The 576,716-nt window shown below is 40.6% G+C and overlaps 3 protein-coding genes and 1 long non-coding RNA gene across 7 annotated transcripts; all 4 read right to left on the reverse strand.

Moving 5' to 3' along the window:
- Positions 1–16,010: 16,010 nt before the first annotated feature.
- fam222b.S (family with sequence similarity 222 member B S homeolog) lies at positions 16,011–50,873 on the reverse strand. 3 transcript variants are annotated; one of them, XM_018248358.2, is made up of 3 exons: positions 50,725–50,873; positions 22,854–22,981; positions 16,011–19,893 (listed from the first exon to the last, which is right to left on the reverse strand). In XM_018248358.2, exons 2-3 carry the CDS (start codon positions 22,933–22,935, stop codon positions 18,035–18,037), a joined length of 1,941 nt encoding a protein of 646 aa, XP_018103847.1. In that variant the 5' UTR covers positions 22,936–22,981; positions 50,725–50,873; the 3' UTR covers positions 16,011–18,034. The 3 variants fall into 3 exon arrangements, with proteins under 3 accessions (XP_018103847.1, XP_018103848.1, XP_041439253.1); XM_018248359.2 differs by having other exon boundaries at positions 50,721–50,856; XM_041583319.1 differs by lacking the exon at positions 50,725–50,873 and having other exon boundaries at positions 16,011–19,897.
- An 11,614-nt stretch (positions 50,874–62,487) lies between these two features.
- On the reverse strand, positions 62,488–65,376 carry LOC121400387. The gene is made up of 2 exons (XR_005965706.1): positions 64,759–65,376; positions 62,488–63,336 (listed from the first exon to the last, which is right to left on the reverse strand). It is a non-coding gene; the product is annotated as an uncharacterized LOC121400387 (long non-coding RNA).
- Positions 65,377–84,135: 18,759 nt separating this feature from the next.
- phf12.S (PHD finger protein 12 S homeolog) lies at positions 84,136–124,475 on the reverse strand. Of its 2 annotated transcripts, NM_001086741.1 has the most exon segments (15): positions 84,138–85,065; positions 88,014–88,152; positions 89,496–89,578; positions 90,166–90,267; positions 91,441–91,581; positions 93,249–93,377; positions 97,417–98,143; positions 101,097–101,255; positions 102,366–102,530; positions 103,915–104,047; positions 104,263–104,383; positions 106,197–106,584; positions 108,541–108,613; positions 119,618–119,799; positions 123,922–124,475. In NM_001086741.1, coding segments are annotated over 15 exon segments (2,937 nt in total). In that variant the 5' UTR covers positions 123,976–124,475; the 3' UTR covers positions 84,138–84,724.
- Positions 124,476–135,294: 10,819 nt separating this feature from the next.
- On the reverse strand, positions 135,295–475,490 carry LOC108709170 (seizure protein 6). Its single transcript, XM_018248783.2, has 17 exons — positions 475,113–475,490; positions 289,253–290,023; positions 287,441–287,574; positions 225,107–225,299; positions 187,201–187,386; positions 178,330–178,498; positions 177,355–177,521; positions 176,777–176,971; positions 175,394–175,532; positions 168,501–168,697; positions 166,873–167,067; positions 151,401–151,592; positions 147,866–148,060; positions 145,972–146,010; positions 144,916–145,036; positions 136,773–136,875; positions 135,295–135,391 (listed from the first exon to the last, which is right to left on the reverse strand). The coding sequence occupies exons 1-17, from the start codon at positions 475,162–475,164 to the stop codon at positions 135,362–135,364; spliced, it is 3,078 nt and encodes a 1,025-aa protein (XP_018104272.2). The 5' UTR covers positions 475,165–475,490; the 3' UTR covers positions 135,295–135,361.
- Positions 475,491–576,716: the final 101,226 nt, after the last annotated feature.

Below are 576,716 nucleotides of genomic sequence, written 5' to 3' on the forward strand. Positions count from 1 at the left end.
TGCAAGGCTGACCTGCTACATTGTTTGCACAGACAGAACCTGCAGTGCAGAGAGGGACAGAAAGATTCTGATTTCAATCACAATTACAGGAATGTCATCTTTTACCCTGAAATCTCCAAATTAAGGGAAGGTCATCGGCCATAGACTTCATATTAAGCAAATAATTTACATTTTATAAAAATGATTTAACTGTAAATTGTACAAGTATAGGATCCGTTATCTGGAAACCCACTATCCAGAAATCTCAGAATTAACGAAAGGTCCATCTTCCATAGATTCCATTTTATCAAAATAATTAAAATTTTTAAAAATATTTTTTCTTTGTGTAATAATAAAACAGTATCTTGTACTTGATCCCAACTAAGATATAATTAATCCTTATTGGAAGCAAAACCAGCCTATTGGGTTTATTTCATGTATATTTTGTATATTTTAATTTCTAGTAGACTTAAGGCATGAAGATCCAAATTATGGAAAGATCCGTTATCCAGAAAACCTCAGGTTAACAGATCCCATGCTTGTACTCGATCCCTGCTAATATATAATTAATTCTTATTGGAAGCAAAACCAGCCTAATGGGTTTAATTAATGTCTATTTTAATTTCTAGTAGACTTAAGGCATGAAGCTCCAAATTACGGAAAGATCCGTTATCCGGAAATCTCTGAACTAACAAAATGTCGTCTTCCATAGACTCCATTTTATCCAAATAATCAAAAATGTAAAAAATTATTTCCTTTTCTCTGTAATAAGGAAACAAAATTGGGGTTATTTAATGTCTATTTTTAATTTCTAATAGACTTAAGGCATAAAGGTCCAAAATACAGAAAGATCCATTATCCGGAAAACCCCAGGTCCCGAGAATTCTAGATAGCAGATCCCATACTTGTACTTGATCCGAACGAAGATATAATTAATCCTAATTGAAGGCAAAACCATCTTATTTTGTTTAATTCACATTTTAATGATTTTTTAGTCAATTTAAGGTATTGAGATCCAAATTACGGAAACTCCCTTATCTGGAAAACCCCAGGCATCCTGGATAACAGGTCCCATACTTGTACTTGATCCCATGAAAATATAATTAATCCTTTATTGAAGGCAAACCCAGCTTATTTTGTTTAATTCATATTTCAATGATTTTTTTTAAGTCAATTTAAGGTATTGAGATCCAAACTATGGAAACCCCTTATCTGGAATACTCCAAGTCCCAGGCATTCTGGATAACAGGTCCCAAACCTGTACAATATACAGTAATGTTAAACCCACTGGACAATCATAATGAATATTTTATAGGAAATATTCTGAGAAGATTTTCTATACTTTTAAAAAAAGTTATCCTTGGGTTAGAATCTTAATTAATAATAATAATAATAATAGCTTAGTTTTATTAAGCAGGATTTCCTTGTTTTTGCAAAAAGAATTCCGGGCGAATTAGAGGGCGAGTAATTAAGGGAGCTGTGGGAATGTCATGTGACTGCGTTTTGTTCCAATTGGTCACTTACTAATGTGAGGAAGAACCAGTTAAAGAAAGAAATCGAGCGAAGCAGAAACGATGAAAAAGAAGAGAGAGAACGGCAGTGGGTTGTTGCCAATTAGAATTCGGATGCCGGTCCTGATGGGAGACGCTGTGTAAATGTCAAGCAAGTCTTTGAGCACCTCTTGAACTTTCCATAAGCTAATGAGTTCATTAAAAGCTAATGCAACCCCATAAAGGCAGCCAATAAAAGAATCAATGAAATAATCTCTCTTGCCTGTAGTTATAGCACCGAAGGGAAGCCGCAGTTTCCATAGAACAAGTTAGTTGGTTAAGAGGATATTCCAGGAACTGCGCTAGACACTTCCATTCTAAACTGCCTACATATTAACTGTTGTTGCCATTCACTGCATGTTTCCACCACCTAATTAGTCTCCTATATTGGGAATTGTGTGTTGCACTGAGATATCCTAGTTCAAGCTTTAGCAAATAGTAGAATTTTTGTGTTAAAGGACATTTAAACCCCCCACGCTAAAATGTAATCAGTGAAAAACCTCTTTGAAATCTTTAGATAACTGCCACTCTGGTTGTTAAAAGGTTAACAGAAAGGCTGCAGCATCCCCTTAATCACTTAGAATTCCTTCTCCTCCTCTAACCCACTCTGCCCCCCCCCCTTCAGGAATTTGCTTTGGCTGTTGACTTATGAGCATGCTCAGTTCTTCTCAGCCCAGATAATTCAAACACCCTCCAGCCAATGAAAAGATATCATTGCATATCAGAACATTTTTTAATAAAGTATGATGTGCCTGTGTAACCCTGTATTCGGCATGGCATGAACTTTACAGAATACGTCTCAATGTTACTGTTGTCTCAGAGGGAAAACGGCCACCGGGTGAAAGCTGCTATTTGTTTTAAGAAATGGCACTGGTAAATGGAGGGGGCCTATGCAGTACAAATTATGTGGCTTGGGCAGGGAAGATTCGCCCCAACTTTCTCAGAGATTAAATAGATTTATTTTATATTCAATTTTGAAATCTGACATGGGGCTAGACATATTGTCAGTTTCCCAGCTGCCCACAGTCATGTGACTTGTGCAAGCACTTTAGGATGGAACTGCTTTCTGGCAGGCTGTTGTTTCTCCTACTCAATGTAACTGAATGTGTCTCAGTAGGACCTGGATTTTACTATTGAGTGCTGTTCTTCTACCAGGCAGCTGTTATCTTGTGTTAGGGAGCTGCTATCTGGTTACCTTCCCATTGTTCTTTTGTTAGGCTGCTGGGGGGAAAGGGAGGGAGTGATATCACTGCAACTTGCAGTACAGCAGTAAAGGGTGACTGAAGTTTATCACAGCACAAGTCACATGACTGGATGCAGCTGGGAAACTAACAATATGTCTAGCCCCAAGTCAAATTTGATTGAAAGCAGGTGCTTAATATGGAATTCCAGGTTTGGAGGCAAGTTTTGGTTGTATAAAAACCAGGTGTACTGCCAAAGTGTCCTTTAGGCTTCCAGTCAACATAGGGGCTATCAAATAGCCAATCACAGCCCTTATTTGGCATTCACCGAGTCTTTTTTCATGCTTATGTTGCTCCACAACTGTTTTTGCAATTGAATGTGGCTCACAGGTAAAAAAAAGGTTGGAGACCCCTGCCCTAAAGGATAATGTCACTGTGAGTTTGAGCCTCTGCTATCTCAAAATAAATAATGATTAAAGGGATCCTGTCATCGGAAAACATGTTTTTTTCAAGACGCATCAGTTAATAGTGCTACTCCAGCAGAATTCTGCACTGAAATCCATTTCTCAAAAGAGCAAACAGATTTTTTTTATATTAAATTTTGAAATCTGACATGGGGCTAGACATTTTGTCAATTTCCCAGCTGCCCCAGGTCATGTGACAGCTGCTGTTTTTCCTTCTCAATGTAACTGAATGTGTCTCAGTGGGACATGGGTTTTTACTATTGAGTGCTGTTCTTAGATCTACCAGGCAGCTGTTATCTTGTGTTAGGGAGCTGCTATCTGGTTACCTTCCCATTGTTCTGTTGTTTGGCTGCTGGGGGGGAAAAGGGAGGGGGTGATATCAGTCCAACTTGCAGTACAGCAGTAAAGAGTGATTGAAGTTTATCAGAGCACAAGTCACATGACTTGGGGCAGCTGGGAAATTGACAATATGTCTAGCCCCATGTCAGATTTCAAAATTGAATATAAAAAAATCAGTTTGCTCTTTTGAGAAATGGATTTCAGTGCAGAATTCTGCTGGAGCAGCACTATTAACGGATGTGTTTTGAAAAAAAACATGTTTTCCGATGACAATATCCCTATAAAGGGAACCAAACACCTTAGAGACAAAGGGCCACCTCCCTGCAGAGTAAATGACATGAAAGTGACCCTAGCCGTAAAGCTATTAATGCAGATTGGCGCAGTGGAGTTCACAGGTGCCATTTTACGTATCTTCAGATATTTTTATATAAGAGATCACAGACACGGACCTTGTTGGCACATGTGCAGTGGGATCCAGTCTGGTAATAGTGACAACTGTGCATGTCCCAGAAAGCTCTTCAAATCAGGAGGTTTCTCCAGTTTATTCCAGAGAGGAGAGTTTTGCCGGCGGCTGGTTCTCCCCTGCAGCTCACTGCGAAGTCCCCTCCGTCTGATGCGTTTCTCTGAGCCAATCAGCTTCTCTGGACTTAACTGGGGAAACCTGCAAAAAGCTTGTATACGAGTTACTATCCTTATGGAAACTAAATGTGAGTGTAATCCTTTAACACACATTTTTAATCTTACTAATAAAACACTATTATGCCATGGAATCTTTGTACCCTTATGTTGGAGCTTAACAGAGCTGGTGAGAACATTGGTTATTACATGCTACAACTGTCTTGTAAGTAGGCACTTTGGCCAAATCTGGTGAAAGCACTCTGGAATAAGTCTATACGCACGTTTGGAGGAATAATTGGTCCTTTAAAGGGGAAATTATACCAACATTTTTAGATACTGGAGGGGAACCTGCACAATACCTATTTTTCCCTTTTCCAACACATGGTGTGAATTAAGAAATCTGAACATACTACACCATATTCTTGTTTTGAGGTTTGATTTTCTCAGATTCGCTTTCATCTGGTATGGTGCCTATGGATTGGAGAAAAGTTGATGTCATTCCAACATTTAAAAAGGGATTACGATCTCAGCCTGGCAATTATAGGCCAGCAAGTTTGACATCTGTGGTGGGCAAATTATTTGAAGGCTTAAGGTATCAAATTCAAAATGTTGTCCTAATGAATGGCATTATGAGCAGCAATAAGCATGGCTTTATGAAGGATAGGTCATGTCAGACTAATTTGATATGGTTTGATACCATGCCCCACGAACGACTGCTTTCTAAGGTCTGTTGGGCTTAATGAAGTCGTTTGCACATGGATAGGAAACTGGCTACAGGATCGGGTACAGAGGGTGGTTGTTAATGGGACATTCTCTACTTGGAGTAAGGTTCTTAGTGGGGTCCCTCAGGGCTCAGAATTGGGTCCACTTTTAACTTGTTCATTAATTACTTAGGGGAGGGTATTGTAAGTAATGTATCAGTGTTTGCAGATGACACAAAACTATCAGCCCATTTAATTCCATCCAGGATGTGGCACTTGCAACAGGATCTTGACTAACTGGCAATCTGGGCAGCTAAGTGGCAAATGAGATTCAATGTTGATAAATGTAAAGTCCTGCACCTGGGATGTAACAATATCCACTTATACCCTTAATGGGACTGCACTAGGCAAATCCATAATGGAGACGGAGCTTGGAGTCCTTGTAGATAATAAACTTGTCTGTAGCAAGCAATGCCAGTCAGCAGCATCAAGGGCAAATAAGGTCTTGAGCTGTATTAAATATGGATGAACTGAATCCGCTATTTTGGATTCGGCCGAATACTGAACCGAATCATAATTTGCATATGTAAATTACGGGTGGGAAAGGAAAAAGTGGAGAAAAATTGGTGTACTTCCTTGTTTTGTAACAAAAAGTCATGTGAAATCCCGCCCTCCCCACAATTTACATATGAAAATTAGAATTTGGTTTGGCCAGGCACAAAGATTCGGCCGAATCCGAACCCTGCTTAAAAAGGCAGAATCTTGGCCGAATCCCGAACCGATTCGGTGCATCCTTAGTATTAAATGGGGCAGAGATTCATGGGAGGAGGGGGGGAGTCATTCTTCCAATTTCTAGAGCACTGGTAAGGCCCCATCTAGAATATGCCGTACAGTTTTGGTCTCCATCACTCAAACAGGACATTATTGTATTAGAGAGGGTACAGAGAAGGGCAACTAAGCTGGTAAAGGGAAAATCTTAGCTATGAGGAAAGACTGGCCAAATTGGGGATGTTCACTCTGGAGAAGAGGCGCTTAAAGGGATCCTGTCATCGGAAAAAACGTTTTTTTCAAAACGCATCAGTTAATAGTGCTACTCCAGCAGAATTCTGCACTGAAATTCATTTCTCCAAAGAGCAAACAGATTTTTTTTATATTCAATTTTAAAATCTGACACGGGCATTTTGTCAATTTCCCAGCTGCCCCTGGTCATGTGATTTGTGCCTGCACTTTAGGACAGAAATGCTTTCTGGCAGGCTGCTGTTTTTCCTTCTCAATGTAACTGAATGTGTCTCAGTGGGACATGGGTTTTTACTATTGAGTGTTGTTCTTAGATCTACCAGGTAGCTGTTATCTTGTGTTAGGGAGCTGCTATCTGGTTACATTCCCATTGTTCTTTTGTTTGGCTGCTGGAGGGGGTGATATCACTCCAACTTGCAGTACAGCAGTAAAGAGTGATTGAAGTTTATCAGAGCACAAGTCACATGACTGGAGGCAGCTGGGAAATTGACAATATGTCTAGCCCCATGTCAGATTTCAAAACTGAATATAAAAAAATCTGTTTGCTCTTTTGAGAAATGGATTTCAGTGCAGAATTCTGCTGGAGCAGCACTATTAACTGATTCATTTTGAATTTTTTTCCCCCCATGACAGTACCCCTTTAAGGGGTGATATAATAACTATGTATAAATATATAAGGGGATCATATAATAATCTCTCTAATGGTTTATTTACCAGTAGGTCTTCCCAGCTGACATGAGGTCACCCATTTCGATTAGAAGAAAATCGGTCCCAGCTAAATATTTGGAAGGGGTTTGTTACAGTGAGAGCTGTGAAGATGTGGAATGGTCTCCCTGAATCAGTGGTACAGGCTGATACATTAGATAGGTACAAGGAAGGGTCGGATGCTTTATTCACCAGTAGCTCCTCCCAGCAGACAGGAGGGAGCCAATGAGATTAGAGGAGGGAAAGGGGTGTTACAGGGAGAGCTGGGAAGTGAATCAGGGGTACAGGTTGATACATTAGATAGGTATAAGAAGGGGTTGGATGGTGTTTAGCAAGTGAGGGAATGCAGGGATATGGGAGATAGCTCATAGTACAAGTTCATCATCCAGGGACTGGTCCCATTGCCATTTTGGAGTCAGGAAGGAATTTTTCCCCCTCTGAGGCAAATTGGAGAGGCTTCAGATGGGGTTTTTGCCTTCCTCTGGATCAACTGACAGGCAGGTAAAAAAAAAAAAAAAAAGTTAAAAGGTTGAACTTGATGGATGTGTGCTTTTTTTCAACCTAACTTACTATGTTTTCTCTGTTGCCATAGGCACTGATTCACTATCATGTCTATCAGTGCAGTGATAATAAATAGATGGGAGAGGATAAATCACCAGCCTAAGGCAGTGAGTAGCTTATAGAACCAGGAAACTGATTATAACCAGTGTCTGTTGCCAGAGGAACGCATACACTATAAAAAAAAAAAAAACCTTAAAAAAAAAAAAAACCTTAAAAAAAAAAAATACTGTTGAGGATTTTAAATGAAAACAACCGGACACCAAATAGTAGGTTCACCCCCAGCATCAGGTCATGAAGACAGGTGATGAGGATCCCAAGGTTTTATTAGAAGGTGGATCATATTTGGATGGTAAATTACAGCTTACAGGATCCAACTGAGCAGGATTATCACTTTAGAAGTCAGGGTCCAGGCAAGGGATGGAATGGAGGAGGGAAGAAACCTTGGCTTCAAGGAGGTAACATGTTCAGGAAATATTGCGTGACATGAAAAGCCTCAGTTTCACTTCTATTTTCCAGCTCTGGAAACAGTGACTAGTTATGACAAGAGTTAGAAATAATAAATTAGAACTTCATTTTGCTGTTATTTGGCAGAACATAGGTATGTGTACATTTGTTTTCTTTTTAAATATAAGGCAACAGCAGCCAGCACAAGTTTAGCTCAACATATCCTACTGAGCGATTATAGATGTTCTACCATTAAACACGACCATGGAGGAAGCAGCAACGGCAGCCTTCGCTCGCACGAGAGGCCTCAGAACATCTTCCCATAGGCTAAACATATCAAATAAGCCCATATTGCTTTCTGCAATACTGGAATCTGAAATCAAATTAAAAATCTTCAACAAAAAACAAAATAAAATTTCATCTTCCAGATCTAAATACCTGAAAAGCACACTCCCCCAAAATGGAAAATACTCTAAGTTCCCCACCTATTTTTTTTTCCTTTTTAGTTTTTAACCACCTGAACCTCCACTCAAAACTTAAACAAAAAAAAAAACAACCCCCCCCCAGTTTTCTAAATGTTGCTTTATCATTATTTTGAGCCATCAACACATGCTTATTTTATTTTAAAAAAAAATGTTTTGTGGACCGCCCTTTTTTCAGTTTAAAATTACAGTCCTCCCCACAAATTGTGCAAAAACTTTGGAATTATAAAGACGGAGGTGGGAATAAAAACCAAATATAACTTTTTCGAGGTTAAACATAAATAAATTTTCACATTGATGGTAGAGATCGAACGTATTGGACTTGTGCATAAGGAGCTATAAATTCTAGCCCAAGTTACCTAAAGAACAAAAACAAAGGAGCGGAATGGAGTAAAGCAACAGTAGATATTTTCTCCATCGAATTAGACTTTTTTTTGGTCCTGATAAGTAGGGGTGCACTGAAAGGATTTTTTTTTTTGATTCAGCCAAATCCTCCAAAATAAATTTGACAGAAAAATATGAATATCCATATGTGTTGTTGAGAGAATAGTCCATTGATTTCATGGGTTTAGCCAAATTGGCGCTTCTCTACGGATAAGTCAGTCTTGAAGTGTAAAACAGTTGGTGCATGAATGAAGAGCCTTTAAGCAGCAGTTTAGCTCCAGTGAAATGTATGTTAAATATGGGTAAGACTGGAGCACAACACCCTGATTTTTATTTATGGAATGGATTAAGAAGCAGAGAACCTCTAGTGAAGACCAAGCAATGTTCTCCCTGCTCAAGGTAATGCGATTTAGGCACAAATAGATCATATCCAGTAGTGTTGCTTTATTCCACAACCTAAAAGGCAACCTCGATATTCATCTAGATCAGTGATCCCCAACCAGTGGATTGCGCGTAACATTTACTCTCCAACTCCTTGGATGTTGCTCCCCGTGGCCTCAAAGCTGGAGCTTATTTTTGAATTACTGGCTTGTAGGCTTGTATAAAAACCAGGCATACTACCAAAATGAGCCTCCTGAAGGATGACAGTCCACATAGGAGCTACCAAATGGCCTTATTTTGCACGCCCAGGAATATTTTTCATGCTTGCGTTGCTCCCCAACTCCTTTTACATCTAAATGTTGCTCACGGGCAAAAAAGGTTGGGGACCCCTGATCTAGATCACGTGTGTAGCTTCTTGGCCTGGGGGGGGGCAGATTAAACTGAAAACAGCAGGTCGGCAAAACAATAACATTAAAAAGAGGCAAATACTTAAGGCTTCATTTGTCTTTTTCAGGTGGTTAGTAAAGGACGTTCTGGCAGTGGGTCCATTCAGATACATCTTCTCCAGCCCACGCTAACAAGCAACATTCATACAGAAAATATTACACTTAGTTACAGTAGTATAGCATTCACTTTTAGCCAGTGTACATAGAAAGTATTACATTTTTCCTTTAACATTCAATCTCAAACATTGTTGTGATCATTATAGTCGTTTCTCTTCAAACGGGTAAGACGCACATAGCAAATCAATCAATGCAAAATTCATAGGGACCAAGTGTTCTTTTAGGGCCTACCAGCAAATTGGGGGGGTAAAAAAAAACGGTCAGCATGATGAGAAAGCCCTAGCACCAGTTTGATGCCTTCAGTTTGAAGAGGCATAAAAGCCCCATCCATGTAATGTAAGGGTATAATGTTGGTTTTAGAACAACAAGACCTCTGAATTAAGTCCAATGTTTTGGTCAACTTGTTTAATCCAGGCTCTTCATAAAAATATGGTGAACCTCAACAGAGGAGCAGAGGATGAATAGGAAATAACTCATGATTACTGTTTCTTTTTTATAAACAAAAACACAACTTCTACAGTTGATCTATAAATATATACAAGCGTCTTTTCACAGTAGAAAAAAAGTCTAGCAGCTTTCTAAACCCCAGTGGTACGAAGTGAAACCCTTTGGTTGCCGTGGGGTAGAAGCTAGAATTCAGCACTTCACAGTGTATCTTACAAGGTCGTTCAGCTTTACTCGAGCACAAGATTTGTGTGACCGTTAGTAAAGTAGATCACAAAAGGACTTCAGTGTAAACAACAAGTAGTGTTTGGAATCTGCTTGTGAGTAAGGGCCATGGTACACTAGATGCAGATACCTGGCATCTCCATAGAGAGAGATCAAGAAGCCTAAGGGCAGAGACACACGTGGAGATTCGGGGAGATTTAGTCGACCGGAGACAAATTGCCTCTTCTTCGGGCGACTTCGGAAAACGAAATGCTCCGTGTACAATCCTGCCGGCGCATTAGATTGTAGCTGGCAGGAAGGCATTGCGGGGAGATTAGTCACCCGAAGAAGAGGTGATTTGTCGATGACTAATCTCCACGTGTGTCTCTGCCCTTAAACTGCAACTAGTCACCTCCTATTATAGTGAAGGTAATAGGCTGAAACTTAGCCCCCATACCAGGTGAATTACTCATTATACCTGTATTTATACAATCATACCGTTGGGAAGGCTGGGGTTACAATTCCTGTGACCCAGAAGAGGCAACGCTCACCTATGGGAACCATACCTCGCACCAGAGACAGTGGGCTCATTCCACTGGGCAAAACGAAACTTGAGTAGGGCAACCAATCAGCGATTACCTTTGTAAACCAGTGAAAGCAAATATCTGATTGGCTGCTATGGGCTACCACCCAGGGTTATTAATGGACCTCTCACTACACTCAAATGTGCCTAAGTATCATAGTGTGACATTTTAGGGGAACATTTCTATAAATATGTAAATGTTTTATTAGCAAAAGCTGGTGCATAATAAAGGGTATATTTATACAGCTGCTTCATACGAATCAATGGCATGCATCAAATACAATCGGCATATTTATAAAAGATGCTTTTTACATGCCAGTCTAAGGGGCTGATTTATCAAAGGTTGAATTTTTTTTTTACCTCAAAATTCGAATAGTATCTTATTTAAGAAAAAACTCGAACGTCTAAAACTCGAACGAATATTCCCAACCCGAAAACTCAGACTAAACTTGAATATAGTTTTTTCACCGAATGTGAGGAAGTTAATTAACATCTTCAAATAGACCTCTGCCTTTGACTTCTACATGAACGCGGCAGGTTTTAGGTGGCCAATAGTCTAATTCGAATTGTTCCCAGGCATGATAAATCTTGAATTTGAGTTTGGATTATTTCCAAAAACGAGCAATGACCAAAAATCCAACTGAAATTTGAATTTACAATTCGAACCTTAATAAATCTGCCCATAAATTGAGGCCATTATTTTACAACACAAAATCTGGTGTAGCCCATTGATGTCAAAGCAGCATATGGTGAAAAGTAACCACTTTAACTCAGTATTACACAGCTTTATAAATAAAAATATTGTTAAAATGAGTAGCAGGACATTACAAATGGCGGCCCAAAGTGTGCCAATGCCATAACGAGGGCAATTCTAGCCATAAAGTAAAACAATCCCAGGAGACAAGGCTTCAGGAACAGGCTGAAACATAATGTATATAGAATGTAATGAAGAATTTCCCTACAGAAAAGGATTTTTATATCCTAGATAAGAGACAGCCAGCAAACAAATGGCGCCAGGTATTTAAAACACTGCAGTCTAAAAAGAGACCTGGCAGCTTCCCATTACAATGTTGCCTTGCAAGGGCATGGGGCAAGCAGGTAGCAATTAAAGACTCTCTGGTGGGCCAATGGTAGCCCTTGTCTAACCTTATTATTGTCTTTACATCTGCATATTCAGTGCAGCAACTAAAAGTTCTAGGTGTTTTGATGACAAGAGTTTCGTCTGGAGTCTAAACACCAAAGGGGTTATTTACTAAACTCTGTATGCCAAAAACCTGAAAAACGCTTGTTTTTTTTGTATAGAATCCAAATTTGTAGTGGGGAAAAAAAACAAAAAAACATGATTTTTTTTGGGATTTATTATACCCAGAGGATGGAAAGTCAGAATCAGAAAATCCAGCATCTCAGACCTGCCGAGGTTGCATATAAGTCAATGGGAGAAGTACCAAAGATTTTTTGATCTGCACTGGGTAAAGAATCAGTAAGAAAAATAAATAAATAAAAACAGCGTTTAAGAGGAAAATCCAAAAAAATTGGTACGATTCCTATTTTTCATAATTTTTTCCCGCAAACAACATTTTCGGGAGAGTGTATTAATAAAGTTGTTTTCAGAAAATATTGAGATAAATTCGGACTTTGATAACCTCCCAAATGTGTCATGGCCCCAAAGAGTTGTAACTAATGCACATACATTGAATGTCACAGAATTTACTTTAAGGGCAGAGACGCACGCGCACATTTGGGGAGATTAGTCGTCCAGCGAGAAATCTCCTCTTCTTCGGGGCGACTAATCTCCCTGAACGGTCTCCCGCCAGCTAGAATGTAAATCACTGGCAGTTTAGGGAGATTAGTCGCCCCAAAGAAGAGGCGATTAGTTGATGGGCGACTAAATATACCTGAATCCAAGCGTGTGTCTCTGCCCTAAAACAGATCTGCCACCTTTTAAAAAGACGGATACGCCTAAATGTTATAGAAGCCATTACGCAGACTAAGAGATGCAGCTGTCTGGCAGAGCCTCAGCACTGAAGTAGTCAAAGGTTTGGTTTAACAAATAACTGCTTCCCACATATTCCTGGTTAACTCTTACAGGAGATTGTAGGATAAAGCAATTGGGGTATCTAGAGGAGTTCAGCATCCACAGGACATGGGAAAAGGAATTCTGAGAGAGGCTCCATATGGCCTTTAAATCAATCTGAAGCCGAAGTTGGTTGTAAATCAAACTCCCTGTGAATCCGAATAACTACATTGTATGTTACCATTGTATGTTCTGATGGATGAGGTTAAGCGTCTTTTCTAATGGTCGAGGTTGGGCGTGTGTTACGGTCGAGGTTGGGCGTGTGTTACGGTCGAGGTTGGGCGTGTGTTACGGTCGAGGTTGGGCGTGTGTTACGGTCGAGGTTGGGCGTGTGTTACGGTCGAGGTTGGGCATTAGTGTAAAGATTGGGCATGTATTGTGGGAAATCACTAAGCAGTGGTACCCAACACTGTCCTCAGGACTAAAAACCTGCAGTAAGACCAGTATGAAATATATTGCTGAAAAGGAGAATCAACAGAGGAGCTAGCAAGCAATTTATAGCAGGGAAAGAGAACCTTTGGCATACTTAATGCTGCAGAACTACAACTCTCAAATATCAAGGGAGACTGGCTGCAGTGCTAAAAGACATCTTAAAGGCTTTTTTTTTTTTTTTTGAGGGGGGTAACATATCAACTGCAACAATTACAGAAGAAATGCTAAGAGCTTCTCAGTAGATGCAACACCCAGCTAGAGATTACCCTTTGGGACGACTAGAGGTTAAGGCACAGTGTCATGGACATGTCGGGTAAAGCTGGTATAGTACAGGTATGGGATCTGTTATCCAGAATGCTTGGGACCTGGGGTTTTTCGGTTAACTGATCTTTCCACAGTTTGGATCTTCATACCTTAAATCTACTAGAAAATCATATAAACATTAAATAAACCCAATAGGCTGGTTTTGCTTCCAATAAGGATTAATTATATCTTAGTTGGGATCAAGTACAAGCGACTGTTTTATTATTACACAGAAAAAGGAAATCATTTTTTTTTTTTTTAAAAATTGCATTATTTGTATTAAATGGAGTCTATGGGAGACAGCCTTTCTATAATTCTGAGCTTTCTGGATAACTGGTTTCCAGATAACGGATCCCATACCTGTACCAGAACCAATTTCAGACGGCTCAGCTTCACTGTAACAGGAGGCTATAAACTGTAACCAGGATTTAGAGAGGGTGGAAAATATGACCCACTCTGGTTATAGAGAATGAGTGGAAGGAGTAGCTTCACAGCATAAAATAAAATCTGCTATGCCTACTGCAGTTTCATTTAACTACAAAAAGTCCTTATTGAGTTATTGGCCAATTGTTAGTGGGAAGCCGATTAGGTGATTTGGCTACTAAGCCTTTGAACGGATCATGTCCCGAAATGCGTAAGGCTATGTAAGACCCCTCACCATTGGCAATAAAGAAGCTCTTATTTTACCTGGAATGCCACCCGATTCTTGAATGGAGTAGATTGGGCTACTAACCCCAAATCATCCCATATGTGTATGTGAACAGTAGGTTTATATAAAAATACTGTTACAGAAGCTATAAGATTCAGTTCCATCCTTTCTGGACTTCTAGGTAGGAGTCCAAGGGGCAGATTTATCAAGGGTCGAATTTAAAATGCGAATTTGTGTTTTTTTTAATGATCAAAACTCAAATTTGACTAGGGAGTTATTCAAATTCGATTAGAGTTTTTCAAAAAATTCAAATACGATTTTTGAGATTTATCATACACTGGCCTGACTATTCGCCACCTAAAACCTGCCGAATTTTCTGTTTAAGTCAATGGAAGAGGCACAGGGATCAATTTGGAACCTTCCTGACAATCAAGTTTTTTTTTGGAGTTCATTCGAGTTTTTAAAATTCGATTCGAGTTTTCTGGTCGATCCTATTCACCAGAGTTTACAAAATTCGATTTGTATAATAAATTTCACGTTTATGGGAGTTTTAAAAAAACTCACATGAATTCAAAATTCGACCCTTGATAAATGTGACGCCAAAAGTACACAGCAGTACTCTAGTACCAAGCACACAAGCCATGACGACACTCGATTACAAGTATCCCAAGAAAGCATAATGGTGCCAAATATAACTGCCCTGCATAAACATGGAATTAGGGATGCACCGAATCCAGGATTCGGTTCGGGATTTGGCCGAATCAAACCCTAATTTGCATATGCAAATTAGGGGTGGGGAGGGAAATCGCGTGACTTTTAATCCCAAAACAAGGAAGTAAAACATTTTTCCCCTTCCCACCCCTAATCTGCATATGCAAATTAGGGTTCGGATTTGGTTTGGTATTCTGCCGAATCTTTCACAAAGGATTCGGCCGAATCCAAAATAGTGGATTCAGTGCATCCCTACATGGAATGGATGATACTGGTTCTACAGGTGAAACAAATGCTTGTGTGAAATAACTCATAGGATATAGTAATGACATTGTTGAATGAACCAGTACAGCTCAATGACTTTTTGGCCAGGGTATATCATGCTGAACAATAAACATTTAGATGGAATGCATACACTCTGTAAATCTGCTCCATAAATGGCTTGGTCTGATTTGAAATTTTGCATATTCAAATTTTAGTGCAAGTTTTCTTCAGGACAACACAATCTTTCCAAGAAAAGTTCCAGGACTAAACCAATGCAGAATCTCATTCTTAAAGGAGAAGGAAAGGCTAAAAGTAAGTAAGCTTTATCAGAACGGTCTATATAAATACACCAGTAAACCCTCAAAGTAATGCTGCTCTGAGTCCTCTGTCAAAAGAAACAGCACATTTCTTTCCTTCTATTGTGTACTCATGGGCTTCTGTATCAGACTTCCTGTTTTCAGCTTAAACCTCCAGGGCTAGGGCTTGAGCATGCTCAGTTTGTTCCTCTCTCCCTCCCTCCTCCCCTCCCTGCTGTAATCTGAGCCCAGAGCTATGAGTGAGCAGGGAGAGATTCAGGCAGGAAGTGATGTCACACCAAGCCAATGTGGCAGCTGCTATCCTAAACAAACAGATTTCTAGAGCGGTTTACTCAGATATGGTAAAGCATTCTAAAGAATAAATATAGTCTTATAGCTTGCACCATTGTGGCTAATCTATTGGCAATAAACTGCTTCGGTAGCTTTCCTTCTCCTTTAAATGGGTTGTTCACCTTTGAGTTAACCTTTAGCATGATGTAGACGATATTTTGAGACAAGTTGCTTTTCATTTTTTTGTTATTTAGCTATTCATTCAGCAGCTCTCCAGTTTGCAACTTCAGCAATCTGGTTGCTGGGGTTCAAATTACCCTAGCAACCATGCACTGGAATAGGAGAGGCCTTAAAAATGAATAATAAAAAGTGGCAATAACAATAAAGCTGTAAACTTAAGAGCATTTCTTTTGCAGATGGGGGTCAGTGACCCACATTTCTAAGCTAGAAAGAGTCAGAAGAAGGCAGCTAATAATTAAACTATATATAATAATGAAGACCAATAAAAGAGTTTCTTAGAATTTAAAAAATACTAAAAGTTAATTTTAAGTTTACCCATCCCTTTAGGGCAAAGACATGTGAAAATTCGACACTGCCACTTTTCTTTTTTTTTTAACTGACCCTGGACATATAGGAAAAAAGCTTCAATTTTCACTTTTCATTTCACATAATCCTTGTGGGCACTTGGGGTTTCTTTTTGAAGCAATTGGGCTGTCAAAAGATTTATTTCTTATGGAACATTTGTTGGGTAACTGTTGGGAAGGGGTCTGGAGAAAAACTGGCATTTCCAAGGACATCTACATTGAAAGATCTTTGGAAAATGAAAACAAATGTTAAAAAATGCTGTGACGCTTCCTATGGGTTGTCACTCACAAGGTATTTTAATAGGGATGCACCGAATCCACTTTTTTGGATTCGGCCGAACCCCCGAATCCTTTGTGAAAGATTCGGCCGAATACCGAACCCAAACCCTAATTTGCATATGCAAATTAGGGGTGGGAAGGAAAAACATTTTTTACTTCCTTGTTTTCTGACAAAAAGTCACGTGATTTCCCTCCCCGTCCCTAATTTGCATATGCAAATTAGGATTCGGTTCGGCAGAAGGATTCGGCCGAATCCGAATCCTGCTGAAAAAGGCCGAATCCTGGATTCGGTGCATTCCTATATTTTAATTGTGTGAACGAATAAGCAGCGGTTTCATAATCACATGAATGGAAAGACAGGTCTCCAAGCGCTTGCAGGTAGTAGTAAAAAATTACACAAGAGATCCTGGCTAGTTGCCCTTACCTCAAGCTCATAAAAGAAGCTTTTTTTTTTTTATAAAGAGAGAATCTTTTTATAAAGAGAAAATAAACTCAGGGGATAAGTAACTACATATTAAATTTGTTCACAAAGAAAAATTACTATTGCTTAAAAAGAGGGCTGAGCTGCATAAGTTATTGGACTCTGGAATAGAATCCTGCAGCGGGTCAGTTACCCGCAAAAAAGAGGGCACCCTGCGAAACGAGGGGATGATTTTCAGGTGTGGGTATAACCGAGGGTCTGTGAGTTGCGGGTCTCATCTAAACTTCTTATCTTATGTAATATAGTCTATATTTTACTCCTTTTAAAGTTTTACAAAACTGGCCCGCCCATTTTTGATGACATCACTTCCAGTTTGCAGCACCATCACTTCCTGTTTGATGGTGGTCAGCGGGTTGTGCATAAGGCAGTTGTGGGTCCGGGACGCGGGTTTGAGTCTTAGAAATTGGTTCCGTGCAGAACTCTACTCTGGAACTTAATATACAGACTTATTCATATTTCTTGCCTCAGTTTGTGTGGATCCAGTAATGTTTCTGAATGCATTTAGAGTACAACGGGGTAAGTTACAATAAAACTGGTTAAATACAGTGTCTATTCTTAAAAGCCACACACTCACCATAAAAGAAGCTCTAATAGGCACAGATGCTCCCTGGCATAAGACCTTTTGAGGCCTTTAAGTATCAGAATTCCCTGACAAGGCTGACCTCTTACAACTTCTAAAGGATATCCAGAGCAAAAAGAAATAAAATAAAAAATATATATAGATATAACACTTTGGGGGGCTTAGTGTTCCCACATTAAAACAAAGCAGCATGTTAAAGCCCTTCAGTGCTTTGAGCCAGTAAAGAATTGCAAGTCAATACAATACTGTTCAGCTACTGAGAAGGTTTGGGAAAAAAAAAACCAAGTTAAATTAAAAACACACAACCCTTATTAAACTAAATAAAAAAAACCTCATATGAATGGAGCACGTTATAATAGAAACGAGAGCATCTTATAGCCAAGTTAGCATATAATGATCACAACAATTTTGCCAATTGAAAAGGATAAAAGAGCCTTACTAATCATTCAAATGAAGACTAAACCCTCTTAGTTGCAAAAGTGACAGTAGCCTATCTATAGCCTGGATGCTGAACATGAATGTTTCGGCTATCCGCTGGTTCTGGGGCTCGGCTCATTGGGGGTCTCTGAACCTTTCCAATAGAGGCCATACTCTCATCTCGGAAGCAGGACTGCTGGAAGTCCCCTCCGCTCAGGTAATCCATGGTCTGCATCATGTTGTTCTGGCTGGAAGAGCCGCTCCCAATAGCTCTATAGTGAGTCCCCCCAGCACAATCTAAGGATCCACCAGCTGCCTGTCCCCCGTGAAAAGGCATGGCAAGATCTTGTGATCCCATACTGTCACTGTTTGGGGTCGGCAAAATGTTATTCCATAGCGGCTGGAAATAGTGTCCATTTGTGTATGGCAAAGGGCCTGGCAATCCATTCACAGGAGGAGATGGGGTGGGTTTCTCAATAGGGGGTTTCAGAGCAAAAGACTGGTTCATGCACAGTTCTTGAGGGTAAGATGAAGCCTTGCCAGGAAACAGCTGGGCATTCATTTCTCTCTGGGGTGGTTTTCCAGGTTGTACACCAGTTTCCCCACACATCTGTTGTAATTGGGCCAGCTGGTGCTGGTTCCAGCCCATGGGTTTTAGATCAGCAGGGTATGAAGTGGGCACTCTGCTCATGTTCACCATAGGGATATTCCCAGAGGCTGCGGAGGAAATAGCAGCAGCAGCAGAATGGTCTACAGAAGTTGCGACACAAGAAGGCATGGGAATGCTATGAGTGGAGACCCTAGTGCTTGCATTGATAAGCAGGTTACGACTGATAGGACTGGGGTTGGCAATCTGTCCCTCGCAGACAGAAGTTGTGCCAATGCCAGCCCTAGCCTGACAGAACTGGTTTATCTGGTGCACAATGCTACCTAGGTCAGGCGCTCTGTTCTGCTGTAAAGTGGCGGCCATAGAAAGGGGGATGGTTGAGGTAGACACGGTCACATTCGGAGGTGCATCTGCATCTGGCATTTTTCTGGCTCCATGTAAACCTGGCTGCAGTAGGTTGTTGGCAGGGTGGGGGAGAGCCTGATGGGAAATTCCAGTGGCATGCTGTAGGGGCGTCTGTTGGGGCATACTCTGGGAATGTTGTGACCCGATATTTTGAGAGCGCTGCAACCCTTGTGTATGCTGCATCGCTTGAGACATATTCTGAGAGTGTTGCAAGGTCTGGTTTATAGTCTGTTGATGCTGCAGATTCTGTGGAATATTCTGCGGACGTTGCGTTGGTGGTAGACCCTGTGCATGGTGCAGCGTCTGTGGTATGCTTTGCGGGTGCTGCACATTTTGCGTGTGCTGCAAGGTCTGTGGTTGAGGGATGCTCTGCGTATTTTGCAGACCCTGAGAATGCTGCAGCCCCTGCGGTAGACCCTGAGGGTGCTGCAAAGTCGAAGGGTGCTGCAGACCTGGTGGCATGCTCTGAGAGTGCGTCAATGTCTGTTGTTGCTGCTGTTGCATGCTCTGTACATGATGGAGGGCCTGAGCATGCTGCAGGGCTTGCTGGGGGCGCGCAAGACCTTGAGGGTGGTTTAAAGTGCTAGGTGCAACGTATGGAGCGGAGGGAGGATTCATCATAGACTCTGGCAAGAGGCGGGCTCGGGGGCTGTCAAAGTCCTTTAAAAGACCTTTAGCTGGGGACTTAACAATAGCCAGCAGTCCCGCCTTTGTGCTGACCTGCAACGGATACGGACTGTACCGCTGGCCCGACGTGTCTAGTCCGTTCACAGTCCGACGGATGTGTTTCCGCTGGGGAACTTTAACGCTGTTTGGAAAAATTTTTATGGTCAAGGGATTGTTGGCAACCTTCTTAGCATAAGCATCCAATTCTGCTGGAGTAGGATGCTGAGCAGATCTCATCTTCTGTGTAGTATCCCCTGCCAACGAGAAACCAGAGACATTTTTATTCAATATGGAGATTTAAGAGGAAAGTATATCTGTAAAGAAAAAAAAATGCCATTAAATGTATTAAACAGGGTTGTGGAGTCGGTACATAAATCCTTCAACTCCCACTGACTCCTCATTTTGTGGACGACTGAAAGTGTCTCAAAGTGATTAAAATATAATGGACTGTTGCTCTGCACTGGTAAAAATAGCATGTTTTGCTTCAGAAACACTACTATAGTTTATATAAACAAGCTGATGTGTAGCCATGGGGGCAGCCATTCAAGCACAGGATACACAGTAGATAACAGATAAGTACTACTATAGTTTATATAAACAAGCTGCTGTGTAGCCATGGGGGCAGCCATTCAAGCACAGGATACACAGTAGATAACAGATAAGTACTACTATAGTTTATATAAACAAGCTGCTGTGTAGCCATGGGGACAGCCATTCAAGCACAGGATACACAGTGGATAACAGATAAGTACTACTATAGTTTATATAAACAAGCTGCTGTGTAGCCATGGGGGCAGCCATTCAAGCACAGGATACACAGTGGATAACAGATAAGTACTACTATAGTTTATATAAACAAGCTGCTGTGTAGCCATGGGGGCAGCCATTCAAGCACAGGATACACAGTAGATAACAGATAAGTACTACTATAGTTTATATAAACAAGCTGCTGTGTAGCCATGGGGGCAGCCATTCAAGCACAGGATACACAGTAGATAACAGATAAGTACTACTATAGTTTATATAAACAAGCTGCTGTGTAGCCATTTGAAATTCGACCCTTGATAAATATGCCCCTTAGAACATCGGATTTGTAAGAGGTGTATATCTTCCATACACAACTTGCATATGTCAAAATATTTTTTTCAAGGGTAAAATGATTCTGGCAGCCATAAATCAACATCAGTGTGATACTTAAAGTAACATGATAGACTGAGAACTGACCAAGATGACTAAGAAAGGGCTGGCAAGCAGATTTCTCTCAAAGGAGAACATTCTTGTTTGGACCTCTTTACTTTAGAGGGTAAAATGTGTGTTTTTTTGGGAGGATTCATATTCTCTTTAAGCAGCCTTAAAGGGAAACTGTCATGGGGAATTTTTTTTAGTTCAAAACGCATCAGTTAATAGTGCTGCTCCAGCAGAATGTTGCACTGAAATCCATTTCTCAAAAGAGCAAACAGATTTTTTATATTTAATTTTAAAATCGGACGTGGGGCTAGACAGTCAGTTTCCCAGCTGCCCCCAGTCATGTGACTTGTGCTCTGATAAACTTCAGTCACGCTTTACTGCAAGTTGGAGTGATATCACCCCCTCCCTTTCTCACCCAGCAGCCAAACAACAGAACAATGTTAGGGAACTGCTATCTGGTTACCTTCCCACAGGATAACAGCTGCTTGGTAGATCTAAGAACAACACTCGATCTGTTCAATACTGTTCATCTCCCCCCCTCTCCGCTGTAATCTGAGCCCAGAGCAATGAGTGAGCAGGGAGAGACTCAGCCAGGAAGTGATGTCACACAATATGGCAGCTGCTATCCTAAACAAACAGAGCTTCTAGAGTGGTTTACTCAGGTATGGGAAAGTATTCTGCACAATGAATATAGTCTTATAGCTTGCACTATTGTGTCTAATTTATTGGCAATAAAATGCTTTGGTAGCTTTTCTTTTCCTTTAACGCTCCACACTCTTGTGAATTAAGATGCATTCTGAATTTACGCTAAAATCATTTAATTTCTTAGAATTTGATACACAGTTCTCCTGCAAGCAGCTTCTCAGAAGAGTTTTCAGAATTCATTGATTTTCTAATTAGTATATTAGAATATGCTACACAGCTGACAGTAATTACATTGATTATTCACAGATAGAATATTGGGATTTTTAAGCGCTCTTATCCCAACTGACTTGGCTCTTTCCCCACTGCTGGTGATAAGGATTGTGTGTTTGTGCTTTAATAATAATGTTCCAGCAAAATTCTCCCCTCTTTTCATGACAAAATCATACAAGGTAGTTTTGCAGTTGTAGGAGCCAAAGGGGTTGTTCACCTTTGAGATAACGGTTAGTATGATGTAGAGAGGGATATTCTGAGACAATTTGCAATTGGTTTTCATTTTTTATTATTTATGGTTTTTGACTTATTTCAATCTGGTAACTAGAGTCCAAATGACCCTAGCAACCATACATTGATTCGAATAAGAGACTGGAATATGAATAGGAGAGGCCTGAATAGAAGGCTGCAAAGAGTCAGAAGGAAAAGGCAAATAGCTATAGAACTATGAAAAAAAAAAAATAAAAAAAAAATAATGAAAACCAATTGAAAAGTTGCTTAAAATTTGTCGTTCTATAACATAATAAAAGTTACCTTAAAGGTGAATAACCCCTTTAAGCCACAGGTTAATGGAGTATTCAATTCATAATGTGTTCCAACACGGGGAGGCGTAAAACTCCCATGAACTTGAAATTTGACAGAAATTTATTGATAAAATCAAATTTTTAAAAGTCGAATGAATAGAATCGCCCGAAACCTTGAATCGAATTTTAAAAAAACTCGATTTGAGTTTTTTCGCCGGAAAAAACCTGAAAGTCAGGAAGGCTGCAAACAACTCCAAATTGATCCCTGGACTTCTCCCATTGACTTAAACAGCAATTTGGTGGTGAAGTCGAATTAGAGTACAATGAATCTCGAAAATCATCAAATAAAATAAATAAAAAAATAAATAAAAACGCAAATGTAGTTTGAATAACTCCCTAGTTAAATTTGGCAATTTTGACCATATTGAGGGTCAATTCGACCCTAATAAATCTGCCCCTGAAAGTAAACTCGTCCTGCAGTCACATCTCCAGCAGTTGAGCTGGAAACCTGCTGCCTATGACAGTCATGAACAGTATGTACCGTAGGCAGCTAAATTGAGATTATAATGAGATTTGGTTGTACTTACATTTCTGAAGTCCAGTGTTCATCTGCGGGTGAGAAAGAAGCTGAAGAGAGAGGTCACCTGGTCCTGGCAGACAGGCCAGCATGGCAGACTGGCACTAACACCACATGGGGATCCCACTCCTTCTTGCACTGCACAACAACAACAAGTAGGTAACATTATATGAAGCTACTGTGTATTGGCTGATAACACAAATATTTCACAATAAAAATGTCTAAGGGTCAGGGCACACGGTCAGATTCTGAGAGATTACTCGCCCGGCAACAAATCTTCTTCGGGTGACTAATCTCCCTGAACTGCTCCCGCCAGCTACAATGTAAATCGTTGGCAGGGTGGCACTCAGAGCGCTTCAGTTTCTGAAGTTGCCTCGTGAGGAAACTTCAGGCCGACTTCAGAAAACGAAGCGATCCAAGGGCGATCCTGCCGGCGATTTACATTCTATCCGGCGGGAGGCAGTTCAGGGAGATAGTCGCCCCCCAAAGAAGAGGAGATTTGTCGACGGGCGACTAATCTCCCTGAATCTGAGTTTGTGCCGACCCTAAAACCTGCCATTGCTTAAAAAATATTATGTAAGATCACAGTGTCGGACTGAGGTATTTTGGCCCCAATGGGAACCCTACCTCTACACTGCAGACCCCCCACACGAAAACTGCACCAGACCACCTCCCAATGCAAAACTACCATCTGCCCCAATCACTTCAGCCAAGGACCCCCTTCTAGTGGGGCAGCAGGCAAGGAGCGGACTGGAGGAGCAGCATCAAGGGCAAATAAGATTCACAGGAGGAGGGGGTCCCACTGTATAGAGCACTTGTAAGGCCCCATCTAGAATATGCCGTACAGTTTTGGTCTCCATCACTCAAACAGGACATTATTGTATTAGAGAGGGGACAGAGAAGGGCAACTAAGCTGGTAAAGGGTAAGATTTCTTTTCACCTCTGAGTCAAATTGGAGAGGCTTCAGATGGGGTTTTTTGAACGTGGTGGACTTGTGACTTTTTTTTAACCTAACTTACCATGTTACTGGAGGGCAGTTGGACTAGTGAGGTGGGCCTGGAAGTTGATTTTTCCTTACAACCTGGTGGGCCCGTCCTAACCAGAAAACGATGAGGGTTAAATTCTAAACTTTTGTCCAGAAACACTTCAGAGCACTTTCATTAGTAAAATATCAGTACCCATGTAAAAGGTGCATAAACCAAAATAAGATTTTGCATAATGAATTCAAAAGTGTAATTCTAATCAACTTTCCTACTGCTTCCACTATCTTTTTTTAATCGGATTTTAAAGGAGAAGGAAAGCTACCGAAGCAGTTTATTTGCAATACATTAGCCACAATAGTGCAAGGTAGAAGACTACTTAAGTATGGTAAAATATTAAGCAGTATAAATAAACAGCTCTAGAAACTCTCTCTGATTGTTTAGCTTGGTGTGACATCACTTCCTGCCTGAGTCTCTCCCTGCTCACTCATAGCTCTGGGCTCAGATTACAGGAGGGAGGGGAGAGAGGAGCAAACTGAGCATGCTCAAGCCATAGCCCTGGAGGTTTAAGCTGAAAACAGGAAGTCTGATACAGAAGCCCATGAGTACACAATAGAAGGAAAGAAATGTGCTGTTTCTTTTGACAGAGGACTCAGAGCAGCATTACTTTGAGGGGTTACTGGTGTATTTATATAGACCTTTCTGATAAAGCTTACTTACTTTTAGCTTTTCCTTCTCCTTTAATGTATCTATTGAAAGGTGACCTCCACTTACATTGATGCTTCTGAACTAAAATATGCATATGAACTTCTCTCTATGAACCAGTGCTACAGCCAAAAGGATTATCAGTTTTTATTAAAAAAAAACAAAAAAAAACAAAACAGACTTTTTGTGCACTTAAAGGAGAATTTATACCTAAAGTTCAAATTTCGCTACCCCCCCTACCATACATAGACCCAGCCCAAGTGTTACCCCGGGCAAATGCTCGGTGCAGATTCAGGCATCGGAGTTCACGGGCGCCATTTCTTCTCTTCGGGAATCTTCGGAATGAGACCGGCATGTCGGCAATTTTCGTGAGCTTCGATGCATGCGCAGTTGATGCAACACAGAAAATTGCTCCAACTGCGCATGGCCCGCCACTGTGGTCTTCAAAGAGGAGAAGATGGTGCCGATGCCTGAATCTGCACCGAGGGGTAAGTAAAACGTTAGGGGCATTTGCCGGAGGTGACAGGCAGGAGGGTCTATGTAGGGTAGAGGTTTTATTAAATTTAGGGTTGAATTCTCCTTTAAACACTCATCGATTGTGTGTGTGATGAATTGTTCCAGGAATGTTTCTGAGAGTAAAATCTATGACCAGATGACTCACAGGCTGATTGTTTTTAGAATTTTTTTTAAGGTGTAATTAATTAAAACATAGAAAACCCAGCTTTTTTTTGTTTTAATCATACATGAAAGGTATTTCAGTATTTTTATACAGAAGTAGAAAACAAAAAAACCCTGCAATGGTAACCACAAAATTGTAATCATAATATTTTACATTACTTTAACATTTTTGCAGCTCAACAGCTCGTGTGACATGATTGCAAACGAGACAGTCAAGTGGTGATTTGAAAACACTTCCTCCTACATTAAACCCCCAGAATTCATTTTCTCAGAAGTGAAAAAAAAACCCCCCTTAGCATATGGCGTGTTCTCAATAGAGCGCTGGGTGACCTATATTGGATATCTGTGGATTGTACATTGCTTTAAAACAGATTCAGAATGTTGCCATTGTGTTCACTTGGGTGATGAAGAATAGCACAGCTGGAAAGGAGATGTATATTTGAGATTTGGAGAGCAAAAAATTACTACCCGTCATCACAGACAACAATGTTCTCTGAGTTGTGGGAATAGGATGATCGCTGCACAACCCAAATACCAGTTAGAGAGTTTTTGTGCATTTCCAGTGAGAGGAATGCAGGTACAGTTATGGGACCTGGTATCCAGAATACTCAGGACATGGGGTTTTCTGGATAATGCATCTTTCCGTAATTCGGATCTTCATACCCTAAATCTATGAGAAAATCATGTAAACATTAAAGGGATACTGTCATGGGAAAAAAAAATTTTTTCAAAATGAATAAGTTAATAGTGCTGCTCCAGCAGAATTCTGCACTGAAATCCATTTCTCAAAAGAGCAAACAGATTTTTTTTTTTTTAATATTCAATATTGAAATCTGACATGGGACTAGACATATTGTCAATTTCCCAGCTGCCCCAAGTCATGTGACTTGTGCTCTGATAAACTTCAATCACTTTACTTTACTGCAAGTTGGAGTGATATCACCCCCTCAGCAGCCAAACAAAAGAACAATGGGAAGGTAACCAGATAGCAGCTCCCTAACACAAGATAACAGCTGCCTGGTAGATCTAAGAACACCACTCAATAGTAAAAACCCATGTCCCACTGAGACACATTGTTACATTGAGAAGTGCAGGCACAAGTCACATGACCAGGGGCAGCTGGGAAATTGACAATATGTCTTAGCCCCATGTCAGATTTCAAAATTGAATATAAAAAAATCTGTTTGCTCTTTTGAGAAATTGATTTCAGTGCAGAATTCTGCTGGAGTAGCACTATTAACTGATGCGTTTTGAAAAAAACATGTTTTCCAATGACAGGATCCCTTTAAATAAATAAAATAGGCTGGTTTTGCTTCCAATAAGGATTAATTATCTCTTAGCTGGAATCAAGTTCAAGCTACAGTTTTATTTATTACAGAGATAAAGGAAATCCTTTTTAAAAATCTCTATTATTTGGATAAAATATGGGAGACGGCCTTTCAGTCATTCTGAACTTTCTGGATAACGGGTTTCAGGATCCCATACCTGTACCAAAGGAATAAAGGGGATTTTTCAGAGTTGTGTGTTCGGAAAGAAACAAGTTAGCTGAGGAAGCTTCCAAAAATAACATCTCCCTGATATAGAGGATTTTGCCTAAATGCAGAGACCCAAATTCATTCATGAATGAAGCCTTTAAAACACGCAGAAGCAAATAAACCACTGCACATTATAGTGTATCTACTCATTACAGAGCAATTAAAAAGCCCTGTAAAAGCAGATAGTGTCACATTTGTAACTACTGGCTAAAGGTTAGACATCTTACTAGCCTTCTATCTCGTTCTTAATAAAACCATAAAATCTTAGCATAGCCCCCTTTTGAAAGTGTTTTAAGACACATGAACTAGTCCCCTATGGTCCCAACCAGAAGCAACAAGGCTGTCGTGTTTTTCATTGCACTTTAGAGGCTAGAATATACAGACAATGCTGGTGTTCATTGCAAGTCAGCCCTGAAGAGATGCATAACTACAAGATCAAATAATTGCCTGATCTCACACTGCTGACTTGAGAATTGGATTCAGGGCTGAATACGGGGCCTTAAAAGAGAAAAAACCCTTATTAAAAACCCTACCCCCCTACCCCACATAGACAACCTCCTTCCTCCCCCAAGCCTGGCTGCTACACGGGCAAATGCCCCTAACTTACTGTATATACTCTAGTATAAGCAGAGTTTTTCAGCCCCCAAAACATGCTGAAAAACTCTACCTCGGCTTATACTCGGGTCAAGCGCAAAAACGGTCGCCAACGTCCAAGAATAGTTGCCGGCACCTCCAATGGGAGCAGAAATCCTAAATTTTTTGATTGAAACTTACCAGAAGCTGCTGCATTTCTCACCCTAGGCTTCTACTCGAGTCAATAAGCTTTCCCAGTTTTTGGAGGTAAAATTAGGTACGAGTATATACGGTACCCCTCAGATTCAGGGATCGGAGTTCACCGCAACCATCTTCTGGGTCTTCGGTAATCTGACAATGAGACCGGTGCGGCGGCGCATGCACAGTTGGAGCAATTTCCCAGTCCGCGACAACTGCGCATGTGCCAAAATTGATGGAAATTGCCGAATCGCCAGAAGGACACAGAGACCCGGAAGATGGCTGCCGTGAACTCTAGGGATGCACCAAATCCACTATTTGGGATTCGGCCGAATCCCAGAATCTTTGGTGAAAGATTCAGCCAAATACTGAACTGAATCCTAATTTGCATACATATACACAAACACATATATATACTGTATTGGCAACTATTGTATCAATTCTAGCAGCTGCCTTTAATAAAACCCAGGGAATCTGGTCAGCAGGGACAAAGATAAGAAATGGATCAACTTAGAACAGTTTACAGGGTCGGCGACCCCCCCTACAAAGCTGCGTTAGAAAGGTGAAAAATGTAAAGTTACACTTCAAATATTAGAAAAGACAGTCACACATAAAAATAGAAAGTAATTGGAGAAAGTCTTGCTGGTGAACTATCTGAAACCAACTGAACTGAAAAAAGTGTTGGAAGATGAACAAGCCCTTTAAGGTGGCCATGAACGTTACAATTATAATCTTTCCTGGAAAAGATATTTCCAGGAAAGATTGTTTCAATACACACAAGCTGATTCAGCACTAACAATGGCTGATGTTTAGGTGTCTTCAAAGGTGCACGATCAAAATTTTCTGGCCAGTCCGATGGACAAGCCAACCGATATCCAAGTCCTCTGCAGATATGGGTCGGCTCGTCTACCACCATACACACACATACGGAGTACAGTACGAAAATTTGTTTCATACGATATTATTGGTGTGTCTGTCCATATAGACCCACATTAATTGAAAGCTGTACTAATGTCATCAGGCGTTCCTGTTTATTCGTACTTAATGATCTGCAAGTAACAACAAATCCGCCTCACAAATAAACAGACCTTGACATAACCAGCCACATACCTGGTGAGTAAGGAAAATGCTTCGCAACCAACAGCCTTGACACTGTACATCTGGAATTAAATGTTAATCAGCAATACATTATTGGGTCAGAAGTCTTTCTTTAGAGTTTCTCCCCCTATAAAGCATTTTCTCACAGCCTCATACATGTAATGTTTTCAAAGGCTTTCAGGAAGAAATAAAGTCACAATACTGCCTTTCAACCTTCAAAGCTTATCTAGAATACATTAGGAAAGAAGTCCTGTGACCTCATAATTTACAATTCAAACGGGCCTTTCAAGACACCATGAATACCAATGAAGGGAAAGAATTCCACGTGCGAACTTTCCCAGCATCCGCCTATTGGAAATCGCAACGGACAACACAATTCAAGTCTTCTTCTACCTTTTCTCTGCCACAGAAATGAACACTGTGCCGCTGGGAATGAAGGGCTTGTATAGAAAGGGCTCCATTCATTTGTAACGGCTGTGATTCTTAGTCAGGCCTTTTAGAAGTGTTCTTTAATCCATTTGAATGGTTCCGCTCTCTAAGGTCCATTACAGACCAAGAGATGGTTCCTCAAACACAGCCTTTACAATCATTAGGTTTTTACCATTCCCAAACCTATAAAAATGGTAATTCCAGATGTATTTGTGCAATACGGATGCCTCTAAAAGGATTACTGCAATGGCAGTATAATAAAAGGTAGTAATATTAGGTGAACAGATGCTTTGTTCAGAGGTCGCTGCATTACTTAGATTTACATTGTATTGTTTCATGTTCTAGTGTTTAGTTTTAATGCTGTGCAGTGCGTATACATGTAGGGAAATATACTGACATACATCTCCTGCTATCAGCAGTCAGAGATACAATAGCCAGTTTTGAAATGAAGAGTAAAGTTGGCCAAACACAAGGTTGCACAATGGAGAAGATCATTGTCAAATTTGGGCACAGTGTGCTGATCTGAAGATTTGGCCAATGGACAAATCATAACAAGGGCTGTGCAGGACCAGATTTGAAACCTGTCCGATAGATATTTGGGTGATTTTCACCCGGTTGGGGAGGCAGTGGGGCATGTCTCTAGCTTTAGGGCTGTTAGAGAAATGAGTAAAAAGCCTGGCTCAGCTGCATCCTCTAGTTGGAGTTATTTATCTTGTTTTCACCTGTGTTTTTCAGAACATGTTCCGGTAAAACAAAATATCCATCTGGAAGACCTTGGGTGGGAAGCAGTTCTCGGCGTGCGCACATACACCATCATTCGATTAAAGACATACAGTATAATTAAGTGGGCAACTGAAAGAAATGGGAAAAAAAAAGAAACTACTGCACTACAAGATGCCCTTTGATCTAACCAATTTAATGCAAAAATACTGTTTTTCAATCTGTTGGGAAATTATGTTGGTCTCTCTCTGGTTGAGTAATGTTTCAAAGCAGGACAATCTACAGCAAGCAAGAACTGAATTCTATGAAAAAGTTTGTGGGTGTCTAGTTTTTACTCACACTGCAGGTTTCGTAATTGCATGTCTCCACTGGTTAAGCCTTTATGGCCATTTTTCAGGCTACCCAACCGTTGTCTGGTCAATAATTTGTCAGATGTCGCTTGAGCAGGTTTGATATTCACTGGCTCGTTGAGTTGGTCCACACCCCTGACCACCCCTAAACTAATCACTTAGGCCAAACAATCTGATTAGCCCAATATTGGCCCACCTAGGGAGGGTATATCATGGGAACGATCTCCTTGTTTGGCAACCTTGCCAAACAAATGTCTCTCGTAATATTTGGCTACCTTTAGGGTCTTCTTCACAGCGACTAATCTCCCCGATATGCCTTCCGCCGGCTAAAATGAAAATCGCCTGAGGGCAAGTTCACAGAGTGCATCGTTTTCCAAAGTCGTAAGTAAATGCCTCACTAGAAACTTCTGGCGACTTCGGAAAACGAGGCGCTCCTTGTGCCTGCCCCCAGGCAATTTTCATTTTAGCCCGCCGGAAGGCAGATCAGAGATTAGTCGCTGTGAAGAAGAGGAGATTTGTCGCCTGGCGACTAATCTCCCCGAATCTGTCCGTGTGAACAGAGCCTTAGGGAACGGGGAGATTTAGTTGCCCGCCTCTTCTTCAGGTGACAAATCTCCCCGAAAAGCCTTCCCGCCGGCTAGAATCTAAATTGCAGATGGGATGGCACTCGGAGTGCTTGTTTTCCGAAGTCGCCCAAAGTTGCCTCACAAGGAAACTTTGGGAGACTTCGGAAAATGGAAACTGTGGGCGACTTCGGAATACAAAGTGCTCAGAGTGCCAACCCACTGGCGATTTAGATTCCAGCCGGCGGGAAGGCTTTTTGTCGAGATTAGTTGCCTGAAGAGGCGATTCGTCGACGAGTGACTAAATCTCCCAGAATCTTCACGGGCATCTCTGCCTTTAGCATTCAGGAGCCCACATTATTTTAAAGGACAATTTCAAGTAAAAAATATATTGGACCCTTGAAGCTAAAACGCTATACCTTGAAAGACCAAATAATCATCGTCATACAATACTATTAACCATTTAACAAAGCTAGTAACCCTGTTACAGCTGCAGACAACAAAGAAAAAGCAGCCCGATTAATAGCTCTGTTCAGAGTGAGGTTGAACCCGAAACCTTACAATCGGAGCCCAAAAATAGCAAGGAAATCAAATCCCATGGTCAGCCCTAAAGCCAAATGCAGCACAGGACTAAGCTAATGGGACCTAAAAAGGCAAAATATTGTCACATTGAACAGGAGGCAAATAATAGAAGACAAATCTAAACCCACAGCAGTATTATAGTCAGTAGGGTTGCACAGCACCTACACTCTGTACAGTGAAAATTCATTGCTGAATTAGCCTGTGATTGATCCAACTAAACTGGCCTGAAAAGCCAATACGGCCTCGTTGGCTGCTAGTGACAAATCTGTCTATAAGCAACTGCAAGAGGAATAGATGAGACAGCTATAGTTATAGCTATAGTGTGTGTGTGTGTGTGTGTGTGTGTGTGTGTGTGTGTGTGTGTGTGTGTGTGTGTGTGTGTGTGTATATTTGTCCCCATACATTAAATGTCGTATGCAGCACTATGTAACAACAAGAAGGACAACAGGTAACCAGATAGCAGCTCCCTAACACAAGATAACAGCTGCCTGGTAGATCTAAGAACAACACTCAATAGTAAAATCCAGGTCCCACTGAGACACATTCAGTTACATTGAGTAGGAGAAACAACAGCCTGCCAGAAAGCAGTTCCACCCTAAAGTGCTGGCTCTTTCTGAAATCACATGACCAGGCAAAATGAGCTGAGATGCACCTACACACCAATATTACAACTAAATACACTTGCTGCTTCAGGAATGACATTTTATATTGTACAGTGAATTATTTGCAGTGTAAACAGTGTCATTTAGAAATAGAAAATACATGATAAAAATCATGACAGAATCCCTTTAAATAACCATGTTAAAGAGGGTAGTAACAATTAAAGGGAAGGAAACACACAAGGAGGAAAATGAAATATGAAGGAGTGGTTAAATATTTAGGTGGTGTTGCTGGACTACTGCACATGTTTAAACAAAATGATGATCATTTATAGAAATGTTGCAAGGCTAAACCGTATAGGCAAAAAAATAAAGGCTACCATATGTTTTTGCAAACACGCTGCATTACAAGCATTTGTTAGAGACTGTGCAAGCATGGTGAACTTCTCACGTTTCATTCTGTGACTTACTGCTCTGTACCCTGTATCATGCCAGTCTATAAAGTTGTTAATATTAAAGATTTAATCAAGAAATAAAGGCATCTGACGTTATTCTGAACAGACCTGTCAGTCGGTGACTGGTGCTCCAGTTCCCAGAAGAGACCTGCTCGTGACAAGTGAAGGATTAAACGGATTGAGATGCAATTTGCTTAGCAACCATTCATTAGGCAAGTTCAGAAACAGGCCAGCAATCCAATCCAGCTCTTAGCAGCTCCCTGAGAAGATAACACTGCATAACAGGTCTTCTATCATCCTTTTTTTGAGTCACACAGTAAAGTGCTTGCTCATTGCTTCCCTGCAGGCACATCCACATAATTACCGTGCACACTTTGTAAGGGCAGAGACACACGGCAAGATTCGGGGAGATTTAGTCGCCTGGAGACTAATCGACTGTTCTTCGGGCAACTAATCTCCCTGAAAAGCCTTCCCGCCAGCTAGAATCTAAATCACACGTGGGATGGCACTCAGAGGGCTTCATTTTCCAAAGTTGCCGCACAAGGAAACTTAGGCCAACTTCAGAAAATGAAGCGCTCTGAGTGCCATCCCACGTGTGATTTAGATTCTAGCCGGCGGGAAGGCTTTTCAGGAGATAAGTCGGCCGAAGAATAGGCCATTAGTCGCCGGGCGACTAAATCTCCCCGAATCTTCCAGTGCAGTGTCTCTCTGGCCTTAAAGGGACAAGTTTAAGGATTCTATATGTGCCTTAAGGTGGCCATAAATGTATAGATCCGCTTGTTTGGCAATTTCGCCAAACAAGCAAATGTCTCCCGATATGCCCACCTTGAGGTGATATGGGGACTGACCCAATCATAGTGCAGATCATAATACAGGCAATACAGGCGGTCGGATCGCATCAACAAACAGATGTGCTCCGCAATCTGACGGGATTTTTTAGCCTTGCCCAATCGACATCTGGCCAACTTTCAGACCCCACAAACGGGCCAATAAGCTGCCGACTAGGTCTGTAGTCAGCTTTTATCGGCCCGTGTATGGCCACCTTAAGGGTGGTGGCACACGTGGATATTAGTCGCCAAGAAACAAATCTCCCCAAATGCCTTCCCACCGGCAAGAATACGATCCTCGCAAGGCAACTTTGGAAATCTGAAGCAATTTGTATGCTCCTGCCAGTGATGCGTATTGATGCCTGCAGGAAGGCATTTGGGGAGATTAGTCGCCCAAAGTAGAGAATATTTGTCCCCGGATGACTAATCTCCCCAAATGCCACCACCCTAACATTAGGGTTCAGATATTGTATCCCAACAGACCCAGATACTAGGGTTACCACCCAACGCTAGTGCCACAATGGTGCTGAAATCAGCCCCTATGTGGGCCTAAAGGAGGCCATAGATGCACCGCTAGTATCCTACAAAACAAATTATCGGTGTGTGTATGGGGCGAAATGATGAGACAGATATCAGCAAAAGACTTGAATATCGGTCGGCTCGATGATCGGGCCGGGTGGAAAATTTTGATTGGGCGCCTTTGAAGGGACCTGAACATCCGCCGTTGTTAGTGCTGAATCATCAGATACAGGTAGAATTCTATTGTTTCTATATGTATATCTGAGAATTCAGCTCTACACGTGTATTGAAACGAACGATCTTTCTTGGAAATATATTTTTCCAAGATCATAATTGTTTCGTCTATGGCCACCTTTAGCCTCATCTCCTGCCTGCACCCAAAACCAGTGTGTTGGCAATATGAATTTTCATTCATCCAGGTCATGGTATATCTAGTATAGGTCAATCTAAAAACTGGACTTGCCGAGTAATCAATGAAGACGTTTCACTACTCATCCGTGCAGCTTCTTCAGTTGAATTGATTACTCAGCAAGTCCAGTTTTTTTTAGATTGACCTATACTAGATACATTGTGTTGGCAGATTTTGGTGCAAGAAAAGTATTTCTTCCCTGTAATCAGCGGTGTGTGCCTGCACTTGAGCCAACACAATGGTTTTGGGTGCAGGCAGGAGGAGAGGCTAAGGCCCGCATAGGGGCAGATTTTCTTCCAGTTTATTTCAGCTCCTGTGTGGCACTAGCAAGTATTAATATAATACTAAACAGACTGAACAGATTTAAGTGCAGCCATTCAATAAGTGGCTGGTATTTGAGGAATACCTACTAGGCACTGAAATCTCTTTTCCAACTTCTGCAAGAATTCTGTAACCCAATCATAATCCCAGTAAATGATGTTCCTTTAATCAGCAGTCACTACGACATCTAGGGATGCACCGAATACACTATTTTGGATTTGGCCGAACCCCGGAATCCTTCGTGAAAGATTCGGCCAAATACCGAACCCTAATTTGCATATGCACATTAGGGGTGGGAAGGGGAAAAATGTTTTACTTCCTTGTTTTCTGACAAAAAGTCATGTGATTTCCCTCCCAGCCACTAATTTGCATATGCAAATTAGGGTTCGGATTAGGTTCGGCCTGGCAGAAGGATTCGGCCTATACATCATGTTCATATGCAACAAGATGTGCAAGCTGGTTATCCTGGTGTGTGGCCAGATTAAATGACAGCCAACCAGGGGTTCAGATATCAAGAAAACAGACTCATTTTAGCCACCTTAAAGGGGCTGTTCATCTTTAAATAACTTTTGGTATAATATAGAGAATGATATTCTGAGACCATCTGCAATTCATTTTAATTTTTTTATTATGTGATTTTTGAGTTTATTTTTAAGGGCTCTTACAGATGATCGTTTTTAGCTGCGCTCCCCTGCGTTCCGGTTTCATGCGTTCAGCCGCAGGGAAGCGCAGGAATAGATCCACTGAATTCCGTTCAATGGGGCTGTACTCACACAGACGCATGTAAGCGCCAAACGCAGGTTGGGACGCAGCATGTTTGCATTTTACCTGCGTTCAGCTCTTACATGCGTCTGTGTGAATACAGCCCCATTGAACAGAATTAAGTGCATCTATTCCTGCGCTTCCCCGCGGCTGAACGCATGAAACCGGAACGCAGGGGAACCCGGCTAAAAACTCTCGTCTGTAAGAGCCCTTATTCAGCAGCTCTCTAGTTTCCAATTTCAGCAATCTGGTTGCTATGGTGCAAATAAGCCTAGCAACTATGCATTTATTTGAACAAGAATCATATATGAATAGGTGAAAGCCTGAATAGAAAGGTGAGCATAAAAAAATAGCAATAACAATACATTTGTAGCATTACAAAGCATTCGTTTTTAGATGGGGTCAGTGACCCCTATTTGAAAGCTGAAAAGATTTAGAAGAATGTGGCAAATAATTCAAAAACTATAAAGAAAATAAATAAAAAATGAAGGCCAATTGAAAAGTTGCTTAGAATTCGCCATTCAATAACATACTAAAAGTTAAATTAAAGGGGTTGTTCACATTCAAACACTTTATTCAGATTTTCAGATCGCTAGAAATAAAGACTTCTCCAATTACTTTCTATTTGTAACCGTTTTTCTGATATTAAAGAGTAAAGTTTGATTTTTCACCTTCTAAGGGTCAGGGCACACAGGCAGATTCGGGGAGGTTAGTCGCCCGGCAACAAATCTCCTCTTCTTCGGGGTGACTAGTCACCCCGAACTGCCTCCCCCTCCGGGTTGGCACTCAGAACTATTCGTTTTCCGAAGTCGTCCGAAGCTTCCTTGTGAGGCAACTTTGGACGACTTCGGAAAAACGACTTGCTCTGAGTGCCATCCCGCCGACGATTTACACTTTAGCCGACGGGAAGGCAAGGGTGGCAGTTCGGGGAGATTAGTCGCCCGAAGAAGAGGAGGAGCGCTTAAATCTCCCCGAATCTGCCTGTGTGCCCTGACCCTAAAGCAGCTCTGGGAGGGATGGGTCGCCGACTCTTAACTGTTCTAAATTGATACATTTTTTATTTTTGTCCCTCCTGTGAAGAATCCCTGAGTTTAATTAAAGGCAGCAACAATAGTTGCTAATATTCCACAGATACTACTGAGAAATGTATCAACTAATTGTATTAACTAATTGTAGCAAATTGTTCAGATGCTCCTGGATCACTGAGCTGCCAGACTGAAACCCCAGAGACACAATTTTGAGGAAACGGTAAAACATAAAAGATGGAAAGCAATTGAAAAAAATCTTTAAAGGGATAGTGTTATGGGAAAAAAAAATTTTTTTCAAAATGTATCTGTTAATAGTGCTGCTCCAGCAGAATTCTGCACTTAAATCCATTTCTCAAAAGAGCAAACAGATTTTTTTAAATTCAATTTTGAAATCTGAAATGGGGCTAGACATATTGTTAATTTCCCAGCTGCCCCAAGTCATGTGACTTGTGCTCTGATAAACTTCAATCACTCTTTACTGCAAGTTGGAGTGTTATCACCCCCCTCCCTTTTCCCCCCCAGCAGCCAAACAACAGAACAATGGGAAGGTAATCAGATAACAGCTCCCTAAAGCTGGCCATAGATGCAAAGAATCATCGTACGATCGGACTTTCCCATCTCCTGACCCGCCACTAACCATTCAGATCAAAGTCTTACCAGTCAGATTAGTTAAAGAACAGATCAGCAATGTTCTGCCCCTGACAGCAATCGTACGATATCTATGTCCAACCAAAGCTAGTGACAGTCTCCCACTGAAAATCTTACGATCGGCAATACACGCAGAGATATTATCGGCAGCTGACAGAAATTTTCTAACCTGTCCGATCGACCAAACGACCGATCTCCGCCGGATGAATAATGTCGGGACTCTCCACACACGGTTCGAAAATCGTACAAATCCTCGATTCGTACGATCAGATCTTTGCGTCTATGGCCAGCTTAACACAAGATAACTGCTGCCTAGTAGATCTAAGAACAACACTCAATAGTAAAATCCAGGTCCCACATGCTGGAAGTGCCCCACTGTCAATTACACTATGTTTAAAAATAAGGTCGATTGGATATATGTGAATGAAAGGCTCTCGGGGTTGGCTACGGACAGGTTACAGACGATTAACAAAATTTGGCAACCCTGGATTAGGTATAGGTTTAATGGTACAGTTTCGGGCGCCATTTGATAGGTTGCGATAGCGGGGCAGTCAGGCACTCTATATGTACTTGATTTCCATTCTCACTCCATGGTATCTGGGTCTCCACCAGTTAGTTTATGATGACCGTTTTTTTTTTGTTTTTTTTTCTGTTTGTTTTGTATTTCGATTTGTGGTAAGATGTTAAATTGTTGACACTGTTGTTGAAACGAAAACGGTGTTTCGCATTTATACATAAAATGTAGTTCTGTATCATGGCCGGGATATACCGTTTTGTGAATGTATCGGGAGTATGCATTTTGATATTAACAGAATGTAATGTGATGGTATATTTCTGCAAAGAACTACACAAATAAAAATATTTTAAAAAAAAAATCCAGGTCCCACTGAGACACATTCAGTTACATTGAGAAGGAAAAACAGAAAGCATTTCTCTCCTAAAGTGCAGGCACAAGTCACATGACCAGGGGCAGCTGGGAAATTGACAATATGTCTACCCCCATGTCAGATTTCAAAATTGAATATAAAAAAAAATCTGTTTGCTCTTTTCAGAAATGGATTTCAATGCAGAATTCTGCTGGAGCAGCACTATTAACTGATTCATTTGGAAAAAAATTTTTTTTCCCATGACAGTATCCCTTTAATTGTGATGATCAATCTGAAAAAAGTGTGAACAACCCCTTTAACCTTGAGGGGTCTGACACTGGGGGGGGCAGCTAGAACTGGTTACAGCAAAAAGAAACTCCCCAAAGATTGCTCATCTGTACAGAGAGAATACTCTATGTTGCATTTAAATGTACTGCAGTAGGCACAACAATGAGAACTTCAGTTTAGACACAATACAGTGTAAATACTCTCAGCACAGCAGAGTCCAAAGAAATCACACAGTAGTCAGGGAATCGCTTCCCCCAAGCTTGTCACAACTTCATTCTTCTCTTAACCGGCATGGTGTGAAAATGACTATATAAAATGTAACCTACCACTGGCACTTAATTGTAAATAGGATCAATTAAAAGAAAAACAATTCTAATCTTCCGGAAAATATATATATAATTTTTGAAGTAATGCCATTCAGTGTGACAGCAATAATGGTTCATTAGGAAATGAGTGGCTGAATCTTTGTATCCGCGCTGAATCCAATCCGGCACACACTGCTGTGATAATCAGCCGCACAACAATCGGCACAGCTGGAAAGTACAGTAGCCTTTTCACATCTCAAATCAGTGCGACATTCAGAGCAACAGTGAACAGCTGGGGAAAAATACATCCGTTTCAGCTAAAGAAATCAGATTGTGTATATGAATGAAATTTCTGCAGCAAAGCTTATCCTGGCTTTTGGTTTGCTTGGATATACAGCCAAGCCTGGAAAAGCAATTTCCACTCTACCCCTTTTCTCGTGCTAAGGGTCAGGGCACACGCTCAGATTCGGGGAGATAAGTCGCACGGCGACAAATCTCTTCTTCGGGGCGACTGATCTCTGCCTCACGAGGAAACTTCGGGGCGGCTTCGGAAACCGAAGGGCTCGGAGTGCCATGCTGCTGCAGATTTACATTCTAGCCAGCGGAAAGCAGTTCGGGGAGATTAGTCGCCCCAAAGAGGAGGAGATTTGTCGCCAGGCGACTAATCTCCCCGAATCTGAGCTTGTGTCATGACCCTAAAGCTTCCCAGTACGCTCAAGTCATGTGTGAAAAGCCTCTCAATAGGAAAGACTGGGATATACAAAAGCAATGGAGTCTGCTCTCCTTGGGACATTCCCAGCATAAGTGGCACCAATAAAGCTAAAAGAACTAAAACCAGAGAAGGAGAAAAGCAATTCCCAACATATCTCATAGCGTACACAAAGAGAATGCTGGTTCATACTGGTATAGGATCTGTTATCCGTGAACACATTATCCAGAAAGCTCAATTACAGAAAAGCCCTCTCCCATAGACTCCATTATAATCAAAAAATCCAAATGGTTACCTTATTCTCTGTTATAATAAAACAGTAGCTTGTACTTGATCCCAACTAAGATATAATTAATCCTTATTGGAGGCAAAACCAGCCTATTGGCTTTATTTCATGTTGACATGACTTTCTAGTAAACTTGAAGGAACAGTAACATCAAAAAATGAAAATGTTTTAAAGTAATGAAAATATAATGCAGTGTTGCACTGGTAAAACTGGTGTGTTTGCTTCAGAAACACTACTATAGTTTATATAAACAAGCTGCTGTGTAGCCATGGGGGCAGCCATTCAAGCACAGGATACACAGTAGATAACAGATAAGTACTACTATAGTTTATATAAACAAGCTGCTGTGTAGCCACGGGGGCAGCCATTCAAGCACAGGATACACAGTAGATAACAGATAAGTACTACTATAGTTTATATAAACAAGCTGCTGTGTAGCCATGGGGGCAGCCATTCAAGCACAGGATACACAGTAGATAACAGATAAGTACTACTATAGTTTATATAAACAAGCTGCTGTGTAGCCATGGGGGCAGCCATTCAAGCACAGGATACACAGTAGATAACAGATAAGTACTACTATAGTTTATATAAACAAGCTGCTGTGTAGCCACGGGGGCAGCCATTCAAGCACAGGATACACAGTAGATAACAGATAAGTACTACTATAGTTTATATAAACAAGCTGCTGTGTAGCCATGGGGGCAGCCATTCAAGCACAGGATACACAGTAGATAACAGATAAGTACTACTATAGTTTATATAAACAAGCTGCTGTGTAGCCATGGGGGCAGCCATTCAAGCACAGGATACACAGTAGATAACAGATAAGTACTACTATAGTTTATATAAACAAGCTGCTGTGTAGCCACGGGGGCAGCCATTCAAGCACAGGATACACAGTAGATAACAGATAAGTACTACTATAGTTTATATAAACAAGCTGCTGTGTAGCCATGGGGGCAGCCATTCAAGCACAGGATACACAGTAGATAGATAAGTACTACTATAGTTTATATAAACAAGCTGCTGTGTAGCCACGGGGGCAGCCATTCAAGCACAGGATACACAGTAGATAACAGATAAGTACTACTATAGTTTATATAAACAAGCTGCTGTGTAGCCATGGGGGCAGCCATTCAAGCACAGGATACACAGTAGATAGATAAGTACTACTATAGTTTATATAAACAAGCTGCTGTGTAGCCACGGGGGCAGCCATTCAAGCACAGGATACACAGTAGATAACAGATAAGTACTACTATAGTTTATATAAACAAGCTGCTGTGTAGCCACGGGGGCAGCCATTCAAGCACAGGATACACAGTAGATAACAGATAAGTACTACTATAGTTTATATAAACAAGCTGCTGTGTAGCCATGGGGGCAGCCATTCAAGCACAGGATACACAGTAGATAACAGATAAGTACTACTATAGTTTATATAAACAAGCTGCTGTGTAGCCACGGGGGCAGCCATTCAAGCACAGGATACACAGTAGATAACAGATAAGTACTACTATAGTTTATATAAACAAGCTGCTGTGTAGCCACGGGGGCAGCCATTCAAGCACAGGATACACAGTAGATAACAGATAAGTACTACTATAGTTTATATAAACAAGCTGCTGTGTAGCCATGGGGACAGCCATTCAAGCACAGGATACACAGTAGATAACAGATAAGTTCTACTATAGTTTATATAAACAAGCTGCTGTGTAGCCATGGGGACAGCCATTCAAGCACAGGATACACAGTAGATAACAGATAAGTTCTGAAGAATCCCATTCTATGCTACAGAGCTTATTTGTTATCCGTTGTGTATCCGGTGCCTTTTCTCGTTCAGCTTTTAATGGCTGCCCCCATGGCTACACAGCAGCTTGTTTATATAAATTATTGTAGAGTTTCTGAAGCAAATAAACCAGTTTTACCAGTACAGGACAACACCACATTATTTTGTCCTTCTTTTAAAACACTTAAATTTGTTGGTGTTACGGTTCCTTTAATGTACTCTAGACCAAACCTTCACTAGTGAACAGACTGCATCCTTTTGAACACAACTCTACTCAAAAATGAAGCAGACGAAATAGGCAAGCTGACACTGTAGTCTGTAACGCTATGGTTTTCTTTTTAATGAGGATGCAGCATCCAGTGAGGAAATTTCCATAAAAAACCACTATGCTTAAAGGGATACAGTCATGGGAAAACTTGTTTTTTTCCAAAACACATCAGTTAATAGTGCTGCTCCAGCAGAATTCTGCACTGAAATCCATTTCTCAAAAGAGCAAACAGATTTCTTTATATTTAATTTTGAAATATGACATGGGGCTAGACATATTGTCAGTTTCCCAGCTGCCCCAGTCATGTGACTTGTGCTCTGATAAACTTCAGTCACTCTTTACTGCAAGTTGGAGTGATATCACCCCTCCCTTACCCCCCCCAGCAGCCAAACAACAGAACAATGGGAAGGTAACCAGATAGCAGCTCTAACACAAGATAACAGCTGCCTGGTAGATCTAAAAACAAGACTCAATAGTAAAATCCAGGTCCCACTGAGACACATTCAGTTACATTAAGTAGGAGAAATAACAGCCTGACAGAAAGCAGTTCCATCCTTAAGTGCAGGCACAAGTCACATGAGTGGGGCAGCTGGGAAACTGATATGTCTAGCCCCATGTCAGATTTCAAAATTGAATATAAAGAAATCTGTTTGCTCTTTTGAGAAATGGATTTCAGTGCAGAATTCTGCTGGAGTAGCACTATTAACTGATGTGTTTTGAAAAAAAAAAAAAACAAGTTTTCCCATGATAGTATTCCTTTAACGTATGTGCATCTTTTCCCAACATGACAGAACCCATTTAATCAATAAGCTATCTATGATGTTCAGAACAGCATGGCCTCTGATTACAGCGATTGGGATATTGATAATCGATGCAGCAGTCAGCCATAGCTCTGGCAATAGACAGCATGCAGAGAGACATACGGGAGACTAAACTAGAGAAGAGAGCATATTTATAATGGCAGAAATAATGACAGAAATCAAAGCGACAGACTTATTCCAGTCACATACATAAAGTTCTTATAACTCGGCTTTACAGACAGACTGTGGAAAAGACCCAGTGAATGTGGAAAGCTGCTCGCAGGCAGGGAATATATATATATATATATATATATATTTGCACTCCCCAGATGGCTTAGTTCAGCCTCACGCCTCAGTTCAAGTGGACTAGAAAGCCAAATGCTGATGCAGTGAAGGCAAATGATTATTCCCATGTCAGCGTCTCGTGACCTTGCACTAGGCACCAGCTCCCTGTATATACAGCAGAAAACATAATGATTGCAATTCTGAGTCTGAGAGCCCGGGACAATATTTGTACAGTGCCTTGTACAACCAGTATCTGTGGATAAAAAGAAAAGGCTTTATAATGATTTGAAGATCTGCACTTTTTAGCCCTCACATTGCCCAGGCTTCATCAAGTGGCAGAAGTATAAATCAAATATAGGCCTATAGTTGTGATTTAACTACAGCTCCCATCATCCCCCCAGCAGCTTGTCAGAAGGAATTCATTTCTCAAAAAGTTCTTTCCTTCTCCGAATAGCTTTAAAAGGGTACACAGAAAACCCTCTTACCCTCAACTTCAGCTCAGCATAAACCTAATTTAAGGCAACTGTTAAAGCGCCAGTAAAAGCCTGTTGGGTTTGGGTCATACACAGACCAGTTCACTAGACAGTACCATCACCTCAGCGCTGCAGCTAGTAACCCTGTCCCTATCTACCAATCAGAAGGTTGAATAGTGTTCTGCAGAGCTGCTGTTAAAGAAACAAAAATTAAAGGGTTTTAAAAGAATGACAATATACTGAACTGGTAAAACGGGTGTTTGCGCTTCAGAAAATCTACTATCGTTTATATATAAACAAGCTGCTGTGCAGCCATGGGGGCAGCCATTCAAGCACAGGATACACAGTAGATAACAGATAAGTACTACTATAGTTTGTATAAACAAGGTGCTGTGTAGCCATGGGGGCAGCCATTCAAGCACAGGATACACAGTAGATAACAGATAAGTACTGCTATAGTTTATATAAACAAGGTGCTGTGTAGCCATGTGGGCAGCCATTCAAGCACAGGATACACAGTAGATAACAGATAAGTACTGCTATAGTTTATATAAACAAGCTGCTGTGTAGCCATGGGGGCAGCCATTCAAGCACAGGATACACAGTAGATAACAGATAAGTACTACTATAGTTTATATAAACAAGCTGCTGTGTAGCCATGGGGGCAGCCATTCAAGCACAGGATACACAGTAGATAACAGATAAGTACTACTATAGTTTATATAAACAAGCTGCTGTGTAGCCATGGGGGCAGCCATTCAAGCACAGGATACACAGTAGATAACAGATAAGTACTACTATAGTTTGTATAAACAAGGTGCTGTGTAGCCATGGGGGCAGCCATTCAAGCACAGGATACACAGTAGATAACAGATAAGTACTGCTATAGTTTATATAAACAAGGTGCTGTGTAGCCATGTGGGCAGCCATTCAAGCACAGGATACACAGTAGATAACAGATAAGTACTGCTATAGTTTATATAAACAAGCTGCTGTGTAGCCATGGGGGCAGCCATTCAAGCACAGGATACACAGTAGATAACAGATAAGTACTACTATAGTTTATATAAACAAGCTGCTGTGTAGCCATGGGGGCAGCCATTCAAGCACAGGATACACAGTAGATAACAGATAAGTACTACTATCGTTTATATAAAACAGGCTGCTGAGTAGCCATGGGGGGCAGCCATTGAAATCTGAAGAAGCACCGGATAGAGAGCTGATAATAGATAAGATCTGCAGAATACAATGGGATTCTTCAAAACGTATCTGTTATCTACTGTGTGTCCTGTGCTTGAATGGCTGCCCCCATGGCTACACAGCAGCTTGTTTATATAAACTATAGTAGTACTTATCTGTTATCTACTGTGTATCCTGTGTTTGAATGGCTGCCCCATGGCTACATAGCAGCTTGTTTATATAAACTATAGTAGTACTTATCTGTTATCTACTGTGTGTCCTGTGCTTGAATGGCTGCCCCCATGGCTACACAGCAGCTTGTTTATATAAACTATAGTAGTACTTATCTAGAGGGTGAGGTTGAGGAATTTATGACCCCCGTTACCCTGCACTAGTAAAAATCTGTCTTTTACATCAGAAGCTTTAATATAGTTTATAAAAATAAATGACCTTGTTACTATGGGGCTGCCATGTGAGTCCCAGTAGGGCTGTTTGCATAGCAATAACATATATGCTGTTTAGAATACAATGGTTCTTACTGCTTAAGTGGAGATAACCCGGTCAAATGGGATTTATAGCTTTCTCTCCATACTTCTAGGATAAATACTGCACACATAAAACAAGACTGCTGCTGCCAATACACGTTTAATATGAGCATGTTGGACAACGGGATAAAAACCTTTAAAGGGGACCGGTCACCCCATGAAAAAGTTGCAAATCCTTTTCTATTATGTTAGTTGAACAATATAAACTTTATTTAAACTATACATATTTAGGGATGCACCAAATCCACTATTTTGGATTGAGCCGAACCCCCCGAATTAGAGAACGATTTGGCCGAATACCAAATCCAATCCAAATCCTAATTTGCATAGGCTAATTAGGGGTGGGAAGGGGGAAACATTTACTTTCTTGTTTTGTGACAAAAAGGTGCGCGATTTCTCTCCCCGCCCTTAATTTGCATATACAAATAAGGATTCCGATTTGTTTCGGCCGGCAAGAAGATTCGGCCGATTTCAAATCCGAATCCTACTGAAAAAGGCCGAATTCTGCCCGAATTTCAATCTTAATTGCATCCCTAATATTATTTAAGTTGTTTCCCCTTTGGTCTTGGAATTCCCAATCACAGCAAACAGACAAGTGCGTTTTGTGGACACTTACGGCAAATTGCGTATTACCCAAAAATCTTGTGTATGCACCAGAATGGAGGGACTAACCCCATATACAGTGACCTACACAATTAAGTTTAGGGAGTGCAGTGATTTCTAGGAAGTGATGAATGGAAGGTTAAAGTAATTGACTGCCCCACCTCTATGTCTCAGGCATAAAGGCAGGACAGGCAATATATGATTGACAGCTCAGATATTTAAACACCTTTATAAGAGCTATGAATGTTTTAATAAAAAAACAAGAACTTGGGTTTCATGTTTAATTTGCAAAATACTTTCATTATACAGCTTTTTGTATGTGGGTGACAGGTCCACTTTAAATGTTTCTGGCCCTTTAAAGTGCACAATGTTTTTCCTGAGACTGCATGTGACTTCTTGTACCATGATATGCTCTAATGCAGCCAAAACTTGCAGGACCAGCAACAGGAAACCTCTTGTACTAAAGATAATATGGCCTACATAAAAATAAACTCTACTGCCTATATTATAGCCTACAGCTGCGCTGTCCACATTTTTCCATGCAATGGGCAGATTATTTAACATTGAGATTATATGGGATCCATGTGATCCAGTCACCGACTGGATCACAATGAATCTCTGTAAGATTCTGCAATAATGAATGAAATAAGGAGGCACCTTGCTTTCATCTGTATTAAAGGAGAACTAAAGAAGTAGTTAGAAATAATTTACATGAGGTTTTGTGCTTCTGTACCAGCCCAAGGCAACCACAGCCCTTTAGCAGTAAAGATCTGTGTCTCCAAAGATGCCCCAGTAGCTCCCCATCTTCTTTTCTGCTGATTCACTGATTCACATGCTCTGTGCTGCCGTCACTTACTGAGCTTAGGGAGCCACTCACAATATACAGTAAACATAGAATAGAAATGTCAAAATATAAGGCTGATTAGTAATTAATACACATAATTACTACATGGCAGCACAGAAACCAGTGCAATTAGCATCAGAATTGAATAATCAGCAAACCTGTAGCATCAGCTTATATTACAGCCAGGGAAGCTCATTTTCTGCTGGATAATTAGTGACGAGCCCTAAGCTTAGCTTCTCAACAGCCAATCAGAGCCCACTGAGCATGTGAGTGTCACAGACACTTTCCAAGATGGTGACCCCCTGTGACAAGTTTGAAGTCCTGGATCATTGCTGCTATTGACAAGCTCAAACTTTAGCCTCATGAAAGAAGTTCACTATATAAAATAGGACATTTTTAGCCACATTCATTTTTAGGGTTTAGTTCTCCTTTAGGGCTATTCCACACGGGGAGATAGCCTTGCGTTTGCGGTCGCGGCGACAAAGCGCCGCGCCAGTCGCCGCGACCGGCGCAGGCGACAGTTTTGTATGGGCGCCTATGTAAAAACGCCTGTGCTAACCACACGAGGCGATGCGCTTTTCAACAGTCGCCTGAAAATGCCTCGCCAGGCTTTTTCAGGCGACTGTTGAAAAGCGCATCGCCTCGTGTGGTTAGCACAGGCGTTTTTACATAGGCGCCCATACAAAACTGTCGCCTGCGCCGGTCGCGGCGACTGGCGCGGCGCTTTGTCGCCGCGACCGCAAACGCAGGGCTATCTCCCCGTGTGGACTAGCCCTTAAGCAACTCCCAGCATGCTGTTGTGTGAAGCCATCCTCCCTGCTGCTCCAGCACAAAAGTCCATCACTGCCTGCCGAGAGAAGGATAGAGACTGCTTTCCAGACACAAGGACACCCCAAAAAATAGTTTCTAAACTTCTAAGTAAGCTGGTAAAAATGTTCACTGGTGCAAAATACTATAAAGGTGCAGCACAATGGATGTGGCTGAACTACAACTTCACCATTATAACTTCAATGGATGTACTCATGTATTACTATTCCTCACTCTGAATGTCCACCCAAAACTATTGCATAAACAGAGAAATTATCACTAAGCAACTTTCTAATATACATTGTTTGAAAATATTTGTAAATGTAAATATGCTATTGAAAGCATTACTGGGTCTCTGTTGTGGTTTATATTCTCTACACGCCTCATATAGATTGTCACTTTCCCAACAAGGAATATCACCAAAAAACATGATCTATCACCCAAAATTCTGATTCACACTTCTCATCATATCAAATGTTGACTTCTATAACTCTGTATTAAATGTCCCTCGTCTCCAAACAGTGTCACCTCTCCAGTCCATAATATATCCTGCCACAAGACTCATACACCTCAGCAACTGCTCCTCCTCTACCATCCTGACAGTCTCTAAACTGGCTTCCTCTACCCTTCACAAGAAAGTTGAAACGGTTGACCCCAACATTTAAAGGGTACCTGTCAGCCAAAAAAAAAATATTCCAAATCCTATTTTATCACATTAGTCAAGTAAAATTAACTTTAATTACACTGTATAAATTATTCGAATTTTGTTTCCTTCAGTCTGGGAATTCATAATTATAACAATCAGGCAGGAGCCATTTTGTGGACACTGTTATTAAGGCAAGTCTTGTATCATCTCAGAATCTTGTTTGTGCACCAGAACTGGGGACCTGATGTCCATCCCCATGTCCTGGTTACACAATTAAATGGTGAAAAGAATGGGAGGAATGTGGGGAGAGCAGTGACATGTAGGAAGTGCTGAATGGAAAGTGAAAGTAATAGTCTGTCCCGCCTCTGTGCCTAAGGCATAGAGGAGGGGCAGGCAATATTGATTGACAGTAGAGATTTTTAAACGTGCTTACAACAGCTATGAATGCTTTAATAAAAAATAGAATTTGGATTTCATGTTTAAATTTGAAAAGGACTTTTATTATACAGTTTGTTATGTCTGGGTGACAGGTCCCCTTTAAAGAAGTTTATGATTCAGCCCCACCCTACATCTCTCAACTAATCTCCAAATACTCACCAAACCACCTGTTAAGGTCGCCATAGATGCAAAGATCCGCTCGTTTGGCGATGTTGCCAAACGAGCGGATCTTTCCCCGATATGCCATTAACAGGCATGGCTATATCGGGGGTAATCGGATTGTTCGGCCATATGGCCGAACGATACGATTACGATGTGCCATGGGCTCCGGCGGGATCGGTCGGGTCAAAATCAAACCTGCCTGATCGACCAAACGACCGATCTCCGCCGGACAAAAGATGTCGGCACACGCCACACACGATCCGAAAATCGTACGAATCCTCGATTCGTACAATCAGATCTGTGTGTCTATGGCCACCTCTACTCTCCCCTACTAACCTACTCTCCTCACACTCGCATTCAAGACTTGAACCCCTTTTCTAAAATGATATCCCACATTCTATCCAGTTTTCAAAAGATCTCTCTTTAGAGAATACACATTCATCTATGTTAGTATAGCTTCAGTGTGCACTATTTCCTGCTAAATGCAATGTTAATTCCACATTTCTCACCTTGCTGACTCCCAATCATGCCTACACTTTGTGTCTCAACCCCTTCTCCTTCTAGACCAGGGACTTGCAACCTTTTTTTACCTGTGAGCCACATTCAAATGTAAAGAGTTTAGGACAACACAAGCATGAGAAAAATCCTTGGGGTGCCAAAAAAGGGATTTGATTGGCTATTTGGTAGAACCTATGTGGACTGGCAGCCTACAGGAGACTGTTTGGCAGTGCACCTGGTTTTTATACAACCAAAACTTGCCTCCAATCCAGGAATTGAAAAATAAGCTCCTGCTTTGAGGCCACTGGGAGCAACATCCAAGCGGTAGGTGAGGAACATGTTACTCATGGGTCACTGGTTGGAGACTGTAAGCTATTTTAAGTATGGCCCGCTCTACCTCTTGTATTGGCAATTGGCTGTTTGTATATATAGTATGTATGCTCCGTGTATCAATGCAATTATTGTACAACACTGGAGCAGGGCCGGAACTAGGTGTGGGCAGAGTAGGCATCTGCCTAAGGCACAAAGCTGGGGGGGCACCAGGAATGTACCTTCTGTCGTCTACCCCATGTCCAGTCCCCTCTCTCCCCAACTGTCTGATATTTCTCCATCTATTTGAGCATCCGTGCGCCCAGCCAGCACAATGACCGGCCAGTTGCCTGGGGCGCCCGGCTCTGCACTGGAGAATATGTGTCATAAGTGTGATAATAAAATGATTACGGTTACATAGTTTCAAGAGTCAGAACCAGAGAATAGAGCAGATACTGCTATTAACTGCAATATTATTAGCAAATTACTTTAATCCCATTTACATTTTTAATGAATGCATATTGGAGAGTTGCTAAGCATTACATATTCTCTTACAATAAACAGTCTTTGGTTGGAGGATCCCTGTCTCTGGCCTCTTAAGGTGGTCCGAGATCCGCTCGTTTGGCCTTGAGGTGGGCTGATACGTTCGTGGGCCCTAGGGCCCAACGATCGGATCCTAACGAATGGGAACGGGTGGTCGGATCGCGGGACCGCATCAGCGAACAGATGCGGCAGTAATCAGACGGGATTTTTAGTCCCATTCGATCGAGATCTGGCTAACTTTCGGCTAGATCTCGACCGGGGAAGCCCGTTAGGGGCCACCATACATGGGCCAATAAGACTCGTGTTTGTCTGCAGCTTTTATCGGCCCGTGTATGGCCACCTTTAGGGCAGAGACAGACGAGAAGGGAGATTTAGTCACCTGGCGATAAAACATCCTTTCTTCAGGCGACTAATCGTCTAGAATGTAAATCGCCAGTGGGGTGGCACTTGGGGAGCTTCGTTTTCTGAAGTCGCCTCACGAGTAAACCAGGTGACTACGGAAAATAAAGCGTTGCGAGTGTCATCCCGCCAGTGATTTACGTTCTAGCCGGCTGGGAGGCGGTTTCGTGGAGATTAGTCGCCCGAAGAAGAGGCGTTTTATCGCCAGGCAATGAAATCTCCCCAAATCTGAAAACGAAGCGCCCCCAAGTGCCACCCCGCTGGCGATTTACATTCTAGACGCCGTCTCTGCCCTTATGCTTTGAAATAAAAGGATAAAGGGCAAAGCTCACAGAAGTAAAAGCTGACTTGATACATTGTATAGATTTGAAGAAGGGCTCCCAGGTGTGACAGTGAGTAGAGAAGAGTGAGAGCTTCCATTCCTCATGGGAGTAACAATAGAGAAGAGACCAGGGAGGTACAGGAAGGCCTAGCAGGAGGCTGACACACATACAACAGGCCGCAGCCTCACAGCAGAATAAAAACACAGCTCGGTGCACGAGGGCGCGCGCACACACGGTTCGCACTCCATAAATATTGAGCCCACCAACATCCCGTAGAGCTGCCGGCTGAAGAAAGGATGAGAATAGCGACATAGGAATCGAGAAACCGGACAAAGGCCGACTCGGTATTAGCGTCGGGGGTTTATTGAGCAGAAATAACGCAAAGTGATGTTATTGTTACCGGACTCTTCTCCTCACACCGCAGTGTTATATCTCTATTCCTGAACATAAAGGCGGCCATGCTGGGCCTGTAATAACTGTACGTGCCGGTCAGACGCACAAACCCCGGCGCTCTAGTCTCTAACACATACTCACTGTCGCTGGTAGAAAACCATCGCTCCCGGACACCGGCTCACTCTCCTCTCCCTCTCGTCGGCTAAAGGTTTCATGGAAAGGGCGGAGCTCTTACCTCCCACATCCGGGAACTGCCCGACAGCAGGGTCCTCAAAGTCAGTCTGAGGCTGCCTAGTGCAATGCCTGTTTAAATCGCATGCGCGTGTGTGACTTGCTCAATGTAAAAGGGCTAATGCGCATTTGTATGAAGCCTTCTGTATATATGAGAGAGAAAGAGACCTTCTGTATATATGAGATAGAGAGGCATTCTGTATATATGAGAGAGAAAGAAACCTGTATGAGAGAGACCTTCTGTATGAGAGAGAGAGACATTCTGTATGAGAGAGACATTCTGTATGAGACAGAGACATTCTGTATGAGACAGAGAGACATTCTGAATGAGAGAGACCTGTATGAGAGAGACCTTCTGTATGAGAGAGACATTCTGTATGAGAGAGACCTTCTGTATGAGAGAGACATTCTGTATGAGACAGAGACATTCTGTATGAGACAGAGAGACATTCTGAATGAGAGAGACCTGTATGAGAGAGACCTTCTGTATGAGAGAGACATTCTGTATGAGAGAGACATTCTGTATGAGACAGAGAGACATTCTGAATGAGACAGAGACCGTCTGTATGAGAGAGACATTCTGTATGAGAGAGACATTCTGTATGAGACAGAGAGACATTCTGAATGAGACAGAGACCTTCTGTATGAGAGAGAGAGACATTCTGTATGAGAGAGAGACATTCTGTATGAGACAGAGAGACCTTCTGTATGAGAGAGTGAGAGACCTTCTGTATGAGAGAGAGAGACCTGTATGAGACAGAGAGACCTTCTGTATGAGAGAGACCTTCTGTATGAGAGAGAGAGAGACTTTCTGTATGAGAGAGTGAGAGACCTTCTGTATGAGAGAGACCTTCTGTATGAGAGAGAGAGACCTGTATGAGACAGAGAGACCTTCTGTATGAGAGAGACCTTCTGTATGAGAGAGAGAGAGACTTTCTGTATGAGAGTGACCTGTATGAGAGAGAGACATTCTGTATGAGAGAGAGACTTTCTGTATGAGAGAGAGACCTTCTGTATGAGAGAGAGACTTTCTGTATGAGTGAGAGAGACCTTCTTTGTGAGAGAGAGAGACTTCCAATAGCAATTATATATACAAGTCTTTTTGAAAACATGGAAAATGTGAAGTTAAAGGGGTGATTCACCTTAACTTTAATATCCTATAGATTGGCTGATTATCAGCACCTTTTCATTTGGACTTGATTTTTTTTTACAGCTTTTGAATTATTTGCCTTTTTCATTTGACTCTTTCCAGCTTTCACATCCATCTAAAAACAAATGCTCTGTAAAGCTACAAATTTATTGTTATTATTACTTTTTTTTACCCATCTTTCTATTCAGGCCTCTCCTATTCACTGTCAGACTGGGATGCCAGGGACCCACCAGAAAACATTAGGCTGAGGGCCCACATTCCAAACTATTATTCCTCCTCTCCTCACTCAACCTCTTTATTCTCTTAGTCTCATTTCTCTACATAATATTCTCTATTCTTCCTTTATTAAGCCTCTTTGTTCCCATAAAGAAATAGGGAATGACCAATAGGCCACATGTTTAACATCATAAGGGTCACTGACACCTGGGCCCACCGGGAGTTTTCCTGATATCCCTGTGGGCCAGTCCGAAACTGCTCCTATTCATATTCCTGCCTTTTATTCAAATCTGTGTATGGTTGCTAGGGTAATTGGAACCCTAACAACCAGGTTTTTAAAAATTGAAACTGGAGAGCTGCTGAATAAAAAGCTTAATAACTCAAAAACCACAAATAATAAAAAATGAAAACCAATTGCAAATTGTCTCAGAATATCCCTCTTTACATCATACTAACTATTAACTGGAAGGTGAACAAACCCTTTGAAGGAAACCTTAGGCAAAGTCCCACAGGGCAATTCTGGCATTTTGTCTGCTGTGATTGGGGCTCAGACACACAGGCCATAGTAGCGCCTGGAAATCGCTCAAGTGTGTGTCAGGCAAATCTGTCTGTATAGGTGAGAATTGGCTGTAACTGTTAAACAATCAATGCATTTTTTAGGCTGAACTAAATTACTTTAAATGGTCATATTGTGTCAGTTCTTAAGTAATTATTCTTTATATAATGGAAAATATTGTGTTGCACTTTACAGTGATTTTGTTCCCTGCTAGGGTTACCTGTCCGGTTTTTGGAAGGGCTGTTCAATAGTGATTTGAGGGTTGGGATTTTCCCAACCTGGACCCGACCATAACCCGCCCTCCCTTGGCCTGTGCCCGCCCACATCCAACTTCTGCTTTGCTTTTATAGGCCCACGATGACCTGCCGCACCCCACAGGTGACGTCACAAAAGAGGAGGGGCAAGCAGGCGCTACATCTATAAAACACGAACCCGGAAGTCGGAAGCCGGCATTTGACGATGGCGGGCGGGGAGAGCAGAAGAAGAGCTCAATTCGCACCCGCGAGGAAGAGAGCGATTTCGGCTCAACCATCACTACTGTTAAGGTGAAAAATGAGAAAATCATACTTACCAAGATTTTTATTTGCTGGACTGCAGCATGGCAGTGGGCACCAGTGGGTTAACCCCCCCCCCCCCCATGTAAAGGAACAGGAAACTGTCTGTCCGGATATTCAAATTGAGAAATTCGGACAGGTCATTAAAGTAAATGGCATGACAATCAGCCAATCACTGATCACCCCTGACATCATCAGCCCTGCCCCTACGGCACCAATCCCACCTCCTACGTCACCCGCCCCTCTAAGTCACCTGCCCTGCCCAGAGTTGGGCAAACAAGGGTGGCAACCCTATTCCCTGCGTGAGTGGAGCTTACAATCTAAGGTCCCTATCACAATCAGGCACACTAGGGTCAATTTGATCCATAAAAGGATTATATGTTTTTGGAGAGCGGAATTAACCCCACGCAGGCACAGGAAAACATACAGACTCCTTGCAGATACTTCCCTTGCTGGAAACAATATAAGTTACATTATATTTAATCATGTGCAACTGCACCCAGATGTAGTAGAACGCTATCTACTGATGCAAGGACATGCCACAAAAACTCTAGTGTAGTTCAGCCTGTAGTTAATGCATATTTATTCCCTGTCTACAAAAAACCCTATGTAAAGAAGTTTAAGGGGCAGATTTACTAAGCTCGAATGAAGGATTCGAATGTAAAAAACTTCGAATTTCGAAGTGTTTTTTGGGCTACTTCGACCATCGAATGGGCTACTTCGACCTTCGACTATGACTATCGAATTAAAAATCTAAATCTAATCTAAAAATCTAAAAATCGTTCGACCGTTCGATAGTCGAAGTACTGTCTCTTTAAAAAAAAATTCGACCCCCTACTTCGGCAGCTAAAAGCTACCGAAGTCAATGTTAGCCTATGGGGAAGGTCCCCATAGGCTTTCCTAAGTTTTTTTGATCGAAGGATATTCCTTCGATCGTTGGATTAAAATCCTTCGAATCGTTCGATTCGAAGAAGGATTTAATCGTTCGATCGAAGGAATAATCCTTCGATCGTACGAGCGCAGAATTTGCGCTAAATCCTTCGACTTCGATATTCGAAGTCGAAGGATTTTAATTCCCAGTCGAATATCGAGGGTTAATTAACCCTCGATATTCGACCCATAGTAAATCTGCCCCTCAGAGTCATGCTTTTTTAAAAGCATAGTTTTTACAAATGCAAAAGCATTTATAGCATTTCAGTTACTGAGTGATACTGGCCCTTTAAACTTCTTGTCAACCAATATGTATCATGCGTTGCCAGAGCTTGAACACAGGAGAAAGAAATACAAATAATTGTAGGCTCCAAAGGGACCTGCTATTTAGCTTTTTATTCAGCAGCTCTCCAGTTTGCAATTTCAGCCATCTGATTGCTAGGGTCCACATTCCCCTAGCAACCATGCACTGATTTAAATAAGAGACTGGAATATAAATAGGAGAGGCCTGAATAAAAAGATAAGGAGTAAAAAGTAGCAATAACAATACATTTGTAGCCTTACAAAGCATTTGTTTTTTAGATGGGGTCAGTGACCTCTGGTTGAAAGCTAAAAAAAGAGTCAGAAGAAGAAGGCAAATAATTCAAACACTATAAAAAATAAATAATGAAGACCAATTGAAATGTTGCTTCGAATTGGCCATTCTATAACATACTAAAAGTTATCTTAAAGGTGAACCACCAGTTTAAAGGAAACTAAAGCTCAATAAAGAATCAGTGTAGACATAATAGACCATATGTTTGGGGCTTTTGTGCCTCCCAGTAACATCCCAGTCTCCCAGTGACCTCCCTTCCTCTTCCCTACAAGTCGCTGGTAGATTTACCAGTAATAATTCTTGATGCCAATATCAGGTGGCAACTCTAATCATTGTTCTCCCAATAGTAACGTCTCCAAAATGCTTACACTGCCTAAGTAACGCTAGTGAAAATTCGCCAGCATTCGATGCCCGGGACGAAACTTCGCATATTAGTGAGTTAACGTATTTGTAGCGTGTTTGCGCCTGGCGAAGTGGGGCGAGGGGTGTGAAGCTGACGCTGGCGAAAATTCGCCCATTAGTGAATCTGCCCATTTTTATATATAAAAAATATTGATCTTGTTAAAGGCTTTAAATATTATATGAAAATGTATTGAATACATAATATTCCTGCCAGTGGCATAACTAGATGTTACTGGGCGCCACAGCTAATTCAATTTAGGGTCCCAAAACATTGGTAAGTTGACCTATTCAACCAATATTGAAATTGATGATACAGGCATGGTATCCGTTATCCAGAAACCCGTTATCCAGAAAGTTCCAAATTATGGAAAGGCCATCTCCCATAGACTCCATTATAGGCAAATAATCCAAATTTTTAAAAATGATTTCCCTTTTCTGTGTAATAATAAAACAGTAGCCTGTACATGATCCCAACTAAGATATAATTAATCCTTATTGGAAGCAAACCCAGCTTATTGGGTATATTTACATGATTTTCTAGTAGACTTAAGATCCAAATTACGGAAAGATCCGTTATCCACAAAGCCCCAGGTCCCGAGCATTTTAGATAATAGGTTTCCATACCTGTATTGGAATTTGCTTATTAATTAGAGATTTACTGGGCCCCTACAGTCCTGGCCCCTGGCTCCTGCTTCCCCTGTAGTAACGCCCCTTATTTCTGCATCCAAGGCCATATTATTAGTGATGGGCGAATAAATTCGCCTGGCACGAATTTGCGACGAATTCCTGCATTTCGCCGCAGGCGAATAAATTCGTGAATCTCCCGCAAAAACTCACCAGTGAAAATTCACCAGCGTCAATTTCCGTTTTTTTGTGAAAACATTCGAATTGCTCTATTTTTCAGTGAAAACAAATTTTTCGGGGAAGCGAAACGGGAGAGATTCGCCCATCACTACATATTATCTGTATAATAATGACATTACTCTGAGATAATAACTTTACATTTATTCAATCAGCGTCATTAAAGGAAATATCCATCCCAAAACTGTAATAATGAAAGAAAATCTAATTCTAAGCAATTTTCCGTTATATAGTAATTGTCGTTTTTAAAGGATACCTATCACCCAAATTTTTTTTTGCCCATAGGAGGTTTTTACCCCACAAATAGTGCTGCCGCAATATTTAACCATACTGCAATATTTTTTTGGGGTTTTTTTTCCATCTGTTGCCATAGGCGCTGATCTATATATAATGTTTGGAGATTTTCTGACTGCAGCTGAGAGACTGTGTGAGGATCGACAAGGGGAAGTTCATGTCAAAAAGTTTTGTATTTTTTAGCCCTTAAAGTGAGCTGCCCCATTTTAATTACATACAGTGGTAGCAGATCAGCATAACACAATATGCAAATGGCTTCTCCAAAATGAATATACATATCAGGGATGTTTAAAAAAAAACAAAAAACCCTATACCCTTGTGAACTACAACCCAACATCCCTTGAATCATATTCACTATATCCCTACATTAGAGGAATTGCTCTACAGGAGACTCAATTGACACAATTAGTTTGTATAGTGATGGAGAATACTGCCACCTGTTGTCGTCCTTCAGCAATGCACTTAGTGTTAGAAACGGATACAGATATTGCAGAGATTCAGCAGGTCATACAAATGTCTCTTTTATAACATGATTACAAACCCAAGAAAAGGCACCAATTATCAATGTACAGGATACTGTGCCAAATTCACCACACTGGTTTGTGTTTAAAATTGTCATAATCAGATGCAGTGACCCTTCCTTTTTAAAATACTTTGACCTCGTATTGTGATCACACAAGCACAGGACACATCAGTTAATAGAGCTGCTCCAGCAGAATTCTGCACTGAAATCCGTTTCTCAAAAGAGCAAACAGATTTTTTTATATTTAATTTTGAAATCTGACATGGGGCTAGACATATTGTCAATTTCCCAGCTGCCCCTGGTCATGTGATTTGTGCTCTGATAAACTTCAGTCTCTCTTTACTGCAAGTTGGAGTGATATCACCCCCCTCCCTTTCCCCCCAGCAGCCAAACAACAGAACAATGGGAAGGTAACCAGATAGCAGCTCCCTAACACAAGATAACAGCTGCCTGGTAGATTTAAGAACAACACTCAATAGTAAAATCCAATACTATTAACCATTTAACAAAGCTAGTAATCCTGTTACAGCTGCAGACAACAAAGAAAAAGCAACTCTGTTCAGAGTGAGGTTGAACCCGAAACCTTACAATCGGAGCCCAAAAATAACAAGGAAATCAAATCCCATGGTCAGCCCTAAAGCCAAATGCAGCACAGGACTAAGCTAATGGGACCTAAAAAGGCACATTGAACTTATAGGGGAACAGGAGGCAAATAATAGAAGACAAATCTAAACCCACAGCAGTATTATAGTCAGTAGGGTTGCACAGCACCTACACTCTGTACAGTGAAAATTCATTGCTGAATTAGCCTGTGATTGATCCAACTAAACTGGCCTGAAAAGCCAATACGGCCTCGTTGGCTGCTAGTGACAAATCTGTCTATAAGCAACTGCAAGAGGAATAGATGAGACAGCTATAGTTGTGCGCGTGTGTATATAAATTATATATATTTGTCCCCATACATTAAGGGGCCGATTCACTAAGCTCGAATGAAGGATTCGAAAGAAAAAAATTCGAATTTCGAAGTATTTTTTTGGTACTTCGACCATCGAATTGGTTAAATTCGTTCGAATACGAACAAAATCGAACGAAAAATCGTTCGACTATTCGACCATTCGATAGTCGAAGTACTTTCCCTTTAAAAAAAACTTCGACCCCCTACTTCGGCAGATAAAACCTACCGAAGTCAATGTTAGCCTATGGGGAAGGTCCCCATAGGTTTGCTAACCTTTTTTTGATTGAAGGATTTTCCTTTGATCGTTGGATTAAAATCCTTCGAATCGTTCGATTCGAAGGATTTAATCGTTCGATCGAACGAAAAATCCTTCGATCGATCGAACGAACGTTTAGCGCTAAATCATTCGACTTCGATATTCGAAGTCGAAGGATTTCAATTCGAGGGTCGAATTTCGAAGTATTTTTTACTTCGAAATTCGACCCTTAGTGAATCTGCCCCTAAATGTCGTATGCAGCACTATGTAACAAGAAGGACAACTGCAGATACAAAGAGGGTTTAAATCAAAACTTAAAGCAACTCATTAAGGTTTTCGAAATAAACAGAGCAATGTGTGTTTTTGATACATACAAGCTGGTGGTTACACTTTGGGTAGTTTTCTTAGAGACCACGGCAGAGCAGTTTTGCAGAAATGTTTCACCGCTTCTCGGATTCTGGGTATGTTCAAGTCCACATCTTTCAAGTGTTCATCTCAAACTCACCAGCAGGGTGCAAGAAAATCTTTTTAAAGGGATACTGTCATGGAACCACTTTATTTTGTCATATGCATCAGTTAATAGTGCTGCTCCAGCAGTGGTCACCTATTGATGGGCCCCATTTGAAATCAGTGGGAAAAAAGCTTTCACATATACAGAGATGTATCTCCAGTAATCTGCAGCCTCAGCCAGTCAGGACTATTTCAAGGGTAAATAAACATTGCTTACAAATGGGGTCTTTTCTCCCCTGTAGTTCTAGTTTTTGTGTTTATTTTTCTTATATTACTGTGACAATTAGTACTCGCCCCATCATGTGTTAAATACAGGTTCCCATTCTGCCGAAGTCCATTTAATTCATACAGACATACAGTAAGTCCCCATTTATTATACATCTGCCTCTGCTCATTCTCCTTTGCTTTTTTGCTTTGCTCAAAATGATTTGGCATCAACACTATTCGGATGCCTATTGACTTTAAAGCCGGCATCAAAATTGACGCGGGCATCAAATTTCAAGTTTCGCTAATATTTCGCCTTTCACGAATTTCGCCCATCAATATTTTTTAAGCTTTCATTTTGTCATATGGTGGATAGAGGGTGAAATTGCTGCTTGTCTCCTGGCCATTTTGTGCGCTGGGGCCAAATAACAAGATTTTACTTTTTCATGTTAGTGGCTTCATCAAAACTGTGATTGGCTATTTGGTAGCCCATTTGTGGATTAGCAGCCCACAGGAGGCTCTAGTTGACAGTACACCTTTTAAATTGCCTCCAAACCTGGAATTCAAAAATAAGCTCCTGCTTTGAGGCCACTGGGAGTAAAATACAAGGGGTTGGAGAGCAACATATTACTGGTTGCCTTGTTTAAATAAACACCTTTATTATTTTTTCATCTAAGTCCTGTGCGTGCACAACTTTTTTTCCTGTTATATATATATATATATATATATATACTATAATCCCTAATATGTATATTGTATTCTATGCCATAGATTATGAATTTTTAGGACCACTGGTGTCCATGCGTTCAGTTCTAAGTAGTATTTTGCCTACATAGGCCAGTGAGGTACATTTTTAATTTAAGGGAGAACTAAACCCTTAAAAATGAATGTGGCTAAAAATGTCCTATTTTATATAGTGAACTTATTGCACGAGGCTAAAGTTTGAGCTTGTCAATAGCAGCAATGATCCAGGACTTCAAACTTGTCACAGGGGGTCACCATCTTGGAAAGTGTCTGTGACACTCACATGCTCAGTGGGCTCTGATTGGCTGTTGAGAAGCTAAGCTTAGGGCTCGTCACTAATTATCCAGCAGAAAATGAGCTTCCCTGGCTGTAATATAAGCTGATGCTACAGGTTTGCTGATTATTCAATTCTGATGCTAATTGCACTGGTTTCTGTGCTGCCATGTAGTAATTATGTGTATTAATTACTAATCAGCCTTATATTGTGACATTTCTATTCTATGTGTACTGTATATTGTGAGTGGCTCCCTAAGCTCAGTAAGTGACAGCAGCACAGAGCATGTGAATCAGTGAATCAGCAGAAAAGAAGATGGGGAGCTACTGGGGCATCTTTGGAGACACAGATCTTTACTGCTAAAGGGCTGTGGTTGCCTTGGGCTGGTACAGAAGCACAAAACATCATGTACAACATTTCTACCTACTTCTTTAGTTAATCTTTAGTTCTCCTTTAAAATGTATTTTCAGTAACCATAGATACATTTGAAAAGCCTTTAAGCATTACAAGTCATTAGCATTGCCAAGGTTATCCATAAAGCTGTTAGCAGAAGATCTGTAGCTATATTTGGAACAAGTAAAAATGGCAATCATTTTACAGGTATGAGATTCGTTATATAGAAAGCTCCGAATTATGGACTCCATGATAATGAAATAATCCAAAATTTTTAAAATGATTTTCTTTTTCTGTGTAATAATGAAACAATCACTTGTACTTGATCCCAACTAAGATATAATTAATCCTTATTAGAAGAAAAATCAGCCTATTGGGTTTATTTCATGTTCACATGATATTCTAGTAGATTTAAAGGGGTTGTTCACCTTTACGTTAAGGGGCAAATTCATCAAGGGTCGAATATCGAGGGTTAATTAACCCTCGAAATTCGACTGGGAATGAAAATCCTACGACTTCGAATATTGAAGTCGAAGGATTTTGCGCAAATACTTAGATCGGACGATCGAAGGAATAATCGTTCAATCGAATGATTAAATCCTTTGAATCGAAGGATTTAAATCCAACGATCGAAGGATTATCCTTCGACCAAAAAAATTTAGCCAAGCCTATGGGGACCTTCCCCATAGGCTAACATTGGGTTCGGTAGCTTTTAGGTGGCGAACTAGGGGGTCAAAGTTTTTTCTTAAAGAGACAGTACTTCGACTATCGAATGGTCGAATAGTCAAACGATTTTTAGTTCGAATCCTTCGATTCAAAGTCGTAGTCGAAGTAGCCCATTCGATGGTCGAAGTAGCCAAAAAAATACTTTGAAATTCAAAGTATTTTTTCTTCTATTCCTTCACTTGAAGTTAATGAATTGGCCCCTAACTGTTAGTAGGATGTAGAGAGGAATATTCTGAGACAATTTGCAATTGGTTTTAATTTTTTAATATTTGTGTTTTTCGACTTATGTAGCTTTTTATTCAGCAGCTTGCCATTTTGCAATTTCAGCAATCTAGTTGCTAGGGTCCCAATTCCCCTAGCAACTATGCATTGATTTGAATAAGAGACTGGGGTGTGTATAGGAAAGGGCATTATTAGAAAGATGAGTAATAAAAAGTAGCAATAAAGCCTTACAGAGCCTTTATGTTTAGATGGGGTCAGTGACCCGCATTTGTAAGCTGGAAAGAGTCAGGAGAAGAAGACAAATAATTTCAATATTATTAAAAATAAATAATGAAGACCAATTGAAAATTTGTTCAGAATTTGCCATTCTATAACATACTAAAAGTTAATATAAAGGTGAACCAACACTTTAAGGTATGAAGATCCAAATTACAGAAAGATCTGTTATCCAGATAACCCCATGTCCCGAGCATTCTGGATAACAGGTCCCATATCTGTAATAGATCAACTCATTGGCAGGGATTTAGGGCTGGGGCACACGGGCAGATTCGGGAAGATTTAGTCGCCTGGCGACTAAGCGCCTCTTCTGCGGGGCGACAATCTCCCCGAAATGCCTTCCGCCTGCTAAAATGAAAAATCGCCTGCGCCAATGCACTCGCGACCCTTCGATTTCCAAAGTCGGCCGAAGTTTCCTCGTGAGGCAACTTCGGAAATTAAAGCGCCGCTAGTGCTATTGCGCTGGCGTTTTCTCACTATAGCAGGCGGAAGGCAGTTAGGGGAGATTGACGCCCCGCAGAAGAGGCGCTTAGTCGCCAGGCGACTAAATCTCCCCGAATCTGCCCGTGTGCCCCAACCCTTAGACTTAAATTCTTCCCCCCTCCCTTCAAGGACGATGACAAAACAAGTTTGAAGTTTTGGGAACTGTTTACAGATACAAGAGTGAGGCACACGCCCTACCCAACCCCACCTTGTGTCTGGGAAGAGCTGATAATAATAACACTGCAAGGAACTTATGAAATATATGAATATTTACCCTGATATTTTGTGTTGTGTGTGTTGCTGAGCCCCCACAATTGTTCCACTTCCAACTAAAGGACACGTGTCCTAATGAAAATGGAAATATTTATTATAAAATAAGGATGTTGCGCCCCTAAAACTCTTGGAGCTTCGGAAAATACTATAAATACTATTATTATAATAAGTGTACAGTCTTCCTTTATGGGCGGAATAAAGAGCATTGTAGTTTGGCAACATTTGGGGGACCTCCAGTTGGCCATGACTATGTGAATAAAAATGATGAACCCAATGTGTAATTATAACATTTTATTTGAAATACAATTCAGGGAATGACAAGGTGCATTGAGTCGTTCGTTGAGTTTCTTTCCTCTGGAATCTCAAAAGCGAATGGAAGAGCAGCAACAGAACCCTTACCATTACTAAACTCAGTAATGGTAACGGTTTCATTGACACCCTACAGGTCTCCACCCAACACAATGGGTCGGCCATTTTCTGCTTCACTCTGGAGCTGGAACAGTGGACATTGCACTTACTACCTCTTGTATTATTATTTACTCCTTGCTCAAAACTTCCCTTCCATGAATATTCGCATGTAGACATGAATCAGAGCTGCCATGCTGCTTGCCTTAGTAAAGACATTCTCCGTAGACAATGTATTAATAGAGGTTCTGCTTCATTAGGTTTATGGAGAATGCCTGTGCCGAGACAAGTAATAATTCAGATCCCTCATATACTGTATAAATAAGGCTGAGGGACTGGTCTGAGCCTGGAGTTTTCTATTTACAGTAAAGGACATGGAAGAGAATACTCTTATTATAAATAGAACATTTTCTTATTCGCTAAAATCTCTTTTAATCACATCTAATATAAATGCATTTGGCCGGCCTGTGTGACGGACGATTAGTTAATTATGCTTTGGCAGGTGGCGTTGTATTAATTTGGGAGAAATGAAAGTCATGAAACATAATCGTCAGTGTCTTTTGGGTCGGTGGGTGCTGGTGAGACTTGGTGTAGTACATCATCTATACTGTAGTGTCTTAAAACAAACTTACAGTATATGATGATATCCCAAACTCAGTCCCAAAGGCCTCGGCTACCGGGTGTGAGGATACAGCTCCGACATCACTTCCTACAGGGAACCTGTAAATACAATGGGAAATTGTAATAGAAATATAATAGTAATAGAAATATAATAGTAATTCAAATATAATAGTAATAGAAATATAATAGTAATTCAAATATAATAGTAATAGAAATATAATAGAAATAAAATAGTAATAGAAATATAATAGTAATTCAAATATAATAGTAATAGAAATATAATAGAAATAAAATAGTAATAGAAATATAATAGTAATTCAAATATAATAGTAATAGAAATATAATAGTAATATAAATATAATAGTAATTCAAATATAATAGTAATAGAAATATAATAGTAATATAAATAAAATAGTAATAGAAATATAATAGTAATAGAAATATAATAGTAATTCAAATATAATAGTAATAGAAATATAATATTAATTCAAATATAATAGTAATAGAAATATAATAGTAATAGAAATATAATAGTAATTCAAATATAATAGTAATAGAAATATAATATTAATTCAAATATAATAGTAATAGAAATATAATAGTAATAGAAATATAATAGTAATTCAAATATAATAGTAATAGAAATATAATATTAATTCAAATATAATAGTAATAGAAATATAATAGTAATAGAAATATAATATTAATTCAAATATAATAGTAATAGAAATATAATAGTAATAGAAATAAAATAGAAATATAATAGTAATAGAAATAGAATATTAATAAAATATAATAGTAATAGAAATAGAATATTAATAAAAATATAATAGTAATAGAAATAGAATACACATAATCACACACTTATCTCCCATATAACTCAAATCCCTGGCAGTGAAATAAAACAAAGTATTATGCTAAGGAACTCTATGAGCCATAGGATGGAATTCTAGAGGCCACGTTGCCTCCCAATTAAAGCCACAAATAGAGGATTTTTTTTAACTGCTTCTCTGGCTCTGTTTACTATATATATTGTGTAACATCCTTTCCATCAAGAATGTCATTTCCTTTCATTTTTAAATAACCAAATGTACAAGAAAAATAAATCTATTATGGACGTGTGTTCTAGTGACTGTGCCGAGATGTGCACTATTTGCTTTAATATTGGGTTGGGTTGCCCCACTCTACAATATATCATATTTAATCAACAAAAGCAAGTGTACATATATGTTACAAGGCCGCTTTATAAAGTAAGATAACCTTCAGCACAAGGCTACTGCACAACTAGAACTTCCAGCATCCCTCTTCTCCCCACCAGGGTCTGTTTAGGTGCCTGCAACATTTGCCTTTCACTATATAATACATATCCAATATCAGTAATTAAATTTAAAAAAAAAGGCCCAATGCCATAATACATATAGAACTCACAACGGCAGTGCAGTTGGTCCCTATTTGATTAACCTGATTGGGAGCAATGCAAGATTAGAGTACTTTCCCAGCATTCCCATGGACTGTACTTACCATTCAGAGGCTACAGGACAATGGCATAATTAGGCTGACTCATTATCTTCATTATCATCCAACAGCAGCCTGGGAGGGGGACATGACGACTGTACACCCTGTTCCCTGCTCTACTTATTTATAATGATCTGAGCTCATTTACATACTAAGCAGCTGCCCGCCCTTTAGCTAGCCAAATACACAGACTGATTTCTCATTGGCCAAGAAAAGTGCTGGCGAAGCACATGATGTTGTTTTTGAAGGAAGACGTAGAATGTTCTATATACAAATTCTTGGTAAAAAAAAAAAAAAAAAGTTTCACAAACAGCAAATGGAAATCCTCTGTGGATCAAATAAAATTGTAGTTTAATCCGATGACTCCATATTTCATGGTCTTAAGCCTCATCTGACTGTGAGACCCTATATTTAATTCCACAGCCAAAAAAACATATGATGCTGAATTCATCTCTGAAACACATTGACCAGATTGTCCCCATTTTGGGCAATAGAAGTGATGGTAAAACAACAGCATGGGCATTCTCCTTCAGTTTTGTCAAATCTTAAAACATGTTGGCAAAATTCCGAGTTGAACCCTTAGGCCAGTGATCCCCAACCAGTAGCTCGTGAGTAACATGTTGCTCTCCAACCCCTTGGATGTTGCTCCCAGTGGCCTCAAAGCAGGTGATTATTTTTGAATTCCAGGCTTGGAGGCAAGTTTTGGTTGTATAAAAACCAGGTGTACTGCCAAACAGAGCCTCAATGTAGATTGACAGTCCACATAAGGCCTACTAAATGGCCAATCACAGCACTTATTTCTCACCCCAAGAACAATTTTCATGTTGCTCCCCAACCCGTTTTTCTTCTGAATGTTGCTCATGGGTTCTAAAGGTTGGGGATCCCTGCCTTAGGCCATAGGAATATATGCCAGGCAATAAGCTGCTCAAACGACCTCTAGCCAATTCTTAAAATATGGCTACTTAACACTGTCACATAATTAGATTCTGAAGTGATCTGTACTACCCCTCTTCATTCTGTGACTAGACCTTTCCACAAGCACCATAGCTCCTTATATTGGTCATACCCAGGAAGACAGTGGGGCAGATTTACTCAAGAGCAAAGTGGCTAATGCTAGAGACTTTTCAGCAGCGTTGCCATCCGCAGGGACATTGCTAATTTACTAACAGGCTCAGGCACGAATTTGCTAGCGAATAGGTCATTCATAGGCACAAATGAACGCTAGCGTATCTTCGCTAAGAAATGCGCGCACTGCTGAAGTAACACTAGCGAAAAGTCACCAGCGTTCGACGCCCAGGACGATACTTGGTGCGGAAGTGGTGCGATGTGTGCGAAGCGGATGCTGTCGATAATTCGCCCGTTAGTGAATCTGCCTCAATGGCTGCAAAGTCAGCCATTTATAACCAAGTAGCCATTTCACTGACCTATTTTTGAATCCATAATAATGCCCTTCCTTATCACTATATGATTCAGATATTGAACAGGCCTGTTGGCTGGGACCTCATAAGGCTGGGGATAAAGACCTTGGCTGATCTACACAAGCTCCACCATATGATCCAATTATTGACCTAACAGCTTGAATGATGGCTCAACCTTATTTTGCCCACTAGTAAGTCAGCCATTTGGCATAAAGATCTGCTTGATTGGCAATGTGGCTAAATTAGAAGATACTATAGGGATGCACCAAATCCATTATTTTGGATTCGGCCGAACCCCCGAATCCTTCGTGAAAGATTTGGCTGAATACCGAACTGAAGGTGAAAAATGTTTTACTTCCTTGTTTTCTGACAAAAAGTCACTTGATTTCCCTCCCCGCCCCTAATTTGTATATGCAAATTATGGTTCAGATTCAGTTCGGCCTGGCAGAAGGATTCGGCCGAATCCCGAACCGAATCCTGGATTCGGTGCATCCCTAGATATTGCTTTGCATTGCCATCTTTTTTCAGGGTGGAGTGGGTCAAAAAGTAATCCTTGCTGTTATCCATTATAGCTAAAGTTGTCAAACGACAGACTTGCATTTCATGGAAACGAGAGGAATAAAGCATAAAGTTGGCTTTTTATCTTCTCCAGTACAATATTTGGAATCCCATACTGCCCCACACTAGTCGTACAAAGTTCTGAACCTGTATAATAAACTAGTCACAACCCAGAGGGGTTATTCCTTTACCCGCACCCCAAACATGCCTGGCCGGGGTCTTCATGAGATTTCTAACCCAACATTCACATCCAGGAGCAACTCTATAAAAGAACCAATGCCCCCAATCTACAAATACACCCCCTTAACTTGTGCTCAGCTCTGGCAAATGACCAAAGGCTCACACTCTACTTCTATAGCAGATGCCAAAAGAATAAAACATTTCTAAGACCTGAGGAATATTTTTGTTCAGAACAGGAGTAAGTTGAAGAGAAAAAAAGAAAGACAAATAATACTGAGAGCTTCCTTTTCTGCTGATTAAAATATGGGGCCTGTAACTGTAACCTGGGCCTGGGAGTTGCTCTGTTTAACAGTTATTCCAAATAAATTGCTAAATGTCTATTTATTATAATGGTACAATCATAATAGCCCAGGTGCTACAGGAAAATGATCATAGATAACCAAAAATAAAAGGAGGACTCCTGAAACTAAAATTGGTCAGAAAAAAAGCTTTATTCATTAATGGATTGCTCTCCAAAAGGGAAACAGAATTTAATTTTTTTTATTATTTTTATTTTTATTGGTTTTTAAGTTACAAAAGGTTCAAAAGGAAATAAAAGGCAGAAGAAACTGAGAAACGATAATGGTAAAAACTCTAAGAGAACCATCTGAAGAGAACAGAGCACGCTTTGCTTCCTATGATCCTTCATAATCGTGTTCATTCTATTCTGTTCATACAAGACTCTCCTGCCAAATAGAAATATCATTGATTTGCCCAAATTGTTCTGAAGTCGTGTACCTTTCACCCTAAGGTGGCCATAGACGCACAGATAACATCGTACAAAACTCATTTTTGTAGGATATATGGTGAGTGTATGGTGGGAAAAGAGACAGCTGATATCGGCAGAAGACTTGGTCGGCTCGTCGATCGGGCTGGACGGAAAATTTTGATCTGGCGCCTTTGGAGAGACCCAAACATGGGCCATTGTTAGAGCTGAATGTTCAGATACAGGTAGAATTCTATTGTTTCTATATGTATATCTGACCATTCAGCTCTACGCGTGTGTATTGAAACGAATGATCTTTCTTGGAAAGCTGTTTTCCAAGATTGTAATTGTTACGTCTATGGCCACCTTTAGGGTCAGGGCATACGCTCAGATTTGGGGAGATTAGTCGCCCGGCGACAAATATCCTTTTCTTTGGGGGCGACTAGACTCCCTAAACTGCCTCCCACCGGTTAGAATGTATATCGCCGGCGGGATAGCACTTTGTTTTCTGAAGTGGCCCGAAGTTGCTTCACGAGGCAGTTCGGGAGATTAGTCGCCCCAAAAAAGAGGTAATTTGTCGCCTGGCTACTAATCTCCCTGAATCTTCACGTGTGCCCTGACCCTTAGCCTGGGACGACACAGGGCCGAGTCTTTCAGCCCCTCACCGTGAGTGGTATCCTTTTCTTCTTTAGCATCTGGAACCCTTGTGTCAGCTCTGGAACAAATACACTCTGAGGATTTTGCATTTCACAACAAAATCTGCCGAGTGTGTATGTGCCAGAGCCAACACAAGGGTTCCAGATGCAAACAAAGATGGAGGATACTGCTCATGGTGAGGGGCAGGCTGATTTCAGTCCCATGTGGCCCTGACCTTAGGCCATGCTGTCCTGTATTCTTTGCTTCTAATCTCTTCTGTCTGGTTGGTTTGAGCATCTTACCAGTGGGCAGATATAGAAAGACAAAGAGCAATCCTGATAGCATTTAAAAGATCTTATTTGTTTTGAGTTCATCTTCTTTTGGCACAAAAAGACCCCGTGTGCACAGGTTTATTCCCACGATATCTACCAGGTTCTTTAATTCAATCCAAATCCAGAATTAATTCCAAAGCTTCCATTGTATTGTTATTCCTATTTTTCACATCTTATATTTCTTTTCAGCCCCTCTACTGTTTATCCTCAATTCTGACTTCCTAACTGTTTTCTGGTTGCTAGGGTAGTTGGTCCATAGCAGCACATCAAAAACATTTGAATGAAATTAAAGATAAAGCAAGAGCATAATAACATGACGGACAGAGGTATTCTGGGATTTGTAGTTCAACCAGCAAGGCACAAAGTGGGGTTTAATCTTCTTGTATCTAAACACAATACAACAGGCCCCTTGTACAGTAGGTTGTGCCACTCAGGATGAATTGTTACTTGATCATGTTCTCTGGGTGGATCAAGCCCCCGAGATAGAGAAAGTGGCTAATCCTTCCCCGGCTTATCATTCACTAGCAGAGAAATGTTCCATTGAACATGAGGCTTCTCTGATAACAGTGAGTAGTGGGTCCCTGCCGGGCAGAAGCCTCAGAGCAGTGTCCAATGTGGGGTACAGAGAATTTCCCCCCAATAACTGGAACTGAGAAATGTATTTCAAATGGGTTCCATGGGTAGCGATGGGCGAATAAATTCACCAGGTGCAAATTAGCGTAGAATTCCCACGTTTCTGGGCAAGTGAATAAATTTAAGAAAGTACAAGAATTCACACACGAAAAATCCACCGCATCGGAAAATTTGGGCGTGAGTCGGGACACTCATAAACATTGTCGCGCATCAAAATTATTTGGATGCTGATTGGGGCAAATTCACTAACCTCCGAAAATTTGCCATCAACGGCTTTGCTCACAGCGCCAGGCGTAGATTCGCCAGGACAATGGTAATTCAGAAAAATTCAAAGTTGTGTCCAGGGCGCCGAACGCTGGCAAAGTTTCGCTAGCGTTACTGCGCCAAGCGAAGCGAAGTTGCGCCAGCGTTGGCTAATTTGCATACGACGGGAAGTTAAAGTTGAATGGACGTATATGTTGCAGCAAATACATTACATTACACAAGTCCAGGGAACCTTAATAAAGACAATAGAGTTGTTATATTGCCCTACACATGAGCCCACTGTATAGTTTATGTTCCATATGTTAGAAAATGTAGGGGGGAAGCAGGTTACCCCCAAAAAAATTACGATCTTTTGCAGCCTAGCGTTTTTTCAACTATTTTTGGAGGAAGTCCTATCTACTCTATTGCACTTCGCCTGGTCTGAGCTGATGAAGGCAAGTCTGGCGCAAGAGGTAACGTTCAGTCAAATCCGCATCTTAGTGAATTTGCGTAGTTACGTCCATTCGCCAGAGCACAAAATCGCCAGGCGTTAGGGAGCGAAGTAGCGCTAGAGTCTATCTCCTTCACTAGCAAAGTTACGCCGGCGACCGTTAGTAAATCAGCGAAGTACCAAAATGACGTCACGCTGGGGAATTCACTAGTCACTTCGCCCTTTAGTAAATTTGCCCCATTGACTTTAATGCATTTGGCCAAAATAGGCGCGCAAATAACAATTGTCTCGTGTGTTGAAATTGACATTCGTCAAAATAATTTTGACCCCCAGTTGACTTCAATGCGTTTTGCAAATCTTTCGCCGTTGGAAATTCCTGACATTTTTTGGCGAAGGGAAAAGGGACAAATTCGCCCAACACTATCAATGGATCCTTCTGTGCAGCAGAGTTGTTGCCCCACTGCAATGAAACTGCTGGTAAAAATGATGGTTGATCCCAATGTTATAAATAGGGAAAGAAGATAAATCTATAATACGGCCGGTATTTTTTTCCAAAAAAGGTGGCAACCTTATTTGCAGCCCACAAACGGCATTTTTTCAATCTTGGAGGCCACTCCTGAGCAGTAACAACTGAATCCCCCTAATGGCAATCCTATCTGTGCTTTTTGCAAACCTATTTTTTAAATCGTTTCTATTCAAATGTGAGCATTTTGGATTATTATTTGTTCATGTAACAAATAATCCCCCTTAGAGTACTGTCCTCCGTATCCTTCTACTGTAATGTAGGGTAAAAAGAGGAAACCGTTGTGGGGAAAGAACTCCCACTAAAAATATCATGAGCTTCTGGGGCTGACGAGTTATACTGGCTGAGGGGCAGCTTTGAAAAGCAAAATGTCAGCTACTGCACTTTACCCCAGGGTGGGTTTTAAGATGGGTTCTGAGGGACCTGTTTGTGGAGGAAAATAGATATTATTATTAGTATTATTATATTATCATATCAATCAATATTATCATTAATACAATGAGTGTGTTGCAGCATGGTTTTATAAGTAATAGATCTTGCCAGACTAACTTAATTTCTTTGTATGAGAAGGTGAGCAGGGACCTTGATTCAGGGATGGCAGTGGATGTGATTTACTTTGCTAAAGCATTTGATACAGTGCCACACAGAAAGTTACTGGTTAAATGAAGGAATGTTGGCCTGGAACATAGTATTTGTACCTGGATAGAGAACTGGCTAAAAGATAGACTACAAAGAGTGGTGGTAAATGGAACGTTTTCTAATTGGACCAGTGTTGTTAGTGGAGTACCGCAGGGCTCTGTACTAGGTCCCTTGCTTTTCAACTTGTTTATTAATGACCTGGAGGTGGCCATTGAAAGTACTGTTTCTATTTGTGCAGATGAGACTAAATTGTGCAGAACATAATATCAAAAGCTATTGTGATACTAAACTCTATAGTTAGTATAGATATGGGTATATAGAATTTATGTGACAGTAGGGAGGGGTGTGTGTATGGGGCTGGGTTTTCATTTAAATGGGGTTGAACTTGATGGACTTTGTCTTTTTTCAACCCAATTTAACTATGTAACTATGTAACTAACTACTATAATTATGTGTATAAGATGTACATAAGGGAAGCATGTGGCACAGCATTAGTGAAATGAAACATGCCACGTGGATCACACCTTCCAATAATGATTGGTATTATTATAATTATTATAATGATTGGCTGCAAGATTAATGATAATGTGCTGTGAGCATAGTTGGGTAATGTCACTGCTTCCATATAATAAGCATTACAATTGGAGCCCTCATCCCAGTAATACACTCATATACATAAAGGCTATTGTTAGGCCTGCACAATATTCTATTGCCTACAAGTTAGGATGAACTAGTAATCTCACACCTCAGCCAGCTACTGGTTATCAATAATTTGTATTTGAGTAAGGTCTGGCCGGGTTGGGTGTGGGCAGGGTGCTAAGGAGCAGATAAGGGAGGATGAGCTTTTATATAACACTGATATTGACTTGGAACAGACTCTTATCAGTCAACAGAAGGACACGGAGCTGCACATCAGCAGAAGGAAATATTAGAGTGGGAGAGGGGTAGCGCTCCTCTATTATATTTGTTTAGCCCTTATGTGTTCAGCACTTTACACTTTTTTATTCCTGCACAAATGTAGCCAGGGGCATATAGGGAACCCACCCTAATAGTTAGGGGCACAGAGGTCCTGTAAGGTTCAGAATGTTGGGCATGTTTAATATATTATGTGACATAATCTTCCCTAAAGGAAAAGGCAAAGCAGAACATCAGCAGCAATGAGAAAAGAGCGGAGGGAAGGGAAACAGAGAACAGAGGTCTGAATGGCACCCCTGAAGTGGATAATAAATAATACAAATAAATAATATAATAAAATTAGGAAGTGAAAGCAAAGACCTGACTGGTTGCCATATAGTGCCTATAATAGTATAGATATGCGTGTAATTGCGTTATTCTGATTTTGAGTAATAAATTATGGATCATTGATTAGTGGCCCAGACTCAAAGGTTCTAAGTATAACTGGATTTTAAGTTCTCTGTAATAGGATTTGGGCAGTGCCGTATACTGTATATTTGCTAAATGTGTCGTTTTTTCAATTTCTTGCAACTCATGGGGACATTGTGCTGAGCAGTTACATATTTAGAAAACAATATTGGACAGATGGACCTTTTTGAAAGTCAAAGGTAATGATCACTCCAGACCCCCCTGGGCAATGTACTCGTCCATTAGGCCCCGATTGCTTCCGGGTGCTCCAAGAATGCTCAGGCGGCAATCCGGATAAAATGAAATTCTTAATTGCAACAGGTGAGGATCTAACATAGCCTGACGCGTTTCAGGAAAGGAGTTTAAAGGGCATTTAAAAGAAAAAAAAAATAAAATCCCATTTTTACTTTCTTTAATGAAAAAGAAACCTATCTCCAATATACTTTAATTAAAAAATGTGTACCGTTTTTATAAGAAACCTGACTGTATGCAGTGAAATTTTCCCTTCATTTACTGCTGTGGATAGGAATTGTCAGACGGTCCCTAACTGCTCTGCAGGGAAACAATCCTACTTATGAACAGCAGGGGGAGCCCCCGCCTTACTTCCCAGTCATGCAGAACTCAAGCAGCTTTGTTTATGACGATCTCTAAACAGCCCAGACCACACTGAGCATGTGCACAGTCTTGGTCTTGCAAAGATGTATAACAAAGTTACAAGATGGTGACCCCCTGTAGCCAACTTTGAAAGCATAAATCATTTGTTTGATTAGGCTTGTGGAGCAGTAAGTTCATGTTTATGTTTAGTATACAAAATACAGCATTTCTAGACTTATTCTATTTTTCACTTTACTTCCCATTTAAACAAAAACGACATTACCCAACATGCATTGGGAGACACAGGCTCGGCACATTAGGGCAAGCAAAAACTTTGGCTGGTTTCCAAAGTATAAATCAGCCAAAGGCATAACATGTAGTCCACGTCTGTAACTTGGCTAATTGTACTTTCAAAACCCGCCTGGGCTTTAAATTAGTAGCCCAATTTGGCTGGAAACCCGCCAGCCTGGCAACTCTGCATATGAGTCACATTTGGTTAAACGGAGCTATAACAATATACATGTCTACAATCAAACATGAAAGAAAAAATAAACATCCCGAACCCTAAATCTGTCCCTATCGCTTCCTCATGGGCCTTATTCCTAGGGATGTAATCTATCATTTCTTATGATCAGTGAAACTTCAATTTTAAGTTCTCCTACATTTTACAATGTGGTTTTGGTGGCCCCACCAATTTATATTCTATAATTCAAGCTTTTCCTGTAGTCTACACCAAAATTTTGTCTGGCTCTGAATGGTTTTAAGTAAAATTAAGAGGTTTACGGGAGAATGTAATAAAAGTCGCAAAGACTTATCAAGGGTCGGAGTGAATTCGAGGGAATTTTCGAAGTAAAAAAATTTGAAATTCAAAGTAATTTTTTGGATACTTAGACCATTGAATGGGATACTACGACTTCAAATTCGATTCGAAGTAAAATCGTTCGAATATTCGACCATTCGATAATCGAAGTACTGTCTCTTTAAAAAAAACTTTGACTTCAATACGTCGCCAAATTAAACCTGCCGAAGTGCTATGTTAGCCTATGGGGACCTTCTAGAGCATTTTTCTAAGTCTTTACACATCGAAGTAAAATTGTTCGATCGTACTCTAAAATAGTTCGATTTTACTTTGATCGTTCGATGGCCAAATTCGGTGAAAAATACTTCGATATTCGCAGTATTTCAATTCGAGGGTTGCATTTCGAAGTATTTATCACTTCGAAATTTGACCCTTGATAAATCTGCCCCTAAGTATCTCAAACTGACTCCTGTGCTTAAATCCTTTTATTGCTTGAAGAAAAAGTTACTTTAACACATTTCCCTTATTTTACATCATTTTTTCTTGGTCCTCTGAAAAACATAAGATGGGGGTTCTACTGTAGGTTCTAAAGGGGGTGGTTCACGTTTAACATTTTTAGGGGCCCATTTACTTAGTTCGAGTGAAGGAATAGAGGAAAAATATTTCGAATGGTCGAATATGGCTGCTTCGACCATCGAATGGGCTACTTCGACTACCACCTTCGAACGATTCAAACTAAAAATCGTTCGACTCTTCGACCATTCGATAGTGGAAGTACTGTCTCTTTATAAAATTCTTCGACCCCCTAGTTTGCCACCTAAAACCCACCGAGGCCAATGTTAGCCTATGGGGAAGGTCCCCATAGGCTTCCTAACAATTTTCTGATCGAAGGATAATCCTTCGATCGATGGATTAAAATCCTTCGAATTGTTCGATTATTCCTTCGATCGTAGGAATAGCGGTAAATCCTTCGACTTCGATATTCGAAGTCGAAGGATTTTACTTCGACGGTCGAATATTGAGGGTTAATTAACCCTCGATATTCGACCCTAGGTAAATGTGCCCCTTAGTATGATTTAGAATGGCCAATTCTAAGCAACTTTTCAATTGCTCTTCATTATTTATTTTTGTATAGTTTTTTTAATTATTTGTGTTCTTCTAACTAACCTTCAAATGGGGGTCAACGAACCCATCTAAAGAACAAATGTACTTTTATTGTTGTGTTGCCTGGGGATGTAAAAAATGTCCACGGTGCATAACAAATCCAAACTAGGGCTGCCACACCTTCATCTTCCAACCGCCTGAAAGTTGCAGTTGCAGAATAGCTGGAGAGCTGTAGGTTGAATCGTAGACAATGACTCTCCACCCAACTGAACATCTGTGGGATGAAATGGACCATTGACTGTAAGCAAATCCCACCAACAATGTCCCAAGAAGAGTAGAAGCAGTTTAAGATCAAAGAGAAGATCAACTTCACATGAATACACTTGATTTTGGAATGACATGTTTATCCACATACTTTTGGCCATATATTGTTTATTGCCTTGGATCCCGCCACTGCCTTTCCATTATGTGATTGGCCAAAGCTTTGTCAGAAACAAGCTCGGTTAAAGAGGATTTAAAGTAAAGATTGGCTACTGAGAAGTTCTGACTGATACTGGCAGACATTAAAGGGATACTGTCATGGGAATTTTTTTTTTCAAAATGAATCAGTTAATAGTGCTGCTCCAGCAGAATTCTGCACTGAAATCCATTTCTCAAAAGAACAAACAGATTTTTTTATATTCAATTTTGAAATCTGACATGGGGCTAGACATATTGTCAATTTCTCAGCTGCCCCAAGTCATGTGACTTGTGCTCTGATAAACTTCAATCACTCTTTACTGCTGTACTGCAAGTTGGAGTGATATCACCCCCTCCCTTTTCCCCCCAGCAGCCAAACAACAGAACAATGGGAAGGTAACCAGATAGCAGCTCCCTAACACAAGATAACAGCTGTCTGGTAGATCTAAGAACCAGGATGGGCGAATTTGACCCGTTTCGCTTCGCCAAAAATTCGCCGCCGGCGAAATGTCGCAGACGCCCATTAAAGTCTATGGGCTTCAAAAAATTTTGTCGCGCGGCGAAACTGTTTTGACGCACGTCTTTTTTTTTACGCACGCTGCCATACGAGTCTATGGGCGTCATTTTTTCGGCGAAAAAATTCGTCCCATCCCTACTAAGAACAACACTCAATAGTAAAATCCAGGTCCCACTGAGATACATTCAGTTACATTGAGAAGGAAAAACAGCAGCCTGCCAGAAAGCATTTCTCTCCTAAAGTGCAGGCACAAGTCACATGACCAGGGGCAGCTGGGAAATTGACAAAATGTCTAGCCCTATGTCAGATTTCAAAATTGAATATAAAAATATAATCTGTTTGCTCTTTTGAGAAATGGATTTCAGTGCAGAATTCTGCTGGAGTAGCACTATTAACTGATGCGTTTTGGAAAAAAACATGTTTTCTAATGACAGAATCCCTTTAAACATAAATGATTTGGGGTGTAATGCCCAGTCTAATTGAGAGGTCACATTGTTGACACATGCGTGTATAATTTTTGAAGGCTCTGCCTGGTTGGTTGTATTTTAGTACAGGTATGGGATCCATTATACAGAAACACATTATCCAGAAAGCTCAGAATTACTGAATGTCTGTCTCCCATAGACTCCATTTTATCCAAATAATCCAATTTTTAAAACTGATTTCCTTTTTCTGTGTAATAATAAAACAGTAGCTTGTACTTGATCCCAACTAAGATATGATTAATCCTCATTGAAGGCAGAACCAGCCTATTGGGTTTATCGAGCGGTAGATTTACTATGGTTCGAATGGTAAATTTGAATTCAAATTTAAAAGCACCAACTAGAATTTAAATTCGAATGTGAGATTTATCACACCTCCAGTGGAAACAGTTGTAATCTAAATATTCGCCACCTAAAACCTGCCGCGTTTCTGTAGAAGTCAAGGGCAGAAGTCCCTTGAAGATGTTAATAGTAGTGATGAGTCAAATTATTGCCAAGTTTTGCTGCAACAATGACGCCTCATAGACTCCAATGGGAGAAAAAAAATGTCACTTCAAAAAAAATTGTTGCATGTCAAATAAAATTTGCCGCACAAAAGTCTTTTTTTGGAGGAAAACTCGGGTTGAATTAGATTCGAGTTTTCGGGAAGGGACTATTTGATTAAATTTTAGAAGTTTGAATTTTTTCATAAATAACATACCGAATTCGAATTCGAATTGTGGATAAAATTGAATTCATATGATTTTCTTAGTAGACTTAAGGTATGAAGATCTAAATTACAGAAAGATCCATTATCCAGAAATAAAGACTGCCCAATAAGCCTGGCAGGAAATCACAAAAGAGGATTGCACACTCAAACGAAGAAAAAATGTATGTAAGGAACATAGTACAAAAAAGTCCCTTTGTGTTTCGGCCACTAGGTGGTCTTCATCAGGGGTAAAAAAACAATAACAATCAAAAAAAAGGCATAAAGATTGTCACATTAGTGCGTGTTTATATAACTACATTACAAGGGTCACATATGCGGGTCCTCAGTAAATGGTGGCGTGTGACGTCCTATTCGCTTCCCGTTTTACACTTGAGTGGAAGTAACAAGAGAGATAATGTCTGGAACGCAAGTGCGTCTCATTGGAACAATGTGCATCAAATAGGGTGCCAGTGGAACCACCTATTTGACGCACTTTCGTTCCAATGAGACGCACTTTTGTCCCAATGAGACGCACTTTTGTCCCAATGAGATGAACTTTCGTTCCAATGAGACACTTTTGTTCCAATAAGAGGCACTTTCGTTCAAATGAGACGCACTTTCGTCCCAATGAGACGCACTTTCGTTCCAATGAGACGCACTTTCGTTCCAAAGAAACGCACTTTCGTTCCAATGAGACGCACTTTCGTTCCAATGAGACGCACTTTCGTTCCAATGAGACAGTTTTGTTCCAATGAGACGCACTTTCCTTCCAATGAGACGCACTTTCGTTCCAATGAGACAGTTTTGTTCCAATGAGACGCACTTTTGTTCCAATGAGATGCACTTTCATGAGACACACTTGCGTTCCAGACGTTATACTGTAGCTGATACTTCCGTGTGACATCTATTTCTTCTTTGATACATAATTATAAGAGGTTTGTCTCTGTCCAATTAATTATGTTCTCTCAATCTATAGAATTACTCACTTATGATGCGAATTGTAAGGCAACGGCGTCCTAATTGACGCATACGTGACTCTTGTAATATAGTTATATAAACGCACTAATGTGACCAACTTTCTGCCTATTTTTTTTTTGTTGCTATTGTTTTTTTCCCGATGAAGACCACCTAGTGGTTGAAACACATAGGGGCTTTTTTGTACTATGTTCCTTTTTGTATACATTTACATTTTTTCTTCCTTTGAGTGTGCAATCCTCTTTTGTGATTATTTTCCATACCAATAAACAACTGAATCATCCTGTGCTTATTAATATCCCCTACACAAATGGGGTTACTTCTTGTAGGTACCAAACTGTTGGAGGAAACATCGAATGAAACTAGAACAGCCAGGAAAGACATAGATTGTCAGCTTATTTGATTAGTACCAGCCATATATCAAGTCACATGATCCACTCTAGACATCTGTCCAGAACAGAATAATAATAATAATAAGCCGGGAAGTAGTAAAATGCAGCCCGTGTAAATATGATGAGGGAGTATGAAAGTTCCAGGCAAACTGCACTTACTTTGTAGTTTTACTCTTCCAGGGTATGGGTGCACATCAAATAACCTGTTCACCAAGGTTATAGCTTAAGCACATTTCTCTCTAGACAGCACTCCAAGTTCTTGATTAAAATTCGCCTTTATTCCATCTTAGGGCAGCATAGGTATGCAACGTTTCGAGTGGCACTCCACTCTTTATCAGGCATGATGAGGGAGTAAACATTGTCGGAGGCATGGGAGTTATACAGTCTGTCTACATTGCTTCCCAAACTGTGAGGCCGGCTCCCTTAGGGTAGAAAACTGTGCGTCTCGAGCCGACGCATCTCGATGCAACGAAACGCATGCGCCATGTTGGATGTTCTGTAGATACAGGCAGGGAAGGAGAAATCACAAGTAAAAACTAAATTTATCTGACTTGGTTCTTACCTGCGATTTCTCCTTCACTTCCTGTATCTACAGAACATCCAACTTCATTTCATCGCATGGCGACGTGTCGGCTCGAGCAGCTCCATGGAGTTCTACCCTTAGGGTGCTCATAGCTTTTGTAGGGAGAGGAGACAGCTTGAAGGCCAATTACTAACAGATTTGTGAGAATGGAAATTTGTTCTATGAGCCCATCTTGGAGGTCAATTAAAGCAAGATCTAGGGTGAACACTTCTTTGATGTCTTGGAACCATGACTAATACATAATAATGTTTGCAATCTGGTAAACGCTCAAAGGTGGGCTGCCTGTCCTATGCTCCCTGTATGTGCCATACTCTGCCTGCCCTATGCTCCCTGTGTGTGCCATACTGTCTGTCCTATGCTCCCTGTATGTGTCATACTCTGGCTGTCCTATTCTCCGTGTGTGTCATACTCTGCCTGCCCTATGCTCCCTGTGTGTGTCATACTCTGCCTGCCCTATGTTTCCCTGTGTGTGTCATACTCTGCCTGCCCTATGTTTCCCTGTGTGTGTCATACTCTGCCTGCCCTATGTTTCCCTGTGTGTGTCATACTCTGCCTGCCCTATGCTCCCTGTGTGTGTCATACTCTGCCTGCCCTATGCTCCGTGTGTGTGTCATACTCTGTCTGTCCTATGCTCCCTGTGTGTGTCATACTCTGCCTGTCCTATGTTCCCTGTGTGTGTCATACTCTGCCTGCCCTATGTTTCCCTGTGTGTGTCATACTCTGCCTGCCCTATGCTCCCTGTGTGTGTCATACTCTGCCTCCCCTATGCTCCGTGTGTGTGTCATACTCTGCCTGCCCTATGCTCCCTGTGTGTGTCATACTCTGCCTGCCCTATGCTCCCTGTGTGTGTCATACTCTGCCTGCCCTATGTTTCCCTGTGTGTGTCATACTCTGCCTGCCCTATGTTTCCCTGTGTGTGTCATACTCTGTCTGCCCTATGCTCCGTGTGTGTCATACTCTGTCTGTCCTATGCTCCCTGTGTGTGTCATACTCTGCCTGCCCTATGCTCCGTGTGTGTGTCATACTCTGTCTGTCCTATGCTCCCTGTGTGTGTCATACTCTGCCTGCCCTATGTTTCCCTGTGTGTGTCATACTCTGCCTGCCCTATGCTCCCTGTGTGTCATACTCTGCCTCCCCTATGCTCCGTGTGTGTGTGTGTCATACTCTGCCTGCCCTATATTCCCTGTGTGTGTCATACTCTGTCTGTCCTATTCTCCCTGTGTGTGTAATACTCTACCTGCCCTATACTCCCTGTGTGTGCCATACTCTGCCTGTCCTATGGTCAGCACAAATATGCAAAAGGTGGCATCCCCAGCCTAAGATCAGCTTCAGCTGTGCTGTATGTGACTGCACACAGACTAACTGGATTCAAATCAATGGAGCAGGCACCCTGAGCAGATCTGCTTCTCAATATCTGCAGCTGTCTCATGAAATACAGGTGAAGTTTCAGTGACACCTGCTGGGCACTTTTATTATTGCACCCAAAGCACTTCTTTACAGACTCCTGCGCTTATATCCTTTGAGTACTTGAAAAATAAGCTGCTGTAACATTTCCCTAGTCCTTTGAAAAACTTTAAATGGTGGTGGGGGGCAGTGCCACTGACACTTTAAAGGCCTGGGTCGTTCCTGTTACAGGGCTGCTGCACCTTTGGTCTGGTACATTAAGTTTAAACCAGGTATGGGACCAGTTATCCAGAATGGCCGGGACCTGGGGTTCTCCAGATAACTAATCTTTCCATAATGTGGTTTTTCAAACATTAAGGGCAGAGACAGACGAGAGGATTCGGGGAGATTTAGTCGCCAGACAACACATTGACTCTTCTTCGCGTGACTAATCTCCCCGAACTGCATCCCCGCCAGCTAGAATGTAAATCGCCAGCGGGGTGGCACTCGGAGCGGTTCGTTTTCCGAAGTCGTCCAAAGTTGCCTCACAAAGAAACTTCAGGCGACTTTGGAAAACGAAGCGCTCAGCGTCCCATCCCTCCAGGGATTTACATTCTATCTGATGGGGAGTTAGTTCAGGGAGATTAGTCACCTGAAGAAGAGGCCATTTGTCATCTGGCGAATAAATCTCCCTAAATATTCTCATCTGTCTCTGCCCTAAAGGGGAACCATGAAAATGTAATATAAGCTTCATCTCACTAAAATAAGACACTAAACACAACCAATTAAAAATTCTGTCTATGAAATAATCCAATTGCTCTTCAGAATCTCACTCTCAGCAACCTGTGTCTCTCAATACAGTCTCTGCGCTGAGGTCTGGTTCCTGGTTTTGATTGACAGGTACGTCCAATACATCTTTTGGGGGGGGGCTCCCTTTCCTAGTAGATGTTTAGAGCTAACAAACTCCACTACAAACAGAAGCCAACAGAAGAACTGACTCTGGCACACACCCTGCCTGCAGCAAAACAGCATTTTCATCAGAGACTGTTTTTTTTTTTTTAAAAGAGTGAACGCTAAAACATTTTCTAGCAATGTATTAGACTGAACGGATTCCCCCTTCCACTGCAGGGAGAGAGAGGGAGAGAGAATAATAGAGAGAAAGACAGAATGAGAGAGGGACAGAATGACAGAGACAGAATGATAGAGAGAGAATGAGAATTATAGAGAAAGAGAGAGTGATAGAGACAGATTGCCAAGTATGGGATAGTAAAGCATTACTTGGTTATTTCAGCAATAGAGAGAGATATAATGATAGAGACAGAATGATAGAGAAAGAGACAGAATGATAGAGAGAGGGACAGAATGATAGACAGAATGAGAATTATAGAGAAAGAGAGAATGATAGAGAGAGACACAGACTGCCAAGTATGGGACAGTAAAGCGTTACTTGGTTATTTCAGCAATAGAGAGAGAGAGAGATATAATGATAGAGACAGAATAATAGAGAAAGAGACAGAATGATAGAGAGAGGGACAGAATGATAGACAGAATGAGAATTATAGAGAAAGAGAGAATGATAGAGAGAGACACAGACTGCCAAGTATGGGACAGTAAAGCGTTACTTGGTTATTTCAGCAATGGAGAGAGATATAGAATGATAGAGACAGAATGATAGAGAGAGACAGAATGACAGAGAGAGACAGAATGACAGAGGGACAGAATGATAGAGAGAAAAACAGAATGAGAGAGAGAGTGAGAGACAGGTTGCCAAGTATGGGATAGTAAAGCGTTACTTGGTTATTTCAACAGCGGTACAGAATATTGAATTGATTATATTTAGAAAGTTTCTTATTTCGGTGAGATGAAGCTTAAATTATTTCCGCGATAGATCCCCATGGAGTCTACTAGAAAATCAAGTAAACATTAAATAAACCAAAGATATTAATTATATTTTTGTTGGGATCAAGTACAAGGTACTGTTTTATTATTCAGCAAAAAAGGAAATCATTTTTTAAAATTTGGATTATTTGGATAAAATGGAGTCTATGGGAGACGGCCTTTCTGTAATTCGGAGATTTCTGGATAACGGGTTTCTAGATAACAGATCCCATAGCTGTATATAAAATGCAGTTTTTCGAACCACATTCGTATTAAAGGGGTTGTTCACCTTCCAATTCAGTTGTTTTCAGATTGTTCCCTAGAAATAGACTTTTTTCAATTACTTTCCATTTTTTATCTTTTACCGTATCCCCAAAATTAAAGTTGAATGTCCCTGTCTCTGGTGTTTGAGTCTGGCAGCTCAGTAATTCAGGTGCTGACTCCGTGCTGAACCGTTACAATTTGATACAATTAGTTGATCCATTTCTCAACAGTATCTGTGGAATATTAGCAACTATTGTATCAATTCTAACAGCTGCCTGTAATGAAACTCAGGGATTCTGCTCAGCAGGGACAAAGATAAGAAATGGATCAACTAATGTATCAATTAAGAACAATTTAAAGGGTCGGCGACCCCCTCCCAGAGCTGCTTTAGAAGGTGAAAAATGACACTTTACACTTCAATATTAGAAAAACAGTGACACATAGAAAATAGAAAGTAATTGGAAAAAGTTGTTATTTCTGGCGATCTATCGGAAAACAACTAGTTGTTTGAAGGTGAACCACCCCTTTAAAGAGATACTGTCATGGAAAACATGTTTTTTTTCCAAAATGAATCAGTTAATAGTGTTACTCCAGCAGAATTCTGCACTGAAATCAGACTGAAACAGATTTTTTTATATTCAATTTTGAAATCTGACATGAGGCTAGACATTTTGTCAGTTTCCCAGCTGCCCCCAGTCATGTGACTTGTGCCTGCACTTTAGGATGTAATTACTTTCTGGCAGGCTGTTATTTCTCCTACTCAATGTAACTGAATGTGTCTCAGTGGGACCTGGATTTTACTATTGAGTGCTGTTCTTAGATCTTCCAGGCAGCTGTTATCTTGTGTTAGGGAGCTGCTATCTGGTTACCTTCCCATTGTTCTGTTAGGCTGCTGGGAGGGAAGGGAGGGGGTGATATGACTCCAACGTGCAGTACAGCAGTAAAGATAGATTGAAGTTTATCAGAGCACATGACTGGGGGCAGCTGGGAAACTGACAATATGTCTAGCCCCATGTCAGATTTCGAAATTGAATATAAAAAAAATCTGTTTGCTCTTTTGAGAAATGGATTTCAGTGCAGAATTCTGCTGGAGCAGCACTATTAACTGATGTGTTTTGAAAAAAAAAAAACATGTTTTCCCATGACAGTATCCCTTTAAGTTCTCCTGTAAAAAGTGTACTTCCCCCCTCTTTATTTCCAGAATAAAATTTTGTAAACAAGATTTTACCGAGTAAAAGGGACCCTTAATTCTGCGGTCAGCAGAAACGCCACAGTATTTTACTCACAGACTCATAAAGAATCAACTTTTTATATATATATATATATATATATATGTATATATATGTACAGAATACAGGAAAAAAAGGTTTGTAAAATCTAAAACAAGACAGTTAATATTTACAGTGGATCTAGCTTGACCGACCTCCACAAAGGAGAAGTGGCAGTATTACAATAATTAAAAAAAGGGGAGAGGAAAACAAAAAAGTGAACAACAAAATATTTTGTTACAGACAGGAGCCAGAAGGTGGATCACACACAGCACGGTACACATTTAAAATTTATTTAAAAAAAAAGTTTAAGTAGAAGGAGGGTGTGTCTGGAGTTAAAGTATTTTAGTCTCTTGAAATTGTACAAAAATCTCCACCCTGTCCTTGTTGTTTCTATGAAGCTCCTTTTATTGCAACTTTAGGCAGATCTGCGAGACTTGCACCGAATAACTGAACAACTGAAACGTACTGAAGGGGATTGTTGTTCTTCTTCTTTAAGAAAAAGAAAAAATATGCACCAAAAAGAATGGACGTGGATTCATTTACAATTGCACGAAAGAAAAAGAACGTTTTTTTGGATTTCAGAAAGTATTCAAAATGTTTTGATCACGTTTTAGCAAATTCATTCTGGGCGGGGAAAGGAGGAGGATTATTTTTTTATCTTTTAATAAAAAAAATATATATTTATATATATTTATATTATATGAAATGTATGATAGAAACATGTGCAAATGCCCCTAAAATCTGAGCAAAAGGGGAAGGGAAGAAAAAAAATAAAAAAGGTGAACTTTTCTTCATGTCATGCAAATGTGCAAACTCTTCCCGCTGAACTCGTTTGTGTCTGGTCGAGTTCTAGTCGTTGGTTGCTAAGGAACAGAACTGGAGCGTAGGACCGACACCTGGTGAGGGGGTTTGAGAGACAATTTGTTGTCCAAGTCCAGCTCTTGTGCTAAGGCATCGCTTTCACCTTTGGGCTGCCTGCTTGCAAACTCTGTGATTGAGAAGAGAAACTGGATACAACCCAACTTAATATAACTTCCATGGTGCAAAAGGGCGGTGCCTTCCCAGCCGGCTCCACTTCCTCCAATGAGACTGGAGCTGCTGGCTTTGCAGTTACACGACTGCTGACCAGGGCCTTGGGCCTGACAGTTCATAACGGCTTCTTCTTTCACTGCCTCTTCCTCAGGATTTTGGCTTTTGTGGCGTTCTAGGATAAAAAAAACACAAACTCTGCAGATTAGACACGCCCGGCAGAAATGAAGACTCAACATAAAGGGGCAGATTTATTAAAGGACAGTTCAGTGTAAAAATAAAAACTGGGTAAATAAATAGGATGTGCAAAATAAAAAATGTATCTAATATAGTTAGTTGGGCAAAAATGTAATGTATAAAGGCTGGAGAGACTGGATGTGTAACATAATAGCCAGAACACTACTTCCTGCTTTTCAGCTCTCTAACTCTGAGTTAGTCAGCGACTATAAGGGAGGCCACATGGGACATAATTGTTCAGTGAGTTTGTAATTGATCCGTAGCAAACAGTTTAGCTTTAAAAGCAATAGTTATAACACATGTGGCCCACCTCAAGTCACTGATTGGTTACTGCCTGGTAACCAATCAGTGAAAAGCAAGAGAGCTGAAAAGCAGGAAGTAGTGTTCTGGCTATTATGTTACACATCCACTCACTCCAGCCTTTATACATTACATTTTTGTCTAACTAACTATATTAGATATTTTTTTTTATTTTGCACAGTCTGTCTATTCATCCAGTTTTTATTTTTACTGAGCTGTTCCTTTAAACTAAGCCAGTTTTTTTTCACTCAATTGTGCAGCTGTTTTTTTTTTACCCTGAACAATTGCTTTAAAGGAGAAGGAAAGCTGTGAAAACATTTTATTGCCAATAGATTAGCCACAATAGTGCAAGCTATAAGACTTTATTTATTCTGTAAAATGCTTTATCATACATGAGTAAAAAGCTCTAGAAACTATCCGTTTGTTTAGGATAGCAGCTGCCATATTAGCTTAGTGTGACATCACTTCCTGCCTGAGTCTCTCCCTGCTCACTCATAGCTCTGGGCTCAGATTACAGCAGAGAAGGGGGGGGGGGGGGAAGAGTAGCAAACTGAGCATGCTCAAGCCCTAGCCCTGGAGGTTTAAGCTGAAAACAGGAAGTCTGATACAGAAGCCCATGAGTACACAATAGAAGGAAAGAAATGTGATGTTTCTTTTGACAGAATACTCAGAGCAGCATTACTTTGAGGGGTTACTGGTGAATTTATATAGACCTTTCTGATAAAGTTTACTTAGTTTTAGCCTTTCCTTCTCCTTTAAGGGTCGAATTGAAAATTCTAATTCAAATTTTTTTTATGGTCAAAACCGTCAAATTTCACTAGGGATTTATTCAAATTTGATTCAAGTTTTAAAAAAAGATTGAATTCAACATTTGGACAACATACAAAAAATCTCTTCCACAGCAAATCAGACACCTCACGGTTTATACATTTAGATGCACAACATGGTACGACACGGAAACTTTAAAAGACCACCCATTGGTCATTAAGTCGCCCCAATAGCTCAGAACCTTAACAGGAATGAAAACAACTAAACTAGGCACCAAATTAAAAAATGATTGGCCTCTTAACATAATTCCTCATAAGAATCTCAAAAGAGCTGAGACATTTTATTCATTGTTACAGATTGTTAATGTAACAACAGTAGAACCCCCATTTTACATTTTTCAGGGGACCAGAAAAAACATGGTGTAAAATCCAGGAAAATGTAAAATCAGGGAAATGTATTATGCCTAATATATAGATGGGACCACAAAACAGCAATGTAAAATGAGGGAAAACTTAAAATCAGGGGGATGTAAAAAGGGGGTCTACTGCATGTGAATCTTCATATTTTGAAAAGAATTATACATTTGAAACGTACTGTATTATACTCGAGTATAAGCCGAGTTTTTCAGCCCCCAAAATATGCTGAAAAACTCTACCTCGGCTTATATTCAGGTCAAACGCAAAAACGGTCGCCGGCGCCTAAGAATAGTCGCCAGCGCTTATGAATAGTCGCCGGCACCTAAGAATAGTCGCCGGCACCTAAGAATAGTCGCCAGTGTCTAAGAATAGTCTCCAAGAATATTCGCCGGCGTCCAAGAATGGTCGCCGGCATCTCCAATGGGAGAAGAAACCCTCAATTTTTTGATTGAAACTGACCAGAAGCTGCTGCATTTCTCACCCTAGGCTTTTAGTCGAGTCAACAAGCTTTCCCAGCTTTTGGAGGTAAAATTAGGTACCTCGGCTTATACTCGGGACGGCTTATACTCGAGTATATACGGTAACGATTTTTCTGTTCCAAACAAGAAATAAAAAAAAGTTTGAAAAAAAAAAAAAATATTTGAATTCGATTTTCGAGATTCATCATGCCTTTAATAATTCGAATTGAACTATTCGTCACCTAAAACCTGCTGAATTGCTGTTTAAGGGTAGGACTACACGGACGTTTTCAGCGCGATCCGACGCACTGCGACAAAACGTATGCTACAGAAATAAGGTAAGTGATAGAAATGTCGGATGAAGTCGCAGCGTTGATCCGACGTGACACGACTGTCAGATGCTGCACGCTGCGTCTGCATCTGACAGTCGTGTTGGATCAATGATGCGACTTCATCCGTCATTTTTATCTCTTACCTTATTTCCATTGCATGTGATTTGATCACTCCGAAAAAGTCTGTTTCGTCCTACTCTAAGTCAATGGGAGAGGTCCTGGGATTCATTTGGAGCTGTTTGCAGCCTTCATGAAAATCAAGTTTCTTTGAAGAAAAAAAACTTGAATCGAGTTTGATCAAATTCGATTCAAATTTCGGGTTGTTTCAAGTCATCCAAGTTTTTAGAAATTTGATTTTAATAATACATTTCGATTGGTCAAATTTTGAATTCATGATAGTTTAAAAAAAAAAAAAAAAAAACTTGCATGAATTAGAAATTTGACCTTTGGAAATTTATTGTTAAAATCAAATTTTTAAAACTCCTAAATGTGCCTCTAGGACTGTTCAATATTGACCTATAATCATCTGGTACATCACTATTATCCTTCCAAACACTTGCCTGATGTATCAGAGTGACTGAAGCAAAGAGTGAAATTCGCAGCAAGACTTACTTGAAACACTTTGCACTTTGGCAACAATACTGCTTGGTGGGGTCGGGATGATTTTCTCCGAGAAATCACAGGAATAGAGCACGTTGTCCACAGTCGTTCCATGTTCACTGTAATTTAACAGCTCATAATGCTTTGTGTTCTAAAAGGTAAGTGAGAATTCATTAACCCAGGGTCCTTGTGGATATATTGCATTCATTTAAAGGGCAAGTCAGCCCCAAAATAAAAATGTGACTAAAAAAAATATATATATTATTCTAAGCAACTTTGCAATACACATGTTCTATGGGTTTTAATTTATTTGTACCGGTATATGTATTGCTCTAGAAAGCAGTGCCTGGCCCTTTCTATTCTCTGCACGAGTGATCTGCAGGCCTGTCTTTGCTGGGAACCAAGACTTTTGCAACATTGTTTAAAAAGTAACAATCAGGAGTTAATCAAATGCTGATTTCAATAGCGATTTTTACAAATAACTTTAAAAGCACTTGTGATGGGATGTAGACCGCAATACTGAGACTTTACAAATGGTCTTCCATTTTTATTATATAAGCGGTTATGTTCAGCAGTGCTCCAGTTTGGAATTTCAGAAGCTACCTGGTTGCTAGGGTCCAATGTAACTTAGTACCCAGGCAGTAGTTTGAATGAGGCTGAACTAAAAGACAGTTAGGAAAGAAATTCACAGGGAAATCGGTGGGGCACACCTCTTCGTTTGTAAAATCACTAAGATCGGGTCTTTCTAGAGCATACTAAAAGTTTATTTATTTTTAGTTAGTTTTTATTTCTAAATGACACTGTTTACACTTCAAATAATTCACTGTACAATATAAAATGTCATTCCTGAAGCAGCAAGTGTATTTAGTTGTAATATTGGTGTGTAGGTGCATCTCAGCTCATTTTGCCTGGTCATGTGATTTCAGAAAGAGCCAGCACTTTAGGATGGAACTGCTTTCTGGCAGGCTGTTGTTTCTCCTACTCAATGTAACTGAATGTGTCTCAGTGGGACATGGATTTTACTATTGAGTGCTGTTCTTAGATCTACCAGGCAGCTGTTATCTTGTGTTAGGGAGCTGCTATCTGGTTACCTTCCCATTGTTCTGTTGTTAGGCTGCGGGGGGGGGGGGGTGATATCACTCCAACTTGCAGTACAGCAGTAAAGAGTGACTGAAGTTTGTCAGAACACAAGTCACATGACTGGGGGCAGCTGGGAAACGGACAATATGTCTAGCCCCATGTCAGATTTCAAAATAAAATATAAAAAAATCTGTTTGCTCTTTTGAGAAATGGATTTCAGTGCAGAATTCTGCTGAAGCAGCACTATTAACTGATGTGTTTTGAAAAAAACATTTTTTCCCATGACTGTATCCCTTTAAGGGTAACTACGCCTTTAAAGCACATTGTTCAAATGTGTCCATGCTAATCAGTAATAAAGCACTACAGAGTATTTCACGACAGTCTCAAAAACAACACAAGATAGAAGCAACTCACTTCATCGTAAAATATACAGGCGTGTTTGCCGGACACATAGTTGCAGTGGCCATAATTTGTAAGGCACACGTCCATGTCTGCTCCTGCGATGAGAGAATGATCAATTACTAATGCATTTATACGCTACACATCAACAAGGCAAAAGGAATTGCATGTGCATTACACACGTGCAGACAGAAATGCATGTGAATAAAGAAACATCTTGAGAGTGAAAAAAGTTCATCTTACACATACAGGAGAGGTAAGAACAAAAGATGAATAGAGAGAGAAAGAAGGATACAGATAAAGGCATGGATGTACAGAAAGGCACAGGTGTACTTTTACTTTTTAGTAGTTTAGAAATGTTGTACCCGTTATCCAAAAAGCTCCTAATTACGGAAAGGCCATCTCCCACAGACTCCATAATAATCAATTAATTCACATTTTTAAAAATGATTATTATAGAGAAAAAGGAAAACAGTCGCTTGTACTTGATCCCAACTAAGTTATAATTAATCCTTATTGGAAGCAAGACCAGCTTATTGGGTTTATTTAATGTTTATATGATTTTCTAGTAGACTTAAGGTATGAAGATCCAAATTAGGGAAACATCCGTTATCTGGAAAACCCCAGGTCCTGAGCATTCTGGATAACAGGTCCCATACCTGTACTGTACGATGTCCCCACTAACCTGTGCCAATATAGAGAGTCCGGTAGCACATATTCACAGGAGCTCCAACACCCATCATTAGAGGATAGAATACAGCCCTGGCTTGTACATCTTTTTTCTGGGCTGAAAAAAAAACCCACCAATAGACAAGTGAGCAAACTCCAACTAAGGGCACAACATCAGCTGAAATGTTTACATTCATGTGTTCTTTATACTGAAAGACATTACAGTAGAACCCCCATTTTAAGGGGATCAGGAAAAAATTATGCAAAATCTGAGAAATGTGTTAAAATAACTTTTTCATCAAGTACTGAAAGGTTTTCACTTCCAGTTAATTTGAATTTGTTACAACAGCGCCACCTGCTGGTCAGTTTCCCACCAGTCTGACCAGCAAGTAGTCAAGGAAGTTGTCAGGAGAAAGAAAGAGGCTGATGTTCTTCTGCTTAGGAATAAAATTAAAAACCTTTCTCACATCTTTCCTAAGCAGAAGAACATCAGTCTCTTTCTTTCTCCTGACAACTTCCTTGACTACTTGCTGGTCAGACTGGTGGGAAACTGACCAGCAGGTGGCGCTGTTGTAACACAATTCATTTATGTTAACAGTACATGTATCCCTTAATATCTTGGAAGAGAAAACAAATAATGAATGAATGTACATTGCAAAAGTGCCTACAATAGCACCCACCATCCATTTTACATTAATTTATTTTAAAGCGTAACTTATCCTTTAATTATCTTCTTTTTAAAAGGTTTGTGATTTGCGGTTGGTCTCTGCCCAGGTTTGCTTTCAAAGTAACATGGGATCGTGGGATTGGTCTGCCTTCCAGAAAAAGGCCACCAAATGATCAGATGTGTGGAGAATTTACCGTATATACTCGAGTATAAGCCGTCCCGAGTATAAGCCGAGGTACCTAATTTTACCTCCAAAAACTGGGAAAGCTTATTGACTCGAGTATAAGCCGAGGGTGAGAAATGTAGCAGCTTCTGGTAAGTTTCAATCAAAAAATTGAGGGTTTCTGCTCCCATTGGAGGTGCCGGCGTCTCGTTTTTAGATGCTCGTGACCATTCTTGGACGCCGGCGAATATTCTTGGAGACTATTCTTGGATGCCGGCGACTATTCTTAGACCCCGGCGACTATTCTTAGACCGTTTTTGCGCTTGACCCGAGTGTAAACCGAGGTAGAGTTTTTCAGCATATTTTGGGGGCTGAAAAACTCGGCTTATACTTGAGTATATACGGTACACTGTGCACTGAACTGTAACATTGCTACAATATTTGCCATATCTCAAACTTACCTTCTAAGTGGTTTGTGAGTGAAGGTGCTACAGGACGGGTGACACTTGCTACAGGACGCTCTTTGGACGAGAATATCTCCTGGATTCTCTGCATGGCCAAGAACTTCACCAATTTATCATCCAACAGATTAATCTGGATTTCTGCAATAGGGAGAACAGTTTAACATTATTTCTGCTGATGCAGCGGTGATTGTTTTAACTTGTAAATACACATCTGTGTTGCCAACGAGTCCTTATGGATATTCGAGTTTTCAAGTGAAAGGCTGCAGAACTGCTATTAATAGGCAGCAAACAATATGAATGCGCGTGTATTTTCTACCAGTTTGGGAAACGGTTCTACAAGACAGCGGCACACATTGATGGATTCATTTCTGAGGAATCATGCATGTTAGTATTAAAAATATGAATACATTTTTGGGAATTTTTCTTAAAGGAGAATTAAAGTCTTAAAAATTAATATGGCCAAAAATGCCATTTTTTATGTACTGAACTAATTGCACGAGGCTTGTCAATAGCAGCAATGATCCAGGACTTCAAACTTGTCACAGGGGGTCACCATCTTGGAAAGTGTCTGACACTCACATGCTCAGTGGGCTCTGATTGGCTGTTGAGAAGCTAAGCTTAGGGCTCGTCACTAATTATCCAGCAGAAAATGAGCTTCCCTGGCTGTAATATAAGCTGATGCTACAGGTTTGCGGATTATTCAATTCTGATGCTAATTGCACTGGTTTCTGTGCTGCCATGTAGTAATTATGTGTATTAATTACTAATCAGCCTTATATTGTGACATTTCTATTCTATGTGTACTGTATATTGTGAGTGGCTCCCTAAGCTCAGTAAGTGACAGCAGCACAGAGCATGTGAATCAGCAGAGAAGAAGATGGGGAGCTACTGGGGCATCTTTGGAGACACAGATCTTTACTGCTAAAGGGCTGTGGTTGCCTTGGGCTGGTACAGAAGCACAAAACATCATGTACAACATTTCTAGCTACTTCTTTAGTTAATCTTTAGTTCTCCTTTAAAATGTATTTTCAGTAACCATAGATACATTTGAAAAGCCTTTAAGCATTACAAGTCATTAGCATTGCCAAGGTTATCCATAAAGCTGTTAGCAGAAGATCTGTAGCTATATTTGGAACAAGTAAAAATGGCAATCATTTTACAGGTATGAGATTCGTTATCTAGAAAGCTCCGAATTATGGACTCCATGATAATGAAATAATCCAAAATCTATATAATTAATCCTTATTGGAAGAAAAATCAGCCTATTGGGTTTATTTCATGTTCGCATGATATTCTAGTAGATTTAAAGGGGTTGTTCACCTTTACGTTAAGGGGCAAATTCACCAAGGGTCGAATATCGAGGGTTAACCCTCGATATTCGACTGGGAATTAAAATCCTTCAACTTCGAAGTCGAAGGATTTTAGAGCAAATAGTTCGATCGAAGGAATAATCCTTCGATCGAGCGATTAAATCCTTTGAATCGAACGATTCGAAGGATTTTAATCCAACGATCAAAGGATTATCGTTCGACCAAAAAAAGTTAGGCAAGCCTATGGGGACTGGTACAGAAGCACAAAACAATGTACAACATTATGTTCTCCTTTAATTGAGTTCTGATGGTTAATATGACTTTCTTTTTTATTTTTTTTTTTTTTACAAAAGTCCAACTGAATGAGCTCGTCAAAAAAACAGGCATTTTTTCTTCTTCAGTAGCAATCTATAATGAGACATAAGTGACAACTAAATGCAAAATTTTGGGTACAACCATTATGTGGAATAAAATATTTTATAAGAAAGGACGCACCCCCATTGCCATCCATTAATGTTCGGAGGGAATTCGTTAGCTCCATCATAGCAGAAGAGTTTATGGTTAATGTGGAAGGAGCACTTGAAGCCGTATCCAGAAGCAATGCACTAGGTCTGACTTTGCCATCTACGGAGAAAAAAGGAAAGGCAAGAGGGGATAAAAAAAAGTTATTTTCATGTAAAAATAGTTATGTTTCATATAATTTCCTGACAAATGGTAGTCAGTGTTAGCATTAATATTCATGTGTGGGGAAGATACCTAAAAATTTGCCACCCTTCAGTCAACACTTTTGCTTTAGGGTAGAACTACATGGGCAATTTAGGTCCGATCCAAAGCCATGCGACGAATCGTTGGCGTCAAGTCGGTTGCGCCAGAAATAAGGTAAGCAATTTAAATTTAGGATGAAGTCGCAGCGTGCATCCGACATTTGCATCTGACAGTTGTGTCGTATGCACGCTGCGACTATATCCGACATTCCTAAATCTAACCTTATCTTCATCGCATCCGACATGACGCCAGCGTTTCGGCATGTGGCATCGGACCTAAATCGCCCATGTAGTTCTACCCTTAAAGGGATTGTTTGTCCTTGAATTAACTATTAGTATGATGTAGAGAGTGATATTCTGAGACAATTTGCAATTGGTTTTCATTTTTTATTATTTGTGGTTTTTGACTTATTTAGCTTTTTATTCAGCCGCTGTCCAGTTTGTAATTTCAGCCATCTGGTTGCTAAGATCCAAATTCCCCTAGCAACCATGCATTAATTTAAAAAAAAGAGACTGGAATATGAATAGGAGAGGGTCTGAATAGTAAAAGGTGTAATAAACATTTTTTTCTAGATGGGGTCAGTGACCCCATTTGAAAGCTGGAAAGGGTCAGAAGAAAAAGGCAAATAATTAATAAAAAAACTATATATAAAAAAGAAAAGAAAAAAAAAGACCAGTTTATAAGTTGATTAGAATTGGCCTTTCTATAACATACCAAAAGTTAACTGAAAGGTGAACTACCCCTTTAAGATAAAAACATCAGAAAAACACGGTGTCATCAGCTCAAAGGAGGTGGCAATGTTTCATATAGCTTGACCAGGTTTCAAATAAAATGTTTGATCTGTGTGTTAGTGAGGTGAGGGTTTGGATTTTCCCGACTCGCACGACTTTCGGGTTCTTTTCATAGACCCGCACCAACCCCCGATGACATCAAAAAAGGGGCGGTGTGTGCAGGTCTATAAAAGTTCAACCTGGAAGTCAGAAGCTATATAAACTATAAATGTGCAAGTTAGCCAATCAAATGAATCACACAAGCTCTAGTATAAAACTATTTATATAAAACCAATATACACTAACCAGTTCTATTATTTCTTGCTCTTCAAAAATAGGGAATAAATTAAAGAGCATGTAAAGGAAAAAAAAATAAAATCCCATTTTTACTTTCTTTAATGAAAAAGAAGCCTATCTCCAATATACTTTAATTTAAAAATGTGTATTGTTTTTATAAGAAACCTGACTGTATGCAGTGAAATTCTCCCTTCATTTACTGCTGTGGATAGGAATTGTCAGACGGTCCCTAACTGCTCTGCAGGGAAACAATCATACTTATGAACAGCAGGGGGAGCCCCCGCCTTACTTCCCAGCCATGCAGAACTCAAGCAGCTTTGTTTGTTTCCCTGTAGAGCAGTCGGCGACTGTGTAGAGATTTGTATTGGATTTTATTTGTCTTTACATCCCCTTTACTGTTTCAACTCCAGCTGCAGGGACAAAGATCATGGAGCCAGATTTAAACAGATAAACTGGGATTATATTTGCAGAACCAGTGGCTGCAGCAAAATAATCCTCCAGAGTTGGAGAAAGTTTGTATTAAACAATACAAAAACTATAAAATCCACATTAGATTACATGACAACACAGGAGCCAGTGCAGTCTGTATATTCTGATTATTAATCAGTCTTGTGTATCGGCTTCTGGCAGATATTATTTGACTTGTGTTGTTTTGATCATTTGTGACGATCCCTAAGCAGCCCAGACCACACTGAGCATGTGCACAGTCTTGGTCTTGCAAAGATGTATAACAAAGTTACAAGATGGTGACCCCCTGTGGCCAACTTTGAAAGCATAAATCATTTGTTTGATTAGGTTTGTGGTGCAGTAAGTTCATGTTTATGTTTAGTATACAAAATACAGCATTTCTAGCTGTACTTTATTTTACACTTTACTTTGTTTGGCTAGTTATTTACTATTCAGTAGGGCTTTGCAGAAATGCCACTATACTTTGTTACATAACAGTAGAAACAATGTAATAGCAGAAGACTACCCTATCAGGCCAAGCTAAAGCTCATCTCAATTAAACTCCTCTGAGCAAGGCAGGGGAATTATCTCATACAATACATACATCTTCACAAAGAAAAACAGAGCAGGGCAGTCCAAGTCCAAGGGTTTTTGATTTTTTTTTTTTAATTTGATCTCTTAACAGATAGGGGGTAATACAAAGTATATTATATTATATAATAAAAAGTGGAGAGAGCCCATTTTGAGAGTAAAAGTGATGGTAAAGTGGAGTTAAATACTTTCTCCATATTCACAAACAGAAATCTGACTAAATTCCAACTGAACCGCCACTTTTCACATTTTAGTAAAAGAAAGACAGTTTACAGACACTTAAGAATTTTTCTTTCAAACTACAAAAATACTACATTTTAAACATTTTCTCACAACATTTTAAAACTCTTCCCCATATGTCAGAAGAACTGTAAGATAAATTGCTCTGTTTTGGTTAGGGATGCCCCGAATCCAGGATTCGGCCTTTTTGAGCAGGATTCGGATTTGATCGAATCCTCCTGCCAGGCACAAACCGAGTCCTAATTTGCAAATTAGGGGCAGGGAGGGAAATCGTTTGACCTTTTGTCACAAAACAAGGAAGTAAAAAATGTTTTCCCCTTCCCAACACTAATTTGCATTTGCACACCGGTTCGGTATTCGGCCAAATCTTTCGCGAAAGATTCAAGGGGTCCGGCTGAATCCAAAATAGTGGATTTTGTGCATTCCTAGTTTTGGTTCAGCCAATCTTTATTTCACACCTCTTGTAGGTGCCCCATTGGGGAATTATCATATTAATAGGGATCAGCTTTTTATAGTCAGGGCACAAGTTTGTATCTAACCCTATAGGTGTAAAAGCCTCATTAATGAAACAAGTAAAACACTAATTAAACCAAAAGTGTATTTTAATTTATCTCACACTTGCGTTATTTTACTATTTTTTTCTTAATGAATGAGGCAATATTAGCGTTTGAGTGAATGTATTATGTAAAGGAAAAGTAAAGCCTCCCAGCCATTTTTTTTTAGTTTTAGCAGCAATTACGACACTTGACCTAAGAGAATAAAACATATTTCTGATTTTATATTATGCAAAATAGAATTTCTTGTATTTAGACCCTTTAATGAAGCCTTCTCATATGCAGCATTGAAAGACTTTTTGTGGCAGTAATAAGACTTGCATGGCTGGTCCCCATAGAATAACACTTTATGCTCAAAAAAGTGTCAGTAATATGCTTATCCAACCTAACTTTTTTATTTTCACTTCACAAGTCATAGCTCAAAGCTATTAGGGTGCATGTCTAGATCACGGACACCTATTTACACATTTTTCTAGCAACAAATAAAAAAAAACTTATGCTGAACATATAATCTGACTATTCTTTTATTTCATTAAAAAAAGATTAAAAAAAAAAAATGATTAAAATAGGCAGAAGCCCTGTTCATTGAAACCATGTTGAATGTCAATTACACACTCAATGCTCACTCATAGCTCTGGGCTCAGATTACAGCAGAGAAGGGAGGGGGGAGAGGAACAAACTGAGCATGCTCAAGCCCTAGCCCTGGAGGTTTAAGCTGAAAACAGGAAGTCTGATACAGAAGCCCATGAGTACACAATAGAAGGGAAGAAATATGGTGTTTCTTTTGACAGAGCACTTTGAGGGTTTACTGGTATATTTAGGTGGACCTTTCTGATAAAGCTTACTTAATTGTAGCCTTTCCTTTTCCTTTAAGGTATGAAGATCCAAATTACAAAAAGATCGATTATCTGGAAAACACCAGGTCATGAGCATTCTGGATAACAGGTTCCATTCCTGTACTAATAAAAAAAAAAAAAACCCCCACAACCCATCTCTTACCTGTAGGTGGTGCTGCTGCACAAAGCCTTGAGGCACCAGGAGCTGCACAGGTTAGTATGTCACAAACAGCTTGTGGAGGAGTAAGTGCCCTGGTACCAGATAAAGGGGAACTCACAGGCCTTGAATCATGTTGCTTCACAGAAGTCCCTAGCGGAGTCTGAGCATTTTTCCTTGACAAAGTGCTAGAGGGTTCAGGACTAGTACAGGAGCTTGGAGGGGTTATGGCTGGTATGGGCAGCCTCTGAGTGCACATCGATGACCCTGTTGAAGTTTCCGATTTCACAATGTGGTTTGGGAGAGGCACGGCCGCTGTTGGGGTGCCTGGCCGAGGCCAGTGTGATAACACCGCAGTCTGTCCAGTCAGCCTTTGGGGATCCGTTAGCTCTGGGCTAACACTGTTAACATGAGGCCCATTTGATTTGGACTCTGATGCAGCCGGTCCATTTGTGGTGCCACAAGCAGCAGTGAGACATGGTTTTGTCATTACGTGAGCAGTATCCTCCTGTAAAGATGACGTGTGACCAGCACAATGCAATCCTACACGTGTGGGGAACTGGGGCTTGCCCTCGGGGTGCAACTGACAGTTGGAAACAGAGCCGTCAGCTGTAATCACTGGCTTGATGTCCAATGAGTCGGTCTCATCAGAGGTCCAGGATGGAGGAGGCATATGCTTAGCAGATAAATACTTCAGTATACTGCACTGCAGGGCAACCACACTACGGAGCCACTAAAAGGACAAAACAATTTCGGTCATTTAAATCAAGCAATTGTGCGACGTCTGAAGTAGTACATGGGCACGTCATTAAAGGGGAACTGATGCGAAAATTACAATTTAATATAAGCTTACTCATTCTGAAATAAAAAAACTTTCTAAATACAATCAATTAAAATTCTGTACTGTTTCTGAAATGATCAATTTAATCTTCACTATTCCTCTCTCAGCATCTGTTTTCATGCAGCAGTTGGGTGTCAGATGAATAATCCAATATATTTTATAGGGGGGCTCCTTTCCTAGCAGATGTATTAGATCTCACTCAAATAACTGATTCCAGTACAAACAAAATCTAACAAAATAACTGCCTTTTGCACAAATTCTGCATGTAGAGAGACATGATGTCTGGTGAGTTTAATAGAGTGACCTCGAATACATCTTCTAGGCAAAAGGAGCCCCCCTATAAGATATATTGGATCTAACTGTCAATGAATATCTGACACCCAACTGCTGCATGAAGACAGAATGAAGAGAAACAGATGCTGAGAGAGGGATAGTGAACATAAACTTGATTATTTCAGAAACAGTACAGAATATTTAATTGATTATATTTAGAAAGTTTTTTATTTCAGTATGAGGAAGCTTATATTAAAGTTTCCTTTCTTTTAAAACAAAAACAACCTCAATAAAACTGTGTGTCTTTTATAAATTGCTGCAAGTTAGTCTATAGCCTGAACATTTCCAGCTGAACTGCACTAAACACACAGAATGATCTATGCTGGCAAAGATTTATAGCGTCTCTAATTACTGGTCTCTAATTACTGTTCAAGTAACCTTGCCCCACTTACATAAAGTCGCAGTGCTAGGCCGAGTCCTCCTTCTGCCCTCTAGTAATGGCATTATACTGGGCTAAAATTGCAAACTGAGTCAATAAGGCTTTCACGAAAGCAATTGGAAAATATACAGTCAGCTCTTAATATTTCCATTAGGCAGCATTAAAAAATAAGAACGATTATGATTTAACTGATGTCTAAACAACAACAACAACAACAACTAAATAAAATATATATTGCCTGTACTGGGGGTAAAAATGCTGTAGAATTGTCTTACTGATACATGCCAACACTCTACCTCCAAACATTTGGAGTTCACCAGGAAGTAATGATTATACAGGTATGGGTTCCCTTATCCAGAGATCTCTGAATTATGGGAAGGCCAAAATCCATAGACTCCATTTAAACAAATAACTCAGATTATTATCCTGGTGAAACATTACCCTGTATTTGATCCTAACTATGCTGGATAAAGCCACATCAAGGGCAAAAAAATCTTAATCAGGTTTTATTTAATGTTTAAATTACTTTTAGCAGACAAGGTACGGAGATCCAAATTATGGACAGTTCCCTTATCCGTAAAATCCCATGTCCCAAGCATATAAACAAGCTCCTGTGTAGTCATGGGGGCAGTCATTCAAAGCTGAAAAAAGGCACAGGATACACAGCAGGTAACAGATAAGCTCTGTAATATAAAATGGTATTCTTCAGAACTTGTCTGTTATCTACTGTGTATCCTGTGCTTGAATGGCTGCCCCCATGGCTACACAGCAGCTTGTTTATATAAACTATAGTAGTACTTATCTGTTATCTACTGTGTATCCTGTGCTTGAATGGCTGCCCCCATGGCTACACAGCAGCTTGTTTATATAAACTATAGTAGTACTTATCTGTTATCTACTGTGTATCCTGTGCTTGAATGGCTGCCCCCATGGCTACACAGCAGCTTGTTTATATAAACTATAGTAGTACTTATCTGTTATCTATGGTGTATCCTGTGCTTGAAGGGCTGCCCCCATGGCTACACAGCAGCTTGTTTATATAAACTATAGTAGTACTTATCTGTTATCTACTGTGTATCCTGTACTTGAATGGCTGCCCCCATGGCTACACAGCAGCTTGTTTATATAAACGATAGTAGTACTTATCTGTTATCTACTGTGTATCCTGTGCTTGAATGGCTGCCCCCATGGCTACACAGCAGCTTGTTTATATAAACTATAGTAGTACTTATCTGTTATCTACTGTGTATCCTGTGCTTGAATGGCTGCCCCCATGGCTACACAGCAGCTTGTTTATATAAACTATAGTAGTACTTATCTGTTATCTACTGTGTATCCTGTGCCTGAATGGCTGCCCCCATGGCTACACAGCAGTTTGTTTATATAGTTGTTTTTCTGAAGTAAAGCACAACAGTACATTTTTTTGGTGTTACTGTTCCTTTAAATCTGCCCATATATAGCCAACCTTAGGCTCAGAGAAACCAACTTCACTATGCAAGTGCTTACTGCTTAGTCTAGGCAATCTACATGACATCACTGACACTTCTCAAACTTTCCAGAATTTTATTGGCCTCTGTGCATTTAAATGCAGCAAGAAAACCTCCAAATGAGCCAAAGCCTTTAGAATGAATACACCCAGGGTGATATGCATTTAGACACTGCGTGCTTGCAGAAAGAACAAACTGCTCTAAGGCCCAAATTACAAACTAGTGAACATGTGCCACTGCTCTTTGCCACTGCAACGGCTACCCTGCTCTGGGGGATTAAAAGTGCATACCCAAAAGTAAGTCAAATACGCCACTCTACGATCCTAAACAGGGACTGACAACACATCGGACACATATAAAGAGGATTAAAAGCTACAGGGAGATCAGAACATTTAATGGGTAGTTAGGTATTACAGAACAGAACTCCCAACATCTTGCGTAAGCCCATATGGCACAAGCCAGAAAAAAAAATTAAGCTTCAACACTTATTAGGGAAAAGGAGTATGCAGTGACTACAATAGACCAACCAGATTGTCCACTAACAAACTGCACATGATCCAGTAATAGTAATGACCTTTGTCAGCTAGGTAAACGATGAAGCGGCACTATCTTGCTTTACTGTAGCGATGTAAAAAGTGGCACTTACCTCTTGCTGCTCGCTTTGGTTAGCTAAGTGCTCAGAGTGCAATAGGTGCTTTTGTGATTCTCCAGGGTCACCGCTGCAGATCAATTCTCCATCTCGTATTCCGGCTGGAGGAATTAGCTGAGGAGGGGCTTGATACTGTGCTTTGATGGCCTCTGGAACCTAGGACCAAGCCAGGCAATTTATTACAGGACTGATTTTACATCCCAAATCGGAGCCAAAACACTAAGGTCTTTTTTAACAGGTATATGTCACCTTGTGGCCAGACAGCGCACAACACGACAACTTCAAGAGGTACAGTCTTTATTATTTTAACTTTAGTTTAGTCTTTGGTTTGTAAATACACAAGTGAAATTGCTTATCGACATATGATCCCTAGCAATTTTCTCTCCAGCTTTATTACTTGCATTATTTATAAACAACAAATTGAAGCGATACTGACAAAAGGGGAGCTATTGCAAAAATTAAAATTTAAAATTAGCTTCATCATAATGGAATAAGAAACTTTCTAAGTAGACAATTAAAAATTATGTTGTGTTTCTGAAATAATCAAGTTTATATTCACTATTCCTCTCTCAGCATCTGTTTCTCTTCATTCTGTCTTCATGCAGCAGTTGGGTGTCAGATATTCACTGACAGTTACATCCAATATATCTTATAGGGGGGCTCCTTTTGCCTAGAAGATGTATTAGAGCTCACTCTATTAAATCACCAGACATCATGTCTCTCTACATGCAGGATTTGTGCAAAAGGCAGTTATTTTTGTTTGTACTGGAATCAGTTATTTGAGGGAGCTTTAATTCATCTGCTAGGAAAGGAGCCCCCCTATAAGATATATTGGATCTAACTGTCAATGATTATCTGACACCCAACTGCTGCATGAAGAGAAACAGATGCTGAGAAAGGGATATTTAAGATAAACTTGATTACTTCAGAAACAATGCAGAATCTTTAACCGATTGTATGTAGAAAGTTTCTTATTTCAGTATGATGAAGCTTATATTACATTTTTCGTTTTCGCGATAGTTCCCCTTTCAGTTTTAACTTTTATCAGCCTGCCCTGAATCCACCTCCAGCCCAGCAATATTGACCTATCTAGACACTATGAACAGGCTCAAGTTGCATGAGCTGGAAAGTGGTTACTCAAACTTGCTGGTGGCAGCATGATCTTTAAACAAACTGGAGCATGGTTAACATTTGTTATGCAGTCTATGGAAGAATCAGACTTCTCTCAGTGCAGCGATACAGTACCACTCAAACATGGCTACTTACCTTAACAGTGGGGTTTTTGACGGACGGCAGCAATCTGCGGTTAGGGGGATTGAGCTTGTGAATACGGCTCAGGAAGTTTAGCTTTACAGCATGCTGAGAAATGCTGTCCTGGAAGCAGTCAAACACCTGGCATCGATTACTCAGGGTCATACTCTTCTGGTTAAGCTAAAGGAAACGCAAATTATTAAATCTTTCTGAATATAAAAGAAATGAAACTTTGAAAACAAATCTATAGACTACTAACTCTCAAACACATAGTGCTTCATTTTTTTTGTGAAGAGGCAGTGCATAAGAGGTGGTGGTTTTTTTTTTCTGCTACACCTCTATATTGGTACTGAATCTCTATGGATAGAATTCATCTGGTAATATCACTGAGCAGTGAAAGAATGCGGATCAAGCAGCCCAAATCCAACTGATCAAGTGCAGAGCTACCAAAAGTGTAAATAACCAATTTGAAGTAGACAATAAGGATCGTAAATGAATTCAGGACAACCTGGGAGGCGTATTTAATCAGAGGAATGATAAAAAGTAGAAATTAAAAAAAAAAAAATTGTAGCCTTACAGAGCATTGTTTTTTTTACATGGGGTTAGTGACCCCGTATTGAAAAGCTGGAAAGTCAGAAGACAACAAATCATTCAAAACCTATAAAAAAAGACAGAATGAAGGCCAATTGAAAAGTTGCTTAGAATTATCCATTCCATAAAACACAAAAGTTAACTTAAAGGACTGATTTGTGTGTTTTTAGACAATAAAAGACGTCATAGATATGGCGAATTTCTGACTGTTAAAAGAAATAATAGGGTTGGGACTGGGGAGATGCTGGGGGATTGCCTTAGCGTTAACCTGCCTCTGGTAGCAAATATTCTATTATAATCACTGCATCGATATTCAAAGGATTTTACTTTGACGGTCAAATATCGAGGGTTAATTAACCCTCGATATTCGACCCTTAGTTGTTCTCTCTGCTTCAAGGAAAAATTAAATAAGGTTTAAAAAAAAAAAAAAATGCAAACATACAAATTATTCTATAAATAATATTTGCAACACCATATTCTTTCTTTAAAGGAGAAGGAAAGCTACGGAGGCATTTTATTGGCAATAGAGTAGCTGCAATAGTGCAAGCTAGAATGCTATATTTATTCTGTCGAATGTTTTACCATACCTGAGTAAAAAGCTCTAGAAACTCTCTGTTTGTTTAGAATAGGAGCTGCAGTATTAACATGGTGTGACATCACTTCCTGCCTGAGTCTCTCCCTGCTCTGGGCTCAGATTACAGCAGAGAAGGGAGGGGTGGGGGAGAGGAGCAAACTGAGCATGCTCTTGCCCAGGGCAATGAGGTTTAAGCTGAAGGCAGGAAGTCTGATTCAGAAGCCCATGAGTACACAATAGAAGGAAAGAAATGCATTTTGTTTTGACAGAGGACTCAGAGCAACATTACTTTGGGGGTTTACAGGTATATTTAGATGGACCTTTCTGATAAGGCTTACTTAGTTTTAACCTTTCCTTCTCCTTTAAATAAACGAATTTAAAAATGAACTACATCCTTACCACAATGTGCTCAATATGGTTGGGGCACATCCATCGGCCAGTTGGCATGGCAGTGAGCGGTGGGTCCAAACAGTCCATGTGAAAGAGAAGTGGGCAGTAATCGCACTGAATGAGAGGTGCAACTCGACAGCTCCTAAAAGGAGATGAAAACATTTTAATCAAAATTCAAATGAAAGAATACATTTGTTAACAGTATGCTAGGATACCCAATACCTAGCAACAAGTACATAATACACAATTTAATTACTCTCTAAGGTTAGGTATAAAAATGGATGAAGTTAAAGTTGTGTTATTGTACATGTCCAAGTTGGTTAAAGGATATTAGGTAGATACAAATGATGTTCTCACCTGCTACAAGTGAAGCAAACTTTAACAGGCAAAGGAACCAGGCCATTGTGATCCAATTCGTGCTGTGCTTTCTTGACATTCTTTCCCGACATTTCCTCTTTCCTACGCCGCTTGCTGGTGCCTGTGATGAATAAATATCAGTTAGGTCTTTGTGAAGAACAAGAACAATTAAGCAGCGATATTGGTTCAAAAGGGTCACAACTCAGTACAATGTTCAGTTATATTACACTTTTTTTTTTAAAGTTTCCTAGACACATACTAATCCGGTCATTTAAATTGTACAACCATCAGTTTGTGTGCAAGGCCCAAGAGTATCTTGCAAATGTATTTAGTCTTTTGGCATGGTTACAAAAAAATAAAGAGCATGGACATCCAACTTACAATGGTGGAACTGACCTTCCCTAGATATATTATCCTCTTAAAAGTAAAAAACAAACACACAAACAAATAAAAAACAAAAACTTACATATATGGTATTTATACAACATTCATTAAACATAAAAGGGTGGTGGAAGCCATTCATATCTAACAACTGCCATAAGTCAAGCCGTACAAAATCATAAAATGGCAACTATCTGAAAATGAAAATGTAATAAGCTTCAGCATACGGAAATAAGAAACTTTCTAAACACAATCAATTAAATATTCTGCATTGTTTCTGAAATAATCAAGTTTATCTTCACTATTCCTCTCTCAGCATCTGTTTCTCTTCATTCTCTCTTCATGCAGAAGTTGGGTGTCAGATATTCATTGACAGTTAGATCCAATGCGCCGAACGCTAGCGTTACTTCGCTAGCGTTTTTCGTTACTGCGCAAATTCACTAAACGAACGCTGGCGTAGTTTCGCTAGTGTTACTTCGCACCCTTACGCCTGGCGACGTAACTACGCAAATTCACTAACGCGCGCAGTGTACTGAACGCTACCTTTTACGCTAGACTTCCTTCGCCACCTCAGACCAGGCGAAGCGCAATAGAGTAGATAGGGATTGCTTCAAAAAAAGTCAAAATTTTTTCTAAGTCCCAAAAAACGCTGGCGTGTTTTCTACATTAGGGGTGATAGGCTGAAAAAGATCGAAAATTTTTTTGGGGCTCCCCTCCTTCCCCCCTACATTTCCTGACTCATGGCAACTTACCTAGACAGTGGGCACATGTGTAGGGCAAAATAAACATTTTTGTTTGATGTTTTGAAAGTTTTCTAGCCATTTGTAGTGCTGATACGTATTCCTCCATTGAAATTTGAATTTGGCGCCGTATGCAAATTAGCCTTCGCTAGCGTAACTCCGATTTACTTAGCGAAGCAACGCTAGCGCAACTTCGCAACCTTATGCTACCCCTGAGCGCAACTTCGGATTTTAGTGAATTTGCGAAGCGCTGGCGAAACTACGCCTGGCGAAGTGCGGCGAAGTTACGCCTGGCGCAACTACGAATCTTAGTGAATTTGCCCCTATATATCTTATAGGGGAGCTCCTTTTGCCTAGATGATTTATTAGAGCGCACTCTATTAAAATCACCAGAAATCCTGTCTCTCTACATGCAGAATTTGTGCAAAAGGCAGTCATTGTTAGATTTGGAATCAGTTATTTGAATGAGCTCCAATACATACAGTAGGCTAGAAAAAGGGCACCGCTATAAGATATATTGGATCTAACTGTCAATGAATATCTGACACCCAACTGCTGCATGAAGACAGAATGAAGAGAAACCGATGCTGAGAGAGAGGTTATAATGAAGATAAACGATTTCAGAAACAGTACAGAATATTTAATTGATTGTGTGTAGAAAATTTCTTATTTCCGTATGCCGAAGCCTATATTACATTTTCATTTTGCAAGAGTTCCCTTTTAATTAAAAGATATAAAAATGATCCTGTAACTCAGTGGGCCTCAGTCTGACACTGGCCTATGTAGGACTGTTAGGTTGATATTGTCCATTACCTGGAAGTGCAGTGGTGCATGTAAGTTCATTGGGCAGCTGGAACTGGGTAGGGTTCCTCTCCATAGCTGCAGCAATGAGCAGCTGGAAAGGTCTCTTGAGCTGAGAATGGCTGCACTCAGAGTCCAAAGCAGTTGGTTCATCGTCCATATCAATCATGTCCTCATCCACATCATTCTGCTCAGAAGTTGGAGTATCAGTGCTGGCGCTGGATGTTGGGGTTCCGGGGCGACTGACTCTCCTTTCCAGCATTCTGGCTTGTGCAAGGGCTCGGAAAGTGCCAGGAGCTTTCTCCGAGAAATCCAGATCACTGGTTGGGGAAGCAGTCCTCCTTCCATATCTGTCAAACAGACCATTTACCTGCCCCAACTCCTTCTTACGTTCACGTTTCTGTAGGGAAAATTAGGTTTCCTTTAAAGGCCCAACAAACTTGTATGTTTCACATTTTCTCTTTACATTTAATAATGCAATTCTAAAGAGGGCTATAGCAATTGTTTACTGGGAGGTTATTTCAGCTAAAGGATAAATTGCCCATGTTGTATCCTATTAAAAGAAACCACTCCTCTATAAAAGGGGATATAAAGGCAAAAAAATAAAATCCAATTTTTATTTTCTTTAATGAAAAAGAAATCTATGTCCAATATACTTTAATTAATGTGTACCGTTTTTATAAGAAACCTAACTGTATGCAGTGAAAACCCCCCTTCATTTTACTTGCTCTGACTGTGGAGGATAGGAAACTCAGACAGTCCCTAACTGCTCTGCAAGGAAACTGCTCATACTCTCAAACAGCAGGAGGAACCCCTCCCCCATCACTTTTTTTCTCAGAACTCGAGAAGCTTTGTTTGCTTCCCTGTAGAGCAGCTGGTGACTGTGTAGAGATTTGTACCTGCAGATCTAGTGCAGTCTGTATATTCTGATTATTAATCAGTCTTGCTGTATCGGCTTCTGGCAGATATTATTTGACTTGTGCTGTTTTGATCATTTATGACGATCCCTAAGCAGCCCAGATCACACTGAGCATGTGCACCGTCTTGGTCTTGCAAAGATGTATAACAAAGTTACAAGATGGTGACCCCCTGTGGCCAACTTTGAAAGCATAAATCACTTGTTTGATTAGGCTTGTGGTGCAGTAAGTTCATGTTTATATTTAGTATACAAAATACAGCATTTCTAGCCTTATTCTATTTTACACTTTAGTTCTTCTTTAACTGTCCTTAAAGGGATTCTGTCATGATTTTTATGGTGTCATTTTTATTTCTAAATTACAGTTTACTCTGCAAATAATTCACTGTACAATATAAAATGTCATTCCTGAAGCCGCAAGTGTATTTAGTTGTAATATTGGTGTGTAGGTGCATCTCAGCTCATTTTGCCTGGTCATGTGATTTCAGAAAGAGCCAGCACTTTAGGATGGAACTGCTTTCTGGCAGGCTGTTGTTTCTCCTACTCAATGTAACTGAATGTGTCTCAGTGGGACCTGGATTTTACTATTGAGTGCTGTTCTTAGATCTACCAGGCAGCTGTTATCTTGTGTTAGGGAGCTGCTATCTGGTTACCTTCCCATTGTTCTGTTGTTAGGCTGTGGGGGGGGGGATATCACTCCAACTTGCAGTACAGCAGTAAAGAGTGATTGAAGTTTATCAGAGCACAAGTCACATGACTGGGGGCAGCTGGGAAACGGACAATATGTCTAGCCCCATGTCAGATTTCAAAATCTAAAAAAACAACAACTGTTCTTTTGAGAAATGGATTTTAGTGCAGAATTCTGCTGGAGCAGCACTACTGACTGATGTGTTTTGAAAAAAAAAACATGTTTTCCCATGACAGTATCCCTTTATAATAACCCGTGCATTGTGACAGGATAAACCTCTAAAAGTATAAAATGTGTCAGAAAGCATTTGCTCTAGTTAGTTGAAACCAGAACACACAGCACACACTTTCAGTTGGCAGTAGTACAGGTTTGGGATCCATTATGCAATAACCAGTAAGCTCTGAATTATGGTAAGGCCGTCTGTCATAGACTCCATTTTATCTAAATCAATTTTTTTTTTAAAATTATTCTCTTTTTTATCTGAACCGGTAATTATTAAATAGTACTTTGTACTTGATCCAAACCGAAATATAATTAACCCTTATTGGAAGCAAACCAGCTTATTGGGTTTATTTAATGTTTACATGATTTTCTAGTAGATTTAAGGTATGAAATTAGGGAAAGATCCATTATCCAGACGACCCCAGGTCCAGAGCATTCAGGATAACAGGTCCCATATATGTAGTGTGTTAAAAATGAAAAAAAAAAAAAGTTACTTTGCTAATGGACAAATAAAAAGAAGACAGCCCTACCTTCCTGCGTATAGAGCAGCGATGACACATCCACTCTCCTGGAGGCAACATCTCTTCACTCAGTGGAGGGTTGCTACAAAAAGAAGCACAAGATTAGCCAAAAATGCTTGATACAAAATCCATATAATCTCTGTGTGAGACCCAAGGACCAGTTTTACAACTTTGAAATAATTTGGTGTTGTCTTGAGTTTATTCTTGTGTGGCTTTTCATATTCTGCATCATGTCGGTTTCCCAGCTGCCCCCAGTCATGTGCTCTGATAAACTTCAATCACTCTTTACTGCTGTACTGCAATTTGGAGTGATATCACCCCCTCCCTCCCACCCAGCAGCCTATCAAGAGAACAATGGGCAGGTAACCAGATAGCAGCTCCATAACACAAGATAACAGCTGCCTGGTAGATCTAAGAACAGCACTCAATAGTAAAATCCAGGTCCCACTGAGACACATTCAGTTACATTGAGTAGGAGAAACAACAGCCTGCCAGAAAGCAGTTCCATCCTAAAGTGCTGGCTCTTTCTGAAAGCAGATGACCAGGCAAAATGACCTGAGATGCACCTACACACCAATATTACAACTAAAAAAAAAAATACACTTGCTGGGTCAGGAATACAATTTTATATTTAGAGTGAATTATTTGCTTTTAGTGTGATTTAGAAATAAAAACAACATCATAAAAAGCATGACCAAATCCCTTTAAACACCTAAACAAAAAAAAACAATGAATGTGTTCAATGTTTCATTTGCAAAGGACTTTCATTATACAGCTTTTTATGTGTAGGTAACAGGTCAGCATTAAATATTTCAAAACATTTATAGAAAAGTTAATATAAAGGTCTTGAACAGGATATAGGCCAGGCAGAAACCCTAGAATTAATTCCCCACAACACTATACTCAGCTGAAGCAATTACAAGAAAAATTTCCACTTGACGGGTGCTTGGTCAATTATACTTATATAACTGTTGAAGAGGGACCAGTACACAGTTTTCTTAAGTCACCAACGGGGGAATGTAATAAAAATCGCTAACGGAAAAACTATTCGCAATGCGAAAAGTTATGCCTTTGTGCGAACAAATTTTGCTTTGTGCGAATTTAATATGGCTTTTGCGAGCCCGGAAACGGTTTAGCGACCACTTCCGACAGTGAAAGACCATTTGCGAATTTTATAGTTTGCGCCAATGCGCAGTCAATGTAATAAAACTTCTTACTGAAAAAGTCGTTATGTTTGCTCCAAAAGATTACGACACCTTCAAGCACTTCTTATGAGTGCGCAATTAAAATTCGCAATGCGCAATTAAAATTCGCAATGCGCAATTAAAATTCGCAATGCGCAATTAAAATTCGCAATGCGCAATTAAAATTCGCAATGCGCAATTAAAATTCGCAATGCGCAATTAAAATTCGCAATGCGCAATTAAAATTCGCAATGCAATAACAGTTTAAGGAACAATATTACATTGCGAGATGTGGATTTTTAGTCTTATTGGTGCGAATTGTTTTGCTCTTTGCGACTTTTATTACATTCCCCTGAAAATGTTTATTGTAACATCACTGTGCATCCAAAGTTTCGGCCCTCATCGAGGCCTTTATCGGGAATTATTCTGATTATAATTGTAATCAGAAAACCAGGCACAATAGTCAGATAATCCCAAGCAACAGGTCTCCAACTGCATCACCTCCTAACATTATAAGTGAATACAGTGGTTTGTAAAAAAGTAGAAACAGAAGGCTTCTATTATAATTCAAATGAAAAAAAGATTGCTGTGTGACGTGTAAAGAATGGGTTTGTTGGTTAAACATAGACTAGTACTGTATAAAAGTCTCACTAGAGTAAACTAGTCACTGCTTCCTGTTCTGCGGAACAAGAAAATAGAACACTTGCGTGTCCTTCATATTCTTAAGAAACATAAATAAACTAAATATAGATATTGCTAAGGCTATAAAGGTATTTCACCTTTAAATTCATTTTTAATATGATCGACCTTGGTATGAGAAGTCAATTTTAAAAACAGTAAAGACAGATTGCAGTGATTTATCTCTCCAGTCTGGCTGCTACAATCTTATTACCCTAGCAACTAGGCAGTGGCTTGAATAAAACCAGTCATTTGAATAGGAGAGGGCCTGCATGGTAGTAATAAAAGTAAGAATAACAAAATAAGTGTAGTCTCACAGAGCAATAGAATTCAGCTGACGGGGTCAGAGACCTGCACTTGAAAGCAGGAACAAGGCAGTAGACGAAGGCAAATTATTTAAAAAAATAAAACTATATTAAAAAAAAAAAAAAAAAGACAAAACAAATGACAAAGTTGCTGGGAAAAATGCATTCTTGAACATATTAAGTGTTAATCTAAAGGTAAACCACCTCTTTAAGGAAGGCGTTTCTCTGTAAACCTATTCCTGTCCATACACACAGCAGCTGTCAATCAAGCACGACAAAACATATTTATAGATTTCAGAGAACCCGAGCAACACTTACATCTAGAGTGGAAGAAACAACAGAAACCTAAATGATAAGGGGCAGGCTATAGTTCAAAAACAAATTCCAGTATGCAGGTGATCCATTTGTAAATGTCAGAAACATGACTATTATTTAGACATACACAAATATATACACACAAATTACTATATTAATACACTATACAGGTATAGGAACTGTTAACTGGAAACCCTTTATCCACAAAGCTACCAATTACGGAAAGGCTGGACACCATTTTATTCAAATAATCCAAATACTTAAGTGATTACCCGTTTCAGTAAAAAAAAAAAAAAAATCAGTAGCTTGTACTTAACCTAAATAAAGATATAATTAATCCTTATTGGAAACAAAATTAGCCTATTGGGTTTATTTAATTTTTTACACAATTTCCTAGCAGACTTAAAGGAGAATGAAAGCTTACCGAACATTCTTTGCTGTAATAATGGTCCCCCATACAGTGAAGTGAATCGCTAACTTAGTTTAAGTTTAGACGCCGATTTATTGACGCATGCCTGTAAATTCAAGCCAATAAGGAACGGAGCACCTCCATGACGCATTGTTTTTCTAGTGGACAGATCGGCTCAGCGAGGAGGAAACGAAAGATTTATGAACAACATGCGTTCACAGACGACATCTTCTTCCACGCGATCTTCTTCCTGCTTTGAACGGCGCATGCGCAGTAGGATCATTTCGCCGGTACGGATCTACTGCGCATGCGCCAAAAGTCACGCGCATGCACAGTAGACCGTACCAGCAAAATGATCCTACTGCGCATGCGCCGTTCAAAGCAGGAAGAAGATGTCGTCTGTGAACTCCCTGGACTGGACCTGCGCAGAAGGGTAAGTAACAAGTTAGGGGCAATTGTCCAGCGGGACGGGTAGGCCAGGGGGGAGGAGGGAGGGTGGGAAACAAACGGGAGGGGGGTGGGGGGTTTGCGCCGACTGGGTTTCCTTCCCCTTTAAGCTTAAAGAATCATGGCACTTATACGTAATAAAGCGAGCAGAGAAATTCAGCAATACTGCACCCAAACAAATCAGAAGTAATAAATGGCATAATTAGCTACTTTGTTCTAATCACGTTTATCTTCACTATTCCTCTCTCAGCACCTTTTTCTCCTCATTCTGTCTTCATGCAGCATTTGGGTGTCCAATATATCTAAAAGGGGGGCTCATTTTGCCTAGAAGATGTATTAGAGCTCACAATTAAAATCACCAGACATCATGTCTCTCTACATGCAGGATTTGTGCAAAAGGCAGTTATTTTGTTGGATTTTGTTTGTCCTGGAATCAGTTATTTGAGGGAGCTTTAATTCATCTGCTAGGAAAGGAAGCCCCCTATAAGATATATTGGATGTAACTGTCAGTGAATATCTGACACCCAACTGCTACATGAAGACAGAATGAAGAGAAACAGATGCTGAGAGAGGAATAGTGAAGATAAACTTGATTATTTCAGAAACAGTACAGAATATTTAATTGATTGTATTTAGAAAGTTTCTTATTTCAGTATGAGGAAGCTTATATTACATTTTCAATTTCACGATAGTTCCTCTTTAACGTGAGTGTCTTTAGTTCTGTAAAGCAGAGTACCAAAATATTTCTGTTGAAAGGGAAAACTGCAACAGTGGCAAACAAAAGCAGAGGGCAAAAATAGGAAAAATATCTATATACAAGTGAAAATCCTTCAGCAGTGGAAATTAGTTCAAGCAGTTTTCAGTCTTTGTCACAAGCTTTGGGCTGCATATCATAGGGGCTCTATGATAATGATACCTGCCAAAGCACATTCCTCATACCTCAAACACTAACAAAACTGCCCATTGTTTGACTTGATCCATTCATTTGTGTTTCATGAGCGGCTTGCACTTAAGTGTCTCCATAGCTCTCTTTAAATATCACTGTATTTGTATTACCAAAACACTTTCAGGTGCTGTCAAGCCTAGGAATAGTAATAAAGTCTATAATAAAGGGCCCTCTAATAAAAATGAGGAGCACTAATCCATGCAACAATAAAACCTGTTGCAATATCTAAGCATACTAGGTCATTTGTGTAAACTGCCACTTGGGAAATCCTATTTGTAGCAAACAGGATCCAAACTGACAGTTTGCCCCATCAGCAGACTAGTCTCTGAATCAGATCACTGTCTCTCCGTGGAATATAGCAGCTGTATACTATGTATGCATAAGCCATCAGTCAACCTCAAACAAATGTATGGCACATCGCACGGGTAAAACTGCCTGCAGTATACCATAATGCTAGATGTTTGTCTATATGGAACCACTGCTCAAAGTGCTTTCTAATTGAGAATTTCTGAAACCTGTACGTTAAATTGCGGTGAAACGTGTGAGCACAACAATATGCATTAAGAAAACTTGCTGCCAATTATAAACTGTAGAACTAATCTAAAATTTAAAGTTATGTTTAAAAAATTATATTATTAGTTCTACTATATGATCCTCATTACTTGAACCACTATTAACTGGATAAAGAACACAACCTTCTATTCAATCATGGTTTGTTCCCCAACCACTGGCCCATGGGCAACATGTTCCTCACCTACATCTTGGATGTTGCTCCCAGTGGCCTCAAAGCAGGTGATTATTTTTGAATTCCAGACTTGGAGACAAGTTTTGGTTGTATAAAAAACAGGTGCACTGCCAAACAGAACCTCCTATAGGCTGCCAGTCCAGGGCTACAATTAGAGCCCATATATGGCTTTCCGAGGGGTACACCAATTGGGAGGAAACCATGATAGTTGGTTTCTGGCTCATATGCAGGGTTTCTTCGGCACACTTAAGGGCACATTTACTATTGGTCAAATGTCGAGGGTTAATGAACCCTCAATATTCGACCATCGAAGTAAAATCCTTCGAATTCGAATATCGAAGTTGAAGGATTTACCGCATTTAGTTCGATCGAACGATCGAAGGAAAAACCCGTTGAATCAAATGATTCGAAGGATTTTAATCCATCGATCGAACGATTTTCCTTCGATCAGAAATAGGTTAGAAAGCTTATGGGGAAGGTACCCATAGGCTAACATTGATGCTCGGTAGATTTTAGTTGGCGAAGTCGGTAGTCAAAGTTGTTTTTTTTTTTAAAGAGACAGTACTTCGACTGTTCGATTTGAAAGTCGAAGTAGCCAATTCGATGGTCAAAGTAGCCAGAAAAAAACTTTGAAATTCAAAGTTTTTTTCATTCAAATCCTTTACTCGAGCTTAGTAAATGTGCCCCTTAAAGTACAGTTCAGTGTTAGAATAAAAACTGGATGAATAGTGCAAAATAAAAAATGTTTCCAATGTAGTCAGTTAGCCAAAAATGCAATGCATAAAGGCTGGAGTGAGTGGATGTCTGACATAACAAAACAAAACACTACTTCCTGCTTTTCAGCCGTCTAAAATTAAATAAAAATATAAAAAAAATGAAATACAAATAAATTAAACTTATTTTAGTTAAATAACTAAAATTTATTTTAATTTTACAAGCCCAACTGAATGAGCTCATATCACAGAATGGTTAGAAAATATGGATAAATGGACATATTCAAACCAACATACACTGAAAATTAAAGCAAAAACGAGAATCAATTTAAAGTAACTACTTTCCCTTTTAAATGGCTTAGAACAGGGGTTCCCAAAAGGTAGATCGGGATGTACCAGTAGACCTATAGCTGGTGATTAGTAGATCTCAAGACACTGCCATGGAACGGCTTGTCTAAATCACCCTCCTGTTTTCATGCCTTTTATTATGTTAAGGTGACATAAGAAATAGTTGTTTGTTAAATATAACAATATACATTTTCTCATAAATTAATATTTAAGCAATATTTTCCATGGAACAGAATAATATTTTATGGATGTAGATCATAATGGGACACCGACACTAAAAGTAGACCCCACATTAGTAAAGCATGGGAACTCCTGGTTTCGATAAAAAAGCTGTCTGACTGAAGAATTGCTTAGCAAACGCACAAGGGCAGGTAGTACCAAGGGCTATAACTCTTCTAACTCCACACTCCTCTTATCCTGGTCATTAGAGATGTGCCGGCTGGCCAGTAACCTGTGAGTGAAATCTAGCCGACCAATTGCCTAGAATTAAAAAATCACCAATTGCTTTGAGGCCACTGAGGTCATTCATTCTGTGAAAAAACAAGTGTCAATTGCAGCTCATTCCAGACATTATTCGGAAATACTTTGATTAAAAAGTTGATTGGAGAGCATATAAAGAAGTGCAGAAAATTAAAGGCTGCTTAGCTAAAATGATCTCAAATGCTTTAAAATGGCAACCAAAACCTGAAAGATGTGAAAGAAAACAGAAAACTGCCATTGGAATGGATAGAAGACAAAATGTCAAAGACTCAGTCAATGATCAGCTCCAGGAAGATGAAAAGTTACCTGTGATACTGTTACAATTAGAAGCCGCCTATGTGAAGACTGATTATCAGCAAGAAGCCCATCGTTAAATCCCCTTGTTGAAAAAAGATGTGCTGAAGAGCTTACAATTTGCCAAAGAACATATTGACTGACCTAAAGAGAAATGGCACAACATGATTTTCATAATATGGTGTTGGGCCTATTTATCTCATACCAGGGATCATGGATCAGTTTCACTACATCAAATACTTGAAGCGCTCATGTTGCCTTATGCCAAAGAGAAAGTTCCCATGAAATGAGAGTTTGAACAAGACAACGACCCCAAACTCACCAGTAAATGAGCAACATCTTGGTTCCACACCAACAAGATTGATATTATGGAGTGACCAGCCACATCCCTGGACCTTAATCCAATAGAAAACTTGTGGGCAAAACGAAGAAATACAGAAGAATTGTGGAATGTAACAGGTGCCAGAAGTTGGTGCAACACAGATGTGCAGCAGTTCTCAGAAAAACTCCTTATACAACTAAATATATCAGTGATTTAAAGGAAAGCAAAATCATTTTTCAGTTTATACAGTGAATCTGAGTTTGTAAAGAAGAATGCAGACACTTATTTTTTGGAACAGCCGAATATTCCCTTTCCTTCACTTTCTGTAAAAGGAATAAAAAATTGTATACATTTTTTCATGTTTTGATTTGGAATAGAAAGTGCAATGTTCCCAATGCATCTGTGCATATGGAAATTAAATGGCAAAATCCTTATAATAGCTTTTTCCACACTGTTATTATTCTGAACACAACTGTACGTTTGTCCGCAGCCCCTGAATGCTGCTTCCGGCAGCCTTAAAAAACAAACAAAAAAAAAACAGTGCCAATTTTTGTGTCTTGGAGGTACAAAGTCAAACTACCGTAGGCTGGTAAATTATATGGGGCGAAGAAACAACCAATTACAGTTCTAGGAACATTATTCATACATGTGTGTCCTCCTTTCTATATCTGAAAGTGGGTTACAAAAAAATAAAAGCTGGGGCCCTATATCAACCTACACTTCTGCTTGTTCTTAAGTTTGTTGATAATTATGAATTCAGTATAGACACAGTTTATCCATGAAAAGTTAATCTGATTAAGCACCTTTTCCCACAAACTGCAAAACAGTGGGATTAAGTATAAATATTGTTTCCTGCAGTGTTTAGTACAACACATAAAAATTGCTGAAACGGGCAAAAAGCATTTACATTACTTTGCCTTATTTTAGGGACTTATATGTTGTATAGGAATGTGGAACACCACTTTAAACGGGGACAGCAGCTGATACAATCATTGATTACTAATTCTTCAGCTGCATACATGGCTGAATGTAGAGTATCATTTATTTACGGGGAAGCTTCTCTGTTATTCCATTGTAAGATAACAATTATTTGCCTGTGCCACTGAAGCGATTATGAACTAGAGTTTAGAACAAGAAATCAGTATTTCAACAGGAAAAAAAAAACAAAAAAACACTGTCACGGCATTGGTGATTGCAATACTTGGATACTTGCAAACACAGTCAGTAACTTACAAATTATATTCAAAGTATGGGTAACAAATGCTTCAATTACAGTATTCTGCAATACTGGCAGACCTTTTGAGGCCTGTAACGAGATGCCATCTCTGAAGAGCACACATTGCGGCATTCTAATTTCATTACAAGGTGGTATGAAAAAAGTTGTAATAGAAATAAATATCATAAGCAACAAACGACAAACTAAATGATAAACTCAATCCATGCAAAACGATAGAATTACTAAAATGTGCTGAATCGGTTTCTTAGTTTCCTTTATTAGAATGAACAACCAAAATTTTTGAATAGAAACATTCTGTCGCTCTGATGTTTGTACAAACAACACATGCCCCCTATTGGCCGATTGCTGGACTCCCAAGAACAGCTGTAGGCTAATTAGTAAGACTGACATTTTTTAGTTGATCCTAAACTCAACTTTTGTTCTTTTAGAACAGTGGTTACCTTAAGTATATAAGGGACAATAAATAAGTCTACACTACTAGACATGAAACATATTGCAACAATAAATAGAAATCAATCAAAATGGGCCAGGACTATGACTCCACATAAAAAAAAGAAATGAGAAAGAAGCCGTTGAAGAATTTCCCTGCAAATCCAATAAGCCAGAGAAAGCAATCTCGCAGCACACTAGCCGAAACCCTTCCGTTGCCATGGGATGTTGGGAGCTGCAGATAACAGCGGTGAGGGATCTTGGCTCTACAGCTGCTGAATGATCAATCCCAGGATCCCTGGACACCCTTCAGTAGTGGGAGTTAAAGCCTAACAAAAGGAGACTGTTCATTCTACTTAAAGGGATACGGTCATGGAAAAAAAAGATATTAAACGCATCAGTTCATAGTGCTACTCCAGCAGAATTCTGCACTGAAATACATTTCTCAAAAGAGCAAACATAGTTTTTTATATTTCATTTTGAAATCTGACATGGGCTAGACATATTGTCAGTTTCCCCCAGTCATGTGGCTTGTGCTCTGATAAACTTCAGTCACTCTTTAGGGTCAGGGCACACAGGCAGATTCGGGGAGATTAGTCGCCCGGCGACAAATCTCCTCTTCTTTTTGGCGACTTATCTCCCTGAACTCTTCTTTGGGTCGACTAATCTTCCCGCTGGGTAAAATGTAAATCGTTTCCTGGTGAGGCAACTTCGGAAAACGAATTGCTCCGAGTGCCATTCCACCAGCACTTTACATTTTAGCCAGCGGGAAGATTAGTCGCCCCAAAGAAGAGTTTTGTTGCTAGGCAACTAATCTCTCCGAATTTGCCTGTGTGCCCTGACCCTTAATGCTGACTGCAAGTTGGAATGATATCACTCTCTCCGTTTCCCCCCAGCAGCCTAACAACAGAACAATGGGAAGGTAACCAGATAACAGCTCCCTAACACAAGATAACAGCTGTCTGGTAGATCTAAGAACAGCACTCAATAGTAAAATCCAGGTCCCACTGAGACACATTCAGTTACATTGAGTAGGAGAAACAACAACCTGCCAGAAAGCAGTTCCATCCTAAAGTGCTGGCTCTTTCTGAAATCACATGACCAGGCAAAATGAGCTGAGATGCACCTACACACCAATATTACAACTAAATACACTTGCTGCTTCAGGAATGACATTTTATATTGCAGAGTGAATTATTTGTAGTGTAAAATAAACTGTCATTTAGAAATAAAAACTACACCATAAAATTTGTGAATGAGGTAAGTTGAGCTAAAACTAGAATTATATCTGTGCTTATAGACACCAAACAAACCACTCGAGTGGTGCAAATAAATCATGCACTTGTCATTAGAAACCGAGTAGATACAAATAGCGGAGCACCAAGGAAGCCGGTTTAAAATAGTAAAAAGTGAAAATTTATTTAGAGCACATTAAAATATCCAAAATTACAGATCATACCAAAAAACGTAGCTGCCCGCTTGACATTTCGTGGCACCCAGCCACTTCATCAGAAGCTGTTGGCAGCATAACTCCAACTCCCTTAAATGTGCAAAACCCCCGTCCACCATTAAAACAATAAGGTAAGAACCATATTGGACTGAACACAAACCATAGTACCCACCAGATATATATGTAAAATATTCACTCATTTTATATCACATTATCCCATCCCTCAAATAGTGTGACCAATACCCACATATTTCAGCTACTCAATTAATTTATCATCTAGCTATATTGTTCCCATATCTCTAGTGTACTTTAAACTAGCAACACTCTCTGTATCTCAAGTGAAGTTAAAGCTCGCAACATTGTCCCCATTTCACATCCCACCACTACTAAATTGTAACATTGATGCCTATAAAGCATGGTAATGGTATAAATAATACTATAGGGAAAAAAGGAAGGGGAATACAATCACCCCCAACAGAACCACAACAATACAAAAAGCCCTTTCAGTAAAAACATGATATCTCCATTCTGGATTCATACCCCCATGTACTGATGAATCCAATACACTTCTCTCAGCATTAGAAACTGATTATGTTTAAATCAGCAAGCAATACAGAAGGGTCTACTATACATATATCTAGCACATTAGAACACACAACAGTCAAAAGGTAGCATTTGAAAAGTAAATTCGTATAAGAAAAATCATTCTGCCAATTAAAGCGCACACACACACACACACACACACACAATAAAGAGTTATAAATGAATCTGCCGCAATTCTTACCAACACTGGAGGTGGAATGCAGCCGGACAGTGGTCACAGCACAGGAGATCACCACCCTCCTTACAGCTATCACAGCTATCATGGTTGGTGGCCCTTCCACTTCTCCTGGGTTCCTTTTCTAGCCTCTTACTTTTCTTCTCCCCTTCTTCACTCTTTGGTGGAGCCAGCAGTGCTTGAATTTGCTAGTTAAAGGAAGGAAGCATTCATTTGAAGATGATTCAAAATAAAACGCGTCCAACAACATTTATACTTTAGAGCAATAAAGCAGAATACATTAGGTCAGCGAACTAAATGGCTGCAGTTAACTATATAGCATGCAAGAAATCAGGAATCCCTAAAAAGGACTATGGAGAGCAGATTAAGGGGGTTGTACAGGTTCAAAACCCTTTTTTCAGTTCAATGGTTTTCAGATTGTTCCACAGAAATAAAGACTTTTTTCAATTACTTTCCATTTTTTATCGTTTTTCCAAAATCTAAGTTCAAAGTTTAATGTCCCTGTCTCTGGTGTTTGAGTCTAAAGGTGGCCATAGACGCAAAGATCCACTAGTTTGGCGACCACCAAACGAGCGTATCTTTCCCCAATATGCCATTAACGAGCATGGCTATATCGGGGGTAATCTGACATCCGATTACGATGTGCCATGGGCTCCTGCGGGATCGGTTGGGTCAAAATCAAACCTGACCGATCGACCAAACCTGACCGATCTCCGCCGGACGAAAGATGTCGGCACTCCCCACACACGATCCGAAAATCGTACGAATCCTCGATTCGTACGATAGGATCTGTGTGTCTATGGTCACCTTAACAGCTCAGTTATTCAGGTGCAGACTCTAAACTGCTACAATTTTGCAACATTTAGTTGATACAATTAGTGGATACATTTCTCAGCAGTATCTGTGGAATATTAGCAACTATTGTATCAATTCGAACAACTGTCTAATGAAATTTAGGGATTTCTGCTCAGCAGGGACAAAGATAAGAAATGTATCAATTTAGAACAGTTTACAGGGTCGGCGACCCCCCTCCAGAGTGGCTTTAGAAAGGTGAAGTTACACTTCAATAATTCAAACACAAGTCACAGATAAAAATATTAAGTAATTGGAAAAAGTCTTTATTTCTGGTGATCTATCTGAAAGCAACTGAACTGAAAAAAGTGACTATAAACCCCTTTAAACTGCCTATTCGAGTCCTTTAGACTGAGTCAGCAGCTTATCTGCCCATGTATGGGGGCCCTTTGATGGGGCTACGTGACAGATATCTGATTAAAAATCGTCCAGATGTCGATTGGGTAGTTTCAAAATGGCAGGATTACATTAATATTACCCACCATTGGCGTGCAACCTAAACACTATCTTTCTCTTTTAATCTTCAAGCTATAATTGTATGATCTTTGGACTAAAGTACAATACTAATGGCAGTGGCTTTCTGACTTTGGCCCACTTTGAGGTCAGACATTACATCCGGCCCCCCTTAGGGTAAGGGCACAGCTGGCGATTCAGGGAGATTTAGTCGCCTGGCGACTAATCGCCTCTTCTTTGGGGCAACTAATCTCCCCGAACTGCTTCCCACTGTCTTCCGCCAGCTATAATGAAAAATCGCCTGCGGCATGGCACGTGCGGCACTTCATATTCCGAAGTTGCCTTTACGAGAAAACTTTGGGCGACTTTGGAATATGAAGCCCCGGGGAGACTAGTCGCCAGGCAACTAAATCCCCCAGAATCGCCAGGTGTGTCCTTAGGCTAAGGTCACACTAAGCGTTTCGGGGAGATTTAGTCGCCTGGCGACTAATCTCATCTTTGCGGCGACAAATCTCCCCGAACGCATTCCCACACTCTTGCGCTGGCTAGAATGAAAAATCGCCAGCGCTAAGCACACGTGGCGATTTGTTTTCCGAAGTCGCCCGAAATTTCCTCGTTCGGGGAGATGGGTTGCCGCAAAGACAAGGCGATTAGTCGTCAGGCGACTAAATCTCCCAGAAACGATTAGTGTGACCTTACCCTTAGCAAAGTTCCTATATTTATCCAAAGATATATATATATATATATGCACACACACACACCTATTTTCTAATCAGAGCCTTGCCCTAAAAAAGGCAACAAATTCATGCACACCAGACAATTTGATTATGTGTCTAGGAAAGAGTCGCACAAAGTAAAACTTTGGGCCGACTGAGACAGCGGACACATCAAAATAAAACCACGTATATCTCCAAGGAGACATAAATAAAGCAATTAACTCGACACTGATGATCTCAATCTGAATGGAATTAGTGACAAAAGAAAAGTTGCTACTGAGAGGCAGTAACAGTTATAGTAACACCAAAAAAATAATTTTTTTTTAAAGGAGTGGGTTTGCTTTAGAAAGACTGCAAAAGTTTATATAAACAAGTCTCTGTGTAGACCTGGAGGCAGCCATTCAAGCTGGAAAAAAGGCACAGGATACACAGCAGATAACAAATAAGCTCTGTAGTATACAATGGGATTCTTCAGAACGTATCTTGTCTACTGTGTATCCTGTGCTTGAATGGCTGCCCCCATGGCTACACAGCAGCTTGTTTATATAAACCAGGGATCCTCAACCTCTTGAACCCGTGAGCAACATTCAGAAGTAAAAGGAGTTGGGGAGCAACACTAGCATGAAAAATGTTCTTGGGGTGCCAAATAAGTGCGGTGATTGGCTATTAATTAGCCCCTATGTGGATTTTCAGCCTACACTGAGATTCTGTTTGGCAGTACAACTGGTTTTTATACAACCAAAACTTGCCTCCAAGCCTGGAATTCAAAAATAAACTCCTGCTTTGAGGCCACTGGGAGCAACATGTTACTCACGAGCCACTGGTTGGGGATCACTGATATTAACTATAATAGAGTTTCTGAAGCAAACATAGCAGTTTTACCAGAGCAGGACAAAACTACCTTATTTTGCCAATTCTAAATAAAAACATTTTCATATTTTGGTGTTACTTTTCCTTCAATGTAGATGGGAAAGTTGCTGTTTAATTACAGGTGTCTCCTTTATACAATTTGGGTGGAGAACCCAAGGAAGGGGGCCTAGAAATGCTGCTGACAGACCTTGTTGGCATCTTATTGGCCCGTGTGTGGAGCCATCCGACGGGTTTCCCCGATAGATATCTTGCCAGATCTCCATCGAGCAGGTTAAAAAACCCAGTCGGATCGTCGGCGCATCTGTGCGTTTATGCGGTCCCACGATCCGACCACCCATATCTGATGCATTATGATCCAATCGTTGGGCCCTTAGTATGTTATAGGTTTATTCTAAGCAACTTTTCAATTGGTCTTCATTTATATTGTATAGTTTTTTATTATTTGGTTTCTTCTTCTGACCCTTTCCAGCTTTCAAATGGGGGGGGGGGGTCACTGACCCCATCTAAAAACAAATTCTCTGTAAGGCTACAAAGGTATTGTTATGGTTACTTTTTATTCCTAATTTTTGACTCCTCATCTATTGCAGTCTCTCATTCAAATCAACGCATGGTTGCTAAGGTCATTTGGAACCTAGCAACCAGATGCTGAATAAAAAGCTAAATAAGTCAAAAACCACAAATAATAAAAAATGAAAACCAATTGAAAATTGTCTCCGAATATCCTTCTCTACAACATACTAACAGTTATCTCAAAGGTGAGCAACTCCTTTAAAGGAGAAGGAAACCCAGTGGGCGCAAAAACCCTCCCCTGTGTTGCTTCCCCTCCCTCCTCCCCCCCTGGCCTACCTGTCCCGATGGGCAAATGCCCCTAACTTGTTACTTACCCCTCTGCGCAGGTCCAGTCCAGGGAGTTCACCAACGCCATCTACTTCCACGCGATCATCTTCCTGCTTTGACCGGCGTTTTGGCGCATGCGCAGTAGGAGCATTTTGCCGGTACGGATCTACTGCGCATGCGCCAAAAGTCAAAGTTTTCCAATTTCATTTGTGACTTTTGGCGCATGCGCAGCATATCCCTACCGGCGAAATGCTCCTACTGTGCATGCGCCGGTCAAAGCAGGAAGAAGATGTCATCTGAGAACTCCGTAGACTGGACCTGCGCTGAAGGGTAAGTAACAAGTATGGGGCATTTGCCCAGCGGGACGGGTAGGCCAGGGGGGAGGAGGGAGGGGAAGCAAGACAGGGGAGGGGTTTTGCACCCACTGGGTTTCCTTCCCCTTTAAGTGAGGGTTGTGGGAGTCAAAGGTGCGAGTAGAATTACCCAGCATGCATTGAGACAAGGCTGGTGGTAGAACAGCAGCTGGAGTTGCTTATGAAACTGTCAGTGAAGAAATGATGAGCCAATGAAAGACCCCCTTACCTCCATTAGACCCCCAGAGGTGTCCAGATCGTACACGATGGTTTTGGTCTCCATGATTGAGTGCGACTGGCGGGAGGCCCCAGTGCTTAGGGATCAGACAGAAGTGTAGGCAGGAGGGCCGCTGAGGAGAAGGCCAAAGCGGGAGTGAGACGAGGCCTGTCCTGGCGGCAGGGCCCAGAGAGAAGCCGTGGAGCCCAGAGCAGAGGTGAGAGAGGCCGAGTAACGGTGCAATGAATCCAGGGGGACAGACAGGAAATTGCTGCTGCTCCTGCGCCTCACGGTCTCTTTGTTGGAAGCGAAAGGCGAGGAAGGAACAGAAGCGGCCAGTCCCTGCTCCCGGGGATGTGACGAGGCCTATGAAAGGCCTAGCCGACCTGCCGCCGGTCCCTCATCCTCAGGCTGCAGTGGCTAAAGGGAAGCGACAAGGCTCCGGCCATGGCGGCCCAGTTCCTAATGGTAAAAAAGCGGTCCCAGGCCGGCTGTGAGGGAAGAGGCGGGACGTCGGTTCGCCGCTCTAGAGGCAGGGCTCCCTTCCGTGGCTGCTTACGTGCGTCTTCCCCCTCCCCCAGCGGCGGCCGCGCACTTGGCGCAAAGTGACTGCGCGGGAGACAGCCGTTTACGCATGCGCAAATCGGCAAGAGGCGGGCCAGCCAGACGCTAGACAGCGAGAGAGGGGAGGGATCGATGGCGTCACAATGTATGCGCAGCGCGTCTTCGTCTCACGGAGGAACACAATGGGCTGTTTTGGTTCCTATCTGAGCGTGATCCGAGCTGCGCAACTCCGTGCCCAAAGCAACATGGCGTACGCGAGAACACGGGCGCCATGTTGCAGGTGGCAGCGAAGGATTTTTGCAAAATAACAGTAAAACGTTCATTTGTTTCTCACATTTTTTAACATATACGGTTTAGAGCGTATTCTCTGTGTTTAGTTCGTGTACCAATACTTTATTTTGTAGGTCGTCATAACACGGACACCCGGCGCCTCCGTTCTCTTTGTTATCTGCGCGCCCAAAATTCTCTTCACTAAAACCGTCAGCATTCCTTCCGCCACAGCGTATTAAACAGGTGACAATCGTTCCTTCCCCAGTTCTTTTATGCACAGAGCAGCCGCTATTTTATGGCCGTGTTTTGGTTATGAGTTAAAGAAAAAAAAAAAAACCGCTCGCGCTTGTGACGTGTTTGTGTTCTGACCAATAAAGTTGGTTGAAAAGAAAGACATTGTTCGAACAATTTCTTGGAGTTTCCTCTCCGGAAATAAGCGGCAACACTTCCGGCTGAGACGTCGTGTGGGGAGGAAGAGAGTTTGTGTCACTGTATAGAGCGGACCTTGCACAGAGTTGCCTGGTTGGCGGTTTTACAGCCAAATTGGGCTACTTATTTAAAGCCCAGGCGGGTTTAGAAAGTAGGTGCATATTTGGACTACATCTTGGGTCTTTGGCTGTTTTATTCTGTGGAAGCCAGCCAAAGTTTTTTTTTTTTTCCTTTCCCGAATGTGCCAAGCCTGTGTCTCCCAATGCATGTTGGGTAATGTGGTTTTTGTGTAACATGTTGAATGTGAGACTACAATACCCAGCATGCAATGGGACTGACTTGTGTGGAAGTCGGGAGTCAGCAGATTTTGGGCTCAGTCTCCTAGAGGCAGATTCACTAAAGATCAAAGTGGCTGACGCTAGTGACTTTCCACCAGTGTTGCCACCTGCAGGGACCTCGCCAATTCACTAACAGGTGCAGTCGCCAATTTGCTTGCGGTGATTCCCACTCTATCGCCAGGCGACTTTTTGCTCTGGCAATAGGGTTGCCACCCTGCCGGTATTTTACCGGCCTAGCCAGTAAAATACCTGCCGGGGCCGGTATTACAAATGCACATTGTAATACAATGTAGCTGCCGGTAAATTTGTAATACGATTAAAAGGAGCCATCGGCCTGCCCCCAATCACCTGGAACTTACCTTTTCTTTTGCCTTTTCTAGCGTCTGTTGTGCGGCCCTGTCCCCGCCCTTTTGACATCACAGCCCGCCCCTTTGTGTCCCCGCTCCCCACCAGCCGGTAAAGCAGTTTAAAAAAGGTGGCAACCCTATCTGGCAAACAGACGTTACTCCGCAAATTCACTTAAATCCCTTCACCTCCTCAGACCAGGTGAAATGCTATAAAGCGGCTAGATCTTCATCAATCTGTCCTATTCTTCCTGTGTGTGCCATACTCTGCCTGTCCTATGCTCCCTGTGTGTGCCATACTCTGCCTGTCCTATTCTCCCTGTGTGTGTCATACTCTGTCTGCCCTATTCTCCCTGTGTGTGCCATACTCTGCCTGTCCTATGCTCCCTGTGTGTGTCATACTCTGCCTGTCCTATGCTCCCTGTGTTTTTTACTCTGCCTGTCCTATTCTCTATGTGTGTGCCATACTCTGCCTGTCCTATTCTCCCTGTGTGTGTCATACTCTGCCTGTCCTATGCTCCCTGTGTGTGCCATACTCTGCCTGTCCTATGCTCCCTGTGTGTGTCATACTCTGCCTGTCCTATGCTCCCTGTGTTTTTTACTCTGCCTGTCCTATTCTCCCTGTGTGTGTCATACTCTGTCTGTCCTATGCTCCCTGTGTGTGCCATACTCTGCCTGCCCTATTCTTCCTGTGTGTGCCATACTCTGCCTGTCCTATGCTCCCTGTGTGTGCCATACTCTGCCTGTCCTATTCTCCCTGTGTGTGTCATACTCTGTCTGCCCTATTCTCCCTGTGTGTGCCATACTCTGCCTGTCCTATGCTCCCTGTGTGTGCCATACTCTGCCTGTCCTATGCTCCCTGTGTTTTTTACTCTGCCTGTCCTATTCTCCCTGTGTGTGTCATACTCTGCCTGTCCTATGCTCCCTGTGTGTGCCATACTCTGCCTGTCCTATGCTCCCTGTGTGTGTCATACTCTGCCTGTCCTATGCTCCCTGTGTTTTTTACTCTGCCTGTCCTATTCTCCCTGTGTGTGTCATACTCTGCCTGTCCTATGCTCCCTGTGTGTGCCATACTCTGCCTGTCCTATGCTCCCTGTGTGTGTCATACTCTGCCTGTCCTATGCTCCCTGTGTTTTTTACTCTGCCTGTCCTATTCTCCCTGTGTGTGTCATACCCTGTCTGCCCTATTCTCCCTGTGTGTGTTTCATACTCTGCCTGTCCTATGCTCCCTGTATGTGTCATACTCTGCCTGCCCTACTCTGTACCCTGTGGGACGTGAGCCTGGTAGGGTTTGTTCTGAAAGGTTTGTTAACATTTTGTTAGTAATGTTTTTAGGGGCCCCCAAGTGTTTAATCATGTTCTGGAGGGGGGGGGGGGTGCTATGTTATCCACAGGAGAGGTGGTGGCATATTGATTTAAGTGTATTTTTATGGTATAATAATGTGGACACGGTCTTAAAAGTTCTTGAGATAACATGGGTGTGGTTTAAAAAGGGGGCGTGGTCAAACTGGCTTCCATTATCGGCCCTCCACCACATAGGATAGAAAAAATCCGTCCCTCGGTACCACAGAAGTTGGACAACACTGATGTCAAGGAAAACAAAGAGGGAACATAAGAAAAGCAACTTACAGGCAGACAATGCATCATCGGTACTTTTCTCAGATGAAAAATTGTGTAATGAAATATGTCTGTAAATTAAAGTCCAATGTGGAGAGTTCAACAAATATGTAGTATTTATAATTCTTTATACAGTATAGTGCAGGCATGGTACTTAGTGCTGCAGTCCCTGCCTCTTGCTGAGGGAACTATGAATTTCAGTAGGATTCTGTTAACCTCCCTGTGTTTTTGGAGTTTAAGAGAAAACCTAAAAAGACACAAAGACAGCAAACACATACACACTCTGAGCATATAATGCCCTAGTTAGAACGAAGCCTGGATGTGTGGGCCGGCCCGAAGCTTCATGAGCCACAGGTCCGGCAGGTTTGGGCTGATTTCTGCACAATATTTGCTGTATACGGCCTTACAGTGCCCACTCCTGTGTCCAGTTGTGGCTTTTTATACACTTGCTCCTGCGTGCCCTGTCCCTTTTGTGACGTCATGGAGTCCACGAGAGACAGCCTTTCCATAATTTGGAGCTTTCTGGATAACAGACCCCATACCTGTAGTAGTTTCAGAGCAAGGGAAAGTAATCAATGAAAAGATCCCCATGTCATTTGTATGCAAAGCAGGGGGAATCCTTTGAAAGAAATTAAAATTTTCCAAAATGAATGACCTATACCTTACCAAAACCTTTGTCCTTATCTAAAGGTAACCTCATATCTTCCTTAGACTCAGTAGTTAACCCAGAGGTGCCTAAATAAGGGAGCCCTGACTGTGGGGTCTGCTTCCTCTATAGGAGGATGGGGATAGGAATGCCCCGGGCCCTTCTGAAGATTGTTTTGCAGGGGCCCCGGCGCAATCTAGTTATGCCTCTGGATGTAAAAAATGAAGTCCATGTTCTATTGCATTGTCCTTGCATCTCTTCTTTGGCATCTAGAAACCTCTGTAATTAGAGTAAAATTATGGAGAGACACCGTCTACTTTCTATATCATGTATTATGTTCTCTCTGGAGCTTTAGACTTTGTGTGCTTCCCTCCCATGTACACTTTAGTCTTTAATATTTGAATTTTTATAATGCATACAGAACAGGACACCAAAATAATCAACAAAAATAATTTATTCAATGGCCAAACATGACAAAATGTATTTATACCATAAGATTTGTTCGAAATACCATCAGCTCCTCTCTGTGTACAATGCTTATTGTCTGCAAAGAAACATGCCCAGTCTCCATTCTGCTTCTATTGCATTGCATTATCATTTGCACTGGGGTGGGTGGACTTCAGTCTTGGCTTTTTGAGTGAGTCCGTGATTGGCTCAAACGAGCAACTCCATTGTTATCTGCTTCCTCTGTCGCGGTCTAAGGGCTCTTACACATGAGCGTTTTTACCTGCGCTCCCCTGCGTTCCGTTTTTCGGCGTTCAGCCGCAGGGGAGCGCAGGAATAGACGCATTTAATTATTTCAAATGGGGCTGTACTCACACAGGCGCATGTAGGCGCCAAACGCAGGAAAAATGCAGCATGTTGCCTCTCAACCTGCGTTCGGCGCCTACATGCGCCTGTGTGAGTACAGCCCCATTTGAAATAATTAAATGCGTCTATTCCTGCGCTCCCCTGCGGCTGAACGCCGAAAAACGGAACGCAGGGGAGCGCAGGTAAAAACGCTCATGTGTAAGAGCCTTTACTCAGAACTTTAATCCCATAATTCATTTCTTTTTGAAATGGAAACAAGGAAAGTCTTTAGATTTGCAGATGTTATTTAACTGCTTCCAGCATACATTATATATCTGGAGGGCCACTTGCTTACTTTTATTAATTAAAGGAACAGCAACACCAAAAAATTAAAGTGTTTTAAAGAAAAGACAATTTAATGTACTGATGCTCTGCACTGGCAAAACCAGTGTGTTTACTTCAGAAACACTACTATAGTTTATATAAACAAGCTGCTGTGTAGCCATAGGGCAGCCATTCAAGCACAGGATACACAGTAGATAACAGATAATTACTACTATAGTTTATATATACAAGCTGCTGTGTAGCCATGGGGGCAGCCATTCAAGCACAGGATACACAGTAGATAACAGATAAGTACTACTATAGTTTATATAAACAAGCTGCTGTGCAGCCATGGGGGCAGCCATTCAAGCACAGGATACACAGTAGATAACAGATAAGTACTACTATAGTTTATATAAACAAGCTGCTGTGTAGCCATGGGAGCAGCCATTCAAGCACAGGATACATAGTAGATAACAGATAAGTACTACTATAGTTTATATAAACAAGCTGCTGTGTAGCCATGGGGGCAGCCATTCAAGCACAGGATACACAGTAGATAACAGATACGTTCTGAAGAATCCCATTGTATACTACAGAGTGTAACTGTTATCTGCTGTGAAACCTGTGCCTTTTCTCCCTTTTCAGTTTTGAATGGCTGTCCCCATGGCTACACAGCAGCTTATTTATATAAACTATTGTAGTACTCATCTGTTATCTACTGTGTATCCTGTGCTTGAATGGCTGCCCCCATGGCTACACAGCAGCTTATTTATATAAACTATAGTAGTACTCATCTGTTATCTACTGTGTATCCTGTGCTTGAATGGCTGCCCCCATGGCTACACAGCAGCTTGTTTATATAAACTATAGTAGCACTTATCTGTTATCTACTGTGTATCCTGTGCTTGAATGGCTGCCCCCATGGCTACACAGCAGCTTGTTTCTATAAACTATAGTAGTACTTATCTGTTATCTACTGTGTATCCTGTGCTTGAATGGCTGCCCCCATGGCTACACAGCCGCTTGTTATATAAACTATAGTAGTACTTATCTGTTATCTACTGTGTATCCTGTGCTTGAATGGCTGCCCCCATGGCTACACAGCAGCTTGTTTATATTAAACTATAGTAGTACTTATCTGTTATCTACTGTGTATCCTGTGCTTGAATGGCTGCCCCCATGGCTACACAGCAGCTTGTTTATATTAAACTATAGTAGTGTTTCTGAAGCAAACACACCAGTTTTACCAGTGCAGGACAACAGTACATTATATTTTCATTACTTTAGGACATTTTCATTTTTTGGTGTTCCTTTAAAGGACATGTAAACCCCCTCCACAAAAATGTAATCAGTGAACAATCTCTTTGAACTCTTTAGATAGCTGCCACTCTGTTTGTTAAAAGGTTAACAGTAAGGCTGAAGCATCTCCTTAATCCTTACATGTCCTTAAATATTTTAGGAGGTGCTTGAGGGAGAGAGGGGCTGGGACCTATGTCAGATTTAGCAGGTAGTATGGTCTGAAAGACGGCTCAGCTTCCTGATTTTGGTTGATCTAAGAATATCCTTTGGATAGAGATTAGCAACTGTGGAGCAAAGCACATACTTCTCGTCTGTGATATCTGATGTTCATTGGTTCTTTATAGTGTTGACACCTTCTCTGGAAAATGCAGGCCTTTCCATATTTTTATATTTCTAGATATATTTACAGTGGTGTGAAAAACTATTTGCCCCCTTCCTGATTTCTTATTCTTTTGCATGTTTGTCACACAAAATGTTTCTGATCATCAAACACATTTAACTATTAGTCAAAGATAACACAAGTAAACACAAAATGCAGTTTTTAAATGAGGGTTTTTATTATTTAGGGAGAAAAGAAATCCAAACCTGTGTGAAAAAGTAATTGCCCTAATAACTGGTTGGGCCACCCTTAGCAGCAATAACTGCAATCAAGCGTTTGCGATAACTTGCAACGAGTCTTTTACAGCGCTCTGGAGGAATTTGGGCCCACTCATCTTTGCAGAATTGTTGTAATTCAGCTTTATTTGAGGGTTTTCTAGCATGAACCGCCTTTTTAAGGTCATGCCACAACATCTCAATAGGATTCAGGTCAGGACTTTGACTAGGCCACTCCAAAGTCTTCATTTTGTTTTTCTTCAGCCATTCAGAGGTGGATTTGCTGGTGTGTTTTGGCTCATTGTCCTGCTGCAGCACCAAGATCGCTTCAGCTTGAGTTGACGAACAGATGGCCGGACATTCTCCTTCAGGATTTTTTGGTAGACAGTAGAATTCATGGTTCCATCTATCACAGCAAGTCTTCCAGGTCCTGAAGCAGCAAAACAACCCCAGACCATCACACTATCACCACCATATTTTACTGTTGGTATGATGTTCTTTTTCTGAAATGCTGTGTTACTTTTACGCCAGATGTAACGGGACGCGCACCTTCCAAAAAGTTCAACTTTTGTCTCGTCGGTCCACAAGGTATTTTCCCAAAAGTCTTGGCAATCATTGAGATGTTTTTTAGCAAAATTGAGACGAGCCTTAATGTTCCTTTTGCTTAAAAGTGGTTTGCGCTTGGAAATGTGCCATGTAGGCCGTTTTTGCCCAGTCTCTTTCTTATGGTGGAGTCGTGAACACTGACCTTAATTGAGGCAAGTGAGGCTGCAGTTCTTTAGATGTTGTCCTGGGGTCTTTTGTGGCCTCTCGGATGAGTTGTCTCTGCGCTCTTGGGGTAATTTTGGTCGGCCGGCCACTCCTGGGAAGGTTCACCACTGTTCCATGTTTTTGCCATTTGTGGATAATGGCTCTCACTGTGGTTCGCTGGAGTCCCAAAGCTTTAGAAATGGCTTTATAACCTTTGAAATTGAACTCAGGTGTGATAAACCACAGTTATTTTTTAACAAGGGGGGCAATCACTTTTTCACACAGGCCCATGTAGATTTGGAGTTTTTTTTCTCCCTTAATAACGTAAACCTTCATTTAAAAACTGCATTTTGTGTTCAATTATGTTATCTTTGACTAATAGTTAACGGTTTTTGATGAGCAGAAACATTTAAGTGTGACAAACATGCAAAAGAATAAGAAATCAGGAAGGGGGCAAATAGTTTTTCACACCACTGTATATCTTTATATTCCTAGTACATGCTCTGCTGTCAGTTACCTGAGCTTAGGGACCCAATCACAATATACAATATATTTACACTATGTAAAATTCTTATTAGAAGACTACTTAGATTCACATGACATGGAAACAGGTGCATCTTACACTTTAATAGATGAATAATACGCTTCTAAGACAGATGTAATGTCTCTTTCTGCTCATGTATTCCTGATTGATGAACATCCATTAAATCAATGTGTCAACAGCAGCCCAGGTCACACTGAGCATGTGCAGGGCCACCGACACTCAAATATGGCTTAAGAGGATCAAATAATAATGAGCAGCTCCAGACAAATTCAAAGGCCTGGATCATTACTGTTCCAGGGCTGCTGATCCACAAGGCTTGTACTGTAAGTTCAATATATACATTCTTTATTTAGGCTTTAGTTCTGATTTAATGACTAACAAGGTTATACTTTATATTTCTGAAAACATGGTCATTCCTCTACAGATCCAGAGATGAATTAAATGATGAATAAACCTGAAATAATCATTCACTCCCAAACTTCACCCTAACTGTCCTTCAGCTCCACAGTGTGGGAATCACTTGTTCAAGAGTGTGATCAGGCAGTGTCAGGTCTGGACTGGGAGTCAAAATAGGCCCTGGCATTTCAAGTTCTAATAGGCCCAAACAGCCCCTGACCAGCCCACTACATAATGACTTTCTATGGCAATTTACAGCAGCCGCTCTGGCATTTGCCAGAACCCACAGATTGCCAGTCCGGGCCTGGGCAGTGTCATAAGGTCTTGGTTGCTGTTCATTAAGATAATATGTGTGTAAGCATTTCCATTATTTTGGTGCTTTATATATAACGTAAATTGATCTATACGGCAGCAAAACACTTTAGTGCTGGGGAGAGAGCAGGCTTCCAGGGAATGCAGTTCAATGCATTTTGGGTTGATGACAAGTCCTCATGAATGTACCCTTAGATTTATATGGCAGTAGCAGATATTACCCCCCACTGATTTGTTAAAAAGAATGTGTGTAGAACAGTGATCCCCAACCAGTAGCTCGTGAGTAACATGTTGCTCCCCAACCCCTTGGATGTTGCTCCCAGTTGCCTCAAAGCAGGAGCTTATTTTTGAATTCCAGGCTTGGAGACAAGTTTTGGTTGTATAAAAACCAGGTGTACTGCCAAACAGAGTCTCAATGTAGGTTGACAATCCACATAGGGGCTACTAAATGGCCAATCACAGCCCTTATTTGTCACCCCAAGAATATTTTTCATGCTTGTGTTGCTCCCCAACTCCTTTTTCTTGTGAATGTTGCTCATGGGTTCAAAAGGTTGGGGATCCCTGGTGTAGAATGTCATTGCAAGTGCTTGGATCATAGAATGCTGGTGAAATGTCAGTAAGAACATGTTATCTGTCAACAGCATTATAAACTTGTATAAAAGGGGTATATAAGTTTTTTTCAGATATCTATGTTGGTACTAAGACTGTCCTCTGTCTGTCACAGGCACTGAATCTCTATATACTTTATACTGTATATACATGGCTACATTTACCCAAGGGAAATGCATGTGTTACTGCATTCTGTCCGTAAGTCTATACAAAGTATGCACTATTGAACGGTACAATGCATTTGCTCTAATGTAATTATATTAGGGAGCATTTCTCAAGTGTCATATGTAAGATAGCGATAACATCTTGTAGTATTGGTTTGGCACATATACATGGATTCCATAGATTATTAGATGGTGATATAATGGCCCTTGGAATATGTACAATAACAGTATATTTAGCATTTTCTCTCTCAGCAGATGTTGTGTCTTATTATACAGCCGGTATGTACAGTACATTTCAATGGGATATATATTTTTTTCATGGCAGTTGGGCTGAAAATAATAACCGTCCAGTTGTTTTCACCATATCACCATATCTCTGTAAAGGGGAGAATTGGGTTTGTAGGGATGCACCGAATCCACTATTTTGGCAAAAGATTCGGCCGATTCCTTTGCAAAAGATTCGGCCGAATACACAACCAAATCTGTATCCTAATTTGCATATGCAAATTAGGGTGGGAAGGGGGAAACCTTTTTTACTTCCTTGTTTTGTAACATAGCATATGCAAATTAGGATTCGGTTCAGCTGGGGAGAAAGATTGAGCCAAATCCAAATCCTGCTGAAAAAGGCCAAATCCTGGCCGAATCCCGAAACGAATCCTTGATTCAGTGCATCCCTAGTTTGTATGCTCTAAATCAAATGATTAAAAAACTACTGTACAAGAGTTGGTACATGGCCTGTCCCTCAACAAAACTAGAACTGCAAACAAAAATGTCCAAACAATAGCAACAGCGCTTAAATCAGATTTCGGACATATACAGTTGATCCGATGCTAAAAGTACAGAAACCAAATGTGAGGGCAATAATTAGAAGTGGATGTTTCATATGAAAGCCTTCACTGCACCTTCAGTAAACAAATATATATATATTTATAATCAAATATACACAAATATACTACAAGTTATTAGGGTGATACATAACAGTGCGAACCCCAGTGCTGTACTAATAGAGGAGGAATCCCCCTAATACCCAATGGAAGCACACTTTCATGTATTACCCTCTTGGGCATCATTGCCTTTGCTTTATCAGTCGTTGTTCTTCTGTGGATTCTTCTCTACACTCCACTTCAACTTTCTATACATTCCAATGCTTGGTCTATATTTTTACAGCAGAAGATAACATATCGGTATCCGGATTTTGAAACTAGTAGATGGGCAATTCAAGAAAGAGCAGGAGCAAACGGGCAGCTGGGAATGTCAAATCAACTTTTTAGTGTGTTCGAGTGCAGGCCAGCGGTGCGCCAGCGCTGAAAGTGTTTGTGCCCTTTCTTGGGGTAAGATGTTTCCAGTCAGCGATTGCAGTCACAGGGTAGAAGTCTTCTTTGTCGCAAGGGAAAAAAAAGAGGCTTATCACTACCAGATCTCTGCCAGCATCTCAGAATTTAGTCCATTAAAGAATTCATCTATATAGACACTTCGTATTCCCGTGTGTCCTACAAGGAACAGAATATTGGTGTCATTTAAATTAAGATTTTAAATCTAATATGCTTTGTACACATACAAGATACATGTACTCCGTTGCTTTTTAAACCATTATTTATAAATATACAAGAGGATAGAAAGGCGGCACTCGGGTTAAAAAGAAAGTGGTTTATTGCAACAGGTCACAAACCATGTTTCGGGAGCAACTCCCTTAATCATAAGCCTATTATTAAGGGAGTTGCTCCCAAAATGCGTCCGGTGATATTGGTTTGTGACCTGTTGCAATAAACCACCTTCTTTTTAACCGGAGTGCCGCCTTTCTATCCTCTTGCATATTTGATCACAGTGGGAACGCTGGTGGCTGAGCACTCGGTACATCAAAATGGAGCTGCACTAATTTAAACACACAGGAGGTAAGTCTGCAGTGGCCAAACCTTTTTTTATTAATTATAAATAGTTGATTCAGTGTCGTACTGGAGCCCACTGGGACTGCTGCTTTAAGGTGGCCATACACGGGCCGATAAAAGCTGCCGACAGACCAAGTCGGCAGCTTATTGGCCCGTGTATGGGGGCCCCCGACGGGCTTCCCCGATCGAGATCTGGCCGAAAGTCGGCCAGATCTCGATCGGATGGGGTTAAAAATCCCGTCGGATCGCGGCCGCATCTGTTCGTTGATGCGGTCCCGCGATCCGACCGCCCGTTTGGCGAACGCTAGGATCCGATCGTTGGGCCCTAGGGCCCACGATCGGATCAGCCCGATATTGCCCACCTCAAGGTGGGCATATCGGAGGGAGATCCGCTCGTTTGGCGACATCGCCAAACGAGCGGATCTATCCGTGTATGGCCACCTTTAGGGACCCCTGCTGAAAAGCCCCCTTCCGTCCCCCTGCCCCAGTCGCAACCCCCGCATACCTTTTTTCTTGCTTAGAACTGCGACTGGGGTCGGGGAGGGAGGTCAACGGCAGAGGAATTGGTTTGAGGCAGGGAGTGAAGCTGGGCCGGTGGGGCCCATTGGGTTCTTTCCTTGTGTCCCACCAACCCAGTCCACCCCGGAGTTGGAAAACTTTTTGTAATGAAAGTTTAGAGCTAGTATTTAGTTTTTAATAATCAAGGAGCAATGAAGTTTTCATTTCAACGTTCACTTTTATAACCTTTACTAGAAACCAACTTGTTCATTGGCTGTTCTATAGATATGTCTCAACTGCAACATCTTCAACTGTCTCAAAATATCACTGTCTATATAATAATAATAATACTAATTTAAATGGGTTGTTCCAAACACTTTTTTCAGTTCAGTTATTTTCAGATTGTTCTCCAGAAATAAAGCCTTTTTTTTTCAGAGATCCTAAGTTTAGTTGGGCACCAAAGGCTTTTATATATCATATTACTCACCCCTGTCTCAAATGTTGGATTGTCAAATTCAGATTCAACAGTGACTTGATCATAGGGAGGAGATGAAGACAAGGGCAATTGAAAGGGAGTTTTACTTTGCAGCCTATGTAAGAAAAGAGTGAGAAAATGGTTATTGTACAATAGTCCCCTGAACACTACCAGGCTCTTCTACAGATCTTTGGTTAAAATAACCTTTTCTTGGCTTTTGTTTGACCCTACGTGGAAGTGATTTGTAGGCCGACCCCGGATCTGGGGGTTTACCCGCGAGTCGGGCAGTTTGGGTTGACTGCTGCACAAAGTTTGTGGGCAGCGGGCAGGTGCGACCTCCTAATGCCCCTCTTCCGACTTGGGGGTTGGGTAAGGAGCGGGTACGTGTCGAGTTTTTCCTTGACCTGCACATCACTACTACATGGGCTTTTAAGGATTTTATGATAATATGGACACAGTAAAACCCCAATTTTAAATTTTTCAGGGGACCAGAACAAATGGTGTAAAATCAGGGAAATTAATTATGGGTTATATATTGGTTGGACCACAAAAAATGGTATAAAATATGGAAGAACTTAAAATGAGGGTTTATAGAATGGAGGCATGACTGTATGTATCCATCTGTAACTAGATCTCTAGAGGGAATAACAATGGGCAAACCACTGGCTAATGATTGTACTAAGAAATACAAAAACCCAAGTGCTGTCCTGGCAAACAAGGAGTTTGTGTCACTAATAGAATGGAATAGAATGTGGAACACTGACTACTTTATACAGTATATATCTATAGGAAAGGTTTGTGTGGAAACCAAACGTACAAGTAATTTGTGTAATATGTTTTCCTCCTTGCCCCACCCTGGACAGTTTTCTGTGGACGACCATAATTGTGCTTCTTCTATTCTCTTATTTGCTGAATGATTCTTACTGGGAGGAGTTTTTTTCTATTAGCTACAGAGGAAACAGACCCCATAGTCCGGGCCCCCCTGCACCTACAGGGTCTGCCTCCTCTATAATTACACCACTGTTATGAGCTATTACAGAACATCTATCCAAAGTCATTGTTCTTTTCTTGGCCAACACTAGTAATGGGCGAATTTGTCCCGTTTCGCCGAAAAATTCGCGAATTTCCTAGGAAATTCCAGAAACTGCAAAAAAAATTCACAAAATGCGAATTTTGACACCCGCATCAATTCTGACACTGGCGTCAATTTTGATGCTGGTGTTAAAGTCAATGGGCGCCAGAATAATGTTGACACACAAGGGTTTTGATGATGCGCGTCCAAAATGTTTTGAATTTGCCAGTGAATTTTCCCGCCAGTTCCCCATGTTAAAGCCAGTGTGTCACCTTTAACTTTTCATCCCTCTTCCTTCTGAACTAAGGTTACATAATCATGTGACAAAAAATGGGGACACCTCAAGTATATCCATCCAGAAGGGTTGTGTTTATTGCAAACTAGTTACATTTAAACTGAATGCACTCACAGCCCTTCTAGTTAGAAACTGTAAAGGAGTCCCCAATTTTTCACATGATCTACTTACCGTCCTTCTCTAACTTTTATGGACTTAATTTTACTTAATATGTACAGTGTTCTAGCCCAAGGTATAGAGTGCTTGACTAAGTCATTTATAGTACAGGTATGGGACCTGTTATCCAGAATGCTCAGGTCCTGGGGTTTCTAGATAACAGATCTTTCTTCATACCTTAAGTCTACTATAAAATCATAAAAACATTAAATAAAGCCAATAGGCTGGTTTTGCCTCCAATAAGGATTAATTATATCTTAGTTGGGATCAAGTACAAGCTACTGTTTTATTATTACACAGAAAAAGGAAATCACTTTTAAAAACTTTGATTATGTGGATAAAATGCAGTCTATGGAGACTAGGGGTGCACTGAATCCAGGACGGATTCGGGCGGGATTCAGACTTTTTTAGCAGGATTCAGAATCGGCCTAATCCTTCTGCCCGGCCGAACCAAATCCAAATCCTAATTTGCATATGCAAATTAGGGGCATGGAGACTATTTGCGTGACTTTTTGTAAAAGTAAAAATGTTTGCCCTTTTACCCTTTCAGAATCGGCCTAATCCTTCTGCCCGGCCGAACCGAATCCAGTAAAAGTAAAAATGTTTTCCCCTTCCCACCCCTAATTTGCATATGCAAATTAGGATTTGGTTCGGTATTGGGCCGAATCTCACGAAGGATTCGGGGGTTTGGCCCAATCCAAAATAGTAGATTCGGTGCATCCCTATTGAAGACCATCTTTGCCTAATTTGATGCTTTCTGGATAAAGGGTTTCCTGAATAACGGATCTCAAAATAAAATACATGAACTAGAATGTCACACGGGGATCAGGAATGGAATAAAGTAGCACTTAGAGGTAATGCATTAATGCTTCCGCCAGGACAATATAGCTGGCAATGCTACTACATTTAGTTCATCCTGTATTTTTCTTTTCTGAATCCCTAGTTAAAAGTGGAAATAAAAGTCTGCACACGGCAGATAGAATATTATAACCGTAACTAAAGGCAATTAAAAAGGAATAACTATTTGTTATGAATACTATAATCACCATGGAATTCTACCCATATAGTTTTATTGGCTTTTAATTAACAAACCTCAGAAAGTATAAATATCACCCTGGGGAACAGTAACTTTAAGATGCATATTAAATCACAGTGCTTCATTGTTTCATAGGGTGTTGCACAAAGTCATTTATAAACTAAGGTACAGAAGGTAGGGAACAGCATTTTCAATGTGTCTCTAGGGCATTTTTTAACTATATGCATGTGTATGACATATATATATATTTATATATATATATATATATATATATATATATATATATATATATATATATACACAGATGTAGATACATAGTAGATTTAGAAAAGGAAAGGTATAGATTTCTATACACTATGTAAATTGAAAGACCATGCTCCATTTCTCACCAGGGGGCAAATTTATCAAAGATCGAGGTGAATTTTCGAATTGAAAAAATTTGAATTTCAGGCTGTTTTTGTGTACTCCGAAAAATCGAATATCGAAATTTATCATATCTCTTTAAGAATGCGACTTTGACCATTCACCATCTAAAACCTGCCAAATTGCTGTTTTAGCCTATGGGGGGCCTCCTAGAACCTATCTGGAGTCAATTGGTGAACTTTGAAAACCTTTGATTCAAATTCGATTGAATGCGCTATTACTTCGATTTGTACGATTCGGATTCGCCCGAATACGGACCTATTCGATCGAAAACTGACCTATTCGGCCAAAAAAACTTTGACTTAATTTCGGTTGGTCTTTTTGTATTCAATTTGAAGCTTTTCTAATTTGAAATTCAACCCTTGATAGATATGCCCCCAAGTGTTATGCAAATAAATAGTTCCTCAATACTTTTCAGCAATACAGAATAGTCTCCGTTGTGGCAACTACACTTTTCTACCCCATGCAACATAGAACAGTGATCTCCAAATTATGGAGCTGATACCAACGGGGAGATCAAACCAGTTTGTCGGTGGGAGGGGGGGGTGTTAGCCTGAAGGCCAGTTGAGGTGAATGCTTATTTACAGTCCTATATACTACTTAAATCTACTTAAAGGGGTTCTTCACCTCCAGAAATAATGACTTTTTCCAATGACTTTCTGTTTGTGATTGTTTTTCTATTATTGAAGTGTAAAGTTTCATTTTTCACCTTCTAAAGCAGCTCTGGGGAGGGAGGTCGCCGACCCTGTAAACTGATCTAAATTGATACATTACAGGGCAAATTTACTTAAAGTGGACCTGTCACCCAGACACAAAAATCTGTATAATAAAAGTCCTTTTCAAATTAAACATGAAATCCAATTTCTAGTTTTTTATTAAAGCATTCATAGCTGTTGTAAGCTCATTTACAAATCTCAGCTGTCAATCAAATATTGTCTGCCCCTCCTCTATGCCAGTGGCATAGAGGCGGGGCAGACAATTACTTTCACTTTCCATTCAGCACTTCCTACATGTCACTGCTCTCTCCACATTCCCCCATTCTCTTTACCATTTAATTGTGTAGCCAGGACATGGGGATGGACATCAGGTCCCCCATTCTCTTCACCATTTAATTGTGTAACCAGGACATGGGGATGGACATCAGGTCCCCCATTCTCTTTACCATTTCATTGTGTAACCAGGACATGGGGATGGACATCAGGTCCCCCATTCTCTTCACCATTTAATTGTGTAACCAGGACATGGGGATGGACATCAGGTCCCCCATTCTGGTGCACAAACAAGATTCTGAGATGATACAAGACTTGTCTTAATAACAGTGTCCACAAAATGGCTCCTGCCTGCTTGTTATAATTTTGAAATCCCAGACTGAAGGAAACAAGATTCAAATAATTTATATATTTTTTTTTGGGTGACGGGTCCCCTTTAAGGTTTAATATCGAGGGTTAATTAACCCTCGATATTCGACTGTCGAAGTTAAATCCTTCGATTTCGAATATCGAAGTCGAAGGATTTAGTTCTATTCGTTCGATCGGTGAAGAGAAGAGCTCACATGGAGGAGTAGTGGAAGCCCAAGGAGCGAGGACTGCAGGAGGGCAGGAACACAACCGTAACCTGATTACATAACAGTCAGTGACTCTTGAAAGCACCCAGTTTGTTAGTGCTTGATTTTAGCGATTTCTATTTTAAAACTTGAAGATTTTACAAGTCTGTGTATTTGTCCTGCAGCTGACTCTAAAGGGCAGATTTATTAAGGGTCAAATTGAAAATGCGAATTTTAGAATTTTTTTTTATTTTTTTTATGGTCAAAACTCGAATTGTGAATTATCCAAAATCGATTAGAGTTTAAATTCGAATTCAAGTTTCTAGATTTATCACACTCTGGCCCTTTAAAAACTTAAATTCGAATATTCGCCACCTAAAACCTGCCAAGCTCATGTAAAAGTCAATGGGAGAGGTCAATGGGACCAATTTGGACATGTTAGTAGCCTTCTTGACATTCAATTTTTTTATGGAGAAAAAACTCGAATCAAGTTCAAGTCGGTAAAATTTGTGCGAGTTTAAGGTATTCTACTTTTTTTTATTAAATAACCCCCCAATTGAATTTAGTAGAGTTAATAAAAACTCACAAGAATTCGAAATTCGACCTTTAACAAGTGTGCCTCTTATTGTTGAATAAACAAGAGAAACGAAATGGAGAGTTACAGTTCTACCCAAAGTGGATTGATGGGTGTTTTATGATCAGAATTGGTCTGTAAGTAGTTGCAGAGTTGGAGAAGGATATATTTGTTAACTTGAAAAGTGGCCCCTGAGAAATCTGGATTAATAAAGAGACTGTTAGGTAAATGTCTTACGGGAATATGGTGGTCACTAAATGAGATAATTGAGAGCTCACTATCCTGGGTGAATATATATATATATATATATATATATATATATATACCCCATGAGACCTGTAACAGAAGAGGGCTCTCCAGAGTAAAGTAGCTATTCGATTGTCTGGTTGTAAGTCAACTTTGGCCTGATCCTGATTGTAGTAATGGGCGAATTTCTCCTGTTTTGCTTCGCTAAAAATTCACGAATTTAGAAAAATCGTGAAATCAGAATGAAAAAATAGTGCAATTCGAATGTTTTCACTAAAAAAATCGAGCAATTTGAAAGTTCTCACAAAAAATTCGAGCAATTCAAACCTTTTCAAGATAAAATAGAGCAATTTGATCGTTTTCACTAAAATAGAACGATTAGAACGTTCTCACCAAAAAATCTAGCAATTCAAACGTTTTCTCAAAAAAATCGAGCAATTTGAACCTTTTCACAAAAAAAAAAAAAAATCGAGCAATTAAAACATTTTCACCATTGGTGAAAAAAATGGTGAAAATCGTAAATTGACACTGGCGAATTTTCACGGGAGATTCGCAAATTTATTTGATGGCGGCAAAACGTGGGAATTCGCCGCAAATTCATGCCAGGCGAATTTATTGACTATCAATTTGTAGTCACTGATTTTCTGCTACTTAAGGCTAACCAGTTTATTGACTATTTTAAACTCTGCCCTGATGTGCATCTGACGTGGTTTTGTCCATTACTACAGTAAAAATACTGATGTCATTTTCTTTAAGTTTCCCCCAAGTCACACAATGCACATTAGTAGCTTTGTAATTTCACAAACGTTACACATTTCCCATGAAACTATTTACGGGAACAGTTTGGAATAATTTAATTTGAAAACATTATAGCTGGACTATGGAGAACAAGGCAGGCACTAACAGAACCCACACCAGGCATCAGTATATACAGGGCCGATCCTGCGCATTTCGCCGCCTGAGGCGGGCTTCGTTTTGCCGCCCCCCCCTTCCCCATGGTACTCACTTTTCCTGACATGGACTGGGTAGGGGAGGGTCCACGTCGCTAATGCAGAGCGCGCAATTGCGCGCTCTGCACTAGAAGAGCCGAATTTCCGTGTTGAAAACCGGAAATTCGGCTCTTAGTTACCAGGAGCGGCATTTTTGCCGCCCTTGGTAACCAGGGGGGCGCTGCCGCCTGAGGCGAGTGCCTCAACTCGCCTCATTGGCGGAGCGCCCCTGAGTATATAAGAAACATATAAACTTTATTCTAAGAACAAACTGTAGCTCAAGTAGCCTTATGCGTTTTGTGCCACAAGGCACTTAATCATAGTTTCCCAAACCTTCTAAGAAGAGATATTTAGTCTGTGAAGTTCAAAATCTTTTGAAGGACTTAGGGATGAGCACCCGGACCTCATGTTATCATTACATTGAACTAGGGATGCACCAAATCCAGGATTCGGTTCGGGATTTGGCCAGGATTCAGCCTTTTTCAGCAGGATTCGGCCGAATCCTTCTACCCAGCGGAACCTAATCCTAATTTGCATATGCAAATTAGGGGCGGTGAGGGAAATTGTGTGACTTTTTGTCAGAAAACAAGGAAGTAAAAAATGTTTACCCCTTCCTGCCCCTAATTTGCATATGCAAATTAGGGTTTGGTTCGGTATTCGGCCGAATTTTTCACGAAGGATTCGCGGGTTCGGCCGAATCCAAAAAAGTGGATTTGGTGCATCCCTACATTGAACTATTGGTACAGTGCTGTTTCTTTTGTAAAAACGGAACAACATAATCTGAAGAAATAACTAAAGACAACTGAAATGGAGCAGCTGGATTATCCAATAAGATCATTTTCATTGGTTCTATATTAATGGCTGACATTCTTCTTTAGAATGATTCATTGGAACAGCCTTACGTAGAGTGGTGGCGCTTAGCAAATGAGTTCACAGCAATCTAGTTGTCTGTGTGATTTAGGGATGCACCGAATCCACTATTTTGGATTCGGCCGAACCTCCGAATCCTTCGTGAAAGATTCGGCCGAATACCGAACCAAATTCTAATTTGCATATGCAAATTAGGGTTGAGAAGGGGGGAAATATTTTTTACTTTTTTCACTTGTTTTGTGATAAAAATTCACGCAATATTCCTCCCCGCCCTTAATATGCCAATTAGGATTCGGTCCGGCCGGGCAGAAGGATTCGGTGGAATCGAAATCCTGCTGAAAAGGCTGAATCCCTCGGTGCTTTACGATACCAGCTTTACTGATAAAATGCAAATTTTTGATACATAAGGTAGAATCCTGCGCGGGTCCATTTTTTGGAACCCGTACCCGACCCATGCCCGCAACCTGCAATCCGCAAGCCAGACCCACAACCCACATTTGTACCTGATTGGACCCGCTACCTGTCCCGACCAGCAAGTACCTTATCCGCAACCCGGACCTGCGACCCACTGACCATCAAGAATCAGGAAGTGCTGTCATTGTAAACAGGAATTGACATTGTCGGAATTAGGCATGATCAGAAAAAAAGGAGTAAAACAGGAAGTGCTGTCGTAAACCGGAAGTGACATCATCGGAATTAGGCGTGATCAGAAAAAAGGAGTAAAAACATTGAGAAGACCCTCAGCCTGATCCGCAAACCCGCAGAACTGCCGACCCGCGTCTATACCCGCACCTGGAACTTCTACACGCAACCCGCAGGGTACCGCATGTTTTTGCGGGTAACCTGCGGGTACCCGACCCACTGCAGCACTCTAACATTAGGAGGATAGGTACAGTAATTACAAGTGTCACTATCTTGAAGCCACAAAGTTCTTGGCAACACAAACCTTACCTTGAGAAATACAAGTAAATGGAGGCAATCAACAGAGCCACCATAATAATGGGTACAAAAATGGCCAACAAGATGTGGGTGCCTTCCAATGGACTGTCTTCAGTCGCAGCCTTTGCCACAGCTAAATAAAAAAAAAATGGATTCAGATAACATAACACAGTATAAAACGGAACAAAATGAGCTTTTCCATGGGATTCAGATGGGAAGCAATTGCAGTAATCCTGAGGTTATATTTTTAGCCAGGTAATGACAAGTGGGCAAAGCACCCCAAACAACTATATTTTCCATTAACCTCTAACCACACTCTGTCTTCATGAATAAAAGTATCATGGGATGGATTCCTTATGGGTTATAGATTTCTTCAGCAGGAGACACTTCCTCATTTAAAGATTTTGAGACACAATTAGGCAGGTACCTGGTGTCAAAACAGCTGCTAATATAGAGATAAAGCCATTTAGCAGCAGAGCAAACTAGAATATTCAACACTCTTTAGATTAGGGATGCACCAAATCCACTATTTTGGATTCGGCCGAATCCTTCGCGAAAGATTCGGCTGAATAACGAACAGAATCCAAATCCTAATTTGAATATGTAAATTAGGGGTGGGAAGGGGAAAACATTTGCATATGCAAATTAGGATTCAGATTCAGTTAGACTGGGCGGAAGGATTCAGCCGAATCCAAATCCTGCTGAAAAAGGCCGAATCCCAAACTGAATCCAGTATTCGGTGCATCCCTGATTTAGATCTGTGTAATAAATCTAATGACATTGTTATTACAAGAGTTAATGAAGCAATCGTAGACTATTTCGTAAAATCACTAATTCATATGTAAGTATCATTTTTGTTTTAAAATCAGTTTATATGAACACTCTTTGAATCCTACTTCTATCCTGGCCAGTCTTTTAATGCACCGGAGTAAATGGGCCACAGTGTATATGGAACAGAGGCAGGTTTGTAGAATATCGCTAAATATGCAATATCTACATATGTCATTTTAGTAAAACTTAGGAAGCTCAATGGTATTGGTTAGGGAAAAATGATATTTTTGGACTCACCTTCTACACTTTGGTCGCTATAAAATTCTTTATATGAAGCTGGAAAAAAAAGAGCAGATGCTGAAAGGCTGAAAGTTGCATTAGCAATGAATGAGAGTAATACTAGATTTAAACTGGAACACCATTATTCCTTACATAATGAAGTCTAGCAGGTCCCATTAGATCAAACACTGTAGCCTCTCTTATTTCTGAGATTTGCCCATAGACACAACTCTTAAAGGAGAACTAAAGCCTAACTAAAGAAGTAGCTAGAAATGTTGTACATCATGTTTTGTGCTTCTGTACCAGCCCAAGGCAACCACAGCCCTTTAGCAGTAAAGATCTGTGTCTCCAAAGATGCCCCAGTAGCTCCCCATCTTCTTTTCTGCTGATTCACTGATTCACATGCTCTGTGCTGCTGTCACTTACTGAGCTTAGGGAGCCACTCACAATATACAGTACACATAGAATAGAAATGTCACAATATAAGGCTGATTAGTAATTAATACACATAATTACTACATGGCAGCACAGAAACCAGTGCAATTAGCATCAGAATTGAATAATCAGCAAACCTGTAGCATCAGCTTATATTACAGCCAGGGAAGCTCATTTTCTGCTGGATAATTAGTGACGAGCCCTAAGCTTAGCTTCTCAACAGCCAATCAGAGCCCACTGAGCATGTGAGTGTCACAGACACTTTCCAAGATGGTGACCCCCTGTGACAAGTTTGAAGTCCTGGATCATTGCTGCTATTGACAAGCTCAAACTTTAGCCTCGTGCAATAAGTTCACTATATAAAACATGCCATTTTTAGCCACATTCATTTTTAGGGGTTTAGTTCTCCTTTAAAGACCAGAGGCAGCTGGATTCATATTCATATCAATCTCACCCACAGGTGTTGGTCATGTGATAAACCCATTGAAACCTTGAAAAACACAGAAAAGTCAGACTGCAGGCCAAAAGTGTTGAATCTAGGAGAAGCTAAACAAATTTTCCGAATGCAGAACCAAGAGGGAAATACAGATAAGTAAACTATTAGACACTATTGATTCAAACATCCTCATTAAACAGTTGAAGTCAAATTTAAAACGTTTGTTCACCTTTAAATTATTGAAATTTAGTATGATGTAGCAAGTCATATTCTGAGACAATTTGCAATTGATTTTCATTAGTGTTTTTTGAGTTATGCAGCTTTATATTGAGTAATCTGGTTGCTAAGGTTCAAATTCCCCCAGCAACCATGCATTCATTTGAATAATAGACTGGAATATGAATAGGAGAGGCCTGAACAGAAAGATGAGTAATATAAATATCTATGGCAATGCATGTGTAGCCTTACAGAGCATTTGTTTTTTAGATGGGGTCAGTGACCCCCATTTGAAAGCTGAAAAGAATCAGAACAAAAAGGCAAATAATTAAAAAAACTATAATAACATATAAAATGAAGACAAATAGGCTTAGAACTGGCCATTCTATAACATACTAAAAGTTAACTGAAATGTGACCTACCCCTTTACTGAAATAATAAGCTGTAGATCTATCTGACTTATCATCATTAGAGATGGGCGAATTTATTCGTCAGGCGCGAATTTGCAGCAAATTTCCGCGTTTCGCCGTCGGAGAATAAATTAGTGAAATTGCAGTGAAAAATCCAATTTTAAAATTTGAATTCAGACGCCGCCATCAATTTCATGGCCAGTGACAATGTACCGCACGCCCATTGACTTTAATGTAATTGGATAAAATAGGCGTACGTCAAATTGTCGCCTGTGTAGGAATTGACGATGGCGTTGATTTTAATGCCGTGAATTGAGGCCAGCAAATTTTTCAGTGAAACGGGACAAATTCGCCCATCACTAATCATCATTATTATTCATTTCCCTTTTTATTCCCTCTATCTTTATGCTGTTACCTTTACAGATGGGTGTTGGACTGCTCCAGACTGAGGGATGCCCAGGCACACACTTTATGCTTTGTTCTCCCATCAACATGGACCCAGTTCTGCAAGTGAACCTGATGGCCTCCCCTGGTTGGTACATTCTCTTCTCAGGCTCTTGATGACCATTTCGTAATACTCCTGGGTTAACACATGGTTCATATTTCTCTGCTAAACAAACAAATAAACAACCAAAGTCATAGATGATATAATATTACATATAGATGCTTCTCTTCTCTGTAACATTAGAAGTCCATGAGGAAGTGAACTGGATCATACACAAGACTCCCTAGGCTCCTGCGTAGGAAACTCATAATGGAGCTGTCAACTCCCAGACTTGGCTTGAAGGGGTTTGTGTGGTTGGGGCATAAAGGAATGTGATCCAGACCAGAAATCTCCCAGAAATTTCCCCCTAGAAGTTGACATTTCTGATGTACATTCTGGAGACCCTTCAGGGCTACGAGACCCAGTCACAACTGCTTGTGTGACTAGTTCCTTTTAGGGATGCACCGGATACACTATTTTGGATTCAGCCGAACCCCCGAATACCGAACCGAATCCCAATCCTAATTTGCATATGCAAATTAGGGGTGGGAAGGGAAAAAAAATGTCCTTCCTTGTTTTGTGACAAAGTCACAAGATTTCCCTCTCCGCCCCTAATTTGCATATGCAAATTAAGATTTGGATTTGGTTCAGCCGGACAGAAGGATTCGGCCGAATCCGAATCCTGCTGAAAAAGAAAGAATCCTGGATTCGGTGCATCCCTAGTTCCTTTAGTGGTGGTTGGGTCTAAAGCAAAAAATATTCCATATCTTATTGGATACTGATACCCAACACTTTGGCTATGCGTTGAATGCTGGGAGATGCCTGTCAATAGCTGGGGGTTGTATATTGGGATGTTAACACTGAAATTATGCAACAACTATTTCTCAATATAGTACAGGTATAGGATCTGTTATCCCGAAACCCATTATCCAGAGCTCCAAATTACGGGACGGTCATCTCTCTCAAATTAGGGATACACCGAATCCAGTATTCGGTTTGGGATTCGGCCAGGCTTCAGTCTTTTTCAGCAGGATTAGGGATTAGATGTAAATTAGGGGCAGGGAGGGAAATCGCGTGACTTTTTTCACAAAACAAGGAAGTAGAAAATGTTTTCCCCTTCCCACCCCTAATTTGCATATGCTAATTAGGGTTCGGATTCTGTTTGGTAATCGAATCTTTTGCAAAGGATTCGGGGGTTCGGCCGAATCCAAAATAGTGGATCCGGTGCATCCGTATCTCAAATAATTAAAAATTATTTGAACATATTCCCCTTTTCTCCAACCACCTGATACCAACTAGGATATTATTAATCATTATTCATTAATTATATATATTAATGATTGGATTTAAGTAATGTTTAATTGGATTTGTAGTAGACATAGTATGGAGATCCAGATTACAGAAAGATTCCTTATCTGGAAAACCCCAGATCCCGAGCATTCTGGATTACAGATCCTATTCATGTAGACCTTTCATCAGGGTCTCTTGTGATTCTGAGGGCCCTTTTAACCTGATCCTATAGGCAGATAAGCATAAGTGTCTGGTGCCGGTTACCTTGTAGAAGATAATGGGAATTCTCAACACAACCCATGTGCTGCCCATGAGTTATATATATATATATATATATATATGAATCTCCATGTAACTGATGTGCTGCACTTGGGTTCAATCTGGCATTTCACAGCTCACAAGACATATGCAGGCAGGGCCGCCATCAGAAATCTTGGGGCCCAGTACAAATTTTTTTAGGTCCCCTGGGCCCCACCCAACACCACCGGCCCTGCCCCAAACTTCACACCCCCCCAAACCACAGTAAATCATGTAAACTAAAGTAAAAGTAAAACCAAACTAAAACCCATTGGAGGCCAAGGTTTTACTTGGGGAAGTTTTGCCTTAGAGATTTTAGTGGTTTTTACACGTAATAAATCTCACATTTTTAGAGCTTTTTAAAAATATAGGAAAACCACAAAGATTTATGGAGAAAAATAAAATTTGATTGTTATTAAGTGGGTCCCGTAGTGTTCTCCAAACAGAAAAAATATCCAAACGAGTGGTGGAGGAAGCTTCCCAAAGCAATTTTTACAAGTTAAAAAAAAACATAGGTGGTCAGAGGCCCCATAGAAAATTATAAAAACATATTGGTGGCCAGGGGTTTAATTAAAAAAAAAAATTGGTGTTCAGTGGAACTTACCTTAGGTTCTTCTTCCTTGTCCTTGGCCACGGCAGATTCTTTGTATTTCTTCTACAGCATTCGACTTCTTTCGGGCTTCGGGTCTTTCTAGTGCTTACTTTTCTGCTTCGGTTCTTCTCATGCTCTTAAGGGGGCCTAGCTTTTTCAGAGAGTGCAGCACAGCCAGGCCTCCCTTTCACCTTAAAATTTGCTGGGCCCGGGACAACTGTCCCTGCTGTGCCCCCCTGATGATGGCCCTGTATGCAGGCACAATCTTGTCACAAGATAAGACAAGACATATGCAGGCACAATGCACTACTGGACTATGTTGCACAGGTTTTACCCCACATACTCCCTGTAACGATAGGTTACCCCGGTGGTCTAGTGGTCAGTAGGATGCCCGCCGTGTGCGTCTTTCTCCTTCAAACGCCGGCTCTCCTATGGCGCGTGTGGCACGCACTTCCTGGTTGTACGCGCCGGAGTGCTGACGTCATCGCGCAGAAATTCAAAGTTATTTAAAGGGGCTTATGAATGTAACTTATGGCCCGTTGTTAGGTTCTATTTGCTAGTTTCCTGGGTGCTTATTCTTAGTGAATCCTGATTGATCTTACTGTTATTGACCCTTGCCTGCCTGCTGACTATTCTATGTGTTCCAATCCTGATCTTAGCCTGTCTGGCCATTCCTTGAACTGTAACTGCATCGACCTGGCCTGTCTGACTATTCTCCATCACTGCTTGCGCTGGCCCGGCCTGCCTGATTACGCTCGTCTGTTTGGCCTGTCTTCCATCCAGCATCCTTGGTAAAACAATCGTGTCCCTTTGCTCGTCCAGAACCTTTAGCTTGGCTCCTCTCTTATTAAGACCTGGCGGAGGGCTCCTCCCGAAGTGAAAGGCGGCTGTTTTAGGAAGAAGCAATAGCCGAGACTAGGGAGCCTAGCACTGGTTCTGGATTTAGGGTGCCGAACGTGACACTCCCTACATATGTCTTCCCTTCCTACAGATTCACAAAACCAGTGACGTAACTTGTGGCTCATGAATCTGATTCAGAATTTAACTTAGATCCCCTTACTAGTCACACCAAACTCCCTAACTCTAAATCACTACCACTTTCCTAATGTTTTACGCTCTAGCCACCCATATAGGGACCCATCAGAATTCTTCCCGGTACCCTGCCAGTCCAACCCTGCATTTGTTAAAATGATCCCCAAGGTGTATATCCCCAGTTTGATTGAATATGATGTATGTGAAGCAGAAAAAAATGCAAGGAGTGCTTTTTATTGAATAATTCTCACTTACGGACACACTTTGGGGAGCGGTCACTCCATTTGGGCACACCAGCCTGGCGGTTGTAGCAGGTGATGGTGCTGCTCCCGGTTAGGACGTAGCCTTTGTCACAGACATAGCGCACAGTGCTCCCTACTGGGAATTTGGAGACGGAGAGGATCCTGCGACTATGTACGACATCCCCGGGGTCCGTGCAGGTGGTCACTGGGTATAAGACATAAACAAGCATTGAAATGTTATGCAAAGTGAAATATATGTCATATAGTGTCAAGGTTTGACATCATAATAAAAACATTACATCAAAATACTTGTCTAAATATTACAATACAGTCTTTTCACCTGGGGCATTGTGATGGCTAGATATTAGAAAGATTTAATTAAAAGTATCTTTTAAACAGATACCAGTAGAGGGAGCTGTGATCACATAAAAGATATTGCTATAGTGCAACAATGGAATTTTCAGATGAGCTACAGTTAAGGCCTCGTGAAATACAGAAGAATGAAAGCCCATAAATGCCAGATTGCTTGTGTACTACTAAAAGGCATGTTTATTTTGAACAAAGTTATAACCTCTAGTGCCATGTTCTCTTCTACTGTCTCACATGATTTAGAACATTAGCTGTTATTAAGCTGTTGTTTCTCAAAAGCGACCACTTGCTAGCGTTACTTTATTTTAAATGAATATATATTTTAAGGCTTATGGCAAATTATTTATTAAAGGTTGGATTTTAGTGGTTTTAGAGGTTTGTAGCTCACAAATTCTAAAACCACATTAAAAAAAATACTGAAAGATGTTCTAAAAACACAATTACTTTGAAAAACTTCAAAAATGTGACTTTTTCAGACAATTTCTTGCAAAGAAAAAAAATCTGAAAACCTCTGAATTTATTTAAAGAGGTCCAATAGGATGAGCGCAGCTCCCGTTGACTTCTATAGCCCCTTGACAACGTTTACTTGGCAAAGTTATGCCTTCAAGATTTTAGTGGTTTTTACACTTGATAAATCTTGAATTTTTAGTGCTTTTTAGAAATATAGGAAAATCGAGAAAAAACGAAATTCGATTGTTAGTAAGTGGGCCCCATAGTGTCCTCCCAACAGAAAAAAGTACATGATTTAGCTCCCCCCAGCCTAGGTGTAGACTCCAGTAACGAACCCCAACTCTTTACTTACCCCTCGGTGCAGATTCTGTCCAGTGCAGTTCACGGGCGCCATCTACTTTTGTTCCGTATCGGTGCATGCGCAGTTGGAGCAATTTTCTGTCTCGTGACAACTGCGCATGCTCCGAAAAATCACGAAAATTGAAGCAGCACCAGAAGAAGACCCAAAGTGTACCGAAGCGGCTGAAGATGGAGCCCGTGAACTCTGCTGGACAGAATCTGCACCAGGGGTAAATAAAGAGTTAGGGTTAATTACCGGAGTGTACACCTAGGCTGAGGGATGGGGGTAGCAGGGTCTACATAGGGTAGGGAGGTAGGGTTTTTTTTAATTAAGGGTTTGTTTCTTCTTTAAGAGTGGCTTGGATAATTTCTTAGACAAGCATAATGTCCAAGGCTATTGTGATCTTAAAGGGATACTGTCATGGAAAAACATGTTTTTTTCAAAACGAATCAGTTAATAGTGCTACTCCTGCAGAATTCTGCACTGAAATCCATTTCTCAAAAGAGCAAACAGATTTTTTTATATTCAATTTCGAAATCTGACATGAGGCTAGACATTTTGTCAATTTCCCAGCTGCCCCTGGTCATGTGACTTGTGCCTGCACTTTAGGAGAGAAATGCTTTCTGGCAGGCTGCTGTTTTTTCAATGTAACTGAATGTGTCTCAGTGGGACCTGGATTTTTACTATTGAGTGATGTTCTTAGATCTACCAGGCAGCTGTTATCTTGTGTTAGGGAGCTGCTATCTGGTTACCTTCCCATTGTTCTTTTGTTTGGCTGCTGGGGGGGGAGGGGGGAAGGGGGTAATATCACTCCAACTTGCAGTACAGCAGTAAAGAGTGATTAAAGTTTATTAGAGCACAAGTCACATGACTTGGGGCAGCTGGGAAATTGACAAAATGTCTAGCCCCATGTCAGATTTCAAAATTGAATATAAAAAAATCTGTTTGCTCTTTTGATAAATGGATTTCAGTGTAGAATTCTGCTGGAGCAGCACTATTAACTGATTCATTTTGAAAAAAATGTTTTTTCCCATGACAGTATCCCTTTAAGATCTACTGTTAGTTTAGTATAGTTATTGGTTTAATTAATTGAATTATTTAGGTTATATATAATTTGGGTTAAAAAAAATACTAAAGTCCATCTAGTTCAACCCATCCACATTTTAAACTATATATATATATATGAACAGTAGAGAGAGGCCACATGAGATAGGATAGGAGAACATTCAGAGAGAACAATCATAACTTTGTATACAAACTGGGCCTGTTGAATCCATAAGATTGATACATCCAAGCTGTGGGGTCGATAATATTTTACTGTATGTGTCTCCAGTGAGCACTGAACTCTGTTATTGCAAAAGGCTCAAAATTAGGTTTTATTTGCCATGCTGTCTACAGAAATGAAGAGTGCTTAGCCTTAAATCATGGTGTTTTAGCCGATCTTCTCTTGGCCTTCATTTCCAGATTGTTATTTAAAAGTAGGGGAAAAAGACTGCTTAAAACAATACCATTTCTTAAATGTATTTATTCCAGCTGGCACAATGTTAAAATGTTAAATGTGTTTTTTAGGTCATGTTTCTTGGGATTGCACAGGAGGGAAGTTTTGACTATTTTGATCAATGCTGCTCTCAACCATTTTTCAAGTGATCACTGAAATGGAGTTCTTATTAGGTAGAACACATTGTACTACAGAATACCCTGACGCCATGAAAGCAATTATTACAGAAAAAGCATGTGCTTTAAACACCACCCAGCAGCCAGAGCAATGATCTGTTATGTTCCTCTACAATTCCTTCATGGCCAACTGAACACTCCTAGCGTTACCCACAACTGCTCAGCACTTAATTGGAGTGTTGCGAGGCTACGGGAGGAGAGCTTTGTATAGACAGTTCAGCAGGAATTGTAATGCCAATATACATTATATCTAGGGATGCAACGAATCCAGGATTAGGTTCTGGATTCGGCCAGGATTCAGCCAAATCCTTCTGCCTGACTGAACAAAATCTGAATTTGCATATGCAAATAAGGGGTGGGGAGGGAAATCACATGACTTTGTGTCACACAACAAGGAAGTAATAAATGTTTTCCACTTCCCACCCCTAATTTGCATATGCAAATTAGGATTCGGTTCAGCCTAATCTTTCGCAAAGGATTCGGGGATTTGGTCAAATCCAAAATAGTGGATTCGGTGTATCCCTAATTATATCGAATCATTGCTCTCATCATAAACGTTTACGTTTCCCAGAACCTCTTTGATAATGCCATAATGAAATATTTCTAATTGGCAGAGAGTGTTTAACAACCAGTCTTGTGCGCTATTTCACTTCAGGGGAGGCATCTGGACTTCAGTGAGTGCTGTTAAAAATTTTATTTTTTGCTCTACGCTAATGAATATTGTAGTCTTGGTAAAAAGTGGATTGAAGGTTTTCTTTCTGTGTGCGTCATTCATTTTATACGTCATAATATAGTAATGTTTTTAAACTGTTTTATTGTTCTACATAGTCAATGTCGGACTGGCCCACTGGGATACCAGGAAAACTGCCGGAGGGCCTTTGTGCTGCTAAACATTTGGCTTATTTCATGGTCATTCCCTATTTCTTTGAGAACAAAGAGGCTAAATAGATGGAATAATAGATTATAGTATTATAGTATGTAAAGAATAGAGACTAGGAGAATAGAGGTTGAGTGAGGAGAAGAAGAAAAATAGCACTGAAAATGGGCCCTTGGTCTATGGTTCTTTGGTGGGCCCCTGGTCTAAGGTTTTTGGGTGGGCCCCTGGTGTCCCAGTCTGACACTGTACATAGTATTGTTAATGGACAACAGATAACTGCCCAAAAGAGGTTACAATCTGTTACAATGTTGTTTCTAACTTTCCTCCTATAGGTAGTGTGGGGTCAGAACAGCAAGAATGGGCAGCGTACGCCCCATCTAAAGGGGTGACCTCTGGTGTGTTAATCTTTTAACATTGTACCAGCTGGAATCAATACATTTAAGGAATAGAATTGTTTTTATTAGTGAGAAGGTATAGGGAGCCGGCAGGTAACCCATCAGTCAGGGTTGGAGCGAATAGTTAGGACATAGGCCCTCTAGTAGGGTCTGACCGGGATGTCCAGACCCCATCAGGGCTGACTTCAAGGTGTAAGATGCGCCAGGAGATTACCTCCCGATACATATCTCCACATCTGTTGGTGCGCAGGTGCAAACATCCACATTTGTCATGCGCTCCGGCTAGGTGCAAATGACAATAGCTTCATTTCGCCAGCATTTGACGCTGAGCATTGTGGCGCTCGCATTTCTGATGGCGAGTATCATAATGTCCTTTTGAATTTTTGGCGCAAATTCCGCCTTAATAGGCCCTGTCTTCATTGTAACAGTGCCCACCCTGGCTTCTGTTTACAGATCCTGCCAAAGTGTTTATACTGTTTTGAGTTCCTGTTTTTTTGACTCCTGCCTGTTTTTTGACTTTGATTTTTGCCGTCTGCCTTGATCCTTTAGCCTGTTCTTCAACTACCTTTTGCCTAATCCTTGGCGGTACCTCATTTTTGGACTTGTCACTATTTAAGCATTACTCCTTGTTGGTTCCGCAGCAGAAAATCCGGGGCCCCAAAAGGGCGTCGGTGAACACCGGAATCCACAGGGGTGCCCTTTGCATCTGAGTGTACCCACTACTTGTAAAGTTTCCTAATGGATGAGAATGTTACACAAGGGCCCTTTGTCCAATGTAAGCCCTTCTCTCCCCAGATCCCTGTACCTTTTACCTCCCTCTTCTTGAACTTTCCTCTTGTGATCGGGGAGCCGGCTGGGTCGGGGGCTCATGAAGGCCGAGTCTTACCGGATTTTTTCCCAGTGTCCCGCTAGCCCAGTCTGACACTGTCCTCTGGGAATATTTGCAAGAGACTAGTCAAGGGTATTCAGACCCACTGCAAAACTTGTAAAGTCTAGAGAATTGGACTAAGCCCTACAGAGGCCACAATGTGTAAATATACGTGTGTAGTTATAAGTTGTCTAAAAATGTGTAAATTGATGTTGAATGGAAAGTGTAACTTAGTTTGAAGTACTATTACTGGTATATGAATCAATCAACAGTGTTTGGATTTTACAACTCCCAGCACCCTCATGTTTTCTAGTGGGGGAACTGGGTATTGCTGCCTACACAAGGAGCACCACCAATCCCATGGTGGTTGTAGCTTCAGGGTTCACCAGTTTCAACCATTCATCACGCAACATGTAAATGATCCTCTAGTCTAACCCAAACTTTTATTTTGCATCCAGTCATTGTTTCAGCTGTCTAACAAATATGTGGCATATCAGATAATTATTTATTACTTGCAAAACTTTGGACAGTATTGCTAAAGACCCAATTCTGTCAACAGTGAAGCTTGAGCAAAAGGAAGAAAATATATATGTAGGGTAAAGTTAACTTAGCTCTCCTTTACATATATTTTGACCTAGCCATTTGGATCATTCAATATCCTTGGTTTCCATGATTAAGCCTGAATAATATGCCATTCACTCCTCTGCTGACACTCGAGCCCGTACACAATGTGTGGCTGATTTCAATGCATCATAATGAGAAGGTGACAATTATGAGGGAACTCTTAAAGGCAAAGAAAACTGTAATAAAGCAGTCTTTGGGAGAGGAGGGGAGTGTGCATTCACGGTAAGCAAAACCAACAAAAAATACTTGCTACTTATAGTCCGGTGTTGGTTCATCAAGGAGACTAAAACCTGCTTTAAATGCATATTAAGAAATGCCAAAAAACAGGTAGACTGCATGCTATAGGCTCTACTATATGAGTGGCTGTATTTTGTACCCGATGGCACCCAGCAGCTTAGTAGGCGACACACTACCTGTGCCAAGTACCAGAATTTAGTAACTTGTTAGAGGGCTCATTAGTTGTCCTGGCTTTGGCTATGGCCAGATCCTTACGTTAGCTCTTCTGCCAAGGGATCAGATTGATAGCAAGTATTTAGGAGTGCTCTACCCTCTTATATTCACCTGTGTAGGTCCAGGTGCTAGACCGGAAGACCTTTGCCTGCAAGCTGGGTCAACTTTTACATCCTGCTACTGGATTTTTTCCAAGGGATCAGATTGATGGCATATGTCCTGCACAGGTTCTGGTAGGTCTGAGCATTTAAGCATCTGCTTGTGTCTGTAACGTCTACCCATATACATGAAAGTATCTATTCAAATTAAAGTTGTCTCGTGGCTATTGTGACACCATCTTGATGTGATGCAGTTAAACTGGCAGGCGCTGTTTGTGTTCATTTCAGTATCCCAATGTCATTACATGCTCCTCAGGAGTGGAAACAAATCTATGAGATTTTTATCAGCAGGACGTTAATAGAGTCTACCACATCGCTAGACACCAATAAAGAGAGGTGTGCAGCTGCTATAGCCAAGGCATTTTCTGGTCACTCGGTCTTGGGGATTTTTGATAATCTCAACAGAACCAGATATTGAGGAGGAAATGTCATGAAAACACTGTTATCAAGAATAAAACGGGCCATGCTGAACAACCTCGCAACTTTCATATGGACAAGAAATAGGCACAGTAAAAGTAAAAAAATTCACTCCATTTTTGTTTGCTTTGACTCATCTTCCACTGTATTTTCTTTATTTTTCATTTCAACCTTTAAATCCAGCTTAAAGTAAACCGAGGAAGCCTGGGCCACCTTAAAGGGGAACTATCGTAAATTAAAATTTAATATAAGTTTCATCATACTGAAATAAGAAACGTTCTAAATACAATCAATTAAAAATTCTGTACTGTTTTGGAAATAATCAAGTTTATGTTCACTATTCCTCTCTCAGCATCTGTTTCTCTTCATTCTGTCTTCATGCAGCAGTTGGGTGTCAGATATTCATTGACAGTTACATCCAATATATCTTATAGGGGGGCTCCTTTCCTAGAAGATGTATTAGAGCTCACTCTAAAAAATCATCATATATCATGGGGCAAATTCACTAACCTCCCAGCGACGGCTTCGCTCACAGCGCAACTAGATTCGCCAGGACAATGCTAATTCACTAAAATCCAAAGTTGCGTCCAGGGTGCCGAACGCTGGCGAAGTTGTGCTATCGTTGGCTAATTTGCATACGGCGGAAAGTTAAAGTTGAATGGACGTATATATTGCAGCATATACATTACATTACACAAGCCCAGGGATAATAAAATAAAATAGAGTTGTTATATTGCTCTACACATGAGCCCAGTGTATAGTTTATGTGCCATATGTTAGGAAATGTATTTTTCAACCTATCACCCTGAAAAAGGAAAAGCCGCTAGCGTTTTTTGGGAAATTTTTTTTACTATTTTTTGAGGAAGTCCTATCTAATCTATTGCACTTCCCTGGTCTGAGGTGGCAAAGGCAAGTCTGGTGCAAGAGGTAACGTTCAGTAAAATCTAGGGATGCACCGAATCCACTTTTTTGGATTCGGCCGACCCCCTGAATCCTTTGTGAAAGATTTGGCCAAATAACGAACCGAATCCGAATCCTACTTTGCATATGCAAATTAGGGGTGGGAAGGGGAAAACATTTCTTACTTCCTTGTTTTGTGACAAAAAGTCACGAGATTTCCCTCCCACCCCTAATTTGCATATGCAAATTAGGATTCAGATTCGGTTCGGCCAGGCAGAAGGATTCGGCCGAATCCGAAACCCTGCTGAAAAAGGCCGAATCCTGGCTGAATCCCGAACCGAATCCTGGATTTGGTGCATCCCTAGTAAAATCCGCATCTTAGTGAATTTGCATAGTTATGTCCATTCATCAGAGTGCAAATTCGCCAGGTGTTAGAGTGCACAGTACTGCTAGAGTCTATCTCCTTCGCTAGCGAAGTTATGCTGGCGACAGTTATTAAATCAGCGAAGTACCGAAATGACGTCACACTGGCGAATTTTCACCCGCGTTAGTCACTTCGCCCTTTAGTAAATTTGCCCACCATGTCTCTCTACATGCAGAATTTGTGCAAAAGGCAGTTATTTTGTTAGATTTTGTTTGTACTGGAATCAGTTATTTGAGTGAGCTCTAATTCATCTGCTGGGAAAGGAGCCCCCCTATAAGATATATTGGGTCTGTCAATGAATATCTGACACCCAACTGCTGCATGAAGAGAGAATGAAGAGAAACAGATGCTGAGAGAGGGATAGTGAACATAAACTTGATTTCAAAAACAGCATAGATTTTAATTGATTGTATTTAAAATGTTTTTGTACTAGAAAATCATATAAACATTAAATAAAGCCAATAGGCTTGTTTTGCCTCCAATAAGAATTAATTATATCTTAGTTGGGATCATGTTCAATCTACTGCTTTATTGTTACAGAGAAAAATTTGGATTATTTGGATTAAATTGGGACGTAATTTGAAGCTTTCCGGATAACGGATCCCATGCCTGTATTATGATTAAAATATACTTTGTAATAAAATCTTAATTCATTTATAGCAATCTACAGCAACACAGAAATGTCCAGACCGTACAAAAAAAAAAAAAGTGCATCAAAACTTGTATTAAGCAAAGAATTTACACCATCCCTACTAATTCTGTCACTATGGCAACCAAATGCGTTCAAATATTTTTCTTATCTGATTTCTATGTAGGCTGTAATTATCATTCATCTCTGTCTCCCCAAGTTCACTCCTTTGTTCTCTCTACAGAGTAATTATAATGTTGTCATTAGCCAAAGAGCTGCAACTGACAATTACTGTCTAATAAGATAATGGATTTCTGAAAGTCCATGGGAAAGGAAAAAAAAGTCTGCATATTGTTATATGATAGAAGCTGTAACTCACAAACAGGTGAGAATTTGTTTGTTAAAGGGGAAGTTCAACCAACTATTGCATGTTATAGAATACCCTACTCTTAGAAACCTTTCAGTTGGTATTTATTTTTTATAGATCATAAGGATATCTGCCATTTTCAGACGTATTTTCTATCCTGTAGAAAATCATAATGTAGCCTGGACTGGGGGTCCAGTGCCCGCCCGGGGCTGTCACCTCAGGAGCTCCCCCTTCCCCAGCCGTAATCCCCCTTTGCCCTCTGTGTACATTATGTTTTTTGTAGCCACAATCCGGCTATGTAGGGAGTTCATTGGTTTCCAGCAACGGAGAGGGTCTGGAGGCCCAACAAGTGTCCCGGAGTCTCGCTGCCCTAGTCTGACCCTGAATGTGGCTATAAGAGAAGTTATATGGACTGTGAACATATACCACTCTTTATGGAATGGGCCATCAGCTTATGAATTGTCTGTCCTGTCCTAAAAGTGTCCCTGACTGGGTGTTACAGTCTCACTACCTCTTTTTCAGGAACTTCAGAACAGCAAGGGACAGATTTGGAAAGTGTAAAATAGAATGTGGCTAGAAATGCTGTATTTTGTACTAAATATAAACATGAACTTACTGCACCACAAGCCTAATCAAACAAATGATTTATGCTTTCAAAGTTGGCCACAGGGGGTCACCATCTTGTAACTTTGTTATACATCTTTGCAAGACCAAGACTGTGCACATGCTCAGTGTGGTCTGGGCTGCTTAGGGATCGTCATAAACAAAGCTGCTTGAGTTCTGCATGGCTGGGAAGTAAGGCGGGGGCTCCCCCTGCTGTTCATAAGTATGATTGTTTCCCTGCAGAGCAGTTAGGGACCGTCTGACAATTCCTATCCACAGCAGTAAATGAAGGGAGAATTTCACTGCATACAGTCAGGTTTCTTATAAAAACGGTACACATTTTTTAATTAAAGTATATTGGAGATAGGTTTCTTTTTCATTTAAGAAAGTAAAAATGGGATTTTATTGTTTTGCCTTTCCTTGTCCTTTAAGAGTCGAATTGAAAAGTTGAATTCAAACTCAAATTTAATTATTATTTTTTTTTTTATGGTCAAAACTGTCAAATTCAGCTAGGCAGTTATCCAAACTTGATTTGAGTTTTTTTTATAAATTCAAGTTAGATTTTCATGATTTTTCATACTCTGAATTCGAATTCGACTATTCGCCACCTAAAACCTGCCAAATTGCTGTTTGAGTTATTGGGACAGGTCCAGGGATCAATTTGAAGATGTTTGCAGCCTTCCTGACATTCACGTTTTTTTCGGAGAAAAAAAATCAAATCGAGTTTGATCGAATTTGATTCGAATTCGAATCGAGTTTTTGGGTTGTTAAAATTCATTGGATTTTAATAATAAATTCTAGTACAAATTTGAATTTATGGGAGTTTAAAAAAAAAACTCACATGAATTCGAAATTCTACCCTTGATAAATGTGCCTCTATATGTAAGAATCACAGTTATTGTATAAGGAATTCTGTTAAATAAATTCAGATCAGATTCGGGGAGATTAGTCGCCCGGCAACAAATCTCCTCTTCTTTGGGGCGACTAATCTCCCCAAACTGCCTTCCCGATGGCTAGAATGAAAATCCACGGCGGGATGGCAATCGGAGAGATTCATTTTCGGAAGTCGTCCGAAGTTTCCTTGTGAGGCAACTTCAGGCTGCTCTGGAAAATGAAGCACCCCGAGTTTCATTCCCGCCGGCAATTTTCATTACAGCCAGGGGAAGGAGCAGGTGAACCAGGAACGTAAATACTTCATACAGCATTTTCATTTGACTTTCTTGCTTAATCCAGTTCTTGTTTATTAACATAAAATCATGTTTGTAGAGTTTTCCAGCCAGTTCCTGGCTAAGTGGAAGGCTTATGGATCACAGGACATTGTGTAATCTTCTCAGTGTTTTTATGTATAAACATTTTCTGGCTAGTCCTTAGACCAATGATTCTGAACCAGTGGCTCGTGAGCAATATGTTGCTCTCCAACCTCTTGGCTATTGCTCTCAGTGGCCTCAAAGCAGATGTTTCTCTTGGAATTCCAGGCTTAAAGGCAAACTTTAGTTGCATAAAAAACATGTCTACTGCCAAACAGAATCTCCTGTAGGCTGCAAGTCCAAGGGGCTACCAATTGGTCAATCACATGCCAAATTTGGTCCCCCTGTGCTTATGTTGCTCCCCAACTTTTTACATTTGAATGTGGCTCACAGGTCAACAAAAAGTTTGGAGACCCCTGCCTTAGACCAACCCTTGCTGCCCCTTATATTGTTATTTCTGTTCTTCTGCTGTTTGGACCACATTCCTCCTGCTTTGTTAGCTCTTGATGTTTTTAAATTAGATTTTTACTTCTGTCTTCTAGCCGGCTCTTTTTTTTGCCCGTTTTACAACTCATCACCATTGTTTTGGCAGCACACCTTAATCACTATATTATTGTGTTTTAGAAGGAACTGGACTTGTCATATGTTAGAAAAGTAATATATCACCAGGGCCGGAACTAGGGGTAGGCAGAAGAGGCACGTGCCTACGGTGCAAAGATGGAGGGGCGTCAGGCACGTACCTCTTCCGACGCCTACCCCTAGTTGCAGAAGCTGTGGCAGAAGTTTTTCTCCGCTTGCGAGTGTGCGCGTCCTCTGCGCATGCGCACGTCCTCTGGGCACGTTCGTGTGTCATCGGCGCAGTAGCGTCATTGGCGAATGCACATTCGCGCACCATCGGCGCAATCGCGCATCATCGACGCATGCGCTCTTCAATACAGCAGGGGGGCGACATAGTTGGCCAGGTTGCCTGGGGCGCCTGCCCGACTTGGCCCGGCACTGTATATCCCTTTCATTACAAACAGGGATAATCCCCCCTTTACTCATCTTCTCCATCTTCTTCTACTGAATAGAAGTAACTAGACATTTTGGTTGCAGTTTGAAACCAGCAAAAACTTGAGAGAACTTAACAGAATAAAAAAAAGTAGAAACACCCAACCTTTTTTGTTTTTAAATAATTGCAGCTACAGGAAAATGCCATGTTTAATTTATCTACTGAGATTTAATTAGTGGCAAAATAACTACCCTCTATAGAATTTTTAGTTTAGTGTCTTACTCTTGTTTTTAAAAACTGACAGGCCTCGTTATGATGCAGTGTTCATGGTACAACGCAAATACAGAGGCTGAGCATGTACGGCAAACTCCAATCATTAGAATGGGTAGGAGTGAATAAGGAGTGTAGGAGAGGGTTAGGTGGGTGGAAAGCACATTTCCAGTTAGATGAGACCAATTATAACACTCAGGCAGCCTAATTAGCTGGTAGATTTCTCTTTCATCCTTGCTTCATTCAGGTCTTATTTTATCCACAGATGTGTTCATTAAACATTCTGTTAACTCATACATATCCCAAGTGACTGCCGCACATTGTCTCTGTCTAGCAGGAGGCAGGGATCTAAAATAGAACGTTCCTTGGAACATCATGGAACTTAAATGCAGAACTGATTTGATGTATAGTCGTGTATATTTTAATTACGCGTAAAACCGATGTTTATAAAGGAAAACTGAAATTATCTGAAAAACAAATTAAGTCACCTGCATTCTGCTGAAGTATCCATGGGACTTTGTCTTAAAGAGCTGGTTCTCTTTTAGGTTAACTTTTAGTCTGTTATAGAATTGCATATTCTTAGCAACTTTTCAATTGGTCTTCATTGAACCAACATGTAGCAATGTGTTTACAGCAGCTTTAAAAAGTCCCCTTTGTTCTTTGAGTGCACCAGGGCCACCAAGAGAAATCCAGTTCTGAAACCAGATCTATATTCATTCACTCAACATGCCATAGCCAATAATAATTGCCTCACCAAAGCTGTGTAATCATGATGGCTGCCCTTGTTGGGTGCTCTGGGGCAGCAGTTTCTAAAGACCATTTTTTGGATTCCATCAAATCACAGCTGGTCAGCATGTTTCAGGTCATGCTTTGTCGGCCAATAAGTGTAATTTTTTTCTTACATTTTTATGAGTTCACGTTGTCACATAGAGTGAAGTCCAAGCCCAGTTTCCTTGTCCTCAGGTAGGAGGTGATGCCCTGATTACTGAGTTACAAAGTCACTAATACTGTTGAGAACCTGGAATTCCAGGGCAAGACTAGTATTTACACCTGGGTAACATGATTTAATACTGTATTTTTGGACACTTTGCTTCATTAACTTCATTCAGGGCCAGAACTAAGGGCAGACAGAAGAGACATGTGCCTAGGGTAGACCGTTGTGGAAGGGATAAGACCCTCTTCTCTTACCTCTTCTGAAGTCATGGCCTATTTCTGACCCTGGGAAGTGAATAATTGAAGAACCTTTTCCTAGAACCAGTGCACATGGTGAAAAGAGTAGATCCAAAATCTGGACTGTGTAAGTGGTGTTGCACATGATGGGGGGGGGGGTAGCCAGAAAAACAGTGAACAGCTCAGAATAGTGTGGGGCATTGGTGGCCCACTAGGGCCCTCCTCACAGCCACCAGGGCCCTCTTGCCCCTTACCCACGATTGGAGGAGTGGGTCTAGGCTGGTGGAGCTTATCGTGCTGAGGAACCACTGGTCCAGTCCAACATAACGGTGCTCAAATATATATCTGTTCCGTACGCTACATCCATCATCTTTTACCACTATACAGCTTAGTTAGTTCTAGTCCTGCCCATATTAAAGTTGGTCACATAAACAAACAATTGCTTAAGCCCAAGTGAAATAATCCACACTCTGCTTATGATATGGCTAAATACAGATATATATATATATATATATATATATATATATATATATATATATATATATATATATAGCGCACAAAAGAACCGCACACACAGGACTTTATAATGAAAAACAAAAATTGTTGGCTTTATTACGACGTTTCGGCTCCTAAACTCGAGCCGTCATCATGACGGCTCGAGTTTAGGAGCCGAAACGTCATAATAAAGCCAACAACTTTTATTTTTCAATATAAAGTCCTGTGTGTGCGGTTCTTTTGTGCGCTACAGATTACTGCTTATAACCAGCACCCAGGCATTACCATAGAGTGCACCAGCTTCGAACGATATATATATATATATATATATATATATATATATATGTATATATATATATAAGCAGCACAGAGTACTAACTTAAAAAGGCAAAGTTTTAATTCAGTATAAGAACCTGCTGTGAATAATACAATCTCTGAACCTCAAAGCTCTTTATCCAGCCATGGCAGCACACAATTCACTACCGAAAGAACAGAAACTTGATCCTTTTGATGAGTCGGGTTGAAAAAGGCATAAGTAGTATTGCCATGGAAACACAAAAGGCTAAATTTTGCAAAGCTCCATAAACATAGAAACTAAGACTACAGGGAAACACTCAGGAGCAGAGGAATAAATAAATATTATAATCCCTTTATTGAATAACTTCTCAATGAGGTTATCTGGAAAAATTTACACAACTTAATTAAAATTACTCAGCTGCAACCTTTCCTCACGGGATAATGGATTCCATCCCCATCCCCAACTGACCTGGCAAAATGCCCAGCTAAACTGCCCAATTATACCTGCCTGTATATTGTCAGCATATGAGGTCAAATTTAATGCTTCAGAATTGGTGGTTAAGGCCTCATCGGGGTTGTTTCATTAGTGGTTGTTTCATACTGAAATTAAGGAGAACTAAACCATAAAAATTAATGTCACTGAACTTACTGTTGCAGCAGAGAGGTTGAACAGCCCTAGAGCAGTAATAAATCAGGAATTGAAAGTTGTCCACAGTAGTTGACCATCTTGGACCTCATTTGCTCCACTGTGGGGAGGAGGTGGAACTTGGAGGAGGCCAGTAAAATAGCAAGGGGGATGTGATTGAACAATTAGAGGTGGAAAAGGGAGCTACTGGGGGCATCATCTTTAGATCTTTAGGGAGTGCGTCTACTTCCTTCCATGCTTATAAAGGCAGAAAAGCAGTTGGGCACAGCTTGAAGGTGCAATTTAATGCAGTGATATTGAATACAAGCTAAAAGGGCTAAAAGGTAGAAGTAGAAGTTGAAGGCAAAAGGTAGAAGTTGTAGGTAGAAGGTAGAAGTAGAAGTTGGAAGTAGAAGGTAGAAGTTGAACGGCAGAAGGTAAAAGTAGAATTTGTAGGTAGAAGGTAGAAGTAGAAGCTGAAGGTAGAAGTAGAAGTAAAAGTTGAACGCAGAAGGTAGAAGTAGAAGTTGTAGGTAGAAGGTAAAAGGTAGGAGGGCTAAAAAATGTATAATAAGGGAAAATATTTTATTTCTTAAATGACTGGCTTGGTTCAGACTCACTGGGAAGATGGTTGGATGGCTGCTTCACCTACACAATTTTTACCAATGGTTGATTTAAATAGGGTCAATTTACTAATCTATACATATCCTTACTAATGAATCCAGAATTAACAATATGCTGAATACTATGCAGTAATGGAGTATTCCACTGACTATTCAATATATGTTAATAGAAATACTGATCCTTGGCAGGACTTGACATAGTATCACAGGCATCAGCTCTTACCCCTTTCACATGTAGGCAAATCTCCACTCCACGTAAGATCCCACTGACACATAAGAAGCTCAGCTCCCACCACCTCAAAGCCAGGATAACACTGATAGGTCACGACTGTTCCATGCACCAATTCTGTCTGGGAGGTGGTTTTCCACCCATTCGGGATCTCTGGTAACTCAGGACAAGTGTCATTTCTTGGCACCTCTGCAAGGTAAATCAATATATTAAAGTGAATGTTAACTGTCAACTCTTTACTTTTTCAATAACTGTTGAACAAATCCCAGTGTCCACAGTCTGGAAAGAAATCACATCAGAGACCCCTGACTAATTGCTTCTTCCACTGTAAAAAGTCGCTCTTTCTGCTCTTGCATGCTCACTGAGCCGCTAGACTGTTGAATGTCCCTTCACACATCCTTGACTTAAAAGCACCGAAGTTTCTAAAGAGTTTAGATGACAGTTTGAGATTTGGAGGATGGAAATATCTTTTGGGGTGGAGTATTCAACACTGTATAGCTGCAGACTCCAGGAAAATATTGAAGTCTTCATTGCCTACAAAGGGTTGCGATAACATGATACTTCCCTGCACAAAATGAATGCACAATGATGGGACACATTTGCATTTTCTTGTTTGACAGACATACCTTATTCCATGTATAAATTTAAAGGAAACCCTGCTACATATACAAACCACTTCCCAATAAAGTGATGGATTCTTGGACTTGAAGTTTTCTGCATTCCATCATGGGTGGTGCACAGATTCTCTAGAAATAATCCACTTAATAATGGAAGAGAATAAGGTAGGGGTTGCATTACACTCTGAGCCTAAGGAGGGCTGGGCAATGGTTCATATGACTTTCATAGTTTCCTTAATCTGTAGAATCAGGTATGTCTGTTAAAAATATATTTATTGTTATAAGTTCAGATAGTGTTTATGCACTACTTTGTACATATGCCAACTGAATGTAAGCAAATTACCCTACATAGCAAATGCAAAAAAGATTACCTTCCCCTTCAGGACCCTAAAATAATTTTGCTACCAGACTTAATAACACCAACTCAACAGAGTCAATAAATTAGTTTCTCCTCTACCATATGTGTAAATTATGGCTGCTTAATTCTATTCAAAGCAGCCAATCAGAAATTTGCCCTTATTTTCTAACTTGCAGTTTATTGATGACAGCAAAATGCTGATTGGTTCCTATGAATAACTGTACTGGCTCATTGACAGCAATGCATTTAGCAAAATGTTTTCCATTGAAGCAAAGCAGGGAAGTTTCACTACTATTCGATCACTACTGATCAAACCTTGCCTACTTCTAGTTGCTAGAGATGGGTGAATTTGCGGCAAATTTCCACGCTTTTGCTGAAACTGCTGCAAAAATTAGCTGCGGAAAAATTTCTGTGACAAAAATAGTTGTGAATTTTCATGGATTTTTCACCAAGAAAAAACGGGACAAATTCGCTCATCGCTACTAGTTGCCACATGTTCTTTTCAAAGCAGCCAATCAGAAATTTGTCTTTATTTTCTAACTTGCAGTTTATTGATGACAGCAAAACGCTGATTGGTTCCTATGAATAACTCTACTGGTGCAATTTAGAAGCGGAGCAACTAAGACTTTTTACTAGAACTGACGTACCAAAAAAATGGACGATGAAGCCCTGTTGGTACCCAAAGACACTGCTTCCAGGGTCTGTCTGGAACTGGATGATGACATCTGCCATCGACGTGTAGAGTTTAAAGTGACTGTGTGTCCCTGTGTACCGACCAAGGACATGGGCCGTCAAATCATCACCATCGTAGAACGTGAGAATATCATTGTGGCCAATCCTCAGGCTGCAATAAAACAATAATCAACAATCTGGCCAAGAAAGATAAGACCAATATGAAAATTCATCAAAAGGAGAAGAAGAAAGACAATGAGAACAATGTCATTGGGCTGATAAAACCTAGTTAATTACCAGCTAAACACTTAATAGACCAAACAGAAGATTTATCATAAAGCTGCCATTTAATGGATGAAAGGAAAACTAGATGTAAAGAAGATAGAAGCCATATCCAGAGGGGCTATGGATTAAAATTTGAGAAAGGGAGAAAATGAATGTCAAATATCTGTTTGTGCCATATATATCACACACAGTGCTTCAGAACATGGGCCAATTTGCATTTTAATTTTTAAGAATTTTCATTTACAAAAGTGACTGTTTGGCTGAAAATTTACTAGACTGGAAAATCTGCAATTACCCTTCATTTTTTCTGAACGGACCATTTGTGTAATGCTCCACATTGGAATTTTAACCTTTTTGGTCCTAAACTATGAATCATGGTTGTTTTATTTTGGGGATCAGGCAGGTTTGAGAATTTCAACTGCAGATGGACCATGTTGGGTAGTGCATGGCACCTTAGATTGAGGAGCCGGTGGCTTGCTGGGTGGAAAAGGGTAGGAGACTGGACTGCATATGGTGGCCTTAAGAACAGCTGAAGGTATACACATTGAATAAAAACAGGTGGTAGGTAGGAAGCTGTAGCAACAAGGCTATTTGGAACATTCCACATATTTGCATGCTTACATTGTAATGGAAACAGTATTATTTGAATCACACCTATACTGTATTTATAAAGTTATGGAAAGTCCCCATCAAGGATTTTCCTTATAAGCACTAATGAGTGACTGTGCAACCAATTTTTGATGATGATATAAGTCTTTTTGAAGGCTCACGTGGAAGCAGGGGGCTCAGTGGTGAATTCTAGACGCACCTCAATACTCTTCTGCCATAAAGAACTTGCATCAACCTTCAGCTGCCTTCAGTGACATGGCCTCCAAAACTAGATTCCTCACAAAGTGGTTGGTTTGCTGAGATTTCTTCACAATACCTAGGCTAAATAATAATCCAATTGGAAGGGCAGATCTCTATAATGGATTGTATAGCCTGTGTAGCTGCCCAAACAGCTGCCAGTTTGTGTTTTAGCAAATGGCAAACATTTTCTCAATCTGTCTTGAGAAAATCAATCCATTGACTCCACTGCATTTTACTTGGGAAAACAGACTCCAACATATTTGGTGCAAGAAAAAACCTGAGGAAAAAAGGTCCATTAATTCCCATGCATCTGATGCAAGAAAAAAGCATGAGAAAAAACGCCCACTGATTGCAATGCATTTGGCAAAACCCCCAAAAAATGCCCACTGAAAACACAGTGAAAAATATGCTCATTGACAGCAATGCATTTAGCAAAATGTTTTCCATTGAAGCAAAACTACGGATCAAATCTTGCTTACTTCTAGTTGCTAGTGATGGGTGAATTTATCTGGCAGGCATGGATTTGCAGCAAATTTCCGCACTTTCTCCGAAACTGCTACAAAAATGATTGACTTTAATGTATTTGGACAAAAAGTCACAAATGTAAAAATTGTCTAGCATAATAATTGTCTTGCATCAACATTATTTTGACACCCACTGACTTCAATGTGTTTCGCAATTTTTCGATATTTCACAGAGTTTTGTGAATTTTTCCCAAAGCGAAACAGGGCAGATTCTCACATCTCTACTAGTTGCCACATGTTGACCATGACCAATGTCAGACAGGCAGGCCCGGGAGAAAACCTGTTTTACCCCGGCCCTCGTGGGCCCCTCTACCCCAGACCTGCTGCTTGCTCTGGGATGAATTTAATTGCATGGCTCCAAGGTATGCATTGGAAAGCAGGGATTCGTGTTGGTGTGAGGTCCTATGTGGCTGAGAAGGCCTGGACATTCCAGTCCGACACCGACCATCTGCCCAGCATTTCCTCCTGTCTTTGTGTTTGGTACTCACTGGCCAACACAACGATTTCACACAAAGTGAATCCAGTTCTCGCTCATCACTGAAGGAAAGATTCAAAATAGTCCCTGTCATTTGAAGTATCTGTGTACAATATTCTATCTCGTTGAGACGTAATAAAGGTAGCCATTCAAATTTAATTTGGCTTTGCAGTCCAGTCTTGAATGCTGTATCATTATCAGACTATTGAGGCACTGTGGTACCTTTACTTAAATCTCCAAATAGGAAAATTCTTAGCAGGGAAGCCTTTCAGTAGCCACTCAACAACTCATTCATATTCCTTTCTTCTTCAAACTGTAGAGCACAACCTATTTTCTGTAGGGAAAAAATACCCACGCAGCCATGCTTTGCACTCACTCACATGAACAAGCAACATATGCTTATAAATCAGAGGAGGGCAAATCTATTATCACCTCTTGAGGTTTTGGCTTTTCTTCAAAGGGTGATTCGATTTTGAAAGGAACACAGAAGCTCTCATAAGAAAAACTACACTATACAAACCAGCATTTACAGAAAAAGAAATGGACAAATATATATAGCTATAGTTAAATTGTGTGTTATTTATTTGCTCTGTCTAATTTGTGTCTCTGGGGTTCTGTAGAATCCATCTGTACCACAGTAATACATACATATAAACTGAATATAATGCTTATAATTAAAAGAGAACTAAACCCTAAAAATGAATATGGTTAAAAATGTCCTATTTTCTATAGTGAACTTATTGCACGAGGCTAAAGTTTGAGCTTGTCAATAGCAGCAATGATCCAGGACTTCAAACTTGTCACAGGGGGTCACCATCTTGGAAAGTGTCTGTGACACTCACATGCTCAGTGGGCTCTGATTGGCTGTTGAGAAGCTAAGCTTAGGGCTCGTCACTAATTATCCAGCAGAAAATGAGCTTCCCTGGCTGTAATATAAGCTGATGCTACAGGTTTGCTGATTATTCAATTCTGATGCTAATTGCACTGGTTTCTGTGCTGCCATGTAGTAATTATGTGTATTAATTACTAATCAGCCTTATATTGTGACATTTCTATTCTTTGTGTACTGTATATTGTGAGTGGCTCCCTAAGCTCAGTAAGTGACAACAGCACAGAGCATGTGAATCAGTGAATCAGCAGAAAAGAAGATGGGGAGCTACTGGGGCATCTTTGGAGACACAGATCTTTACTGCTAAAGGGCTGTGGTTGCCTTGGGCTGGTACAGAAGCACAAAACATCATCTACAACATTTCTACCTACTTCATTATTTAGACTTTACTAGTATGAGCAGAAGAGCTATGAAAGGCTAAAAGAGGAAGGAATTAGCATTATAAGACCATTTTTACCTTGGCTCCATTTTGTCCTCCATAAGAAGGGGGGGGGGAGGACCAGGATCACCTGAGGCTAATATTGGTATTGTAGGGGACTCTTTAGGGGTAGTAGACAGTGATAGGAGAACAAAGGTTTGGGGTGTGGCAGGGGTCAGGCCTTGCACCAAAGTGATCGAAGGGGCCCAGTAGGAGGAATACGAACAGGACTGTATTTACCATGTAGGCACTCTCCCAACCTCCCCCACTGCTGCTGGATATTTGCAACTAAATCCAGCAGCGAAGCTGATGGGTGGGGGCAGCAGTATTCCAGGGGTCCTTGCTGCCCTGAGACTGCCTTTCTGGTGCCCCCCACTATCGCACCAAACTCTTGCTGTTCCACACGCTGGAGCGAACCACGGGAAGGGCCTCATCTCGTGTGTGAATGCATTAGCAGAGATTCAATTTTTGATTTAAAAACAGAATTTTAGCTCTTAAAGTTAACAGGAGTGTTTTTTTGCCACCCCTGGTAACTTGCAGGCTGCTGCCCTGGGTGCCCTTAAGGGTCCCCCCTGTCTTCTCCCTTTTATTTGAGCAAATTTTCATTGTCTGGACTTGAGCAATGGGGATTGGCGCATGCGAAATTTAAAAATCTATTTTATCTCCTGCTCATCCACAGTGTTTCTGAAACAATGTGGTTGTGGTTGGGCAACATGCCGCCCTCTAAAATCCTGCCGCCTTAGGCCCGGCTTTGGTGGCCCTTCCACAAATCTGCTGCTTGAGATACGTTAAGAAAATGGGCATGTGCAGTACAGCAAGTTCAAGGGCTGAGAGAGTGGGTTGAGGTGCAGTGCCTGGGCAACACTGGACCTAAATACAACCCTCGATGTATGTGAAGAGTGAGAATTGGACCTAGACATGACACCAGGTTGGCAACTTACTATTTGCACCCTTGAGAAGCTACAGGAGTTAACAAGGAAGTTATTGGTTTAAAGCCTTGATTTATGATTTCCATTGGGCTTACTCTTTTCTGGTGTTCAGATATTTACTGTTGATGCATGTGATTATGGTAAGATGCCATCTTTTCCACCTGACAGAATTTAAGCGGTTGAGCATATTATTAATAAAGGGGTGAGTGAGTTGATGGAACGTTATCATGTAGAATGCTACTGCTCCGTACATTTCCTCCCTGAGCCCCTTTCATTCTGTACATTTTCTCTTCTTCAACGCTTCTTGTATTCATTTGCATATTGTTTAATTAATTAATAAGAGTGGGCCTGCCATACTCTTTAATACATGCAAGTAAAACACATATAACCCATAGTTACCAATGAAACAGTGCCCAGTGGTCAAATTATAATTGTAGATGGCAGAATCTTGTTGGCGTTCAGTTCATTTTCATTGAAGCCATTGGCATACCATTGTTTCACTCAGCATGAAGAGCTATTCAGTGGTTTCAAATTCGGCAATGGTTCAGTACAATATCTCTGTAAATGGATATTGTGACTGAGCTGCTGCTTTAACAGCGTATCATTGGCAGGAACATCCAATAAACGACACATTCCACCCAGTGGCAGTGAAAGAGTCCTGGAGATGCCGAGTCAGTATAAAGGATATGTAATGTGCTGTAATATTTGTTATAGAGCTGTGATAACGTTCTGTGTAATGTATTCAATAGATTTCTCCTGCCATGCGATAATCACTTACTAATAACACAATTAGCTGCTTTATTGCATTTTTTTCAATTCAAAAAAGAGCAAATTTAATAGGACTTGTGTATCATAACTTCTTTACCATGAAACGAAGAGAGAACTATAATGAAAACCCTTTTGCTGTAACCTTGTAGTGTTTAACCTTAGCTCAGCCTTCAAACCAAAATCTGGAGCCTGTCACAAGTGTTCCCTGCACCTCTCTACATTTCTTTTTGGGGATAGAGCAAGAATTGAATTCTGCTGCCACTGGTGGAGAAACAGAGAGGGATCATTTATTCCCATCCTATGTTTAGAAATGACAACTCCAGGCAAGAGATGAGGACGGGTGAGATGAAGAAATATTAATTAATGGAAGAAGCAAAGATGTAAATGAATAATAATCACATGTTCTGTCTGATCTAAACTAAACAGATCCGGACAAGCCCATGGACAGAGAATATATCATAAAATATCAGGCTGGCACATCAGTATTAATATTAAATTCCTCTATCTCTATCTGGCTTCTTTTATAATGTATTATATTTTTATATTCATTTCCCCTAGATTTTGACAGTTACTCTGTACTGATTGTGCTTTTGTCAGCATGTTGGGTCAGTGATGTTTAACAACCTGACAGGCGCCTGCCGCTATAATGGAGGTGAAAAGAGAAGGCGCCTTTTGTGGTTCTAAACTATTTCTCTTTGTTGACATCTCAAACCACCTGTACGTAGCTAATTCCATACCACTTGATGTGAAGGACTTGGAAACTTGAAAGAATACTGGTTCTACTCTTGGTTGAGGATTCTAAGAAGTATAATGAGATTTACAGATATAATAAAAATAAAGAAAATAAAGATTATTAAAATAAGATGAATAGCTAAACAAGAGATTTTGTTATGATTTCTATGGTGAAGATTTAATTTCTAAATCACACTATTTACATCACAAATAATTCACTGTACCACATAAAATTTTATCGCTGAACCAACAAGTGTATTTTGATGTGTAGGCAGCAATCTAAGGTCATTGTGCCTGATTCCATGCTTTCAGAAAGAGCCAGCACTTCACAATAGAACTACTTTCAGATAAGCTATAGTTTTTTTCTAATCAATGTAACTGGAAGAGTCACAGTGGGACGTGGAATTTTACTACTGAGTGCTATTCTCAGGGAGCTGTTACATTGTGTCAAGAGACTGTTTATTGGTTAACTTCTCATTGTTCCGTTGATAGGGGGGAGGGGCTGATATTACTCCAACTTGCAGTATAGCAGTAAAGAGTGACTGAAGTTTATTAGAGCACAAGTCACATGACTGAGAGCACCTGGGAAACTAACAACATGTCTAGCCCCATGTCATTTCAGAATTACATATAACAAAATCTGTTTGCTTTTTTAAAATGGATTTCCGTGCAAAATTCTGCTGGAGAAGTGCTATTAACTGACGTGTTTTGAAAAAATAAAAACATGTTTTCCCATGACAGAATCCTTTTAAGTTGAAACGAACTAAACTGTTAAAGTGATTTTATGGATAAATATATCTGTACTATTCCACAAGTCTAGCAAATGCCCCTTGAAATGTTGACTTCTAGATGCAGTTTGTAGAATTTTGCAGCTTTCTATACTTTGAGTATCTCTGTATCCAGGCAATGAAAGGATGTTTGAAGAAAAATATATATAATTATTTTTTATATAAAGCACAAGGAACATTTCAGTATGGCAAGTCACAAAGCAGGACTTACATTTGTATGTCCAGAAGAATCCGCTTCTCTTCTTCCACATGTATACCCCAAATGCAGTCCTGACCCTTCCCATAAGCTTCTGGCCAGTTTGGGGACAGCACAACCCCAGCTGAGTCGGTGATCTCTCCACTGCAAACAGCTGGGTATAAGACAAGGGAGGAGAGGTCAAGACTCTTTGGCTTATTCATTAAATCAAACTCATTCAACACATCAAATGAATGAACACATTCTATCAATCAAATCACTAAGAAAAGTTGAAACTAGTGGTCTCTAATTCGTCCAGAATCCTCCATTTGTGGTCTACAATTTTCCCAGGATCCATCATCAAGGCTGAAGAAGCAACGGGAGATATATGGGCTGCAGCTCACTAATCTAGATGACTATGAAGATTTTCATTCATGGTATATCTAGTATAGGCCAATCTAAAAACAACTGGACTTGCTGAGTAATCAATGAAGACGGTGATTCATGTCAAGGTGGAGAAACCATCCCTGAACAGAGGTGGGGGCCTTCGACACCACCTGTCTGCTACATATCTAACATCGGTACCCTGGCGGTTTCAGAACACTTCACACATCCATTCATGCAACTCTCACAAGTAACACCTGTGTCTAGGAGTTGTATGACACATTGGATAATCCTATCACAGTAACTACACAGAATCTCTCTGAAGAGTTACAATGTGCCATTGTGATTGGATTAGTGGAAGAGTTTATATGCCGAGAATTTCCCACACCAGTCAGTTGTACTGAAGAAGCTGCTTGGATGAGTAGTGAAACGTCTTCATTGATTACTCAACAAGTTGTTTTTAGATTGACCTATACTAGATATGAGTCACTAATCTAGTTTAAACATTTGTTTAGTTGCATAAATATGTTTGACTAACGTTAAGACTAGAGGAAAAGAAGTTTCATTTAACAGAGTAGGGGGTTCATCACAGTGAGGACAGTGAGGTTGGGGAATGCACTGCCGGGTGATGATTCAGTTAATGACTATAAGAGGGACTTGGATGATTTCTTGGACAGACATAATACAAAGGCTATTGTGATACTAAACTCTATAGTTAGTATAGATATGGGTATATATCATGTATGTGACAGTAGGGAGGGGTGTGTGTATGGGGCTGGGTTTTCATTTAAATGGGGTTGAACTTGATGGACTTTGGTCATTTTTCAACCCAACTTAACTGTGTAATTTAAAAAATGTTACAGCAGCTACTTTACTTTTCTACTATAAATGTAACATATGTGTTTTGTGTAAATGATCTTCCTCCAACTATGTGTTTGGTTTTCATGCTGAATATAAAAACAATCCTAAATCTAGGCCACTATAGAGTAAATCCAGCATGAATTCCTCTCCCCATGATTATAACCTTATTCTCACCCCTGCAGGCTGGTTCTGTCTCATTCCATTGTGGGTCTCCGGGGTCTTGACATTCGATGAGGGTGGATCCTTGTTCCAGTGTGTATCCAGCGTCACATGTAAACTCCACCACAGTTCCCAAAGCAAAGGAAGGGTCACTGCTAGTGAAGTTCCCATATTTCATAAATGGTTCATAACAATGTCCTTGTTCGTAAGCTGCAAAGAGACACAAACATTTTATTGGAGCACGATTTAGTGGCCTTTGAAAGAACAAATTGTTTCTTATCAAATATCAAACATTTTTTCATAGGACAAGTCAAGGGCAAATGCAAGAATAGACCACATAAAGACAAGATAGGTTGTGAGTGGCTTATAGTATATTAAACTGCAACATTGAGCTATTACTATTGTCTAAAATGTCATTTCTTTTCCTATGATCCCTGTGACTACAGGCTGAACAGCAATCAAGGCAGATGCCAGAGGAACATTACTATTGTGGTGGAAGCAGATATATGAACACCCACAAGAAATAAGATAAATAATTGAAAGAGAAGAGAATCAGACAGATAACTGGAAAGGAACTGGAGGAACAACATTACCCTGGTAACGGAGGGCCATGCCCGTTGAGCTGCCGCTGTTGTCAGTTGTGAATTCTATAAAGAGGTGCCGAGTGCTGCTGAGTAGACCTTCAATGGGGAGATACTCTACTTCATACGAGTCATAAATAGGAGGAGAGTCAATGGTGATCCCATCCCGAATGATGAGCCTGAAAAAGCCCAGCCCATATAATATCATCCATTCTTAATAATCGAACCTTAGCAAACTAGAAATGTGTAGATTGTTAGACCTCTGGTTGAATTTTAATTTCCTTTAAATACATGTTGGGTGCATGAATTTTGATTCATATATCAATGCATTTTGCATAAACTATGCTGCTGTTTTTATTAAAATTGATAGAGTCCTTTAAATGTAGCATGTATTTTATACTCTGGTTGGCTATGGGTTGGCCTTCCCTTTTGAATATACTCACGGGTTTGCTGTATCTTTTTCCATAGGGAACCACGTTGTCTACAAGTTCAAAGTTGCCCATTCATTTATATAAACAAGCCCCTGTGTAGCCATGGGGGCAGCCATTCAAGCACAGGATACACAGTAGATAACAGATAAGTACTACTATAGTTTATATAAACAAGCTGCTGTGTAGCCATGGGGGCAGCCATTCAAGCACAGGATACACAGTAGATAACAGATAAGTACTACTATAGTTTATATAAACAAGCTGCTGTGTAGCCATGGGGGCAGCCATTCAAGCACAGGATACACAGTAGATAACAGATAAGTACTACTATAGTTTATATAAACAAGCTGCTGTGTAGCCATGGGGGCAGCCGTTCAAGCACAGGATACACAGTAGATAACAGATAAGTACTACTATAGTTTATATAAATTAGCATTGAGTAACATTGCAGGAAAATGAAATAATAATAATGAGCACCCATCTGCTATGATCTTGTAATGGCATTATGTCTAAATATGCAGGAACATTACATTTCTTTGCAAATTGCCAGATTTACCTGTCATCGTCTTCCGCCAGAGAAAGTTTCTCAAAGTGCAGGTGGAGCCGTTGTGCAGTCGGAGCCTCTAGCACCCAATGGCAAGTCAAGTTATTGCTGTAGTTTCCTGGGAAGTTTGGGGAGACTATTCGTCCGGTGGTAATGTTCCTTATCAGCCCCCCACAGGCAGCTGAGTGATACAAAGAATAATAATGACACTTGCACTGAAGTCCCATTTACTAAATCAATTGATTTTAATATGTCCCTGCCAGCAACAGCCTGCAGAGTATTTTTTTTACAACAGTAAATTATATTATCATTTCTTAAAAACACAATTTTTTGGTGTTACTGTTCCTATGTCCAAGAAGCCCCTACAGGCCCAATAAATAAATAAAAGTGAGTGTCTAAGGCATTTTACAGCAGCCCGTCTGGCACTTGGCAGAATCCATAGATTGTCAGTCCAGGCCCTGGTGCCATTTAATATTTTGATTGTTACTCCTTTTATTCATCCCCCAACTATTTATAACAGTTAAATTCTCACTATAGGAAGTGCAGTGGTTCCACCTGACTGATTAACTCAACCTATTTTCAGGTAATAATATCAATGGGACACAACAGGCTGTGACAGTACTTGTCCTTGTGGGACATAATCTTTATACGTTCCATGTAAACGATTAAATCCTGCTAATTGCTGACACACTAGGGCAGTGTCGGACTGGCCCGGCGGGAAACCAGGAAAAAACCCGGTGGGCCCCGACCCTCGTGGGCCCCCGCCGGGCCAGAACCCTTCTGTAGATATTTCCAATCGGAAAAAAAAAACTTTTTTTTCTCGCGATGCGCAGCGTCGCCTGCGCATGCCCGCCAACCGGCGCTGTTGCGCATGCGTGCCGAGCGGTGTCGATGTTGCGCATGCGCGCCGAACGCCACTGTTGCTGGGCCGACGCGTTTTAGTAGGCCGGCGGGGGTCCGCAGGGGGCCCCTGGACAGCAGTCCCGGTGGGCCCCGGGCCCCCCAGTCCGACCCTGCACTAGGGCCCATTCAATAAGTTCGAGTGAAGGATAAGAAGAAAAAATGCTTCGAATTTTGAAGTGTTTTTTTGGCTACTTCGACCATCGAATGGGCTACTTCGACCTTCGACTTCGAATCGAACAATTCAAACTAAAAATCGTTCGACTATTCGACCATTCGATAGTCGAAGTACTGTCTCTTTAAGAAAAAACTTCGACCCCCTAGTTCGCCACCTAAAAGCTACCGAACTCAATGTTAGCCTATGGGGAAGGGCCCCATAGGCTTGGCTAAATTTTTTTGGTCGAAGGATAATCCTTTGGTCGTTGGATTAAAATGCTTTGAATCGTTCGATTCGAAGGATTTAATAGAGCGATTATTCCTTCGATCGTTCGATTGAAGTATTTGCGCAAAATCCTTCGACTTCGATATTCGAAGTCGAATGATTTTCATTCCCCAATCGAATATCAAGGGTTAATTAACCCTCGATATTCGACCCTTGATGAATTTGCCCCACTGTGTTGTAAAATATACATAATCTGCAATTACACTGCGCATTATTAAATTCATTCGGAGTGTCCAGCAAAATAGATATTTTTGGCACAGATTTCTCACTGATTTAAGGTGGCCATACACGGGCCGATAAAAGTTGTCGACAGACCAAGTCGGCAGCTTATTGGCCTGTGTTTGGGGGCCCCCCGATGGGCTTCCCCGATCAAGATCTGGCCAAAAATCAGCCAGATCTCGTTCGGATGGGACTAGAAATCCCGTTTGATCTGTTCGTTGATGCGGCCCCGCGATCCGACCGCCCGTAAAGCACCATCAGGATCCGATATTGCCCACCTCAAGGCCAAACGAGCGGATCTCTCCATGGATGGCCACCTTAAGCGGTGATTACGTCAGAACACCAGCCCAGCTATTAATGTAAGAATGCAGAATTAACCCCAATCCAGAAAGCAATTTTTCTGTACTGGTTTCTGTGCTGAGACCATTATGTATCGCCCGCAGTAACTTTGTACCGGTAATAATTTCAACACAAGGACATCAGCAATCATAGCATTAGAAGGTCATAACACAGGTAAAAATGTCTGGTTGTAAAACTGGCTACAGCTGCCCATTAATGATAAGTTATTAGCAGTAGCCCCCGCTGCTCTGGAGACCTGAACCCATTTATCTGACAACTATAAATAATCTAAACATGTTCTCGTCTAATAATTGCCTCTAGGAGAATCCTCATGTCCCAGTTATGTTGCCTGCACTGCTGCTTCTCCTTTCTCTTTCTCTCCGCTCATAGGTGTGTGTGTGTGTGTTTGATGCCTCAAATATTACTATTGGACATCTGCAGTTTGGAAATTCTTATTCTTATTAAAGAATTATTGTTAGTCAGCAGCAAGTAGATATATTCCTGTTACTGATTAATCATAAGCAGTGGCAGTGATGGAGGTGGTAGTGATATGTGGGTTGACTTGAATCCCAGGGCAGACCCATGAGTTGACCAGTTGGGGGGGTTCGGTTGAAACTTGACCAACCATTGTATGTTAGGGTTGAGTGCGAGTCAGACTGGAGTAGTGCAGTCCTCCACTGCTCCCCGGGATTCCCTAGTTTTGGAACAAGAGGCATGCACAGAAGTAGTGTACAGAGCAAGATGACGCGGGTATGAGTTCGGTGCAGGTCCCACAATTGCAACATTTTATGTGGGTCTTGTGGGTAAGGGTTGGGTATGGGATGAGTATTTCTGAAGCGGCACATCATTAGTGGGTAGGCCAAGGAGTGCCCCACCATTTATCGAGCAAGACAAGAAACTAAAGCTATATGTTATTGAACCAAAACTTCAAAGGGGGCCAGACTATGAATTGCTCTGCACCAAATTTCATTAAAGGAGAACCAAATCCTTAATTATAAAAACCTCTACCCCCCTACCCTACATAGACCACCCTCCCTGCTCCCCCCCCAGCCTAGGTGTTACCCGCGGTAAATGCCCCTACCTCTTTTCTTACCCCTCTGTGCAGATTCTGTGCAGCGGAGTTCACAGGCGCCATTTTTTTGGGTAATCTTCTGGTTTTCTTCTGGCGCTTCAGCAATTTCCGTTATTTTCGGAGCATGGGCAGTTGTCACAAACAGGAAGATTGCACCAACTTTGCACGAGCTGATGCGGCGCTCTCTTCCCAAAGATTACCGAAGAGAAGAAGATGGCGTCCGTGAACTCTTCTGCACAGAATCTGCACCTGCTGGGGGGGGGCTGGGAGGGGGGTCTATGTAGGGTAGGGGTTTTTATAATTAAGGGTTTGGTTCTCTTCTCAGGGGTTGTCAAAAAAGGATCCCGTTCTCAGCCTCAAAAATGTTAGTCTGACGTCAGTGGTAGGAAAGCTTTTTGAAGGGTTAATAAAGGATAAGATACTGGACTTCATAGAAAATCATAATACTGTGAGTTTGTGCCAGCATGGTTTTATGCGTCATAGATCTTGCCAGACTAACTTAATTTCTTTTTATGAGAAGGTGAGCAGGGACCTCAATTCTGGGATGGCAGTGGATGTGATTTACTTAGACTTTGCTAAATCATTTGATTCAGTGCCACACAGAAGGTTACTGGTTAAATGAAGGAATGTTGGCCTGGAACATAGTATTTGTACCTGGATAGAGAACTGGCTAAAAGATAGACTACAAAGAGTGGTGGTAAATGGAACGTTTTCTAATTGGACCAGTGTTGTTAGTGGAGTACCGCAGGGCTCTGTACTAGGTCCCTTGCTTTTCAACTTGTTTATTAATGACCTGGAGGTGGCCATTGAAAGTACTGTTTCTATTTTTGCAGATGAGACTAAATTGTGCAGAACTATAGGTTCCATGCAGGATGCTGCCACTTTGCACAGTGATTTGTCTAAACTGGAAAACTGGGCAGCAAACTGGAAAATGAGGTTCAATGTTGATAAATGCAGGTTATGCACTTTGGCAAAAATAATATAAATGCAAGTTATACACTAAATGGCAATGTGTTGGGAGTTTCCTTAAATGAGAAGGATCTTGGGGTCTTTGTAGATAACAAGTTGTCTAATTCTGGGCAGTGTCATTCTGTGGCTACTAAAGCAAATAAAGTTCTTGTATAAAAAAGGGCATTAACTCAAGGGATGAAACATAATTGTGTCTCTTTATAGGTCCCTGGTGAGGCCTCATCTGGAGTATGGGGGCAGTTTTGGACTCCAGTCCTTAAGAGGGATATAAATGAGCTGGAGAGAGTGCAGAGACTAAGTGCAACTAAACTGGTTAGAGGGAGGGAAGAGTTAAATTATGAGGGGAGACTGACAAGGTTGGGGTTGTTTTCTCTGGGGGAAAAAAGGCGCTTGTGAGGGGACATGATTAGACTTTACAAGTACATTAGAGGACATTATAGACAAATAGCAGGGGACCTTTTTACCCATAAAGAGAATCACGTACCAGAGGCCTCCCCTTCAGACTAGAGGAAAAGAAGTTTCATTTAAAGGAACAGAGTAGGGGGTTCATCACAGTGAGGACAGTGAGGTTGGGGAATGCACTGCCGGGTGATGATTCAGTTAATGACTATAAGAGGGACTTGGATGATTTCTTGGACAGACATAATACAAAGGCTATTGTGATACTAAACTCTATAGTAAGTATAGATATGGGTATATATCATTTATGTGACAGTAGGGAGGGGTGTGTGTATGGGGCTGGGTTTTCATTTGGAGGGGTTGGACTTGACGGACTTTGTCTTTTTTCAACCCAATTTAACTATGTAACTATGTAACTATGAATGTCACAGTTTTGGCCATAAAAAAAACTTGAAAACTCGAATTCGAAATTTGATTTTGAAAATTTTAATTTACACTTTGACCCTTAATATACATGCCCCTAAAAGTTAACTTAAAGATGCACCACCCCACGTGTTTTTTGTAGCCTTGATGAATGATATTTCAAAACAACCCCTTAACTGGACCATTCCAGGTGCAACATTCTAGATCCCATATTTGTATCATACATATCTAGGCTATAGCTCCTCTTCCTTCTTTAGTATAAATTCATAAAATGAGATTATTTATTATAGACCGATTTTTCTGGTCGGGCTTTTAAAGGGGAAAATACCATTTTTTCTGAGGGAAAAAAACTTGATTTTTTTGGGGATTTATTAAAGTCTGATGGTGTTAAAAGTCAGATGAAAAAAGTACTCAAATCCAGACCTGCTGAGAACATGTAAAAGTCAATAGCAGATGTCTCGTTAACAACTGGAATGTTTTCTGGGTTGCACTGGGTTTCCAAAATTGTAGCTTTCAGGCGGTTTTACAAAAAAAATGTAGCATGCGGGTGAAAAATCCAAAAATATCATACGATTCTGATTTTTTATGATTTTCTTGTGACTTTTTCCGCGCAAGAAAAAACTGTGAAAATTATTGATAAATAGGGAAGGGTCTATGCAGATTTGGTCGGAGTAATTTTCTGAAAATAAAGAACATTGTGGATTTTGATAAATAACCACTTAAGTAAGATCTGACATTCCATGGCCATGTTTTGAGCTGTGCCATGTAAGCCTCAACATCCCTATCCCGTAATACCATAGGGAGAGTACAACCAACCAAGTCTTCTTCATTTCCATATCAGTCAAAATTGACCAATCACAAGAGGACTTTCCAATCCATGTCAAAAACTGCCTGTCAACAACATAGCCCTTTGCCTATTATAGATTACCCCCTTCCATATAAAACAATAGAAAGACCCACATCCATCTATCACAAGAGCTGTCAGTCACATAGCCCTTTGCCTAGACTCTATGACATAACCCAATCCCTTCCATGATAAAATCTGACAATCCAACACATAGCCATGTGTTGAGCTGTGCCAAGTAAGCCTCAACATCCCTATCCCCTAATACCATAGGGAGAGAACAACCCACCAAGTTTTCTTCATTTCCATATCCATCAAAATTGACCAATCGCAAGAGGACTTTCCAATCCTTGTCAAAGACTGCCTGTCAAGAACATAGCCCTTTGCCTATTATAGATTACACCCTTCCATACAAAACAATAGGAAGACCCACATCCATCTATCCCAAGAGCTGTCAGTCACATAGCCCTTTCCCTAGACTCTATGGCAACTAGCTATTGCCCAAGCACTCCAATGATGAAATCTGACATTCCAAAACATAGCCCTTTGCCTAAACTCTATGACAATTTGACATCACCCAATCCCTTCCATGATAAGATCTGACATCCCAACACATGGCCATGTGTTGAGCTGCGCCAAGTAAGCCTCAACATCCTTATCCCGTAATACCATAGGGAGAGAACAACCCACCAAGTATTCTTTTTTTCCATATCAGTAAAAGTTGACCAATCACAAGAGGACTTTCCAATCTATGTCAAAGACTGCCGGTCAACAACATAGCCCTTTGCCTATTATAGATTACACCCTTCCATACAAAACAATAGGAAGACCCACATCCAACTATCACAAGAGCTGTCAGTCACATAGCCCTTTGCCTAGACTCTATGACAACTAGCCATTGCCCAAGCACTCCAATGATAAAATCTGACATTCCAACACATGACCATTGTCGAGCTGTGCCAAATAAGCCTCAACATCCCTATCCCATAGGAGAGAACAATCCACCAAGTCTTCTTCATTTCCATATCAGTAAAAGTTGACCAATCATATGAGGACTTTCCAATCCATGTCAAAGACTGCCTGTCAACAACATAGCCCTTTGCCCATTATAGATTCTACCCCTTCCATACAAAACAATAGGAAGACCCACATCCATCTATCACAAGAGCTGTCAGTCACATAGCCCTTTGCCTAGACTCTATGACAATTTAACATTGCCCAACTCCTTCCATCATGTGATCTGACATTCCAACAGATGGCATTGTCGAGCTGTGCCAAGTAAGTCTCAACATCCCTATCCCATAGTACCATAGTGAGAGAACAAGCCACCAAGCCTTCTTCATTTCCATATCAGTCAAAGTTGACCAATCACAGGAGGACTTTCCAATCCATGTCAAAGACTGCCTGTCAACACCATAGCCCTTTGCCTATTATAGATTACCCCCTTCCATACAACACAATAAGAAGACCCACATCCATCAATCACAACAGCTGGCAGTCACATAGCCCTTTGCTTAGACTCTATGACAATTTGACATCACCCAATCCCTTCCATGATAAAATCTGACATTCCAACACATGGTTATGTGTTGAACTGTGCCAAGTAAGCCTCAACATCCCTATCCCGTAATACCATAGGGAGAGAACAACCCACCAAGTATTCTTTTTTTCCATATCAGTAAAAGTTGATCAATCACAAGAGGACTTTCCAATCTATGTCAAAGACTGCCTGTCAACAACATAGCCCTTTGCCTATTATAGATTACACCCTTCCATACAAAACAATAGGAAGACCCACATCCATCTATCACAAGAGCTGTCAGTCACATAGCCCTTTGCCTAGACTCTATGACAACTAGCCATTGCCCAAGCACTCCAATGATAAAATCTGACATTCCAACACATGACCATTGTCGAGCTGTGCCAAGTAAGCCTCAACATCCCTATCCCATAGGAGAGAACAACCCACCAAGTATTCTTTTTTTCCATATCAGTAAAAGTTGACCGATCACAAGAGGACTTTCCAATCTATGTCAAAGACTGCCTGTCAACAACATAGCCCTTTGCCCATTATAGATTCTACCCCTTCCATACAAAACAATAGGAAGACCCACATCCATCTATCACAAGAGCTGTCAGTCACATAGCCCTTTGCCTAGACTCTATGACAATTTAACATTGCCCAACTCCTTCCATCATGTGATCTGACATTCCAACAGATGGCATTGTCGAGCTGTGCCAAGTAAGCCTCAAAATCCCTATCCCGTAGTACCATAGTGAGAGAACAAGCCACCAAGCCTTCTTCATTTCCATATCAGTCAAAGTTGACCAATCACAGGAGGACTTTCCAATCCATGTCAAAGACTGCCTGTCAACAACATAGCCCTTTGCCTATTATAGATTACCCCCTTCCATACAAAACAATAAGAAGACCCACATCCATCAATCACAAGAGCTGGCAGTCACATAGCCCTTTGCTTAGACTCTATGACAATTTGACATCACCCAATCCCTTCCATGATAAAATCTGACATTCCAACACATAGCCATGTGTTGAGCTGTGCCAAGAAAGCCTCAACATCCCTATCCCCTTTGCCTATTATATATTACCTCCTTCCATACAAAACAATAAGAAGACCCACATCCATCTATCACAAGAACTGTCAGACACATAGCTAGACTCTATGACAATTTGACATCGCCCAATTCCTTCCATGATAAAATCTGACATTCCAACACATGGCCATGTGTTGAGCTGTGTCAAGAAAGCCTCAACATCCCTATCCCGTAATACCATAGGGAGAGAACAACCCACCAAGTCTTCTTCATTTCCATATCAGTCAAAGTTGACCAATCACAAGAGGACTTTCCAATCTATGTAAAGACTGCCTGTCAACAACATAGCCCCTTCCATACAAAAGAATAGGAAGACCCACACCCATCTATCACAAGAGCTGTCAGTCACATAGCTCTTTGCCTGGACTCTATGACAACTTGATATCGCCCAATCCCTTCCATGATAAAAATCTGACATTCCAACACATGGCCATGTGTTGAGCTGTGCCAAGAAAGCATCAACATCCCTATCCCGTAATACCATAGGGAGAGAACAACCCACCAAGTCTTCTTCATTTCCATATCAGTCAAAGTTGACCAATCACAAGAGGACTTTCCAATCTATGGCAAAGACTGCCTGTCAACAACATAGCCCTTTGCCTATTATAGATTACTCCCTTCCATACAAAACATGTATAAGGTTATAAGGCGATTTCTCACCTATACACTGTGGTGGGCGGTTGCTCCAGAAGGGCCGTGTTGCATTCAGACACTTGAGCACCCGAGGGCCAAGCAGTTTGTAGCCGGTGTTGCAGTAGAAGAAGGTTTCACCTCCTGGGTGCAGGCTTGTTACAGACACGTCACCATAAGCAGGTGGGCGTGGGAATCCGCAGTTTAGTGTGTATGCTGCAAGGAAAGAAACAGAGGCAGTTATACATAGGGCTGTAACAAAACCATGTTATATGTACACGCCTTTATATGCCCCCTACTAGCACTAGGACACAAAGCAAGAAGAAGTTCCCATGCAAGCGGCTATTTCAATCAGAGCGCATTCACATAATGAGATTCTGAGTAGTGAGGGATGAATAAAGCCGCCTGGCATGAATTCGCGGTATATTTCCGAGTTTTGTAAAAATTCTGGACGCGTGTCTGAAAAGTTGCTTGAGTCAAAATCGCCGCGCATCAACGCTATTCGGACGCCCATTGACTTTGTCAGTGTCAGAATTTACGTGATCAACTTTTTTCCTGATTTTTTCATGAGACTTTACAATTTTCACGAATTTTCGTAAACTTTCAGATTTTCACATTTTTTTAGTGAATTTTCCGCCATTTCGCAAAATTTGCGGGAATTTTGCAAATTTTTCAGTGAAGCAATTCTGACATCACACGCATGCACATAATGAGCAAGTTGCAGCATTCACTCATTATGCCCATATGTGTGCCCCAACATGGCCGCTTGAACCAGGAGCTCCTTCCCAGTACAGGTGGCCTAGCACTGGCGGGGGCAATTTAAAAAACAAAAAATTATTGTTACCCCCACCCGGAGTGTGAGCTCTGTTAGTCTGCACCTTTGGTTAGGGATAATACTTTTTAGCAACAGGTCCCCTTTAAAAGGATTTTTCACCTTCCAACACTTTGTTCTGTTCAGTTGGTTTCAGACAGTTAACCAGAAATAAAGACTTTTTCAAATTACTTATTATTTTCTATTTGTGGCCATTTTTCTAATATTGAAGTTTAAAGTAAACACAGCTCTTGGAGGGGGGTTGCCGATACTGTCATATTAAAATTTTTCAAAACACATCAGTTAATAGGGCTGCGCCAGCAGAATTCTGCACTGAAATTCTCAAAAGAGCAAAAAGATCTTTTTATATTTAATTTTGAAATCTGTCATATTGTTAGTTTCCCAGCTGCCCCCAGTCATGTGACTTGTGCTCTGATAAACTTCAGTCACTCTTTACTGCTGTACTGCAAGTTGGAGTGATATCAGCAGCCTAACAACAGAACAATGGGAAGGTAACCAGATAGCAGCTCCCTAACACAAGATAACAGCTGCCTGGTAGATCTAAGAACAACACTCAATAGTAAAATCCAGGTCCCACTGAGACACATTCAGTTACATTGAGTAGGAGAAACAACAGCCTGCCAGAAAGCAGTTCCATCCTAAAGTGCTGGCTCTTTCTGAAATCACATGACCAGGCAAAATGACCTGAGATGCACCTACACACCAATATTACAACTAAATACACTTGCTGCTTCAGGAATGACATTTTATATTGTACAGTGAATTATTTGCAGTGTAAACAGTGTCATTTAGAGCAGGGGTCCCCAATCTTTTTTGGCCCAGGGACCAAAGAAGAGCCAAATTTTTTTTGCAGGGTCAGGAGGGTTCAGGGAGGGGGTCGGCGTCCAATTTGGGCTCCGCGTTAATTGTTCGGCGGCCCAGTTCAGGACTGTCCGCGGCCCAGCGGTCAGGGACCCCTGATTTAGAGTTTCATTACAGGCAGCTGTTAGAATTGATACAATAGTTGCTAATACTCCACAGATACTGCTGAGAAATGGATCAACTAATTGTATCAACTAAATGTAGCAAATTGTAACAGTTCAGATGCTCCTGGATCACTGAACTGCCAGACTGAAACACCAGAGACACCAACATTAAACTTTAAACTTACATTTTGGGAAAACTATAAAAAAATAAAAGATGGAAAGCAATTGAAAAAAAGTCTTTGTTTATGGAGAACAATCTGAAAACAACTGAACTGGGAAAAAGTGTTTGGAAGGTGAACAACCCCTTTAATAGAACTAAGGCTAAATGGCTGATACATTTTCAAATGTTTGTAATTTTGTGATGGGGCCCTGGTCACATGTTTTTAAAGGGGCCATTCAAATTAATACATGCGTCCAGATTGATAGCCAATAGATTAGCCACAATAGTGCGGCTATAAAATTATATTTATTCTGTAGAATTCTTTACCATACCTGAGTAAACAGCTCTAGAAACTCTCTCAGTTTGTTTAGGACAGCAGCTGCCATATTAGCTTGGTGTGACATCACTTCCTGCCTCTCCCTGCTCACTCATAGCTCTGGGCTCAGATTACAGCAGGAAGGGGAGGGAGAGAGAAGCAAACTGAGCATGCTCAAGCCCAAGCCCTGGAGGTTTAAGATGAAAACAGTTAGTCTGATACAGAAGACCATGAGTACACAATAGAAGGAAAGAAATGTGCTGTTTCTTTTGACAGAGGACTCAGAGCAGCATTACTTTGAGGCTTTACTGGTGTATTTATATAGACGTTTCTGATAAAGTTTACTTAGTTTTAAAAGTAGAAAGGTATTTGAAGCTACAAACCGTTTCTGGAGACATAAGCTGCTCAATCCAACAGTGATCTGGTTTTGCCAATTTCAGAACGTATATATCATGTAGAAAATGAAGGTTCACTGGAGAGCAATATTGTTCAAATTCTTAAAGCAGTTTTATTCAAGGTGCATAGCACAACATGTTTCGGACCTCTTAGGTCCTTCCTCTGGCGCAATTACTTAGGGGCTGATTCACTATGGGTCGAATATCGAGGGTTAATTAACCCTCGATATTCGACTAGGAATTGAAATCCTTCGACTTCGAATATCGAAGTCGAAGGATTTAGCGCAAATTCTGCGATCGTACGATCGAAGGATTATTCCTTCGATCGAACGATAAAATCCTTCAAATCGAACGATTCGAAGGATTTTAATCCAACGATCGAAGGAATATCCTTCAATCAAAAAAAGTTAGGCAAGCCTATGGGGACCTTCCCCATAGGCTAACATTGACTTCGGTAGCTTTTATCTGCCGAACTAGGGGGTCAAAGTTTTTTTTAAAGAGACAGTACTTCGACTATCGAATGGTCGAATAGTCGAACGATTTTTACTTCGAATCCTTCGATTCGAAGTCGTAGTCGTAGTCGAAGGTCGAAGTAGCCCATTCGATGGTCGAAGTAGCCCAAAAACCTTCGAAATTCGAAGTTTTTTTACTTCGAATCCTTCACTCGAATTTAGTGAATCGGCCCCTTAGTTTTAGCCTTTCCTTCTCCTTTAATACTTTCAGTGACTCAGGCATATAATTCAGCAGTGGACTGGGGCACAGCAGGGAATATAAGAAGGTTTGCAGGGCCCGGCTCGGAGTTCATCTGCAGAAAGTGATAAATTAGCTGAAATAAAGTTATAATGCCCCATTTCCATCTTGCGCTGGATTTCCCGGGCTGGGTGTTTGGCACTACTCATTAACTCGCAGCTTGATAAATGAGCCGCGCTGCTTTCCTAATGGCACCCATCAAATATTTCCTCCTGCGTCGGTGCCACTTGTCTCCCAATTGGAAGCAGAGGAAGAAGGGAGAGAGCTCCTGGGAGACCAGGGGAGAAAACGAAGAGGTGAGAAGTAATTGTGGAGCCTTATTCACAGAACCCAAAGTCGCTCAGTTTGTAGGTGACATCTCTCATTAGTCTCTGCAGAGAAGCAGAGCTGGAATATAAATGTACCAGCACAAATGTATGTTCAGCCAAAGGAAGCTGCTTCTTTTTCAAACACATTTATAGAATAACTCAGTGTAATTATAGGCAGAATTAAGCAGCCGGTAACTGTGGAACTGGGGCGGAAAGATATACTGTAATTGATACAATCCAGTGTTCAGTTTTTATTCACAAATGTTCCTCTTATAACAATGGGGCCGTAACAAGAAGACAATCTTATATTTCAGACCTCATTCACATCAAGCTGATATGTCAGTTTAACATCTGCTTGAACTACTTCAAACCAAAACGGCAACCCCTAAAGATCGCACGAAATCTACAACTGTTCTGCTATACCATACAGTGCCGTACAGTTTAACAGCAGTGGGGCTAACTGAGTCCCTTGTGTGAACAGTGCCATAGCCTCCAGTGTGTTTCAAATGTGTCCGACTAGTCAGACACATTTTTGTGCCAGTAATGGCACAAAAGCCATGGCGTGCCAGTTTCTGCATTGAAATAGTTATATTACTTTCATATGTCTCTTCACTAATATTAAATCACATTTGAAAAAGGGCAAATTTACAGTTGCTAAGTAATAGGGATGCACCGAACCCACTATTTTGGATTCGGCCGAACCCCCGAATCCTTTGCAAAAGATTTGGCCGAATACCGAACCGAATCCGAATCCTAATTTGCATATGCAAATAAAGGGTGGGAAGGGGGAAATATTTTTTTGTGAACAAAAGTCACATGATTTCCCTCCCCACCCCTAATTTGCATATGCAAATTAGAATTCGGTTCGGCCAGGCAGAAGGATTCGGCCGAATCCTGCTGAAAAAGGCCGAATCCTGGCCGAATCCCGAACCGAATCCTGGATTCGGTGCATCCCTAATAAGTAATGATGAGTAGTGATGGACAAATTTGTCCTGTTTCTCCTCGAATTTTGGGAATTTCCTGGGAAATTTGCAAAACTGGCGAAAAAATTTGTGAAGCGGCGAGTTTGACGCCGGCAACAATTTGCGTCCATTAATGTCAATGGTCATCCATTTATTGTCGCCGGCGTCTAAATGGGCGCTGGCGTCGGAACCGTTGCTGGCCTCGAAAAAACTTTGATGCCGGCTGCATCGCCAGAGAATTTTCGCTGCGAATTTCTTCACCCATGGCAAAACGGGCAAATTTACGCCTGCTGAATAAATTCACCCATCACTAACGACGAGTGAATTTTTGTATCCGCAAATTCTTTCACAAGGCCATGGCAAAATCTTACTACAAAAGAAAACCATAGAAAACGCCCATGTACTTCAAAGTATTTTGTGCACGAAAAACAGCCCATGGACTTCAATGCAGTTTGCAATTTTTTCCATGGTTTTGTACAATTTTAAGCGAAGCAGGACCAGTATTAGCCTACTAGTCACCTGGGCCTTTGATGGTGCCAATTAATATGGAGCACCAATGAAAAAACCCATCCCTGGCCACAACCTGATCCACCCAACCATGGCCACTTATGATAAAACTCTGCTCAAATGACTCCCAATCCTTTCCCATCACTTTACAATTCACAACCTGCACCTTTCAATCTCACGGCCTTCTTCTAGTAAGTCATTTAGTAAGTCATTTAGTAAGTCATTTAGTAAGTCATTTAGTAAGTCATTTGATATTAAAGGCCCCAGGAGGAGAAACAATTGATTTGTACCAGAGAGAAGAGTTAATAATGCCGCACAGTCTCTATTATAATAAGTGTGAAATTGATCGTATATGTGGGTGGAACACGGTGAAAAAAAGAAAATTCATGACTTGAAAAGTGTAATTAATTCACAATCACTTCAATCCATAAATAAATTCATTATGCGGTTAACCAAAATCAAGTGTCGTTATTGTGTCTTATAAAAGTCAATAAATAAATATAAATTAGTAAAGTGCAATGTTGCATAAAGTGCCAATTATCCAATAAGCAGTTACACCTTCCACTGATATATTGAAACAAATTACCCAATTAAAACATAACATTTAATCATGGCGCCCACATCTCGTGATATTTACATCATGGCGGTTGTGCCCATTGGTTGTGGGTAGTCACATGGTCAGTAAGCCAAATAGCTGCGATTATACAGCATATCTATTGAATCAAGGCACCGTTGATAAAGAAAACATTTTTTTATTGCGCAATAATCACGGAGAAAATTGTTTTTATTATTAAAGTTTAGACACGTTAGTTGAGATGATTATTGTATTCAGGGGAATATATGTAAATTTTTATTTAAAATTATACACATTATAAAAGCCAAACTATGGTGTGTCCAATTGAATAAGAGAAATGCATATGGACTGATGTGTGGCATGATAAAGGAAAAGCAATAGGAATAGGAATATATATATATATGAATAGAGGTGTTAGTGGCCTATATACGTGTGTAATGATAAACTCTCATTTAGTCCACACGGAGTCAGGGTATTAAGTTCATAAATCCATCTACATTCAGTAGATAAAAGTCTCAGATCTAGATCGACCTTTCTAATTCCCTAATCTCCCCGGGAGGAGAAGTAGATAAAAGTACAAAATAAATTTTATATTTAGAACTGGTAATTTCATATACTTTGGGCATGTCCAGTAGTGATGTGCGGACCAACCAGATACCAGCGTGTCCGGGTCGACCTTGCGCCACCTTCAAATGCCGACTTCCGGCTTTATAGTCTTGCGTCTGCTCGCCCCACCCCTTTTGTGACGTCATCAGTGGGGCGGCACGGGTCTATAAAAGGACCCCTGAAGCGCGGGTTAGGGTCGGGTGCGGGTCAGGAAAACCCTGACATCTCTAGTGTCCAGCCTGCAACAGTGCAAGTTCAATAACAGCCACAGGTTGGACATCCTTCATTTAAACAATTCTTTTCTACGTAGACTTGATTCATTATTAGGGAACAATTCTTTTCTAAATCTGACATTAACTGGAAAATTAAATTTAGCACTAAGTGATCAAAATAATAGGAAAAAGCAAATGCTCAATTGCCGTCTCCACAAAGTGCCACATAAATACAGCAGGTGGCAGTAGAGGCCATCACAGTCATTTTGATTGGCCATGGAATTGCAGGAAATTGTATTTTTCCTTGACCTGAGGATCAGAATAAAACTCCTTGAAGCTTATCCTAAAATACTGCCTGTTAGATATAAATGTGTAACCTATTATTTCACTTACAATGGGAGCCGGATAATCAGAGAGCGGAGGCCGAAGCTCCTGATAAATAAAGCTGTGGATTTGCTCAGTATCTGGAATACAAATATACCAGCCTTTTAACAGGGGCTCACTGGCAGAACTATTTTTATCTAAATAGGTGAGGGGATGTGAATCTAACTGAGGAAACAAAGGAAGGAATATGGTTTCATAAAAACAGAGTTGGGGGCCTCCAAAATATAAACACTGGCAGATACAATAGTAAAAGCTTTAGAAATATTATAGAGAGAAGAAAGAGAATGAATGTTCTAAAGAGTGGCTGCTAGACTTTTTCAGTTCAAGCCCCACTTGGAGGTCCAACTTTTCTTTTCAGGGTTATAAGAAAGGTTACAGCTGTAGGATAAGATAATCCAAAGAATATTTAGGACAGCAACTATGTGTTTGTCTCAACTCTCACCCTAATTAACCTTCAAGCTGGAATTTCAGGTGTATCTATGAGAACAAAAAGACATTCTCTCAAGATCTCTCTCCACCAAGTGTCATTTAGCTTTGGATCCCACGACTGCTGCAGTGGCAAAGTCAGTTAAATGTATAAATTAGTGACTGGTAATGAGCGAATTTATTCGCCAGCTATGGATTTACGGTGGAATTCCAAATTTTCGCCATGAGCGAATTGTTTCACGAAACTTCCTAGCGGATAAATTTGCAGAGAAAAACTGCCCATAAGAAGAAACTCCCATTGACTTTAATGCATTTGGACAAAAAGTTGCCAGAAGAAAAAACACCCATTGACTTTAATGCATTATGACAAAAGTCACCATAAGAAAAAATACCCATTGATTTTATTGCATTTGGACAAAAAAAAATCTCTATAAGAAAAAACGCCTATTGACTTTAATGCATTTGGAGTGAGAAAAATTGTTGCATGTGCAAAAAAAAAAAAGCGCCATAAGAAAAATGTCCATAAGTAAAAACGTCCATTGACATGTGGACAAAAAAAGTGACAATAAGAAAAAACTCCAATTGACTTTAATGCTTTATGACAAAAGTCCGCCATAGGAAAAAACATCCATTGACTTTAATGCATTTGGACAAAAAAGTCCTCCATAAGATAAAACCGCCATTGACTCTAATGCATAAGTCGCCATAAGAAAAAACGCCCATTAACTTCAATGAGTTTCACAAAATTTTCATCCTTTTGTGAATTGTTCAGTCAAGCGTAATGGGACAGATTCGCTCATCACTATTAGTGACACCAACCCTGACATGTTTAGCAATTCCATTAAAAGAGAACAGAAGAAATGAATGTTGCAGCTGTCAGGACTGAATCCATCAATATTTGGGTGGCCAATTTCATTATTGGACATATAGTTAAAATATAATAATTTTAATTTAGATATAAAATGCATTTACCACCTAAGGACACTTCCCCAATGCAGTGAATACCAGACTGTGGGCTTTCCCTCATGGGTATGGCATGGCAGAGACTCTTTACAGAAAGCACATGGCAACTCTGTATTCATGAGGGGTGGAAATATAGATGTCCTTCATCATTTAGCAGGCAAGTTAGGAAACATCAGTGTTGCACTTGGCACTTAGCACCAGGTGCAGAGGAAAGAGCCAGACCTGGACACAAATGTTTTTAGAATGAATCACTTTTGTGATTCTAAAATGGCCAAACATTATAAGATGCACTCGTTTGGCAAGGTCACCAAATGCGTAGACCTTTCCCGTGTTAAGTTGACCATACACATTACAATCTTTCCCACGACCATTAGTCATACGAAAGATCTTTCTTCCACTTTACCAACGTTAAGAGCTGAATCGTCAGATATGCAGATAAAAACAAATAGAATTCTTTAGCTCTCGTGATTCAGCATCAATGTTATGATGTTCCATGTCCTTCAAAGGTGCCAGACCAAAATTTTCAGTTCTGTCCTATGGACGAGATGACCAATATCCAAGACTTTTTACTGATATCGGTCAACTTGTCTTCCACAACACATGCACCAATTATCGTACAAAAGATCTTTTGTACGATAATATTGGTGCATCTATGGCTACCTTTATGCCAACCAAAGTTGGGTGCAATGTCGGACTGGGACACCAGGGGCCCACCGAAAAAACTTAGACCAGGGCCCACCAAAAAACTTCAAACTAGGGCTCCACTCACAGTACTATTTTCTTCCTCTCCTCACTTAATCTCTATTCTCCTAGTCTCTTTTCTTTACATACTATAATCTATTATTCAATCTATTTTATTTAGCCTCTTTGTTCTCATAGAAATAGGGAATGACCACAAAATAGTCCAAATGTTTAGCAGCATGAGGGGCCACTGACACCTGAGCCCACCGGGAGTTTTCCTGGTATCCCTGTGGTACAGTCCGACACTGGTTGGGGATATCAGGCTAAAGAACGGATTACACGACCGGAATAGGGGCTCTCAAGACAAGGACCACATCAACAAGTCGATCCGATGGTCTTTGATCCAGTGTAAAATTCAAAACTGACCAATCCACATCTGGACTATTTTTGGCCAGATATCATTTTGGGTAGCTGCTGGAGAGCCACATACAAGGGCAGATCAGACTCGGTCTAAAGGACTCAAATCAACATCTTAAATCTGCCTTTGTATGGCCACCTGTAGTACTCTAGTGTCCTGGGTTGTAGTAAATTTCCCCTATACTATTTCATATTTACTTTATTCTAATGTGCGGTGGTGTTTCTTTACTGTCCTTCTTAACCCAACTACTGTACTCCTTTGTGCACCCTTAATAGACAGCTTTGGCTTTGTGGAGGAAATACACCAATCTGATGTGATCTATACAGAGAGAACACAGGTTGTTATTTACCAACTACTTTTACAGAGAAGATGTAAGCACGATTTTAAAACAGTCTCTCCCCGTTAGAGAGCTGTAGACTGGCAGTGCCAACAACACCGATCGATACTCTTTTTCAAGTCGTCCTTATTGGAAGACACAAATTAAAAGCTGGTGTCAGAGAGATATATTGATATTTATTCAGCCAGGTTAAACACTCAATTGGCAGCAGCCAGAGGCTCAATAAAAGCCATTAATGTGAAATAACCATAGGAGTGCTGTAAATTCCCCAGGAACAGCAGAAGTGCGTGTAAAAGGGCTTCAGGCTGATGGCACCCCAACACACAGACGAGAAGGAAGATGGAGGGAGCATTTATAAACTTCAAATCCTTTAAGCACTTAAGGATCTGTAAGGGTTACTTAGATCTTCAGGTCCTAAACGAGGGGTCATTTGCTTTGCAGAACGCAGTGTTGAAAGTGAATGAAAGGCTTAAATTGGACATAGGTCTCTGTACTTTGTTTCTGAGAGAGCAAGAGTTTTCCCCCTAGTGCTCAATTTAAAAGAAGTTGTAACCCAGGGAATGCTGTTTTCTGCACCGAGTGCCAATTCAAAAATCTGGCTTTCAATATAGACGCAGCATCATGGGGTGTAGGCCAGCCTTTTCCCTTCCACTTGCCCCCTACCCACCCCCTAGTGCCACCCCAGGCACCGGACCATACACGGCCCCACAACGTCACATGGTGTGAGAGACGTCACTTCAGTTGAAACGTCACTTCTGGTGCTCCGACACAGGGCCCTGTACTTCTCACCTCCCGCATCACAAGATTTCAGTGGTAATTCTCCACGGTAGCTGAAATCTTTTTGTCAAATATATAGGTACCCAAAAGCCAAGGTCTTGAGCATTCTGGTATGTCCCACACCTGTAACTTATACTTGATCCAAACTAAGCTGCATTAATCCATATTGATAGCAAAATAATCTTACTTAGGGTCGGACTGGGCCGGCGGAACACCGGGGAAAAACCCGGTGGGCCCCTGTCTCTTGTGGGCCCTGCCGGCCCAGATCCGCACCCTGCGCCTCTTCATTTCTTACTTCCACACTGTGTTTTTACCGGTTGCAGGAATAACACAGTTTGTGTACATGTGCACACATGGGCCGTGGGGGGCCAGAGGGGGGCCCTGAGGGAAGCAGCCCCAGGCCCCCCAGTCCAACCCTGATCTTACTGGGTTTATTTAATGTTCATTTTTTTTGTATTTTATATAATACTGTAGACCCTATACCTGTCTGTTATTACAACCTTCCTAAAGCTAAACTCACTGCCTCGCGGTTCCAAGTGATTCTGGGGGATATGATGATGCCTTTTCCTTTCCCATTATATCACACAGGTCAGGGATGGGCAACCTGTTGGGCTCTTGACGTTACTGAACTTTAACTATCCTCTCAAATCTGTTAGAAGTTGTAGTTTAACATCTCTATCTTATTACCTCAATACAGTGTGCAGTCTCTGCTTCATCATTGCAGCTCTCTTGGGTGTTGCAGTGTGTTTTTGTAACGCACGTAAATGAAAGATTAGGGTTTTGTGCCAACTTCCATTAAAACTTTAAAATGTATCACTGTGCACCGTGGATGCCCATAGATGATATCTCAAGTAGTTTCTTTTGTATTACAATTGCTTGTATAGAATTGTATTATCTGAGAGATAATTGATCTCCTCCTTTGAAGTTGCGTTAGCCTGATGTGCACAGTCTTGCAGCAATCTCACGCTCAGCTGAGAAGGAAATAACTCGCTCTGGAGATGATCATTTCCAATCCCCTTCATCCCATAGGAAGCTTTAGCTGCGCATAAAAAATACAAAATAATAACAGTATGCCAGAGTTGACTTTTAGCTATATCATTTCAGGCTTCTCATGGAGATTCCCTTCCTCCGTGAATGGCCGCATTATGGTGAAGTTGGGGAAAGATCTCCAGCAATGGTCACAAGACACTTGAGAGGTGATAAATGTTGCACTTCTCTTATTATATGTTCTTGTGGTTGAAAGGCCAAAACGGTGTCATTTGATAATGCAATTGTGTGACCAGATTGCTGTTCTCCAGTTGACTTACCCTTTGGTTCCATCAGCTTCAATGTGAAGGTGCCTTTAGCTTTTCCCATATGAGAGGCAATACAACAGTAACACATCTCTTATAGCTGTTCCCTACTTTCTCAACACATGGGGCAGATTTATTAAAGGAGAAATCAACCTGTGGGGAAACAAAAACCCTACCCCCCCACCCCAGGTAGACCTCCTGGAATTTCGAATTTTCAGGTTGAATTTTTGGTCAAAACTCACAAATTCGAGTTGGGAATAATCCAAACTCGAATTTGAATTTGAGATTTATCATACCACGACCCTGGAAGTAACTCGAGTTCATGTAAAAGTCAATGGCAGAAGTCCCTTGACCCATTAGAAGATGTTAATAGCCTTCCTGACATTCTAGTTTTTTTTTTTTTTTGGAAAAAACTTGATTCGAATTGCATTCATATTCGATTCGGTAAAATTTTAGACATTCTAGTGTTCTCTTAAATAAGATACCATTTGAATTTTGAGGTCATTCGAGGTAAACAAAACTCTATCACTTGACCTTTGATAAATCTTCCCCATACTGTATATGAGACATGGAATTCATATGACAACCATACATCATGATATAGAGTATATACTGAATATTCCTTACTTGTTGGAACTGAAAAACTTCTAGGTTAACGTCTATGTTCTTTAGACTAATAACTCTTAGCTAGAATGAGCTGGAAGCTGCCCAGCTTTCCAGTGTTCCAGGGGTTAATAATTCCAGGCCACAGACAATATGAAAAGGATTTTTGGCATGTGTAACATGAAAGGTAGACAAACAACTAATAAATTAGTGATCTCTCATACAACAAATGTATTGGTTACAAATAATTAAATAAAATGTCGAAATTGTCCATATCATCCCAAATGGCACAAAGGTGAATCCTAGTGCCACATGTTCCCCATGTTCTGCCTTCCTTACACATTGAGCGTCATTGAGCCTCTTCTGGCGAAGGGCCCAATGACGTGAAACGTATAAAGAGGGCAGAGTATTGGGATTATGTGGCACTAGGATTCACCTTTGGGCCATTTGGGTTGGTATGGACAATTTTGGCATTTTATTTAATTATTTGTAACCAATACATTTGTTGTATGAGAGATCACTAATTTGATTCGTTCACTATTCTTGTATATTCAGGGTATTAGTGGTTTGTTTCTATCATTGAAATTGTTATGTCAACATGGAGAGTAACAATGGGTACGATACCCATGTTTTATGTTGTCACATGTCCCCCATGTTATAGAATATGAGAATATTAGAAGTCAAGAAATAGGGATGCACCAAATCCAGGATTCGGTTCGGGATTCGGCCTTTTTCAGCAGGATTCGGATCCCCTGAATCCTTCTCCCCAGCTGAACCGAATCCTAATTTGCATATGCAAATTAGGGTTGGGAAAGGGAAATTGCGTGACTTGTTGTCACAAAAAAAGGAAGTAAACATTTTTCCCATTCCCACCCCTAATTTGCATATGCAAATTAGGATTCGGATTCAGTTTGAATCCGTCATGAAGGATTCGGGGGTTCGGCCAAATCCAAAATAGTGGATTCGTTGGATCCCTACTTTGGAAATCCATATTTCATTATAAAAGCTCTCTACTTTCAGCCTCCTAGGAGACTTCTAATATCCTGATTTTACATAAGGGGTGAATTATTCCCTATAGAAAACTCCTAACATGTGATATTACCAAGGGATTAGTCATTTATTACACAGGATCTAGAGGGTTGCTAGACTCTAATTTGTAAGTAGGAGAGAGCTGCTTCTAAAGTGATTTGTATGTACATGAGAAACATCTCAGTCACCAACCTTGAAGAGTTATCCTGAAATTCATTCACTTCACAATCCCTTCCAAACACAATGAGAACCAAGTTGGAGCATTCATTTGAAGCAAAACTAAATGGTTCTTCATCCATGGCCACTGTTACGTTCTGCTTCCACGCTCCGAATGTCACAGGGAATTGTTAGTGAGAAATCCAGCAGGATCCCTGCTAAATTATAGCTGCGTCTTTGCCAAAGAGATTGTTATTAAGTAGGTTGTGCTCCAAAAGAAACAATTGGAGCTCCGTGCATCCATTCCCTCCGCCCTCACAATTTTGTGATGTTCCCCATCTAAAGAAAAGCTTTGCTGGCACCGGCTGACTAGCCTGTTCCAAATTCCATTTGACTGAATTTCCCCTGGTAGAGGAATTTACAGACTGTCGCTGAGAGTTTGAAGAGCTCAGAGAAGACTATTAGGGCCTGTAGAGATGGGCGGTTTTGCCTCTAAGCTGTACTGCCTTCTGGTTTATATTGATGGAAACTGGCAACTCAAGACAAATGAAGAATGAATAAAGAGAAGAAAAATATCACAAAATGGGATTGTTTGTCCATATATTACAATATATTTAAAGGAGAACTAAACCCTAAAAATTAATGTGCCTAAAAATTCCATATTTTATACAGTGAACTTTTTGCATGAGGCTAAAGTTTGAGCTTGTCAATAGCAGCAATGATCCAGGACTTCAAACTTGTCACAGGGGGTCACCATCTTGGAAAGTGTCTGTGACACTCACATGCTCAGTGGGCTCTGATTGGCTGTTGAGAAGCTAAGCTTAGGGCTCGTCACTAATTATCCAGCACAAAATGAGCTTCCCTGGCTGTAATATAAGATGATGCTACAGGTTTGCTGATTATTCAATTCTGATGCTAATTGCACTGGTTTCTGTGCTGCCATGTAGTAATTATGTGTATTAATTACTAATCAGCCTTATATTGTGACATTTCTATTCTATGTGTACTGTATATTGTGAGTGGCTCCCTAAGCTCAGTAAGTGACAGCAGCACAGAGCATGTGAATCAGTGAATCAGCAGAAAAGAAGATGGGGAGCTACTGGGGCATCTTTGGAGACACAGATCTTTACTGCTAAAGGGCTGTGGTTGCCTTGGGCTGGTACAGAAGCACAAAATATCATGTACAACATGTCTAGCTACTTCTTTAGTTAGGCTTTAGTTCTCATTTAAACTGGCCAACTACATCAAAGTCATCCCATATCTGGCCAGTCCTACACTCAACTTTCATCTGATTCATTAAGAATTCTATTGCTTCATTATAAATTATACACAGGGACTAAGGTTTAGCTGCAACTTACTTGCTGCTTTCAAGGCAAAGGCCCTACATACACTTACCAGTGGACATGGGTAACAGCCTACTAAATGCACTTTAGGGTGAATACCGGCAGGGCAAACAACTATCTGTCCTCACCCCACCACTGCCAAAGAAACTCTTCACTATGCTCAGTAGGAAATTATCATTTATGTTTTATCTGATCCAACTCATCCTTAAACATAGTGACAGTGACAGGAGTCTGCATCTAATTACACCATCTTGGCCTTTGCAGTTGTGCTTTTAAGTTCATCATTTGCTGATTTAAATCTATAACATTTTCTCTACACTGAAAGCTTCCAGAATGCAGGCTTCTCTCTTCCACTGATAATGCTGCGTGTGAGGATCGGACATTTATATATAATATATTCTGCTTGTAAAAAACCCTGAAGTTGCGGCACACCTGACACTAAAGCTATGTTTAAGCAGAAGGGCTCATTTATTAATTTCAAGCATGAAAAATAGTGGCCCTTAGGACCCGTCTTCTGAGCATTTGTGCCCATGGGCTCCGTTGTGCTCTGCACTTTGCATTGGATTAAAGTTCTGGTGCAGAGTGCAGTACAGGTACCATATGTAGATGCAGGTGTTTTTGCTTTATTCTGGGGTGCGTCTAAAGAAGCAAACAAGGGTTCAAAAACATGTCACCCGTATTTTGTACTTTGCACCCTGCTCTGCCATTAATAAGTGTCCCATTTAATGTGCTTGGGTTTTACCTAAATTTAGCCATTAGTGTCTGGTGCATAAGAAAAGTACAGCACCGCTATGAAAACATTATATTGGTGTGAATGTCATAACACTGTGACAAGGAGGTAAATTTGAGTGTAGAATAATTTCTTCGAGGGGTTAGTAGCAAAAGCAAAATGGCTAATTTACAATCATGCTTGTCATAAGTCCAGGTCTCCTGGTGCCCCCTAACGTCTGAGTGATGTGCAAGTGAATAGGGAGGGAGTGGGGCAACTATATGCTGACCCCTGTCTGCCCCTCATAAATAAAGCACTGTTGAACATTGTCCTTCATGGAGAGGTGCAGGTCTTTGTGTTCCATTCTAAAGAGAAACAACCTATGGCCTGGCTTGCACCTGCTTTTTGCACCATGTCCCACCTTCAGAAAAAAAGATAACTGGCATCAAAATAAAGGAACCAGAATTCATTTGTGTATAGTTATCTCTACTTGTCCATTTTCCACTAAAAAAATCACCAAAATCAAGACTGTCTCCACCCAGTTATTGGTCAAATAAATAAAACCTGCCCTGAAAAGCTTTAGAAGATCTCAAAGTCATCACCCACCACCAACATCAGCAGCTCACTGGCATTTAGCCAACCAAGAATGCCGAATGCCCTTTCATTTTGCCTTTGCCATTGGGAACAATTGAATGAAAGATAACAGTTTGTTTTTGACACACAAAAAGATGTTTTTTTGGCTGGAATTCCCCTACTGGAATCTGTGTGTCAGTTAGTCTTTCAGACATATTTGGGTCTGTTCTTTGCACAATCACAGTTTAAATGTGGCCATAGATGTTAAGATTTTTAAAAGATCGTTATCGTAGGACCAAGCTTATCCTGAAACGATTGTTTAAATGTATGATTTGTCAAATCAACTATAAAGACCATTTGAAGCGATATTGTCTAATTCAGTGATCCCCAACCAGGAGCTCATGAGCAAAATGTTACTCACCGACCTCTTGGATGTTGCTCTCAGTGGCCTCAAAGCAGGTGATTATTTTTGAATTCCAGGCTTGGAGGCAAGTTTTGGTTGTATAAAAACCAGATGTACTGCCAAACAGAGCCACAATGTAGGTTGATAATCCACATAGAGGCTACTAAATGGCCAATCACAGCCCTTATTTGGCACCCCAAGAACATTTTTCATGCTTGTGTTGCTCCCCAACTCCTTTTACTTCTGAATGTTGCTCACGGGTTCTAAAGGTTGGGGATCCCTGGTGTAGTTGAAGGCAGGAAAACTGTGAGTAGCTGACTGTTGGCCCTGCAAACAATTGAACAATGGATACATTTCACTGTAACCGATGAAAATGTTCTAACCTGCCCGATCGATTTTCTGATGTCGGAAATAAACAAAAGGAACCCTGGGTGTGAATTCCAAACAAGCTCCAAGAAAATCCCATTTACATGGGTTTATCCTATAGGCTAAAGCTCACCCACTGGGTTTTTAAAGCCAGGATAATAGCTGATCAGATTCCCAACTACAGACCGGTTGTCGAAAATAAATCGTTAGATGCATGATCGTTCGGTGCCCACTATCCTAATGATAATTTGATGGATTTGTCTGATCTAGTGTTGCCACCTTTTCTGAATTGTTTTACCGGCCTGGTGGGGGGGCGGGAACAAAAAGGGGCGGTGCCGTCAAAGGGGCAGTGCCGTGCCGCAAAAGGGGCATGGCCACGGCGCCGACATTTCAAGACGGCCACAAAAGTCACAAAAGCTACGTTTTTACAGGGGTCTTTTTAAGGGTATTACAAATTTACCGGCAGCTACATTGCTGGTAAATTTGTAATACTGGCCCCGGTCTTTGCAGGCTTTTTACCGGCTAGGCCAGTAAAATACCGGCTGGGTGGCAACACTAGTTGGATCGCACTAACATTGGTTGTGAGGGAGAGAAAAATCTTAAAGCCATGGCCACCTTTAGACTATAGACAAAGGTAAACACAAGAAAGTAATTTCAGCCTATTGCAAAATATTCAGTGTCCAAAATGAGACAGTGATGGGACGAAGCACTAGCAGACAATGGGGTCACCTATTTCTGTAAGGAGCTGATTCAGCTCTCCCGGCCTTATCAGTCAGATGGATTGAAGCGTTAGCTCTCACTTGGCAGTATCACAAGATACTAAGTGCTACACTGGCCAGGGTATGACAGGGGAATGTAATGTGCTGAGGAAACCAATAGTATTTGGAACATAAATCAGACTATATATACGCTGAGAAAAACTCTAAAACAGCTTCCACTGTGTATGACACATAAAGAAAATAAAATCAATTGGTCTATATATTTGTTTAGTTCTATCAGTTTTAATATTAAGGCTCTTAATCATATAATTAAAGCAACTAGCCTTAACAGTAAAGTATAGAGACTGGAAACACAAAAACAGAGAGCAGGATAAAAGCTACTGACTCTTCCCCTTCAGAACCGAGCAACTGAACGAGCAAAAATCGGAAACCAAAAATGACAGATATCAATCAATCAATCTGGGCGTCCGAATAGTGTTGACGCCGGTGAATTTTCGCTGGAGTTTCACGAATTTATTTGCCAGCGATGAAACATGGAAATTCGCCGAAAATTTGCGCCAGACTGATTTATTCACTACTGCTCAGAGCACTCTGCGCATGTCATGGACACTCCGTGAGCTCCTGTGACAAAGGCCTGGATCATTAATACTATAGAGATGCTTAACCTTTTGGTTGGTTCAATAATTTCAGTTTCATACTTCCCAACATTTGAAAAACAGAAAGAGGTAGAAAAAGTTGTGCCGTGCGCAGCGAGTCTGAATGTTTTGCCCACACCCTCTTTATGGCCACATCCCTTAATTACCATGTCCATTTTACAAAATTTGGCAGGTTATGAACGTTTGAACACATTTCTGGGAATGTTTTTAACACTTTTGCTAATGAAACTGAAATTGGCCTTTAAGCTGTGAGTTAGTTTCCCAAGAAACTCGCTTATCTTAAAGGGCATGTAAAAGCAAAAAAATAAAATCCCATTTTACTTTCTTTAATGAAAAAGAAACCTATCTCCAATATACTTTAATTAAAAAATATGTTTTTATAAGAAACCTGACTGTATGCAGTGAAATTCTCCCTTCATTTACTGCTGTGAATAGGAATTGTCAGACGGTCCCTAACTGCTCTGCAGGGAAACAATCATACTTATGTACAGCAGGGGGAGCCCCCGCCTTACTTCCCAGCCATGCAGAACTCAAGCAGCTTTGTTTATGACGATCCCTAAGCAGCCCAGACCTCACTGAGCATGTGCACAGTCTTGGTCTTGCAAAGATGTATACCAAAGTTACAAGATGGTGACCCCCTGTGACCAACTTTGAAAGCATAAATCATTTGTTTGATTAGGCTTGTGGTGCAGTAAGTTCATGTTTATGTTTAGTATACCAAATACAGCATTTCTAGCCTTATTCTATTTTAGACTTTACTTCCCCTTTAAAAAATTATAATTGTATCTTTGCTTATCTTAAATTGTTACAAATGTATCTAAGAGCAGGCATTTAGTGTTCTGGGCTCTCCATAAAACCTGTTATTTAATTTAAGGTTCAGAAACTTTGTATCTTTTTCTGGGGTCAGTGCAAGAGATCAAAGAGAAACTCGGGACATTTCAGTAAGAAGCCTGGGACTGCTGGATGAGACTGTCCTGCAGAAAACTGGACGGTTGGAAGGTATGAAGTTTATATAATATGTCATTTCTAGCCATATTCATGTTATGGTTTACTTCTCCTTTCAAGAGAAACTTTCTCAGGCGGATAAAGTAACTTCTCTCTCCACCTCTCCTAATGTATAAAATAATCATACAATTAACTATTGAAAACCAGACACAAAAAATGTTATAAAAGAAACCATTAAAACAGTCAGTGACTCACAGCATGAGTGTGTTGTTTGCGGATTGAAAAAAAGGTTAGGTTGAAGGAAATAAAAAGTGATTAAATATATAAACAGCGATAAGAAAATGATCATAAAGATGAAAAAGATGTATTTGATATACTCTACAGTTTAGTGAGTTTTTCATCAAGGACTGTTGAAGCCATTGTAGTTGCCTAGCTTGCTCTTAATTGCCCTTCATCCTAATATTTTCCCATTATTTGCTCCTTTTTGTCCCTATCCTTCCACTCAACACCCTCTCCCACTTTCTTTTTTTCTCCCACTGTCTTAGTGTTGTGTCCAACCTTCAGAACTGAAATGAGACAAGGTAAAAAGCAACCAGAAAGATTTGCCGTTAAAGGAGAAGGAAAGGCTAAAAGTAAGTAAGCTTTATCAGAAAGGTCTATATAAATACACCAGTAACCCCTCAAAGTAATGCTGCTCTGAGTCCTCTCTCAAAAGAAACAGCACATTTCTTTCCTTCTATTGTGTACTCATGGGCTTCTGTATCAGACTTCCTGTTTTCAGCTTAAACCTCCAGGGCTAGGGCTTGAGCATGCTCAGTTTGCTCCTCTCTCCCCCTCCCCTTCCTGCTGTAATCTGAGCCCAGAGCTATGAGTGAGCAGGGAGAGACTCGGGCAGGAAGTGATGTCACACAATATGGCAGCTGCTATCCTTAACAAACAGAGAAAGCTTCTAGAGCAGTTTACTCAGGTATGGTAAAGCATTCTGCACAATAAATATAGTCTTATAGCTTGTACTATTGTGGCTAATCTATTGGCTATAAACTGCTTCGGTAGCTTTCCTTCTCCTTTAAAGGGGTTTTTCACCTTTGAGCTAACTTTTATTATGTGATATTCTGAGACAATTTGCAGTTGGTTTTCATTTTTTATTATTTGTGGTTTTTGAGTTATTTAGCTTTTTATTTAGCAGCTTTCCAGTTTGCATTCTCAGTAATCAGGTCGCTAGGGTCCAAATTACCCTAGTAACTGTGTATTGATTTGAATAAGAGTCTGTAATATGAACAGGGAAGAGGCTGTATAGAAACATGAACAGTAAAAAGAAGCAATAACAATACAGTTGTAGCCTTACAGAGCATTTCTTTTTAGATGGGGGTCAGTGACCCCCATTTGAAAGCTGGAAAGAGTCAGAAGAAGAAGGCAAATAATTCAAAAACTATACAAAAGAAAAAATGAAGGCCAATTGAAAAGTTGCTTGGAATTAACCATTCTATAACATACTAAAAGTTAGCTTAAAGGTGCACCACCCCTTTAATGGAAAGCTTCCAGTGAGTGTGAATCTCCCAGGCGTGAGACAGTCGCCCCGTCTAATAAAATTGTTTGTCCCCGCATTACTTACACATGCCCAGAAGGATGAACACAGGCAGGAATATTAATACTATTAATAACATAACTGTCAGGGCCCGAAGGCACAATTTGGAGTGCGGACCAAGGAGGAAGCAACTAGGCAAACACAGTTCGCGGTACAATGGATTAGGCAGAAGAATCGTCAGTTCAGTCAAAGGTCGGTCCAGGCAGCAAAGAATCAAAGGTCGTAATTCGAGAATCAATTTTGGAAAACACCCAGGAACTCTAGATAGAAGAACCTATACTCGGGCGCTGAGAGAACCTTCTGGCGACCTTAAATAGATGGATTTTCGCGCCAAAACGTGCCAGATGACGTCACAGGACGTGCGCCCGAATGTGCGCCAGCGTCTGCATGTTTTGGACGCACGCATGGAAGGATGCGCCAGCGTCAATACGCTGCGCGAAAAACGTCAGCGTCACGCTGGCGTCAGACGGCCGCATGGACTCTTCTGGGCGCCGCCATCTTTGACGCGCCGAGGAATCCATTTCTGTACTCAATTCCACAACTGAAAATGCCTTCAACCCACCTGTAAATACTGGAGGTGTTTCAACAGGAGTAACAGGGCATGGGCTCATGATAATGTAATATTTTATATAATATGGGGAATCTTTATGAAGTCATATAAAAAAAATGTCGGCCAACATATTGTCTATATACAAAGCTCTGTTGTTTGAGTTGTTGAGTAGTTGAATTGTTAAGAATGAGTTAATACAGGTATAGGATCCATCGTCAGGAAACCTGTTATACATTATTATCTATGATTAAGTGTCTGTTGCACACAAAATACGTAAGGCCATCCTTATGTGAACCTATATAAATTATTCCTGATTGGGAGTTTTGCTTCTAGGGTGCCTGCCTTTCATCAAAACATAGTTCGATCTGCTCCCCAAGCTGAAGGTTTAGGGCGGTGCAGCTGGGCCTCCCCTTATACTCGGCGAGTTTTGTGAACCATGTTTGGGACCCTTTTTTTTTTTGCTTCATTGCCTGTTTTCTGTGGAACCCAGGTAGGATCTATCTAAGTTCCTAGGCCATGTGTCTGGTTCACTTGCTAGGCAACAATTAATTTGGGATCTAATTCCTTCTATCACTCCTCGGTGGAGCCAAAAGTTGCTCAGTATAGTTAGCCCTAAGCCTGACTGGCTCTCCTACAGAGACTATTACAGGATCTAGGTATACCTTACTAGTCCTGATTAATGAGGGCTCCACAAAAGACTCAGATTCACTTAGAGGCACTGGCAAAAGCCCTGAGACTGAATGGCACAGTCATGATATATTATTACACAATGCCACCTAGCTCCTGGGATAGCTAGGGGTCGTACCAGTGTGCCCTGCAACAACTTTTATACTTTATATAGGGGTCGTACTGTGACCCAGGAAGTGGGGAATAAATCTCTTCCATAGAATAAAGGCCCCATGCATAAAAAAAAAAAAAAAAAGCTGCCGACAGACCGAGTCAGCAGCTTATTGGCCCGTGTGTTGGGCCATCCGACGGGCTTTCCCGACCGATTTCTGGCCGAACGTCGGGCGATATCGATCAGGCAGGTTAAAAAATCCTGTCAGATGGTCACAGCCACATCTGTTCGTTTATGTGGTCCTGAGATCCAACCACCCGTACAGATGAATTATGATCCGATCATTGGGCCCACGATTGGATCAGCCCGATATCACCCACTTCAATGTGGGCAAATCGGGGAGAGATCTGCTCGTTTGGTGACATCGCCCAATGAGCAGATCTCTACGTCTATGGCCACCACCAAAGGGTCCTCTTTGTGCCTAGTCCTTAGGGGAATGTAAAGTAAATGGGGATTCAGTTATCAGACCCCTACGTGTGTTTATAAATTGCGTATTTGTTTTTTTATCTTTTTAGTTTGGCAGAACTTCAGACTTTGCATCATGAGCAGATGTATGCGCTGTACTTGGGAGTGTAGTCTCGCTCCATAGTGAGATATGTATCAAGATTAGGAATTCTACACTTAATTTACAAAGGATTGACATCTAATATACGTACAGTTCTCTCTTTTTTCATTTTTTCTCTTAGTACTTGGTCCCATTTTTGATATTAGAGTATTTTGCACTTGCAACATCCACTGCACCTTTCATTAAACCTGATTATAAAGTTGCCTATGATTTCCCTCTTTTAATATTATTGTCTCCTCCAAGGACAGAATGAAGTCCATCTGGTATAGAGGTTCCTGGTCTACTGGGGACAGAAAATACTGGAGAAAGTTCCACTGGTATTTTAATAAATAAGGCCATAGGCAACAGTAAGTTGAATGTCAAGAAACCTGCTTTCTGCTGCTGTGTAACTACCGCAAGGTTTAAGGTACTAATATGGGGCCATATATAATGTTCCAGAAAGCGTGAGCTTTATCCTAAAGAAGAGGCATTTTAGTACAGGCATCAGACCTGTTATCCAGAATGCTCAGAACCTGAGATTTTCCACGTAACATCTTTCCATAATTGCTGAAATTCTGGGATAAAAAAGTGCTGAACTGTGGGTGAAAAACATTTTACAATTTGTGTCTGAACTTTGCACTTAGATGGAATGATACTTTGGTGAATGAACTCTACAGTAATTCAGCTGAACCTGGTCCTTACTATCTGGTGGAAGGTAAGTGTGGTTTTATTGGCTTTCAGATTAGATAACAAGATGTTTTAGTATAACATTATCTAAAGGGTTGATTTGGTCTTCTCTATATAAAACACACATTCTCTAGTGCTAATTAGTAATAACAACGCGGCACTAGGCTTCATGGGCTTCTGTGCATTCATCTGTTAAGCAGAATAATTACCGAGGCCATGTAATACCGGTATTTTATATTTCTCTTGTTTTAACCCCTTGCCTGACAGGTGCCTTTGATCTTGCCGAATCTCCTGTTGGTTGATCAATGGCAGGCAAGGGGTTAAAGAATTGATTGATTTAGGAATTCTATTAATGAATGGAATCCATGTGCTTCCGTCTTCATTAGTAAATGGTACAGTTGTGCATTGGAAAGCATTAGAAAGTCACTTGAAAACCAGAGATACTTCTAATAAATGCAAGTTACTGGGCTGCATTGATTGCATTTAAACGAAATACAATTAGTACGACTTTCTAGATGGATTTTCTATCCCGGGATTTGACACGATCCACTAACCTTGCATCAGAACTGCTTGTAATTTCCCCCTATTTGAACTAAAAGTTTCACAGATACAATTTTACTTAATAGTAGGGATGCACCGAATCCACTATTTTGGATTCGGCCGAACCCCCGAATCCTTAGTGAAAGATTCGGCTGAATACCGAACCGAATCCTAATTTGCATATGCAAATTAAGGGTGGGAAGGGGAAAACACTTTTTACTTCCTTGTTTTTTCACAAAAAGTCAGATGATTTCCCTCAAGACCCTAATTTGCATATGCAAATTAGGATTTGGATTCTGTTCAGCCGGGCAGAAGGATTCGGCAGAATCAGAATCCTGTTGAAAAAGACCGAATCCTGGCCGAATACCGAACCGAACCCTGGATTTGGTGCATCCCTACTTAAAGGGATACTGTCATGGGAAAAAATTTTTTTTTCAAAATGAATCAGTTAATAGTGCTGCTCCAGTAGAATTCTGCACTGAAATCCATTTCTCAAAAGAGCAAACTGATTTTTTTATATTCAATTTTGAAATCTGACATGGGGCTAGACATATTGTCAATTTCCCAGCTGCCCCAAGTCATGTGACTTGTGCTCTGATAAACTTCAGTCACTCTTTACTGCTGTACTGCAAGTTGGAGTGATATCACCCCCCTCCCTTTTCTCACCCAGCAGCCAAACAAAAGAACAATGGGAAGGTAACCAGATAGCAGCTCCCTAACACAAGATAACTGCCTGGTAGATCTAAGAACAACACTCAATAGTAAAATCCAGGTCCCACTGAGACACATTCAGTTACATTGGGATAGAAAAGCCAGAAAGCATTTCTCTCCTAAAGTGCAGGCACAAGTCATATGACCAGGGGCAGCTGGGAAATTGACAAAATGTCTAGCCCCATGTCAGATTTCAAAATTGAATATAAAAAAATCTGTTTGCTCTTTTGAGAAATGGATTTCAGTGCAGAATTCTGCTGGAGCAGCACTATTAACTGATGTGTTTTGAAAAAAATTAAATTTCCCATGACAGTATCCCTTTAATAGCTAAGAGAAGACTGAGCATGTGAGGCACCTGAGCAGAAAAAAAATAGATGGGAAGCTCCTGGGGACACCTTTGTGGATTTGACTGCTATGAGTTGTTGCACCTTTGGACTGGAACATCCAGCAATTCTGGTCTCATTCCTTCTCAGTCTTTAGCTCCTCTTGCAAAAACCATCAATGCCACATTAAAGAGTAAGAAAATGTATGGCTATATTTCTGTGTTTGAAAAATTATCATATTTAATTTATATCTACAATGTTTTCTTTGCTGCTATGTCATGTGTAAATTTTTAATCCATTGCCACGGGTGATTTATTAATAAATTAGATGTTTTTTTTCGTAAATGGAGGATTTTGCTATGAGTAATATGTATAAATCATTTAGTGTGTACACAGCGCTTGTGTCCCCCTGGGGAAGCGGATTGGTTATTAGAATCTAGCGCTTCCATGGGATGATAAAGGTAGTGGCTGATAAATAACTATTCATAAATACATGTATAATAAATATATATACATGGGGATACTGGTAACTCAATGATTGTTGCATATTTATATTTATATATATATATATATTCCACTATATTACAAAAATGGTCAAAAGCCATTATTATGCCTGGGTGCAGAATCATCAAATAATCTTCATTCACTCCGAAAGATCCGCACTAACAGCACTTAAAATTATCTGTATATATATATATATATATATATATATATATATATATATATATATATATATATATATATATATATATATATATATATATATACAGGTATGGGGTCCATTATCCGGAAACCCGTTATCCAAAAAGCTCTGAATTACGGAATGTCCGTCTCCCATAGACTCCATTATAATCAAATAATTTCTAAATAATTTCCTTTTTTCTGTAATAATAAAACAGTCGCTTGTACTTGATCCCAACTAAGATATAATTAATCCTTATTGGAGGCAAAACCAGCCTGTTGGGTTTATTTCATGTTTATATGATTTTCTAATAGACTTAGGGCAGGACTACACAGCCGATTCCTCCGCGATCCGCCGCGTAAAATTGCAGGCGTCACGTCGGATGCAACGGAAACAAGCTAAGTAAGTAAGTGTCAGATCGTGTTGCATCAACAATTGCGACAATTGATTTACTTACTTACTCTATAAATATATAAATATATAAATATATAACAATACATAATAAAATTCTAGTGATTAAGACTTCTTTGTGTCAGTGTGAATTATTTATCATCACATTAAAAAATTTTTTTTTAATGTGATGATAAATAATTCACACTGACACAAAGAAGTCTTAATCACTAGAATTGTATTATGTATTGTTATATATTTATATATTTATATATTTATATATTCATATATTTATATATTTATAGAGCACAAAATTGGAGTTGAATGACACATGATGTAGATATGCTTTTTTTAAAAAAAAATAGATGTTTTGCACATAAATAAAAGTTGTTAATTAATTCAAGTTTTTTAAATCAATTAAGCAATTATGAGACACCTGAGCACGGATTGGCTTGTTGTGAAGCACTAGGGTATTTAAGATTTATTTTAAGATACACACTGTGTATCTTCCTTGAAAAAGGTCCCAACAGGGACCGAAACGTTGGAAATAGATACCATGTAATAATAAAAATTACGTGTTTTCACAAAAGGGAGTGCTGGTTTGGAAACTATTGGTGTATGCAAAAATTACCATGCACCTCTCTATATCCTACATTGCCTTGGAATGCGGATACTCATTGGAGAATTATATATATATATATATATACGTAGAGGAATATTAGAAGTTCAGTGTTGTGCTGGGTCTGTTAGAACATGGCAGCTAGATATTTATAGTGAGAGATAATGCCATATGGTATGTATGTTTTAATATAAGTGGAAATAATGATAGGCTGATGGGAATACTCCTAAACTGAGGCTTATTAGAGATTTTATATGCTGGGATTCGGGAAGAGATAAATCTGAAAAAGGAGCTGTAAAATAAAATACTAAATTAAAATGAAACTCAATTTCTCCATATGTGACCAAGTCTCCATTTTCTCTATGTCCAGTAGAATGGGAATGTGTTGGGTAAGATTTCTAAGTCCCTGTCTGTATCCCTTTTTCATTATTCCCTCTAATTCCTAATAGTTAAAAAAAAAAACAGAACGCAGGGGAGCGCAGCTTCAACCCCTCTTCAGTAAGAGCCCTAAGGGAGAACACTAATAAACCAAAACACCTAAAAAAACAACAGAGAATTTTTTTCAGAATCCAACAGAGTCCCAGGGCTGTGATTATGCTTTACAATCGCTTGCCTCTAATGGTCTATATACAGAATTGGCTCTGTGCTAAGATTCAGTGAAAAAAGTTCCCAACTTTGTAGGCAATTATGGTAAATTATCACCTAATTGCTCACGCCAATTATATTTCCATTACCGCCGGTGTGCGCCGGGTGCACATTTAACCTGAGACAGCAGATATTAACTTTAGCAGGATAACATTGCTTTAAATGATTTAATTACCCCTTAATCTGTGCCGGTTTGCAGACTCATTTTGCAGCTGAGATGAGGGATCTTTGTGTAGCGATGCACATGTAGGCCAGGCCTTGCTCCCTCTATGATTTGCCGTATTCATCTCTGCCAGCGATAGGTTAATCCACATCTGTCCTGTGGGTTTATTGAATTTCTCTAAGCGCTTTCCCTTTACACGATTTAAATGTAAATGCCAAGTGAATGCTCCTAAATGAATAAAGATGTTTTAGAATGGCGTTCTGGGTCTCCTATTGGCTCGGAGCCGTAATGAACTGGCTGCTGTGCGAAACAGTTGACCTTAAAGAGGGTGCCTATAGGAAATGGAAAGTGCACTGGGTTTAATTAACTTTAGTCGTTTGGCAAGGGTGCAGTTTTCTGTTTTCCCGTGATTATATGCAGGGTCGGATGAACAGTGTTTCTAATAACAATGCTGGGGTAGAGGGCATATTTACATAGAAAGCACAAGTTTGGATGTAAAACTAAGTATTTATTGACTTTATTCACAAAAGGTACTCACACTCGTTCATGACAGTGCCAATGTACCCAAATAATTGCTCTGATAAAAGCCGAAGAAGTGCAGAGACAATAGGGAACAATATGTTAAAGTAGGAAAGGGCAACACTGCAAATAAAGTTGCAGTGGAATGTTGCCCTTCTGTTGCCTCTGCTTTAGAGATGATATCGAATCATCCTTCATGAGACCTACCTGAAGGCATGGGCTCCGTTGCTCAAGTGTCCCAGGCCAGGCCAAAGAACAGCATGAGCGGATGGGGACCCCTAGATGTGGGGTCATTGCCTGGGTTCTGCCGAAGCTTCCCCCAGGGCATACGTCTTGGCCTAGGGTCAAGCCCAGAGGACTATGACACCCATTGACCCATCCAGTGAAGACCAAAAAATGAATCAAGCACAGCGCCTCCACTTTCATCACTGTGCTACAATACGGGCCCGTTACCTCTGCCTTTACCCCTGTGTTGAGTACATCAAGTGCTGGAAGGTTCGGCAGTAGTGATGGGCGAATTTAATTGCCAGGCGCTAATTCGCAGTGAATTCCCAAAATTCGCAGGAAATTTGCGAATTTTTGGCAAAGTGAAACAGCCCAAATGGTGTGGAGCAGAGTGGCAGGTTGGGTACTACATATGAGACAGGCAGAAAACACTTTAGGGTACATTTTGTTTAACTTGTCCCTGGTATGGTAGGCTCTGTCTATCATGTATAGTTGCAATTTCAACAGTCTGTCCATGTAACCCCACAGAGATATATGTTGGGGCTTGTAGAGCCTCTGACCATTGTTATCATCTGTTATATAATGCAGGTCTTTCTCCCAGGCCGCACTACTTTTTATGGCTTTTCTGTGCACCATTACTTTCATGAACCTTTTGTAAATCATTGAGAAGGTGCCTCTCCGCAGTGGCTGCAGGAGGGAGGCTATTACTGGGGAAGGGGCAAGTGTAATCGGTTTATGCTTTATTTGCCGTTTGAGGGCAGAGCAGATCTGCAAATATAGACAATTATTTTTCATTTTTTTAAATTTTAAAATTCTTATTTTTTAATCATTTTTAATTGTTAAAACCTACAACGTGTATGTACAGTCTGTAATGTTTGACTTAGAGGTAACTATTGATACTACTGCGCTTGCCTTGAAAACGATTACTGTTGATAGCAAGCACACTGCAATAAAAACGGGATATCTCCTTGAAAAATAAAGTGAAAGTTATTAGTGGTCCTTTAAGCAGAATAATGGAGAGAAAATTGTGTTTTGTGTCATTTTGAGAACTACATGGAAAATAGACTTCTAAATGTTTATCATTAATTTTGGTTGTCTTTGAGCGGATATTAAAGTACAAGTGTGTATAGCTTACTGCGTGCAAAGAATATTTGTCTTCATCTATTAATATATGGCATGGGGTCTTGTATTGTGTTCACCTTAGCAAAGGCTTTCAGATATGCAGGAAAAGAATGTTCTGGAACACATTAAAAAATAAAAAAGACTCTCCTTGATGCGATGCCAAATACTTAAAAGGAAATCAGTCAAATTAAAAAGGGACAAATAGGCTTCACTGCGGCACGTACGTTCCTACAACTATTATGGCGTTCAGCATAGTGGTTACAACTAACACAGGACCATGATTTCGATGCAATAGTCTACGTTGTTAAACAAAACAAAATCAAACACATCTAGGAAAGGGGAATTATAGGAAGAATACATTCATTGATTCATCTCATAGGAATTTAAAAATTGGGATGTTGGAATTTTCCACTGGGTTTCTGAGGCTTTGTTATGATCCCTGGTACTTGGGTTAGATCCTCATTCTACTACCATTCTACTACTTTCAATTCATTAAATTCATAACAAATTCCCAGAATGACCGTAATGAAGCTGCAGTCACTCTTTCTAAATGCAAAATAAGCTTCTCTATGTCAATGTTGAGAAGTTGGTCACAGAGGTGTCTTCTGCACATGTTTGCTGCCTCCTGCTCCAATGGAAATCAGTCAGACATGTGCAGAAGATACCTCTTTGACCAACTGTGAAGACTCACCCGGTGCAGCGGGGAGATGCCCGCCGCACCATAAGCAGGGACGCCCGCCACACCATTCCGGCCTTCCTCACACGCCGGCGCTGGACTCGCGCGTGCGCACCTCAGCATTTCTTAAAGGCGCAGGTGCGCTGGCGTGATGATGCCAGTGCGCAATGGTGCAAAATTTAAAGGTATAAATAGCCTATTTTGATTACTGGACCTTGCCCGTTATAGGAGTTTGTTCCTGGTGCTTTTGAGCTTTAAGCTAAATCTGTCTGAACCTGTTTTTGATTCCTGTTGTGACCCCTGCCTGGCTTTTGACTATTCTCACCTCTGGATCCTGACCCTTGCCTAAATACCGACTACCTCTTCTGCTAAATCCCTTCTGATTGATCTCAAGGTTTGACCCTTGCCTGCCTGACTATGCTTATTCGCTGCCTGCTCGACCCAGCCTGATCTGACTACGATTTTGCCTTATGCCCTGTACCATGACCTTCTGCCCAAAGACTTTACTTATAGTTGTGCCCCTTCACTTGTTTAGAACATTTTTAGAACATTTTGCTTTACACCTCTCGTTTTAAGACCTGGTGGCATTTGAGTAGCTGAGGGCTCCTCCCGAGGCCAAAGGAGACGAGACCAGGGTGCTTGGCATTGGTTCTAGATTCAGAGTGCCAACCGTTACACCAATTTCCTGGTCAAACCAGAAGAAAAACTTACTAGAGGCAGTCAGTCTTTATATTAAAAGTTGTTTTTACACTTAAACTGGCTAAACACAGACTATTAGCTGCTGACTCAACCGCACCCTAGTACGTGTTTAGATTAGTTTATAGTGGCAATCCTGTGCTAATAATGTTTAGCTGAAGAGCATTCAGATATATAGTTGGAGAGTTTCAAAGTATATTTGGGTGAGGACAGGCAGTTTGATGCAGTTCTTCGTCTGACAAATTTGCATAGGCCTCTATTATAATCCAATTATTGCCAGAATGGCCACATCTGGTCAACCTTTTGGCCTTGGAAATCAATTTTTAAAATTATAATTGTTTAAAATGGACTGAAGTCTAATGTTATCCCCTCACCTTGGACAGTATGTACCATTTTTAATTAGGGATGCACCGAATCCAGGATTCGGTTCGGGATTCGGCCAGGATTCGGCCTTTTTTAGCAGGATTCGGATTCGGCCGAATCCTTCTGCCTGGCCGAACCGACTCGGAATTCTAATTTGCATATGCAAATTAGGGACAGGGAGGGAAATTGCTTGACTTTTTGTCACAAAACAAGGAAGTAAAAAAGGTTTTCCCCTTCCCACCCCTAATTTGCATATGCAAATTAGGATTTGGATTCGGTTCGGTACTCGGCCGAATCTTTCGCGAAGGATTCGGGGGTTGGGCCGAATCCAAAATAGTGGATTCGGTGCATCCCTATTTTTAATAGTATTACAAAAGTATAAATGTAGCTCATTGGGGATCATATAATAATCTCTCTAATGTTTTATTTACCGGTAGCTCTTTCCAGCTGACAAGAAGGCACCCATTGTGTAGAGATCTGAATTAATCTCATAATAACAGTGACTGCAGTGCTGGGCCAAACCAGGCTGGTGCCCTAGTCAACCAAGAAGACCACATCTCCCCCCACCCTCACCAGTGTTTGCATGTGGGAATGTTCACATGCTCGCTTGTCTTGCAGTTGGGGAGTGGGAGAGCTAAAAAAACAGCTTAACAGTAAGGTTCAAAAGAGCCCAGACTAGGGGTAGCCTACAAATAAGGTGCCTGGTGTGAATAAAGTGGACAAAATGTAGGTTTCTCAAAGTCATGCAGTATCTTGAAGTGCTTTCTGGAACTATAGAATAGGCTATATTCACCCTAGCAGGGTTGTGCATTTGTTCAAGAGACCCAAGAGGCCTTAGTAATTTAAGGTATGATGCATTTTATGCTAGTCTATTAAGAGGTACCATGCAGTTAAGGGACCTCAAGAGACCCACTTCTGTAATTGAACAGAGTTGTGTGCCAGCACCTCCTGAGAGGGTAACATGTCATAAAGCCAACCTTTCAAAGAGAGTTTAGAAAAAGACATTTATTTGCAATTGGCTCACTGATTATAGTCAAAGGGAACAGCAGCTAGCAGAAAAATCGAATAAAAATATCTATGATAAAGTTGAAACATTTTCCAAGAATTATATAGAGAGAAGTCGCGTTTGGAGGAAAACTGGCTTGCGGTGCAAAACATCTCAACACGAACGCAGTTAATCTGAAAGTCTATTCTCCGGCAGTAAACCGGATCATGGATTCTAAAAGGCAGCAATAAAAATGGCATTTAATGGCCAGTCTATCACTGAGACTCTTATTTCTTCCGCACTTAGAGCTCCAGCTAATGACTCTTTAAAGCAAATGTGCCCAGTCACCAAGCCTGCTGTGAACCTGCTATGTAAACATTAGCGCAATAATGGCCATAATGACTTTCTTCATCTCTGTAGAACCACCATTTATGCAGCAGGTTTTCCGGCACCGATGAATAACAGTTTATTATTCAACCTCCGGTTTTAGGTTTCATTGATTCCAACAGAGGCATTTTATCCAGCTTGCCCGAATAAAAAAACAACGCTAAGCTGCAATGATACTTGCAAGATACAAGAAGCAGCTATTAATCTCCCATGTGTGACATGGGCCTTCAAGCTGACGTGGCCTTTGTGGAGGAGATGCAAAGAAAGATAAAGTGAGTTGAAAAATATCAAAGCCCACTTAAGGCTGCACAAAAGTGTTCCAAGTTCTAGGATTGTTTTGTTGTAATAAATACAGTATTAGACATATTTGTGACGTCTCATTGAACTTTTAATACTCTGATGCTAAAAAATTAAGTTTTCTTACGATGCTCCTTTTGGGAAAGGAACAATGAAAGTTTTGGCACAGTGAATGATTACAGTTTTATTGTAGCCATAAATTATTGTAAGATTTGAAATGTAACAGAACTGTTTGTTTTATGTCTACAACAAACACGTGCTAATTAAGAACCCGAGGTACAGAACTTAAATGTTATGTTCTTATTTGAAGGTTTTACTAAACAGTGGCTTAAAGGTCAGGGCACACAGGCAGATTCAGGGAGATTAGTCGCCCGGCGTCAAATATCCTCTTCTTCGGGGCGACTAATCTCCCCGAACTGCCTCCCCTGCCTTCGTTTTCCAAAGTTCGCCCGAAATTGCCACACGAGGAAACTTCAGGAGACTTCGGAAACGAATCGCTTTCATTTTAGCCGCCAGGGAGGCAGTTCAGGGAGATTAGTCGCCCCGAAAAAGAGGAGATTTGTTGCTGGGCGACTAATCTCCAGAATCTGCCTGTGTGCCCTGAACCCAAAGGGCCTTAAAATAATAAGTTTTAGTCTTTTGCTTTAATCTTTATTATAATGTTATGAATGTTTGTTATGTTGTATAAACTCATTATGCACAAAATCATTACAGCCTCACTAGGCAAACTATTGTCCTAGGTATTCTTATTCAAGTAACTGAACAACTAGCCGCTAAGAATACCACAAGGGCCGTGGAAAGGGAGTACATAGGAATGTTAATATAGAATTTCGAGGGAATAAGTATCTTATTAAATTTAAGCCTTTGGTGAAGACCATTGAGAGTCTGGTAAATGTTCCTAGTATTCTCAGAACTATGGATCAATGACTGATTCAACATTTTGAGCAAGAAATAGGGCTTGTGCTGAACATACTTTAAGCCTATTGTTATAATTACTATCTAAGTTTTTGCTATTTATTTCTCAAAGCAAAATAGCAAATTAAACTAAAGTCGCATTCTTTTTCCTGCCAACCTCAACCAGCAAGCCTCTATATCAGTGATCCCCAACCAGTAGCTCGTGAGTAACATGTTGCTCTCCAACCCCTTAGATGTTGCTCCCAGTGGCCTCAAAGCAGGAGCTTATTTTTGAATTCCAGGTTTGGAGGCAAGTTTTGGTTGTATAAAAACCATGTGCACTGCCAAACAGAGCCTCAATGTAGGTTGATAATCCACATAGGGGCTACTATTTGTCACCCCAATAACATTTTTCATGCTTGTGTTGCTCCCTAACTCTTTTTTCTTCTGAATGTTGCTCACGGGTTCAAAAGGTTGGGGATCCCTGGTCTATTTAAATAAACCCATCCCCTTTCCCCCAGCTAAAACCTGTTATATTTTTGTATAAAGAGCAGTTTATTATACAGAGGCTACTCAGTGGACTGCTGTGGCTTTAAATCATGAGCAAAAGCATAAGCAGAAAGTATATTCAGCACCTAATCATTGAATCAATGTTGAAAAGGGGGGTATGCTGTCCCTTTAATATCGCTATAACCTTGTTATGTGCTAAGGGGGCCTGTAAAAAAGCTGGACGTGAAGGGGACTTGAACCCAGAAATATCTGTAAACTACAGCAAAGTGGAAGGGAGTTTATGCCCATGCATTGTTTTTTTTTTAAAAAACATACACACATTATTGATGGGCAAAATTTTTCACCAGATTTTGCCACAAAAAAAAGATGCCCATAGACTCCAATAGGTGCAAAAATTGGTTGCATGTAAAAAATACAATTGTCGCCCATGAACTTCAATGCATTTGGATGCAATTTCGTTGTTTTGCAAATTTTTGGCAAAGAAAATGGTCAGATTTGCCGATCACTAACACCCACCAAAAATGCAGTGATTTTTTTGTACTTTGTTGGGTTTATCTTGAGCAGCACAATGATGTGGAGCACAATGATTTCTTTATGTAAAATGGTTATGTAGTGACATATATTCTGTTGGTTCACTATTCCACTCCAAAGACTCAGAGGACCAAGATTTGGCTACAGATATAACTCTACTCATGTGGCACCGTAAAGCATATTTTTCCCCTTCTCCATATACCCAATTCATATTATTTAGAATGACTGATCTATTTGAGCGCAGACTAAGAATATAACACTGTATAAAACATCTCTGCTAGAAATCTGTTGTCTAAAATAAAGAACCAGAAAATGTTCCAATACCCAAAAGACAGAAAATTCTGAATTATAGGGAACTTTAAAGGGATCCTGTCATCACACAGAGGCAAATAGCTTCCCTTTAAAGTTCTTTAAAGGGATACTGTCATGGGAAAAAAAAAAAATTTCCAAAATGAATCAGTTAATAGTGCTGCTCCAGCAGAATTCTGCACTGAAATCCATTTCTCAAAAGAGCAAACAGATTTTTCTGTATTCAATTTTGAAATCTGACATGGGGCTAGACATATTGTCAATTTCCCAGCTGCCCCCAGTCATGTGAATTGTGCCTGCAGAGAAATGCTTTCTGGCAGGCTGCTGTTTCTCCTACTCAATGTAACTGAATGTGTCTCAGTGGGACCTGGATTTTACTATTGAGTGTTGTTCTTAGATCTACCAGGCAGCTGTTATCTTGTGTTAGGGAGCTGCTATCTGGTTACCTTCCCATTGTTCTGTTGTTTGGCTGCTGGGGGGAAAAAGGGAGGGGGGTGATATCACTCTAAAGGTAGCCATAGACGCACAGATAATATCGTACAAAACTAATTTTCGTCCGATATTCATTGCATGTATGGTGGAAAAAGAGCCGACTGATATCGGCAGAAGACTTGGATATCGGTCGGCTTGTCGATCGGGCTGGACGGAAAATTTTGATCGGTTGCCTTTGAAGTGACCCAAACATCGCCCATTGTTAGTGCCGAATCGTCAGATACAGGTAGAATTCTACTGTTTCTTCCCGTATATCTACCTGTATATCTGACAATTCAGCTCTACACGTGTGTATTGAAACGAATGATCTTTCTAGGAAAGATCATTGTTACGTCTATGGCCACCTTAACTTGCAGTACAGCAGTAAAGAGTGATTGAAGTTTATCAGAGCACAAGTCACAAGACTTGGGGCAGCTGGGAAATTGACAATATGTACAGCCCCATGTCAGATTTCAAAATTGAATATAAAAAAATCTGTTTGCTCTTTTGAGAAATGGATTTCAGTGCAGAATTCTGCTGGAGCAGCACTATTAACTGATTCATTTTGAATTTTTTTTTTCCCATGACAGTATCCCTTTAAAGAACTTTAGAGGGAAGCTATTTGCCTCTGTGTGATCAAATGTACATCAGATAAATAAACAGAAAGCTATTTTGTAGGTTTGTTACAGCTTACAGAACAGATGGATTTTATGATGGCTACATGTGTGCTGTGTTTGCAAATATTTTCTCTGGGGTGTTATTTTTGTGATGAATGCCACTTGGTCCCACATGTTAAGTGTCTGGGAGAGGGGCTGCAAGTCTCACCGGATGAGCCACAGAGCCCCCACCTCCAGAAATTTGCAATGAGATCCAGAGAATAAAGTAACTGGACAAAATATCAGTCTCTGTGCTCCAAATGGTTAGTGCACTTTGCACCCAGTCTTTAAATTTGTAAATTACCTGTTTTCTGCTAAACTGTCAATGGAGTAACTCCAGCACAATACAGTAGAGAGGGGTCCCCAACCATTTTTTCCCATGAGCAACATTTAGATGTAACAAGAGTTGGGGAGCAACAAAAGCATGAAAAATATTCCTGACTGGTGCAAAATCAGTGCTGTAATTGACCATTTGGTAGCGCTTGGTGGATTGGCAGCCGTCAGGAGGCCCTGTTTGGCATTACACCTAGATTTATGCAATAAAAACTTGCTTCCATACCAGAAATTCAAAAACAAGCACCTGCTTTGGGCCCCTTGCAATACCGCAACACTCCTACAGTCCTACATTGCATTGGGGCCACTGGGAGAAACTTTCTAGGGGTTGGTGAACAACATGATGATCATGAGCCACAGGTTTGGGGATCACTGCAGTAGAGTTTTTATGTGTTTGTGTGCATTGTACTGACATTGAACACCAACTGGGAGCTTATATATATTTCACTATTCCTAATTCAAGTGTCTACCCTATACCTTGGTATCAGATTCCATGAACCTTTATGTTCTACATCCTTGGTTTACACCAGAGGTTCTTCAGCCAAAACAAATCTTCTGAACAAAATGTGAAAGCACACCGTATTCTTACTGGACTATCGCCCTACTGCATTTACTGTATAGCAAAGCAGAAAACAAATTCCCTTCCCTACCTCACTTCATCACTACATCATACCTCCCACAGATGTTTCAACTAGTAGTAAGTAATAGTAGTAAATAATTTAGTAGTAAATAATTTAGTAGTAAATTATTTAAGTCACAGAAGCTCAGATGGAGAACTTGCCTTGGTTGTAGCCTCAGAGCAAATGACTCAATGGCCTGATTGTCACGTAGGGATGTAGCGAACCGCCGCCGATGTGTTCGCGAACGCCGTTCGCGAACACCGGCATAATTTGCGAACTGTTCGCGAACTGTTCGCGAACTTCGATCATCCGAAAATCGTTCGATTCGAACGATCGAAGGATTTTAATCGTTCGATCGAACGATTTTCGTTCGAATCGAACGAAAATCGTTCGATTTTAGCGATCGAATGGTCGAATGGGCGACCGATTTTGACGCGAACGCCTATTGGCGAACGTCGCGCGACGTTCGCGAACTTGCGGCGGACGCGAACAGTCGAAGTTCGCGCGAACTAGTTCGCCGGCGAACAGTTCGCTACATCCCTAATTGTCAGTACAGAGCTCTCCTACTTTATTGGAGAAAAATAATAACATGAACCCATACCTATACTGTATGTAATCTTTGAGTGGTCTATATTATATCTTCAGTTATATTACTAGTCAAGCTTGCCTGGTAGCTGTTATTATAGTAGCAACTCCTACCTTGATAATGGAACCGAAAGTTGCCTGGATTGGAATTCTGCAAGCTCTGGAAGTGGACCATGACTTGATTGGTTGGGCTACGGATCACTTGACCCCTCATCATAAAGGATTCATTGGCTAGGATTAAAGGCTCCACCCCTTCCAGGCTCTCCACTGTGAGTGTCTCGCCTTCTGATAAGCTGATGTTTTGCACCTGTAGAGAGAATTTAGATTTCCATTTTATATACACATATACAGTATACACGTGTGTGGCATGTGTGATTATAGTGTGCCTTTTGGTACATTGAGTGCAAGTTGCAGCAAACATTCCCCCCTCTGTATTTGAATGGCGTCACTTCTGGTACATTATCAGTATGAAATAAGCTTCCAGTTCACTGGGTACAAGTTATTTGCAGATATTGAGGCCCTGGAATTTGTGCCAGATCCAGTCTAATTCTAGGATTCCCCTGTATCAATGCCTACACTTCCATGTCATTCACCAGACAAGGCTCAATTATGAATCATATTATATTCCTTGCACTCGTAAATGAACATTTGAGTTCAGATTGTGAAAATAATGAGACTTTAAATTTTGTCCCACTTTGAAATGCCAGATTTAAAAAACCGATGAACCGTTGCTCATTAGTTGCTGGAAGCAATATTTGTCTACAGTCCCTCTCTGCAGTTGCACAGTCCCCCCAATGGCACAGAGCTAACTGAGAAGGTACAACCTGTTAGAAGTAAGTGTATTAGTGGAAATGTGCTCATGTGTAGGAACTTACGGGTTTGTTGGCCATTGTCGCTTAGGGTAGCCATACACAGATTAAAGCTGACGATATCGATCCTTTAGACTGCTGTTTCGGCAGCTTATCTGCCTGTGTGTGGAGGCTTCCGACGGGCCTCCCTCATCAATATCAGGCCAAAAATCAGCCAGATATTGATCGGCCAGGTTTGATTTTTTCCTTCCGCAAGGGCCGCATTGGCTAGTTGATGCAGTCCTACGACCCGTCGGCACCCATTTCCTTTGTATAATCAGATTGGCCCTTGGGCCGAATGTTCGGATTTACTTGATATCGCACTGCCTTTGGTGGGCATGTGGGGGAAAGATCTGCTCATTTGGCAACCTCGCCAAGATCTTATTGTGTATGGCCACCTTTATTCTTAGTTAGCCTTTTTTTTTTTTGCTCAGTTCAGGAAATGTTGTGCCGTGCTACAGTGCTGTAACCAACATAAACTGATGAATTGGTAGAAACCACACTGTGCATCTTTTAAATCCCAGAAGCAATTAGTAAAGAATGTTATCAGGGAAATGTGCCTTTGATGAGTAATTGTTGGGTGTTGCTTCTTGACACGGAACAATCTGAACAAGGGCAGCAGCAATATTTTCAGGTTAGAGCTGGTTAGTAAAGAACTCTGGTTTGCCACAGAAATGTAAGTGGGCTGTTGGGTCATGGGAGGACTGGCCCATCTTGACACTGGGAGGAAATATGGTAAGTCCACACACGGGGGAGTGAGTTGTTGGTGTGGCACAGCATGGAGTGCAGGGAGGTCCAGTTTCCATTAACATCAATTGACTGGGTGGGGGATTATTCTACCCCAGTTCAACACTGCATGAGCGATCATTGTATTTTACGTGGAAACATTTAATAAGTTCGTGGTACAAAAGGGTTTAGGCAGAAGAATCGTCAGTTCAGGCAAAGGTCGATCCAGGCAGCAACATAACGTGGTCGATATTCCAGGCAGAGGTCGGTCCAGGCAGCAAGATATCAAAGTCGAGGTTTCAGGCAAGGTCAAAGATCAAGGAATCAATAATAGTGAACACCCAGGAACTCAGAATAGAAGAACCTATACTCGGGCACTGAGAGAACCTTCTGGCGACTTTAAATAGGTGGATTTTCGCGCCAAAACGCGCTAGATGACGTCACAGGATGTGCGTCAGAATATGCGCCAGAAAATGCGCCAGCGTCTAAGGATGCGCCAGCGTTAATACGCTGCGTAAAAACGCCAGCGTAAATACGCTGCGTGAAAACGCCAGCGCTACGCTGGCGTCTGATGGCCGCATGGCCTATTCTGGGCGCCGCCATCTTGGACGCACCGAGGACGGTGACTGGACATATTATTTCCCACAGTGGAATACAGTGTCGGACTGGCCCACCGGGATACCAGGAAAACTCCCAGTGGGCCCAGGTGTCAGTGGGCCTCCTGCTTCTACTCATTTGGCCTATTTCATGGTCATTCCCTATTTCTTTAAGAGGCTTAATAATAGAAGAATTGAGTATCGTATGTAGAGATAAATGACTAGGAGAATAAAGAGGTTGAGTGAAGAGAGGAGGAATAATAGTTTGGAAAGTGGGTCCACGGTCTAAGGTTTTCTGGTGGGCCCCTGGCATCCCAGTCCGACACTGGTGGAATATATTGATCTTGGCACTCAGAACACCCTGATAAAGTTATCTTGCTCTTTCTTTGTATAAAGCAGTGATATCCACACCATGGGCCAGATATTTACTATAACAACGATGTCCTGCAACAGAGGTTGATGGGAATCTTTATAATCTTTATATGTATTTAAAATACTAAATATCACACCAATAGAAGATACCAATAACCGAGAGTGCATAAATCAGACCAGGATTATGACTGTTGCTTGAGATGTTACTTATGAGTTATTATGATTTGCTTTTACGAGTTGGTGATAGTTCCAAGATGAGAGAGGCAGCAATAACACAGGTTAAGGTGGCCATACACTGAGAGATCTGCTAGTTTGGTGATGTCCCCAAACAAGTGTATCTCGCCCCGATATGCCCACATTGAGGTGGGCAATATATGGTTGATCCAATCGTGGGCCCTAGGGCCCAATGATTGGATCATAATGAAGGGTATTGGGTGGTCGGATTGCGGGACCGCATCAATGAACAGATTCGGCCGTGATCCAACGGGATTGCTAGTCTTTCAGCCACATATCGATCGGGGAAACCCATCAGAGGGCCCCATACATGGGCCTTAAGTCTTCGGATTGGTTATTGTCTCCAGTAGTTACTTGAGGTAGACCTTAAAGGAGAACTAAACCCTAAAAATGAATGTGGCTAAAAATGCCATATTTTATATAGTGAACTTATTGCACGAGGCTAAAGTTTGAGCTTGTCAATAGCAGCAATGATCCAGGACTTCAAACTTGTCACAGGGGGTCACCATCTTGGAAAGTGTCTGTGACACTCACATGCTCAGTGGGCTCTGATTGGCTGTTGAGAAGCTAAGCTTAGGGCTCGTCACTAATTATCCAGCAGAAAATGAGCTTCCCTGGCTGTAATATAAGCTGATGCTACAGGTTTTCTGATTATTCAATTCTGATGCTAATTGCACTGGTTTCTGAGCTGAAAGTAATTACTGATGTCTGGAAGCTAAACAGGTTACTTACAACCTCTTGGGCAGTGTGCAAAGTGCAATAAATAGGAGCCATGGTATTGGAGTATTGCAGCAGGACTCTATACTCAGTAAGTGCAGAAACCTATGGCAACCCTATAAATAGAGTGATGTCTGCATTCAGCAGGGCCGGAACAAGGGGTAGGCAGAAGATGCACTCTATTTAAAGGGGTAGGCAGGGTGAAGCATTTAAATGGCCCCTCTGCCCCCCCCCTACCTGTCTCCTATATTGTGTGACATTCAGCTGAGGACACAGGTCACAGCAAGGTCCTGTCCTTAGAGCCTTCTCTATAACACGGTGCACTCTCATGCTACACTGATTTCTTAATTTGGTGTGAGGACACAGCTCAGCCATTCCCCAGAACAGAATCCTAAATGACCCCATATAACTTTCAGTAGTAGAATAAAAACCTCTAATATCTCTCTCTCTCTTTCTCTTGCCCAGGCGCAAGGTAAAATGTCATACATTATCCAAGAACACCAGCAACACCGGGACTTTTGTGCAAAAATAGAAATATTGTATTTATGTGATCATATATAAAGTCAACGTGACGTTTCTGACCTTTTAAAAACCATTAAAAATTGGGAAAAACCATGATTTCCGGATTGTCGAATGAAAACCGTGACTTTTTCGGAAAATTCTGAATTTTGCGTGAAATCAATGGAAAAACCTGAAATGTTCAGATTATCGTACAAAACCCAGCTCAGACCATAATATCTTCAAATTGCAAGTAGGACCTCTGCCATTGACTTCTACAGGACCTCGACAGTTTGAAGATGGAGTATTTTCATATTCTGACTTTTTGCATCCTTGGGGTATAATAAATCTTGAAAAATTCGAGGTTTTTTTCCGACTAACAATTCGTATTTTATAGTAAAACTAAAACTCAAATTTTTTGCCTTCAGACTTTAATAAATAGCCCACTGCATGTCATGAACTTTATTTGGATTTTAAGCTTCAGATCAAACCAATTCAAGTTCTCGTCCATCTCAAACAAACTTCCGATTCGCACTTTCTCTGCCTAATTATGATCAGACTCGATCTAATGCGTTGACAGGTATATGTTATGCAGTGTGTATAATGATTGCCTGACTGTCAGCAATAAATATGGGCCTCTGGCTCGTTTCTCTCCAATGGATCAATATCACACAACCTTTAAAGTGCACAATACCACCTGGCTGCTGTAAAACATCCCACTGGCCCTCAGCAGGTTGAAACAAAAGTGAAGGTTGGGAGCCGTGTCTCTAAAGCATCTCATTCTACATTCGGCAGATAAGGCATTGATAAGGGCAACCAAACAGCTCACCAATGGAGAAAAGAGTCAACAGAAAATGTAAGGCTCATAAGTTCAGCATAAATTGCTCACTGTAACTGGTGATAGGCAGGCAAAGGCGAAACACGGGGTGCTACACCCCCTCCAGTTTTATGTTATTCACTGCAGACTTATATGTTACAATATAAGAAATAATCTACATGCTTAAAGGAGAAGGAAAGGCTTGGTGCACTTGGGGGTGCCAAATGTTAGGCACCCCAAAGTGATTGTATTGACTTACCTGAAACCCCGGGCTGGTGCTCCTATCAGCAGAAAACTGCACCGGCCCGGGGTTATACCAGTGAGCACCACTGAAGAAATTTGAAGAAAGAGGAAGACGGAAGAGGATGGCTCGGTGGTGCTCACTGGTATAACCCTGGGCCGGTGCGGTGAGGGGCAGGTCCCATTTTTTTTTAGAGTGGGCTCATGTGTAGGGCATTTGATGATTTCTTTAGTCTTAACTCAGGTTCCTTGGACATTTGTTATAATAAGTGGCCACTTCAAGCATTTGCACCAACATCTCTAAAAAGATGCCACATCATAGACATCAAAAATTATTCGGACCGCCATTGACATTAATGCATTTGGCCAAAATAGGCGCGTATAACAATTGTTCTGTCGAAATTGACACGCGTCAAAATAATTTTTACCCCCATGGACTTCAATGCGTTTCGCAAATTTTCACAGTTTTGCAGATTTCGTGGGAAATTTGCAAATTTTCTGGCGAACCAAAATGGGACAAATTCGCACAAAACTAGCCTGGATGTTTTTTGAAGTGTGTGAGGAGAGGACCCAGGAGAAACTCACATACATATGGAGGCAACATAAAAATGTTCTTGCATATAGTGCCCTGGGTAGAATCAAACCTAGGACCCCAACGCTGTAAGGCAGCAGTTGGGTCCTAGGTTTGATTCCAGTCAGTGCACCATCTGCAAGGAGTTATTTTTTCCCCGATAAGCTTATATTTTCCTTTGCAAACGAATAATTTCTTCATGTAGTTAAACAACATCTACACCTACTAAAGATACAGTAGACCACATCTCATGACCTTCCTGGGAAACTCTCTGAATGTACTGCAGAATAATTTCTATAGTGTGCCCAGGTAGAGATGAATGAATTATGCAGTACAGATCTCCTGGGTCAGCATCAGATCTATTCTGTTGACTTGGAAGTGCGCTGGCCGTCCGCTTTCAATAACAGCCCTAGATTTATGGCAGTTGACTGTCATCCACTCTTATAAATGCCAGGCAGCCTACTTTCTGCAATGTAATACAGATGCTCTGAGTTCTGCCGCAGGCCCCCGGCCAACCTCTATCAAGTGCCCTTGAGTAAAAAGCATTGTGCTGGAAGCAGTATTAACTTACAATGGAATAACTCAGTGACACCGACAAATCCACTGTCCTTTTGGTTATAGAAGTGGTTTATGGGGCCATCGAGCCACTTCAGGGGAATTATAGCCACGTGAATCTGCCTCTATCATAATTTATTTGATATTTTCTACCTGTGGCCCTCAGTGTCAGAAGGTGAAACGTTCATGATTGATCCTCATATGCTCCCATAAAACATTCTGATTCGTAGCTGGAACAGCACAGCTAATACATCAGCCGATGGCCGTACAATGGTTACAGCCAATACAATGCACCGAGCCATGTTTTTTGCAGTGGCCGATGTTCTCCAGCAGTCGGAAGGTAGAGCAGAACTCACAGTATCAGTCTGTTTTAGCTGCTTACGGTAAATACTGGTACATTCTTCTTGTCTAACAGACTGCTGGTAAAACATCAAAGATTTAAAGTTATTTATTTGGCTGCGGGTGAAACATAACAACAAGCCATTGTGCTCTCTCCCCGAGATGAAGGGATCAGCTGTCTGAGGATAAACTTCAACGGCTCACTGTCAATTTTATGATGCTGTATAGAAGTATCTCCTTTGTTGCGATGACATTTTGTATATTGATTATTTGGGAATGAATTGTGAATTATTCACAAAGGGGTTTTTTTTTGTTTCTCATATGTAGTTAAAATAATTTCACATATAACAGTTAAGTTCTAGTTTAAGGGCATGTAAAGGCAAAAAAATAAAATCCCATTTTTATTTTCTTTAATGAAAAAGAAACCTATCTCCAAAAAATTAAATTAAATTATTAAAAAATATGTGCCGTTTTTATAAGAAACCTGACTGTATGCAGTGAAATTCTCCCTTCATTTACTGCTGTGGATAGGAATTGTCAGACGGTCCCTAACTGCTCTGCAGGGAAACAATCATACTTATGTACAGCAGGGTTAGCCCCCGCCTTACTTCACAGCCATGCAGAACTCAAGCAGCTTTGTTTATGACGACCCCTAAGCAGACCAGATCACACTGAGCATGTGCACAGTCTTGGTCTTGCAAAGATGTATAACAAAGTTACAAGATGGTGACCCCCTGTAGCCAACTTTGAAAGCATAAATAATTTGTTTGATTTATGGAATCTGTTATTCAGAAAGCTTATTTTTTTTTCAATTATTTACCTTTTCCTTCTGTCTCTTTCCAGAACGTAACCTTCTTTTTGTCCTTCATTCATCTATTCATACGGTTCTACCACGTGGAAGCACAACGTGTTTTATTTTAAAAAAAAGACGATGCATAAATACGTTAAACGGTTTCAAGCTGAGGCAATGGCACACTAGGTTAGCGTATTTACGCAGCGGCCATCTTTTTTAAGAACCATGACACATTTCCATGCTGAAAACTGCTTTTGTGTTCATGCTCTTAGGGTAGTCCATAAAAATAGAAATGTTGGTAGCAATACAGGTATGGGATCCCTTATCTGAAAAACCTGTGATCTAGAGAGCTCCAAATTGCAGAAAGGCCGTCTCCCATACACTCCATTTTATCCAAATGATCCAATTTTTTTAAAAAAAGATTTCCTTTTCTTTGTAATAATAAAAGAGTAGCTTGTACTTGATCCCAACTAAAATATAATTAATCCTTATTGGAGGCAAAACCAGCCTATTGGCTTTATTTAATGTTTACATGATTTTCTAGTAGACTTAAAGGAATACTGTCATCGGAAAACATGTTTTTTTCAAAACACATCAGTTAATAGTGCTGCTCCAGCAGAATTCTGCACTGAAATCCATTTCTCAAAAGACATAAAGACAGATTTTTTTTATATTCAATTTTGAAATCTGACATGGGGCTAGACATTTTGTCAATTTCCCAGCTGCCCCTGGTCATGTGACTTGTGCCTGCACTTTAGGAGAGAAATGCTTTCTGGCAGGCTGCTGTTTTTCCTTCTCAATATAACTGAATGTGTCTCAGTGGGACCTGGATTTTACTATTGAGTGCTGTTCTTAGATCTACCAGGCAGCTGTTATCTTGTCAAAATGAATCAGTTAATAGTGCTGCTCCAGCAGAATTCTGCACTGAAATCCATTTCTCAAAAGAGCAAACAGATTTTTTTTATATTCAATTTTAAAATCTGACATGGGGCTAGACATATTGTCAATTTCCCAACTGCTCCCAGTCATGTGACTTGTGCTCTGATAAACTTCAATCACTCTTTACTGCTGTACTGCAAGTTGGAGTGATATCACCCCCTCCCTTTTCACTCGAGCTAAGTAAATGGGCCCCTTAAAAGGATCCTGTCATCGGAAAATGTGTTTTTTTTCAAAACACATCAGTTAATAGTGCTGCTCCAGCAGAATTCTGCACTGAAATCCATTTCTCAAAAGAGCAAACAGAATTTTTTATATTCAATTTTGAAATCTGACATGGGGCTAGACATTTTGTCAATTTCCCAGCTGCCCCTGGTCATGTGACTTGTGCCTGCACTTTAGGAGAGAAATGCTTTCTGGCAGGCTGCTGTTTTTCCTTCTCAATGTAACTGAATGTGTCTCAGTGGGACATGGGTTTTTACTATTGAGTGTTGTTCTTAGATCTACTAGGCAGCTGTTATCTTGTGTTAGGGAGCTGCTATCTGGTTACCTTCCCATTGTTCTTTTGTTAGGCTGCTGGGGGGAAAAGGGAGGGGGTGATATTACTCCAACTTGCAGTACAGCAGTAAAGAGTGATTGAAGTTTATCAGAGCACACGTCACATGACTTGGGGCAGCTGGGAAATTGACTATACTGTATGTCTAGCCCCATGTCAGATTTCAAAATCGAATATAAAAAAATCTGTTTGCTCTTTTGAGAAATGGATTTCAGTGCAGAATTCTGCTGGAGCAGCACTATTAACTGATTCATTTTGAATTTTTTTTTTTCCCATGACAGTATCCCTTTAAGGTATGAAGATCCAAATTACTATAACATCCGTTTCCCCAGGTCCCAAGCATTCTGGATCACAGGTCCCATACCTGTGCTGGTTTTCATGCAATGATTCCTATATGTATATAAGCTTCTTGTGCAGTATGGGGCCCGTTTCCATGGAGCAAAAATGGGCAGAACCTTATTTTTATGATTATGATCAATTTTGCTACAGTACATGCTGCCACTACGCCTACCGCTTCTGATACACTGACTTCCAAATTATTTCACTGCAATTGGAACAAGCCTAAATGAGCGAACAGCAATAATTGAATGAATGGTGTCAATTTGCTTTAGCGATCCAATGCAGTAACCAGGAACATTGAGACAATGCCTAAGATATCAGGTTACCATGCCAACAATCAGAACGGGAATCAGTGTGGCCTGCCTGTTAAATCTTTATACTTTTTATTTAGGTTAGCCGTCAAATAAGAAATATTCAATTTAGATTTACATTGGAACACTTACATTTGCATATAAATATTTATACAAAATCCCCAAGGAACTGTAAAAAAAACTTAACTGCAACGTGCCTTCTGCAAAAGGAAAAAATAGTTCTCATATTCCTTCTTTATTACTGTACATAAAGAGGCATGAGGTTAAAGGATCTCTAGGAGGTAAAAACCTTCTCAAGGTTCAGTTTCATTATGGCAGAGGCACTAGTGATGTGCGGGCCGACCCGATACCCGTGGGACCCGCCGCCTTCAAATGCCAGTTTACGACTTCCGGGTTCCGGTTTTATAGTCTCACATCTGCTTGCCCTGCCCCTTTTGTGACGTCATTGTGACATCATCAGCGGGGCGGGCGGAGTGCGGGCAAGGGGAAGAGCAGGGCGGGTTAGAGTCGGGTGCGGGTCAGGAAAACCCTGACCCGCACATCACTAAGAGGCACATCATGATATTGCCCTGGAGTATTTGTAACTGTAACATCAGATCAAAATGGATAAATCTCACGTGTCTAAGCATTATCATCTCAACCCTCAGCTTCCCATTACTGTATTTCAAGTCTGCTTTTGTATCCGTGCACATTAACGACCTCTGTGTTTTTATATAAGGTTTGCTCTGCCTGTCGCTATTCATTGCCTGGGCTTTTCATTCCATCATTTGATATGTATCACCTTATTTATTCTTCCTTTTTTGTTCTCGGCTCTCCAGGTTTCTCGCTTTCGCCTTTAGTTTTCGCTGTCAGCACAGTCAGTCAGTGATCCCTCTTTTCATAACGTTTACACAAATACATTGTCCAACAAGTCAATATAGACATCTAGCACCAGTTCTTTTACTATCTGCCACCTACACCCTAGCCTTGTGTTAGACAGAGGAGAGAAAAACACACAGAGGGTTATTTATCAAAATCTGATTTTTTTAAATAAAAAAGTCTCAACAAACTAGAATCCACAATGTGACCTTATTCATTATTAAAAAAACCACGATTAAATCTGATCAGGGACAATCGAGAAAAGTTTTTTCCCAAATCATATAGTAAAGCCCGAATTTTTCACATTTTTGGATAAAAACTCAGAAATAGTCGGATTTTCAGGCGAATTCCAGCTCAGACCACAGAAACTTCCAAATAGTATAGGGACCTCTCCCACTGACTTATATACAACCTTGGCACGTCTGAGATGCTGGATTTTCAAATTCTGTCTTTTTGTAGCATTGGACCCAAAAAAATGTGAAGTTTTTTTTCCCACTAAAAATTCTTTTTTTGTAGTAAAAAAAAACCTAGATTTTTTGGAATTTTTTCCATACAGACTTTAATAAATAACACATACAACTTTGACATAACAGGCTTACCAACAAAACTTTTACTAATGATGCTTGTTATGTCTTAAAGGGTAGGAGACACAAGCTCAGATTCGGAGAGCCCAGCGCTTCTTTTCCAAAGTCGCCTGAAGTTGCCTCATGAGGAAACTTCGGGCGACTTTGGAAAACAAAGCGATCTGAGTGCCATCCCACCAGTGATTTAGATTCTAGCCGGCGGGAGGCAATTCATGGAGATAAGTTGCCTTGAAGAAGAGGCGATTTCTCGCCGGGTGACTGAATCTACCCGAGCGTGTGTCTCTGCCCTAAAGCATAGGCTGCTGAGCCAAGGGTATACTGGAGGTCAAACAAGGGCACAGCGATAATGGGTGATGCAGCGTTGCTGCTGAGAGTGAGATTCTTGCTCAAACATGTCTGTAGATAAAAATTAAATGCATCCACTGGCCAGACAATGATAGGAAGTGGGAACATCAGCAATAGTGAGGGGCGAATTTGCGCAAAATTCGCGAAACGGCGAAAAATTCGCGAAATGGCGCCGGCGTCTCGTTTTTGACGCCGGCACCCGTTTTTTTGACACCGATGCCTGTTTTTGACGCCGGCACCCGTTTTTGACCGAATTTTTTGCAGCGAATTTTCGCGGGCGTTTCACGAATTTATTCGATGGCGGCGAATTGCGCAAATTCGACACGAATTTGCGCCTGGCGAATAAATTCGCCCATCACTAATCAGCAAAGAAAGAATTGTCAATTTTTAAACAAAATAATCCAAGTCTGATAGATTTTAGAAATGTAGAAATATTTATATAGATATATATACTATTTATATATTATTTATATATTACATGTATATATTTATTGATATGATATACTCCAATTGTTTTTAACTTTATTTTATTTGCTTTATTTTACATGTTCCATCTGACGTTTCTAATCTTATCATCCTTGAGAAAGGTCCTAATGAGGACCGAAATGTTGGACTCTTATATGCAACATTAAAGGAGAAGGAAAGCTACAGAGGCATTTTATTGCCAATAGATTAGCTGCAATAGTACAAGCTAGAATGCTATATTTATTCTGTAGAATGTTTTACCATACCGGAGTAAACAGCTCTAGAAGCTCTCTGTTTGTTTAGGATAGGAGCTGCAGTATTAATGTGGTGTGACATCACTTCCTGCCTGAGTCTCTCCCTGCTCTGGGCTCAGATTACAGTAGAGAAGGGAGGGGGGTGGGGGAAGAGGAGCAAACTGAGCATGCTCTTGCCCAGGGCAATGAGGTTTAAGATGAAGGCAGGAAGTCTGATACAGAAGCCCATGAGTACACAATAGAAGGAAAGAAATGCAGTGTTTATTTTGACAGGGGACTCAGAGCAGCATTACTTTGGGGGTTTACTGGTATATTTAGATGGACCTTTCTGATAAGGCTTACTTCGTTTTAACCTTTCCTTCTCCTTTAATAAATGCTACAATGAAACATTAATAAAAAGATAAAGATTTTACAAGGGTGTGGCAGGTGCCAGTTGGAAGATTTGAACATCTATCTATCTATCTATCTATCTATCTATCTATCTATCTATCTATCTATCTATCTATCTATCTATCTATCTATCTATCTATCATCTATCTATCTATCTATCTATCTATCTATCTATCTATCATCTATCTATCTATCTATCTATCTATTCAAATCTTTCAACTGTAGTAGGGTAAAGGTTTTGCTAACCTTTATGTTCTTTGGTTTCATTATTCCTATGTGAACGTATTCTGTCGACATTTCAGTGACTGGCCGGTAGATGTCACTATATAAAATGGTAAAGGTTTTTCATGCCCCAGTGAAAGTGTTAGCCAGCTAGGCTGGATCCTTAGTAAACTAGGCTGGGTCCTTCGTAAGCTAGGCTGGGTCCTTAGTAAACTAGGCTGGGTCCTTAGTAAGCTAGGCTGGGTCCTTAGTAAGCTAGGCTGGGTCCTTAGTAAGCTAGGCTGGGTCCTTAGTAAGCTAGGCTGGGTCCTTAGTAAACTAGGCTGGGTCCTTTTTACCATAGGGGAGTAGTTCCCCAGAGATTATAAAAAGGGATGTTGCCATGTCCAGTGCACCCGTTGGAAGTGGGGTGTTGCTGCTTAGGCCTGAGGTGAAGGTAGGCCTCAGTATAGAATTAAGTGAGTGTCAGGTCAGAAACTGTAATAGGTCACTATAGGAGTGACAGATAGTTTCAGGAAAGTTAGTGAGCAGCTAAGGCTCCAACAAGGAGTTATTGAAGGGATAGCACCCTGCGGTTACATTGCCGCCAGGTTCGGGACTCAAGTGGTCAGGCTCAGAGATAGAGAGATCCTTGGAGTGTAAAACCAGATGTGAGGTTGCCTTCAATGGGGAATGTGCACCAAATGTAGGAAAGGCGGCTCAATTCACAAAGCTGACTAACAAAGGATCAGTCAGTATCTGTGAGTAATACATTTGTGTAAATGACCTGCTGCCACTACTTGCTTCGTGAAGTGTAACACCAGTTCAATAAATGTTCTGCTGTTTTAAAGAACCACTGGCGCCCAAAGTTTAATTGATCAAGAGTGAATCCTATGTGTGCTTAAACCAGCGTGGTAATCCCTTCCTCCATACCATGAGCGAGGGCCCCACCTGAGGATAAAGAGTCTAATTATTTCGTGCCTATCGGGAGTTGCTGGGAGTTGTACCCCTTCGCGAAACATAAATAAATAGTTTCATGGAAATTCGCCACAATTTATTTGCACATCACTACACATATACCTTCCAATATCTTGACAACAGTTATTTCTACGCGCTGGTACAAACTGTAGGCTGATAACTTGAGCCCCTTTATGATATTATAGCAAAACATTCCAAGTAATTTTAAATCTGCTTATAGAGTATTCTTGTGTCATTCTCCAAAAGGCATAATGATCTTCCCTTTACACCTTCCGCCGTAATCGTCTGATCCAACACGTCTCCATGCAGAAAATGATGTTATTAAATTCATTACAACAGCTTAACCGTAGGCATCTGCTTTGTGACATGCAGCATGTAAGAAACAAACATTAATAAATCACTTCAGCCATCAGCAGCGCAAAGACAATGAAAAGACTCCGTGCAAGAATAATGAACTGGCTAAATGGAAGTGTGGCCTTTAATTCATTGAAATGATGTTCATCTGATCAAGTCGGAAACCTCTCCAGTGCAGATCTCTGGGCTCTCGGAAAGACGTCTGGAAGCATCACAATGAGCAGGACTCAATCACAGGAACATGTTTCCTAATCTGCCCCTTTGACATAAACAGACTTTGATTAAGTGGGTCAGCGACTTAAAAGGAGCACGTGCGGGAATGGTGTGAGCCTGGAAGATGGATTTTCAACTGCTAATTAAAGGCTGTAATTAAGTAGGAGCAAAAGAAATGATGAAGTGTGTGGAGCATGTGTTGGTACAGAGGGTCTCCGGAGACACAAGAGAGGGGGTTAAAGAAATGCTGAAGAATATTTAGCATAGAGGTGCACAACGATGAGTGAATCTGCGAAATGGCAAAAATTCACAAAACAAGTTAAAATCAATGGGTATTCTTTTCATGGTGACCAAGCAACTTTTTCCGTGCACAATACATTGGAGTCTATGGGCACTTTTTTTTGCAAAAAGGCCAAACAATTTATTGTTTTTGCAATTTGAAAAATGGCCACAGGTCTCTGGGCTCCTTTTCAAAGCACCCCTTGAATCAAAAGGGGCAGGGGGGCAAGTAGAAAGGTGCCATGGGGACTTGCTCTCTGCGGTATAGTCAGTGTTGGACTGGGGGAGGTGGGGCTCATAACCTGAGCAAAGGACCAACAACTCCAGCCTCACCCAGCCCCCCATCTAAGGGCCCACTGCTCCCCAATGGGTAAATTCACTATTAAGCGAATTGTCGCCATCGACCGATTTGCCATACCTCGCACAACTTGCCAGGTGAAAATTCTTTAGCACTACGCTAATTCACTAAAATGTGAAGTTGCGTCTCAGCAGCTGAACGCTGTCAACTTTTTCTCTAGTGTTACTTCAGCAGTGCGAGCGTTTCAAAGCGAAATGGCACCATTGATCGCTTCTGCCTATCGAAACTTCTTTGGTACTCTTACGCTTAGGTCAATTTAAATCGGGTGGGTACATTAAAGTCGTATGAACGTCTTTATTAGACATGTTGGAGCAATTGCTTGAAGTGGCCACTTTTTATTACACATGTCCAAGGAACCTGAATAAAGACAAAAGAGATCAATGCCCTACACATGAGCCCACCCTAAACGAACGTTCCATGGCCCTCAATGTCTGGGGAGTTAGGACTTTTGCAGCTAATCCGCTTATAAAAAGGACAAGTCACCAGCGTTTTGACAACTTTAATGCATTTCCGTCCTCTACGGCTGTTAGTAAATTGGTGTAGCTTCATTGTATCAGCATACAGGATATGATGTAAGTGACATAAGATTGACGAAGATGGAGCTTCATTTTAGAAGTTTGCCTGGTCTGAGGTGGCGACGTCAACTCTGGCGAAAGAGGTAACGTTCAGTAAAATTCGCACTTTACTGAATTTGCAGAGTAACAACCGTTCGCCAGAGCGAAAAGTCAACTGGCGATAGAGTGCGAACAAACACTATTGACGGTACAGTTCGTCAACTAATTGTTGCCTACATTTGTTGGCAATTGTAAATTGGCAATGTCCCTGTTGATTGGATTTCTGGCGAAATGTTGCTAGCGTTCGCTACTTCGCCCTTTAGTGAATCTGCCCCCCATGAATACCGGTACCAGTGCAGATAATTATCTTGCAATGCATTCTGGTCCCCTAGTGCTGTACCGCTGCACCATTCAACCTGCAGGTGTTGGGGTTGTGAGGCCCAACAGGTTTTCTCCCAATGGGCCAGTCCAACCCTGGGTATTGTAGATTATAGCAAGATCACACACTTTTGTATATGTATGCACACACATTTACACAAATGTACACATGTATCTGGCCTCCCCACCTTAAAGAGGTCCCAGCGCAGAAAATATTCTTAATAAGGTGAAAGATTGTTCCCCAGTGGAAGTGTATTCTGGCCTCAGTGCAACTCTACATAGACCTATGTAACATACCATGTATGTATATTATGTAACTTTCCAGCTGTATAGACTGATGGCACAAGAAGCATTTTGATATTACTGATCTAAGCTCATCTGTGTCCCCTGAAAAGCTGTTGTGTTTCCAGTAAAGACACAGATGGGCAAATTTATTACTGTAATAGATATCTAGTATAGGTCAATCTAAAAACAACTGGACTTGCTGAGTAATCAATATTGATTACTCAGCAAGTCCAGTTGTTTTTAGATTGACCTATACTAGATATACCATGACCTGGATGAATGAAAATCTTCATAGTCACTGTAATAGATAAGCGCTCGCACACTCTTCTTCTAATAGTCACCGATAAGTTTGGTGCCCAATGTTTGGAGGATACGGCAACCGCCCAATCCAGTGTGCTTCTTTTCTTGGCCTGGAGGCAAGTGCTGGAGCACTGAGGGGCATAATATTATAATATTACTAGAGCAGATTAGAGGAATCACCGCCATTATTTTATGCAACATACAAGGTTCCTTGTGACCATGAACAAGGTACTTACCCCATAGGTAATTTAAGGCACTAACCCCCATATGTAATAAAAGGAGCTAAGTTTGCCCTGTAGCAGTAACCCATAGCAACCAATAAGATGCTTGCTTTTAAACAGGTGACTAGTTGATTCTACCTGCTGATTGGTTACTATGGGCAAACTTAGTGGCTTTTATTTCATTACCCCCTAAGTTTGCCCAGGAGCAGTAACCTATAGCAACCAATCAGATACTTGCATTTAAACAGGTGACTGGTAAATTCTACTTGCTGATTGGTTACTATAATTAACCCCTTTAATCTCTTGCTGGCCCAGCATACTTAGGGGCCGATTCATTAACTTCGAGTGAAGGATTCGAAGGTAAAAAGCTTCAAATTTTGAAGTTTTTTTGGGCTACTTCGACCATCGAATGGGCTACTTCGACCTTCGACTACGACTATCGAAGGATTCGAAGCAAAAATCGTTCGACTATTCGGCCATTCGATAGTCGAAGTACTGTCTCTTTAAAAAAAATTCGACCCCCTAGTTCGGCATCTAAAAGCTACCGAAGTCAATGTTAGTCTATAGGGAAGGTCCCCATAGGCTTTCCTAAGTTTTTTTGGTCGAAGGATATTCCTTCGATCGTTGGATTTAAATCCTTCGAATCGTTCGATTAGAAGGATTTAATCGTTCGATCGAAGGAATAATCCTTCGATCGTACGATCGAACTATCTGCGCTAAATCCTTCGACTTCGATATTCGAAGTCGAAGGATTTTAGTTCCTAGTCGAATATCGAGGGTTAATTAACCCTCGATATTCGACCCTTGATGAATCGGCCCCTTAGTGTGCCTGGCTGTCTTGCTTGTTGTAAACTGAATTGGGTCCTACGTTAGAAAAATACTATATAACTGTTTCCCTTTTCCTCTTTATTCATCAATGATTTCAATCATTAAAACTGACACATTTTGAAATATTGTTCTTTTTCATCACTTTGGCTCCTTTTTTCATTTCCAACATATTTTCAGCACACTTGACTATTTTTGAGTGTTGGGTAATTTCAGCCTATTGATATTATCTGTGACATTTCTTTTTATCCCAGTTCAGACTGACCTCTCACAATACCAGAAGATTTCATGTTGAGTCTCAAGTCTGGGACAATTCTCAGCAGCTCTTTTCTATTCTCACCATAAGTCTATGGACCTTCTGTGTCATTGACACTAACTGACTTCTAATTGGCGTTGGCACAAAATAGCAGAATCTCCAGTGGGCTCTGGAGGCCCCAGTCTGACACTGGTTTCCACTCACAACATGGCAACATCCATTATTTCCCACAATTAGTTTAAAATGGGTGGAAAAATTGGGACAAAGTTGTCTTCTCATCTAATACTTCTCATGGCAATGCTGTGTAAGAATTGGGATATACGAGCAACATTGTTCTATCTGTATGTTCTCATCCTTCTTATAGTGACAACTACAACCACTTTGTGTTGTTCTGATGTTTTACAAATAGGAAGAAGATTTCAGTTTTACAGGATTTTTTCAAGGGGCTTTTGGCCACAAATTTGACAAGCGAGCGCCATACTATATCTGTTTTTGGATGCCTGTTGCATGTCTTGTTCTTACTACAATGAAATTTGATGGAATGAATGCACTTCTTGGGGCAAATTCACTAAGACGCGAAGCGCCGAACGCTAGCGTTAATTCGCTAGCGTTTGGCATTTTCGCTACTGCGAAAATTCACTAACGAACGCTGGTGTAGTTTCGCTAGTGTTACTTCGCAACCTTACGCCAGGCGAATCTTCGCTAGCGACGAAACTACGCAAATTCACTAACTTGCGCAGTGTACTGAACGCTACCTTTTACGCTAGACTTCCTTCGCCACCTCAGACCTGGCGAAGCGCAATAGAGTAGATAGGGATTGTTTAAAAAAAAGTCAATTTTTTTTCTAAGTCCTAAAAAACGCTGGCGTGTTTTCTACATGATGGCAGATAGGCTGAAAAAGATCGGAAATTTTTTGGGGCTCCCCTTCCTCCCCCCTACATTTCCTGACTCATGGCAACTTACCTAGACAGTGGGCACATGTGTAGGGCAAAATAAAATTTTTATTTGCAGATTTGAAGGTTTCCCAGGCATTTGTAGTGCAGATACGTATTCCTCCATTGAAATTTGAATTTCGCGCCGTATGCAAATTAGCCTTCGCTAGCGCAACTTCGCTTTATATAGCGAAACAACGCTAGCGCAACTTCGCAACCTTACGCTACCCCTGTGCGCAACTTCGGATTTTAGTGAATTTGCGGAGCCCTGGCGAAGTGCGGCGAAGTTGCGCCTGGCGCAACTTCGCATCTTAGTGAATTTGCCCCCTTGTCTCTTACTGTCAGTGATGCGCTGCCACTTGTACTTCAACAAAATCTGGTTGGGCTGCCAATACAGCGACGGCCATTATTTATTAGGGATGCACAGAATCCACTATTTTGAATTTGGCCGAACCCCTGAATCCTTCTCAAAAGATTTGGCCAAAAACCGAACTGAATCCTAATTTGCATATGCAAATTAGGGGTGGGAAGGGGAAAACATTTTTTTACGTGTTTTGTGATAAAAAGTCACACGATTTCCCTCCCCAGCCCTAATTTACAAATGCAAATTCGGATTGGGTTCAGCCGGGCAGAAGGATTCGGCCGTATCCTGGTTTCGGTGCAACCCTATTATTTATCCAGAAAGCGAACAACAATGTGAGATCTATGTACTTGTGTTATACTGATTTCTTCTTATGCTGCGGTTATATATTCCCATGATTTCCCCTGGAGGATTTTAGTATTATCTTCAGGCAAAACTTTCTATTGTGTTGTTGTTCAGATGCCCCGTGTTTACATGCTGATGCCATAAAGGAAAACTTCAGTCTACTTAGTAATGATAGAAGACAGTTTGGTGGGTTTTGCCTGGGGCTTTTCTGAGACGTGAAACCGATACAGATTATTGATGGTGGGTGATAGGCGCAAACTCCAGGAGCTGCAATAGATTCTAAATGAACAGCACCCGAAACACCAGGGGGCAGATTCACTAAAGGGCGAAGTGACTAACGATGGCGAAAATTAGAATAATAAGACGGTACCTTGTACTTGATCCCATTATTTGAAGCAAAACCAGCCTATTGGGTTCATTTAATATTTACATGATTTTCTAGTAGACTTAAGGTATGAAGACCCAAATTACGGAATGATCCATTATCAGAAAAACTCCTGGTCCAGAGCATTCTGGATAACAGGTCCCATACCTGTACTGTATTTAATAAACAACTACAGTTACAGCATCCATTATTCAGAAGATTGAAATTATCCGGAAAGCCCCAGTTCCCGAGCCTTCTGACGGATTCACAAACATTTTCGCTACTCCAGAAAAATGTGAATTTCGCCATTAGTCTGTTTCAGATGAAAAAAATTGCCCATCCCTAACAGAATTTGTTTAGAAAATTGTTTAACAATAAAAGAACTGGTGTATAAATGACTTCTAGCGATGGGCGAATTTATTCACCAGGCGCGAATTCCCGCGGTTCGCCACTGGCGAATAAATTTGCGAAACCGGCAAAAATTCGCTGGCGTCCAAAAAAATGGACGCCAGTTTTTTTGGACGCCGGCACATTTTTGTGAATTCTTCGCCGTTTTGTGAATTTCGCAAATTATTCAGCAAAACGCCACAGATTCGCCCATCACCAATGACTAGGGATGGGTGAATTTATTTACCAGGCGCAAATTCGCGGCAAATTCCCGCGATTCACCGTCGGTGAATAAATTCGTGAAACCGGCGAAAAAATTTGCTGGCGTACAAAAAAAACGAGACGCCGGCAATGTTTCGTGAATTTTTCGCGGTTTTGTGGGAAATTCGCTAATTATTCGGCGAAGCGAAACGCCACAGATTCGCCCATCACTACTAATGACTATATATTTACTTGCAGCGGCCGATGTGACTTCCATAGTGGATCAATCACTGTGTTTTTCATCCACTTTGTTGCCAGATACTTTACACCTTGTTTTCAGTTCCCGGTATTCTCTGCTCTTGCTTAAAGGGATACTGTCATGGGAAAAAACATTTTTTTCAAAATGAATCAGTTAATAGTGCTGCTCCAGCAGAATTCTGCACTGAAATCCATTTCTCAAAAGAGCAAACAGTTTTTTCTATATTTAATTTTGAAATCTGACATGGGGCTAGACATATTGTCAATCTCCCAGCTGCCCCAAGTCATGTGACTTGTGCTCTGATAAACTTCAATCACTCTTTACTGCTGTACTGCAAGTCGGACTGATATCACCCCCTCCCTTTCCCCCCCCCCAGCAGCCAAACAACAGAACAATGGGAAGGTAACCAGATAGCAGCTCCCTAACACAAGATAACAGCTGCCTGGTAGATCTAAGAACAACACTCAATAGTAAAATCCAGGTCCCACTGAGACACATTCAGTTACATTGAGAAGGAAAAACAGCAGCCTGCCAGAAAGCATTTCTCTCCTAAAGTGCAGGCACAAGTCACATGTCCAGGGGCAGCTGGGAAATTGACAATATGTCTAGCTCCATGTCAGATTTCAAAATTGAATATAAAAAAATCTGCTCTTTTGAGAAATGGATTTCAGTGCATAGAAATGGCGGATTTTATTGGTTTATTGATCAGGAGCTCAAAGGGATGTTTCCAAACAGAATTAGACCTAAGTGCTAAGTCAAGAGGAGAACTTTGCTTCTTTCTCTTATATCTAAACAATATACATGTATGTATGCATGAGGCATAATACACATTCCCCTCTTTAATGTGTGAATATTAAAAGGACTTTATGTAGGTGATGGAAATCAATGTGATGTAAAATCCGGCATTATCCCTTATAATTCATAGGTTTTTATGGTGGACATCTATAGTGGAACAATAAACATTACTTGACTCCTCTGCTAAATCAATACCCACACAAATAGAAACTCAATTTATTTAAGCCACTTTGGAGATAACCCACTCAAAGTGCCATGATCACGGAAGCCGTATATTATACTATATCATTTGGACACGCGACAATTTTGACGGGAGCCACAATTTTTATATGTGCGACTATTTTGTCCAAACGTATTCAAGTCAAAGGGCATCTGAATCATTTTGACGCTCAACAATTTTATGCGCGTGACCAATTTTTTTCTTGTCTCGGAAAATTTTCGCCGCAGTTTCCCGAATTTATTCGCGGGTGGCAAAACGCAGAAATTTGCCCCAAATTTGTGCCTGGTGAATTAATTGTCCCATCACTAATAGTTATTTTATCTCATCTTAGAACTGACTATGACATCAAGCCAAGCTTATTTCCTAGTCTCTCTTGGAGAAATTTTTATCATGACAACTTTCCTTCAAAGTGACTTGTAGCTTTTCAGTGATCTGTTTTTATCCTCCTACATGGAAATAGAAAGGCAAAAAATTCACGAAGCGGCGCCAGCGTCTTGTTTTTGACGGCGGCGTTCGTTTTTGACGTTTTTGCGCTTGCGTAAAAAGAAACCGGACACTGGCGTCCAATTTTTTTTTGACTTTTGACGCCAGCGAATTTTCACTGCCGAATTTTCGTGCCAGTTTCAAGAATTTATTCACCGGCGGCAAATTGCGGGAATTTGCCGCAAATTCACGCCTGGCAAATAAATCACTACTGTTTGGGGTAAGTCAAACTGGCTGTAGAGAGCAGACCTTGTGTTCGTCTGGTAACGTTCAAGGTGAAGGTTGTACAGATCTATTATCCAGAATGCTCAGGACCTGACTAAGTCTACTAAAAAATAATTTAAACCCTAAATAAAACCAGTAGGATTCTTTTGCCTCCAGTAAGGGGTAATTGCATCTTAGTTGGGGTCTTGTTTATATAAACTATAGTAGTACTTATCTGTTATCTACTGTGTATCCTGTGCTTGAATGGCTGCCCCCATGGCTACACAGCAGCTTGTTTATATAAACTATAGTAGTACTTATCTGTTATCTACTGTGTATCCTGTGCTTGAATGGCTGTCCACATGGCTACACAGCAGCTTGTTTATATAAACTATAGTAGTACTTATCTGTTATCTACTGTGTATCCTGTGCTTGAATGGCTGTCCCCATGGCTACACAGCAGCTTGTTTATATAAACTATAGTAGTACTTATCTGTTATCTACTGTGTATCCTGTGCTTGAATGGCTGCCCCCATGGCTACACAGCAGTTTGTTTATATAAACTATAGTAGTACTTATCTGTTATCTACTGTGTATCCTGTGCTTGAATGGCTGCCCCCACGGCTACACAGCAGCTTGTTTATATAAACTATAGTAGTACTTATCTGTTATCTACTGTGTATCCTGTGCTTGAATGGCTGCCCCCACGGCTACACAGCAGCTTGTTTATATAAACTATAGTAGTACTTATCTGTTATCTACTGTGTATCCTGTGCTTGAATGGCTGCCCCCATGGCTACACAGCAGCTTGTTTATATAAACTATAGTAGTACTTATCTGTTATCTACTGTGTATCCTGTGCTTGAATGGCTGCCCCCATGGCTACACAGCAGCTTGTTTATATAAACTATAGTAGTACTTATCTGTTATCTACTGTGTATCCTGTGTTTGAATGGCTGTCCACATGGCTACACAGCAGCTTGTTTATATAAACTATAGTAGTACTTATCTGTTATCTACTGTGTATCCTGTGCTTGAATGGCTGTCCCCATGGCTACACAGCAGCTTGTTTATATAAACTATAGTAGTACTTATCTGTTATCTACTGTGTATCCTGTGCTTGAATGGCTGCCCCCACGGCTACACAGCAGTTTGTTTATATAAACTATAGTAGTACTTATCTGTTATCTACTGTGTATCCTGTGCTTGAATGGCTGCCCCCACGGCTACACAGCAGCTTGTTTATATAAACTATAGTAGTACTTATCTGTTATCTACTGTGTATCCTGTGCTTGAATGGCTGCCCCCACGGCTACACAGCAGCTTGTTTATATAAACTATAGTAGTACTTATCTGTTATCTACTGTATATCCTGTGCTTGAATGGCTGCCCCCATGGCTACACAGCAGCTTGTTTATATAAACTATAGTAGTACTTATCTGTTATCTACTGTGTATCCTGTGCTTGAATGGCTGCCCCCATGGCTACACAGCAGCTTGTTTATATAAACTATAGTAGTACTTATCTGTTATCTACTGTGTATCCTGTGCTTGAATGGCTGCCCCCATGCTTGTTTATATAAACTATAGTAGCATTTGTGAAGCAAACAGGTCAGTTTTACCATAGCAAGGCAACAGTTTATTATATATATAATACTTTAAAGCACTTTAATTTTTTGGTATTACTGTTCCTTCAAGTAATATTCTTCCTTAAACTGTTATTGCGAATTTTAATTGCGCAGTTTTAAGAAGTGCTTGGAGGTGACGTAATCTTTACGAGCAAACATAACGACTTTTTCAGTGAGAAGTTTTATCACATTCACTGGCGCAAACTTTGCAAACCTTTTTCGGAAGAGGTGGCGAAAGTTTGCTAAAACTATATTCAATTTTGCATTGCCAAATATTTTTTCCATTACCGACTTTTATTACATTCCCAAGCATTCTGGGTAATGGATCCCATACAAGTATTGATAAGGGAAGGAATTCTGTAGACTTTGGAATATGTTGGTTTAAGGCTGTGTATATAAACTGTCATTTAGCTGAAGGATGGTAGTGGATATGGGGAATGGCAGCGCAACAGAAGATGAGAGAAACACATTGGCTGCACCAGACATCATTTGAATAAACATGACAAGTCAAACATAAGGTATTTGTAGCAATTAACCTTTTGTACTTAAACTCTCCAAAGCGTTTCCGTTTCCATATTGTTTAATGAGCAGGAGCTGGGAGTTAAATGCCCTGCTAAAGTCATATCATGATTTGCATCTTCTCATTATTATCTCATCGTCTATTAGTCTTATTATTCCACGGCTGCCACACTAACAACGTTCTGCACAACATGTGATCTAGGATTTAGAAAGAGAACTTCACAGCGGGTTACACACCTCCCAACATTTTCGAAATAAAAAGAGGGACAAAAAAGTTGCCGTGTGCAGTGCAGCGATTTTTTGACCACGTCCATTTTTGCGGCCACACCCCCTAATTACCAGGTTCATTTTACAAAATTTGGCAGGTTATGAAAGTTTGAACATATTTCTGTTTTTTTTCCCCCAGTTATTACAGTTTTGCTAATGAAGGTGAATTGCCCTTTAAAGGACCAGTAACAGCAAAAATATTTTTTAAAAAATTAGTTAGTATGCTACGAAAAAAAGACACCAACACATATTAAGTGTTAAAGTCGCTAAGTCTTTATTAAGAAATAACTTACTGAAACTCCTCTTCAGAAAAGGCGATTGGCGATCCATCGTGCGGCACTCCATTTCTCCTCCCTGCCTTCCTTATAGGAGATAGCCAGGGAGGAGAAATCGAGCGGCGCACAATGGATGTTTCTGAAGAGGAGCGCAAGCGGAGATTTACATAGGGTCGAAAATTGAGGGTTTAAACGATCGAAGGAATAATCAAAGGATTTTAATCCATCGATCGAAGGATATTCCTTCGATCAGAAAATTGTTAGTAAGCCTATGGGGACCTTCCCCATAGCTAACATTGGCCTCGGTAGGTTTTAGGTGGCGAACTAGGGCGTCGAAGTTTTTTTTAAAGAGAAAGTACTTTGATTATCGGATGGTCGAATATTTGAATGATTTTTACTTCGAATCGTTTGATTCGAAGTTTAAGGTCGTAGTCGAAGGTCAAAGTAGCCAATTCGATGGTCGAAGTAGCCAAAAAAAAAATATTCAAATTCGAACTATTTTTCCTCTATTTTCCTCTATTCCTTCACTCGAGTTTAGTGAATGGGCCCCTAAATGTTAAAGTGGCTAAGTCTTTATTAAGAAATAACTTACTGAAACTCCTCTTCAGAAAAGGCAATCAGCGATCCATCGTGCAGCGCTCCATTTCTCCTCCCTGCCTTCCTTATAGGAGATAACCAGGGAGGAGAAATCGAGCGACGCACGATGGATTGTCGCTCTGACGATGTTTCTGAAGAGGAGCGGAAGCGGGGTTTCGGTAAGTTATTTCTTAATAAAGACTTAGTGATTTTAAAGTTTAATATGTGTTGGCGTCTTTTTTTCATAGCATACTAAACAAATTTTTTTTAGAAAATTTTGTCTGTTACTGGTACTTTAAGCTGTGAGTCTAACTTCTCCCAAGGGACCTGTTATCCTATATTGTTACAATTACTTATTTGTTTATCTCAAAATTGTTTAAAAATTATCTTATCTGCAGCTGTGGCTGTTCTGGGCTCTCTGCCAAAAGCCAATAAAGTTAGAAACGTTGTTTCTTTTTCTGCCTGTTCAGTTCAGAGAAAATCTGGACTTTTCTTTACAAATGAGGGACTACGGGTTGAGCTGTCAAAAGAGGGACTGTCCCTCTAAAAACGGGACAGTTGGGAGGTATGGCTGCTTGTTGTATATATATCTCAAAGGTCAAGGGACAGTGTCGGGCTGGGATACCAGGGGCCCACCAAAAAACTTTAGACCAGGGGCCCCCTTCAGCACAATTATTTCCTCTCCTCACTCTATTCTCCTCGTCTCTTTTCTTAACCTACTATAATACTATAATCTATTCTTCCACCTAATTAGCCTCTTTATTCTCATAGAAATAAGGAATGGTCATGAAATGGAATCCTGTTCCTGAATCCTGCTTTGCTCTTGTTTGTTCCAGTCACAGTCGTTGCCTTTATCTGGTAGAGTTTCTGGTACAAGTTGTACAGTTTTAATTATCACAGAGGAAATTTAAAAATGTTTAATTAAATTAAATTAATTAAAACAGAGTCTGTGGGAGATGGCCCTCCCTAAATTCTAAGTTTTGTAGATAACCGGTTTTCCCATAACCATACTGACCCCTCCCCCCCCCCGGCTTGTTGGCCTGTGTTTTGTCTGCTGCCTACTTGAACTATTGGCCTGAATAACTGACCATTTTACTGTTACTGTACTTACCCTTGAATTCACCATGTCAACTCCCTGGCCTTCTTCATTATGAGTCAGCCCTTCTCTGTTCCAATTCAAGGCCAGTGGCTGAGGACTACATTGATCTATAACAGTGTGCACCATTAAGCTTGTTTCCCAGAACAGAATTATATATATATATATATATATATATATATATATATATATATATATATATATATATATATATATATATAGGAGAAAATGGTGGAGCCGGCACTCTCGTCAAACGGTTCAACGTTGCCTGGGTGCAGTGTCCGAAATTTTTGAAATATTCATCCCACAAAGAAGGTCCGCACTCTCAGGACTTATATTGAAATCAAAATGTTTTATTAACTAAACGACTAACGTTTCGGCCTCTCCGAGGCCTTTCTCAAAGTGAGAAAGGCCTCGGAGAGGCCGAAACGTTAGTCGTTTAGTTAATAAAACATTTTGATTTCAATATAAGTCCTGAGAGTGCGGACCTTCTATATATATATATATATATATAATCAAAATGGTCAATAAACCGCACTTCCAGGACTTCCATAAGATGTGAAAAAGCAAAAATTATTTTATTATCAACGTTTCGGCTCCCAACTTAAGCCGTCTTCAGGAGGTGACCTCCTGAAGACGGCTTAAGTTGGGAGCCGAAACGTTGATAATAAAATAATTTTTGCTTTTTCACATCTTATGGAAGTCCTGGAAGTGCGGTTTATTGACCATTTTGATTATTTATAATTTAACCAGCACCTAGGCAGTGACGACTACTTGGGAGTGCTCCAGATTGCGATTTCTATATATATATATATATATATATATATATATATATATATATATGCCTTATCTAAATTCTTTACCTCAGGCAAGGAAAGCGAAAGGACCTGGTTGGGGTATAATTGGGCATCTTCAGTTTTCAGTTTCAGGCTCTGCTGGAATTTTAACCAGGGACCTTTGGTTTTCCGTCTCTGCCCCTTAACTTTTGGGCCAGGTGAGCAGCCTGCAGGGATGCACTGTCTATTACCTGCCCTTTGCAGTCCTAGCCCAGCAGAGCTGGCTCTGCCCTATTTAAGGCCAGCCCTCCAAACAATCCTTGCCTGAGCCTTGGCTCCCATACTAACACTGTGTCATCACCCCTAGCTAAAGGTTCCTGCTCTAGCCTCCTTTTCCTTGCCTTGTCCTGTCTTACCTTGAACCTTTCCTCCTTACCTTAACTTGTTCTGTTCCTGCCTTGTCTTTCCCTCCCGGTTCTGCTCCAGTCCTACTTTTAACCTTGTCTTAACCTATTTCTGCCTTGACCTGACCTTGTCTTGCCTGTTCCTGCTTCCTGTTCTGACTTGTACCTGTACCCTGTCATATCTTCCCCTTCCCTTCTGCAGTCCTTCTGCTCCAGACCTTCTGCATTCAATCCCCAGTCTGATCCTATTTACACCCGCACCGTCCTGTACTATCCTTTCACTCTATTCCAGATCTACACCGGCACCGTCCTGTCCCATCCAGTCTGTCCTGTTCCACTCCTGCTCCATTCTATTCCTACCCAATCTGTTCCTGTCCTGACTCATCACCCTATTCCTCCTGTTTGGTCCAATCCTTCGCCTTCTCGTCATGTTCCACTCGGCACCTGTTCCAGTCGGACTCATCGCCCTCGTCATCCTGCTCCTGCCCTTTTCCTCTCTGTGTCCTGTGGGTTCAAATACCAGGAGACTTCAGCCAACTCTTGTCTATAGGATTCATCTTTCTCATCAGCCTCCACAGGGCCCCTACCTAATCCTTGACACATAGCCTTGGCCAAAAAATTTCCAGTTATTGTTCCTGGTTGGTTGTCATCTCTGCTCAGTGTCGGACTGGGATGCCAGGAGCCCACCAGAAAACCTTAGCCTGTAGGCCCACTTTCCAAACTATTATTCCTCCTATCCTCACTCAACCTCTACTTTCTATATTCTTCCATTATTACACATTTTCCCCCATAAAGAAATAGGGAATGACCATGAAATAGACCAAATGATTAGAAGCAAAAGGCCCACTGACACCTGGGCCCCCCGGGAGTTTTCCTGGTATCCCTGTGGGCCAGTCCGACACTGTCTCTGCTTAAAGCAAAACACAAACATATGGATTGCTATTAAATAGGGAATCAAAAGGAATAAAGTCTGTGTTTATTTAAAAAAAAAAAAAAAAAATAGAATGTGATTTCATTTGCAAATCTTTATCATTCACATCCTAATCTCCACATCACTCCTCAAAAAGAGGCAAAATCCCCTTTCGTGTATGATTTGTAAGGAGCTGCACAGTAACGCTAAAAGGAAAAGCTTGTTTGGGAAGAAACTAAAAGGGAGGCTCAGGGAAGGGTTGTGGAAGCCTCGGCGCTGATGAAAAAAGATGACAGGATTGTGTGTGTAACTGATGCTGCTGAGACAGAAGAAAGAGGAGCTTAACCTTTAATCACCAGCCATGGGAGAGATCTGATCTGACAAAAATAATAAAAGCAAAGCACACATCAGCTTCAACACCTTTCTGTTTTTCCCTTGAAAATGAATTTGATTTCTCCGGCAGCCTTTCTCTGGATCCGTTCGGTACGGTTAATTCAGGCCCAACTAAACAGCCATAGAAGCAGTAAAGGATTTGCTTGTTAACACCGGGGCAACCAGTCTGGGGTCACACGCTGAAGGATGAGCATCACATTAAAGTGTCAGACAGATAATACACCTCTCTTACATCTCTCATATCACTGAGAGGACAAGGGAGACCAGGCTGTATTTACACTGGAATAATATCAGCACTACAGATATTACAGATGGAGAGATGGACAATTACTGTTGCTGAGTAAGAGAAGAAATGCGGCTCATGTTCGGCGCAGAGGCAAAAATAATAAAACATCTTGGTAGAATACAAATCCCAGCAGCCAGGTCCGGACTGGGATTCAAAATAGGCCCTTGCAAATTTCTGTCACTTCAGGAAGGGCATGTAAAGGGGTACACCGAGTAATTGGTGTGAATGTTACTGTTACTGTACTTGAACAATGATGTAAAATAAATTTATTGTCATTGTTAATGTTAATGGCGTTTGGGAATAGCCAGACCTGCACATCACTAAAAGCAATGTACATTTAGTTGTAATGTTCACCCCAGCCACTAGAGGGGGATAGAGTGCAAAGGGTTTTTTAAGGAGAGGACACACCCAGGGCGGGGTTCTTTTTCTCCTGGACATCGGCTGGACAGGATCAGGTAGAGTCTCATAGTAAGAAGTCTTTGGTACTTTAGTTAGTTAGGGTAATAGCTAGCATGGGTAGTCCAGACCCCAAAGAGGAGGTATTGGCCTAAAGGCTATGGCTAAACCAAAGATAGGGCGAGGTGACAGTTTAGGGCCAGAGAAACCATCCTGAAGCAGTACTAAGTACTACTATAGTTTATATAAACAAGCTGCTGTGTAGCCATGGGGGCAACCATTCAAGCACAGGATACACAGTAGATAACAGATAAGTACTACTATAGTTTATATAAACAAGCTGCTGTGTAGCCATGGGGGCAGCCATTCAAGCACAGGATACACAGTAGATAACAGATAAGTACTACTATAGTTTATATAAACAAGCTGCTGTGTAGCCATGGGGGCAGCCCTTCAAGCACAGAACACCCAATTTTACTTATATTAATCTATTCTATACTGAGTGTATAGCATCTTAATGGAAATAATTATTTTCGGTGCCAAGCTTTTAGAAACACACAATAACATAATTCCTATTTGAATGAGTAAGAACTATTCACTGTGACAAAGACGTTTTTTTAAAGGCACTAGAGAGTACATGTGATGACTAGAGATGTCGCGAACTGTTCGCCGGCGAACTTGTTCGCGCGAACATCGGGTGTTCGCGCTCGCCGGAAGTTCGCGAACGTCGCGCGACGTTCGCCATTTTGGGTTCGCCATTGTTGGCGCTTTTTTTTGCCCTCTCACCCCAGACCAGCAGGTACATGGCAGCCAATCAGGAAGCTCTCCCCTGGACCACTCCCCTTCCCTATAAAAACCGAAGCCCTGCAGCGTTTTTTCACTCTGCCTGTGTGTGCTGAAGAGATAGTGTAGGGAGAGAGCTGCTGCCTGTTAGTGATTTCAGGGACAGTTGAAAGTTTGCTGGCTAGTAATCGTTTTGATACTGCTCTGTTATTGGAGGGACAGAAGTCTGCAGGGGTTTGAGGGACATTTAAGCTTAGGTAGCTTTGCTGGCTAGTAATCTACCTTCTACTGCAGTGCTCTGTATGTAGCTGCAGTGGGCAGCTGTCCTGCTTCTGATCTCATCTGCTGACTGCTGCAATAACAGTAGTCCTTGTAAGGACTGCTTTTATTTATTTTTTTGTTGTTTTACTACTACTACTACTACTACTACTATAAGAGCCCAGTGCTATTAGTCTAGCAGTGTTGGGGAGTGGGACTGGTGTGCTAATCTGCTGCTCCTAGTAGTTCAGCAGCACCAACTTTAATTTTTTTTTTTAATATTCATTTTTTTTTTATTTTACTTTTTTTTATTTTACTACCGCTGTAGTAGTGTATAAGTTGACCTTTTAGGCATTATTTGCCCTGTAGGCATTATTTGCACAGTGTTTTCTTCAACCCGCCATCTAGCTGTGTGACCTTGTTCACATTCTGTCTAAATATCCATAATATTACCGTCTCCAGAAAAAACACCGGAGTGACTTTTTTCAAGCAGCCATAATATATTTTACGTAATCCGTATCCACCGCTGTAGTAGTGTATACGTTGACCTTGTAGGCATTATTTGCACAGTGTTTTCTTCAACCCGCCACCTAGCTGTGTGACCTTGTTCACATTCTGTCTAAATATCCATAATATTACCGTCTCCAGAAAAAACACCGGAGTGACTTTTTTCAAGCAGCCATAATATATTTTACGTAATCCGTATCCACCGCTGTAGTAGTGTATACGTTGACCTTGTAGGCATTATTTGCACAGTGTTTTCTTCAACCCGCCATCTAGCTGTGTGACCTTGTTCACATTCTGTCTAAATATCCATAATATTACCGTCTCCAGAAAAACACCGGAGTGACTTTTTTTCAAGCAGCCATAATATATTTTACGTAATCCGTATCCACCGCTGTAGTAGTGTATACGTTGACCTTGTAGGCATTATTTGCACAGTGTTTTCTTCAACCCGCCATCTAGCTGTGTGACCTTGTTCCCATTCTGTCTAAATATCCATAATATTACCGTCTCCAGAAAAAACACCGGAGTCACTTTTTTCAAGCAGCATTCATATATTTTACGTAATCCTGTGCTTCAGTGGCTGCGACCAAAAAAATGCATATTTTCTGCATTTATATGGCATAATTTTTCTGGCCTCTGTGCTTCAGTGGCTGCAACCAAAAAAATTTATATTTTCAGCATTTATATGGCATAATTTTTCTGGCAACTGTGCTTCAGTGGCTGCGTCCAAAAAAACTGGGCAAACAATGTCTACAAGGTCAACGTATGGCGAAAAATGACTATTTTCAGCATTTATATGGCATATTTTTTCTGGCAACTGTGCTTCAGTGGCTGCGTCCAAAAAAACTGGGCAAACAATGCCTACAAGGTCAACGTATGGCAGTTGTTTAAAGAGAACAGCAGATTACTAGCCAGCAAAGCTACCTAAGCTAAAATGTCCCTCAAATCCCTGCAGACTTCTGTCCCTCCAATACAGAGCAGTATCAAGCAGATTACTAGCCAGCAAACTTACTATCATCTGTCCCTGAAATCACTAACAGCTCTCCCCCTACACTATCTCTTCCAAGCACACACAGGCAGATTTTTCAGATACATTTTTGCCCTTGATCCCCCTCTGGCATGCCACTGTCCAGGTCGTTGCACCCTTTAAACAACTTTAAAATCATTTTTCTGGCCAGAAATGTCTTTTCTAGATGTTAAAGTTCGCCTTCCCATTGAAGTCTATGGGGTTCGCGAACCGTTCGCGAACCGCTCGCGTTTTTGCGCAAGTTCGCGAATATGTTCGCGAACTTTTTTTCCGACGTTCGCTACATCCCTAGTGATGACACACGAAACGCGTTAGGTGATCTGTTGGGGAAATGAAGCCTTTTAAACCACTGATGTTTGCTGAAAGTGCACGCAATATTGGACTCTAGAGAAATTTTGGGGCCATGTACTCATATGCCCAAAATCTTATTCAACCTGATATTAGATGGACTCAATCTCCCATGATGCTATACACAGAAACCAATGATTGATATGAGTGGCTCACCAGGGAGCTGGGCAGGAGGTGGAACAGATTACAAGCTCATTTATTCCTTAGAAATTTCTATTTCATCGATTTAAATTGGAAGATCTTTTTCAGGAATCCATAATGTTTTTTGAATCCTTAAACAAAGAGGGCAGAGGCAATGAACTCACGGCTTTCACACCCATTTAGTCTTTCCATAAATCTCCCTGGCTCAGAGAAACATTCTGTCTGCTTTTTCTTCCCCACTTGAGTGCGTTTATTTAACTGCTCAATCCTCAAAATTTCCAGCGCTGCACTTTCCTTGCTCTGAGGTGGGTGAGAAGGGAATTTTCTGCACGTATATTGCAAACTCAATAAATGGTAATAAATTATTACTATCGTAGCCTAGAAAATGAATAACACTTCTGAACTGGATCTTGTGACTTCAAATTTAGTTGGATAGTAAAAAGTTTGTCAGAAACAAGTTTAAGAGCTTAGTTATTCTTGAAACATTTATTTTTCTTTAGTTTAATTGCTTTGCTACTACTTAGAAATACACAGGGGAACTTTACCATTCAGGTGGCACTTTATCAGCCCAAACTGGCAACTCTGCTGCTTTGACAACAGAGAGTTTAATTGCTGCACCAACCCTGCCCCAGTCTGATTGCAGGAGTAGAGTGCTCTGGGGAAGGGGCTGATATGTGAATAGGTAAAAGGTAGAGAAAGACCCCTGAAAATATTTATAAAAGCTGAGAATGGTGAAGCCTTTTGCAATGATATCTATTGTCCATACCAGTGGAACAACTACAGAGGAAGCAGACCCATTGGCTTCAGGGGAAGGCAGGGAGTAAGTAGCCATGATGTACATGATTTCTGGTTGGGGCCAGGAAAATAATTTGCACAGGGCCTGGGCCTTTAAAGGAGAAGGAAAGCTCCAAGACAGCTTATTGCCAACATATTAGCCACAACAGTGCAAGCTAGAATGCTATATTTATTCTGCAGAATGCTTTACCATACCTGAGTAAACCGCTCTAGACACTATCTCTGTTTGTTTAGGATAGAAGCTGCCATTTTAAAGCTTGTGTGACATCACTTCCTGCCTGAGTCTCTCCCTGCTCACTCATAGCTCTGGGCTCAGATTACAGCAGGGAGGAGAGAGGAGCAAACTGAGCATGCTCAAGCCCTAGCCCTGGAGGTTTAAGCTGAAAACAGGTAGTCTGATACAGAAGCCCATGAGTACACAATAGAAGGAAAGAAATGTCCTGACAGAGGACTCAGAGCAGCATTACTCTGAGGGTTTACTGGTGTTTTTATATAGACCTTTCTGATAAAGCTTACTTACTTTTAGCCTTTGCTTCTCCTTTAAAGTCACACCACTGACCTATAGCATAGCATACCATATTCTGCACCTATACTCCAAGCCTAGAAAATCAATGATAAGAGACTCTTCTGTTATTGCATTTTGAGCCAACTTCTTTATCTGGAGTAGGGACTTTTGCTTTTTTTCAGGCTTCCAATAAAATTACAACTTGGGCTTGCAATCCTTTCAGTGTGTACTTCTTTTGACTTCTGTAGGTCAATTACAGATGACAAAGGAGTAATTTGTGACCTCAAGTACAGTTGCACACCCACACTTCCCTGCAGGGAGTTGTGTGTTAATCCCCATTCATAAAAGGCACCACTCCTGTATCTACTGATGTAGGGGAATTCTGGAGCTACTAAAACCTCTTGACCAGGCAATAGTACCAGGGTTCTCTTTGCACTTAATATCAATAGGTGCAGCACACTTGCAGCACAAAAACCGGGCACAAAATGCTACTTGCATATAATGAAACCCTAGAAATTATGCAAGATGGGCTTCTGCACTAGAGATGTCGCGAACTGTTCGCCGGCGAACTTGTTCGCGCGAACATCGGGTGTTCGCGCTCGCCGGAAGTTCGCGAACGTCGCGCGACGTTCGCCATTTTGGGTTCGCCATTGTTGGCGCTTTTTTTTGCCCTCTCACCCCAGACCAGCAGGTACATGGCAGCCAATCAGGAAGCTCTCCCCTGGACCACTCCCCTTCCCTATAAAAACCGAAGCCCTGCAGCGTTTTTTCACTCTGCCTGTGTGTGCTGAAGAGATAGTGTAGGGAGAGAGCTGCTGCCTGTTAGTGATTTCAGGGACAGTTGAAAGTTTGCTGGCTAGTAATCGTTTTGATACTGCTCTGTTATTGGAGGGACAGAAGTCTGCAGGGGTTTGAGGGACATTTAAGCTTAGGTAGCTTTGCTGGCTAGTAATCTACCTTCTACTGCAGTGCTCTGTATGTAGCTGCAGTGGGCAGCTGTCCTGCTTCTGATCTCATCTGCTGACTGCTGCAATAACAGTAGTCCTTGTAAGGACTGCTTTTATTTATTTTTTTGTTGTTTTACTACTACTACTACTACTACTACTATAAGAGCCCAGTGCTATTAGTCTAGCAGTGTTGGGGAGTGGGACTGGTGTGCTAATCTGCTGCTCCTAGTAGTTCAGCAGCACCAACTTTAATTTTTTTTTTTTAATATTCATTTTTTTTTTATTTTACTTTTTTTTATTTTACTACCGCTGTAGTAGTGTATAAGTTGACCTTTTAGGCATTATTTGCCCTGTAGGCATTATTTGCACAGTGTTTTCTTCAACCCGCCATCTAGCTGTGTGACCTTGTTCACATTCTGTCTAAATATCCATAATATTACCGTCTCCAGAAAAAACACCGGAGTGACTTTTTTCAAGCAGCCATAATATATTTTACGTAATCCGTATCCACCGCTGTAGTAGTGTATACGTTGACCTTGTAGGCATTATTTGCACAGTGTTTTCTTCAACCCGCCACCTAGCTGTGTGACCTTGTTCACATTCTGTCTAAATATCCATAATATTACCGTCTCCAGAAAAAACACCGGAGTGACTTTTTTCAAGCAGCCATAATATATTTTACGTAATCCGTATCCACCGCTGTAGTAGTGTATACGTTGACCTTGTAGGCATTGTTTGCCCAGTTTTTTTGGCCGCAGCCACTGAAGCACAGAGGCCAGAAAAAATATGCCATATAAATGCTGAAAATAGTCATTTTTTGCCATACGTTGACTCAACGTATATGGCAAAAAATGACTATTTTCAGCATTTATATGGCATATTTTTTCTGGCAACTGTGCTTCAGTGGCTGCGACCAAAAAAATGCATATTTTCTGCATTTATATGGCATAATTTTTCTGGCCTCTGTGCTTCAGTGGCTGCAACCAAAAAAATTTATATTTTCAGCATTTGTATGGCATAATTTTTCTGTCAACTGTGCTTCAGTGGCTGCGACCAAAAAAATGCATGTTTTCTGCATTTATATGGCATAATTTTTCTGGCCTCTGTGCTTCAGTGGCTGCAACCAAAAAAGTTTATATTTTCAGCATTTATATGGCATAATTTTTCTGTCAACTGTGCTTCAGTGGCTGCGACCAAAAAAATGCATATTTTCTGCATTTATATGGCATAATTTTTCTGGCCTCTGTGCTTCAGTGGCTGCAACCAAAAAAATTTATATTTTCAGCATTTATATGGCATAATTTTTCTGGCAACTGTGCTTCAGTGGCTGCGTCCAAAAAAACTGGGCAAACAATGTCTACAAGGTCAACGTATGGCGAAAAATGACTATTTTCAGCATTTATATGGCATATTTTTTCTGGCAACTGTGCTTCAGTGGCTGCGTCCAAAAAAACTGGGCAAACAATGCCTACAAGGTCAACGTATGGCAGTTGTTTAAAGAGAACAGCAGATTACTAGCCAGCAAAGCTACCTAAGCTAAAATGTCCCTCAAATCCCTGCAGACTTCTGTCCCTCCAATACAGAGCAGTATCAAGCAGATTACTAGCCAGCAAACTTACTATCATCTGTCCCTGAAATCACTAACAGCTCTCCCCCTACACTATCTCTTCCAAGCACACACAGGCAGATTTTTCAGATACATTTTTGCCCTTGATCCCCCTCTGGCATGCCACTGTCCAGGTCGTTGCACCCTTTAAACAACTTTAAAATCATTTTTCTGGCCAGAAATGTCTTTTCTAGATGTTAAAGTTCGCCTTCCCATTGAAGTCTATGGGGTTCGCGAACCGTTCGCGAACCGCTCGCGTTTTTGCGCAAGTTCGCGAATATGTTCGCGAACTTTTTTTCCGACGTTCGCTACATCCCTATTCTGCACAAGTGCATCTGATTTTTGGCAAAATTCACATACAGTTGCAATCATTTTGGAGAATTGGACACAATTGTGTCAGAACCAATACCCCACATGCAACTGCAAAGATGATGGAATTTTGAGAAAAACTCTGTACTGTGGGAAAAAACATGGTTTGTGTGCTCAAAATTTTACTCTGTCTACTGCTTGCACTTCTACTTGCATCCAAACTCTTCTGCATCCTCTTCTGAAGAATGGTGTCCAACTACAGCGGGTTGTCAGTGGAGGAACTAGACTGGAGCCCAATGAATTGGACGCAAACACCATTTTGACCGAGTACTCTGGAAGTGATAGAAACCCAACTCTGAAAAGGCAACTTGCGTTTGATTTTCACCAAAACACCAGTGCAATGTCATTGGTTTTAATGCATCATGCACAGTGCACTCAACTCACAAGATAGAAACAATTACTTTGGAATAGGGATGGGCGAATTTATTTGCCAGGCGCGAATTCGCGGTGAATTTGCGCGATTCGCCGCCAGCAAATAAATTCGCAAAACGCCCGCGAAAATTCGCGGAAAAAATTCGCCGGCATCAAAAATTGGGCGCCGGCGTCGAAAACTAGACGCCGGCGCCGTTTCGCGAATTTTTCGCCGTTTCACGAATTTCGCGAATTTTTCGGCGAAGCAAAACGCCGCAAATTCGCCCATCACTACTTTGGAATAATGGGGGGGAAATGCGGCCTTTTTGGGTAGGAAAATGCTGATTTGCATGTGGCATTGCACTTTCTATGTGTTTGTATATTTTAAAGAAATGGGAGGGTTCAGCCTTTAGAGAGAATCATTGGTAAAACAAAAGAAATTGCAATGCTATTTTTTTCCCTTCTTGAAGTATAAAACCCATTTAATTTTAGTAGTTTATGAAGTCCACTCTCCCATTTCCATGGCGCCTATTTGCAGGCTCAAATGTAGTAAGTAAAGAAGTATTTGCTCCCTATTCCAAGCTATCCTACCGACTCCCTTTCCAATCTCATCCATTTAGATTTTATTACGCCACGACAATCTCTATTTTCTCTCATTTCTATCATCTAAGTTGCTGCTTAGCGATGGCAAATAAAGCAATCAGGGATCTTTGGAAGGAAGGGCCTCAGACTGCACATCAAGAAATACAGCTGCATCTATCTGACCTTTGCATGCATCATAACGCTCCTTATCGTAAATGGATGAATTCCGTAAAAGCCAATGCTCATTTCACAGATGCCACGAAAAATTTGTAGACTCTCTTCAGCTCTGGTTATAATACTACAACATTTGCTGCATTGTAATCAAAACCAATGTACTTCATAGTTCTTAATATTTACATCTCCTGGCTGGTCAGAAGGTACAGGAGAACTTTCTATAAAGTAAGTATTATCCATCAGGGCAATACAGCCCTGAATACTAACATCTATTAATGATTTTATTATTAATATATATTTTAATAGAAGAATAATTCATAGATTTTGGGGGCACATTTACTTAGGGTCGAATATCGAGGGTTAATTAACCCTCGATATTCGACCGGCGAAGTAAAATCCTTCGACTTCGAATATCGAAGTCGAAGGATTTACCGCATTTCCTTCGTTCGTACAATCAAAGCAAAAATCGTTCGATCGAACGATTAAATCCTTCGAAGGATTTAAATCCATTGATCGAACGATTTTCCTTCGATCAAAAAAAGCTAAGAAAGCCTATGGGGACCTTCCCCATAGGCTAACATTGATGCTCGGTAGGTTTTAGGTGGCGAAATAGGGGGACGAAGTTTTTTTTAAAGAGACAGTACTTCGACTATCGAATGGTCGAATAGTCGAACGATTTTTAGTTGAAGGTCGAAGTAGCCAATTCGATGGTTGAAGTAGCCAATTCGATGGTCCAAGTAGCCAAAAAAATACTTAGAAATTTGAAGTATTTTTTATTGTATTCCTTCACTCGAGCTAAGTAAATGTTCCCCCAAGCGTTCAGCATTGTACAGACGAATTTACACCTGGCGAAGTGTTGCGATGTGCGTTGGCGAATTTTCTCCGGTTACTGAATTTGCCCCTATGACTCAAATTAGCCCCTTCAGCTGTTGACTAGAGTGACTGGAGAGACAGACTCTAATTAATAATTAAAAGTCATTGTCTAAAGAATTACAATTGATTTCTCTTCTTATCTAATAGTAGAGCTTACATATACAGTAGCATAACTACTCACTAGTTCTTTTAGAAGAGAAATGACCTCTAGCTTTTAAAGGGATACTGACACTATTACAGTCCATGTCATCTCAATGACCATCTTTCTTAGGGCTGACATTTTTTCTCTCACACAACAATGGGTTTCTGGTGCTAGAGCTGCTCAAACTCACAGGTCCAACTAATTAGAGGTGCTGGAAGTCAGGTTTCCTAAGTGTGTTGGTCCAGGAAATCTGAACAACTTCCTCGTCAATGCTCCACTGTTCTCAGCAAAATAAGGGGGTAAATTTATCAAAGAGTGAAGTTCTGCCACTAGAGTGAAATTCCGCAGCTCTCAATTTTGAAAGGCATATTTATCAATGGGTGAAAGTTCACCCTTTGATAAATACGTCTATAAAAATCCCATAGAAATGAATGGAGAGTGGCGGAATTTCACTCTAGTGGCGGAACTTCACTATCAACTTCACTCTTTGATAAATATACCCCAAGGTGTCTTCTCAAGACAACAATCTGTTGTAATCAATGCATCTGTTGTATTAGGTCAGTGAGCCCCTACTAGGAGCTTGAGAGAAACATATTGCTCACCAAGCTCATTGGTGTTGCTCCCAAAGCAGGAGGCATAAATACTATGTGTACTACCCAACAGACCCACCTGCCAGTCCACATAGGGTTACCAAATAACCAATTGCAACCCTTATTGGACATACACCTTTTTTTCATGCTTGTGTTGTTCCCCAACTTTTATATTTTAACATTATATTTTATTTTAGATTGGGGACTGCATTAGGTGGAAGGCCCAATACATTCTAAGTGTAAAGATGGGCAGTTTTAAGTTGCTCGTTCAGCCCCTTCATACTGAGTTGAAAACTTACTTGCCCATGACCCTTTGACAGGTCTACCCTACTGATATCTAGCTGAAAATCAGGCAGGTTTAATCCCATATACCCATCACTGTGATCTGACCATTTGGCTCAAGGGACAAAAAATCAGCTCAACCCAATATCACCCATCTCAATGTGGGCATATCAGGGAAAGTTCTGCTTGTTTGGCTACCTTTCCAAACAAGTGGATCTTTCAATGTATTGATACAGTACCGTAAGAGATCACTAATGTCTTACCCTTGTGACACCTAGAATGATATGGATGCAGCTTGTGCAACAAATGCAATAAGTGCAACAAATGCAATAAATGTATTTTAGCATTGCAGATTCCTACCTAGACAATTAAAAGTGATAAAACAGAAATAGGAATTGCTGTAGAGTATCAAACAGATCTCAAATATACTGCTTTTTAACATCATCCCAGACTCTAATCTCTGCCTGAATTAAAACACTTTGAAATAATATCAAAACGTAACTCCAGAGTCAGTCAGTCAGATGATGTAAATATTCATTTAACAATCAATGAACTGGGGAAGGTTTTAAATGACTATCTTTTCATGCACAACTATTTAAGAATAATGTAAAAAATGACAAAGAAATATGAAAGCAAGTAGGGTACAAATCATACTAATCAGATAAAGATTTGTACGTAAGGAAATGCAGGGAGATGTCTTTGCTCAATGAAATTGTTGAGCTGCTATGACTTTCCATTGTTTCTATGTGTGCCAATAACAGCCGCACTGCCAAATTAAGGAAATTTCACTCAACGTTACTCTTCAGATTTTATTTTATTAGAATTATTCCTCAGACATAAATGACAGACTAGTATTTTCTTCTACTGAAGAAATACAACATTTAATGTGCAAAGAGACAATATCATCCTGCCTTTCACTGAAAGAAGACATGGACATCACAAACAGGTGATATTTGACTTCTCAAATGGAAGAAGCAACTGAAGTACATACACCTAGATTCCATATTGTTTATATCCAACCAACCCCTCAACCAAATGTTCCCCTTCAAACTCTGGTATGAAGTGTTGTTTGACTGTCATGTCTTTATATGACCCAAGCATGACAAGAACAAGAGTCCCTCTTTTAGTCAAGTCTTTCCCCTGAAACCCTTACATGAAGAACAGCAAAACACTTTTTGTATTTCTATCCATTGTATTTACTGTTTGCTTCAAATTATAGTAAAAATAAAGTTTAAAAATATATATAGGCAACCAAAAGTGTTCAATTCCCACATTGAGGGATGTTTTCCAGTTAGCCAAGGGGTTTTTGTCCTCACAATGGGAGGATGGCTCGCCCTTTTTGTCATTCACCTAATACCAGAGGTGGATGTACTGGGAGTCTGGAGTATAACTCCCCAGATTAAACTTTGAGCCCTAAAGTGACCAATAACCTAAAAGAGGTCTGGAAGCAATGACCCCATGAATGAGGTAAAGGTATTAGTAGTCAGCTCACAACACTCTCATAGGATATTGGGATTTAGAAAGGCCAGAGTAAAAAGAGCAGTATTTTGCTCCACCAAGGAGAAGTTGTATGGAGTATAGACAGTATAAGGTTCATACTCTCCAGTGACACCCACCTAAGTGTAGGGGCCACAGGTGGAAAGGGACTTAAGCTCAGCGGCCAACTGGGGAGTCCACCATAGCATCACCCCCGCCTCCAGCGGCATCATGTAGCAATGGTTATGTTTTACCTCCTTTCTCATCTGGCGGCTGTGATTGGGTGAGGGGGTGTAACAAGGGAGAATCTGCAGTGCCAATGAGAGTTGGCCTGGGTCAGCAGGGTCCATGAAGTCCGGGGCCAACTAAGTTCTTTCCCCGGTGTTCCGCTGGCCCAATCTGACCATGCTCAATCTATTTTCTTCCTTGGAGTGGATCCATTTCTTTGAGGTGTCTTAGATATAATCACTGTAAAAATAACTGTGCAAAAAAAAAACCTACTAAAACAAATAAGAACATTATGAATCCCCTTTAAATCATCTGCGTGTATTTTTTAATTGAAAAACCTGAAAAATTCTATAAAGTATAAACTGACCTGGAAAAAAAGCAAAATGCTCATGCTGCATGTACAGTCCAGCTAAATTTCATGTCTCCTGCTGATCGCGGATATGGTCCAATATTCTCACATTGATTCACAGCACAGATTTGAGGGTCAAGAACACATAAGTACTGCTCTGTACCTTTTGTTCCATGAGAATGCAGAAGAATTTGTTCCTCACAGAGAAATTCTTGTACTCACACATTCCTAAAAATAGCTTGTGATTCAGGCAGAGCCGGTCCAATCGCTCACTTATTCTCATATAGAAAGGAGAAATTCTGAGCAGAACAGCTTTCTAAAGGCCAGGGCACAAGATGGTATGAAAGTGGAGCAATAAAAAAAAGCTAATGGCCAAGCTGTGCATGGGCACGAATGTCAGAACATCTGCCTTGGTTTCTACAAACACAACTGATTTCCTGGATTTTTTGACAGTAATGGTAAAAACATATATACTTTACAAAACTGTTAATCAAGTGTCTATTTGTGGCTAAGCCAGAAGAGTCCAAAACCTGCCAAAGAGCTACAGCTATTCCAGCTTGGTTTATAGCCTCTTGTGTCTGTCTTGCTTTATATTTCTGCAGGGCATTGTCGGAGTTGGAGTCATGGTTGACGGTAAATCGACTACCAATAAATTGCAGATACTTTTGATCGCAGTTTTGGCCAATTGATGGAAATTCAGATTGTATCAACCCACAAGGATCTCAGGATTATCAAAACAGCTTCCTGACTCGCCATACATGCCCAGATAGTTGGGCAGTGGGGTCAAAAGTGGCCAAACTATCTGATCAAATCTAGGTATGTCTAGCCATTCTCCAATCATTCAACCTTCAAGGGTAGTCCTGAAGAGCTCCACTATGTGAAGGCCCCATGTAGTGGGCCTATTAACATCCCACTAGAAAGGTAAGTGCTGACTACAGTAAGTGGTCCCAAAGTGAGATTAGCGCATCTCCTACCCCTGGTACACAGTACATATATGCTACCAGTGTGACTTCTACAAAGTATTATCCAGGTGTTTGCGTTGAGCATAATTCTACTGAGCAGCAACAAGAGATTAATGCGGTGCAAAGTGTGGAACAAATCTTGCGCAACGAACAGAGCTGTGAAGATAGAGGGATTCACAGAGTCCTGCAAAGTGAAGCGAGCGTGGGTGTTCCTGTGTGCTCCATGCCTGTAAATTACTCTATGGGAAGATAATCAAGCGTCTGAAACTGGCAGTGTTGCTGACACAGAAAAATCACATTTTAACAGCAGATGAACTGTCATGGGGATTAGGGACAAGGTCTGGATTATCTGATGGAATTATTTAATTAGTTGAAGGATTGAAAATAAAGGCCACAAAAGGGCCGAGCGAAGCAGAGACATGAATGAACCTGAAAAAAAGCCAACAAACACCCAGTAAAGAGTCTGAAAGGAAAGGTGGAGGTTCATATTGACTTTAGAGGACACTGCCATAGTCCTTGTAGAGCAACACATGAAATCAGTGGAAAAGCTCAACAATGCACCATTAATTTACTTTTTTATTTTAAAGCAGCTCTTATAGAAGCAAAGGAGCAAATAGCCTCTAGGAATGGGTTCTGGCTGTTAGATAGCAGGTATAGTAGGGAGAGATGGTGCCTATAGTAACAGTGGGATAATAGTCTCTGGGAAGGGAGTGTGACTGTGGGATAGCAGGTATAGTAGGGAGAGATGGTGTCTATAGTAACAGTGGATAATAGTCTCTGGGAAGGGAGTGTGACTGTGGGATAGCAGGTATAGTAGGGAGAGATGGTGCCTATAGTAACAGTGGATAATAGTCTCTGGGAAGGGAGTGTGACTGTGGGATAGCAGGTATAGTAGGGAGAGATGGTGCCTATAGTAACAGTGGATAATAGTCTCTGGGAAGGGAGTGTGACTGTGGGATAGCAGGTATAGTAGGGAGAGATGGTGTCTATAGTAACAGTGGATAATAGTCTCTGGGAAGGGAGTGTGACTGTGGGATAGCAGGTATAGTAGGGAGAGATGTGTCTATAGTAACAGTGGATAATAGTCTCTGGGAAGGGAGTGTGACTGTGGGATAGCAGGTATAGTAGGGAGAGATGGTGCCTATAGTAACAGTGGATAATAGTCTCTGGGAAGGGAGTGTGACTGTGGGATAGCAGGTATAGTAGGGAGAGATGGTGTCTATAGTAACAGTGGATAATAGTCTCTGGGAAGGGAGTGTGACTGTGGGATAGCAGGTATAGTAGGGAGAGATGGTGTCTATAGTAACAGTGGATAATAGTCTCTGGGAAGGGAGTGTGACTGTGGGATAGCAGGTATAGTAGGGAGAGATGGTGCCTATAGTAACAGTGGATAATAGTCTCTGGGAAGGGAGTGTGACTGTGGGATAGCAGGTATAGTAGGGAGAGATGGTGCCTATAGTAACAGTGGATAATAGTCTCTGGGAAGGGAGTGTGACTGTGGGATAGCAGGTATAGTAGGGAGAGATGGTGTCTATAGTAACAGTGGATAATAGTCTCTGGGAAGGGAGTGTGACTGTGGGATAGCAGGTATAGTAGGGAGAGATGGTGTCTATAGTAACAGTGGATAATAGTCTCTGGGAAGGGAGTGTTACTGTGGGATAGCAGGTATAGTAGGGAGAGATGGTGTCTATAGTAACAGTGGATAATAGTCTCTGGGAAGGGAGTGTGACTGTGGGATAGCAGGTATAATAGGGAGAGATGGTGTCTATAGTAGCAGTGGATAATAGTCCTTGGGAAGGGACTGTGGCTTTAGGAATATTATGGGTGGGTATAGTAGGGAATGAAGCTTTGTTCATATTGTGTATGATAGCAGTTTGTGAATTCCTATTGATTCGCATGGAAGGCACTGCTTATAGCCAGTGGTCTCTCACCATCATGGTGATCAAGACTTCCCATATGCCGTTACCCTAAGGAGATATCTCCCTTAAATGTAATACAACATTCAGAATAGATTTTATTGATATTGCTTTGCTCTTTTCCAAACTAAATATCATTTTTACAATGAACAAACAAATCCCATCTGTGCAGCAGTGTAGCATTTTGCTTTCATTGGAACTGATGATATAATGGCTGTGCCCAATTCGAGCTGCATTGCATTTGAGTAGAACCATCCCGTCATCTCAGGATGCAATTACATTAATCACAGGACTTTTTTTTCAAAAAATCACGTGACTTCATGATTTAGGATCCGTAGAGAGAGCACCATGAAGCAAGGATGCCTAAAAATTAGTGAAAATCCTCAGCTGACGCTGTGACTTTATAATTTATTTTACAAAACCGCAGCAAGAACATCGTGAGTGCTGCCTATTACTCGTCTGATCATCACAACTACCCTGAGGAAGCGGTCAAGGGAGACTGTGAAAAGATGAAAAGATATTGGAGCAGTTTCATTTATTCACCGATCACAGACTCAACAGGAGAAGCCTTCCCGGTCCCAGACAAGTCCGGACTTTTATTTGCTTTGGGTACTAAGTGCTTTATGATCTGACTATCATTGCGAGTAGAAAATCGCTTGTTTTGTTGTGATTTTTAACTTTTATTAAAGCAATATTATACTATATTTTGCTTAATATCTTCATTATACTACAGGCGAAGGACCAACATTATTATATGCATCAAAAATCAAAGAAATCTTTTGAGTATATTCCCGAATGGGGGAATCTTGAAGAATATTACAGTGGTGGATCCTCTTCAATATACAATAGCTCTCCAGGCACTATTTTAAACACTCTGTGGCTCTATGGGCTTCATTAATTATGTTCATGAATACAATACTACTCTATGGGGCCGATTCACTAACTTCGAGTGAAGGATTCGAAGTAAAAAAACTTCGAATTTCGAAGTGTTTTTTTGGGCTACTTCGACCATCGAATGGGCTACTACAACCTTCGACTACGACTACGAATCGAATGATTCGAACTAAAAATCGGTCGACTATTCGACCATTCGATAATCGAAGTACTGTCTCTTTAAAAAAAACTTCGACCCCCTAGTTCGCCATCTAAAACCTACCGAACTCAATGTTAGCCTATGGGGAAGGTCCCCATAGGCTTTCCTAAGTTTTTTTGATCGAAGGATATTCCTACGATCGTTGGATTAAAATCCTTCAATTCGAAAGATTCGAAGGATTTAATCGTTCGATCGAAGAAATAATCGTTCGATCGTACTATCTGCGCTAAATCCTTCGACTTCGATATTCAAAGTCGAAGGATTTTAATTCCCAGTTGAATATCGAGGGTTAATTAACCCTCGATATTCGACCCTTAGTGAATAGGCCCCTCAGTGTGCGCTTCCTTTTGCATTCTATTTTAGATTTCATGTGCTGCCTATTAACTTTTCCACCCGCCCAATATGTCTGCATGGCATAATAGGAGATGGCATCTTTCCCATTATAGAGATGCCTCCTAGTTCACCGTCATGCACACTGAGGATGGTTCCTCTCAGCACCAATGGGATCCGCTCTTCTACCGTCAACAAATCGGTAGCTGATTAAGGTGGCACTTTCAATGATCCTCCTGTTCCTCTTTACCCAAAGCCTTTATTCTTTTGTTTTTGCCTTGCTTGCTGAATCTTCATCTCTTTATTCCTAACACCCACTCAGATTTCATTGTCTCTATTACACTATTTCCATTTCCCTTCCTTTTTTCTTTTTTTTGACTGTTTCTTTTTCTTCAATTTGTACTTCTCTTCCCGGTGCTGTCTCCCTCCCACTCCCTAATCTGCAGCTGTCTCGGGCTGTCAGGATGTGTTCTGTGCAACCTCATATTCAGAGATGTTCCTTCTCACCTCAACAGAGGTGCCATGAATACCGAATGAGGCCTCCTCATCTCTCTCGCTGCATAACCCGAGGGAGAAATGCTGCCTGTCTTTCTCTTCTCCTTTCAATTCAACTTCCCATTATGTTGTACATGGAATTGGTGGAGGCTAAGACCTTTTTTTATATTTTCCATAAAGATTCTGAATTCTAAAAGACTCCTCCAAGGGGACATATTCTAATGTCTCAGTTTAAAGGAGCTGGAGCAGGTATTATAATATGATGTCATTAGATCACAGTATGTCACCAGTCATGCCGCACCCCCTAAAGCTGCCATGATGAGTCCTATTATTGGTTAGTTACTATCTGGCGTACCTGTTCATTTTTCTGTGCTTACGAAATCATGGCTGAACAGCTGTTGGCAATTAAGATTTTTTTTACAGTGAAGCTAAAGCAGTTTTTAAGCTAAGTCAACTGATTTTCAGCAGTGGTAATATATAAATTTAAAATTTTTGAACTAGACCAACTGTTCTGAGCAGATGCTTGGGGGAATTTCTTAAAGCAGCACAAAACTGCTATTTTTAAGGATTTCAGGACTTCAGTTTTGACAAGTAGCAATATTACTTACAAAATTGTTACTAATGTTTGAAATTTTTTAGAGCAAGGGTGTCATCCTCACATCAAGCCCTTCCATAAAATAGATCATTGTCTTTTTATAACAGTTCCTTAAAATGTAAAATGTATATAGAATTCAGCTAAAATTTACAATTCCCACCCCAACCCTTTCTATAGTCTGGGCTCGATTATTTTGTCACCCATTGCAACTAATCTGAAAATGTTTAAATAAATTCCCTTGATAACTATTGAGGATTGCCTCAGTTCTTCTCTGATTTGCTGCAGACTAACAGATGGCATAGCTAACAATACATAGGAAAAAAACATTGTGTGCCTCCTGAAGATCCCTTAATTTTCTATAATACATTTTCCTAAATGAGTTGAGATGACATTCATTGATCAACTATTAGATATGTCTTTGGTTCTCAAAGAAAACCATCAGATTAATAGGATTATCTTGTATTAGGACCTGTTCATTGAGGACTTGTGTAAAATGTGTAAAATAGCGATGGGTGAATTTGTCCCATTTTGCTTCGCGAAATAATTTGTGAATTTCCCATGAAATTCGCGAAACAAGGAAATGCCCAAGTTTGAGCCTGGCAAATAAATTCACCCATCACTACTGTAAGACAACCAAATGATGCACCAAATTTGGGATTTGGTGATTTTGTTTGGAATTTGATTTGATCCCAGTATTTTTTTGCAGGTTTTGGATCTAGATAAATCCTTAGAGCCCATCTGAACAAAATCAACACAAGTCACATTTTTTTCAGAAGATGCAAATTTTTGGAGGACTCTGGTCAAATCTGAACATGAAACCAAAGGTTTGGATTAGGTTTGGATTGGGTTTGGTAGCTCTCCCAATATTTTGCAGAGTGTTCAGCATTCACCCAGACCCCAAAATTAAGGAGTTGTCATATCCCTAAAATCATCTATAAAAACATATGTATAATCTATAGTAAAGTTGGAACCTACCCATAGGAGCAACGTATACCTTTAAGACTGCGGTGCAAATAAATATTACTTTGTGTGGCTTTTCACTGCTGCCAAGAAGCCTAGTTAGCATGAAATGTTCCAAACAAAATGTTGACCCTGATTCATGGAATGTGTTGGAAGGTGTTGGCAAATGTAGCTGTGCATTTTAACAGAAGAACCCAAAAATAGTAATTATGTTCTTGTAGTTTTAGAATGTGTAGGATACTGTAGGCCTTATAAAGCCAAGCTTTGCAAAAACTCTACTTCAAGACAGGAAATGGAAACTCAGAATGGATTTATATATTGGCAAGTACTTTAATATGGGCAAGGCTGAACTTAATCTAACTATTTGCTGAATATATAATAAGAGGAGCAAAGCTGGAGGAAGATCATCTAGAATTCACGATTGGTGGAAGAAGCATCAAAAATAGATGAGGCTACAGCTAAATATGCAGAAGACAAAATGTTTGACAACAGGAATAGCAGCTAGCTTTAGAGTTGACTTTGAATTTAGCCAAGTTGTAGCAGTAGTCAAAATATATGCCAAAGACTGGCACCTGGTAGAACCAGAATGAAAAATTCTGAAATATATTGATGTATCTCCAAGAACAACAACCATCATTTTTCAGGTAATGCCATTTCATTGTGAATCTGAAAGTCTGAAAATAATAAAGGTTTTGATAATAATGAAGCAAGACAGGTTCAAACAATGGTGTTGGTGAAGAAGACTCTTAAAGGGGCAGTTAACCTTAAAGCTAACGTTTAATATGTTATAGAATGGGCAGTCCTTACTAATTTTTCAACTGAAATTGTTTTTTTAATTTTTCTAAAATGATTTGCTTTATTCTTCTTACTCTCCAGCTTTCAAAATTGCTCTGTGAGGATTTGGTTGCTATAGTTACTTTTTTATCACTTATCTTTCTGTTGAGGCCCTCTTACATTCATTGTTTAGTCTCTCATTCAAACCACTTCTTGGTTGCTAAGGTCATTTGGACTCTAGCAACATGATAGCTGCCGAAACTGGTGAGCTGCTAAACAAAAAAAGCTAAATTATTCTAAAATCAAAGTAATAAAGAAGGAAGTCCAATTGCAAACGGTCTCAAAATAGTGCTGTCTATATCATTCTAAAGGTTAATATTAGGTTGAACAACTTATTTAAGAATTCTGTGCATGGCAAAAGACACGTTTAAGTGGATCCTTTACCATATCAAATCTTTCCACTTGAAGCACACAATCTGACTAAAGTTGTGTTATTTTGGAAAATGTTATGAGGATACCTAAATTATTGATAAGGGCAAACGCCATTGAGAAGCTTGAAGACTCAACCAGAGATTGAAAACGCAAAACACTATAAATAGGACCACCAGGAATGGTCTTCAAAGCAATTAATAGTAAAACTTAATATTAGACTTAATAGTAGACATCCTTCATAGCACCACCAATTATTTGAAAATGTATATCTTTTAAAGGTAAAGCATTTTTCATGAAAAAACTATAAAACTATAAACTATCATAAAATGCTAAATAATGTTCTGAAAATAAATAAATAATATAACATTATAGCAATATTATATAGTATTATAATTATGGATCTTAATAGCTCCCACCACTCAGATGTTGACCGTGGCAGGACATAACTGGAGGGCTGTGAGCTTGATATCCCTGGTTAGCAAATACCTGGTACATTTTTATTCAGTACAAAGATGATATATTTGTCTAACTGTGCAAAAGAAAAAAAAATCTCTTACTCTTTGCTGTATTTCTTTATTGTTCACTTTTGCACTAACGTATATTCTGAGGATGGAAATGGGAAACAAAGAGAACAGAAATGCTTTTGTCGACTGACACAGCACCTGACAGCAGGTCTCAAACCTAAGCGGCTTTCATTATATATCATACAAGGTCTTGAGCTCCCGCTAACAATGGTTAAAATCTCTCTTGTATCTAAAAAGAGAATAATATCACCAATAATGAGTATATTGCATCTGGTGGAAACTTTTCTCAGAATTAAAGAGATCTATGGTTTTACATTAGGTGGTGCATGGGCAAGATTAAGAGGAGAATGTAGAACACGACTTATCCACAGCCTTGCTATAATCAACTTGCAAGACCTCTAGAAGGAGCGAATGGAAATGGCAGCTTATGGCTCATAAAGAGCTCTTTGACAGTTTTTAGGCAACTTTCCATGCCATCGACCCAAATATTGCTGCAGTAGTCTCTAGTGTCAAGTAGGTTAGAAAGTGTGCTCTACTCCAGGTAGTAACTCCCACCATTTCCTTCTGTACTCTGATGGCATCCCATCTAATATAGAAATTGTTTTCCTCTTTCATATTGAACACCTAAACCATTGCCATTTTATCTTTAAGTCTCCGAATTTTTTATTCCCCCCATGCCCCCATGGCTACACAGCAGCTTGTTTATATAGTTGTTTTTCTGAAGCAAACACAACATTTTTGACAGAGAAGTAGCAGAGTGGGTGCTGGTGCTGATTAGAAAATGGACCAGGGAGAGTTTGGAGAGGGCTGTAGTGTGCTGCTTTGAATAAGCATTTGAGCTTCAGACTAGTGATGAGCTAATCTGACCCATTTTGCTTTGCCCAAATTTCATGAAACTGCAAAAATACACTGAAATCCATTGAAGTCTATGGACGCCAATTTTTTTTTCTCACAATATGTGGCATGTCAAATGTTTTTTGTTGCGCTAAATTCTTTTCACCCATTGGAGTCTATGGGTATCATTTTTGCGGCAAAACTCATCGAAACATTTTAAATACTTTAGCCACATGTGTTTCCCCAGGCTGAGGACAAGTCTTGCTTGTGCACCTGCAACGTGGGTGCAACTACTTAATCCAAAGGGAATGGTACCTTGGGGCAGGGCCAGAACTAGGGGTATGCAGAAGAGGCAAGTGCCTAGGGCACAAATGTTATGGGGCACCAGGCACATACCTTCCCTGCTGCTCGGCTGGATGAGTCCTGCACTAATGCCTGTGTGCATTTGTTTGCGTGCATGCTCACATATGCTTGAGGTGGTGGGGGCGGCCTGCTGGGTTGTCTTGGGCTCCTGGCCAGCCTGGTCTGGCCATGCCTTGGTTAAGGGGGATAACATTGCCAAGAACTGAACTTTGCTAATTGCCATTTTCCACCCGGAGTGGAGTGAGGTTATATTTTTGTTTGCTTTCACATTTAAATGTAAATCCCAGTTCCCAGTATCTTTCAAGCAAAGAGAATTCAGGGCCATGGATTGCTAAATCTGATGCTGCTGTAAATGTTTAAAACATTTTGGGGCACAGAAGTGACACTACTAGGCACTCTGGTACTTCTGCATTACAGGCCATCCTTTTCCTTCTTATAAACACAAATCCTCCTAGTGCCTACCCACAGCCTGTAGCACCCTCCATTGGCTACTGTTTACCTTGAAAGTAAGATAAGAATAAAGCAAGGGGTAAAGGGGAACTGCGTATAATTCTTCTTTTCTAAAGCCCCTGTGGATATAGCCTTGGTTTACACGTTTGAATACAAAATATTGTACAGGTCATAAAGCTTTGAATTATGGAACATCCATCTCCCATAGACTCCATTTTAATTCAATAATTCACATTTTTAAAAACGATTTTCTATGTAATAACAGCACCTTGTACTGATCCAAACTAATATATATATATATATATATATATATATATATATATATAAATATATATATATATATATAATTAATCCTTACTGAATGCAAAACAAAATGATTGTATTTATTTTATGTTTTAATTATTTTTTAGCATGCTTAAGGTATGTTGATCCAAATTACAGAAAATCCCATAAAACCCTAAGTCCAGAACATTTTGGATAACAGGTCATATACCTGTATAAACACTGTGCATTTTTATTTATGTCATTTTATATGCACTGTCCATATTTTGAGTGTAAATTGTCATATAACAAAATGATAGTTAATTCCTACAGTTACATAAAATTGTTTTCATTTCCTCTATAAATATGGAGTGAATTAGAAAGAGGCGACTTTGTTCAAGGTTTTTATTCTGCTAGACATTATATACAATACATGGCCAATCAATAATAGTGAAGAAGTTCTGGAGTCCCAAGATATTCCATAGATGATGCTTTATTACCCACATTAAATCATAGGCCTGAAGGCTACCTGCACTCGTAGGGGAACAGGAGAAGGATAACAAATGAGAATCCAATTGGGACTTAAGACATAGATTTTAATTAACTGTCTAAATCATTATGGTCATTTATATAAATATTAACCATGAACCAGCTGTCTGCCAATCTCAGTTTTATTACTTAGGCTAAGGTAATATTAACCCAGCAACTTGGCTTCATTTAAAGAACAGTTAAGGCATGCAATGTATTATTTATTAATGGTGCTGAATAATTTATTAGTGAAGCTCATTTTCAAATACTTCTTGCTCTGTTACCCATGAAATTCAGCCTCTCACTCACAGGGACCATTCCCCCCACACTCAATCCCACCCTCATCTTGTTCCATGTTGAATATATGGATTTTCGGACTCTGCTTTCCAGATAACTGTGCACCACAATAAATGGACCCTTGCCATCTGTTTGGTTTTAACATGGACCTTTTGTACCATTACAGCAGGTAATACTTTAGTAATTCAAGGTCTACTTTTAGTGAGGTTGTCCCATTATGAACTACATCCATAAAACACTGTTAGAATTCTGGTCCATGGGATAGAAATAGGAGGGTGATTAAGGGTAGGACTACACGGATGTTTTCAGCATAATCCGACGTGCTGCAACAAAACGCCTGCAACGGAAATAAGGTAAGTGAATGTATTGTCGGATGAAGTCGCAGGGTAGATTCGACGCATCACGACTGTCGGATGCAGACACAGCGGGCAGTGTCTGCATCCGACAGTCGGGTCGAGTTGGATCAACAATGCGACTTCACCCGACAGTGCATTCACTTACATTATTTTCGTTGCATGCAATTTGTCACGGGCATTTTGTCGCAGTGCACCGGATCGCGCTGAAAACGTCTGTGTAGTCCTACCCTTAGACAAGCTGTTTGTTGACATCTACTTGAGTGTCTTGAGATCTACTGATCACTGGCCTACAATCTACTGGTAGATCCCGATCTACCTTTTTAGCACCCCTGCATTACAGCCCTGCTCTCTAAAATCATCAGCCAGCCCCAAAAATAACATTGATCCACCCAAACAGCTTTGTCCCCGACATCATCCACCCCCCTGTATGGATCTTTCAGATAAGTAAGGTGCCGACCCTAAAGCCTAATGGCCTAATGAGCTTTTGTCACAAAGGTCAATTTTCCCTTTAGGAGCCCTAAAATAATGTTCCCATGGGTCCCTATAACTTCTAGGTATGCATCTGGTCTTCTTTAAAAAAAACACCCAAAACAACAATTTCATTATTTTCATGGTCCATTATTTTATGGGAACATTATATTCCCCTTATTACCAACAGCCTACATTTTCAGGTAAGAGAGTGATAGCTGAAGTCATATTTTGAATTTACTTCCTACGCAGTCATAGTCTCTCAGCTAAAGTATGTTAGCCGCCGCTATCTCTAGCTCTGTGTATAATAGCAATAACCTAAAGGGAGTGCCAACTGCACTGATAGTTTTCTGATTGGGAGCGTTCAATTAACTCATTTATTTTGTTATCAGGTTGGAAGCACAAGACATTAACTTTTATTAAGTTGCTGAGTCTCAAGTTCCTTCTATTCATAAGACGATAAATTGCTTCCTACCTTTTGTTTAAGCATCTAAACAGCAGTCTGAGCAATCTCCCTGCTTTGTTAAAGAGACAAATCCAACATCAAGGTGATAAGGCAAAGGATACGGTAGGCAATAAACAAAACCAAGATACTGAAGAAACCCACAGAAACCCACAAATGGTTCTCCGCAAATAATATATAGAAGAGGAAGAGCTGATAGCAGGATTAAACTTCAAGTGCTCTTTTTATTGCCAAAGGTGTTAGCAATAAAATGAGGACTTTCAGTTTAATCCTGCTATCAGCTCTTCCTCTTCTATATATTATTTGCGGAGATGGTGAGCTTTCTTTAGGGCCTGGGCAGAGACCACTTAGGAGGAGTAGCGTAGGACATGAAAATAATATGAAACAGGCTGTTGCTGGGACTTTTTGGGTATATTTGGTTCCTCCACAGCACACGTGCATCAGTATATTTATACACTTATATTTATCACTCTATCACTATTATGCTACTCTTGTACTTTTGAATGAGGCACAAGTTCGGGGGCGGGTGGGTTAATGTCTCCATCCCTCAACCTGCCCGCTTCTAAAAGGGAGCAAAGAGGCCTGTGGCAATAAAAGTGAAGCTTCAATTGTGGCCTCTTTTTCCAATTTGTCCACAGTGTGGTAAATTATCCCTTTTATGTCCTGCATATATGGGATAATGGAGATGGCAGGTCACTAACTATTTAACCACAAGTCGAGTCATATTGAGTGTGGTATGCACCGAATCTAGAATTTGGTTTGGTATTCGGCCAGGAATCAGCCTTTTTCAGCAGGACTCAGATTCAGCTGAATCCTTATGCCTAGCCAAACTGAATCTGAATGCTAAAAACCACGTGACTTTTTCGTCACAAAACACAGAAGTAAAAAAAAAATTTAACTTTTCCCCCCCCCTGATTTGCTGATGCAAATGTGGATTCTGTGTGTTGTTCAGCCGAATCTTTCACAAAGGATTTGGGGCTGGACTGAATGAAAAATAGTGGATTTGTGCATCACTAATTGAGTGTATTTAACAAATGCACCAACACCAGTTCCAAACCAATATTGTACTCTGTTCCCAATTCCCCTACTGGCAGAAGGAACTGAAAATAGATTAAATTGATATACTGTATGTGACACATACCTGTCAAATCGCAAGAGGGGGAAATAGAGTTTTATATGGAATTTAAAATTCAGCTTTTTAATGGTCTAAATCAAGACTTTAAAACTGGAGGTCCATGGGTTGGGTGTGGCCCTCCAAGGGATTTTTTATGGCCCCTGGAATGCTCAACAAATTATTTTATTATTATCCAGCACCAACATATATTCACTTTATTAAAACAATTGCTCTTTGCTTTGTCTGCATGAAAGTACTAAACTCACATAAACATCACAAAAAATGCGTTTTCCGGGCTGACCTTATCCGCTAACATTGACAGGTCTATGCAACATGGTCAGACAAGCTTGCAGCTGCCGGCCTTTGTGAACTACAACTTCCACTTCAATGTGAACAATGTTTTAATTCTATCCTGAATATAAATGTGCATCATTGTTTCTCAATGTTATGGAACCCTAGGCTTGGTTCAATGCTAATAACCCTATAGTTATTTTCATTCATTCCTTTTTTTTATTCTTTATTGTTCACAGAAATCATCAGATTCTTATGTTTTTATAAGTAGAATGGAGTTCTGCTCTCACCCTAACGGCAGAGACAAACGCTCAGATTCCTCAGCCGGCGATAAATTGCCTCTTCTTTGGGGCGGCCAATCTCCCCAAACTGCCTCCCGCCGGCGGAATGGCACTCATCGCGCTTCGTCGCCGAAGTTTCTTCTTGAGGCAAGTTCGGGCGAGCACACCGATTGCCATCCCGCTGGCGATTTACATTCTAGCCGATGGGAGACAGTTCGGGGAGATTAGTTGCCCCGAACAAGAGGAGATTTGTGGCTGGGCAACTAATGATAATAATCAAGTCTGCATAAGAGGCCTTATGTACGAGTGCAGTGTGCAATTCAGCTGGGTGCCAATGTACCTGATATAAGTGCAGCCAATGAAACTTTTTGCTGGTGGCGCTTGACTTCAAAAGGAAGTTGTCCTTTGCCAACCTGAAACCAATGGAACCCAGTACATCATCATTACTTATATACTTGTGCTTGCCCGCACCTTTATGGTATCACCAGAGTGGGTGGAGAAGATGCAAATTTATAAATAAACAACGGGTGACAGATGTAGAGCTCACCAACACTGTGGGCACGGTGGTGCCGGGACATGGTTTAGCCTACAGTTCATCTACACCCTGCTTAAAGTGATCTGATCTCACTCAACATGTGCATTTCAGTCTGTGCCTGGTCCTTTTGAGGTGAGTATGCTGCATCTATTATCACAGACTGCTGAGGAAACTCTGAAGCTACCACCACCTTTACAGGTCCACATTTCTCCTGTGTCAAAGGTGCATGCCCTTAATCAAGGTTGGACTGGGTCAGGGGGGTGAGTGAATGTGCCCTCCGGGCCTGATTATAACAGGTGTGGTGGCAAGTGCTGTGTCCCCCCATCCGTGTGCCTAACTGGGCATGTCTAAAAAGCGTCCAGCGGCATTGGGGTATATGGTCCCTTTTGGTGGGTGTGTGCTGTCCCCTGCTGTAATCCTTAATTCATCCAAAACTGACTGATGGGGTGCATTGAGACAAAAGTATTTTCAATGAATGTTGCAGATTCATTCATTGACTGCGGCCAATGTTGCACAACTACATCTATGGTTCTGCTTAATAAATGAGCCCAAGATGATGCCATCTCTCTCTATTAGATATAATCAGGGGCGATCCTGGCCCCTCCGCCGCCTGAGGCAGCAGCAGTTGCTGCTGCCCCCCCCCCCCCGGAAATTCGCTCTTTTTTGCTGCCCCTGGTACCTAGTGGGACGCTGCCATGAGTAAGTAGAAAGGTAAAAACACAAAAGATGCCTCTTGAGAGCTTAGAATCTGCTTAGAATCTTAGGCTGCTCAACAATTCTTGAGACGTAAACACAGAATCAAATTCACCTCCAAGTAAGCAAACGAGAAGTATGTGTCAGAGCCCAGTCTATATCCACGTCTGTGCTCCTCAATACATTTATCACGTATCTAGACGTTTCGATTCTCTCATTGCTAAAAGGGATAACTGGTCTCCATAGCAGCATCTTAAAGAACATAATATGCAGAGGGGGAACTTGCGCAACGTAAAATGCTCTATGTAGTCTGCCAGGGAGAGTCTTGGCAGAATCAGTTGTTTATGCTCCTGGTTCTTTTTTTGGGTAATTTTTCTTTTAATTTTAGATCAGGGATATTCACAATGGTTGTAGAACATCCAGCAACCATTCAAAGTGGAATGCACATAGCTACAAGTGGAGCTAAGCAGAAGTTGCTTATTGTTCTATACAAATCACAAAGCCTGTTTAAATTTTACCTGCAATTTAGTCGGTTCCCTCAGTACCATTTTAGGTGCCTGCTAAATAACGTGTGCTATACCTTGGTTGCAGTGAGCCAGCGAGAAACTGGGAAAAAAACTGATTGACCCCAGGGCCCACTACCCCAACTGGACCATCAAGAGTAAATTAGGAGGAGGAAGGTTGAAAACCTGAATATCAGGAAGGCTTTTAACATCTTCAAATGGGTCAACAAACCCCTGCCATTGACTTCTACATGAATTCGGCGAGTTTTAGGTGGTGACCTATTGAATTTGAGTTGTTTACAGGGTCGAGGATGATAAATCTCGAATTCGAATTAGAGTTTGGATTTTTCCCAACTCGAATTTGGGAGTTTTGACCAAAAATTCAACTGAAAAATTGGAATCGAATTTACCATTTAGACCTTAATAAATCTGCCCCAAAATGTACCTCTCAGAAATGAAATGCAACTTGCTAAGGGAACCCTAGGATTCAGGGTTCCCTCAAAGCTGCTGTCAATTCCATGGCTGATGTCCATTGACACCTGTACTTTACACTTCATCAGAAAAGGCTTAGTGGGTGCAATGGCATTAGCCAAATGATGCTAAGGAACATGCATAGATGCAACTACCTTTGTCAAAAGTGTTAAAGTATGCAACATTTTGTCATCCTGCACTGACCGCAGAAAGTAGCAGGTGCTCCCTAGTAGCGAATTTGGGGTGTTTCAGTTTGCTGGAAAATTCACAAATTTCCCGCGAAATTCGCGAAACGGCGAAAAATACGCAACGAGTAAATTTTTTTGGTGCTGGCGAATTTTCACAGTGGTTTCGTGAATTTATTCGCTGGCGGCGAATGGTGGAAATTCGCCGTGAATTCGCACCTGGCGAAAAAAATCGCCCATCACTACTCCCTAGATCAGGGATCCCCAACCTTTAGAACCTGTGAGCAACATTCAGAAGTAAAAGGAGTTGGGGAGCAACACTAGCATGAAAAATGTTCTTGGGGTGCCAAATAAGGTCTGTGATTGGCCATTTAGTAGCTCCTATGTGGATTGTCAACCTACATTAAGACTCTGTTTGGCAGTGCACCTGGTTTTATGCTGCCAAAACTTGCCTCCAAGCCAGGAATTCAAAAATAATCACCTGCTTTGAGGCCACTGGGAGCAACATCCAAGGGGTTGGAGAGCAACATGTTACTCACGAGCTACTGGTTGGGGACCACTGTCCTAGATGAACACTAAGGGCTTCACTCATGCACCTCTTAGGGCTCCGTCACTTGCACCACCCCTGGAATACCTTAATGACCCCTTGTATTGAATCAGTTCAGGATTCAGTCTTTTTTGAGCAAGATTTGTATTTGGCCAAATCCAAATGCCTGGCCAAACCGAATCCTAAAAGAAGAATTCAACCCTAAAGTTAAAAAACCCCTACCCTCTACCCTACATAGACCCCCTTCCCTCCTTCCCATAGCCTTAGTGTTACCCCGGGCAAATGCTCATAATGTTTTACTTACCCCTCGGTGCAGATTTAAGCATCGGAGTTCACGGGCGCCATCTTCAGTTCCTTCGGTAATCATTCGGAATGAGACCGGCGCTTCTGCAATTTTTGTGACATTCGGTGCATGCGCAGTTGACGTGAAACAGAAAATTGTCCGAACTGCCCATGTGCTGCCATGCTGGTCTCATTCCAAAGATTTCTGAAGAGAAGAACTCCGATGCCTGAATCCTGAAATAAGTAAAGAGTTAGGGGCATTTGCCCGAGGTAACACCTATGCTGGGGGAAGGAGGGAGGGGGCCTCTGTAGGGTAGGGGGGTAGGGTTTCTCCTTTAAAATCACATGACTTTTCGTCACACAAACAAGGAAGAAAGAATATTTTTAACCACCTGCTGCTGAAGCTGTTCACCTTTCAGGGTCTAATTTGCTTATTAAAATTAGAGTACGGATTTGGTTCGGTATTCAGCCAAATTTTTCACGATGGATTTGGCTGAATTCCAAAATATTGCATTTGGTGCATCCCTGGTAAGAGAAGGTCAGAAGTATTGTCCAGACTAAATGAACCACTCAAAGCTAGATCTTTCTTTTCTGGAGAGCCTCAAGCACACATCAGATGCCAGTCAGTTCTAAATAATACAATTAGACCAGATTCTGCAAACTTGAGGACACTGGATCTGGAAGTTTTCCCCTAGTAGCCAAAGCTTTGTGAGCCGGCCAATCCAGTTTTTTTTTTAAAACATGACAAAATCAGCCCAAACTTTTCAAGTCTTTGATAAATGAGAATGTCTCTGCAGGATACATGGGTCATAGTATTCTATATATATATATATATATATATATATATATATATATATATATATATATATATATATATATATATATATATATATATATATATATATATATATATATATATATATATTTATATATATATATATATATATATATATATATATATATATATATATATATATATATATATATATATATATATATATATATAATTGTTATTGGAATAAAGGATCAGCACACTCCTTTTTTCGGTAGTGAAGTGAAGGATGCAGCTAAGAACATTGTCTGCAGGGAGTTCAGGGTGCGAGAAGAAAACATATTTTGCTTTCAGATTCAGGTAACTAATTGGAAGCTGCAGATAAAAAAACGGTGCTGATGCTGCAACTAATACCACAGAACAGTATGAAGCAAATCTAAAGTTTCTAGAATTCATTTGCTGCATTTCTTTATATACTTTTTAACTACAACCACAGGGTGTTCCTTACTTATACTGTAAGTTGCAATGATAAAAATGCTGATGGCAAGAAAAGAGGGATTTACCCATGAGTGATGTTGGAGAAACCTCATAGCCTTCAAACATTTGCAGTTACACTGGTTCTGTCTGGATATATGTACTAAAGGTAGATAAATGGCTTTACTGATGGATGTCTAGATATGACTGTAGTTTAGGGGTTTCAAAATTGTGAGTCTGACCCCCTGGCTGTCTGTGGCTAGGGGGCCCAGTTTGACGGAAATATAGGGTATATGATGATATGCTCTCCTTTATACCCCTGATAGCTGGACATTCAGGTCAGACAGGAGATATGGGGTGAGATTTTATTGCATAGTCTTAATACAGTATGATTGAAGCTCTTGGTGATTGTCTGTCTTCATATATCTGTGTAGTCTGGAAAACTATACTCTAGATAAAAATGTTCTGCTGAGAAATACTATATGGCCAAAAGTGTCTGGACTCTCATTCGAATTACTGCAATTGGCTATATAATCCACACCATGCTTCCCACTTCGTGGCATCACTTTGTTCCTGTTTTAGCAAGATAAAAACATACAGAATTGGTTTTGCAGAGATGGGAGTGGAAAACCATGACTGAAAGTCTTGGAAGAACTGGCCAGCCTTGACCTCAACCCTACTGAACAGCCCTACTGAACAGCCCTACTGAACAGCCCTAGTGAACAACCCTACTGAACAACCCTACTGAACAGCTGTAGGATGAAACAGGAGGACAATGGCCAATCCCCAACATCATTGCCCAGACTCTTAAGGTGGCCATAGACATAACAATTACGATCTTTCTTGGAAAAGATATTTCCGAAGAAAGATCTTTGTTTCAATACACACGTGTAGAGCTGAATCGTCAGATGTACAGGTAGAAACAATTTAATTCTATGTGTATCTGACAATTCAGCACTAACAATCAGGGCCGCCATCAGAAATCTCAGGGCCCTATACGACAAAATTTCCTGGGCCCACCAAAAGCCCCACCTACAGGTCCATCCCCCCACCACACAGTAAAAAAACAAAAACATTGGTGGCTAGGGTTCCCACATGTTAATAAAAAAATATTGCTGGTCAGGGACCCCTCATTGAAAAAACATTTGTGGTCAGGGCCCCCCCATTAAAAAATATTGGTGGCCAGGGGCACCCCACGTTATAAGAAAATTGGTGGCCAGGGCCCACCTTAAACATCCATGTAAAAAAAACTTGACCCCCCCCCCAGAAGTTTAAAAAAAGGTTGGTGCCAAGGGCCCCACCACACAACAGGGACCACAAAGGGTTATCTTTAGGGGGGGCGCTGCCATGTTACACTTACTTCATTAGTGTGGCCCACCTGCTGTCAGTGAGCTGCCAACTACAGAAGGGAGGAGGGGAGCACAGGTAGCTGAATCTTCTTCCAGTGACAGCATTTTCTTCCCTTATTGGTCACAGAATTTCAAGTCCTGGTAAAGCTGCATGGTGATTGGATGAGCTGGAGGAGAAGTTCAAACCTCAGCTATCCAATCCCTGAGCAGCTCAACCGGGACTTAAACTCAGTGACCAATAAGGGGAAGTATTGGACATAAGATACCTCCCCTTGTGCTCCCGCCCTGCCTTCCCAAAGTCAGCAGCTCTCAGAAAGCTGGGGGGCCAGCTAATCAAGTAAGTGCGACGTGGCTGGCCCCCCTTACCCTCGGGGCCCCCTACAACGCTCCCCCTTGTCCCCCCCCGATGGCCGATGTTTGGGTCCTTCAAAGGCACCCGATCAACGAGCCGACCGTTATCCAGGTCTTCTACCAATATAGGTCGGCTCATTTCCCACCATACACGCATTGAAAATCGTACGAAAATTCGTTTTGCGCGATAATATCTGTGCGTCTATGGCCACCTTTATGAATGACAAAACCACTAAGTTCCGCTGAACAGTTCCAAAACTGCCATATTGGAAGGCTTGTAGATCTATACACTTATGTGGGTACAAAGGGCTTTTGGCAGAAGTACAGTTTTTAAGCTCACAATAACTTTGTACCTGTCCATATCATTTTGAATATACTCGGTCCCACCAACCAGTACCTGCATGAAAACTATATGTATGGTTTGTTTAGAAGGCATTCTGTTTACTTGTATCTGAACAATGTTTGTTCTTCTGCATTCACCTGAACATTAACATATTTGCCTGATAGAATCTGAGGTAAACGAAACCTCCTGTATTTTACTCACCTTGATTTCCACACCATAACCAGGATATACCTGGATTATATAGACACAGTCCAGTCCTGGTTTGTACTGCGGGCCCTTGAGAACAGGAGAGAGAAGGAAGCCTTCTGGGCCTGTGAAATTCTTATTGCATGGTTCTGTAAAAAATAATAATAAAGACCTATTAGTAAATCCAAAATGTAGTTCATGTAACGTAAAAAAACATGATAAAATCTGGCTATTCAAGTTGTAGTTATCGAGAGTTCTTTAACCAGTGACTAAGAAAACCACTATATAATAATACCGATAATAACAATATGTACGGTATATTATATATATCCTAGATACAAATGGAATGTCTATTATTTACCAAAACAATGGCATGTACTGACTGTGTTGAGGGAGTATGTGTTGAATACACCTTCGCTAAAGCACTGATTAATTATCCTGCTCTTATTAAACTTTTCCAGCCCAACAGCCCCTCGAAAAACCTCCCTCCTAATTATACATTTTAATAGCAAGCATTGTGCGTGGGGCTCTTTGTTTATTTGAATTCAATGTGAGGCTTTTGAGTTATTTGGTCTATTGTGCCGTCCTTACCACTTTACCATAATTATCTGAACCTTCCATTTGCCCACGCAGATGGGCCTCGTTTCATCCAGCGCCCGGTAAATGTTTTTTTCTCTCTCTGCCATTGCAGAAATCCATTTAACCCTCTTTATTTTATAATAGGTCTTTCAATAAACATCTTCTACTTGTAGCTCACAAGCATTTGCAGTGCATTCTGTCTGTGTGTTTATTCACTAGTGATGGGCAAATAAATTCACCAGGCACAAATTGACGGCAAATTTCCGCATTTCGCCACTGGTGAATAGGTGAACAGGCATCTGAGGCCCTCGAATGATGATAAATATGCCTCTGCTGATTCTTAAAGAGTACAAAGCCTACCAAAATTGTTTCCCCCACCAGAGGTGTGGGTTATTAGAGACCTCACTCCAGTTGGGGGAACCAATACTATTTTGGCCATAAAATGCCCCTAGTGAGCACTATGCCACATGCACAGGAGGTCCCAGTATCAACAGCCATGTTGGGACTCTACACATGCACATTTGGGGGCAGATTTACTAAAGGACAAAGTGACTAATGCTAGCGAAAATCCGCCAGCCTGATGTCATTTCAGTACTTCGCCGATTAACTAGTGGTCGCTGGCTTAACAACGCTAGCGAAGGAGATAGACTCTAGCGGTACTTCACTCCCTAACGCCTGGCGAATTTGCGCTCTGTTGTTATCTCTTGTGCCAGAATTGCCTTTAGTGAATTAGCGTTGTTCTGGCGGATCTACGGCTGGGGAAGTTTTGCGATGTGAGCGAAGCCATTGCTAGTGAATTTTCTGAGGTTAGTAAATTTGCCCCATGGTGTTCCAGCTCATTCATTATTAAGTAAAAAAGGTAGACTACTCCCCTGATAATGAGAGAGCCGCAACAATCTATAAGCCTGCAACTCTAATGGGGGAAGCAATTTTGCTATGACAGGTGCCCTTTAAAACTTGCGTCCCCAGATATTAAGAGACTACAGCCCCCAGCATGGTTTTACCCTTTGTTATATGTTGTTGAATACTGGGAGTTGTGGACTCCAGGTTATACAAAAAGGGCTTAAATTTCAGAAAAAACAATGTATGCAATTAATGTTTTTGTAAAAAACTTTAAAGGTATAGAATTAAAGGAGTAATTGATTGATTACAGTATCCCTTTATCTATCTATCCTTCTGCTTTACCTGACATTTCAATGAATTCAGCCTCATGTAGTTATGAATATCAACCCTCCTACTTCTAATCACCTGGTGATGGAGATGCCATTGTCACGGTTGTGGTGATTATTGTGCTTGTAGTTGTCTCCTCCTCCTCTTCAGAATTTGTAACTGCTGGTGACATTATGGAGTCATTTGCCTTCTTCACTTTCCATTTATTGGATCCACTTGGAGTGGCGCCTTTGTGACGAATAGAAGTAGAGAGGGCGGCATTGTCCTCTCTTATATATAAAGATTCTGTTTGAGAGGGAGACACTGCTGTGACCTGCTGCTGTAAATTCTCTGTTTTGTCTGTTATGGTCACAATGTTGGCCACAGAAGTGGGAAAAGTCGCTGGAATGGGAGCCAACCTGGCTACTTCATGGGACCTGCTCCTCTCGCTCCGGGAATCTGTGACTGCGGATGTTGTGTCCATGGGAATAGGGGATTGTGTAAGTGGCACTGGGGATGTAGTAGAAGCTTCATAGAATTCATGAACATCAGCTGGGTGGGCCAAATTATCCAAAGGAATTTTCAGTTTTTGGGTAGACAATATGTCTTGGAAGTCACTATTGTCCTCTGTTGGCTTGCTCCTAGAAAAGAAAGGGGCCAGATACTGGAAATCTTTCTTCATTATTGTTTCATGAAGAATCCCCTCCAAAAGTGGGTGGTGGTTGATCAGTGTCATGGTGGGTGCAGTGGTGATGAAAGGAACCTCCCCCTCTAGATCCTTCTCTACCGTTGTGGATAAAGCTTCCATTTTAGAACCCCAGCTGTGAGTTGCTTTATTGGTTATACCGTTTATCTCTGCGGCAGCCTGACCTGAAAAAAAACATAGGATCATAATTTGCCACAATAAAATCTGTTTTGTACTGCATTACTTGGTCTTTTCTCTCCAAGTTTAGTGCAACATGATTTGTACACATTAATTGCAATAATCTTTATCTGGTACAATGAAGCTGCCATGATTAATTATGTTCTGCTTTACTGGAAATGGCATGCAAAGGACACTTTTATAATAAACATGCACTAAAATTAAAACCACAGTATTAGTCACTAGGAAATGACACTATATTGTCAGAATTATGCCAACCCCTTCATACAATAGTTCTCTACTCCTGTAAGTATCAACGCCACCTCAAACTGAAACTAGCTATAGCAAAGCCTGTAGTCTTTCCACCCAAACCTTGTCCTTCTCCTCATTTTATAATTACTGCTGATGACATGCTCATGCCCTGTATGCTGTATACAGGGTCGGACTGGCCAGCTGGGACACCGGGAAAAAACCCGATGGGCCCCTGCCAGGCCAGACCCTCTCTCCCGATTTCCTGACCCTAGAAAAAAAACAATTTGCGGCACAGTGCAGTCAAGTCTTGCGCGGGTCCATTTTTTGGAACCTGTACCCAACCCGTACCTGCAACCTGCAATCCGCCACCCAGACCCACAAACCCGCATTCTTACCCGTCACGACCCGCAAGTTCCTTATCCGCAACCCGGACCCGCGACCAGCTAACCATCAAGAATCAGGAGGTGCTGTCATTGTAAACTGGAAGTGACATCATCGGAAGTAGGTGTAATCAGAAAAAAAGGAGTAAAACAGGAAGTGATATCATTGTAAACCGGACGTGACATCATCAGAAGTAGACGTGATCAGAAAAAAGGAGTAAAAATTCCTATTGAGAAGACCCGCGGCCCGACCTGCGACCCGCAGAAGCAACGACCAGGAACTTCTACCTACAACCGTAGTGTACCGCAGGTTTTTGCGGGTAACCCGTGGGTACCCGACCCGCTGCAGGATTCTACTGTGCAGCACCGTTGACGCATGCGTGCGGCGAGGCTCCGTTCGCACATAAGCATCCCTAGTCAAAAATCGTGCAAACATGGTTTAGCAAAGGTGTTACATTCACCCAAAAGCATTTCAACTCCTCTGCTCCCTATTACAATTCATCACTTATTTCTCTATATATTTCTGGCCATCTCCTTCATTTCTCACTGAAAGCCATTGTTCTTTCACACCATCCAAACCCTCAGCCATTTCCCAGCTTTAACTGTTTTATCTTGTTACTCCTCACCTCTGAAATTCCTTCCCTGAATTTTCTCTCAGTCTCTTCAAAATATAACTCAGTTGCTAAACTAAAACATTATTAAAGGGGTGGTTCACCTTTAAGTTAACTTTTAGTATATTATAAAATGGCCAATTCTGAGCAACTTTCAAATGGGGGGTCAATTTAAAAACATCTAAAAACAAATACTCTGTAAGGCTACAAAGATATTGTTCTTGCTACTTTTTATTACTCAATTTTCAGGCCTCTCCTATTCATATCCCAGTCTCTTTTTCAAATCAATACATGGTTGCTATGGGAATTTAGACACTAGCAACTAAGTTGCTAAATTTGCAAACTGGAGAGTTACTGAATAAAAAAGGCAAAAATTCGTAATGATAAAAAATGAACAAGCACCACTTAGAATATTACTCTCTACATCAGTGATCCCCAACCTTTGTCTCATGAGTAACATGTTGCTCTCCAAAGCCTTGGATGTTTCTCCCAGTGGCATAAAAACAGGTGCTTCTTTTTGAATTTCTGATTTGAAAGTAAGGTTTAGCTGCATAAAAACCATGTCTTTTGCCAAACAGAGCCTCCTGTAGGCTGCAAGACCACATAGGGGCTACCGCCCCCCTATATGACGTACCAAGCACGCATGGATGAACGCCTGAAAAAACGTTTTTTCCCCCCGAATCTGATTGGGAGAGGGGACTGGCCCGGGCCCATTAAGGGTCGGCGCCCACCGGGTTTTTTCCCGGTGTTCCGCTGGGCCAGTCCGACACTGCAGAATGGGTTTACAAAGGTGATAGTGGAAAAATGTAATTGATCTGTACAGAGCCTTGATCACAACTAAGCTGAATACCAGTGAAAAAAGATTTGGAACCCCAATGCAAGTCTGACCTAATCCCCAAAATTAGTGCCTAACCTCACCAATGCTCTTGTGTCTGAATAAAAGCCCACCCACAATGTTCCAACACATACTGTAATAGTAGAGGGGAAATGATTCTTTAGCAGCAAGGAGAGGACGAACTTCATATGAATACCCTTGGTTTTTGGTAAGAGATATTGACAGGCAGACGTCCCCATGTAAAGCGGCTCTACCATGAAACTTAGATAAACACAATTTTGATCACCTTCCCTGCCAGCAGTGAAGCGCAATATTAATAATGAAAAGAAGACACATTGTTGATGATGAAGGCAAATAAATGTCATCAATCCCCTTTCTCTTGACATCGCTCAGGGATAAAACACCTAATTTCATCCATAAAAATAACCCTCTGAAGATTATGAACTGTCAAACATAATCCGTTTTTTCCTAGGGATGAAACACTTGGTAAAGGAAAAAAATACTTCTCACCAAACAAGAGACTTTAAAATACAGCAGAGGGACACAAGGCTTTTTGTAAGTTGTTCTCAGCCGAGACTTTGTTCAGGTAATCAGTGACCTCTGATCCAAAATGGAAGTTGCTGACGCACAGTGCGGCTATTTGAAGCCTATTCCAGGGGGCTAGAAATTAGCTTTTCTTTTTCTTTCCTTCCTCTGTGCCTGAAGGATGAAGGGAAAGGTTTTTCAGGCCTGACCCCAATCAAGGAAAAGAGAAAAATCTATTTCTAAAGGCTGACAAAACCTGAAGAGATCAATGTGGCAGATGGGAAACAAGCCAGTATCAAATGGGCCGAGGTATCAAGCTTCCTTTATAATGCAACTGCTTTATATATTACTGACTTGAAAGCAATCTCAGTGTCACGGAGGGAACATACTTTGGTATTAAGCCCTGCACAAGTCACTGGCCATAGGGCAAAGGACACACAACGCAGACTTTTACCAGCTAAGAAACTGCAATTATGCCTTTCTTTTCACAAGTGAAAATGTTACTGGTTTACCCAAGTGATTTTCGCTGTTTTCAGTCTTTCAGTCTTCTATTAAAGCGATATGATTCTCCCTTACAATGACAATCTGCTGGGCTACATTATGATGGGAAGTGTTGATTGGCAATCATGGAACCTGTCGTTGTAAGCCTCTGGTCCTTCATTTAGTATCTACCCATGAGTCATACCTGCCAGTGTGTGGTGTACAGGCCCAGATTTGTGGTTAAGCCACAAAGGCCCGGGCCTAGATCACAAGGGGCCACCCAGCTGCATGTAGAGGAGCACCAGGAGAGGATGTGCATGCGTTTGTGGGTGCTAGGACCTAGGCGGCCTAGGGGCACCAAAAGAGGAGATCCGGCCCTGGTGGCATATCAACAGATGTGCTGCAGCTCCTCTTTATGTCCTGCAGTTCTATTCATCAAGCCCAGGAGTGCCCATACTTTAATAATGCGAGGTCTACTTTTAGAGATGATGTCCCATTATGATCAACATCCATAAAGCATTGTCAGCATTCTGTTCCATGGAAAATATTACTTAAATATTATACTGATTTATGAGATCCCAATCTAGCTTTTGGGCACCCCTGATCTAGGTTGTTTGACTAAATGATCAGAATAATTGAAACATCAGTATCAGTCTGATTGGCCTATATATGGCTGCATTATATCTAGGGCTCCCTTTGCAGTCCCTCATTCTATTTCTTTTGCAGCACCTCAATAAAAACCAGTGCCCACCTCACACTTCATTCTAAGGAAATGTAAACACTCAAACCAAATAAATTATATAAATTTGCTCAAAATGCAGTTCTGTGTGCTTTTGCAATTTGCATTCGTTGCTTTTTTTTTTAGATTTCAAAATATTAGCATTTTTTTTACTGCTAACTTGAATGAATTTGAAATAATGACAACATCCCCCACTAGGGTAAGTTTTCACCTGGACTGTCTGGTTTTCAGAAGGGCTGTCCAAATTAGGAAATCCAGACAGGACTCTAAAGTAAATGATACAGTGATCCGCCATCACCACATCATAGCCCTGCCCCCTGAAATCACTAACCCTCCCCAAAACATCACCATCCACCCATTGACATAATTGGCCTGCCCCCCTGAAAAATCATCATCAATCCACCCCTGCCTGTTTTTAGAGTAGACAAAAGGTGGCAACCCTATCCCGTGCTGGTCAGTTCAGTCCACCAGGCTGCAGTCGGGTAAAAATTTGAGAAGAGAATGTGGAAACCTTACTGATGTTGCTCTGCTTAGGAAAGACCAGAAACATGCAGATGTCACCACCAAGCCAACCTTTGCTTGTATATGGGCACTCACTTACACCAAGGACATTGTGTAAACACAGAGATGGCTGCTGAACCATAATCTTACTGTTGTCTCAAGACTCCTAAAGGTCGTCATACACGGGCAGATTTTGCTCGCTGCGAAGTAAACGATCGTATCGTACACATACGTCTAACGATCACGATATACCATCCACGGGCAACGACTTAGTGAAAAGATGTCATTGTATTGTTGTCGAATGGTATGAACGATTATACATCTACAATGCGATATCTACTCGTGGAGCAGGAAGCGATGAAGCTACCGGAAAAAGGAAGTGGCGTATATTTTCGTTATACAGTCGCCATCGCTGGGCTTAAGGCCGAGTTTTCTTTTTAAAAAGAAATACATATAATAATGTGTGATTTTTCTTCTAATAGTACGCATAGTACATTTTCTATATGCTGCTGTGATTTCAACACTTTTGTTTTTTTTATATGGCCAAATAAATGTGGTTTTGAGAAAAGTGTTCTGTTTTCTCTATATCTAAGTATTGACTGCTATAGTTTCTTGATTGGCCGACCGTTTAACAATGATGATCTGTTTGCTCCATACAATGACGGATTTCATCGGTTCACGATTAAAATTTTTGAACCTGTCCGATCGACTATTGATACGATTGTTCGGACCACATTCATGTAAAGACGAGTAGACGATTTTATCGGATCGTCACACAACAAAATCTGCCTGTGTATGGCCAGCTTTAGGGGATAAGAAGATCTTCAAAAATCATTAGGTTTCATTTTCTTTGGAGATTGACTAAGCATAGAATATTATCACAAAGCATCAATCATGGCCAAAGCATTCCATGGTTTTCTTTAGACTGTACAGAATAGACTTCTCATCGCATTAAAGAGTGGAAATATTTCCATTAACAGGTACAAAGAGTTCCCATATACAAAGGAAATGCAGTGTTCTCTTCTACTAAGTCAATTTTGTTCAGCCCTTGCCACTATAATAAGAATCTTCTATGTAAGGTTGTAATGAATGATTCACCTTCCCACATTCAGAAACCCATTCAGCTTTCCTGTCTGCCGCCTTCCAGTCCTGTTCTCTTGTATATACTCAGTAATTAGTACAGCTATTCAGCATTTACTTTGTCCTTGTTGCTGGGATGCCAAACTCACAAAAGGGGTCATTTATCAAGCAGGTATGCAGCAAGTATATAGGAGAATTTCACCTTAAAATGAACTTCTAGAATGATGTAGGCAGTCGACAAATTTTTAAAAATGGTGTATACATTGCAAATGATTTGCTTATTGTGGGTTAAAACTCTCAGACACGATTTTCAGATTTTCAACGGATTATTCACCCTAGCAAGCAGGCAGTTGTGAGATGAATAGGAAAGGACCTGAAATAAGCAATGATAAACAATAGAAAAATAAGTATAATAATACAAGAGAAGAGTCGCTATCAGTATGTTTTTGATTTGCGATCTTCAGTGTCCCCAAAAACCAGAAAGCATTTTTTGTGGAAAACTGGCACATTATTAGGGCTAATGAATTGAGGATTTAGGATGTACAACACACCCTCTAAGGGTAGAACTCAAGCCGACACGTGATGCATCGGATGTTCTGAAGATACAGGAAGTGAAGGAGAAATCGCAGGTAAGAACTACATTTCATTTTTGCCTGCAATAAGAAGAATGTGCCGATTACAGGCAAAAATGGACTATTGAAACCTTTACTTTAAGCCTTTCACGCTAGGGACTAGTGGGTCCCGAAATAGACGCTGGTGCTGCTAGTCTTTTCAACACAAATCGCAAAGTCCACCCTTATGCTTCAAGAACTACATTTATCCGACTGTCGAATGAAAAAGCTGCACGCTGCATTTTCATCCGACAGTCGGATAAATGTAGCTCTTACCTGCGATTTCTCCTGTTCTTCAGAACATCCGACACGTTGCATGCGATTCGTCGCATGGTGATGTTTCGGCTCAAACCACACCGTGGAGTTCTACCCTAAAGAGTCAGATTCGGGAGCATATGAATCATATAGCAGTTAGGAGTAGTGATGGGCGAATTTCTCCCGTTTTGCCGAAAAATTTGCGAATTTCCCGCAAAATTCATGAAACTGAGAAAAATTTGCGAAAATTGGTGAAATCTGAAATGTCCCAAAAAAATTGTGAAATTCAAAATTTTTCACAAAAAAATCGTTAAAATCTGACGTTTTCACGCAAAAAACGTGAAATTAGAAGGATTCCACTCAAAAATCGTGAAATTTGAAAGATTTCACTCAAAAATTGTGAAATTTTACCTTTTCTCTAAGAAATCGTGAAAATCGGATGAAATTTGAAGATTTTCACTCAAAAATCATGAAATTTTAAGGATTTCACTCAAAAATCGCGAAATTTGAAGGATTTCACTCAAAAATCGTGAAATTTGAAGGTTTTCACAAAAAATTCATGAAAATCTGACATTTTCACAAAAAAATAGTGAAAATCAGAAATTGACGTCGGTGAATTTTCACCGGTGAATTTTCATGGGAGATTCGCGAATTTATTCACTGGCGGCGTATCATGGATATTCGCTGTAAATTTGCGCCAGGCGAATTTATTCGTCCATCACTAGTTAGGAGCTCACAATGTCATGGAGAAAATGTATCTTTATTATACTGTAAATACCAGTTATAGATAAGGCGAAACCACAAACCAGGGGAGGTGAAAAACGGAGTAAATTATTAAAACTAGAGATTCAATGGATTTTTATTTTAAATACTTGAGAACCAAAGGTGAGATGGGATGTAAGCTGTCATATATAAATATGAGTAGGATATGAAATGTGTACTTGTAGTTATATGAATTGAGCTTGTAAATAGTAAATTATTTGTCAACTATGTTAGAATCTGGACATGTCAGGATTGTAAGGGCCAGGTTAGTGATAGGCAAATTTCTCGCGTTTGGTGAATTGACGCCGCAAATTGACGCCTCATCAAATTTGGACGCGCATCGGAAAAATCGCTCCGCCAATTTTGGCTTTGGCGTTCAAGGCAATGGGTGTCCGAATAGTGTTGACGTGCAGCGATTTTGACGGGGGTGACTTTTCGGACGAGCGGGAGTTTTGCGCATTTATTCACAGGCGACGAGCTCGGACATTTGCAGTGAATTCACGCCAGGCGAATTTATTCGCCCATCACTAGACCAGGTTAAAATTCATACAATTGATGTATAACTACTGGCAAGTGTAGCCATTTTTTAACATGGCAGGAACACGGATATCACTTGTTTTGCATCAGCTACTTGGTTTTATTTTTGATGGAAAATTACCATCAATAACTAACACGCGCTCTCCCTCTAATAAAATTTGTTTTTCTGCATCACTGTAACCATCCCACTCTATTAGGGGTTATGAAAAACATGTGGCCCGATGCAGTAGACTTGTAATGGTCCCTGCTGATATGACATTAATGGAGAAAGTTCAGAGGCTTTTATCTGCTGTATAATTATTGTCTCTCTATGACAGACATAATGTGTAATGTCACATAATATTAACAAGCATGAGCACACTCACTGTTGGGACAATATGGAAATTTCTGCATCATAATATTTTTAAATTATAATTATTCACTCCATCAGCAATATTTTTCTTACCACACTTTTGAAGGATTATTATTACTAGGGTATTTTTACATGGGCAAGTATAGAGTTTATATAGAGCAACATATCAATTGTAAAAGTTATTTTTTGGGGGATATGCACATAATAATGCTAGGTTTCTAGTGATGCACCGTTTCGATTCCCTGAATAATTCACGAATTTCCCACGAAATTTGCGGAACTGTGAAAAATTTGCAAAATGGAGTTCGCTGGTGTCTGGGTTTTTTTTCACGCTGGTGTCCATGACGCCGGTGACATTTTTTTTGACGCTGGCGAATTTTTGCAAGCGAATTTTCACGGCCATTTTGTGAATGTATTCGCTGGCGGCAAATCGTGCAAATTCGCCGCAAATTCACAACTGGCGAAAAAATTCACCCATCACTAGCAGACACACACACGTATAGCAGTCTCAAAAGTAAACTAGTACAAGATGGGGAGGCGCTTTTATCAAAAGTCAAAATTTCGAATTCATGTGAGTTTTCTTTAACGCTAATAAATTTGATTTTCCTCAAAATTCGATTGAGAAGTTACTGAGGTATTAAACCAAATATCTTTAACTCAAACTAATTTTACAGACTTGAAAACTCGAATCAAATTCGACATGAATCTATTTTTTTTAAAAAAAAAAAACCCTTGAATGTCAGGAAGGCTAGTAACGTTCAAATTGGTCCCTGGACCTCTCTCATTGACTTATACATGAACTCAGCAAATTTTAGGTGGTGAATGGTCAAATTCTAATTTTTAAAGGGCATGGGTTTGATACATCTTGAAATTCAAATGAAAATTTGTATCGAGTTTAAATTATTCACAATTCAATTTGACCATAAAAACAATTTGAATTCAAATTTTCAATTTGACCCTTAATAAATCTGCCCCCTAGTCTTTGGCCACACGGTTGTTTACTTTATAGCATATAAAACTCTCTGTAGGGGTAATTTATAAAGTACAATAGAATTGGAGAAAAATGCCATGTATTTTGTCCGCTTGCGCCCTGCCTTGCACTGAATTTTTTTGTGCTTGGAGTCATAGTCAATTCCTATTAACAAAAGAAGAAGGTGCCGCAAGTAACCAGTTTAAAAATACTCAATAAACGGAATCAGTGGTACAGGTGCACCAACGCCAGACCCTCAGCTTGTGGAGCAGAAAAACCATCAGTAACACAAACAAAGGAGGCTCTCCAGACTCTCCTGGAAATCCACAGGGCCACAAACACAAAAGTACAAATACTGTTTATTACTGTTAATTTAAAAAATAATTGTCTCCAATGGCCCTATACGTTTCATGCCCTATAGGTACATAGTCATGCACTGTATTAAACATTAAAAACAGTATTTTTACTTTTATGTTTGTGGCCCTGTGGATTTTCTAGAGTGCCTGGAGCCCCCTTTGTTTGTATTATTGACTAAGGTTGGAACATGGGTAATGTTTGGACATGTGAAGGCTTATTTATTAAAGATCAGATTTTAGTGGTTTTAGAATTTTTCGAAACCACGACCAAACTTACAAACTCTAAGGGGCAGATTTATCAAGGGTCAAATAGTTAATTAAAATTCTAATTTTCAAGTTTAAAAATTCCCACATTCGAATTTTACCCCCCCCTATTCGAATGTAAATTCGAATGTGAGATTTATCACACCTCGACCATGGAAACAGTCCTAATTCTAATATTCGCCACCTAAAACTTGCTGAGTTTATGTATTAGTCAATGGCAGTGGTCCGCTGAACCATTTTGAGATGTTAATAGCCTTCCTGACATTCAAGTTTTTTAGGAGAAAACCATTTGATCGAATATTAGTTATTCAATTTTTTTTAAATATCCTCCCAGTCAAAAAACTATTTATTTATCAATTAGAAATTCGACCTTTCAATAAATGGGCCTCTAAAAGTAGGATTTTGTTTTTTCCATGAATGTCTAAATATTCATGATTTTCCTATATTTCTAAAAAACTCGAAATATTGAAAAAACCACAAAAACCTCTAAGGCAAAACTTCGAGGTGCTGATCCTATTGGACCGTTTTAAATTAATTTGGACTTTTAGATGGCCAGTTATGAAAGGTCAATTCATGTGAATTTTATTTGACTCTAATAAATTCAAACACACTCGAAATTCGACTGGGAGGTTATTTAAGAAAAATTTGAATGTCTAAAACTTGAAAGAATATTACCAACTCGAAAACGGGAATCGAATTTGATTCGAATTCGAATAAACTCAAATTGAGTTTTTTCTCTGAAAAAAACTTGAATGTCCGGAAGTTTTTAACATCTTCAAATGAGTCACTGGAACTCTCCCATTGACTTGTACATGAACTCAGCAGGTTTTAGGTGGCAAATAGTTGAATTTGAATTATTCCCAGGGTAAAGGTTTGATAAATCTTGAATTTCTAATATGAATCGAGTTTGGATTATTCCCAATTCGAATTTGTGAGTTTCGACCACAAAAAAAGATTTGAAAATTTGAATTTGAATTTACTATTCGATAGATCTACCCCAGTGAACTTCTGTATAGTTTGTCTTACACCAATCAGTCCTTACCAATCTGAATTGAGCACAATAGAACTTACTGATCAAGGGCACTGGGAAGCGACTACCACCTGTGAACTGTGAACCAAACATTATATTGGAGAGATCTGCCATACCATAAACTGCAAAAAGTGAAATTCCACAGCCCCTCCAGCAGGAAAGGGGTTAAGGAGGTATGTTCTAATTAATGCAGGCGCAAATTTGGGGTAAAACATAATGGCTTTGAAACAGAAGTTAATTACAGTGAAATGTCCGTGTGTTATTACACTCTACTTAGACAGAGCAGAACAATCAAAAGAAATACAATTTGCTGCCCGAATCTTCTGCTATTTTCTCCTTTCATTCTCCCTCCTTTTTCTGGTTCCCGTTGACGCGTTTAATTTATTAGCTTTACAGAAAGTGTCTCGCTGGTATTATTTAACATAATTCTTTCTTATTAAGCGAGAAGAGTACATTTGTTAGCTGTGCCCAGATGCAAGCGCTTTGCCTTTTTACATTATCAGCCGTGAAATTTGCTTCTTGATCCTCTGCTTTCTGCCAGCCTCCATATCTCTGACCCCAGGGCAAGAGGCAGAGAGAGAGAGATAGAGATAGAGATAGAGAGCAAATGCAGGAGAGGGATGACAGATTCAGAGGAGAAAATACAGTAGGCGCTGCATTAGGCAAAGGCAACACCAGGCTAAAGAGAGAAATGTCTATAAAAGTGATATTTCCCATCACACTTCACAGCGGCCTTCATTAACTAGACTGGAACATCATGACCAGGCAGACTACTGATATGTTTGACTACTTTGCTGAGCTGTCTGACTACTGTTACTTTGTATCAACAGCCATCTGTCCTCAGCCTGTATCCTCCAAACCCCACAATTCCCTGCACATGTGACTTCAATAAGGAAAGGGACATCCTAGTGCAATGCATTGTGGGTTATGTAGTTCCTGCATGCTGTCTGTAAGCTGTGGAGAATTTGTTACAATTTGTAGCATCAGTGTTTATTGATATATGGGACTTTGCCAAGATGGTGACCCCCTGTGACAAGTTTGAAGACCTGGATCATTGCTGCTGAAACTTTAGGCTGGTGCAGTAAGTTCACTATATAAAATATGGCATTTTTAGCCACATTCATTTTTAGGATTTAGTTCTTCTTTAAGATATTTAAGATGTGTTTGCAGAACCCTTTATAATGTACATCCAAGCTATACTATTAACACTTTCTGCACCATTCATTTCTAATACCAAAGTTTTAACGATTTGTGCCTGACAGTGGTTGGCGAGAATCAAATGTAGATGCATTTTGGCTTTCTGTGGGCATACGTCATGTGCCTAAAGCTCTATCAAACTGCAACAGAGGTTTTGCTTCAGCTCTTAGTCAGCTCTTAGTCTCACACACACACCTTGAAACTAGCCATGCTCAGGAATATCTACTCATTGGGCGAGGCTGCAAAATGAGTGGATCTTTGATGAGTTTGAACACTAAAGTGGTAGGCCAAATCAGACTCATCTAGGTCCCTTATAAGAGCACATTGAAAGTCTTTCCAACCATGGATCAGTGTATCATAAGAAAATTAACCAATTATTGGGATGACTGTAGGTTTATTGATGGTGGGTCCAGCTGCTCATGTCCCAGGCCTTCAGCTTAGGGAGTCAAACTGAAATGAACAAGTCAATCTGAAAAACGACTGGCAATTTCAAGACCAAAAGCTGAGTCTGGAAGCAGCTGGTTAAGTTTTAAAATCTAGTATATTTGACACCATTATCCAATCATAAAAATAGCCTTACGCATTGCACTTCACATATTGGCATGTAATCATAGGCTATGAATAAGTGTCCCTATGCAGCACAAAACGCGCAAGGTCTTGAAAGTGCACACGTGTTTTTCATTTGTTTAAGGGGCCCATTTACTTAGCTCAAGTGAAGGAATAGAGGAAAAAAACTTCGAATTTCGAATGTTTTTTTTGGCTACTTCGACCATCGAATGGGCTAATTCAACCTACGACTTTCGAACGATTCAAACTAAAAATCGTTCAACTATTCGACCATTCTATAGTCGAAGTACTGTCTCTTTAAGAAAAAACGTCGACCCCCTAGTTCGCCATCTAAAAGCTACCGAAGTCAATGTTAGGTCCCCATAGGCTTTGCTAGCTTTTTTTGCCCCTACGTGTAGTCTTTGCCTCTTGGAGACAATTTTACAACATATTGCCCTACAGAGCTATTGTAAAGGACAATGCTAAACATGCTGTAACATTTATTTTCAGCCCCATATGAAAGCTAGGTAGTACACTGGACAAAACTTTAGTTAATTAATCCAAAACACTATAATAGTTGATTAACCCAAACCCTGGGGTGCACCAAAATGATCCTTCATGCAGATAAAGCTTATCATAAGTTCTTCTCTGTGCGAGACAGCTAAATCAGTTGCTATGGCTACTGCCTGAGTGCCAATCACAGTGGAATCAGTTGAAGCAAATAAATGCAAAGCCAGGATTTACACCCATTTCTATGTTAATTATCATTTGTTGAACTAACAAGGTGCTGAGATCAGATTCACACGCCGGCTCCTTCTATAATTATTTTCATCTGCCGCACGCACAACCTTGTCTCAGAACTAAAATGTGACAAGAAGGGTATCTGATGGCAAACGCTAGCATCCTAAATCAGGGACTCGGGAACTAGATAAGGATCCTGGGAAATGTAGTTCCTAAGTGGGACATTCACTAAGAATCGTAGTTGCGCTGGCGTCCGCTTCGCCGCACTTCGCCAGGCGTATTTTCGCCAGCACTCCGCAAATTCACTAAAATCCGAAGTTGCGCTCAGGGGTAGCATAAGGTTTCGAAGTTGCGCTACTGTTAATTCGCCAAGCAAAGTGAAGTTACGCTAGCGATGGTTAATTTGCATACGGCGCCAAATTGAAGTTACAATGGAGGAATATGTAGCAGAACTACACAAAACCTTCAAAACAGCAAATAAAATGTTTATTTTGCCCTACACATGTGCCCACTGTATAGTTAAGGTGCAATGAGTTAGGAAATGTAGGGGGGAAGAAGGGGAGCCCCAAAAAAATTTTCGATCTTTTTCAGCCTATCACCAGTAATAATGAAAAAACGCCAGCGTTTTTTGGGACTTACAAAAAATGTTAACTTTTTTTGAAGCAATCCCTATCTGCTCTATTGCGCTTCGCCTGGTCTGAGGAAGGAAGTCTGGCGTAAAAGGTAGCGTTCAGAACAATGTGCGCGTTAGTGAATTTGCGTAGTTACGTCCGCTGCGCAAATTCGCCAGGCGTAAGGGTGCGAAGTAACACTAGCGAAGTTACGCCAGCGTCCGTTAGTGAATTTGCGAAGTAACGAAAATGCCCAACACTAGCGAATTCACGCTAGCGTTAGGCGCTTCGGTGCTTAGTGAATTTGTTCCTCAGAGTTTGAATAACGAATTAACTCAAGTGAAGCTTATTCATTAATAATATCAGGCTGCATGGATTGGGGTGTCCACCAACTTACCAACATTTAGGGGCCAATTCACTAAGGGTCGAATATAGGAATTAAAATCCTTCGACTTCCAATATCGAAGTCGAAGGATTTAGCACAGATAGTTCGATCGAACGATTGAAGGATAATTCCTTCGATCGAACAATAAAATCCTTCGAATCGAACGATTCGAAGGATTTTAATCCAACGATCGAAGGAATATCCTTCGATCAAAAAAAGTTAGCCAAGCCTATGGGGACCTTCCCCATAGGCTAACATTGACTTTGGTAGCTTTTAGATGAACTAGGGGGTCGAAGTTTTTTTTAAAGAGACAGTACTTCGACTTTCGAATGGTCGAATAGTCGAACGATTTTTAGTTTGAATCCTTTGATTCGTAGTCGTAGTTGAACGTCGAAGTAGCCCATTCGATGGTCGAAGTTTTTTACCTTCGAATCCTTCACTCGAAGTTAGTGAATCGGCCCCTAAATATAAGAGTTTGATAAGGCAGTAAAGAAGCATGGACCTAAATGAGAATATCCATTGCCTCTACTTTTACTTTACTTTTTATATATTCTTTTAGTACCTATCAAATACTCTTACACCTCATGTCATTTATAGGCTATTTATAGGCTTTATCGCTAATTAAAGATGTCACGCCAGCAATTCATTGACAAGTTTACTTAAACCAACCCTGTCAGCTGTCTATGATTAATGGCTTGAAAGCATGGCTGCCACCTCTTCCCTGGCAAACATACAGTATGAAACCTGACACATATGAAAGCTATTGCTAATTTTCAGTTCCTTAAGATCCATGCTAATTGCTTCAAAAATAAGTGCTAATTAGACATATGGAATTACAATGTGTGAGGTTTAAATGGGTGGGGTGGCACCTCTAGTACAGGAGTGGGAGACTAGATTTTATATATAGGCCACACTCTACAGTTAATATTTTTTTCTTCCAAAAAGATTTTTTTATTATTATTACTGTTTCCAGTACAAAAAAAAAGAGTCCCATGAATCAGGGGCCATAGCAAGTCATGTAGTAAAGGCATTGCCAATGCAATTTTACCCCTTGCCCTTTATTGAATGGAAACCTAGTAGCATTATCCAGATGTAAGTCAGGGAGTCTATGGGATATTTGATTTCATTATTCTACAGGCTGCTCAACCAGTAGATCAATCTGCTAATTGCTGTTGGGTATAGCTCCAGAGGGAATGTTATCTGTTCTTCTATATAACCAAAAAAATTTTTTTTGGACAAGTGGACAGAAAAATCAACCACAAAATAGAGACAAATATAGTTGCAAGCATTTGCCTTCTTTTCTGTCAACCCCATTCATCTCTAGGTAAAAACTGAAAAGGGAGTCCTGAGATTATCATGGCAGCATTCAAGAAAAACCGGGCTTTACTTGTCACAGACAGACACTTATGAAGTTCACTGCCATTAAATATCACTCCAACTTGCAGTACAGCAGTAAAGAGAGATTGAAGTTTATCAGAGCACAAGTCACATGACTGAGGGCTGCTGGGAAACTAACAATATGTCTAGCCCCAAGTCAGATTTCAAAATTAGATATAGAAAAAACTGTTTGCTCTTTTAAGAAATGGATTTCAGTGCAGAGTTCTGCTGGAGCAGCACTATTAACTGTTATAAAACAGGTTTTCCCATGACTGTATCCCTTTAAGCCTTGCAGTGGGAAAGTGAAAGAAGCACAATATCTACAGACCGGACAGTCCTTAAAAAAGAAAAGATTATGAACTGAGTCTACATAAAAATATATTTAAACCAGAGGGAACTTTTTTCATAAATCGTCACATTTACGTAGCTCACGTAGACACTATCCCCTCCCAGAAATTGCTTCAAGTTGGTGGCTAAATTGAGCTTATTATGATACTTTAATTTCAACCTCTCATCTAAAACGGGCTTTTAATTCCCAGTGATTTGTTTGTGACATGATTAAATGGCCGGGCTTGGCAGCAGTCCATTTTCAGAGCCTCCGGGCCGAGAGAATCTTTACATCATTAAAGATTAAGATGTTTTGCTCACCTAAAACATATTAAATTGGCAGGCAATTATAAAGAAAAGGAATAGGCAGTTTAAGGCCGTAAACATTAAAGGCCACTGGTAGGTCAGTTTAGAGTGTTCCTGTCAGCTCCTTAATTCCTTCCATCATTTGCTTCCCTCCTTCTCTTAATTATTCATTAAAATGTAGGGCAAGTAAGCTTATGGGATGACAGGCAGGGCCACCATTAGAAATCACAGGGCCCCGTACAACAACATTTTTGGGGCCCCCTGGGCCCCGCCCACACTGATGACCAAGCTCCACCCCATATGCCGCCCACTCCACATCACAGTTAAAAGACCACACAGAGATCAGCGCTTAAAAAGTAACCCCCCCCACACAAGTTATAAAAAGCTATTGATGGTCAGGGCCCCCTTATAAAAAATTGGGGCCCCCAAAAAAAATTTTTTAAAATTTTTTTTTTTTTTTTTTTAAATGTTTTTGAAAACAAAAAAAAAAAAGTGGCAGGGGCCCCCTTACGAGTTAAAAAAGTTTTTTTTTTTAAAAAAATTAAAAAAAAAAAAAAAACATTGGTGGCAAGGGGCCCCTTACAAGTTAAAAAAAATTGGGGCCCCAAAAAAAAATGTTTTACAAAAAGATTGGTGGCAGGGGCCTATAGAATATTAAAATAATACATTGGTGGCCAGGGGATTAAAAAAAAAAAAAAAATACACAAACTGGTGTTCAGTAGAATTGAACTCATGGCTTCAGTATTTCAACTTCGCCTCATTTCGTGACTTCGGGTCTTTGCGCCGCTTCAGGACTTCGGCTTCGGCTGTTTTCGTGACTTCGGGTCTTTTCGGCGCTTCGTGACTTCGGGTCTTTTCGGCGCTTCGTGACTTCGGGTCTTTTCGGCGCTTCGTGACTTCAGGTCTTTTCAGCGCTTTGGGACTTCGGCTTTTTCCGTGACTTCGGGTCTTTTCGGCGCATCGGCTTCGGCTTTTCGGCACTTCCGCATTCGGCAACACAGAGGGAGGACGTACGGCTCGGGCGCTCGTAAGGGGGGCCCGGATCTTCAAAAAATGCAGCGCTGACGGGCCCCCCTTCATGCCCGGGCCCGGTACGCTTGTCCTCCCTGCCCCCCCCCTGATGGTGACCCCGATGACAGGTGTCACTTTAGAGATTTTCTGTAGTCCATCTATCAGCACTTAGTTTCTGCCAAGTCATATGTCCTTGTGTCAGAACTCTAGTGCACACATAAGACATGTCTCATGTTCTACAGCCATTGGCCGGATCCCAATGCCAATTAGCCTCCATGTTGCTAAATCACATTCATGATTTGCGGGTGCAAATTGTGCTGCAGCGATGGCAGAAGTGTGTATTGATGTGCCACTATAGTGTATGCACAACACACAAAGCAAATCCCTTGTATTCATCTGACCTGTGCTTTGCCCCTAATGCAGAAAAGCATTTGTTATTGCAAAGCACAAGTACAGGTATGGGACCTGTTAGCCAGAATGCTGGAGACCTAAGGTTTTCCGGATAAGGGGTCTTTCCGTAATTTGGATCTCCATACCTTGTCAGCTAAAATATCATATAAACATTAAATGAGCCCAAGGTTTGTTTGTCTCCAAAAGGATTAATTATATCTTAGTTGGAATCAAGTACAATATATTGTTTTATTATTACAGAAAAAATGAAATCATTTAAAAAGAATCTGAATAATTGTATTAAAATTGAGTTTTTTCTGTAATTCTGAGCTTTCTGTAGAGCGGGTTTCAAGATAACGGATCCTATACTGTACCTGTGTTCGGGAGCATGTACATGCACAGATGCAAGTACCTTTGTGAATGGCTTTTGCATTTGATTGGATGCAATTTCCAATTTCACACGCAATTTTGCAATTAGTACATGTGCTTACAATGATATCTTATAAGTGCATGTATATTGCATCCCGATCCCATGATATTAGTAAAGCCGTTATCATTTTGCCCATCCCAACAGCCATTGCTAACAGTTTGTTGGATCCTCTCGCAGCGACAAAACGCAGGCGACAAGTCGGACGTAGTTGCAGGTGTCAAAATATAATGGGAGTGAACAGGTCCGGACTGAGAATTAAAATAGGCCCTGACATTTCAGGTACATAGAGACCCAAACAGCCCACATAGAGGCCCAAACAGCCCCCAATCAGCCCACTAAATACTGACTTTCTATGAGACCTTATAGCAGCCCCTCTGGCACAGATTACCAGTCCGGACCTGGGAGTGAACGAAAAGTTGCAGGTAAAAACTGCATTTCATCAGACTTTTTGTGTAGTTTTTATATATATTGTTATGTCAATATATATAACTTATCTTGCACTTTTAAACAATGCCTCATAGTGCACCAAATATGTTGGGACCGGGGTGGAACAGTAATAAAACGTATGCCTGTGCTCACTTGATTCTGTCTAGATAACTACAGGGCCTCACTGATGTGCTCACTTAACATTTACCTCCTATAAAATAGACTGAAAGCCTTTGCTCTCTGGCACGAGATAATGCTTCGAGAATTAATGGTTGTAGTCCATCCATTTAGTAATTCGTCACTGTCTATGTGCTCAGTTCCCAAGATCTAAAGACGACTGGGCAAGGCAAGAAGCGTATAAAATAAATATCAGCAGATTTATTCATGTAAAACAGTAAAAGTGCTCGATCAAATTTCCATTGCTTAAGTGACTGTATGGGAAATGGAATAACATGTTTGGTTGTGCAATAATATGAACAGGCTTAAGTCAGGTGCCCACATTTTGGAGACAGAAAACAACAAGGTTACACGGACTGGGGCAATTTGCAGTTCAATGGCAAAGAATTTAAAAGGCAGCACCTATAATATGAGTTGGGAAGTCAGTTGGGGAGCAACCATCCAAACAATGACTTCAGTTGTGGAGCTCTGACAAGGTCGACGTCCCCCAAAAAATGACACTCACAAGGTGTATTTTAAGAAATGAGTGCAAAATTAGGACCTTTTTATTGATTCTGACAATAAATTGTAAGGACACTGGGACACAGTGATCCTTGGGGTATGATCTTGGATAATAGGGATGTATAAGGGTCCTACACACATATATATATATATATATATATATATATTAGGGATGCACGGAATCCAGGATTCGGTTCGGGATTCAGCCAGGATTCGGCCATTTTCAGCAGGATTCGGATTCGGCCGAATCCTTCTGCCAGGCCGAACCGAATCCGAATCCTAATTTGCATATGCATTAAAAATAATTTCCCTTCCCACCCCTAATTTCCATATGCAAATTAGGGTTCGGATTCGGTTCGGTATTCGGCCGAATCTTTCGCAAAGGATTAGGGGGTTCGGGCGAATCCAAAATAGTGGATTCGGTGCATCCCTAATCTATATATATATATATTACATTTCCACAGGATAAAAAAAATACATATGTAGCATAATTAGATTAGGAACTATCTTCCTCTATAAGTATGTTTTGCATTGTTTGGGTCTAGGTGGCTATAGACGTAGAGATCTGCTCGTTTGCCAACATTGAAGTGGATGATATCGGGGTGATCCGATTGTGGGCCCTATGGCCCAATGATCGGATCATAATGCATCTGATATAGGCGGTTGGATCGTGGGACTGCATAAACGCATAAACGATTTTCTAATCTGCACAATCAAGATCTGCCCAATTTTCGGCCAGATATCGATCAGGGAAGCCCGTCGGACGGCCCCACACATGGGCCAATAAACTGCCGACTTGGTCTGTCGGCAGCTTTTATCGGCCCGTGTATGGGGGACTTTAATTTTGGTTCCAGCCAAGACATGTAGGGGGTTATTTACTAAACTCTAAATGCAAAAATCACCTTTTTTTATATAAAATTTCACTTCTAAAAAATCACAAATTTTTCTGAATTTATTAAACCCCGAGGATGGAAAAGTCTGAATCAGAAAATCTGGCATCTCAGACCTGTCGAGGTTGCATATAAGTCAATGGGAAAAGTCACAATGATTTTTTGATGTGCACTGGGTTTCGTTCAATACCCTGAAGTTTTAGGGCAAAAAACATAAGTAATCTGAGTTTTTGGGTGAAAAATCCCCAAAAAATTGTGGAAATCTGATAAAAAAATGAAAAAAAAAATCGCAAAAATCTAATTTTTCACAAAATTTTCAGGAAAGTATATTAATAAATAAGCAGAAAAAAAATGTGCGGATTTGGTCTGAGTTTTTTTTCAGAAAATATTGAGATCAATTCGGACTTTGATAAATAACCCCCTATCTGTAAGGAGTTTCTATGTTCTCCTCTTGTTTTTGTGGGTTTTTAAAGCACTGTGTAAGCAGGTTAGTACTAAATAAGTATAGAATAATAATACTCACAAGTTTATATCTGTGAATGTTGAAAAACGCTTTAGTAAACAGCTTTGTGCCCTATTTAGAGGATCATAGGGGCAAATTCACTAACAATCGTAGTTTCGCCAGGCGCAACTTCGCCGCGCTTTGCCGCACTTCGCCACACTTCGCCAGGCGTAGTTTCGCCAGCGCTTCGCAAATTCACTAAAATCCGAAGTTGCGCACAGGGGTAGCGTAAGGTTGCGAAGTTGCGCTACCGTTGATTCGCTAAGTAAAGCAAAGTTACGCTAGCGAAGGCTAATTTGCATAGGGCGCCAAATTCAAATTTCAATGGAGGAATACGTATCAGCAGTACAAATGCCTAGAAAACCTTCAATTCATCAAATAAAATTTTTATTTTGCCCTACACATGTGCCCACTGTCTAGGTAAGTTGCCATGAGTCAGGAAATGTAGGGGGGAAGGAGGGGAGCCCCAAAACTTTTTTCGATCTTTTTCAGCCTATCACCCATAATGTAGAAAACACGCCAGCGTTTTTTGGGACTTAGAAAAAATGTTGACTTTTTTTGAAACAATCCCTATCTACTCTATTGCGCTTCGCCAGGTCTGAGGTGGCGAAGGAAGTCTGGCGTAAAAGGTAGCGTTCAGTACACTGCACGCATTAGTGAATTTGTGTAGTTACGTCGCTAGCGAAACTTCGGCAGGCGTAAGGGTGCGAAGTAACACTAGCGAAACTACGCCAGCGTTCGTTAGTGAATTTGCACAGTAACAAAAATGACAAACGCTAGTGAAGTAACGCTAGCGTTCGGCGCTTCGGCGCTTAGTGAATTTGCCCCATAGTGTCAGGAGGTCTGATTTAGAAAAACAGTTTGAGCCCTCTGTCCCTTTAAATCCATGGTTAGTTATTATATTATCAGCGTTGCTATTGTAGGAACGTGATGTAGTAAATAGCGAGATGATGTCCTTATACACGGAGAAATATAAGGAAATGTGTCCGTGTGCAGTCGTGCAAACGAGCATTTCTCATCATTGTTGCCGTTACCATCACAATTGTTTCGTAGATATAAGACAAATCTGCTGAACAGAAAGTTGTTCGCCTTGAATGCTGTCAGCGTTTTCTTACCGTTCCCTTCTGTTACTCTTCTATTCTCATTTTCCTAGTTGATATTAAAATAAATACAAAGAGTGCGCAGTAGACCTTGTCGGAAAGGACAGTAACACGGTTTTCCCCCTTCAGGACTGTCACGCCGATTGGATGAGAATATTTTGTGCTTGACATTTGAACACGTTTACAAAATGTAACGGAATTGTCTTACACATAGTCTTACACATAGCAGAACCTAGACATTGATGCTGGAGTCACAGCAGAGATATTATTTCAAAGGCAACAATAATAAGCATATCAATCGTTAGAAAGACAAATCCATCAGCATTATGAAAGTCATTCTCTGATAATTATTAGGGAGAAAAATGGAACAGAATCTTTGCAGGGGTCCCCAACTTTTTTTTACCTGAGCAACATTCAGATGTAAAAAAAAGTTGGGGAGCAACTCAAGCATGTGAAATGTTCCTGGCTGGTATAAAATAAGGGCTGTGATTGGCCATTTGGGTAGACCCTATATGGACTGGCAGCCTATAGGAGCCTCCCATTGATGGTGCACCTAGTGTTTATGCAATTAAAACTTATCCTCAAGTCTGGAATTGAAAAATAATCACCTGCTTTGAGGCCACTGGGAGCAACATCCAAGGGGTTGGAGAGCAACATGGTGCTCAAGAGCCACTGGTTGGGGATCACTAGTATACTGTTTATCTCACAAACGCATGGCATCATATGGAACTGTTGCCTCCATTAGATTATATCTATTCTTTCTGCAGCATAAACACATCCTATTTTATACAGATGTTTTTCTTTTTCAAAGTTAGGGTCACTTGGGAAGCTCTTAAACTATTTAAGGAAACAGCTCAAAACTAACAACCAACAGTACAAGCACCATGTAGACCATACCAGTGTTGGACTGGGAACCCAAATATATTCTTCCTCTCCTCACTCAACCTCTATTCTCCTAGTCTCTTTTCTTTACATACTATAATCCAGTATTCCATCTATTTAGCCTTTTTGTTCTCATAGAAATATGGAATTGCCATGAAATAGGCCAAATGTTGAGCAGCATGGGGGGCCACTGCCACCTGGGCCCACTGGGAGTTTTCCTGGTATCCCAGTGGGACAGTCTGACACTGGACCATACCTGGCACTGCCGACGTCCCACTTCCAGTTTTATATCCGTGCACCTGCTTGCCCCGCCCCTTTTGTGATGTCATCGGCGGGCTGGGTCGACGCAGGTCTATAAAAGGAACCCCAAAGTCGTGGGTGGAGGGAGGGCGGGTTCGGATCGGGTAAGACACTATTGCAGAGCTAAATATACCTTAGCAATATAATTTCACCTTTCCATCAACTACAATGCATTTGCTTTAATTTTATTGTTTTGCTAATTTTTTTGCTGAAGTGAAATGGGCTACTCTCCCTTGTGTTTGGCATGAACAAAACCATAAGAAGTCATGAACTTTTGAGCAGGTTGAAGAATAAAAAAAACAACATGTCACACGCCTGCCTAATGCCCTGAGACTCGCCAATTCTTTACTTGAAATATTCTAATGGTGCAAAAATAGACCACTAAATGTAAAGTCATAGGGTGTGTTACCATTATAATAAATTGATTGGAGCCATTACACCTGATATTTAGCATTTTTCTGGTAGTGGTATTGGAAATGAGTCTTGCTAAATGCTGAATATTTCATTATTTTTATGAGTCGTTATAATGATTTTATAAGAAAACAAAATAGCCCAACAGATCCAGATTCTTGATAGTAGGACCATCTTTTTTAACAAACAAAGACCTCATCATCCATTGGTTGTGTGTATATATACAGTACACCTATATACACTTAAATTCCTTGGTTTCACTCCACTAATATCAAATTACCCATGAGACAATAAATAATTTTACTTAAAAAAAAAACAAAAAAAAACAGACAGCACATTTAAAAACAGGCAGAAGGACCAAGGCCTAACACGTTTCAGGCTCTTATGCCTTTGATCATAGGCAATAAATCAATCAATAAATAGTTTTCCATGTACACAACGTCACATGTAGTACAGTCAGTTTGGGCTTATACAACTCCAAATGTAGTACCCATGAAGTTGTTAGTGGACCTCACCAATGAAATGGTAATTTGCCATAATTAACCCTGGATGTCACCAATGTAAGTGGACTTGGTGGGCATTTGCAGTGTTATTGCACTGTCTATGACTAAGTGCCCCAAAAGGCACGGAACGCGTGAGACCACTTTCTAACGTTCTATTAAACTTTTTGTATTTTTTTTACTCGCTGTTCAACTGTTTGGATTACTCACATTTATGGTTTGGTTCTTATGTACACGCAGCCTTGGACTGGGGTGACCTGTGAGTATGCCCTCCTGTCTATACTACTCCTTTTTCCAACTATTGAAATTGTATTTACTTCAGTAGTGGGCTTTGTGCACCATTTCATTTTGTATTGTTATTGCACATACCCAGGTTGAGTTGTTACAAGAATGAGGACAAAAAAACTTAAGAAGGTTAAACAGAATAGTCTTATTTGTGTTTTTTTTGTGTTTTTTTTCACTGATTATTTCAGAAAATACTTGCGTTTGCATGTTTATTTGCATTTGCGTCTCCAATTGAGAAAAAAAGGACTTTATATTTTATAGATGCAAAACAATTCACAGTGTGTTGATTAGGAATGTGTTAACATATTAGCTATTAGGTGAGTAATAATAATGTATTTCTGTTACCCCCACTTTCTCTTCCTCAATACACAAGCCCCGTGTGCTCGGTGTGTTTAAAGTTTATGGGGCAGATTTACTAAAGGGCGAAGTGACTAATATTAGTGAAAATTAGTGAAAATTCGCCAGCGTGATGTCATTTCGTCAATTTTCTAACAGGCGAGAAGCAGATAGACTCTAGCGGTAATTTGCTCCCTCACGCCTGGCGAACCAGACCAGACGAAGTACAATAGAGTAGATAGGGGTTCCTCAAAAAATAGCTGGCGATTTTTCATTTTTCAGGGTGATAGGCTGAAAAAGAGCGTAAATTTTTTTTGGGGTACCCGGCTTCCCCCCTACATTTTCTAACATACGGAACATAAACTATACAGTGGGCTCATGTGTAGGGCATTATAACAACTCTATTGTCTTTATTAAGGTTCCCTGGACTTGTGTAGTGTAATGTATTTGCTGCAACATATACGTCCATTCAACTTTAACTTCCCGCCGTATGCAAATTAGCCAACGCTATAACTTCGGCAGCGTTCGCCGCCCTGGAGGCAACTTCGGATTTTAGTGAATTAGCGTTGTCCTGGTGAATGTACGCCTGGCGAAGTGTTGCGATGTGAGCGAAGCAGACGCTAGCGCAAATTTGTCGCTTAGTGAATCCAGGCCCGGATTTGCGGCAAGGCCGCATAGGCCCGGGCCTAGGGCGGCAAAGAAATAGGCGCGGCATGCCGCCCAGCCGCCGTTCAACTGCACCAGCTGCGCCGGCGTTTTTTCGCCGGCGCGCTGGGAAGGCGGGCGCTAGGACCGTGCGGCCGCCTGGTCGGACTGCGCGGCCTAGGGGCGCCCAGAAGTGAAATCCGGCGCTGAGTGAATCTGCCCCTATATATGAATACCCTGTGTTAAACAAGAAGAGCTCACTAAACTAATAGACAGTATATTCCTTTATCTCTTAAGATATTGTTCTCTGATCAAAGACTTACTGCGGAGAAGGATTCAGACACAACCAGCAATCTCAGTCACTTTCCTATTAATCACCAGGCTCATTTGACACATTTTTGCAAGTACACATCTTTTAATACGTCGCCTCACTAAGACAAGTGACTGTAGCAGTTATTAAATCTCGAAATCTATTATCTTTCCCCTCAAGGTGCGACCTTTGAGCTCTCAGCATTAATAATGGAGAGGTTCTTTCCTGTTACATTTCTGTGTCGGGATTTTGCCACTTTGAAATGGGATTAGAAAGGCAACGTGAAAATCTCAAAGACTTTCTTTTTCTCTTTCCTCTGAGCAAATATCACTTCCATCTGTCACATATTTACATGATTAGAAACCAGGATCCGAGCAGAGCAGGAGAAAATATTTCCATATACAGTGATATGTGCTTAGGAATGTGATAACATATTTGCCGAGGATGATATATATTTTTGTTGAGGTCACAATGGAGGTGGCAGCTGCCTTGTTCCCGCAGAAGAATCTCAAAGAGAATCCCTGGTACCAGATGAGAAAGTGATAATAGAATCAAAAGTGCTGTCACTTTCAAATACACCGTAATTTCATCCTTTCTTTTTAATGTTCAGTAGAGTACTCTGTCTAATACTTCCTTATGTCCCCTTTACTTCTATTGCTCTGAGATCGATCTTTGAACAATGGGGCAAATTCCCTAACCAGCGAAAATTCGCCAGCGACGGCTTTGCAGCCATCACAACACTTCGTCAGGCATAAATTCTCCTTAAAGTAGAAGGAAAGGCTAAAACTAAGAATACTTTATCAGAAAGGTCTATATAAATACATCAGTAACCCCTCAAAGTAATGTTGCTCTGAGTCCTCTGTCAAAAGAAACAGCACATTTCTTTCCTTCTATTGTGTACTCATGGGCTTCTGTATCAGACTTCCTGTTTTCAGCTTAAACCTCCAGGGCTTGGGCTTGAGCATGCTCAGTTTGTTCCTCTCTCCTTCTATTGTGTACTCATGGGCTTCTGTATCAGACTTCCTGTTTTCAGCATAAACCTCCAGGGCTTGGGCTTGAGCATGCTCAGTTTGCTTCTCTCCCTGCTGTAATCTGAGCACAGAGCTATGAGTGAGCAGGGAGAGACTCAGGCAGGAAGTGATGTCACACCAAGCTAATATGGCAGCTGCTATCCTAAAGAAACAAAGAGAGTTTATAGAGCTGTTTACGCAGGTATGGTAAAGCATGATGCAGAATAAATATAGTGTTATAGCTTGGACTATTGTGTCTAATCTATTGTCAGTAAGCTGCTTTGGTAGCTTTCCTTCTTCTTTAACTTGACGTGGGGTAAAAGTGCCTTTTTAGGGCAGAAACGTCTAAATAAAGGTACACTAATTCAATATTTCAAATACAAAAGCACATTTTCCAGTTTAGTGCTCCTTTTAACAGATTGAAAGAAAACACACTAAATCTAAGTAGTTGGTTGGTTTAACTACACTATTAGATTTCAATATCATGATTTCCTGTTCAGGCCATAAGAGGGTTAATGTATTTAACATCTGCCTACAAACTAATGAGGTGGAATTCTAATGGAAAAATTAATGAATTCCTCACTGCGGCTTTTCTCCCCTCTCCCCGCCACAAATTCGCAATCCTTCATTACTCAGACACTATTATCTCTTAAGCTATGCAAATAACCCAAGTTTGGAACCATTTAAAGTATTTAGACAGAATTAAAAAAAAGCCTTGGTGCTGCTCCCAATGAGCCGTGGAATAGTCTCCTCTGCTTATCAGTAACGCCTCCTTTCACGTAACCCTTTTCCTTCTACTCGTGTTTTGTCATCAATATATTCCATCCATCTACTGAAAATCACTTTAGAAATGAATATTTAACTTGACTTGTTCATTGGTCAATAATCTCTAAATATTCTGCACCTCTAGGTTACAATTTCTAGACATTTCTACAGTTCAGTGATTCTTGGCATATCGTTGGTGACCCAAAATTTGGTCCTCATGTTGTAAAGTTTGTACCCATGATCCTCTCGGATGCTGTGAAATTCTTCTTCTGCAATAGGCGATGGTAATTCACAGATCATGAATTCTATGGTCCCTATGTGACTGCAGGCTAAATTTGGGTCCCATTCAGAAAAGTCTGCTATAGTTATAATTAGGGATGCACCGAATCTACTATTTGGGATTCAGCTGAATCCCCAAATCCTTTGTGAAAGATTCGGCTGAATACCAAACTGAATCCGAATCCTAATTTGAATATACAAATTAGGTGCGGGAAAGGAAGAAGTTTGAACATTTTTTTCACTTCCTTTTTTTGTGATGAAAAGTCACATGATTTCCCTCCCACCCCTAATTTACATATGCAAATTAGAATTCATCCAGGATTCGTTGCATCACTAGTTGTAATACAATAAGCAATATAGTACATATTCTGCAAGGGTTGTTATATTCTGCCTAAATTCTGGTATGCTTATGGCGGTCATGATTGCCTTATTTGTCTGGGTTTGCCACTCCTACTATTTAAATAGCCCTATAGTAAAATGCTGAACCTCATTTCAATATGATCAAACTTTGAAATTACTTTTGAAATTGACTTCATCACGGTGGGCTTAAAGCAAAATGTTCACTGGTGGGCTCCATTATTTATAATTCAACCGTCGTTTCTCCTACATGTATAAAACCTGTTATCCAGACTGCATGGAGTTTTCCAGATAAGGGATTTTTTCGTAATTTGGGTATACATACCTTAAGTCTACTAAAAATATCCTTTAAACATTAATTAAACCCAAGATTTGCTTTGCATCTAATATGGCTTAATTATATCTTAGTTGGAATGAAGCACAAGGTTCTGTTTTATTATTACAAAAAAAGAGGAAATCATTTTTAAAAATGTGAATTATTTGATTAAAAAGGGTTCTATGGGCAATGGCCTTTGGTTAATTTTGAGCTTTCTGCATAACCGGTTTCTGGATAAGGGACCCTATACTCGTACCACTGCCAATAAACATCGACATTTGAAGGCTATTTCAAGATTTAGCGTATATACTCGAGTATAAGCCGTCCCGAGTATAAGCCGAGGTACCTAATTTTACCTCCAAAAACTGGGAAAGCTTATTGACTTGAGTATAAGCCTAGGGTGAGAAATGCAGCAGCTTCTGGTAAGTTTCAATCAAAAAATTGAGGGTTTCTGCTCCCATTGGAGGTGCCGGCGCCTTGTTTTTGGATGCCGGCGAATATTCTTGGAGACTATTCTTGGACGCCCTTGACTATTCTTGGACGCCGGTGACTATTCTTAGGCACCGGCGACTATTCTTAGACGCCGGCGACCGTTTTTGCACTTGACCCGAGTATAAACCGAGGTAGAGTTTTTCAGCATATTTTGGGGGCTGAAAAACTCGGCTTATACTCGAGTATATACGGTAATGAACTGTAGACCAACAGTCTTTGATATAAAGTGTTACAAAGACCACATTCTATAGACTACCCAATATCTGAACCAGTTCATAGCAAAGAGATAGTGGTGTGCAAAGAAAGATTGGGCTAAGAACCTGGTTTGCTTGGACCTGAAGTAGAAACTAGGACAGCAGGTTGATAAACATCCAAGGAAAGCACACAAATATATTAAACAACTAGGGCCAACATGGAAAATGTGCTTTGTTAGTATCACTGCAGGCACAAAAAGCAATTTAAAGTTGTGTTTGCTTTCAAAATTCATAATTAATTGCAACTGTAAATACAGTCATGAAATGGAAATAATAGTTCCCCTTGTAAAAAGATACAGCGATAATAAGGGGAAAAAAGGAGGCTTTTATCTAAACATAGTTTTGTGCCATAGATTGCATTGCATTGGCAAGGAAGTATAGACTAATACAAGCCACACTAATTAGTCTCTTCCAAGATCCATTATAGACTGTGATTAAATGTCTCATGGCTACTTGCAGAGGTCACATCTGTTAATGCTCCCATCACTAATCCCAATACAAGAAACATTATGCGGCTCTGTTGTGTACAGCTGCCTACTGATTTATGCTTTTTTTGGGGCTATATTTAAACTTGTCTCCACCTCCCCATATATCTCCTGTCACTCATCTCCTTTTCCAAGTGCTTCGGAGGCGGAGGGCAAGACAAAAAAAATTGAGAGGAGAAAGAACAGAGAAAAAGAATGGTGTTAAATGTATAATTAAACTGTCTTTAAAAACATCAGACGGGCAGCAGGAGTGGGGATGCAAAGAGAATGGAATGCAAAATGAAGCAATTGATATAAAAAAATAAAAGTAATGATAGGTGAAGTCTAGAATGGAAATACAGGGAATTGTAAATAGTTTTAGGTTGGTAATGTCTGATACAGCAAAATATATTTCCCTCATGGCCATTCAGACAGAAGAACAGCACTTTCAGCAATGGATATAATAGTCTCTGGGAAGGGAGTGTGACTGTGGGATAGCAGGTATAGTAGGGAGAGATGGTGCCTATAGTAACAGTGGATAATAGTCTCTGGGAAGGGAGTGTGACTGTGGGATAGCAGGTATAGTAGGGAGAGATGTGTCTATAGTAACAGTGGGATAATAGTCTCTGGGAAGGGAGTGTGACTGTGGGATAGCAGGTATAGTAGGGAGAGATGGTGTCTATAGTAACAGTGGATAATAGTCTCTGGGAAGGGAGTGTGACTGTGGGATAGCAGGTATAGTAGGGAGCGATGGTGTCTATAGTAACAGTGGATAATAGTCTCTGGGAAGGGAGTGTGACTGTGGGATAGCAGGTATAGTAGGGAGAGATGTGTCTATAGTAACAGTGGATAATAGTCTCTGGGAAGGGAGAGTCTCTGTGGGATAGCAGGTAGTGATGGGCGAATTTGCGCCGTTTCGCTTCGCCGAAAAATTCGCGAATTTCGCGCGAAATTCGCGAAACGGCGAAAAATTCGCGAAACGGCGCCGGCGTCTCGTTTTTGACGCCGGCGCCCGTTTTTGACGCCGGCGCCCGTTTTTCCGACGCCGGCGCCCGTTTTTGGCGCCGGCGCCCGTTTTTGACGCCGGCGACTTTTTTCGGAAAATTTTTTTTTTGACGCCGGCGAATTTTTACCGCGAATTTTCGCGGGCGTTTCGCGAATTTATTCGCTCGGCGCGAATCGCGCAAATTCGCCGCGAATTCGCGCCTGGCGAATAAATTCGCCCATCACTAATAGCAGGTATAGTAGGGAGAGATGGTGCCTATAGTAACAGTGGATAATAGTCTCTGGGAAGGGAGTGTGACTGTGGGATAGCAGGTATAGTAGGGAGAGATGGTGCCTATAGTAACAGTGGATAATAGTCTCTGGGAAGGGAGTGTGACTGTGGGATAGCAGGTATAGTAGGGAGAGATGGTGCCTATAGTAACAGTGGATAATAGTCTCTGGGAAGGGAGTGTGACTGTGGGATAGCAGGTATAGTAGGGAGAGATGGTGTCTATAGTAACAGTGGGATATTAGTCTCTGGGAAGGGAGTGTGACTGTGGGATAGCAGGTATAGTAGGGAGAGATGGTGCCTATAGTAACAGTAGGATAATAGTCTCTGGGAAGGGAGTGTGACTGTGGGATAGCAGGTATAGTAGGGAGAGATGGTGCCTATAGTAACAGTGGATAATAGTCTCTGGGAAGGGAGTGTGACTGTGGGATAGCAGGTATAGTAGGGAGAGATGGTGCCTATAGTAACAGTGGGATATTAGTCTCTGGGAAGGGAGTGTGACTGTGGGATAGCAGGTATAGTAGGGAGAGATAGTGTCTTTAGTAACAGTGGATAATAGTCTCTGGGAAGGGAGTGTGACTGTGGGATAGCAGGTATAGTAGGGAGAGATGGTGTCTATAGTAACAGTGGATAATAGTCTCTGGGAAGGGAGTGTGACTGTGGGATAGCAGGTATAGTAGGGAGAGATGGTGCCTATAGTAACAGTGGATAATAGTCTCTGGGAAGGGAGAGTCTCTGTGGGATAGCAGGTATAGTAGGGAGAGATGGTGCCTATAGTAACAGTGGATAATAGTCTCTGGGAAGGGAGTGTGACTGTGGGATAGCAGGTATAGTAGGGAGAGATGGTGCCTATAGTAACAGTGGATAATAGTCTCTGGGAAGGGAGAGTCTCTGTGGGATAGCAGGTATAGTAGGGAGAGATGGTGTCTATAGTAACAGTGGATAATAGTCTCTGGGAAGGGAGTGTGACTGTGGGATAGCAGGTATAGTAGGGAGAGATGGTGCCTATAGTAACAGTGGGATATTAGTCTCTGGGAAGGGAGTGTGACTGTGGGATAGCAGGTATAGTAGGGAGAGATAGTGTCTTTAGTAACAGTGGATAATAGTCTCTGGGAAGGGAGTGTGACTGTGGGATAGCAGGTATAGTAGGGAGAGATGGTGTCTATAGTAACAGTGGATAATAGTCTCTGGGAAGGGAGTGTGACTGTGGGATAGCAGGTATAGTAGGGAGAGATGGTGTCTATAGTAACAGTGGATAATAGTCTCTGGGAAGGGAGTGTGACTGTGGGATAGCAGGTATAGTAGGGAGAGATGGTGCCTATAGTAACAGTGGGATATTAGTCTCTGGGAAGGGAGTGTGACTGTGGGATAGCAGGTATAGTAGGGAGAGATAGTGTCTATAGTAACAGTGGATAATAGTCTCTGGGAAGGGAGTGTGACTGTGGGATAGCAGGTATAGTAGGGAGAGATGGTGTCTATAGTAACAGTGGATAATAGTCTCTGGGAAGGGAGTGTGACTGTGGGATAGCAGGTATAGTAGGGAGAGATGGTGTCTATAGTAACAGTGGATAATAGTCTCTGGGAAGGGAGTATGACTGTGGGATAGCAAGGTATAGTAGGGAGAGATGGTGCCTATAGTAACAGTGGATAATAGTCTCTGGGAAGGGAGTGTGACTGTGGGATAGCAGGTATAGTAGGGAGAGATGGTGTCTATAGTAACAGTGGATAATAGTCTCTGGGAAGGGAGTGTGACTGTGGGATAGCAGGTATAGTAGGAAGAGATGGTGCCTATAGTAACAGTGGGATAATAGTCTCTGGGAAGGGAGTGTGACTGTGGAATAGCAGGTATAGTAGGGAGAGATTGTGCCTATAGTAACAGTGGATAATAGTCTCTGGGAAGGGAGTGTGACTGTGGGATAGCAGGTATAGTAGGGAGAGATGGTGTCTATAGTAACAGTGGATAATAGTCTCTGGGAAGGGAGTGTGACTGTGGGATAGCAGGTATAGTAAGGAGAGATGGTGTCTATAGTAACAGTGGATAATAGTCTCTGGGAAGGGAGTGTGACTGTGGGATAGCAGGTATAGTAGGGAGAGATGGTGCCTAAAGTAACAGTGGATAATAGTCTCTGGGAAGAGAGTGTGACTGTGGGATAGCAGGTATAGTAGGGAGAGATGGTGCCTATAGTAACAGTGGATAATAGTCTCTGGGAAGGGAGTGTGACTGTGGGATAGCAGGTATAGTAGGGAGAGATGGTGTCTATAGTAACAGTGGATAATAGTCTCTGGGAAGGGAGTGTGACTGTGGGATAGCAGGTATAGTAGGGAGATATGGTGCCTATAGTAACAGTGGATAATAGTCTCTGGGAAGGGAGTGTGACTGTGGGATAGCAGGTATAGTAGGGAGAGATGGTGCCTATAGTAACAGTGGATAATAGTCTCTGGGAAGGGAGTGTGACTGTGGGATAGCAGGTATAGTAGGGAGAGATGTTTCCTATAGTAGAAAGAAATGTTGCCTATAGTAGCAGGAACAATAGCCTCTCAGATGGATCTCTGGCTGTACAATAATAAAATGACACGATGGCAAGTGGAAGACAAGAAATGGTTTATATCAGTGTTGTCCAATCTGTAGTGTCGAGTAGAACACCCAGGACCACCAATGTGCAGTTCTCTGCTAGAAAATGTACCCCAGTAGCAACTGAAGGACCATCCATTGGGCAATCCTAATTGAAAAAACAATGGATATCAAATCTGCAAATTTATTTGCCATTGGTCTCACAGCCACTAAAGGCAGCACACTGACAGTTGCCTTAAAGGGGGGCACCGTTTAGCGTAGTCTGCACCCCAATCTGTCAGTAGATTGCAATGTAACAGATGCTGACCTATTTTTAATTAATGTTCTGCGCTTACGAATTTCAGTATCTTCTCTCTCTCCACTGATTATGTGCAAAGAATAGATAAAAAAAAATCCAAGACAGAAAGTCATAAATTTGCTGATTATGTTAAAAAAACATTGTGCTGTGTCCCAGGTCACAGACACTCTGTTCTTGCCGAGGAATTAAACAAACAGTCGCAGATATGCAAACGATATTGTGCTGGCTCGTTTAACCAGGACTGCAGTGTCTTCAGATTGGGGCAGGATTTTTAACAAATGCTTATTGTTGTTCTTTATCATATACCTCCTTAATAGAGGCTATTTCTGTGCAATCGTCAACACAAGTGGATATGGGCCCATTATTCAGCATTAAAGGGATACTGTCATGGGAAAAAAAACGTTTTTTTCAAAATGAATCCGTTAATAGTGCTGCTCCCGCAGAATTCTGCGCTGAAATCCATTTCTCAAAAGAGCAAACAGATTTTTTTATATTCAATTTTAAAATCTGACATGGGGCTAGACATTTTGTCAATTTCCCAGCTGCCCCCAGTCATGTGACTTGTGCCTGCACTTTAGGAGAGAAATGCTTTCTGGCAGGCTGCTGTTTTTCCTTCTCAATGTAACTGAATGTGTCTCAGTGGCAGGGGTGATCCTGGCCCCTCCGCCGCCTGAGGAAGCAACACTGCCCCCCCCTCCCCCGGAAATTTGCTCTTAAAGTACCAGGAGCTGCATTTTTGCTGCCCCTGGTACCTAGTGGGGCGCTGCTGCCTGAGGCGACAGCCTCAACTCGCTCATTGGCGAAGCACCCCTGCTCAGTGGGACATGGGTTTTTACTATTGAGTGCTGTTCTTGAATCTACCAGGCAGCTGTTATCTTGTGTTAGGGAGCTGTTATCTGGTTACCTTCCCATTGTTCTTTTGTTTGGCTGCTGGGGGGGAAAAGGGAGGGGGTGATATCACCCTAACTTGCAGTACAGCAGTAAAGAGTGATTGAAGTTTATCAGAGCACAAGTCACATGACTTGGGGCAGCTGGGAAATTGACAATATGTCTAGCCCCATGTCAGATTTCAAAATTGAATATAAAAAAATCTGTTTGCTCTTTTGAGAAATGGATTTCAGTGCAGAATTCTGCTGGAGCAGCACTATTAACTGATTCATTTTTAAAAAATTTTTTTCCCTTGACAGTATCCCTTTAACAACAATTCTGTTCATGTAATCTAAATCATTTTTATTTCATAAAGAACTATCATTCTGGAATAGGAACCATAATAATAACCTGTCATTTGCTACACTTCACACGTACAATACAGTACTTATGATGAAGAAGAATTGAACATGCGTCACATGCATGGGACATATTTGTGGACCCTTAAAGGGATACTGTCATGGGAAAAAATGCATCCATTAATAGTGCTGCTCCAGCAGAATTCTGCACTGAAATCCATTTCTCAAAAGAGCAAACAGATTTTTTTATATTTCGTTTTGAAATCTGACATGCGCCTAGACATATTGTCAGTTTCCCAACTGCCCCAAGTCATGTGACTTGTGCTCTGATGAACTTCAGTCACTCTTTACTGCTGTACTGCAAGTTGGAGCATTATCAACCCCCCAGCAGCCTAACAACTAAGTATGCACGAAATCCAGGATTCGGTTCGGGATTCAGCCTTTTTCAGCAAGATTTGGATTTGGCCGAATCCTTCTGCCTGGCTGAACCGAATCTGAATCCTAATTTGCATATGTAAATTATGGATGGGGAGGGAAATTGTGTGACTTTTGGACACAAAACAAGGAAGTAAATTGTTTTTCCCATTCCCACCCGTAATTTGCATGTGCAAATTAGGGTTCGGATTCGGTTCGGTATTCGGCCGAATCTTTCACAAAGGATTCAGGGGTTCGGCCGAATCCTAAATAGCGGATTTGGTGCATCCCTACTAACAACAGAACAATGGGAAGGTAACCAGATAGCAGCTCCCTTACAATTAATTCTTTAAAACATTACACTCACATTTATCTCCGTGAGGATAGTCGCCATATTTACGTTTCTAGCAAGTTTCCCCAATTCAGTTCCAAGAGAAAAAAAGTTTTTGCCGGCATCTTTCTCTCCCTCATGATTCTCCTCTGCAGCTCACCATGACATCACCTCCGCCTGACGCGTTTCGCTGAAATCAGCTTCCTCAGAGGCATAGGATGTCTTTACCGTGAGTTTCCTTAAAAAGCCGATCACTCCCAGTTGCCTTTAAAAGAACATTGGCCGAAGATCGCTTTCAACACACCAAGAGGCAGCGATTATTCCAAAACCCTAGGAAGTCGCAGCGTTCCGTTTAGACGTAGGAGTTCACTTTCTTTCCTGGAACTTTCTGTGGCTTGTCCTGGCTCGCACCGCAGCGACACTTCTCATGGAGATAAATGTGAGTGTAATGTTTTAAAGAATTTTAATTGTATAAAAAAACCAGTGTTACGCTATGGGATCTTTGTATTCCTATATTGGAGCATAAAGGAGCTGAAGGGGAAGTACACTATTGGATACTACATGCGATACATAAAACTACCATCTTGTAAGTAGGCCCTTTAGCCAAAGTTGGTGGAGGCTTTTGTAAAAAGCTTATTTGCACAGGTTTGGAGGAGTAACAGGCTCTTTAAAGGGGAACTAACACAAGAAAGATCTCTCATTTCCAACACATGGTGCTATTTGAATAATTTAAACGTACTACACCATATTTCCGCTTTGTTGTCTGCTTCCTCTGTTGCCAATGGATTTCCTTCTCCTTTAAGGAAAATACCACTATTTTACTGATTTTAAAAACTCCTTTCCCTCTTAGGGTAAGGTCACACTGGGCGTTTCGGGGAGATTTAGTCGCCTGGCGACTAATCCCCTCGTCTTTGCGGCGACCAATCTCCCCGAACGCCTTCCCTCACTCTTGCGCTGGCTAAAATGAAAAATCGCCGGCGCTAAGCACACGCGGCGATTGGTTTTCCGAAGTCGCCCGAAGAAAACAAATAAGCGTGTGCTTAGCGCCGGCGATTTTTCATTTTAGCCAGCGCAAGAGTGAGGGATAGTGTTCGGGAAGATTGGTCGCCGCAAAGACGAGGGATTATTCGCCAGGTGACTAAATCTCCCCGAAATGCCCAGTGTTACTTTACCCTAAAAGTTTGTGCTAGCTAGGCAAATAAACATGTTGAATGAATAAGTAAATCTACCCATCTACTAATGCTAATTAACTGCAAATAAAAGAAAGAAAATGAACAAGATCTGGCATATTTTTTTGGTTAAACTTGTGATTAATTACCGACATTAAGAAGATGACACAGCTGATACCCGCTTCTTCCATTTACTGCCGACGCAAGCAAAAATGTTTGTATTCCAGGTCCCACCCCCAGAGTCATTTGCAAATTCTGCTTTTATGACACGGAAAGAACAAATATGCGCCGACAAAAGTTAATCATAAAGCCGCATGCATCTGATTCATATGTATGGAGCAAAGGCATCACACAAATGGATTTCTACAGAAAGTTAAGTATTACATTCCTTCCCCTTCACTGGTCTGATGGACGGGAGCCTCAGCGAATCTCCCAACAGGAGCTCAGACAACTACAAACTGCTCTTGGCATGACTGCCTGCACCTTGACTCACATCAGACCCTGCTGAAATGCATTCAATAATAACGCATGTAGCTTAGACATTCATTGTCCTTATTAATATCATCAAATTCCAACGTGTTATGAATAACGGTAATGTTTTTGCCCTGGGATTGGTACTTCAAGCAGTGATGAACTCAATCAGTCTTCATCGCAAGTGGAGGACATTGAAGATAACTCCTTGGCTCAGGTTTATCAGCTCAGTAACCATCAACTTTGTTTTGTTCACAAAGTGAAAATAATGATGATCTCTACATGCTAGGGTAACCTCATGTGTATGTTTAATGCAAAGAAATGTAAACTCTCAAACAAAATTAATGCTACATTAATGCTCTTCTAAGCATTTTTGCAACTTGCATTCATTTTTTATTTCTCGTTAGTAACACTTCAAATATAATGGATCACCACCTGCTGGTCAGTTCTACCAACTGTAAAACAAGAGACCACTGATGGCCAACCAGTAGCTCGATATCAACATGTTGCTCACCAAGGCCTTTCATGTTGCTCCCTGTGGCCTCAAAGCAGGTGCTCATTTTTGGATTTTTGACTTGGAATGAACATTTGGATCATGTGGGGTGGATCTGGGGGTGGATTAGAAAAAAGGTTGGGAGCTCCTGCAATAGACTAACACAACAAGGCCATGCAATGTGGGACCCCCTTGTGTTTATTCTGGCATGGAGAGCTTTTTAAGGTGCTGCTAGGGAAGCAAACACCTGAAATGTTTTATATGACTGAATAAACACAGTGGTGCATGGTCTTCTTGTGCCGGACATTTGTTTTGCTTACGTCAACTGGTGGGGTGTTGATACCCAAGATGAATTAAGAAGAATTAAGAAGCCAGAGTGTGTTATTGCACATGAACAACAGTTCTGCCAACTGGCTTGACACTTGGGAGAACATTTGAGAAGGCAAGGCAACGTTTTTCACTTTCTACAGACCATTGGCAGAACTGAACAACAGATGGAGCTTTTATTTCAATTGAATTAGATTGGCAGTGCTAAAACGAAAAGATTCTGGGAAATTAGTAATAAACTTGTGATAGTGCTCAGGCAAGCACTTTGAGCAAGCGAGTTGGGATATGTTTAATCATTATACTATGAGAATGTGATGGTAATCATTATGAAAAAGGGCATGGCAGTAGTCACAGTGGCTTAGTAAATAGCACTGCTGCCTTGCGCCATTAAAGGGATACTGTCATGGGAAAAAAATTTTTTTCCAAAATGCATCAGTTAATAGTGCTGCTCCAGCAGAATTCTGCACCGAAATCCATTTCTCAAAAGAGCAAACAGATTTTTTTATATTCAATTTTGAAATCTGACATGGGGCTAGACATTTTGTCAATTTCCCAGCTGCCCCTGGTCATGTGACTTGTGCCTGCACTTTAGGAGAGAAATGCTTTCTGGCAGGCTGCTGTTTTTCCTTCTCAATGTAACTGAATGTGTCTCAGTGGGACATGGGTTTTTACTATTGAGTGTTGTTCTTAGATCTACCAGGCAGCTGTTATCTTGTGTTAGGGAGCTGCTATCTGGTTACCTTCCCATTTTGTTTGGCTGCTGGGGGGGGAAAGGGAGGGGGGTGATATCACTCAAACTTGCAGTACAGCAGTAAAGAGTGACTGAAGTTTATCAGAGCACAAGTCACATGACTTGGGGCAGCTGGGAAATTGACAATATGTCTAGCCCCATGTCAGAATTCAAAATTGAATATAAAAAAATCTGTTTGCTCTTTTGAGAAATGGATTTCAGTGCAGAATTCTGCTGGAGCAGCACTATTAACTGATTCATTTTGAAAAAAAAAAAATTCCCATGACAGTATCCCTTTAAGGTTCTGAATTCAATTTTGATCAGGGCACTGTCTGCATGGAGTATACAGGTTCTCTATGTGCCTTGGTGGTTTTCCTCCAACCTAGGGGTAAGGGCCTTAGACTGTAAGCTCCTCTGGGTCTGGGTCTGGGTCTGGGGCTGGTCTGCATGATGTACAATATAATGTATGAAGTATATAAATAAAGTATATTTTCATAGATGTTTTGACGTGGGAGTGGAATTTTCTCTCTTTCTCTAAAAATTAGGATTTCTGGTGCTGACCCTGTGCTGCTATAAACTGTACTTTATTTAGCAGAATACTGATTATTGGTCAGGTCTAATACTTTGGATAATATTAGACAAGAAAAAAGCAATTGATGCATTATGCTTTACACAGTATGAATATACACACACACACACACACATATATACTTTCCACTGTATTGCTGTATTAGAAAGGGGTAAACTACCAAAAAAATACTGTATAATCATGGAGTGACAAGGTACAGGAACAAGTCTGTCTCTCTTTATCTCTCCCTTTAAGCTCTGAGATATTTGCAGCTCATTCTCCCCCGCACATTTTCTCCTGCTGCCTGGATCAGACAATGCAACTTGTATTAAAATGTATTTCCTGACAGGCCCTGTTTGTATTAACTCCACTTTAGGGTTCAGAAAGCAGACGATCCATCATCTGTAGAAGTGCTGCTCACTGACATGGAAGTTCATATACTGTTTAATGGATTCGATTTATAACCAGCCCTATCAGCTACTATGAAAAGTGGTGCAGTCAATGTTAATAAGAAAATTGCAAAGAAATATTCACCATTGTATTACCTGCGGCCAACTAGGCCAACCTCCTCCTCCTTGGGGAAATAATACTCTTAAAGGGGAAATATACTGCTCTTATAAGGCATTTCAATTTGGTAGAAAGAGGCAGTGGATCTCTCTTTTTGAAATAAGCTCAATTAATTCAGCTTATGTGAAAAAGTTGTACTATCCTCGTATATGGTGGATAGTGATGGACGAATACATTTGCCAGGCGCAAATTTCATGCTTTGCCGCCGGTGAATACATTTACGAAACTCCTGCGAAAATTTGCCGGTGAAAATTCGCCTGTGTCAAAAAATTTTGGACACGCGTCCGAAAAGTAGCTTGCGTCAAAATCGATGCGCGTCAACACTATTTGGACTCCCATTGCCTTTAACGGCAGTCAAAATTGACGCAAGGGACGGATCGTGCGTCCAAAATTGCAGCGGGTGTCGATTTTCGTGTTTCGCGAATTTTTCACTGTTTTGCGAATTTTGCAGAAAATTTGTGAATCTTTCGGCAAGACGGGAGAAATTCGCCATCACTAATGGTGGATCTATTTGGATCTTCATACCTTAAAGGGTATGTCATGGAAAAACATTTTTTTTCAAAATGAATCAGTTAATAGTGCTGCTCCAGCAGAATTCTGCGCTAAAATCCATTTCTCAAAAGAGCAAACAGATTTTTTTATATTCAATTTTGAAATCTGACATGGGGCTAGACATTTTGTCAATTTCCCAGCTGCCCCAAGTCATGTGACTTGTGCCTGCACTTTAGGAGAGAAATGCTTTCTGGCAGGCTGCTGTTTTTCCTTGTAACTGAATGTGTCTCAGTGGGACATGGGTTTTTACTATTGAGTGTTGTTCTTAGATCTACCAGGCAGCTGTTATCTTGTGTTAGGGAGCTGCTATCTGGTTACCTTCCCATTGTTCTTTTGTTTGGCTGCTGGGGGGGAAAAGGGAGGGGGGTGATATGACTCCAACTTGCAGTACAGCAGTAAAGAGTGATTGAAGTTTATCAGAGCACAAGTCATATGACTTGGGGCAGCTGGGAAATTGACAATATGTCTAGCCCCATGTCAGATTTCAAAATTGAATATAAAAAAATCTGTTTGCTCTTTTGAGAAATGGATTTCAGTGCAGAATTCTGCTGGAGCAGCACTATTAACTGATTCATTTTGAAAAAAATGTTTTTTCCCATGACAGTATCCCTTTAAGTTTATTGTAAAATCATGTCGTTCTGCTTCCAATAAGGGTTAACTATATCTTAGTTGGGATCAAGTACAATGTAATGTTTTATTATTACAGAAGAAAACAGAATACTTTTTAAACATTTGGATTATTCGATTATAATGAAGTCTATGGGAGATGGCCTTTCCATAATTCGGATCTTTCTGGATAATGGGTTCCTGGATAACGGATCCTATACCTTTACTGTAAATAAGGATATAATTTACTCTTGACATGGGTAAATTATGTCCCTGCCTCCCCTTCCAAACCTTGTAGAAATATGAATTAAAGGGACTCTACTATCAGAACAAACTAGAGGTGTTGCCCTTGGTTACTCCTTTGCCTCCTTTTAACTTCTATTGGTGGCTTTATATGTGATACATTTATAGTAATTCAATCACAATTCCCCACCTACCAATCTCCTCTACAAGCTCATAGTGTACAATAAGGGATTTTTAGGCCGTTCTGATACCTGACTGATCCCTACCATATATTGGTCTTGGATGTGCACATCATTGTCCAATAATTCAAATGTTGGGTTGTGTATTTACATGATTTACAAAACTTGTGAAAACAAATTCTAAATCATTGCACATCATTTTATAACAAATATCAGCTGCATCCAAGATGAATTTTTGGTGGATTGATCCTGCCTATCAGCAATGTCTCTGTTCTACCGATAATGCCTGTTTGGCATTAAATAAAGTTGTTTGAGCGAGAAGAAGTATGTAAAAGGGAACAAAAAATCCGCAGAAATATTAGCAGGAATAAACAGATTTTTTTCCCATAGTATTTTGAGAAATCAGCTGGTTTTATAATAAGTGTTGCATGAACGTTGTTGCAGATGGTCATTCATGCCTGGGGATTTCACAGAGGAATATGTGCTGGCTCAAGCAGGTAAGAATGTGCAGATAAAACAAATATATTCTATAGGGATTACGCTGTAAAAATAAGCAGGTCTTAAAGGAGAATTCAACCCAAAAGTTAAAACCCCTACCCTACATAGACCCCCCTCCCTCTTCTCCCAGCCTAAGTGTCAATGCCCCCTAATGTTTTACTTACCCCTCCGTGCAGATTCTGTCCAGCGGAGTTCACGGGCGCCATCTTTTTCTCTTTTGTAATCTTCGGAATGAGACCGGCATAGCGGTGCGTGTGCAATTTGAGCAATTTGAGCAATTTTCTGTTTCGTGACAACTGCACATGCGCCGAAACTCACGAAAATTGCCGAGGCGCCGGTCTCATTCCTAAGATGACCTAATTGGCTGAAGATGTTGTCTGGGAACTCTGCTGGACAGAATCTGCATGAAGGGATAAGTAAAGACTTATGGGCAGTTCAGACGGATGGAGGTTGGGCTGGACCTACAGTATGTTGAGGGATGACCCACAAGGATGCCATTCCTGAAACCAAAACCAAAAACACTGCAGTGATTGAAGCCTGTAATTCATCCTTACCATGGCAACATGTAAATAATTTGGGGGCAATACTGTTTGTAGTGTTCAGTGTTCAGAGTTCTAGCGAATTCAAGCTAATACCACCAATAATTAGTGATAGGTGAAAAATTTGCGAAACTGCAGTTTTTTTGGCGAAAATAACGCCGGTGAATTTTCACGGCCATTTTGCTAATTTATTCGCCTGCAGCAAATCTCGCTAATTCGCCACAAATTTGTGCCTGCCGAATAAATCACTACCAATAATTCATAAAATATGTGATCCAATATGAAAATACAGGTATGGGACCTGTTATCCAGAATGCTCGGGACCTGGGGTTTTCTGGATAACGGATCTTTCCGTAATTTGGGTCTTCATGACTTAAGTCTACTAGAAATTAATTTAAACATTAAATAAAGCCAATAGGCTGGTTTTGCTTCCAATAAGGATTAATTATATCTTAGTTGGGATCAAGTACAAGCGACTGTTTTATTATTACACAGAAAAAGGAAATCATTTTTAAAAATTTGGATTATTTGGATATAATGGAGTCTATGGGAGACAGCCATTCTGTAATTCGGAGCTTTCTGGATATCGGGTTTCCGGATAAGGGATCCTGTTATCCTTTCTACTATCCATTACACTATTTTGTAAACCTTTTGTAAAAGATTATTTTGATAGCAGTAGCTGAAAGACAGAAAAAGCCCATCCTTCTAGTCTTGTGTTCTTTCTAGAGCTTTTTTTTTTTACTTTAGACATGTTACACAGGGCTTTGGCTCTTACAAATGTGCAAACCATTGTACTGTCCTAAAATCCTATATATTTCCACTGACACAGTAATGTTAGATGACAGGCCCGGACTGGCAATCTGTGGGTTCTGGCAAATGCCAGAGGGGCTGCTATAAGGTGCCATAGAAAGTCAGTATTTAGTGGGCTGGTGGGGCTGTTTGGGCCTCTCTGTGGGCTGATTGGGCCTCTGTGTACCTGAAATGCCAGGGCCTATTTTAATTCTCAGTCCGGACTTGTTAGATGATTTCCTAGGAGACTAAGGCTAAATGTGCATATCTTCATGCCTATTCATTGAAACAGTTGGGGAGCAGTTATATGTGTACACATTGATTTTACATGAGCTCCTCTGCTGGTAAATGATGATTTTTTTTGCCTGGATCTAGCATTATCCGAAACCTAATAAATCCTTGTGCACGTCAATAAAAGTCTTAAAACAGTTTGTCTCATGTCCCTAAGTAAGACTCTGAATAGTCCCTGTAGTATGGTCTGTGTAATATAGTCCCTGTTGTATGGTCTGTGTAATGCCATTCTTCACACATTGGACACATATAGAAAGTCTAAGGTCATTGGCACATTCTAACTTTGCCTTTAGTTAATCAATCTCAGCCTAGATCTGATATAAAGAAATGGAAATCTAAGATGAGATCATGTTTATTTCTGTATGTGGGAAACATACTGCTCCAAAAGGTACTATCTGACATTAAAGGCACATGCCCCCTTTTAAATTCCCTTTTATTGGGATGCAGGTGTTTACTTTTGATTTTTAGAGTTTTTCAAGCTTTGCTTTTTTATTCTTTTTCTGAAGATAAACAGACATTTTTTTTGTATGGCACAGAGGCATAGCTAGAGGTCACGGTCCCCAAAGCAAAAGCTAAGACTTGGTTCACATTAAATTCGACTTATAGTATGATACAGACAGCTATCGAGTATCCTCAGGGGCACATTTATTATTGATCAGATATTGACTGATTTGCTTTATATATTGCACATTACTACTTACTACCATGGACTATATTTCTTACTGAATAATGTTTGTTTAAACACCTAGGCACCCAGGCTCTTTCTTTTTTGGGGACTTACACAATGGGTAGGGTGTTAGAGCTCAGTGCTACTGCTGACTCTAACACCTCATAGGAAAAAGTTTAATTAGAGTAAAGCTCCCCATAGACGTGACGATTCTTCTTGCCGAACGACCGATTTTAGGGAAGTCCGTCCAATCCTTCGAAATTATCATGCGGTTAGTGGGATTCGAACGATCGTATATCTTACGATTTTTTCGGCCGACATCTGTCAGGAAATTGATCGGCCAGGTCAAAAAATCTTTGTCGGTCCCAGTGCAATGTATCTATGTTTGCAGGGCCAAGTGGGCAGCTCCCCTTTGTTTTCCTGCCAAATTGGTCTTTTTAGTTGATGGTAAATTCGTACGATTGTATGATCGTTCCGAGAAGATCGTAAGATCGTTCCGAGAAGATCGTACGATCATTCCGAGAAGATCTTACGATCGTTCCGAGAAGATCGTGGTCTCACGATCATGATCTGATCTTTTAAAAATCTCAACATCTATGGCCAGCTTAAGGTACAGTAAATATAACATGCAAGGAATCATATCAAGCAGAACAGTGTTCTGGGTAGCTCTGTCAATTCACTAAACAGAAAGAAGAAACCACAGAAACAGTAATGAAACTCACCAGTAGAAACCGGTTTGGCTACCAAGCCCCAAACCTTCAGCTAAAGGGAGTAGAACACCCTAGAAAACTTATATAAGTCTAGCACTCTCAGACACCCCAATGCACAGGCCAACATATTAATGTGAATATAGCATGTCCATAAAAAACCTTATGGGGTTCTTCATCAAGACCATACTTATTTATTATCTCTACTCTGTCCATTAATCAGGTAAATATCAAAGGCCACTAAGCTGATCACAATTTAGATTCCATGTCAGAGCACCGCAGAACAAAAAAGTGAAATAATTCCACATCTTAAAAAATGAAAATAAAGAAAACAAAAACAAAGAACTGTAACAAATGGCCCTGTGCATTGGCCTGTAATATTGTGCAGTGGGATTACTGGTGCCCTCTCTGATCAGTGGAACTGTTATGATGGATATTCTTATCCTCACTCATTACAATGAAGTTGGCCATATCATTATGCTTGTGCAAATGACTGTCAGATATAGTTTAAATCTGTCTGTACTAGACCAGTTCTGATCACATGAATGAGTGCACATCGGATACAGTACATCTTCTCCAATCTTGTATGGGAGCCAGATTCTCTGTTAATAAATCAGCACAGCATAATCTTACGATTTCCCCACAAGACTTGAATTTTCCTGAATGAACTCTTTAACTGCCAATAAATGGCAGAAGTCCAGCCAAGACGTGGGTTAAAGAAGAGGGGGCTCCCTTTCAATGCTATTACGTAAATAATAGATACTGAACCTGTTGTTATTTTAACTTTATTTCCCCCCAAGGGACCTGTCTGATTTTAAAGACCAAGGACAATGCCCTGACCTAATACTGATCCTCAACCCAACACATTCTCATTGAAAGGGTTATAGCTTTTTGAACTGATTGCTCACTTGCACAAGCCTTCCCAGAACTCATCCTTCTAAACCCAGACATTCAGGCTTTCCAGATCACCACATGAGAATAGGTGGTAGCCATTAACACAGATGGATCTGTCATAATGAATCATCCATGAGGAATCCACTTGGGCAAGTATATCATGAAAACCTGGACCACTGTGGGAAAAGGGGAGATCTCAGAGGGTTTGTGTGGGATTCTCTCATACAGGCTCTTAGTAGCTATAAAACTTAAAAAGCAGAATTTTATCATCCATGACTAATTTTGACAAGCAGATGGCATGGCATCAAATCTTCAGTAAACAAGTGGTCATGGTCATGTGTTACTATCTGCATGAAGCCGGAGAAAGGAGAAAGAGTAATTCACACAATAATGCGATCACAGAGGTAGCATGTGCCTCTCTGACCACAACCTACATATATAAAAGAACATAAATCATCATCATCATCATCATTTATTTATATAGCGCTGTCAAGATACGCAGTGCTTTACCTTAGTTATAACAAACAGGGAATAAATGGTGGATAACAAACAAGGATTACAGAGTACAATAGGGTTAGAAGGACCTAGAGATTAGAGTTTACAAACTAAAAGGTTAGGGTACAATTGAGACATTAGGATTGTATAAACACTTTGTCATTTTTGATACAGCAGTGATTAATTAAGGTACATCGAATAGGCCTCTTTAAACAGATGGGTCTTTAAGGAGCGCTTGAAAGTTTGGAAAGAAAGAGAAAGTCTGACAGCTTGTGGCAGAGAGTTCCAGAGAAAAGCAGAGGCCTGAGAGAAGTCTTGTAGACGAGAATAGACAGAAGTGATGAGAGGAGAAGTGAGGGAAGATCAGAAGCAGAGCGTAGGTTTCGTGAAGGAGTGTATTTGGAGATTAGAGATGAAATATAGGGAGAGGCTTCATTATTAAGGGCCTTGAATGTGAGTGTAAGTAATTTGAATTTGATTCTAGAGGAGATTGGGAGCCAGTGAAGGGACATATATATGGGAGCAGCTGATGTTGAGCGGTGAGATAGATGAATGAGTCTAGCGGCCGCATTTAGAACAGATTGGAGTAAAATGCATTACCATAATAAATGCATTATCATAATCTATAAACAACTGCATCTTTTATCTTAGTGTATTGTAACTGGCTGGTAGTATGGTTTGGGATATACAGTCATAGGAAATCATTTGGGAACCCCTTTTAATTCTTTGGAGTTTTGTTTATCATTGGCTGAGCTTTCAAAGTAGCAACTTCTGTTTGTGTTTGTGTGAGTGCAGAAAGGGCTTCTTTCTCATCCCCCTGCCATACACATGTTCTTTGTGCAAATTGTGCTGAATTGTAGAACGATGTACAGATACACCTGCATCTGCAGCAAGATCTTCTTGCAGGTCTTTGGAGATGATCTTTGGGTTGTCTGTAACATTCTCACAATCCTCCGCATATGTCGCTCCTGTATTTTTCTTGGCCTGTCAGACCCGGGTTTTACAGCAACTGTGCCTGTGGCCTTCCATTTCCTCATTCCATTCCTTACAGTTGAAACTGACAGTTTAAACCTCTGAGATAGCTTTTTGTAGCCTTCCCTTAAACCCTGATAGTGAACAATCTTTGTTTTCAGATCTTTTGAGAGTTGCTTTGAGGATCCCATGCTGTCACTCTTCAGAGGAGAGTCAAACAGAAGCACAACTTGCAATTGGTCACCTTAAATACAATCTCTCATGATTGGACACACCTGAGCTGGTAAAGTGGAAGGAATGTCTCAGTTATGAAGAAAGACTGGCCATTTTGGTAATGTTTATGCTGGAATAGAGGTGCTCAAGGAAAGACGCAATGAAACCTCCAATGCTTTATTCACTACTAGGTCCTTCCAGCAGACATGAGGGCTACCCCTTAGATGAGAAGATCTAAATCTAAATCTTTGGAAAGTGTTTGTTACAGCGAGAGCTGTGAAGTTGTGGAATTCAGTCCCTGAATCAATTGCAATGGCAGATACATTAGATAGCTTCAAGAAGGGGGTGGATGGCTTTTTAACAAGTCAATATAGGACCATGTAAGATAGCTCATAGTACAAAGTTGATCCACATTCCTTCTTGAAGTCAGGAAGGAATTTCCTCCCCCTCTGAAGAAAATTGGTGATGGCTTCAGACTTTTAAAAAATATTTTGTGCCTTTCTCTGAATCAACTAACAGTTAGGCAGGTTTTAATAGGACATAAAGGTCCTTTGCAACTTTGCTATAGTTTTGTGCTTTGCAATACATAATACATAGCACACAAATGCAGCCAAAAAGCTAACCTGACAATACCTTCTTATTGGACCATCTAAAAAAAAAAGACGCAGTGTTGCAAAAGTTACGAAAGGTTAACTTGCACCCAGCAGGAGCAGAATTCTTTTTTAATGTGATCAATTTATAATGCCGTAAAAGTTAATGAATTTCTACTGAAGGATGCCAACCCTACTTTTATGTTTTAATAGGGGTTTAGTTCTTGTGCAGGAGCTCCATGATGCCTCATTAACCTCCTCCTGTGACAAGAGACAGAAGGAAAGGCGCGGCCCTGTCTCAAAATGTAATGGAAAATGGATATGCATCTTCATCATTATACCCTGAAGCAATTTGGGATTTGCCGCCCAATAATCTTAAAATAAAATGAGATCAAACAACAAAGTCTTTGCTGATACTGAATGCAAATTAGGCAGCTAGTAATCCTGGCATCACCTTCTGGAATTAGCTACCCAAGCAAGTACTCATGCCCAGGACTGATCTATAATATTAACATCGCGTGTGCTGCAGATTTTCCTGGACCCATCGGTATTTATGTGAATATTTGCCTTAGTACATGACCCATGACGGATACAGGAAATTAAGGCAAATTTTCACTTAAACACATTGATACTGTCATGACCAGGGGAGGTTGCTATGATAGTCCTCAACTAAAACCAACCCTGCCCCCCAATTTACAAAAATAACCCAACACAGATCAGAATTTATGGGAGGAAAGGCCATAGGCAACACACAAAGGGCTTTTTAGCAACGTTGATATCACTGCACTTTATATCAACAAATACATGAACATGGTTGGGTAACATTTAGCCACTGAAGGCTGCATTACAGTCATTGCATGTAAAATCAAGCCTATGACTAAGCATCTGCCTCTGTTATAACTCAGTGCAGGGTGTTGTGGAACTGGAAGAATGCACACAGAGATGGCAGGGTACAATTCGACTTTACTCCTGGCTACTCAACCCTTTACTTTCCCTTCCTGTATCCATAGCCTTTCTTATTACTCTGTCCATTGCTACACTGCTAATGCATATTAAAAAAAAACATTTAACATTTGAACAGGAATGTATGGCACAACATTGCAGCCTCCAAACGTCCCCACCTCTTATGCCTACTGAGACTGTTTGCCCCATAGCTTAGCTCCCGGCCTGCACCTCCATAAAAGCACCTGGGATACTGTCATGGCAAAAAAATAATTCAGTTAATAGTCCTGCTCCAGCAGAATTCTGCACTGAAATCTATTTCTCAAAAGAGCAAACTGATTTTTTTATATTCAATTTTGAAATCTGACATGGGGCTAGACATTTTGTCAATTTCCCAGCTGCCCCTGGTCATGTGACTTGTGCCTGCACTTTAGGAGAGAAATGCTTTCTGGCAGGCTGCTGTTTTTCCTTCTCAATGTAACTGAATGTGTCTCAGTGGGACCTGGATTTTACTATTGAGTGTTGTTCTTAGATCTACCAGGCAGCTGTTATCTTGTGTTCGGGAGCTGCTATTTGGTTACCTTCCCATTGTTCTGTTGTTAGGCTGCTGGGGGGGGAAGGGAGGTGTGATACCACTCCAACTTGCAGTACAGCAGTAAAGCGGGATTGAAGTTTATCAGAGCACATGACTGGGGTCAGCTGGGAAACTGACAAAATGTCTAGCTCCATGTCAGATTTCAAAATTGAATATAAAAAAAAATCTGTTTGCTCTTTTGAGAAACGGATTTCAGTGCAGAATTCTGCCGGAGCAGCACTATTAACTGATTCATTTTTTACATTTTTTTTTTTCCCATGACAGTATCCCTTTAATGTTCTTTGGGTATCATGATGATTGTGACAACCCATTCTTCATATCTTCATTGAGTGTGTACATTCTCCCTGTGTTTGAGTAGACTTTTTTCTTAAACATACAGGCAGGTAAACTGGTTATTAATGCAAATGACCTGTGCATTATATATATATAGAATTTATTTATATATATTGTAGGGATGCACTATTTTGGATTTAGCAAACCCCCAAATCCTTCGTGAAAGATTTGGCTGAATACCGAACCGAATCCATATTGCATTTGCAAATTAAGGGTAGGAAGGGGAAAACATTTTTTACTTCCTTGTGACAAAAAGTCCCAAAATTTCCCTCCCCGCCCCTAATTTGAATGTGCAAATTAGGATTCAGATTTGGTTCAGCCGGGCAGAAGGAATCCTGCTGAAAAAGGCAGAATCCTGGATTGGCAGGGCCTTATCCTGAAACAAAATCCTGGATTCGGTGCATCCCTAATATATTTTAATAGGAAAGGGACTGATTTGAATAATTTTTGGGTTCTATAGTGGGATGAGAATCAAAATAGAACCCCCCTAGCATTTCAGATTGACAAAGGCTCAAACAGTTCTGCCATTTGCCGGAACCCACAGATTGCCAGTCTGAGATTGAGTTTATATCAATGAAGGATAATACTAAATCCATTCTTAGGTTCCGTTTAACAACATATTGAGTAAGTTGTCAGCAGCGTGTTATCATCATTCTCATACAGTGATAATAGTTACGTCTAGAAAAGTCTTGTTACTTGCACTTATGACCAACATCATCAGCCAGACGGGTTCAGAACCAATAAGCTCCACAATGTTCCCACCTAGTTATTGCTCCTGCTTTTCAAATGGAAATTGAAATCCTCTGGCTGATCGCTGGTTTCACTCGGCTGATTTGCTTCCGCTAAGATTTATTTTCCCCACAGTCCTGCTGTTTCAGGAGGGGCTCCAATAACAAGATAGAAGTGCTGGATGGGTAGTTTGGAGATGCAGCAGAATGTGTAAATAAATTGAAATGCTAATAATTCAACAGCAGGATAAATTTGCACGAATGAACCCCATTGTGTCCTGTAGAGGCTCCGGGCAAATAGGAGGGATTGGTGGGAAGAGAAAGGAGGTTGTGTGAAAACATCTATGAAAAAATGTAGAAGATATAAATAAGTGACCTTAAATGCATCATAGTCTTATAGGCAACACCTAAAGCTGGTGAGAAAATTAAAGAAAGGAAAGAGAATTATCAGGGCCATTTTAAGGCCTTGGTCGGCCCTGGGCAAAGATCCAACCAGTGCCCCCTCCCTATCTTCCTGCTGAACCCATTGCAACAACATTTGTAACTCTACCCACTTCTTGGCCAACCCCAAATACAACACCAAAACATAGCCCAGACGTGCCTGTTTGTTCCAGAAAATGGATAATGAGCATGTCAACCCCAGACATGCCTGTATGTTTACTACAGCTTCTCGGAAAAGCAATCAGCACATCGATTATCTCTCACTTATAGAAATGGTGCACGTTTCTCATTGGCCACTCTCCACTGATATCACAAAGGAAAGTATTCGTAGAACAGCACCAGACTGGGAATCTTCTTGATTAAAAAGCCTTAATTTCAGCTAAGGGCATCACAGCAACAACAGCCATGCGGCCTTTTATCAAGCTACAGAAAATGGATAATGAGCATGCTAACCCCAGACGTGCCTGTATATTTACTACGGAAACCCAGTATCCAGAAAATTGCATATTCTGGAAAGGCCTTCACCCATAGACTCCATTATATCAGTCCACAGCGTTCCGACTGTACATATATCACCAAACCAAACAAAAAGGAAACGGCACTTACCAGAGTGCCATCTCCTTTTTGGTTTGGTAATAATAAAACAGTAGATTGTACTTGATCCCAACTAAGATATAATTAATCCATATTGGAAGCAAAACCAGCCTATTGGCTTTATTTAATGTTGACACGATTTTCTAGAAGACTTAAGGTATGAAGATCCAAATCTGACAACCCCAGGTCAGATTTGGCTAACAGATCCCATACCTGTACTAACATATAACTTGACTCTGTATTATTAAATTATTGCCATGGAATTATTTCACCTATGTGTTTAAACATCTATACTTCCGTTTTAGAAGCCTTTAGCCAAAATAAATATGCCCTACATAATTGACATGCCGATGTGTAGTATAATGCTTGATCTGTAGGATGATACAATAATACTGTATTAATACAATTCTAAGAATTAGTTATACAGTTTTCCCTTGGCTTCTTGTTGTCCAGTTAACAAACCAAGCAAATTTAGAGTAATCAGTCATATATAATTCTATCACACTAGTTCTAGACTTGAACTGTGATTGCACGTGCCAATCATTACTATTTAATTATCTGTAGGCTACAAGCAGATTATCCAACTAGTGTTGAGTAGGTAAAGATGCTGAAAATTTCTGTGTGAGGCTTCTATATCCAATAACTGCCCATGGTTTGTTGGCAAAGGGAAAAAGGTGCTGCAGAATTATAGAATAATTCACAAATGGGAATATCTCACCAAGTTGATCATGTGGTCCAGGTGCACCAGCCCCAAATTGGATAACAGAAAAAGCAGTGTTATCCAGCACTCAGAGGAATCCACAGGGCCAAAAGATGGCCTAACATGAGAAGATGGGGAGCTGCTGTGTAGAACTTTGAAGGCATTAATAATTACGGACTGGAGGGTGCGGAGACCATTGGGGCTGCCGCCTTAGGGGCTCCCCCACACACCCCTGAGCCCCACACCCCAGTCATGAGGTCCACATGGTGCCGCAACCCCCCTCAGCCTCCTTTCCCTCAGCTCACACCTTGGCACGTGTCTTGTTTTCTCTTTTTTCACTCAGTTCAACCCTGCTGGTATAGGTTTGCTGAACCCCTGGACTAGTATAATAAATATATGAAATACAGAACTTATAGCCATATTATTGCTCTACAGTTCACCTTAAATATCATTGTTACTTTTCTACTCTACAGGAATGAAGGAAAGGACAGATTTATACGCAAACGGCTCTGCTTGATTAGAGTAGATACCAATTGTGCCCCAGAGAGGAATAGGATCACTACCTAGTGGGCATTGCTTAAACCTCACTATAACAGATTTCAGAATTTGCAGCTACTGAGAATCAGAAATACAAAGAAACACTACGGGGCCGATTCACCAAGCTCGAGTGAAGGTTTTTTTTGGGCTACTTCGACCATCGAATGGGCTACTTCGACCTTCGACTACGACTTCGAATCGAAGGATTCGAAGTAAAAATCGTTCGACCATTCGATAGTCGAAGTACTGTCTCTTTAAAAAAAACTTCGACCCCCTAGTTCGCCATCTAAAAGCTACCGAAGTCAATGTTAGCCTATGGGGAAGGTCCCCATAGGCTTGGCTAACTTTTTTTGATCGAAGGATATTCCTTTGATCGTTGGATTTAAATCCTTCGAATCGTTCGATTCGAAGGATTTAATCGTTCGATTCGAAGGATTTAATCGTTCGATTCGAAGGATTTAATCATTCGATCCGAAGGATTTAATCGTTCGATCGAAGGAATTATCCTTATCTGCGCTAAATCCTTCGACTTCGATGTGCTTCTTTCCTTAAAATAACCAGATTAATGTATAGTTTTCCATTTACTGTCACTTTAAAGAGACAATCAAAAACGTGAAGATTGTGTTTTTGGATGGACGCTGTTACTCCAAATTAAGCTAAAAGCAACAACCTGGAAAATGTAAGATTGCTCTTGTCTTTTCCAGTCTTTTCTAGTAAGCCATCAAGTCTACTCAGGGGACTTTCTTGTTGAGTTATATGAAACATCAGGTAGGAAGAGCCGGCAGTCTGTTTTCCAATAAAGTCAGACCTTGCGCTAGTGGAAGAAAATGAAAGCGATCTCTTTGTCTTCAATTAACTTGATAGAAGGATTCCTTGCATTTTGTGATTGGGGGATTGCAGTTTAAAGGGGCACTGTCAAATCACCCTATTATAGAGGCAGCAATACGCGGAAAAATTTGGGAATTTGTCCCGAAATTCTCGATATGGAGAAACATTTTCGAATAGTTAATTTTGACACCGGCGTCAATTTGCGGGTGTCAAAATTGATGCTAGCAACAGTTCCGACGCTGGCGGCAATTTGACGCTAATTAAAGTCAATGGGTGTTCGTTTAATTGTCGCCGCCATCGGAATTGTCACTGGGGGAAAATTCGGCGATCAATCTTCGCGGCAATTTTGCTGGCGGTGAAACGCGGAAATTCACCGCAAATTTGCGCCTGCCGAATTAATTTGCCCAACACTATTTGTTAATAAAAAAATATATCACTTTCATTCATCTTTTCCTAAGGGACATTCTGATCTGCAGGTTCATCTTCCAGCAATGCCACACTGAGATTGTTTTGGACATTGCTATGGCTAAAAACACCCTATGGTGTCCCACTTTTCATTTGCAACAGTGGCAAACAAAGGGGTTTCCAGCTGTCCATGTACACTGTATCTGTGAGGAATTGTGTCTGCGTTCTGTCCGGCGCGGGCGCGCTAATGCGCGCGGGACACCGGCGACGGACGCGGGCACGAAGGCGCCGGCAACGGTCGCAGGCGAAAACGCCTAAGACGGACGTCCTGGCGTCAGTACTGCGACGCCAGCGGAATGACGTCAGTTTGGCGCCAAAGTAACGGTATTTAAACCTGATTCAGACTGAGATGCATTGCCTGGTTATTAGGTTGTTTAAACTGATATCCTAGCGTCTCTACACTTCTTGAATTCCTGTTATCGACCCTTGCTTGTACCTGGACTGTGATTCTTGCTGCCTGTCTCGACCTATCGGCCTGCCTCATCGTTTACGGATCTCACTGCTTGCCTTCTGACCTCGGACCTCCTGACCACGACTCTGCTTAATCCCTTGTACTTTGCAAATCGTCTCACTGGCTACTCTCCACAACCCTGCTCCCTGTTCCACTCCAGGTGGGTAGCGGTTGTGTGAGGCGCTTGTGTGTTCACTATCTACTGCTCCAGCTCCTTCTACGACTGGATTATACTGGTGAGTCTGACAGTATCCTACTGTTGGCTCAGAACATTCTTTTAATATATATTTCTATTTTTAGGGAGAGAGATGACATCAGGGGTCATTTATGACATGAATGAAATCCATTATCTCCATTTTATCATAGACTCCATTTTATCCAAATAATCCAAATTTTTTAAAATGATTTCCTTTTGTAATAATAAAACAGTAGCTTGTACTTGATCCCAACTAAGATATAATTAATCCTTATTGGAAGCAGAACCAGCCTATTGGGTTTATTTAATGTTTATATGATTTTCTAGTAGACTAAAGTTATGAAGATCCAAATTATTGAAAGATCTGTTATCTGGAAAGCCCCAGGTCACGAGCATTTTGGATAACAGGTCCCATACCTGTACAAATAAATGCATGCATGTCGTTTCTGTCACCCACATAATGTGGGGCTTCAAAATTCAGCTCCTAGCACATTTGTTTCCATAATTTTACATATCCAGAAGTTATGGCTTCGCGTTCCCTGTATAATATATTTATATTTCAACCTTTTACTGTGCGTCCCTCGGAGTTTTATTGGTCACTGGAAAAAGAAAAACATAGATATGATCAAGCCTAAAAAAGTGTTTTAAAGTATCCCAGGTCCACAGAGTTCATACCCTCAGATGTCAACATATAAAAAAAAATGCATGGACTATTTGTTAAGGGTAATGAGCAGTGCCCTTTGCAAATGAATGTTTTCAATATCATGTTAAATTAGTGATGGGTGAATTTTTCCTGTGAAATTCGTGAAATGGCGAAAAACTCGCGAAACAGCAATTTTGACTCCGGCGTCAATTCCCGTATGTCAAAATCGATGCCGGCTACAATTCTGATGCCACCAACAATTTGACGTGCATTAAAGTCAGTGGGCATTCGTTTCATTGACATGGCGTCTAAATTGTCGCCAACATCGAAAAACTTGCGAATTAATCCACCGAAACGTGGAAATTCTCTGCAAATTCTCGCCTGGGGAATAAATTCGCCCATCACTATGCTAAATAAAAATGAAATGTTCCATGGAAGATTTGGCAAAATTTAAGGACAACTCATCAGCAGATTGTTTGGGAAGTTCACTGGTATCTGTTCATAGAAACCTTTACATATGCTCACAAAATGTGTGGCATTTAGTTCCCTTACAGTGATTTCCAGACCCGGATTTGTGGCAAGGCCACATAGGCCCGGGCCTAGGGCGGCAAAAAATAGGGATGGCATGCCTAAAAAATAGGGGCGGCATGCCGCCCATGCCGCCCACACTTCCCCTTCCCAGCGCGCCGGCGTTGTGGGCGGCCGCTAGGGCCGCCTGGTCGGACCGCCTAGGGGCGGCCGGCAAAGAAATCCGGCGCTGGTGATTTCACTAAATGATTGGTACAAGGTGGGAAACTAGTAGAAAGAATGATTTTGGGTAAAGATGATGAAACTGTCATCCAGTAATTTATTGAGTTCAGCTGAACCTGACATATAACAAAGCCATGATGTTACACACTGATGTGGGTAGAGGTTCAGGGTAGTGGCTCTGTGGTCCCTGTAGATGGAGACTCCTACAAGTACTAGTAGTATTTATTAGTGTCATTTGGACATTGGTTTCTGTAAATGTCAAAGGGAGCTGTCTATGGCACATTTAAAGCACTTTTTCAATAATAAACCTTGAAACTGATAAAAGGAGTATCTAATATAAGTAATTATTTTTATTATTATTGTTTCACTACTCATCGGAGCAGCTTCCTCACCATATAAACTCTTCCACTAGTCCAATCACAATGGCACATTGTAACTCAGCAAGTCCAGTTGTATTATAATTACTTATATTAGATATACCATAACCTGGATGAATGAAAATCTTCATAGTGATAAAAGGAGTACCAATTCAATGTATCTGAGTTATTTTTCACAATTTTGTTCAGTTCAATTAATTTGTTTTATATTTGTATTTTTTTAAATAAAACTCATATCCTTGTGACAATGACTTCTCTAATGCTTAAATCAACAGTGATCTACAGCTGCTGCCGCCACTATTAGTAGTTTTCATCTCTCTATAGTTTTTATGGTATCCCACAGGTCAGAACACGAGCACCTGCAGGCTACTGTAAAGTACAGGTTCTCGTGCCGACCAATCCTAACACGCTCTGTGCTGTCGGGGAAAAAAACCTACAGGGGAAAAAAAAGCTCTGGTATTCTGTCCAGCACTGCCTGGTACACAGCAGTGGCAGGGGCCCTGGAGCAGCTGCACCCTTTGCGCCCCTGGTAGCTCCGCCACTGATCCCTCTGCTGTCTCCTCTGGAATATTATTGCTGCATTTTGGCATCACCAAGGGGATTGCCACTGCCATTGAAGACTATTCTCAGCCCTTTCAGAAGTATCTGCCACAAGTTTGTACTTTCTAGTCACAGTCATTAGTAAACTAATAAAGTGTGGATTCTGCTGTGCTTAGGCTGAACAGTTTCCCTGACAATCTTTGCTCTCGCTACGCTGATCTGAATTTGTGCAGGAGAAAAGAAAACAATTTTTAATTAGCTAATGACAGGGTTGCTGTGCTTGTGGACACGAAGCAGAAGGTGTAATTAAGCAACACTTCTCATTTGCACTCGGAATCAGCAGGTGACGTGCCAGTGGGCAGCAGGATTTTCTTACAGTTCAGAGCAGATACTCAGTGTGGTGAGAGATGATGCCCAGAAAGGAAAAGAAGGATATTTCATTTGCCAGTGCTGCTGTATAGATATCACAGCAGCGGGTATTACTGTGCAACAAGAAATGTCAGGCCCTTCGGGGTTCAACGTTTAAATTAGTATTTATATTGTTGTGCATTGATTAAAAATATGCACCAGTGACTCTATAAGGCAGTGATCTCCAACCAGTAGCTCATGAGTAACATGTTGCTCTCCAACCCCTTGGATGTTGCTCTCAGTGGCCTCAAAGCAGGAGATTATTTTTGAATTCCAGACTTGGAGGCAAGTTTTGGTTGTATAAAAACCAGATGTACTGCCAAACAGAGCCTCAATGTAGGTTGCCAGTGCAATAGGGGCTACCAAAAGGCCAATAACAGCACTTATTTGGCACCCCAAGAAAATTTTTCAAACTAGTGTTGCTCCCCAACTCCTTTTACTGAATTTTGCTCACAAGGTTGGTGATCCCTGCTATAAGGGATGGTTAACCACAATATGAAATTATGAATATATACACACTAAATATATCAGAGCTCTGAGAAATATATACAAGAATTAAGATGATCTGGGTGCCACACGTTCCTAAAATTCCCTAAGGGGTGGTTTTACATATTAAGGTAACCTCTGGTATATTATAGAATGGTTAATTCTGAGCAACTTTTCATTTTTAATTTTTTAGTGTTTCTTTGCCTTTTTCTTCTGATTCTTTCCATCTGCAGGGGTCACTGACCTCATCTATAAAAAACAAACTCTGTGAAAGGGAGGAACTCCACAGGCGATTTCGGCGCGATCCGACGCAGGTGGCAAGTCGGATGCGACGGAAATAAGGTAAGAGATGGAAATGTCGGATGAAGTCGCATCGTTTATCCGATGCAACATGACTGTCGGATGCAGACACAGCATGCAGCGTCTGCGTCCGACAGTCTTGTCACATTGGACGAACGGTGTGACACCATCCGACGTTCCTGCTGCTTACCTTATTTCCGTTGCATCCGACTTGACGCCTGCATTTTTGCGTTGCGCGTCGGATCGCGCCAAATTCCTAAAGCTACAAATCTATTGCTATTGCTATTTTTTTATTGCTCCTCTTTCTATTCAGGCCTCTCCTATTCATATTTCTTAGATCAATTTCTGCAGTTTCAGCAAACCAGATGGCTGAAACTGCAACCTAGAGAGCTGCTGAATAAAAAGCCAAAACTGAAAAACCACAAATAATAAAAAATGAAAACCAATTGCAAATTGTCTCAGAAAATCACTCTGTTCATCATTGTAAAATTTAAATTGGCAATTGGCATAGTGAATAGGGAAGAGTTGAGTATCTGTAATGAAAACACCCACACAATCTTCTGATCAACATCCTGATTTCTTCTGATCAGGATCAATCATTCAATTCAGTACATTCTAAATGTATTTTTTTACATCATGGAAATATCATGTACTGTTGCCCTGCACTGGTGAAACTGCTGTGTTTGCTTCAGAAACACTACTATAGTTTATTTAAATTAGCTGTTGAATAGCAATGGTGGAAATTGAAAAAAGTCTATATGGCACAGGTTAAATAGTGGATAACGGATAACACCATTATGTTCTACAGATCTTATCTGCTCCGTAACCTGAGCCTTTTCTCCTTTGAATGGCTGTCCCCCATGGCTACACATATTTTATATTTGTGTTACTTTAAAACAATTCCTTTAAAGTGCTATGCATGGATACTTGACTAGTACATATACAAATGGTTGCTGATCCCAGCATTCCCATGAATATTCTGATTGGGTATCAGAAAGCTAAATTTCAATGCATATGGTTGCGGAGGCAGATTGGTTATAGAAAGCCAAAATAGGGGTGGGCAGAAGAGGTAAGTGCCTATTGCCCCCAACTGGTCCACCCTAGGCACTGCCTCTTCTGCCCACCACTAGTTCAATCACTGCTAATTGTCTTTCCGTTTCTAATCATAGGGAGAACAAAAGAAAATTCTTTTGTTGTAATTTATGACTGCAACTCCATTTTCAATTTTGCTACAATTTGTTATATGAATTGATGGTATTCATTAAAGGTGCATTTAGGGGGTTATTTATTAAAGTCTGATTTTTTCTGTTCTGAGTTTTTATAGGGGAAAGAAGCATTTTTTTCTGAGGAAAATAAAACCTCTTATTTTTTGTGATTTACTAAACCCGATGCTGCTAATAAAACAAGTGCAGAGGTCATGTAGAAGTCAGTGGCAGATGTCACGGTTACAGTTGGAAGATATCATGGTTTTTGTACAATAATCCGAATAATTTGTGGTTTTCGGATCTGAGTTTTTGGCTTCAAAACCAGAAAAAATCGGATTGTTTTAGTGATTTTTTTTTTACATTTTCCTATACCAATTTTTTTGGAGTAAATTTATTGATAAATTAATGAAAAATGTGCACGGGAGTTTGGTTGAAGTGGTTTTAAGAAAATTGTGTTTGGATTTTAGTAAATAACCCCCTAAAATGTGCTTTGCACTCTGCACTTGGGCATGTAAATGACCTTTCATTTTTCTGTTGTTCAGCATAGAAGTTATAGGTGTGTGTGATCATTAGTGGGTCATATGTTGAACATTGGCTTTTAATCAGTTACCAAATAGCAGCTGTTCCATAGATATACGGTTCATAAGCCTAAATGTATTCTTATTGTTGATGGGTTGTGCATATATTGTTTCATTTTAAGACTGCGGTTTCAGAAACCATTTATTCCTAACGTGAGCTTAGAATTGTCATAAATATTCTTCCGTTTGTAGGTTCTTGTCAAAATAAGTCTCGGCAGGAATATTTTGTCACCATTTAAAAGGCAGGTGAAGCTAAAAATAATGTTATATTCTTACCACTGCTTTAGAATAATAATGTAAAACTCTAGGGCTGTCTCTACAGACAGACAAATAAATGATAGCTTCCAAGGTAAAGTTTAGCTGGTAGAATTCTCCTGCATAGATATCTGTTCAGTCAATGGTCTTCCCAACTCTTTTCAAATTTCCAAGACCTTGGTGAAATGGCTGGTCAGCAACTATGTCCATAAGAAGGTCAAAAGGTGATAAATCCAATTGTACTTTCTTGAACAAGACCATTGCCCTTGTCCCATATTATCTCAGGGCAAGTGTTTGATCATAGAAGTACATCAGGCATCGAGTGGCTCTCTGAATCTCATGGTATGGCCAAGGTAGACTTGCAGTGCAGCTATTAAGTACAATGATCCTGAGAAAGAGATGTTGGCTATAGAGTATCATTTGGAAAGATAATAATTGTCTTGCAATGGCCATATGATATGTATTCAGACACAGATTCTTTGTTTCCATTGTTTTTCTACCTATAAGAGTGGACAACATTGGTAATGACGGTATTTTCTCCTCCTTCAATAACCTCTATAGAAACTGGTGGAGAGAACCCATGTTGTGTTAGATACTTCATCTTTATTGTCTCAGCTCACTTGGATCAATGATATGTTGACATTTATTTTTGCTTATAAAAGACAGTAACGGTTCTTGAAGCACATCTCAAGTTTACAGTATTTTTCTTCACACTGAAACACAGCATGTAAAGTGCAAAACAGGCAAAATTGGGGGGGGGGGTTAGGAATTGCATGCTGTGTTTGGGGGGGGAGGTTATTTACCAAAGTCTGATTTTATCTAAATATTTTCTGCTACAAACGCCGATCAAATCCACTCGGGTTTTTCAAGCTAATTTATAATTAAATTTTCATGAAAATTTGCTTTGCAAGAAAAAATCTGATTTTCAAGATTTTTCCAGATTTTTCACCCAAAAACTTAGATTTCTTATGCTTTTGTTTAGCACAAAAACTTTGGGGTACTGCATGTAACCCAGCACACTTAAAAAAATCATTGGGACTTCTCCCATTGACTTATGTGCAACCTCGACAGGTCTGAGATGCCGGATTTTCTAATTCAGACTTTTCCATCCTCGGGGGTTTAATAAATTCGGAAAAATTTGTGGTTTTTTAAAAGTCTGATTTTATAGGAAAAAAAATCACAAATTTTTTGGGATTTTTGCATTCGGAGTTTAGTAAATAACCCCCTTAGTGTGTGCAAATACCTGCATTTCTGAGTGCAGAGACAGGTGGACTGCACTTTCAGTGGAACGCTGCCCGTGTTAGACACTGCTCCATTAAAGACAAGTGAACTTGGGGAGGCATTGCCCAAAGGCAGGCAGTAAGGGTAGGGATGGGCTACACATCCAGGGCTCAGTTCAGAGTTCAGCATTCAAGAAGGCACAAGTATTTAGTAGATGAACATAAATGGGTGCACTCTTGAGCCCCTTAGTGTTCTTTCACTAGTACCCCCCAGGGGTCCTGAATGACCCCTTTTAAATTTCATTGACAATAAATCAGTGTCCTTTGTTTGGCATAACCCTTGTATTACCTACTGAATGCCACTGCATACTTCTCACAACCCACATCTTATAAATGAATAATGATGAATGTCTGTGGCTACATAGATCTCAATAAGATATTCTACACAGACAATCTCAGTTCTAAACACCAGAAAGCATGCTAGAATACAAAGACAGAAAATCCAAGCAATGGGATGTTTGCAAAACTTTGGGAATATATAAAGCACCTTTATAATATGTCATTTACCATATTTAGACATCTGATCAGATTGTACAGTGGCTTGTCCATGTTATCTGTAGTGATGGGCGAATTTGCGGGGAAAAATTAAGTTTTTTGACGCCGACGTCCGTTTTTTTGACACCGGCGTCCGTTTTTTTTGGACACGGCAACTTTTTTTTTTTAGGGAGGCGAATTTTTACCAGCGAATTTTCGTGGCCGTTTCGCGACTTAATTCGACTGCGATGAATCGTGCAAATTTGCGCCTGCAAATAGATTCGCCCATCACTAGTTATCTGCATTATGGAATGGAATACATTTAGTTGCAGGAAACATCAAGCTCGGAATGTAAAGGAGAACATTCCCAACTGACCAAGCCAGGATAGGAAGTTTGGATGTAAAGCCTGTGCAAAGTTTTTAATCAAAATTAGGGCTATTTTGAACCAACGTTTGACTCTATAATATTGGCGAAGGAAGTAAAACGGGTTTCTCTTTATATGCTTATACCAAATATTCCATAGAATGTGGAAGCAATTTAAGTGACACATATTTCTTACATACTCTAATGTTTTATGTCAGCAGTAGAATGGACTATTCATTAACCCAGTAAAGAGATCCAGCACTACCTTCCATGCCCCATATTGTCCCTCATGACTCCAACATAACAAATTACTGCTTATGGCTGAGGTTTGGCAGTTACTTTTATAAAGCCTGGGTCATCAAGCCTCCGTTTTCTGTCCAAATTTCCCTTTATTACATATATCATTGTAGTTGGGTATTATTATTACAACATTTAAGCTATAAATCTATAACTATATAATTCTCCTGCCTATTTCACCATTTGATGCTATACCATAGGCATTTTAAAACCAAGCACAATAAAAATCTTTAAATTATGTCCTTCTATTTAAATCACTGTTCTGTATCCGCCATGAAATAGAAAATACTTTTTACAATAAAGAAATGCAATTATAATCCACAACTTGCTGGTGATGGATAGAGTTATACAGTTCAGGGAGGTTACAGCAGTGAGGAAAACTGAACTCCTTTCCTCTATCCAACTGTTCTCACAGCTCGTACTTTGTACTGTCCTTTTCCTTAACATGAAACAATAACTTGGTTATTATGTTGGTTTACTTATTGACATCAAAAATATATGATAAAGTGGAGCGCTCTAGGCTTGTGGTTATCAGAGTGCATCTTAACCAAGTATTTATTGTATTCTCTGTTTAATAATCCCCTCTTTCTAATAATCAGTTATCAGAAAAATAAGTACCATATTTAATGTGATCTGAAAGATCTCCTTCAGTACTTCTCCTCCATTGTGTCTTCCTATTATAATTTTTTCTCAGCTCTATGCCTTCTTGGATCACATTGTACTTAAAGATAGACTGCACACAATAGTGTCTCCATATAATACTGATATGCCATTTTAGCTCTAGTGGCTCCCAAACTCTGAATTGACTTAAGCTCGTAGTATTTTAGCTGATTGGCCTAAAATGTGTAAAGTCTTCCCACTAGTGGCATCAGTCCCCTACCCCAGTCCCCTCCAGTATACCTCTTATGGATTAACCCCATCTGCCAATCTCAACTCTCTCTAAGTTGATACTGGGAATCTCTTGCCTTCCATTAAGACTGTAAGTTGATACTAGGAATTCCATGCCTCCCATTAACACTTTAATTTGATACTGGGAATTCCATGCCTTCCATGAAGACTGTAAATTGATACTGGGAATTCCATGCCTTCAATTAAGACTGTAAGTTGATACTGGGAATTCCATGCCTTCCAATAAGACTGTAAATTGATACTGGGAATCTCATGCCTTCCATGAAGACTGTAAATTGATACTGGGAATTCCATGCCTTCAATTAAGACTGTAAGTTGATACTGGGAATTCCATGCCTTCCAATAAGACTGTAAATTGATACTGGGAATCTCATGCCTTCCATTAAGACTATAAGTTGATACTAGGTATTCCATGCCTTCCATTGAGACTGTAAGTTGATACTAGGAATTCCATGCCTTCCATTAAGACTATAAGTTGATACTAGGAATTCCATGCCTTCCATTAAGACTGTAAGTTGATACTTTGAATTCCATGTCTTCCATGAAGACTGTAAATTGATACTTGGAATTCCATGCCTTCCATTAAGACTGTAAGTTGATACTGGGAATCCCATGCCTTCCATTAAGACTGTAAGTTGATACTGGGAATTCCATGCCTTCCATTAAGACTGTAAGTTGATACAGGGAATCCATGCCTTCCATTAAGACTGTAAGTTGATACTGGGCATTCCATGGCTTCCATTGAGATTGTAAATTGATACTGGAAATTCCATACCTTCCATTAAGACTGTAAGTTGATACTTTGAATTCCATGTCTTCCATGAAGACTGTAAATTGATTCTGGGAATTCCATGCCTTCCGTTAAGATTGTAAGTTGATACTAGGAATTCCATGCCTTCCATTAAGACTGTAAGTTGATACTGGGAATTCCATGCCTTCCATTGAGACTGTAAGTTGATTCAGTGCAAACAATGTTTTGGAGGCTACTGATTCCCTTTCCTCGAGTGCACCTTGCCCTTAACTCCATATACAGAAAGTTCTCAGACTTATTTGTTAAAAGAAAAAATAAATCAATTTGTATGCTGAGAAGGCAAAGGTACTTTGAGATCTTTAGGCCCAAGTCTATGGCAGCAGCTTATGGGTGGCTATAAGGTAAATAAAATAAGCACATCAAAAAAGATCTCAAAGTCTTCTCACCAAACAAGAAGTTGAGTATTTTTTTCTTTTAACAGATAACTTTCTTAACTTTAGAGAAGGGAAGGTCCGTAGCCTGTGGAATAGGAGTAGTCCTAGAGATTAATAGAGGGCAACATGGAATTTCTGCAGTAAAATGAGACCAGGCTTTGTCCGGCATATCTGCAATAACACAAACAAAGCTGCAAGAATAACATTCTAATCCACTGTATCAACCATTGTGATGGAGAGGGCTGAAAAGCGACCGAGTAAAAGAAGCTAAGAAGTAATCCTCATCGTGCCTCTGCTCCAAATGTAGGGAGAAGGCGGAGGTATGGGCCGGGAGTGAATGAGGAAGGTGCCCTCTCACAGAAATCAATTTAGTCTCATAGGGAACAAATTGTAGGAAGAAAAAAAAGGCATCGTATAACTCCTAAATCAATACAGAGCTGTGTATAAAGAAATAACACCAAGCACCGTAAGCCAAGCAAAGATGTAATGTAGCCATACCCTCAGGAGACAGTCTGGCTCCTGCACTGTCTCTCACCAAAATGAGCCCGTAGTGCATATTAGACTGCAGCTGCTGTGATCAGCGGTAAATATACACTTACAATATACACTCACAGTGCCTTGGAAAAATATTAAAAACCTTGACCAATCTTCTCGTTTTATGGAATACACTAGTGAACAAACTGTTTTCTGTCGTTTTTTTACATTTCAAAATTAATTTTTTTTTAACGTTTTTTTTCTATTACATTGTATTATGTAAGTATACTTATACTTTATAATTGGAAGTCTTTTTGGGGGAAAATTTAACAGCTCAACAGGGATCAACACTGTCCCATTATTCCAAGCAGATTTGAAGAGACATGTTAAGGAAAACGAAACTAATCATCTGCCCCAGGGTGGCCGGAACGGTGGCACAACTCCAAGCGCTTTTCAAAGTGTTGCAAGGTGAAACTGTGGCATCAATCCCCACATTATATATGTAAATCAAACCCACAGCTGCTTGTAGACATGAAAAGGTTTGGGGAGATGGAGCTGTAACTGTATCTGTCATGAAATTCTTGGGGGGCATAGTATGACATAAAATGGTTGGAGGCCACAGTGAGTCTTGGAAGTTAGACTCTGCCATGAAATTCTGGAGGCAAATGTGTTGAACAGGCGGCATTACAGTTGTAGCCAGCAGCAGAAAGTCAGGTACCATTTGCCCACTCTACCCCAGAGCCCCAATGGCCTTCAAGCCAGCAACACCCAGTCTACGAGGCACCACAAAAATGGTCCAAATTAGCTTCACCCTAGGGTTACTTTGACCTTATGTTACCATGGGGTCTAGGGGCATTCAGCTCTGTACCAAAGTCTGCACATTAGTGTGTTGCCCACTATATATAACTAGCCATACTTTAAGGCATGTCCTAGTGATTACACACTGAACCTTGAGGATGAATGCTGGGCCCATATATATTAGGGATGCACCAAATCCAGGATTCTGTCCGGGCAAACCGAATCTGAATCTTTTGCGAAGGATTCAGGAGGTTCGGCCGAATCCAGAATAGTGGATTCTAGGAATGCACTGAATGTAGGATTCGGCCTTTTTCAGCAGGATACGGATTCGAGCGAATCCTTCTGCCAGGCCGAACCGAATCTGAATCCTAATTTGCATATTATGATGGGGAAGGAAATTGCGTGGCTTTTTGTCACAAAACAAGGAAGTAAAAATGTTTTCTCCTTCCCACCCCTAATTTGCATATGCAAATAAGGATGTGCATACCGAATCAAATACGAATTCTAATTTGCATCTGCAATATGTTCGGCCGAATCCAAAGTAGTGGATTCGGTGCATCCATAATATATACATATATCCAGTATGTGGATCACTACTGATATGGGTGAAATTATTTAGAACGATAGACCATGTAGATGGAGCCGCCTATAATAATTCATTTTCCTCAACATGGTGGATCATTACCTATCGTTTTTTCTGTTGTAGTGAACGCAATTCTTCACACAAATTTTGCATGTGCTTAGGCATAATACACCATTAGCTCCTTAAAAATGCTTTATATGGATTGTGCCTATATAACACATAAACCAACAAAACTACATATGTCTGGCTAGTAAAGAATAGACAAGGAAAAGTTGTGCTCACCACTAATTTTTAAAAACGTTAAGCGGGGGGTGCAATGAAGTTGTGACCACAAAATTCACATAGACAAATACAAGAGGTCCAGGTTGTAGCTCCCACCCCTCCCAACTATAGTCAGGTGATCCCACTGGTGGCCTCGATATTCGACTGCCGAATTAACCCTCGATATTCGAAGTCGAAGGATTTTGCGCAATTCGTTCGATCGAACGATCTAAGGAATAATCGTTCGATCGAGCGATTCGAAGGATTTTAATCCATCGATCGAAGGATATTCCTTTGATTAGGAAATTGTTAGCAAGCCTATGGGGACCTTCCCCATAGGCTAACATTGGCCTCGGTAGGTTTTAGGTGGCGAACTAGGGGGTCGAAGAAATTTTTAAAGAGACAGTACTTCGATTATCGAATGGTCGAATATTCTAACGATTTTTAGTTCGAATCGTTCGATTTTAAGTCGAAGGTCGTAGTCGAAGGTCGAAGTAGCCAATTCGATGGTCGAAGTAGCCAAAAAAAAAACATTTGAAATTCGAACTATTTTTCCTCTATTTCTTTACTCGAACTTAGTGAATGGGCCCCCAAATGTTTTTGCAACAATAACTGCAGGATTACAAAAGTTTAGTACAAAGAAATGGAATCTTAAATCCTATGCCTGGGAATCTGCAGCTCAGGAACTTAATGTTCAAATACATAGTTATTATTATTATTATTAGGTTTCCCTATGCACAAGAAAGATTATTTGTTGGCCAGTCGGCTGCTACTGGTTCAACGAAAACTGAAGAGCGAGTGTAGAGTCTAAAACTGAATCACAAAGTACTTGCAAATAACGTTGCCACTAAAGGGGTTCAGGCAATTAATATCTGGGAGTGTCCAGCGTCTCTCTGCGGATTGCTACTGCTTATCAGCTTCATGCAGCCTCACTGCCGGCCTAACAGAGCGTTAGCTTCCCTCCAAGGAACTATTTGACTTGAGTGTCCAACACAACTTGTCACATGGCCAGCGGCAAGTAGTTTGGGATTTAACTACAAAGAGAGGCAGGAACACACTGTCGGCAGCAACAATGCTCTCTGGTATTTTGCTTAAAGGGATACTATCATGGGCAAACATGCTTTTTTCAAAACACATCAGTTAATAGTGCTCTTCCAGTAGAATTCTGCACTGAAATTGGTTTCTCAAAAGAGCAAACAGATTTGTTTATAATTAATTTTGAAATCTGAGATAGGGCTAGCCATATTGTCAGTTTCCCAGCTGCCCACAGTCATGTGACTTGTGCTCTGATAAACTTCAGTCACTCTTAACTGGTGTACTGCAAGTTGGAGAAATATCACACCCTTCCTTTCCCCCCAGCAGCCTAACAACAGGACAATGGGAAGGTAACCAGATAGCAGCTCCCTAACACAAGATAACAGCTGCCTGGTAGATCTAAGAACAACACTCAATAGTAAAATCCAGGTCCCACTGAGACACATTCAGTTACATTGAGTAGGAGAAACCACAGGCTGTTGCCGTTTTTACAGATTAAAGTAAGCCGGTTCAACTAGCCAACCTTTAAACAAAATATTACACCCAAAAACAAAAAAAGAAACCTCCAATTTATATTTCTCTTGTAATATAAAGCTAATTACTTTATTTATAAAAAAAAAATGAATGTCGAATTTACTCAAATATTGCACAAAATGGTTAAGAAAACAGCAGCTGCTACAATTTTTTATAATCAGTCTTTTTTTTAAAATACATGTTTTGCCCTTAAAGTCTGCTTTGTCTGTTTATTGTTCAATAACAATTGAAAATGAAATAATAAAAATGTAAGTCAGTCTGTGACCTCTCAAGGTTGGTCATGAAATTTACAATGACTCTGGGTGAGACCTTTCACATGATTGAAAAGTAACAGCTGTTTACTGCCTGCCTGAGATGGAGGTAAGATTGAATAAAGACTATATTATATTAAATATAAGTGCAGCCTTCTGTGTGACATTATAAGCAGCGTTTCCTAGTAGGAAATTACAGAGGAGGGGTAGACAAGAAATGCTGCTTAAACTGAGCTTTTACTTACAACCAAAGTAATGTAAGTAAATAGAAGTGGAACCTGTTGTATCCATTGCATAATGACGGGACACAAGTCACTTCCTAATGTGCACAGGTCTGTTCCCTGGTGGTTATAGTGTATACTGACTATATTGACTTACAGGTAATGTAGGTGAGTACCAGCATCCACTGATACTGAGGAAAGGCGTATGAGGCTAAGTTACACCATCTTAATTGTATGTGTGTGTAAGAATTAGGTTAATTAGGTTGATTAAGTATAAGTATATAGTTTGAATTATGTTTAACAGAATAATGACGGGCCTGGTTGTTTACGTCATGAGGATTGTAAACTTAGGTTTTGGAGAAGAGCTTGTTTGGCTTCTAATGCACTTGCTGAGATGTTATCATCATTATCATCATCACAGATGTCTCCCCAACAATGTTCCAGACATGATTATCATCTGAGACCAGAAGACCTAGAGGATTCATCATAGAACATGAACTAAAGTAAACAAGGACTTTGACCTCTGATTGGTCAGAACTGAAGCCTTTGGAGACCCCCTTACAGGGGTATAAAAGGACCAACACTGGGGGATTGTTTTTGGAATGCTTATGTACAACTTGTGTCGTATAAACCTTGTTTCATTCTTTCATCTCATAAGTCTTGGTGGCATTATTTCGTGGAGGAGATTTCCTCGGTAGATAAAGAGACTGATTGCCTGACAGGAGGTTTCACCATCAGTTCTTGAAAGGCTTCATTAAAGGAACCCAGGCTTGTTAATTCAACAAAGTGAACTGGGGAGAAGGTAGTGGCAGATGCACATTTCCTAGGTCTAGTAACCTGGAACAATTAGAGGCTCGCTTTTGTTATTTGAACTGCAATGGACCAAAGACCTGGGAAAATGCTGTCACTGCTCCTGTTCTTAATATGAAACCAACTTTTGTATCTGAAATATTATTTGTCATTTGCTATGAATACCCTGGGGCAGTATCGTTTATATATAGTATGTTTCCTGACATGCTATAATTTTTTATTAATATCAAATCACCCTCAAGGAAACCAGTGGCTGCCATTGGTGCTGAGCACGATATATCAGTGATACATATTCTCAGTCTCTATACTGTACCTTCATTTATTTCTAAACAGATTCAGACATAGACTAAGATTGCATACATATGGGCTTCTACTGAAATTTGAACCATGGCGAGTTCCAATAACATTTGGAGAAGAACTTTTGCAGACTTGTATGGCAATCCTATGCAGTAATTGGTGATAAAGATATACAGCCAACATAAAAAACCCTACAAATTCCAAACCAGTAATAGGGACATTTGTTTACTTATGTTTATAGTTTTAAAAATACTTGAATATCTTCAAAATAAATTACATTCTAAATAGGGCCACTATTACAGCATGGCTGTTCTTTGCATCTAGAGCTTCTGAATAACATTCATATTGGTTTGGGAGGGATAGAGGGTGAGTATGTAGATGTCTATGTGCCTCTCCCAGCCCCTCATGAATACAGTTCTGTCACACACAGGCAGCTGTGTATTCATTGGGGGCCTCAGGTCTCTGTGCTTCATTCTTGTGCGTCCATTGTTTGCACTATTCACCCTGCTCTACACACAATAAATGGCGCCTATAGTATTAGGCTGGTGACACATGGGCAAAAATGCATTTTGGTGCCATAATCTGTTTTGTGTGTCTGCACCCAGGCCTACACTGTGCCGAGAATCAGCCCTGTGTGGCAATAGGCTTATAGTATCTCCATGAACAGGTCCATTTAGCTGACCCTCCCTAATGATATCATTCCCTGTGCCCTGTCCCACACCCTGTCCCATCAGGTGAAGGTGACCATACACAAGCTGCTCATTCTGTCCTTCCAGATAAATTCAGCAGCTTATTGGCCCATGTATAGGGATATGTATGGGCCTGCCCACCAATATCTGGCAGAAAATTGGCCCAACATTGATTGGACAGGTTTAAAAAAAAAAACATTGGACAGAGGACCACATCTGCTTTTGGATGAGGACCACATCTGATTTTTAATGAGGTCCTCAACCTTGACATCCTGCATTCCCATCAAGGTAGGCATATTGTGGAAAGTTCTGCTTGTCTGACAACTAGGGATCTAGGGATACACCAAATCCACTATTTTGGGATTCACACACAGTTTTTAACTTCCTTGACTATGAAGATTTTCATCCAGGTCATGGTATATCTGACATAAGTTATTCTAAAACAACTGGACTTGCTGAGTAATCAATGAAGACGTTTCACTACTCATCCGAGCAGCTTCTTCAGTACAACTGATTGGTGTGAGAAGTCCTTGGAATATAAAATCTTCCAATCATCCAATCCAATTGGATTAGTAGAAGAGTTTATATTCCGAGGACTTCTCACACCAATCAGTTGTACTGAAGAAGCTGCTCGGAGGAGTAGTGAAACGTCTTCATTGATTACTCAGCAAGTCCAGTTGTTTTAGAATTACTTATATCAGTTTAACTTTCTTGTTTGTGTGACAAAAAGTCAAATGCTTTTAAGGATTTGTATTAGGTTCGGCCAGGCACCTTCTAGTAACTATTATTATTATTAGCATGCATTCATAAAATGCCAATATATGCCTCAATATCATACAATAAATAGTAATGCAGTTATATTTCAAGTGGAGCCGTTTACAGTCGAAGACAATTGCAGCAAATCAAGTCACATGTAGGGATGTAGCGAACGTCGGAAAAAAAGTTCGCGAACATATTCGCGAACTTGCGCAAAAATGCGAGCGGTTCGCGAACGGTTCGCGAACCCCATAGACTTCAATGGGAAGGCGAACTTTAACATCTAGAAAAGACATTTCTGGCCAGAAAAATGATTTTAAAGTTGTTTAAAGGGTGCAACGACCTGGACAGTGGCATGCCAGAGGGGGATCAAGGGCAAAAATGTATCTGAAAAATCTGCCTGTGTGTGCTTGGAAGAGATAGTGTAGGGGGAGAGCTGTTAGTGATTTCAGGGACAGATGATAGTAAGTTTGCTGGCTAGTAATCTGCTTGATACTGCTCTGTATTGGAGGGACAGAAGTCTGCAGGGATTTGAGGGACATTTTAGCTTAGGTAGCTTTGCTGGCTAGTAATCTACTGTTCTCTTTAAACAACTGCCATACGTTGACCTTGTAGGCATTGTTTGCCCAGTTTTTTTGGACGCAGCCACTGAAGCACAGTTGCCAGAAAAAATATGCCATATAAATGCTGAAAATAGTCATTTTTCGCCATACGTTGACCTTGTAGACATTGTTTGCCCAGTTTTTTTGGACGCAGCCACTGAAGCACAGTTGCCAGAAAAAATATGCCATATAAATGCTGAAAATAGTAATTTTTCGCCATACGTTGACCTTGTAGACATTGTTTGCCCAGTTTTTTTGGTTGCAGCCACTGAAGCACAGTTGCCAGAAAAAATATGCCACATAAATGCTGAAAATAGTCATTTTTTGCCATATACGTTGAGTCAACGTATGGCAAAAAATGACTATTTTCAGCATTTATATGGCATATTTTTTCTGGCCTCTGTGCTTCAGTGGCTGTGGCCAAAAAAACTGGGCAAACAATGCCTACAAGGTCAACGTCGTTGACCTTGTAGGCATTGTTTGCCCAGTTTTTTTGGCCACAGCCACTGAAGCACAAAGGCCAGAAAAAATATGCCATATAAATGCTGAAAATAGTCATTTTTTTGGTCGCAGCCACTGAAGCACAGTTGCCAGAAAAATTATGCCATATAAATGCTGAAAATATAAATTTTTTTGGTTGCAGCCACTGAAGCACAGAGGCCAGAAAAATTATGCCATATAAATGCAGAAAATATGCATTTTTTTGGTCGCAGCCACTGAAGCACAGTTGACAGAAAAATTATGCCATATAAATGCTGAAAATATAAATTTTTTTGGTTGCAGCCACTGAAGCACAGAGGCCAGAAAAATTATGCCATATAAATGCAGAAAATATGCATTTTTTTGGTCGCAGCCACTGAAGCACAGTTGCCAGAAAAAATATGCCATATAAATGCTGAAAATAGTAATTTTTTTGGTTGCAGCCACTGAAGCACAGAGGCCAGAAAAATTATGCCATATAAATGCAGAAAATATGCATTTGTTTGGTCGCAGCCACTGAAGCACAGTTGACAGAAAAATTATGCCATATAAATGCTGAAAATATAAATTTTTTTGGTTGCAGCCACTGAAGCACAGAGGCCAGAAAAATTATGTCATATAAATGCAGAAAATAGGCATTTTTTTGGTCGCAGCCACTGAAGCACAGAGGCCAGAAAAAATTAAACCAGTAGGGTTTGCACCCTAGTTTGTAACGGTGGCGGAGGGAGGAGGAGGACGCTAAAGGACAGCTGTGTGTGGAGTCATGAGGCTTGAAGAGAAGGACAGCTGCATAGAAGTCAGAACAAGTCTTCCGGCGTGCAGTAACCCTCCGAGATCCACCCCTCATTCATTTTAATAAAGGTCAGGTAATCGACACTTTTGTGACCTAGGCGAGTTCTCTTCTCAGTTACAATCCCTCCTGCTGCACTGAAGGTCCTTTCTGAGAGCACACTTGAGGCTGGGCAAGACAAGAGGTTCATGGCAAATTGTGACAGCTCTGGCCACAGATCAAGCCTGCGCACCCAGTAGTCCAGGGGTTCATCGCTCCTCAGAGTGTCGATATCTGCAGTTAATGCCAGGTAGTCCGCTACCTGCCGGTCGAGGCGTTCTTTGAGGGTGGATCCAGAAGGGTTGTGGCGCTGCCTTGGACAGAAAAACATTTGCATGTCTGACGTTACAGACTGGCCAAAGGGCTTTGTCCTTGCAGGTGTGCTCGTGGCAGGATTACTGGCACCTCTGCCCCTGGAATGTTGATGAGTTCCTGAAGTGACATCACCCTTAAAAGCATTGTACAACATGTTTTGCAGGCTGGTTTGTAAATGCCGCATCTTTTCGGACTTGTGGTATGTTGGTAACATTTCTGACACTTTATGCTTGTACCGAGGGTCTAGTAGCGTTGCGACCCAGTACAGGTCCTTCTCCTTAAGCCTCTTGATACGGGGGTCCTTCAACAGGCATGACAGCATGAAAGACCCCATTCTCACAAGGTTGGATGCAGAGCTATCCATCTCCGCTTCCTCATTATCAAGGACTGCATCATCCACGGTCTCCTCCCCCCAGCCACGTACAAGACCAGGGGTCCCCAAAAGGTCACCACTAGCCCCCTGGGAAGCCTGCTCCTGTTGGTCCTCCTCCTCCTCCTCCACAAAGCCACCTTCCTCCTCTGACTCCACTTCTGGCACCTCTCCCTGCGTTGCAGCAGGTGCCTGGGTTCGTTCTGGTGATTCCGACCAGAAATCGTGCGCTTCCAGCTCCTCGTCACGCTGGTCTACAGCCTCATCTGTCACTCGTCGCACGGCACGCTCCAGGAAGAAAGCGAAGGGTATTAGGTCGCTGATGGTGCCTTCGGTGCGACTGACCATATTTGTCACCTCTTCAAAAGGTCGCATGAGCCTGCAGGCATCGCGCATAAGCACCCAGTAACGGGGGAAAAAAATCCCCAGCTGTGCAGATCCAGTCCTACCACCCAGTTCAAAAAGGTACTCGTTGACGGCCCTTTGTTGTTGCAGCAGACGTTCCAACATAAGGAGCGTTGAATTCCAGCGAGTCTGGCTGTCAGAAATCAAACGCCTGACTGGCATGTTGTAGCGCTGCTGAATGTCAGCAAGGCGTGCCATGGCTGTGTAGGAACGTCTGAAATGGGCCGACACCTTTCTGGACTGGGTGAGAACGTCCTGGAATCCTGGGTACTTGGAGACAAAACGTTGGACTATTAAATTTAACACATGTGCCATGCAGGGCACATGTGTTAAATTGCCTAGTCTCAACGCTGCCAACAGATTGCTTCCATTGTCACACACCACTTTTCCGATCTGCAGTTGGTGTGGGGTCAGCCACCGATCGGCCTGTGACTGCAGAGATGACAGGAGTACAGATCCGGTATGGTTTTTGCTTTCCAGGCACGTCATCCCCAAGACAGCGTGACAACGGCGTACCTGGCACGTCGAATAGCCTAGGGGGAGCTGGGGGTGCACAGGTGTGGAGGAGGAGAAGGAGGACCCAGCAGCAGAGTAAGAAGAAGAAGAAGACGAGGTAGAGAGCGATGGAGGAGTAGAGGTGGTGGCAGAACCGCGTGCAATCCGTGGCGGTGACACCAACTCCACTGTTGTTGTTGAGCTACCCATTCCCTGCTTCCCAGCCATTACCAAGTTCACCCAGTGGGCAGTGTAGGTGACATACCTGCCCTGACCATGCTTGGAGGACCATGCGTCAGTAGTCATATGGACCTTTGGCCCAACACTAAGTGACAGAGATGCGGTAACTTGGCTCTGCACATGTTGGTACAGGTGTGGTATTCCCTTTTTAGAAAAAAATTGCGGCTGGGTACCTTCCACTGCGGTGTCCCAATTGCTACAAATTTGCGGAAGGCCTCAGAGTCCACCAGCTGGTATGGTAAAAGCTGGCGGGCTAAGAGTGCAGACAAGCCAGCTGTCAGACGCCGGGCAAGGGGGTGACAGTCAGACATTGGCTTCTTACGCTCAAACATGGCCTTCACAGAAACTTGGCTGGTGGCAGATGACTGGGAATGGGAACAGGTGGTCAAGGTGGAAGGCGGAGTGGAGGGTGGTTCAGACGGGTCAAGGAGAGCAGAGGTAGAGCAGTAAGATGCTGGACCAGAAGGAGTGTGGCTTTTAGTTTGCCTGTTGCCTTTGAGGTGTTGCTCCCAAAGTGCTTTGTGCTTGCCGCTCATGTGCCTTCGCATAGAAGTTGTACCTATGTGGCTGTTGGGCTTACCAAGGCTCAGTTTCTGACTGCACTCATTGCAAATTACAATGCTTTTGTCAGAGACACACACATTAAAAAAATCCCACACTGCTGACTTTTTGGAAGTGTGCGATCTGGCGGTAACAGTAGAAGTTGGCGGAGTTGGCGGTATTGGCGGCAATGGCGGGTGCGTTGGCCGGCTGAACACAGGTGCCGATACATGTTGTTGCCCTACTGATCCCTGCGGGCTGTCCTCCCTGCTTCTTCTAAGTCTTATTCTCCTACTGCCTCTCTGACTCTCCGTCTCTCCATCTGAACTACCCTCCTCTTGCTCTCTTCTACTAGGCACCCACAAAACATCAATCTCCTCATCATCATTCTCCTCAGATGCATCAATTTCTTCTGACACATCACAGAAGGAAGCAGCAGCGGGGACCTCCTCCTCATCACTCATTATGTCCATCTCTATCGTGTTCTCTGCCAGAATTAAATCTGGTGTAAGGTCCTCATCTCCTTCATCTTCTTCTGGCAATAATGGTTGCGCATTACTCAGTTCAAGAAACTCATTGGAAAATAACTCCTCTGACCCCAGTGAAGAAGGGGCACCGGTGGTGGAGGAAGTGTTACGTGGGGTGGCCATAGCAGTGGAGGATGAGGAGGATGTTGTGGTAAAGTTAGAAACGGTAGAGGATGGGGTGTGCTGTGTAAGCCAGTCAACTACCTCTTCAGCATTTTGGGAGTTCAGGGTCATTGGCTTTTTAAAACTGGGCAATTTGCTAGGGCCACAGGATTGCATAGCAGCACGGCCCCTAGCACGGCCTCTGCGTGGCGGCCTGCCTTTGCCTGGCATTATTTTTAAAAAAACAACAACAACAACAAAAACTCAGTTGGTTTTTCTGGAAACGATAATACACACAGCTAGATGGCGGGTTGAAGAAAACACTGTGCAAATAATGCCTACAAAGTCAACGTATACACTACTACAGCGGTGGATACGGATTACGTAAAATATATGAATGCTGCTTGAAAAAAAGTAACTCAAGTGGTTTTTCTAGAGACGATAATATTATCAATATTTAGACAAAATGTGAACAAGGTCACACAGCTCGATGGCGGGTTGAAGAAAACAGTGTGCAAATAATGCCTACAAGGTCAACGTATACACTACTACAGCGGTGGATACGGATTACGTAAAATATATGAATGCTGCTTGAAAAAAAGTAACTCAAGTGGTTTTTCTAGAGACGATAATATTATCAATATTTAGACAAAATGTGAACAAGCTCACACAGCTCGATGGCGGGTTGAAGAAAACACTGTGCAAATAATGCCTACAAGGTCAACGTATACACTACTACAGCGGTGGATACGGATTACGTAAAATATATGAATGCTGCTTGAAAAAAAGTAACTCAAGTGGTTTTTCTAGAGACGATAATATTATCAATATTTAGACAAAATGTGAACAAGGTCACACAGCTCGATGGCGGGTTGAAGAAAACAGTGTGCAAATAATGCCTACAAGGCCAACGTATACACTACTACAGCGGTGGATACGGATTACGTAAAATATATTATGGCTGCTTGAAAAAAGTGACTCCGGTGTTTTTTCTGGAGACGGTAATATTATGGATATTTAGACAGAATGGGAACAAGGTCACACAGCTCGATGGCGGGTTGAAGAAAACAGTGTGCAAATAATGCCTACAAGGCCAACGTATACACTACTACAGCGGTGGATACGGATTACGTAAAATATATGAATGCTGCTTGAAAAAAGTGACTCCGGTGTTTTTTCTGGAGACGGTAATATTATGGATATTTAGACAGAATGGGAACAAGGTCACACAGCTCGATGGCGGGTTGAAGAAAACAGTGTGCAAATAATGCCTACAAGGCCAACGTATACACTACTACAGCGGTGGATACGGATTACGTAAAATATATGAATGCTGCTTGAAAAAGTGACTCCGGTGTTTTTTCTGGAGACGGTAATATTATGGATATTTAGACAGAATGGGAACAAGGTCACACAGCTCGATGGCGGGTTGAAGAAAACAGTGTGCAAATAATGCCTACAAGGCCAACGTATACACTACTACAGCGGTGGATACGGATTACGTAAAATATATGAATGCTGCTTGAAAAAAGTGACTCCGGTGTTTTTTCTGGAGACGGTAATATTATGGATATTTAGACAGAATGGGAACAAGGTCACACAGCTCGATGGCGGGTTGAAGAAAACAGTGTGCAAATAATGCCTACAAGGCCAACGTATACACTACTACAGCGGTGGATACGGATTACGTAAAATATATGAATGCTGCTTGAAAAAAGTGACTCCGGTGTTTTTTCTGGAGACGGTAATATTATGGATATTTAGACAGAATGGGAACAAGGTCACACAGCTCGATGGCGGGTTGAAGAAAACAGTGTGCAAATAATGCCTACAAGGCCAACGTATACACTACTACAGCGGTGGATACGGATTACGTAAAATATATTATGGCTGCTTGAAAAAAGTGACTCCGGTGTTTTTTCTGGAGACGGTAATATTATGGATATTTAGACAGAATGTGAACAAGGTCACACAGCTCGATGGCGGGTTGAAGAAAACAGTGTGCAAATAATGCCTACAGGGCAAATAATGCCTAAAAGGTCAACTTATACACTACTACAGCGGTAGTAAAATAAAAAAAAGTAAAATAAAAAAAAAATGAATATTAAAAAAAAAAAATTAAAGTTGGTGCTGCTGAACTACTAGGAGCAGCAGATTAGCACACCAGTCCCACTCCCCAACACTGCTAGACTAATAGCACTGGGCTCTTATAGTAGTAGTAGTAGTAGTAGTAGTAAAACAACAAAAAAATAAATAAAAGCAGTCCTTACAAGGACTACTGTTATTGCAGCAGTCAGCAGATGAGATCAGAAGCAGGACAGCTGCCCACTGCAGCTACATACAGAGCACTGCAGTAGAAGGTAGATTACTAGCCAGCAAAGCTACCTAAGCTAAAATGTCCCTCAAACCCCTGCAGACTTCTGTCCCTCCAATAACAGAGCAGTATCAAAACGATTACTAGCCAGCAAACTTTCAACTGTCCCTGAAATCACTAACAGGCAGCAGCTCTCTCCCTACACTATCTCTTCAGCACACACAGGCAGAGTGAAAAAACGCTGCAGGGCTTCGGTTTTTATAGGGAAGGGGAGTGGTCCAGGGGAGAGCTTCCTGATTGGCTGCCATGTACCTGCTGGTCTGGGGTGAGAGGGCAAAAAAAAGCGCCAACAATGGCGAACCCAAAATGGCGAACGTCGCGCGACGTTCGCGAACTTCCGGCGAGCGCGAACACCCGATGTTCGCGCGAACAAGTTCGCCGGCGAACAGTTCGCGACATCTCTAGTCACATGTAGAAGTTAGAGGAAACAAAAAGAGCAACATTATTATAGAGTTATTCCATTACAACTACAAAGAGGGGACAAGGTTATAGAAATAAATCGCCTTCTCATTATCATTAAATTCCGCCCATGTTTTAGGATACTGTAACATCTTTAGCAAACACGGCAAGTCTTCTGTATCCGTTTACCGCTGATCTGTGACACTTTCTTTGCTTACACTAATGCAGTGGCATAACTAGATGTTACTGGGCCCCATAGCAAATTAATTTTAGGGCCCCCAGCATATTCAGAGGTTGCCCCGTTTTGCCAAAATGTATAGAAACTGCTCATTAGTTAGGGCCTCATGGGGCCCCTTTTAACTCCTGGGCCCCCCTGCAGCCCCAGGGTCTGCTTCCTCTGTAGTTACACCCCTGCACTAATGGGCTTTTCCTCTAGCGACGCAGATATTTTGATTTTTTTTGTTGAAGTGGAAAAAGAAATGTTGATTTTAGAAGACTGTCAGAAGGCAAGAGAGATTTCCTTATCAGATGCAGACATTTCCACTGCTGTATTAACGCCATTTTCGCTCACCTCTGTGTCCTCGTCTCTCAGACAGATGGGGCACTGATTGTCTCATTTACACTGTGTCTCTGCTGTTAGTACTGAGGTTAACAAGCTCTGATTGGCAGGAGCACTTGCCTGTTATATCTGGCCAACGCATTGCCTGCAATAAAGACACACACTCCTCCTTTCTTCTAACAGATTTAACCTGCTTTATGCTGAGAGGCCTTTGAAATACTGTTTGCCTGGACTTTTTGGGCCTCAAAGAGACAATACACCACATATCACTATACTGTGGAGAATAGGGTTGTTAACTTTTAGCCCGGTGGAGACCGGGCAGGGAGCAGGGTCATGATGCGGAGGGGCGGACAGTGATTGTTGGGGGCGGGGCTATGATGTGGCGATTGCCCGATTGCCATGTCAATTATAGGGAATCCTGCCCGGTTTTCCTAATTTGGAAAGCCCTTGAAAATACCAGGCTGACCGGGTCAAAACCGGACAGGTGGCAACCCTAGTGGAGAAGCATTAAAGGAACACTGCAGTGTAAGAATAAAAACTGGGTAAATAAAGGCTGTGCAAAATAAAAAATGTATCTAATATAGTAAGTCAAAAATGTAATGTATAAAGGCTGGAGTGACTGGATTTGTAACATAATAGCCAGAACACTACTTCCTGCTTTTCAGCTCTCTTGGTTTCCACTGATTGGTTACCAGGCAGTAACCAATCAGTGACTTAAGGAGGGCACATGGGACATATCTGTTTCTTTTGAATATCTAAATAAATGCTAAAGGATCAATTACAACTCACTGAACAGTTATGTCCCATGTGGCCCACCCTTATAGTCACTGACTAACTCAGAGTTAGAGAGCTGAAAAGCAGGAAGTAGTGTTCTGGCTATTATATTACACATCCACTCACTCCAGCCTTTATACATTACATTTTTGGCTATCTAACTACATTATAAAATGTTTTTATTTTGCACAGACTATATATTTGCCCAGTTTTTATTCTTACACTGTGTGTTAGAGTTGCAGTGCATTCTGGGACAGGCATATGCATTGTTTCCCCATTCCCATTATCCTTTAACAAGTCCCTCCAACTACCCTTTATTACTTGTTTGACCACCTGGATTGCCATACCTGCTGAAAGGAATTGTTTCAGTTTGTGGGCTATTGTAATCAGAGTGCTGCCATGAAAACCATTGTGTTACCTCTAAAAAATGGCACGGCCATGGTAACCACTCTATCCCTGCTGTATCTCTTAATCGGTATCTGTGAACATCCTATTTTGCCATCTTTGATGCAGTCAAGGAATAAAGGGAGTCTTGCGCAAGTTATGCACAATGGACATAAAAGTGTAAAGTACGTCTTGGTGGCAAGAAGGTGACCCAGTGCCCAAGTTAGTACCCACATACTTTGTTTTTAAAAAAGATGGGCTTTTGGTCTAACATTTCCCCTTATAGGACAATGAGCTGCAGAAGAATCATGTTACATGTGCATCAGTCATCAATAGACCCTCTATACTCCTAAACCCCCTCCCCCAGCAGCCACTGGGTCTGCTATTTCCCTTTGCCACCACTCCTGTATGTATTCAACGCATACACCTTCATATACATCCATGCACATGTTAGACATAAATACTCATATAGTCCTTTCCAACACTTTTACCTGCACAAAATAAACATACATCCTCCCACGCACACTTACATACAGGGGACTCTTTAGATCTTTATAGAAAGACACTTAGGGGCACATTTACTAAGGGTCGAATATCGAGGGTTAATTAGCCATCGATATTCAACCATCGGAGTAAAATCCTTCGACTTCGAATATCGAAGTCGAAGGATTTACCGCATTTACTTCGATTGAACGATCGAAGGAAAAATCGTTCGATCGAACGATTAAATCCTTCGAATCGAACAATTCGAAGGATTTTAATCCATCGATTGAACGATTTTCCTTCGATCAGAAATTGCTTAGAAAGCTTATGGGGAAGGTCCCTATAGGCTAACATTGGTGCTCGGTAGGTTTTAGGTGGCGAAGTAGGTGGTCAAAGTTTTTTTTAAAGAGACAGTACTTCGACTATCGAATGGTCGAATAGTCGAACAATTTTTAGTTCGAATTGTGCGATTTGAAGTCGTAGTCGAAGGTCGAAGTAGCCAATTCGATGGTCGAAGTAGCCAAAAAAAAAGTTCGTAATTCGAAGTTTTTTTCATTCTAATCCTTCACTCGAGCTTAGTAAATGTGCCCCTTAAACATCTGTGCATTTGTACACCATTACAGGGATCTTTTAAGTGGGTTAAGATACTATTTCCGTACTGGGTAATTGGAAAGAAAACTATACTGACAGGGGAATGCTTGGCAAAATGAAGCTAGTATTCTACTATCATTCATAATAAAGAGGTGGTTCACCTTTAAGTAAACGTTTTGTTTTTATAGTTTTTTGAGTTATTAACTTTCTTCTTCAAACTCTTTCCAGCTTTCAAATGGGGGTCACGCACCCTATCTAAAAAACAAATTCTCTGTAAGGCTACGAATGTATTGTTCTTGCTACTTTTAATTACTTGTCTATCTATTCAGACCCTCTTCTAAAAATACTCCAGTCTCAATGCATGGTTGCTAAATTATCCCTAGCAACCATATTGCTGACAATTCAAACTGGAGAGCTGCTGAATAAAAAGCTAAATAACTCAAAAATCATAAAAAATGAAAACCAATTGAAAATGGTCTCGAAAATTATTCTCTACGTCATACCAAAAGTTAATAAAAAGGAGAACAACCCCTTTAATTTGCCTATGTGGGTGCATTGGAAGATTTCAGGCTATGGATGTAATTGTTAGAGGTGCAGAACACATGATAATGATCAATTTCACACTTAGGGGGTTATTTACTAAACTCCGAATGCAAAAATCACGAAAAATATAAAATTGGACTTTTAAAAAATCACAAATTTCTCGAAATTTATTAAACTCCTGAGGATGGAAAAGTCAGAATCAGAAAATCCAGCATCTTAGACCTGTCGAGGTTGCATATAAGTCAATAGGAGAAGTCCCAATGATTTTTTGATGTGCGCTGGGATTTTAGCAATACCCCAAAGTTTTTGGAGTTTTCGGTAAAAATTCAGAGTTTTTGGGTGAAGAATAAGAAAAAAAATCGTGAAAATAGGATGAAAAATCGGAAATTTTTTTTTGGGAAAGTGTATTTATAAATAAGCTCGAAAAACCTGTGCAGCTTTGGTAGGACTTTTTTTCAGAAAATATTGAGATAAATTCGGTCTTTGATAAATAACCCCCTAAGAAGACTTTAGTGCACTTGGATAAGCTCTAGGCAAATAAAGTACTTTTTGTTTGGCATTTTCGGTCTGGCTAGGGTTGCCATCTGTCCGGTATTTTACCGGCTGGGCCGGTAAAAATGATGGTTGATCCCAATGCTATTGATAGGGAAAAAAGATAAATATATTGGAAGGCCGGTATTTTTTTTCCAAAAAAAGGTGGCAACCCTACGTGCAGCGTGAGGTCCAGCAGTTGGACAGCTCCATTCTATAGGGTGTGCTCTAAATGTAGACTGTAACAGTGATGGACTGGGCCTCTTCCTCCTCTTCCAGCAGAAAACATGGCAGTAGCTTTACCATTTAATTACTAACATTGCCTTGCTATGATTGATATATTTTACTATTATAGGTAGATTTTTTTAGATGTCTTCATCATGATTCGAGCAAGATTGTGGTTTCCTTTAACTTGGGCTCTATTGATCATAGAAGGAACATTCTCTAGCGCTAGGTGATGATGAATGCCATGTCTGACATGGTACTGTGATAAACCCTTAAAGAAAAGAGAAGCAGAGATCTAGTTGTACATGCTGCTGCTTCAGGCTAGCTGTCATTCTGCCGCAGAACTGAGCTATTTTACATGACTTTTAGCTTCATTCAACTGCATATGCCATATTATTCCCAACATAGCAGTGAGCTGAATATTCTCACTTGCAGCTGCACCGACTGAGCCTGAAAACTGAATGGGCCACATAAACATCACTTTGTCCTCTGCCCTTGTGCTCAAGTCAGTTTTATTCCCTACATTAGCATAGGGATGTATAACATGTTTCATTCTGTGATACTTTGACTATCTATTATTTAATAAGAGGAGGAATATATTATTAGTGATGGGCGAATTTATTCGCCAGGCGTGAATTCACGGCGAATTTGTGCGATTCGCCGCCAGCGAGTAAATTTGCGAAACGAAAAAACATTTTTGCCAGCGTTGAAAAAAAAAAACGGACGTTGATGTCAAAAACGGACGCTGGTGCCATTTCGCAAATTTTTCGCTGTTTCGCAAATTTCGCAGGAAATTCACTAATTTTTCGGCGAAGCGAAATGCCGCAAATTCGCCCATCGCTATATATTATCATCACTGTTGCACAATACCTGCCTCTTACACCCTCTCAGCAAATCACAGTTCTCCTACCCTTGCCTAAGTTAAACTGCTTAAAGGAGAAGAAAAGCTACAGAGGCATTTTATTGCCAATAGATTAGCCACAATAGTGCAAGTTAGTATGCTATATTTATTCTGCAGAATGTTTTACCATCCTGGGTAAAAAGCTCTAGAAGCTCTCTGTTTGTTTAGGATAGCAGCTGCCATATTAGCTTGGTGTGACATCACTTCCTGCCTGTGTCTCTCCCTGCTCACTTATAGCTCTGGGCTCAGATTAAAGTATGGAGGGAGAGAGGAGCAAACTGAGCATGCTCAAGCCCTAGCCCTGGAGGTTTAAGCTGAAAACAGGAAGTCTGATACAGAAGCCCATGAGTACACAATAGAAGGAAAGAAATGTTCTGTTTCTTTTGACAGAGGACTCAGAGCAGCATTACTTTGAGGGGTTACTGGTGTATTTATATAGACCTTTCTGTTAAAACGTACTTAGTTTTAACCTTTCCGTCTCCTTTAAACCTTGCATTTTTACAAATATGTATAATAATAAAATGTATCATAAGTATAAAACTGCCACTATATATACAGTATAATCATTACTTATCATATGCATACATGCTATTCATTACAGAGTACATTTTGCATTTTTCAGCTTGTCGTTAATAAAAGATGTCATATGTCTCACACTGCCACAATGAAATGGAATATAGAGCACAAATTGCAATGCAAACTTGCTGCCAGTTCTGCAAAAACAGCTAAAGTTTACCGTTTCTTTCTATAGTTCATAACTATAATAATACAATATCTCATTATTTGGCTGGTATCTCCTCCTTGACAGATGCTATTTGCTGAGGAGCTGATGTTGTAAAGTCTGTTTGCTGGAAAACAAAGAAGTCAATGTGACAGATGCTTAAACAAGAGAACTGCAATGAACTATGGGCCCCACTGTTACTCTGTAAGCTTCAAATCTGATCATTGGATCTGCGCATTGCGAGTTTCAGGGGCAAATTCATCAAGGGTCGAATTTCGAGGGGTTAAATCCCTCGAAATTCGACTGGGGAATAGAATCTGGCGAATAGTCGAATTGGCGAATATTCGCCAGCCGAATAGGCGCTCGATCGAATATTCGCTCGAAGGATTTTCATTCGATCGAATGCCTTTTTATTTGATCAAAAACTTGGAAAACAACCTATGGGACTTTCCCATAGGCTTTTAAAGCAATTCGGTAGGTTTTAAGTGGCGAAGTAGGCAGTCAAAGTATTTTTGAAAGAGACAGTACTTCGACTATCGAATGGGCGAATAGTCGCAGCGTTTTTGCGCTCGATCCAGTACTTCGACTATCGAATGGCGAATAGTCGCAGCGTTTTTGCGCTCGATCTATTCGAATCATTCTACTCAGGCGAATTTATGCCAATTCGATAGTCGAGGAGCACAAAAATTCGAAGTTTTTTTTACTTCGAATCCTTCACTCGAAGTTAGTGAATCGGCCCCTTAATGTGTCTATTCTATTTCTAGGCACCTTCCCCTGTCCACGAATGGCAGAACTTTTAGTCTATGATGTCATCACTTCTGATTTTATGGGTGGTGCTCTATCTGGGAACCTTGCTACAATCCTTGGTATCCGTAATCCATACACTTATAGAAAATCAGATGGAACACACGGAAGCATCCTTGCTCAATGGTTGAAGTTTTATTGAGATCCCCACAACGTTTCGGAGGCACAGCACTTGAGAAAGGAGGCGAAACGTTGTGGGGATCTCAATAAAACTTCAACTATTTAGCACGAATGCTTCCGCGTGTGCCATCTGATTTCCTATAAGTGTATAGACGGAAGAATGCGTCTGTCTTCCCACAGCAATGACAGAGGCATCTTAATCCTGACTCCAAAGGTAATAACATTAAAAAACTAGAAAAATTTGGATTTTTTTGTTTTAGCGGTAGCTCATAAATCCATATTTTTACATTGGATTAGAGAGGAACCTCCGGTATTGAAAGCAATTCTGTCATATCCGAGATCTCTTTGCCTCCAGGAAGCGATTAGAATTAGATATGGAGATCTATAAATTAGAAAATGCTTTTTAGATAGTTGGTCTATATACCCAGATAATCTACAAATTGCTGATAGAAGTTCAAACATTTAGGGGCCGATTCACTAACTTCGAGTGAAGGATTCGAAGGTAAAAAACGTTGAATTTCGAAGTTTTTTTTGGGCTACTTCGACCATCGAATGAGCTACTTCGACCTTCGACTACAACTACGACTTCGAATCGAAGGATTCGTAGTAAAAATCGTTTGACTATTCGACCATTCGATAGTCGAAGTACTGTCTCTTTAAAAAAAAGTTCGACCCCCTATTTCGCCATCTAAAAGCTACCGAAGTCAATGTTAGCCTATGGGGAAGGTCCCCATAGACTTGGTTAACTTTTTTTGATCGAAGGATATTCCTTCGATCGTTGGATTAAAATCCTTCGAATCATTCGATTCGAAGGATTTTATGGTTCGATCGAAGGAATTATCCTTCGATCGTTCGATCAAACTATCTGCGCTAAATCCTTCGACTTTGCTATTCGAAGTCGAAGGATTTTAATTCCTAGTCGAATATCGAGGGTTAATTAACCCTCGATATTCGACCCTTAGTGAATCGGCCCCTTATGTACAATTTAATGTGCAATTATATCTTTTTTTTAACTCTAGTCCATTCAACTTTCCACACATATAATATGTTTTTTGTTTTATTTTCTGCTATCAAGCATTGGTTTGAATTTCTGTATTGATTTTCTTTTCAATAATATTGATATTTTGTGATATATCGGAATGTCTTTGTTAACACTTCAATAAAAATAATTGAAAAAGAATGACAGATGCATCTTTACCTACTCAATACATCAAGGTGCGGTGCGAATATGTCTTGTGCAACGCTAACATGAACAATAACGAAACAATATAATAAATAGTATTAATAACAATGCAATTGTAGGTGCCCAATAGTACCAATAAAAATGTTACAATGTGTAATTTTATCTAGATAAATTAATGTATAAAACTTTCAGTGGCACCTATCACTTTATTCTAAATTATTTATGAATTTTAATGCTTGATTTCTTCTGCTATATTAAAAGATTTTAATATTCTCTTTGTATGTAGCCACAACCTTCCTTAGTTCCTCCAATAATCTTCCAGAGGCCACTGGGACTAAACAAGACATAGGCCAAGGGATGGGGCCATAGAGGTCATGGAAACAATGTCTAATAGGGCTTCCTGTCCTGGGTGGTTATGGGAATTGTAATGCAGACACTGGAGGCTCCCACCCTCTCTTCCTTCAATACAGCTAGCCAGTGGGCTTAAGAGAAAGTATGCAAAGTAATCAGGGGTCTGCTGTAGCCATGAGGTAGATAGGCAACTGATGGAGCACAACAACGGAGTAGGTTAGCCTCAGGGCTTTAAAAATGGTGGGACTAGATTGGTGACGTGGTTGGCCAGGTTTTCTGAGGTCCTTGGCCGGCATTGCCTGGTACTGTGCTGAAGGATGGCTGGAAGCAAATTGTGTTGGTGCCATTGGCTAAGGGGTAGTCCTACAAATATACTAGGAATATTACTTTTGGTTCCTGACCAGGCCTACAATGAATGGCTAAATAAGAGCAAGCCAAGCATGTAAGCAACCATTTGCTGGTCTAGGAATCTGTCTGGTAGCCCATAAACTTTAAGGCTCATTAAGCAGCTTGTATTCTGTAGGGCTAGCATGTGTTTTCTGACATCAGAATTCATTCTTTTATGCTCCAAGTATTTTTCATTTACAAATATATACACCTGGTAGGTTTGCAGTTGTCAAATCTTAACTTTGTTATTGTATTGTTTTCTACAGTATGTATGGTGCTGCTTTTACTGCTAATATTCCTTATATACAAGAGAAATGCTGTATAATCATAGACTACACATTTCTGTAAAAGCCTCTTTATTATGTGCACAATAATAAAACCAGAAACATTTATTTGTCTGATTACAATATTTCTTTTTATTGTTATATTTGTTCCAGGCTCTGCTTTTCATGCTCTTTGATTCGGGGGCCAGCAGGTCCTGACAGCGGGCCCCCTTTAATCCATTTTATGTTTTGTTGAACTTTTTGCTTGTTACTTAGTGTTTATGATTTTTACTTGGCTGCTTTATTGCTTCTCTTGTATCCCTGCATTACTATTACTTATTCAGAACTGTTTTATTGCCTTTCTAAAGACCGCCAGGAGATATAGAACAGCTTTTATTTACTAGTGGCTTGGAAACGAAAAACAAAAAGCAAGACTGAGGCCCATTAATTGCGGCAGAGAGTTGCATGGCTGCTTCTAGCAGATCAGCGTGGTCTGTATAATCAGCTGTACAAAAAGTGCATAGAGCAGCAGGTGAGCATTGTTCATTATGCCAAATTCTCCAATGCACAGGGGCTTACTAAATAATAAAGTCTTACTGGGTTATCGGGGACATCAAGCTACACCACTGAATGCTAGCCTGTACCAACGCCAGTAAATTTATGGGACTATTTATTTTTGTTGTCTAGAACCTGCAAACCTATATGAGGTTATGAGAGTAATCAGAAGAATCCAGGGTACAGAGAGGTATTGGTCTTTAAGGATCGCTCGTTGGCGCTCCTTACCCTTCCGGCGTCTTTGGTATGATGGTGGCGCCCAGGGGGACGTCGTAACATTTTGATGTCAATGCGTCCAAACGTGCATGGTGTCATGATGCCGGCGTCAAAATGTGCAGCGTCAACGCCAATTAAAAGGATACCTGAGGCCTACAGACATTGCCTGATAATAGGTTCTACTCTGTGTGTTCCTTGGTGGATTATATTGATATTCTACTGATTCTACCTTGGCCTTTTATACCATCTATCGAACTCTTGCTGCCTGAACTGACCCTTTTATCTGGACTTGACCTTGTTACTCTCTTAACCCTTTTGGATACCTAACTATGTTTAGTTCCAACAGCTTCCTCCTTGGTCCGTAATGCCAACCTGAGCCTTCAGGCCCTGACATGGTCATCACAAACCTTCCCTGTACAAATCCTTACCGTGGGCTCAAATTATACGCAAATCCAGCAGAAACTTTTTATCTACACTTCTCTGCCTGCTCAACTTAATATTTAATATAATAATATTTATAGTTTGATAGATTTTATAGAAATAAATAGAAAAAACAGAGGGCAAGACAATCTCATTAGAACAACAGACTAGGGCCTGCCCAATCAACATCTGGCTGATTTTTGGCAAGATATCATTGGGTAGCCCCATCGGAGGGCCCATACATAGGCAGACTCGGTCTAAAGGACTCAAATTGGCAGCTTAATCTGCCTGTCTATGGCCACCTAGTACTTTACTATTCTAAAGGCCTACTGATAGTGGTGAACAGGAGGGTGTGGAATAGGCTATTAATATTTATACTACAACTTGTGGCAAAGTGTTTGACCTTGTAAATTTTGTGATTTTCCTTCAGCCAAACAGTCATTTGCTCACTGACATGTCACATGTATCTGCTCCCTTGAGCATCACAGGGAATTATAGAGATAATGATGATGCCTGATACATCAAACACACAAAAGTACAAGTTAGGTGGGGCAACCCAGCTGCTAGAATACCCTGGGCATCACAATGAAGGTTAAGGGCTGCAAGAAACGCAGGTTTCCAAGAGAAAAGCCATATAGTCTGAGGGAATATTCCATAGCTAGAGCTCTATGTTAATCTTTTTGTCCACTAATAAATCTAGAGGCACCATTGTATGAAAGCATATTAAGCATTTCTGCAAAGGTAACAGGAGAATTACATAAGTGATTCACATGAGGAAATCTTACATTTTGGGAAAGGAGATGACAGGATCTCATTATGGCACAAATGAATCAGAATAAATCAGCGATTGATTGTAAAGCGACTTTGACATTGTAGGGGCCTGAAATGCAAAAACTTACAGTTTGGGCCAGGCTATATCACTTATCACTACAGGCTACACATTATCAATGAGTGATGAATAATATGTACCTGGTATCTTAGACTATGCCAGGGATCCCCAACCTTTTGAACCCATAAGCAACATTCAGAAGTAAAAGGAGTTGGGGAGCAAGATTAGCATGAAAAATGTTCTTGGGGTGCCAAATAAGTGCTGTGATTGGCCATTTGGCCATCTGGATTGTCAACCTACATTGAGGCTCTGTTTGGCAGTGCACATGGTTTTTATACAACCAAAACTTGCCTCTAAGCCTGGAATTTAAAAATAAGCTCCTGCTTTAAGGCCACTGGGAGCAACATCCAAGGGGTTGGAGAGCAACATGTTACTCACGAGCTACTGGTTGGGGATCACTCTTCTATACAGTAAGTGGAAATTACAAGAACATGATATACAGAAGGGCATGACACCTATATAATGAGGTCAACTACAGCTTTGATTCTTTAAGTATCCAGGTAGCCACCCTGATTCCCTTGATGTCTTGATCTCAGTTCTTTTTTCACTATCTATCACCCGGATAGAGGAGTAACCTTGCAAATATCAAATTCACCTGAGTATATGAGACAAGTTTATGGGGCTGTTGTACTTTATGATACAGGCGCATTCAATAGGCAATGTATAGTAAAGCAAATTACATTTTATTCTTTTTGGGCCTTTGATTACTTTTTTTATCCTTGCCACTATCCTGGGGGACACTAAGGGCTCTTTTACAATTTACTGATTCAATACACTTTGCTTCTCTGTATATGTTACAATGTAGTGATTATAAATGAACCCGTTTACGGAGAAGTCCGAGACATTTTGAGGGAGTTATGGGAATGTCATTGAAGTTCACATTGCATCACATATTATTCAATGACCATATTATTGCCAGGTTTTAAAATACTCGTCGCTTCCCTCTTTCACTTTGTCATGCAGATGTCCTTCTTTCTTCCATGGGACATTGCCAAGTCTGTGCTCATGAAGTACAGTTTTGCTTGAGGGGTGGTGTCAACATTCTGGAGTGGAAGATTTCTGTCAAATGTACTAGATTGACAAAGAATTGCCAATTTAAAGTTTTATAAAACCATTTTTGCAGATTTTACATTTTATAAGGGAACCAAAACAATGAAAGAAATGATGCCCTACACTACCCAAGTTCTGGGACACACTGATGTCAATGTTATACCAGAGGAGAACCTCTGGCTTTTCCTCAAAAGACAATATAAACAATCTCAAGGACAGAGAGCCATTTACTGTAAAAGCCCCATCCTAACGTAAAAGCATTTTTTAAAATAATTTTGCTAGTGTTTTATTATAGGGATTTCAGCCAAAATCAGTGTATTAGGGTAAAAAAAACCAATGATTGCTCCCCTACTCAAACCATCCCCTCTCCTCTGATCACAGTTGCAAAGTTAAGGTAGATGAAGGTAAGCCATACACAGGTGAAGGGGGTGCCAGGAGAAAGACCCTTGTGTTGGCAAGGAGGACCCTTGAAGTTGCAGCCCCAGTGGGTCCAGAAACACCCTAGCCTGACTCCGGCCAGATCAAGAATCAGCTGTTAAGATCACTCATTGCAAATTGCCTATGCATAAGAATAGCAGCCAAGAGAAAACTCAAAATAACATGCCATACTGTGAGCTTTTTAACGGCATCCACCAAAAGTAAATTTGCAACTTTGGTAAGAGCTGAAAATTCTAGTTTTTAAGCTGGGAACTCGGTTTATCTAATGCAAATTAGAGTGCAATTACACTCTCTGCACTGGCAATGCCTCTTTTCCTGGTCAAAGTACAGAAAATATAAGCTGGGGAGGTGAGCTGGGGCATGTTATGGGCTCAGAATTGCCTCTGTTATGCCTGCTCCTTGCTTCTTTAGTTAGTTCGAATCTAATAGATCAGCTAACATTGTTGATCTGTGTGTAAGGTGCAAAGAACAGCATAATTGGACGCAAAGAAGGCCCTGGCATTAACTTTGAGAAGGTTTTATTTCCATTGCTCCATGTTGTGCCTAATGGATGCATGTACCAGAAGTGATGCAATTTGGACACATGTTGATCAGCCGTCGGTACAGATCATGCTCCTTGACATTCTACACTCATCTGGCATTCGGGACACTGCTCTTTCATGGTTTACATCTTATCTGTCTGACCGTTCCTTTAAAGTTTCCTTCTCTAACTCTACTTCTACTACTTTCCCACTCTCAAGGCTCTGTTCTTGGCCCCCTGCTGTTCTCGCTCTATACAACTTCACTAGGAAAACTCATTCAGTCATTTGGACTTCAGTATCACCTTTATGCTGATGACACCCAACTCTACTTGTCTACTCCTGATCTTTCTAATTCTGTCCTTTCCCAAGTCACAGACTGTCTCCCTGGATGTCACAGCGCCACCTGAAACTGAACCTTTCTAAAACAGAACTCATCATATTTCCTCCAAGATCTTCCCCTGTCCCTCAGATATCACTCACCATAAACAACACCACCTTTCATTCCACCACACAGACTGCCTAGGAGTTATCTTAGACTCTCATCTGTCTTTTTCACCTCACATTCAAACACTTGCAAAATCTTGCCGTATTCAACTGCGCAACATTGCTCGAATACGACCATATCTCAGTTCAGAATCAGCTAAAACACTGATTCAGTCTCTCATCATCTCCCGCCTTGATTACTGCAACTTACTCCTCACAGGTATTCCAACAAGTCACCTTTCACAACTCCAATCTGTTCTAAATGCAGCCGCTAGACTCATTCATCTATCTCACCGCTCAACATCAGCTGCTCCCATATGTATGTCCCTTCACTGGCTCCCAATCTCCTCTAGAATCAAATTCAAATTACTTACACTCACATTCAAGGTCCTTAATAATGAAGCCTCTCCCTATATTTCATCTCTGATCTCCAAATACTCTCCTTCACGAAACCTTCCTCTGCTTCTGATCTTCCCTCACTTCTCCTCTGGTCACTTCTGCCCATTCTCATCTACAAGACTTCTCTCTGGCCTCTGCTTTTCTCTGGAACTCTCTGCCTCCAGCTGTCAGACTTTCTCCTTCTTTCCAAACTTTCAAGCGCTCCTTAAAGACTCATCTGTTTAAAGAGGCCTATTCGATGTACCTTAATTAATCATTGCTGTATCAAAAATGACAAATTGTTTATACAATCCTAATGTCTCAATTGTACCCTAACCTTTTAGTTTGTAAATCCTATTGTACTCTGTAATCCTTGTCTGTTATCCACCATTTATTCCCTGTTTGCTATAACTGCAGTAAAGCACTGTGTATCTTGACAGCGCTATATAAATAAATGATGATGATGATGATGATGATGCTTTCAGAAAGTGCTGTTTTATTTGCAGTTGACTTGTATCACTTCGTACACTATATACATGCACTGATAATCCTGAGCAATTATGTGGACAACTACTTCTCTACACAGATAAACAGACAACAATCTTTCAGGTCTATTAAATGCCTTGTTAGGTCACAGGCCAAGACATTAGGGGGCCCATTTACTTAGTTCGAGTGAAGGAATAGAGGAAAAAAAGTTTGAATTCCGAATGGTCGAAAATGGCTACTTCGACCATCGAATGGGCTACTTCGACCTCCGACTACAGCCTTTGACTTCGAATCGAACGATTCCAACTAAAAATCATTCGACTATTCGACCATTTGATAGTGGAAGTACTGTCTCTTTAAAAATTTCTTCGACCCACTAGTTCGCCACCTAAAACCTACCGAGGCCAATGTTAGCCTATGGGGAAGGTCCCCATAGGCTTCCTATCAATTTTTTGATCGAAGGATAATCCTTCGATCACTGGATTAAAATCCTTCGAATCGTTCGATTCTAAGGATTTAATCGTTCAATCGAACGATTATTCCTTCGATCGTCCGATCAAACGAATTGCGTTAAATCCTTCGACTTCGATATTCGAAGTCGAAGGATTTTAATTCGGCAGTCGAATATCGAGGGTTAATTAACCCTCGATATTCGACCCTAGGTAAATTTGCCCCTATATGTCATTGGTTATGCTCAGAATAAATGGCCAGATAGCTTCATTAAAAATATATGAATAAGCCAAGAACATCGTCTAACCATTGGACTAGCATCCAATAAAAATTCTTTACTGTCTTATAAACAGAAGTAAAATGAAACAAGATGGAACACAATTTGTTGGTGATATGAGCTACATCATTTTTACTTAAATGTCACTTGACAATGCGCATTCGCCATACACGGGTATTCCGAGCGTTATTCGCATTGTTTCACTGAACATTAAAAATGATTAGAAACATTACATGCAGCCTTTTTTTTTTATCTTGTTTTTAATTATTTTGTATTTATTTTATGAACGCTGCATAAAATATTAAAAAGCAATAACTTACGTATGGAAGAGAGAGACAGATTTTACCATTCAGGGACGATTGCGCGCTATAAATTATTACTAAATTCATTTAGGGCTGTTAAAAGGAAGGTAGAACGGTATTTGTTCCCTTTGCTTTTATTGCAGTGTATGATTAACTTCTACAACATGGAAATTTCTGAAGAACAAAATGAAAAAAGCAAAGAACATTGAATTTTAATTTAATTTAATTACCTGCGCTACAAAAGTTTCTCAGTATCTCTGATTTAATATGTAGGATAAAAAAACACTGGAGTAGGTTTAACTGAAACTCACGCTCAGCTCAGATAGAAGTTTGCACGCCAGAAGGGTATAAACAATAATCTCATTTTTTTACAGAAAAACCCCATACCCAGTGCCATTCCCACCAGCTTATAGATTGTAAGCAAGAGCTTACAATCTAAAAGATTCCTGTTTTGTTCCTACAAGTGGGAAAAACACACGGCGTCAGCATTACCGTAGGGAAGTACAGTCACCCGTCATCATCATCATGCTGTATATTTGATGTAAGTGCCCTTTATTTTCAGCAGAACCCCTGGGTTTTTAAGACTTGGCAGAGTTTGAATCCAATCAGTGTACAAAAAAAATTCAGTGTAAAAATGTAATAAGAATTATCAAGTCATCAAAAACAGGCAATTTAATAAAAGGTGCAAAATAACTTGTTCCTTGGGGTTACTGTAACAATATTACCTGTGCGGCGGGGTCGCCCGCCGCATGGTTCCTTGGCGCCGGATCCAGCCCCATCTTGATTTCTAGGGTGCGCGCGGCCTCTTAAAGATACAGGCGCGCTGGCGTGATTACGTCAGCGTGCATTGGCGCACGCTTTGGCGCGAATATTTATTGTATTTAAGGCCCATTCTGACCTTCAGCCAGTGCCCGTGATAGAACTTGTTTCTAGTGGTTTCCTGAGCATTGTGCATCCGATCTGTTCCGTATCTTGTCTGTTTGATTACCTGTGTTTGACCCAGCCTGTTCCTGACTATTCTGCATTCTGTATCCTGACCCTTGCCTGCCTACGACAACTCTTCCTGCTTAACCCCTTGATTGACAACCCGGTTTGACCCTTGCCTGCCTGACGATTCTTGATATCTGCCTGCCTCGACCCAGCCTGTCTGATGATTCTCTTGCCTGCTCCATTTGTACCGTGACCTTCAGCCCAAAAGACTCTGCTAACAGCCGTGCCCCTTTGCCAGCCAGAACATCTCGCCTTGTACCCCTCGTTAAGTCCAGGTGGCACCCAAGTAAGCTGAGGGCTCTTCCCGAAGCCCAACGGTGGTCACACTACTGGTGAAGCCGAGCCGAGACCAGGGTGCTTGGCATTTGTTCTGGTATCGGGTGCCGGTCGTGACAGTTACTAGACCAGTTACATTGTTTTTTTCCATTACCCTCAAGTCTACAGCCAATGTGAATTTGCAGGGAAAAAAATGCTTGGACTGCATATGAGCGTACCTCTTGATTCACAGAACCCTGGACTTATTGCCACCCTGAACATTATGGTAATTCCAGGGTTCACACAGTAAGATGAGTCAAAAGTCACCCTAGGCGTGCAGCAAGTGAAAGAGTATCCATTTTGAAGCATTATTCACAGTTTTGGTTGGTGCAACTTGCCACATGGCTGCAAATACACTGGACTACTAGGAAAAACTCTGTATAGTACAGTCAGAAATTTACACTTTGCTCAGTGCACTGATTCTAGCTTCTAAGCAATGTGCCATCACCATCTCCCAGAACATGTGCGGGTAGAGATTTTGGCCAACCATTTCTCATTATGGTTGGGTGTGGGAACCAGAGGCGCACAGAGGTAGTGTACAAAGTACCTACATGGCCCTAATGGTCATACATGGCGACATATTGGATGTTATTGGTCAGTTGTAACTTAAGGCTTTGCAAGTTAGGGTTGAGTTGAGTTTTTCCTGACCTGCACATGCGCATGACACTTTGTGCATAGTTTGATGATTCTGAGCTTTTGTATCCAGTTTCCATGCACACATTGCAATCTAAATATATTTACAACATTTCCCTTTGCTGACAGATTACAAAAGAGCATGTCTTCTATCTTCTGCTATCCTTGTCTGCATGATGATATTTCTACTGGTTTCTATAAATTCAAAGTTAGAAATAAAAACGACATCATAAAAATCATGACAGAAGACCAGCTTTATATTCTTGCCCAATTGATTGACATTTTTAGATGTTTCTCACCTTGTTCTATGCTGGGGAGGGGTGGCAGAACAAATAATGGACCTCATATGCAAAGATAGTTGACTTTTATTCAGTTATTCATAAATATGTTCTCTCTTCCTATAGACTAGTGCTTACAATCAGCAAGCACTTTGCTTCTTCTTTCCATCCTTCTTCTTTCCCAAGATTTGTATACAGTTCTGAATATATCTCTTTATATGTAAATTGAAAATCCATTTATTCATCCATTTATCCATATGGCTATACTTGTATCTAGTGATGGGCGAATAAATTCGCCAGGCGGTGAATTTCCACGTTTAGCCGCTGGTGAATTCATTTGCAAAAACTGCTGCGAAAATAAAAAATTTCGGACACAAGTCAGAAAAGTCGCTTGCGTCAAAACTGTCGTGCATCATTATTCGGACGCCCATTGACTTACCGCCGGTGTTAAAATTTACACAAGCGTCAGAACTGACGTCGGCATTAAAAATTTTCAGTGAAATAGGACAAAGTCGCCCATCACTTCTTACAGTATATCTGAATGTTCCAGTTCTATACATGCTTTCATCACCTCTCTATCTTTCATGAAATTATGTGGGAAACATTTTTTTCTGTCGAGTGAAATAAAGGTGTTTACTGTTCAGAAAATAGCTATATAGCACCTAAGCTGCAATCATTCAGTAAAGCCCAGTGATGAGAACTATACAATCGAATTTACAGAAAGCCCAGAGAGTAAATGACTTGCCCAAAGACAGGGTAGAACTGGTGCTATTTCTTCAAATGCTATTACCTCCAAACAACATCTTCCCGAGTAGTCACCATTTTCAGAAAATGATTTTTATGGTCATTAAATCATGTAGGCCGCAATACCATCATTTTGACGAGAGGAAACTGCAGGCCAGCTCCTGGGTATGAAACCATAAGAATAAATGGCCATGGCAAGTAAAGTGAAACATTCAACAACAGATTCTGACAAATATCAAATTTGTATCCACTAAAAGAATTCATCGGTTCTTGAAGCAAGTATGCTCTCAGATTATTATCAGTTTTGATTTTTCTTGTAATTCCAAAAAGAAAAGAAAAATTAAAAATACATCTAGGGGCACATTTACCTAGGGTCGAATATCGAGGGTTAATTAACCCTCGATATTCGACCGTCGAAGTAAAATCCTTCGACTTCGAATATCAAAGTCGAAGGATTTTGCGCTATTCCTATGATCGAACGATCAAAGGAATAATCGTTCCATAGAACGATTAAATCCTTCGAATCGAACGATTCGAAGGATTTTAATTCATCGATCGAAGGATATTCCTTCGATCAGGAAATTGTTAGGAAGCCTATGGGGACCTTCCCTAACATTGGCCTCGGTAGGTTTTAGGTGGCGAACTAGGGGGTTGAAGAAATTTTTAAAGAGACAGTACTTCGACTATCGAATGGTCGAATAGTCGAACGATTTCTAGTTCGAATAGTCGAAGGTCGAAGTAGCCCATTTGATGGTCGAAGTAGCCTTATTCGACCATTCGAAATTCTAACTTTTTTTCCTCTATTCCTTCACTCGAACTAAGTAAATGATGATTTGATGATGTCACCATTGTGAGCATAGCATCAGTGTATTAAAAAGAAAAAACAAGCAAGGCTGGTATTAGGCTAGAGCAGATTGCACAGTTGACCAATCCCATAACAGTATACAGGTATGGGATCCATTATCTGGATTCGGATTTGTTTGGGCTGGGACCGGGCAGAAGGAATCCTGCTGAAAAAGGCTGAATCCTGGCCAAATCCCGAACCGAATCCTGGATTCCTGGATTCAGCGCATCCCTAGTGACAGTTATTGGATGCAGCATTTGTTTTCTACTATATCTATTTACTCCTGGCAAGGGTTTTTTTTTTTGGACTGCAAAGGCACATATCTCAAAGGTGGTTGATGCAATTTGTAGAGGAATTTATATTGGAGTCCATTGGTGTTTTTTATGGAACCTTCTTTTTGTGCAAAATACATTGAGGTCCATATTCTTTTGCAATGAAATATTGCAGCTATTTCTCAGTTTTTTTGTCAATGGTGAAATTCGCAGTTTCGCTTCACAGCCGTACTGATATCCCAAAATCAAGAGCAAACCCCAAGGTCCCAGTCTCAGCTCACACTTGTGCCTATAGCAGCCGACTTTGAGTTCAGGCAGCAGGAATGCAAAGTCAAGAACAGGCAAATATTTTTTTCCCATATGCGAATTGGGAATTATGAAAAAAATGGATCACCACTAACAATTCAAATGACAAAATGTCTTGAATGTTGAAACAACACCTCCCATTGACTTCTTTAGAGGTCAAGTTTTAGTTGGTTTTATTTAAAATGTTGAGACTTTTTTAATTGCTAAATCTGAATCCCATCAAAAAATCATTTAAAAAAAAAGTTTAAATTGTAATATTCCAAAAAGCCCATACGTTTGAGTAAAAAAAAGTTTGAGTAAAAAATGAAGTAGCATTATAATAAAAGGGTTTCCCTATTAGCTATATACATTCATGAAAAGCCACCAATGATGGGAGCTCTAGATACATTGCTAAAAAGCTTATAATGTTATTTACAAATCGATTACAAAGTTAATGTATGTGTCTGCTGGCTTTAACTGACTTATAATCACTTGATATCTGTGAGCTGGACTGTATAAGAATAACGTTATCCAGCTACAGGTATTACGTTTATTGTTCAATAAATATCTGAGTGTCTGGTCCTCTAAGGACATTACCTGGGATTTGTTTAAATCCTCGCCAGTTTATACCCTTGAGACCCAGAATTAGACTTCTTTTATTGGGTGCACTAAATAAATGTATAATATTTGCTCATTCCAGTAAGTTGTAAATGCCACCTTGTAGGTCATCGATTGTATTGCTCAGGCACATGATATACTGTATTAATTAGAGTAATAATAATTTGCCAATCTTCGTTTATCACATAAAGACAAAATCACACCCAAAAAATCACTTAATTAAAATGGTAATAAATGAAATACTGTGAAAAGAGCAATTCAGTCTTCCAGCCAGTTTCCGTGTCTTGCTAACATGCATGACACCTTCTTCAGATGTAAGACATTTCCATTGGAGATTGAAAATGACACCAGCACCGCGGTCGCTTTTGATCTGGAGTCAGAGGTCACATTGGGCCAAGTTATATTGCTGGATTTAATTACTCCTCTTTCTCCCTTTCATTTTCAGTACTGAATTGAAAATTCAATGTAATTCCCCTGAGGGAAATGTCATTTTCACCTTTCAAAAGAAACAGAGAAAACACTCACAGGCCCCAAACTTCTTGCATCAAAAGTCCAATCACTAGAGAGATATGATGGGATGGAGAGATGGTGGCCGGGCTTTTTTTGTGAGGGAAGTGCGCTCAGATATAAAAGACAAGGAGCAGAGGGAGATGAAAGAATGGGACACACGGAAAAATATTAAAGCTAGTGATGGGCGAATTTGGGGCGTTTTGCTTCGCCAAATAATTAGCGAATTTCCCGCAAAATTCGTGAAACTGAGAAAATATCGTGAAATGACGCCTTGTTCTTGATGCCGGTGTCCGTTTTTTGACGCCGGCGTCCATTTTTTTGACGCTGGTGAATTTTCACGGCACTGGCGCAATTTTGTCAAAAACGGATGTCGGCGTCCAAAAAAATGGACCGCGGCGTCAAAAAGGTGCCGTTTCCCGAATTTTTCCCGTTTTGCAGGAAATTCGCTAATTTTTCAGCGAAACGCCCCAAATACGCCCATCATTACCCATCACTAATTAACTTCAATTCTACTGATGGGAAGTATAGACGGGGTTGAAGGAGATGGGTAAGATAGCATGCTGAATTCTCTAATAGTATTCATACACATGATTTTCAGTAAAAACAAAAGAAGCCAGAGGAAAACAATGACCTCTATGTCTTTACTAGACCAAGAGAGGTCATGTGGAACCAGCGGGCTATAAGAAGTTAGGAGCACATGTGCTCAATAACATGATAGATGGTGTAAGGGTTATAGATAAGTATTGTATAAGAGAGATATATATATAGTGAATAAAGTACCCCCTCTTGTAAAATATAAGGATATTATAAGTTACCGAGGAGTTTCATGACCATATAAAAACACGAGGCCGAAGGCCGAGTGTTTTTATACAGGTCATGGAACTCCGAGGTAACTTATAATATCCTCATATTTTACAACTGGGGGTACTTTATTAATTATAATACACAAATTTTAGTGAGTCATGTGACAGAAATTACATCACTACTCACCGTTTATAACTGATGACATCACTACTCACCGTTTATAAGGATATAATTTACAAGATATTCATGGCTTTTGTGTATTATATAGGGTTCTAGGTGTAAGGCTATAATAAATAGAGCTGCACCTTTACTCAAACTATTAGCTTTATCGCTGTCTTTGCTCCAGATGACAGTCTGTACTCAGGTGTAGGCCTTTGCAATAGTGTGGAGTCAGGGTGTTGTGGAACTGTGATCCTTAGTAATTCCTTGGGGGACTCGTTCTCCAAGTTCAACCTAGGTGGGGAACTATCTAGCCCCTTAATCTGCACACTAGTTTCCTTCAAAGGCAACAATGCCAATGGGGATCTAGTCCCTTCTAACACTCCTTGGTGGAGCCAAAAGCTGCTCATCTAAATAGAGTCTGAATGTCTCTCCTAGAAAGTAGACAGCCGTTCACTCTCTAAATCCTGCATGAACATGGAAATCCAACGATTTTAGCGATCAATCAAAGGATTTTCCTTCGACCTCTAAAGACTTAGAAAACTGCTCTAGAAGGCCCCCATAAGCTAACATAGCACTTCGGCAGGTTAAATTTGGCGAAGTATTGAAGTCGAAGTTTTTTTAAAGAGATGAATATTCGACCATTCGCTAAAGTACTAGCGATTTTACTTCGAATTGAAGTCAAAGTAAATTCGAAGTTGTAGTATCCTATTAGATGGTTGAAGTTTCCAAAAAATTACTTTGAATTTCGAATTTTTTTTTTTGAAAATTCCCTCGAATTCACTTCAACCCTTGATAAATCTGCCCCATAGACTAAAAAATGCCATTTTCTGTTTGTAACTCTTTTCATGCATTTACGTCTGAAAAAACATTAGCTTCATGCAGCTAAGTAACACATGTTTGTACTACGAAAACAGCAAAATTACCCACTGAATACATTTCTAGGCAAAAGAAATGTATGTCTATAAAGATTCTCATTTATCCAGTTCATGATATATAGTATCTAGTAGAATTAAGTCAAAGGCAACTGGACATTTAGGGCCTTTTTTATCAAAGTCAGAATTTTTCTGACTTTTTTAATGAAAAAAGTCCAACCAAACTAGAATCCACGATTGGACCTTATTTATTATTTTTGTCCAAAAAGCCTTAAATATTCAGATTTTAGGGCTAATTCCAGCGCAGACCACGCTTCCAAATAGTATAGGGACGTCTCCCATTGACTTATATACAAGCTCGGCAGGTCTGAGATCCCGGATTTCATCATTTTTTATTTTTTGAGCCTGGAAAATAGCGGTTTTGTGTGTTGAACACATGTCCACCAAGATAATTTGTCTGGAAGACTTAAATAACCCAGATGAATTCTGGGGCTTTACTACCACTATCCTATTTTTTATTGCATGTAGAACAATATTTAAGAGCTTAGGAAGCCCAGAATTTCCTAAATATGTCCAATTTTGAAAACTGAGAAATGATTACATTTTATTATGGCTAATTAAGGAAGAGCAATAGAGTTCAGGCATTTTAGGTAAAACCCTATATTTGCTCAGGGTCCCTTCATAACCTCATAACAAGATTACATATATAATGTATAAAAGCTTTTTCAATCTTTGATACCCTTGCGATTATTGAACTAAGCTTCAGTCAGTCCTGGGAATTATACATAAATATTAGTTATTGTGCCTCAGACTAGATTAGGGGAAAATAAGTTGATAACATTTCCAGCAATTTATCTAGAAAATAAATCAAATAAACTGTTGATATTACAGATAAAGTGGAAGAAACAAATGTCAGAGTCAGAATTGCTAGTAAATGGAGAGGGAATTTATTGTAAAAACTGTCAACATTACAGGAAAGAGTGAAAGACAGGGGAAGCTGAGAGGAGGGAATGAGACAACTGAGTGAGATGCAGAGATAAACTAAGATTATTGGGAGTTGGATTCATCAGGAAAATATAAACATATTGTTCTGTGAAAGGGTGGAAAACAAAAGCCTACAAGAGGGGAATTTACAAAAACTGTGAGTAAATACACTGAAAGGGTGTGTAGAAGTTTGGCCAAAAATGATTAGGGATGGTTTTATGGTAAGGCACAGTGAGTATTTCACATCATGCATGCCTAACTTGCTTATCCTGAAAGCTCCAAATTACAGGAAGGCCATCTCCAATAGACTCCATTTTAATCAAAGAATTACAAGTTTTCCTTTTTAACCCCTGAGCTTTTAGGTTCAAATGTTTTAATAGACAAAGTGTGATGATTTATATTATTATAACTCTTTATTTGTGGCATTTATGGTATACATCCACAGATAAAAGGAAAAGCATAAAGTACATTAAGATGATTTATATTATGAAAAGGTCCCTTAATCGGAAAACCTCAGGTCCTGAGCATTCTGTATAATAGGTCCCATACTTGTACTTGTTTTTACCACCTATTAAGTCCAGAGTTTCTTTTCACCACACACTATAATAAAAAAATTATAATGAATAAATCTTCCTCTTATTCTTTTGCACCTACAAAATGGCATGTGGATCAAGGATATGTAGAACAAAGGTCATGAAATGACCATTTCACTCCAATATCGATGTGATTGCATGAGCTCTACAAAATACTGTACATTATGCCCCGCCTTGCTGCTCCTGGATATGATAATGCTTCTAATTGCTCTGCTTTCTTTTTCTGCCTTATATCTTCTGCCTGTCTCTCTACTTCCTTCATGCTGGCACCTCACTTGTAAATCACAAATTGATAAAGTCAAGATCACAAGGTGCGCACTTCTTACAGCATCGTCAAGAGGATTTACTGTTGTCATCCCTTGCAAAAGAGCACCTGTTATTCTGTAGACGCAAAGCTTTCACTCTGCTTTGTCAAACCACCTCATTATTAAAGTGATGAATTAAAAGCTTGTGTATTTTTTAATCAGGACATGATGAAAGCGCCTGTGAACTCTCTCTCTTTCTAATTTCCCTTTCTTTTTGTATTTTATATTTTTGACAGAAGTTTAATGGAGTTTAAGATCTTTGGCTTCAAACACATTTATTTGCAAGAGTATTATCACAAAAAAATATTTCAAAGTTATATGCCATCAAATTCCTTTTGCTAGTACATTCTAGTATGACAATCAGTCCTAAAGTTCTTAGGTATCTGGCAAAAGCTACTAGCATGAATGATTGAATTATCATAATTTGTAAAAAGGTAACAAAATGTGTTAAGGCTTAAGTTTGACTTGTTGCTAAAAATGTAATAAAAATCACACAGTCTGGAAGGTCTAGTAACTGTTAACAATGAGATGGTAGCATGTATTGGTCTCCTGTAGTAAAGTAAATAGCTGGTTGGTTATTATGCAGGGGAGTAAGGGGGAATTTTTGTTTGGGGATCTTACCAAGAGAGGGCTTTCCATTGGTGATCTTGGTAATATTATGTAGGGGATCAGACATCCAGCTCAGTTACAGGATGGAGAGCCATCCGATTGGCTGGGCGACCCAGTGCATCCTTGGGAGAGAGGGTGTGCCTGACTTTGGAGCCAAATGTACAGGGTCTTCAACCGAGCTTAACAAGGGTGCTATGCTGCAGAAGCCAAAGAGATCCAGATCTGCGGTGTGTGACAGTGCTACTTAAAAAGGTGTTCCAGGAAGAAGTAAAAGAAAAGGCTGTGTTGTGCTCTGCTGGAGAAAGTATTTGAGCATCAGGGAGAGTCAGTTTCTATCTCTTGCCTGTGGATACTTTGTGTTCCCCAGGGTGAGGACAAGTCTTGCTCGTGCACCTGCCATGTGGGATCGGCTACTACTTTCAAAGGGAAAGGTACCTTGGGGCAGGTAGTGCTACCTGGGGACATAAGAGCTCTTGAGAAAGGAAGATTGAACCAACCAGAGTGATTCTGCATTTATCCACCCGGTGTGAGACTGTGGCATGGACAGACTGTGCCAGGGGTTGATATTCCACACAGGCATAGATCAGATCATGAGACAGGAGCAGACTAGAAGTATAGGACAGTGCAGGTGTAGATCAGGAGACAGGAGTAGACTAGAACTATAAGACAGGACAGTGCGGGTGTAGCTCAGGAGCAGACTTGAGACCGGGATCAGGAATACTGGATATCGGGAGGATACTGGAGTAGAAGCAGAGGATGGGAGCAGGAGGGCTGGAAAGCAGGAGGACAGGTAAGCAGGAGAGTATGGGAGAAGAAGGGATTTTCATTTTATGACTTTTATTACATTTTCCCCTTTAGAACTTAAATTTGAACTTAACTGTATTTTGTTTTTATTTCATTATTGTACTAAGCACATTTGTTCAATTAATATAATGTTCTACTGTACATCACTCTGTACCAGTAGCAATATATACAGTAAATAAATATATACAGGTACATGCATATATTTGATTACAATGTATTTATTAAACATTTAAAAATATGTGAACTAAAGACCTTGAAGATATAGAATTAACAAATGAACAATGTACAGTATGTTTGTCCTTGACCAAACAGTTGTGTGTTTATATACCGGTACTGAATAAAAGTGTAGCAATCTTAGCCACTGTATTAATTTCCCAAGTGCTGGTTAAATAATGGATATAGAAATATAATAGAAATGTAGCAGATACTCAGGTGCATGGTTGTTTAACACCATATTCCCATGACTGTATTACACACCAAAAAAACGTATACAATTATATGCTATTTATAAGTAGAAAGCTTATGTTCTTATAGTTTTCAAGAAAAGGCAAGCACATGAAACATTAATTAATGCTAAAAATGTTCACTATGTTTCACTGAATGCTATCATGTCTAATCTTTGCCTTCCCCGCTACAGAAGTCAGATCCACCGGTCTATACTTCCCAGGCAGTGACCGCCTTTTAATCTTTGCTTCTATCCTATACTTTTTTAAATTAAAGGTCTTGTAAAAGAGCTTAACTTAAATAAATTTTAGATGCATGGATTACATTCACTTAGATAAGATGGAAATAAGAAAATTATATTTTCAATTTGCCAAATACAATTTATTTTTAAAAATAAAGGTTTTGCACCACATACACACTCATATACACATATGAGTATAGAGTATATATATATATATATATATATTACATTGTTATATTTAATTTGTGCACTTGTCTATTCAGAATGAATACTGTCTTCTCTCACTTGATTATTTTGCTACTAATAAGCAAATCTAGTTAACTTTGTTGTTAAAATAGACCATTTCTTTTTTTATAATATTTTTTCTTTGAAATTTGTAGCCGCTATGCGTAATGCTTTCAGCAGTGTAAAATTAGCTCCTCCGAAATTAAGCGTTCTAGTTGATCACATATAAAATTGGTTTTCTGAACAAAGTTCAAATGTGACAATAATTTTAATCACATTTTCTCCCTGATGCTCCCTTACCTTGTCTCCTTGTAAATTACAGCATTCGTTTCTTCTGCTACATGGGACAGGTTGGTGTCTGTCAGAAATGAACTATCATGACCTCATGTTTCAATGTTGTAGTTGTTTCTTGGTAGGACACAGTCAAGGCATTTTATAAGTTTATATATTATTCGTAAACCTCAGAGAGATGCTTGTAGCATTTTCCTAGCTATTTTATTTATTAGAGTTCTTTTAATACTCTTACAAACCCATCTTGAATTTTTCCAAAGAACATTTGCTGTTATTTGGCTCTAATTTATCAGTTCTTGTTCTGTGCTTTATGTTTTCTTCTTACACGGATCTAATATTTAGAGCAGTATCTGGCTTCTGGGATAATGGTCTCAACAGATATTCTTTGCTCCACAACACTGATCAAGCTTGAAGTCTTTAGATACATAATTTTGCAAATGAGCTTGGCTCATACGCAATGAGTTGATTGTTTTCTATTTGTTTCTGTGAGATTATGGTCTATTTTGGAATTCAGATAGCAGATATATACATTTGTACTATGAATGCACAGAATAGTAGTGAATATGGTTTACCAAAAGTAGCAGACTCATCCGGAAAGGCGTTATTACAATGATATCCTTTTGATTTATCAATGTAAAATAATATTTGGTGGTACGGTGTAATTGAATAATAGATGCAATATTAGATTACTGATAAAAAAACAATATTACATACATCAGTGATCCCCAACCAGTGGCTCGGGAGCAACATGTTGCTCACCAACCCCTTGGATGTTGCTCCCAGTGGCCTTAAAGCAGGTGCTTATTATTGAATTTCTGGCTTGGAGGAACATTTTTGTTGTATAAAAACCAGGTGTACTGCCCAACAGAACCTCCTATAGGCTGCCTGTCCACAAAGAGGCTACCAAATAGCCAATTGCAGCCCTTATTTTGTACCTTCAGGAACATTTTTCATGCTTATGATGCTCCCTAACTCTGTATACATCTGAACATTGCTCATGGGTAAAAAAGATTGGGGACCCGTGACATAGAGCATTTTTGTGATGCTATTGTTATACCCACTTTATTCCCATTCTATTCCTTCTCTGACACTAAGGGGCACATTTATTAAGGGTCGAATTTCGAAGTGAAAAAAACTTTGAAATTCGACCATCGAACTGCATTAGTTCAATATTTGAAGTTGATGTTTCTTTTGATCGAATATGGCTATATTCAATCGAAGTAAAATTGTTCGATTGATCGATTAAATCCTTCGATTCGAATGATTCGAACGATTCGAACGATTTAATCGATTGAACGATTTACAAAAAAAAAAACTTTGACTTCTAAAACTTAGCCAAATGTTGGCTATAGGTTCTAGGAGGTCCCCATAGGCTAACAAAGCAATTCGGCAGGTTTAAGGTGGCGACAGTACTTCGATTTTCGAATGGTCGAATATTCGAAGTTTTTTCAATTCGAAGTCAAAGTCTAATTTGGCCTATTCGATTGTTGAAGTACCAAAAAATTACTTCGAAATTCAACTTTTTTCGAAAATTCACATTTCGAATTCACTTCGACCCTTTGTAAATGTGCCCATTGTTGTGCCAAGTTTGCTCTGCCATAATTAATTTGTTGTAAGATTGTCTTTATTGATTTTTAAATTGATTAGATTGCATAGTAAGAATAAGTAGAGGAAGAGAAAAGAGAGAGAGGGGGGTAAAGCAATGGGCATTACCCTCTTGCAAGTACAGTTTACTATACAAAACAGTTATAGAGCTGCAGTACCCGTTACTTTTTCATGATCATTACGCAAAAAATCTTGTTTATTTATGACTGATTAGCTTGTTTTTACTATGGTTGACTTTCTGATCCACCAGGTATGTAAGGGCAATATACGTATTGTAGCTGAAATACTGTTGACCTTCATAGAGCAAAAGGGATGCTTCCTAGTAAGTATCAGGGGATAGAATCCTGCATTTCAAGAATGTTATTCCCTTGTATAGCTTGTATAGCTATAATATGAAAACTAAATATAGTCCCACATGTAATGCCACTTGTGATGTGCATACGGCATGAAAGTGTATGAGAGCACTAAAACCTATATTATGCTCTGCAAATTGCTACTGCCACTGTCCCTTTACATGACTTATACTAGGGCACTGTATTTGTCAATTTCCATAAAAGTAATTTACAAAAGTATCTTTCACTAATGGACTGACTGGAGCCTATGGGGCATTTGACCACTGCTTACCTCTGGTGGTAGTTAAAGGAAAACTATACCCCCAAAATGAACACTTAAGCAACAGATAGTTCATATCATATTAAGTGGCATATTAAAGAATCTTACCAAACTGGAATATATATTTAAGTAAATATTGCCCTTTTACATCTCTTGCCTTGAGCCACCATTTCGTAATGGTCTGTGTGCTGCCTCAGAGATCACCTGACCAGAAATACTGCAGCTCTAACTGTAACAGGAAGAGATCACCTGACCAGAAATACTGCAGCTCTAACTGTAACAGGAAGAGATCACCTGACCAGAAATACTGCAGCTCTAACTGTAACAGGAAGAGATCACCTGACCAGAAATACTGCAGCTCTAACTGTAACAGGAAGAGATCACCTGACCAGAAATACTGCAGCTCTAACTGTAACAGGAAGAAGTGTGGAAGCAAAAGACACAACACTGTCTGTTAATTGGCTCATGTGACCTAACATGTATGGTTTGTTGGTATGTTTGTGAGTACAGTGAATCCTACGATCCCAGGGGGCGGCCCTTATTTTTTAAAATGGCAATTTTCTATTTATGATTACCCAATGGCACGTATTACTACAAAAATATATTATTATGAAAATGGTTTATTTATATGAAGCAGGATTTTACATATGAGCTGTTTTATGCAATATCTTTTTATAGAGACCTACATTGTTTGGGGGGTATAGTTTTCCTTTAAAATCCACTAGTCATTGTTCCTAATTTTATTGAATGAAAAGCACCCTACTGGATACACACAGAGTAGTGATGGGCGAATTATTTCACCAGCCACGGATTAGCAGCGAAATTCCACTTTCAGTCATTTGCAAAAAATTTTCGCAAAACTGCGGCAAAAATTCTCTGTGGAAATTTTGCTGTGACAAAAAGTCACAGCGACAAAAAAAAATGCAGCTACAAAAAAAAAAGCCCATTGACTTTAATGCAGTTAGACCAAAAAGTTGCATTAAGAAAAAAAGCCCATTGACCTTAATTAGTGATGGGCGAATTTAGGCGAATTCGCTCCTGGCGAATAAATTCTCCTATCATTAACCTTAATGCATTTGGAGCTAGAAAAATTGTTGCATGGAATTTGATGCAGAGGTCTGGATATCATCACTCTGTATTTATCAGATGGGGCATTATATATGTAGTAGTATTTATAGCAGTAACAGACAAACAGGAGCACCGCAGCCAAAGTCCAAAAGCATCGTGTCCACTATTAGGGTAAAGACTTATTGATGTACCCTAATAGTTTGCAAGATGCTTTTGACCACAATTACATTTCACAAAATCTACTTGTCTCAAGCACATGCCATCTATTGGATTTTTCATAAAGGGAAAACAGTTTGCGTGTAACTAAATGATTTCGGACACATACCAGACTTTATAAAACCCGAGTCCAAGGTATTGAACTCATAAAAAATAAGCTTTTGGCATATCCAGTATTTATTTTGTCATTCCATGGCTTTAAAGTGAAATGTGGTAGGCCATATTGGGTAATGAAATGCTTGTGTAACATTAAGAAATTTGGCCCTCTTGTAAGTAATTTAAAGTGTGATAAAAAAGAACATTCTTCATATACCTGTACAACATTTCTTATTTAGAGCATAAGGATGGTGGGGAAAACTTTAAAGATAACTCCTATGGCTATCCAGTGAAAAGCAGCTAAGTATTAATGACATTGTGGCTTTATATTAGACCAGCCTTTTGAACCCATGAGCAACATTCAGAAGTGAAAGGAGTTGGGGAGCAACACTAGCATGAAAAATGTTCTTGGGGTGCCAAATAAGTGCTGTGATTGGCCATTTAGTAGCCCCTATGTGGATTGTCAACCTACATTGAGGTTCTGTTTGGCAGTTCACCTGGTTTTTATACAACCAAAACTTGCCTCCAAGCCTGGAATTCAAAAATAATCACCTGCTTTGAGGCCACTGGGAGCAACATCCAAGGGGTTGGAGAGTAACATGTTACTCACGAGCTACCGGTTGGGGATCACTGTCTTAGACCATTAGAATAAGACTTCGGTTGCTGCCAGAATATTTTCCCAGAGAGGAACTGTTACTTAATTTTTCATAATACAAGTTTTAATTAACTAATATATAGTGATGGGCGAATTTGGGGCGTTTCGATTCGCCGAAAAATTTGCAAATTTCCTGCGAAATTCATGAAAAATTAGTGAAACAGCACTGGCGTCTCGTTTTTGATGCCGGCGTCTGTTTTTGATGCCGGCGTCCATTTTCGCTGGTGAATTTTCTCAGCGGTTTTGCGAATCGTGGGAATAAGTTGCGAATTCGCTCCTGGCGAATAAATTCGCCCATCACTACTAATATATCCATTTTATGGGATTTCTGATGAAGACAAGCTTAAAGCAGCAGTAGCCTGTTCATCAGATGTGATGGATTAAAATCAAAAGCTCATACTGTACATGTGCCTGCTTGTTTTGTACCTAATAATACTTATTCACAGGCCTATCCAGAAGTACAGCTAGGTACAAAATGCACAAGGTAGCGAACTATGGGGTCTGTGCATATTTATTTTATGATGAAACTTTTATTTTTCTATTTTTATGCAACAAATTAAGTTACAGGATATTTTTGATGGTTTGAGTTTTGGCACTTCAAAATAATGCCATACTTCTCCAAATACTCCCATCTTCTTATTACCTTCTTTTGTTAGTAAAATATAAATCAATAAAATAATAGTTAATATGTTTCTTTTGCTTCCCCCATATTTTATAAATGTCATATTGACGCATCTTTCCAATTCTGACTTGGCTGAGCTTTTCCATTACTTTTTGTCCCTTTCCCTTCTAAAAAAAAAAGTAAATTTTACTGAGACTTATCGAAAGTCAGCCACGTCAAAAGGAAATTACTCTATAAGAATCCTAATTGACCTTTCTGATGCTTTGGATACAGCAGATTACCTACTTCTTGCATCATTCTATTACTTTTTATCAACCTATCTCACTGCTTTTTAGCTCTTTTCTTGGCTACCTTTGTTTGACTTCTTGAATCCAAAGTCTGTTAGGGTCTAGAGTTGAGATCTGCAACGTTTACCTGTGAGTCAGATTCATAAGAGCTATAGTATGAGCAGTTTGTTAGCCCTTTTGTTGTGCCACCTTGAAGGAGGTTCTTCTTAGCAATGTCTTTATTCTTTCAAACTTGCCTGCAAGCCAAGTATTCAAAAATGAGCACCTACTTCGAGACCACTGGAAGCAACATCAAAGGAGGTAGCAACTGGTCTAGAGGGTCTAAAAGGGAATTGATATAGAAGATCTGGTAGAGTCTTTTATACTTCAAAACTTAATAAAAGTTCCATAGATTTTAGAGCCAAAGTTCTAGGCAGCCAATCTCCAGATACATTTACAAATATAAAGAGAAATGTAGTGGGTAGAAGAGTGATAGTTGTGGCTGCAAGTATAAAGAAAAGCTGTTGCACACCAGACTAGTGTTGGATACTTAAAGTGCCATTTTATGCTTGCAACTAAATGTCAAAGTATTTTTTTGACAAGCTTGGTTTGAGGCAGCAAATTCTGAAAGCATTTTTGGTATATACTGTAATTATGCAATACCAGATTTACCTAATATCACCTGCTCTTTATCCATCATTTACATCTGCACTACGGATACTGTAGACAACCTCTTCTACATCATTTTGCCTTTCTTCCTTCTGCCTCAAATGATCCAGCCTCAAAAGAATTTACTGTATCTAAAGCACTTAATGTTATCACTTTCAGTGGCACCAGTGTTCTTTACATGGCTTTGTTGCCTCACATTCAGTCTTTTGGAAAATATCAGTTGAATGTGTTGCAGGCATACACACTTTTCTCAATCAATATAAAAATGAAATATCTCACCTACTGATGAGCAAATCGATCCAGTTTTCATTTCCCTAAAATGCACTGAAATCAGTGGTCATTTTTTTCATGACAACTTTGTTTTCTTGCAAAATACATTGACGTCAGTGTCTTTTTTTTTGGACTGATTTTTTCATGCAAAATACATTGTAGTCAATGTTGTAGTCTATATTTCCCAATGGCAAAATACAGAATTTCTCTGGCAAAAATACTCATCACCAATCTCATATAATCATTATTTCTCCCCTAGACAACTTCCACTTATTTGGGTTTCTCATCTCCAGTAAATCTAACATACTTCCAACTCAACACAATTCTACAAACCTCTTCAAAGGGCATGTAAAGGCAAAAAAATAAAATCCCATTTTTACTTTCTTTAATGAAGAAGAAACCTATCTCCAATGTACTTTAATTAAAAAATGTGTATTGTTTTTATAAGAAACCTGACTGTATGCAGTGAAATTCTCCCTTCGTTTATTGCTGTGGATAGGAATTGTCAGACGGTCCCTAACTGCTCTGCAGGGAAACAATCATACTTATGTACAGCAGGGGGAGCCCCGCCTTACTTCCCAGCCTTACTTCAAGCAGCTTTGTTTATGACGATCCCTAAGCAGCCCAGACCACACTGAGCATGTGCACAGTCTTAGTTTTGCAAAGATGTATAACAAAGTTACAAGATGGTGACCCCCTGTGACCAACTTTGAAAACATAAATTATTTGTTTGATTAGACTAGTGGTGCAGTAAGTTCATGTTTATGTTTAGTATACAAAATACAACATTTCTAGCTGTATTCTATTTTAGACTTTACCTGCCCTTTAACATCCATTCACCATCTTGCTTGTTTCTCAGCCCTACACTTTGATCCCACCAGACATTCAATAGGTTCATTGGCTCATTTATTTTGTGCTTCCCAACCAAAAAGCCGGTCAGCTTCAATATTCACATGTTCCATTACTGTGGCTTCCCATTCCTTTCCCTTGGACTCAGCCCTCTTTAATTTCAAACCCCCGTAAACAGGGTCCTTGTTAAATTGCTACTCGTTTCCTTTATCTGCTGCACTGCAGAATATGTTAGTGCTTTAGAAATTAATTAAAATACTATTTAATGACCTTGGAGTAGAAAGGAACTCTTACAGAAGTTGTTTGCTCAAGTCCTAGAACAGGGAATGATTTTCACACTTATGTAAAAGAATTCTAGCCTAGTTTTAAAGCTACAGCACCTATAAGTTTTCGTGATAAATGGCATTATATACAAACTCATCTGAACTTTAGTTCCAATTAACTGTCGTACTTTATAGCCTAAGCTTCCACTCCCAAACTCCCTGTCACTCATACACTTATCTCAGACACACAGCTGACTCGAATTCCTATTTCCAATTTGTACAGCTGGAATTGTTTATAAAATGTCACTACAGGTACGATTAAATGTAAAAAATAGTTTAAAAAAAAAAAAACATTTTTTTTTTTAGTATTTAATAAACTCCGGATCACATATAGGGGCAGATTCACTAACTTCGAGTGAAGGATTCGAAGGTAAAAAACTTCGAATTTCGAAGTTTTTTTTGGGCTACTTCGACCTTCGACTAAGACTTCGAATCGAAGGATTCGAAGTAAAAATCGTTAGACTATTCGATCATTCGATAGTCGAAGTACTGTCTCTTTAAAAAAAACTTCGACCCCCTAGTTCGCCATCTAAAAGCTACCGAAGTCAATGTTAGCCTATGGGGAAGGTCCCCATAGGCTTACTTTTTTTGATCGAAGGATATTCCTTCGATCGTTGGATTAAAATCCTTCGAATCGTTCGATTCGAAGGATTTTATCGTTCGATCGAAGGAATTATCCTTCGATCGTTCGGTCGAACTATCTGAGCTAAATCCTTCAACTTCGATATTCAAAGTCGAAGGATTTTAATTCCTAGTCGAATATCGAGGGTTAATTAACCCTCGATATTCGACCCATAGTGAATCGGCCCCTAAATGCCTCTGGTGTTTGAGGCAAGCGTCTCCAATTGCATTCAGCATCATACAAAGAGCTTCTAGGGGAGCCCACGGAATGTGCCCTTGTAATAGCAGAAATCAAGCTGTGATTATTATTGTATGAAAGGAGAACTAACAGGCCACATTCATATTGGGCCTCACCTCTTGTTCACTTGTTGCAGGCTCAGTTAATTACGGGCAGGAGAAAGATGAGATTTGTATACTCCCAATCATTATCACTGAGAGGTGTCGTTTGTATAATCAGCTTCTATTATTATATCACAGAGATGAGATTCATTCCTACCATAATACTGACCTTCATTTAGAGACAAGAATAAGGCTCAACTCTGATAAAGCTCATCATTGTTAAATAGAGTTTGTTTCATGAAACCAATTATGCTAAATGTATTTTTAAATGTTCAGCACTCAAATAAAAATGCAAAGAATTCAGTGATGTACATAATATTTATCTGTGTGTGTTTGGGAGCAACATGTATCATCAGGGTCTCAAAAAACTAATCAAAGTACATGTATTTTGTGTAACTTCTCTCTTGTGCCTTCCTATATTGGTTATCTTTCTTCCCCATTATTAAAACTGGCAAGAAATATTATATAGGGGGTCTGAAGTCAAAGTACTGGCCAAAGTGGCTCCTGTCTCTATTATTAAATGGCAGCTATCTGCTTTGGAATGTAAGTCAGAGGCAAGGTAGGGAAAATTTAGAATTAGTGATGGGTGAATTCGCTTAAAAAACTAGAATTTTTATGCCTGCGTCAATTCGCGTCAATTTTGACTCTAGCGCTTAAACTCAATAGGCGTCTCAATAGTGTTGATGCAAATTCGGCAATCACTATGGGGCACATTTACTAAGCTCGAGTGAAGGATTGGAAGTAAAAAAACTTCGAATTTCAAAGGTTTTTTTTTGGGTACTTCGACCATCGATGAGGCTACTACAACCTTCGACTATAACTTCGACTTTGATTCAAACGATTTGAACTAAAAATCGTTCAACGATTCGAACGATTTTACCAAAAAATCCCTCGACTTAAAAAAACTTAGCAAAACACACAGGAAGCCCCCCATAGGCTAAACAGCAAGTTGGCAGGTTTAAGTTGGCGAAGTATTGAAGTCGAAGTTTTTTTAAATAGACCGTACTTCGATTATCGAATGGTTGAATAGTCGAACGATTTTTACTTTGAATCGAAGTTGAAGTAAATTCGAAGTCGTAGTATTCTATTCGATGGTCAAAGTATCCAAAAAATTACTTTGAATTTTTTATTTTTTTACTTCGAAAATTTCCTCGAATTCACTTCGACCCTTAATAAATCTGCCCCTTAGTCGTGAGCTTATAAGTGTTGATAACATGAAATGCGTAAGGCTGTATATATTATTTAATAAAACATTTTTACTTTCCATAATTTGCCTGGTGGAAGACTATTTGAGTACCTGCTCTACAATTTCAGGTTTTAAATGTTATATATCAGTACAAATATGGGACCTGGAGTTTCCCGTAGAATGGATCTTTCCATATTTTGGGTCTTCAAACCATAAAGAGATACTGACACCATCTGAGTTGTTTCATTTAAAATTCATTGTGCTAATGTACAGAACCAAGATTAGACAAAAAGTTGTCTCTGTCCGGAGATTTATGGAGCTAACTGTATAAATAAATATAAAGGCGTGCGGATAGACCTAATCTTTACACTCGTATATTGTCAACACCATAGACATTATGAGGACAAAAATCCTAAAACACCTGTTCCTACCTATATAGAAGTTTAGGTTACTGGGATTTCAGAACAGCTCAGTGTGATCTCCATGACTGACCCATCAAGGGTCTTGGAGATCTTGGAGATGGGAGGTCTATGATCCTCCCATTGGACTTAGCAGTTCATACTTAGCATTAGAGCCAGTGCAAGGCAGAAGGACCCATGTCCAATGAGGATAAGGAGCTTATACAAGTGGAGCACAATTCCCTATCCCTGTTCAGCCTCCCTCTCTGCAGCTTAACTACAAAACCCCTACGTTTTACGACTTAGGTAATGCTTTCAGTTCCACATGGTTAACTCTATGAGCATGGAGATAAAATTCTGAGCCCTTCTGTTTATTAATTTCAGGGAAAAAATATATAACTCTATGGAAATCTATAATTTTTAGTGATAAGATTTTGTTTAAATGTAAATTTTGTTTTTCTACGTTTTTCCATAATGCTGCTTAGAGACCTCATCATCAGAAATGTAGCTGATGTCAGAAAAGTAATGTATTCCAGCAGCCATTTAAACTGGGAACAGCAAGATAAATTACATGTCTCTAGTTATTTCCCAGGTGATGGCTGAACAGAAGTGACAAGCACAATCTCTGTGCCGCTCTCCAGCTACAGTATCTTACACACACACAGTATCTTAACACAAAATGCACACATTTAATGAAATTAGGACCAATAGGAATCGTAATTAAATTAGGGCCAATGAAAGCCTCCATTACTGGCATCAAGAGCAAAGAGGAAACGTAAAGCACGTCATTCTCTTTTAGGATGTGGGTGGATTCTTACTTTTAGGGCCCTGGCAGAAAGGACATTTTGTCGTCTGTGCTTAATCTCCTCTAATGCCGGAGACAAAAAATGTAATCTTCCTTCACCATCAGGTATAGGGTGAGAAAAAGTCCACTGGAGGCAGGGCCGGAACTAGGGGTAGGCAGAGTAGGACTCAAAGCTGGAGGGGGCACCAGGCATGTAGCTGTTCTGTCGCCTACCTAATGTCTGGTCTCCTCCTTTTCCATCTTTTTGCACTTCCGCACATGCAGATTTGTGCTTCCGTGCAAGCGTCAACCAATACATGTGCCCTAATTCTGCGTTCAGCTGGCACCACAGCCGGCCAGGTTGCCTAGGGTTCCTGGCCAGTCTGGCCCGGCTCTGACTCAAGGACAAGTTACATCCTAAGAGGATTCCTCTTTTTAACAAATAGTTCAACCCTTTCAGTATAGTAGAATCCAGCAATGCCTTTTATATGGGCAAACCTTAAAGGGGAACTATTGTGAAAATGAAAATGTAATATAAGCTTCAGCATACTGAAATAAGGAACTTTATAAATACTATACAAAGAATTAAATATTCTGCATGGTTTCTGAAATAATCAAGTTTATCTTCACTATTCCTCTCTCAGCATCTGTTTCTCTTCATTCTGTCTTCATGCAGCAGTTGGGTGTCAGATATTCATTGTCAGTTAGATCCAATATATCTTATAGGGGGGCTCCTTTCCCAGCAGATGAATTAGAGTTCACTCAAATAACTGATTCCAGTACAAACAAAATAACTGCCTTTTGCACAAATCCTGCATGTAGAGAGACATGATGTCTGGTGAGTTTAATTAGTGATGGGCGAATTCGCAGCGAATTTTTGCGCGATTCGCCGGCAGCGAATAAATTCGCGAAACGCCCGAGAAAATTTGCGGCAAAAAATTCGCTGGCGTCAAAAAAGAATTTACGAAAAAAACGGACGCCGGCGTCAAAAACGGGCGCCGGCATCAAAAAATGGGCGCTGGCGTTTCGCGAATTTTTATAAATTCGCCCATCACTAGTTCTAATACATCTTCTAGGCAAAAGAAGCCCCCCTATAAGATATATTGGATCTAACTGTCAATGAATATCTGACACCCAACTGCTGCATGAAGACAGAATGAAGAGAAACAGATGCTGAGAGAGGAATAGTGAAGATAAACTTGATTATTATAGAAACAATGCAGAATATTTCATTTTTTGTATTTATAAAGTTTCTTATTTCAGTCCCTGGAAGCTTTTATTAAATTGTCATTTTCCTGACAGTTCCCCTTTAACAGAAGTGACAAGCACAATCTCTGTTTTATGAATTACATCTCCCACCATCCTCAGCTGAGGGTGCTGTGATTTTATGTTTATGTCAACAGCAAACAAATAAAAAACACAAAACTAAAAAGCAGCACCAAACATGTTAAGCGAGCCCCAAGTATAACATTTTCTGGCATGTTTGTGGGCACCACCTGCAATTATTCTGAGTTAATGTGTAGCTTGCAGCAGGTACTTTCTAGCATTTCAACTATTATTTTTCTTTTTATTATTTTTCTAGTGTGCAAAATATTTGCTTTGTAGCCGAACCACAGATAAAGGGCTGCAGGTATGGAAACCCAACAAACACAGTGAGAAATAGATTCATAATAATTTATTCATAATAAATAACAATCATTATATATTATATTTGCTAGTTTACCTGGTGTTAAACTACAACTCTCAGCAATCCCAAACAAAGGCTAAAGGCTGGACATCCCTGATGTACATATTACCTAGGGCCCAATGCTTTTTGACTCCCAAATTGCCATTTGGTCTCCTCCTGGTTTTGCTACAAAATATGGCAGGCAGCCCCAGTCCCATGTAACTGTCAGTTGCATCATCAGTTCAGTTTAAGTTTTTGTATTTAAAGGCAAACTTTCATTTTACAACAAATAGACCAAATAAAGAATTATAGTACCATTTGCTTGCCATTAGTCACACATTATCACATAGGGTTTAAGCAATTACAACAGATAGTACAATAGAATGAGGCATTAATAGTATTATACACGTTTAGTATGGCGGTACACTTTCAGATTCTGAGAGATTAGTTGCCCAGCAACAAATCTCCTCTTCTTCGGGCGACTAATCTCCTCGAAATGCCTTCCTGCCGGCAAGAATGGGAATCGCCAGCGGGATGGCACTCAGATCGCTTTCGAAATGCCCGGAGTTGTCTCACGAGAAAACCAAAGTGATCGAGTGCCATCCCATCGGTGATTTACATTCTTGCCGACAGAAAGGCATTTCGAGGAGATAAGTCGCCCGAAGAAAAGGAGATTTGGTGATTGGCGATTGCATCTGAACATGTGCCGTCTCCCTTACTGGGTACTAATTAATCAGTGCTAGTCATTACCACAAGTTAAGACATGATTAGACTTTACAAGTACATTAGAGGACATTATAGACAAATAGCAGGGGACCTTTTTACCCATAAAGAGAATCACGTACCAGAGGCCTCCCCTTCAGACTAGAGGAAAAGAAGTTTCATTTAAAGGAACAGAGTAGGTGTCTGGTCCCATTTACTGCATTATAGGTGCTATTTGTTATCACGAGGCACAAATCTTATCCTTATACAGTTAGTTGCAACCAGATAATTAAATATACCTAGAAGGCACCTAGTGGGGGAGATGACCTATGGGAACCCAAGTGCAGATGCCACAGAGTCTACCACCTGGGACCAAAATTGTAGCCTGGTAGGACAAGATCAGATTTCTTTTTTAACGTTAATGTAATTTTCCAAAGTAAAACCAGAGCCAACAAGTGGTAGTAATCATGTTATGGATTCTCCTAGAGATGAATAGGGTTGTACGTAGAATTATAGCAATTGCTGTTGGAATACCTTGTCATTCGCTGTTGGGAGTCAGGACCCAAGATAATTGCCATAGGAATGCTCTGGCCATAGAGGCTGTGATAGCAGTAGAATGTGACTGTCAACATAATGTGAAATCTAGAATAATCTATGAGATTCTCTCCTAGCCAGTACCATCGTTACTAAAGGCCATTGAGAAAGAGTATTTGAGATAATTATATTCTCTGAGAGCCCATGTTAGAAGACTGCGAGCGGCCTTAAACTCTTTGTCCGATTAACATTTATTCTAGCCTTAACAAAAAAAAAGTTTGCCTGCTGACAGCTGTAACTGGGGCAATGAACAAGATGTATAGTTAAGGGAATCAGTGAGAAGCCAAGAATAGAACCCACGAGAAACACTAGTCAAAATGAAGAAAGGAGTTTTTAATTGTAATTGTGTAAAAATAATTTATGATGGATTAAACATGCACAATTTAACTACCCGGAGCTCCAAGGACAAGGAGGGGAAAAAAGTATCTGTACACTGTATTCAAACAAACAAAAATAAGGAAGGAATCAGATCCATTCACCCATTAAGCTTTAGGAGAGACTGTATTTAGCTACAGTATACTGTATGTGTGTGTTTATCAGCAGATATAGTTGTATGAAAAGATAATTTCCTCTGGGGCAAACTAGCTGGAATACTAGCCTCTGGGAAGAGACTGTGAATGTGGAATGGCAGGTATTGTATATTAAGGAGATGGTGCCTATAGTAACAGTGGGATAATAGTCTCTGGGAAGGGAGTGTGACTGTGGGATAGCAGGTATAGTAGGGAGAGATGGTGTCTATAGTAACAGTGGATAATAGTCTCTGGGAAGGGAGTGTGACTGTGGGATAGCAGGTATAGTAGGGAGAGATGGTGCCTATAGTAACAGTGGATAATAGTCTCTGGGAAGGGAGTGTGACTGTGGGATAGCAGGTATAGTAGGGAGAGATGGTGTCTATAGTAACAGTGGGATAATAGTCTCTGGGAAGGGAGTGTGACTGTGGGATAGCAGGTATAGTAGGGAGAGATGGTGCCTATAGTAACAGTGGATAATAGTCTCTGGGAAGGGAGTGTGACTGTGGGATAGCAGGTATAGTAGGGAGAAATGGTGTCTATAGTAACAGTGGATAATAGTCTCTGGGAAGGGAGTGTGACTGTGGGATAGCAGGTATAGTAGGGAGAAATGGTGTCTATAGTAACAGTGGATAATAGTCTCTGGGAAGGGAGTGTGACTGTGGGATAGCAGGTATAGTAGTGAGAGATGGTGTCTATAGTAACAGTGGATAATAGTCTCTGGGAAGGGAGTGTGACTGTGGGATAGCAGGTATAGTAGGGAGAGATGTGCCTATAGTAACAGTGCATAATAGTCTCTGGGAAGGGAGTGTGACTGTGGGATAGCAGGTATAGTAGGGAGAGATGGTGTCTATAGTAACAGTGGATAATAGTCTCTGGGAAGGGAGTGTGACTGTGGGATAGCAGGTATAGTAGGGAGAGATGGTGTCTATAGTAACAGTGGATAATAGTCTCTGGGAAGGGAGTGTGACTGTGGGATAGCAGGTATAGTAGGGAGAGAGGGTGCCTATAGTAACAGTGGATAATAGTCTCTGGGAAGGGAGTGTGACTGTGGGATAGCAGGTATAGTAGGGAGAGATGGTGTCTATAGTAACAGTGGGATAATAGTCTCTGGGAAGGGAGTGTGACTGTGGGATAGCAGGTATAGTAGGGAGAGATGGTGTCTATAGTAACAGTGGATAATAGTCTCTGGGAAGGGAATGTGACTGTGGGATAGCAGGTATAGTAGGGAGAGATGGTGCCTATAGTAACAGAGGATAATAGTCTCTGGGAAGGGAGTGTGACTGTGGGATAGCAGGTATAGTAGGGAGAGATGGTGCCTATAGTAACAGTGGATAATAGTCTCTGGGAAGGGAGTGTGACTGTGGGATAGCAGGTATAGTAGGGAGAGATGGTGCCTATAGTAACAGTGGATAATAGTCTCTGGGAAGGGAGTGTGACTGTGGGATAGCAGGTATAGTAGGGAGAGATGGTGTCTATAGTAACAGTGGATAATAGTCTCTGGGAAAGAACTGTGCCTGTCATCAGCAGAACAACTTTATCCTAGTATTGCTTTTTTGTTGGCAAGTAGGCAGGCAGTGGCAGTGGCAGTTGTAGCTGAACAAAGCTGTTGGGCAATGCAAGTGAACCTCACCACCGCTAAGTAATGTTCATGTTTAAATCATTGCTTTTACACTCTTTCTTATTCTTCCTACCTTTCTACATATAAAATCTTACACAACTGCCTGATTACAATTTTAAGCATTAACATTTGAATAAGAGAATACATTTTAGGGTTTAAATAAGCAAATACCACCCTGGGGACGTCGCTGTCCTTCACACAGAATACAAATACAATTTTTTTCCCAGCTTATAACATTACACATTGTTTTCCCTTTCAAGCTAAAGATATACTTCCAGCTGGGAGAATGAGATCCCCAGTTTTAAGAGAACACTCTCATTATATTTCTTATCTCGTTCCTATTTCGCAACAAAAGCTCCACACCAGCACACACACAAACCTTAAAATATAGTGCTTGCCTTTTAAATGGCTTGAAAAACCACGATTTTCAATAACTCTTCTGATGCCTATGGAGTTTAAAAGAACCCTTCGGGCCATGCTATCGGAGAGCCATTGCATAGAAAGGTTATTGTACTGCCATATTATTGTTCAGCATGAAGTAAGCAGCAACTGTCGGTCAGCAATGAGCATTCAGACCATTGTGTTGCAAGAGTATGAATGACAGTTATATGGAAATCAATTATTCAGAAAAGGCATCGGGCTGGGGGCATCCTAGGAATTCCTAGATTCTAAGTAAAGAAGATAGCATTGAATGTGCCAATTAAGTCAAATTATTAATAATGACGTGCTACACCTACAGAAGCCTCATACTCCAAGGGGCAGATTTATTAAGGGTCGAAGTGAGAATTTGAATTCGAAATGTCAAATTTTTGTTTTGGTCAAAACTCTCAAATTCAAATTATCCAAACTCGATTTGAGTTTGAATTCATACTTTAATTCATACTCTGGCCCTACTAGAACTAGAATTCTACTATTCGCCACCTAAAACCTGACGAATTACTGAACTGTATAAGTCAATGGGAGTGGTCCAGGGATCGATTTGGTGATATTTGTAGCCTTCTTGACATTTGAGTTTTTTTAATTAGAATCGAGTTTTTAAAATCCTAATAGAATTCAATTGGAGTTGTCGGGTCGATTCAATTCATCCAAGCTGAGAAAATCTAGATTTTAATAATACATTTCCCATCAATTTTGAATTTATGGGAATTTATGGAAGTTTTAAAAAACTCACATGAATTTGAAATTTGACCTAAATAAATGTGCCTCCGCATGTACCGCAAGGGTCCCACTTGGCTGTAATGTGTTCTTTATTGATAAAGCTTACAAGGCATTTGCAGGCAAAAGGGTAAAGGGTCAAATGTGAATTTCTTTTCTTTTAAAAAAAATGTTTTTCCCCTTTAAAACTCGACTAGAAAATTCGAATTTTAATAAATAGGACTAGAAATAAAACACTGGGTGGTGCCAATATGACAGACATCCCTCAATGAGTTCTATCCTTGACAAGTGCAAGTCTTCCATAAAAACCCAAGTACCCTCTACAACAGGAGTGCCCATACTTTACTAATGCAAGGTCTACTTTTAGTGATGTTGTCCCATGAGGATCTACATCCATAAAAGAATTGTTAGCATTCTGTTCCATGGAAAATTACATGGACTTAAATACTGATTTATGAGAAAAAAAAAGAATGAAACAGGAGGGTGATTTAGACAAGCTGTTTGTGACAGTGTCTTGAGATCTACTGATCACCAGCTAAAGGTCTACTGATAGATCCCTATCTACCTTTTGGGCACCCTGCTCTACAATATTGCACTTTTGGCTGTTTTACTATACTGTACATGCCCCTACCAATAGTGGCACATGCCGTGGCAAGCTGAAGAACCACGGGCCCACCAGAGGACCTGGAATTTGGGTCCTGCTGCCACTGACCATCCCTCCTTGCAGCAGCCAACCCTACTCCCTCCACAGCAACCCACCATCAACATACCTGCCTCAAGGACCCAGAGTGCTGATCAACCTTGGCATCCTGGCCAGCCTGGCTAGTGACGTGGGCAGTGGGGAATGAGTGCAGCACCTTAGGCATTTGCCTCTCTTCCACCAGTTCTGGCCCTGGTGGGGGCCTCTAGAGCTGGGTCCCAACAGAATTTCTCCTAGCATTTCGGAGGGCCCTACATTGGACATAGGTGATATTCGGGATATAATTTATACATAGTGGCATGATTCTCTAGAAGAAAGTACTGGGATAGTAAATCAGGGGAGCATAAGAATCACCGGACATGTCTGACGAAGGGGTCCGCCCCCGAAACGTTACATCACAAGACTTGAATAAACACGCAGGGGTCCGCCCCGCTTCACCTGCTCTCGAGTGTCTGGTGATTCTTTTGCTCTCATGTATATTGGAGAGGTGCCGACCTCTCTTCCGGACACCAAGCTAAGTAATTGGAGAGGCTGGGGAATCAAGTACCTTTGTTGTAAGTTACAGTAAATCAGGGGGCCATATTTGCAAAGTGCTATAGCAAATATGCAACATTTTGCTCTTACTGTAAATGTCTGTGCATGTATTTCACTGTAAAATTCCTAAACTGTTAAAAGCTGGCATTCTAGTGATGCACCATCCACTTACAGACAATCCTTTAGACTTATCCTTTAGACTTTTGCTTCACCCGGATATAACTGAATTACTTGGAGAAAGTAGGGCCAGGTCTACTGGGAATCATTTTTGTGCTGATAGAGACATAGATTAGCGAAGACGTAGAAATGGCTCTGACACTAACTGGTTATCAGCAGTGGAAATACTTTAAGATTGTCTTGGATTTTCTTGGATTTTACCAGACTCCTTAGCTATTAATATGGGATGGTCCCTTTCATGCACACATACACTACATCCCATTGTATTGCAGGGAGCAGAAAGGAACAATTACATTTGCAAAGCAGTTAAACAAAGAAAAATCACCAGCTTGGTTTAATTTGGAAGGATTTGCCCTGTAAAAAATGATCTGCAGCACATCATATCTCCTTTACCTCCATCCCTTAAGATTTTCAATCATTTTATTCTCATTTGTCTTCAGTCGAAGTCAGATGCACAATATTAAACTGTCAGAAGCCAGTCGTGGTATGTATTATTAATAGACTGATGTAGGGACTTTCTCCTTTATATAAGGACGTTTTTTTTTGTATTTTGTTTTTTTTGTTTTTTTTTGTGTGGAAATTAGCAGTATATAATTCATAGTATCGTAGTATGGCCTAACATGCACAAGTAACTTGGCTATATCTTTATGCACCAGCGGGATTGGAGTGAAACTGGTTTTGATATCGGTCTATTAAGGGGCCCAGTGAACATTGATCAACACTGGAATTTAAATTGTGAACAAAAGTTACACTTTAAACGGTTCCCCTAGTGCACTCTGGGAAATTAAGCTGCACAGGTAGCGGAACTCGCTGGTGGAAACCTAATTCTCCAAAGACTTTTGAAGATGTCCCATGAAGAGCAGATACATTTTTGATGATCGGCTCCAAATCAATGGGGCATATTAACTAAAGGGTGAAAGTAAGAATTTGGATTAGCTTCACCAAAATTGTATGGGGAAAATATACTAGTGAATTTTCACTGTGAATTTGTGCCAGGAGAATATTCAACATGTGTACTAAAAATTTGTAGCAAATAAGAGATGTGAAGTGAAAACACACCTGGGAAATTGAGTGTTGGTGAAGCTAGACGAGACAAAAAATTCACACTTTCACCCATTGTGGAATATATATTTCTCTGTGCTATATGGGCACAGGCAACTATTGTAGCTTGTTATTCAAGTCAATCTAAAATTAATAGGTCATACAACATTGAATATACACTCCCCAATATGTTGTTCTCAACACAAGCAAAAATGAGAGGAAACACTGATTGAAAGTGTTACGCATTGTATCCCAAAACAAACACCAAGTTCCCGGTCTAGACTCACACTTCTGCCTATTAACGCGTCTTTCGCTTTGTGAGCAGCCCTTCGCTACTCGGATGCCGTCGGGTTTTAATTTGAGAGAACCAAGGTGAGAGTTCTGGGCAGACAAGGGAATCATAACGTATGACAGTAAGGACTGGGAACCAGGCCTGGATTTGTGGAAAGGCCAGCAAGGCACGGGCTTAGGGCGGCATGCCACTCAACCATGCCCAGATTGGTTCAGAAACACTTGGGAGCCGAAGGAGATAAAAATGTTTTTTAAATTTCCCGTGCGTCAATCCCCATTGCTCTGGTCCAGACCTAGGGGTACCTGCTATGTAAAACCGGCCCTGCCGGGAACAGGAAGCGTAGTCGAGGGACAGACTGAGTTCAATACCAGTCAGAATCAGGTGTCAGAGACAAGTCTACATCACAGGACAAGGTCAAAACCAATCAGTTACGCAGTACAAAATTAGGATCAGAAAGAGTATCAGTAACAGGCAAATGTCGGTACAGGCAGTGAATTAGCAGAAGTCAGGGACAGTCAAGGGTCAAAGAGCCGATATTCATATTAGAAATGCACCCAAGGACTATCAGGAACAGATCTACGTTGGGCAATGAGAATTAGGTTGTGGCACCTTTAAATATTTGAAATTGACGTCACGTGGCTTGCCGAATATGAAAGGAAGCTCATGCATCAAGATCAAGAAGACAGGGTTGGCTGAACCACTGGACCACCAAGTATCCTTACAGGAAGACTATCCAACAGTTGCAACAGAGCAGCAGCAATAAATATTGCATCTTCCACACCCTCCAGTATAATCAGCTAGAAATACAACCTCATTTAAAGGAATACATTCTCTCTAAATGATCAGTATTATCTGGATTAACCAATTAAAACCACACAGAAACCTCAAACCAATGCACCATTTTTAAGTGGCTTGAGTTTTCCTTTAAGACGGGCTAATAGAGCTCTGCGTGTTATGTAAAGTATAGGGCTGCTGGGTGAATTATTCTAATTGTCCTGGCAGAAGGTCATGCATGTGCAACATTAGAGATATGGGAGAGGGGGTACCTGCAGAGAAAGACTATTATTAGACACTGAGAATGTCCATCTTATGATCGGCTTCTTATCTCTGGAAATTAATGTGAAGACAAGTGGGCAGATTTTAATTTACTCCTTTTCTTTCACTGCCGACCTGTAAATGTATTTTCTTAACTGATGTCTAAGCCCTCCCTGTCGAGGATCAGAAAGGAGGAACCGGCACACAGGAACAATTGCAATAGGGATTAACCCTTACGTGTTTATTAACGTCACAGTGATGCACAACATTTCGGGGGCTGGCACCTTCGTCAGGTGATGATCCTCGACAGTGAATTTCGGGGAGTGCCATATCCCTAGAGGACTGTGCACCAGGCTATTATTCATTGAAAGGCCAGCGAGTGCGCTCACACCGGTACTACAAGTAAGTCCTCCCTGTGCCATTCAGCCTTTTTTTTTTGGGCAGTTGAACTTCTTTTGCTCAGTCCAGAATAATCCAAATCCTTGTGTGTTTTCAAACCCCACTTTAAACTTGAAGTCTCTTTTGTTTAGCTAACGTAGTGAAGTGGAGTGAGTGGATCGGTCTGCAGGCGGCACAAAGAGCTGGAATCAAAGTGCTCTTGTCGTTTGCCAATGTTGCCAGTGCATTTATATTGTTCTCAAAGCAACACACAAAATAGGACTATGTTATTGTATTAGCTCACACCTGTATCATTTACAATAGCTCTGACAGTAAAAAAGGTTAAAGGGATACTGTCATGGGGAAAAAAAAATTTTTTCAAAATGAATCAGTTAATAGTGCTGCTCCAGCAGAATTCTGCACTGAAATCCATTTCTCAAAAGAGCAAACAGATTTTTTTATATTCAATTTTGAAATCTGACATGGGGCTAGACATATTGTCAATTTCCCAGCTGCCCCAAGTCATGTGACACCACCCACCACCCACAAACACCACCCATACTGTTGTGAAGCTCAAGTTAATCAACCGTACTGTCCCACCCCAAAGTCAACTAACAATAAAGCTAAAAACAAAAATGTCGTTTTTATGTTCTATAGAACACAGCAATTGATTGTGTTATCAAACAACTAAATATAATTAAAAAGGGGAGAAAAAGCCGTCACAAAACAATGGAATTATTTGTTTTAATCTTACGGAGTGAGGAAATGTTGCTCAGACTTATGAGCAGTTGACAAGATGGGGCTTTTGTGACCACATTCCTCATTATTTGTTGCCTGTGTTTGCCAAATAATGTTGTATCGCTTTTGTGTGTTCAATCAATTGGTACAAGGACTCCGGCTACACTGCCAACTGAAATGTGAAGTTCGTAATAATTCATTGGGAATTCTAAACCTTTTTTTGCCATTGCTTGTAGAAACTGGCTTTGTTTGCTTGAATTGTCACCGTGGTGTTTCCACACACCCCCTAATAATGTCAGCGATCCTCTCAGACAAGATGTTATTGTTGGGATGTGCTGTGTGTGGCTTGGCTCATTAGCACACGTCTTGGTGACATGGGAGGTTGAAGATATAGAGAGAACTGTCATAAGAAAAAGATGAAAAGGGAAGTTATAAACATGTGAAAACACAAAGAGCCTTTTCCCTGGGAATGTGAGGGTTTCTTGGCAGAAGATTCCACAAAAGGAAAATACCAGCACATTTTTTTCCAAATTAACGGAACTAATTAAAGTACCTTTATGCGCATACCATTTTACTTTTGTTGACAATATAAAGGTACAACCACCCAGGCGATATTGGCTTTCAGCATTGCACCTCCTTGTGCTTTACACATCTTGAAAGCCTGATCTATACCTAGTGCTACATAATACAGGGCCTCTTGGTCCTCAGAACAAAGACAATGGGGGCTATCACTTTAAGTGTGACATCTCAATATGAAATTACACAATGAAATGATAATCAATTGTGTCAGTTCATAATGAAGCACAACTATTGATATTATTAAACCAATGAGAAAATGAATAATGTCCCCATGGAGTGTATGAAGGCAACATCTCCAGGCTTTAGTCTCTACAGTAGATCATTTATTCTTCTACACTTCTAAACTAGGAATAATCTTTAGGCAGAATTGTTCAGTTTACTAATGCTGTCATTTATGGTTTCTCTAAGTAAAGCCAACACACAAGCTTATGGAACAATTTATATGGTTGGACTTTTCTATTACCAGTCAATTCTGGCTGGTCATGATCCCAATTATATCTGTAGCAATGGCCCCAGACAGTTAAGAAAGGCAATGGGAAAGTATAAGAAAGGTTGTGGCCAGGTAGTCACAATGATTAAGTCTTAAAGCGGACTTGTCACCCAGACATAAAAGCTGTATTATAAAAGTCCTTTTAAATAAAATATGAAATCCAATTTCTATTTTTTATTAAAACATCCATAACTCATTTAAAAATCTCCGCTGTCATCAAATATTGGCTGCACCTCCTCTATGCCTTAGGCACCTGGGCAGGGCAGGCAAATACTTTCACTTTCCATTGTTCTCTTCACCATTTAATTGTGTAACCAGGACATGGGGATGGACATCAGGTCCCCCATTCTCTTCACCATTTAATTGTGTAACCAGGACATGGGGATGGACATCAGGTCCCCCATTCTCTTCACCATTTAATTGTGTAACCAGGACATGGGGATGGACATCAGGTCCCCCATTCTCTTCACCATTTAATTGTGTAACCAGGACATGGGGATGGACATCAGGTCCCCCATTCTCTTCACCATTTAATTGTGTAACCAGGACATGGGGATGGACATCAGGTCCCCCATTCTGGTGCACAAACAAGATTCTGAGATGATACAAGACTTGTCTTAATAACAGTGTCCACAAAATGGCTTCTGCCTGATGTTATAATTATGAATTCCTAGACTGATGGAAACAAGATTTAAATAAATTATACAGTGTAATTAAAGTTAATTTTGCTTGACTAACGTGATAAAATAGGATGTGGAATAAGCAAGGCTAAAAACTGCATGCGTAGTAGGGATCAGTCTTGTATAACGGGGAAACAAAACAAGAAGAAAGTATTTTAACCTTGCAATACAGGTATGGGACCTGTTATCCAGAATGCTCAGGACCTGGGGTTTTCCAGATAACGGATCTTTCCGTAATTTGGGTCTTCATGCCTTAAGTCTACTAGAAATACATTTAAACAGTAAGGGGCAAATCCATCACCGTTAATTAACCCTCGATATTCGACTGTGAATTAAAATCCTTTGAATATCGAAGTCGAAGGATTTAGCGCAGATAGTTCGATCGAACGATCGAAGGATAACTCCTTCGATCGAACGATAAAATCCTTCGAATCGAACGATTCGAAGGATTTTAATCCAACGATCGAAGGAATATCCTTCGATCAAAAAAAGTTAGCCAAGCCTATGGGGACCTTCCCCATAGGCTAACATTGGCCTCGGTAGCTTTTAGATGGCGAACTAGGGGGTCAAAGTTTTTTTTAAAAGAGACAGTACTTCGACTATCGAATGGTCGAATAGTCGAACGATTTTTACTACGAATCCTTCGTTTCGAGGTCGTAGTCGTAGTCGAAGTTCGAAGTAGCCCATTCGATGTGGAAGTAGCCCAAAAAAAACTTTGAAATTCACAGTTTTTTACCTTCGAATCCTTCACTCAAAGTTAGTGAATCGGCCCCTAACAGTATATATATATATATATATATATATATATATATATATATATATATATATATATATATATATATATATATATATATATCTGGGTCAGTCACTGAGGAAATCTCCAGCTCCCCAGCTGCCTAATACAGATAATTAAACTCCACCTCCTTCATAAGGTCTCCTTGTTTCCCCGCTGTTCCTTTCTGCCACTCTGACATATCTAATAACTGAACCCCAGCTCTTCTGTCTGGCTGCGCGTTGACTGTATGTTTCTCTGCTCAGCCATATCATTTTCCCCTGCGGTCAAAATTTCGAACAGTGTGTGGTAAACAACTAGAATTATTTGGGAAATGACTAGAGAGCCAGGCAGGGAAATGAAGGGAGGTGGGCTGAAATTTTACAAAATATATTTCTTTCTTCTATCACAACCTTCTCTCTAATTACTTTTTTTTTTTTTTACCTTCATGGCCTCTGTATTGTATCCTGAGAAACAGAGAAGAGTCAACATCACAAGCTGGTGCTTTAAAATAAACAAAGACCCATCTCCTCAGCCTCGGAGACATCAGACTGTGGACCATTTGACATCTTTGATGCTCAGCAGCTTCTCTCTGTGTTACTAAATCTCAGCATTTCAATAACATTAATCATCATTATTGGCTTTATTCGTGTTTATTAGACTGGCGCATGTTTGTTACTGAAAAAGACTTTCATTTGTGGAATTAACTTTTCCTTCTTTACTTGTTGGTAACGGTGAGTTGAAGTTCAGACGTTTTCATAACAAGAGTTCAGAGAGGAGACACATATACTAACAAATACTCTAGTGGGTATCACTATAGGGGGAACTAGACTTGCTGGAGAGCTTACTCATGTGCCATTACAATAAGACTCAGGGGGGGGGGTATGACGAAGATTCTACTTTGGGGTAAGTAACCTAAAGATATTACATAGTAACATAGTAACATAGTAAGTAAGGTTGAAAAAAGACACCTGTCCATCAAGTTCAACCTTTTGATTTTTTTTAAACCTGCTTAACTGCCAGTTGATCCAGAGGAAAAACCCCATCTGAAGCCTCTCCAATTTGCCTCAGAGGGGGAAAAATTCCTTCCTGACTCCAAAATGGCAATGGGACCAGTCCCTGGATCAACTTGTACTATGAGCTATTTCCCATATCCCTGTATTCCCTCACTTGCTAAACACCATCCAACCCCTTCTTATACCTATCTAATGTATCAGCCTGTACCCCTGATTCACTTCCCAGCTCTCCCTGTAACACCCCTTTCCCTCCTCTAATCTCATTGGCTCCCTCCTGTCTGCTGGGAGGAGCTACTGGCAAATAAAGCATCCGACCCTTCCTTGTACCTATCTAATGTATCAGTCTGTACCACTGATTCACTTCCCAGCTCTCCCTGTAACACCCCTTTCCCTCCTCTAATCTCATTGGCTCCCTCCTGTCTGCTGGGAGGAGCTACTGGTGAATAAAGCATCCGACCCTTCCTTGTACCTATCTAATGTATCAGCCTGTACCACTGATTCACTTCCCAGCTCTCCCTGTAACACCCCTTTCCCTCCTCTAATCTCATTGGCTCCCTCCTGTCTGCTGGGAGGAGCTACTGGTGAATAAAGCATCCGACCCTTCCTTGTACCTATCTAATGTATCACCTGTACCACTGATTCACTTCCCAGCTCTCCCTGTAACACCCCTTTCCCTCCTCTAATCTCATTGGCTCCCTCCTGTCTGCTGGGAGGAGCTACTGGTGAATAAAGCATCCGACCCTTCCTTGTACCTATCTAATGTATCACCTGTACCACTGATTCACTTCCCAGCTCTCCCTGTAACACCCCTTTCCCTCCTCTAATCTCATTGGCTCCCTCCTGTCTGCTGGGAGGAGCTACTGGTGAATAAAGCATCCGACCCTTCCTTGTACCTATCTAATGTATCACCTGTACCACTGATTCACTTCCCAGCTCTCCCTGTAACACCCCTTTCCCTCCTCTAATCTCATTGGCTCCTTCCTGTCTGCTGGGAGGAGCTACTGGTGAATCAAGCATCCAACCCTTCCTTGTACTTATCTAATGTATCAGCCTGTACCACTGATTCAGGGAGACAATTCCACATCTTCACAGCTCTCACTGTAACAAACCCCTTCCCAATATTTAGGCGGAACCTCTTTTCTTCTAATCGGAATGGGTGACCTTGTGTCAGCTGGAAAGACCTACTGGTAAATAAAGCATTAGAGAGATTATTATATGATCCCCTTATATATTTATACATAGTTATCATATCACCCCTTAAGCGCCTCTTCTCCAGAGTGAACATCCCCAATTTGGCCAGTCTTTCCTCATAGCTAAGATTTTCCCTTTACCAGCTTAGTTGCCCTTCTCTGTCCCCTCTCTAATACAATAATGTCCTGTTTGAGTGATGGAGACCAAAACTGTAGGGCATATTCTAGATGGGGCCTTACCAGTGCTCTATCATATATAAAGCATGAAACATATTGCACCCCTGAAGAATACAAGAAACACAAGAAAACAATGCAAACTAGATGTATAATGCCCACACACTGTATGACAGGATACATTCATGTATAATACTCCAGAATGAATGGCAGGATAAATACAACAACAATCGAATGTATAATACCCTAAAAACACACGGTAGAATGAATCAATCAATAACAGCTGAATGTATAATACTGCAAGAACACATGGGAGAATGCTATTATAATCCTAGAACATATACAACATACCACTGGTTAAATTCTGTAAAGATTCAGTGTATAATAGCCAAGCAATACATGACAAGTTAAATACAGTTAAAATGTAACATAGTAACATATAACGTACATATAACATAGTAATATATACACATATTATAACACATATTATACCCTAAGAATACACAGTCACATTAATGCAGTGTAAATATCAAGTGCACCACCCCAGAAAAAACAATGGATATAGGCTAAGCCTCCCCAGGCCTTCATTAAGATCCACCTATAGCTCTATCAGTTGACACAGATTGCTGTAGAAATGCTGAAGCTACCACCGCCTACAAGGGATTGTCTGCATCAACGGCCAAACTACAGGCAATTCACAAGTGGAAGTGGGATGGAACCAACAGTAGTTATTGGCGAATTTATTCACCTGCCGTAAATTAGCGACGAATTTGCGTGATTCGCCGCAGGCGAATACATTTGCGAAACAGCTACGGAAATTCGCTGCCAAAAGAAAAAATTTGTCGCCGGCGTCCGTGTCAATGGACATCGGCATCAAAAACGAGACGCTAGCGCTGTTTCGCGAATTTTTCGCCCATCACTAACCAACAGTGCCAAGCATAGCTATACAGAAATCAAATAGTTCCTTTTGTGGCACATACTGTATCTTTAAGGAAAGGCATTTTTTAAAAAAAAAAAAAAAAGCACATATTCTTTCTTTAATAAAAGGCATTTTTTTAAAAAACATATATCTTTAATGAAGGACATTTTTTGCACAATGATTGCGACTAAAGTTGAGTGACCACAACCGCAGGTCATAAATGACTTCTCTAAGTTTCGGCTATAATCATTCTAAGAATCCCAGTGATATAAACATTTTTACATTGAACAATGAAAATAATGAAAATAATTTTTATCAAGGGAACCACAACCCCCAGGCAATGATATATACAGCACCTGGGCCCAAGGCTTGTTCATTCATTTATTCCCAAGTCCCAACATGCACTAGGTCATCACACAATTTTATCTGTAGTACGAAGAGCTCCTGTAATGGAGAGACTGTGCCATGTGTCATTAAATCAATGCCTACAAATACTATAATCCTTCCCAGAGCTGACAGGGTCCATAAAAGTAAGAGAGCAACAATTCTGTGCTTGGCTTTGCAACAGTTAACATAGCTGGACATGAACAGAGAGGTTTAGAGCAGGGTGAGAAAACAAGATGTCGCTACATTTAAAGGGATACTGTCTTAGGAAAACATGTTTTTTTTTTTTCAAAACGCATCAGTTAATAGTGCTGCTCCAGCAGAATTCTGCGCTAAAATCCATTTCACAAAAGAGCAAACAGATTTTTTTATATTTAATTTTGAAATCTGACTTGGGGCTAGACATATTGTCAATTTCCCAGCTGCCCCAAGTCATGTGACTTGTGCTCTGATAATCTTCAGTCACTCTTTACTGCTGTTCTGCAAGTTGGAGTTATATCCCCCCACCCAGCAGCCTAACAACAGAACAATGGGAAGGTAACCAGATAGCAGCTCCCTAACACAAGATAACAGCTCCCTGGTAGATCTAAGCACAGCACTCAATAGTAAAAGCCAAGTCCCACTGAGACACATTCAGTTACATTAAGTAGGAGAAATAACAGCCTGCCAGAAAGCAGTTCCATCCTAAAGTGCAGGCACAAGTCACATGACTGGGGGCAGCTGGGAAACTGACAATATGTCTAGCTCCAAGTTAGATTTCAAAATTGAATATAAAAAATTCTGTTTGCTCTTTTGAAAAATGGATTTCAGTGCAGAATTCTGCTGGAGCAGCACTATTAACTGATGTGGGTCTCAGCTGTGCTGTTTACACTGTGCACAATGGAGATATAATGAGCAAGGTCACCTTACGTACATGCTTTCATTGGGGTACAATTGTAGCCATGAGGCATTTGATTTAGGGGTATATTTATGGACCTAATAATGAGATACTTCATTCCCTCCCTACCCTGAACAACCTTGTATGTATGTCTACTTAAAGATAACTCTTAGGAGAATTACACAGCCTTGGGAGAATGTTCAACGTAGGGTTCTGTCGTCTGTCGACTCTTTCTGGATGGAACAACAAGAGGTAGAAACATGTGGTGAGTGACAAGAGATGATTACTAGGTGTCTCTTATGATAAACTGCCGGAGCTCAGACACTTTCTGCTATTGCTTTACTGCCCAACTCCATTTTCGGTCTTGGATCAGTTCCTCATCGAAATCTTCACAGCAGTATCCAATATTCAACGTTTCTTTTCTATTATTTGGTAATAAGAACAGGAGGAAAACAATGACTTACAGTAGCAAGTAATATTACTTCAATAAAATCTCCTGAGAATATGCACACCACAAAACCCTGGGATGGTTCCTAATATAATTGTACTTCTTTGTTCATGAGATGTTATTCCTCTGTACAAGTTATATATCAGGAGTTGGTAATGCGTGTCTGCAAGGGGACATTTTGTGCTTTCCTATCTGTTTGTTTATAGGATTTTGATTTGGCGGAGCACAACATGTTGTGTGTTCTTCCGAGAGAAGCCAATGTCAGTGCTGGGTCTTATCTGGAGAGTTTGAGCACTCAAGACATGTGAGATGTATAAAGATAATGATCAGCTTACATTGACTGTACAAACAGATGGAATATTGATAATGTACCCCCTTTTCTTAATTATAAGGATATTGCCAAGATATTAGGAAAATATTATGCCTTGACCGAGTGGTTGTTATACCTTTTTTTTAGCTCAAACCCCACTTGAAGGTCCCACCAACATTTGGTCAGGGTTTCCCTTAAAGGTCCAACCTCTGGTCAAGAATACCTTTAGCTAATGTAATGAGTACCGATATAAGAAAATATTAGTGTAGGGTCATTCAAAAATATCCACAAAAAAAAAAAATCTAATACAGCAAACACATATTCCCGTCAAATACACTCAGGTCTAACTGACCTTCAAGTGGAGCTTTTAGGTGTATGTTGGAGAGAAAATGTCCATTCTCCCCAGTTCTCAACCTGACCGGCCTTTATCTGAGCTCCCTTCACACTGCTCCAGCCATTCCAACAGTTTGGGAGCAACTGTTTTGCAATATTAAGGATAAAGTATTTAGGTGTCTCCTGCATGCGGGTGCCCACAAATATGGGCCTGTAATGAAATGCATAAATGTATTATCTATCTATCTATCTGTCTGTCTGTCTGTCTGTCCGTCCGTCCGTCTGTCTGTCTCTCTCTCTCTCTCTCTCTCTATCTCTCTCTCTCTCTCTCTCTCTCTCTCTCTCTCTATCTATCTATAGTATAGATCTACAATATCTAGCTATTTATCTATCAATCTATCTATCTACAGTATCTGTCTGTCTGTCTATCTATCTATCTATCTATCTATCCACCCATCCATTTATCTCTATATCTATCTACAGTATCGATCTACAATATCTATCTATTTATCTATCAACTAACTATCTGTCTGTCTGATTGACTGTCTATCTATCTATCTATCTATCTATCTATCTATATATCTATCTATCATCTATCTATCTATCTATCTATCTATCTATCTATCTATCTATCTATCTATCATCTATCTGTCTATCTATCTATCTATCTATCTATCTATCTATCTATATATCTATCTATCATCTATCTATCTATCTATCTATCTATCTATCTATCTATCATCTATCTGTCTATCTATCTATCTATCTATCTATCTATCTAGGTAAATACATTTGGCTGCCTGTCTGTCTGTCTGTCTGTCTGACTTTCTGTCTGTCTCTCTGTCTGTCTGTCTGTCTATCTATCCACCCATCCATCTATCTCTATATCTATCTACAGTATCGATCTACAATATCTATCTATCTATCTATCTATCTATCTATCTATCTATCTATCTATCTACTAACTATCTGTCTGTCTGTCTAACTGTCTATCTATCTATCTATCTATCTATCTATCTCTCTCTCTCTCTCTCTCTCTCTCTCTCTCTCTCTCTCTCTCTCTCTCTCTCTCTCTCTCTCTCTCTATCTATTTATCTATCTATCTATCTAGGAAAATATATTTGGCTGCCTGGCTGGCACACAAATAGGAACAAGGAACCTGACTTTTAAAGGATAAAATAAGGCATCTGTTATTGCCAAACTGCTTTTGTGTGAACCCCACACACAGAATATGCGCGGGAAGCTGGTAGTCATGCCTTGTACTCCTCAGCTGCAGGATTTCCTGAGATGTCATTACAGGGCATAATTAAGGAAAAGATATATTCTGCTTATTCACAGCTTGAAGTATAGATCCAGCATTTCCTGTGTGTTTGAAGTAATGTCAATATGTGCAAATCTAAGGCAAACCAGTAGAATACAAAAAGGAATCTGTACAGAACAAGGCAACATGGTTGAAACATTACTACTGTAGCTTCTTATTAACAGCAACTTCACAATGTCAGCTCTACCTCTTTATATCTGGTTTTCAAGGGTCACCCTTATTGGTGATAGAGCCTAGAGCATAGCACACTGTGTGGGGCTCAACTATACTGTCACTCCAAATGTCAATAAATCTATAGGTACAACGTGGCCTCTTTAATTTCCTAAATACACTCGTGGTTGATCAGTTCAGATCTGCTTCTTGCACATTTTGCGTACCACAAATCCAAGTTGGGCGAGTAGGGCTGCTCTTGCAGTCAGCATCAAAATATGTAACAAAATTGTACATATGGAATTAAGTTCAGACAGGGCTGTATTGACTGAGACCCAATGCTGCCCTTGGCACAGGACCTCTGCATGCCCCCTCATCCAATAAGCACAGGCGTAGATAGACCTGCAGTACTGCACATCGATAAAGGTTTCTCCGCAGGCACCATCTGGCCATCCTCTAAAACTGCCACCCTAGAAACTGTCCCGCAGGTGCCTATATGATAAATACAGCCATGCATGCAGGTGTCATTTTCATGGCAGGGGGCAGAAATCATTCCATTTGGGTTACATTTCCAGTGCTATTCCTTACATTTTGATGCATAAAATGCAATCATTCCAAGTGCAACCCAACAGAATGCTAATATTATGAGTGGAAAAATACTGCATTCTAGGGAATAATATCAGAAGCTGCACTTTACACTGCAATTGCCCAGGTTAATGAGTCCTTTATCTATCAGACCTGATAACAGAGGCATGTGCGTGGCTTGGGGGGCCTGGGTTGGACACCAGGTGCCTGTAAGAGGGGCCCCAGTCTGACCCTTTATATATGTGTACCCTTTTTGGACACATACACAAGGCCCAGGCCTTAATAACATCAATAACCCGTTTCAAGATATATCTATCCAGTTACACCCTTGATCTTCTTTTCCACTATTACAGTAACTCGTCATGCTTAGGATTGCCGTAAAATAGGGTCACACGTGGCTGCCCTTTAGTTCCCTTTTCAAAACATAGTTTTCAAATCTATATGTCTGTCTATTACTTATGTATTATATATTTATATGAAGTTCTGTACACCTGTCTATTATCTATTTATCTCAATGTCTCTATTTACCTTTTCTACCTATCTAACCATATGTCTATAAATCAGACGAAAGATCTGTTGGCAGAGAGGGAGACTTTTAATGGGATATTAAAGGGATACTGTCATGGGAAAAACATTTTTTTTTTTCAAAACGCATCAGTTAATAGAGCTGCTCCAGCAGAATTCTGCACTGAAATCCATTTCTCAAAAGAGCAAATGGATTTTTTTATATTCAATTTTGAAATCTGACATGGGGCTAGACATATTGTCAATTTCCCAGCTGCCCCAAGTCATGTGACTTGTACTCTGATAAACTTCAATCACTCTTTACTGCTGTACTACAAGTTGGAGTGATATCACCCCCTCCCTTTCCCCCCCAGCAGCCAAACAAAAGAACAATGGGAAGGTAACCAGATAGCAGCTCCCTAACACAAGATAACAGCTGCCTGGTAGATCTAAGAACAACACTCAATAATAAAAACCCATGTCCCACTGAGACACATTCAGTTACATTGAGAAGAAAAAACAGCAGCCTGCCAGAAAGCATTTCTCTCCTAAAGTGCAGGCACAAGTCACATGACTTGGGGCAGCTGGGAAATTGACAAAATCTCTAGCCCCATGTCAGATTTCAAAATTGAATAGAAAAAAATCTGTTTGCTCTTTTGAGAAATGGATTTCAGTGCAGAATTCTGCTGGAGTAGCACTATTAACTGATGTGTTTTGAAAAAAAACATGTTTTCTGGTGACAGGATCCCTTTAGATAAAGCATCTCAAATGAATATATGTAGATGAAGGGTATTTGGGCCAATACATGGGGCCTTATTGAAGGATATAAAAGTGTCCCTGCGCATGTAAATTTATGAACAATGTTTCCTTTAAACATCCACTGGGGTATAGTGGCCTTCTCTGCTAGTGATGGGCGAATTCGCGAAACTGCGCCGGCGCCCATTTTTTGACGCCGGCGCCCGTTTTTTTGACTCCGGCGCCCGTTTTTGACGCCGGCAGCCTTTTTTGACGCCGGTGGCCTTTTTTGACGCCGGCGTCCGTTTGTTCTGCGAATTTTTTACGCGTTTCGCGAATTTATTCACTGGCGGCGAATCGTGCGAATTCGCCCATCACTATTCTCTGCTGCTAGTTGATATGCAACCGCCATTCCAGCCTGGAAGCCCTTTAGATGTATTAATGTGAGAGTATGTTCAGCACTATAAATAAGAGCTCTTAGTGTCACTGTGCTGTTAAATTAATACACTGTTGTAATGTCTACCCTGTAACGCATCACACGAGGAGGCCCGACACCTTCTCTCCATGCCGTTGTGCTCCGGAAAAGATATTTTGAGGCAGAAGTGGGTTCACTTTTAACTTACACCATAATAATTTTGTGTCAGATATTTGGCCGTGGCACATTATTCCCCCTGCCATTAATTCTATGCAGGGATAAAGCTGCCATTATATAGCAGGTCAATAGACAACACATATACATGCAGATATCTGCCGACTGGCTGGGAATATAAATGAGAGGCCACAACATAATGAAACACTGGGAATGTCAACAATTCGGCAGCAGCGGAGATTTCTTTTGCCCATAATCCGTAAAGGTTCAATGGAAATCTGTGTTCTTCCATCATTATGGAGATAGCAATTAAATAGTTGCTCCAGTGTGTACATTGTTTACATAATTACAGTAAGTGGGATATATCATCTTCTCCACCTCCCCCACCCTGAAACCAGCTCCGTTGTGCATGATCCTCAAGCTGACAGTTTGTTTTCTCTTTTTATCTCCTGCAGTTATTCCCGTCTCCCCCGGAATTAATCACTCCTGAGAGAACCTGGCTTTTTAATAATCACCAGGGCTCTGAGGATTAAGGCCTCAAAGGTGAATTTTGTCTTAGCCAATCAAAGCCAACATTGCTGATATGTGTTACAGAGACTTTTATTCTCTGAATGCAGAAAAATATATAAACATATAAAACAGGTATGGTACCTGTTATTTAGAATGCTCGGGAAAAGTTGTTTTCTCAATAAGGGATCTTTCTCTAATTTGGATCTCTAAGCCTTTAAGTATACTAAAAAAAAAAAAAAAAACATGAATTAAACCCAATCAATTTGTTTTGCTCCAATAAGGATTTATTTTATTTTAGTTAGGATGAAGTACAAAGTACTGATTTATTATTACAGGTAAAAAAAAAAACATTTTTAAAATTTTTAATTACTTTATTAAAATGGAGTCTATGAGAGATGACCTTCCCGCAATTCGGAGCTTTCAGGATAGTGGGTTTCCAGATAACAGATTCTATTACAGTTATGTATATATATATTTATACTGCGACAGAGAGGAGCAAAATGTATCCAAAACAACTGCCCTGGGTGGGTAAAAGAAGCAATGTAACCAACATTTCTGTCTTCTTAGGCTCACAGAGTGATCCAACCACTTCCTCACATTGTTTCATTGATGACTTCTAGGACTTGACGTCGCTCTACTTTCCAGAGAATCTGTGCAACACCCACAATGAAAAGCAGAGGCACTTCAAGTAGTTCAAGTCCCAGAATCCTCCACCTCCCAATGGAACAAGTTGCATTATACTGTGAGCCTAAGGATGTGGCAAATGGTCCTTGAAATACTTCTGCCTTCTTTTCAATTTGTAGATTATGGCAAGTCTGAAGCAGATTTATTTTTATTTCTGAAATTGCAGATAGAGTTTATGCACTTTTTCTACATAAACCCAACTCAACGAACTCTGAAAGAGCTGATGATAGTAAGTGGGGGCATTTATTTTCCCATTAAAAGGAAATGTACCTTATTTTGAAGTGTACACTCTCCAATAGGGTTACCACTTGGTCAGTGTTCTACTGGCCTGGCTGGTAAAAATAATGGTTGATCCCAATGTTATTAATAGGGAAAAAATATAAATATATAGGAAGATCAGTGATCCCAATGTTATTAATAGGGAATAAAGATAAATATATAGGAAGGTCAGTGATCCCAGTGTTATTAATAGGGAATAAAGATAAATATATAGGAAGGTCAGTGATCCCAATGTTATTAATAGGGAATAAAGATAAATATATAGGAAGATCAGTGATCCCAATGTTATTAATAGGGAATAAAGATAAATATATAGGAAGGTCAGTGATCCCAGTGTTATTAATAGGGAATAAAGATAAATATATAGGAAGGTCAGTGATCCCAATGTTATTAATAGGGAATAAAGATAAATATATAGGAAGGTGAGTGATCCCAATGTTATTAATAGGGAATAAAGATAAATATATAGGAAGGTCAGTGATCCCAATGTTATTAATAGGAATAAAGATAAATATATAGGAAGGTCAGTGATCCCAATGTTATTAATAGGAATAAAGATAAATATATAGGAAGGTCAGTGATCCCAATGTTATTAATAGGGAATAAAGATAAATATATAGGAAGGTCAGTGATCCCAATGTTATTAATAGGGAATAAAGATAAATATATAGGAAGGTCAGTGATCCCAATGTTATTAATAGGGAATAAAGATAAATATATAGGAAGGTCAGTGATCCCAATGTTATTAATAGGGAATAAAGATAAATATATAGGAAGGCCAGTGATCCCAATGTTATTAATAGGGAATAAAGATAAATATATAGGAAGGTCAGTGATCCCAATGTTATTAATAGGGAATAAAGATAAATATATAGGAAGGTCAGTGATCCCAATGTTATTAATAGGGAATAAAGATAAATATATAGGAAGGTCAGTGATCCCAATGTTATTAATAGGGAATAAAGATAAATATATAGGAAGGTCAGTGATCCCAATGTTATTAATAGGGAATAAAGATAAATATATAGGAAGGTCAGTGATCCCAATGTTATTAATAGGGAATAAAGATAAATATATAGGAAGGTCAGTGATCCCAATGTTATTAATAGGGAATAAAGATAAATATATAGGAAGGTCAGTGATCCCAATGTTATTAATAGGGAATAAAGATAAATATATAGGAAGGTCAGTGATCCCAATGTTATTAATAGGAATAAAGATAAATATATAGGAAGGTCAGTGATCCCAATGTTATTAATAGGGAATAAAGATAAATATATAGGAAGGTCAGTGATCCCAATGTTATTAATAGGGAATAAAGATAAATATATAGGAAGGTCAGTGATCCCAATGTTATTAATAGGGAATAAAGATAAATATATAGGAAGGTCAGTGATCCCAATGTTATAAATAGGGAATAAAGATAAATATATAGGAAGGTCAGTGATCCCAATGTTATTAATAGGGAAAAAAGATAAATATCCAGAAAAGGTGGCAGACCATAGTCTCCAATCATTTTTACCCATGAGCCACATTCCAATGTAAAACTGAGTTGGGCAGCATTGCAAGCATGAAGGAAGTTCCTGGAGATGCTGTCAGAATATCTGTTTTTTATGCAACCAAAACATTGGGATCACTGACCTTCCTATATATTTATCTTTATTCCCTATTATAACATTGGGATCACTGACCTTCCTATATATTTATCTTTATTCCCTATTAATAACATTGGGATCACTGACCTTCCTATATATTTATCTTTATTCCCTATTAATAACATTGGGATCACTGACCTTCCTATATATTTATCTTTATTCCCTATTATAACATTGGGATCACTGACCTTCCTATATATTTATCTTTATTCCCTATTAATAACATTGGGATCACTGACCTTCCTATATATTTATCTTTATTCCCTATTAATAACATTGGGATCACTGACCTTCCTATATATTTATCTTTATTCCCTATTAATAACATTGGGATCACTGACCTTCCTATATATTTATCTTTATTCCCTATTAATAACATTGGGATCACTGACCTTCCTATATATTTATCTTTATTCCCTATTAATAACATTGGGATCACTGACCTTCCTATATATTTATCTTTATTTCCTATTAATAACATTGGGATCACTGACCTTCCTATATATTTATCTTTATTCCCTATTAATAACATTGGGATCACTGACCTTCCTATATATTTATCTTTATTCCCTATTAATAACATTGGGATCACTGACCTTCCTATATATTTATCTTTATTCCCTATTAATAACATTGGGATCACTGACATTCCTATATATTTATTTTGAATTCATAATTAAGCACCTGCATCTGTGACTCTGGGAAGAACATCCCAGGGGTTGGTGAGAAACATGTTGCTCATAAACCACTGGTTGGTATCACTGCTGTAGCTGATGCATTTACACCAGACTTTATTAGATAAAAACAATCTATTTTGGTGAATCTCTTTACAGATGCAGTCAATTGTTCTTATTATTATCGCTAGTATTTGTAAAGCACCAGGATACTCCACATTGCTATACAATAGAAGCTGTACACATCAAACATACAAATTACATACAAAACTGATCAGGAAGCAAAGATGGCCCTGCTCAATAGAGCTTACAATCTAAAATAAATGTGACAACAGACAGATATATATATATTTATAGGCTGTGTGCACGCAATGAAAAGGTCCCTCATACTTTACTCTGTGTTGAATTATAGATAACTTACGGAGAACCATCTTAACTGGTTGACAGCAGCGGCTCTCCTTTGAGTACAATGAGAAATGCTCTGCCTCCAGCAGTCCACACATATGAGAATTACTAGAGAACACAAACTTCAATGTGGGTGATATATACTCTCCCAGGGACAGTGCTATTGTGCAGAAGGGTGTTTTGATGGCTGCTCTTTAGTAAACATACATATCATAAGATGTGTGAGAATAGGGTTATTATCTAATGCACAGATGACATTGCTCGTCTAGGATACAAAGGGAAATACAAAGTCATTTTCATTGAAGTCCTTTGCCATAGCTGCATTTCATTTATTTGCTAGTTTAGCTGGCTACACATTCAGGGGCTGCAGTGAATCTGAGTGTTAAAGTAATGGCTATAGAAGACAAAATTCAAGATCAGCAGTAAAATACTTTTCTATCTATCTATTATTATCTATGTATATATTTAATATATCTATTTATCTATCTATAATCTATGAACTGCATATATCTATCTATCTATCTATCTATCCATCATCTATCTATTTATTAATCTATCTATCTATCATCTATCTGTCTGTCTGTCTGTCTGTCTGTCTATCTATCTATCATCTCTCTCTCTCTCTCTCTCTCTCTCTCTCTCTCTATTATCTATCTATCATCTATCTATCTAACTATCTATCATCTATCTATCTATTTATCTATCTATCAATCTATCTATCATCTATCTATCCATCATCATCTATCTATTTATTAATCTATCTATCTATCTCTCTCGCTCTCGCGCTCTCTCTCTCTCTCTCTGTCTCTCTCTATTATCTATCTATCTATCTATCTATCTATCTATCTATCTATCTATCTATCTATCTATTAATCTATCATCTATCTATTTATTAATCTATGTATTAATCTATCTATCTATCTATCTATCTATCTATCTATCCATCACCTATCTATTTATTAATCTATTTATTAATTGATCCTTCCGCAAGCCCGGGAACCTTTTTCCTCCATTCAGGACCCTGCAACAAAAAGAAGGGGGCGGGGCTTGGCACTACTCCTAAGCCCCGTCAAGTTCCTGCTTCCCCTACTAGTCATTGGGTCCCAGGAGTCCAAAACTGCCCCCATACTCCAGATGAGGCCTCACCAGGGACCTATAAAGAGACACAATTATGTTTCATCCCTTGAGTTAATGCCCTTTTTTATACAAGAACTTTATTTGCTTTAGTAGCCACAGAATGACACTGCCCAGAATTAGACAACTTGTTATCTACAAAGACCCCAAGATCCTTCTCATTTAAGGAAACTCCCAACACACTGCCATTTAGTGTATAACTTGTATTTATATTATTTTTGCCAAAGTGCATAACCTGCATTTATCAATTGAACCATTCCCTTCCTTTGCATTTCTTATTATATATACTTTAACTATCCAGTGACAATGAAGCAATGTCTGATCTTGATGCCGATTATAGAATAATGATGAGACGGCTTTAAACGGAGGGAGAAGATTAATATAGACAGGCAGTAAGTGCGGACAGAATGCTTCCTGGAAGGCAATAACCTGGGAGAATTCTAGGGGTTTATAATGATATCAATCACTTATTGCTTCAGATGTGCACGTTCCTATAAAGAAGCAAAAGTCCTTCCTACTGTTCCGTTTCTATAGAAAATATCTTTGTTCTTTTTACTGACATTTATCTTTATCATTTGTCATTTTCTGAACGTAAAAGAAATGATAAAACACTACAGGTCCGACTCCTGGGGCTGCTGACTTGTTCCCTGACCTGCTCTACATATTTGTCCTCTTATTTCTCTTTACAATTAGAGTTTTATATTTCTCTTGTTTTTATTTTGTGCCACAAAGAGTTGATTTTTGTCCTCTTTTGAGGAATAATATTTATAAGAAAATGGCAGCATAAAATTAGGTAGATGGTAGTTTTTGGATACACTGGAAATGTGAGGCTGTGAAAAGAGCTGAGAAATAAGAGAAAGAGTGAAATACAATTATTAGGGTTTAAAAAGGGGCAGAGTAGGAAACACTAACAATTAGTTATGAGCAATGTTTTAGCCAGGCATGGATTTGTAGTAAAATTCAAAGTTTTGCCATCTGCAAAATTTTTTGTTAAGCTTTGGCAAAAGATTGGTGTAAAAAAATCTTTACAGAGAAAAAATATGTCCATTGACTTGTGTTTTGCAAAAAAATGTACTTTAAGGGGCCGATTCACTAACTTCGAGTGAAGGATTCGAAGTAAAAAAACTTTGAATTTCGAAGTTTTTTTTGGGCTACTTCGACCATCGAATGGGCTACTTCGACCTTCGACTACGACTTCGAATCGAAGGATTCGAAGTAAAAATCGTTCGACTATTCGACCATTCGATAGTCGAAGTACTGTCTCTTTAAAAAAAACTTCGACCCCCTAGTTCGCCATCTAAAAGCTACCGAAGTCAATGTTACCCTATGGGGAAGGTCCCCATAGGCTTTGCTAGCTTTTTTTGATCGAAGGATATTCCTTCGATCGTTGGATTTAAATCCTTCGAATGGTTCGATTCGAAGGATTTAATCGTTCGATCAAAGGAATTATCCTTCGATCATTCAATCGAACTATCTGCGCTAAATCCTTCGACTTCGATATTCGAAGTCGAAGGATTTCAATTCCTAGTCGAATATCGAGGGTTAATTAACCCTCTATATTCGACCCTTAGTGAATCGGCCCCCAAGTGTTTTTGTTAAAAATATTAAAAAAACACGAAAAAGCCCATTGATTTAGAAAAACGCAATGACTTTAAAGGGATTCTGTCATGATTTTTATGATGTAGTTTTTATTTCTAAATGACACTGTTTACATTGCAAATAATTCACTGTACAATATAAAATGTCATTCCTGAACCAGCAAGTGTATTTAGTTGTAATATTGGTGTGTAGGTGCATCTCAGCTCATTTTGTCTGGTCATGTGATTTCAGAAAGAGCCAGCACTTTAGAATGGAACTGCTTTCTGGCAGGCTGTTGTTTCTCCTACTCAATGTAACTGAATGTGTCTCAGTGGGACCTGGATTTTACTATTGAGTGCTGTTCTTAGATCTACCAGGCAGCTGTTATCTTGTGTTAGGGAGCTGCTATCTGGTTAACTTCCCATTGTTCTGTTGTTTGGCTAATGCGGGGGGGGGGAAGGGAGGGGGTGATATCACTCCACCTTGCAGTAGAGTAGTAAAGAGTGATTAAAGTTTAGAGCACAAGTCACATGACTTGGGGCAGCTGGGAAATTGACAAAATGTCTAGCCCCATGTCAAATTTAAAAATTTTGAGAAATGGATTTCAGTGCAGAGCAGCACTATTAACTGATTCATTTTGAAAAAAAATTTTTTTCCCATGACAGTATTCCTTTAAAGACCATAATCAACTGTACCTTGATTTATGGACATAAGACACCAGGAAATTGGCCACCTAATACTAGCAATTGGGCTACAGAGTAGCCCGAGTAATTACGAGCCATCAGGAGTTAGCCAGGAGTGTGCTAAATATGCCATGTATTATTACTAGCTGAAGTAACAGTCATGGCACATAAATGATTAACATGGGATGAGATCATCTATACCACGCAGCAAGTCATCAGTCATCTTCACCAGGCTTTAACCTTTAATTGGAATACAATCACACTGTCAGTCACCTATAGATTTTAACTCAAGGTACTAAATTGTCATTATCAACATAAGGAATTAGCCAGGCTGCAAGCAGGTTACTATCTATAGCAGAGGTTTACATGAAGAGCACAGCCTATAATGGCAACATTTATCTACCAACAACCTAAATCAGAGTATTAGCCATTTATTAAAAGAAGGAGCATGAGAATACTCTGTATCTACACTGAATATTAACTCGGGAAGCAGCGAGAATACCAATTATCCAAATGAAATTTAACCCTTCACCTGGTGCACAGACACCCTGCAAACAAGGCTAAGACGGAAATGAGATCTACGGAAAAACTCCCCGCGCAATGGAAAGCTTCACTTTGCAGGTTACTAAGGTAACAAAAAGGTTAAGACGCATTGCAAATCCAATCAAATCCTGCATGATTCGTTCTCGACTTTAGCTCATTCTGCCACATTCAATCTAGATCCTCAATGAGAAGAGGCTATTTCTGCAGCCGTCCACATGTATCCGTCGCCTGATGGCAAATGAGAATCAAAAAAAATATAAAGTTTCTAAATTTGCATATGATCATACATTTCCCAGTTGTATCATATTTTGTTCTTTTGCTTTGACTGCGTCCTCTTCATGCATCATATACAGATACACAACTCATATATAATCTCCCACCACCAGAATTTTATATCAGGGTTGACTTCAGTAATGTATGGAAGTGACTGCGGGTGTGTTTTTACTGGGAACTCTGGGCTAGTGATTGGCAAATTGGACCCCTTTTGCTTTGCCGCAAAAGTCGCGAAACAGCCAAAAATTTGCCAAATGCATTAAAGTCTATGGGTGACAATTATTGTCACCTATTGGAGTCTATGGGCTTCTTTTTTTGCGGCAAAACCTTTGTTCATTAATTTCAGGACCCAAAGATCAAAGGCTCAAGGATTGGATGAACCATATTATTATGTAAATCAGCTACCTATGCGCTTTTGTATTGAAATGAGTAATGGGCAAGGGCACAGAGGTCAATGTTAAAAGCTTTGAGCTCCCACATTGATGTGCATGACATTGTCCATTTTTCCAAATTACTATTAGTTGACATTGACTTTAACAAGCACTTGAATCTATGGAAGTGTTTTGGGGATGAATTGCAGCACTGGATATCCAGAAATCTTCCATTGACCTAAATCTGAAGGCATAAGTTTGCCATCACCAAGGTGTGAAAATGATAATTCCCTACGTCAACGCTGGCCAACTGGAACTCAACGGTATAGACGTGACATTATAAAGGCTCTTTATGCCCTCAGTCTGCTCAAGGGTTCCATAGACTTTATTGTCTGACATCTTTATTTTAGTATAATCCGGCTCTTGAACATGCTGTAAAACAACCAATGGGCTTACTGCATGTAAATAAGTTGGACAACATATACCAACATACATATTCTTCGGCACACCACTTACTTTTCCTTTTTTCTTTAGGGTGCATTAAGTTGGACAAAACACAACAGACTACATGAAAAGTGAGTTTAGTAACACGTCATTTACATTTTAAACACATGGCCAACAGCATCATCTAATACCCATAAAAAGATATGAGTCCTTTACAACTGCAAGCACATTTGCGGTTTTGCAAATTTCCCTTCAGTCAGTTGCGCATAAAACCCCATACATTAAAGGAACATGCACCAACATGGGCTTCTTCCGCTTCTATAAAGTTGCGCCCATGACTCTACCTTCCTCCTTTATGATGGTCAGAATTAAGCTCTGCTGCTCCAATTGACGGCCACCTCTGAACCATCATCTTAAGGTGCACAACACCCTGCGTCAATAGGGGCAGCTCACTTGCGCCAAACAATTAGGCAACAGATGTAATTTTGGCACAAAGTGGAAAGCGACACCAACTGGAGTTTTCAAGTATCAAGAGCGAGAACAATTGCTTTAATTTTGACACAACACCACAATTGTGTTCAGTATGACCCTCTGGCCCTTGCAAAGGTGCTGGAATTCTGGAGGAAATATTGCATTTTGGGGAAAAAAACATGCAGATTGTGCTCAAAATTGCACTTTTCTTACGGCACTTGCCATTGTAAACAGGTCCGGACTGAGAATTAAAATAGTCCCTGGCATTTTAGGTACACAGAGGCCCAAACAGCCCCCGCCAGCCCACTAAATACCAACTTTCTATGGCACCTTATAGCAGCCCTTCTGGCATTTGCCAGAACCCACAGATTGCCAGTCCGAGCCTGGTTGTAAATGACCCCTATTGCGCTTTGTTAAGTTTGGAATATTATATTTTAGAAATTCTGAAAAGTATGTTGGTAAAAATGTTCCTGCTGGGTTTGATTGGATACCTATAAATGCCGTGTGTTGCCCATAGAGAGCTGCAGCGCAGGATGTCTGATAATGATACGTAATATAATAAAAATTCTTGCGAAGTCACGTACATCGAAGAGGATAATTGATTTCGCTTTCCCTTTGATGTTTGACTGGCGATGCAGCACAATCTATTGAAGCACAAGAAAGAACGTAATAACTGATCTCTGGTTAAAGTGAACAGAAGGTGACTGTCCCGTTACTCAGCTCCCAATTCGTTCCAACAAGCAAATGCCGCCTGTGCAAGAGGGTTAGTAACAAACCCGTTCCAGAAATGGTAAATAGTGGCTCATTCAATGGCAAATTCAAAGGGCCCATAAGATGGTTTTGCTTTCATTTCTATTTTTCTCATGGTTGTTTCAAACAAGGGGGCAGATTTAGTAAAGGGCAAAGTTGCAAATGCCGGCGACAATTCTCCAGTGTTACCGCTTTCAGGGAGTTCGCTGATTTACTAATGACACCAGGCGACTTTTCAAATGGACATTACTCCGCAAATTAACTAAAATGCGGATTTTACTGAACGTTACCTCTTTCGCCTCCTTCTCCAGCTCAGACCAGGCGAAGTCAATGGAGTGCATAAAACTTCCTCAATCTTCTGTTGCTTACATCATATTTTTTAGTGGAAAAAGCTTTTAAGTCCAAAAAACACTGGCGTCTTTTCCTTTTTTCAGGGTGATAGATTGCTAAAGTGTTTAAAAAATTTTTTTTGTGTAACCAGATTCCTTCACAATTTTTTTTTAACATATGGGAACATTATTTTACACTGGGCTTTTGTGTAGGGCCTTATAACAACCCCATTAACTTTATTAGGGTTCCCTTGGCATGTCTAGTTATCAGTGTAAATGTAATCAGTGTAAATGTAATGTATTAGATGCTCCATGTAACATAAAGAGGTCCATTCAACTTTAAATTTCCCACCATATACAAATTAGCCTGAGAGCAAGACTTCTAGTGAAGTTGCGCTAAGCAGAATTGAACACTAACGCTTCTTAGCTTTGATTTGCTCGCATTGTCGAAGTAACACTAGCAAAAATTGGTAACTAATATCCAACATGCTTGGGTTTGGGGTTTTCTGTCACCATGGATTTATACTAAATTAGTGAGTATCAAAAATAAAGAATTAGACGTTTACAGTTAAAGGGCATGTAAAGGCAAAAAAATAAAATCCCATTTTTACTTTCTTTAATGAAAAAGAAACCTATCTCCAATATACTTTAATTAAAAAAATGTGTACCGTTTTTATAAGAAACCTGACTGTATGCAGTGAAATTCTCCCTTCATTTACTGCTGTGGATAGGAATTGTCAGACGGTCCCTAACTGCTCTGCAGGGAAACAATCATACTTATGAACAGCAGGGGGAGCCCCCGCCTTACTTCCCAGCCATGCAGAACTCAAGCAGCTTTGTTTATGACGATCCCTAAGCAGCCCAGATCACACTGAGCATGTGCACAGTCTTAGTCTTGCAAAGATGTATAACAAAGTTACAAGATGGTGACCCCCTGTGGCCAACTTTGAAAGTATAAATTATTTGTTTGATTAGGCTTGTGGTGCAGTAAGTTCATGTTTATGTTTAGTATACAAAATACAGCATTTCTAGCCTTATTCTATTTTACACTTTACTTGCCCTTTAATAGGTAATAGTATGGGAAATGGCATCCACATGTTGGAGCTTTCTGAATAAAAGATATCACACCGTAGACCCACTATATTTGCAATATACTGTTCAGGTATGGAAATATCCAGAAACCCATTATCCAGAAAGCTCCGATTTATGGGAATGTAATTTCCCATATACTCCATTTTATGCCAATAATAAAATTTTTTAAAAGGTATTTCCTTTTTCACTATAATAATCAAACAGTTCCTTCTACTTGATCCAAACTAAGATATAATTGATGCCCATTGGAGGCAAATCAAGCCTATAAGGTTTATTTAATTTTTAATGATTTTTTTTTAGTAGATTTTAAGTACGAAGATCCAAATTAAGGAAATACCTGTTATCCAGAAAACCCCAGGTCCCAAGTATTTTGGATACCTGTATGGGGATTTTACAAGAGTTTGTAAGAGGGGCACCATCAGCTTCACCCCAGAGATGCCCCAGTCCGACCCTGAGCATAATGGAAGCTATAGAAAACCTTAAAAACTATCGTCTCCAATGAGATCATGGGATCTATTTTGCAGAGACAACTGTTTAAGGGAGCAACTAAGGTACTGAATTTTAGAGGCATATCTGCAATATAGTAAAAGACTATTCACAGGGTTAAACACAGAAGGCAAACGGAATGCCTTTAAAAATGCAATTCAAAAAACATTGGCAAATTTATACTAATGTGTATGCTAATGTAAAATATTCACAGGCTTCGGGGTCTCCTTCATATAATGGAAAAGAGAAGGCTAAGCACAAAGAGCAATAAGTCAATGTGAGGTTTTTCCTTAAAAATCCCTGTTTAAATTTTCATGTTTCCTAATCTTCCTTACACTGTGTCATTGTGTGCACAACTTCTCTATTAATATAGATAACGATGTCTCATTAATGTAGAGGCAACAAAAAATCATCAAATATTCAGTTCTGTTCTAAGACCCGTGTATAGCAGAAGGGACGGACAGGCCCTGCTTTTAAGCGTCCAACAGTCTGTGTAATTTTGGTACAGGTATGGCATCCATTATCCGGAAACCCATTATCCAGAAAGTTCCAAATTACAGAAAGGCTGTCTCCCATAGGCACCATTTAATCCAAACAATCCAAATTTTTAAATAATATTTTCTGTGTAATAATAAAACAGTAGCTTGTACTTGATCCCAACTAAGATATAATTAATCCTTATTAATAACAGAACCAGCCCATTGGGTTTATTTCATGCATTCATGATTTTCTAGTAGACTTAGGGGCCAATTCACCAAGCTCGAGTGAAAGATTCGAAGTAAAAAAACTTCGAATTTCGAAGTGTTTTTTGGGCTACTTCGACCATCGAATGGGCTACTTCGACCTTCGACTACAACTTAGAATCGAAGGATTCAAACAAAAAATCGTTCGACTATTCGACCATTCGATAGTCGAAGTACTGTCTCTTTAAGAAAAAACTTCGACCTCCTAGTTCGCCATCTAAAACCTACCGAACTCAATGTTAGCCTATGGGGAAGGTCCTAAATTTTTTTGGTCGAAGGATAATCCTTCGATCGTTGGATTAAAATCCTTCGAATCGTTCGATCCGAAGGATTTAATCGTTCGATCGAAGGATTATTCCTCCGATCGATCAAACTATTTGCGTTAAAATCCTTCGACTTCGATATTCGAAGTCGAAGGATTTTAATTCCCAGTCGAATATCGAGAGTCGATATTCGAGCCTTGGTGAATCGGCCCCTTAAGGTATGAAGATCCAAATTACGGAAATCCAGAAAGCCCAAGGTCCCAAGCATTCTGGATAACAGGTCCCATACCTGTATAACTGTACTTCCATGTGAACTGTATTTTTGATCCATACTTATATTTTCAATTCCGTATACATTACTGTAATTGTTTGCATGTGATATTTGTTGGAATATAGCATACTGTATATCATTTTTACACTGATCATCCAATTATTTAATGCCCATATGATTTGTATTGCATATCTGTGGAGCTATTGATCAGCCAAACTCTGGGCACTGGCACAAATCAAGTAATTAGACCCTTCGATAACTCACCCCTACAAGTGCGGGGTCACTGACCAACCAGATGCACTTTACAACCTAATTTGTGGGTTGAGGGGAAACAATAAGGATAATTCTGGAGCAGGCACTCAAATGAAGGCAGTCTTCCACCAAATTGGCAGAGCAAAGAGTTTATTGTGTCCTACGCCCCACGCGTTTTGTGTCTTCAACACTTAAAGGGATCCTGTCATGGGAAAAAATAAATTTCTTCAAAATAAATCAGTTAATAGTGCTGCTCCAGCATAATTCTGCACTGAAATCCATTTCTCAAAAGAGCAAACAGATTTTTTTATATTCAATTTTGAAATCTGACATGGGGCTAGACATTTTGTCAATTTCCCAGCTGCCCCTGGTCATGTGACTTGTGCCTGCACTTTAGGAGAGAAATGCTTTCTGGCAGGCTGCTGTTTTTCCTTCTCAATGTAACTGAATGTGTCTCAGTGGGACCTGGGTTTTTACTATTGAATGTTGTTCTTAGATCTACCAGGCAGCTGTTATCTTGTGTTAGGGAGCTGTTATCTGGTTACCTTCCCATTGTTCTGTTGTTTGGCTGCTGGGGGCGGGGGAGGGAGGGGGTGATGTCACTCTAACTTGCAGTACAGCAGTAAAGAGTGATTGAAGTTTATCAGAGCACAAGTCACATGACTGGGGACAGCTGGGAAATTGACAATATGTCTAGCTCCATGTGAGATTTCAAAACTGAATATAAAAAAATCTGTTTGATCTTTTGAGAAATGGATTTCAGTGCAGAATTCTGCTGGAGCAGCACTATTAACTGATGTGTTTTGAAAAAAAATTTTTTTCCCATGACAGTATCCCTTTAATCATAGGCTGGGGAAACAATGGAAGATTAGTATAGTAGGGAGAGGCAAGAAAAAGTTGGTGGTAGTTTAAAAAAGTGGAGGAACAGGAATTATTGTAGGGGAACAGGAATTGAGGTGGACAGAAGGTTCACCTGAGGAAGGGGTTGTCCCCGAAAGCTTGTGCCACTTTTCTGGTGCAATAAATGCTTTAAAGGCAAGTGCCGAAATAATGGTGTTCTTCAGTTCCCTTTCCTAAAGAAGTGGAGAGAAGTTGTGCACACAGTGGCACAGTGTAAAGATTAGGAAACATGAAAAAAGAAGCGGTGATTGGCCCCCCTAAGGGCAGATACACGCTGCTATTTCGGGAAATTAGTCAAATCGTTTCTTCTTCAGGCGACTAATCTCCCCGAACGGCCTTTCCGCCGGCTACAATATAAATCGCCTGCGGGATGGCACTCGGGTTGCTGTGGCTATCCAAAGTCGCCCGAATTTTCCTCGTGAGGCGACTTCAGAAAACGAAGCGTTTCGAGTGCCACCCTGCCAGCAATTTACATTGTAGCCGGCGGGAAGGCAGTTCAGGGAGATGAAGAAGCAATTTGTCGTTGAGTGACTAGTCTCCCGAAATAGCAGCGTGTGTCTCTGCCCTAAAGAGGGTCCTCGATTCTCTAGCCCCCTATTGTGTTGCACAATATCCAAATCTGTATCACATACCAGGCTTCTCTGACATAGGAAGTTAATCTACATCGCTACTCAATCAAACAACGAGTCTGTAGTGACAAATAATGTTTTGTCCGTGGCTAAAAGCCCAACAAACAATTCCCTGTACTTTTCCTTGGCATCTCTGGGCCTGTGATGTGATTTATCGGCCGCGTAGCCCAGCGCCTCTCTAATAGTCTCTGCCAATCCCTTTAGTGTGCCACTTCAAAAGACCCCTGCTTGGCATTTAATTAACTTTATTGATATTTAGAAATTAAGAGGGTAGGGAGATGGGGAAATCATTAACTTACACAGCAGGAAAAATAACGATCCGTCCACAAACACCGTTAACCAATGTGTTTCTGGTCTGACCCTGTACTGCAGACTTGTAGCCTCAAACAGCAAGGAAACGATGTAAAGAGAAGGATTTATTCATTAAATAAATATGCCTGAAATAAAATAAAAGACTATGGGGCAAATTCACTAAACGACGAAGCGCCTACCGCTATCGTGAATGCGCCAGCGTAGCGCATTTTCGTTAAGTCGCCGATTCACTAACGGACGCTGGCGTACATTCGCTAGTGTTACTTCACACCCTTACACCTGGCGAATTTGCGCAACGGACGTAACTACGCAAATTCACTAACGCGCGCAGTGTACTGAACGCTACCTTTTACGGCAGACTTCCTTCGCCACCTCAGACCAGGCGAAGCGCAATAGAGTAGATAGGGATTGCTTCAAAAAAAGTTAAAAAATTTTCTAAGTCCCAAAAAACGCTGCCGTTTTTTCATTTTTTATGGATAGGTTGAAAAAGATCAAAATTCTTTTGGGGCTCCCCTCCTTCCCCCCTACATTTCCTAACTCATTGACCTTAACTATACACTGGGCACATGTGTAGGGCAAAATAAACATTTTATTTGCTGTTTTGAAGGTTTCCCAGGCTTGTGTAGTGAAGCTTCATATTCCTCCATTGTAACTTGAATTTGGCGCCGTATGCAAATTAAGCATCGCTAGCATAACTTTGTTTTGCTTGGCGAATTAATGCTAGCGCAACTTCGCAACCTTACGCTTCCCCTGAGCGCAACTTCGGATTTTAGTGAATTTGCGTAGCGATGGCGAAAATACGCCTGGCGAAGTGCGGCGAAGCGGACGCTGGCGCAACTATGAATCTTAGTGAATGTCCCACTATAGCTTATCTGCTTCTATATACTTTTTAATTTCTACACCTGTGTGCTGATAGATATCTATGTCATAATTTGTATACCCGCGACTATTATGTCCAAATGCATTAAAGTTAGTGATGGGCGAATTTGTCCCATTTCGCTTTGCCACGAATTTCCTGCGAAATTCGCAAAACTGGTGAAAAATTCAGCCTTGAATGGCTCCCATTAAAGTCAATTGTCGCCAGTGGCTAAATGGGTGCCGGAACGGTCACCGGCGTCGAAAAAAATTTGACGCTGTCGTTGAAAACCGTCACTGGCATCAAATTTTTTTTTGATGCCGCGAATTTTCACGGCAAATTAACGAGTTTATTTGCCGCCGGGAAATGGGCAAATTCGCTGCAAATTCGCGCTTGGTGAATAAATTCGCCCATCCCTATGGTCAATGGGCTTCCGAATAATTTAGACGTGCGTCAATTTATATGCAAAAATGTGCCTGCCGAATTATTCGCCAATCACTATTCCAATGTCATAATGTCACTTATTATCTTATGTGGGACCTGACACACAACTGAAGGCGAGCTGGAAAACCTGCCTTGATCAAACGATTTTTCTTTGATTAAAAAAAGCTAAGAAGGACCTTCCCCATAGGCTAACATGGCACCTTGGTAGGTTTTAGGTGGCGAAAGTTGGGGGTCAAAGTTTTTTTTAAAGAGACAGTACTTCAACTACCGAATGGTCGAATAGTCGAACGATTTTTAGTTCGAATTCTTCGAATCGTTCGATTCGAAGTCAAAGTCGTAGTCGAAGGTCGAAGTAGCCAATTTGATGGTCGAAGTAGCCAAAAAAAACATTCGAAATTCGAAGTTCTTTTTTATTCTATTCCTTCACTCGAGCTAAGTAAATGTGCCCCTAGGTGACAATAGCTCAAAGAGCAGCTGAATTGGGGGAATAGCTGAAGAAATTCAATATCAGAATATCCAGCTTGACTTGGCCTGGCCAGTCAAACATTGGCTATTGGAAATAACAGACATCAACCGAACAAAAGCAAAAATGTAACAATTAATCAAAACCTCTTTATATCTTCCCTAGTTTTAATTGAAACAAATTGCTTAAAGGAGAAGGAAAGGCTTGGTGCACTTAGGGGTGCCAAATGTTAGGCACCCCAAGTGATTGTATTGACTTACCTGAAACCCCAGGCTGGTGCTCCTATCAGCAGAAAATTGCCCCGGGTTATACCAGTGAGCACCACGGAGCGATTGTCAGGCTTCATCTGTCTAGAGCCAAGATGTGAGGAGACGTGGCCAAACTGGAGAGTCACAAACTGTTCACTTGGAGTAGTTGTAGTGGGAGTTAAGCAGAAGAGAAGTCGAATGGGCAGGCCGAGATCAGTGCAGGCGGAGTTCAGTCGTGGTTATTTAAACAGACCGAGGCCGATGCAGGCGGAGATCAAGCGTAATCGGATAAACAGACTGGGGTCAGATGCAGGCAGAGATCAAGAGTAGTCAGAGATTCAAAGCAGAAGTCAAACCGGAATCAAATAATCAGGATACAAGTGTACAGGAGCAAAGTTTATCACCAAGCACAGAACCTTTCCCTGATGACGCACATGCGTCCACATTGGCGTCCATCTTGACGCGCGTGTTCATTCGCGCTAATCCTTACAGCGGTCCTCTTGCCGCTTCTTTTTTCCTTCATGCGCAGTAGAACGAAAAGCCAAACTTTAACTTAAAAGTCGCTATTTCAACTGTGCATGCATTTGCCCGGGAAATTCGAAGAAAGAAGAAGACGGAAGAGGATCACTCCGTGGTGCTCACTGGTATAACCCCGGGCCCGGGGCAGTTTTCTGCTGATAGGAGCACCAGCCTGGGGTTTCAGGTAAGTCAATACAATCACTTGGGGTGCCTAACATTTGACACCCCTAAGTGCACTAAGCCTTTCCTTCTCCTTTAATAGGCCTCTAGCAGAGTCACTGTGAAAGGGGAGATTTGGATCGGGATAAATGTGTCTTTTATCAACATGAGCTACTGTTTCGCTATGTAGCTCTTGAACTTTAGAAGCAAAAAATTACATAAACTGATATAATCTTTGATTGTTCCTTGAGAATCTCCTCGTTTCAATTCGTAACTTTGAAGACGCGGCACATCATAAAGCCCACATGCCGCGTCACTGCAGGCGGCGTTTGCTAATTGTAGACACAGGTCGGACAAGACAAAGACAGGCTTTTCCAAGTACAATGACAGAAGCCCTGGTCCCGTTGTGTCTGTATCACACGCAGGAGCCAATCTTACATATGACACAAACACAAGAAGATAATGGAGCTTCGGATCAAAACAAATTTGTCTTTGCTCTTTACGTGATGTGTCGATTCTAGTCGCCTGTTTTTTTGTTTACAACCATTCAAACCTACTGGAAAGCAGAAATCCCGAGCAGCCATTAATGGAAGATTCAGAATAAAGCCCTCCTGTCCCAATAAGACGTGGTATTTACTTTTTTATTTACCTTCAGATGATTACCGCTCCCTCAGACTTGCCTTTCTTTTCCATCTCACAACATTAATTGCTTCACCCAGAAAATCAATATAAAATTAAATTATGATTTGTAGCCACTGATATTTTTTTTCAATTGCTCGATGGAAGATCTGTTATTTACTCCTGATTGAGTTTGGGATTCAGATCCAGGCGACTTGCAGCAAATATCACTTTTATCTGTGGTGTCACTTTAATCTAACGGCTCCTTTGAACACATTTTGGATTTCAGCCTGTGGATGAGTAGCTGCAACTGGAAAACATTTCTTCTTCTTCCCGGGAAAAGCTTTAGAGACCGTTTGGGACCGATACTCTATTAAATACCGTAGTTGGACTTTAGGACTACTTTGACACTTTCGCCCATCACTACTCTTGGACACACTGAAGGACATGACTTCCAGGGCCCCTCCACCACTACCTCCGCAATATAGCCAAGATACACCCCTTTCTTTCGCTAGCAACAGCCAAATCACTAATCCATAATCTTATCCTGTTCAGACTATTGCAATCTCCTACTGACTGGTCTTCTTGAATCCCATCTTTCTCTCCTCCAATACAACTTAAACTCTACTACCAGGATCCACCTGCTCTCACCTCAGAGGGAACCTGTTGAACCCCAACTAAAATCCCTAGCGTGGCTGACTGTTAAGCAAAGGATAGCATATAAACTCTTTCTGCTAACACTTCACTCCTACTACATTTTTCTCTTGTCTCACTGTAAATTCCTGGTTGTCTTCTCTGCTCCTCTGAGAGCCACCTTCTCTTCACACCATCCACATCCACTGCCACCTCTCGTCTCAAACCTTTCTATCTTGCTGCTCCTTCCCTCTGGAACTCCATCCCTGAATTCCTCCATAAGGAACCCTTTCTCAATCTCTTCAAGAAAAAAACTAAAATTCTGCCTTTTGTAGCACTAGAAAATCAGTTTAGTCCTGGTACCTATTGGGCAATGCTTTCACCTTGTGCACTTTTCCCCCTAAATTTGTGCCTATATGTTAGCCACCCACCCACTTAAACTGTAATCTCTTTGGGGCAGGACCTCCTTCCCACTGTGTCTCTTACCATATAGCACAAGCTCTGTGTCCTTATATGAGCTCTATGTACTTTGATTTATATTGTACTTTTATGCATTGTATTTGGTGCTGCAGCTCCTCAACATTGCTTTACAAATAAAGTTATACATAAATACACTAACCACCCAACCCCCTGCCACCATAGTGCGCACATCCACTATGGCCTGAGCCTCCCAGAACCTTGGTGGGTCAGTTTGATTCTGGCAGTCACCTGTGAAAACCGCCGCACGTCCCTACTATTCAGGCACGCATTGAGACAAATCCTACCTCGACAAAAAGATTAACCACCCACAGGGCGCTTTTGCTATTATTGCTTGTGTCAGTACTTTCCCATGTTGCTATTCTCAGCAGCAAATCCTGGGCAACAAGGATTAAATTTCAGTCAGAGCCAGGGACCTCTAAATCGGCCCCTTAATGTTAGTATGGAGTAACCTGGAGTGCTTTCTTCTGGCCGACAACACAGATGAGGATCAGTGTCTCACCTGCCAAAGCAGTTCAGTTACCTGAAGTTAGGGTTGCCACTTGCCCGGTATTTTATAGGGCTGTCCAGGTCAAAACTGCCTGCCGGCAGGATTCCCTAGGATTGACATGGATATCGACTAGCTCCCTATACGTCATTGACCCACCCTGCCACGTAATAGGTCCTCCCCAATTATGTCATGGCCCCGCCTGGAGTTACCCACAGGAAAAGTTGGCAACCCAATCTGAAAGGCTCAATATACTGCTCCTTGGATGATTTAATGGTACAGTAGTGATGTGCAGGTCAACAAATTGTCAACCCACATCCAACCATAACCCACCACTCTGAACCCGCACCTGGCCCAGCCCATCGGTCTGCTTATATTTAAATATCAGTTCCCGATCCTCTGATATTTACGGAGGGGTGGGGCAGGTCTATAAATTAACACTGCTGGAAACAGAGCACTTGCAGGTCGAAGGAGAGAAGGGATGCAGGAAGAGGTTGGCCCAAACCCGCCCACTGCAGGGATTTCGTTAGACAAAGACTATCAAGCTGTACCATTATGTACATTGTTTTATATTGTTGTTCTGCATATACAGACGTATAAATGTGGCTGCAAAATGACACGACTTTTGCTTTTTGCTTCTTATTAACCTCTTTAAACTCTATATTTTCACTTCTCAGTTGTTCTAATTGCCCCTAAGCTGCGCCGAAGCTTTATTATTGCACTTGCATAACACTCGGTGATTTATTATGGGCATTAGTGCATCACTCAGCTCCGGGCTTATCGCCTTCATTTACCTCCGTCTCTGGCACCTCCAATGGGAGATGGGCCACCACATATTTTTATTGTATTTTTATGAAGACAAATGAAAGCACGTAGTATTTCTTTATCATTGTCAGGTTTCTGGATCCTTACTTAACTCTTTTACAGGAATCCATAAGGCCTAATTAATCCTCAGTGATTTTATAGCAGAAAAGTGCCAAATGACTCGAGCCAAATTACAGCAGATCTTAAACATAAATATCCACTTACAACTGTGTCTAAATATACACAAAGGTATATGGGGAGATACACGGCAAGGAAACACTGAGAGATTTCAATGGCACCACCAGTGGGGGGGACAGAATTTCTTGTGTATTTAGGATAAAGGATTTGCTGAGTTGCGATGTGTCACCCTGTACTGACATAATAGTCCTGCACAGCGAGTAATATACACAGTTGCTATGGGTTTGTCATCAAAAGAGCTAATGAGAGAGAGGATTTTAAGCCTGACATTAATAATTGAAGGAGAACATCCGACACAGACAGGCTTGAAGCATTGCCCGTATATTGCCTGGTTCTTGGAATAGCAGTTCTTTCTTTAAATAATTGTTAGAGGTAAAAACTATCCAAGCGGAGTCTATAGCACAAATGGTATCACTAATAGGTGGATACACCCTGGGGAAATTTGCAGATGCCATAGACAGTCACTATTTCTTGGGCCTATTTTGGGCTATTTGGGCCTATGTGTACGTAAAAGACCAGGGCCTATTTTAAGTCCCAGTCCAGGCCTGAGTACATGTGCCATGGATAGTGATGGGCGAATACATTCGGCAGACACTAATTTGCGGTGAATTTCCACGTTTCACCACAAGCAAGCAATTTAATTCACGGAACTAGGGTCACCATCTTGTCATAAAATTTCCACAAGCTGGTGGTTGGACGGGAACAAAAGGGCGGGCAGTGATGTAAAAAGGGCGGGCTGTGACATAAAAGAGGTGGAGCCATGTCGCGCTGATGGCCAGAAGATGGAGAAAAAATAACTTTGGAGCGGATTGGGACAATCGGGCCAAGGACAATTCACCAGCGGGCCAAGAACAATTCGCAAAAACTCCAGTGCATCAAAAAAATTGGAGCGCATCAAAATTGCCGCATCAAAATTGTTTGGACACCCATTGACTTTGATGCATTTGGACCAAATAGTCGCACGTCTAAAAATTGTTGCTCGTGTCAAAATGATTTGGACGCCCATTAACTTCAATGCATTTTGCAAATTTTTCATTGAAGCGAAACGGCACAGATTCGCCCATCACTAGCCATGGACGCACTTGCACGTAGCACATTCCATTGTCACATGCGGAGGTCCCCATTGTGAGTAGACTCAGGTGGAGTTGCACCCGCTGTCTCCCGGTATTTCCGCCTGTGTGATCAGCTGGTTTGTATGACGCATGACAATCATTGGGGCAAGGACTGGAAGTGCCAATAACACCATCAAAGCAGCAATGATAGCCATTGGTTTGCAAACCAGTGACTGAATTACTTACATTGGTTTCAGTGCAAAAGTCTAGTTCAAGTAATGAAAATAAAAATCTCTGATTGGTTCCTTTCAGTTACTGCAGTGGGACAAAGTTTCCCATTATCAGCAGATGATGGATGTGTTGGGTTGCCACTAGGGGTTGCCACTTGGGTTGCCACCTTTCATATAATTTCTGGTGGTCGGGCGGGAACAAAAGGGGTGGGCAGTTATGTAAAAAGGGGCGGGCTGTGACATAAAAGAGGTGGGGCCATGCCACGCCAATGGCCAGAAGATGGAGAAAAGGTAACTTCTGAGCAGATTGGGGGCGGGCTAAGGGCTTTTTTTAAGGGTATTACATATTTACTGGCAACTACATTGCTAGTAAATTTGTAATACCGGCCCCGGCCTTGGCAGGTGTTTTACTGGCTAGGCCACTAAAATACCGGCCAGGTGGCAACCCTAGTTGTTTGTCCAACTCCAGGCAGGGGTTGGGTCGGGTTATGTAGAGGGGCAGGTCGGTGATGCAGGTGGTGGGACGGTGCTGTATGGGTGGGGTTGATGATGTCAGGGGTGGGACTTAGCAAAAGCATTAGCTCTCTATCATACTGCATAATATTAGCATTGTCTTGTTATACAGATAATCAGTGTATGCTTAGAATTAACGAAAACCTAAAATGTACCTCTATATACCTAAAAAGTTCCCCCCCCAAATATATTTCTTCCCTGATTGCCCCACATCCAGCATCTCTCCTTGTTGGTGGTGCCAACTCTGTTCTCCCATATTGGATGCTGCTCTGCACATGCACCTAAGGGGGCAGCACCTATTTACAGTTCTGTGCTCATTTTTCATTAAGGGAAATCTACAAAGACATTTATGCAGAGGGACAAGTACAATATTCTGGAGTCCCCCGACTTGAATATCATGGAAAATCTATGGGATGATTTGAAGCAGACTGTCCATGCTCGGCAGCCATCAAATTTAACTGAACTGGAGAGATTTTGTATGGACCAATGGTCACAAATAGCCACATCCAGAATCCAGACACTCATCAAAGGCTATAGGAGGCGTCTAGAGGCTGTTACATTTGTAACTAAGTATTGATGTCATATCTCTGTTGGGTGCCCAAATTTATGATGCATAGTGCATATTTTCTGTTAATCCAATAAACTTTATGTCACTGCTGAAATACTACTGTTCCCATAAGGCAAGTTATATATTAAAATGAAGTTGCTACTTTGAAAGCTCAGCCAATGATTAATAAAACACCAAAGAATTCAGGGGGGTTCCCAAATTATTTCATATGACTAGCGATGGGCAAATTTATTCGCCAGGCGTGAATTCCCGCATTTCGCCACGGCGAATAAATTTGCAAAATGACCGGCGACGATTCATGGGTGCCGGCGTCAACTTTGCACGATTCGCTCATTTTTTCACCCATTTTGCGGGAAATTTGTGAAATTCGTGGCGAAGCGAAACGGCGCAATGTGATAGCACTGATCCAAACAACGTACTATATACAGTTTTGTGCTCATTTTTCATTTAGAGGCTCCCTGCTGCCTCGTGCAGAATCGCTTTGCATCTTAGATCTGTATTAGGAGATAAACAGTCCTTAAATTGGAGTGGCGGCTCTGTAAAGGTCAGAAACCAGCGAAATGAATGAAGTAAAAGCCTAGTGAAATGTCATTTGCTGAAGGCCATTGACCTTTATGCTCATCCTTTGGTAAACTGAAAAGTTCTGGAAAATAAATAGATATCTTGAAGGGAAGTTACGAAGAAACAGTTAATGGAAGAAAAAAAAAACGCCCTAAAATCAATATTTTTCTGTACACCATTAAATGTTGGAGAGGGTTTCCCTTTGACTTTATTCTCCACTACTCTGGAGTTTATGGCACAATTGATCCTTCAGACCCCCATAAGATAAGCTATTGTATTATGTCACATTGTTGATGCGACACGACGGTTGGATGCAGGCGCAACTTGCAGTGTCTGCATCTGACAGTCGCAGAAAAATATATATTTTTTTTAGGGCGTTTTTTTTTTATTAACTGTTCTTCGTAGCATCAATGCTGACCATAGAATTACTTACTTTTTTTTTTCTTGCCTTTGACGTGACGCCTGTGTTTTTGCACAGCGCGGTGGATCGCGGCGGAGTCCTGCCCTTAAATTCAGACTAATGGCTTACACAGATCACCTTTGGCCAGATTGGCAACAGGTGAAACAAGCCAAGTCTACTTGCAGTTACAAAGCACAGTCATAAGACTAAACCAGGGCCTTAGCTGTCTGCTCACCTAGGGGCAAATTCACTAAAGGACGAAGCGCCTAACGCTAGCGTTAATTCACTAGAGTAGTGCACTTTCGTTAATTCGCCGATTGACTAACGGACAATGGCGTAAATTCGCTAGTGTTACTTCACACCCTTACGCCTGGTGAATTTGCGCAACGGACGTAACTACGCAAATTCACTGACGTGCGCATTTTTCTGAACGTTACCTTTTACGCCAGACTTCCTTCGCCACCTCAGACCAGGCGAAGTGCAATAGAGTAGATAGGGATTGCTTCAAAAAAAGGTAAAATTTTTTCTAAGTCCCAAAAAACACTGGTGTTTTTTCTTTTTTTTATGGGTGATAGGCTGAAAAAGATCGAGAAATTTTTTGGGGCTCCCCTCCTTCCCCCCTACATTTCCTAACTCATGGCAACTTAACTATACAGTGGGCACATGTGTAGGGCAAAATAAACATTTTATTTGCTGTTTTGAAGGTTTCCCAGGCTTGTGTAGTGATGCTACATATTCCTCCATTGTAACTTCAATTTGGCGCCGTATACAAATTAAGCATCGCTAGCGTAACTTCGCTTTGCTTGGCGAATTAACGCTAGTGCAACTTCGCAACCTTACGCTTCCCCTGAGAGCAACTTCGGATTTCAGTGAATTTGCTTAGCACTGGCGAAAATACGCCTGGCAAAGTGCGGCGAAGCGGACGCTGGCGCAACTACGAATCTTAGTGAATTTTCCTCATAGAGCTGTGGCCATACAGACAGCACAGGATCACCAGATCCCTGGTTCAATCACAGTTAGGCTAAAACAAGATCCTTGCAAACAGCGTGATATATGTATATGTAGTGATGGGCGAATTTATCCACTAGGTGTGAATTCCCAGGATTTGCCGCCAGTGAATAAATTCGTGAAACCGGTGCAAAAATTCGCAAAAACGAGATGCCGGTGCCGTTTCGTGAATTTTTCGCCGCTTCGTGAATTTCACGGGAAATTATTCGGCGAAACACCACACATTCGCCCATCACTATATATATGTATGTATTTGTATAAATATAGCTATTTTAAGCAGAGATCAGGATGAAAATATAAACTGGGGCCGTAATTAGGAGGCACTTTGATATGTCTGTTAAAAGAGAACAGAAGGAAACAAAACACAGAACGTACGTCTGTAACTAAAGGCTTTGCTTTAATCTGAAAAATCAGATGATTGAGAGCGAAGGGATTGATAGCTCCACTCTACATGTAGGGGCCCATTTACTTAGCTCGAGTCAAGGAATAGAGGAAAAATAGTTTGAATTTCGAATCTTTTTTTGGCTACTTCGACCATCGAATGGGCTACTTCGACCTTCGACTTCGAATCAAACGATTCGAACTAAAAATCGTTCGACTATTCGACCATTCGATAGTCGAAGTACTGTCTCTTTAAAAAAAACTTCGACCCCCTAGTTCGCCACCTAAAAGCTACCGAAGTCAATGTTAGCCTATGGGGAAGGCTTCCTAACAATTTTCTGATCGAAGGATAATCCTTCGATTGATGGATTAAAATCCTTCGAATCGTTCGATTTGAAGGATTTATTCGCTCGATCCAGCGAATTGCGCTAAATCCTTTGACTTTCGATACTCGAAGTCGAAGGGTTAATTAACCCTCGATATTCGACCCTAGGTAAATTTGCCCCACAGTATCCACGATGCAATTTTGCTGCATTTAGGGAAATAAGCCCCGTCAGAACAGTCGGTAGTTCTAAAATCTCACAAACGTTTGCAGCAAGAACGAGACTGTGGCCTATGGCTTAAGGTTTTCTTTTCTTCTGCACAACTGTACTCATTCCCATATGCTGCTCGAATAATGTCAGGAAATATCCCAATCAAACGAAACCAAGGAAGATTCAATCTCTCAACTACCTGCAGAGACCGGTCTGGCCAAACGATACAAAACAAGCACCAGAGATTAGAATTAGAAATGCATTATCCGGAAACCCATTATCCAGAACGCTCTGATTTACAGAAAGGCCATCTCTCGTAGACTCCATTATAATCAAATAATTCAACATTTTAAAAACAATTCCTTTTTCTGTGTAATAATAAAACAGTAGCTTGTACTTGATGTACTGTAATTATTCCTTATTGGAAGTAAAACTATCCTATTTGGGTTTATTTAATGTTTACATGATTTTTTAGTAGACTTCATTTATGGAGAGCCAAATAACAGAAAGATTCCTCATCCAGAAAACCCCAAGCATTCTGGATCACAGGTCCCATACCGGTGTTGCAATATGTGGCCTTTCCATAATTCAGAGCTTTCTGGATACCGGGTTTCTTGATAACCTGTATTTCTAAATTGTTATAAGCAAATCTGTTATCCAGAACCCTGCTTTCCAGAATCCCTCAATACTGTAAAATCGTCCCAAGTGTAAACATTGCGTCAGATGCTAATAATAAAAACGTTAAAGGGATACTGTCATGGGAAACATTTTTTTTTTCAAAATGAATCAGTTAATAGTGCTGCTCCAGCAGAATTCTGCACTGAAATCCATTTCTCAAAAGAGCAAACAGATTTTTTTATATTCAATTTTGAAATCTGACATGGGGCTAGACATATTTTTAGTTTTCCAGCTGCCCCCATTTATGTGGCTCTGATAAGCTTCAGTCACTCTTTACTGCTGTACTGCAAGTTGGAGTGATATCACCCCCTCCCTTTTCCCCCCAGCACCCAAACAACAGAACAATGGGAAGGTAACCAGATAGCAGCTCCCTAACACAAGATAACAGCTGCCTGGTAGATCTAAGAACAACACTCAATAGTAAAATCCAGGTCCCACTGAGACACATTCAGTTACATTGAGAAGGAAAAACAGCAGCCTGCCAGAAAGCATTTCTCTCCTAAAGTGCAGGCACAAGTCACATGACCAGGCGCAGCTGGGAAATTGACAAAATGTCTAGCCCCATGTCAGATTTCAAAATTGAATATAAAAAAATCTGTTTGCTCTTTTGAGAAATGGATTTCAGTGCAGAATTCTGCTGGAGCAGCACTATTAACTGATTCATTTTGAAAAAAAAATTTTTTCCCCTGACAGTATCCCTTTAACCTCCTTTGTTTGTGGTCTGTTCCCGTTTAGCTAATTAGTCCCTAAGTAGATGTAACAGTAGACATAACACTAATCTCCTAGCAGCTCATGCAGGGAACATTTCACTTTCTGATTAAGCCATAGGATCCTGGAAACTTTTCATTGGATGTGACAGCGGGGTCGTTGACCCCTCTCTTTGAATGCAGAATAACCTACCTGTGGCAGAAGTATGTTATTGTACTCATGGAAATGAATGGAAAATACAATCATAGCACTGGCAGTGAAGGAATGTCATGTGATGCCTTTATACTGAGGTGGGGAGGATTGGATTGTTCTGCTCTTCAGATTAAAGCCGTTTCCTCTCATCGTTCTTTCTCTCGCTGTACAATTGCTAAACGGCAGAGTGAGTTTAAGAACAATGGAAGTGATTTTTAATTCAAATCTTGTACAAGCTGGGCCCTCAGATCAAGGACGCATCACATTGACATACCACATACATAACTCGTTATATCTTGTTAATTAATCAGATTTATGGGAAGCACAGTGGCGCTCTACAGTGCAAGTCTGACATGACTCCCAATGAGTCTTCAATAAGGTAAGTAACATGACCTTTCCAGTAAATTTCCATTGCAATCTTAGACATAAGGGGGCAGAACCGGCAAAAAGTCGCCAACGACCACTTCGCATCCATCTCTACACTTCGCCACGCAAAAATTCTCTAAGACAAAGCTAATTCACTAAAATGCGTGAGTTTTGTCATGGGCGCCGAACACTGGCGACTTTTCTGCCTAGCGCAAATTCGCTGGAGGTCTTGCGCTCAGGTTAATTTGCATAGGGAGGGAAATTAAAAGTTGAATGGACGTCTTTATATTAAATGTTGCAGCAAATACATGACATTTCCACTGTTAATTACACAAGTCCAGGGAACCTTAATTATAATAGAGTTGTTAAAATGCCCTACACATGAGTCCAGTGTTTAGTTAATGTTCCATATGTTAGAAAATGTTGGGGGAAAACAGTTACCCAAAAATAAATCTATCTATCACTCTGAAAAAAGGAAAAGTGTAAGTATATGATGTAAGTAACAGAAGATTGAGCTGGCGAAAGAGGTATCGCTCAGTAAAATCCGTATTTTAGTAAATTTGCAGAGTAACGTCCATTCGCCAGAGTGAATTGTCGCCTGGCGATAGAGTATGAATGAGCGCTAGTGCCAATCTCTTGGCTGTTAGTAAATTGGCGATGTCCCTGCGGCCAGAAATGCTGGCGAAATGACGCCAGCATTTGCCACTTCGCCCTTTAGTAAATCTGCCCCAAGGAGCCTTTACTTCTTTTTCTTATGCAACTGCAATTCTTTAGCAGTCAACATTTTTTTTTAACCCCAATGCGGCATTTTTTTACATAGTTCCATAATTCCGCACTAAGGCCTAATGGGGAAAAATGTTAAAGGGATACTGTCATGGGAAAAAAAAAAATTCAAAATGAATCAGTTAATAGTGCTGTTCCAGCAGGATTCTGCGCTGAAATCCATTTCTCAAAAGAGCAAACAGATTTTTTTATATTTAATTTTAAAAATCTGACATGGGGCTAGACATTTTGTCAATTTCCCAGCTGCCCCTGGTCATGTGACTTGTGCCTGCACTTTAGGAGAGAAATGCTTTCTGGCAGGCTGCTGTTTTTCCTTCTTAATGTAACTGAATGTGTCTCAGTGGGACCTGGATTTTACTATTGAGTGTTGTTCTTAGATCTACCAGGCAGCTGTTATCTTGTGTTAGAGAGCTGTTATCTGGTTACCTTCCCATTGTTCTGTTGTTTGGCTGCTGGGGGGGAAAAGGGAGGGGGGTGATATCACTCCAACTTGCAGTACAGCAGTAAAGAGTGATTGAAGTTTATCAGAGCACAAGTCACATGACTGGGGGCAGCTGGGAAACTGACAATATGTCTAGCCCCATGTCAGATTTCAAAATTGAATATAAAAAAATCAGTTTGCTCTTTTGAGAAATGGATTTCAGTGCAGAATTCTGCTGGAGCAGCACTATTAACAGATTCATTTTGAAAACATTTTTTTTTCCCATGACAGTATCCCTTTAAGGCTGACAATTCTATATCTAGAAAGCCAGATGGGTAGCAGGTGGTGACATTGCAGGGGGCGTGACTGTGTCATGTGGTGGTGATGTCATGGGAGTGGACTATGACATGGTGATTTGTAATCTAGGGAGTCCTGCCCAGTTTTCCTTATTTGGAAAACCAGTTTTGATCCAGGCAGTCTGTCCTATTTAAAACGGGACAGGTGGTAACCCTAGGAGATGTGTCTGATGCAATTTTAGCAAATGCATTAAAACAACATTGTTGCATCCCAGATATGGTCTTCAGAGATGAAGGGTCATATTGATTGAAGTCCTTAGCTGTGGACTTAGTCTTGATGGGAAACTTTTATCAACTGATTTACAGAGTGGGTCAGCTTTAGTCTGGGTAATGCAACATAATTGTAAACCACCCATAATTGTACTTACTTTGCTGCTGAAATTCTTTTTATTTGTATATCCTAAGCATTCAGTCGGGTAGAACTGCTAGAGAGATCTCCATGAATCATCTTGCAAGCTTTGGCAATTATTGTGGTTATTTGCGTAACCCTCAGGTATCCAAAATGTAGATTCTACTTTTGCTTTGAAGGTGGTAGCGAAATGTCTTATTGTACCAGGGAGTTGGCCATTAAAGGACTGATCAGACATGCCTGGGATGGTTTGGTCATTGGTTAAGTGAGCTGAGGCAACCCATAAAGAGGTTAATTTGCTCTAGATGTTCGACTACTTTTCTGCCTATAATTCCTGTGACAGAATAACAAGATAATGTGTATAAAATCTAACAATAAAAAGAGCTGTATCATATTGTTTCCATAAAGCTTTCACTTGAATGGCTATTAAAATGACTTGTGAAGCATCCTTTTTATACAAACGCCCTTCATCCTTGCTGTAGGTAACCACGGCAATTATAACGCTCTCATTGTAGAAACACATTGGGAAGGTTAGTCTGGCGCAGGGTCCCAACGCCTCTCGGGAGCGTTGGTTAAGCAAAAGATGGCCAGCTAACGACTCATGAAAACTGACCTAGATTAGGCATGAAGACTCTCAGATGTAACTGAACTACAATTTCCAAAATCCTACCTACAACTATATCAAGAGATATAGATCACCAATAAATGGTGGTCCACCAGTTGACTAGGTGGTCCACCACCAGTTGACTATGAATAAAGACTCTCAGATGTAACTGAACTACAAATCCCACAATCTTTTATATTGTATGGATTATATTTTGTAATCAATATAAACCAGACTTTCTCCATATATTCTTTTTTGAACCCTTCCACTTCTCCCTTGAGCATTAGAGCACACTGTGGTATGGAATCATAATGCCTCATCCTTGTTATGATTATTCTTACTATACAAACTTTAAATATATAATTTATATTACAAAAATATATCACACTTTCGGGGGAAAAATGTGGTTTTATCAACATAGTCCCTGTAAGGCCAGGCAGTAATTGGGAAAGGGGGACACTCACACTGCATTGTAGAAGCCCAGGCTACAACAGGCAAATGCTTAATTTTACTGCAAGATTTGTAATGCTTTCAACTAGGGATGGGCGAATTTTCTCGCCTCGTTTCACCAAAAAAATTACGCACATAGACTTGTATGGCGGCATGCGTCAAAAAAAAAAAAAGACGCCCGTCAAAAAATGTTGCCGCGCGACAAAATTATTTTGATGCCCATAGACTTTCAACAAAGTAGCAGCCCAATAGGTAAATGGAATGTCAACCTTGATGCCAATGGAAATCAACAGGAAATCTAAAACAAGTCTGCCCTGATACCTAGATACTTTTTGGATTCTACTGCAAAGAAGTTGGCCAAACAACCAGCTGAATCCAAACTATATTTTGTATATTATTTTTTTTTTTATTGTTATATAAAAATGCAGCTTGACGTTTGTGGGGGAATGTAATGTGTTTCATCAGCACAAAAATAATTTGCAAAGACCATTTCAATCAGAAGGAGAGAAAGATGAGCCTTATAGTTCAAAGAAAACTAAATACACCCGCAGGTTTGAAATATTTGTATTACCAACGAAAAATATGTGAGAGGCTTAAGGATATTGTGCCCATTAGTATAGGGCCATACCTACAGCTACCATTCCCCCCAATATCCTTAAGCCTTTCACATATTTTTCATTGGTAAAGACCATTTCAAACATTATCAACCAAGATTTTTACTCTTTGTGTCCTTTTTGACCGATTTCAGACCTTAGAGACTTCCTTGCAAAGTTTGCCAAAAAATGGCTTTTGCAAAAATGCATAGTGAATATAATGGAATAGCACAATCCCAAAGCTTTTTTTTGCACCAAAATGTTTAAAATTCCAGAGCAGGAGTTAACGCTAACCTGTGCTTTGAGATAATGAGCGATGTAATAATCACAAGCAAATAATTTTATTTGCAAGCTGCTCAGTATACTACTTTTGTGCGTGTCTCTGGTTCCGAGACAGGAAATCAGAAGAAGAGGTGGAGACTAGTTCCCCAGGCTGATCCATACCCAACCCTAACCCACAATGGTCAGCTTCAACCCACCCTGCACATCACTACCATACAGGTTACACATTCTGTTCATTATGGCTGGGTCCTTCTATAATTAAGCCATACCATGTGACCCATTTCAGTGGAATAATGTGTTAGAGTCAAGACTCAAGAGTGAGTTTATTGTCATTTCATCCATATACGTTTGTACAGTACACAGTGAAACAAAACAACGTTCCTCTAAGACCATGGTGCTACACACAACATAGATGTACCGGACAACAGTGCTCCTGGTCAGCACAGTGCAGGGACAGGACAATACAGTGCACACTCAGCAGATGTGATGTGTTAAGTAAATAATGCTAAACGTCAGACATGATGGGTGTATCATTGTGACATGACAGTAGCAAGAACATGATAAAGAACATGATAAAGTGCAGATGTGAGAACAACTGTATCCAATGGCTATTCATCCATACAATGGCGTACAGTGGCTGTGTAACGTTGTGGTATATAGTAAGGTCAGTGTGTGTGTGAGAGAGATCTGTCCAGTCCCTGAGTATTCAGGAGCCTTATGGCTCGGGGTAAGAAACTGTTACACAGTCTGGTAGTGAGGGCCCTAATGCTTCGGTACCTTTTTCCAGATGGCAGGAGTGTGAACAGTGAGTGTGAGGGGTGTGTAGGATCAGACACAATGCTGGTGGATTTACGGATGCAGCGAGTGGTGTAAATGTCCGTGATGGAAGGGAGAGAGACACCTATGATCTTCTCTGCTGTCTTCACTATCCTCTGTAGGGTCTTGTGCTCCATGACCAGTGTCGGACTGGCCCGGCGGGACACCGGGAAAATACCCGGTGGGCCCCGACCTTCAAGGGGCCCCGCCGGGCCAGACCCCCAATCGCAATAGTAAAAAAAAAAAAACGTAGCCGGCGCGATGCGCTGTCTGCGCAGTCTGCGCATTCTCGTCGGCACGGGTGCCGTCTGCGCATGCGCGCCGGCATGGGACAACGCCAAAGGGGAGCGCGGCGCTGGTGCCGCAGCAAGGGGAGGCAGGGGCCCTGCAGCAAGGGGAGGCGGGGGCTGGGGGGCCCTGGACAGCAGTCCCGGTGGGCCCCAGGCCCCCCAGTCCGACCCTGTCCATGACAGTGCAGTTCCCAGCCCAGACAGTGATACAGCTGCTCAGGATGCTCTCGATAGTCCCTCTGTCGAAGGTTGTGAGTATGGATGGTGGGAGATGGGATTTCCTCAGCTTGTGGAGGAAGTAGAGGCGCTGTTGGGACCAGGTGAGGTTCTCCGCCAGGTGGACACCAAGGAATTGGGTGCTTTTGACGATCTCCACATTAGAGCCGTCGATGTACAGTGGCAGTTGGTCAATCCTAGTCTTCCTAAAGTCAACAACCATCTCTTTTGTTTTGTCTACATTGAGAGAGAGGTTGTTGGCTCTGCACCAGTCTGTTACCCACTGCGCCTCCTCTCTGTATGGTGACTCATCATTATTGCTGATTAGACCCACCACGATTGTGTCATCAGCGAACTTTATGATGTGATTTGTGCGGTGCGTGGCTGCACAGTCATGCATCAGCAGAGTGAACAGTAGAGGACTAAGCACACAACCTTGAGGGGCTCCGGTGCTCAGTGTGGTGGTTCTGGAGATGATGTTTCCAATACTGACTGACTGAGGTCTGTCGGTCAGGAAGTCCAGAACCCAACTGCGGATGTAGGTGTTCAGTCCAAGAAGACTCAGCTTTTCTATCAGATGCTGAAGAATGATAGTGTTGAATGCTGAACTGAAATCTATGAACAGCATTCGAACGTAGGTGTTTTCTTCTCCAAAAAGGACAGAGACTGCTTCTTAAAGACTTTTGAACAAATGTAATAGTAATGAAACTTCTCAGTTGAAATGGGACAGTTGCCCTTCAGATCCCTATTGTATTTGCTCAGCCCGTGAGCCATTGTGCTGCACATCTCCTACACCCGCATCAGTCTCGCACTGCGCTCATCTGATCATTTATTTGCGAGACAGTAAAAAAAAATTGGCAGCCCGGGAAGCGACTGGCAAATGACAATGGATGAACTAATTCCGCATTGACTAGGGCGAGATATATTGTCATCCATTATCATCTCTATGAAGAAGTTCTCTTTTATTATTTATTTAACTTACATGCACTAAGCTCCAATCCTTTCCATTGATTAATTGCAAAATGACTCTTCCCTCATTGTCTCAGGCAGTTTTATCACATGCACAAATCTCCAGCTATGGCAGATCGACAACTCCCAGCATCCTCCACCATCCAATGGGTTGAAATTCCAGAGATAGTTTAGATTTGGCTAATCTAACAATCATTATCTGTTTAAAGCTATAGAAAATATTTATTAGCAACTCATTTTAACTGGCATAGAGGCTTTATTGATCTGTCTGCTCAAACACTGGCCTTGGGCAAGTCTTCTTTTCTTATTTGCTTAGGTTTTGATCATTCTATTAAGAAAGAAGATCAAAGTCATATGGCTAAAGCTTTTTATATGCATATTATATCTTTCTTAGTCCCCCCCCCCTTTAGAGATGAATTTGACTACGTAGGGCAAGGCCAGACATAGCGTTTTTCATTGCGCTTTTAAAAAAGCTTGGTCGGGCGTAAATACGCCACTGAAAACACAGGCGAGCGTCAACATGCGTTTTTCAGCACGTAGGTTTCTTTTCCCAACATGCACTTCTCATTGTTCTCGTTCCCCATAATTCCGCTGGCTAGAAATAGAAAATAGAAAAGCTATTTAGAAAAGCTATTTACATGCAAAATGGAGCAGGAATGATCATTAATACGCAACGTAATTACGTCACCAGCCTAATAAGCCGTAAAAACCGATATGCATCATTTATCTCGTGAGAATTTGGAAGCCATATTTAAAATACGATGTGTATTTACATAAAGTGTGGTTTCAAACATGCAGATCCCATAGAGTCTATTGATTTGGTAGTTTCTTGACATATTGGCGTTTCTGCTGAAAAACACCAATACTGGCGTCCAGTGGTGGATTTCGGCTTGCAAGTGCCCTCTGAGAATTGCCACAGGTTTCAGTAGTAGTGCAGTTTATGCGTATTTATGCCTGACGGAGCTTTTTTAAAAACGCAACATAGTAACACAGCCCTTGCCCTTATTATAGCCTAGTGCTGAGGTTTTTTTTACTCATGGTCAACACCCAGACCTTACCCATTACACCAATACTCAAAGGATCATTATTGTTACAGCATTGTATGTTTCAGACAATTTTACTCTGCTCCCAAGGGTAAAGGCATAACCACAACAAATGGAATGCTATTATTTTGTCAAGTTTCGGAGCTTCCATTCAAGTAAACGTCTGGTGCGGAGCAATTTCCATACAGCAGATGAGAAAACGGACACTAAGTGAAGAATTCTAGCTAGCGAGGACTCCCTGGGGGTCTCACAAAGAAGGCTAACCTCATGTAAAACACTTGCTATATATTTATATATTATTATGGTGGGTGCAGTATTATTGACATTCCACCTTGCTTGTAAATGTGGCCATAGACGCACAGATAATATCATATAAAAAAAAAATTCTACCATATTCGGATATGGGTCGGCTCATGGTCAGGCTGGATGGAAAATTTTGATTGGGTGCCTTTGAAGACACTCAAACATCGGCCATTGAATCGTTGGATACAGGTGGAATTCTATTCTTTCTATATGTATATCTGACCATTCAGTTCTACACGTGTGTATTGAAATGAATGATCTTTCTTGGAAACATCTTTTCCAAGATTGTAATTGTTACATTTATGGCCACCTTAAAGGGATACTGTCATGGGAAATAAAAAATTTTTTCAAAATGAATCAGTTAATAGTGCTGCTCCAGCAGAATTCTGCACTGAAATCCATTTCTCAAAAGAGCAAACAGATTTTTTTATATTCAATTTTGAAATCTGACATGGGGCTAGACATATTGTCAATTTCCCAGCTGCCCCAAGTCATGTGACTTGTGCTCTGATAAACTTCAATCACTCTTTACTGCTGTACAGCAAGTTGGAGTGATATCACCCCCTCCCTTTCCCCCCCAGCAGCCAAACAAAAGAACAATGGGAAGGTAACCAGATTGCAGCTCCTAAACACAAGATAACAAACAACTGGCTGGTAGATCTAAGAACAACACTCAATAGTAAAAACCCATGTCCCACTGAGACACATTCAGTTACATTGAGAAGGAAAAACAGCAGCCTGCCTCTCCTAAAGTGCAGGCACAAGTCCAGGGGCAGCTGGGAAATTTACAAAATGTCTAGCCCCATGTCAGATTTCAAAATTAAATATAAAAAAATCACATGACCAGGGGCAGCTGGGAAATTTACAAAATGTCTAGCCCCATGTCAGATTTCAAAATGAAATATAAAAAAATCTGTTTGCTCTTTTGAGAAATGGATTTCAGTGCAGAATTCTGCTGGAGTAGCACTATTAACTGATGCGTTTTGAAAAAAACATGTTTTCTGATGACAGGATCCCTTTAAGAAATGTTTCTCAATCAGCTTGAACTTAGACCTTACTCCTCCTTCTGAAACACAAGAATGTTTATGATGTCAATCAACCATGTTTTCCGCTCATATTATAGCCCCTTCTACTGAACGAGCTCTAAACCAGACTCACTAGCAGCAGTTATTTTCTTTGTAGGATCTGATGCGGTGCATCAAATAATCTGACCAAAGTCTGACAGCTGATGGGTCCTGGCGCTGTCACTGAAAGCTTTAAATCAGTGAGCGATTAGAAGGTTTCTCTCCACTACAGATGCTTTTGCTTGTCCCAGCTTTCCAGGCTGCAGGTATAGTCAGCTTAGCTCTGCTTTTTATCCTTATTAGTGGACTCTGTCACTGTGCTCATTAAAGGGCTTGGAGTCCATCCATCACAGTACGTTGCAGCAGCCAATACATTACAAAGCAGCACAAGCAGTTTAGGCAAAACAGTCGGTTCTTCCATTATTTCACTCCCCATGAGCGGCCAGCATTTCCATTTCTACAACTTAAATGTGATAAATACCACCAGGCCTCCTTAAATCGTCATTGCTGAGACGTTTTTTCTGTATTAAGCAGAACAAAGTAGAATACAATATTCATGTTGCTTAAATAATGTATATACCTGTATGTTTGTATCTTTACTGCTGAGGGAAAGGCTTAACTTGAATGTGTAGGGGAAATGCCACTGAAGACTTTGGTTTTAGCATATTGTAGGCAGCAGAAGCTTTTTGCAGTTGGTGTATGTACAGATATGACACCTGTTATAAAGAATGTCCAGGAACTGCTTTTTCCCAGATAAGGGGTCTCCTTCTACTAAAAATTCAATATAACATTAAGGGGCAGATGTATTAAGGGTCGAATATCGGGGGTTAATTAACCCTCGATATTCGACTGGTGAATTAAAATCCTTCGACTTCGAATATCGAAGTCGAAGGATTTTGCGCAACAAAAAATGTCACTTTTTAAAATGCACCTTTCAATTCTAAAATGCACAGAATTGAAATTCTTTTTTTCTCTCTGTAATAATAAAACAGTAGCTTGTGCTTGATCCCAGCTAAGTTGCATGAATCAGTGGCAGCACAACCCTACTGATTTTATTTAGGGGCCCATTCACTAAGTTCCAGTGAAGGAATAGAAGAAAAAATACTTCGAATTTCGGTGTTTTTTTGGCTACTTCGACCATCGAATGGGCTACTTCGACCTTCAACTACGACTTCGAATCGAACGATTCGAACTAAAAATCGGTCGACTATTCGACCATTCGATAGTTGAAGTACTGTCTCTTTAAAACTTCGACCCCTAGTTCGCCACCTTAAAGCTACCGAAGTCAATGTTAGCCTATGGGGAAGGTCCCCATAGGCTTGGCTATCTTTTTTTGGTCGAAGGATAATCCTTCGATCGATGGATTAAAATCCTTCGAATCGTTTGATTCGAAGGATTTAATCGGATTTAATTGTTCGATCGAACGATTTAATCGTTCAATTCGAAGGATTTTAATCCATCGATCGAAAGATTATCCTTCGACCAAAAAAAGATAGCCAAGCCTATGGGGACCTTCCCCATAGGCTAACATTGACTTCAGTAGCTTTTAGGTGGCGAACTAGGGGTTGAAGTTTTTTCTTAAAGAGACAGTACTTCAACTATCAAATGGTCGAATAGTCTAACGATTTTTAGTTCGAATCGTTCGATTCGAAGTCGTAGTCGAAGGTCGAAGCAGCCCATTCGATGGACGAAATTAGAATTAGAATTAGAATTGAAAGGTGCATTTTAAAAAGTGAAATTTTTTTGTTGAGCGTTCCTTATAAGGTAGATTCCGTCCGTTGCAGTTGATCTTATTTCACATTATATATTACGAATCACTGAGCATCACTGAACATGATATTATAATTATTAAAACCAACAATATCTACGAAGAAAACCACCACATCTTTTTGTCTGCACCAAATAAATCCATCGCTCTGCTTATTTGCCTGAGCTGCAAAAGTCTGCCTGTTGCATTTTTCTTTTAATTGTTTTTCAATTTGACCCTTAGTTTCATAAAGTTTGTTTCACCATCCTGACAATGACTGGAATCAGCTCTTTAAGAGTAGTGATGGGCGAATTTGGGGCGTTTCCCCAATCTGCAAAACATCGAATAATTTGCGAAACGGCGCCTCTGTTTTTGACGCCGGCATCTGTTTTTTTTGACGCCGGCGCCCGTTTCACAAATTTATTCACCGGTGGCGAATCGCGGGAATTCGCTGCGAATTCGCGCCTGGCTAATAAATTCGCCCATCACAATTTAAGAGCAATGCCCAGATGAATTTAAATCTTGTTGCAAACTTTACTCACACACAAACACCACATTGAGCCATCAGGGGAGCCCAAAAAAGTTCAAGTTAGTTCTGGTGAAATGTTGCTAGTGTTAGCCACTTCGCCCTTTAGTAAATCTGCCCCATAGCCTAAAACTCAAAAGAATAATTACACATCTTACAACAATGAGTGCCAATACAGTAGAGGATCTTTGTATTTTTAAGGTGCTTATGTTTATGAAATGTGGACCTAGACCTTAAAGGGATACTGTCATGGGAAAAAACATTTTTTTTCAAAATGAATCAGTGAATAGTGCTGTTCCAGCAGAATTTTGCTCTGGAATCCATTTCTCAAAAGAGCAAACAGATTTTTTTATATTCAATTTTGAAATCTGACATGGGGCTAGACATATTGTCAATTTCCCAGCTGCCCCAAGTCATGTGACTTGTGCTCTGATAAACTTCAGTCACTCTTTACTGCTGTACTACAAGTTGGAGTGATATCACCCCCTCCCTTTTCCCCCCCAGGGGGGTCCACATGACCAGGGTCAGCTGGGAAATTGACGATATGTCTAGCCCCATGTCAGATTTCAAAATTAAATATAAAAAAATCTGTTTGCTCTTTTGAGAAATGGATTTCAGTGCAGAATTCTGCTGGAGTAGCACTATTAACTGATGTGTTTTGAAAAAAAACATGTTTTCCGATGACAGGGTCCCTTTAAGTTACTTTGCTATGAGGGAGCTCTGATTTCTGCTTTGGAAAACGTTATGGCACAGGGGCAACTCCAATCCTAGTTTTCCGATATACCCTCTATACCCCTTGTATGTGTGACCGTCTTGCATTGTGCTTTCTAAGTAAAATCCAGTGAAGGGCTCCCAGGCTTTGAAATAAATTCCAGCTTTTGTGAATTCAGCATTGAATACATCGTCTGGATTAGGAACCGTGTTAAATTCGCAGCACACCATTTAAAGAATATGAATAAAGAATATGCAGCCCCCAAAACATATCATTTTGATTTATAAGTGATGTTATTCTCTTTTAGTTTACAACCCATAACAAATCATTACTTAGATTTCACCTACATTATTCTGGATCGTTCAAGTATTTCCAAGGTTTCCAAACACAATACTAAACTGTTTATTCCTATAATGGTTACATGAATTCTTTCACAAGTCACACAAATGATGTGTTTTAAATCAATGATATTTTCAGACAATACTAGTTTTTTTTGAAGGACTATATCCTTTAATGCCAGATACTAAAATATACTGCATAAATGCTTGGGACCTGGGGTTTTCCAGATAAGGGATCTTTCCGAAACTTGGATCCCCAAACTCTAAGGGGGGTTATTTATCAAGGTCCGAATATCTGAACCTCAAATAATTTGTAGTTTTTCGAGCAAAAAACTACGAATTCTTCGGGATTTATTAAAGTCCGATTTTGGCACAAAAACCCTGAAAAAAACCTTAGTTTCTGTGGAAAACTGCGAACAATTCGGAGTTTTCGGGGAAAGCTCCGAACTTTGCCCGACCCTATTTTTTCAGGCTTTTTTCTTCATAAATAAGGTCCATTCTGGAATTCTGAGTTGATCGAAGTTTGATTTTAGAAATACTGAGATAAATTTGGACCTTGATAAATAATCCCCCTAAGTCTACCGCTAAAAATGATTTAAAAATGACCCAATAAAATAGTTTCGCCTCCGATAAGAATTAATTATATCTTAGTTGGGATCAAGTACAAGCCACTGTTGTATTATTTACAAAGAAAAAGGGAATACATTTTAGAACTTTGAATTACTTGATTTAAGTGGGGTCTATGGTAGATGACCTTCCCGTAATTCAAAGCTTTCTGGATAACGGATCCTATACCTGCATCATTATCTCATAGAATACCCTTGTACCAAGTGATTCTACACTATCTGTGTATCCCTTGTTTTAAGAATCCAATAAATACCTTGTGTGTGTATATATATATATATATATATATATATATATATATATATATATATATATATATATAGTGATGGGCGAATTTGCGCCGTTTCGCTTTGCCGAAAAATTCCCGAATTTCTTCGCACGAAAAAACGGCAAAAAATTCGCGAAACTGCGCCGCGTCCATTTTTGACGCCGGCGTCCGTTTTTTAGGAAAAAATTTTTTGACGCTGGCAAATTTTTGACGCAAATTTTCGCAGGCGTTTTGCGAATTTATTCGCTGGCGGCGAATCGCGCAAATTCGCCGCAAATTTGCGCCTGCCGAATAAATTCGCACATCACTATATATATATATATATATATATATATATATATATATATATATATATATATATATATATATATATATATATATATATATATATATATATATATATTACAAGAAATAGCTTCCAATGTATTACTTCACTACAGAAGTCCAACTTGTTACTTGGCCATAGACCACCAATCTATTTCATCCTCATCTGGCCATTGTTTGCCTCCAGATATGACTTGTCTCTAGTCCACCAGTTTGCCTCAAGGCTAATAGTTTATAATATTCCTCTGGACTGGCAGAATATCACAACAAGACTTTCAGTGTATTATTTGCCTCAAGTGTAGACCATAAATATTTACCTCTATATAATCGATGAATCATCTAAGTCTACGGTTAAAGACAACCAATAGATTATTTGTCCCCTAGATATATATCAGTGTATATAGACTACACAAACATCACTTGTTCGGATCAGCTTTGATTTAATATTTTACTGTTCATGCATTAAAACTGTAAAGAACTAAGTCTTTGTCTTGTTGTCCCTTTTGGGAGTACAACGTTCCTATTTCCCAGCCCAATATCTATTTTATCTCTTCACAAAGGATTCGCAGTGCCGTGTCACATCAAGGTTTAAAAAGATTCTTTATAAGTTATTACCTCTCAGCTGGCAAAATGGTTTGAAGTCTGTTATTAGATGGTTGAATAGCAACTGGCCAAGCAACTGTGAGTTTGGATCGTAGCACAGAGTGAATAATGAGCACCCAGATCTATATTCCAAAGAAATGAACAATTATCTTGCAAACGCTGTGCCCAAAGTCTGCTTCACGCTGCTTCCGATTTCTCGTAAACACCACAGATTTGTGTAATGATACATTTAAAGGAAAGATTGGTATTTAAACATGTTCTAATAACACATGGAGAAGAAATGGACTTCTGAAACCGCCCTGGTCCCCAATGGAGTCAACTGTCCAACCAACAGAGGTAGAAAAAGAAAGATAGATCTGTTATTCATCATCATCGGACCCCCTGAGTTTAAACAGTGAATATTGATTAAGTCAGCACAATGTATTATGTGTCTTGAATGGAAGCCAACATATTGACAAATTACTACGACTATAACATAATTATTTTTCTTGTTCAGAAGCATTAGATACGATTTCTATTAAAAACAAAACACCCTTTACATTGTCAGTGGTAATACCGTAAAGCGTGATAGGTAATAGGACAGCTATAGACAACCAGATTTTTTAAAATAGGACATTAAAAATACAATCATGTTTTAGGGAATTCTATTAGGGCACTTCTCTGTTTATGGATAGAACAAATTTCTCTCTATGCTCATAATGAACGTTCCAAGCTCAGCTCGTAGAGGAGGCAATAAATTACATAGAACTGATGCTGAGAGTGACAACTGTTTTCTTGCATTATTACATTTTTAGGGACACTCATTTCATATTTGCTTTGAAGCATGGTTTCCAAAGTAGATGCATGTAGTACATTAAATTAAATATAAGAGAGCAGGCACCAACCCTTATGGGCTTAAAGGGGAAGGAAACCTAGTCGGCGCAAACGACATCTTCTTCCACGTGATCTTCTTCCTGCTGTGAACGGCGTTTTGGCGCATGCGCAGTAGGATCATTTTGCCGGTACGGATCTACTGCGCATGCGCCAAAAGTCACGCGCATGCGCAGTCGATCTTACCGGCGAAATGATCCTACTGCGCATGCGCCGTTCAAAGCAGGAAGAAGATCGCGTGGAAGAAGATGTCGTCGGTGAACTCCCTGGACTGGACCTGCGCAGAAGGGTAAGTAACAAGTTAGGGGCATTTGCCCAGCGGGACGGGTAGGCCAGGGGGGAGGAGGGAGGGTGGGCAACAAATGGGAGGGGGGTGGGGGGTTTGCGCCGACTAGGTTTCCTTCCCCTTTAAACAAAACAAAAGGGCAAATAACAAAGATGAAACCGACAGTTTGGCCTTTTGGAACAAAGCTGAGGTCAGCTCAACTGACCAGAAAGTCAGAAACTCAACAGTAGGGATAGGCGAATTTGACCCGTTTCGTTTCGGCAAAAATTCGCCGCTGGCGAAATGTCGCAGACGCCCATTAAAGTCTATGGGCGTCATTTTTCCGGCGAAACGAGACGAAAAAATTCGCCCATCCCTACTCAACAGGCAAAGACATGGGATAGTTGGTAAAACCAACACTCATCTTAATTATAGGCACCTTCCTTGACAGACTTTCATATAGAACTTTCAAAAGAACCTGTTGGTTCCCACTACTCCCTGCTGTCATGAAAGAAAACAGACTTTCCAATAGCGCAGAACCTTCTAAAGAGTTGATTTGCAACTAATATTAACATGATGGGCTGAAACAAAACAAAAGGGCAAATAACAAAGATGAAAACGACAGTTTGGACTTTCGGAACAAAGCTGAGGTCAGCTCAACTGACCAGAACGTCAGAAACTCAACAGGCAAAGTCATGGGATAATGGGTTAAACCAACACTCATCTTAATTGTAGATTTTCATATAGAACTTTCAAAAGAACCTGTTGGTTCCCACTACTCACTGCTGCCATTAAAGAAAACAGACTTTCCAATAACGCAGAACTCTAAAGAGTTGATATGCAGCTAATGGGATCTTTAAGAGTTTTGCCTCTCCGCTTTTACTTTGTAGAGTTCAACTCTGGGCAACTTTGCAAACTTTTTTTTTTATTTTAATTATTTTCATCTGAACTAATTTTCTTCCATTAGCCAGATGCTCTCTGGGGAACGACCCATAAAAACAGATAATAAAACAGGATGTAATATTTCACAAATTAGGTAAATCGTTTGCCAATCGCTTAATTAATTGTGCAAACGGAGTGGGAGCAGAGTTCATTGTTGAAAAACGAATGGCGGCGTAAAAAATCTATTATTTCGAGGCAAATGATGAAATGGCATTTCATTTGCTACAAAATGAGATTATGAAGGAGAAGTAATTATGACATACCCCAGGCACTTTGCTTTTACAATAGACATATCTGTCAAGCACAGATTCTTCTACTGGAATCCAATTTTGCAGTTTAATATGAGAGTGAATTATTGAAGAGCATCAGTCAAGCAGGTTTTAAGAACTATGTGAGCGATTCAACCACAACACAATAAACAAACTCCAAATGGCTCAAATAAACCTTGCAAGGATAATAAAACCAGACTTGTGTGCTAGGCTCTGCCACTGACAAAGCGAGGTCTTGATACATAAATCAGCAATGAGTTGACCTCTGCTCAAGTATAGAGAAACAACAACGTGGTCTACAACAATGACAAATGGAACCGGTACTTGTCAGTCGTAATTCAGCAGGAACGAGAAATCACCAAGCAAGTCCTTACCTTGAGAGTGGAGATGCATCATAGAAGCCAACATAAAACACACGGAATACATGTTCTTAGGATAATCTCCTTATTATTCAGAGCAGGGTCTTTAAACAGGCTCTACCTTCTGTCTCTGTGCAATAGTTTGGAAGCAGGAGGAAACACACACACTGCTCCCGCTGTAGAAAGAAGCTGCATTGAATGAAGCACCCAGGCTGGGAAGTGCTGGGAGAAGAGGGGAGGGAGATGCAGTTACAAAAAAGAGCAAAATAGCTGCTTGGGGCTCTTGTTAGAAAGCCTGACAGTTGTTTCTTGGTGTAATTGCAATCAGCTGTACAGAGGAGACATCTCAGTGCTTGCTGGGAAGGGACCGCTGCCTCTACATCTGTCAGCACCTCCCGGAGCCTTCAGCACCATGGACAGCGCCTAGCGTCAGCACTAGGAATAACGTTAACTAGCAAAGGGCTGAAATGGACAGCTCCTCGTCCTATAGCAGAGCACCAGTTCAAGCCTCGGAAATCATACTGCTATAATACTGATTACATAGTATAAAGACTTGTCATGGAAAGATACAATATTTGTATGCCTTAGGCTTGACTGCTAATGCTTGTGTTAAAAATGTATACATACATACCAGATTTTCATCAAGGGTTAAGAAAGGGGTTAAATGCCTTAAATTATATATATATCAGTATAAATATGGGACCTGTTTTCCGTATAATGGATCTTTCCATTTTTTGGGTCTTCATACCTTAAAGGAGAAGTCAACCTGTACGGGGGAAAAAAACCCTCCCCCCCCCTCCCCTGTGTAGGCCCTCCTCCCCCCCGGCCTACCTGCCCTCCCAGGCAAATGCCCCTAACTTCTTACTCACCCCTTGGCGTAGGTCCTCTGCTGCCGAGTTCACGGGCGCCATCTTCTCCCGAGCGCTCTACTTTAACCGGCGTTTATGGCGCAAGTCGCGAAAGTCACAAAATTTCTGAGAAACGGATCAGAAACTTCGCGACTTTCAGGCGCATGCGCAGTTGGAGGCATTTGCTGGTACAGAGCTACTGCGTATGCGCCCAAAAGTCACAAAGTTTCTGATCTTTTTTAAAAATCTAAGGGGCCAATTCACTAACTTCGAGTCAAGGATTCGAAGGTAAAAAACTTCGAATTTCGAAGTTTTTTTTGGGCTACTTCGACCATCGAATGGGCTATTTCGACTACGAATCGAAGGATTCGAAGTAAAAATCGTTCGACTATTCGACCATTCGATAGTCGAAGTACTGTCTCTTTAAAAAAAACTTCGACCCCCTAGTTCGCCATCTAAAAGCTACGGAAGTCAATGTTAGTCTATGGGGAAGGTCCCCATAGGCTTGGCTAACTTTTTCTGATCGAAGGATATTCCTTCGATCGTTCGATCGAACTATCTACGCTAAATCCTTCGACTTTGATATTCGAAGTCGAAGGATTTTAATTCCTAGTCGAATATCGAGGGTTAATTAACCCTCGATATTCGACCCTAAGTGAACCGGCCCCCTAATGTTGGTGGAAATACTTGAAGTTACCACTTTTTATAACACTCGTCCAGGGAAACTTAATAAAGACAAGAGAGTTGATATAATGCCCTACACATGAGCCCACTGTAAAATTAATGTTCCATATGTTATGAAATGTCTGGAGAAAACCGCAAAATTTAAGTCAGGACTTTTGTAGGCAACCCCGCTTTAAAAAAGGAAAAATCGCTAGCGTTTTTGGAGCTTTAATGCATTTTCAGTTCACAGGACATGATGTAAGTGACAGAAGATTGAGGAAGATGCAGCTGCTTTATAGCACTTCCCTGGTCTGAGGTGGCGAAGTCAACACTGGCGAAAGAGGTAACGTTCAGTAAAATTCAACTTTAGTGAATTTGTGGAGTAACGATCGTTCGCCAGAGCGGAAAGTCGCCTGGCGATAGTTGGTTTCAGATAGTTCACCCGAAATTAAGACTTTTTCCAATTACTGTACTTTCTATTTACTATGTGTGATCGTTTTTCTAATATTCAAGTGTAAAGTGTCATGTTTCACCTTCTAAAACAGCTCTGGAAGGGGGGTCGCCGACCCTGTAAACTGTTCTAAATTGTTTAGTTGATACATTTCTTATGTAGAGTAGAATCCCTGAGCTTTATTAAAGGCAGCTGTTAGAATTGATACAATAGTTGCTAATACTCCAGAGATGCTGCTGAGAAATGGATCAACTAATTGTAGCAAATTGTAACGGTTTAGAGTGAATTACTGAGCTGTCAGACTCAAACACCAGAGACAGGAACACTAAACTATAAACTTAGGGGGTTATTTATCAAGGTTCTGAATTTATCTAAAAAAAACTCTGATTGCCCTAATGGACCTTATTTATGAAGAAAAAATAGGGTCGGGCAAATTTTGGAGCTTCCCCCGCCTAAACCACAAACTCATCGGATATTGGTATGGACATCAGCGCAGACACTGGGACCTTTCCCATTCCCCTTCCCCACTAATTATTCGAGGTTCGGATATTCGGAGCTTGATAAATCTGCCCCTTAGCTGATCCATTTTTCAGCAGCATCTCTGGAGTATTAGCAACTATTGTATCAATTCTAACTAGGGATGCACCGAATCCACTATTTTGGATTCGGCCGAACCCCCGAATCCTTCGCGAAAGATTCGGCCGAATACCGAACCAAATCCAAATCCTAATTTGCTTATGCAAATTAGGGGTGGGAAGGGGAAAACCTTTTTTACTTCCTTGTTTTGTGACAAAAAGTCAAGCAATTTCCCTCCCTGTCCCTAATTTGCATATGCAAATTAGAATTCCGATTTGGTTCGGCCAGGCAGAAGGTTTCGGCTGAATCCGAATCCTGCTAAAAAAAAGACAGAATCCTGGATTTGGTGCATCCCTAATTCTAACAGCTGCCTGTAATGAAACCCAGAGATTCTGCTCAGCAGGGACAAAGATAAGAAATGGATCAACTCAATTTCGAACAGTTTACAGGGTCGTCAACCCCCCAGAGCTGCCTTAGAAGGTGAAAAATGACACTTTACACTTGTATATTAGAAAAAAACGGTGACACATTATAAAAAGAACGTAATTGGAAAAAGTCGTTATTTCTGGTGATCTATCTGAAACCAAGTTTGAAGGCGAACAACCCCTTTAAATACAATCAGTGGAGCCCTGCAACATGTATATATTAGACGTGACCCAACATTTTCAACTGATCTGGTAACCCTGAAATAAATGTGGTACAACTGCTGGGCTCCTGGCAACATCTGCTTAACTTGTAGAGAGAGGAGCTCAACACACAGAATAAGTTTTAACTTATATATTAAGCCAATCAGTCAACTATGTTTAGATGGTTTTCCTGATGAAGGAAGGGGTAGACCTCCCCCAGAAACATTGTTCACTGGTTGACTTATTAAGTATGATAGCATTATTCTGTGTGTTGAGCCCTAGTGATGGGCAAATTTGGGGCGTTTCACTTCATCGGAAAATTAGAGAATTTCCAGCGAAATACACGAAATGGCAAAAAATTTGCGAAACGGTGCAATCGTCTCGTTTTTGACGCCGGCGTCTGTTTTTTTTTTTACACTGGCGTCCGCAAATTTATTCGCTGTCGGCGAATCGTGGGAGTTCACAGTGAATTTGCGCCTGCCGAATCACTATTGAGCTCCTTCTATAATTCACTGCATTATGTACACACTGCTAGTTCAGTTTCAAGGATCCCAAAACATAAGGTTTTGAGGGAATAAAGCCTTTCATATAATCCAATATGTATTTCTGCAGTTGGTTTTGTTCAGTTTCATTTCTTTCCCTTTAAACACTCCGGCTTCTCACAAACCTTTTATGAGATTCAAGGTTCTTTGGTTTGAGCTCCGTCTCTCTCTCTAAAGCTCAGGGGATTTCCAAGGCTACTCAGTTTAATTAAAATAACTGCATCGTGTTAATTAATATGACAAGAAACATCCACAGGAATGTCCAATAAAGGCAGATATAATTCTGTACAGCAGTTGTTCGTCAATGAAACAACGGGGAGCGGATGAATATAGAGAGTCAACATGTCAATAAAATGGGTAAACTGCTTGAAAGAGAATAAAAATACATTTGTGTTCGAAGTCTATGCGTACGGAGCCCGCGGCACTTTCACTTTCGCGGTTGTTAGACTGTGCGACTCAGCGCTTGATATATTTGTTCTGTATTTCAGATTCACGGGATAATGAAGATGGCTTTTGAGTGTACAAAGGACAATAAACGAGTACTTTACACTCAATAAATGCCAAGGCTCCAGGCAACTACATCAGCACCAAACTGCGCTCACAAAATAAACCTTCATTTTCATTATATTATAGTTAAAAGCTGATAGCAGCGGTATTTAAAGGAATAATTCTGGTGGGAGAAAGCCTGTAGCTACAGTATTTTCATGGTATTAGACTTTCTTAAAGGAGAAGGAAAGCTACAGCTGCAATAGTGCAAACTATAAGACTATATTTATTCTGTAGAATACTTTACCATACCTGAGTAATCAGCTCTAGAAGCTCTCTGTTTGTTTAGGATAGCAGCTGCCATATTAGCTTGGTGTGACATCACTTCCTTCCTCTCCCTGCTCACTCATAGGGGCAAATTCACTAAGATTCGTAGTTGCGCCAGGCGTAACTTCGCCGCACTTCGCCACACTTCGCCAGGCGTAGTTTCGCCAGCGCTCCGCAAATTCACTAAAATCCGAAGTTGCGCACAGGGGTAGCGTAAGGTTGCGAAGTTGCGCTAGCGTTGATTCGCTAAGCGAAGCAAAGTTACGCTAGCGATGGTTAATTTGCATGTGGCGCCAAATTCAAATTTCAATGGAGGAATACGTAGAATCACTACAAATGCCTGGGAAACCTTCAAAACATCAAATAAAATTTTTTTTTTGCCCTACACATGTGCCCACTGTCTAGTTAAGTTGCCATGAGTTAGGAAATGTAGGGGGGAAAAAATTTTTCGATCTTTTTCAGCCTATAACCCATAATATAGAAAACACGCCAGCGTTTTTTGGGACTTAGAAAAAATGTGAACTTTTTTTGAAGCAATCCCTATCTACTCTATTGCACTTCGCCTGGTCTGAGGTGGCGAAGGAGGTCTAGCGTAAAAGGTAGCGTTCAGTATACTGCGCGCGTTAGTGAATTTGCGTAGTTACGTCGGTAGCAAAAATCGTCAGGTGTAAGGGTGCGAAGTAACACTATCGAATTTACGCCAGCGTTCGTTAGTGAATTTGCGCAGTAATGAAAATGCCCAACGCTAGCGAATTGACGCTAGCGTTCGGCGCTTCGGCGCTTAGTGAATTTTCCCCTATGCTCTGGGCTCAGATTACAGCAGAGAGGGGAGGAGGGAGAGAGGAACAAACTGAGCATGCTCAAGCCCTAGCCCTGGAGGTTTAAGATGAAAACAGGAAGTCTGATACAGAAGCCCATGAGTACACAATAGAAGGGAAGAAATGTGCTGTTTCTTTTGACAGAGGACTCAGAGCAGCATTACTTTGAGGGTTTACTGGTGTATTTATATAGACCTTTCTGATAAAGCTTACTTACTTTTAGCCTTTCCTTCTCCTTTAAGATATGACAATTTAGAACCGTAAGGAAAGCTTTTATATAGTCAAGGTCCAGCCTAAATGGAACACCAATAATGGCAGTAGCTTCCACTTAAATCATTACATTTGTTTCTATTTATTTCATTGAAGTCTAGATGCTTCCTCTCTAGTGATGGGCGAATTTATTCGCCAGGTGTGAATTCGCGAAGCGCCCGCAAAAAAAATTTTTTGGAAAAAACGGATGCCGGCCTCGGAAAAACGGCGAAAGATTGGCCGTTTTTCCGAGGCCAGCGTCCGTTTTTTCCAAATTTTTTTTTTTTGCAGGAAATTCTCGAATTTTTCGGCAAAGCGAAACGGCGCAAATTCGCCCATCACTATTCCTCTCCCCCATATACTTTTCACGCCTAAGTGCTGGCGTGACAGTCTCGCCTATAAAGTGGGAGAGAAGAGTTACAGTAGATCTTTTTTGCCTCATTTGCCATGACTTGTAAAATATTAAATCTTCTGGAGATGATGTATTCTCAGGAAACTTACATTAAGACACAAGCAACAGATGCAATTCTCATGAAACACATAATTAAAATGAAGATTGCATTTAATAGTTTAAGGCGGCCGTCCGGGGTCTCTTCAAATGTTTCATTTTTTATTATTTTTCTCTTGAGTCTTGTGTCGGAAATAGTAGAACAGAGAGATCTTGACTATTGTTAACTGTAGAGCTGCAGAAATTGGTAGCCTTTGACAGAGGAGATTATTACCTAATCGGTGATATATATAATGGGTAGGGATGCACCGAATCCAGGATTCAGTTCGGGATCCTGACAGGATTCGGCCTTTTTCAGCAGGATTCGGATTCGGCCGAATCCTTCTGCCCAGCCGAACCAAATCCTAATTTGCATATGCAAATTAGGGCCGGGGAGGGAAATCGCGTGACTTTTTGTCACAAAACAAGGAGGTAAAAAATGTTTTCCCCTTCCCACTCCTAATCTGCATATGCAAATTAGGATTTGGATTCAGTTTGTTATTCGGCCGAATCTTTGTGAAGGATTCAGTGGATTCGGTGCATCCCTAATAATGGGTAGTGATGGGGCGAAATTGTCCCGTTTATTCACGCGAAATTCGCAAAAAGCCGAAAAGTGGGGGATTCTTTGGACACTAGTACTTTGCACTTTAAGGTAATGCTTTTAATGGTTTCAAAAAATATGATCTCTCTGGCCAGGGCCCTCCAAGGCCTTAAAAGTGCTCTGGTTGGAGCCCCATATTTTGTGCTGTCCTAGGTCCTAGGTCCTGGTCCTTTGTGGCCTTTCCACAAATCTGGGCCTGGCCAGGACAATGCTCAAAGGGAACTCTGGACTGCTGCATGGCCATCACACCGGGTCTACAGTAGGTTACCTCCATGGGACTTGCACAGTAGGGCGATCCTGGGGCTCCTCTTTTGCTTCATGCTTAAAGCATCATCATCGGAGTGGGTCAAAGGGGGAGGCGCTTTGCTAGAGCAATTAACTCAATAGTGCTCTCAGCATTAGTGGAGCAGAATTTTTGGGTTACAACCCAAAAATTCAGCTCTTAAAGTTACAAGTGGCGACTTTTTGCTGCCCCTTGTAAATGGATGCTTGCTGCTGCCTGAGGCATGTTTCACACCTTGCGGCCCCGCAGTAGGAGAATTATTTCCCCAACATGTTAGGGAATTTCCCACTTGCTATATGTTTTAACTTGTTTTTAAAGATTGTTGCCCTTTGAAAGTTAGGTTAGCCCTCCAACCGTCTTCCCCTATTGATTTATGGCTGAGACCCGACCAGATGTTGATCGGGCAGGGGTAAAAGTCCCATCGTATCGCAGACCACATCTGTTCATTGATGCCCTAGGGCCCACAATCGGATCAGCCCGATATCGCCCACCTCAAGGTGAAAATCGACAAACGAGCATTTTTTTTTTTACTCTTGAAACTAATGGTTAAACGTAGTCGGAAAACCTAATAGACTAACAGATGGCAGGCATCACTGATGGAGAAAGCTTTTTGCAGTGCATATTAACATGATACTTGGCAGTTAAGTATTTGGGTTTTATTTAGATATGTAGCTTGCAGTTCCAGATATTTGCTACAGTCCAAGAGGAGAAATGTTGGTAAGATTTTTGCATTAAATGTACGTATGATAAATATTGTACACTGTAGTTCTACAACATGTTCCACGTGAGCATTGCATTCTTGACTCCCATATTTCTTGGTAATGTGTTTCTACTGCTATTGCCTTTGTAAGTCTTCATACTCTAGAGTTGGGAGCTCTTCCCAAAAGCAAATTAAATATCATGTAAAATGTAATGAGGAGCCTATCCTTACCTTTAACCAAATCGTTTATATTAAAATCGAAATGTATTTCCAAAGGCAGTTAGTAGATCGATTTATGATTTTATCTGTCAAAGTTGAGTTTATCTTACAACGATGCAGAATTCTGGAAGGGGGGAAATGGCATAAACCAGAGAAATTCAGATAAAGAGATGTTTTTTATAGACTCAAGTCATCTTACATACTATCAATTCCAGTAAAGGGGAAGATTGCACACTCAAATGAAAATAAATATCAGTTTTATTACATCAACATTTTACAGAGTAAAGACATTGGCCCTACGCGTTTCAACCGCAAGTGGTCTTCATCAGGGGAAATTTCAAAAGGAGAAAAAAGAAAAAGGAGAGGCTGCCTCTCTTTTTTCTTCTTTCTTTTTTCTGTTTTTGAAAATTTTTCCCCTGATAAAGACCACTTGCGGTTGAAACGCGTAGGGCCAATGTCCTTACTCTGTAAACTGTTGATGTAATAAAACGGATATATTTTTTCATTTGGGTGTGCAATCTTCCTCTTTATTGGAATTATTACAAACTTGGCGACTCTAATGGGGAGTCCCTTTGGATAAGCACCTTATACTTGTTTAATTGGGTGTGCACCTTCTATCTATATTTAGCGATGGGTGAATTTGGGGTGTTTTGCCGAAAAATTCCAGAAATTTCCTGTGAAATTCGCGAAACGGCAAAAAATTCACGAAACAGCGACGGCGACAATGTCTCGTTATTGACGCCGGCATCAGTTTTTTGGATACCGGCGTCCGTTTTTTTGGACTCCGGCGCACATTTGTTAAAGCTCCAAAAACGTCCATTTTTTTTTTGATGCCGGCAAATTTTCGTGATGGTTTTGCAAATTTATTCGCCAGCGACGAATAGCGGGAATTCGCCGCAAATTCGTGCCTGCCGAATAAATTCGCCCATCACTAATTACAAGCTATTAACTGCATTTATTAACTGGCCTGTGAAAATTGAAAGCTCAGGTGGATGGATCTATATGTAGTGATGGGCAAATTTGTTCCATTTTGCTTCGCAAAAAATGAGCGAATTTCTTCAAAATTAGCGTTACAGTGAAAACTTTGCAAAATGCATTGAAGTTAATGGGCGTCAAAATAATTTTGGCTAAATGCATTAAATTCAATGGGCGTCCGAATAATTTTGAGGCGTGACAATGTTTATGCACGTGACTATTCTGACGGGTACCCAAACGTTTTTAGACGCAGTGGATTTTTCAGAGCAGAATTTATTTGCCGGCAGCGAAATGCGGAAACTCGTTGCGAATTCACGCCTGGCAAATTTATGCGCCCATCACTATCGATATGGTCTTCTTTCACGATTCCTAATCCCATCCATGATAAATCTGTCCCATGATTATATACGGTTTACTGAATAGGGAAGCTTAGTGTTTTCTGATTTGATTTAACAAGTAGGGGTAGCAAATCCTTGAACAAAGATATCAGGTAGAAATAATGCAGAGTCTTGCACAGGGTCAGGTACCTACAGAAAAGCAAGTCACCTGTGGGTTGTGGGTTGGACTTGTGGATATGGGAATCGTTGCAGGTCAATGGGTCTGAAGGTCACAATATAGGTTTTAGTCCTTAAAACCTTCTTTTTCCCTTTTCTACTTTGACAGCTTATAATAATGTCACTTTTGGTTCGCAGGAACAACACCTTTGAAAGTTCTGATTTAATGGTGGTCAGTAGATAATGGCTTGGGTTGTGGGTAAGTCAGTTGTGGGAAGAAGATATCGGCACACGAGGCATTCGAGTTGCAGGGAGTGTTATTGTGCAGAAATACAAAGTTTTTGCCCCGAAACGTTGCATTTCACACAATAAAACAAGCAGGGTATTCCCTGCAACTCGAATGCCTTGTGTACCGTTATCTTCTTCCCAATTGATTGTGAGGCTGCCGGATCCTCTAATATTGTGCACCAGGCTAATCTGATCATGGGTGCGACTATTCATTTCTTTGTGTAAGTCAGTTGTGGGTTACGTTGGGTAGTAGGTCCAAGGTTCAGGTTCTGGTGCCAGTCACAGGTTGTGGGTCTGGGTTGGATCTGGGTTTCAAAAACTGGACCTGCACAGGACTCTAAACTAGAACCCCACCAGAGATTCAGAAATTAATTACTTAGACAAAAAAGAGACTAAAATACATTAATATCACCAATAGGCACCCCATTAGATGCCTAGGAGTACCATCATGAATTAAAATGGAGATCGTAAATGATTAGTAAATAGTTATTGTCATTGTAAAAATATTTTTTTAAATTAACTGGCCTGTGAAAATTGAAAGCTCAGTTGGATGGATCTATATGTAGTGATGGGCAAATTTGTCCTGTTTTGCTTCTCGGAAAAATTAGCGAATTTCTTCTAAATTAGCGTAAGTGAAAACTTTGCAAAATGAATTGAAGTTAATGGGCATCAAAATAATTTTGGGCACCCAAATGTTTTTAGACGCAGTGGATTTTTCACAGCAGAATTTATTTGCCAGCAGTGAAATGCGGAAATTCGTTGCGAATTCACGCCTGGCAAATTTATACGCCCATCACTATCTATATCAGGGGTGTCCAGTCAGTAAAATCAAAAACGTAGTGAATTTGCGTAGTAACGCTCTTTCGCCAGAGCGAGAATTCACCTGGCATTATAGTGGGAAGTTGCGCCAGAGTCTATCTCCTTCGCTAGCGAAATTACGCCAGCGCCCATTAGTAAATCAGCGGATTGCCGAAATGACGTCAGGCTGGCAAATTTTGCCCCTCAGTCTTTCTTGTGGTCATGTGATTGTGACTCAATTCACTTTACACAAGTCAATGGTCTGAAACCCCTCACAATTCTGTAGCCTAATCATTTGTTTCCACAAGAAAAGAAAAAAATGAAGTTAACAAAAACGAATCTTATTTAGTAACTAATAACAAACCTTCCAATATGGCAGACATCGGTGGGAGGTGAAACATCTGGAGAGCAGGCAGTTGCAATTATAAATCACAAACCCTTTTGGCCTTAATTCAAATCAAATCCCCTTAGTCGGATGATTCAACTGAGGAAACACATCAAAAGTTTCCAGCAGCAAATTTCCTAGATATTTAATTCATATGCTGGGAATTCAATTTCCAAAAACGTTTCAATTAGGAAAAACAAATGTAACGTATTCCGTTTGGTTTCAAACAAACAAAATCAAATTGACATAATCTTGTTCCGTTGACAATGTTTATTTGTACCAAAAGGGATCGGTTTCAAGCTAATGAATGTGCTCAGGGCAGAAGTCTAGGGATGTGCTTAAAGGAGAAAGAAAGGTCATTTTACTTGGGGTGCCAAAAGTGAGGCACCCCCAAGTGAACACATTTACTTGCCTGAAACCTTGGCCCTTTTAGGAAAAAACTGCACCGGCGCAGGGCTTCTTCCAGCGAGCACCACGGAGAGATCCTCTTCCTGTTACTAGTGATGGGTGTATTAATTCGTCAGCTGCAAATTCGCGACAATTCTGATGCTAGCGTCAATTTAATTGACTTTAAAGCAGGTCAAATGTCGCTGGCGTTGGAAATTGTCGGTGGCGTCAGTTTTGATGCCTGCAAATTGATACCGGTGGCAAAATTAGCGATTTGCTAATTTTTCGCCTGTTTTGTGGGAAATTCCCGAATTTCATGGCGAAGTGAAACGGGACAAATTCGCCCATCACTACCTGTTACCGTATATACTCGAGCATAAGCCGACCCGAGTATAAGCCGAGGTACCTAATTTTACCTACGAAAACTGGGAAAACTTATTGACTCGAGTATAAGTCTAGACACAACTACAGCCCTGTCTCCCAGCAGCGTACATTCCGCCAAAGCGACCCCCGAAGCGATCAACCGGACTTCTTTGCAAAGTTGATGGTGACAGAGAATTGCCAAACGGATTACTGTGTGCATTGTCCCACTGTCCCACTACCATGTGCAGAGGGCGCTGTGTGATATTGCCATCACTGTTATTCTTTCATATAACCAACAGAGGGCGCTGTGTGATATTGCCGTCACTGTTATTCTTTCATATAACCAACAGAGGGCGCTGTGTGATATTGCAGTTACTGTTATTCTTTCATATAACCAACAGAGGGCGCTGTGTGATATTGCAGTCACTGTTATTCTTTCATATAACCAACAGAGGGCGCTGTGTGATATTGCAGTCACTGTTATTCTTTCATATAACCAACAGAGGGCGCTGTGTGATATTGCAGTCACTGTTATTCTTTCATATAACCAACAGAGGGCGCTGTGTGATATTGCAGTCACTGTTATTCTTTCATATAACCAACAGAGGGCGCTGTGTGATATTGCAGTCTCTCCCCAAGTGAACTGTTGGTATAGGAATGATTAAAAGTGACTGCAATCTCAGCTACTGCCCGCTGACTCGAGTATAAGCCGAAGTAGACTTTTTTAGCACATTTTGGATGCTGAAAAACTTGGCTTATTCTCGAGTATATACGGTACTTCTTTCATCTTGTGGCTGCGCATGTGCATTAGAGTGAAAAGCAGAACTTTACTAAGAAGTCGATTATTTGATTCTACTGCACATGCGTCTGCCCCGGGAAATTTGAAGAAAGAAGAAGCAGGAAAACGATCGCTCCGTGTTGCACCGAGAAAAACCACAGGACTGGTGCAGTTTTCTCTTTATTCGCAAATGGTTGTATTGCCCATGCTTTTTCCTGAACACTAAAATATTGCACTGCTGTGCCTGTCTTTCTGTTTTTTTGCGAATTTGCGTTGCGAATAAACTTTCGCAAATGGCTCGCAAATGAGACGGATGTTGGCGTAATTAGCGAAACTGTTTTGTGAATATTTAGTTGAGGTGTAATTCAAATGCGGAGTATGCACATAAATAGTCTGAATTCACGATTTTTACCATATTAAAAAACCTCTTATAGACATTCACAGTGCCAAAAAAAAATTGCAATTCGGTTTATAAATACTCCACTTTATAAATATAACCATGCGCAGGGCAAATACATTCGCTGTACGAACCAATCTGCCCTGTGCGAAGTTTATAAATGAGCCCCGATGTCTAATATTTAGTCGTTTATCTTTGTGTTAAAAGGCAGAGTTGTGTAATTGTATTGAGGCAATATCCAGTATAAAGCTTCAGGACGTTGATCCCATGCATGAGCGCCAATAAGGTGTTTAGATTTGCATTTATTGCACTTATGAACCTTCTCGTATCCAGAAGGACAGAGTTTGCAAATGACTTTTTGAGCATAAAGAGAAGCTGCTTCATGAGGTGTCATTGAAGTACAGTTTTAACTTTTAGTTATTAAAACTGAGAACACGTATGGCCACAATCATGATCCAAACAGAACATCACCAATTATGCCTGGAGACAGGGGTGTAACAAGAGTGCATTCAGGATCGTATTGCCGCAGTCAAGAACAAATAGAGAATTTTACTTACCTACTTGACGTAAATTCCTTTTCTTCTAGTCCCGACATGTCAGTACAAATGGGGCATTGCCCCTCCCAGACCTGGAGGTAGGACCTATAACATAGCCAATCAAAATGAATCATGACCTATAAGACCACATGACTTCCTCCTCACCACAGTTATACTTTTGCCATAGCAGTACAGTAACCAAAATAAATAATTGGGATGGGAAACCCTGTACTGACATGTCGGGACTAGAAGAAAAGGAATTTACGTCAAGTAGGTAAGTAAAATTCTCTATTTCTTCTACGTCCCTCCATGTCAGTACAAATGGGATCTACCAAGCCATGCACCGAAAAAAAGGGGTGGGAATAACCAATATAATGCAAAAACCAAACTGATGCTAAGGAGGCCTTGAGAAAAGGCCAGCATCACATCCATCCAACAGGGGAGCTGATAAAATGTATATCTCCTGAAAAGGGTTGATAAAAGGCACAAGAACAACATGTCCTAGGACATGGTAAATGATTAACAAGAGCTACAAAATCAACCACAAAATTACAGAGACCGGTACTTGAGGATCAAGCATTGCAGATTAAGAATAAACATATTCTGTTTAAAAAGGTTCCCTCAGTGACTAGAGGGATACCTGCAATATGGTTATCTGACAAAACCCCACCTGGGGAAGAACAAAATCCTGCAACTGTTAAAACAAAAAAGGTGCCTTAGGACAAAACCAGAATGATGGCAATAGCCATCTCAGAACTAAAACACCCTAGAAACCACCAGGAAATCAATCAGATCAGAAACTAAACACAACTTGAATGCATCTATCACCAGTGCTGGAGAAATACACGATCCTCAGCAATAGCAAGTAGCCCTAAAAAGACTTGGCCCACATTAGCCTGGTCCTGCATCTTAATGGAAGCAGCTCAAACCAGTGCTGACCGGAGTCACCTCTACACCAGAGATCAGTCCAAGATCCACTAACTCCATGCTAATAATACCTAATGAAGACTTAACTAAATGAACACCAACTCTGGGTTATCATAAATCAGCATATCATTGTAACCATTGTAGAGCCATGCTGGTACAGCCCAGTAGCTCCACCAACCACCGAATCTAAACTGGGTATACAACAGCACAAGGATAAGCTGCTGAACCAACCAATGTGACTTAAAGCCATCTACCAGTAAGCTATGCTGTTGCCCCAGCCAACTGCTACACAAGCAAGCAATGGGACCCAAGCCAATTACAGTTCTAGAAAAACACTCACAAAAGCCGAGGCCACTACTGCTCAAGCTGCACAATGCTACAGTTTATGCAAAAACTGAACCAAACCTGTGACCATACATAGAAGCTACTGAACCAGCCAACAGCTGGGATCACAATCCAAAATCAGGCATGTCAGAAGCTTATAGCCTACAAAAACTGGTACCAACCAGCAATGATGCACAATCCACTGGCAGAGAGCCAGCCACCATACATGCAACCAGTGGTGGACCAGCCAGCTATTATGTATTCCAACATAGATGTGCAAGGCCATTGTCACACTAGCAGGCCAAGATGCCCGTCAGCTGAAGTGTATGCAAAAAACCAGAGTGGAATTCGAATACACAAGCAATAGTAAATAAGCCAACTATTGTGATAAGGTAACCAACTGCACTGGCACCTGACACAAAAGTCAATTTCCATACATGCAACAACGGAGCACGTCAGTTGTTGAACTTGCAACTTGGTCCACAAGCCAGCCTTATTGATAATAAGCAGTTGCATACAAGACCAAAAACAATGCATGTAAGGCAGAAGAAAAGGTTAGCTGTAAGCCAACATATGACCAACATCAGCTGCTGAATACCAATCAGCAACAAAATTAGCTATGGGCTGTGAAACTCAGAGCAAACACCAGCTGATGGTACAACCCATGCTAGATCCAACCAAATAGTCAATCATGCCTACTGCTGGTGTAACCAGAACCATACCTGCAAGGATTGCAGACAAGACAAAACCAATGGCTGTTGTCCTGCCAAGGATTGCCGCAAGGCAAACAGACATGCCCACCAAGGGCCACAGCAAGAATAGTAACCATGCCGCCACAGCCTGGCTGGTGACCTATGCACCATAGGTCACAGCCAAGACTGGCAGCCGCAAGCCACAAGGACTATAATAAAAACTAGCGGCCACCTTAGCCAGGGGCCACAGAAAAGGCAAACAGCCCAAGAACCCTGGTAAAAGGCAAGCAAGCAGCTAAGTTAAGGGCCATGAAAACAGGCCCGCAGCCATAATAACCCAGGTAAAAGGACAACCAAACAAATGTGCCAAGGGTAAAAGACCACATGAGCCAAAGGCTCATGCAACAGGCCAGCAGAACAAGGGCCCTTGTAAAAGGCCAGCAGACCCAGGAGCCGAGGACCATGGTAAAAAGCCATGGACCAAAACAAGGGCTCTAACCTAAGCCAAGGGCCATAATGAAAGCCAGAGGCCACACAAACCCAGCTCCCTGGCGAGATGCCCGAGGCCACACAAAGGGCCATAGACTACAAGCTGGCTTCAAGCATGTTAAGGTGCCAATAGACATAACAGTAAGTGCCCTTTAATCTACCAACAATTAAAGAAGGGAAACCTACAGTCACAAATGTAGGTCCCAACAAAAGCCACCAGATGGGAATAGAATATCTAAGAGAAGGCCTACATCACACAAAAAGACACCATATAACTCGGAACACTGCCTGTTAAGTGTGGAAACATCATAGGAAAAAATGGGGCACAATGCTGCTACAGCAGAACAAACCCCTAGCCGGTCCTGGAAATACCAGGTGTAATAAGAGCACACTTGCCTACTGTGTCTGCGCAGAGAACTCGGTCTCACAAACCTAAGACCTCAGATGACAACTATACAAGAAGTCAGAGGAATACAGGCACCTAACCAGATAATATGCGCTAGACAGTAGGAATAATCCAGACAGATCCTTGGTGGCAGACTGCTTCTAAGGAGCAGATTCAGGGGCGTAACTAAAGAGGAAGCAGACCCTGCGGCTGCAGGTGGGCCCAAAAGGTATAGGGACCCATGAGGCCCAAATAAAGAGCAATTTCAATACGTATTGGTAAAAAAGCACAACCTCTGGATATGTTAGGGGCCCTAAAATGAATTTGCTGTGGGGCCCAATGACATCAGGTTACAGCACTGAGCAGACTCAATGTAAGGAAGGAAGGGGCTACCATACTGCTTCAGCAGTGCAAGCCTCCAGCCAACCCTGCAAGCACCCAGTGTAATAAAAGGCAAATATAACCTCTGTGTCTGCACAGAGGACAATAGAAACAACAGTAGCAAACTGAGGAGTATCTGCACATTACCTGATAACAATGAAAAGTCCGCAGGTTGGAAACTTCAGCTAGAACTCGGATAGGTTTCAGCGGAGGGACAAAATTAGCTTATTAACATGCAGACTTAGTACCTTGTGTAACTGCATTTTGCACAGAGGACCCCAGCTCACAACATACGACGTCATATAATATAAGGAGGAACACAGGCAGCTTACCAGATAGCTCAGACTTGTCAGCAGGAATATCCAGTCCAGTGGAACACTGCTTGTTAAGAGCAGACTCATAAGAAAGGAAGGAGGAGCCATACTGCTTGAGCACATGAGCCAATATAACCACTGTGTCAGCCAAGAGGATGCAGGTTCACCCATACAAAACTTAAAATATTAAACAGCAATAGCAAAGGGGCCAAAGGAACACCTGCACCTTACCAGATAGTGACTAGTTAGCTTGATGGAAACTCCAGCCAAAGCCCTGATAGCTTTCAGCTGAGGGACATATTAAGCATATTAACATGCAGACTTCCCAGTGAAATTAATGTTTCAAATACACAATGGATACTGAGAAATCAAAATCTCTGGATTCAGGTACCACACTGCTTAGGCAGAGGGATTCACCAGCCAGTACTTAAAGTGTAGCAAGAGCCAATACTCTATTTTGCACAGAGGACGCCCGCTCACAACATAAGACTTCAGATAATACAAGAAGTCAGGGGGAACACAGGCACCTTACCAGATAGCTCAGGCTTGTCAGCAGGAATATCCAGGTGGAACACTGCTTGTTAAGAGCAGACTCATAAGAAGGAAGGAGGTGCCATATTGCTTGATCAGTGCAACCTCTAGCCCTTCCTGGAGGTGCCTTAGTAACATGAGCCAATATAACTTCTGTGTCTGCACAGAGGATGCAGGTTCACTCATACAAGGCTTAAAATATTAAACAGCAATAGCAACAGGGCTGAAGGCACACCTGCACCTTATCAGAGTGGCTAATTAGCTGGATGGAAACTCCAGCCAAAGCCCCAATAGCTCTCAGCTGAGGGACATAATTAGCCAATTAGCATGCAGACTTCCCAGTGCACTACACACAGTAGATAATGAAGAATCATACTCACCAGCTTCAGGCAGTTATAACTAGCCCATATGCATACCCACGGCCCTTTTGCAGAAGTTCTGTAGAGTTCTGTAAAGTCTCACATAACTCAAAGAAAAGGGGAGTCCAAAAAGCTTACAGGTAACAATGTGGGAAGCCCACACCTGTGTCTGTTCCCAAAAAAGCACTAGATTGAATCTTGTGCCTCGCTGGGCATATAGCAGGGGGGCTGTTTTAGCACAGGGCTAGGACCATGGGTATGCCCACACCTGCACTTCTTCCCAATAAGCGATAATTTACAGATTATGCGTTTTGAGGCATCAGGTAAATTCTTCTCAATTACCTGGGAATCATCCCTCTGTGTCCACACAGAGGTAAAAAATAAGCAAAAATAAATAAATAAATAAAAATACAGAAGAAAAAACAAAAGGCTCACAGGTAATAATGTGGGAAGCCCACAACTGTGTCTCTTCCCAAAAAGCACTAGATTGAATCTTGTGCCTCGCTGGGCATATAGCAGGGGGGCTATTTTAGCACCGGGCTAGGACCATGGATATGCCCACACCTGCATTTCTTCCCAATAAGCGATAATTTACAGATTATGCGTCTTGAGGCATCAGGTAAAATCTTCTCCATTACCTGGGAATCATCCCTCTGTGTCTACACAGAGGTAAAAAATAAATAAATAAACAAAAAGAAAATACAAAAGAAAAACAAAAAACAAAAACTGTGTTTGATTTCTCTCAAAAATCAACAAAAAATAAAAAGTGAGGAGGGAGATCCTACCTCCCTGTCCAGTAGGACAAAAAATAACTGTGGTGAGGAGGAAGTCATGTGGTCTTATAGGTCATGATTCATTTTGATTGGCTATGTTATAGGTCCTACCTCCAGGTCTGGGAGGGGCAATGCCCCATTTGTACTGACATGGAGGGACGTAGAAGAAAAAGATTTGCCGCGCTGAGCACATCAAAAAATGTTGATCGTGCCCATTTGTGGCCACACCCCCTAATTACCATGTTTAGTTTAAAAAATTTGGCAGATTATGAAAGTAGGCCTACCCTCCCCGCGCATGTGCAGGAGTTTGAGCGCATGCAAGTGCAGGAACGCTAGGGATTCCATGTTTCTCCTTAGGTTGCAGTGGGGCAGCATGCCGCCTATATGATCCTGCGGCCTTGCCACAAATCCTGGCCTGTATGAAAGTTTAAACACATTTCTCTGTGGTTTTTATGGGGCTGATTCACTAACTTCGAGTGAAGGATTCGAAGTAAAAAAATTTCGAAGTGTTTTTTGGGCTACTTCGACCATCGAATGGGCTACTACGACCCTCGACTACGACTTCGAATCGAAGGATTCGTACTAAAAATCTTTCGACCATTCGATAGTTGAAGTACTGTCTCTTTAAGAAAAAACTTCGACCCCCTAGTTCGCCATCTAAAACCTACCGAACTCAATGTTAGCCTATGGGGAACGTCCCCATAGGCTTTCCTAAGTTTTTTTGATTGAAGGATTATTCCTTTGATCGTTGGATTAAAATCCTTCGAATCGTTCAATTCGAAGGAGTTTATCGTCCGATCGAAGGAATAATCCTTCGATCGTTCGATCGCACTATTTGCGCTAAAATCGTTCGACTTCGATATTCGAAGTCGAAGGATTTTAATTCCCAGTCGAATATCGAGGGTTAATTAACCCTCGATATTCCACCCTTTGTGAATCGGCCCCTATGTGTTATTACAGTTTTGCTAATGAGGGTGAATTGCCCTTTCAGCTGAAAGTCACAGTTACCCCAAGAAGCTCGTTTATCATTAATAGTTACACTTGTTTCTTTGCTTATCTTTAATTGTTACAAAATTATCTAAGTGCACCTGCCACGCATTCTGAGCTCTCTGCCAAAAGCCAATTAAGTTTTAGAAACGCTGGGGTATATTTATCAAAGAGTGAAGTTAATAGTGAAGTTCCGCCACTAGAGTGAAATTCAGCCACTCTACATTCATTTCTATGGGATTTTTATAGGGGTATTTATCAAAGGGTGAACTTTCACTTTCACCCATTAACCCTCGATATTCGACTAGGAATTAAAATCCTTCGACTTCGAATATCGAAGTCGAAGGATTTAGCGCAGATAGTTCGATCGAACGATAAAATCCTTTGAATCGAACGATTCGAAGGATTTTAATCCAACGATCGAAGGATTATCCTTCGATCAAAAAAAGTTAGCCAAGCCTATGGGGACCTTCCCCATAGGTTAACATTGACTTCGGTAGCTTTTAGATGGCGAACTAGGGGGTCGAAGTTTTTTCTTAAAGAGACAGTACTTCAACTATCGAATGGTCGAACGATTTTTAGTTTGAATAGTTCAATTCGAAGTCGTATTCGAAGGTCATAGTAGCCCATTCGATGGTCGAAGTAGCCCAAAAAACACTTCGAAATTCAAAGTTTTTTTACTTCGAATCCTTCACTCGAAGTTAGAGAATCGGCCCCCAAGTGTAGTCCAATAACATTTCTATAATAATAATAGAAGTTTTGTATTCATTGATCTACTGGATGAATTGAGTCCGTTCCCAGTCGCGTGGCTTCTCTCTAATCTTGTAACTGTGTCTCCGCTTTACTCATTACTTATCTTCAGGCATCCCAAGAAACCATCAATGTTTAATGTGAGGAGATTTTAAAAGCAATCTGAACGGGAGCATTTTGAAACCAAATTGAACCTTCCAGTGTTATTATATTAATATCACCTTAATCTGCTCGGCGTTTCCTTTAGCTCAGGCTCTGATTCCTAATGAGTCGCTCTCTGCAACCGTTTCGATGTATCAAAAGGAACGTTTCCATTAATATTGATTTTAGAATATAATCTGTGGGCAAATTGCTGACTTGTCCCAAATTTCACGGTGAAGAAATGTCTGCACAAGGCTCATATGAGATAAGATCTGAAAGCAAATCAGCACCTGCATGAAACACTGATTGGGTATTAGGGGCCAGTGGATTCCAGAAATGGGACTCAGGCAGTTGTTCAAGAGTTTCAGCCAAATGTTCAGGTTTCTAGAACCTCATATCTTGGAATAAGATCAAGGTGCTAATCCATAGGAGGCTTCCCATGAGGGTCTCCAAAACGTACATACAAGAAACCACGGGGCAAATTCACTAACCTCCGAAAATTCGCCAGTGACGGCTTCACTCACAGCGCAACACTTAGGGACAAATTGACCCTCGATATTCGACTGGGGAATGAAAATCCTTCGACTTCAAATATCGAAGTCGAAGGATTTTGCGCAAATACTTCGATCGAACGATTTGAAGGATTTTAATCCAACGATCGAAGGATTATCCTTCGACCAAAAAAAGTTAGCCAAGCCTATGGGGATCTTCCCTATAGGCTAACATTGGGTTCGGTAGCTTTTAGGTGGCGAACTAGGGGGTCGAGGTTTTTTCTAAAAGAGACAGTACTTCGAATATCGAATGGTCGAATAGTCAAACGATTTTTAGTTCGAATCTTTCGATTCGAAGTCATAGTCGAAGTAGCCCATCCGATGGTTGAAGTAGCCAAAAAAACACTTTGAAATTCGACTTTTGTTTTCTTCTATTCCTTCACTCCAAGTTAATGAATAGGCCCCTAAGGCGTAGATTCACCAGGACAACGCTAATTCACTAAAATCCGAAGTTGTGTCCAGGGTGCAAAACACTGGCGAAGTTGCGCTAGCATTACTGCGCCAAGTGAAGTGAAGTTGTGCTAGTGCTAATTTGCATACGGTGGGAAGTTAAAGTTGAATGGACGTATATGTTGCAGCCAATACATTACACTACACAAGTCCAGGGAACCTTAATAAAATAAAATAAAGTTGTTATATTGCCCTACACATGAGCCCAGTGTATAGTTTATGTGTCATATGTTAGGAAATGTAGGGGGGAAGCCGTTTACCCCATAAAAATTTTACACACTTTTTCAGGCTCTCATCCTGAAAAAGGAAAAGTCGCCAGCGTTCAACTATTTTTTGAGGAACTCCTATCTACTCTATTGCACTTCGCTTGGTCTGAGGTGGCGAAGGCAAGTCTGGCGCAAGAGGTAACGTTCAGTAAAATCAGCATCTTAGTGAATTTGCGGAGTAACGTCCATTCGCCAGAGCGAAAATTCACCAGGTGTTAGGGAGCGAAGTACCACTAGAGTCTATCTCCTTCGCTAGGGAAGTTATGCCGGCAAGAGCCTAAAGATGGCGGCCATGAGCTCCGATTCGCTTACTCTGCACCTATAGGCGAGTAAAGGATTAAGGGCACTTAAGCCCTGGACACACATGCGGATTTACCAAGCGTTTTCGGTGCGGTTTGTCCCAAACTTAAAAAAAAAGCCGACTGCCGTGTAGATACGCTAGCTGTTGAAACTTAGGCAATAGCACAATAACGCTAGCGTATACGCGGAGGTCAGCACCACGCCAAAAAAACACTTGGCAAATACGCATGTGTGTCTGGGGCCTTATAGGTGTTATCACTTATGTGGGGAGGAGCAGAGAGGGGGGGGAACTATGTTGGGTACTGGGTAGTGGTTTTTATTAGTGGGGGGTCGAGTTCTCCTTTAATAACAGTGTCTACAAAATGGCACCTGCCCTTTCTACTGTGATTGTGAATTTCAAGACTAATAAACACAAGATATGAATAATTTTTATACTTTAAGCAGAATCGGACTGGGGGGCCCAGGGTTCACCGGTCCGCAGCTTCAGGGGCCCCCCACACTGTCCCCCGGGCCCCCCAGCTGCAAACTCTAATCTGCTGGGAAACCACCTCCTCCCCCCGTGCATGTGCGCATGATTACCTTTTGCTGGCGGATAGTAAGGAGGAAGAGCAGGGAGCGGGTCTGGGCCGGCGGGTCCACACCACACATTCGGGGCCCAGGAGGTAGGGGGGAAGTGTGGGGAGCGGGTCCCGCCGGCCCAGACCGACCCTGACTGTAAGTGAAATTTATTTTGCAGGTGATGGCTCTAGGGTTCCCTCAGCACCCTGCATCAATAACCGCAGCAGAGTAGTGATGGGCGAATAAATTTGCCAGGGGCAAATTCACTGTGAATTTCTGCATTTCGTCACCGGCGAATAAATTTGCGAAACTGCTATCATCAAAAAAATTCGGACGCGTGTCGTAATAGTCGCCCGCGTCAAAACTGTCACACATCAACATTATTCGGATGCCCATTGACTTTAATGCAGGCGTCAAAATTTTTTGGCGAAGCAAAATGGGACAAATTCGCCCATCACTGCAACAGAGAATGGGGTGCAGATGTCATGAGTACACTAAACGCCAGTAATGATGCCCAGTTGCGCACATGAGCCCAATTTGCATCTAAGTGCTCACGGTTGAACCTCCTTTGGTGAACTGAGTTGTTTTTTTTAGCAAACAGAATTTTTTTCTAACAACTATCACTACCATTTACGGAAAAACAGAATGGGAAAAACGTAATCACATAAATTCATAAAAATAACTATAGTGGAGCGAATATGGCATTGCTCCATTCATTTTTACAAATTCAGGTTTAAAATTTGGATGAAAACGTTTTTCATTCAAATTTTAAAAATCCTTTTCAATTATAAATCTCAAAACTGAAGATTGGAGCAATTTGAATTTGCATACATTTGAGATCACGGTTTCTAATATTATTATTATTTATGTTTTAAACTTTCCTTCTAACAAGAAGTATGTGTATTCAGAAACAATATAATTTATTCGACCCTTGTATTATATATATATAATACACAAAAGCCATGAATATCTCGTAAATTATATCCTTATAAACGGTGAGTTCTGATGTCATCAGTTATAAACGGTGAGTTCTGATGTCATTTCTGTCACATGACTCACTGAAACTTGTGTATTATAATAAATAAAGTACCCCCAGTTGTAAAATATAAGGATATTAGAAGTTACCTCGGAGTTCCATGACCTTTATAAAAACACTCGGCCTTCGGCCTCGTACTTTTATATGGTCATGAAACTCCTCGGTAACTTATAATATCCTTATATTTTACAAAAGGGGGTACTTTATTCACTATATAATGATATAAACCGCATAGAAGTCAATGGAATAAGACACACACATCTACGCTGGTACAACTGGACAGAAACCATAAATACATAAATAAATGCATCCATGCATAAAAATGCAGTCCAGTTTTTCAATTTCCCATAATACCATGATAAATATCATCAGTGGTGCTTAATGACTAACGGTGTTAATTCTGAAGCTGTTGTTGTGTATGAATCTCTTTTGGAAACCGTTATGCAGAAACCCATTATCCAGCAAGTTCCGTATTACGGAAAGGTCGTCTACCATTGACCCAATTTTATCAAAATACTCCAAATTATTAAAAATGATTTCCTTTTTCTGTGTAATAATAAAACAGTCGCTTGTACTTGATCCCAACTAAGATATAATTAATCCTTATTGGAAGCAAAACCAGCCTATTGGGTTTATTTCATTTTCTAGTAGACTTATGGGGGCAAATTCACTAAACGCTGAAGCGCCTAACGCTAGCGTGAATTCGTCAGTGTTACTTCACACCCTTACGCCTGGCGAATTTGCACAACGGACGTAACTACGCAAATTCACTAACGCGCAAATTATTCTGAACGCTACCTTTTACGCCAGACTTCCTTCGCCACCTTAGACCAGGCGAAGCGCAATAGTTAAATTTTTTCTAAGTCCCAAAAAACGCTGGCGTTTTTTAATTTTTTATGGGTGATAGGCTGAAAAAGATCGAAAAATTTTTGGGGCTCCCCTCCTTCCCCCCTACATTTCCTAACTCATGGCAACTTAACTATACAGTGGGCACATGTGTAGGGCAAAATAAACATTTTATTTGCTGTTTTGAAGGTTTCCCAGGCTTGTGTAGTGATGCTACATATTCCTCCATTGTAACTTCAATTTGGCACCGTATGCAAATTAACCATCGCTAGCGTAACTTCGCTTTGCTTGGCGAATTAACGCTAGCGCAACTTCACAACCTTACACTACCCCTGAGCGCAACTTCGGATTTTAATGAATTTTCGGAGCGCTGGCAAAAATACGCCTGGCGAAGTGCGGCGAATCGGAAACTACGTATCTTAGTGAATGTCCCACATGGTATCAAGACCTAAATTACAGAAAGATCTGTTATCTAGAAAACCGCAGGTCCCGAGCATTTTGGATAATAGGTGCCAAACCTGTATAATTAAGGCTCTAAATCAAACAGAATGTAATAATATTATTTATTATAGTATGTAAATGGGGGTTTTATATACACAACACATCAACTTTGTTGCTATTTGTTATGGACTGTACAATTTACATGAGGCACTTGGTGGGTTACAAAACTGGACTCTTTTTTTCAGTAAAAGCAGGTATTGACTGTATGTATTAATTAATGGTTCACCAGAGTCATCTAATCGGCAGAATTAAGAAGCAGAAAACAATGAACAAAGAACACATGAAAGCAAAGCAAATAGGAATGGCTACGCCTCATTGAGTTTATATTCAGGAAGAACCATGTTTGCTTATGTAGGTTAAAGAAAAGAATTAGTAGTTTGTGGCACTATGAAGTGTCAGGCCCAGGTGTCTGGCGCACTCTAGTTACGCCACTGCATATAATATACTAATGTAGCGCTATAGTAAACTGAATTTACTGTGGTCAGATTAAGCTACTATCAGTGTGGGGTAATACCACACATGAGGCCCTCTCTCTCAGGGGTAAACCCTCGCAGCAGGGTGGAGGCAGGGTGTAGTGCAACTGTTACCAGGCGCAATAGCACAATGATGGGCGCCAGTAGTTCTTTAACGCTTAAACAATGAACTGTCTTTATTTAACATAGCACATAGCCACAATGGAGCTTAGAACAATCAGACAGCATAAAGGTAGAATAAGGTACTTGCGGGTAAGGTCGGGTAGCGCTTCCAAGCGGGTAAGAATGCAGGTTGTGGGTCCGGGTTCCGGATTGCAAGTTGCGGGTACGGGTCGGGTACGGGTCCCAAAAAAAATTGGGACTGTACTGCATAATGTGGGACAGTTGGGAATATGATTTTTGATCTCCTTGTTGAAGCCTCTGGCTGCTCTACTAACTACCCTAAGCCTAACTTCACTCCTATAGTGAATTATTACAGAACTTTCCTCACTCTTGGCTTTTCCTACTGAGGCCTACCTCCACTTCAGGTTCTCCAGCATCTTCCACCGCCTCCAGCAAGTGAGGTCCATCGAGACAGCACCACATGGTGGTCCCCCCTTTAAAGACAAATGCAGATAAATGGTGGCAACTGACTTCCAGAATGCAGTAGTCCACAACAATATGACACACTACCATTGTTTTTTTGTATTTAAATATATAGGATATCCTTTTTGTGCCTATTCTTTGTTAGCCTGTAAGGTCAGGATATGGGAAAAGCTAGCATATATAAAATACTATGGTTAATTACAGCTCATTAATGATATACTAATCAATCACAGGTTGAATTCAATCTTCCCTGGAACTGGATGTAAATACAAGCCCTTGATTGCAGTATTTGACCACTGACTCTTGACCAAAGGGTTGCTGGATTTAGAAGGCTATACAAATGAAAGCTGACATGTCTGTAAGTGGAAAGGGAATTAATCAGGGAAACAATTCTATAGCAGTCAGTGGAAGAAATACAGTTATTAACACATTCAGCCTCAGGGGAAAGCAGTTTAACAGGAAGCCTCCTTAAAGGAGAAGGAAAGCTATCACAGCAGTTTATTGCCAATAGATTAGCCACAATAGTGCAAGCTATAACACTATATTTATTCTGCAAAATGCTTTATCATACCTGAGTAAACAGCTTTAGAAACTCTCTCTCTGTTTGTTTAGGATAGCAGCTGCCATATTAGCTTGTTGTGACATCACTTCCTGCCTGAGTCGCGGATGCACTTTACAACAACACTATTTAGTATACACTTACGCTCACTTAGCTTTTACTTTGGTTGTTCCGCTTCAAGCATCACTCTGATGTTAAACAGCCGATTACATTCTGTAACCGACAGATCCGACTTTCAAAAGGATAACTGGATCCTCAGAAGGAAAATGTCTGTGCAAAACATATCCCTCAATTACAATGAAGTATGCATATTAACTATGTATGTCTCTATGAATGGCATGGAATATAAATGATAGGTTTTATTTTCCCCAAATAAGTCACCATTAATAGGGTGCCCATCACCAGCTGTAACTGCGTGGAAACAATTTTTGAAGCCTGGACCTAACCCAGACCTGTAACCTTTATTTTTTCCAACTTGGACCACTACAGGACACTGCCTTATCTGTAACCCAATCCATGACCCGCTGACCGCCATTAAACAGGAAGTGATGTTGCTGCAAACTGGAAGTGACATCATCAAAAGTGGACGGGGAGCAGGAAATCTGCAAAATTAAATGTGTAAAGGAGTAAAAGTTGATATAGATAAGACCCTCAACATGACCCACAAACCACAGACTCAACAACCCACACTGAAAACCCACAGGTTACCCCCTTTTTTGCAGGGTAACTGATCCCCAGCAGGACTCTACTTTAAGCACCCACCTGTGGTTTTCTGTTCTCCTTTTTTTTTTTAAATACTTTTAGTATGAGGCTGAGTGATACAGGGCTGGTACCAATCTGGGGTGTTGGCAAAACAAGGCAGGCTGTGATTTTGTTAAAGGATCAGTAACATCAAATTTTTTTTTAAAAAAAAAACTCGTTAGTATACAAAAATACAAAGAAAATATAAGAAATAACTGAACGAAATTCCTCTTCAGAAAAGGCGATTCTGCGACGATCCATCGTGTGGCGCTCGATTGCTCCTCCCTCACTAATCTCCTAAAAGGAAGGCAGGGAGGAGAAATCAAGCGCCGCATAATGGATCACCCGATCGCTTTCTGAAGAGGAGCGCAAGCAGAGTTTCAGTAAGGTATTTCTTAATAAAGAATGAAAAAACAGAAAAAAAATTAAATGTGTAAAGGAGTAAAAGTTGCTATAGATAAGACCTTCAGCATGACCCACAAACCACAGACTCGAACCCCCTTTTTTGCAGTGTAACTGATCCCCAGATGGACTCTACTTTAAGCACCCACCTTTTGTTTTCTGCTCTACTTTTTTTTTATTAACTTTTAGTATGAGGCTGAGTGATACAGGGCCGGTACCAATCTGGGGCGTTGGCAAAACAAGGCAGGCTAGGATTTTGTTAAAGGATCAGTAACATCAAAATTTTTTAAAAGAAAAATTCGTTAGTATATATCAAAAAAAAAAAAATACAAAGACAAATAAAACTTTAAAATCTCAAAGTCTTTATTAAGAAATAACTTACCAAACTCCTCTTCAGAAAAGGTGATTCTGCGACGATCCATCATGCGGCGCTCGATTTCTCCTCCCTGGCTATCTCCTATAAGGAAGGCAGGGAGGTGAAATCAAGCGCCGCATAATGGATCACCCAAACGCTTTCTGTAGAGGAGCGCAAGGGGAGTTTCGGCAAGTTATTTCTTAATAAAGACTTTGCGATTTTAAAATTTAATTTGTCTTTGTGTGATTTTGTATGCTAACGAATTTTTTAAAAAATTTTTTTAATGTTACTGGTCCTACAGCTGTAGCATGAGCATTGTGATGCAATACTGTCCCATTAGACAATGCACGGGCACTGGCCCCTGTCCTCAAGATTGTCAGCTTAAAAGCAACAGTAGAAGAAGCTGCAGTCAAAGCAGAAGAACCTGAGAGAATTGCATCCTGGGCACATCCTTCAGTTCCTAACGATCATTATGTTGTATGTTTGTAGAGAACTCAGAGTAGCCTATTATGTTGGAAATCATTTTTATTTGACCACATTGCTTTTCAGAAAACCCTGAATGTGAGGTCTGGGTGCCGATTGATCTGCATGTTCTGTTTATAGCGTATATATATATATGTAATATTGAATAGGGACAAACGATAGCTATTTATTTACACTGAAGAATAATTGCTACAATTTAATGTCATTTAAACATTGTCCATTGACATATTCCCCCCCCCCGTCAGAATTATGAAAGAGGTCTCAGCGGGAATAGTTTTAGCAATTATCCATGCCAAAACAGTTCAGATAATTAACAATCGGGCTTTCCAGTATTGAACCGTATCTTGACTTCTGTTAAAAGAAGGGAAAAAAAAATCCAGTTAGCAGCTTGAAAAGATCCAGCTCATGAAAAAGCATTCTGTGACACCAACACATTCAGGGAATTATCAGCTTTAAAGGTAACAGTATTCTATAAATACCCGGATGGGAGTCTTAGGGCATAGACACATGCTGCTATTGCGGGCAGCGGCGATTCCGGTGAAGAAGACGCCTGGGGCGGCTCCTCAATGTGCCGCCCCCTCTGCTGGCTTACCCATGTGCAGGGAGGCATCCGAGGCAGTGCAACTGCACTCTCCCGCACTAGTCAAGCCGAATTCCTGGTTTTAAAACCGAAATTCGCCACTTAAAAGTACAGGATCAGCTTTTTGCCGCCTCTGGAAATGTATTTGGTGCTGCCGTCTGAGGCGAGCATCTCAGGCTGCCTCATTGGCCGAGCGCCCCTGATTGCAGGAGATTAGTCGCCAAGTGACAAAATCAGCGACTAATCTCTAGTGGTGGGTGAATTTATTCTCCAGACGCGAATTTGCGGCGAATTTGCGCGTTTCGCAGCCAGCGAATAAATTCGCGAAATGCCCGCAAAAATTCGCGGCAAAAATTCGCCGGCGTAAATGAAATTAAATTTTTCGAAAAAACGGACGCCGGCGCCAAAAACGGGCGCCGGCGTCGAAAAAACGAGACGCCGGCGCAGTTTCGCTAATTTTTCGCCGTTTCGCGAATTTCGCTCGAAATTCGCTAATTTTTCGGCAAAGCGAAACGGCGCAAATATGCCCATCACTACTAATCTCTCCGAAAAGCCTTCCCCCCAGCTAGAATCTAAATCGACGGTGAGATGGCACTTGGATCGCTTCGGCTTTCCAAGTTTTCTCATGAATTTCATTCTAGCCGACGAGAAGGCAGTTCGGTGAGATTAGTCGCCCGAAGATGAATCGATTTGCCGCTGAGTGACTAATCTCCTGAAATAGCAGCGTTTTGGTTTTTACTCCCCACCCTCCTACCTATGGCAGCTTGAATCAGACAACACTGATAGCCTCAATCAATAAATGCTCTATGAGGCAAGCTGTGTTATTCTACTTGTGTGCGCTATTTGCCGGCTCTTCCTCTGGGCATTCCTCCGAAGTGATAACCTCTTAATCTCACATTTGGTTCTAGGATAAGTTTAATCACGAGCGCTTGATAATGTATTGATTACCGCTGAATCTCAGCCAGACAGGGCCGCACAAAGGGAACTGAATGCCGGAATGAATTTTGGAAGCAGAGGCAGAAAAACGTATTAGTAAACCTCACATATTCCCACATTTCTGGACAGCGCTATTTATCATTTATTAACTGTAAAAGAACCCCGGCACTGAGACATCTGGAAATGTAACCGAGTCTCGTGATTTGTAGGTCTGCGCTGAGTCGCAATGTAAATCTTCGGGGAAGGTGATTTGCTGAATAAGATTGGCATTAGATATAATAAGATTTGTTGTAGTGTTTCAGTTCTGTAAATAACACACGTGCCTGTCAAACAATGGATTTTATAAATAAAATCGCTGCTGGATATTTGCTGTGAGTACGTTGTTGTTTCTGGCTTTTTTTGCATTCAGATATTTCGAATAGGGCAAACTGAGTTCCTTTAAATGACATGGAAGGTTGTGTTGGCTCATTGTGTCTGTGGCACAATCCTGGTCGTGCTTTATGGATCCAAAATGATTTGCAAAAGAGTCAAGATCAGTGATTGCTTATCAGGAAAACATAGTGGGACATTCACCAAGAATCTTCGCCGCGCTTCACCATACTTCGCCAGGCGTATATTCGCCAGCGCTCCGCAAATTCACTAAAATCCGAAGTTGCGCTCAGGGGTAGCGTAAGGTTGCGAAGTTCAGCTAGCGTTGATTCGCCAAGCAAAGCGAAGTTACGCTAGCGATGGTTAATTTGCATACGGCGCCAAATTCAAATTTCAATGGAAGTATTCATAGCAGCACTACACAAGCCTGGAAAACCTTCAAAACATCAAATAAAATGTTTATTTTGCCCTACACATGTGCCCCCTGTATAGTTAAGTTGCCATGAGTTAGGAAATGTAGGGGGGAAGGAGGGGAGCCCCAAAAAATGTTTGGATCTTTTTCAGCCTATCACCCATAATAAAGAAAAAACGCCAGTGTTTTTTGGGACTTAGAAATTTTTTTTGAAGCAATCCCTATCTACTCTATTGCGCTTAGCCTGGTCTGAGGTGGCGAAGGAAGTCTGGCGTAAAAGGTAGCGTTCAGTACAATGCGCGTGTTAGTGAATTTGCGTAGTTACGTCCGTTGCGCAAATTCGCCAGGCGTAAGGGTGCGAAGTAACACTAGCGAAGTTATGCCAGCGTTTGTTAGTGAATTTGCGAAGTAACAAAAATGCCCAACGCTAGCGTTGCACTTAGTGAATTTGCCCCATAGGGTTTCTTATTACATAACAAGACTTCTGAAAGATCTTATAGGAGTAAAGCTGACATGTTTCATGTAAAGAAGTTTATTGTTGTAGCTTACGTATTATATATGTTGTTGGAATATGTGGGTATTTTGCATGATTACTTTGTAGGTAAAGTATCTCCCATAGACGTTACAATTATGATCTTTCCTGGAAAAGATGTTTCCAGGAAAGATTGTTTGTTCCAATACACACGTGTAGAGCTGAAGGGTCAGATATATACATATAGAAACAATAGAATTCTACCTGTATCTGATGAGTCAGCACTAACAATGGCCGATGTTCAGGTCCCTTCAAAGGCGCCCAATCAAATTTTCCGGCCAGACTGATCAATGAGTCGACTGATATCCAAGTCTTCTGCCGACATCGGTCGTCTCGTCTCCCGACATACAAGCTCCAAATATTGTACAAAATGAGTTCCGTACGATATTATCGGTGCGTCTGTGGCCACCTTTACTCTATATCTAGACAAGACAGGCAAGGACAGCATGGAAGTGACGGCAAGATATAATCAGCAAAAGGCAAAAATACTTGCATTTCAAAGTCATAAACAATATGTTATTTACATTTATAAACACAAGTGCAAAGTACTGCATTTCCTCCTCTATAATTCCAGTGTAATTGCATTGTAATTGCAGCCCTGCTCTGCTTTGTGGCTACTACAATTGCACCCAATGCATCATAACCAAATGCTCTTGCTTTTTGCTGCAAATCAGGTTCTGCTTTGTTTCCGGAAGGCATGTTCAAAACAGCGTTTGCATCCTACACACTGGGAGAAAGTCTGCTCTGTTTATTGACAGGGCCGCCATTAAAAATCATGGGGCCCTGTACAACAACATTTTTGGGGCCCACTGGGCCCCACACTTGCCCCCAAGCCCCACCCCATATTCCGCCCACTCCACATCACAGTTAAAAGACCACACAGACATCAGTGCTAAAAAAAAGTAACCCCCCACACACAAGTTATAAAAAGCTATTGATGGTCAGGGCCCCCTTATAAGATAAAAAAAAACATTGGCGCCAGGGCCCCTCATAAATTTTTTTTTAAAAAACATTGGTGGTAGGGGCCCCCTTACAAGATAAAAAAAATTGGGGCCACAAAAAATGAAAAAAAAAAAAAAAAATTGGTGCCAGGGCCCCCTTACAAGTTAAAAAAAATTGGGGCCACAAATATTTTTTTTAAAAAAAATTGGTGCCAGGGCCCCCTTGCAATTACAAAAAAAATTGGGGCCCCCAAAAAAAATTTAATTTAAAAAACAAAAACAAAAAAAACCATTGATGGCAGGGGCCCCCTTACAAGTTAAAAAAATGGGGCCCAAAATATTGATGCAACCTGCTGTGGTTACCCAGGGTTCCATGGTTCATCAGTGTCAATAGGTGCAATTGTGCACTTTTCATCAGACAACACCAGCGGAACCAGGTGGAACTGCAGGACAAATTGCATCAATGTGCATTTCAGATCACCCACATTTGAGAGCGCATTTATAAATGACCCCAGATATGTAGATATGTTTGAGCCTCCTAGTTCCTCTACCTCTGCATGAGCCCAACAATTTCTCCTTAATACAAACTTGTACTTGATTCCAACTAAGATATAATTAGTTGAGATTCACCATCAGTGGGGATTGTGCATCAAATGTGGGCAATGCTACCTCTGGGGTGTTGTGAACATTCATCCTGAAGCCTGTGAGTAATGGAAGTGCCCTCCTTATTAGTGATGGGAGAATTTGTACCGTTTCGCTTCGCCACAAATTTTGACTGCGGAATTCCTGCGAAATTCAAGAAACTTGTGGATTTATTCGCTGGTGGCGAAACGAGCCAAATTTGCAGCGAATTTGCACCTGGCGAATAGATTCGCCCATCACTGCTCCTAATATCTAAATATTAAACATGAGAAGTGCCTGGAACACAACAACCCAATGGGAAACCTTTCAGGAATCAATCTGCACAGAAGCCATTACACATTTACAATTTAAATACATTGTGCGCTTGAAGAGATCACAATAAAATAAGGGCCCTGCGAGAGGTCTCCTACATCCGTGACGTGTAAAAGAGCAAACAGATTTTTTTATATTCAATTTTGAAATCTGACATGGGGCTAGACATATTGTCAATTTCCCAGCTGCCCCAAGTCATGTGACTTGTGCTCTGATAAACTTCAGTCACTCTTTACTGCTGTACTGCAAGTTGGAGTAATATCACCCCCCTCCCTTTTCCCCCCCAGCAGCCAAACAACAGAACAGTGGGAAGGTAACCAGATAGCAGCTCCCTAACACAAGATAACAGCTGCCTGGTAGATCTAAGAACAACACTCAATAGTAAAATCCAGGTCCCACTGAGACACATTCAGTTACATTGAGAAGGAAAAACAGCAGCCTGCCAGAAAGCATTTCTCTCCTAAAGTGCAGGCACAAGTCACATGACTGGGGGCAGCTGGGAAATTGACAAAATGTCTAGCACCATGTCAGATTTCAAAATTGAATATAAAAAAATCTGTTTGCTCTTTTGAGAAATGGATTTCAGTGCAGAATTCTGCTGGAGTAGCTCTATTAACTGATGCGTTTTGAAAATCAGGCTTTTAAGGATTTCTTCTACAGGATATTCATGGCGTTTCTTTACTATCTATGTCATAAAGGTGCCCTGAGTTCATTGTCTTTATGACCCAATATACTATACGGGGGTGGGACCTGTTATCCAGAATGCTTTCTCTAATTTGAATCTTCATACCTTAAATCTACTAGAAAATCACATCAACATTAAATAAACCCAATAGGCTGGTTTTGCCTCCAATAAGGATTAATTATATCTTAGTTGGGATCAAGTACAAGCGACTGTTTTATTATTATAGATTAAAAGCAAGTAATCTTTAAAAATTTGGATTATTTAGATAACATGAAGTCTATGGGAGACGGCCTTTCGGTAATTATGAGCTTTCTGGATAACAAATCCCATACCAGTTATAGTATTTCTGATCTAGAACTGATCCCTAGAGAAAGCATTGCCCCAATGGGCACGCGCTGAGCTCCTCAACCGAGCCGGGAAGTGAAGGCTCACTAGCCATACATGAACTTCCCTTACTCAAGCCTAAAACAGGTACAGAGATTTAATAACTACATTTACCAGATACACCAGGGAGTCATCCGATGCCAAGGACGTGAATCTATGGACTGCTTTAACTTTTCAGTAGCCTCCTGGGCCCTGTTATCCGTGTTCCGACTTCTAATTACATATTATGGTAAAATATTGCTTACGTGTTTTCATTATGTTTAGTTATGCTCATTGCTAGGAGACATGAGTTTTATGCTAAGTAGTTTTATATCTTGGGAATCTGTATTGAACTTAAATCCTTTCCTGCACAGAGGATTCAAGCAACTTTGGTGTTTGGAAACCCTGCAAATTACCATAAAAGTCTTCTGCAGATGATACAGGTTCAAGGCTTCTGCTAACGATAGATCTTTGTACAGGTATGGTTAGTGATGGGCGAATAAATTCACCTAGAACGAATTTCCACGTTTCGCCACCGGCGAATAAATGCACGAAAATTCACCGGCGTCAAAAATATTTGGATGCATGTCCTAAAAGTCAATGTCATCTGACGCCCTATAGACTTTAACATCAGAGTCAATATTGACGCAAGCAAATTTTTTGCCGTTTCGCGAATTTCGCAGGAAATTTGCAAATTGTTTCGGCAAAGCAAATGGGAGAAATTTCGCCCATCACTAGGAATGGTACCTGTTATCCAGTATGGGCCTGGGACCTGGGGTTTTCTGGATAAGGGACCCTTCTGTAATTTAAATCTCCATACCTTAAAGGGGACCTGTCACCTTAAGAAATAATTACAAATCCTATTTTATCATGTTATTCAATTTAAATCTTGTTTCCATCCGTCTGGAAATTCATAATTAGAGCAAACAGGCAGTTGCCATTTTGTGGACACTATTATTAAGGCAAGCCTTGCATCATCTCAAAATCTTATTTCTGTGCCAGAATGGGGGACCTGATGGCACTCCCCATGCACAGGCTACATTAGTTGATATAAGGAGGGAGGAGGAATGTGTGGAGAGCAGTGACATCTGGAAAGTGCTGAATGGAAAGTGAAAGTAATTGCCTAAGGCATAGAGGAGGGGCAGGCAATAAATGATTGACAGCTGAGATTTTTAAATGAGTTTATTGTAGGTATGGATGTTTTAATAAAAAAAAGAATTTGGATTTCATGTTTAATTTGAAAAGGACTTTAATTATATAAGTTTTTATGTCTGGGTAACAGGTCCCCTTTAAGTCTACTTAAAATGAATATTAACATTAAATAAACCCAATAGATTGTTGCACCTGCAATAAGAATTAAATACATCAAGTACAAGGTATTGTTTCATTATTACAGAGAAAAAGTCAAAATCAATTATAAAAAATATTTCATTAAAATGGAGAGACAGAACTTTCTTGATAATAGATCTCTGGATAACGGATTCCAGACCTGTACAACTAGAATATAGTTTCCCTTAAAGCAGTGTTTGCAATCTATGTGTTTCCCCTAAGCTGACAATTATTGTAAGCACAAAAATAGTGGGTGTTGCCATTTTCTTAATGCTTTCAATAGAGTAACTCCCTCCATTGATGACTGCTGCTTATGGCAGGAGCCCACAGGTAATCCTTCAGTAGCAGCAACTTTATGGCATAAATTTTCGTGACAACAAATGGGGAGGCATCATGTGACACATCTAAGACCAAGGTCGGACTGGGCAGGTAGGATACCGGGAGAAAACCCAGTGGGTCCTGGGCCTCATGGGTCCCCACCAGCCCAGACTTGCTCCCTAATCAGCTGGCCCATTGGCTTCAGCCCTTGTGCGGCGCGTCTTCAGCGTGTTTGCGCATGTGTCGTTCACGCTGGTACATAGAGAGTCTTTCAGGGTAGGGAGATTGGAGGTCGCCGGTCGGGAGGGGGTCACTGGCGACTGCCATAAGGGCCCTACTCTTGTAGTCCCAGTGAGCCCCCAATGCGCCAGTCCGAACCTGTCTAAGACACCATAACCCTGGTTTAATCTTCCGAATTGCTGCCCATTTTCTGTGTCACTGTGGCCCTTACTTTCTAAATAGCATCATATAGGATGTATAGTATTTTTCACTATACGTAAAGGTTAAAATACAGAAAAATCTGCCATTACAATGGGTTGAACAGTTCATGGATTCTAAGTGGCCAATTTACTTAAATTCAAATTTATATTTCTCTTTTCATAATCTTCTCTTTTCTCTAAAAACTCATGTTGTTTTATTTCTCTAAAACGCAAACAATTTGAGATCTGTTAAGTGTAAAAAGCACAAAATCGTGCGTTTGACGTTAGCACATTGTGCACAAGACGTCACACACACGGACATCGCGGAAGTGATATCACGCACTGCGTGCGCGTGATGTCACTTCCACAAACCAGCCCGGCCCCCTACCCCTCACCCCCCCAGCTTTTTCACCAGATTTCCCATGGAAATCCGTGGGAGAGTCTGGAGTGATTTTTTTTTTGCTCTTTCACAAAGCTAAACAGCATTATACCTACATGCACATTACTCTGCACTAATGCATGGCATGCACATTTAGGAAGGCGAATCAGTCCATCAGATAAAATAGCTAGCTTGCTAGTCTGTGTGTGGACAAACTGAAGAAGTGTGTTGCTATCATGATATATATATATATATATATATATATATACCACGTCCAAAGGTGCACACCGTTGACTTCGTGACAGCCTGGGTGCCAGCCAACAAAATAGGATATTCGCAAAAACAGCGACACTCACAGGATTTTCTTTAAAGTTGAAAATATAAGTTTATTCCACTCAACGTTTCGATCCCTCACAGGGATCTTCGTCAGGAGATTACAAACAACCAGAATCCCTTCACCATCCCAGAATTTAAACCCACTGGCTGTTTTTTGGCGCCCAAATCCGTTGCTAAGCAACCACCAAAACAAAGTGATCGTGTTAGGGGTTAATATTAAAGCGTGAGGTTAAGAAGGGGAAGTGTGGGGCATCAGGAGTGCAATTTAGTGTAGCAGAGCAGTATAAAGAGAGTGAAACAGAATCGTTAAACACAGATCTGTATAGAAAGAAAACAGAGAATAGCCCCGTGTCAGAATAAAGCTATTATCCTAGATCCCGGCCGTGGTCCAATCAAAATCGCTGCGGTATGGTCGCAGTCCAATCGAACAACAGTATAGAGGTGGGTGTGCGCCTTAGCGTCACAGAGCATGTGTACGCCCATCCGTTAGTAGAGGGAGGTTAGCGAGGCGGGCATTGTAGTGCCAGGATTGTCCAATCGGCGGACAGTGAGGCTGTAGGTGTGTCCATGCTGTTGTCTCCAGCCATCCGTCTATTAGCGATAAGCGGTTGTCGGGGCAACCGAGCAACGCTGTCAGGGGATACATATCCAATACGCACGTACGTGCGGCGGCACACCTCGGGTTCTCATCTTGTCCGTGTAATCAGATATTACGGGTAAAGATTTGTGAGGCTGCCAAAATCCAGGAGCAGCATTCCACTCCGATTTCCATTTAGTGAAAGTAAGCGGACGTAAGTCCAATGCGCGGTATCTCCATATGTCGGGTACTTCTGCTCCTACCCACATATCCCTGTAATACGAAGCCACTAAGGCAAGGATCAAATAGCATCTGACATGTACGGGATATAGAGAGCAAAGAGAAAAAGGAGAAAAAGATAAAGATTAAAAGCAAAGAATATCAGAAGCAGTAAGGGGTCAGATGAATAGATGGTAGATCAGGTATACAAAGAACAATATATATATACGTAACTAAAGTCATTATATCAAGAAGAGGAGGTTAGGCTTTAAGGTTATTGAGTTACAGGAGCAGAAAAGAACAACATATTAATCCCAAAAATATATATAGGCTATATATATGAGAAAAGGGTATATGACACTAAGGCAAATCATACAACACATAGGGTGCAAATGCAATGTTAAGGGAACACATTATATGGGATGCTCAGAGAAAGCAGCTCAAGGGTAGTGTCTCGTTGAGTCCACGAGGGGTAACTGTATCAAGTCTGTGTATCCATCTAGCCTCTCTTCTGAGAAGGGCCTGGTCTCTGTCCCCCCCCCGGGGGAGGGGCGGCTGAAAGTCTATTGCCATACATCGAAAAGTGGGTAAGCCATGGCCCATCTGTAGGAAATGTCGTGCCACAGGTTGCTTAGCAGAGTTCTCTTTAATGGCTTTGCTAATTGCAGATCTATGATTCGCTATCCTGTCGCGTAGTGGTGTGGTGGCTTTCCCCACGTAGTAGAGACCACATGGGCATGTAACAATATAAACCACAAATGATGTTGTACAAGTGAGCCTGTATCGAATGCTGAATCGTTTACCCGTGTGTGGGTGAGGGAAGTCTTTGCCTACAAGTAAGGACCTGCAAGTAGTGCAGTCTGGGCACCGATAGCATCCCAGCTTTTGATGTCCACTCAGCCAATTTTGACGCACCTGTGATTTATCCAAAAAGTCAGTTTTGACCAAAATATCCCTAAGGTTTTGGTTCTTTCCATTGCCAAAAATAGGGGGGCGAGCCCCAAAGAGAGAAAGGCTGTCATCCATGGCTACAATGGGCCAATTCTTTTGTATGCTTTGCTTAAGATGCTTAGAGATGTGTGAGTATTTCGATGTGAAAATCAGCTGAGGGGCTGATGGTTTTTCTATCATCTTCTTGGTTAGAAGATCAGTTTGTGAAAATTGCAAAGCCTTCTGGAGTTGTTGAAATAACAGATCTTCCTTATAGCCTCTGTTCAGGAATCTGGCGAATGTTTCTCTTAATTGTAATTGAGCTTTTTCTGGGTCATTGTTGTTACGTATAGTGCGCAGAAATTGCGAATATGGGATTGCTCGTATGGTCGATGGTGGGTGGTCACTGGCCGCGTGTAGAATGGTATTACGGTCGGTCGGTTTTCTGTATAGGCTTGTCCCTAAACCGTCCCTCGTTTTATATATTAGTAGGTCGAGGAATTCTATACTCTGTTCGTCAAATTTCAATGTGAACCTGATTGGTGTGTCGATGGAGTTAAGTGTGTTGAAAAATGCAGTAAGTGAAGAGGAGTCACCGTCCCATATTAGCAGCAGGTCATCGATATAGCGAAGATATGCAATCAATCTATCAGCAGCTCTCTTTTGGATGTATTCCTGTTCATAGCGTAACATGAAGAGGTTCGCATAGGACGGTGCCAGGGCACTGCCCATCGCTGTGCCTGATATCTGTAAATAAAAAGTGTTCTCAAATCTAAAGTAGTTCTTGGTCAACGCCAGTTCAAGTAGATCAATGAGAAATTCTGTAGGAACAGATTTGTCAGGTCGTGTCTCCAGTGCTTGTCTGCAGGCTACAAGTCCCTCTTCGTGTGGTATAACCGTGTAGAGGCTACTGACATCCATGGTGGCTAATAGGCAGTGTTCTGGCAATGTGCCAAGGCCATTAAGAATCTGGATGACATGGGTGGCATCGCGGGTATATGAGGGCATGGTAGTGACTAATGGTTGTAAGAAAGAGTCTATAAAAATGGCAACTGGTTGAAAAAGTGAGCCCACCGCCGAAATAATTGGTCTCCCTGGAGGTGCAGATTGGGATTTATGTATTTTGGGGAGCGTGTATATTATAGGCACCCTTGGGTGGTCAGAAGTCAAGTATTGGAAAGTCCCTTGGTCCAACCAGCCTGCTGACAGTGCCATACGTAGTTTAGAGTCCAATTCTCTCTTGAAGATAGGGGTGGGGTCTCCTGTTAGGACTCGATAGGTTGATACAGCAGAAAGTTGGTTAAGGAGTTCCTGTTTATAATATTCATAGCTCAAAAGGACGATGCCCCCTCCCTTATCCGCCGGTCGTATTACCAGGTCTTTGTCTTGTTTTAAGGTCATGATGGCCTGTCTCTCTTCTGTAGATAGATTCCGATGTGGTTTGGTATTGTGCATAATAGTGATCATTTCCTTGGATACAATGTTATTAAAAGTCTTAATAGATGCTGGTGTGTTAGTAGGTTCGAATCTGCTTGTGGGCTTGAAGCGGGGCACCGGGTCACTTGTTTTATGTCTGAAAAATTCACGTAGCTTGAGTTTGCGTTGGAATTTATGTATATCTCCAAGGATCTCAATCGGTTCCGGGGTTTTGCACGGAATGAAGGATAGGCCTTTATTTAAAAGTGAGAGTTCACCAGGGGAAAGGATATGTTTACTGAGATTGAAGATCACGTTCGTCTCCCCCTCGGTGGTTTGCCTTTCGTGGTTCTTATGTCTCCCCCGCCTAGTGTGGTTCCTTCTCCTTTTGTTTTGTCCACCCTGGATCTGGTATTGACCCCTAAAAAAGAGCCCTGTTCAGACTGTGTTGCCGGGCCGGAGTCGGAGTCAGTAGATTGGTCCGAGCTATCCACGGTTTGTAGCGATCTTGGTTTGTGTCTGCGACGAATATTTGAAAAGCGATCCGAGTTCATGCCCATCAGCCAGCCATAAACCCTTTTCTGCTTGTAGTCTTCTGCAACTTTGCGTACTTTTGTTTGTTTAAAGTTCGTTAATTCTTGTCTGTGTCTTTCTATGATTTCTGACAGTCTTTTCAGCCAGTCACAAGTATTATCAGTTTTCAAAATGTCTAAGTGAGAAGATTCAATTCTTTCAATATCGCCCCGCACCGTGGATAGGTCCTTACCGACTTGTTCAATCACAAGTAGCATAAGGTCAAGCGAGCAGCGGTTAAGAATGCCGCACCACTTGCTGCAAAATGCTGGATTGTTGCGACCAATAGTGGGTATATTGTGGATTCTGAAGCCTCTTGGTATGAGTTTCTGTCTATGGTAGTTAGACAGGAATACTCCATGGAGATTTAAATCAATTTCTTTCCTCTTTAGGTCTAGCAGTTCATGGTAGATATTAGTAGGAGATTTGCTTACAATTGTGTCGAATGTAGTTACAGGAAACAGGATCCGGTCGGCGTCTGTGGCAGAAAAGCCAAATTCTCCTGTAGAATCAATGTTCAATGATTGTTGTGTATAGGTATCCTCCATATCCCCCTCAGCAGCTTCTGGTTAGAGAACAGCGTCCTGATGGTCTGGAAGTAGTGTAACAGACCAACACAGTCAAAAAAATTTTTTGGATAATTAAACAATAGTGACGGGTGCTACCTTAAAGGTATCAAAGATCCTCGAAATATTCCACGTCCAAAGGTGCACACCGTTGACTTCGTGACAGCCTGGGTGCCAGCCAACAAAATAGGATATTCGCAAAAACAGCGACACTCACAGGATTTTCTTTAAAGTTGAAAATATAAGTTTATTCCACTCAACGTTTCGATCCCTCACAGGGATCTTCGTCAGGAGATTACAAACAACCAGAATCCCTTCACCATCCCAGAATTTAAACCCACTGGCTGTTTTTTGGCGCCCAAATCCGTTGCTAAGCAACCACCAAAACAAAGTGATCGTGTTAGGGGTTAATATTAAAGCGTGAGGTTAAGAAGGGGAAGTGTGGGGCATCAGGAGTGCAATTTAGTGTAGCAGAGCAGTATAAAGAGAGTGAAACAGAATCGTTAAACACAGATCTGTATAGAAAGAAAACAGAGAATAGCCCCGTGTCAGAATAAAGCTATTATCCTAGATCCCGGCCGTGGTCCAATCAAAATCGCTGCGGTATGGTCGCAGTCCAATCGAACAACAGTATAGAGGTGGGTGTGCGCCTTAGCGTCACAGAGCATGTGTACGCCCATCCGTTAGTAGAGGGAGGTTAGCGAGGCGGGCATTGTAGTGCCAGGATTGTCCAATCGGCGGACAGTGAGGCTGTAGGTGTGTCCATGCTGTTGTCTCCAGCCATCCGTCTATTAGCGATAAGCGGTTGTCGGGGCAACCGAGCAACGCTGTCAGGGGATACATATCCAATACGCACGCACGAAACGTTGAGTGGAATAAACTTATATTTTCAACTTTAAAGAAAATCCTGTGAGTGTCGCTGTTTTTGCGAATATCCTATTTTGTTGGCTGGCACCCAGGCTGTCACGAAGTCAACGGTGTGCACCTTTGGACGTGGAATATTTCGAGGATCTTTGATACCTTTAAGGTAGCACCCGTCACTATTGTTTAATTATCCAAAAAATTTTTTTGACTGTGTTGGTCTGTTACACTACTTCCAGACCATCAGGACGCTGTTCTCTAACCAGAAGCTGCTGAGGGGGATATGGAGGATACCTATACACAACAATCATTGAACATTGATTCTACAGGAGAATTTGGCTTTTCTGCCACAGACGCCGACCGGATCCTGTTTCCTGTAACTACATTCGACACAATTGTAAGCAAATCTCCTACTAATATCTACCATGAACTGCTAGACCTAAAGAGGAAAGAAATTGATTTAAATCTCCATGGAGTATTCCTGTCTAACTACCATAGACAGAAACTCATACCAAGAGGCTTCAGAATCCACAATATACCCACTATTGGTCGCAACAATCCAGCATTTTGCAGCAAGTGGTGCGGCATTCTTAACCGCTGCTCGCTTGACCTTATGCTACTTGTGATTGAACAAGTCGGTAAGGACCTATCCACGGTGCGGGGCGATATTGAAAGAATTGAATCTTCTCACTTAGACATTTTGAAAACTGATAATACTTGTGACTGGCTGAAAAGACTGTCAGAAATCATAGAAAGACACAGACAAGAATTAACGAACTTTAAACAAACAAAAGTACGCAAAGTTGCAGAAGACTACAAGCAGAAAAGGGTTTATGGCTGGCTGATGGGCATGAACTCGGATCGCTTTTCAAATATTCGTCGCAGACACAAACCAAGATCGCTACAAACCGTGGATAGCTCGGACCAATCTACTGACTCCGACTCCGGCCCGGCAACACAGTCTGAACAGGGCTCTTTTTTAGGGGTCAATACCAGATCCAGGGTGGACAAAACAAAAGGAGAAGGAACCACACTAGGCGGGGGAGACATAAGAACCACGAAAGGCAAACCACCGAGGGGGAGACGAACGTGATCTTCAATCTCAGTAAACATATCCTTTCCCCTGGTGAACTCTCACTTTTAAATAAAGGCCTATCCTTCATTCCGTGCAAAACCCCGGAACCGATTGAGATCCTTGGAGATATACATAAATTCCAACGCAAACTCAAGCTACGTGAATTTTCAGACATAAAACAAGTGACCCGGTGCCCCGCTTCAAGCCCACAAGCAGATTCGAACCTACTAACACACCAGCATCTATTAAGACTTTTAATAACATTGTATCCAAGGAAATGATCACTATTATGCACAATACCAAACCACATCGGAATCTATCTACAGAAGAGAGACAGGCCATCATGACCTTAAAACAAGACAAAGACCTGGTAATACGACCGGCGGATAAGGGAGGGGGCATCGTCCTTTTGAGCTATGAATATTATAAACAGGAACTCCTTAACCAACTTTCTGCTGTATCAACCTATCGAGTCCTAACAGGAGACCCCACCCCTATCTTCAAGAGAGAATTGGACTCTAAACTACGTATGGCACTGTCAGCAGGCTGGTTGGACCAAGGGACTTTCCAATACTTGACTTCTGACCACCCAAGGGTGCCTATAATATACACGCTCCCCAAAATACATAAATCCCAATCTGCACCTCCAGGGAGACCAATTATTTCGGCGGTGGGCTCACTTTTTCAACCAGTTGCCATTTTTATAGACTCTTTCTTACAACCATTAGTCACTACCATGCCCTCATATACCCGCGATGCCACCCATGTCATCCAGATTCTTAATGGCCTTGGCACATTGCCAGAACACTGCCTATTAGCCACCATGGATGTCAGTAGCCTCTACACGGTTATACCACACGAAGAGGGACTTGTAGCCTGCAGACAAGCACTGGAGACACGACCTGACAAATCTGTTCCTACAGAATTTCTCATTGATCTACTTGAACTGGCGTTGACCAAGAACTACTTTAGATTTGAGAACACTTTTTATTTACAGATATCAGGCACAGCGATGGGCAGTGCCCTGGCACCGTCCTATGCGAACCTCTTCATGTTACGCTATGAACAGGAATACATCCAAAAGAGAGCTGCTGATAGATTGATTGCATATCTTCGCTATATCGATGACCTGCTGCTAATATGGGACGGTGACTCCTCTTCACTTACTGCATTTTTCAACACACTTAACTCCATCGACACACCAATCAGGTTCACATTGAAATTTGACGAACAGAGTATAGAATTCCTCGACCTACTAATATATAAAACGAGGGACGGTTTAGGGACAAGCCTATACAGAAAACCGACCGACCGTAATACCATTCTACACGCGGCCAGTGACCACCCACCATCGACCATACGAGCAATCCCATATTCGCAATTTCTGCGCACTATACGTAACAACAATGACCCAGAAAAAGCTCAATTACAATTAAGAGAAACATTCGCCAGATTCCTGAACAGAGGCTATAAGGAAGATCTGTTATTTCAACAACTCCAGAAGGCTTTGCAATTTTCACAAACTGATCTTCTAACCAAGAAGATGATAGAAAAACCATCAGCCCCTCAGCTGATTTTCACATCGAAATACTCACACATCTCTAAGCATCTTAAGCAAAGCATACAAAAGAATTGGCCCATTGTAGCCATGGATGACAGCCTTTCTCTCTTTGGGGCTCGCCCCCCTATTTTTGGCAATGGAAAGAACCAAAACCTTAGGGATATTTTGGTCAAAACTGACTTTTTGGATAAATCACAGGTGCGTCAAAATTGGCTGAGTGGACATCAAAAGCTGGGATGCTATCGGTGCCCAGACTGCACTACTTGCAGGTCCTTACTTGTAGGCAAAGACTTCCCTCACCCACACACGGGTAAACGATTCAGCATTCGATACAGGCTCACTTGTACAACATCATTTGTGGTTTATATTGTTACATGCCCATGTGGTCTCTACTACGTGGGGAAAGCCACCACACCACTACGCGACAGGATAGCGAATCATAGATCTGCAATTAGCAAAGCCATTAAAGAGAACTCTGCTAAGCAACCTGTGGCACGACATTTCCTACAGATGGGCCATGGCTTACCCACTTTTCGATGTATGGCAATAGACTTTCAGCCGCCCCTCCCCCGGGGGGGGGACAGAGACCAGGCCCTTCTCAGAAGAGAGGCTAGATGGATACACAGACTTGATACAGTTACCCCTCGTGGACTCAACGAGACACTACCCTTGAGCTGCTTTCTCTGAGCATCCCATATAATGTGTTCCCTTAACATTGCATTTGCACCCTATGTGTTGTATGATTTGCCTTAGTGTCATATACCCTTTTCTCATATATATAGCCTATATATATTTTTGGGATTAATATGTTGTTCTTTTCTGCTCCTGTAACTCAATAACCTTAAAGCCTAACCTCCTCTTCTTGATATAATGACTTTAGTTACGTATATATATATTGTTCTTTGTATACCTGATCTACCATCTATTCATCTGACCCCTTACTGCTTCTGATATTCTTTGCTTTTAATCTTTATCTTTTTCTCCTTTTTCTCTTTGCTCTCTATATCCCGTACATGTCAGATGCTATTTGATCCTTGCCTTAGTGGCTTCGTATTACAGGGATATGTGGGTAGGAGCAGAAGTACCCGACGTATGGAGATACCGCGCATTGGACTTACGTCCGCTTACTTTCACTAAATGGAAATCGGAGTGGAATGCTGCTCCTGGATTTTGGCAGCCTCACAAATCTTTACCCGTAATATCTGATTACACGGACAAGATGAGAACCCGAGGTGTGCCGCCGCACGTACGTGCGTATTGGATATGTATCCCCTGACAGCGTTGCTCGGTTGCCCCGACAACCGCTTATCGCTAATAGACGGATGGCTGGAGACAACAGCATGGACACACCTACAGCCTCACTGTCCGCCGATTGGACAATCCTGGCACTACAATGCCCGCCTCGCTAACCTCCCTCTACTAACGGATGGGCGTACACATGCTCTGTGACGCTAAGGCGCACACCCACCTCTATACTGTTGTTCGATTGGACTGCGACCATACCGCAGCGATTTTGATTGGACCACGGCCGGGATCTAGGATAATAGCTTTATTCTGACACGGGGCTATTCTCTGTTTTCTTTCTATACAGATCTGTGTTTAACGATTCTGTTTCACTCTCTTTATACTGCTCTGCTACACTAAATTGCACTCCTGATGCCCCACACTTCCCCTTCTTAACCTCACGCTTTAATATTAACCCCTAACACGATCACTTTGTTTTGGTGGTTGCTTAGCAACGGATTTGGGCGCCAAAAAACAGCCAGTGGGTTTAAATTCTGGGATGGTGAAGGGATTCTGGTTGTTTGTAATCTCCTGACGAAGATCCCTGTGAGGGATCGAAACGTTGAGTGGAATAAACTTATATTTTCAACTTTAAAGAAAATCCTGTGAGTGTCGCTGTTTTTGCGAATATATATATATATATATATATATATATATATATATATATATAGATAGATAGATAGATAGATAGATAGATAGATAGATAGATAGATATAGATAAATATATAGATATATATTTATATAAAAGAGTGAGGGCTACCCTTTACCCGGTACTTTGCTGGACCTTGAGCCAGCATTGCACGATACCAGCCAAGCACATTTAGCAGCAGTTTTGTTTGATTACTCTTCTCAATTTGCTTTCCGTTTAAGACAGAAATAATATATATAATATATACCGTATAAACTCGAGTATAAGCCGAGTTTTTCAGCCCCCAAAATATGCTGAAAAACTCTACCTCGGCTTATACTCGGGTCAAGCGCAAAAACGGTCGCCGGCATCTAAGAATAGTCGCCAGTGTCCAAGAATAGTCTCCAAGAATATTCGCCGGCATCCAAGAATGGTCATCAGCATCCAAAAATGAGATGCCGGCACCTCCAATTTTTTGATTGAAACTTACCAGAAGCTGCTGCATTTTTCACCCTAGGCTTATACTCGAGTCAATAAGCTTTGGAGGTAAAATTAGGTACCTTGGCTTATACTCGGGACGGCTTATACTCGAGTATATACGGTATATATATTTATATAATATATAAATATGGTAGAAAGTTTATCTTTAAAATAAAACTGCACCAGGCTGACCGAAGAAAAGGTAATTTGATGTTGTTAAATATTATAACGGCATTTAATAGATTCTTCTTTCTTGGGGGAAATCTCTTAAACAAAGATTTAATGAATGACTAGCATATTGAATAAACCTACACGGTGGGTTGAGCTGGACCAATTGCCATGCATTGTATTAAACATCAATGCAAAAAGGATTTTATCTGCTTTTCAGAATGAATATTTAAATTCCTCTCTTGAGCCCAGACATTAAGGCAATGCCCCACAGACACAATCCTATTCCAAAAAACCTATCTGTGTTTTATTTGATTCAAACAGTGCTGCTCCTGCACAAAAGACCTAGGAACAAGCACAAGCCAACTCCATATTGTGCATGATAATGTAAAGTATGTTTTTGTTCTTCCGAGATTCTCCTCGACCTTGCTGCCACATTATATGGAAGAAGTTGACTTCAATTTATCAGGATTATGAACATATGTGACACTTTACCATTAATCCACTAGGTCACAGTTTGATTTTCTGCAGTGGGCTGCTACCTACCGGCAATTTATATAAAAATGCAGAGATCCAATCATTAATCCTCCCAAATTCTTCTTTTACTGCCTTGATTGCTATTTATATTAGCGGTTATTTGCGGAGCAGAACAAAGCATGCAAAGTGTAAAAAAATAGCAGCAACCAGCTTTTTTGTAATTTACACACTATTTTCTGCTCTTGTAAAATGGACACAGGCCTCTGGGCTCTGTTTCAGGGTGCAGACTGTTACGATTGGTATCCCAAACCTAGAAAAAACCCCAAGGTCCCGGTCTCGGCTCACTCTTCTGCCTTTAGCAACCACCTTTGGCTTTGGGAGGAGCCCTCTGCACCAGGTCTTAATATTAGAGGACCAAGGGAAGAGTCGGGGTCACAGGCCTGGTCAATACACTAGATAATTTGAGCAGAATAATAACAGGAGACGGTAGCATAATCAAAGTCACAAGCTGGGTCAGTTTACCAAACAGACATCGCAGTACAAAACAGGAGTCAGAAGGGAAATCGGGTCACAGGCTGGGTCAAAATACCAGAGGGTTTCAGGATCAGAGAGAATGGTCAAACATGGGCAGGGGTCAAAAGGCAGCAGACAGGACTTGGTCAAGAACAGGCAGGTTCAAACATAAAGAGGATCACCGTACCAGAGGCCACCCCTTTAGACTAGAAGAAAAGAACTTTAATTTGAAGCAACGTAGGGGGTTCATGACAGTCAGGACAGTGAGGTTGGGGAATGCACTGCCGGGTGATGATTCAGTTAATGACTATAAGAGGGACTTGGATGATTTCTTGGACAGACATAATACAAAGGCTATTGTGATACTAAGCTCTATAGTTAGTATAGATATGGGTATATAGAATTTATGTGAAAGTAGGGACTGGTGTGTGTATGGGGCTGGGTTTTCATTTGGAGGGGTTGAACTTGACGGACTATGTCTTTTTTCAACCCAATTTAACTATGTAACTAATAGAAACAAAAAGAACCGCACCCAGGAACTAATGAATAAATCTTTACTGGGCAATGAGTCTAAGGATGCACCGAATCCAGGATTCGGTTCGGGATTCGGCCAGGATTTGGCCTTTTTCAGCAGGATTCGGATTCAGCCGAATCCTCCTGCCCAGCCGAACCAAATCCTAATTTGCATATGCAAATTAGAGGCAGGGAGGGAAATTGCATGATTTTTTGTCAGAAAACAAGGAAGTAAAAAATGTTTTCCCCTTCCCACCCCTAATTTGCATATTCAAATTAGACTTCGGATTCGGTATTCAGCCGAATCTTTCGCGAAGGATTTGGGGGTTCGGCCGAATCCAAAAAAGTGGATTCGGGGCATCCCTAAATGAGTCAGAGCAGTGTAGGTCAAATGACTTACACAAATCACCTGTGGCCATAGGCATAGGAGTGAACCAGGGCCTTAAGATGGCCATACACAGGGAGATCCGCTCGTTTGAGGTGGGCGATATCGGGTTGATCCCTAGGGTCCAACGATCAGATAAGAATGGACAGCATTTGGGCGGTCAGATCGTGGTACCACATCAACGAAAAGATCCGGCCGGGATCCGACTGGATTTTTTAACTTGCCAGATATCGATCAGGGATACCCGTCGGATGGCCCACACATGGGTTGATAAGCTTCCAACTCAGTCTGTCGGCATATTGTTGTATGGGGGCCTTTAGACAGATAGCACATAAACACCAGGTCCCTGGTTCAACTCCAGGAAGGTTATCACACAGAGATGTGAAGCTAGCCCCTTGAATAGATTGCTGTCTTTATTACACAGTGCTTTATCAAGGAAGGGTGCATGGATGAGACATAAGGGTCCCCTCTGCCATCACTTACTATCCCCTAACAATGGAAGAGAGAGCACAGCATTCCCCTGGAGCTGACATTCCCAAGAGTTTAAGTGAGCTAGTGACATAACTATAGAGGGGGCTGGGAGAACAGGGGGTTCATGAAAATGGGTGGTTGCTGGAGACTTGCAATTTCACACAGAGAATTAATGTTCTGAAAATAAATTGTTGCCCCCAAAGTTATGGAATTGAAGTTAACACCTGAGCCACTTAGAGCACTTGTACCCTGGGGAACCATAATTGACTCATGTTGTGTTAAATAGTAAGTAAGTAGAACAGCACTGCTTTGTCCCCCTATAAAACATTCTAATTTTGTCAACAAAGGGGTCCTGAGAACTAGAGAACCACATCATATAGTCAGAGCATGGGTTTGTTGTTCCAGTGCCACTTTTAGATTAAGGAAAAAATACATTTCCCTTAGGTCTCCAGCCATAGAGGGACCTCTTGGGCAGAAGAATGACTTCCTATTGCACACGCAATATAAACAGATTTTAGTTGGTAAAGGAAAAGTTTGTAAAACATCTTGTTAAAATGTCATAATTATGCAGACCTATTCACACAATACATTTCTGACAGTTTTTAGACAAATTAGCTATTTTTGCAACAGTTTGTCATATATACATAATTTTGAAAATCATTTGTTCCTCCATAATATTAATGTCTAGGAAAAATGTTGTTTCATTATTTTTTTTTTGGTGCACATACATCACTCTGGGAGCCTAGTACATTTAAACATTCCGGTCACCATCAGTGCTCCTTGATGTCTCAACATGGGAACTTCATGGTGCCACACTACTGGCCAACTACTGCAATTTCCTTTATGTTCCTTTAAATTGCCACTTTCTAATTGTAACCTTGGCCAAGTTGGCTTCTGTCTTGTCACATGCTGTTTAGTCCTGACTCTGCTGCTTTCTCTGGTTTCTCGACCCTTGATTGTGCTCGACTCATACGCTAGACATCCTCTCTGATCACTGGCTTTTCTTTTACTACAATTTTGCTTTGTCCTTGTCTGCACTTTGCTATTTCTTCCAGATACCATTTGGGAATTTGTTATACTTACAAGACTTTTGCTATTTGGCATCCAACACTTAAAAAGGGGCTAATTCACTAAGGGTCGAATATCGAGGGTTAATTAACCCTCGATATTCGACTAGGAACTACAATCCTTTGACTTCGAATATTGAAGTCGAAGGATTTAGCGCAGATAGTACGATCGAACGATCGAAGGATTATTCCTTCGATCAAACGATTAAATCCTTTGAATCGAACGATTCGAAGGTTTTAAATCCAACGATCGAAGGAATATCCTTCGATCAAAAAAAGTTAGCCAAGCCTATGGGGACCTTCCCCATAGGCTAACATTGACTTCGGTAGCTTTTAGATGGCGAACTAGGGGGTTGAAGTTTTTTTTAAAGAGACAGTACTTCGACTATCGACTATTCGTAGTCGTAGTCGAAGGTTGAAGTAGCTAATTCGATGGTTGAAGTAGCCAAAAAAACACTTTGAAATCGAAGTTTTTTTATTTCGAATCCTTCACTCGAAGTTAGTGAATCGGCCCCTTAGAGTTGCATTCTTACCAACACTTTGGAGAATTCCTTCCTACGGGATTTTGCTGGAGTGTATGTGTATCAATGTGACAAAGATACACTCAAAATGTATTGTTTTATTGAGCGGAACCTTTGGGGTCCTGTAGAATAATACCTGGCACCTCTGGGAAAGTTAAACATGTAGCACAAAACAAGTTACATAACACCTTTCTTGGGCAAAACGTTGAACATAATTTGGTAAATAATACCTGTTTGGCTTTCTAACAGTGCCCTAACAACTGCCAGAAATATTATGTCATGTAAAAATACCATTTACTTTATCTTTATTTACTCTTTAACATAACACTTTTACTGTGAGGGGAGGAATGAGGCCACATGTTTAAAGCTGGACATACAAACACTGGTATAATTGTGGCCCATGTGTGGGCACCAAATAATCATCCCAACAGTTTTCCTATTATCGGTTATTTAGTTGATCAGTAACGATAATATTTTTTCGTGTATTATCTGACAATATCCATAGGTGACTGCCACTACTTTTCAGGGACATAACTTTTGTACGATTGTTGTCTGTCAATTAATGGCCAGAATATTGTCCCATTTGTTACTTTTCAATCGATTTATCGATCTGAAATATCTATATAATCAACTGTTTTTTTTTTCCTTGAAGACGTTTAACCAGTCATCCAACTGGCTTTGTCAATTCAGATATACCATGACCTGGATGAATGAGAATCTTCACAAACTTATGATCTGAAAATCTGAATTTGTATGGCCAGTAGTGATGGGCGAATTTATTCGCCAGGCGCAAATTCGAGACGAATTCCCGTGATTCGCCGCCAGCGAATAAATTCGTGGAATGGCCGCGAAAATTCGCTGGCGTCAAAAAAATGGCCGCCGGCATCAAAAAAGAGACGCCAGCGCCGTTTCACAAATTTTTCGCTTTTTCAAGGGAAATTCTCACATTTTTCGGCGAAGCGAAACGGCCCAAATTCGCACATCACTAATGGTCAGCATAAAGGAAAACTTTACCCCCAAACAATGTAGGTCTCTATCAAAACATATTGCATAAAACAGCTCATATGTAAAACCCTGCTTCATGTAAATCAACCATTTTCATAATAATGTAATTTTTTTAAGTGGTATGTGCCATTGGGTAATCATAAATACAAAATTGCCATTTTAAGAAATAAGGGCCTCCCTCTGGGATCCTATGATTCACGGTGCACACAAGCAAACCAAGGACACACAAACATGTTAGGTCACATGAGCCAATTAACAGACAGAGTTCTGTCTTTTGCTTCCACACTTCTTGCTGTTACGGTTAGAGCCAGGTCAGGTGATCACTGAGGCAACACAGAGAATGTTATACAATGGGGGCTCAAGGTAAAAGATATAAAAGGGCGATATTTACTTAAATATATATACCAGTTTGATAAGATTCTTTAATATGACAAATAATATGATGTTGCTTAAGTATTCATTTTGGGGGTATAGTGTTCTTTCTTTCTTTTTTCAATTGTGTTTATTAGCCTTTTCAAATAAACATCATGTGCAAAAAGAACAACAAAAAATTGACATACTAAATTCTGTCAGTTAACAGAACAGAGGAAAAGATATTAACATGTCAAACTAGTGAACATAAACATCAAATGCCGTCTTTGAACAAATGAATATTTCATAAAGTATATTAATACAAGATAGAAATAAAAATAAAGTAAACATCTTCTCCATCAACCCAATAAAACAAATAAATATAGCGAAAAAGTGAAAAACATCCCCCATTAGCTATTAAGACTACCATGAGAATGAGAAAGAGAATATCTGTCAGAACTGTACAAAAACTTTTCAATAATAACCTTATCCTCAGATTCCAAGAAGTTGAAATAGGGAGACCACAGTTTCAAAAAATTTTCCCTAAAATCATTTTTAACATATCTAACCGTATTGCTTCATCCAAGCAGAGAGACCTACGATAAGACACGATGACTTTCAAGTCTGGGGAGTTTTTCTGAATCCAAAACAAAAAAATGGATTTACGGGTAGCAGCAAGGGCCATAAATATAAAATATTTATACTTATTCCAATGTTTCATCTTTTGAAAAAAACCTAGCAGAAAGAGTGGCCTGAGAGTCAAGTTATGCCAATTCAGGAGACAACGTAAGATCAATGTCCAATTTGTCATTTGAAAAATTGCTAAGCATAAAGGAAAACTTAAAAAAATTGCTAATTTTATTCCATAACTCTGAAATTAAAGAGCATTCCCACATAAAACGAAATAAAGAAGCATTATTCCACTTACATTTAGGACAATAGGGAATTATAATACCTTCAGAATTCTTCAAATAAATGAATCTATAACTAAAATGAATTCATCTAAAATGTTGGACTCTCCATCTCTCACATTTAATGCGTTTATCAGGGTGTATAGTTTTCCTTTAAGACTCCTTCTGATATGAGTGAAAGTAAACAATGAGGCCATTTATCAGACAGGAGTGATTGGCCAATTTATTCGCTAGGCGCGAATTCCCGGGATTCACCGCCGGTGAATAGATTTGCGAAACCGGCGCAAAAATTAGCCGCCAAAAAATCGCCGGTGTCCAAAAAAATGGATGCTGGTGTCCTTTTTTTGGACGCCGGCGCATTTTTGCAGAATTTTTCAACGTTTCACGAATTTCACGGGAAATTTGCAAATTATTTGGCGAATCTAAACGCCACAGATTGCCCATCACTATCAGACCGTCCAATATCAATATGATGATATCAATTTTCTGTTTTTCATTAGATCATAAGCAAGATATTCCCAAGCATTGGCTATTCGGGTTGGAGTATGCAGTACCAGTACCAGTTTGGGCATTTCTTATTAAGAAGAAAGCAAATGACAGTTGTAAAACCATGTGGTCCAATCCAGTAATGATCCAGCTGACCTGACATTGTAGATGTTCATGTGTTTGGTATTTCAGTACGACTTGTTTTCATACAATTTCAGTAGATTTTCACATTGATGCTGCTGAATGATGCCAAAGAGATAGAACAAAACAGATCCACCACATGCCATGGCTGCTCAATCCTATTTGTTCAACTAAAAACGTGTCTTCTGCTCTTTGACTTCCAGAGAAAAATCTCATTTCCAACAGCCGAAATAGATGTTGAGGGGCCAGCGCTAAAGAAGTTACAGCTGCTCTGTTCTGGCAGAAGGGAACATCCAGAGAACAAACCAATTGGTTTTTTGCAGTGCCTGCCAATCGCTCTTGTTTTTAACTGTGACAGTAATATAATGGCGCTTGTTTGGGGGACACCTGCCCGCCATGTAGAGAGTCACCTCTATTGTCACAGTCAGTGGGCACAAGCTACGATTAGCTCCACATCAAGTGCTGAGCATCTTACTGCTCAATACCCAGAGGGGGAAAGTCATTTCATTCAGGAAAGGACAGATGTACCAAGACTGGTTTCTAAATACTTTTTGTTTTGAGGGAAGAAAAAAGGGGAAATCTTCATGGAAATTTTACATAGAAAGCATCTACTCAATGCTCAGACTATTTTTATTTTCAATTTTTGCAATGTATTTTATCCCATATGTGTGTTGCTTCCTTTACTGAATTTGTCCTTACTCAATATTCTTTAAATATCTATATACAATATATATATATATTCAGGTATATGTAAATAAAAGAATATTTGTCATTTTCTCCTGCCATCTTCCTTGTTGAGCTACAGCTTCTACTTCATGTTGAGCATTGAGGAGAAGGAAAGGTTAAAAGTAAGTGAGCTTTATCAGAAAGGACTATATAAATACACCATTAAACCCTCAAAGTAATGTTGCTCTGAGTCCTCTGTCAAAAGAAACATCACATTTCTTTCCTTCTATTGTGTACTCATGGGCTTCTGTATCAGACCCAGGGGCCGATTCACTAAGCTCGAGTGAAGGATTCGAATGAAAAATACTTCGAATTTCGAAGTATTTTTTGGGTACTTCAACCATCGAATGGGCTACTTCGACCTTCGACTACGACCTTCGACTTCGATTCGAACGATTCGAACGAAAAATCGTTCGACTATTCGACCATTTGATAGTCGAAGTACTTTCCCTTTAAAAAAAACTTCGACCCCCTACTTCGGCAGATAAAACCTACCGAAGTCAATGTTAGCCTATGGGGAAGGTCCCCATAGGCTTGCTAAACTTTTTTTGATCGAAGGATTTTCCTTCGATCGTTGGATTAAAATCCTTCGATCGATCGAACGAACGTTTAGCGCTAAATCCTTCGACTTCGATATTCGAAGTCGAAGGATTTCAATTCGAGGGTCGAATTTCGAAGTATTTTTTACTTCGAAATTCGACCCTTAGTGAATCTGCCCCCAACTGTTTTCAGATTAAACCTCCAGGGCTAGGGCTTGAGCATGCTCAGTTTGTTCCTCTCTCCCTCCTCCCCAGCCTGCTGTAATCTGAGCCCAGAGCTATGAGTGAGCACAGAGAGACACAGGCAGGAAGTGATGTCACACCAAGCTAATATGGCAGTTGCTATCCTAAACAAACAGAGAGCTTCTCAAGCTTTTTACTCAGGTATGGTAAAACATTCTACAGAATAAATATAGCATTCTAGCTTGCACTGTTGCAGCTAATTTATTGGCAATAAAATGTCTCCATAGCTTTCCTTCTCCTTTAAAGTTCTTTTAGATGGATGGCAGCCAGGGCACTTTGTTGCCATGTTAAATTGCCTCCCCTGTAAGAAGGCCCAAAAACATCTTACCATTAGAATCTGTGGCAATCAACCTGAGTAAAAACATACAAATCATATAATACCACAAAACTGCCTTATTTGGCCATCCACGTGCTGGCCCATATCCAGCCAGTTAGATAATAGAAGGCCTAGAGAACGGTTGAGATGGTTCAAATCTGCCCAATAGATATTCGATTTTTAGGGGCCAATGATTGGACAACTGGTCTACAGAGAATCAATCATTGGATGAGGACAACATCAAAACACCAGTGTAGTCCTAGTACAATTAGCAAACTTGCCTGATAGATACTGTATCTGCCTGATATCGATCATTTTCCAAGGGCTTAGTAAACAAATCAGTCATCTGCCAACTCAGTATGAAAGGCCAAGTGGGAGCTTATGTTGGCCCATGTCTCACCTTACCATCGGCTGGAGTATGAACCTTAACCTTGCATGCCACCACTGATACCTTCATAAATATATCTTTTAGAACTGGATCCCTGAGATACACAGCTTGTCATTGTTTATTATGGCTGAAAAATTCCATATTTATCAGAAAACAGTAAAAATAAAGACTGAAGGTAAAATTCAGTTCAAAAGGGAATTGTATTCCATATTTTAATTTGGTTTTCAAAGCATTTCAACATGGGAATGGACATAGAGAGAAAGGGAAGCAATTGAGAGGTAACTAAATGCAGCTAACAGTAAGGGGTTTGTTTCTTTATTAAGATGCGATTTTTTCGTTTTGATGCCGAAAACCCCAAAAAAGTTGCAAAGTTTTTTTTGTGATTTATTATGTCCCGGAGCAATTCCAAGTCCTAATCCCAAAATACTGCACTCCATCTAAAACCTGCTGAATTCATGTACAAGTCAGATGTCTCCATAACCATTTGAAGATGGTTTAACCCTCACAAAATGTTCAGAGTTTTTGGGGTTTGACATTGGTTTATCTGCGCAAAAAATCGAATTTTTCATGGTTTTCGACTGTCATACTCAAAAGATTTGGGTTTTTCGCTTGACAATCCATAAAAGTCGTTTGTTTTCACAATCTGATTTTTTTCCAGTTTTTTATTGATAAATAAGAGCAAATTGTGGATTCTGACTTTATTATTTAATTTATTCAAAATTTGGATTTTGATAAATAACCCCCTAAGATTCAAGTGTTACATCCAAGAATGGGGCATTGTTTTTTAAGAAGTTAACCTGTTTAAAAATCAAATAAAACTCTCTCCCCAGAACGTAATCACATTTTGGGGAAAAAACAGCATTATAATGGGCTTGCAGTATAATCATATGGAACAGTAAATGATAATGTTTTGTTCATTGCTCTTTTAGTGCTATAAATATTAAGCTCAGCAGGTTCAAGTAATTCTTTTATTTCTGTATTTTATCCTGTTATTTTATCAAACAGATTTGTTTCTAATTGGCATTTTCTTCTCTAGAGCAATTACTTTTCACTGGAGAAATTGGTCTGTTTGTAAAGGTGTTATCCATTCGGTCATTGAAGTAAGCCCTTCTAGCAGCTAAGACTAGTGATCTGCGGGCCGGCCCAATACCCGTGGGTTTACCTGCAGGACCCTCTGGTCGGGCGGGTTCGGGCCGACCTTGCACCCCCCTTTCCGACCTTACAATGTTGGCTTCCAACTTCTGGGTTCAAATTTTATAGATGCGTGCCTGCTCGCCCGCCCCTTTTGTGACGTCATCTGCTGGTCTATAAAAGGAACCTGGAAGTCGGGCTCGGGGCGGAGGGGGCAGGGCGGATATCGGGCAGGTGCGGGTCTGGTAAAACCCGACCCACACATTACTAGCTAAGACATTATTACTGTTGATGATTGTTAAATCATTATAAAACATTTTTTAAACAAAATAATATTAAACCCAAAAAATCGATGTAAATTTACTCAAAATGCTTCTCGTAGTAATTAGTAATTTAACAGAAATTTTCATTTTTTAGCAGTTTTAGACTGCTAATACCTGACTAAAACAGTTGTCTCTGAAAGTCAGTAGCCTTAGGATTACGGATGCACTGAATTCAGGATTTGGTTCGGGATTTGGCCTTTTTCAGCAGGATTTGGATTCAGTATAATCCTTGTGCCTGGCCAAACCGAATCCGAACCCTAAATTGCATATGTAAATTAGGGGCAGGCGGAAATCACTTGACTTTTTTTCACAAAACAATGAAGTAGAAAAAAATATTTACCACTTTTTCTTTCCTCACCCTAATTTCCATATGCAAATTAGGATTCAGATTTGGTTCATTATTCGGACGAATCTTTCACAAAGGATTCAGGGATTCGGCCGAATCCCAAATAGTGGATTCTGTGCATCCCTATTTAGGATTAAGGATTAAGGAGTCAGGACCAAGGAGGTAGCTCTAGGGGTCAAAGTCCAAAGTACAAATAGGTTCAGTCAAAATCATAATCAAAGTCCAAGCAAAAGTCCAAAAGGCAGGCAGAATAATATCAAAGTCGAGATTCAGGGAGGGTCAAATGTCCAGGAATCAATATAACAGGATTTATCAAACACCCAGGAATGTTAAAAAAAACGTACAATCAGCCATCGAACTGGTGTCCTTGGCGTCCTTTTATTTTGAATTTCGCGCTGGGCACGTGACATCATCACACCAGCGTTGTGACACCGGCGTCGGCCCATGTGGTTCATCCATCTTGGATGAGGCACCGCCGGAGACGGGAGTGCCATTGGGCGCTCCTGACAAGAATACAGTGAATGTCAAGGAAAACAAAAACGGATCCTTGCCCAAGTCAAGCCTGACTTTCCATTTAAAACAACTGGTCAGGACTGGGGGATCAGAATGGGGTGTCAAGGATACTGTCTGATTTTGGAAGCATTATTCAAAGAACAAGTTCATTGTTTACGACAATTATAAAATACACTAAAGACAAGAGTGATGCTGTCTGAGTTTGTACTCATTGTATGAAGAGCAAGTTCAAGGTAAAAGACAATTAACAGGTTAAGAGGGACACAGTGACCAGCAAAAAAATCAATGAAACAGTGAATTCAATCAAACCAATTGAGAACATGCCATTGAGAGGCCTGATGACCTAACTCAAGAGGAGGTCCCTGACAACTCTGTTACTCTTAGTTGTAGAGGGTTCTAAAGTAAAACAGATATTGTGGAACCACACAGTTTATATCACACAGAACTGCTCAAATTATGGTGATTTAGCTGTTGACTGAGGTCCCCGACAGATGGGTATCGCTATATAAAGTGCGACTGTCTGACTTGGCTACTGTCTCTTATTCCTCCTGTCTCTAGCTTTTGTTCTGAGGGACCCGGTGTGTAGGTGCATCTCAGGTCATTTTGCCTGGTCATGTGATTTCAGAAAGAGCCAGCACTTTAGGATGGAACTGCTTTCTGGCAGGCTGTTGTTTCTCCTACTCAATGTAACTGAATGTGTCTCAGTGGGACCTGGATTTTACTATTGAGTGCTGTTCTTAGATCTACCAGGCAGTTATCTTGTGTTAGTGAGCTGCTATCTGGTTACCTTTCCATTGTTCTGTTGTGTGGCTGCTGGGGGGGAGGGGGGGATATTACTCAAAACTTGCAGTACAGCAGTAAAGAGTGACTGAAGTTTATCAGAGCACAAGTCACATGACTGGGGGCAGCTGGGAAACTGACAATATGTCTAGCCCCATGTCAGATTTCAAAATTAAATATAAAAAAATCTGTTTGCTCTTTTGAGAAACAAATTTTAGTGCAGAATTCTGCTGAAGCAGAACTATTAATTGATGCTTTTTGAAAAACGTTTTCCCATAACAGTATCCCTTTCAGAAACTCCTGCACCCCATTTATTTATGGTTTTGCCCATGACTTTAAAAAGTTTGCTCTTCTGTAAAAAAAAAAATCCAGGTATTTAGCATCTGGTTAATATCAGCAATTTATTTTTTAAGAGAAAATCAAGAAAATAATATTCAATGAAGCATCTTTACTGGTAGGATTTGTTCGAAGGTACCGGCCTTTACGAGAGGTTTAAGTAATAAGTCTCCGTGGCTGTGATTTTGTCACCCTGGAAACAGAAAGAGACTCATTATATTTCTGCTTGTGTTATACAAATGCAGTATTTATGCACCTACAAAATCACATAGTACAACCCCCAAATTGACTTCCCTAGCAGTACCATTATCTTTGATTTTCCACCTATATAAGTATCTCCCTGAGAGAAACACAGGTCTTTCCTTAAAGTATTCTGAGTATTACACGCCGGCTGTACATGGCACAATTATCATGTGATTTTCATATTCCTCTCTCTGCCTTCACTAGGATTCTACCCTTTGTTATTCTCGCTCAAGGGAATACAAATATTTACACATTCTTTCTCTATTATTTACACCAAAGGTGTCAACCTGCTGCCCTTCAGTGCTGCTCATTAGTGATAGGCGAATTTATTCGCCAGGCGCGAATTCACTGCAAATTTACGCGTTTCGCCGCCGTCGAATGAATGTGTGAAATTGGCACACAAACAGCGACAATTTAGATGTCGGCGCCCATTGACTTTAATGCGCGTCAAATTGCAGCTGGCGTCTGAATTTCACTGGCATCGGAATTGTCCCCAGCGTCAAAAAAATGTTGATGCCGGCATCGAAAATCATGTTTCACAAATTTTGCGGGAAAACGCCAAATGGGAGAAATTCGCCCATCGCTACTGCTCATCTATAACCTTTAGAGCAGTGATCCCCAACCAGTAGCTTGTGAGTAACATGTTGGTCTCCAACCCCTTGGATGTTGCTCTCAGTGGTCTCAAAGCAAATTTTTTTAATTCTTGGCTTGGTTGTGTAAAAACCAGGTGCACTGCCAAACAGAGTCTCAATGTAGGTTGACAATCCACATAGGGGCTACTAAATGGCCAATCACAGCCCTTATTTGGCACCCCAAGAATTTTTTCATGCTAGTGTTGCTCTCCAATTCTTTTTATTTCTGAATGTTGCTCACGGGTTCAAAAGGTTGGGGATCCCTGCTTTAGAGTAATGGTACAGATATGGGACCTGTTATCCGGAGTACTAGGGACCTGGGGTTTTCCAGATAAGCGCTCTTGGCTAGGGATGGGTGAATTTGACCCGTTTCGTTTTGCCAAAAATTCACCGCCGGTGAAATGTCGCAGACGTCCATTAAAGTCTATGGGCGTCCAAATAATTTTGTCTCGTGGCAAATGCCATACAAGCATAGGCCCGGGCCTAGGGCTGCAAAAAATAGGGGCGGCATGCCGCCCCGCCCCATTTTGGGGATGTTTGCGTCCCCGTTCAACTACACCAGCTGCGCCGGCGTTTTTTCGATGGGAAGTCGGTCCGCACGGCCTAGGGGCGGCCCGGAAAAGAAATCCAGCCCTGCATACAAGTCTATGGGCGTCATTTTTTTGGCGAAACAAGGCGAAAAAATTCGCCCATGCCTACTCTTGGCATAATTTGGATCTCCATACTCAGTGTAAACATTAAATAAACCCAATAGGATTATTTTGCTTCGATAATAAGGATTAATTATATCTTAGTTTGGATCAAGTACAAGCGACTGTTTGATTATTACAGAGAAAAAAAATTATCTTAAAAAGGAGTTTTAAAATATTTCATTATTTGATTAAAATGGAGTCTTTGGGTGACGACCTTGCTGTAATTTAAAGCTTTCAAGAAAATGAACGCATGGAGGGGGGATAAAATGCTCAAAGCATTTTCCAGAAGTTGATTTCCCTATTTTTCTAGTTGAAAAATGATCTGAGCAGGGAGGCATAGGAAGATTCTTCTTGCTTCAGTAAATTGAGCTGTTGCAGTTCTACCACATCTTTGGCTGCCCATGAAGCATGCATGCAGTGTATAGCTTCCGAAATTCTGCATATATGCAATATAATAAAAATCGTCATTTCTATAATGTGAATGTATACAGTTCTAGACCAACATCGGACTGGGCCCTAGCCTGCTGGCCCAGACCCGCTTCCCACAGCCACCGTTCAGAACCTCCTTGCACCCCCCTCCCCAGTCCGACTCTGTTCCAGACATCCAGACAGTCAGAAGGGCCATTGGAAAGCAACAGAAGATGGTGGCTCATTGCTGTTAGGATTATACTTTTGGCTAGAATGTAAATCAACATAGGGTTGGCACTCTGAGCACTTCATTTTCTGGAGTCGACCTGAGGAAACTTCAGGCGACTCCAGAAAGCAAAACGCTCCAAGTGCCATCCCGCTGACGATTTTGATTCTAGCCGGGGGGAAGGCTTTTCGGGGAGATTAGTCTCCTGAAGAAGAGACAATTTGTTGCCGATCGACTAAATCTCCCCAAATTTTCTCGTGTGTCTCTGCCCTTAAGGGCGCGGACAAAGCGAAGATCACTAGTGCGCTAGCTCAGACGTCATAGTATGAAAGGTGGACAGGGTCAGAATACGTCAGAATACGTCAGAATACTTAATATGTTATTCAAATTATGGAACACATTTTAAACCAGATATTGGAGATATCCTCTTTCAACCTCTCTGTGTCTCTCTCTTTGTCTACATTTATATATATATCACTATGTAACTGTTAGTGGGTCTATTTTTCTATGGGTGCCTACTATTTTGCTACAAATGTCTATAGGATTTCCCAATTCATGTGATACTTCAAGAAAAGGAATTTTATTTTCTATACAAAGGAGAAATAGATAAAACAATCTATTTTTCCACTCTTGAGCATGTGTGTGTATTTATTGGAAACAAATATATAAATCTACTGTATATATTGACACGTGCAATATCACCAAGTGTCATACACGGGAGGAAATAATGAAATACACTGTCGCAGAGATGATTTACATTGTGTGAATCATTCATGTAAGAGCTGAGACATTACATCAAGCAGAGGAAAGAGAATAATGACAGTGGCTTTGCTTGCTAGCTATACCATGCCAGTCTAAGCTCTGCTCTCATATACACACACTTTATTTTATCAGTAGACATAAAAAACCTGAGCAATACAGAGGTATTTAATTAATACACATATACTGTATATTTCAAAAGTTGCCCAGGATCTTGCACTCCACTGTACACCCCACTGTTGTCTAATGTACACAACTGGCAACTTTAGCAAGCACGGCATTCAAGAAACTAGATGTCACGGTCGGCACCCTAAACCAGAACTAGTGCCAAGCTCCCTGGTCCCAGTAGTGTGACCACCTTTGGCTTTGGGAGGAGCCCTCATCGTACTCAGATGCCACCTGGACTTTTCGATAGGAGCAAGGCGAGGAGTTCTGGCAAGCAAAGGGGCACAACAGTTGTAAAAGTCAGTTAGGCCGAAGGTCGCGGTACAATAGGATAAGGCAGAATCGTAGTCAGGCAGGCAGGGTCGAGGCAGGCGGATAACTAGGATCGTCAGGAAGGCAAAGGGTCAAAACTGGGTAATCAATTGAGGCAGAATCTGAGTCAAATAACAGACAGAGGTCAAACCAGAACGTCAAACAGGAGGGTTAAGCAGAATCAAGGTCGGTTTCAGGCAAGGGTCAGGTTCCAGAGATCAGAGTAGTCAAACAGCCAGGCAGGGTCAAAACAAGTAATCAGAATCAGGTTCAAACAGAACAGCAACAGCTAACAGCACCAGGAAACAAATCCTATCACGGGCAAGGTCCTGTGGTTTAAACTGGCCATTTATACTTTCAAATTTGGTGCCGTCGTCACGCCAGCGCACCTGCGCCTTTAAAGAACACGGAGGCGCGCGCCTTAGGGAAACAAGATGGCGCCGGACACGGAGCGGCACGGCGGGCGTCCCCGCCGCACCACTGGACCACCAGGGTGAGTTCTATTTATTACACTAGAGGGAATATTGACTCAATGTAGTCGATAATGTAGAATATTAACTTTGTACCACATCGGGAGCTTTCTCAATATTTGATGAGAATGGCAACGCTTGCTGTAGTAGGTTCTGGTTGATGCCAACATTTTTTGATGTCCCATAAGGTTGAGCTGGGAACTTCCATTGATTCCATGGTGGATACTAGATGCACAAAAATCAAATTGTTACTTGTAATGAGGGTCACATTATAAATAATCATAATGGGTAATGATGGGCAAATCTGACCTGTTTCACTTTGCGGAAAATTCACAAAATGGAGAATTTTCCAAATGCATTGAAGTTCAAGAAGATCAGTTGATGCACAACAATTATTTTCACCCATTGGAGTCTAAGGGCAAAACCTGGTGAAAAATTTCGCTCATCACTAATAACGAATCATTTATGAACATACCAGCTAGTGCATATGCTGCCTATTGGATGTAATGGTGAGCACATATTGGCCCAATTTATTTAAGGTTCTTGTGTCCAAACACAACACGCTCCTGAAACTTGGTTTACATTGTGTCTCTTCTACACAACTGCACCTGTCAATGCTGGGAAGCCCTGATGCTCCAAGGTTCCACCATCAGTAGGAGCAGTAGACTTGTGCTAGGGGTTTTTGGGTCGACAAAAAACGGACCTGCTCCAAAAACTATTTCTCATTTTTCCAAAACGCATTTTTTGCCCATTAGGGGTGGAACCCAATCAAGGTAGGAAGTACAATAAATGAGACACGTCAAATCAAATGCATGGCTATAATGTTCAACGGTGTTATTATACAGCATGTGAGGCTTGATAATAATAACCAATCAGAAATTCTGCCACGTCTTTCAGTGGGAAGAGGAAATGAGAAAATATCCTTGTTTGTTCCAGCAGAGAGACATTCACTGAGTATGTGAAATTGATGCAGACAGTTGTCTTTGCATGAGACAGTGCTGATCAATGGTGGTGTTAAGGTCAGTAGTGACAATCTCATTATTGTCTGACAGATCCTCCGTGTGGTTTAGCTTGGGATACGCGCACATTAAATAAGGAGATTCATAGACACCTTGAAGAGTCAGAGAAAAGGGTAAATGTACTGAAAAGGTGCAGGGAAGAAAATAAATATGGTGTCATTAAATCCTACAAACACACAATTTGATGGGACTATTGTTAATAAGACTACAGATCTAGGAGAGATGCTGCATTCATTTTTGAAAATCTTCCTTCCATCACAAGATTGCGTAGTGTGGTTTGCCCAAATGCTGCTGGACAACAACTCCCAGCAAACCACAACCTATAATCAAGTGCGACATAATGTTGTAAGTCAGGGCCAAGAATACGTTTTTAAGGAAACACCCTTTGGGAAAGCCTTCCCATAGCTACCCAGGGCCAGCTGGACCATTATTTCAGGACGTTCCTGAATATAATTCCTGTTATTTTCTATAAAATGATGGAGGCAATAAATTATTTGGATATTTAAAGGGCATGTAAAGTCTAAAATAGAATAAGGCTAGAAATGCTGTATTTTCTATACTAAATATAAACATGAACTTACTGCACCACAAGCCTAATCAAACAAATAATTTATGCTTTCAACGTTGGCTACAGGGGGGTCACCATCTTGTAACTGTTAAACATCTTTGCAAGACTAAGACTGTGCACATGCTCAGTGTGGTCTGGGCTGCTTAGGGATCGTCATAAACAAAGCTGCTTGAGTTCTGCACGGCTGGGAAGTAAGGCGGGGGCTCCCCCTGCTGTACATAAGTATGATTGTTTTCCTGCAGAGCAGTTAGGGACCGTCTGACAATTCCTATCCACAGCAGTAAACGAAGGGAGAATTTTTCTGCATACAGTCAGGTTTCTTATAAAAACAGCACATATTTTTTAATTAAAGTATATTGGAGATAGGTTTTCTTTTTCATTAAAGTAAAAATGGGGTTTTATTTTTTTGCCTTTACATGCCCTTTAATTACAGTTTCATATCAAAAAGCCAAAATCTGCACAATGTCATAGGCTTGTAGTCTATTCCTGTATTTACTTATTTATTGGTGAACAATATTCATCATCATCATCCTAAACAGGTTTAAATGGTGTTAAATTATAAGGATGCTCCACTGCAACTATTTACTCTTCATGCCATGTCCAAGCCTTCACAACTAGTGCCAAGATCTGTGTTTAGGATAGAGAGATATAATATAATCTTGTATGTGTTTAGCGAAACCACCTGTTGATGCTGTATTGTCCTTTTGGGGAGCTCCGAAAAAAGGGTTGTGGAAGGAAGGGTTAGACGTGTGTCCTGAGATAGAAGACAAGGTGTACAAGGTAGTGAGAGAGTCCGTCTGTGTAATCGAGGAGGAGACCTGTCTGGATTTTCTCAACTTAACACAAGGATACCATTTGGTATGGATTCTGAATTTGATGTTACTTGTTATTATTGAGATACATAGATATGTCCTTGCATCATGAGTTAATTCTCCCTATGGTCGAGTATGGCTGTTTTTATGGAATGTTCTTTAATCATTTGCCTTGTATTTTGTATATTGTGTATATTGTCACTTTAAGAGTCGCTTTCCCCTTTTCCTTTTTTTCAAATTGTGTTCTGATTGGCTGCTTTCTGTATAAAAGCTCATTTCCTGTAGGGGGAACCTCAGTCCATGATTAAGTACCTTGGAGGTACGAAACGCGTAGGGCCTATGGAGATGCATTTATACTTTTAATTAGGATCAATAAAGACTTTTTTTTTTCTTTTGGCCCTGTGGATTCCTCTGAGTGCCGAATAGCCCTTTCTCTTTGCTGTACACTGAGATAGAAGAGCACTAAAGAACTGAGAGAAGAGGTTCTGGATAATGATGAGAACATTTTTTTCACCATGTAGGATTTCACTGTTAATTTCTGATTTTGGCCTCCAGTGAAAAGTTTTGTGGAACAGCACCAAAAAATGGTGAGGCAACTAAGTTATAATAAATGAACATACAGTAAGTGCCACTAAACGCTATCATTAGCTGCAAATGGATCTGCGGTGTCCAGATAAACAACATACCCAATGTGCAATGTTCAGAGGAGACAAAAATGCTCCCGATCTCTCCAGTTTAGGGATTCTGCGGCGCATTATTTAATGTGACAGATGGATTTTATTGTTCGTGCAGACGAAAGATGCAAGACTGGAAGAAAACTCTAAAATCTACTGTTGCTAATGTTTATATAATTATCTATGTAAAATCGAATTTGGCCCAATTATTGTTTTCTTTATAGATTTTTTTTTTTACAGTGTTTCATTAAAACAAACCCTGGATGAATATTCAGAGAGTTTTTGTAAGAGGCAATGTGACAACTCTCATAATGTATCTGTATTGTAGGTAGAAGCATATTTGATACAGGAGCTTCCAATTCTATGACAATACCAAATATAACATTGTTTGGATTCAAACTGTATTGTTCATAGGTGTACAGCATATTTATATGAGATTAGTTAGCAAACAGCATGTAATAATTAGAGTTAAGAGACCATTTTTTTTACTAGGAATGGATTTGCAGAGAAATTTCACTGCACTGAGGTGGCTTTCATTCTGCCGGTTTGAAATCCTGAAATTCAGCTCTTAAAGGAGAAGGAAAGTCGTCTTGCACTTGGGGGTGCCAAATGTTAGGCACCCCAAGTGATTGTATTTAGTTACCCTAAACCCCGGGCTGGTGCTCCTATCAGCAGAAAACTGGTTATACCAGTGAGCACCACGGAGCGATCCGTGGGTTAATATGCGGGTTGCGGTTCAGGCCGCGGATTAATGGTTTTAGAAATTGGTTCCGCGCAGGAGGTGAAGTTCAACATGGTCAGGGGCAATGCTATGTTTCTGTCCCTGCCCACTTTTGATGACGTCACTTCCTGTTTGCAGCACCATCCTTTCCTGTTTGATGGTGGTCACCAGGTTGCGGGTCAGGTTGCGGATAAGGCGGTTTGGGTTGCGGGTTCGGGTCTTAGAAATTGGCTCCGCGCAGGAGGTGAAGTTCAACAATGCTTATTAATTCTGGCCTTTCTGGGCCCTGTAAACTAGTGATGGAAGAATCCGCTTCGCCGAAAAATTTGAGAATTTCCCGTGAAATTCACGAAACGACGAAAAATTTGTGAAACTGCACCAGCGTAAAAAGACGAGACTCCGGCACCGTTTCACGAATTTTTCGCCGTTTCGTAAATTGTCCGTCTTTTTGGAGCTGGCGTTTGGTTTTTGGCAAAATTGTGCAGCGTCCAGTGCCATTTTCTCGGTGGTTTAGCGAATCTCGGGAATTCACGCAAATTCGCGCTTGGCGAATAAATTCGCACCATCACTACTGTACACACCTGGGCCCCCCGCAACAGCAGGGTTTGCTTCCTCTGTAGTTTTGCCGCTGCTGTACCCATATACCATTGTCTCAGCTACATATATATATATATATAGATACAGTATATCAGATCTCCCATTGCAGTTCAGTTGCAGAAGGAATAAAAATACAGAAAGTAATGCAAATAATGATGTTATCTCCACTGTTTCTATTTCTTAGAACAGGTAACAAGATCACTGGCGGTGGCCCACTGTGACAAATGATTGGATGGCTGGGGATCCATTTTTATCCTACGGACACAGTTATCACAGCTCTTGCCACCTGGAAGATCTTTCATTAAGGACATCTCACATGTTTTATATGATTAGCCTCCACCGTGAGTGACACATTCCCTTCTATTCTATATACATCTGATCTGTATTGGTTCTCCAGCCAAAGACTTTATTTTTATTTTATGTCTTCTTCAGCAGCAGCTGTGGTTATAGTTTAGGGGCAGATTTATCAAAGGTTGAATTGAAAATTGGAAGTAAAAAAATAGAATTTCGAGCTATTTTTTGTGTACTTCGGCTAGGGAATAGTCCAAATTAGATTTTTTGAAAAAAATTAGAAAGTTCGAATATCTACATTTATTGTACTGTCTCTTTAAAAATTTAAATTCAACCATTCGCCATCTAAAACCTGCCGAATTGCTGTTTTAGACAATGCGGGACCTCCTAGAACCTACTTTGAGTCAATTGGTGGACTTTTTTTGGAAAAACTTTGAATCGAAATCATTGCGCTGTTACTTCGATTCATGCGATTCTAATTCGAGCGAAAATGGCCTATTCACCCAGAAAAAACTTCGGTTGGTCTTTTTTAAAGTTTTAAATACAAAATTCGACTCTTGATAAATCTGCCCCCTTGGTGTTTGGCATTGCATTACAGCTAAAACATGTTACTTAAAGGGTTGTTCATCTTTAAATTCAATTTTAGTATCATGTAGCTAGTGATATTCTATTGCAGTTGATTTTAATTTTTTATTTGTGGTTTTTGAGTTATTTAGCTTTTTATTCAGCAGCTCTTCAGAGGCCTGAATAGAACAATGAGTAATAAAAAGTAGCAATAACAATACATTTGTAGCCTTACAGAGCGTTTGTTTTTTAGAATCTGCGACCCTCATATGAAAGCTGGAAAGAGAGAGAGGCAAATAATTGGAAAAAAACTCTAAAAAAAGTAAGAACGAAGACCACTTGAAAAGATGCTTAGAATTGGCCACTTTATAACATACTTAAGGGGTTATTTCTCAAAGTCCGAATGCCAAAAACATTTTAACATTTTAACATTTTAACTATAAAACATGAATTTTTTGTGGAAAAAAAACCTCGAATTTTTCGGAATTTTTTAAAACCCAAGGGTGTTAAAAGTCTGAATAAAAAATAAATCCAACTCAGACCTGACAAGTTCACGTAGAAGTCAATGGGAGAAGTCCCGACAATATCCTGATCTGCGCTGGGTTTCGTGCAATAATCCGAAGAGTTTGTTGTTTTTGGGCAAAAATCTGAAAAAAACCTGAGTTTTCAGGTGTCAAATCTGAAAAATTCGTAAGATTCAAATATTTTCACGATTTTATCAATTTTTTTCCAACAAAAATGTGTTTTTCTATCATACAAATACATATCATAGAGCCTCAGTTGCGATTCTCCGTGGTGTGTGTGTGTTCAGCTTCAAAAAACGTCTTTTTTCAGTTTAGTTGTTTTCAGATTTTTTTCAATTGTTTTCCATTTTTTAATATTCACTGTTTTTTCAAAAAAAAAAGTTTAAAGTTGAATGCTCCTGTCTCTGGTGTTTCATTCTGGCAGCTCAGTGATCCAGGACAGTGGTGGCCAACCTTTTTTGGCCGGGGACCGGTGTAGAGCCAAATTTTTTTGCAAGGACCGGGGGGGAGAGGGTCGGGAGGGGTTGTCCAATTCTGGCGGCCGCCTTAATTGGTCGCTAGGTTCGGCAGCGCATCAAAAAATAGATTCTGGCGTGATCGTGATCCGACAGGATTTTTAATCCTGCCCAATCGACATCTGGCCGACTTTTAGCCAGATATCAATCAGGAAAGCCCGTCGGAGGGCCCTAAACATGGGCCGATAAGCTGCCAAATCCCCAGACCTTCCCTTCCAGAGCTGCTTTAGAAAGACAAAAGAAGTTGAAAAATGAAACTTAAAACTTCAATATTAGGGAAATGGGAATACTTGAAAATAGAAAAAAAAACAATTTTTGTAAAATTATAAGAGCAATTACTTTGAACCAAATTGAACCAGTCTTACAAAGCAGGGGCTTAACTATAGAGGAAGCAGACCCTGCAGCTGCCGGAGGTACAGGGGCCTTAATTATTGAGCAGTTCCAATATAAACTGGCAAAACAGGTCAGCCTCTGGACATTTGCCGTGGGGTCTCGTACTTTTATATGGTCATGAAACTCCTCGGTAACTTATAATATCCTTATATTTTACAAGAGGGGGTACTTTATTCACTATATAATACACAAAAGCCATGAATATCCTGTAAATGATATCCTTATAAACGGTGAGTTCTGATGTCATCAGCTATAAACGGTGAGTAGTGATGTCATTTCGGTCACATGACTCACTGAAACTTGTGTATTATAATAAATAAAGTACCCCCAGTTGTAAAATATGAGGATATTAGAAGTTACCTCGGAGTTCCATGACTTGTATAAAAACACTCGGCCTTCAGCCTCGTACTTTTATATGGTCATGAAACTCCTCGGTAACTTATAATATCCTTATATTTTACAAGCGGGGGGACTTTATTCACTATATAATCTCCAAACGTTAGTGTCAAAAGGCTGATGCGTCAAGAGGGCAATAATTGTTTATATAGATCGCTAGCATTTTGTACTGTTTGTAGTTACTAACGTTTGCCTGAGCCTAAAACAGAAAAGGTACAAAGTAGTGTCCAACATGTGTTTTCCAGTATACAGGTTTTTTACAGGAGCCTATTTTTATTTTTAAAAATAAGTAGGTAAGAAACCCAAAACTGACCTTATGACGGGTTTTTGTTTGAAACTATGGCTTGTTAATAAGGTTTTCTGTCCCCAGTACTATCACAATGCCTTGAAAAAATCCAATCAATCTCTCTTACTCACAGCTGTGTTAGGAAATATTTCTTCTAATGTATCTCAGTATGAATTTATTACCTAATCAGCACCTGACATTCATCTTATTAACACATTATTCATGCAACACCCACAGCTTCAGTAATTGCTGGTCAAGTTGTTTATATGCAGCAATCTTTATCTTTATTCTTGGCTGGAATGCATCAAATGTTCATTGATCAAAATTGCCCTCACCTACATCAAAACAGAACTGCAATTCATTTTTCCTTTTCCCAACATTTTGTCTAGTTCTTCTGCTTCTTCGGTGCATTTAATCGATAAAACAATTACAAAGATCAGCATTTTCTTCCATATATTTAGTTCTGTATACAATGTCCAGCGTAGGGTTGCCACCTTTATGTCTGGCTGAGACCGGGCGGGAGGCGGACCTGTATCTTCAGTGGGTGGGGCTATGACATCAGTGGGCAGGGCTATTCCGCAGCAATCAGCGATTGGTCGATCGCTGTGGCAATCAAGGGAATTTAGTTCAGTTATTTATTTGTAATGATTGGGCTTGTGTCTTTAAATCTGTCAGTCATCAACGAAACCTTGAACGATAGCTTATGTTCCTCAGTCATGTCGTACAAATGATTTCACCTTTTTCTCCATGAGATCCAATCACGCTGAAAGGTCACTGGAGTGACAAGAATATGACATGGTTCAGCAGTGATATATAACCACCATTACAAAGATAGAGCAGGTTCTCATCAAAACAACAGACAATAGCTAATATCTAACAGCTAAGTTACTGGACTGCCTTAATATTTGATGGTGACCCTTCATAACTCCAGTAAATGGCATAATGGAACCCTCACATATCATATCCTTGTATGACTGAGATTTGGTTTGGTTTAGCTTCAAGACTTCAAATATATATATATACACACATATATATATATATATATATATATATATATATATATATATATATATATATGTTATCTGAAAACCCGTTACCCAGAAAGCTCTGAATTACGGGAAGGCCATCTCCCATAGACTGCATTTTAAAGGGCCAGTAACATCAACATTATTTTTTTAAAAAATCATTAAAGGGATACTGTCATGGGAAAAAATGTTTTTTTCAAAACGCATCAGTTAATAGTGCTTTTCCAGAATTCTGAAATGAAATCCATTTCTCAAAAGAGCAAACAGCTTTTTTTATATTCAATTTTGAAATCTGACATGGGGCTAGACATTTTGTCAATTTCCCAGCTGCCCCTGGTCATGTGACTTGTGCCTGCACTTTAGGAGAGAAATGCTTTCTGGCAGGCTGCTGTTTTTGTGTCTCAATGGGACATGGGTTTTTACTATTGAGTGCTGTTCTTCAATCTACCAGGCAGCTGTTATCTTGTGTTAGGGAGCTGATATCTGGTTACCTTCCCATTGTTCTGTTGTTTGGCTGCTGGGGGGAAAGGGAGGGGAGTGATATAACTCCGACTTGCAGTACAGCAGTAAAGAGTGATTGAAGTTTATCAGAGCACAATTCACATGACTTGGGACAGCTGGGAAATTGACAATATGTCTAGCCCCATGTCAGATTTCAAAATTGAATATAAAAAAAACTGTTTGCCGTTTTGAGAAATGGATTTCAGTGCAGAATTCTGCTGGAGCAGCACTATTAACTGATTCATTTTGAAAAAAAAAATTTCCCCATGACAGTATCCCTTTAATATACATTGACAAAAAAAGGGCACATAGAGGTGGTCATCATTATTTATTAAGAAATAACTTACCCAATCTCCGCTTCCGCTCCTCTTCAGAAAAGGCAACAGGGTGACGATCCATTGTGCAGCGCTCGATTTCTCATCCCTGGTTATCTCCTATAAGGAAGGCAGGGAGGAGAAATCGAGCGCCGCATGATGGATCGCAATCGCCTTTTCTGAAGAGGAACGCAAGAGGAGTTTCAGAAAGTTAATTCTTAATAAAGAATTTGCAATTTTAAAGTTTCATTTGTCTTGGTGGATTTTTTTCAATGTAAACTAACGAAGTTTTTAAAAAACTTTTCTTGATGTTACTGGTCCAATTAAATCATTAAAAATGTTAAAAATGATTTCCTTTTTCTCTGTAGTGAGAAAACAATACCTTGTACTGGATCCAAAATAAGATCTATAGACTTCAAGGAATGGAGATCTAAATTATGGAAAGAAAACAGATACCCTGCATAAAATACCCATCGAATCCAATGAATTTGGCAAGAATTTGAAAAATGTCAGTGGCAAGAGAAAAAAACATCCACTACATTTTGCAACTTTGAGGCGAAGAGAAACGGGTGGTTTGCTCATCACTAGTGATGGGCGAATAAATTCGCCAGGTGAAACTCCCATGAAAATTTGCCGGTGTCTAAAAAATTTGAACGTGCGTCAGTCAAGATGTTTGTGTCAAAACCGTCCTGCGTGAACACTATCCGAATGTCATTGACTTTAACTCTGGCATCAGAATCTATGTGGTCGTCAAAATTCGAGTTTCACATTTTCAATTTTTTTGCCGTTTTGTGAAACTCAAATTACTCAATTTTTTTGGCGAATCGAAACTGGAAAAATTTGCCCATCACTCCTCATCACTTAAAAAAAATCTGTGTCCCAGGAAGTAAGTTAGAATGGGACAAAGAGCACCTCATCCCGTAAGGCAGAAGACCACCGACTCTGGTCTCTGAATTTGCGATAGCAAACTGGAAAAATATTAGCACAGAATTTCACAAGTCAAAGCCAATATTTTAAAGGACATTCAATTACAGATAGTGATGGGTGAATTTATTCGGCAGGTGCAAATTTGCGGGGAATTCACGTGATTCTCTGCCAGCGAATAAATTCGCTCATTACGGCTCATTTTTGCCAGTGAATTTGCGCCGGCGTCCAAAAAACGGACTCCGGCATCAAGAACGAGACTTTTTGTGAATTTATCGCAGTTTCACGAATTTCTCGGGTAATTCACGCATTTTTCGGCCCCAAATTCGCCCATCACTAATTACAGACTCACTAATGTAAACATTCGGCCTTGGGCAGCACATTATACATAATGAAGCAGATAGTTCTTCAGTGTATCTAAAGATTTCAAAGGGAGATTTGCCATCTTGGATCAACCAGGAATCTCATTCATGCACTGGAAAATAGTTTTTCATTCAGTGGTTGATTAATCGGGCACATAGAGGTGGTCATCTGGGGCCCAAAGTTCTAAGGGGGCCCCGCACCGGCAACAGGAGCAGAATCCTGGTCTTACCACAGGTTAATCCACCCATGATTTAATTGTTCATCTCCTCACCAAATGTTTGTAGAATATTTGTACTTATAGGTTAAAATGTATAGACATTTTTGTGCTCAACGTATATTTCCTGGTTTTCATTAGACAAGAGGTAATGTTTCCATATAATCGAAGCAGCAGTCCCATCAAGCTTCTAGAGAGAAGCGAGCCATTTAACGACCACCTGTATTACTTAACTAGGAGCGCTAATGCTATTAAAGCCTGTGTAAAAATCCCATTCTGATAATTACAGTATGTGATACTATTCCCTTAATTTAGATTGAGGCTTCTAAATGACAGTACTTGAACTTACATTTATTTTCCCCTTTTCTTTATGGAGACACGTGATCCTGTAGAATCCTTCAAGGTCAACCAAAGCACAAAAATCCTCCAGAAATGAACACTTTCCATTGGGCTGTTTCCAGATACAGAGCCCGATAAGAAAAAATATCTCCTAAGTCTTTCATATGACATTGTGGGCTCTTGCTACTTTTTATCCTAAGTAAAACCTTTATTTATTCCCATTAATTCCTAGATAATCAAAACATTTTACACACCTTTCAGTAACTTATATTCTTGCACAAAATTTGGTTAATTAATCCCATTAAATATGGGAAAGCATTGATCCCCAATCAGAGACTATAAAGCAACATATTGCTCAAGAACTGATCCCCAACGAGAGGCTAGAAAGCAACATTCAAAGTTCTACACCTTTCTCCTGCAGACTGGCAATCCACAGGGGTCTACCCAACAGCCAATCACAGCTCTTGTTTGGAACCCTCCAGAAGCATGTGTGTCTTGTACGTTTGTGACTCCCCAACAATACTTACATCTGAGTGTGGCTTATAAGTAGGGATGGGCGATTTTTTTCGGCTTGTTTCGCCGTGGAAATGACACCCATAGACTTGTATGGCGGCGTGCATCGAAAAAAAAGACACTCGGCAACATTTTGCTGGCGGCAAATTTTTGCCGAAACGGGTCGAATTCGGCCATTCCTACTTATAAGTAAAGAAAGGTTAGGGGTCCCTGTGGTTCTACACAGAGACTTGTAGGTACCCACCATTGAGGTGCAGATACACTCATTCGTCTATCTAAGAGCTGTAATTGGCTATTTAGTAGCCCCTATGTGGGCTGGCAGCCTGCAGGAGGCTCTACTTGGCCCTATACTTAGTTTTTATGCAATTAAAACTCACCTCCAAGCCTGGAATTCAAAAATAAGTCCCTACTTTGAGGCCACTTAGAACAACATCCAATTGGTTGGAGAGCAACATGTTACTCACAAGCTACTGATTGGGGATCACTGGTTTATCATCATGGAATCCTATGAGTTGTGAGTCCTTGAATATAGATAATCCTGTTCACAGAACCATTTGTAGAATCAGTTGCTAGATTGATATTCCCATTGTGAATCCTCAGATTGCATGCCGTAGGTTGTGGTCCATGTTCTCTACAGGGTGCATATATCATGGTAGAAAACGTATCTTGCAGTAATGCAGCAGAAAATGCTTTTACGGATGAAACATCCATAACATTCTGCTCTGGCTTCTCAGCTTCAAAGATAAACTGGCCAAGCTGCGATTGTCTACGATGGAGAAGAGGTGTTTGAGGGGGGAAATACGTTTCTGAAAGATTTATCAATAAAATAGGAAGCTTGGACGAAAAGAGGTTTAATTCAAATGGAACAAGGATCTAATAAAGGGCTAATGAAGTACTGGAATATGTTCCATGAAGAGTTTATAGTACCAGATAACATGAACAGTTCCATGGAAAACCTGAAAATTTTTCAAAAACTGCTAAAAAATTCACAAAACTCCCAAAAATTTATCAAATGCATTGACATCAATAGGCGTCAAAAAAAAATATTTTACTCACAACAATTATTTTCTCATTCCAAAGTCAATGGGCGTTTTTTATTATGGCAAATTTTTGCTGCAGTTTTACGAGAAAATTTGCAAATGGTAAAATGCAGAATTTCATAGCAAATCCATGGCTGCCAAAACATCACTACTGCCTACCCCTAGTTCCGGCCCTGAATTATTATAAGTTATCACTGAACAGTTCTTTCCATTATTTACTGTCCTGAGAAGTGCGGTACATTAGCAATGGCCTGTCTCACGATTTATTTTTCTTTTGCATTGTTATTCAATCTGAAAATGTATAGCGGCTTTCTGGGAAAGTTGTAATTACCTCACTGGACATTTTCAGTCGAGAAGAAAATAGTGGCCTCTTTTGTATCCACAGAGGAAGCGTATTTACATAAAAGCTGCTTTTCTGGGTTTGTTGTGAAATTTCCGGCAATTTTGTTTATATTGTGTTGAGAGTTCCTCTGCTTGAAGCCTTTGTGTTTCCTTGATGTTTTTTCTTTCCCTCATGTTTCCAGAATTTGCCACAAAAGCCGTATTGTCTTTACATCACCCCTGGCTATTTTACATAATTTTTGTTATATGTTTGTATACATTTCTAAAAAATAGAAAACTACTCCACACCATAGTCAACCAAATGTTTAATCTATGGAAATATGACAATAATGTCCAAAGAAAAAAGTTTAACCGGAACAACAACCTAAAAACATTTGCCATTAGTAGTGAAGGGTGAATTTCTCCCGTAAAAGTTTCGTAAAATGCAAATTTTGATGCCGGCGTCCAAATATTTTGGACGCCGGCGACAATTCCGGACGCTGGCGACAATTCTGACGCCCATTGAAGTCAATGGCAGTCTAGAATTGTCGCTGGCGTCGGAATTGTCGTCGGCGTTGGAATTGTCGCTGGCGTCAAAAATATTTTGCCTGAGCATTGGTTCCCAAACTAGCAGTGTGACATCATCCCTAGCTAAGGGTTCCAGCTCTAGATTCATTTCATTGCCTTGTCTTGTCTTGTCCTGCCTTACTTTGAACCTTTCCTCCTTACTTTACCTTGTTCTGTTCCTGCCTTGTCTTTCCCTCCCCGTTCTGATCCAGTCCTACCTTTAACCTTGCCTTAACCTATTTCTGCCTTGACCTGACCTTGCCTTGCCTGTTCCTGATTTTTGTTCTGACTTTTAACCTGTCTATATCTTCTGTCGTCTCGCTCTGCATCTTGCTCTGCCTTGTTCTCACTCTCCTGCTATCCAGTCCTCTCTCCTGCTCTCCCGTCCTCTTCTGATATCTGCTCAAGTCTCCTTCTGCTCCATCTCCTTCTGCACTCTATACCCAGTCTGACCCAGTCTGATCCGATCTACTCCTGCACCATCCTGTACTATCCTTTCACTCTGTTCCCGATCTACACCCGCACCATCCTGTTCCATATTTTCAGTCAGCTCCTGATCTACGCCCGCATCGTCCTGTCCCATCCAGTCTGTTCCTGTTCCACTCCTGCTCCATCCTGTTCCTGTCCAGTCTGTTCCAGTCTGACTCATCACCCTCATCACCCTGTTCCTGCCCTTTTCCTATCTGTGTCCCATAGGGCCCAGTGGCTTGGGAAGAGAATATGTGTTTGATAATTGTGCTGCGTAACTGGTGACTGGCAATAAATTAGTTCTTGAGTTCATTGCGAGTGAGTGTGGACCTCCCGGTTTATTCAAAGCTACAGTGTGGTTTCCCAAAAGACCCGGCCATGGTGGTGTGTGTTACTCTAATAAGTATCCCTATAAGGACACCACGTAACAAGTACCTTGTACTTGATGGTAACTAAGCTGCATCAATCCATATTGGTAGCAAAAACAATCCCATTGGGTTTATTTAATAATTATATGTTTTTAGCAGGCTTACGGTGATACCAATTATGGAAAGACACCTTACCCGGAAAACTCTAGGGTCCAAGCGTTAGAGATAATAGACGGTATACCTGTACACTGATGTACACTACAGGTGCCCTCTTCTTTAATGTTTTAGTTTTTAACATTCATCTTGTGACCAGGGCTGGATTCTGAACCTTTGTGCCTCACTTAAAACCAACGTGTGATCCAACTCCCAGTCTATTCACTTCTATCTAATAGATGTATAGAAACTCTTATGGCAATAACAAAGTATAAAGCCTGAAGTGTAATAAGTGACCGGAGTGGTTAAAATGCGGGGGGAATTTTAGAGTCAGCACATTATTGTTGTTGAAATTGCTATCTAGTTACCTTGGGTGAGTGGCTTTTTTGTTTGTGTTCTTTCTTTTCTGAGTTAAGGCCGTATGTAGGTCACAGATGCTTCAGGTTCCTTTTTTTTGTTTACAGGGAAAGCAACAGAATAATTTTGTGTAATTACAGTGAATGGTAGGAGCTGACAATTCATAAGGGAACTCTGAAGAATTCTGGGCTTAGCAAATGCCGCCATTAATATTGAAGATATCTGCTCTTCTGCCACCAGTTAGAAGACTGTCCTACATGATTTCTTGCCAGAACAAGGATACTGAGGTCATGCTCCGAATACATTTATGGTAAGTCTGGTTCTTTTGTTGTCTGTAGTCGTAATAGTTTATTTCCCTGTAAGCCTCGGTGGACAAGGGCAGCGGCAGAATTAGGGGAATCATTTTGTTTGGATATTTTCTTGTTTACAACGACAATAAATGGTTGTTTTGTTCTCAGAAACAACGATGCAGCTAGAAGTCTCTCAACAGCAATTCTTTTAGAAGTGGCACAAATTCATTATTTAAAGGAAAAAACACAGAATACAAGGTTCCATATAAATAGGCCTGTAGGGTCATAAAATATTGCTCCAATATTATGGCGTGATATTGTAACATACTCAACGATTTAAAGAGCCTTCAAGCATCTGGAGTTGAACTAATACATTCAGGGTATTTCTGAGTAATGCAAGGCCATTACTCACAAAAATGTCCGAATCGTCTCATTCTGAAGATTACCGAAGCGGCTGAAGATGGTGCCCGTGAACCAGGCCTGGACTGGGAGTCAAAATAGGCCCTGCCATTCCAAGCACACAGAGGCTCAAACAGCCCCCTACCACCCCAAACAGCCCCCTACCAGCCCACTATATGGTAACTTTCTATGGAACCATACACCAGCCCCTCTGGCATTTGCCAGAACCCACAGATTGCCAGTCCAGGCCTGCCGTGAACTCCGATGCCTGAATCTGCACCGAGGGGTAAGTAAAATGTTAGGGGCATTTGCCCGGGGTAACAGCAAAACAGATAGTACAGGTATGGGACCTGGGGTTTTCCGAATAATGGATCTTTCTGTAATTTTAGTTACCTTTTTTCTTTGCTTTGCTAAAAAATAAAAAATAAAATACCTTCCAACCATCTCTGCATATCAACCACAATGGCAAAGTGATTATAAGCTATTGTACATTTTTCATGACATGTATTTTCTCCCAACATTTAGGGGCAGATTTATCAACGTTCTAAGTGAATTAGAAGGAATTTTCAAAGTACAAAAATTCGAAATTCGACCATCGAATAGGATATTATGACTTTGACTTCGAATTCGATTTGAAGTAAAATAGTTTGAATATTCAACCATTCAATAATCTAAGTACTGTCAAAACGTTGATTTCAATACTTCGCCAAATTAAATCTGCCTATGGGGACCTTCTAGAGAATTTTTCAAAGTTTTTGGAAGTCGAAGTAAAATGTTCGATCGATCACTGAAATCCTTCGAATCGCTTGATTCGAAGGATTTAATAGTTCGATCAACCGATTTTACTTTGACCGCAGGATACCCAAATTCGCTGAAAAAAACTTCGACTTCGATATTCGAGGTCGAAGTATTTTAATTCGATGGTCGAATTTCGAAGTATTTTTATCTTCGAAATTCGACCCTTGATAAATCTGCCCCGAAGTCTACTTAAAGGGCATGTAAAGTGTAAAATAGAATAAAACTAGAAATGCTGTATTTTGTATACTAAACATAAACATGAACTTACTGCACCACAAGCATAATCAAACAAATGACTTTCAAAGTTGGCCACTGGGGGCTGTCATCTTGTAACTTTGTTAAACATCTTTGCAAGACCAAGACTGTGCACATGCTCAGTGTGATCTGGGCTGCTTAGGGATCGTCATAAACAAAGCTACTTGAGTTCTGCATGGCTGGGAAGTAAGGTGAGGGCTCCCCCTGCTGTTCATAAGTAGGATTGTTTCCCTGCAGAGCAGTTAGGGACTGTCTGACAATTCCTATCCACAGCAGTAAATGAAGGGAGAATTTCTCTGCATACAGTCAGGTTTCTTATAAAAACGGCACATATTTTTTAATTAAAGTATATTGGAGATAGGTTTCTTTTTCATTAAAGGAAGTAAAAATGGGATTTTATTTTTTTTGCCTTTACATGCCCTTTAAATATTAAATAAAACGAATAGGATTGTTTTGCCTCCAAAAGGGGTTAATTTTATTTTTAATTTTTTTATTCTATTTTTTATTACATGGTACTGCTTTATTACTGCAGAGAAAAGGGAAAAATGTTTTAAAAGTTGTGGGAGACGGCCTTCCTGGACTTTCGAGCTTTCTAGATTACAGGTCTCTAGATAACGGATCCAGTACCTGTACTAACTTACTGTAGATCTTAAGTTCACAATAGCTTATGATATTATGTCTGTCCAAGAAATCATCCAAGTCCCTCTTATAGTCATTAAAGGGCATGTAAACGCAAAACAATAAAATCCCATTTTTACTTTCTTTAATGAAAAAGAAACCTTTCTCCAATATACTTTAATTTAAAAAATGTGTGCAGTTTTTATAAGAAACCTGACTGCAGTGAAATTCTCCCTTCATTTACTGCTGTGGATAAGAATTGTCAGACGGTCCCTAACTGCTCTGCAGGGAAACAATCATAGTTATGTACAGCAGGGGGAGCCCCCGCCTTACTTCCCAGCCATGCAGAACTCAAGCAGCTTTGTTTATGACGATCCCTAAGCAGCCCAGACCACACTGAGCATGTGCAGGGTCAGGGCCAGGCCAAGATGTTTAACAAAGTTACAAGATGGTGACCCCCTGTGGCCAACTTTGAAAGCATAAATCATTTGTTTGATTAGGCTTGTGGTGCAGTAAGTTCATGTTTATGTTTAGTGTACAAAATACAGCATTTCTAGTCTTATTCTATTTTACACTTTACATGCCCTTTAACTGAATCAGCATCACAACATCACCCGGCAGTGCATTCCTCAACCTCACTGTCCTGACTGTGATGAACCCCCTACTCTTCTTCAAATGAAAGTTCAGCTCTAGTGATGGGCGAATTTGGAGTGTTTCGCTGAAAAATTCGCAAAACAGCGCCGGCGTCTCGTTTTTGAAGCCAGTGTCCGTTTTTGATGCCGGCGTTCGTTTTTTTTACGCCGGCGTCCGTTTTTTTGACACCAGCATCCGTTTTTTTATGTCAGCGAAAATTCGCTGGCGAAAAAGTGCCGGCGTCAAAAAAAACGGTCCATTTTTTTTTTACGCTGGACGAATTTCCGCGGTGGTTTCGCGAACCGCGGGAATTCGCTGCAAATTCACGCCTGGCCAATAAATTCGCCCATCACTATTCAGCTCAAGCCTAAAGAGGTGGCTATCTTTTCTATAGGAAAAAAAGATCCCTCAATGTCTGCCAATATTGTCCTCTAACATACTTGTAGAAGCTCCTCTCTCCAGAGAAAGTTCCATGCAATGTCAGGGACAGTAGCTGAACTCCCATGAGGTTCTCATGCAAAATACCATAAATAATAAATAAGCAGCAGGTACCACCATTTTAATTTTGAGGTTCCAGCCCAAAAAACAAGAAAATTCCCACTTTCTCTGTGTCTGAAATCTCCTACCCATTGTCCAACAAGAAGAGGAGAACAGGAAAAATGGAATGTTTGATCAGGACAGATCTATCAATGTAACTAAATGTAATTATCTCCAAACCAAGAAAACATTTTTTATTATAGTATGACTGTAAGAAAAGATAAATAGCAGTACAGCATCATTATGCTTTCTTTATAGATACAAATGATGTGTTAAAACTGTATTCCTGGAATCAGCAATAATCCTGAATTGCTAACGTTACATGAATGGGAAATAAATGAATCTCTCCGAAGCTTTCTGCACAGTCAAGTCTCACTGCTGTATCCGGCGTAGACCACAGTACAAACTCTACCCTAAACAAATGATTAAAGGATAAGTAAACCTTTAAAATAGGTGAATGTAAAACTGATGAGGATAATATTCAAAAATATTCAAAACTTTTGCAATGTACATTCATTTTTTTTTTAAATTCCAAGATATTAAAGGATACATGTACAGTTAATATGAATGAATTTAGTTCCAACAGCGCCACCTGCTGGTCAGGTTCCCACCAGTCTGACCAGCAAGTAGTCATGGAAGCTGTCAGGAGAAAGAGGCTGCTCTGACGTTCTACTTCTTTAGGAAAATAATTAGAAACCTTTCTCACATCTTTCCTAAGCAGAAGAACATCAGCCTCTGACAACTTCCTTGACTACTTGCTGGTCAGACTGGTGGGAACCTGACCAGCAGCTGGCGCTGTTGTAACAAAATTCATTTATATTAACAGTGAGGGGCAAATTCATCAAGGGTCGAATATCGAGGGTTAATTAACCCTCGATATTCGACTGGGAATGAAAATCCTTCGGCTTCGAATATCGAAGTCGAAGGATTTTGCGCAAAAAGTTAGAACGATTAGAAGGATTTTAATCCAACGATCGAAGGATTATCCTTCGACCAAAAAAACTTAGCCAAGCCTATGGGGACCTTCCCCATAGGCTAACATTAGGTTCGGTAGCTTTTAGGTGGCGAACTAAGGGGTCAAAGTTTTTTCTTAAAGAGACAGTACTTCGACTATCGAATGGTCGAATAGTCGAACGATTTCTAGTTTGATTCGAAGTTGAAGGTCGAAGTAGCCCATTCGATGGTCGAAGTAGCCAAATAAAACACTTCGAAATTCGAAGTTTTTTAACTTCGAATCCTTCACTCGAGCTTGGTGAATGGGCCCCTAAATGTATCCCTTAATATCTTGGAATTACATTCACTTATTTTAAAGGTTTCTGATCCTTTAAGTGAGCATGGCATCTTGTTTTTTTCCTTTTAGTACATGCCCCTGTTATGTTTAGGAAACATTTTCTGGCATAAACGCAGCTCTTTTATTCCTTTGCTAATCGGATCAGAAGCATCGGCACACAATTTGTGTTTGTGTAGGGCTTGACGCACAAGACAAAACTTCTTCTTCCTACAAGACAACAGATCTATAAATTCCCATTCTGGCACCACATTCTCCAGTGTCTGCAGGGTGCTGGCAATTTATGTTCCTCTCTAATACCTTTAGACTGGTAGGTCTTGAATTCAACATAACAAGGTTTGCAGCGCGTTGGTATCCAATAAATATTGCTACAGCTTTAATGCTACTTGAGATGTTATATATAACTGACTTGACCTAATAGGAACCTCTATATTTTGTCCAGGAGCTGGACTCTGAGCTGCATGTTATGGATGAGATGGTTCTATTATACTGACATCCTTTGTTCATATTTATAATCTCATCCACATTTTATTTGTTTATTTAGTGAGGAAGATCAACCCTGGAGCATAGGCTACACTGGAGCCAGTGGCGTAACTACCAGGGGTGCAAGGGGTGCGATGGCACCTGGGTCCGCACCCTCTTGGGGCCCACCGGAGCCACGATAATGGATATTGTGGGTGGTTGTGCAGGGGGAGATTTTACAGTGCACGCGATTCATAGGGGGGGAGGGCCTGACAGGGGGGCCCAGGTGCTCATCCTATACCAGGGCCTGCCGGTGAGTAGTTACGCCACTGACTCAAGCTAATGTTAAGTGTCGGCATTAGAAATAAGGTGTCTTTAATAAATGATGCTTTCTTTTTTATAACTCGACACAAAGCTATGGCCGTGCTGTTGAACTTAACAGGGTCTCAGATTTACTAAATAATGCAGTAAGCGCTCTTACAAAGGAGGGTTGCACAATACAGGGCATTATAAATAAAGCCTGCCAGGTGAGAACTGCAAGGTTACTTATCTTTGTAGTGGATGGTGGAGGTCTGGCTTTTATGAATTTTAAGAACTAAGCTACATGTTTCCATGTTAAAGGATAGGTAAACCTTTAAAATAAGTGGATGTAAAATTGACGAGGGTACAATTCTAAGCACTTTTGCAATGTACATGCATTATTTATTTATTTCTAATTCCAAGGTATTAAGGGATACGTGTACTGTTAAAGGACCAGTAACATAAAAAATGTTTTTAAAAAATTTGTTTCTACTTAACGAAAAAAAAAACACCAAGGCAGTTTTAACTTTCAATTCGCAAAGTCTTTATTAAGAAATTACTTACCGATTCTCTGCTTGCGCTCCTCTTTAAGAAACGGCAACAGGACGACGATCCATTGTGCGGCGCTCAATTTCTCCTCCCTGGCTATCTCCTATAAAAGGCAGGGGGAGAAATCGAACGCCACACGATGGATCGTTACCCTGCCGCCATTTCTGAAGTGGAGCACAAGCAGAGAATCGGTAAGTAATTTCTTAATAAAGACTTTGCGAATTAAAAGTTAAAACTGTCTCTGTGGTTTTTTTTCATTAAGTAGAAATGAATTTTTTTTAAAAAAAATTATGTTACTGGTCTTTTAATATGAATGAATTTTGTTCCAACAGCGCCACCTGCTGGTCAGTTTCCCACCAGTCTGACCAGCAAGTAGTCAAGGAAGTTGTCAGGAGAAAGAAAGAGGCTGATGTTCTTCTGCTTAGGAATACAATTAGAAACCTTTCTCACATCTTTCCTAAGCAGAAGAACATCAGAGCAGCGAAATTCGTGAAGCGAAACGGTGCAAATTCGCCCATCTCTATTAAAGACCAATAAAATCACTTGAGCAGATACCTTCTGCCTCCCAGGTCTAAGCTGATATATCACATTACCCATTGTTTAGGGCAATTCAGAGTGCTAATAATTATTAATACTTATAGACTAGGTCACTTTACTTCATTAGCAAGCTTTCCTAACTAAGACTTCTAATGTGACACAGTAGCTAACGCTAGTGACTTTTCTCCAGAAATCACATCTGTAGGGACATCGCCAATTCCCAATAACAGGCACAGACGACAATTCGCTAGCAAAAGAGACCATCGCTAGACCATTCGTTCGCACTCTATCACCAGGCGACATTTCGTCAGGGGAATGGTCGTTGCTCCGCAAATTCACAAATCTGCGGATTTTAATGAACCTCTTTAGCCAGAGTTGACTTGGCCACCTCAGACCAGGAGAACTGCTAAAATGAAGCTGGATCTTCCTCAATCTTCTGTCACTTACATCATATCCTGTGCGCCGAAAATGCTTTCCTTTTTTTTAAGCGGGATTGCCTGCAAAAGTCCTAAATTGAACTTTTTTAGGTTAACAATTTTCCCCAGGCATTTGAGGGCCATGGAACATTTATTTTACAGTGGGGTCATGTCTAGGGCATTATATGATTATATCGTTTGTCTTTATTAAGGTTCCTTGGATATTTGTAATAAAAAGTGGCCACTTCAAGCAATTGCACCAACATCTCTAATAAATACGTCCATACAACTTTAATGTACCCACGGTATTCAAATTGACCTTAAGCGTAAGATCACTAGCGACTTTAGGCTAGGCATATACTAACGCTAGTGAATCTTCGCTATGAAATGGTCGCACTGAAGAAGTATCGCTAGGGAAAAGTCACCAGCGTTCAGCGCCCAGGACGCAACTTCGCATTTTAGTGAATTAGCGTAGTGGTAACGAATTTGTGCCTGGCGAAGTGTGCGAATCGGTCGCTGGCGACAATTCGCCCTTTAGTAAATCTGCCCCAGTGGGTTTATGTGATGTTGTGTGATCAGTATAATAGAATATTTTAAAAGATTGGAATACGAAACACAAATAACAGGAGATTAGGAGAGTTACTCTAACTGCAATTTGTATATGCTTTACTTGAATTGACCCTTTTTACCTTGAATTGGTTGTATTGTTCGTTTTCTTGTATTTTGCACCCATTTATTGCACCACACTACAGAATATATTGGCATTTTATACTTGTGTATTATTAATTATAATACCTCCCGATGGTTCTGATTTTCCCCAGGATAATCCCAAATCTCAGATCTTGCTTACTGGAAACTTGAGTTAGGCTGTGGGTGTGTTTGAGGCATTCTTGGGTGTAACTGGAACTGCATCGTGGGCATCAGCTTTGGATTGGGGGTCCAGGGATTGGGGGTCCAGGGCCCACTGGGGTTGCCCCCTGCCCAAGCAGCAACCTCCCCCCCAACAGGTACATGACCCCTATACAGTCCCTTTGTCTTAGATTCCAGTGTCCAGCTGGTTGTTCGTAATGTTCCTTTTCACTACCCATTTGTGTTATGAACCCCTTTTAGCTCAGTTGGGGGCATGGTATAATAATTAGGTGCACTGGGAGATTTTATTGGGGTGCGGTCATTTCAATGGAATTTTTTAGGTTTAGAATGAGTAGCATAGTTTTAATCTTACCCTGTAAAGAGAATTACCATAAAACGTATAAAAGTCATCATGGCTACTCATCTGTAGCGTATCTTTTATTTGCAGGAAAATATGTGTGGCACTTAAATCTAAATCTTCATTATTGCCTGTCTATAGTTGTGACATCACACAGCATTGATTTCAATGGAGTAACGTATGACATCATACTATAAAAATGGTGGAGGTGCTAATCCAAGTATTTAGATGAGATTTGCATCTGTACAATCTCAGTCCTGATCCTTGTGAATGTAATTCTTGACTTACTCATGTAACTGGGTCCACAAGGGATTTAAATTAGTCACATTCGGGACATTTTTCCCTCAGTGATGTCCGTGTTCTGTACGACAGAGCAAGAATTTTTATTCTGTATGGCATCTAAAACATTAAATTAAAAGAATCGGTCAATTAAGGCAAAACGAGAAACAGACTTGCAGAAATTTCTAATTAAATTCCATGAAACTGCTTCCTAGTTTATCGAATATATCCCTTAGTGTAAAGTTTTATGCTAAATTTTAATTAAGACTGATAATAAATCTCTTGTTAAGCAGAGACAATGTTACTCTGAGGTTGTTGCTTTGACATTAAGGATATCGATTGGTTGGGATTAGGATGCTTTAAATTGTAATTAGGTTGAGTAGAAAGTCGTTTTTAATGTACACATAACCGGCTCCCCAGTGTCTCAAACAGGGCACAATTGAATGGCCTCCCTCATTAGCCCAGGAAGCTTTTCAGCACGATTTAGCTACTGCGCTCAAATGGGGCAGAACCAATGCAAGATCAGATTGAAGGAACACAATTTTTAGGAGAGATGCACTAAATTGGAGAAGGGAAACCCGAAGATCCAGAGAGGGGAAAATATATGATTAGGGCCTTTAAAACATAGTGGGTTTACACCAAATTTGAATGCAGGCAGTGTCGGACTGGCCCAGTAAAATACACCCGGTGGGCCCCCGCAGGACCCCCGCCGGACCCCCTATTCCCTTTATTGGGGTTGACTAAAAAAAAATTTTTTTTTTGGAGCAGTGCTTTGCCGAACGGCTCGGTGCCAAACAGTGGGGCCCTGGGACAGCAGTTCCGGTGGGCCCCGGCCCCCCAGTCCGACCCTGAATGCAGGATTATTAATTGCACCCTTAAATGTGCGAAACATAAAGCAACTGTAACCTGCTTGTCTACACTAAAGGTCGCCATATATGTAACAATTACGATCTTTCTTGGAAAGGATCTTTCCAAGATCGATAGTTCGCTCCAATACACACGTGTAGAGCTGAATGGTCAGATACAGGTAGAATTCTATTTTTTCTATATATATATCTGACGATTCAGCTCTACACATGTGTATTGGAGCGAACTATCGATCTTGGAAAGATCCTTTCCAAGAAAGATCGTAATTGTTACTTATATGGCCACCTTTCAGCACTAACAGTGGCCGATGTTCTGGTGCCTTCAAAAATTTTCAGTCCAGCCCGATTGACGAGCCGACCGATATCCAAGTCTTCTGCAGATAACGGTCGGCTCTTTTTCCACCATACACTCACCGAATATTGTATGAAAATTAGTTTGGTATGATAGTATCTGTGCGTCTATGGCCACCTTAACCCCATGAGCTAATTGGGTGGTTCTGCCTTCTCTAGGGCATGAAGTGTAAGCTTCTGCTGGCCTAAAGGATCCCTGTACCTAATACATGCTTTGATCGAGCAATTTTAGCCTCCATTTATGTGCTGCATCTACATGCACTGTTTGTATGAATTGTATTGCATGCATTTGAATAGTCTACGGGCGTATAAAAAACGTATTAATGTATTTTGGAACTGTGATCAGTATTACATTTTCAATTCATTAAACAGACATCGTTTTTGGGCGGAGGCCCTTTAAGTTTTGGTGCTAAACTGAAACGCAACAGTTGCCCATAGCAACCAAACTACAATGAATTTTGATCAGTCTACTAAAATAGTAAATGAATGCAAAGTTCTGCTACGGATAACTGCACTAGTTACCACCAATATTGCTAAATCCGCCTCTTTCTGTCTATTCAGTAAGTTGCACAAGTCTATTTATCCCACTGGTAGTGCCTTGTAGTGATGGGCGAATTTATTCGCCAGGCGCGAATTCGTGGCGAATTTGCGCGTTTCGCCGCCAGTGAATAAATTCGCAAAACGCCGGCGAAAATTTGCGGCAAAAATTCGCCGCCGTCAAAATTTTTTTTCCGAAAAACCGGACGCTGGCGCCAAAAACGGGCGCCGTCGTAAAAAACGGGCGCCGGCATCGAAAAAACGGGCGCTGGCGTCAAAAACGGGCGCCGGCGTAAAAAACGGGCGCAAATTCGCCCATCACTAGTGCCTTGGTATTTGATCTCAGTTTCAAAACATGTCCGGCAGCAAACACAATAATGTAAATAATAATAATAATAAAAAAAAAATTTCCGAAAAACCGGACGCCGGCGCCAAAAACTGGCGCCGGCGTAAAAAACGGGCGCCGGCATCGAAAAAACGGGCGCCGGCGTCAAAAACGGGCACCGGCGTAAAAAACTGGCGCAAATTCGCCCATCACTAGTGCCTTGGTATTTGATCTCAGTTTCAAAACATGTCCGGCAGCAAACACAATAATGTAAATAATAATAATAATAATAATAATAATAATAAGGGAAGGATAGAAATAGTTCATGTCAGTTTTATTAATCCTTTTAATTGTTGGTGCTTCTTGCCCTTTAAACTGTGGACCTTGACACTAGATACAAGTACAGTGAATGTCACTACAGGAATAAAAGATCTAAAAAGACTTAATTTAATCTGTCGGAAACCGAAATCAGCCAGTATGTGGCACAGTCTGTAGAGAGTGCGGCATGAGATAATATGCAGTTTGTCCTTGTACTATTGTGCTTGTTTTCTATAGCGCAGCAATGCTTTCTCCATGGAAAGTGACTTTATGGAACAATGTAAATATCAAATATACTTTAGCTGGACTAAGCCAGGAGCCTGCTTGTTGCTGCTCGTTAAAACCATGCCGTTAATTGCTATTATAAATATTATCACATGCAAAGTGTTTTGTGATAAAACCCTGTACCAGGAATGATTTGGGTAGTGCCAGCTAACTGCTTGTATTTCGCTTCTTCTTGTTTTAACATCTGCTTTATGGGGTTGCCGTCTGTTTATAGCCCTTAAATATTTTTCTGAAAAAAATAAATAACAAAAAAACTACTCACAATTATAATCTATCATGATAAAAATGTCCGACCGCCTGTTAGTAAACGCAAGCTCCCAGCATCCCTTTTCAAGAAGGCATCGCTTGCATTGCTGCATTATTCTGGTTATTTATTTCACAGTAGTGATGGGTAAATAAAATAGCCAGGCATGGATTTGCTGCGAATTTCCATGTCGCTCGCGTCAAAATTGGCGCACATCGAAACTATTTTGACCCCATTGACTGCAATGCAGTTCGCAAATTTTTCACTGTCAAAAAAAAAAATTGTTACGTGTCAAAATGTAAAAATGCATTTCTTGAATTTTTTGCCGTTTCTCAATCACCGTTTTGCTAATTTTTCGGCGAATTGGGACAGATTTGCCCGTGACTATTTTACGGAAATGCAGAAAAATGTGCAAAGCCCAGAATATATAAAATACCAACTAAAGATTGGGATAGAAAGTGAGACCAGATCTGTAATGACAAACTGTTTTAGAACCTGCTGAAGTGAAGAAGAGTTTTCCAGCACTGAGACCATTTAAGTTGGCCATAGACGCAAAGATCCGACCGTACGAATCCTCAATTCGTACGATTTTCAGTGTGTGGAGAGTCCCGACATTTTTCATCCCACTGAGATCGGTCGTTTGGTCGATCGGACAGGTTAAAAGATTATTCGGTCCTCTGCAGGTCTGACCCGAACAGGGAATCGGAGCCAAGATTTTTCTTATTCAGAAATAGATACAAAAAGGATAAAACAACCTGAGAGATTTGTTAATGGGGGAGAGAAATGGAAAGGCAGTAAAAGTAGAAGGAAGGAAGAGTGAGAGCTCAGTGATGCATTAGACATTACCGATTGACTAAGCAGATAGCACTGCCTATAAAAGCCGTGCAGATAATGGCTCTGGTGATAACAGAGATAATATCCTCTGACTGTGAGCTAGCAGGTACAATATGGGAAAATGGTGTCTTTAGAAGAATTGGGGATAACAGACTCTGAAAAAGGACTGTGAGTGTGGGATAGTTGGGAGAGATGGTGCCTATAGTAACAGTGGATAATAGTCTCTGGGAAGGGAGTGTGACTGTGGGATAGCAGGTATAGTAGGGAGAGATGGTGTCTATAGTAACAGTGGATAATAGTCTCTGGGAAGGGAGTGTGACTGTGGGATAGCAGGTATAGTAGGGAGAGATGGTGCCTATAGTAACAGTGGGATAATAGTCTCTGGGAAGGGAGTGTGACTGTGGGATAGCAGGTATAGTAGGGAGAGATGTGTCTATAGTAACAGTGGATAATAGTCTCTGGGAAGGGAGTGTGACTGTGGGATAGCAGGTATAGTAGGGAGAGATGGTGTCTATAGTAACAGTGGATAATAGTCTCTGGGAAGGGAGTGTGACTGTGGGATAGCAGGTATAGTAGGGAGAGATGGTGCCTATAGTAACAGTGGGATAAATAGTCTCTGGGAAGGGAGTGTGACTGTGGGATAGCAGGTATAGTAGGGAGAGATGTGTCTATAGTAACAGTGGATAATAGTCTCTGGAAGGGAGTGTGACTGTGGATAGCAGGTATAGTAGGGAGAGATGGTGTCTATAGTAACAGTGGGATAATAGTCTCTGGGAAGGGAGTGTGACTGTGGGATAGCAGGTATAGTAGGGAGAGATGTGTCTATAGTAACAGTGGATAATAGTCTCTGGGAAGGGAGTGTGACTGTGGGATAGCAGGTATAGTAGGGAGAGATGGTGCCTATAGTAACAGTGGGATAATAGTCTCTGGGAAGGGAGTGTGACTGTGGGATAGCAGGTATAGTAGGGAGAGATGTGTCTATAGTAACAGTGGATAATAGTCTCTGGGAAGGAGTGTGACTGTGGGATAGCAGGTATAGTAGGGAGAGATGGTGTCTATAGTAACAGTGGGATAATAGTCTCTGGGAAGAGAGTGTGACTGTGGGATAGCAGGTATAGTAGGGAGAGATGTGTCTATAGTAACAGTGGATAATAGTCTCTGGGAAGGGAGTGTGACTGTGGGATAGCAGGTATAGTAGGGAGAGATGGTGCCTATAGTAACAGTGGGATAATAGTCTCTGGGAAGGGAGTGTGACTGTGGGATAGCAGGTATAGTAGGGAGAGATGTGTCTATAGTAACAGTGGATAATAGTCTCTGGGAAGGGAGTGTGACTGTGGGATAGCAGGTATAGTAGGGAGAGATGGTGCCTATAGTAACAGTGGGATAATAGTCTCTGGGAAGGGAGTGTGACTGTGGGATAGCAGGTATAGTAGGGAGAGATGGTGTCTATAGTAACAGTGGATAATAGTCTCTGGGAAGGGAGTGTGACTGTGGGATAGCAGGTATAGTAGGGAGAGATGGTGTCTATAGTAACAGTGGATAATAGTCTCTGGGAAGGGAGTGTGACTGTGGGATAGCAGGTATAGTAGGGAGAGATGGTGTCTATAGTAACAGTGGGATAATAGTCTCTGGGAAGGGAGTGTGACTGTGGGATAGCAGGTATAGTAGGGAGAGATGTGTCTATAGTAACAGTGGATAATAGTCTCTGGGAAGGGAGTGTGACTGTGGGATAGCAGGTATAGTAGGGAGAGATGGTGCCTATAGTAACAGTGGGATAATAGTCTCTGGGAAGGGAGTGTGACTGTGGGATAGCAGGTATAGTAGGGAGAGATGTGTCTATAGTAACAGTGGATAATAGTCTCTGGGAAGGGAGTGTGACTGTGGGATAGCAGGTATAGTAGGGAGAGATGTGTCTATAGTAACAGTGGATAATAGTCTCTGGGAAGGGAGTGTGACTGTGGGATAGCAGGTATAGTAGGGAGAGATGGTGCCTATAGTAACAGTGGGATAATAGTCTCTGGGAAGGGAGTGTGACTGTGGGATAGCAGGTATAGTAGGGAGAGATGGTGCCTATAGTAACAGTGGATAATAGTCTCTGGGAAGGGAGTGTGACTGTGGGATAGCAGGTATAGTAGGGAGAGATGGTGCCTATAGTAACAGTGGATAATAGTCTCTGGGAAGGGAGTGTGACTGTGGGATAGCAGGTATAGTAGGGAGAGATGGTGCCTATAGTAACAGTGGGATAATAGTCTCTGGGAAGGGAGTGTGACTGTGGGATAGCAGGTATAGTAGGGAGAGATGGTGCCTATAGTAACAGTGGGATAATAGTCTCTGGGAAGGGAGTGTGACTGTGGATAGCAGGTATAGTAGGGAGAGATGGTGTCTATAGTAACAGTGGATAATAGTCTCTGGGAAGGGAGTGTGACTGTGGGATAGCAGGTATAGTAGGGAGAGATGGTGTCTATAGTAACAGTGGATAATAGTCTCTGGGAAGGGAGTGTGACTGTGGATAGCAGGTATAGTAGGAAGAGATGGTGTCTATAGTAACAGTGGGATAATAGTCTCTGGGAAGGGAGTGTGACTGTGGATAGCAGGTATAGTAGGGAGAGATGGTGTCTATAGTAACAGTGGATAATAGTCTCTGGGAAGGGAGTGTGACTGTGGGATAGCAGGTATAGTAGGGAGAGATGGTGTCTATAGTAACAGTGGATAATAGTCTCTGGGAAGGGAGTGTGACTGTGGGATAGCAGGTATAGTAGGGAGAGATGGTGCCTATAGTAACAGTGGATAATAGTCTCTGGGAAGGGAGTGTGACTGTGGGATAGCAGGTATAGTAGGGAGAGATGGTGTCTATAGTAACAGTGGATAATAGTCTCTGGGAAGGAGTGTGACTGTGGGATAGCAGGTATAGTAGGGAGAGATGGTGTCTATAGTAACAGTGGATAATAGTCTCTGGGAAGGGAATGTGACTGTGGGATAGCAGGTATAGTAGGGAGAGATGGTGTCTATAGTAACAGTGGATAATAGTCTCTGGGAAGGGAGTGTGACTGTGGGATAGCAGGTATAGTAGGGAGAGATGGTGCCTATAGTAACAGTGGATAATAGTCTCTGGGAAGGGAGTGTGACTGTGGGATAGCAGGTATAGTAGGGAGAGATGGTGCCTATAGTAACAGTGGATAATAGTCTCTGGGAAGGGAGTGTGACTGTGGGATAGCAGGTATAGTAGGGAGAGATGGTGCCTATAGTAACAGTGGATAATAGTCTCTGGGAAGGGAGTGCCCACAATAAATTGGGATATGATTTTGTATTTATTTTGAGCTGATCACACTGTGGGTAACTACAGTATCTACCAGTTCATGTCAATACCAGGATGGTGGTGCTTTTCTGACACATTACACAAGTCCCAGTCAGTCGTGTTACTTCGTTACCCAATGTTGACATGAAGTGTAAGTTCTGGATAAATCATAAATGAACCGGCTGTCACTTTACTAGAAACAATTAAGCCGATACCTTGGGAAGACATTTCCAGCCGTTTGCCTTAACTCTCAGAATAACGAAGAGACGTTTAAATTTTATTTTTTTTACAAACTCGATGCATTTAACAGTGAAACTAGGCTTAATGGATGGATTTTATCACAAATGTCATCCCTCTCCTCCCCCAACCGCCACCATGAAAATCATTTATGCAAATTCAATCAATGAATCAGCAAATGCTCCGAGGTGCAGATCTGCCCATTAACATCTACTTACGGTTATGACTAAACCCCTTCAACAAATCTGCCAATAATTGCCGGCACTGTTTTATATCTAACCTCTCATAAAACAAGGGCAAAGATTGGCAGCTGATTGGTTTTTTCTTGGGGGGGGGGTTGCCTGAATTAATTATAATTATAAAAAAAACTAAAAACCGCAGTTTTATGAAGCTTAAGAGAAAAAGAAACCGGATTCTTGATCACTACGTTTTACACGTATTTGGGAAATCACATTGAGCAAAAGAGTAATTACACAAATTGCAAGATTTAATATTACCATCTGTTAACTCTTTACTTTTAATATTATACAACAGTGTCTCTGATATTTAGGAATATTTCTACCAACAGTGTTAGAGTGTAGTATTTCGCTATTAGTACAGGTATAGGATCCCTTATCCGGAAACCCAATATCCAGAAAGCTCCGAATTACGGAATGGCTGTCTCCCATAGACTCCATATTATCCAGATAATCCAAATTTTTAAAAATGATTTCCTTTTTCTCTGTAATAATAAAACAGTCGCTTGTACTTGATCCCAACTAAGATATAATTAATCCTTATTGGAAGCAAAACCAGCCTATTGGGTTTATTTAATGTTTAAATGAATTTCTAGTAGACTTAAGGCATGAAGATCCAAATTACGGAAAGATCCATTATCCGGAAAATCCCAGGTCCCGAGCATTCTGGATAACAGGTCCCATACCTGTACAGTATTAGTGTTTACATAAATTGTGGTTCTGCCGGAGGGTAGTGATGGGCGAATTTGCGCCGTTTCGCTTCGGCAAAAAAATTTTGACGCCGGCGCCCGTTTTTGACGCCGGTCCCCTTTTCTGACGCCGGCGAATTTTTGCCGCGAATTTTCGCGGGCGTTTTAGCGAATTTATTCGCTGGCGGCGAATCACGCAAATTCGCCGCGAATTCGCGCCAGGCAAATAAATTCGCCCATCACTACCGGAGGGGTCTGAAGGGTGTACGTGGGTGTAAGACTTGTTGTACCTCTGCATCAGCCCAGGTCTCATCTCCCATTTCGGTGTGGCGTTTTGTAAGCTTCAAGGACTACTGATGGGCAAATTTCTCCCGTTTCCCCGCGAAACAGCGAAAAATTTGCGAAGCTCAGAAATTGGTTCCAGCATCAAGTTTGACGCCAGCGCTAAAGTCAACGGGTGTCCGAATAGTGTTGACGCGCCGGTTGAGACGCGAGCGACTTTTCAGATGCACATCCAAAAATTTTTTGGCTCTGGCGAATTTTCGCGTGAGTTTTGTGATTTTTTTGGGGGGTTGGGCGAAACGTGGAAATTCACCGCAAATTTGCACCAGGCAAATTTATTTGCCCATCACTATCAAGGACAAGTCACACAGCAATTTTGTCAGCACTAGTGATGGGAGAATAAATTCGGCAGGCATGGATATGCAGCGAAATTCCGCATTTCGCCGCCAGCGAATAAATTTGAGCAAATTTGACGATGAAAAATCTGCTGCACGTGTCAGAATAGCCGCACGCATAAAAAATTGTCGCACGTCAAAACTATTTGGACGCCCATTGACTTTAATGCATTTCGCTAATTTTTCGCCATTTTGTGAATTTTTTGGTAAATTCGCAAAGTTTTAAGTAAAATGCCACAGATTGGCCCATCACTAGTCAGCACTTGTTTCGATGACAGACTTGATGGTGGGTGCAGGTCACACTATGGCCACGTCCATCTGCATTTCCAGCAAACTGATAATAGACCGCACCACCAAAAGGAAACTTCTCAAAAGCATTTGTTTTTAATGTATTTAAAAATGAGGGTAGTTGTTAACCCAATAGAAATGAAATCTCTTGACCCATTGCTGAATCCAAACTATCACATTAATAGTACCTTTGAGAAATTAGCTTTATCCTTTCTAGGTGGCATTGTGGACAACCCTTAAAGGGCATGTAAAGTGTAAAATAGAATAAGGCTAGAAATGCTGTATTTTGTATACTAAACATAAACATGAACTTACTGCACCACAAGCCTAATCAAACAAATGATTTATACTTTCAAAGTTGGCCACAGGGGGTCACCATCTTGTAACTTTGTTATACATCTTTGCAAGACTAAGACTGTGCACATGCTCAGTGTGGTCTGGGCTGCTTAGGGATCGTCATAAACAAAGCTGCTTGAGTTCTGCATGGCTGGGAAGTAAGGCGGGGGCTCCCCCTGCTGTTCATAAGTAAGATTGTTTCCCTGCAGAGCAGTTAGGGACAGTCTGACAATTCCTATCCACAGCAGTAAATGAAGGGAGAATTTCACTGCATACAGTCAGGTTTCTTATAAAAACTGTACACATTTTTTAATTAAAGTATATTGGAGATAAGAAAGTAAAAATGGGATTTTATTTTTTTTTGCCTTTACATGCCCTTTAAAGCTCTCTCTGAATCAACAGGTGACATTAGGAAATATTGAAGTGTTAATGATCCAAAAAAAAAACCCACAGGAATAATTAAAATGGCCCTTCCAAGCTTTATGAATATTGCCAATGGAGCAGACCAGTTTCTGGTAATGTCAATTTCTCTTTAACTAACACTTTTAATAGTCTGCTCAGAATTACTGAGTAACCAACTGATTTGACTAGTGGGAGCCTGTTCAGCATATTCTATCTGAGCTTTTAACACTTTCATTAAGGAGAGAGAGAAAAAACATGGTATGTAATGGAACTAAAAGCTACTGAACCAAATTTTGAGACATAAATGAAGAGAACAGAGAAAAGAACATCAGAGGTGAATACTCCCTATATAGTATAACGGAAAAGAAAATGAATTGAATTATAAGGAATACATGGATAGGAAAGGTGCCCTTACTGTAAGGTGGAGTCCTGCATGGAACCAATTTGTTTAACCCGACCCACGACCCGCAACCCAGACCGACAACCTGTATACTTACCAGCTTGGACCCTCTATCCGACTCGACCCGCAAATACCTTATCCACAACCCGATCTGCGACCCGCTGACCGTCAAGAAACAGGAAGTGCTGTCATTGTAAACCGGAAGTGACCGCAGGTTTTCGCGGGTAACCCGCGGGTACCTGACCCGCTGTAGGACTCTACTTTAAGGATAGTTGAGTGATTTATTTATTTACCTACATATATGTGTATATATATATATATACACATAGCACCGACACAAATTTCTTACCACTTAACAGTAGTGATTGGCGAATCTGTCGTGTTTTCCTTCGCCGAAAAACTCGCACATTTACCAAAAATTCACGAAACGGCGAAAATTTTTTGAAGCAAATTGAAGTCAATGGCCGTCAAAATAATTTTGACGCGAGCGACAATTCTTATACGCACAGCTATTTTGTCCGAATGCATAAAGTCAATGGGTGTCCTAATAATTTTGACACACGACAATTTTTATGCGCGGGACTATTCTGATGCGCGTTTTTTTTTTTTTTTCTGCCGGGTTATTTTCATCTGAGTTGGGCGAATTTTTTAGCCAATTTAGGAATGTTTGAGTGTCAGACTGGGAGCAGAAGGGTCTGCTGACTCCTGAGTGATTGCTTCCGAGGAAGTGGCGAGAGGGCACGAAACGCGTTGAGCGTATGATTCACAGTTCTGTGTTGGGATGATTTGGATTTGTTTAAAGATGAATTATTAAAGGTGATTAGTGATGGGCGAATTTGCGCCGTTTCGCTTCGCCGAAAAATTTGTGACTTTCGCGTGAAATTCGCGAAACGGTGAAAAATTCGCGAAACGGCGCCGGTGTCTCGTTTTTGACGCCGTTGCCGTTTTTGACGCCGGCGCCCGTTTTTGGCGCGAATTTCCGCGCCTGGCGAATAAATTCGCCCATCACTAAAGGTGATATTTTATCAATGTTTCTGCTCCCGCTGATTTATATGTGTTTTTTTTGACTAATGCCCACTAGGAGGGTTCCTGGTATCCCAGAATTCCTTAATTTGGGAACATTTAAAACAGAAGTAGCAGCATGGCAATTACATTTCCTTATAGCTCTGCCAGCAACTATCTAATGTTGATTCCTCCGGTTATTGTTGGGCTACAGCAGGTTATCTACTGGGGGAGTTGAGCGACAGTTGACTGAGGTGAAAATAATCTTTCTTATAGAAGTTAATGAACAGAAAACTAAAACTATAGCATGAGACAAATACTCACGGTCTGTGCTCTTTGTGATGATTCAGTCAATAACATAAATATTTTTGATCCTATTTGTCCGTCCATGACTTGTATACAACATGAGTGCAATGAACAGGACCTGTACTGAATATACTGTTTGCCTTTTGTTTTAATCAGGAAACTGTTACGAATCCTCACCCTGGTGGTCTAGTGGTGGTGCGCCCGCCGCACCGTCCTGTTCCTTCCTTGCCGGCTTCCTAGTGCGTGCCGAGCGCGCACTTCCGTGTGTTATAGGCGCATGCACGCTGGTGTGATTACGTCAGCGCGCAATGGCGCGAAATTCAAATAGTATTTAAAGGGACATTTTTTCTTTAGTGATTGCCCATGATAGGTTTTGTTCCTGGTGCCTTTTACCTTGTGCTGAAAAGCTTCTTGTCTGTTTTGATTCCTGTGTTTGACCCTGCCTGGCTATTTGACTACTCTAATCTCTGGAACCTGACCCTTGCCTGCAACCGACCTCGTTTCTGCTTTACCCTCCTGATTGAGGTTCTGGTTTGAACTCTGCCTGTTATTTGACTCTGATTCTGCCTCATCCCATCTTATTGATTACCCGGTTTTTGACCCTTGCCTGCCTGACGATTCTAGCTATCTGCCTGCCTCAACCCGGCCAGTCTGACCATGAATCTGTCTTATCCTGTTGTACCGCGACCTTCGGCCTAACTGACTTTAACAACTGTCGTGCCCCTTTGCTTGCCAGAACTCCTCGCCTTGCTCCTCTCGAAAAGTCCAGGTGGCATCCGAGTACGCTGAGGGCTCCTCCCGAAGCCAAAGGCGGTCACACTACTGGTGAAGCCGAGCCGAGACCAGGGAGCTTGGCACTAGTTCTGGTTTAGGGTGCCGACCGTGACAGAAACAATGGTTTTTGGTATTTCTTAGGCTAAACAGGGAAACTGAAGTTACTCCATGTTTGGTTCTTGCAAGGAATATAATTAGATTCCCAGTGCACAGAACTCTCCCTCATTACACATTGAAGTACATTTGTTGTCTACAAAAATATGTTCTGTATAGCAAAATATATCTGCCTTGCAAGAACCAAATATGGAGCAGCTTCATTCTCCCTGTGAAGCTCAAAAAATAACCAAAACCACAAACGCTCAGCACAAACCCTCTTGAGTTTCCTTAGTCTCAGATAGTTTTAATAGCCATGACTGAGATTTGGCAATTTTTCCATTTTGCAAAGAAATATTAGAAAAGCGGCATTGCCCAAGCAAATAAGTCTGGGCGCCCTGAATACCAGTCAGATATTGCAGCATTTGAGCGGCACTCATTTGTTCAGGCCCGTGGCATAGACTCGCCGATGGCACTGTGAAAGAAGGCATGACAAAAACGAATGAGACTCATTCTAGGAACATTCGGGTGTATAATGTGTTTGTTGAGGAACCCGCCTCAGCTCAATGCCGTCCATAAATCCTGCACAGGAAGATGCACTAAGTCCTGCATTATTAGTTTTCTTCTGCATCCATCCATATCGATCCTGCATTTGCCTGCATTTTCTACAAGAGCAGCTTTCACACTTTTCCTCATTTGTGGAATCAGAACCTGAGTCATTGAAGGAATAATCCTCGTCACCTTGAAAGGAAACTTCTTATTTCTGCTTCATCAAACACAGGGACCAAACAGGCTCTTAGTGCTTTTGCCTGATAATGTTGCTAGTAGGACAGCACAAGTATCCAGAATCTGCCCCAATCCTCCCACCGCCGGCATCTCCTATCTCAGGGCGCTGGAGCATTAAACGCACTACAAACAAGTTTCGCTAAATGATCAACTCTGAAAATATTCTTTGTGAGTTATTTTCCCTGTGACCTGAAGCTGGCACAGGAGGAGCATTAATATCCCTGAGCTGCTGCGATTTTATCCCAGTGAGAAATGAAAGACCTGAAATTCCCCAGCAGGTAAAGCCACTGATGAATTATTATCGGCTATTCCTTCCCAGCTAAGATAACAAGCGGCAGGTGTGAATGCAGAGTCCTGTGTGCAGAGATATGCCTGGGAAGCCTGGGAAGCCTGATGCTTGTGTGCGCCTGAATACGGACGCGGAATTACGTTGTATGCCGGAGTAAAGCAAAAGGATTTATTTAGAGGCGGCATATAAAATATGTATTGCATATCAGTAATGTAGCAGCAGGTGGGCTGCGTGTGTGTTTCAATGATGCAAGGGGATACATTATTCATTTTGGAAAGGGACAATACAGACATGGAAGGGAAGAGAAGCACCAGTAAGGCCACAGAGAAAAGAATATGTAAAAAACAGACAAAACCCAACTATTATCCAGAATGATTGGGATCCAGGATATGGTTCTTTCAAGTAACTTGGATCATCAAGCCTTAAAGGTAGCAGAAAGCATTTAAACATTTGGGGGCATATTTATCAAGGGTAGAATTTCGAATTGAAAAAACGTCGAAATTCGAATTCCAAAAGACCAGCCAAAATTAAGTCAAAGGTTTTTTTGGTCGAATATGGCCGTTTTCGAAGGATTAGCGCATTCGATCGAATACGATTCAACGTTTTTCCCCCAAAAAACTTTGATTTTTCAGAGTCCACCAATTGACTCCAAATAGATTCTAGGAGGTCCCCCATAGTCTAAAACAACAATTCGGCAGGTTTTAGATGGGGAATGGTTGAAGCCAAATTTTTAAAGAGACAGTACATGATAAATTTTGATATTCAAATTTTCGCATTTTTTTCAAATTCAAATCGAATTTGAACTACACAAAAAATAGCTTGAAATTTTAATTTTTTTTCATTCGAACATTCACCTCGACCTTTGATGAATCTGCTCCTAAATAAGACTGAGGATAGATTTGCCATCAACATGAATTTAACTGGTTTAGATACCATCA

The sequence above is a fragment of the Xenopus laevis genome, chromosome 2S (genome assembly GCF_017654675.1).
Source record: "Xenopus laevis strain J_2021 chromosome 2S, Xenopus_laevis_v10.1, whole genome shotgun sequence".
Lineage (NCBI taxonomy): Eukaryota > Metazoa > Chordata > Amphibia > Anura > Pipidae > Xenopus > Xenopus laevis.

Excerpts from the sequence above, each read along its gene's own strand:
- fam222b.S (XM_018248358.2), bottom strand. The coding sequence starts at position 22,935 with ATGCTGGCCTGTCTGCCAGGACCAGGTGACCTCTCTCTTCAGCTTCTT. Across the intron at positions 19,894-22,853 it reads GAACACTGGACTTCAGAAAT|GGGATACTACACAGAAGATG; the intron begins GTAAGTACAACC and ends TCTCGTTGGCAG.
- phf12.S (XM_018248040.2), bottom strand. The coding sequence starts at position 106,446 with ATGCTGGAAAGGAGAGTCAGTCGCCCCGGAACCCCAACATCCAGCGCC. Across the intron at positions 93,378-97,416 it reads TGCAGCAGCACCACCTACAG|ATGGCAAAGTCAGACCTAGT; the intron begins GTAAGAGATGGG and ends TTTTCTCCGTAG. Across the intron at positions 88,153-89,495 it reads CCTGTATATTTTACGATGAA|AACACAAAGCATTATGAGCT; the intron begins GTGAGTTGCTTC and ends CTTACCTTTTAG.
- LOC108709170 (XM_018248783.2), bottom strand. The coding sequence starts at position 475,164 with ATGTATTCCGTGTGTTTTATGTTGGCTTCTATGATGCATCTCCACTCT. Across the intron at positions 225,300-287,440 it reads GTTATGGTGTGGAAATCAAG|GTGCAAAACATCAGCTTATC; the intron begins GTGAGTAAAATA and ends TTCTCTCTACAG. Across the intron at positions 136,876-144,915 it reads ATTTACTTGTATTTCTCAAG|GCTGCAAAGTAAAACTCCCT; the intron begins GTAAGGTTTGTG and ends TTTCTTACATAG.